The 456351-nt window shown below is 43.1% G+C and overlaps 24 protein-coding genes and 1 long non-coding RNA gene across 63 annotated transcripts; 8 read left to right on the top strand and 17 right to left on the bottom strand.

Moving 5' to 3' along the window:
* Positions 1-25843: 25843 nt before the first annotated feature.
* Positions 25844-43238, bottom strand: LOC126921944 (uncharacterized). Of its 2 annotated transcripts, none has more exons than XR_007712599.1 (4): positions 43059-43238; positions 28833-29042; positions 28535-28693; positions 25844-28407 (listed from the first exon to the last, which is right to left on the bottom strand). It is a non-coding gene; the product is annotated as an uncharacterized LOC126921944 (long non-coding RNA). The 2 variants fall into 2 exon arrangements; XR_007712598.1 differs by lacking the exon at positions 43059-43238 and adding an exon at positions 30527-37414.
* A 19868-nt stretch (positions 43239-63106) lies between these two features.
* Positions 63107-85608, bottom strand: LOC126921895 (synaptogenesis protein syg-2-like). Of its 7 annotated transcripts, none has more exons than XM_050733908.1 (12): positions 84824-85608; positions 69319-69478; positions 67477-67688; positions 67292-67402; positions 67003-67218; positions 65805-66101; positions 65594-65724; positions 65370-65529; positions 64995-65297; positions 64286-64747; positions 63985-64194; positions 63107-63844 (listed from the first exon to the last, which is right to left on the bottom strand). In XM_050733908.1, exons 2-12 carry the CDS (start codon positions 69360-69362, stop codon positions 63801-63803), a joined length of 2190 nt encoding a protein of 729 aa, XP_050589865.1. In that variant the 5' UTR covers positions 69363-69478; positions 84824-85608; the 3' UTR covers positions 63107-63800. The 7 variants fall into 7 exon arrangements, with proteins under 7 accessions (XP_050589865.1, XP_050589864.1, XP_050589863.1 ...); XM_050733907.1 differs by having other exon boundaries at positions 84705-85608; XM_050733906.1 differs by lacking the exon at positions 84824-85608 and adding an exon at positions 81335-84696.
* A 1786-nt stretch (positions 85609-87394) lies between these two features.
* Positions 87395-89989, top strand: LOC126921935 (ecdysteroid-regulated 16 kDa protein). Its single transcript, XM_050734020.1, has 3 exons — positions 87395-87633; positions 89117-89421; positions 89637-89989. The coding sequence occupies exons 1-3, from the start codon at positions 87555-87557 to the stop codon at positions 89721-89723; spliced, it is 471 nt and encodes a 156-aa protein (XP_050589977.1). The 5' UTR covers positions 87395-87554; the 3' UTR covers positions 89724-89989.
* Positions 89990-93147: 3158 nt separating this feature from the next.
* LOC126921894 (nephrin-like) lies at positions 93148-345992 on the top strand. Of its 5 annotated transcripts, none has more exons than XM_050733899.1 (14): positions 93148-95065; positions 185269-185398; positions 270814-271025; positions 292840-292950; positions 299546-299636; positions 299717-299829; positions 302241-302407; positions 308534-308678; positions 311340-311470; positions 321929-322088; positions 326228-326527; positions 330741-331061; positions 341296-341526; positions 342402-345992. In XM_050733899.1, the coding sequence occupies exons 1-14, from the start codon at positions 94981-94983 to the stop codon at positions 342746-342748; spliced, it is 2544 nt and encodes an 847-aa protein (XP_050589856.1). In that variant the 5' UTR covers positions 93148-94980; the 3' UTR covers positions 342749-345992. The 5 variants fall into 5 exon arrangements, with proteins under 5 accessions (XP_050589856.1, XP_050589859.1, XP_050589857.1 ...); XM_050733900.1 differs by lacking the exon at positions 93148-95065 and adding an exon at positions 166589-167233; XM_050733898.1 differs by lacking the exon at positions 93148-95065 and adding an exon at positions 175182-180452.
* LOC126921908 (glucose dehydrogenase [FAD, quinone]-like) lies at positions 144619-147394 on the bottom strand. The gene is made up of 9 exons (XM_050733942.1): positions 147245-147394; positions 146917-147133; positions 146686-146814; positions 146412-146608; positions 146233-146327; positions 145877-146141; positions 145330-145795; positions 144877-145247; positions 144619-144784 (listed from the first exon to the last, which is right to left on the bottom strand). The coding sequence occupies exons 1-9, from the start codon at positions 147245-147247 to the stop codon at positions 144695-144697; spliced, it is 1833 nt and encodes a 610-aa protein (XP_050589899.1). The 5' UTR covers positions 147248-147394; the 3' UTR covers positions 144619-144694.
* Positions 148788-175079, bottom strand: LOC126921901 (glucose dehydrogenase [FAD, quinone]-like). 6 transcript variants are annotated; one of them, XM_050733927.1, is made up of 10 exons: positions 175058-175079; positions 158951-159159; positions 152947-153075; positions 152662-152858; positions 152070-152429; positions 150803-150950; positions 150402-150719; positions 149940-150310; positions 149761-149855; positions 148788-149671 (listed from the first exon to the last, which is right to left on the bottom strand). In XM_050733927.1, exons 2-10 carry the CDS (start codon positions 159156-159158, stop codon positions 149590-149592), a joined length of 1908 nt encoding a protein of 635 aa, XP_050589884.1. In that variant the 5' UTR covers position 159159; positions 175058-175079; the 3' UTR covers positions 148788-149589. The 6 variants fall into 6 exon arrangements, with proteins under 6 accessions (XP_050589884.1, XP_050589883.1, XP_050589882.1 ...); XM_050733926.1 differs by lacking the exon at positions 175058-175079 and adding an exon at positions 160403-160673; XM_050733925.1 differs by lacking the exon at positions 175058-175079 and adding an exon at positions 160326-160673.
* Positions 345993-346877: 885 nt separating the features above from the next.
* On the bottom strand, positions 346878-361592 carry LOC126921933 (uncharacterized). The gene is made up of 4 exons (XM_050734017.1): positions 361497-361592; positions 348426-348703; positions 347301-347504; positions 346878-347218 (listed from the first exon to the last, which is right to left on the bottom strand). Exons 2-4 carry the CDS (start codon positions 348636-348638, stop codon positions 347009-347011), a joined length of 627 nt encoding a protein of 208 aa, XP_050589974.1. The 5' UTR covers positions 348639-348703; positions 361497-361592; the 3' UTR covers positions 346878-347008.
* On the bottom strand, positions 361568-368660 carry LOC126921911 (uncharacterized). Of its 4 annotated transcripts, XR_007712594.1 has the most exons (6): positions 368519-368660; positions 368093-368411; positions 366800-368005; positions 366614-366713; positions 366361-366474; positions 365605-366281 (listed from the first exon to the last, which is right to left on the bottom strand). XR_007712594.1 is itself a non-coding variant. In XM_050733949.1 (5 exons), the coding sequence occupies exons 1-4, from the start codon at positions 368637-368639 to the stop codon at positions 366644-366646; spliced, it is 1716 nt and encodes a 571-aa protein (XP_050589906.1). In that variant the 5' UTR covers positions 368640-368660; the 3' UTR covers positions 361568-361688; positions 366614-366643. The 4 variants fall into 4 exon arrangements, 3 of the variants coding, with proteins under 3 accessions (XP_050589906.1, XP_050589907.1, XP_050589905.1); XM_050733949.1 differs by lacking the exons at positions 365605-366281; positions 366361-366474 and adding an exon at positions 361568-361688; XM_050733950.1 differs by having other exon boundaries at positions 365605-366474.
* A 63-nt stretch (positions 368661-368723) lies between these two features.
* Positions 368724-385635, bottom strand: LOC126921917 (steroid hormone receptor ERR1). Of its 5 annotated transcripts, none has more exons than XM_050733966.1 (9): positions 385475-385635; positions 374547-374693; positions 374297-374410; positions 374058-374187; positions 373606-373827; positions 373447-373482; positions 373152-373292; positions 372870-373072; positions 368724-372770 (listed from the first exon to the last, which is right to left on the bottom strand). In XM_050733966.1, the coding sequence occupies exons 1-9, from the start codon at positions 385484-385486 to the stop codon at positions 372432-372434; spliced, it is 1344 nt and encodes a 447-aa protein (XP_050589923.1). In that variant the 5' UTR covers positions 385487-385635; the 3' UTR covers positions 368724-372431. The 5 variants fall into 5 exon arrangements, with proteins under 5 accessions (XP_050589923.1, XP_050589922.1, XP_050589924.1 ...); XM_050733965.1 differs by lacking the exon at positions 385475-385635 and adding an exon at positions 381643-381845; XM_050733967.1 differs by lacking the exon at positions 385475-385635 and adding an exon at positions 381643-381843 and having other exon boundaries at positions 373606-373812.
* Positions 385636-385799: 164 nt separating this feature from the next.
* LOC126921910 (DNA polymerase alpha subunit B) lies at positions 385800-393185 on the bottom strand. 3 transcript variants are annotated; one of them, XM_050733944.1, is made up of 7 exons: positions 392980-393185; positions 392363-392582; positions 392195-392246; positions 387471-387571; positions 386594-387388; positions 386308-386523; positions 385800-386246 (listed from the first exon to the last, which is right to left on the bottom strand). In XM_050733944.1, exons 1-7 carry the CDS (start codon positions 393056-393058, stop codon positions 385928-385930), a joined length of 1782 nt encoding a protein of 593 aa, XP_050589901.1. In that variant the 5' UTR covers positions 393059-393185; the 3' UTR covers positions 385800-385927. The 3 variants fall into 3 exon arrangements, with proteins under 3 accessions (XP_050589901.1, XP_050589903.1, XP_050589902.1); XM_050733946.1 differs by lacking the exons at positions 392195-392246; positions 392363-392582; positions 392980-393185 and adding an exon at positions 390390-390758; XM_050733945.1 differs by lacking the exons at positions 392195-392246; positions 392363-392582; positions 392980-393185 and adding an exon at positions 389704-390378.
* Positions 393186-393323: 138 nt separating this feature from the next.
* Positions 393324-396463, bottom strand: LOC126921899 (dipeptidyl peptidase 3). Its single transcript, XM_050733916.1, has 4 exons — positions 396175-396463; positions 395628-395925; positions 393775-395539; positions 393324-393701 (listed from the first exon to the last, which is right to left on the bottom strand). The coding sequence occupies exons 1-4, from the start codon at positions 396369-396371 to the stop codon at positions 393553-393555; spliced, it is 2409 nt and encodes an 802-aa protein (XP_050589873.1). The 5' UTR covers positions 396372-396463; the 3' UTR covers positions 393324-393552.
* A 369-nt stretch (positions 396464-396832) lies between these two features.
* LOC126921922 (DNA repair protein RAD51 homolog A-like) lies at positions 396833-398499 on the bottom strand. Of its 2 annotated transcripts, none has more exons than XM_050733989.1 (3): positions 398345-398499; positions 397983-398094; positions 396833-397861 (listed from the first exon to the last, which is right to left on the bottom strand). In XM_050733989.1, exons 2-3 carry the CDS (start codon positions 398070-398072, stop codon positions 396926-396928), a joined length of 1026 nt encoding a protein of 341 aa, XP_050589946.1. In that variant the 5' UTR covers positions 398073-398094; positions 398345-398499; the 3' UTR covers positions 396833-396925. The 2 variants fall into 2 exon arrangements, with proteins under 2 accessions (XP_050589946.1, XP_050589947.1); XM_050733990.1 differs by lacking the exon at positions 398345-398499 and adding an exon at positions 398262-398320.
* LOC126921924 (N-acylneuraminate-9-phosphatase) lies at positions 398489-405205 on the top strand. Its single transcript, XM_050733992.1, has 4 exons — positions 398489-398589; positions 398658-398892; positions 403444-403927; positions 404100-405205. The coding sequence occupies exons 1-4, from the start codon at positions 398519-398521 to the stop codon at positions 404285-404287; spliced, it is 978 nt and encodes a 325-aa protein (XP_050589949.1). The 5' UTR covers positions 398489-398518; the 3' UTR covers positions 404288-405205.
* On the top strand, positions 399634-402791 carry LOC126921904 (neurochondrin homolog). The gene has a single exon (XM_050733933.1). It carries the CDS (start codon positions 400010-400012, stop codon positions 402248-402250), a length of 2241 nt encoding a protein of 746 aa, XP_050589890.1. The 5' UTR covers positions 399634-400009; the 3' UTR covers positions 402251-402791.
* LOC126921916 (uncharacterized) lies at positions 405013-408290 on the bottom strand. 2 transcript variants are annotated; one of them, XM_050733964.1, is made up of 7 exons: positions 408182-408290; positions 407392-407502; positions 406809-407044; positions 406398-406678; positions 405997-406288; positions 405544-405912; positions 405013-405474 (listed from the first exon to the last, which is right to left on the bottom strand). In XM_050733964.1, exons 3-7 carry the CDS (start codon positions 406989-406991, stop codon positions 405310-405312), a joined length of 1290 nt encoding a protein of 429 aa, XP_050589921.1. In that variant the 5' UTR covers positions 406992-407044; positions 407392-407502; positions 408182-408290; the 3' UTR covers positions 405013-405309. The 2 variants fall into 2 exon arrangements, with proteins under 2 accessions (XP_050589921.1, XP_050589920.1); XM_050733963.1 differs by having other exon boundaries at positions 407176-407502.
* LOC126921930 (solute carrier family 66 member 2) lies at positions 407879-409682 on the top strand. Of its 3 annotated transcripts, XM_050734007.1 has the most exons (6): positions 407879-408018; positions 408131-408161; positions 408410-408569; positions 408649-408785; positions 408880-409096; positions 409176-409682. In XM_050734007.1, the coding sequence occupies exons 2-6, from the start codon at positions 408140-408142 to the stop codon at positions 409366-409368; spliced, it is 729 nt and encodes a 242-aa protein (XP_050589964.1). In that variant the 5' UTR covers positions 407879-408018; positions 408131-408139; the 3' UTR covers positions 409369-409682. The 3 variants fall into 3 exon arrangements, with proteins under 3 accessions (XP_050589964.1, XP_050589965.1, XP_050589963.1); XM_050734008.1 differs by lacking the exons at positions 407879-408018; positions 408131-408161 and having other exon boundaries at positions 408368-408569; positions 409176-409204; positions 409309-409682; XM_050734006.1 differs by lacking the exons at positions 407879-408018; positions 408131-408161 and having other exon boundaries at positions 408368-408569.
* A 403-nt stretch (positions 409683-410085) lies between these two features.
* LOC126921925 (mitochondrial uncoupling protein Bmcp) lies at positions 410086-414382 on the top strand. 3 transcript variants are annotated; one of them, XM_050733995.1, is made up of 8 exons: positions 410086-410104; positions 410771-410855; positions 410953-411100; positions 411212-411491; positions 411561-411679; positions 412783-412843; positions 412906-412995; positions 413072-414382. In XM_050733995.1, the coding sequence occupies exons 2-8, from the start codon at positions 410783-410785 to the stop codon at positions 413234-413236; spliced, it is 936 nt and encodes a 311-aa protein (XP_050589952.1). In that variant the 5' UTR covers positions 410086-410104; positions 410771-410782; the 3' UTR covers positions 413237-414382. The 3 variants fall into 3 exon arrangements, with proteins under 3 accessions (XP_050589952.1, XP_050589950.1, XP_050589951.1); XM_050733993.1 differs by lacking the exon at positions 410086-410104 and adding an exon at positions 410446-410627; XM_050733994.1 differs by lacking the exon at positions 410086-410104 and having other exon boundaries at positions 410634-410855; positions 413072-413269; positions 413798-414382.
* LOC126921893 (protein FAN-like) lies at positions 413836-418484 on the bottom strand. 2 transcript variants are annotated; one of them, XM_050733897.1, is made up of 16 exons: positions 418186-418484; positions 417791-417998; positions 417519-417717; positions 417255-417440; positions 417113-417184; positions 416829-417037; positions 416598-416760; positions 416375-416529; positions 415950-416128; positions 415752-415883; positions 415482-415685; positions 415109-415388; positions 414812-415042; positions 414644-414732; positions 414326-414577; positions 413836-414208 (listed from the first exon to the last, which is right to left on the bottom strand). In XM_050733897.1, the coding sequence occupies exons 2-16, from the start codon at positions 417964-417966 to the stop codon at positions 414111-414113; spliced, it is 2625 nt and encodes an 874-aa protein (XP_050589854.1). In that variant the 5' UTR covers positions 417967-417998; positions 418186-418484; the 3' UTR covers positions 413836-414110. The 2 variants fall into 2 exon arrangements, with proteins under 2 accessions (XP_050589854.1, XP_050589853.1); XM_050733896.1 differs by having other exon boundaries at positions 417791-418024.
* Positions 418485-418639: 155 nt separating this feature from the next.
* LOC126921898 (ubiquitin carboxyl-terminal hydrolase 5) lies at positions 418640-422323 on the top strand. The gene is made up of 13 exons (XM_050733915.1): positions 418640-418885; positions 418966-419091; positions 419192-419368; positions 419442-419548; positions 419629-420156; positions 420348-420419; positions 420496-420688; positions 420788-420940; positions 421011-421192; positions 421253-421638; positions 421719-421931; positions 422008-422117; positions 422185-422323. The coding sequence occupies exons 1-13, from the start codon at positions 418790-418792 to the stop codon at positions 422248-422250; spliced, it is 2409 nt and encodes an 802-aa protein (XP_050589872.1). The 5' UTR covers positions 418640-418789; the 3' UTR covers positions 422251-422323.
* A 116-nt stretch (positions 422324-422439) lies between these two features.
* On the bottom strand, positions 422440-428641 carry LOC126921892 (unconventional myosin ID). The gene is made up of 15 exons (XM_050733894.1): positions 428420-428641; positions 427281-427387; positions 426976-427171; positions 426643-426862; positions 426343-426555; positions 426064-426267; positions 425774-425972; positions 425508-425677; positions 425157-425417; positions 424844-425088; positions 424565-424727; positions 424155-424487; positions 423898-424088; positions 423578-423826; positions 422440-423494 (listed from the first exon to the last, which is right to left on the bottom strand). The coding sequence occupies exons 1-15, from the start codon at positions 428506-428508 to the stop codon at positions 423287-423289; spliced, it is 3048 nt and encodes a 1015-aa protein (XP_050589851.1). The 5' UTR covers positions 428509-428641; the 3' UTR covers positions 422440-423286.
* Positions 428642-429217: 576 nt separating this feature from the next.
* On the top strand, positions 429218-452904 carry LOC126921863 (Bardet-Biedl syndrome 4 protein). Of its 4 annotated transcripts, XM_050733845.1 has the most exons (10): positions 446613-447000; positions 447384-447526; positions 447618-447730; positions 448117-448211; positions 448384-448546; positions 449312-449465; positions 449957-450079; positions 451473-451644; positions 452244-452437; positions 452521-452904. In XM_050733845.1, the coding sequence occupies exons 1-10, from the start codon at positions 446916-446918 to the stop codon at positions 452620-452622; spliced, it is 1344 nt and encodes a 447-aa protein (XP_050589802.1). In that variant the 5' UTR covers positions 446613-446915; the 3' UTR covers positions 452623-452904. The 4 variants fall into 4 exon arrangements, with proteins under 4 accessions (XP_050589805.1, XP_050589802.1, XP_050589803.1 ...); XM_050733848.1 differs by lacking the exons at positions 446613-447000; positions 447384-447526 and adding an exon at positions 429218-429357; XM_050733846.1 differs by lacking the exon at positions 449957-450079.
* On the bottom strand, positions 431890-433010 carry LOC126921883 (eukaryotic translation elongation factor 1 epsilon-1). Its single transcript, XM_050733890.1, has 4 exons — positions 432843-433010; positions 432572-432775; positions 432364-432459; positions 431890-432270 (listed from the first exon to the last, which is right to left on the bottom strand). Exons 1-4 carry the CDS (start codon positions 432924-432926, stop codon positions 432139-432141), a joined length of 516 nt encoding a protein of 171 aa, XP_050589847.1. The 5' UTR covers positions 432927-433010; the 3' UTR covers positions 431890-432138.
* LOC126921858 (inosine-5'-monophosphate dehydrogenase 1b-like) lies at positions 433129-436345 on the bottom strand. The gene is made up of 2 exons (XM_050733831.1): positions 435813-436345; positions 433129-435413 (listed from the first exon to the last, which is right to left on the bottom strand). The coding sequence occupies exons 1-2, from the start codon at positions 436137-436139 to the stop codon at positions 434169-434171; spliced, it is 1572 nt and encodes a 523-aa protein (XP_050589788.1). The 5' UTR covers positions 436140-436345; the 3' UTR covers positions 433129-434168.
* LOC126921847 (putative uncharacterized protein DDB_G0282133) lies at positions 436970-441383 on the bottom strand. Of its 4 annotated transcripts, XR_007712577.1 has the most exons (12): positions 441253-441383; positions 441123-441177; positions 440920-441057; positions 440719-440838; positions 440507-440638; positions 440137-440434; positions 439765-440047; positions 438447-439698; positions 438168-438376; positions 437891-438084; positions 437267-437800; positions 436970-437189 (listed from the first exon to the last, which is right to left on the bottom strand). XR_007712577.1 is itself a non-coding variant. In XM_050733783.1 (11 exons), the coding sequence occupies exons 1-11, from the start codon at positions 441314-441316 to the stop codon at positions 437190-437192; spliced, it is 2640 nt and encodes an 879-aa protein (XP_050589740.1). In that variant the 5' UTR covers positions 441317-441383; the 3' UTR covers positions 436970-437189. The 4 variants fall into 4 exon arrangements, 3 of the variants coding, with proteins under 3 accessions (XP_050589740.1, XP_050589739.1, XP_050589738.1); XM_050733783.1 differs by lacking the exon at positions 437267-437800 and having other exon boundaries at positions 436970-437225; positions 440507-440549; positions 440771-440838; XM_050733782.1 differs by lacking the exon at positions 437267-437800 and having other exon boundaries at positions 436970-437225; positions 440507-440635.
* LOC126921862 (solute carrier family 35 member F5) lies at positions 443304-446308 on the bottom strand. The gene is made up of 9 exons (XM_050733843.1): positions 446033-446308; positions 445286-445502; positions 445070-445207; positions 444942-444998; positions 444576-444839; positions 444325-444507; positions 443940-444256; positions 443619-443864; positions 443304-443542 (listed from the first exon to the last, which is right to left on the bottom strand). Exons 2-9 carry the CDS (start codon positions 445445-445447, stop codon positions 443473-443475), a joined length of 1437 nt encoding a protein of 478 aa, XP_050589800.1. The 5' UTR covers positions 445448-445502; positions 446033-446308; the 3' UTR covers positions 443304-443472.
* Positions 452905-456351: the final 3447 nt, after the last annotated feature.

Raw genomic sequence — 456351 nt, forward strand, 5'->3', positions numbered from 1 at the left:
CTTCCATTCCCTATCGGCGCAACCCAGGCCAACACCAGAAAATATCGTTGCGGCATCAAATTAAACAAGTGTCGTCTTGTGCACGTTACTATATTATTGGTCCGTTATTATTAATAAACGATGCGATCATGACGAGTTAACGTGTTCTGACCCTCTTGCTTTTATTCGAGATCCAACGCGTTAATCGCCGATCGAAGTTCTTCTTCTCCGTAAACCATCGTGAACGAACGTAGAGAATAGTACAACTATTGCGTTCGATGGCATTTGATACGAACGTCTTTTCATAATACGCACCTGTTCTTCCGTCTATTTTTCATCCGCGCTGTATGCGATAATGCTATAGCTTTTTTGCCATCGTAACGTTATACTTAGCCATCCACCCCATTTACCACATCTTCGCCATCACGCGTCTTTTTCTTTATCTTCTTACGCGTTCTGCGTTTCATCGCATCGCTGCTGTCTCGTCGATCGATATCGACGGTATAAGAAATATGTAACGATGTTTATATCCGAGAATTGTTTGAAAATAGCTAGAAGCAAATGGGCGAGATTGGTTACTTCGGTCGGAATGCGTCTACGACAGAGAATTGAATAGATTTTTAGCGAGTCGATAGCTGGTGATCGGATTGTCGTATAGGAAGAAACTGGCGCAGTGTGGCGAGACGAAGCCGCAACGGGACGTCGTTTCCGTTTCCATCCTTCGACTCGGTCCAGATGCTAATTCCGTGCACCTGAACAAAGACAGTATTGTATATCGTGGAAGCGGAAATGATTCTCAGAATCTTCTTTCCTCCGCGTTTCTACCGGGTGTTCAGGAAGAAATTTGTTTCTACAAATTAGTCGCAATGTTGTCGCGATTCCACTGGAACGGAAACCGCGCGGCTTTTACGTTTGTACGGGTGCGTATACGAATAAATCTTATGTTTCAGAGATTTTCCGCGTTCAACCGTGACGTCATACGTCTACGAGAAACGCATCCGCTTTTGAAGATACGTAAGAGAAATACATCCGTCGTGTGTTATCTAGCGACTCCTGTTTCCTGCTATGAGCATCGAATCACGAAGCTGCTGTTTCGCTTTAATTTTCAGCCGGGAAATCGAACGAGCAGAAATAGTTGGAAATGTAAACTAAAAGTTTAATAAATTTCCCGCGGCTGTTGCCGACAACGGTAAACACGTGTTTCTACGAGCGTCGATGAGAGTTTACACGAGTGTAGCTTACAGAAACATGATCGATATCGGATGGAGCTATATTATGCGTGAAACAGCGATTATTCGCCGATACAATTTGTCCAAACGGAGAATAATCTACCAGAGGCAAAAAAAGAAAAAAAAGAAGAAGAAAGAAGGAAAAAAGAAAAAGACATAAATGAAGCCGCAAAGAGACGCAAGCAAAGCTTTGTTCGTACCGTTCTTCGTTTCTTGTTGTCAGACATTCTCTGTTCCGCTTTTTCTTCCGCTTTTGCAATTCCCTAGAAACTAGTTAGAGACTTTAATGACAGCGAAACGACTGGAAACTAATGAATAGCCGAGGGAAAGGAAACGACGAAGGTTACGTAAAGTGAGAAGCGTACGTGGAATCGCGTGACGAGTATAGAGATACAATAGTCACTTTGAAGATGTTTGGAGAATTATGGAAATATGCGGTGCCCAGCGTTTTCGCGCAACCTAAAAGTTGCAAAGTTCTCGATCTTCCCCGGTGCTTGTACAATGAACCGTTGGTGTATTCGCGTGCAAGAGCTCAAGGTATTCTCAGCTGTGGAATCAATCTCTTTATTCTGCGTTTATTCGTTCATTTTTTTCTCCCTGTTCGTTCCATTCACCATTTCTACCTTTACTGTTTTGTTACGATTCTATTTGAAAAGAAAGCTTTTAATCTTCTCTTAATGGCTTACGAATAGATTATTAACGGTGCTGTTATTCTTTCCTCGGATTGTAGGAAATATATCGAAGTTTTATTTTTTTAGGCGAACCAGATAATAACCTTAATTAAACGAAAGGAACAAAATCGAGGAAAGAGAGGGGGGCAAGGTAGGTGATCGAACTGGAATCGCCAGTTCGATTCCTTCGCCTATATCTATTTAAATCTCCGTTAAACTTTTTCCCTCTTTTCTAGCACCTGCTATTGATGCGTTTAATGGAACAATTGGTATTCGCTGTCAAAAATATAAGATGTATTAAAAAGTAGAACAGCAAAGTGTTTCTACGATAGAAATTGGAGTGGAGAAATTGAACATTCGATTTTACAGGTGAGAATTATTTAAACGGAATTATTTCGTTAGCTACTGCCTTTAGTTTCCAATTACGGAATAGTTTGCTGGAATTGAATTTTCGTGGACTTAGAATCGGTAGCTCGTTCTTGTTCTTCGTGAAAATACACAGTCACGTAACGTGACGATACCGGGGCACGACTAACGTCTCGTGGTCGAGAGAATATTCTGAATTGTCTTACTTGCAGTCGGCTTTTTCCTCTCGGTGCAACAATTTCTGCTTCTGCGCTGCTAAGATACCTTTACGCGTCTCGTTCAAGACCAACCACGTATTATACGAAAAAGAATCGAACGTTCTGTTACGAGCAAAAAAAAAAATGATGTTTCCTTTTATCAGTGGCAATTAATAACGGCGAAATGACGAACGAACGGTATTCACAGCGAATGTCGAAACCACGTAACCGTATCTGTTCAATTTCCGCCCCTTTATCCGCTCACGTTCCCATTGTTCGATAATGAATGTATGAAGAAGTCACGAGCCAAGTAGTTGGTGAAAAGGAAGCGGCAAACTTCTGCCGAATTTTGTTTGCGCGATAACTAGCAAGTACGGAGGCTCGAGATCAAAAGAGAAGAGAATGGACGACGCGACTCGACGTGCTTGCACGGAACGAGTTTGGTAATCTGCGTCGGTCTTTGAGCTGCAAACGAGAAATCTACCTACATATGTATATAGTTTGCCAAGGTTCGCTCTTAGTATAACACGTCGTGTGTAAAACCTGTTGTTTTGCTCGAACGTATCGCGGCAAAATCGTTTCCCGTTCCATCCTCATTGGATACCCGACCCAACTTGTTTCTACGAAGCGGTTGATTCATTCCGTCCTCCAGCGACGTGTCGCCTAGGCAGGAACTTCTCGACAGTTTGCTAAACACGTATTGTCTTCGTAATCCGAACGTCGATAGATAGTCGTATATCCTGTTAAATTTACTAATTTACCAATCGCTAACGATCGCAGCAATAAATTAACACGCGACGACTACGACAATTCAATCGTCCTTTAAAATTTGTAGGACTCGTCGTCTCGGTCTGTTCTCAGAGTCGATCTATTGTCTGACTTGTGAAAACAATTTGGATCTCGGCGCGAGCGGTAGAGTTTGGAGCGTTCGCTACTCGGTTCGATGGTCTAAGTATTGGTAGAGGAAGATGCAACTACCTGGTTAATATTGGAAATCAGGGAGGATCGAAGCCATGACGGGACAGCAGCCGGGGTTACGTCGTGTACTAATCGAGTGGTCCACTGTACGAACCGCTCGTATTAGGTATCATCCACTGCCGAGTTCGACAGCTGACGGTGACGCACCTTGTTCCTGCCATCCTAATTCGAAATTTTCGATCGAGTCTTCCGTCTAATATCCGTCTGTCCTATTTTCTAATAACTTGATTCGTTCTTGGCATCTGATGCGAAAAGCCTACTCGAGAAAGATCTTTACCGGATACCGTTTGGTGGGATACGTTTGTCCTGTAGGACGATCCTGGACACTTCAGTTTCGATGCAAAAGTGGCGTTCCGTGTTTTCCTGGCATTAGCGGACCAATTCGATACACAGGCGCCAGTAATTCGCCGTATTCGCTCTAATTAGAATCCGTGGGTGGCGCTTCAGGTTAGTTCGGTTAGCGTGTCGACCACACGCTTAATATAGGCGTAGTTACTGCGAGTGATTGCATCTGTCGATCCGCGAGAGGTGGGAACGTAGCGATACGCGTGGCAAACTTTTTCAAAGGAGCGCGAACGAAGATCGAAAGTAACAAGTTTGCAACGACCAACAGGTCGGACGAGTAGGAATGTACGTTCGTTGTTCGCATGATTTGTTACGAGAAACGATGTGATTAAGGAAAGATAAATAAAGCTATCAAAATGACAAAGGAAAGGTTGGTGGGATCACGCGATAGGAGGATCTCTTAATCGTAGAAACGTCCGACTTTTTCTTCTTCCGATAAAATCGTAACGATGTTGAAGGTAGTAAACGCGGGAATCGCGTGCTGGTAGAAAAGCCTAAATGGAAAGAGAACTGTGGCGGATCGAGAAGCGAAGGGGCATGGTAATGATATTTGTAGTCTGGTGGTCGCAGATTTGAATAATGGGCCCGCATAATGGATGGTGCGTCGAGTACATATTGCCTCTGGTCGCGTGAACCGCGTCGCACTGAACTCGGATAAAACGGATAAGGGCTGTGCCATTTTGAACAGACAATTCGATTCGTCGCTAATTTCGCTCATCTACGGTTCAGCGAACGCGCGCATTGCCTGTAGTTCGAATTCCCTTCAATTTACTTATCTATTTTTCCCTTTCGCGGTGAATACCAATTGCTCGTTACTTTTCGCTTGCTCGAAACACGCGCATGGTTTGTTCGTTCGAAACGTCGAGAATGTCTGGTTAAAATGAAATGAAAATTATACAACACGCAAGGATATACGCGGAAGCATTTTGACGATATATCTGTGGACATTCGTAGAATTAAGGTTGCCGCCATTTTTACGAGGTCGTAGTCTATGCGCCGTAAAATTTATCTCGCGCAGCAAATACCTCTTCTTTCGTACCGTTTCCATCTCGACCCATCTCACCGCGCGGGGCTCATACTTTTTTCGAAGTTAAACGAAACCTTATGCGCTGCTTCGGTTCTTTCCGACACTTTTATCGCGTTCATTGATAATCCCGTTTCTCGTCCCTTTCTATCCTTTATATGCGCCATACTTTTTTCGTTGCCACTCAAATATCCTCGATCAGGGAAAACGGCGGAAAAATGTCTGACTTTTCCCTATACGCGCTATCTTGTCCGATCCATCGAGTTATCAGAACGACGATTTTCTTTTCGCCTGCTCGTCTTTACTTTATTTCCACGTTCGCGTGATTCTATTTCAAAAAGCAGGAAATTCCAGTGGAATCACTTTCTCACTTTTTGCCGCGTATTTTCTCGGCGCTACCCTCCGTCTTACGGCTCGTTGACTCATTCTACTTCCGCATCCTGTCGGCTCCGTTACACCTCGTTAGACTTAAAAACATCGACCTCGAAAGCAACGCCAGCTTTGCTAGCGTGATGCTCGTCGACAAGCATTCACCTACGAACCAAGTACGTACTTGCGAATCCATTTATGAAAAGTACATCATCGTACATGAAAAGTACATCGTTATCGTATTATCTTTCGACCCTGAAAATTTCTCTGTTGTTTGAATAATTCTTCCGTAATTGTAATCGTGGCGCGGAGAAGTTACAAGAGAGACTCACTCGTCGGAGTTTGCGTACGTTGCGGATATTCATTGTGCGACTCTGTAATCAGGCTTGGAAGTTGGAGTCAAAGAGAAGCGCGGATCTCGGATAGAGGGAATTCATGGTGAGGGATTAGGTAATTTCTGTCGTGAAAGTGGGACGCATACAGACACCCCGGCCAACATAATAGAGCCATTGATAGAGATTGGTTAGCGCGTGAGCTATGTCGGCCAAACGGCTCATTTCCTTATGGGCTTTAGTCTCAGATGTTCCTGCGATGTGCAATCTGATACGAGATGGCGGGCGATTGCGAGTAATTTATTACGCATTAGGGAGACAACTCAATGACGATTGAATGCTCGCTGTGCATTCCTCTCTATCTACTTCCTATCTAATTCGCGCGTAATTCATACAAGCTTGCAGTCTGACCACAGATTCGATTTGCCATCGCAGTAATCCTACGAGATATATGAAACATTATTTTTTCCCGGAGCAAGAACGATGGCCTAAATCCAGACGGTAATATTCGTCTGCCGCTCATGAATTTAGAGATATATTTATACGCGCGATCAATTGAAGCATCGCTGCAGCCCATTCGAACCGGGTCGAGTTTAAAATGGGGCCTCGCTATCAAATATTGAAAAAATTGATGTCCGAATCTTCGTTTGGATCGCTCCGCCTGTTCCTGCTGTATCCTGCGTTCCTCTTCGTACCGTATAAGGAATGTCGCGATATTAAATCAAGCTTAAATAGGCATTTACTGTGGATTATTAAATTTCGGGTTAATTGGCCAAGACCGAGGAACGTAATTAAATTCACGGCAGTCTTCTAAGGATTGCCTTCTGGTGGAACGCGATGATGTAAACGGAAAATTGGCCAGCAATGGAAACGCGGAAACGCCAAACAAAATCTGAAATTGTAATAATGCTGCAGAATGTTTCATCCCGAGTAGGAGATTTACCTAGTATCGTTATGCTGGTGTTGATCTCGCGGAGAAATTACCCGCAAAACATTGTTTCCTTGGATAATGCAAGTAATTGGGTGAGAATATAATGGCATACGAAACGAAGCTGTGTCCGTGTTTACCACTCGATGTGCTGCTACAACGACAAAGAGAAGGACAACTCAGGACCTGATTCATCTAAGAATTTTCCAGTAAATGTTACACGCCGATTTCCCGGAAACTTTTCATGTAGATAGACCACCGAGCGCCAGTCGATCCGTCTTTTTCTTATTCATAGCCACGACACGCGTCGTGATCACTTAGATCGTTAATATAATATTATATGCTCGTATAATAACACACTTCCCATTTCTTATTCTTTATTCGTAACTCTTATCTGCTTACAAAATGCCACAAATATTTCCCGTGACGCTGCAATAAGTTGCTCTTCTACCATTTAGTTTACGCAACAAATTTGTTCTTTTATAAAACAAACAAGATCTTCTTTCGCGTGAAATTGTAAATGTTACACGGATTTCCAATTTTAAATAAGCAAATATCCTGTAAATTTCGTTTTAGCGAGAATCCGCGTGGGAGCTCAATCCGAATGATATTAGAAGGAAGCGGGATTGCCAGTAACCAAGGTTCCGAGAAACTTTTTCTTCCTCCTGTCATTCTCCTTTCTTCCTTCCTTCCTTCCTCCCTTCCTTCCTTCCTTCCTTCCTTCCTTCCTTCCTTTCTCCTGGTTGTCTATTTTCAATTGCTCGACAATTACTTATACTTCGTCAAGTATTACGCTTCGGCTTTCGATCGTTGCTCGGTTCTTTCCTCTTTGTTCCCCAACACGAAATAATCTTTCGAGTATTGATTTCGAACTAAGTTATTTCTTGAAGAGGAAATTTTTAGAAAAGGGAACAGCAACGAATACCACTGGAAATCTTATTTTACGAACGCGTAAGGACATTCACTTATTTCTCTATCTTTTCCCCCCTCTTTCGATCTCCTTTATTGTTCACTTCGATCTTTTGTGGTCGATAAAGGAAAAACGATCGTCGATGTAACACACGTTGTATATAACGTTGAAAATACCCACCGTAAATTGATGCAGACGCGTAGCCCCGTTTTTCTGCATCTTTTTTTTATCGGCATTTTCATTCATTCTTTCAAACAGTAATCAGCAAGCTTTTACGTATTCTTCCTGTTTCTCTGTTCCTTCGTATTGTAGTTGCTATCGACACTGAAATAGAATCGATCCGGTGGTTCTGCGTGTCGGAGATGTAAGATACTTGCACGTGCATACGTATATAAGTACGTATCCCACATGTATAAATAGCTTTCTTGGTAATTTATGTACGAACTGGTCACTACGGGAAAAATCGAAATATACGTAATATGTTTATGCGAAGCCGGCGCGATGAATATTTCTTCGCCGTTGGAAGGAAACTTTTTCTCATTTTCCGAATAATATGTTTACGCTGTGATCAAAGCGCGGCTGTTTTCTGGTTTAGCGGTTTGCGTTTCGATTATTCCAGCTTGCACGATCTGCTCGATCGTGCTGTATAAAAGAAAATTATCACCATACTTTGAACTATTTGCATACCATTTGCATCGGTACCGGTCGTGGTTTGAAAGTTACTCAAAGGTGGGTAAATGAATGAAACGATCACTATACTTTGAATTATTTGCGTACAATACTGGTCGTGGTTTGAAAGTTACTCAAAGCTTGGAAAGCTGGGGAAATGAATGAGAATGCGCTAGAACCATGAAACGCGAATTATGGAAATATTGTACATATGAGACACAGCCGAGCGACCAGGAATCTTCGTTTTGCCGTTTCAATATCTACATCAATGTACGACATCGGTGGAAAGTAATTTCTCTTCGTAAATAGATGTAAAAACTTTCGAGACCGTGAATGTTTTATCATGCAAATCTTTGTTAATCTATTCTTCCGGAAAATAAAACTTCCCGCTGAAACAGGGTGCGTTATATATCAGATAAAATTTCCCTATATCCGTTTGAACACTCATCTCCTTTCGGTTAACTCTATCCGCGGTCCACGCGTAACCATCGATTTGTCGTTATCCTTTTCCGATCGCATAACCCGGGCAATATGCCGAGAAAAGAGGGTCCTGGGTTTCCTCGGATTTTAAACACGTTCATGCTCTTTTAAAGTATTGTATTTTAACCTTGTTCAATAGTTCGTCCTCATCTAACATTTGCGCCAGTCATTTCGACTCCACGCTTCAGACACCACGAGAGATCGTTTCAAACGGTGCAACATAAATTTCTCTGACACGCTGCTTACAAACTTGGTCAACCAATGTCTCCTACCGACCATATCTACTCTAATATTATCCGAGCACTAAATATCACGAGCTTGGAACACAGGAGGACTGCCACTAATTTCATTTACTTCCATAAAATACTTAATGGTATTGTATGTTTACTGTCCTCCAACCATTCTTGTTGATACTAACGTCCATACAACTAAGACGATCGTCAGACATCCCCCTATGTTTTCACCTCAACCTTATTCCTCCCGGTTTGAGTACACCGATCTCGTCATCAAATTATCTAACCTCGCGATCAGGTTCATGGACACCTTAAGTTTCTATGAGCGATACAATGTCTCATTTTGAATAATCATTTTTCCTATTTCGCGCCCTTTGCATTAACAATTTATACGCATCGTCCGTGTATCGGTACCGCAGCACTGAAAGATATTAGTTTGCGGAAATGTTTCGCGCAGTTTACGGCTGAAGGCTTTATAATCGTCTATTAAGCCCAATCTGTACATTTCTCTCAATTTGTTGCTATCCAAAAAATAATGTTCCACCTGTAGGTATAAAAGATTTCTTTTCCAGATCGATCGTAATGTACAATTCATTTACGTATTGCCAGGAAATTTCTGTATTATCATCGATCTTGTACTTCTTTATTATATCGCAATGAAATTTTCCATCCTCCTCGTCGTCAACGATGATTTTCGCGCAATTGAAACGAAGTCCCGTTAATAGCAGTATGAAATATGAAATCCATCGAACGGAGGATGTGCACATGGCAATTCGATTTAACAATGTAGTAGTATGGACTGGATGTAGCAACGTTCTCGACGACAAATGAGACAATTCTGCCGCTCTTGGCAAACAGGTTGATCCTGATATACCGATTAATAGAGCTACTTCTTTTGGATTTTCGATATTATTGCAACGGAACTCTTTGATCTCGGACGCCATTTGCGCCGACAGAATTTCATTAAGAGACATTTCAGTGGGAATTCTATTTTCAAAAACGACTCCTTGTATATCCATATTCAATTCATTTCGACTACTATTAAAATTCTGTATGTCATAGGCGTCGAAAGTTACCTTTGGCGTTACCATTGATAGAAAATTATTGAAAGCACTTGCAAAATATTGGATTTTGATTACGCGTTTTTTAAAAAAATCTCTACATCGTTTTCCTATAGTTGCTTCTATCTGAAATATCAATTGGTAGATGACATTCGTTAGATGATCTACGAAAGGCATCAAAAGCGTTATACTTGTCCAATGAAGTCCTGTTTACTCTTGAATATTTCAAGAATTATTTCTTAATCTCGAATTATGCTTTCTTCTGCACAATAGACGAAATAAGATGAGAAATTTTGGATCTTCTGATTCCTTTTTCACATTTCTCATACCTGCTGGTCGTCATAGATTCGCATTGCCTTTGTGTCAATCATATCAAGCTATTTCTTCCTACGCATCGATGTCTTAAAAATTTGGAATAGTTGCGCGTTATTTACCTACCAGCCACGCTGTTCTCCGGATTAATCGCTCAAAAACGAGACTGATCACAGCAATATATAGCCCCTCTAAAGCTGTAAGATGACATCTACCTTTAAGCAAATGTAATAAATGTTTGTATCGTAATCTAAAACAGTGGTGAACATGATAAATTTATTCGGTACAGCAAGAAAGATATTTCGACATATACATATATATATATATATATCTTTGTATGTATAATTTGGTGCATGTATTGCAAGTAAATAGGTGTATGATGAATCGGTAACGATTAGAGAGACGCGTAATACGAAAGAGCGGGATAAGCGAAAAGTGGAAATGGCGAGTAAGATTGTGGGATAATAATAGCGTAGATAAAAATTGATGGGAAGTAACGGGCAGTTGTGCAACTCGTTCGTCTGATTGCTCGGTTTTAACCGAAGCAAACGTGTAAATCTGATGCGAAATCCATTTTTCCAGATTGATGCAATGCAAATCTACGGAAAGACAGAGGACCACTCGCAGCCGTTACACGAAAAAAGCTCGATCGCGTAACGCTCGTACCGTAATATTTTTTCCTACGCTCGTAAAATATCACTGCCACGGTATCTTTTATCTCGAAGGGATGGCATCGTTTGAATCTGGCTCTCCGGATTTAACGATTATTTCCTTCTCGGCGATTTTCTGCCAAAGGATACGCACGAGAAATGTAAAACGTAACGAAATTGACCGTAAATCCTTCGAGTTTCATATTCTGCAGATTGAGGAAGAAACGATCTCTTCGGACGATTAAAACGTTTTCAAGTATCTACGGAAGTACGTAAGATTTAAAATATAATGCGCGTTATGTTCGATTTTTATTATTGAAGAAACATCGTTATCAGTGATCTTTCGACGTCGACTCATTTGCCGCTTGACGACTTTTTATCAAGACTCTCAATCAAATTTAAAATTCGTCGCTAAGACGCTTAGCTGGCTGTGTCATGAATTTCCAACACGGTCGTAAAGAACAAGTTTCAGGAGGAAAGCTTCTAGCAAGTTAGACGTGACTCTTGTTGGCAGCGACATTGTGAGATTTCATATTTCTCACACTCGCGAGTGCACACTCGTTTCTTGGATCTCTTATCTTCTCCAGATTCTTATCCTTTTGCCGTACTTGTCACGTTTCGTTTTCCTCTCACTTTTTGTAGTTTCACGTCGTTTGACAATCGTTCTTAATAATTTTGCCAAGCGTATGATTTAAGCACAAAGCGTTATATTTGTAAATATATAAAGGTACGCGATAACATCAATTATTTCGAGCTTGCACCGAATATTAAAAGCTTCATTAGGAGAAAATTTCCGCGTATCTGCTCTCGTTATTGATTCATATTCCAGGTATGATGGAAGTCCATTAGAGGATTCGGAAAATTCCATGTAATATATTCCCTCCGGGCGATTTGAGTTTGCTCGTGCGTGGCATAGATGAGATTGCGATTTATGTATTCCTGATCGTAAAAATGTAGCTGTCGTCGTATATGTGATGCATATATGTACGTGTACTTGGGTCTGTCACCGCGGTCTCGGAGAAACTCGTAAATCGATCAGCAAAAAAATTCATTAAAAGCGATTCGAACTCGATCGAACCCGCGTTTGCCTGTAGGTACGACTTTTTCTCCCTTCCTAAAATCTATATAAAATTGGAAACTTTATTAACAATCGTTGATTTTAATAGTCGATTCGTCGCAACTTCCTACCCTCATACTCTGGCCTGAAACCGCGAACAAGTTATCGATGGTTTTGACAGCATTATGTGAAACGTCCAACACTACCATTCAAACGGTTCAACTTGCGAACTTGATGTCCGAGAAAGTTAGCCAACCGTAAAATATAGGTAATAGTTTATTGTTATTAAACGTTGTCGATGCTTTTGTCAGTTTGCGGATGGCTTTCGTCCAAATAGATAGTTGCCGATAGTTTGCGATTCCTATAAGTACGGTAAACTGCATCGTATACATAAATTAATATAGCGATTAGTCGTGCTAGTATATTTAGCTTGAGAAGATAATATCGCAGAAACGACATACGCGCTAATAGACTATCGATCTTCATAACTTACCGATGAATATCGAGAATATCAGGGTTGTCGTTAAATCTTTGGGTCACAGGCATTTCAAACGCGAACCTGGCTAATCGAATCATGTTGGACGACTCCTCTGAGTTCTAACTAATTTATGAATGCGGTAACCTAACACAAGATCGCACTATGTGCCAGAAGGTTTCCACTGTTCCAGCTTTTCCTAAGTCTCTCGAACTTTCTCTTGACATCGACATCCATGCTGTTTGTCGTCTTTTTACCTTTTCACCTTTCCGTTTCTCTGTTTTCTCGTAATTTTCCGCCAATCTCTAAATACGCATTTCCTTATTTCTCACCCAATATACTTAGCGTTACTTGTACTCATTTAATACTTGGTACGATACGATGGTAAATGTTGATAATTCGAATGCACAGCTGCAAGGAATAACAGGATACGAGGTAATCAGGATAATATCGAGCATGGTACTCGAAGATTTAGAGCGGGCGAGCTCGAGCCAAGTTAGTATGCCGAAACGCGGCATTCAACGACTCAAAATAGTCTCCATCTGTGTAATTCTGCTTCGCAGCAAGGCTTTCGATATTAAATTAGCAAGCATAGGAAATACATTCAGCTGGAAGTACGATCGATCGATAGCGCGACAATGATTTCATTTCCGCAATTAAACGTTCGATGCGTTACGTGCGAGTTAATGGATCAACAAGATTTGTCGTTTCGATTTTTATTCATGGCACGTCCTTCTCGCGAACGAACCTCGAAGAAGACACGCAGACCGAAAATAAGATAAGCTTCTTAAAGGCTTTGCACGGTGGTCGCCAAATAATAAAATTCCTTCTATAAAGTTTGGAAATTTTTGGAGGCTTCGACGATTGCTTGGCAATTCGTAGAGAAATTGGCTTCTGCTATAGATCGAAGCTCAAATTGAATTCGGGTATTCAAGCGAAAAGTATTCGCGTTATGAAAATAAGGAAAGCTCGTAAGGATGACACCGGTTTCCTCTCGACTGCAAATCCTTCGGGAAATCTAGGATTTCTCCAGCACACAGCTGTGTCCTCCGTGATCGTTGCCCTGCACCAAGTATCAAGGACAGCTCGTTGACCGTGGAATTGCTTGCCTGCGTGCCCGATGCGCTTACGTGCCTCCTAATTACTTGCCCTCTATAGCCTTCGGCTATTCTCCCGCCCTGCCAACCTATTCCTCTTTATCGTTCAACGGTGAAACCCTCTAATTGAATTTGCCTCTCACCATAGAAAATTACTGCTTATCCCTCGCATTCGTACAACAATATTATATTCGAATTTGTAAAGTTGAAAATTCGGAAAATCGAATGATAGGAATATTAGAATTTAAAAATTTGGAAGCGAACCCGAAAATTTCCATATTTAAATGTTTTCGATCGAAAATCTGTATTGAAAAGTCTTCGTTTGAGTTAAGTATTTCGTGACAATCACGCTGTTACCTACTTTAAAAGCCACGAAAGGCACGAGATGGAAAATTAGACGTTCTATCGGTAACCAATAAAGAAGAGACAAATATTTGAACGAGTGTTATACACAAAACATTGGAAAGTGGTCGAGGACCACGTTTGTATGATCAAGTAATTTCGCGTTTGCCGGCAAGTGGTTTCCGAAACGAGGGAAAACGCGTAGCCGAGGTCATTTAGCTAGCTCAATTTCGCTAAGTAAAAGGATCTAGCGAGAACGAGTAACAACGTTCGCCTCTGACCCCGAATCTTCTCGTTTTCTTCTACTTCGCCTCGGAGATAGTTGAGAGGTCGAATATACGAGCATTCGAGCGAGAATCTAGACGCTAGACCGTTGCCTTCATCACCCTCTGTTTCATCTTCCGACCGGATGGCTTGGTCCGCCATTAATTTTCGTAAACCCAGCATCCCGTGACTGCAATAAAGTGCAAATTTCTCGATTCGCGATGAATCGCCGTTAACGTAAATTAGAAATAGTACGAATACGACGATATCTTATCTTTAATTTTCTCCTACTTTCTATAACGAATCGAGGACCGACGATAAAAAGTAGAAGTTTGATTGGAAACTAAATGTGTGATTTTCGAATTATCTACGCTTAGAAGATGAAACGGTAGCTTCGCGTTGTTCTTGTAATTGTAATTGCCCGAATGGCGTGAGAAGCTTAGGAGATCGTGTTGGAGAACGAGGAAAGGAAAGAACGCTGGAAACAGCGCTGTAGGTAGAACAATTTGACCTAAGAGCTTTCAAATTGAAGTTAGGATCTGGTACGCGTGTTTCACTATTTTCCCCTCGGTACTCGGATTCCATTTGTCCGTATAGCTGTGGAACTATCATTCCGCCCGGCGAATTCATCGGTTTGCGAAAGGAACTGTTTAATTGCTAGCAGCAATTAGAGGTTCACGCTAGCCTATCGAAGAGTCGTACGTCGTTGAGATAATTTCTCTGTGGGCGAGCAATCAGCTTTACGCAAGCAACTATAATTCGATCGTTTCCCTGATTACACAGCCGAGTCGCGCAGTTCTCGTTGCGACCTCTTACCTCGCTCTTTGAACTCGCTTAATCGCGAGCTTGAAAGCAACGAGTAGACAAAATTCGCAAAAATTTACAAAATTAGAGACATAGAGAGAAAGACGTAAGAAACATCAAAATCGCAGTTTTATCGTCGTTTATACCTACTCGACTAAGCTGTTCGTAAAATCGGTCATATTCCGCAGATCATGAGTAGGTGTAAGACAAGAAGATTAGTTCGCAAGAGAAGGGATACGACCAATAAAGCAACGAAGAATTCTCTACATCGGGAAAAACCAGCGAGCAGCCAAATTTTGCATCAGGCTCGTTAAACGTTGTCGTAGAATGACGTGATGTATGGAAATTTCAATCTGGATCAAGGAGCGTATAAAAAATATGTGTACATCGATGAGAAGAAAATAAAGAAGAGTACGATAAGGGATAAAGATAGGAAGCGGAGACGAGTCGACAGAGACCATAAAGCAGACTACGCTGCTGACTTTACGGATTCGATTATTCGCACCTACTGCCTGAGCAGCAGTTCTCTTGACCCAGCATAGACGATCACCGTGAGCAAAGCGGCAAACGAGAGACAAAGGAGTTTCGTGCTACCAGGCATAATTTAAATTTATAGTAGATGGATGGGACAACCCAGCGAGTAGAGTTCGGTACCTTAAACACGAATGCGTAGAAATTTTGCTCCTTGGTCTTCGCTTTACTCTCGAATTTTCGTTCGAATTTTCGGTTATGGATAAGCCTTTGTTTATGCGGACCAACCTAGAAGACTATAGCGCGTAAGCTATATCGATCGACACGGCCTATGCCGATCGTCCACAATTTACGGTCTACGGTAGCCTACAGAAACGAGCACGATGAGAAGAGATTTTTCTTAGCGTGGAACGCTTCATCTTCATAGTTTTGTTTCCTTTCTCCGTTTCTTCTTCCTCTTCTTCTTCGTTTTCCTTTCTCACAGAGGTGGGCAGAACGTCTGGAACGGAAGCTGAAACGGCTGCACGGAAAAATGGCGCCTTGCGACGGAAATTGGTACTTGCACCCTTTAATTTTAAGCTGATCGAAGAGATCGAGTCGCTCAACTATAAGGACCCGTTCGACTTGCAATCGCAACAGCGTCTGCGAAAGGCGACGCTACATCATTGGTTCCAAGGAAACGAAGAAAATAAGATGTCCGAAGTCGTCGGGGAAAGTAACTTTGGAGAGTTGGTATCGATTTCTCAGTCGCAAAACGTAGAGAAGAAAAAATGACGAGAGATTGGCCAATCATGGAAACGAGATAGCAGAGGAACGAAACAAGAGCGTTTTGCGTGATCCAGCCTAGAGCAGTGAGTTAGCAAGAGAGCTGTCTTCCAGACAGCCATGGTCCATTCATGGACACAGACGGATTAGCATAGGAATTACCTCCGCTCGGGCGATAGGTAAAACCCAAGCAAAACCTTCAAAGCCAAGACGAAGGTCGTTCGGCGCCCGAGGAGACCAAATGTATTTCTAGAGAGAGGAAATTGGCACACGGTGGCCAACTATCGTGAGCTACGGATCAGCTCCATATTATTCCAATTGTAAGAGTTGATCTCTCGCCTCTGACACACCGAGAGATCGAGCAAGCTTGATAGGCGAGTCAAGCTTCGCCGAACGTACTTTCGTTGGCAAGCTTTGAAATTTTTCGCTAAGGAATTGTTCGAAGAAACGGTCGGGCAGAAATCAAAGTTCGCCTTTACGTATCGTTGGCCGAGCATCGACGGAATGAAAGGAAACTCAGTTGCCCCGTTCGTTCGAAACGAAAAGTAACTCGATCCCCTCTTCAGGACGCATCGAACACGGAAAATTCACAGGTATAAAAAGAGGAGAGGTCTGTGAAAATGGACGCAACGAGAATGGAATATATAACCGGAGCATCTGTCTTTAACAAAGATATCACGCGAAACGATGTCTCGAAGAACGCATAAACGTTAAGTCAAGTCGCAAGGATAAATTTTATTAGACCGAGCGATCGATCGTCGTTTCACGATCGAGGAAATCCAGCAGAGGAGATCCGCTGCGAGATTTGAAATGACAGCGGTAGAAAGAACGTGCGTTTAACCGAGGCGAGAACAACGAAGAAGAGCGAGATGGAAAGAAATCGCGGAAGAAGCGAGTGAAGAAGAAACGCCAAGGAATATTAACGTCGAAGTAGCGGCACGTTAATATTCCTGTCTTATATCGAATCCAGTAAGATAAAGTAAAAAAGTTTTATCCGAGGGAATGCAAGTGACGCTGTTTCCGCTTCTCCGGTTCGCTTTGCTTTATTGGGGATCCTTCCAACGACCAGGGAATTGAATTAACTGCATCTCCGCGGTAATACGTTAATTAACATCGCCGTGAGAAACGCGGAACGTCTCAGTTTCAACGAGAGAATTCGGCTACTTTACCGCTCGGTCCGGTTGACGCATTTTTAAGGTTGGAGGTTTTAAAAATTTCATTTCGTTCCGTCGATAGTTCCTGCTACTTCCAGAGCCGTTCCAATGTACTTACTTCTGCCACAATAAAAAAGAAGTTTCACTCTTGGCGGCACGCGATCGAAATCGAAATTCGCCTTCGGTTCGAGTTAGGTACATATATAGCTCGCGTTAGACACATATGCGATTTCCGTTTGATACTTTCTCGAATCAGTTGGCTCTCGATATCAATAATAAACGTGATTAACGGATGGGATTCCTCTTTACAATTTAGTAAAATAATACAAGCATAACAAGATGAATAGTCAGAGTCCCATGCATACTGTATAAAGTTTCACAAAATTTTACGCAAACAGGATTATACAGCATCACGATCATATCAGTTTCGCACAGAAGGCAATTTCATATTGGTTCACGAATACAATCTTCTTATAATTCGACGCAAATTTTGTTGATGATATTATTATTACCGAATCCCGATTTACGAATAGGTAGGTAGGATAAGCCGATAAGCAAACATCAGTCTTCAAGGTTGTATATTGGCAGATTATCCGCACAGTGTAAAATGCTACTATTCGTAATAGCATTACTTCTGTTATTAACGAACACAATGAGAAGTAATGGTACCAGATGAGAACCCTAACCAGAACCTAACCCAGGTACTCGAGACCCAACACAAACGCCAGGGGCCAAGTAACCGTGCACCTTTACAGATTGAATACTCCCGTATATAAGTTTGAATAAATTTAAGTAGGATTCCCGAGAAGCTCATCGTTGCAAGCTTCTTTACTAGTAGCTAATGAACGACGAGTGAACTTTACCAAATTTCTTCGTGAAGTCGATATAGACAACATCGATCTCCTTATTTCTATCAAGTACGTCTGCTATGAAATTAGAAAATACCGCAAATTTCGTAAAACAGTAAAACGCTCAGATATAAATCCATGTTGCTCTATAGCTATATATCGAGAGACGTATCGGGCTAATTTTCTGCTGATGATCGATCGAAGGATCTTAGCCGCAGCGTTAATAAGCGAGATCAGTCTACAATTTGTAATGTCCGATTTCCTGACTGCTTTTAAGTACCGGTGTGATCAAGCTTGATTTCCAACTAGTGGGATAGACACTGTGACTAATTGACTTATCAAAGGTAATCCAAAGTGGTCTGGAAAAGATGATGCAAGGTGATCTCGGAAAGACGATCCAAGATGATCTCGGAAAGACGATCCAAGATGATCTCGGAAAGACAAGTGGTTGGAATTCGAAGTTTCCAGGCACGAGTAGAATTGTCTGTTGTTTTAGAAAATAGATGTTCTCGCAATTAAAGCAACTTGGCGTTTCGTAAGCTACGATAGGAAAACAAAGCCGGGAATGTATATGAATACGGAGAAGAACATTCGAAACGAATCTTTCGTGTTTCGCGTATTTCAACGAGCCGTTTATTTGCATATACAACGAACGTGCTCGAGGTAAACTTGGTTTTAACGTACTAGTACTCTGCTCTCTGTATACACGAGTGTGTACGTACATATAGGTATGTATAGGTCGTATATAACCGTATCTTCGTTACCTACTCTTTTATATGCGAAGAATCTAGTCTCGATAAGTTTTGATCTTGAACATTTTACGTCCGTTTCCAGCCGCTCGTTCTTGTCGTATATTCAAATTTAAAGCGTTTCGCGTTTGATTTTAGCGTTGCCTCGGTTCTTGTATATCGAGTTCGTCGTCCGTATTAAGATGCAGCGTATTTATGAAACATTCGAGCAACGATCGAAGTACATATTTCGTCAAATACGACAGAGCAGAGAAAGTGTTAGATTTCCTTCTTTCTTTTCTTCTCTCTTCCTTTTCACTCGTTAATCATAGAAACGAGAAGTTCCTGTTTGTTCTAACGATTTAAATAGGGAAAACACATTGACACGAGCCACAGAGCGTGCCGGTCGCTTCCACCTCACTCGACTCGGCAATTTCGTCTCCAAATGCCTGTGAAAATGTAAAGCTAACGAAAGGAGAAAGTACCTTGTTATTCTTCGTTCTTCACCGGCAGTGGCGCGCACCACCATTTCGCTTGGCGGCTGAGGTTTAAGCAAGAAGTGTTTTCAAAATTCACAGACCGAATAGCTGCTAAGTTCATTCTCGCTGCGCTTTCAGACTGCCTCGGCAACGTCTCTCATCAGCATCCGCCAATCCGGCATTTCCATTCCTCGCTTAAACGTGCTTTCTTTCTCCTTCCCAATGTCTTTCTTCAACCTCGCTTCCGCTTACCCAGACATTCCTAGGCGCCTTGCGATTTTCTCGGGCCCCCCCGTCTCTCCCGATTCCACCCTATTCTTCTTTTTGGTATATCGCGCATTGTCGCACCATCCTCTGTCAACCCTTTCTTCCCCGCGCGCTCCGCCACCCCTTCTCCGCCGTTACTTTCTCTCTTTTACGCCCACGGTATGGCATCGCATCGTCGCCTCGTCTAGTTCCCTCGCTGGAAATTCTAGCACGCCAGGGAAACGTCTTGATATTAAAGGACCGCCATAAATTATAAGGCTTTGTGTTTGAAGCTTCTCCTTATTTACTCGTTTCGTTCGTTTACTTCGCGTTTTCATCCGTCTACCCTCGCGAATCTACCTCGACGAATCGTTACCCTTTCACGACGCTGTAGCAAGGAGTCGTCTGCGGTGTGATATTCTCGTTGAGCGAAATACCATTTACCCCTAATGTCGTTTCTCCGACCCAATGAGGTAGAGGAAGGTAGAAGCGGTGCGGTGCGGTACTGTGCGGCGTTCCATGGACAAATGTTGCGAAATGAAATTATTATAGAGGAAATTGTAATAAGTCGGAAAATTATGGAAGAAAATGTATCCGGGTGTGTATTTCCAGGCGAAATCATTCGAAACATGGTGAAACGTTGCGAAATTTGCGGGAGAGATTGCCGTTGGAGAGGATGGGAGTTTACTCCTGTTTTACGTTTTATTCGGGGAACAAAAATAGTGGAAAATCAGAGGTACGAACGCAGGAATTAGTGGGCCGTGGCTTGGATGCACGAACCTGAATTAAAGCTGACGTAATCGAGCTCGCGGCTCGGATGCGTACGAAAAAAGAGCGACAAGTTCGACGCGGATGCACGGACCGGTTCGAGTTTCAAATCCACTTTGACGAGGCAAAAGCGATTGAACTGCGACGGAATGCCGTGGTTTGATCGGGCTGTCGGATGTATACCGATCATTCCGATACATTCGATTTAGGCAGGCGTGCGAGCAGACGTTGCCCGCAGCACACTAAGCAGATAAAATAAAGGTAAATTTATTTCGCACGGCTTCTTCGTCCCGGAATTTTACGTTCGAACGCGCCCGTTCTGACGATTAATTAACGGCCGATGTGTCCTGACGCGTTTTCCATTACCGAAACCGTTGTTCCAGCTTCCCGTTGTTACTCGACGACAGTTTCAAACATAACGCACGTTTCGATGCAGCTTTGAAAAGCTTCGCTTTTAAGGATAATTCTCGCGACACCAGCAATCTTCCGATCAGTTGGGGAAGCACACCGATCTTTTCCCACGTTTACCTACGTTTCGTGTAAAATGCTGAGAGATGAATCTTGTTCGATAGCGACGCGACGAAAGCTTCGATCGGCATACACATAGCCGTATCACTGACGAAAATAAATAGATATTGACATTACAAATGTTGGTTATTGATCGAACAGTTAACGGTGTTTATCAAACAAATTGTTCGTACAAAACACTTTCTCCGTTCCCTGTCATATTTTACTCGCAATGAACGTCTGTCGTCGTTTCATCGATATCGCAAACACGCGAATAGATACTTTTCTGACCGTCGATTGGCCCATTGTAGAAGTTCAGCGGCACATTATTTTCTTGCAAATGAATCTTTTCGACCACGACAATAGCGCAATTTGTCCGCTTCTTCTTGCTCGTCGCGTTCACGACTGCAAACGACGTTACAAATAAATCGATCGCTTGATTAACGTTTCATCCACGTGACAGATATTTGATTTGAGTGAAAGGTGAAAGTAATTCCTTGATTCTCGGTCTGAGTCAACGCGAATCGCGATATTTCAACGAAAAATTTCAACGAGATAGAAACTGCCGTTTAAAAACATTTTAATGGCTGGCAGCTATTTCAACAATTGGTTGCTGCTAGTTTTGAATAGAAAAAGAAATCAAATTCATCGCGTTTCTCGTAAATTCGAACACGAAAAAAGGAGAAAAAGAAAAAAAAAAAAAGAAAAGAAGGGAGAGTACGTACCGATGAATGCCTCTCGAAGGATAAATTTTCAAAAACCGAATCGATGGATTCGATTTAACCCGACCAGCGAAAATCCTGTTAAAAACGGAAATATATATATCGCTTAACGAAGAGCTTTAATCAAGCCGTATTAGGTTTGTTTCGTTTAAAGACGATATCATTCAACGTTCTCAACCGTCAAAGTAGGTGCTTGATGTGCGAAATTCCCTTGAAACGAGTGCAATTCGTCGAACGATTCGTACAGTTTACATTTTAAACGGAACCAAGATGTCGATAAAGGTGGGAAACGTAATAGTTTCGACCAATTTCCAAGTAGGATGAGCTCGACTCGTACGTTCGACCGTGTTATTTAATAAATAAAGGTGAAGCAGTCGAGGAGGCTAGAATTATGGACGAAATAAAAGGGCTTTCGTCGGTCAGGGAATAAAACCGTGTGCCAGGGACGGTGTAGAAAAAAACGGTAGGTTGGAAAAAAAGAGAAAACTAGCAAAGTGAACGAGCTGCCTGGAAAATATCTTGGCCACACATACTTAGGTGGTGAAAGTGGCAAGAGCGCGGCTTACCTCGCGGCATGTGGTGTACATACATACATATATGCGTGCGCGAGCAGGCCGGCGCGAAAGGGTTGTGGCAAGACCGTAAGGGGACGAATGAAAACCGAGCGAGCCGGAAGACTGCTCGTTATGGCAGCTTAAAGTGTTCGCACTCCACTCACGCGAAGCTCATTAACGATCGAAGAGAAGGAAAAGTGGAATAATTAATTTCTCTCGCTAAAAGGACGAGCGCCGACGAACATAGTTTGTCGGATATAATTCAGTTACAGTCTGCTACCGAGGAGATTCGCACCGCGTTTCACAATCCTACGTCTTCCGCAATTTCTTCGTGTCTTTTCGAAAATTTTTAATCTCGAAGAACCGTCGAGCTAACGGGAAATTCTCGAAAATCCTGAACGTATCGCTGCCGAACTCGGAAAGGTTAATCGCTTCTTTGTACAGCCATTAACGAAGATAACGCGATAAGAATGATCACGGTATTCACAGGCGGCTTATGCAATATCGCTTGGATCTCAACGACCGTAAAACGTGGTCTAACGTGGTAATTAATTTACCACGTTTTGAGACGGTTGGCGCGATAATCTCTGTATTATGTAAATCGAAGCAACGGTTAACAGTTTCGACTCGTAAAACATCTATACGCATACAGGATCGCCACCAATATCCAGACTTATCGTTTTAACGAAATCAATACCGACATATTCGTAACTGAAATCATGGGATGTGCGTTGACAGAAACATTGAAAGGAAGAAGATGAAACCTTCGGAAATCGCAAGTATATACCACCGACGCAACATTACGCAGCTTCCATCTGCCAATCGTGCGTCTGTTTAGCGATCTCTCGTTTTCCTAGCGGAGAAATAATTTCGATCGAATTTCTGCTTGATTTCGAAGCAACGAAACGTGAACAGAAATTTTGTGATGAATACGAGTCATGACGCGATTAATAAGCGTTGGAAACTGAAACGTGAGCCAGTATCGTACGCAAAAGACGTGTAAATCCAATGGGAGAAAAGAAGCGACGCAGTGAACGGATTAGGTGACGAAACGTAGATTAAGGTTAAGGAAACTGTTTGACAAACTTGTTAGAACCGATGAAGCATGGTAACGTGGTAATTTCATTCTCTGACAATAAGTTACGATTAAACTCGTGCGCGTGCAACCTTATTTCTGCGAGAATCCGAGTAAAGTTTGGTGCACTGACGGTTGTTTAATTTAACTGAACTATACAGATAAGACTTGCCTTGAGAAGATGCCAAACAAAATTATTCTTTTAATTACGCAAAAAAACTGTTCGCAGTTTTTATCAACGGTCGAGGAGTTGGTCGAGATTTTTACCACAGAGGAGAGTTCGTTGGTAGCTGGCTAGACTTAACTTCTTTCCCTCGCCTTCGTCTAATCCACTTTACGTTAAGTAGAGTTTCGACGGACATCTCTCCGATTCGTTTCCTATCTCCTTCGTGTTTCAATCGGTTCAACTCGGACTAATGGCGGCACAGCTTTGAATCAATCGTTTGATAATCACAGAGGAAGCTGTGTCACCTGGCCGATTTCTTTCGGTAGCTAACGTTACTCGGTTGTAACGGTTTGATCGTTTTTGTTTATACGCGTTTAAAAATAAAATTGCATATTTTATCGTTAATACGACGCTGATTAATAGTTACGTTTACCATCTGAGATATTAATATTAATACAAGGTTCTCGATGTCGGAAACAGTGAAACGAAGCATTGGCCAAGTTGAGCTGGAGGATGCGAAGGGGGCGAGACAGCGCTACGAGCAAGGCGTAATTAATGGCATAGCCCTCTGTTTAATTCGATCGAAGAAACCTCAGTCTGTCGGCAGCCGAGTGATTCGCTCGGTTAAGTAATTTCGTGGTTGACGACCGTGAATCAAGGCATGGCTATTTTTTGCCCCGCTAGAATCACTAGATAGTCATTTCCACTTTTAATTAACTGACTAGATTGCTGGCTAGTGGAACGTTTCTTCGACCGGAAAAAATCTTCGTCCTTTGCTTTAAGATCTTTGCGCTGTGCAATTTACGAGTTTACAATGCAAACCCTGCTACTTACCTATTTCGAAATGTATCTCTCCTCAAGGAGAGTTCTAAGTAGCTGTTCAACGTAAAACGAGAAATCTCGTCGAATATCGGTGGTAAGCGTTTTAATGTTAAGTGTCACTGCCTTTTTCGTAGTATGCGAGTATTTTATGCCGGTTAACGAGCTATCGATTCTCGAACACGCCAGTATTCGTTCTTCGTAGTTTTCCGATCGTTGCAGGAAATCGCGTCCGACGAAGAAAGTAGAAGCTCTTTTACGCGTATGGTTTTGTACACGGTCTCCTTAACGGGGGCGTGTTCCGCGATGTTTGAGAACTTTTTCGATCGTTTCCGGCAACCGACTACGCGGCATTTGCTACCAAGTTTTTGCAAATTACGAAAAGCTAAAGGGACACGAAGGATGAGACGTCGCGAACGATCTCAGCCGGATTATGGGCAAAATATTCCCGAGGTAGGAATTCCCGAGCGTACGTCCTTTCGCCATTTATCAAGAAATATCTTTATCGCTTCGGCGAGGCAATTTTGTCACCATGTTGGTTGATCTTTCGATCCTCTGGTTCGAACAGAATGGCGAAACAGAAATGGATTACGAGAACAAAGTGAAGTGTCGAATCTGCTTTTTTCTCCCTTCTCTCTTATTCACCGCCCCCTCCCGCCGGCCTTTGTATCTTCTCAGAGTTCCTGCGACTGTCGCTTTAAAAGTGCCGGATAAGAAGAAAAGCTTTGGCATTATGGTAATCCGGTAGCTTGTCGGACGACTGTGAACTGCGACTGGTTCGAACGATATACAGTTTCATTTTTGCGCTCTCGTAACAGATAGGGCGGATGCTCAGAATCCTCTCGATTCGTTACTTTACAACATGCTTTTTCTTCCCTTCGTTAGTCCGTGATCAAAGTTTGTAAATTGTAGAGAGGCTTGTCAATTTCTCGAGGAAACAAATCGCTGAAATTCACTCGTGTTAGCGATATCGAGTGCGTAAGGCTGAACGAAAATCTTTTCGTTAAGCACAACCGAAGATGCGGTGCTGAATAATTCTGTTAAGCATTTTCTTCCAGCAGATGCATTATCTCTGTGAAACTTTCGTTTCATAAAGGAAACGAAGTAAGGAAAAATAAGCTGGAAAACACGGCTCAATTTTCTTGCGGTTAAATTCGGACGGCGTACGTAAGTTAAAACGAATCATGTTACAGTAGCGGTTTACACGGTGTGCATATGAGAGATAAAGAATGTTGGCACGCAGTGCCAAGCACTCTGAAAATCCAACCAAGATAACGACAAAGGCTGAGAGGAAAAAAACACTGAAATATACCATCTAATCTGAAATGAGCCCGCGCGTGTTTTGCGTAAGTGACGTAACTAACGTGGGAGGAGTACACAGGGCGCGACAGTTAGCCGTATTAGCGTGACTGGCGAATTTTCTGCTCGTGATTCGAAATTCCGATGAACGGAGACGCGCGATGAACGAAATACTGATGTCTCGTGGCACCGCTAATTGAGTTGATATACTATGACACCGTCGAGTCTTTAAAACATGAAAACTAAATATAACTAAGGCCCTTTAAATATATTATCAAAATATTATATCATCGAAAATGGAAACTATCGCAGGGGTTCGCTTTTACGAATATTTTCGACCGACTCGTTTCAAAACAGTTTTTACGAAACTTCTACGTAGATTCAGTTTCGTTGTGTCGGTTATTTCATCGGGTATTTTTCAAAAGATCTTCGAATCCGGGCGGGAAGTAAGATCGGCTACCAGTCACTTTCAAGCCGGCAGTTTGTGTTGAGTGTTCGCCGTCTGCGTGAAGCAACCACGTGAATTTTTCAATTTCGCTTTTTCCCCGATGTTTTCCCTTCGCCGTCCACGGCAAACGACCGTTTCTCTTGACCTTTCAGGCAGGGCAGAGAGAACTGGAAGAAACTGGAATAAATAGGCTTTCCCTTCCTTTTTGCAAAAACATGACCCAACGCGTGAGCACCGGTGAAATACTCAAAGGTTCAAGTTTGTCGCGTCGCGGTTAAGCTACGTAACCGTTTCACCAGGTCGAAACGATTTTGATCAAAGCACAATCAAAGATTCCGTTTCTTGCTGGTTTTTCTTTATAAGTGGACCTTTTGAAATTCGTGTGACAGTTTTTACGTCCGTTAAACAGCGTTGAATCGTCAAAGCAAACGTAACGAAAACAAAGAGCCGTGCAATCTGGCCATTTCGAATGTCTACTGAATCTAGCTAAATTACAAAAGAGAGAGAGAGAGAGAGAGAGAGAGAGAGAGAGAGAGAGAGAGAGAGAGAGAGAGAGAGAGAGAGAGCACAGCTATCATATTCTAAGTTTTTTCTTTGCGGCAGGAATATTGTAGAAAGTTAAATATCACAAACATTGTTAATACCTACATGGAAACCACACAGTGGCCCAACGACGAGTGTCATTGAAACGTTGTAGATTTAGCGAACGAGGAATTTCTAAGTGACATCTGGGAAATTGTGGAAATCAGCCGGAGATTATAGCGGCACACGAGCTACGATTTATCGCCACATTGTTAGCCACCAAATTTATAAGGGTAGCTTGCTACAGTTCCGAGTGACCCGGCCGCAGGAAAATCGATAGTGCATGCACAAGGTTAAAGTAGGCTCGCTGCGCTTCTGATTGAAAATTAAAATCTCTTCTCCTGTATTTTTCGATTCAGCAAAATAAATTGTAATTATTCGGATGAAAGTGTATAACTCGCTTAATGAGAGTTCAACCAACGAATCAGATTCGTCAATTCGCAATTTGTTCGTTGTATTGTCGTATTTTGAGGCAGCTTCAGACGTATTTGGATTCGATAAATTGTTTCATTCTCTTCTTTTTATTTTTTTTTTTATTTTGTTAACGGATATCATTGCTTCGTTGAACAGTGAAACTATGAAATCAACACAAACCTTGATTCCCTCTGATGTTCGTCATTTATCGCAGAACAACGCAACATAGTTATATTTGGTAAGTTGGAATTACGAGGATACCGCGAGTTGCAGAAACGCACCAGCCGAATTAAGATTCATCGATGAAAAGTTGGAAACTTGGACGGTGCATCATTCGTGATGTTGGGTCGCGTGTTGCGGGAAAGGATAATAGTGGCGAGCGGGGCAACAGTGACGTAACCGCTCGTACGTCAATGCGCGATCTTCACCACGGTCTATAATTTATCGCGACGTTAACTGTCGAAGTTCGGAGCGTGTAATCTCTTCTAGTCGAGTAGGAACGGCCGGCTATCCGCTGTGATAATCCGTGCACGCGTGATTCGGAGGACGAGTTAGCGGCTTCTCTACTCCACTGCTATTGGTCATAAAGAACGCGCGAATCGTTCGAAAGGAATAATAGAAAGGCGAACATCGCGTCGTCGGTCCATTTCGCAAGACGACAGAATCCCGCTGGTTACACATCCGGCATATTCGGACTTAGGCAGTTTGCCAATGACGATATCGATCTTCGTGCGAGATCCGACCAACAGAGAGGTAACGACGAATAGATTAACGGCGAGTTCCGGATTGGGACAATTTGTCAAATGTCGGAACATATGACCGCCCGTTCATATACGTATACAGCCTCGGACGTTGCCAGCGCAGCGCACGTAGATTTCGTTGAACTCGAATATACAGTTCGTTCGAGATCGACACGGAGACGCCTAGGTGAAAAGAAACACGTATACAAGGCTATAAGCAAACGAATAGGTCGAACAGTGATTGTATCCGACGATAGTCGACATGTTATTGAATTGAAAATTTATAACTTTAATAGAGACTGGAGTGGGCGCGATCATAATTCAAGGCAGGCTGCGAGTCCGGCAGGCATAACTACTAGAAATTCCGTTCTTCTTTAATCCCTTTTTGAGCTGACAACCCTTTCCGACGTCCCGCGCTGGACCACGATGTCCTCTCTTTCCGTTCCCTCCGCTCTTCCTTTATTCGCAGAGCCTGCTTTCGTTCCGCTTCTCGAACCGAGCAGATATTCCGTCGAGTACGAGAAGGAGAAGATCCAAATGATTTAAGACGCGCTCCAACCCCGCGACGTTCTACGAAAAAATATGTTCCGAGAAAGTTGGTCGTGCCGCGAGAGGCATATTGTCTGGGATGAAAATGGAACGAGGAATTTGCCAGCTCCTCTTGTACCGAGTTTCGGGAGTGAGGACTTGTTCGGGCAAACGAGCTTGCTATTTATGCGTCCTTGGAACTCTTAAACGCTCGCAGCTTTCGTACCTTAGCGCCGCCTTTAACCCGTGGTGGGCAGAGGTGGCCGTGACTTCCAAGAATGTCTTGCAACGAGGCGGAAGTTCTTGCACGCGCGGATTCCATCTGCAATTTTTTAATGGCAATGATGATACAACAAGTAACGATGTTAGCTATTCATTAACGTGTAAATAATAATTATAAAATCATGGAAGATAAATATGCAAATATTGAAATGTATGTATGTATATACATAAATTATAATTGCGTTGATGAAACTAATCAAATGAATAACAAGTATGTGTCAGCGTCGTGTCCTCTTTAGAACTGACGTCACGTGAGGCCGAAAATCTGACGTCGTGGAACCACAGAGCCCATGATAATAAGGATGATAATGATGTCCTAGAAGGATCTGAAATGGAGAAGGTAACGAACCTTTTGGCTGAGGATAGAGTCGAACAGATCAATAATGGAAGTATAGATATAATACATTTTCCCAGAACCTGTAAAGAAAACAGTTAGCTAGAGAAATTTATTCACAACATACGTACGTTCGCGTATTACGAATTATTATACTGCAATAATATCGTCTTTATTATTATTTCCGCTACTTTCTCATCAATTTCACTTGCCCGAATAAAAATTCTTTGCAGGAAATCATTTTTTTCTTGAAGAAATTCAATCAGAACCAAAACGTTGAATATTTATTTCTTATAATAATGGTTATCTGGTTGCTTCGTTAATCTCATTAAAAGTCCTACCTGCAATGTATAAAATATTTATTTTATATATAAAATGAGTGGAGGGGTAATCGAAACTTTCTGACCAGATTGGAAGCTGGGGGGCGCCCTGCGGTGCGTCAAGGAAATAATATGTGTCGCCTTGCTTAAGACGTGTCAGTGTCGCATATCGGCTGTTTATGATTTTCATTATACCATATTCTGCTACTATTTACACGGTATTATTAACTTTGTTTAATTAATACGCGTTTATGAAATGATTTGTTGAATATCATTACGCGATTAAATAGTCTTTGAAACTTTTCTTATTCTTCCTTCTTTGGTCGCACATTTAGAAGTTAGAATTACCGGTATCTTGATCATTGCCTTTCGAAACAAAGATTGACAATGAGTTCGCTTATTGTTTCATTTCAATCTAATTGCTTTTAATTTTATACATCCACCCTTAATTTTTGTTCTTCTTTTATACAGATTAGTGATCGATCGCGAAGATGACGAGTTTGACAGAATATAACTTTATCGTATGAACGTCACGATGAGTTATGGTTAATCGATCATTATCACGGAAATCTGATTCAATTTATTGTAACAAAGAAAGAAAGAAGTACGAAGGTATGTATATTATTGAACTATCGATGATATGTGTGATAAATGGCGTGATTGACATTTAGTTTATGATACAATTTTCATTACTCACAATTCAATATTTTATTGAGAAATCATGGATGGAAGGAAATAAAGAAATTTTTCAGCAACATTTATCCTCTTTTTCATACTTTCAGAGAGCGTGTGTGATTATTCGCAATGCGGTCGGTAGAATCAGTTTTTATTATCATCAAGTTCAATTATAATTGTACGTGGCGTCGTAACATTCGAGTCAGAGTTCGCCGATTGTCAAGTAAACGGCTACATTGATAGTCTTTTCCTTTCCTTTTGCTTTATATATCTATGTATGTATGTATGTACAATCTCTTTTCTAAATATGCTATACGCGTAATGCTTCAAAGTCAGTGCTTCTCTCAAGAGGATTCAACTTCCGCAGCAGATCGAAAATGTAAGTGCTTTGCATACTATTTTTTAACTTATATTATTCCCTATATTTTTCACTCGAATTATTACCAATCGAAAGACATCGTTCGAAAAATAATCAATATTTGTTTTCCTGCCGAAATAACGTCTGAAAGGTTTGAATTTAAATTATAGGATGAAAACGTTCAACTTACTTTAGACGTTAGAGTATTAGAGTCTCAATTCGTAGATTCGAAGCTCGTAATTCGGAATTATTTTAAACGTTCATTGATTAAACTCTTGTATGTTATAAACGCTGTCTTTTTAAGAAAAAAATTGTAGCATTTCGTATTTTTCTGCTGTACATTGACTCGGCAGTGTTAAACGAGTAAAACGATAAGGAGGCTGTAGAGTAGCCGAATTGCAGAACAAAAAGAAGCATCGAACGGTGTCTATTCTAGTTAGTCCGCCGCATAATTTCTACGGTCTGGTGTTACCTTCATTATCTCCATTGTTATCGGCTTATCCGATCACGACAAAAGGGTGAACGCCTCCCACCGTTCGCCTTCATGGCGATAGACGTCTGTCAACGCTTCCTCCGCCTATCCTATCGTCGTCGACGTATCGCAATGACGTAATTGTGCGGAAAAGCGTCTCGTTAATCAAACGTTACGCATTACAAGAATCGATAGTTGTCTCCCTTGAGCTTTGTTCCTTTCTTGCCAGTCAACGATCGTCAGAGTTTCGGTACATAGAGTACTGGGTTATCGTCCGTTTTTCCGCTTATCGTCCATATTTCAGACATGAGAATACAACTTTACCATTACTTTTCTCGTTTTTCGGAGAGCGAAAGGGGCGATCGCAATCGTTTCATCCATGATTATTTCCACTTGCGTCGTTTGCCCTCACACGGTTGTCGAGTCGCACAGGTCGACGTATTTATGCTGGTTTCCGGCTAGAAAAAATCACGCAAATATTTCTTGGCTAGCAATCTTGTTGCTGTGTCGTTGAAATGGACCGACCGAATGCACTGGCCATTCATGCAGGACTTCAATCGATGAAGCGAATATCGAAAACGTTCCCCTGTGTACGTGGACCGAATTGATTGAACAAGCGCGCGCACATATCTAATTTACGTGCAAGCCGGGTGGAAGGCTGGAAAAACGTCGCGGACGTTGTCGATGAAAGTAACCAGTTGGCGAATGGAATTGCCTTGCTGTGCGCGCTTTCCTTTCTGACCGGTCAATATGTACCGTCGTGAAAGAAAGAAACCGACTAATGAAAACAGTTTTACGATTAATAGCTGTAATTTTCCGTCGACACGGAGCCGCACGGAACTTGGTTAACTGAACGTGTTCAACTTCTGCCAGTTTTCTATCTTGCGATAAATAGAACGTTACGTCGCCATTAAGACGAAATTCGAGCGGAACAGGGCAGAGATGGAGCAACGCGACGCGACGAGAAATAAAGCTGGAGAGAAGGATCGCGGCAGCATGACCGTTCGAAACAGAAGAACAGACAAGAAGGACGGTCTCTCATGGCTGTACAATTGAGCCTGAAATCAGGCGAAATCGAAAAATTAATCGAGTCGATTCTTCGTTGAATAGAATCGATATGAATTCTCTTGGATTGGATTTCGTGCCGTCTTCGTATTTTCAGTTTTTCTTTGCGATCCGAGCTCTCTATTCGTCGCCGACGAGATAAAGCGATGCCCCAAAAGAGCAATTTATCGCCCTCACGCCTCGCTATCGCCTGCTAATTATTCTCGCTATCCTGTCGGAACAATAATGTTCTGTAACGACGCTTTATTGCGAATTACGCGTGATTTGTAACGCACGTTCCGTTACCGCTACCGTTGCCGGCAAATTAATTCTAAAATCGCGCATAAAGAGCATAAAGGGAGCCGTTAAAATAAGGACAACGCTGTTTGTTGCCTTACCGATGACAATTTAGTTGGTATTTGTGAAAGCGTAGGAATTAGCTAAACAATTGGGGCGAAAGATTTATTAGTTACGAGGATATGTTTGCGCGTATAAAATTGGGACGCTTACACTCGACGATGATGCATCAAAACGTCCAGTCATTTTTCACCGTTCCTTACAAACTCCGGAATCGAAACTCTGTTTTCCACGGTGCTCGTTTGTCTCAGATTTTCTTCAGGCTCCTTGGCAAGTCGTTAACGAATGTTGGAAAAAAATTTTAATCATTTTAGTACGGTTAGACGATGGGGTTGGTGCGACGGCACAGTCAGCGTCCAGCGGTGCTGACCGAGTTCACGATCCATTAATTTCTCCCTGGACGAAGCAGATTAAACGGAAAGAAAGAGATTATACGCGGATGATTAAAATCCGAATGGACAAAGACGAGACGCACGGGCAGATGTGACCGAATGCGGTGCAGCGTGTGCGTTCACCACTAGCCTCGAGGTTTCCACAGCTCTCCGCAATAACCGGTGAATTTGCTTTTAGGTAAATTGTCATTTAGCGCTCACCGCCGAACCAGAAAACTACCTTCGCAATCCGTTATTACCCACCGGAAGTGAATTACATCTACTAATTAATTTACGAAGGTGAATCTGCTGCGGTGGCGGTCGTTATATCGATCAATAAATTGAAATTGTGAAAACATCTTGCTATGGCCGCAATTAAGATTATTTGTCGAAACGACAGTGCCAATTAAAGTCAATTCCGATAATTTATCGTCTGTTCTCTGTTGAATGCAACTCGGTTACCGTTTTATTCGTAGGGTGATCGCGTGTACCGAGATGCGCGCGAGCAGAGAAAACACGATGAACTCGCGAATACAAACTCGGATTACGTACACGTGTACGGGAAAGGAATACGTCGAAAAAATTACGGTGCAGGTACTAATTGGGTCGTATAACGCGCAATTCAAATAATTCCGCCGTTCATATTTATCGAATGTCAGTGTGTCGCTCGTCACTGTGAAAACGCGCATACAACAATGAAATTATACCTACCGTGAAATATCGGTTGCAAACTGGAAACAAGTCGATTTCGGCGATCGTTCGCGGATTTATGGGACTCGTTATCGGCGGGTCGTTTGTTCTAACGGTTATGGAAAACGACCTCGTTCCGATAGTCCCGACTAGCAAAATCGTGCCAATCTGTAAGCGATCGGGGATTTTCTACCAGGCAAAATGCTCGCTAACAGTTATTTAATGTTAACAGTACCGTGTTAGCGTTAAATCGGATTTTTCTACTTATTCCTTTAGGATCCTTGTCCAAAGAGTTTGAACAACGTCGGAAGATACGCTGGCAACTAGCAGGATGAAATCATAATTTATAAGTTTAATCGATATAGTCGTTTGATGTACACAGTTTGAAAAACAAGTAACAAAAGCGTCGGTTTTTCGCGTTCAATGAATATTTTAACGCCACTATGAATAAATTAACTCGGAGTGGCGTCGCATCGTTTCGTCGTTTTTCTGATTTTATACGTAATTTTCCCGTCCAGCTTAACATTAATTTTTTATAAACAGTAATTTAAAACGGTTATCGAGCTCTCTTCAAAATAATCGACACTCTTAATCCCTATACAAGCTTTCTAATTACGAATCCGTGAGAATTGGTCGCGGTTTACTCACGGACGATGATCCATGTACTTACTTGTTTCTCTCGTAAAGACTTAAACTCTATTTTATTCCCTCTGACCTCTACTCTCATCGGTCTTCTTCTTTCTGATACATGGACTACGTTATAAAAGTAGAACGATAGCAGTCGAAGGAACAAAAATGAGAAAGTAAGTGGACGGCAAAGTAAATGGAAGGAAATAGTGTGCACAGAATGGAAGGGGAACACGATAAAAGTAAATAAAACCGATAGTGTCCACGTCCTGCTGAGAATGTCGGGGTGTTGGTAGTGGAACTGGCTAGGCCATGTTTTATTAGAAACCGTTCTCCTGTCTTTTGGACGCTACCGTTCAGCTTTTTCTCTTTCCTCTTACTCGTTCGTTTCTCTCGAAAGTTTTCCATTCGCTTATCTCTAAACCAAACGATCGCAAACCACCATTATTTCCAATCAGTTTTGATTCTTCGTCTTTTGACTATAATAGTCCTATAAATTTGAAATCATAGCGATTCGCGTGTCCAGTAATTTCTATGCATCGTCGAAGAGCGGCGTCGTACCGCAGTGCCACGTTTTTACTCTCCTTAACGAGCAGCAAACTTCATTTTTACCACGCGAAAAACGCCACACGAGAAAGAATTTGTTCTACGGACTTGACGTTCGCTAATTCTTCGTTGTAAACTACGCTTTCTTCAAACGGGTTATTTAAAATAGGTAACCGCGTTTAAACCGCACAAGTAACAGCGATTAAAGCAGCGATTACGCCAGGATGCGGGCTTTGACTAATCGCATTGAATTTTTATATTCGTAGAAAAACCTTCAAATCTCATCTTTCTTCTTTTTCTTTAAATTCGTACGATAATGGGTAGAATTCCACGAACGTCGAACGATTCCACCACATTGTCTTCGAGTTACGATTCGTTAAAAAGCGATCCCATAGCGCAATGTATCCAGGAATGTTTACATGTTCAGCAAGGTATTTCGAGCGAAACAATGATAGGTCAAACTCGGACAACACCAGCAACTCAATCGGACCGTGTTACCAGAGCCATTAGTTGGTCTAGCTGAACTTTACCCTACACTAATCACGCCATTGTCCGTTGCATTTTGCCGTGACAAACCAGCGTGTTGTTACTCGTGCGAGAAAAAAAGAAAAAGAAGTCAACGAGGGTTCGATGTAAAACAACGATGATTTCTTCGATCGATGTATCACTGAGAACGAATAAGCGTTTTCCGTGAGAAATGTTGAATTTCTCGCACAGGGGTTAACGACGCGAATAGCAGGGACGGATAACGTATGGAAAACAATAACGTCTGGATCGTTGGCAAATGTTGCTGTTCAAAAGATCGAGAAAAGCTAAGACCGGACGAGCGCGTTTCCGTTTATGGACGTTTATCGGACAGCAAGTTTGTACATAGATACAATTCCATCGAATCGAAGCGAGTCGAATCGAACTGGAGAACAGGTAGGCACATCGACTGATAGAACCTAATAACGGTCGCAATATCGTGGAAGCAACTCGACGAACGCCGCTAGGATCCAGTCGGAGGCGGTGGACCGAATAAGAGCTTATCGATCCAATTTCCAGGGATCAACCGGTGAGAGAGTAGAACCTGGGCGGTACGCTGCTGATCACGACTGGATTAAGGACACCTTAAGACTTCGGCACGCGTCTTCTCGCAACCGTAAGCCGCTTGCAACCTTGCGAAGACCGAGATGGGGTACAGCCGCCAATGCAAGCATGACCCCTATAATCGTACTAAGAAAGATTTTCCGTTCAATTCCACCTTGTCCCTCCTTTCCACCCCTTCTTTCTACCCGGCTTTACGTCCGAACAATTTATCCAACCTTTGTTTAGCGTAATCTTCCTTCGACATTTCGATTATCGAGATTGAATCGAAGCTCCGCTGTCATCGTTAACAGGCTGACGTATTCGATGTCTTCCCGCTGATACTTGTTTTATAAACTTCCGATGCTCCGAGAGGGAAATGATGAAAAAAAGAAAAAAAAAAAAAAAAGAGAAAGACACTGGATTCGCGAAACCATTAAATTTATCCGTTGTCGGTGGGATCGAATCAGGATTCGATCGATCGTTAAATATTCCGCGATGCTTAACCGGTGCGACGGAATCTCATCCGCTTAACAAGTATTTGGCTACGAACACGGTGACGATTGTCACCGTGCCGCGCACACGGGTATTTGCTCGTCACTGACCGTGTTACAACGAACAATCCGGCAATCCACTTGATCGCGTCTGCCATTTGTAATCCACCGGACAGTCTATAATTTTTCAATCGTTGGCGTGAATATAGAACGACGCGTTTCGTTCGATGTGACTTTGCCGTTTCGTAATTTCGCCCCCCTGTCATAAACGAACTGGAAGAGGCTACATGGACGAGTTTCGATAATTGAAATTCGCATTCCGCCAGTCGCTGAACTGCTACTTTAACGCTGCCGTAGCTGCATTCGACAGGCGAACGACGAACGACGAACGACTGACGACGGTTTGTCCTCTAGCGAGGGTTACATAAGCATGACACATGTTTTTCCGTGACAGCAAAGCTGCGAGTATACATATACGGGTCGCAAGCACCGCATGACAAGAAAGCTTTCTGCTGGATAGGTTTTCGCGGCAAGAAAAAGGTTTCCTGTCGTTTCCGTGGATGGCCGAATAGTAACGGTGGTATGCACGGCTCCTACGATATTTTCGTCATACGTCGAAACCGATGTGTGCCGAACGGACGAAAAGCAAGAGACGATGTTCCAATAGAAACCGTGACAGCGAAGGAAAGCACTTAAGCCATTATACGACATGCATGTAAATTTTATTTTCACCACATGCGTACCATATTTCAAACATATCTTACTTCCTTTCTTAGCTTAAAAATATGTGTCACACGGTCGGTGATATCATCGTTGCGAAGTTATTTCGCAAATTGGCCGAACATTGATCGTAAGTGGCCTTTGAACGACCACGATTCGATGTTCTTGGAACGATCTGAAATAAATTTGCTCAACGACCTCGAAGGAGCATTTTTTCAATTTTTTATCCGGTTATCATTTTTCGCGATTCTTTCGTCTATCGCGGGATTAATAGCGATCATAGATTTTTTAAGACGACAATGTCGATGAAGGAAAGAGCGTTTGTACGTTGCCGATAAAATGACCGATACATGGAGACGCATGTTAGTCGAGTAAATAATGGTTTTTGATTGGAAAATGTCATCGGTGCCGTTCCACGTTCGTTAAAAAACCACACTTCCGTCGTCTCATCTATTTTTACATCCATTGGCTGAAAAGTTCCGTTGCATCCATTTTGTCACAAATCGAACGGTCGTCCACGACACCATCGCTGTCTGTTTGTGTTTGTATCTAACAACCGTGCGGCACGATGTCGCTCTCAAAGCGATGAAAAAAGAGACAATGCAGGTGAATGTCCAAGTGCGGTGCTTTCCTTTGTTCGCTCGGCAATCGTGAAATGGACGACGCTGGATTGCAGCGCGAATTTACCGAGTTGAATTAATGTTAAATCCGTTCGAACATCGATTCGCGATGGATGGTTTGATGGGTCGTCTATCGAGCAAATCGTGAATGATAGATCGTTAAGTTATCCGCTCCTTGATATTTTGATTGACCGAGATGAAACCCGTATTTTCGATCGACCGGCTATAAATGCAACGATAAGATGCGAAGAAAAATTTTCGACCGAAAGCAGCGGACGAAACCGAAAGGAAATTCTTCGATAAAATTCAAACATCTCGAAGATAACGCAATTGAATGGAAAGCTCTCGAGGAATAACCGCGTAATGATGGAAACTTTAAAAAAATCCAGTCGTTCAAAATTATACGTCCATCTCGTCAGCAAACGTACCTTCGACATAAACTCATCCTTCGTATTCTATTTTCGCTCGGTCCATGCCACAACTCAACGCGCGTATATGCAAAACTGGGCTGATTTCTCTTTGCTCTTCTTTTCCTTTCTTCCCTCTGCCGTATCCTCTTGTAATACGTTTTACTTTATTCTTGGTCTTTTTCTATTTATTAGCTTATTTGTTTCTTTCATTAAGGAACCTATTCGCCAAGGTATTCGCTTTATTCCTGCTCGTTCTTTGTCTTTTATGTATTTTAGTCGCGCGATTCCTGTTTCAGTTCTCAACGCAAACCAGCGGGTTATCTTGTTAAGGTGTTCACCTTCTTTGCAGCTTTCCTTTGTTTCATTTCTCGTTTTCATTTCTATCCGAGGTATCAAGTTAACGCTTTCTTTCTCTTCCAGCGTTTCCTACTTTTTCTTGTATTTCACTCTACGACATAAATATATAGGTACACATAGCTATTCGTTACCGCGTACATTTAACGTCGCCTTGTCGTGGACAATCGCTTTAAGGATTTCAAAACGGATTACCTTAACGATGTAATTAGACGTACGTCCAGCGTCTTTGATCGAACTTGTTATTTCTTTCCCTTGTCGCATGAATTCTCCGTTAAAGAATTCTCCTCGATGGTTTTTACTTTCTCCTTTCTTTTCGTCCGTTGTTCTTATGCGATTCTCCGTAAGTATAATAAGAGGCTTCCGACACTTTGAACACGCGATAACACCTTTCGTATTCACGCAAATATTATTCGAATTCGCAGATCCTCTCTCCGTTTCCATTTTTCTTGGCAATCGTTTATGCGTATTTCTCTGTCTCGATTCGTACGGGGCACCGCTGCGATATATTTTCGTCGAATGTATACGCTTAATTCACGTCTCGCAGGATCCGATGCCTAGGGTGTGACAGACGATGAAAGCGAGTCCACGATTCGCGTGATATTGCATTATCGTCGCGAATGCATTTCGGTTGGTAATGCGTATATCGGGAGATCAAGAGCAGAATATATGCGCGAAACCACGGGGCAAACTCTGTCTCTTGCGTGACCTGTGATGCTCATTATCGAGAATCGCGCATACAGCGACTATTAGCCCGTATCTCGTAACGCGATGATGGTGTTAAGCATCCCAGCGAGAAATAACAATTTACCAGGATTCAAGGAAATATCTTGGTCAGCATTCGCGTCTCGGTTTAAAAGATTTTCCGCGACCGTTCTAATTCCGTGCGAGTTGACGGCACGCGTTAATGTACGTCGTGGAAGTTTGCCCGGCCTTTTCACGGCGTGGAATTTTCAATTTAAACTGGAATTCCGTACGGTAAGTCTGGCGTCGGCTAAGGCCACTAAAAGTTTATTGCTAGCCCTAACTGGGTTTCCGGTGAATACCACTATAGCAAACTTAGCCACATACGCGAACCCTAGCGTCGCGTATTACCGCATGCACGCGTGTCACTCGCCACTCTTACGTGGATTAAGATCGGATAATCCCGGATTTCGGTGTACCGTGTCGTACGCAATACCAAGTCCGCGTTCCCCGTTGAAAGTCGCTTACCGGCACAGACCGGTATATCCATCGCGGCTCAACTAGAAACTTGTCGTTTTTTCCCAAAAGAATTCACGCGATCATTTTATTAAAGCGGTCGCGTAAACTCGATCTCGGTGCGACTTTGAGCCGATATTTACGAACGACCGAGGTTGACCCAGATGTCGTCTATGGAGAAGCTTACGCGAGCGTTGCCCGATTTCCAGGCTAAGCAAACGAACCTTCTATAATTTTAAGGGATCACCCGCAATTTTTTCCTTACGGAAAACGAGTTATCGTCCCGGTTACGATTGCAATTCCACGATCTTGCTTCGCCCCTGTTGCCTCGTCGTAAAGTTTGCCGTAAAGTTTGTCGAACCGGGACACGATACTTGCCAGCACAGCTTCGATAGAAGAATTGCAAATGATCGATGAAAACACTTGTTCGTGAAAAGTTCGTGCCTTGGCTTTTCTTCTACGCGGTTGTCGGTCGCGAATCGTACATCGTTAAAAAGTCGGGTTGACCGCTAACTTGACCGGAATTACGAAGACCTTGTAATTAAGGAAAACGATTGAAATCGCGATTAAAAGAGGGCCAAGAGAGTTGTGTGGCTGCGGACGCAGAATGGAAAAAAGGTTGGAAATTTTTCGGAGCTGAGTTTCGCAGTGAAAAAGCGGCGGTAATATAAAATGCATGCATGATACACGTGCTTTCGTATGTGAGGTAAGCTTATGCCTCGGGGAGAATGACAACGTCAGAAGTGGAGACGTGCTTGCTTGCCTGCTCGCATTCCCTTCGCAATCCGATATTTTCGGCTTTAATATTTACACGCAGAACAAACGAGTCAGGAATTCAGTGGTTGAAACGAATCGCAAGGTATTCTCCGACACGGCGTGTATCACGTTTATGCGAGTATGTTAAATTCTAGACTTAACGGAATTTTCTATTATACGATACGTACATACATACGTTCAGAGCATTTAGATGTCAACGAGAGAAAACGAACGTCCGAATGGAAAGTTTACCGTTTTGTAAATAAGCGAGAGGAAGCAACGAACGAATAGCAAAGGTGAAGCATGGAGAGTTGGTCATTGGAAAAGGCAGAGGACCCAGAATGTGCAGAAGGTTAATTGGTCGGTCAGTGCTCGAGGGATCCGGGGATTCGGGGATATGTCTGCACACATTTCTGCTCGGCTTGGCAGCCGTTTCTGCGGTCGTGGTGTGAACTCTCGCACGCGGTCGCTACGGCTTTGTTTTATTTGGCGGAGGGCTGCGTGGCTTCGTGCTTTGCCTACGGTATTGCCGTGACGACCGAGAGCACGCTAAAAGTCTCGTTGACATCGTTCTGACCAGGACTCGACGTTGACCTCCCGGGAAAACTTGAAAAATGATTACTCGCTGCTACTCGCTCCATTGGGAATCCCTGCTCAACATATTTCGAATATTCGAATCCAATGGAATCGTATTTTTGTTCGGAATAGCGATACCGGCTGCTTTTCCGGCTTGGCTTTTATTGGTCGAAAGAATAAAACACAACCTCGCCTGATCCTCGTATTCTCTTTTTTCTTCGTAAAAGGGCACGCTAGCGTATTTAACGGCTGAAAAATTTTAACGAAATTCCGTCAGCGACAAATATTTAGGTATACGCGGTCGATGTTAAATAGAATTAAAGAAAATCATTTGATTCGTTGCAACAGATGTTAACTGTCGACTGATTCTGATTTCAAGAGAAATAATTTACAATAATTGCCATAAATATGTAAATCGCGGTCGTTTACGATATTCGGTCTTCTTTCCGTGTTTTTACGTTATTACCAACATCCCCGTTCAAGCTCATTCGTTATGGATAGAATTTTCGAATTGTTGTTGTTCGTATCTGGCGGTACGACTAGTTTAAAACAATTTTGTAATTTTTTATCACCTTTGCGTATCAAAGTTGGCGGTGAAAAATGTAACTATTTCACGTCTGCGGCAAGAAAAGAAAGCTCGTCTGAAAGATCGATATCGACGTTCTTGTCGTTTTACAAGTGAGTTTAATGAAGCATATTGGCAATGTCAATCGTAGCAACGCAATCAGCATACGCTGCGGGATACGAATTACTGATAACCCAGTGCATTCCGAATCATTAGTCACATACAAGGCTCCGTATTCAGTTCTTCGCGTCTGTCATCGGCAGCTGCAACGATGCTTTCAATTTTTCGAGCTGCACGCCGAACGAAACGTTTCGACAATCTTTTCCCTCTAAGCAACTTTTCTGAGAAGTTCGACTGAAATTCGAATGTTTCCCAATTCGTTGATGGCGCGTTGTCTTCTTCGAGATCATCGATCTTTTCTTCGATTCGCTAATGAATCCCGGTTATTATGGTACTACCTGTGATAGTAGTCTACGATACACTACGCTCGAGTTCCAGGCCAGAGAAGTGGATTTCAATGTTGACCCAAAAACCGCGAATGACTGCGCGTAGTCACTCGGAATGTGACGTGGACGTGAAGTGGAGGTCAATGAAACAAGGTACGGAAAGGGTGGATTAAATTCAATAGGATATACGATACGAATGGATTTTTAATAACGCCAAGGTACAACTGAATGAAGCGTTTGAAATTTAATAACTCACTGAGCCTCGAGTTTGCGTTCATCTTCGTTACATCACAATGGCCTTCGATTTCCCAAGTCCAAAGTAGAAACTCGTTACGTAAGATATTACATATTATGTCAATTAAACACGCCTACGCCAAGTTTCTCACTTAGTATAATTGCGTAACTTGCTGTTAACAAGTTCGTTAGTATCTATCTCCTTAGTTAAATTACACGTATGTACATATCGTATAATGCAACGTATTAATTGCTGCATAGACGCATAGCGTTTTCTCATCGCGCAAGTTCAGGCGAAATTTTTTGTAAAACGAGTTAGAAACGGTGCATCTTGGCGCGATCAAATTGCGAACTTTTTGCGCGATTTCCTAAAGCGAAACAACGTACTTTACGTGCGTTATATAGCTAAGTAAGCTGATTATTTAGAACGTCCAGTAACAGAGCATCCGTGTGCCGAGATAAAAGCACAAAGATATTATTCGATGGCAAAGGTGTCCTCCCTCCTTCTCTCTTCCTCCCTCTACGGCGTTAGGATTCCAAGTCTTTGAGAAGAAAAATCAATTTGCTCGATTCTTTTTATCTCGAGTTTTTTCCACCCTTCCACTCCCTTCGAAATATGAGGGCGACACATAAAATGCACTCTCCTATCCTGAAACCGTTTTCTACGTCCGGGAAAACCACCTCGACGCGACGACACGCAGCCTTTGCACGTGACACTGTGCTTTCACTTGACAAACGACATAGATGACCTTCTTGAACCGTGAAAATGAGAAAAGGATTATAGAAGATCGTCACGTCTCTTTATCGTTCTGCCGTGGAAATGAATTCCAACGCTTAGACTAGACGATAACATCGAACGCCGTTGTCCCACTAATTCAACGATCTACCAATTCGTCTACTTGTTCGTTCCACCGTATACATACACATTGCGTATAGCTCGCGATAACGTAAAATATTGTCGTCGTCATTGCGCGAGTCACAACACCAGACACGCGATACGCGATATTTTAATTAATTTATTGATTCCAACAATAAGGTGGCGTTCTTGTCATTCGCTGCCTTTCCTTGACACTGGTATTTCCTCTGCTCCATAAAATACAAATTTCAAATTGTATATACATTGAAACGCTATAAACTCGTTCGCACGTTTGAGTAGCGCGTTCGTCAACGTTATTGCCAGACGTGGTGAGCACATTCGCGTATTTGTTATTGATATATAGACAGAAGCGACGTATCTGTAACCATTTACGACGGTGTAGTTTGCGAAATCTGGCGAGATATTGATAACGAGGGTCTGACGATAGTTTTACGAGGTTTTCCCTCACGCGTTGCGAATGTATATGAGTTCGCCGAATGGATCTGCAAAGAGCGTTAGATAAACGTTGAATAAAGGGAAATGGTTGTCGAATAGTACGATCCGCTGTAAGCACGGTAAAACGACCAAGTACTTTACTTACCTTTCACGTTCTATAGCAACTTTTTCTCGGTGCCGGTACGATTTTCATTTTCATTGGCTTCGTCCGAGTGCCGGTCTGTCGCATAGGACACGATGATAGAATCATAAAAATAAAGCTGCGAGCGTTAAAAAACAGACGATTAATCTTGTCTAGATATTTCAGCGAAGTGACGTCAGTGGAGTGATTAATACTCGGCCGATGTCAACTTAGTTCCGTTGCAGGACGAACTCGGTGTGAGCGACAGGTATCTATGATTTCCCGAGGTATCACCGCGAATCGCCTGACCTCTGTTCCATTTCGCTTTCGGTAATTATCATTATTCATCATAACTGCCATGCTGGATTATAGTGAAAACTTTATAAACAAGATGCGCGTGAATACACAGCGAATTGATTAGGGTCTGACGCGAATCGAGGATACGTATGACCGATAGCGGCCATTCATTCGATGTTATTCGGTCGAGCGTACGAGTCATGGGCACGAGCATTAATCAAATTATTTTCGAGCGTTGCGCGATTTAGCCGACGGTTACGACAAACACATTTTAATGACCCGGGTTCGATCAAATTTAAGCCAAATTAATCGTTGAAAGGCAGTACGAACACCTTTATCGCGTTGTTGTTTACGCTGCTGACGCTATTCCTGGTTTGCGCCATCATAACGCTCGCGCTGTTCTTCTTTATCATCATCGATACGAGTAATCTCTTTCCTAACGTTCTTCTTAATTTCTAATTTGATCTGTTTCCTACGGTGGAATATCTGTTTGGTGGTAACCCTGACAAAACGATGGAACCGCGTTTTGTTAATTGACAGAGGAAGAAAATTTCTTCCTTGAAACGTCGAAAAAGAACGATAACGATTTTCAATTCATCATCACGTTCGGTCGCCGGTAGAAAGAGCTGCCGTTGAAACGAATGCAATTTCAATTGTAGCAAGCATTTTTCCAGGAATCGACGTTTCGAAAATATGACGGTTAATCAAAGTAATGGCAGTTTTTCAAGTCGTCCGTCGCTGACTGCATCGCGCTACTTTCCTCGAATTCATGACACAGACGCGGACTCTGAAAATTGGAAATCGCACTCCCCTTGATTACTGGACTAATAATTGACGATCTACGTAGAAAACCACCGTGATCGGACGGCCAGTTTAATTCGGTTCCCGTAATTTCGTTGTTTTCGCGGTCCGTTTGCCACGATTGTTCGACCGGCAGCACAAAAAAATATTTCGATCGGAAAAGAGAGATCGATATCTCGCGACTGATACCTATCCGACCGGCTATCGCGTCGCGTCCACCAGCCTGAAAGTTTAAACAGCTTGCGCGCGTTATGTTAATCCCCTTTATGCTAACTGTAATTAGATTTTCAGCGTCATTCGTTTTACGCGATGCTCGTTGTTTGAACTATCGTGTTCATGTCGAGTTGTGTGTTTAAACGAAATCGATTGATTCGTGAACGAATCTCGCGTTCTCGTTGCCCGTTTATCAGTTTGTTTGTAAACTCGTTTGCCGCCGCATCGTACGCAACGACGAATAAGAAGAAGGAAGAGTTCATTTGTAATCACCGGCGCAATCGGTACTACGTTAACCCATAGCGTTGATCGATCCTTGATATATATATGTAGTATCTAAATGATCTAGAACAAGGTCAAGAAAAGATGTTTTATTTGAAGTTGAGTTTAGTTTTAGTTTAACGAGCAATACCCAATACAAAAGCTGATTACAATATCTTCGTACGTCTTATTCTAACACTCGACTCCCAACTTCTGTCTTCTCAGGTCAAAAAAGATGTTGACCCTCAACCCTCGCATCCTTCTCCCAGTCCTTTACTCATTTAGCTTTGACGTCACCAAGGCATACACTCTTACACTCTCTCTCTCTTTCTTTCTCTCTTCCCCAGCACCCTTACGATTCTTAGTTTATACCTTAAATTTACAATTTATACTATTCCGAGAAACTCGAGCTTAAATATATAATAGACCAAGCGTATACCCTCTTCTTTTTTTGATACTACATATATATATGTCGAGTTGTCATTAGGGTTAGGGGCGTGTAACGAATCTTTCTTTGGATCAGACATTGTTGTCACGCAAGAGCGAAGATATTTACTAGTACAATTATGATTATGACAGAATTTGACAAGTGACCGTGGTAATTAGATACCCGGAATGCGAATGGCAATGATCTTAGACTCAATAACGAATCTACGGGTCGACGGGGTAGCAAATGTGCTTTCTCACTGGTCCACAATTCGTGTGTACCTCATCCACAAGTGGAACTCCAATCCTTGACTCTAACTTTCTAACTAACTTTTTCAGTCCAAGTCGAATCTGCGCTTATATACTCCTCTCCGTACCTCTCTGTACTCCTCGGGTTCGCTATATTTTTAAGCAGAGCTATACAATTACTCGATACCTCTGTTAGGTAAAACGTCCATCCCGTGACCGTGGCTACGTTCGGCGACCCGTTACGTCACTTTGAGCCCAAGCCCATTGTCATAATTCTCACAATCGGATTAAATCATAAACAACTACTTGCCAATTTTATTATTCAAGTACCGCTATAATGAAAAGTCTAGACTAAAGTATTGGGGGTTTTCCTAAAATTCCAAAAGAAAGGCCCCGATGTCCTTTCATGTCCGACATATATATATTTGCAAAATAGGTACTTAATCGAGTATGTTATCGAACGTTATGGGATCGATGGTGAGCTTGTTTAAAAAAGCCAAGCGTGAATTTACGAAATACTTTACAAGGTTCGTTAAAGAGCGAACCGTGTTTTCATTAGCGACGAGAAAACTGCGGAGAAGATAGCGTCTTCTAGTTTGTCGTTTCTCTCGTCAAAAATCTCACGCATAACGATTCAAACTTATTGTTCGACGGAGTCGATCGATAACGCAAACAAGTTTTAGTACTCCGAATTGTCGGTTTACGATCGGATTAATGATTGCACGTGAAAGAAGCGCATACGTCCGCGTGGATTTTTCATTATCCAATTCATCGTACTATTTTATTATCCGAGAATAGGAAAGGAGAATTGGCAAAAGTTAGGGGAGCGTAATAAACGAACGTTTGAAACGATACGCTTTAATTGTGACAGCGTCTTAGTCTTGAGAAACTTTAATTTCTTGGAGCTATTCGAAATTATCATAGCCCCTGGCGATTCTTAGATTTCTGTCTTGCGCCAATGATTGTTCTTCTTCGTCGACTTTAATTGCCCAGGCTTCCATACGAAAACCCTGCCGTTCGAATCGTTCGTGTTAAAGCACGCGCACTTGAAATAGGACTTGAAGTCGGTTAATTAACTCGAATCCAAGGATACACGCACAATTGCTCAATTGGCACGCAAAGAAACAGTTCGTTCGATCGATCCAGCTCGAAAAGCCCGAGTCGCGTTTACCGTGCGTACCGAGTTGCTGCTCGAATCGAATATTCGATTTTACGCTTTCTCCTTCTTTGGGAAAAGTTTGCTCTGCTTCTAAGATGAGTGCTGAAACCGATTCGCGGCATTTTCTTCTCTTTCTTTCCTTAAACCAGGTGCCCAGTTAGTCGAAAAGCACGAAGCATTTCGAAATGTCGAAGTTGCAAAATATTGGAGATGGATAGATGGATAGAAACTGAAAAGAAGGACCGGATCGAATGCCAAATATTTCAGGCTCGTTTTCCAAGCTTTTTTACTTTTTGCTTTCGCTCTATCTTTCTCTCTCTGGCTCTGGATTCGCCGATACTTTGGCCGTGTCGTGTCGGCTACGCAGCCTCACACTCCCGCACCCGCCACACATACATACGATCGTGCTGTCGTTCTTGTGGCCTTTTTCTACGTTGTATTGCGAGGCCTTGTTCTTTTCCAGAAGATTTATCCGTCTTTTTTTCTACACAGTTTTCGGTGCTGCTTCGACTCCTTCCCTCTTCGGTGTTCCCGCAAGCTCGCGCGTCCTACATTTCAGTCCCAACAATAAATGGAAGATGTCGGCTCGAAGAGTTTTACAAACCGCGGCCGAAGCGCCAAGCGACTTTTGTTCTTACATCTACAAGATGCATTATTGTGTCGCTCAAGCCAAATCCAGTACACGAAATATTCCACCGAAGCTCAATTTCGCCGATAACGGAGTTTCGAAACGAGCATATTCGCTGGTCCGTGTTTTACCGTTTACGTTTTGCCAGTCGGGGATTCGCGCAACATGCTGCTCCATGTATTTTTCCCGACAAAATTTTTAAGAACTCAAGGTGGTATTTGATACGACACGTGACGCTGTATTTTTCTTCAATTAAAGTCACGATAACGCAACGATGCATCGATCTCTCGGCCCTTCGACCTTGCCTTATCCGGTATATCATCAGATGCCGATTTACGCGCATCCTTCGCCGTTTGCCGCGCGTTTTTCCTCCTACAATTCGCTCTCGTCGCTTTCCGCTCGTGGCTCATCCGTTTAACAACGGAAGTCGTAGCAGTATTTTCTCCAAGTCGTATCTTCTGTTCACAAAGAATTCTACAGAATCCTAATGCAAACGGAAATTGTAAACTGATACACTCTCTGCCCCCCCCTCTCTCTCTCTCTCTCTCTCTCTCTCTCTCGTCATTCGTCTGTGCATTTTTATCGACCGCTTGTCATTTATTCTTCAGCGTGGAATTTCAGCCAGAGTATACGCGATATATCAGACAAAAATACATCATTGTGATCGTGGAAGAGAACGCGCAAACGTAGAAATTTAATCTCACACGCTTTGTACGATCGATGTAAACATGAAAAATGAGGAAATCGTGGCAGAGGAATCAGCAAGATCGGATCCGATCTTTCGAATATTATATATAAGCTGTGTCAATTTTGATTTATTGACATCGTTGGCGTCGTTATCGTGAAAATGAACGGAATGTTATTAATTGCCTTTGAATTATATCAGCCTTGGTCGGTCTCGAAGGGACGGCTTAACACAGACTTTCTCAACAACGCGAATAAGTCGACACGATATAACTTAGGAGAATAAAATTTTCAGAGCAAAGTGACCTCGGAGAAATGTGGCAGATGGCGAGAACATATCTTTACTCTTTACTCACTTACTCGGCGAAACGATTTTCTTCTGCCGGATATACGTAGAGCTACTACCCTACTGGTTCACGGAACACGCAGCTGACAAAGTGCGCGAGCACGCCGAGTTTTTATCAGTGAAACGGATTTCGCTCAATCTCTCGAATAGCGGGCTTGTCGTTCGAATATCAAGTACTTACGAGGGTCGCAGGCATTTAAGCAGCGCAAAATCGACCGTTCCAACGTCGTTCCCTCTTCTTCCACTTCCTTTTCCGGGTTCATCCTTTACCATGCATACCCGGAATATTCAGATCGATCGATCATAGCCGGCGGATATTCCGTAAATCACGTAGCCACGTGTCCTTTCGTACTTAACTTTGCTCCGATACAATTGGGTCGTTGCTATGTAATGTGGATTGCTCGTTGACGACGCCGAGGTTGTGTCGTCGTGGTCGATCGCGAGAAGCGAAACACCGTACAGATATAACGTATACATATGTATGTGTGTATGTATATCGGGGATCGCGCGACTCAGTTTTAGCTTCGTGCAGGCACGCTCGTCGAATGTTTGAACGATGATTACCTCCGACTCTGGATTCTGGATCGATTTTAGGCAAAATAAAAACTGTCGGGGTTCGTCGTTGTTCTCGTTGCGTTTCCAATTCCGCGATTTTATTTCCGTGACGAGAGTACAGGGAACTAGCAGCAGACCGTGCAAAGGTCCAAACGAAGGACGTTGGCGATCCATCGATCGACGCGAGGCTGCGAGAACGAATCGGTGTTCATTAAACAACGTTAAACGAAGCTGTGAATGAACGGCCCGAAAGTGGAAGCAAATGAATTTATCTGGCGCGGATAACGATCGATCGAGCAAGTGGACTACGCGCGAGAGAGAAAGTTTGATCGACGCGTGGTTAGCGACCAGCCACTTCTGATTATATCTATGCATACTTAATGCGCGTTCATAATGCAGAACGGCGCAATGACGCGTCGTTTGAGGCTGCTCTCGGAACAACGACAAGGGCGCAAATTGCCGTGGCCATTCGGTTGGCCTGCGTTTTACGATGCATAAGACCTAACGCAATGCTGGCGCTGGAACGTTGACAGTTCGTCGCTAATGTTATTCATAGTTGGCATTGCTGGTGGTAGCGGTCGTAGCTGCCGTAGCGGTCGTAGCTGCCGTGGCGGTCGTAGCCGCCGTGTCGACAATACTGCCGACTACAACGTTTATTACGTGGCTGAAAGTTTGTTATACAACGGTAGAATTTCGCTTCGTTAACCGCCGTTGCGACTCGCCTTTAAAATTTCACTCGTCCTTGGAAGGGAATTTCGCGATGAAACGACCACGTTCGACACTATTTTTTACTTTTTGCAGATTCGCGGCTTCCTTTGCCACTCCTTTCAAACGAGATCGCTCAAGTACGCCGTCCTCCGTTTTTTTCTAACTGCTGAACACTTTTACTCGTTCTCATTAAAATCGTAATGCTTTCTCAAAACGAAACGTCTAGAACGATTTTTGAAACAGCCTGCAAGTACGTACACGATTATGCGACTGGACGTTATCGCGTGTAAAATATAACCGTAGCTAGAGAAACTAGCGTAAACGACTGGAAAGCTGCGCGCAACTTGTTTCGTATTTTATCTTTTCGCTGAATTTCTTGTCGAATAAAGCCGGCGGCGTCAACGCGATAAATGAATTACGTAGATTTTTCAAGCGCGGTTTAATCCCGTCTAATTGCATGGAAAATTTTGTCGAGACCTCGCGATAAATACTCGAGGAGATGGTTTGAAGATTAGTTAGCGAACGAGTTTAATGCGCGCACCAATCCTCTATCACGGCTACTGTTGCTGCGCAAAGATGATCACAGTGCGGATAATGGACGAAACGTAGTCCCGATTAACGCTTGTGTGCCTCGCAGGCTTTTCATCAATGTGCGCGACGCAGCAAATATGCTGCGCAATCTTGTACCTAAGAACTTCCACTGAACACCTGTTGGTATCGCGAATTCCAGATGCGAGGAATATCAATTAGCGGAACAGGGATGATCGGTGACTTATGAATATTTCAGTATGGATACTGGCGGAGAAGTCGGCGGAAGATACACATTTTAACGGCGCGGCGCACCGGTACGCGAGCCTGGGGATTTAGTAAATTTACAAGCAGATCGTTAAGAGTCGGCTCCTCTGGAAATGTTATTCTCGCAGCGCAGGATAATACTCCGGCGTTTTCGAGTATTTGCTACATCAAGTCGGAATCCTTCTGTCTAACCCGGCCGTTAATTCTCAATTGGAATCGTGAAACGGAATATCTTTGGTGTTTTTAAATTCAGCGTCCGCACGAACAAGTTGTCGAAAATCGAGAAGGGACACGCGTATGGTAGCAGCGATAGGGACTCGAAAGGCGAAATTAGGAGAAGGAACGAGAGGATGGAGAGGAAGCACGAAGAAAGTAGAATCGGATGGGAAAAGAGGCCAGGAGACGATTCGTTTAGGCGTTGGCGCGAACAGTCTAACATTCCTGAACGTTCCTGAGTACGGAAAGGACTTCCGTGAGGAAATGTCCGTTCTTACCGCGTTGCTGGGCACCGGAAGTCAGAAAACCGCACTTCTCTGGGAGGAATTCTCTTTTCCTTCTAGACGGTTGTCGAGCAGGCTATTTTTTTTTTACTTATTCCTGTTGGAAAAGGAAGGGGAACGCTCGCTGCCGGTCCGAAAAATAAGAGCATCGTACTCGCGAGACTCGTGCATCTGTTTCCCACTTTGCATAATATTCCCTCCAGGGGATAGGAACGGTTTTCCTCCTTACCAGTCGCCTCTGCTCCCTTTTTATTCGTTTTCTAGCGGCGTCGCGCGATCGCCTTCCACTCGTCGTCCCTCGAAAACGATTTCTTGAAATATCGGTTTGAACACGTGTGCGCTAGACAAGCTGATAAATCGTTAACGGTACCGCGATAACGCTTGGTTAATTGCTATAAATAACGGGCGGAGTTACGCGGTCGATTAAACTCGGTTAAATTCGCGGTACCCAGGGTTTGGTTGGTGCCAGCCAATTTTCATTATTTATACGAATTCTACAGGGGCATATTTTTCCAAGGATACTGTTACCTACGGGGACGACTTTTTTCAAAGATGCGGCAACCCTCGTCCAACAAACGGACTAAATTGAATTAAGTTACCGCTATATTTCTTGCGAGGAGAAACACGCTCGACATCCAAGCGGGAGCGAGATCAATTTAACAGCCTGTGTGCTGGTTTAACAGAAAATCGTAGAATATTACCAAGGTGATTGTAGAACATCGTAAACAAGAATATGCGCTCGTGCGCAATTCGCGATTATTACTGCTTAATAAGGGTTGCTTGGTTTTTGCGCGTTTCAATCGCTCGATTCTCGCCGAATAAAACCGGTTGGCCACGGGAAATTCAGCGGCGATACAGCCGTTTCAGGGATTACTTCAATTTTACGGTTCAATTGGTGAAATAACGCCGAGCGTTTCGGATCGGGATGAAAAATTGGAAGCCTTTATTTGACTAAAGGAAAACGGTGGAAAGAGATCGAAACGGGCTTTGAAAAGAAAGATCGCCGATTAGAAGGATGAAGCATATGAAACGCAAACATGAATGAAACGCGCACCGGCCAGCGAAAATATTTCGTTTAATCCGATCGATCCGTATTTCTAGAAATAGACAGAAAGATATATCTAAAAAGAGAATTTGATATGGCGCGTTTCTCATGACAACGAGAATGTCTTAAACGCTGAATCGACTCGAATGTGTATCGCCACCGCGTAAACGCGTACGTATTGTCATCGATTCGTCGACTTTTTCTCATTTCCAAGCGGTCGCGTAATTTAATAAAGCCAAGCCAAAACGTTGCTTGTCGCATCCAATTTACGAGCTTGCGAACGTTCTTCGACAAAGAAAAACAAAAGATTTTGTCAGAATTGACGTACGAAATTGGTCGTTTGTCTAAGTAACGATACTGCATTGACGAGTATTTCGTTGTGGACAAAGGCCGAACTTTGTTAACGATACTCGTTTGAGACAGAAGCAAGAGAGCATAAACGCGCGCACTCGATCGTAATGATCGTAATTTATGCATCGCGGTACACGTTTGGTGAAACGATATCCCGATAGAGTACATTCGAATTAAATTATAAACGCTCTATTCAATGCGTGGAAAATGAACTGTTTGAAATGTGAGGCATTAATCAAACGAATATCGGGGCCGTGTATTTTCTCCGAATATAATTAATTCGAGTTAGAGCAACGTTTGACGTTATAGAAACAAAGTCGCGGAACGCTTTCACGGGTTAGAAGCTTGATCTAAAAGAATCCGAATTGGAGATGAAAAGGAAAGAAAGAACGTGCTCTATCGCAAAATTCCAGCGGAGCTGTATTTCACTAGATTTCGCCGCGGCTCTCGTCCGTTTGTTCGTTCGTTCGTTCGTTCGTTCGTAAGCCCCGCACGCGGTTTACGCTAGTTCAACGTCACTGTGTTCGCCGCGCAAATCGTAAATCCATTTCACGATTCCCTCGAGAATATGTTCGGTGATATTCCGTGAAATTTTTCAAGGTAATCCCCAACGAAAAGAGAAAAATTAAAATCGCCGGGTAATAGCTACAGAAAGTTGCTCCGATTACGTTATCACTAGATCGAACATTAGACGTGGAGTGGTCGTTGCTCGTTGTCACGCGTCCAGGGCAACGACACGGTGTAACGAAAGCTGGTTTCGGTGAAGATTCGCGCGATTCGTTGCCTTGCTTAACTTTTTTAACGTTTTGGACAAGTGGATGAAAAGAGGCGAAGGAAACAAATCCGGCGCGGCGTACCAGTTGAAACGATTAAACGTTCGAATGCCAGCCGTGCGACCTTTTTTCGTGACAAGTCCGCTTCATGAATGTTTAATGCCGGTCATTTTATAAGGAAATAAATGCACCTCCTTTGTTTGCATCGTACTTCCGGCTGCCTTACCGCGTGTAATTCTATTTCTGATTTCACGGCAGCTGCCCTGTTCAGACCCCGAGGTTCGTTTGATAAACTTGGTTTCGACGCGGCTGCCGAGCAACGAACTCGTCGACCAAACGAAAAGTCGGAAAAGCTGCTTTTACTCGAGTGCAGTTCGCGTCGATATAGTCGAAAAGTAAAAACGGAACTTGGCTTCGATGCCACGCTCCGCTAAAAAAGAGAATTTCATCTCGCAAGCCCCCCTTTTCCTTTCGTTCTTTCATCTCTCGTTTCACCGTTTCCCGTCGCTAGAACGCATACTTATCGTTGTACGATTTTTTTTTTTCGTTTTCTTTTCTCGCCGCGATATTCGCTCGCCCTCGACCTCCGTTATTCGACAGCAACCGCTTGCGGTTGCCCTACTCTTCTACTGACAACGTTTACGTGATAGTCCGCATCTGCACACACAAACACACACACACACTCATATTTATATATACATATCAATCTATGCGAAAGTCAGAGTAACGAGAAAGTTCGGTTGCATAGCTTTCCCGAGTAAGCAACGCCATCGATGGTTCCTGGACGACCAGAGCAAAGATGAAGACCAACCGCGACGTCTCGATGTTTGTTTAAACTTTATCGAAGAAAGTGACGCTCTCGGTTCAACGAATAGCTGTGTTTCTCGCCGGCCAACTTTGTCGGAAAGGAATATACGTCGTGTATCCGCAGGTTCCGCAGATGCGATTCAGCCCGCCGACTGAAGTTCCAACGCAAGCGTAATTTTCAAGGGAGTCAACATTTTCGAAAACGAGTAAAGTAATAATAACTCGTCCCATTGGGCGCGTCGAATTTTCACAGTCAGACTGGCTGGCGGTAACTTTTGCAAAGAAAGGGTGCGTCGTTTACGATCGATGGCATTGGCCGTAAGAACAACGCGGATAGAGCGCGCACGCGAATAAAAACATTATTGCGAGGCGATACAGAGCGTGGTCGTTTTGCGGCGAAGTCGGCGCGAATCCGAGTGTGAGCGTACGATTAATTAAATTGCGCATTTTGCCCCGGGATTTCGCGCGGACCGCGCGTGACTCGACTCGAGAACACCGAACAACTTTCCGGTGTTAAACAATTGCCTGTATCGCAGCTAGATAAAGCGCCCAACACACACGAGCTTCCGTATCGTGCTAGAAATTAATGTCGCATCTTGTTCGCGTTCGGTCGAGCAACCCGCCCTCCCCACCCTTTCTCTCTCCCCTGGGAGCCAACTTGGGAGGCAAACCCTCTTAGAAGTTGAATTTCTCTCAACGCCGACCGGTTCTGTTGACGCATCGTTGCTCAACAAAGAAGCCAATTCGCTCGGTTTTACCGTAATTACACGGATGCATTTAGTCGTAAGAACGGTTGAAAGTAAACACGCACGAAATGTTTGATTAACGGAAAATGGCGTTACTCTAATTAGCGAAAAGGACGGTGCGATATCGCGCGGTGCTTTTCGCTGGTCGTCGCGCCACGTTTCCATTCATTGCCAAAAAATATTCAACGATGTATTGTTGCATTTAGCGTGGCCGATGTTAGTGGAAAGATACGCGGGGGGAAAAGGCGGGTGGGTAAGAAACGGGCGAAACTGGCTAATGGGCGAAGGAAAAACGGGAAGGCGTAGGATGGAAGGGGCGTAGGATAAACCGGACAGCGAACGGTAGGAGCAGGGGTGGCTCGTGTCCGTAAAACAAACTGTCGCTACACGAAGTGGATGCTTTTAGCCGGTATGACGCGGTGGCGCGGCGTAAAGCGGCGAGATTGAATTTCTTGCGGCTGTGTCCGTTTCTGTTCCCATTGCTCGGTGACAAAAGTGAAATTTAAAACTGACCCCGGGCCGAAAACGTCAGGCGAAATACGGCTCGGTAGCAATTTCCATTAGGATGATCAGGTCTCGCTCGTAGTAGGTTCGACCGTTCTCGGATTCTCTCGGCATCGGTCTGCTCCCTCACCGCGAAATGAATGTGAAAGCAGCTGTCGTTTCACCACCCTGCCTGCCTCACCTCTCTATTTCTCAGAAAACTTGGAATTACACTCGCATTCGCGTTTGCGGCTAGTCGCGACCTGATGGAAGTGGAATTTGAAATCAGTCTACCTATTTCGACTTCTCTGTCCCCCGAGTATCGACCACGCGGTGGCCAAAGTTGAAAACCGTGTCCGTTCGGTATAACTAGTTTCCTTTTCGAAGATTGGAGTTTCCCGAACGTTTCCCGCTTGTTCCCTCGATCATATTTCACGCTGCTAAAAGAAACCGAGCCACGCGATGAGGACCATTCAAATTGAATCCGAATCGAACGAGGTTCCTTCAAATATTTACTCGGTGCAGAGCGTAGAAGAACAGCGGCCAACCAGCAAGATCGTATCGATTATCCTCGCTTTTCTCTTTTTCTCATCGATAAGTCGACGATTTACGTCGCGATCGTCGGATCGGTGGAAAATTTTTCTACCAAAAGTTAGCCTAGCGATGCACGCAACCTAGCCGTAACTTTTTTTACGGAAGCAGCTCGTACGTTCCAAGTCGGTTTCCAATTCGAACAACGCAGAAACCCGACTGTTTCTCTAAATATTTTACGAGCTGCGCTCTTGTTCGAAACTATGACGGTGGTGGTACGCGTCGTAATTCAAGACAGAACGAGCCGCATCCCCTTTCTGCTTTGTAATGCCTCATAAAGACACCTTTATCCCAAGTTTTTCATTTTCACGAGCACGCGTTTCGCGGTTGCGGTAACGTGCACACCGATAACGATCGCCGTTACCCTTTACAATATCTGTATGTGTTATTCGCTCGATCGGAAATAACTGATCGTCGCTGTATTGTCCGAAGCAACCTTTGCTTTTCGCGTGTTTTACGGGAATGTACTGTATTTACCGTATTTGCTTTTTTCGTTTAACGATTTGCCGCTGCCAATCAATTTTTTCACCCACCTCTTTCCCGACCTTTTCATAGAAAATCATTCGAGTTATCGACAGCGATATATTTTAATCCCCCGTCGAGAATCGCGTCTCCGCGGTGAAAAACACGCGAACGTTTCAACGTGCTTGGTGATTTCCGTGGTCGAAAATTTTAGAAATTTTGCCCGTCAACGAAATTTTACCAACATCCAGAGTTTGCTGCTTGGAGGGTATTTTTTGCGACGTTCGTTTCGCACGACATTTTCACCGGTTCGCATTCTTCTCGTCAAGATGAAAAAACGGACGCGCGGCAACCATCGATCGGAGCTTTGCTCGTCATAGACGAGGAGCAGCCTGGTTTCTCCTTCGACCGGCTGGCAAATTATCGCGTGCGAAACCAACGCGTGTCTCCTTCTGCTGTCGCGAAAACTTGTTCCGTCTACTTTAAGTTGTTCCGTTCCCTACATCGCTAAAACGTCTCTCATCTCGCGTCACGATTCCCACGAGAACACGCTACTAGCATTCTCCCGTCGAGTTTAAGTTAGAGGAAGACGCGGAGTAGCGACTGTCAAGAGTACAGTTTACCGGTGGGTAACTGGAAAGAAGTGCGTCTTATTTGGGTCTGTGGCGGCACTCGACAACGATGTATGTCGCCGAAGCGAAGTGTCTAATGAGCCATCAATATTCCAATGGTCCTTTCGTCGAATGTTCGAGAAGAAGACGTACTTGGCAATGGTCGCGGACGCCTAACAAACGCGTGGATAGTGGGGATATTGAGGGGCGACAAAAAGAAAAGAATCGAATCCGATCGACGGTTAAGTTTGAACCAGGAAGCGATAAAGTGGAGTCGTAACCGCGCAGCGAGATTGGCTAGCGAAAGCGAGAGCGATACGCGACGCGATCAAAAGAAGACTCTTGTTAATAAATATATTGTTGACCTAAACACCGAGTGATTATTTAACGCAGTACACCCGATATCACCTCGGGTCTTTGGTGTGTACCGCGTATAGCGCACGAGAATGATTTACGCGGGATAAGTATCGCGAAAAAGAATGTATTTCATGGTCGATGCTGCTGGGCGCTATCGATACCGGAGTCTGAAATCTCGGAGCCACGATACAACACTACCACTCTCGGTCTCGTCCTTAATCGAAATTTTAATGGAAAGATCACAAAGCGAGCTTTCGGCGCTCGGCGGCTTCGAGCGGCAATCGTTTCAACGAGTATCGCGCGAAGACGAAAGAAAACGAAGCATCGCCACCGCGTCAAAGCGGTCTCTTGAAAAGCGATCAGGCAGGAAAAGCGAAACGATCTCGCTGGCAAACTCCATCGGGTATTAATTGTCTGATCGTGTATGAATTTTACCGTGTTTCCTAGCTTAAAGCGATGGAAACGAACATCGATCGCTTGAAAATTGAAGTTTTTGCAACCTACGACGGTGACGACGGTCGACAGTCAAAGCGTGCCGCGAAAACTTTACCCAACTGTTGAAATTTAGGTTAGCGGCAGACATAGGGCTTGTACAGCTGTACTGCACGTTCCCGTAAGAGACAGCGAAGAGAACGCAAGAGCGAAAGAGATTCTATCGCTCGCTCTGTCTAACGGGTGTTTTGGTGGCAGAAGGAAAGGGAAAAGCAAGAAGAAGAGCTTGTTGCCGTGGATAGCGTACCGTGGATCTTCGCTCTATTCGTGTTCTCCCCACATTTTGTATAAATGAGAGAAAGAGAAAGAAAGTGAGAAAGAGAGAGAGAGTGACATGCAAAGCTGACCTATCTCCGTCCTTCGATGTGGTTTTCAGCTCATCCGTAAGAATGGGCAGATCCGGGCAGTCTATCCGTATGGTGGGAGAGAAGCTGCAAAGAAGAAAAAATGAGAATCGAAAGGCGGGGCAGGCTTCGAAGGATCGAGGTGAATCTAACCCTCCTTCTATCTTAGCGACGAAGATTGAACGTGGTGGTGGTGAATCGTGCTGAATGTCTAGTCCACAGCGAGCCGAGGGATTCGCAAATTCACCGTGAAATCTTCTGCAAACGGAAGTGAGGTAACTCATTTCCGTTTCATCGGGAGTTCCTTTCGAATTAAAAGAGCTCGGGGCGTTGGCAAACGGCGAAAGTAGCGAGAGAGAAAGAGAGAGCTAGATGCGGAGCGAGGAGGATGCTGGATTAATTAACGTAACGTAATTACGTCCCGCATTGCGAGAGTCACGACGATTCGAGAGCCCGACAGAAGGACAGAGGAGAAAGTTGAGACATCGAATCGATGAATCACCGGACGTGCCATTTTACATCTTCCAAACTGAAAGGTTTTACGTATAATTAAACTACGTTAGCTCTTTGTTCGTTGTTGTTGATGTGTCGCGTCGTGATACGGAACGATCGGAAACGTTTACGCGTTATCAGATCAACCATCCCGTGGGTAACGTCACGGACTCGAGAAGGAAGCGTATTTGCGAAATAGGCGAAACCGGATTTTACGTCGTATCGTTTTACTCTGACGAGAATATTTCACGCGCGTTATGGGAAACAATTAACTACGGCGCCATGCCGAGCGACGTACACTATCGTCTTCCGACGCTGTTATGAAATCAATTTTCTACCCTTGTAAATTGTATATGAGCGTTAATAACGCGCACACGGTAGCTAGCTCCGTACCATAAACCTATTATCCAATGTATTTTTCATCGCGGAGCGTAGAAGCTCGCGTACCTCGGGTTTCAGAGTATCGCGGCTCATGCATATGATCGTGTGAACTGGAATCGAATCCTGATATTCGAGCAGTCGATTTGCCGGGTAGAAAGCGTGTTAGAGGGTGTTTCGATCGTAGCATGGATCGATGAAGTCGGTGGTGCCACATCGAATCGAAGTTGTATAGAAGACCGTGGAAAGAAAGAGATTAGACGACGTCGAAGCGAGAAGGTCGGGACGTCGCGTCGCGTCGCAGCGCGGTAGCGATAAAGCAATTCTCCTCCGGAGAGGAGTAAAAACGAGGGTGTGTTCTCGAGCCGTCGTGATTGTCAGGCTCGAAGATTTACCGTCGATCGGATTTTTCTCGGCGAAGGAAATTCAAAAAGTTGGAGACGATGACACGGGATCGGGATCGAATCGTCCCGATGGATTTATTTCGCCAACAGGTGGATTAAATCGCACTAAATCTTGGAGCGGCCGTCGCTTGGAATTAGGTCACAGAACAAATTACGAAACGGCATTAGGTGTAATTTCGTCATCCTTTCGTTTCTCCGATTGAACAACGTTTACCGTCGGTATGATACGCGGTATGATACTGATATTTCAGTTATCGAACATGCACGAAAAGTACCTATCTATCTCGGATATCCTACCTGGAACGATATCCTGCGCGAACTTTAATTTTCCCATTATTAGCTGGATCGATTCAATCGCTGCATATCGAATGCACTTAATGGTCGATGCTATTTACGTGTGTAATTACATTTTATAATTACTGTTACGTTAATTAAAATTATGCGTTATTCCATATTAAATTTTCTGCTTTGCGACACGCAAATGAATTAACGAGGATATTCATTACGTATGATCTTTCTCAAAAGCTAGAAGGTAACGTTCGAATAATCGTTCGAGTCGATCGTTCTTTCTCGATCCATTCGTATCAACGATAAATATCGGCGGGATCGTCCTTTATCCTTGCGATTCGTGCGCGGCACAATTCTTTGGTCTTATCGAATTTGCGCGTAATCCAAGGCTATGAAAAGCATTAGAAACTTTTATCGATAATTTCGAACGGATGCGGTCAAGTTTTAATGGTATTAAAGTAAGTCCTCGAACTCGAACACGGCTGCATCGATACGGTAAACACGGTGGTGAACCATCGGCTGTGTCCAAACGAATCTTCCGCGCTAAAATTAAATGAAATCCACTGTTCCGCCGCCGCGTTTCAATTTCTCGTCGTGGGATTGCTTCTAACTCTACGATTTATAATAATTTATGCGCCATAAATAGTATTGGACATTGGGATAAAGGTAATTTCGTTGGATGTTCCATACCGTGTCTGTACTATTCTTAGCATTACAAATTATATTCATCATTCGTGGGGTAGCCATGAATTATTTAACGAAGACTATATTGCCGTAAATGGCTGCAATTATTCCAGGTTCAACATAGTTGATATCGGTTAGTGGAATATAACGAATACACTATAACTATTCTGATTCGATTAAACGAACTAATGCCCTGGAAATTATGTGGTCCAGCGTAACGCAACCTGTAGAGTTTCTTTAAACTAATATTGGGTCGGCAACTAAACGATTGCGGATTTTATCATTACCATCTAATGACAAAATCCGCAATCACTTAGTTGCCAACCCAATATATTTGTACGACGAGTGGCGGTGGCTCGTACGGGTAATCGTTTTTTACGCCAACAAGGACTTCCGTAGAAATTATTTCCCGTATATGTTTTCTTTGCCGTGCACGTTTTCGGCGAACGATCGGTGAAAAGTTGGCGAGGAATAGACATAATTCGATGCCTGGAATACGTGGCGTCAGCCCAAGCTTCGGTCATTTCACGTCGATTAAATTCCTTCGACTTTGAGGACAGTCGCAAGAGAATCAAGTCTGTAAAGTTAGGAACGCGAATGGCAAAATATCGGGCCCGTTGAAGAGTTTCGTTCTTGGCTCTTGGTCCGTCCCGGGAAACGTAGTTGCGCGAACAAATTTTTCAGCCGTTAGCCGCGACTCGGGCTAAAATTTTCAACCACGCTTTCCATATCGTTGCGACTCTACAAATATTCCGTGACTGGTCGAAGCACGGTTTTAACTCTTGGACAGTTCGGTGAACGAAAGTAACGTTCTTGAAACGAAATTATATCTGGACGGTAATTGCGCGTGCTAGCGAAATTACGCGCAATAGAAATTGGAAAGGTCGGAGGTAAGCGGCGCGAGGAACGGCTGAAAGTTGGATGAGAACAAGGAAAATGGAAAAATTGAAAAATCTATGAATTGTTGAAAGCCACCGACGCAAATTAAAGGATTTATTCACCTCGCGGGGAGCATTTACCGCGAGCGAGTGAGATTTAACCGGTATAAGCGATGAAGGGGTGGCAGGTTCGTTGAAAATAACACGAATACCCCGCGGCGTTCTACGAGCGTCGTTTCCCATGACGATAACGATAATACCATGCTTGCCGCGCTACAAAGTATAACCTAATTATCTGTCCGACACGGTGGATCCTCCGCCTCTGTACGCCTCTGTAATACGCAACTGCATTCAACCGTTACCGGTCCGCTTGCATCTTCATTATAGTGGCGAATGCACGCCGCATTTGCTTACACTTTGCCGGGTCCGTTCGTGACTGGATACGCTTGCTGTCGCCTAACAACTACGTATCTTCTCGCCAGCGAGCCCCGCTGCCTATTCATCTCGAATCCCGAAAGCCTCCTCCTTTCCTGTCAGCTAACTTTATTAGTTTTCGTATTATTCCCGTACTTATTACGCGATGCAACGAGTCTTGCTTACGAGGTTTTCCCTCGTTTCGTGGAATATTCCATACGAGATTGAAGTTACGCGAACCAACTTGAGACGAATTTACACGGTAGTTATCCTTCTGGATCGTTATGCCATCCAACTCACTCGATTTTTCTTTTTTTCTTTTTTTTTTCGTCATCGATAACCCATGAGTTTTCCAGAATACGATGAAACGCGATGAGGGAAAAAGTTGATGGTCACGCTTTAACGTGTCTGGCAATCTGTAAAGCGATTACTGCGGACGTTGGTAATGCTAATTGAATTTTTCCTGCAATTGGTTGTCGCGCGGCGGCAACTAATTCACTGAAAATAGAATATCTGTCGCAATCGACGACACGATTATCGCGACGTTGATGAAGTTTCGACCAATGGAGCGCGTCCGTGTCCGCCCCGGCACCGAAACGCGTCAACGATGGTAATGAATGTAAAGTAGCTGTTGGATCGAAGAATCATCGCGTCAGAGTTTTTTCACCTTTCCGGATATTGAACGAGTCCCTGTCATCGGATACGATAACGATGCATCGCATTTACCTACAAATCAACGACGCGTTTACAATTATGTTTCGTAATGTGTGATACAAAATGCGATCTATGTGTTGCCAGGTAATAATTGGAATCGAACGTGTATGACTAATGTATTTGCGTAAATTATATATTATATCGTAAATTTTATATCCTTCTCCTTAGTTTGCATACGCGACGTATGTACGTGCGCGTCCAAATATCCGTCAAAGTATAATTCCCGTTATAATTATTGCGATGTATATTTATGCAAGATTACTCGTAAATAACGAATAAACAGCGTACGATCAAACTTATCGTCGCGCAGTTCGTCAAAGCGAATCGACGCGTTGTAACGAGCCGTTTAACGAGCGATGTTTACTAATCTCCGATTAGTTTCGATCAAAGATTAAATCGATTAGTTGGCATTTCATTTTCGCCTTTCAAACTTTCCATATCACGGTATTCTAGCACGAATTACCGCGCAAGATAATTTTTTGACTTCTACAGCCTGTTCTTGGAAAGCGGAAATCATGTTCGCTCAAAGAATAACGATCCCCTGAAAGGACTAAACAAATAATCCAAGTGATCGTATACATACATACGTATAACGGGATGTTTAGATTGGCCGGTTCACCTGCTTGCAGTTGTTCGCGAACGCCTTCGGCAGGATCTCCAACACGATGCTGAAACGTTGAACTAAACGGCCCTGTATTTACCGCAGAAGTTGAAGTATCACGCTAAACAATACAGTTTGTTTTCGATCAGCGCACTTTCTCGATCCTGGATAACCGGAAATATCGTATAATTTACGGGAATCGGATGTTGTTGATTCTCATCGTCTGTTATCTATTCCGGTGAAATCGCACGATCATGATCTTTCGTCCGAATTGGAACGCCACGATGGTCAGAGCAAAATTACGATGTTTCGTAAAATTGTTTATTGAAGCTGCTGTCGAAACAGTGGACGCGTTATGTTTTTCAGCGATATCGTATCGCGTCGATGGTTAAACGCACGTTTTTTACCAACAATCGATAGCACCAAACATCCGGTATCGGAGGCATTTTACATTTGGTCTAGAAACTATTTGTTCCGCTCCGAACTACGAACGCTGCGTCATGGTTGGGGAGAACATACATCGAATAGACACACGCCTGATATTACGTAAAAATTTATTTGGCCGTTTAATCGCTAATAATACAATCCAGCATTTTCGTACACTATTTACATAATTAGATAAGCGTTTTCGATTTCTTCGAAATCTTGAGATATAATCTTTGAGGTTTCTTCGAAATCTCAAGATAAGATACGCTGAAATCGTTTCGCCGTAAACGCGAAGTTTTTCCGCTCATCTACGAGAAACGACAAGCTTCCGCTGAAGCATCGATTATCATAAAGACACGAGTCGATGAGTACCGTCGCGCAATTACCTATAATACTTTTATTTTTTGTTCATTTAGACGGAAGAAAATAAAAAGAAAAAGGGAAAAAGAAAGAAAAAAATATGGCACGTAAATTACAGCAAGAAATGCAATAAATAACGTTCTAAAGTTCGTCATCTAGCCGACGTTTTAAAAGATAGTTGCTCGAATACGATTGTAAAAAAAACAGGTACAGGAATTCTGGAAACAGTGTTAAATCACCGGAGGAAACTCACGATGCATCGTGTTGTTCTCTTCTTCTCTTATGCCTTACCGAATTACTATCCTAAATCCTAAGGAAAGAGGCACTTGTGCCCGACCGATATATACACAGCACGCCGCGAAAAGCGTACAAGTATAGCAAACAAGGATGGACATCTTGGTTTTACCTCTAACTGTACAAAATAAAAAGCAGCCTTTGGAAGATTAACCGTGTAGATCGATCTCGACTCTCTGTAGAAGATCCGGTTCTGTAAATATAAAAAGAAGCAAACGTTAACTCAGCTGGCATCGCAATTATATGGTTGCAAATAATTTTCAAAGATTCGAGCATTCGCGTGTTAAAACTTTTGCGAAATTTATGCTTTTCGAGAATCGAAGAAAAGTCTACCGTTTCGATTTTCCTCGATGTACAAGCTCGTTCTTTGAGAACGTCTGCTGTCGCCCGAGTATCTGATCCTTGGCTCGATCCTTTGGGCGGAGACGTAGGTGGGGGTGGTAAAATCGTCCGGACCGTCTTTGAGCGTCGACGCGGTCCTTCTTCTGCAGATAGCCAACCCGATGATCACCCCGATACCGATCAGGATCAAAGCCACCGCACCTTCGATCCAAAATCTCGTTCGCTTTCACTCGTCCATGGACGCGTGTCGTGTGAAACACGTGAGTGTATAAATTTTCCTATATTCGATTACCTGTACCTGTCAAGGCGATCACGATGATCATATTTTCCGAGCTAGCCTCGGGAAGTGCCTTTTTCAGATCCTCCAGAAACAGGCCGTTTCTTTCGATCTTCCCGCCGATAACTTCAGCCACTCGTATATGCTCCAACAGCGCTGGCTCGCTCCTTCCTCTGTCGTTCACAGCGTACACGTATAACGTGTAATCGAAACCGGGTTCAAGACCGTGTAGCTGAAAGCTTGGCCTTGGATTTCTCTCTTGATATATCGCCGGTACGTCTCCCACCATTCCCTGGTCGCTTTGAGGCGCGTGGAGCGTCGGCGGATTCATCTGAACGACACCGGAGTTTCTCGGTATCCCTCGAACTTCCAGCAAAAAGTATTGCGGGGAACCACCATCGGCGCCGGGCACGCAATTCACTTGCAGCGAGGTGGTTTCATTGTGCAGAGAACAGTCGAACGGTGGCTGCGGTGGCTCTGCGAATCGTAACGCCCGTTACTTTACAGAGGAACGGTGACTCGACGTCAAAGATAATTTGAAAACTTGGTCGATAAATCGAACGGCCGTGAAATCGCGCTATCGACGAAACACGTTGAACTTGGCTTCTTAAGGAAGCTTCGTCCCTTTACCGCGAAGCGATTTCAAATAAAAAGCGGAAGAGCACGCGAAAACATCGAAGTTTCGTGGAATTCGTTCTAGTTATCAATTTCCAAGGACACGTACTTCCGGGCACGATGTTGAATATACAAGGGGTCCTTTGTCTGCCGACGCTGTTGCTCGCCCAGCAAGCCAGAGTTCCAAAGTCGGTGTCGGTGGTAGGAGTGTACTCGAGAACGCTAACGAGCCCGTTATTCCGAGCTCTGGAGTTTGGCATCGGCAACACGTCACCGCGCGTTCCGTTGTACGTCCAAGAGAATCGCACCGCGTCTTTCGGAACAGCGTCGACTTCGCAGCGTAGCGACACCGTTTCATGGCGACCAGCCGTGATCTCGCGTCGCTCGTAACCTGCCCTGCATCTCGGCGCGTCTATCCGGCAGAACAATCTCCGTTGAGAAAATCGAAATCGCAGTAGTAGCAGCCGCGAAACCATGTACTTACATTTCATCTGAACGAAAATCGGAGGGCTCCGACCTTCTCCCACGGAATTCACCGCTTCGCACGAATACTCGCCTGCATGAGCCAGAGTGAGTACCCTCAGCGTTAACGTGTTGGAGGCTATCAGCGTTCCACCGGTCACGTCGTGCTCCAATCGATCGTCCTGAAAGGGCCCGTGATTCGTACTCCCTCTTAGAACCGAGTAATCGCGCAAAAGCTCTTCCTACCTTGTGGTACCAAATGATTCGGGTCGGAGGTGGGTTACTCTCCACGTCGCACACCAGCTTCAGATCGTCCCCTTCTCTGAGAGTATCCAGGACGTAACCGGTGGCTAGATCGATGGAAACAACCGGTACGTCTAAAAGTCATAGAAGCTGTGTGTCATTTTGGGAAGATATACGCATCGTTTGATAAGATGGAAAAAGAGGGAAACCTTACAGGCAACGTCCAAGATCTCAGTTTCTTCGAGCACTCCGCCGGGAAATCTGGGATTTTCGGCTCTGCAGGTTAATCTCTTGCCATTGTCGTCTTTGCCAAGGACCAGAGCCAGCTTGCTGATCGTCGAATTGCTCCTCTGCGTAGTCGACACGTTGGGATCGCCTATCGTCTGCCCGCCTAGCCTCCAGATGATCCTGGCAGCGGGAGAACTTCCCCAGGTTTCACAGCGTGCCGCGAGCGGACGCCCGGCGTAGATTTGACTGTCGATCAGGACGATCTTTACGATCGCAGGCTTCACTGCGAAACGAATCGTCGATTACGAATTTCGTTCGTGCGTATACTCGGTCGAGATAGCACGCCGCGATGAAAACTCGTTCGCAACGCTGTTTCGCCTGCGTTCCTTTTCTCGCTCGATCGCTTCAGCCATTCTCCAAGGATCCGCGACCGCGTATAAAAAATTGCTAGGAGGACGAGTCCTATAGGCGGTTCGAGCCGTGGCGAAAATAACGGGTCGAGGGAGCCACATGCTCAACACTCGAACCGCGTATTTTTACTTTCAACGACAATTCCAAGAAATGCGACCGTCAAAGGAGTTAAGAAGAGGCCCGCGCGAAATCGTTGGAATTCATCTCGCTTCCGCCGCGGGTCACTAGCTCGGACTATATTTAAATTTCTTTCTTGTTCGTCGGCCGAGCCGCAGGACATTCGGATGAATAAGAGCGATATTTCTTGCCACGCAGGATGTCCGGCGCTTATGTTGCAACGTAGGAAGCCGTTGACGTGCGGTGCGGTTCGAGCATCGAACAGCCTCGATCTGGCTAGAAATTTGAACGCCTCGCGAGAAATACGAGCGGCTTACGTAATATTTAGAAGCCGTGCGCGCTCGTAGATACGCTTTTTCCTCGGAACGTCTTGGATCGTGCAAGATATCGACAGGGCGGACGCGAAAGGCGAACGCAAGGAGGAGAACGCGTGGACGGAACTAAATCGGACTAACTTGTCGCTTAAGCCGTCCACGATCGCTTTTAGCACGCGTTAAGATTCGAAGATGCGACCTTGTGGAGCGCGCTTATTCGTTCTATTTTATTCTTGCCAGATGTTAGGCTCGCGCGCCACTCGCAATTGCCCTTTTTGAACAGCGTCGTTTGTTTCGCCGTTGTCGAAGTCAGTCGACGAGAAAACACTACGCGATACTCACGGTAAACATCTAGAGGTACTTCGCGAACGATCGGAGAGGTCATCTGCTCCGACTGAGCCCTGCATTCGAGCTTCGTGCCCCACAACGATCTCGTCACCTCGTTGATGAAAAGACGGTTCACCGTGAATTTGCTCGGGGAACCAATAGAAATTGTGTCAACAACGGAGTCCAGTATCTTACCGTCCTTCCACCATACTACCGTAGGCTTTGGTCTTCCTAAGATAAATAAATAACACGATTAGAGCAACTGTGCAAGAACTGGATCGTCGGAAAAAAGTACAAGATTTACCCCCAGACACCTGACAGGTCAAGTCGAGATTGTAACCTTCCAAGAAGGGTCCAGCCACTCTTGTCACCTCTCGCCCCTGAGCATCGTATATCACAGGTCTGGATGGTTCTTCTGGAAAAAGGAGAAAAACGCGAACTCGTTACGCCTGTTACGATCAAACGTTCTACCCTTTGGACGATACTCACCAACGAGCGTGAGATTCACCCGAAAGTTTCTCGTCGGGGAATTGATAAAATCTACCCTACATCTGAAGATTCCTTGGTCCTTGAATGTGACCTTGGTAACTTTGAGCTTAGCTCGATGGCCATCACCGATCTGAAAGTAGGTCCTCTTGCCGAGATCATCGCTGACCGCCCAATGAACGGCGGAGGCGAGATCTTTGCCTCTTGCGTCCAGGCTGCGCAGAAAGACGAGCAACGTTTTTCGATCGTCAAACACAATTTGTTTCCTTTCGCAGCGGCATCAAGATCAAAGTAGCGAGGTTACCCGGTTACCCGGAGCATTCTGCCGATCAGCAGGTCGAAATTCTTGGCTCGACAATCGACGAGTCAACGATCGGGCGAGTTGACGTTTCCGGGTGTAAAAGGAGGTGGTAAACACCGGACCGTGGACCCCCCTTGGCCAGTTTTAGTGACTAACTCTAGCACGCGCATCTATTTACGGAGAAAAAAAGGATAGTTGGCAAGCGCGTAGTCAGCGAATTTAGATTCACCGCGAACGGTTGACCGTTACGCAATGTCGAGGAGGAAATCTCCGCGGCAACACGACGGAAAAAGAATCAATTCGCAGTCGATTTGCTGCAAATTGTGACGCCAATTGTAAACGTCTCGCTGTTCTCCAACTATTTCGTAGATGTACCAACTTCTTTCCCGCGCATTTCTTCCCTCGGATTTTCGTTTCTTCTTGTCGGTTACGCGCTACGCGCCTCGTGGGGAGCCGAAGGAAAAAAAAAAACTGTGCCGAAGGGCACAGACCATTGGTACGAATAACCGAACTCGTAAAATCTCAAAGCCACCTGCTTTGCGTTCGTCTCGCTCGACGTCCCTCCTTTCCGGCGTATTTTTTTACGATCGCCCTTTCACGCGGAACAGACCCAGCCGCAAAAGGGATTTTCTTTTTTCTTCGAATCCACGCGTTTGTCCTTTCCCAGGAAAATTCTTTATGCCGTAATCTCGCGCTCGTTGCCCGGTTCGCGATTAATGGCTCGCCGACACTGAAACAGACCGTTCCATTTTACGGACAAACTTACAACTCCCGTTCATAAATAAACCATCCGGAATACACTGTTTACGTGTATTTGTCAGCACGAAATGACGATCCACCACTCTATTTCTGAAAGTTCGTTGGTATTAAGAAATTCCACCGGGCGATGCCAACCATCCTCGACGGTCTTTTGGTTTATTTACGTTACGCGATCTACCTCAATCCTACTTTCGGTCGAACGGTCAATCGCGACTCGTGCAGCACGCGCGATCATTTTGATTAAACTGGTCGTTGGCTGTTGAGAGTCAACGAATAAGATAGTGGTGATAAGGATCACGGCTTATTTCCAGGAACGACGGCAGAGAGTCCCGACTGCATAATAGAGCAAGACGGTACAGAGGAACCCTATTTCGGATGCTTGGCTTGAGATATTTCGAGATACGATGTCAGAACAATGGCATCTAGGAATATTAAGCGTGGTCGACAAGCGACCACGCGACTCGTGTACGAGCTTCTTCCTTCCTGATGGATTTTGCGTTAACGGTAAGTTGGCGAAACGGATGTCAAAGGAATGCGTATATGCGGTAAAACGAAGTCACGGTGAATCGATGGCTGTCGTTTGCCTTTACTCTGTCCGACTATCATACTTTTATCGTACATTTTGCGCGACCAAAGCAGAAAAGGGAGAAGAAAAAAATGCATTTGTAAATTCGGTCCATCGTGTTACGACAAATAACATACACGGGATTAGGATACAACAGCTTGCTTCGTCCTTTGTCCGGACGAGATAGAAGGAAAGGAATGGAATGGCGGGAGAACGTTACCTGTAAAGAGGTATCCCAGCGGTGTCTTTGAACCAAAGCACCATGTTCACGGAGTCGGTCGGTGTCGGTGGGGTGATGTCGCATGGTAATTCGACGTCTTTGCCCTCGCTGCCCCACACCAATCTGAGCGGCGCTGTAAGAGCGTGAGTCGTAGTGGACCCTTAAAAAGAAACGCAGGAAAGAATATATAAGCATCGTTACTAAGATGTTAGTTTTCGAGGGAGATTCACGGGCTAACGAAAAGAGGCCGGAACCTCCCCTTTTCGTCGTATTCTCTGCTCGGTCGTTCGTTAAGGGTGACGCGATGCGACGAAGAAAGTGGCGCTAATGAAGCGATTCGCTGGCAGCCGAACTGTCGTCGCGCTCGCTTCGTCGTGTCCCAGGCCACGGCACACCACCAACACAATACCCGCAAAACCCTATGACAATGCGATCCTTTTTGGCTCGCTATTGTGCTCATTACGCTACGAACTGGTCGTTTTTGCCTATTCTAGGAAACGAGCCACATGCTGGCGCACGCACTCGCGTTTCGATTAAAATAGGATTTAACCGAGTCGAGTTCGAATAAGAGACACGCCGGTAAATCTTACAAGCCGATGCCGTAGTTACAGGCAATTTCATAAGTAAGCGCGTCGTGCCGATGCTCTACTTTCTTAATCTCGCAATTATCCGTCGAGAACGCGACAAGATTTCGATAGTCGACGATGGAAAATCGAGTCCAGCACGAGTGCGCGAACTAGAGATAGCGAGTGCCAAGAGAGAACGACCGAGTTATCAATGGCATACCGCGGTGTACATTAACACTGGTTCTCATATACGCACGTGCGCGTTCGTGTTATATCGTTTCTATTTTCTCCATTGGTGAAACTTGGTAACACCGCAACGATTCTAAGTTTAAATCGCGACCGATGTAAGCAGAAAATTACGGACGATGATGCATCGCTTCGATATCGAACAACCTGCGGGATGCTCGCGATATCGAGATAGAAGAATCGTTGACGTTTCAAGAGGGCTGACTGGAGGGGTTCACTTCCGCGCGGCCACCATTCTCTTCTTTCGCTCGACGACGCTTTCCATTTTCCATGCTGTATAGGTTTTTCGTGTTCGCACGGCGTAACACGACGCTGAAAGGCGAACGACCGAACCTAGTTTGTCTTCTCGACAGAGCGTTTCGTCGCCGCGTTCCGCTCGGCCAGGCTTCAATCTGTTCGTAAACCGGCGACACGCAAACGCGGTCTCGCTATTACGTAATTTGACGTGTTATTTCGATCGACCGACGTCGATATTCCATAGATCGAAATCAGAGACGAGCTAACAGATCGCGTTTCGCGGAACTGCGGCGTTCAGAGAGCTTCCAAGGCTACTACTATCGTCCGAATGGAGCGTTTGTAATCAAGATTTTCAAACATCGACGCGATGTATATCCCTAATTTTGGTCGGAGAGCCGTGTGCCTGTGGTTCTTTTCCAAACAATCGTTTTCCGCTGGCGCATCGTTGCATCTCGGAATAGAATTCCGATATCCAAAGGAAATTGGTAACGATTCGAAGAAAAAATCTGTACGTTAAAGTGTACTGTTATGTAAATAATGTTCGGCCGAGGGGTAGCCCTGTTATTTTTGTATCACACTCGTTAGGAAACCGCGCTTCCGCCGGCTTGTCTATTTTCGTGATCCCTTCCTCAGATTTCTTTCTTTCAGATTTCTTTCTTCTTTTTTACCTGATTCGGTGTCCATCTTTCGCGAATCGAATCGGCGAGTATCTCGAGGCGGCCATTACAGTAATTTACGAGCGACGAACACGACGAGTGGAGTAACGCGGAGTCATGACTAAGCGAGGTTGGCACGAGGCTCCATGGCGTCGGGGACCTCTGCGCAACATGGAATTAATTTACGAGTTTTTATCGGCGTCTATCCGCGGCCCTCCGATCCGCTGCTCGTGCGGGCTCGCTACGCGATACCGTGCAATTTCCTGCCTTTTGTCCCGCTCGTACAACGTATTCGAGTCTTGTCCGCCGCGGCCGGTACTCGTGGCGGTCGCGGCGGAGTAGATCGATGGCATTCCATCGTTTGTCGGGCGTTTTCGTTCATAGCCTGGCTATATCTTCGCCGCTGGTCTCTAGTTCGATCGGTTTCTCATCGCTCGCACGCAAAACGCCGAATGTAGCGTTTTATTACATTCGTGTCACACTCGTGCGCGTTATCTCTTTCTAATCTACCCCGCTCGGTCACGCTTTAGTCAATTTCATTCTCGCATAATTCCGCATCCTCTTGCCAACACCTGTTGCTATCCTGCCCAGAAGAAGTTCGATTGCCCAATAAAATTCCAACTGTCACCACGTACGTTGCGCTTCGATCCGATGGATATTTCGGTACTTTGGAAAAGACGACACCCTAATACCGCTATTCCGAGCTTATTGAAAATCAAAGTTCTCTTTCTATACGCGTAAACGGACGATTCTACGATTACGTCTGCGAAATAACCGTCGAAAGGAGGAAAGATATTTCTGCGAGTTTTGGGGATGGCGAAGGTCTAAAATCGATTACACGCATGAAATACGAACGACGCCAGGTTTCTGCCTATAGGTCGTAACCTTTGAAAAATGACAGGTACGGAGGCGGGTCCGGTTTGTGAGACGTTAAAAGACCGCGTTGGAGGTCTTCCGATGGCGAAATCAAGATATTTCATTGACGGCACCGTAATTATTTAACCGACTCCTCCCAGCGTTCGTCGGGTCGATTTGTACCTGTGGCAATACACGAATATGCGTAAGATTAAACTTGTACCGGTTTTCCAGTCGATTTTTTGGTGGTTGGTGGTCCTGTGTCGGCACTCTTTTGTAATGCGTCCGAGGGTTGCCATAGACGTAAAAGTCTGCCCGTTTGATCACTTTGTATGGTAATTTCATCAGCGCTACAAGCTCCGCGCCTCCCCAGCTCATCCGTTTTGTTATTCAAACTTGGCCCTGCGTTAAAGGCTTTTCGCGGCGCTCTGAAAATTTCGACGTGCAACCGATTCCCTTCTGCTTCGTTAAATTCTTTGAACTCGGCGTACGATCGCGCGGAGTGAATCGTGTCTCGAATTTACAGCCTCGTTGTTCGAACGATCGCGCGTCATGGTAAAATTTGTCCCGCAATTAGCGAGACGAAAAGAAAAGATGGAGAAGCGAAGCGGCGCGCGAAGAGCGGCTCGGAAGCTCGATGTGCTTTCGTTTCGCGGAAAGCGTTGCTTTTGCGGCGGCTCGTAAAACAAACATGTAAAGATCGCCGCGATACCTACAGGGGCGATGATGGATCACCGAAGAGGCAGGTCTTTCATTTACGTTTTCTTCCGCAAATATTTTCATTCGAACGTAGAAATCATCGACGGATTTGTTATTCGCCGCAAGGACAATACCTATATATCTTTAAGCCAGGCCGGAATTTGAAACACGTCGGAAGGTCCTCCCCGAATTCCTTCGAACTTTGAGTCCTCTCTGGTCGTCCGAGTCTGTCCCGTCTGTGCTCGGTTAAAAGCTATAAACGACGCTCGCGAGGACGCATTCCTTCTTGCACGAGGCACTCTAATACCGCTCGATGTTCGCGTGTTCCCTGATGCATCCTGATTTCTCGCGATTCACCATCGCGTTCCGCTCTTTTCATAAATTTCGGAAGTTAGCCGCGGCGCTCCGAAGAGCTTTCCGTGACGGATGAAGCGAGGGATCAAAATGAAGCGGCGCCTTTTTACGGCGCCAAAAATAAATCGCGCAAATTCTTTTGCTTTGGTAGCAGGCGTGCTGTTTGCCCAAAATATCCGCCGGTAAGTTCACCGGGACCCGCTTCTTACTTTCCGATCGAAGCATCGATGACGAAACGTTGCCCCTGTTCTCTCTTCCCTCTTCGTTTCTTCTCTTTCGAGGCATGTCACGTTTTTTCAAATTTCTGCTGATGATACCTCTGTCAGCCTCAACTGTCTTCGTAAATTAAAGCAATAGAGAAGTCCAATATCATCGTACGGGAGACGGTCTATTTCTATCGGGTTGCTATATCGTCTAACGCTGCCTCGAATATACAACGAGTTTTGCTTAAGAACGTAATTCGAAATTTTGTATCGTTCGCACACGTGCTTGTTCTTTTTCTATACTCGAACATACCTACACAAGAGGAAGCCATTGGGCGATCGAAGGTGGACAAAATACCTGCCAAGGGGGAAAAACAGCAAACAACGTCGATGACGTTGCTTCTTTTATTTCGAAGCGAGTGTATCGAGAGTCGAAAAGATGCCAAAAATTTGGTGGTTGTGCCGCGAGCGTACGAGTTTATTCGAATTCTTCCGGTTGTTCTCGACAGGCTGGAGTGTCCAAACTTTTAACTTATTTAAAATCGTGTCGAGGTCAGAGCGTTCGTTCGGTTGAAAATAAGTCCGGAACCGCTTAGCGGTACATACCGCTTTTCTGCCGATCGATTACCCCGCAGTTCGAGCAAATACGAATCAAAGCAGTCGTATACATTTACGAGAACCTCGCAAAACGTTAATTCGTTCGTTCGTTAGAAATATTCCTATTGTGAAACGCGTTAACGCGGTGAATGCAAATGGAAACGGAGTCACCTCGGGTTTCAAGGCGAAGCACTTAGTAACATGCCTGTTTGTTTGTAATATGAAAGTGAGCATCCGGAAAGATGCAACGTACCTTTGTTCGAGAATTCGGGCGAATTCTCGGTAGCTGCGTCTGCCCGACGTGCTCGAAGTAGTATCAGCAAACTTGTCAGAAACACGTGTCCGGACGTGCGCCGCATCTCGAACCGGTAACCGAGAATCAGGTGTTCGAGTTGACGCGCGACCCACCAGCCACGTCCGGTCAACACCTCTCGAGACATCCGATTGCGCACGATCCAGTTGTTTCCGTGTATCGTCGGTAGCTGAATCAACGACGATCTCTCACGCGATAATTCGAGCCGCGATTACACGACGTCACTGTTCTCTCGATCGATCGGAACCGAACCGACGACACGGAATACATTCTCGACAGCATTCGGTCGCCGCGATGATCGATCTATGGACGATCGATTTGTCGTCATATCAAAGGAGCAATCCGTTTAATAAGCAACCGTGTCACAAAAATTCCGACCGTTCGTCGAATCGTCGTCGCGTCTTATCGGAATGTTTCGAATCTCTCTAAGGGACAATCTCGAATTGATTCTTTGAAAGAAAGACGCGGCGGAAGAAGCTGCAACGGTCGAAGTCGTCGCGCGAAGATCCTTTTCTACGAACTTCCTTTCGTGCGGCGCCCCTTCTCTCTTCTCGGTTGGTCCTTTTTCCGATAGACGCAAGGCGCTGTGGTCACACGTGCTCGTTATTAGTCGGAACACGTCGTCGTGCCGAACCGAAATCTTTTGATTAACAAAACGAGCCGACGTTTTTTCGCATTTGACCGACACTCGGCTCCCTCTTTGTCCCTTTTCGGACGAATCGTTCCTTTCTCCTACGCTCCTATCCTTTAAATTCCTTTCGCTTTGTCAAATTTTTTGTCGCCAGCTCGATGCGAGTGTCGTTCGTTGCGCGTTTCAGCTTCTCGATTCTCCGCGCCGAGCTCTTCCTGCGTCCTTCCGCAACGCCCCCGTAAGATTTCAACTTTGATCTCGACTGCGAAACAGCCCGCAACTCTCCTTTTTCTTCCTGATGCCTCTCTTCCTTCCTTCGAGTTTCACGCTCGTTATTCTTGGGCGGCTACCACTTTTTCCCGCGTTGCGCGGTTTTAAATTAGACCCACGATCAGGTGGCTCGATTCGTATTTTATTCTTCTCGTTGCATTTCGTGCTCCGGTCTCAAGCGTGCCTCGATACAGCTGGCGTCTGAGGCGGCTGAACTCGCTTCGATTATTATTGCTCTCCGCCGTCGTGGAATAATAACAACGCGCTGCAGATAAAGTCGAATAGCGTAGTAATAGTCGTACGTTCGATACGTTAACCGTATCTCGCGGAGAATGTCAATGAATTGTTGCATGCACTTGGATGTTGTTGTCTATAGCGTGGAGCTAAGCTACGTGGAGATAACGCGCGTCGACGAGAGGTATGCGAATCTGGCGGAACGCGAATACCGTCGAGACAAAACGAACGATACAAAAGATCGGCAAACGGAACGAGAAGAAAAAGAATATACGCGTAGCGCGCGTGTTCGCTGGTGGAAACGAAAGAAGAAACCAGCAGCGGGGCTCGCCAACCGTTTGAGATCGTCGTCGTCGGCAGCGACTGCCACGGAACTAAAACCAAAACCGACGACACGCGTGTAGTTACCCCCACTCGTGCACCCTCCTCGTGCGGCACACGTCCATTTAACCCGGCCCCGAGGACACGCAGTTCAGCACGCACACGCGCTCGTTTAGCCACGGCCCACTCCGCTTTTCTAATGCACACGCATCTTAACGCGCGTGAACCACGTTGCACCAAGATGCACCGCGACGCATTTGTGCTAATGACGCGCGCAAAATTCACTCGGTGCCGTTCGTTTGCGCCAGCTGAAAACCCCGTTTTCTCCGTAGCCGTAACCCTACCGTTTTCACGCTTTTTGCATCGTTAATAATCGCGGGTTCGTTACGTTCGAGAATCGTCCAACAAGATTTCCACGATAGTTACGGAACCTCGTTGTACGGAATCATGCGTTTGCGTTATTTGCTTCGTTTTCATCGACCAGTGCAAGTAGTAACCGATTGCTAAAGATTTATTTCAAGTTTAGCTATTTCACGATAAATATCTGTCTTCGCGGAAATACACGCGGTACATAGAGCCGCGAGACAAAGTACGTGTACATTTTCTTAGATGCGTAGGGTAGAAAGGTTGGAAACGCATGCGTTCCACTTCGCCGCGTGTCTCTCTCTCTCTCTCTCTCTCTCTCTCTCTCTCTCTCTCTTTTCCTCTCCCTCTCTCGCTTTCTCTCTCTGACTTGTTGACATGGACGGAAAAGGGACGGGACCAAGTTTGCCTCGGTGGAATAAACGCGGGGTGAATTTCTGGCGTATCATCGTGCAGACGATTACGCGAACGTAGGGGGGCTGGATATGCTGCAGCGTGTTCATCGAGGGTGGAGTCGTCGGCCGAACCGAAGGGTCAGGAATGCCCGCTGAAGGGATAAACTCGTCGCACGAATGGATGCGCGTTCTGTTTGATGGATTGCACGAACGATCCGGCTCGTCCACCCGATCCATTCGTCGTTTCTATTAATTTTTCTTCCTACTTTCTTTCCGTTTCGTTCATTGATTCTGTGAAAATACATACTTGCGCCTCGGTATGGGTCGGATGAGAAAACAAACACCGATGGAGAACCGTGTCTTCTCTAGCCGCGGAGTTGAAGAAACACGCGTTTAACGCACGAATTAAACGCGAAGGTCGAACGAACGGTGTTTGTAATTTACAAAATCGATGCGTAGGTGGCACCTTTGTGTCCACGTGTATTTACGTTCGGCTTTCTTTTCATAATGAAAGCGCCAGGGCCTTGGATGAGAGAGGCCAAGCCGTTACTGTAGCCGGGTAGAGAGAGGCATTATACGCAGGGTGTTTCTAATGTCGCCGCACGGTTCGCAGCGAATCTATTTTCGGAATCCTCGCGTTTCCCTCGCGTCGGATACCTACACCCTCTCTTTTTCACCGAGGTCGACCACACGCACCCACGTGAATGTACGAATTGGGAATTGAGGACCGCGGATTGCTCGCAAAAACACGGACCGGCCTTTGAGATCGTTGTCGTGAGCAAGAAAGTGGACAAAACGGGAGAGGAGCAGGCTCGTTTCCTCAAGCTGGATGTAAAATCTGTTGGAGATCGTATGTCGATTCGATTGGTCGCTCGAACGTCGAATCCTAGTAGGATGGTCGCGTTTATTTGCCAGCGAGAATCTCGTCAAACTTTATCCACTCGGTTAGGTACAATTGAACGCGGTCGCTGTATGCTCGAGTGCTCTGCCGGCCACTCGAAACTTTTGCCGGCCAGTCTGTATTTATTCTTTACCCAAGCGCCGCTTTTGCCTCTCTAAACTAAACAATTCCACCACTTTGTTGCTATTTCCCTTTTTTTATCACTCATTTCGAGTGTCGTCGCGCCGTACGAACAGCTCCCTTTTATACGCTGCTAATAGACATAGGAGGCGGCTCGTTCGTAATTCGATTCGATTCGATTTACTGGGAGGGCGCGATTCAATTAGCAACGGCACGGCGCGGCGTTCCAAAAGCGATCTCTTCGATACAGCAACGTGTAAAAAGGTCGAGTCACGTGCTTCTTATCTCACGAGTCCGGTGACGAGGTTTCGAGTCGCGTGTCCGATTCGATTCGTATTTCGAACAAAATTTTCCAGCTACGTATGTGTTCGTCGAACGCGTTCGTCGTAACTACCGTTAAACCAGACCCTTCGTCATCCAGCGTCCAATACGAGTAAATGGCTGTGTGTGCAGAGCACATTAATCGGCTCCCTTTCCCTCCGATCGCGTATCTCGATTTCGGCGAGACGAGTGCGGTTGAGAAAAGCCAGATCGATATCTAGCGTATCCCTCGTGTGGATAAAGTACGTCAGGCTCGGCACTCGCGGACCACAAATAACAGAGTTATAGAAGAGACGTAATTGTCGAGAATTGGCGCGAAATTTATGAGAGCCCGTAGGTGGTCCTTGAACGAGCCACTGCTCTCTTACGCGTCCATCGTCTCGATCGAGTCGATCCAAATTATCACTAAAACCGTTTACGCTCGTCATCGCACGCATACAGGATACGCATGCCACGGCTTAAATAGCCGTTTAGATAAATCCTGCGTCCTGTCAGCCGAGTGTCATAACACGTTTCCACCGTCGACTCGTTGAATGCAACAATGCGATCTTCTATATATTTTAATCAACATCAGCCACCTTTAATCGTCTCTAACCATTGGCTTCATAGGGACGCGTAATCGACGGGAATCGTTGATTTTCTACGAGAGATAAGTAGATCGTATGCGGGTCAGGAATATGATATTTCCGGTGGAACGTCTTGTCTCGAGTCGTTGAGAATTAAGATTTCGGACGCCTTCGTCTCGTCCGTGTCCTCGGACGCGCGTTTACCAACCTTCGAGCTAATTTTGATCGACCTCTTCGATTTCGAAAATCAGTATACATTTCGTGCTTGCATTTTGCAACTGTCGCTAGCCCGGTTTTGCGCTCGATTCGACTGCATCCCACGACGAGATCATGCGATACTTTTAACAGACGCGAATCGTATGAAACACCGTTGTTGGTCAGCTCGGGCACGTGTCCGTTTGCAGGTAAACAGTTCCACGTATCAGTGACTCATTGAAACGTACATTTACGTGTTACGGTGGTGTCTGGAAAGCACACTACACGGGACAAACCACGATGACTAACGAGAATCGAAAGCGGTCGATATCAATCTGAATGCGGCATTACGGAACGTCACGCGGCTCGCTTTCTGCCCATTAATATTTATGTATAATCATTCCTGTAGCTTTCCGCTGAATCGCATTATCCGAGTAACAATATCTCGCCTAGATTCTCATTGCATCGAACGATGTTGGGACGGGTGTCGGCGTTTTCCAACGTTCGCCGGTGAGAATTCGTAAAACTCTTTAAGATATTAGGTTCCACGGTACATCCGAGATATAGTTGGCGCGTAGGATGTGATCGATGCCGAATCACGGAAAATAGTCTGTCGTTATGCCTGTTACGCGTCTCGACACAGCGTCGGGACAGTTGGGGCGCACCCTAATCGCGGACCACCCTTTCATCGTTTCCACGAGGAGGACCCCATGGTTGACTCGATCGAGTCTTCGGAAGTAAGATCCATCGGTGGTTCCAACGACTCGTGCGGGAGGATGAGTCACGCTTGCCCTATCGTGACATAGCTGTATTATTTTTATGGTGTTTTCGCGTGGCCACCATGATTCACGAGGCCAGAGGCTTTTCCAGCACCCTTCGAGCGCCATATCCGCCACAATTATCCCCCTCTTCGATGACCGAGTTATATACGACTCTCTCTCGCGAATGAATCGTGCAAACTCCCAGAACGATAGCCCATATGGAATCGTATAGTCCGTCGCTGCTAATTATTCTAGCCAGCGTGTGCGGTTTCGTTTAATAGGAAACATTTGTTAATACCGGAGGGAGTTCTCGCTTCCTAGAGCGCAGCGAGCTCGTACATTTTCAAGGGCATAGCCTCTAACTAGCTCTTTGTCCAAGGACAAATTATTTCCATTCTAGAAACACAGCTCGAAATCCGTTTTCGTTGACTTCTGAAAGCGTCCATTTCTATTATAATATGTACGTAGTACGTACATATCTTGGTTTTCAAAGGTTTCGCGAACAGGATCGCGTACATTCCCGTTTTTGGTTTCTACGTAGGGAACAAGAATTATTTACTAAACAAATACAAATTACAGTCTAATACGCCGCCTCTGTACGCCAGGGACGTCGTTTAATGGAGAAATCGATTCTAGTTTATAGTGCAGGAAACCAGCGTAGTATTCCCGGGGGTGTAAACAAAAGACAAGAGCGTATCACGATAACTCGACGACAACCATGGAACAAAAGCCAAGTTACGTCGTCGCTGTTTTAATCGATTTGTCGCAGAAAGAAACGAAGCGGCACCGCTTTAGCTGAGCCCTAATGCGTCGATAAATCTGGAAATGCTGGTGCACGTTCATCGGATTCACGCGTTTGTTTCGGCCGTGAACACGTGTGCGCGCACGCACGTGTCTCGATTCCATCAGATTTCTCGTAGGCGCCGGGCTTTTTTCTTCGCGTTTAGCAACCGTCTCTTTTTTCCTTTCTGTCGAAATTCGAAAAACTTCGTAGGCAAACGCCGTTGTAAACAGACAGCGGGACGATATCATCGAGAAAAGGCTAGGAGAAAGCTAATTCACCGGATGCCAGAGAAATTCCTGACCGGCAAAAAATTGGACCTGTACCATGGGAGAATTGAATTTCAATGGAGACAGCGGCAATGGTTAGCGACAGCGTGCAGGAAATCTTCGCCTCGCGAGAATTAAAATGCACTTTAACGAGGTCGCGTTGGCACATCGACGTCGACGAATTTTCGACGTCGTGTCGCCGCATTGAAAAAGAAAATTCGCGAGAACTCGTGGATTCCTCTTGAATGGAAATGGAATAATTTCAGTAGGATCGTTACGTATGCGCGCGGTCAACGATCGTCGCTGGTGCGCCTGTGGAGAGCGTCTAACGTCAACTAAAATTATTACGGAACGATTATGCGCAGCGAAATAGGAGGGAAAAATGACGCGCGAAACGAAGACAGGAAAAAAGAAAGGAACGAGAGAAAGAAACAAAGCACGACGAGAACGAGGGAGAGGAGATTAAACGAAGATGCCGTTAATGTTGTTCTCTTCGTCGAACCTTCTGGCGCCAAGAATTCAACGTTGTCGAATTCTTGGAGTTTTTCGGAGAGATATTGGCATTCTTCTCGCGTTCTAGTTACGTGTCTCGTCACTGTGACTAAATTGGACTTATAGCAAAGGAATTTATTATTTTTCCCATGGTTAAAAGAGTCACGATAGCTTTCAGAAACGTCTCTTCGAAACGGAATCGACGTGTTTACTTGAGAAAATTTCGCTATTGTGTCACGGACATTTGCGTCAAACGACACACTCGTCCAGGCAGATAAGCGAAACGAGTTTAGGGTCTCACTCGCGACGATACTAAACGAAATGTTATGTAATTCTCGCGCGCGAGGCCGGATGAAGGAAGGAAAGGCAGCGAAAGCGCCCAGTCGATTGTGACTCGCTTCCCTCAGCCAACGTCTTGAGCGCGAACGAACGAGCTAAAGAGGGGGACTCGAAGAGACTAAAAGGAGCGGGTTGAGATCTAAGAGAAGCTGAGCGGAGGAACGTCGCGATTTTATACCAGCTTGGACAAAACATTTGCCAGCGAGCTCGCCAAAATAGAGGCATGCACCTGTCCCGTTAGAAAACGAAGATTTCTCTCTTCGTATCTCTTCGCCTCCATCTCTATCCTCGTCCCCTCTTTGCTCGTCTTTCTTTTCCTTTGCTTCTCTACCTTCAACGCGCAGCATTTGTTCGTTTTCCCTCGGCCTTGCTCGCTTCGATCGTTTTTCCTCTAGTCGCCTCTGCACCGCGATATTTCTCCCTTTTTCTTCTCCATTTTTTCCTACCCCTTCCTTTCCCTTCTTTTCCCTCCCCTTCCCCACTCTTCTCGAGGATTCTCTCTTCGTTCTCACGACCGTTTTCTTCTACACGCCCGTCTTGTATCTCCCGCGAGCGACATCTCCTTTCCCCTTTCTCGCGTCGTTTCTTGTTGCTCGTGCTCGCCATAACGCTATTTCCGTCAGGCCACAGTGAAAACGTCGTAAGTCACTTAATGCTAGCTGGACATCGAGCTTCGGGTATCAAAGGCTACGGTTTTAACGAGCAGAAAGAACACCGGCTCGATGTATGAAAACGATAACGAATCTTTAACCTTATTACACCGGTTACAGCGCCACGAAACTTCCAGCGTACGGTGTATTAACAGGCGTGTGTACGTGTAACGTGCAGATATAATATGTACATATTAGCTTCGACCGATTACCAGCGTAGATTCTCTTCTCTTCTTCTCGACGACCTGACCATTTAGCGACGGAATCACGTAGAGTAATCGCTGCGAGCGACGTAGTTATCGCAATTGTTTCATCGATCGTAGGACGAAAAACGCTGCGAACAATTTTTCGCGAAACGCACCTTTTAACTTTATTCATCGCACACGGACGTGGCGTTCGCGACACGCGATTACGAACGCTTTATTGTAACGCGCGCAATTAGACGATCTAAAATTCTTGGATGTATTCTGCTCGCTTTAATCCAGAAGAGACGGACGCGTAGCTGCAACTTGGTCGGACCGGTTCATGAAACAGTCCTCTAATTGTTCATGAACTTCGCGCTTATTATAGGGTCTCGCGTTTCAAAGGAAAAACTTCGCCTAAAATGAGATTCACGCGAGTGACGAGCCAGTTTCGGTCTCTGTAATACAATTGGATGAAAAGTCAGAACGGAAAAAAGGGGTTTGGTTTCGAACATGGCCTTCGTTCTTTCTAGTCGAAAAGAAATTCTTTCTCACCGAGCCGAGACAAGCTAATAATATAATAAGCTTTTGTTTGACAGAAAACACTCCGGTCACGTTAAAAACATTCTCCCGTCGAGCGTCCTATGGGAATGGGACCTTTCGTCTTTGTCCCTTTTTCCATGCAACGATACGTTTCAACGATAGGCTGTCTTTCTTCGACGAGTTATCGTCGTGTCGGCGAACGGTATCAGTCAAAACACAGTATGTGTCACGTGGCAGCGATCCTCGTCCATCGTGACATGGGAAATTCTTTCGAATTCAAGGACCGATTCCATCGAAGGGAGAGAAGAAGGAAAACAAGACCGGGTCGTTTTTCTTCCCCCGTTGAATTCGAACGTAGAGATCCTCGTCGAAGCTTAAACTCCTCGTAAAATATCTTCATGTCGCTAAAATTTGAATCGCTCATAGGTTAATATGCGGAGCATCTAGGTCGGCTTCCCTAGATCGTGGCGCCGTTCCTGGAAGCAGTTGGTTTTGCGGTAAGGTCTCACGCGCGAAGGTCGCAACACCGGAGTTTCATCTCATAACGTTTCGCATCTTGACTATCTCTCTCTCTCTCTCTCTCTCTCTCTCTCTCTCTCTCTCTCTCTCTCTCTCTCTCTTTATCTATCTATCTATCTCTATCTCTGTCTTTTTGCAGATGCATTTCTAATTTGTCAGGCAAAAAAGCTCTCACCTCCGTTCGAACGTGGCATAGAACTTTAGACGCTAAGAGAATAACGAAGAGTTAGCGATCGTGATGCAAAATACGAGGGGATCGCAGAATACATCGGTATCCAAATATAAACGACTAAACGGTTCGGTCTACGAGCCGTCTGGTTATTTATCCCGCTTTCCCGAGATTATCCAGGGAACCCTTGACAAAGACTGTTCCGTTTGTTTCGTAGGGCCGTGATTCGGAATGAAGACAGCCACTCGTTTTTATTTTCACGAACACGCTTACAACATCCGAATCTTGTTTGTTTCTTTCGACACGCCAACGTACGTTATCCTCAATTTTGTTGATGAAATCGCGATCAGACGACGTCTTATTGCTTGATTGGCGTTACGAGATATCGTCGAGAGGATGGAAAGGCAGACCTTGGCGCGACGTTTATCTAAGCATGAAAAAGCAGAACAGGAAGAAGCAGCGTGGGGACTCGTCGAAGCAGCGTGTTAACGTTTCTATGAAGCTATTTAATTACCAACGCCGTTGACGAGTCAAATAGCGGCGTCCATTACGAAAGCATTTTCCAACGACGATATAATTCGTGTTACTCCGTTTAACAAGTACCAAGGGAGTATACTTTACTCACGATGCAGGGACACGTAAGATATTGGCTCTGAAAGAGGTTCAGATGGTCGCAATACCATTTACGCGAGTGCCGGCACGTAGTTGAGACCACGAAAGGTAAGGTTACTTATAAATACATCCTGTTCAAAAATAGATCTCGGACTGGCGCAACTGCAAACCGCGAATCGTTCAAAACGCTGCCGGATATTCGGACAGTTTGGTGGAAACGTTCCCTTTGACGAAAGGAATCATCCATCGCAGCAGCCAGGCCGTCGTCGATGATCGTCGTACTTTGATCGATTTTCAAAATTTCTCGGTGCAAGATGTGCCATCGTCGAGGTGTAGTATTCAAACGTCGTCGACTTCGATCCGGTCGTTCGCATTCGTTCGAATCGCTATTTTCTCGAGGAGTTTCGTCGAATAAGCTTGCCGGGTCTACGGGCATTGTCTTTTTATAGGTAAATGCTTTAATGTCGGTAACGTTCGTCAGAGGGTTGGTAAAAAGCTTTTAGAGCTGAGAATTTTTTCTTTCCGACAGCCACTCGTACCCACGCGTCCTAGATACCTTTCTCGTGCCGGATGCAGGTTTTCAACTCCGTAACATGCACCGTTATAAATCAAAAACGCCCGCCGCTGGTTAGTTTTCCTTCTAAGGATAAAAAGAAGAGCGAAGAGGGCGGGCGAAATTAACGGACATGTAATTAGTTGACAGAAAATCGTTCGAGGATGGTTGAAAATGATACTCGCTATGAGATGATCTTTTCATGATTTTATTTCGTACCGATACAGATACCTCGTAATAGTCGTGCTACTGTGAATTAAAATGCAGTTAATCGCATTTATCGAATAATGTGCAATTCCTGTTGTCGAAGTAGGTGCGACCAATGTGAACAAAGTTTGATATTTCGCTCGACGATGGAATCTCGAGTGGCATCTCGCGAAAGAAAATCGTGTAACCGAAACGACTCGTACTTGTGTTTCTGTATTGGCAGTAGATAAAACAGATCGATTTATACTTTGTAAGAAATGTCTCACCATATCTTCGTATTTTGACGGTTCGTCGAAATGACAACTAAATGTGTAAATCCAAAGGTATTCAGGCAGCATGCGTACGAGAGAAGTTTTCACGACTGCAGGAAACGTTACCAACATACCGTAACGGAATCGTTGCCTATCGTCGGTGAATCATACGGCAGAGGTTCTAATTTCCGACGTTTTTCTCGTTTATCGAACACTACAGGCACAATTTCGTTTCTGTCATGTGGCCTTTGGCGTCAAACAGTGTCGTATTTATGCAAGTTAGCACTATGCGACTCATTGAACTGCATTGGAAGCGATATCGTATCGGCGACCGCGATTAAAATATGTACACTTTTGAGATTACTATGTTTGTCTATCCGTCAATTTGTTCGTGCCTCTTCCGACCAATTCGTAAAGTCCACGATGACCGATCGAATTTTCGACTGTTCTTCGCTCCTCCGGAAACGTTTATCTTCTTCCTTACTCACGTACAGATGTTTCCAGACGATCAAAGTTTCACGGAAAACTAAGACGTAGCTACTTAGCTGATAAAAGCGAGCTGTAGTCCCTTGCACGAAGTTCTAATCAGTCAAAATGAGATAATTGCCTTTGCAGAAGTTATAAGAGGAAAAAGAGATCTTACAATAACCAATTGCACGTTATTCGATTTCTTTTATCCTTTGCCACACGAACGTAGAGAAAAGCAAGTTGTTCGACCGTATTGCAAAGATCCAGTTCTTTCACTCGCACTTTTAACAATTTTTATATTCGATTGGTCCATTGTTGGATGAATATATTCACGCGAGCGATGTGTTACGACGATCGATTTGTAATAATCGAACGTTAAAATTTTTCCAAATGCTTTAACTCGTAAAGAATAACTTCTCAGCCTGAGGCTTACTTGTCCGATATGGATTTCCGAGCTCATAAGTTTCGAGGACTGCTGACGCGATGATTTCATTTACATAAAACATGCATATATATGTATGTATATTGCGGTAAACACAGTTGGCCGACCGAGGCGAAAGAAAGAAATTCCGCAGTTTTGTATAAAATAACAAATGAAAAAGGTGTTGATGCAAACATCGGCGGGTAGAAAAGGTGCAACTTTGATACGGAAACTCGGGGTTAAAGAAATTGACCATGGAATTACTTGGGACTGATAAATATGCGCGCAAAGACAAACAAGTCGATGTCCCACCGTGCGCGGTTCGCATAATTATTTCCACGGCAATGTTTTTTGTAAGGCGTTTCTGGGAATTGTGTCGCGTTGTACCTGCGATTATAGGAACGCTGTTTTTATCACTATTTTTATTATTGATCTTCGCATTACATATCGGCGCGTCGTTCACTTTCGATCTGAGAATGCGACGTTCATCTTTTACAAATGTCATCTTCCGATTTGCTTCTGCCCGACGACTATTCTGTCGCCAATTTTAATCGTACAAGATGCACGGACGACAAACGCAGTTTCCGTTGAGCACGCAACGACGCGTTTTTAAGTCATCATTGTTACAATTATTCAATCAAATTGTTTAGAAACTAGTTAACCGATCGGACCTGCGATGCGGTGGAACCATACACCACAGTGAAACTTAGCTATTCTTGATCAACAAATCGAATTTCTCATCTCCGTGTACCGAAAAAGGAAAGAACTGGCGAACGTGCACGTTCGGAAATTACGAGGTACATACCGATCGTACGGATTACGATCAAGGTACCAGGAAGTCGAGATTTATCACGAAGGACTCATCAGAAATTCTTTTTTCCTTCCACAAGGTTACAGTCGTTAGCTTCTTCTCGTTTGTATTCTAGGCAACTTTCTACTTTACGACCTGCATTTCGTGTCCTCCGATGACTCGTGTCTTTACCTTTATCACGTAGATACGCTTCGTGCGATAATGATTATTTCCTTCAAGCAATAACTTGATACCCGAAGAACGAAACGAAGAGCGAATATGAAGCGAGGCTCAAGCGAGTTTGTACCTTCCGCTATGTTTGTTTGCGTCCGAAGCGACGACAACGTGATTTTCAGGAGATCTGTAACGTCGTTGTTGATCGATGTAACGAACACCGATCGATATCTCTATCTATATAGATCGCGAGCACGCAACGAAATTTGCGTGTTTGAATTGCTTGAGAAAGAACGAGGAGACGTAGATTTCGGTGCAACGAATTAATGGAATCGGAACGTTGGAACGCTTTAGGTTTAACGTCATTAATCGCAGGTCATTCTCGTAAGTGGAAACTAGGAATTTCATTTGTTGTAAGACCAGAGAAACGAAATACCGTTGTTAATTTCCGGTGCTTTGTTCTCCGCAGCCGTGTCGGTTCGTTTCATTTCCGTTCGCAAGCTACACCGCGCCACTGGTCCGAATTGATGACCGAGAAAAAAAAAAGGAAAGAAATTAAAGATATCGGGAAATGGCAGGGCATGGAAACGACGCGACGACCGATAGTAGCCTGGCTAGCGTCATTTCACATTACGTGAATGGCGTGACCGTCATCGAGAAGGCGATAGACTTTGCGATTCTTTGCGAACGTGATTTGATCAGAATTCGATATGCACGTGCTCCTGACGTTGCATCGTCCTCGTTGCCACGGTCTTCCCTCTAAGTTTCACAAATTTATGGAATCCCTTCCATTCGTGGCGCGATTTTCTCCTCCTATCCCCACCGGCAAGTCCGCCTTCTCTGGGAAGGGGAATCTATTTAAAGTGAACTTTGACGAATGGCCGGCCATAACGTTAGATCCCGTGGTAACTCTCAGTCGAGAGCCGGACTTGGACCTGATTGAAACGAGCGAGGACGACCGAGACATATTTGCCCAGAGATTCTTCTTCGAGAACGCAACACTTTCACCGAGATGCTTAGGGGAATCATTCTCGTTTTCGTAGCTCTGCTCGTAGTTGCCAGTGCGACCGAAGTCAATCAATGCGGCACTGGTAAGTACAAAAGAATCGACTCTCCATTGATCTAGTTATACGTTGTTCGGAAGAATGGGACACTACCAGTGTCAACGCTCGATGGTTAACTTTATCGATTTACATGGGCAAAATTAAGATGTTAATTAGATGTTGGCTGTTAAACGTCGATAATATTTCAATATTTGTGTATTCCTCTTAGTACGCGTTTCTAGCTTTCGGTCAACTTGTAAATATACACCGCGTCTCATAACTAAAACAAAAATTTTCCTAAAATTCTAAATTGAAATCTTTAGAATTCCAATCTAAATTTTAGCTAAATCTAAAATTTTTAGAATTCTCGTACGTTGTAATTAGGACCATTGACCGAGGATTTTCATGCAGATTTATATTTTTAACAATAGCACTAACGAAGTGGGATTTAAATAGGGACTTGGTTTACCTGTTAAAAATTATAACGAGTATTCTATTTTGGATATTTTATATATTTTTGTATACTGCGCGCATTCCGTGCACGTTTCCACCTCTAAATCTTCCGTAAATGCATAAAAATTATCCGCGGTCTAGTTATAATAAAAAAGAGCATATAAGAAATCGCTAATGAGTGTTTGTGGTATTTTGTACCTTGTGCTCCTTTGAGAATTGAAAATGTTACGATAGTTTCATACTGATGATATAGAGTGCACAGAGAAAGTAAATTAATGCCAAAGAGTTCATAGAAATGTCATTTAATAAATTTGTTCGTTTAAATCGTATAATTTAACCATTGTGCAACGTACAGAATTTTCTCAGGACCGGCCGTGTGTAATTTGATTTTTATCGTACAGAAACTACGTGGCAACTAGTTTTTTCAATGTTTGCTTGTTATGTCATGCGATTTGTTCCGAGACAACATGAAAAAGACTATCGTTCGTCCAAATTCTATGTATAGCCATTAACTGTCGCCAACGTATCTCCTACTTTTGTATATATTTACGTAACATATTTATCTGTGATAGCCCTATGTGATCGAAAATTATCGGTTCGTATAAACACGGATAATGTTCTTGTTGTCAACATAACGATGCAAATTTATTTTGTTCGATAGCGATGTTACACGCGTTACATATCTTGTTTCGATAATGATTTCATTCGTTCGAATCAATACGGAGAAGAGAGAGCGTAAAATTGTTGTAACATTGTGGATTCGTAACTTTCAACGTTTATTATATAAAACACGATACACTTAACCGCGTATAATTAAACGATCGATCGTTTCGAGGCAGAGGAACTTAGCCATGATCGACGAGTCGTGAAAACCAGATCGAGTTTAATGCACACATCGTGTACGGAGGTTACAAAACATGGAAAATATTTGTTCGTGAACACGTGCTAAGAGATTCGTTCGATTCCAAGAAAAGGAAACATCAACGGCATGAAATTATGCAATACGATTCCGGTTTGCAACTTGCGACATACGTATCAGAAATGGTACGATTTTTCTCACCGATGAACATGTTCGTAGGAGAAAAGTTCGAGGATTCCAATCAGGTTAAGATAACCGGTTGCGACGTGCCACCGTGCAAACTGAAGCGCAGGACGAAGGCAGCGGTCGAACAAAAGTTTGTACCCAGCGAGGATGTCGAGAACGTAGTAAACTCGGTGAGCGCCGCCATTGTCGGAGTACCGTTGCCGTTCATCGGCGTAGATGGGACGAGTGCATGCGACAACATTTTCAAAGTCGATGGAACTCCAGCGGGATGCTCGTTGAAGAAAGGCGTCGAATATATCTACAAGCGAGAGTTTCCCGTTTTGCAAATTTATCCAACGGTAAGCGCTGACGTAAATACCGTTTAAAAATTTACACGCTGCTCGTTAATCGAGCAGATTCAGCATTATCATAACCAGTAGGCTGATCTAGTAACTGTCGATATCGTGCTCGAGCCAAGTCAGAGACGATTTCGTAACCTACATAAAAATAGTAAACTTTATTTTCTTGTTCCACGAATACGACTACGTATTGAAAGGCATACGATGTTTCACAGATTTCTATGGTTATACACTACGCGTTAATGGATGGAAATCGCACGGTCGCGTGCTTCGAAGTTCCAGCGAAGATCACCAATCACTAAGAAGAGCTAGTCGTTTTTTCTGAGAGGTCGTGTCGAAGTTGCAGAGGTCACGGAGATGCACCTTTGTATCGAAAATCTATGTACAATAAGATAGACAAGGTGGAAGAGAGAAAGAGAGAGAGTGTGTGTGTGTTTGCACGAGAAAACGATCTCCATGGATAGAACGATTCTCATATAATTATGTTTATGGACGAGCTTCATCAGTATATACTGTTTGCGAGTAATTGTAATTATTAATAAAAAACATTTATATAGTTTCGCCGCGACATTTCTGCGCATCATTCTCAATGGACCATATTTTTATCGCAATCGTCGTGATTCTCTTTTGAAACGTTTTGAGATTGCTCGATTTATGAATTAACTTTTATCGCCTAGGGTTAATGACCTTGATAGGCGGCGAGCGGATAACGAGTAAATGGGAAAGCTAACTAACATCGTCGGATCACGATGAAGTGGGACTCGTGGAAAGCGTCGATAACATAGGGAACTGGAGGTTTCGAGTTGGCAGCTACTGCCGCGCACGGGTAACTAGGAAAATCGTTTGGAAGCCCGTGGACCTCTCCGATGATACGAGCAGCGAAAGTTGAAGTTGCATCGTCAAAACCGCGGTGAAACAACCGATACCGCCGTGAAAATTGATAAAATGTGCAGAAAGATGATAACTCTCGTAAACACTTTTGCCGGGGATAACGATCTCTTCGATAAAGGAGGGGAAAATGCATTTCAACGATCCGACAAATCGTCAATGCCCATTGCAACAGATTGTTTTCGCAATAAATCTTTTTACGCAGATTATATCCTGGTAAAACATTGAAACATTGTTTTCGCTATACACGTTCTCCGATATTTGATTCGACTGCAAATTTGACGAAAAATCGAAGGGGCCGCGATAACGAGTTGCCGGCACGCGGTATTTACAGTGGCTTTCATAAATTGCGATCACTGCGAACGATCTGTTTTCCCCACTTGGTTATTTTCCTCGCGCCGTATCTCATCGCGAATTACAAAAGTAAATTACTACTGTCGGCTGATCGATAACATCTCTTCATTAATAATTCAATTACAAACTGTTGTAGCGATTAGACATAGCCGTCGTTTGTTCTGCCACGACATTTACCTGTTTTTATCGTCGAATACGATTTAGTTCGAAGTTGTTTCGAGGCAACGAATCGACGATTAATCGGCGTGGCCCACTCTATTCTCGAGAAGGTGGTCATTTTCGAAAAATGATGCAAAGTTTCCCGAGTAGGTAACTTTTCTAAAGATCGAGTAAACGGTATTGCGTGAAAGAAGGCTGCGCTCCAATCTTCAGCGCGGATCTCACGGAACCAAAACGTTTTTACCCACTCGCGTTGCGAGACCTGCGAGGCTAATGGTCGCGTTAATAGCGGACTTTTGTATGTAACGTCCCTCGATCGAGCCTCGAAGAGTCGCGATTCTCGCGCGAGGCTGTTGTTCGTGCCAGCCACTATGTCACGTAATCCCATGTTGAATCCCATTCCGATCGAGCGTGATTTTTCTACAACTGTCACGGAAATGTGTGTTAGGCGGCGATAGCGAGCCCCGTGTCCAATTAATTTACCCCTTCCTTGCTTGACCGTTGTCCATCGGTAGAAATCGAACGTAATTTCGAAGGAGAGAATAGCGGCGCCGGAACACGCACTCGCCTTTTTAGGACGTTGCGAAAATTAAAGGTGGATGTTATTTCGAGTCTTTGCGCTCTTATTTGCCCGGATTTTATCGTGAAATTTTCAGTGCGTTTAAATTACGTTGGAACGTAATATACGCGACATGGCCTGTGCGCGGGTTCATATGAAATTCATCGCATCCGCTACATCGTTTGGAGAATAAAAGTGAAACGTGAAATATTTATGTCTCGTTCGAGCGACAGCTTCCGTATCGATAATACGTACTGCTAAGTACCGATGAGCGCGCAATGTTGCGTACTCGTAACTTTGACGAGGAAACTAAGCCAATCGGAGATTAAGATCAAAGAGATTGCGAGATAACGAGAACAGGTGGAAAGATCGAATTTGCCTGTTAATCTTTCGTCGATGGTTTTTCTGTCGAATAAGCTGTTCGTCATCGGTAACGGATAAAGTCATTATCGTGAAAAGATGGTGGCGGTTCTCGCATAACCGGGCAACTCTTTCGCGTTTCTACACGTTCACCGATACGATCGTGGAGTACGATACACGTACGCGCAGCCTCGAGTAAGCCATTCCCTCGTCGAAAAGATAGCTTTCAGAAAGCGCGAGTGGCATTCCTGCCTTTCAGAAGCTTTTAAGATGACCATGATCCGTGACACCAGTCCGAGAGCATCTGCTTCCTCATCCGCCTCCTTCGCCCCGAGGTCTCTCACCCTATTTCGATCTCTTCCGTCCCGCTGACCCTGTCCCTTGCCTCTCTCCTGTTTTCTTCCCTTCTGCCCACCCAGTTTGCTCCCAACTCTCCTAAACAACTGTAAACCATTTTCGACACCGAACAAAAAGCGAACACTCGTCCACGGATGACCGAGTACGCGTAAGTATCTTAAACGCGACTGTCGTAAGCTTCGTCGTTCAACTTGAACTAAACCAGCTTGACCATCCTCGCCTCGATTTTTTCTCTTTTCGTTCACCGTTTTTTTCTTCCACTTTCTCTTAGACTGTACGTGTCCCAAATTTTTGCGCGCCTTTCACGTAACCTTTGAATTTGCGATTTCGAGTTCTCCGCCAACACCGAAGCAATCGCAGTATCCCACGAGAAACGACCTCGGAATATTTGTGCAAGAGAAATTGATCATTGATCATCGAATCGAGGGAACATTCGAAAGAAAAATACCGAACCGTATAGATAGCTATGGCATTCGTCTATACATATTATAAAGTAGCTATGGTTATTGTTTTCGAGAATGTGAGCAGGTACACGAGCGGAAATTGTTTTTAGCTGTTTTTCGTTGTTCGTACGTGCAGTTTACAAATGTTGTCTCGTTCAGATTCGATCATAATAGCCAGAGAAATATCAGGCGGAAAGCTTTGCTGCGATGACTATCGTCGATTAAACGAGATCCACGTGATTAGCTTAGACTCGTATTCGCGATCGAGAAGGAGAAGATTGCGTTACAGTCTTGGAATCGATGACCGATCAAATTTAGGATAACTCCGGCCAGGGAAGAGGTCGGTGTTATCGAACAAGGTAGAACGCATGTGCGTGGCATTCCGCACCCGACCCCGGATGTTTACCAGCACGAAGTTCGGACTATTCGAACGCATATTCTTTCGGCCGTAGGACAAAACGTCCTCTTCTGGTTTGGAATCGGAGTAACGGGATAGGCACGGTGTACAAGTCGAGCCCCTTTCATCCCTTTCGCCCCACCCGCAGCTTTTCCTCCGACACCTCCACCTCCTCGGGAGGCTTTGCAGGCTGCGCGTCCGTCGCCGCGCCGTTTGCTCGTCTTCTTCGTCAGTGTGCCGTCCGCCGTCGGTCGAGGACCACGTGTTACTGCGTCGTGTGGACGCCTGCGCCGTCGGGCTACTCTTCGCACTATCCTTCGCGCGCCTGCTACACCCCTTTACCCTCCGCGCGATTCGATCAGTGAAGATCTGTACGAACTCACCGCACTGTGAATGCTTAGTTACCGTCTTGTCGGAGCACGCGTTCGTTTCAATCTGTTTGTCGTGGAGAACTCGTCCAAGAGACTGGACACGGTTCGTTCGCGCACACGTGTCGATTCCCTGCCGATAGCGACAGGCACCTTTCGACGATGAATTATCGCGTGTACACTCGCGATAATTACATTCTCGCGTAACTTTCAGACTTGGAGCGGATACCTCGGAAATAAAGGTCGACCGTCTTGACGCTTCCGACGAAGGTCGACGAGATTGCAAAGGAAAAGCGCGCCAAATCGAGAAAAAAGTAATAAGACAGCCTTCTGCTTTCCGGATGTGCAAACTTGGCGACGAAGCGATCCAGTGATGGTTGTTCTCGCTGAATCTTCGCAGAATCGATTTCAGAGAGTTCGCGGCCATTGACGAGATTGCAGGCCTGTGCGCGGTCCCTGTCGTTGCTTGGACCTGTTCCAGGCAAACCGAAAATCTGTGGCAAGCCAACGTGATGGAACGTCTCCGCAGTGCTTCGTTTTTCGTTTGGATCACCGGAAGAACGTGTTAAAATCGGCCGACGATCGACGGATCGATCGATGCTTCGCGGTTCAGCATTTCTGGAATCTGCTTTTTACATCCTGCAACCGACCATCTCGATCTTTTTACATCGATCGGCGATATGGCTGGAAAAGATCGTAACCCTTCGTAAAGTCGTCTCTGTCACCAACAGAGGCTTCTGTCTAAACGAGAACTCGCAACGCCAACGACAAAAATTAGATGTCTCGCAAAACGTCTCGCGCAAGTGTCTCGTCGATCGCGAAGGACCGTAATCGGTTTCGCAAAGAATCTTCGTAGCAAGTGGAAGTGGTGGCCCGTGGCAGACGTTGGAAACGGATGCAACTGGTTCGAAGAACGTCGCTCCAGACATCGCGACCGAGGCGACGCTTTTTTCCGAACAACGCTGGTCGATTGTGCGGTGAATTTTGCGGCCTCGGTGGATATAGCATGGTCACCGGTGATTGTTGCGGATATCGTGCTCGTCGTTGTAGGTTATCGGCAATAGTGGCGCATAGTTAGGTCGAAAGTGCGGTAGATTTTCTAACGGCACAGAGACTGGCACGTTGATGTGCAACGCTTTAATAACGGGCGTACAGTGGATGAAAGAAAGAAGAGAGAAAAAGAGGAAAGCGCGGTGCTTGCGGTACGTGGCTGTGGAGGCGGTGCCGCGGCAAGTTTAATTAGTGTTTAACCAAAGAGGAAAAACACGAGAGTCGGTGGATAGAGGAGATCGGAGTAGACCAAACGTTAACGCGCGAAATCGTTGCCACACGCGGTGAAGTTTCCTCGAAGAGAACATCGCGTTCCGACATCTCGGTGGACCACGACGCGTATACCGTTACACGAAATGGAATTTCGGTGGTGTTGGAAACATGCGTGATTCGAACCGATTTACGATGATCGTCGGCGAGGACGCGGACGGGTACTGGAAATTAAGATGAGAGTGCGAATAGATCGGGAATAAATCCGAGTACCGCGAGAAAATGACTTAACGCGTTACGTACCGCGAGGGTAGCAACAGATAGAACGAAGCCGTTCTCCGTGGCTTACCTTTGCTTTGGCTCCGAGTGCTGGGATTTGTGACGAAGCTAACAAGGGATAAACAAGGAAAGAACATGTGGAGTGTACTGTTACTCATTGGACTAACGAAGGCTGTTTCCTACGTCGCTGGTATCGCTTCCACCGTCGACGAGAAATCGGGTGAGTCTCCTCCCTTTTTCCGTTTTTCGCCTTGTTCGTCGCGTCTCTTTCCGTTCCTTCTATTTCGTTCTTCTTGTCTCTGTTTCGCTCTTCCTGTCTCTCTACGCTAGAAGCGCAGCTCGCACGTAATTCCTGGTTGAAACATTTTCAGAAAGTGTCGGCAGCGGAAAAATTCGTCCGTATAGGTATCGTGACGCGTAACAGGGCAAGCTGTTATTTACAATGGACCGGCGTATCTGGGACGGACATTCGCTCGAGGCGATGCCCTGTAGTTTTTCCCAGCGCGTACGAAAGTAATAAATCGATGAATCGGAATCGCGTGTTACGTACCCTCGAATGCTTCAGCTGCACCAACGCCAGTCGTTTATCCCGGATTAGAAGTTTCCGGTCACTAGATTCTTCGTCGATCGAAGATCGGAAACGTAGCGAAAAACGTAAAGGCCAGCGACCCGGCCGCGTAACAAATTTACGCGCGGTTTCTGCTTCCATGCGCTTGCATCTCACGGCGGACTAAAATCGCGGAAAGGAGCAGTCGACGCGCATTCCTCGGCTATTCACGTACGCGCTTTCCTCGTACCGATGTTCCCCCGACTCTTAAAGATGCCATTGTCGCGTGCGTTGACAGGTCGAAGAACGAACACACCTCAATTTGACAGAGTTAGAGTTCCATCGCGAACCTAGCTAGGCGTTAATTTAAATTTGGTGTTCATTCGCGGCAATGACCGACTTTGAACCTCGGTCGCGTCGTCGCAATTGGAGGGATTCGAGAGAAACGAATTTACCCGGCGATCCGAAAATAATGGGAAAAGGGATAACGCGTTTCGAGATGCCGAGGCGGGCGTTTCTCGTTATCTGACGATTGAAAACTTAGGTTTGATCGACGCTGAGCGTCGCCACGCGACGTCTTCGGTGCTCGCAATCAGATTCGTGCCACTTGTCCTTTGACGCGCGGTTCGTGTATTGTCTTCGACGCGAAAGTTCTCCGACTTGGAGCAGCTCCGTTCAACAGCGCTCGGAATTCGATTAAAGCGGAGCGAATCTCGCGGTTGAATCGGTCGTCCGATCGATCCGATCTGCGAGACGCTGCGATTCGTGGAATTCCGATCGTTCGTGACCGCGATCTCTACGAATTCTTTCTGTCTATAACTGCCGTTCCTCGTTCATAACGTTCGCCTAGAATTCTGTTTCGCGACGACGATGCGAAAGAACCGCGAGTAGCCGAGAAATGTTGGAAAGTGGGTCGCGCGCGTGTCGAAGGAACTTGAACGGAAGAAGGTGACGCGAAGAACGGAAGTTGTCCGGTGTAACGGGTAAAAGCCGCTTGTGCAATTTCGAAAGTTAAAGGGTTCTCAGGAAACACGTTCCTCGATCTTACGAGCGTGTCGTCCGGTCTGTAGTGGTTGGCTTGGTAAGCAAGGTCAGTGCGCAGTAGCGAGGCGGGGCGGCACAACGAGTTTGTCAGTGATCGCGAATTCGCGAAGGCTGGGACGGATCTCGGTGCGGCCGCGCGGGCTGCTGCGAACGCGCCGACGGATCGACCTCGTTATTAATTATTGATGCTACGGCAATAATTCGACGCGGTAATAATGGTGGAAAATATGATAGCGCGGAGATATACGTGGCGACGGGTCTGCCATCGTCCCTTGCGCGATCTACGGTAAATATATTCCTGTAACGCAACAATTATCGACGGTATCGTTTATTATTGCGCGTTCGTCCAATTCTCGCTCGGATAAATACTAAAGCGACAAATTAATATTACCGCTATAGTTATCCGCGGGAATAATGAAGCCCTTCCATTAGTCGGTACGCATCTCGTGCCAAGAGCGACGCGCTCGATTACGCATTACCGCATAGGTTTCGTTTTTACGCCGGGCTCGTTGTTTGTCGCCGAGGACGTTGATCGTTTTAACCGAGGCGAAATCGCGTGCAGCGAATCGTTTCACGTTTACCGAAGGAAAGCGACGTCGCGCCGTCGGTTTATCCGTGTTATTCGGAAATGGACGACGTCCCTTTTTCATTTGCACGGCGCGCGAACGGACAACGTTGGGTGGAAATCGAAATGCGAGGTCGTGCGTGGAAACACGTCGGAACTGGCGCGTGGTCGAAAACTCGATACGACCGAGAGAGGAGCGTGCAGAGAGTATCGAGGGTTCGTCGACTTTCTTTCCCGGGAAGGTTTAACGAACCGATCCGCTGCAGTTTCCTCGCCGTGGCCGGTCTTCTTCGTTTCGCTCACCGGTTCTCCCGCCTTGTTCTTTTTCTCGGCTTCTCTCATCCGTTCGCGCAACCCAACTTTGACTTCCTCGCGGTTACTTCATTCCTTAATTTACCCCTCCCACTGGTCGGTCATGGACGCTCCTCCTGCACCATCCTCTTTCTCCGGAGCCCTTTCTCGCCGACATGGTTTTCCTTTCGCCACAACGTCGTTCTCCCTCGTTTTGCGCCAATAAAATATCCTTTTTGCCTCGTCGCGCCGCGTCGTCGATGGATATGACGATGCCGAATGAGGGACGAAGCAACCAGGCTACAACGAAGCGTATACGTCGTTGCATTCATTGCGATTGTTTGTTCGCGCATCGTAATTCGCGTCGCCGATGCCGTTTGCGTTAATCGGCGCTTTTAGATTCCGCGAGGCACCGACGATTTCTGTCGGAGAAAAATATGCCACACACACGCGTCAAAGATTTCTCTTTCGCCCATTTTCTTCCCTTTTTCTTCTTCCTATCCGCTTGTTCCCGCTGCTCGTTATTTATTTCCCGACATTTGGCACGACGCTGTTCCGTCGAAACCGCATCGGCGAAACCGATTTCTCTTCTCTCGCGCGTTTCTCCCGTGACCATACTCGCGAAAAGCAGCGCGCTGGTTTTGTTGATTGTATCCGAGCGATGAAAAATTCCCCGAGTATCGCGAAGCACTCGTTCGCTTGTAATCCAAAGCGACGCGGCGCACCAACTTGTCCGCCATGGTCTAAGCCTGCGCGATTTAGCGAATATTACGGACAATAGGAAATGCGAGTCGTAAAACGTCGACTCGTCGGTAAGAATCGCGCCAGTCATGGCGCAAAAATCACTGGGCAGAAACGAAGTGCGCCGCTTTTTAAAGGTAACCAGAAACATAAAAACGAAATGTCTATGGCAGTAGATGATCGCGATAAAAATTCCTTTCTCGCACATTTGCTCGGAAATTTTTAATTCATAGACATCCTTCCATCTGCTAATGGATCGTGCTCGATTTTCATTCGATAGTATTAAAAAAAAAAAAAAAAAAAAAAAGAAAAAAGAGGGGAAATGGAGAGAAACAATATATGTAAATCCTGTAATTTCGAATATTGAAATTGTATCCGATACATAGTCGAATCCTGTCGTTCATTGATCGGTCGTGTTCGCGCAATGACGTTCCACGTAACGAATATAGGCGCGTCGAAAATGGAAGAGCAAATAAATTTATCGCTTTTTTTCGGAGGTACTTTGGCGTATTTCGATTTTTCCAACTTATTTATGCAAGCTTTCATCCTTTTTTCTTGAACCGTTTACCAGCCATATTGAGATTTGGCGTCGTTTTGTCGGTGAAATACGTCGAATCCAATATTTCTCAACGTATCTCGACGCGACGCCGGGTGCATTGCCACCTCTCTCCCTCCTTGATTTTCACAGGATGCATCTGGGGGGTTTAAGCGTGATCCTGTCGTGTCGACAGCTACAAACGAGACGTCCTATAACAGTCAGCATCGAGGGAGTTTGGACCAAGGCGCGTAGACAATTCCTTGCTGCGAAATTGCGCGTGAATGTCTCGATTCTGTTACCGTTCCTTTTCAACTCGCGTTGACGTTGACCGTGTCACGGTTTAATCGATAACGGAGCAATTAATCAAGCAGTTTCCGTTTTCCCAAGGAAACTCTTTGGTCTTTATCCTTTCGAGAACGTGAAAGAAACCTTCACTTACGTGTGCATTTTCCCTTAATGTCGTCGCGATATCGGCCACGCACAATGACCTTCCTGACGTGTTTGCACATAGTTGAACAGAGTTCGCACGGATGCAACTAGCAACGCGCACCTCGCAGTTCCATTTCCCTTTCGGTTTTATCCAGTGAAACTGTTTCAGGTTATTTTCTATCGGCCGATTCTCCTTGTGTCGCGTCTCGGTGAGAAAGGAAAAGAGTTACGGGCAGCTGGTGTACAAGTTACTATTGGGTTGGCAACTAATGACAAAATCATTACCACCTAATGACAAAATCTGCAATCACTCAGTTACCAATCCAATAGTTCGCTTTTGTCCCGATAGATTTCTGCGAAATACGAATTTAGAAGACCTTAAGAATGTTACTATTCCAATTTTTGTCACTTATCAAATAATCGCGATACCGATGACGCGCGAATAGTTGCTGCGCAACGATATCGGCGATTCGATGCGATCATTACGGTATATTACAGGTAATTATCCTGCTCGGAGAATCTCATCGATGAGAATAGTTGGCGTTGCGTCATCGGCGAGCGTTCTGTCTTCGAGTAATTCGCTTTAGATCTCTATTGACCATTGACACTGCTCGATACTCGACTCATCGTCGAATTACGCTACGTACCAATGGAACAAATAGAACGATAGAAGGATTTACAGGTTGTTAACGGGAGATTAATTTTAAATTTGGTGGAACGTCGATACTTTGGCTTCAAGTAGCTCGATTCATCGTCGATTCACGATGTTTCGATTCAGAATGATTCTCTGACTACTCGCCGCTCTCACAAAACAAACTGCTCTCACTATTTTCATGTTCCGTTTTCTTGGTTCACATTGACCGCGCAAAATAGTACTTGTATTTACTTGGATAGTAATAATGGATCGTTACGCGTTCTCAGCGGCGTTCCAATTATCGGAGGCCGTTCGATAAAGAGGCGAAAAACGAGCGAAAGTATGTTCGACCATCGATTTCTTACCATCTTCCTCGGTATCTTGGCTAGCGCAAATACTGAGCTAGCGAAAATGTAGTTTTTGTTGATTATTCGATGGACTTTGCGCATTCCACGGATATCGAACCGCCGCATCCGGCCTTCTCTCCCTCCGAGATACTCTCGGAGGCTTTCCATTGCGGGCCAGTTTAGTAGCTCGCTTTTCCCGCTCTGGCAACAATGCTACCAACGGAGATTCATGGCTCGCGTCGGGAAACGAATATAAAGACAGCGAGAACGGAACAGATGTCGTTTCGCGATCGATTTATCTCGAGCTATCGTTAATATCGTTAAAATGCTCGTTTTTCATCGGACAGACGTGCGGTGCTCTTGTGGGTCGGTGGCAGCATCGTTGGTTGCCGACGGGAGGAAACGATATTACGAATTGCCGTGAAAATACCACGACTGCAAGCTTCACACGATATTTACGCAGCATTCGCCCATATCAGTTCGCATCAAACGATAATAAATCCATAACGAAATTATTACATCGCATATGCAAATATTTGCCAGCGCTGTTAACCGTAACAGAAAATTATAAATTCATGAGAATAAAGTAGTGCATTAATTACTCTTATCGGTAGCAACGAACGTACGTTCAACTATACTCTGCTCGGAGCATCCGTATATCCTAATTTTCTCCAGATTTATCGAATTCCTGTGTATCGGCGATCGGTGATTGCAATACAATTTCAACCGTTGCTGGTTCAATGGACATGTTTCATCGAATGAATGCTACCTAGACGAATCTGCGAATAGACTAAATGCAAGCCTCTCATAACTAAAACCAAATAACATTTATTCACTAAGACCTGCACCGAGCACTAGAACTAGCGTCGCATCTATGTAGCTACGATTAACTGTACCGCCGAGGATGTCGATCTTACGACGCTTAGATACTCGACTCTTGCATTGCCCTGATTTGGGTATTTATGCCGTAGACAGAGGTACGCGTGGCTGTCTATTGGTGCGGCGACATCACCCTTTATCCCGCGCGTATGAGTCTCCACGTGCAATCCGCACGTGGAGTCCGTTTGACCGATCCGCGTATACAGCGTGCATCCGCTTACGTTCCTGGAACTCGCGGCATCACTGCCCGATGCAAATCCACGAATAGATCTACGTATGAATAGAGAAACTTGTCGAGAATATAGGATCAGACGGCGAGCGTTTTTGAAAAGTCAATGGAACCGCGGAAGCGAAGACGACACGCGTGAAGAAATTTAGAACGTATCGTTAAGACGGTAAAAATGGGAAAATGAGCTTTCGTAGTTAACCGAAGCGGTATTTCTCAAGCGGCTGAAAAACGCTACTCGCGCTCGCGTCGTCCAGCTTAGTCTCGTCATTGGTCCTTGAAAGTCATCGAATCGCTCGTGCCAGCGAAACGTCGCGAGGGTAAGTTTAATTTAATAGAAAAGAGCGATTAGACTCGCCAAAGCATCGGATGTCGTACACTTGAAACGCTTATTTCCCCATATAGACAATTTCACGCTACAATCAGATTTACACGAGTCGATGTATTTACAGGTTCGATCCTTCGATGCGTTAGCGACGATAATCTCGACGATATCGTGTATTTTAGGGGAATGCCTTAACAAGGAGTGTGAGCGAGTCTGGAGACGGTGACGTATCGTAGTGCTTTTCGTGGTGGTTTTCCCAGAGCGTGTCGCGGAACGGTATGGTGGGTGTTTAACAGCGCTCGCCACGTGTGCTATAATGTAAAGGTAAACACACCGAGAACGGTTTGTCTTGGATGGTTATCGGGAGAGTTTTAGGTGGTTGGAACGAGAGGAAATTTACTAATTTTTGAATTACGTGGCACGGTCATGTTAGTTTTCACGTGTCACGAAGCCGTCTCTCGCTCTTATTCTTTTTTAACTCGAGTGTTATCGCGCGTGTTCGACGACGATTAACACCTGTTTTTTTCTGCCTACGATAGGGCAATCTTCGCCTCGATATCGATCCGACATGGGCCAGGTTGGTCGTTACCGCTCGAAGCTACTCGGCTCGATCCGACCCGACCCGACTCAACTCAACTCGACTCGACTCTACTCGTACGATCTAGCGCGAAACGCACGCCCTAGGATATCTGATTACATCGTGCAATAGTCACGAACCGAAGGCACGAGTCCGAAGACGTAGCACGAATTCCAACGACTTCATATCTCCGTCGTGAATAGCGCGCGCTTCTTATCTGACTTAATAAGTTGATTGCGACGTCTTGCGAGAAGACCAACGATGGTTGAAACGCGCGCGCGGAACGCTCGCGACGATCTTGATTCAAAGTAATCGAGGCGATTTACGCGTGGAACGATTAAGGGGACGTAAATGTTTTCGCTAGATTAGGCTTAGCTTTGCTGCTGGCTGAACGGCGACCAATTTGCAATTACGGAAAGGCCTCTCGTTAGAATAGGCCGATGACCTACGATAATAATGAAAAATGACTAGAGAGTCGCGTAATAGGTAGTCATTGTTCGTAGCGATAACACGACAGATACGGGGTGTAACGTTTGACTCGATATATCCCCGCAGGATTCTTGCGTGCCTGTTCGTTCGTACCGGTTCCACGGGTCATCCATTTACCAAATAGATGACTCCTTAGGGACTGATGCTTTTACCGAAATCCAGATTACGCGCACCACCGTTAACGATTAAACCTTTTCGCTAGCTTATTCCTCCGCTTTCTTTATCCTCCCGTCTCGCCATCCTCGCCTGGTCCCCTTTTTCTCCGATTTATTCTCGCGTGCGACGCGTCCCCTATTATCTAGTCGATGTTCGTATCTTGGTCGATTTCTTTCGCGAATTATAGACTCAATAGCGAAAGGCTGAGCGAAACGGAATCGGTTAGTTCGTTGGCCGTTTCAGTAGAGGCCCCTTAACCAACTGGAAAAACGCGCTCGAACATCGACACCGAGTGCCGGTTCGACGTTAAAAAGTAGACCGATTCCCCGGTGGAACCGTTTTAAACTTTTAATCGCGCTTCACGACTCTTTAACTATCGGCCATAACTTCGATTTCGTTCGGCATACGGTTCTCGTCGCGTCCTTTCGCCAAGAAAGGACTACTCGTCCGAGCTCATTCCGCAAAACTTTGCCTGGCAAAACTCGAAAAGTGTAACATACTGATCGTCCGGGGTATCGAGTGGCCAACCTGTACAGCATATTTATACACGGCGAATTTTATAATTGGCCACCGACCGAATCGTTGCAGTTCCGCGTTCAACTTTCTCCATCCGGCAGTTTCACGAAAACCACCGACGCAGATTGTATCGGGAGTCCGATGGCGGTTGCCAATCGAGAAGGAAATTTCGTTTTTCCATGAAACTCGCGCTCGCTGCAACTTGGTTCCGCCGTGGCGCTATACAGCCAGCTTCTCCGCGCAATTCCGTCTTGCGTGTATTTTTCGCGATACTTTGGGATCCGCGTTCTCCTTTGCCTCGTAACCATCGCGTCGGAGCGGAGCGGAGAAAAAAAGCAGCTGGAATAAAACTGGACTGGGCGGAAACTAAAGGCGCGCAAAAATCAAGGAAAAAGACGACACTGTGGATTTTTAATTTAATTGGATGGCGAGATTTATTCTTTGATTACGCGGCAGCCCGACGTAATTAAACTCCGTCCAAAGTATTACAACGAAAAGAAGCTCTCCACGCTCGTTCTCCTCCGTCCTTATGTTTCTTCGCGAACAATTTTTCTTGTTTCTTTTCGCCTACGACTTCTCTTTGTTTGTCCGCCCCGGCTTTCCCCAGTGGTTTGGATTTGCCACGTGCGCCTAAATGCAAACCGAGTGGAGCCAGAAGCCTCTAAAGGCAGCAGCAGAGGAGTAGCTTCGTCGACGACTATAAATGCGTCGTTTCGTAAGTGCGAATTATTCATGATGTGTAAGCGCGTATCGTTTTCGATGGATCGATGTTGACGGTGGTAGTTAAAGCCAAGGTAATACGTATCTGGCAATATCGGAGTTGGTAGCGGAGGGTTAGGGCTCGTTGAATTTGAACATGGCATCGGCGTTTCCCTACTTTGCCGCGGCGATAACCGCACCGCCAGATTGATATTGTAGAGGCTGTAATACCGGCAATCGCGGTCACGGCCTAATATCATACGTTACTCGCAAACGCACGATATTCAAAGTACCTGTCGAAAATATGGATATCAGAAACCGTATCCGGGAAAGGGAAATAATACGCGCGCCAGTTGCAAAGCTACTCTCTCTTCGACCATATCATCCCGCGTTCTGCTTTCCTCTTATTTCGTCTTTGGATCTCGTTTCAATCTTGGTTTTAGTAAAATATCGACGATGCAATTTTCTTCTTTTTTTATTCGACTAATTCGCCCTCTATTAACGTTTTAGGAAGAATAACGCGATAAATCCGACAAACTAGATGCGACAGGGTAAGACTGGGAAAAGAAGGGGAGGTTGAAGGTCGGTAAACAAGCGTACATCAATGAAATGGGTGGCAGGTTAGTAGGGTAAATTGCTTGCGGTTGAAAGCGGTAGGATCGGTAATGGAACAACATGCGCTACGCGCGAGTATGCGGAGGAGGGGCTGCGTATCCGTCTACATTACGCTGCATAATTCATAGAGTTGTCATAGACGCGAGAGGCGGATAATGGTACCGTACTGGTCGTGGCCCCATTGTCCATGGTTAGGTGGCGTCAACCAACTTGAATCCGGAGGATGACGATTACGACGAGGACGACGGTGTGGCCGACTTGTCGCGTCGCGTCGTCGTCGAATGTTCAGGAATCACGCACTGTGCTCTCCGCACCGTGCGCGTCGCTGTCTGTTTACACAATGCGATTATATTCCTGTATTGTCGCGGCCAAATTCACGGATGCTACTCGGCGAGCTCTCAGCTGGCCGCGTTTACCCAGCTCCAGTGTCGCGGGTATACGTCTACGTACGGTCGCCACGGTCCCGGCGTTGAGAAAATACTTTGCCATCGAAATGGGTCCGTATTTCGTTTTTCTTTCTTCGCCTTTGTAGACTCGTTTCTGAGGAATAGTTCCGTTTACGCTTCGAGAAAGGAAGTAGGAGAAAGCGATCGAAAGCGATCGAAACTTCCCTTCAAAATTGGACGGTTCGATCAAATAAAGACGAACGAGTGTTGGTGCCACCAACAGTTTCAACTAAAAGATGGATCGATCAACGTTGGTACCGTCAACGGTTTCCGCGGAAAAGATGAAAGACGGGTAGGATTGCCGGCTTCGCACTTGTAATTAAAACAGTGCCTGGACATAACTCTCTTTGCAGCTATGGTAATTAACCGTCCGTCTACGCTCACACACGTATCGAGCTACGTATAAATTGTATAATACGTAAGTATGTTGTGGCGTTGTGTCCAAGAGGTCGATTGATGTCGCGCGAACAATTAGAACGGACGACACAAATTCTAATTGGTACCAGCGTTTCTTCGAACAATTATTATATCAGTTTTGTATTATCATACTTTAGTTCTATTAATTATGGTCATTGTTTATTTTGCTGTATCGTTATTATTATTATTATTATTATTATTATTAAAATTTATTGAATTTCAACTGAATGAATACAGTACATACATTGACGTCATAAAACAACCGGGGTTTGGTGTTTCGCGAAATTAACTCTGAATTCGTATAACGGGTTCGATCCAGAAGGAAATAAGGAAGGAGACGTGAATTCGTTTGCGAGCGATCGTCGAGGGATAACCGCGGTTAGTTTCTGTTTTAATGCGATTTAATATGTGCATCGCACGACGAAGCATTAATTGCAATTTGTTCGTTGAATGCGAGATACTCGTCCAACTAATTTCAACTTCCCTGCATTAAATGCGCCGCTGTTTCCCGACCAATCTCTCTTCCTCCCGTTTTCCCTCATCCTCCCTTTCGCTCAATCTCATTCTTCAATTTTTCCATTTTTTCGTATTTATTTGGTTCCGTGGCTGGGGTCTCATTCGCTGTGACAGAGTTGTTAATCTCAGGGATTCGGCGTATCGTGGCCGCTGTTGCTGTATCGATTCATCGTCGATATCGTCGTAGAATTCGAATCCAGTCGAAACAAGGAGCACGAAGTTAAGTTGCATCTCGGCTTAATCTTGATTTCCCTCTACGGTGCGCAGCAAGAGTTAGGAGAAGCGGCAAGGGGTGGCTTGCAAAGTTTTATCCAGTCGAGAGTCAATAATTTAACGATGTTCGATAGCCGTTCATATTCTACGAAACGAATCGGGGTAAATTGAATTCCAATTGAAAGCGAGTTTGTGAAATGGAGGCTAATCCGATCGATGGACGGACCGACCGAAAGCTGGAACAAAAATCGAGTAATCTAATCCTTTAGTCGAAAATCAGTGGAGTTAAATCGAATTTCGCCGCGGGATGGAACCGCGGAATCGAGGTAGCTAACTCGGCGATGACAAAAATCGAGAACTCGGTTCGTGACCCTGCTTGTTTCGCGCTACCATATACGTGTACATAGGTACAAGACAACATTCGATCAACTACCTCATTGTATACGAGAATTATTCGTGCGATCGATCGCGTCGAACGCAACACCAGCGAATACGCGAATTCGGTGAAAAATCGCGTGAGCTGTGGATAGACCGAAGGAAGGAGCAACGCGACATGCGCGACATGTGCGCCATGTTACGCGATACATGGGTCCTATTTGCGTCACGTCGAAAAATTCGAGTGAGAACATCATAGCCGATGGAACATGGCGAAAGGAGGACAGCGGGAAGCAGCCTGAAGCAGGAGAACGAAAGTAAGGTGTCGTAAGGTGGTTCGTGCTTCGCGAGGATACGTAGAAACAATAGACTGAGACACACGAGAGCGTTGCCGGAAACCAGCAACACCGATACCCACATCGGCGCCGACACCGACACCGACACCGACACCGACACCGACACCGACACCAACGGCGAGCACATAACCGCGAAAGAAGGGGAGACCCGATCGGTCCCGCGGTCGGCTGGAAATTTATGAAAAACGATCGTCGATTGAGTCTAGTGGCGTGAAAAGAAAATCTTTATTGTTCGACGCTTGGAAACGGAGGAGAAAAAAGACAAGCTCGGACAAGCTTTGCGGAGAGAAAAACCGACGACGAGGGAAGCGGATGTAGAGGATGAGAAGAATAGAGTTGAAAACGCCGCAACGCTTACTGCTCCACACCTTACGAATTTCCCCTGCTTTCACGTTGTTATCTCGCACTGCCTTTCATCCTGTTACTTTTGTCTATAACTAGCTTGTCTGAAAAATTGAAAGGAGAGACAGAGAGAGAGAGAAAAAAAGAGAATTATATGCTTTCACGCCATTCATCTGTCTCCTAACGATTCAAAAGTGTTTTATTCGACACGTAAACCGTCACAATCGATGATCGCCGAGAGACAGATTTTCATTTTATCGTCCTGCCGATTTACGTAAGTAATTCGCGTCGCGTAGTATATTCGCGTTGTAACTCGTTGATATTTATACGTTTACACTGCGTCTATTGATATTTATTCTAACGGGAAATTTATTCGCAACGCGTATATCGTAAATATGTATATATTTACATCGATGATACTCGATTGGTTTTGTCGTGGGGTCGCGCGACAGGATTTGCGTGGACGTTTCTTTGCTCGGTGGCGGGCGAGTGTAAAGCTCGCGATGAAAAGTACTGGTAATGTGGAGTCGGAGGGTGGCACCGACAACCTCTGTTACGCTTCAGAGCCGGTAATTATTCACAGTCTCTTCGTCAAGGGTAACCGAGTATGGATTTCCGTGTAAGACCAGGCTGGAATTGTTTCCCCGACACCCGATCCCATCTACGCTGTGCACCTCCGCGTCCTCTAACTAACCGTACTAACGACCGTTATTTCGCCCGGAGCTCGACTCGACTAACCCGCGTAAAATCGTTGCCAAGTCCGAAGGAGCGTAACCGAAATCAATTTGCAAAGAGGAAGCGCGCGCGTCTTTCCCCGGCATCGAGGTTCCCGGCGTCGAGTGTTGCGGTCGATCCGTAGAATTCGAAGAATCGCGTTCTATCCAGCAGTCGAAAGGGTAAGCGAAAGTCTACTATAACGTCGTCCAATTTCCATTTCGTCGCGACAGATTCCAGTGCAAAGCATCTCGGATTCTTCTGTGACGGAAATTGATGCTTTTCTTCTTTCTCGTATTCACCGGTTCCTGGAATACGCAACGTATCTCCAGCTGCTCTCGAATCCGCGATTGTGGCGCAGAGTGTCGTTCACGAGGTAATAAACGATGTAATCCAGCCTATATACCACGCTCGTTGTCGTGCCATCGTGGATGAACTTCGATTTCAGATTCTCGTCGAGTAACTCTTCCTCCCAATCGTTGGCAGATCTCGAATCTCGTTTGATTTCACGAACGCAAAATGTCCAATCTATGATAATCTATGTCGGCCCGATTCCGCTTTGTACGCTGTAAATTGTTCCTCTTTAATATCGACGCGATCGTACGGTCTTCCGTGTGCCGGGATTAGGTTTGGTTTAGGTTTGAAAACGACGAGACAACGTGACGACGCCAGTCGATGCAAGAAGAACAACATTAGAAACAACGGTTATACCACGGATTTCCGTTTCCCGGTCTAGTCTCTTTCTCTTCTACACGCTGACTGGTTACAGTATACCTGTAGGCAATCTTGCGTTTGTATGCCAGGATTTCGTCCTTTTTCACCGATTGCTGTGCAGAATTCAAAATCAGCATCGGGCTGTTTCTCGTAGTCTCGACTATTCCTCGTTCGTAGCGTCTCGTGCCCACGAAATACACGTTTAACGTATCCCAAGTATATAGGTACGAACGAATATCTCTCTCCGTATAGATCTCGCGTTTGCCGAACATAGTCGCAGCCATTTTCCGAACAAAACCCGTGAAAAATAACTAACTGCTTATTGTTAGTTATCGGAATCGAAGTTTATTCTGCCATGCGATCGAGACGAGCGACTAATCAATTAAGTTCATTCGCGCGTCCAAATTGATTGAAACAAAATATTCGTTCGACCAGTTCGTGGCAATTAATATCTCGCGCGTGACAGAATACGATGTGACGCAACGCGACGCGAAGTCGAACGACGCGATGCGTTAGGATGCGGTACGTCCTTCTCGCGCGTTCGCGTTCCAGAAACTCGATTAATTCTTTTCTTTTCTCTTTTCTTTAGTTTTCAATCGCTTTATTTCACGTTTTTCCCCGACTGTTTCACGGATTACGAGTCAAGTAGCGCGTGTGCGTCGGCGTGAATTAAACGGTCGATTAAGACGAACTCGTTAGATCTAGAAAAGAACGTCACCTATTAATAGCGATTAATTCTGCGGCCAAGTAAACGGGACGAATATTTCAAATTCATTGGAGAGACAGGTATTTATGGGCATGTACATATCCGATTATGAGTGTTAAGGCGAAGTTATGCATGCGTATACACGAGCGCGTGTTTACCGCGGCAAATATGTGCGCAGCAAAGGCGCAAACTGTTACGGACGAGCCAAATATTTCATTAGTTAAGTTCTTCCACTAGTCAAACGTTTGATACTCCTCGAGGCAATGCGTTCGCTTTCCATTTTCGTTTGTTCGTCGTGTAATTACTTGTAACCACGACGGAAACTCCGCGTACGCCTCGGAACACAGCCTCCGGCTTTGCTTCCGTGAACTACGCTATTATCCGCAATTAACCGCGCGCAGCCGATACGCCGACTACATACTTGTTACGCGTTCTTTCCTCATTCGATAGCAGCATACTTCGATCGTGCTTTAGATCGTCTCATCGTGAAACGAAGTATGGAAGGAATGCAACGTCGCCTAAACGATGAAATAGAGAGTCATGAATTGATCGGTACGTTCTACTTCGATTTATCGTGCTCTCCCCTACCTCCTCCTCTCTACAAAGCGTATTTTCTTTTATCGGTGGACGCGTTTCTTCCTTTATGTCGGGAAAATGGTATCGAGCGAGGCTTCCGTGTTTCTTTCCAGCTATCAGCGAGTGCTTGACAACGAAAGTGCACTTTGAAAGAAGCGGAAGCGGTCGATTCTATGCGATAAATAGCGATTAAAGTCAAATTACCGGGCGGATTCTGTCCGTATAAGTATTCTCGATCGAGCAAGATGCGCAAGGAGATAATTCCGGTTAACGGAAGTACGTAACGGGCTCGTAAACGGACGTCTTACGGCACACCGGAGAAGCGACGTTCTTCCCAACGGGAAATAGCCGAAGGAACTACGCTCGAACGAAATAAAAAGACGATAGAAGGGAAAAAGGTTGGTGTGTTTAAAGTCAATTATAGCTTGGAAAATGGTGAAGAACGCGCGGTGTTGGCAACTAGAAACGAGGACGACAAAGGGACAGGAGTGCTTTGAAAGCTTCGCGTAAGGATGCAGTCTGTAGTGGTGGAGGAACGTTGTCTTTGGAACGAGGAGAAAATCAGGCGAGCCGATGGACGACGCGGTGCGACGTTTGCGAGCGCATATCAAAACGAAACTAACGATAAAGCACGTAACGGTGGTTGAAAGGGCTGTTTGGCACGCCGGAACGTTTATCTTTCGCTTGTAACGTTTTGACGACAGCCGCTATTCCTTTGCGTTTGTTCCGTGGCGCGTAAAAAGAGGAACAAAAGGCAAGAACCACGGAGGAAAGAACCGAGATGAAGATCGTTAGCGGAAGGAAACGGTTTCGGAGGCCTTTCTGGGTGACGCGAAGAATAAAGCGAACGTGGAGGTGAGCAGGGCCGAGATAAGCGTTTACGAGACGGATGGCCGCTCGAACAACGATTTCCAACAATCGTTCGAGCCCTATCTACACGGTAGCGTGCGTGCTATGCAACCCTGTTATTTTCTGGTCGAGCGTTCGCGTTTCGCAAGAAACGCGAGCTCACCAAATCGATTTTCGAGTCCTCGGACCGACTAACGGGCAACCGCAAACGCTCAATTTTCACTGAAAATTTTCGCTCCTCGAATCGCATGCTTCGTAAAATTCGTTACGTCGACCAACAACCAGCATACGAGAAACACAATACACGATATAAATATAACGTATAGTCAAAGTTATTATACTTATTCGGTTCGTTCTATACTACGTAGCAACGGTTTCCACAGCTTCGTTAACCTTTCAAAATTCAAAGTTCGCTCTTACCGCGGAAACGCGACGAAACGCGTCTCGCTAAAAAAAATACAGCGGCTAAGGTTAGCCACTTAATCTTGGATAAAACGGTGAATAGGAATGCGAGAGCCGGGTAAGCGTTCGAATCGAATTAAACGGGGAAAAATAGCGGAGAAAGAAGTGGCGGCTACATTGCCGAAGAATAATGCGCGGCTTTGCTCGCATATATCCGATCACGCGATATTATTGAATATTCGGCCGAGAATGGTGGCAAAAAATATATCGCGATAAATTCGACCCATGGAACGCTCATTGCCTGGTTTTAATTAACCGACGCGTTTTACTAGCCCGATATAATGTAAAGTTCCCCGTCGCGTGAAAATCTCATTGTTCGAAAAAGTATGGGAACCAACAAAGAGGGGGCAGATTGGGAAACGGTAGTTGGGAACGGATGGCAGGGTACGGGAGGTGTCGGGGTGGAGATTAGCGCAACAATCGAAACGATCGATTCTCGTGGATGGCGCGCGCTCGCTATTCGAAAGCCTAGCAACATAGCTCTCTTTAACTCTTTCGATACCGAACAATTTATCGAATCATCCTGCCGAGACTACTGACCGTGAATAAATTCGAGCGTACTCGGGGGAGTCATTTTGGCGTTGGCGCCAAGACACCGACCGGTTGACCGTTGACCCGGTTGATCGTTGACCCGGTCTTGGCGAAGTCGTTGAAAGTAGAAAAGCTTCGCGAAGCGTTGGAAGCTCCGGCGTGAAATTAGCCGATACGTTATCAAGAAGCACAGAGACTGGTAATGCGAGCGACTTTAATGAAAGTGACCTTTTTTTTACACTTACACCTTCGTTACGGTTCCGCTGCTCTCTTATAATGCTCGTAGTGGTAATAATAAAAATAAAAGTAGAGTACCGCTAATAAAAGTAATGACAACGATGACGATCACGGTGGTCATGATGATGATAATAACAATAATAATAGCAGGAATAATGGCCATAATAATTATCGTTATTATTTTTATTATTAGCAGTGGTAATAAGGAGAATATTGGAGCTGTTTTGCGAACATTCACCGGGTGTTCATTAATTAAGAAGGTAGGAGTCGTGGGCGGTTCGCGATGTATGTACGTGTATAAGCGTGAGTACGCGCGCGCACGCTATTAACCGTTGATGTAAAAGAGCAAGTTCGCGCCAGCCAGCCTGCTGCTTTCCTCCTTTTTCTCTTTGTCTGCGTGTTTCAACGGTTTTATTAAAGTACGAAGTCCGGCCCGAATTAAAAAGTAAACTACGTACAGCCGCGTGCTCCATTCCCTTTTACCTTCTAACGTTCGTGTACCCTATGTAAATTCACGCAATACCGATTCCGTAGCTGTGTGGTTTTCGAACGTTTCTTTTCTCTTTACGTCGTTGCGTGAAACGCAACGTTGCAGTTCTCAAGAACGTACCGAGGAAGGAATTTCGAAAGAAGAAGAATTTCGAGAGAATCGAGCAGAAAAAAGACGAGCGTGCGCGTCCTCCTTATTAAATACGATGGCGAAAATATCCAGCTATCGTTAAATATTTGATCGTTGGTTAACAACATCGCATCGATTCGAAACAGCGAGAGAATGCCTCTCGGAAACGGAAACATCGATGACACGATCGAATTGCTCTTTCGACCGCAATCCGCGGCCGAACGCGTTCCGATTTGACAATAATTACGAATTTGAAATTACAAATTTGCGCGAATCAGCGTATTTGGCCCAGAGCGATAATTCAGGATATCGCGGCCGATTGTTGCGCGACTCGTGCACGGCTGTCATCCAGATGCTCGCGTATTGCTGAATCGGTATCGCGCGGTTACAAGTTTTCTCGATATCGCGGCAATTGGTTTTTCCTGGAAGGTTCGTCGTTGCGAGGGAACGACGGTCCCGCAGAATTAATGGAACGTCGAGCTCGGTCGAATAATGTCGCGGAAGCCTTTCAACGACCGTGTGAAAGGTGAGCGATGTCGATCGATCTTGGAAGGAAGAAGGCGACGGCCGCGTTTTCTCTGGGAGACCGCCGATCACGCCGAACAGGATTTCGCGATAATGACGAATTTGTAGGGGCAATCGGTGTGTATTCGACTGGGCCGATAATTCAAGTTGCCGGGAAACGATATTGCGCGCAGGAGGGGGATGTTTGGGCTCGGTTTTCCGGCTACGCTGGTCGACGTAGCTGCGGCCAGCAGAAGCACGACCTGCCGGCACAGCCTCGGGAACACGAGGGTGGGTGGTTTGTGCGAGCGTGGTAGGAGCGTAACTTGTACCACTGCGAACGCAAGCCAGTGTCCGCTCCAATTAACTTTTCACCACTAATTTATGCACCAGCTACTCCCTCTATCTCCCAGCCAGAGTCTTTCTCGCTCGCGCAAATCTCCCGTCATCCGCTTCCTGCTCGAACGAACGGGCGAACGAAACGCGTGCACGCAAACGCGACTCGCGCTTCTCGTTGCTCCTACTGTTTCCTCTGCGACCTGCACCTACACCTGCACCTGCATCCTCACCTACCTTCGTTTCAGCCCACGCATTCCACTCTCTCTCTCTCTCTTTCTTTTTACGCGCGCGCCACTGTCTCTACGTGCTTTTACAAATTTTCAGTCTGCGGCAAACTTTTGTGCATTTGAAAAGTGCCTCGCCTTACTTTCTGGATGCATCTCGCGTTTACGCTTTCCTCTTACGGGAACAACCGACAGGACAGCCAGGTAGTTTCGCCAAAACTTTTTCTCAACTGCTATGCTTCTCCCCCCTCCCCCTTCTCTCGCACAGTTTCCAGGATTTTCGCAGGTTCGCGCAGACGCGGAGTATCGTGCAACAATCGGCAATTAACGCGAGGACGATTAACCGGCTGATCATAGAACGGACCGTTCCCGATGCTTATGCTCGGGTCGCACGACGCATTTGATCGGCGCTTTAATCGATCTTCCTGGCGTTAATGCGGCGACGTTCACCAGGATCGAGGACGAGTTGTCGTCGGGGCCGTATGGTGCAATTGAAATAGGAACGCGAACCATTCACAGTACGAGAGAAAGGATAGAACACAAGTGAGAGAGAGAGAGAGAGAGAGAGAGAGAGAGAGAGAGAGAGAGTGAATGAGCGAGTGAGAAAAGGAGAGGCAAGTGGGAGGACAGTGGAAAATGGACGGGGATAGAACGTTCGATACAACGACGTCGGCTCGTTCACCGGTGGTCAGACATTTCGGTACTTGTTTCCCTATTAATATGCATGTCCTCGTCCTTTAGTTCTTGCCACACCCGGCCCTCCCTCGCCCCTTGGATTCGGTCCTTGTTCTATTTGCCTCTCCTCTGTACTGGTAGCGACGCTTCTCTACCCTTGTAGCTAGCGTTATCCATGAAATCCGCACTCCTCTCTGCGGTAAAGCGACGGTGTTTCCTGTCCGACCAAATAAATCCACGACTACTGCGTTCGCCGCTACAGCCGTAGCAAACTCTACCGGCCTGTCCGCCCATACAAGGCCCGTTACTACTCCAATACGGGACGACTGATTGAAAGTTTGCCGACCGCTTTTTGCGTCCACTCGATATTACATATCTCGTGCAAAACCATCTATCGCTCTATCGCGCGACTACGATCCCATTGTGTTGGTTGTACGCCAAACTTTCTGATTTTTCTTTTTTCCTGTGACTTAGAGCGATATGCGCGAGCGAGCTGCGCAATTTTAGTTTCACCGGTGAGGAACCAAGTGATTTTCCCGTTCCATAAAAACACCGACGATGAGATATCCGTCGTTTCTGTCGATGAATCCGTTGAATTCCTTTAATATATCATTTAGTATATTGGAAACCGAATATCAAGTTACAGGTGACAAGATATAACTGTACAGTGAATTATTTTTACCAACTGATATAACGTTAATTGTCTTTAAAGAAAAAAAAAAACTACGCTTCCGTAACTGTGATCGAATTCGCTGACGGCTGTTTCCGGTCTGTCACAACAAAAGTATCGCGTACATCTTATCGATGGAATATTCGAACAGAATGAAATTTTTATCCCGATTTGTTGATGGATTGTTGGGATCACGCTTATGGAATTCCGTTGTTTCATCGCGATGGTCGATACTGCCGAAGTTGAGGTATTCCGATCACGGAACACGAACGGAAATGTCGTCGAACACGGGCTTCAAATTTAGACTAGGATATAACATACTGGGTAACTGGCAGCCGAAACTATGTCGATTATGTAAAAATACCACGCACCGCCAAACGATGATCGACGTTTTAAACGTAGCTTGGTTCGTGTTTCGCCTAACCAGCTCTGGTATCGATTCTCGTACCTTTTATCGGCTTTATAAAACGTTGATTCGCATCGTTGTCCCCTATCGAACGTTTGACGAGATACCTGTAGCGACTAATAACACACGCAGAAATCGAAAGAACACGCTCGACACGACGTTTAATTTGTCTGGAAAAATGTTTCTATCGGAGGGGACGTGATCAAGGACGTGCATCGATTCGCATTGTAATTTTAGTCTGGGATAAACGAGTGTGCGCGATACAGAAGCCAACTGTAAAGCGATATGCCCCATACAGCGTCCCGCGGTGCAACATCGACCGATCGACTGTTGCGTCCACGCTTTTTCTTCCAACACCTGTGTTTCGTTATCTATTTATTTCAAACTAGCTTGTGGAATATCGTTTGGATCGCGAACACAGCACGAACAATTTCCATCTTCCATAAGCTTTAACGTTATTTAATAATACCGTGAACACTGTGACGCAGCGCGTTACGCCGCTATTTCTTGTTATCCGTTTCATGTAATTCGCGACGAAATAACTCGTTCCATCTCTTTGTCGTTTACCATGAAAAATGCTTTCGCGATTTCATCAGCTTGTAATTGCGAATTTTTTCTCATTTTCTGCCCGCACCCGGCAAATATTACACGCGCGCGCACGTTATCGTTTATTCCCGCAACGCGTTTAATCTCACGTTTCCTCTGCATCGGCATTTCCTTCGACGCTGTAGCGTCGTTCTAACCATTTCTGTACTCTGCGGGACGACGCCAGAGTCCCGGCTTTCGTAGAAACTGGGAATGTCGGTTGCTAAAGCGCATCCGTTTTCGTGGCTCGCTCGGACGAAGCTTACGCCTACCAAGCAGCTAAACGCGGACGTGTTCCTAATTTTCAAGCACGACCTCGCATCGATCGAATTCGCTCGATACTCAGGATCACGTACTCGTAACTCTTCCTTAACCAACCTCTCGATGTAAACCGCCCTTATCGCGACCGCTGTACCCAGCACCCTTGGAAACTTGCATTAACGGCAGAATGTGTTGACATGTCAATCCATCGATGCTCGCAATAACACGATCGGTATTGGGGGCCAATATGGACGCTGGAATCTAAACGTTAGATACCGATCGGTCTCGTGTCGAGTAGCGCTCCGCCGCTCCGACTCAAATGCAATCCGCTCTCTTTGCGGTGATTCCTGTATTATGACGATGATGTTTCTATCGGAAGCTAGATAATAGCTTTTGTCCGCTTCGGACGTGCTTTCAAGCAAATTTGGATCAACCGAGTTTCCGTGCTATGGATATCCGGCATTGTAAAGTAACGGCCAACACTAAACTTTCCCTGCCACTCTCGAGCCCGGACGTCGTGATTGGATATTCTTGAACATACTGGTACGTTGAAATCGATCGAAAATAACGTACACCTCGAACGCTTTAGAATCATCGCTTTCCCATGTGTTTCTCTCGTTTTTCCATCGCTATATCCCGGAGAGACGGCCGACGACAGTCATCGTACATCGTTGACGAATCATCAATGGTAACGTCTGCCGAATAATTAGTCTGTATCGGCGACGTTTATACGGCGGAACAATGGACGTGTGTTTGCAATGGGAAGAGACTGGCTCGTTTTTCGATGATTGGCCATACCATGTTTCCGAGCGGAACACAATGTTATATTTACCGAGACAGGAATCGACGCGATAGAACAGCTGCTCGTGGGTTTTAGCCGCGGTTACCATACCCGTTGTACGAACTGTCGTTGTTCTCATTCATTCTAACGCTGCGCCATTGTTTAGTCTCCTATTCAGCAGAGGAACTAATCAGCTTCTCATATCTTCTTGTGGGATTCCAATCAACAAGAGATCCTTCTTCGCCCTTCAGCCCTGCTATTTAGGTGCACGAAGCAGGGATTATGGCACGAAGCAGCAGCAGGGTAGAAAATCGAGGGAAAATGGAGGCCGGAAGAGGAAGAATATCGGAGAGATCCAGCGATATGATGCAATAGAGTTTCGTGTGTCGTGCTCGGCGAGAGTGTATCCGCAACGAATTCTGCGAGTTTAACGTCGACGGGACGTTAATTAGAGATATCATATCGTCTCTCCTTTCGTCTCTCTCTCTCTCTCTCTCTCTCTCTCTCTCTCTCTCTCTCTCTCTCTCTGTCTCATCCGTTTTCTTACTCCTTTCCGAAACGTTGATATCGATTACATGGTAGTCGAGCACCTGGAGGTAAACGTAGTGGCGAGGATTCGTAAAAATAGGAAACGGTTTAAACGACGTAGTGTATGTGTAGAGAAAGATCCAGAGATTATCGACGGAAGTGTCGGGTACAGAGGTTGCAAAAGTGCCGCAGCGTAAAAGGTCACTAGAGGAAGAGCAGGGATGGTAAGTTATACATTCCATGCTGATGTTAACGAATAATGTAATTGCCTTCTTTTTTTTTTAATACTTCAATTGTAGTTCGCGTTTTTCGGTGCCGATTAATTCTCGACGTATCAATTAACATCGTATCGCTTTAACGAGAAGATCGGCCTGTTTAACTTTGCGGGGTTCGCGATTGAAAATACACGTTGAAGGAAGGTTGGGGAATGGGATGGAAAGAAGGAAAGGAAAGAAGAGAAGAGAGTAGAACGTTAGTACTTACCTACCTACTATCGCTTCTACTCTTGCTTTTACCAACGTTCAAGTAGGAATTACCTAATATCTACCTGACGTAGGATTTTTATCCTCTACCTTCTCGCTACTTAGCTAGTATCCTACTTACATCAGATATTCAAGGAATTTGTTCGAGCGAAATGTTGGATATCACTGCATCGATCGACGACGTTGTCCGATGCTCTGAGTTACTAGAATTTAACTATCTATATATACGATCGTATATGTCTATCGTTGAAATTATACGTAGAATTTTACGGTTTCTCGCGAATCTATTTGATTTCGTAGAGACAACGAGAAACGGGGAAAAGGAAAGGGAAAAAGAGAGCGAGAGAGAGATCCACAATGACGTGGTTCATTGATAAACTAGCATTACCGTCGAATTTCAACTTGTTACGCTGATTCGATGATCAAACATCGACGGTCGACGTTTCGCGTTTATCTGCTCAGTCATGTATATGTATATTAACGGAGCATTTACGGGAATTTGGGACTGGTATTCAATAATTGATTTTTACGCTTCGTTAATGCCGGGAACGCGAACTAGCTCGATGTTCCAATTTCCTGCGAACCGATCTTCCACGCATTTCGCTTCGATTGTACCTTCCGCTTGCGCGTTACGATCCGGCGAAGAAATCGACGATATTTTCCATATCGCGGAGCATCTTAAGAGTAATATTACGTAACGTAACAAAAAAAGTGTACCGACGATATCGGTAACATGGAGCACGCGCGCAACAGCTTCTTACCCCGGTGACGCATCAAAGAGTTCGCATGGCTATGAGCTATTAATAACTTTGCATAATTTATTGCAATTTTACATGTGATCCCGGAGTAAATTCGGTAGAAAATGATATACATTGGAGCCACGAACGATTTCTCGTAATAATATCAACCGAGTATGCTTATTATTAATTGCGTTACGTAACCGGCACACGGAACAAGCTCGTCACGATCCGCGATTCGACGAAAGAAATCGTTGTCCTCGAGGTTGATAATCGCGGCTTTTCGATAATTGTTCGGACACCGTTTCAAATAATAGAGCATAGCTGAATCGGGTTTTGATGCGCGACTAATCGCGTAACAGGGAATGGAAATGGTGGATAGAGAGATTGGAAAGGGTGAGGAAAACGCATAGGTCATCGGTCATAAACGGCAGCTATCGGTTACAGGCGTTACACGCGGTTACCATGTATGCGGACAAAACCTGGAGCGGTTCGCTGCCGGTTAAAGCTGTCCTTTTTCCCCTGGCTAGGCTGATGTAGGATCGCGTGTGCCTCGATCACACGGCGGTGCGCTTTTTTATTGCCCGAACGAGCAACGTCCACTGCGACACGCCCCCTGAGGTGGTAAAAGCACGTAGTCAGCTCCCTTTATGGGGGCTAGCTGTAAAGCGGAAAAAAAAGACAGCGAGGATAATTACCCCGACAATGGCGCCGCCTATGCAAACCCGCGTTCTTTTAAATCCCATCCGACTACATGGATTGCTGTCGTCTTCGATACGATCGCGTTTCACGCCATTTCGCGCGTCGATTCCAAACCAGTGCCATTGTGATGGCGTAAATCGACCGATCGGGAAAATCGCGTCGACGCGTGTTTCGAACGTGCACCATGGCGGTATACGCGTAATAGAAAATTGTGTAGTGACGGTAGTGGCGATCGAGTTGTTCGCGACCAAGTACTTTATTCCAACAAGTGCACTAGAAGTGGGCGTTACTGTCGGATAAAATATATTTTCCGAGGACACAGCGCGAGCTTGCTCTCTGCCGTGGCTGGCTGCGAAAGCTCGAAAAAATCCTGAAATATGTCACGAGCAATAAAGCGATTTCTTCTCGCCACGATCTGCTTCCCTTTCCCTTCCCTCCTCTCTCTCTCGCTCTTTCTCTTTGTCTGTAGTTTTCTCCACCTTTTTCGTTGCCGACACGGCGGACGGCTGACATTCATCGACGCTCCGCCACCGCGATTCGCTCTTTCGATCATTTTTCCTTCAAACCGGAGAAACTTTATGAAAACTTGGCCATTTTCATTTGGCCGAAATTAACGCGCCGCGTGGTTAAACACTGAAGCGCACGTGCGTTAAATATGCTCATTTGCGTAATTGCATCGGTCGGATATTCAAGCGTGCAAGGAAAGAGAACTAAATTTTCTGGCGCGCCTCGATTAAAACGATTCACTGTTAGCTCGAGGCATTGCAAATCTAGATCGACTATAACATTAATACAATTATTATTAACTTGGCATTGAGAACGAGAAATTCTCATTATCCAGGGAGAAATTTCTCGTCGGAGCTAATCAGGGCAAAAGAGATACAGTGATGGTGTGTATCTTTATTGTCGGTGAGTCGGCGATATAAGATAAGAAAGCGTGACGAGACGAGACGAGACCAGACGAGAGCAGACGTATAGATCACCTTATCCTCCTTGTCCCCGTCCTGTCGGTAAATTAGTTGTAAAAGTAGTCAGAGCACGGCCGCGAAACATAACTACATACACCAAGCGTATAGAAGAGTTATTGGCAATTTACGGCAGAGTGATCGATGAAGCAATCGAACGAGCGCAGATTCACTGATAAAATTCCATTCGACGTCGGAGAGGCACGCCTAGAGATATTAAGTTCTCGACGAGACCGACTTTATAGGCAAAAGCATACCGACTGGAAGAAAAGATAGAAGCAAAGAATGAACCAAGTAAGAAGAGAAGGAAGGTGGAAGGAAGGAAGGACGGAAGGAAGGAAGGAAGGAAGGAAGGAAGGATAAAAGTAACGAAAAGTTAAGAAACTCGAAAAGTCAGCATCTTCTTGGTGCTGAAAGAGAACGAAATGGAAGGTGGAAGGGATAAGGCGACACCACATAACTTCTACCGCATATTGGTCGACTCGGGGCTAGGAGAGAGTCGGTGGTTATGTGGGCGGCCAAGTGCGGGGATGCCATATCCAATATTATCGAACGAGTTCGAGGGACCGGGGCTGTGCATGGGGCTTTCCATAAGACGGCCTAGTGAAGCAACCTCGCTCGCCAGCTTCGTCGCTCAGAAAGTTGCAGTTTCACTTGGGATGCGCGCGTCATGTTTAAGCGACAATTTTGCTCCTTTGCGTCTTCTCTCTCTTTCTCTCTTTCTCTCCCCTTGCTCTTCTTCTTTCTCTTTCCTTTGCCATTGCCCGGTCTCGGCCCGGACCAACTCGGCCCAGTCCCTTCTTCCTTCCAGTCGAATACTATCCTTTTAGATTCTTATGTCCTGGGGGCTTGTGCCGCCTGTCGCTGACAGATAGCACCGAACCTGCGTTCTCGGTACCGACGCATTCTACGTGATATATTATCAGTAGCCTCGCATGGCCGAGCTACGCTCCCTTTTTGCGCAAGTTTCAACCGGAATCGCGTTTGTCGACTCGAGCGATGACTCGTTCTACTGCTGCTCGGCGAAATGTTCGACGGCTCGAACAATATTGTCGAGGATATGCCGGATCTATTAATCGACTTATCGATGGTCAAATTGTAATCCATGCAGGATGGCGGCAGCCATTATAGGAACTGGATTAAACGGGATGTATCCTAAAATGTCTTACCGATTAAGGCAGTCGGTTCAAGGTATAGGAAAGTTCAGGGTAATTGGATCATCGCGGATATATCATAGTTGTACCGGAGTTGTACCGGAATTGTACCGGAGTTGTGGTGTAGTTGTGGCGGAGTTGTGTTTTTAATCATTTTTAATCATTTTCATACAATAAACGTGTATTTTCTATACAAAAATTCCCGTTTCATACTTACAGACCAGACACACCACAACTCCGGTATAACTCCGGTACAATTCCAGTACAATTCCGGTACAACTCCGGTACAACAAATTGCCAGACAGGTGGGAAAAATGTATAGCTAGCGATGGGCAATACTTCGAATAAAATATTTTTAATCATTTTCATACAATAAACGTGTATTTTCTACACAAAAATTCCGGTTTCATATTTACATACCTGGCATAATAAAGGAACAAGCTAATAATAGGTTGCCATATATCGCCAGCTTCGATCTGCGATCTAAACACTTTCCGGTTCGATCATTATCCTGAACAATCCTTCCGTCGATTGCCGCTTAAGCCGGTTAAAGCCTGGCCAACGGGAGCACCAACGGATTAAAAGTCCGAGCGATAAAGGTTAATTTTCTTTAAGCACCCTGTTAACACAGCAATAACACGGAGCGCGCCGCGATAAAATTGTTGGAAGGTACACGTTGGCGGAAGGAGGGGAAACGGGAAATCGGTGGCACGGAAAAAAGAAAACGATAATGGGAGAAGGTGCGAGGGGTAAAAAGAAAAAAAAAGAAAAAATAGAAAACAACGATGTCGCCGGCGCGTCTTACCGAGTCGCCGTGAAATATATTTCGCCGACTCAGCTCGCGGTACGATTGTTTCGCCGAAGGAAAGAATCGGACGATTCCATCGTCCCGGAATAGAAGTTCTCGAAGATAGACTCTCCTCGCGATTCGCCCTCCATTTTCGGACCGTGAATCGAAGACACGAGAGCCCGATCAACAGTCTCGCGAACAACGATAAACCTCCGCGCGAACAACGAACATGGGCTTTATCAATAAAAACATGTTCGCATCAAACCAGCGCGTATTCGTCTTTGTCTCGTATTTCCTTCGCTCGCAAACTGGCGTGAAAAATTTTCACATCGATATCGTTTGTCATAAAAGGAAGACGTCCACTTCCGTTACCGCCTTCGATTCAACAAAGTCAATCACACCGTAGCGTCGATTGATTCTATGTTGATAAAAACGTGGCTCGTTTCTTTTGGATACGCGCTAGCGTGATCCAGACTATCAACGAAAAGAACAAACAAGTCTTCCGTGTCGGCTCTTTGTACCAGCTGCCGTAGCTTCGTCAAAGTCACCAGCAGACGCGCCGTTTTCCGAGGTGTCGCCTGGGAGCCCCTACCGTTTCAAAACATTCTTGGAATTCGTCGAATTTTCATCGCCGATATTCACGATGGTGCGACGACGATTCTTTGTTGGGAAAACCAGTAAAAATGGAATTTTATCATAGCAGATACTTGTACCTAAGACCTGTCCATCCTCGCGGGTACATTGCCCGGGGAAATAATACATTCGAGAGCCGTCGACGGAGTTTCGTTAGCGTCGTTAAAGACTACCGTACGATCGAGCCAACAGGTTACCACCGATAGAATCTTCCGTTATGTATCGACTTGTTTGGAATTTGAATGTACGTGTTTTACCCTCGGACAATCTCCGCCTCCTTTCCTCTCTGCATTCCCGATATTTCACTTGCTAATGTTGCATTCGTTGTATATTCATCGTTGCACCGCGTCGGAGCTCGGTGTATCGTCAGGTAACCGCGGTGCTCGGTACCTGTTTCAGCCGACGAGGCGCAACGCAGCGATCGGAATCGGCAGAGTTGCCCATCGAATTGCCACTTCCAAATTGTAATTGGACGGCCGCGTCGCGTTACGCTCGTCGAAAAGGATTATTTTTTAGAGGCGATTCAAGTAGAAAGGAGATCGGAGGTCAACTAGGGGTTGACGTGATCGATAGACTGTGGTTATTCTTAAGAAGGCAAACCTCCGTGCGAGAATATCGAGGGGTTAGGTCTTTCTTGCGCCGGCTGAATAAATGGCATCGCTGGTTTATAAAGTTCTCGACGATCGGTTTAAAAGGTCAAGTAGGTTCGAGATAGAACGAGGAGCGCGTGCGCGCTGCCGACTGACACGATGAAACCGCGCATTGTTCTCGATTTTCGCACCACTTTTAGGTCACGGCCTCTTTACGTGTCGCCCGCGAGTCAGACGCCACGATTTTCGATCTAGTTCCGTTAAACAAGCGAAACGAACTTGGATTCGTCGTCGAAACCGATGGCGACGAGCAACAGCGTGGAGGGTAACGTAACCGTGTTTAGTTCACCCTCGTCCTTCGTTCACCCTCGTCCTTCCTTCATGCTCTCTCTCTCTCTCTCTCTCTCTCTCTCTTTCTCCCTCCCTCCCCCTCTGTCTCATTTGTCGCCCTTTTTCGCCGTATTTTTTTCTCTCGGCTGAAAGTTGAATAAACCGGTGTCGACACACTCTCTACCAAGCAAAAGTGCAAAAAATTAGATAGGGACAACTACTCGAAATTGAGGCGATAAAGTTCAATTATAGGATAATAGGGTGGTAAAAGGTAGTACGAGGGAGCGTTGAGTAAAATTCTGTTTAAGCTCGCTTTAATTCTGACCCGGTACACTTATTACAGGGTAGCACCAGTCCATCTCAAAGCCAGTACTGTTTCCAGTTTCTCCGGGTGCTCGGCCCTCTGTCTTTAGCCGTATTACCGTGTCTCGCGTCATTTCCCTCCCTCGTTCTACGCTAATCAGACGAATATCAAATTTAAACTGCCGCCATCGTTTCGTCCTTATCTCGCTCTTCGAATAATCTCTATATGCGCCCTTTAACTCTGATATCCTCTTATTATCTATTAACAGAGACGAATCGGGCATATTTAATCCACAGGGATATTTAATCACGATAGACAGGTTTTGGAAATACGATCGCGTGTTTTTGGCAACGCGATAGCAATGGTTTTGGATATCGCGAACACGGAATGAAATCGAACGATTTCTTCGGTCGCGATATTACAATTTTCTTTTGTGTTATATCGCGTGGATAAATGGTGGCGATGGATGGAGGGGATGAATTTGGGGATTGGGTGCGGGTGCGTGTTTCAAAGATGTCTCGCTTCATACGGAATATTTCATGGTCGATGTAGATATCAACCGGATAAACCAGTCTACCGCGGCTGCTGTGAAACGAGAGGATTCGACCGAATGAAATTTGCTTCGGCTGAAAGCTGAGCCATCATACGGCTTTGTCTACGAGTTGATAATGTTTCGGAACCAACACGATTCCATGGAAAGCGAGGAGCGAACATTTCCAGCCGGAGGGAAAGAGAAATCGGCCGTGCCACGGAGAGCAGGACATGTTGCGAGAAAGAGAGAATGGCAGGGGGGATGGCAGAGAAAGGGAGAGAATTATCCTGAAAAGGGTTCAGATGGAGAGAGAGAAAGAGAAATTACCGACGGTCAATGACAGAGTTTCCTGCGGTTTTCTCCGTTCGTCCGGCTGCATTCACGGCTCGGTAACCTGGTAATAAATCCATTCTATCCCTCTTCCTCCATACCCTCAGGCCCCTTCAGCCTGCTCGTTCTCTCGTCTGCTTGTTCACTTACCCCATCCTGCGTGCGTATCATACACGAGCCCCTGAAATTGCCCGTTCCAAACATCGCTCCTGCCATCGCGTCATCCGAAATCAGTGTAAATCAAACCCGCGACTAGCAACACCGACCGCTGTCAATTTTGTAAGGCGTTGGACGAATAGCGCGAAAATCGTCGTTGGAAGATCGTTCGTTTGGCGTTTCTGCTCTTATCGCTTTATCGACGATTTTAAGAACGCCGTGTAAGATGGCACGGGACATTTTTAGACCTTTTAGACGTTTACGCGATGGCTCGGGCCATCGATCGAGTACAGTGACACGTTTTTATCAATTTTGTCGATACGTCGGAATTAATCTGGTTCATCGATTCGTATCATTGGATGGTCGTACCGCTTGTCTGACGGTGGATATTTCCGACATATCGTTTCCCCGTGTTGGTGGACCAGTGATTCTCCGATCGTTGACGCGTTGGCCAAGGGAAAGGAAGAAACGTCATAAAGAAGGAAACGAAAGACTAGGAGATTCGCTAATGAATTGTTTTCACTAGTGAAAGTGCGGTAGGTTGGTAGGTAGAGTTGCGCGAAGCTATTCGATGTTTAGTTCGGTTGGACGATCAAAGGGCGTAGTTGAGATCGACGTTCCCGATGGTGGTCGGGGTCTCTGCAGTTTCCGAAGACTTGTAACGCGGACCAATCGTCGTAGCGCAAATTACACTTCGGCTCTGCATCGTCGTCGGGAAATCTTCCTTGAAGAACGATGTCTTGATACAGCAATTAATCATCTCCACTTGCCAATAGTTTCGTCCGCAACTCATCGTAATCGGCTCGGTTCGCCTTTCCGATAACCAAACCACCTAGATACAGTACGACGTAAACACGTTTGTAGTTTCTCGCTAACTTTGAATTCCTCCTCCTGTCCCTCCTCTCTTTCCTTCCTCCTTCCCTTTTCCTTGTCTCCAAGAATGACCAACGGAACGATCGAAATCACCATGCCGTGAAGATCGTAATCTTACGCAGGATGGTAATGCGGTTTAATTGAGGCACGCGATCGGCCATCGATGCGTCATGACCCGTAAAAACAGCTGTCGCGGCGCGATCGACACGCCAAGCTCGCCGCGTGTTTTATTTAATCGCGTGCTATCTGTGTTGCTTTAATCGTCGTTTAGATCGCGTAATACACGGCGCGATTCACGACCACGACGTGAGATCTTTTATCGCCTTGGCGATAACGTCTATCGTTTTACGATGGCGTACGCGTTCGTGTCACCGTTGCGACGGTTCCTCGTGCTTCGAAATATCAAATCGTAACGAGAGCGAACTCGAATCCCGCGAACAACAGGTACGAACATCGAGGAGGAAGCTCGGGGCGTTTCGCGCGATCCAAGAGAAAATAGTAGTTTCTGGAGAAAATTTCGCCGCGAAACAGGGTCGTTTGAAGAGAGATTGTTTCATTCGCAGTTCGCAACGAGTTGATTCAGTTTCGAAGCTTGATGAATATAATTTAAGTGGTTGTCGTTATTTTTCGTGGAATGCTGGGATTGGATATCGTAATGGAAAGCGCGTGGTTCGCGAGAGCCGAGGGATGAATCGATAGTAAAACGTCAGCTAGATAAATTAGGAAGAACGGCTGGGTGAGAGTACGTCGGCGTGTACGCGCGAATCCTGACAAATGTTTGGACGATTTACCCTTGGCGAATCGGAAACCGGCAGATCGATGACAGAGTTATTTGAAATTTGAGCGTGGCTCGTTACTCGCAATGGATTTTTCGCTCGATGACGGTATACGCGTGTTCGCGAGCTCGTAAATATTTCGTGTAAACTGCCGCTTGACAGGTTATCCGATTATACGTCCGCAGTCCGTACAGGGGAACGAGACTTTACATAAATATTCTGGTCTCGTCGTAATGCTGTTCTACGGGGCAGAAGTAACCACCACGATTTCGGCCTCTGTATTTCGGCTGGTTTCGCGTAGCGCTTAAGGCACGCGTTTCGTGTATTCACAAGTTCCTCCCCTTTGGCGAATGGCGAGCCACGACGTGCAAAATGTTGCCTGGATATTCCGAAGGATCGCCGGTCTGTCGAAAAAGTTGTACAATCGAAATCGCGTACATCATAGTCTCAGCGTATCACGCGTATCGTAAATTCGAACGAGATTAGCAGATAAGTGAAGTGTTGCGCCCGTCGAGTACAGGGTTAATTAAGCGGTTAATTAGTAAAGCGCGGGTTAGTGTAACAAATAAAACGGCCGAGTAGCCGAGGAAATCGAGTAACGACGAGGAATCACGAGGAAACGTATCGATGAAGTATCCGGTATTTTCTCGATCGGTCATAGCGTTTCTCACCTCGTTAACCGTACTCGCAGAATTAACCGTAATAATGGCTCGATGAGAGAGAAAATGATTGCCGTACATAAAGAAAATATGATGCCAGATATACAGGCGGAAAGAATATGTATACTGGCGCTCGCTGTATCTTTTTCCCTGTTTTCCGTTTTTGTCCTCCTGCTGTCTGATTGCCTGGAGCGGTGTATGCGAACGCGCTTCATGTATCGGATGTATTTCACGGGGATGAATCGTAGCTTCTATGGAATTCGACATGGTTCCGCTCTTACTCGAAGCGAGATAGCGTGAGCTGCCGCCACTGCGAATGGATGGAACGAGAGAGCAATTGGAACTCCGCGAGGCGTATATGTATCGCAATATCTCCGACGAAACGTTTCGTTGACGGGAGTGGCCGTTGAAGAATGGAGCGAGCATCGCGAGCGAACGAGAAAAGGGTATAAATTAATGACGAAGCGGAGATAACGTTAGAGCGTAAACCGAGAAAAATTGGCTATGGTACACCGTAACAGACTAATTCCGCCGCTAGCGGAAAGTTGTTAAAAAATTGTTGTAAATGCGCCGCGATAGTAACGATGCAACCAGAGAAAATGCATAGCTCCTATTGTTCCGTTAATAAAGTAAGGGGAAAATTGTTGCTTGGCCGTAATACCTTTCCATTTTCCGATACTTTCCCAACGGGCGTGAAAATTGGCTTGTGAAATATTTAATATTTTTGTTTATTTCTCGACGAATGTCCGGAGTGCGGTCGTTAATTAATAAAGCGAAAAGAAGAAGGTATTTAGCAGGCAATTTGTTGGACTTCGATATTTGTAAGCGGATTTACAAAGTACACGTAGGGGGAAAGGACGCGCTACGACGTGACGCGCCGTTCTTTATATCTCGATAGAAATACGGCATAATAACGACCACTGAAGATGAATACGTTAATCGATTGTTCGCGCTTCGACGGCGGAATAATCACGATGTACGCCGGCTGAATGAAGCGACAAAAAGGGGAGAAAAAGGGCTGGAAAGAGGTAAACGACCAAGGGAAGCCAGAACAGCCGGAGAATCGCATAAACCGTGCGAGCCAGCAGCGTGCGCTTTCAGGAAGCTTGTTATGTATTTTGCAATTACGTTGCCAGTTTCCAATCGCAAACGATCCAGCGAAGTAAAGATGGTTGCGAACGTAGAGTGGAGTCCCTTAACGAATCGAAGGCTGTCGGATTAATCGAGAAAGATAACACGCGTCAGACGTTCAAAGGTAAATCGCTACATTCGCGTCAAATTCGACGCGAGCCTAAATGTGTATCTCTGCCGTGAAACGCGAAAGATGGAACTCGAATGACGCGGGATGAGATATCGCGGAAAGACGATGGTGCGTTGGCTTGTTAGCTATAATTTTAAGCGCCATAGGTTGCGGAGCAACGACACTGTTGGTGAATATCGAAGCTTAAAATAGGACGTGGCGAAAAGCTACGACGAAACCGATCAAAACGCTGGAATAGGAACCACCGCGTAACTTTTAGCACTGGAAAACACACACGCTGTGGGATAGGAGCGACAGCAAACGGGAGAGAAATAGTCACGGCAGAGAAATAGAGCACGTAGGCAGGTAGGTAAGGCTGGTTGTGGAGAAGGCGAGAGTGATGAGCCGTTGGCAAGAAAGGAGAAAGAGAGAGGGAACGAGCGGATTCGGTGCAGCGTTGGTCAGAAATAAAGGGTGGCAGTAGTAGTGATATACTTTGGTCGGACATGCAATTAGTAGTGCTAGCGTGACTGCGGATCGGCAACCACCGACGTACACCGTGGGGAATGGCGCGAGGGAGAAATCGCGTACAGTCCAGCCACGATACTGTATCGACCTCCTTTCGCGCGGCAACGAGCTTCAAAGATAGTTTCTTCTCGTCTGTTTGCCACAGCGACGCTCGATGACCATCGCCAATGTCGACGGTATCGTGAAATTTACGATATTTTTCCACGTCTATTTCGTTCGGCGCATTATTCTGTTAGAAAACGATTTTTTTATCGGACGAGTCGTGAGATGCGTAAGTTTCGCGTCGATAATTCACGCCAGGTCCTGATAAAACCGGCAAACGCCAGAGGCGCCTAATAGTATTCTACTATAATTTATAATAGAATAGCCGCGGCCCACCGCCAGACGGCCAAACAAGCCAGGAAATATGGCAGGGCCATTAAAAGCTAACGATTAATTAAACACGAAATAAATATTTGATCAACAAATTACGGCGATATTAATCTCCGTTTTGTGCGTTCCGACCGTTTTGTGCGCATTATGCGCACCCCCTTTTGCATTCGCTCGCTCGCCTCCGTGATTGCGTGTTCGCAAATTCGCGCGATCAATTCCTTCCTTTGGCGGAAATATCCGCCAATAGAGACATGCTATTCGATGTTAGGTTAAAAATACGCGGTAATCATTCGAGCAGTTGTAAACGATTCCGTTAATTGATTCGTCGAAACGTTATAGTTATCCGTTTCCGCAGAACGATCCTGGCAGTCAGAAGTAGTATATGGTATTACGCTCGACCATGATACATCACTCGAGTTTGCTGTTCCGTCTGTTTATCTCTCGATTTCTTATTATTGTTCCTCTTACAGTCGAATCGCGCGTTATTAATCGCACGTGGATCGCGCCAACACCTCTATTTCTTGCAAAATTTTTGACAAATTGCACGCGGAGTTTGCTTCGATGAATGGCGATTGGTTTCACACGACCAAAGTTTCTTTTGTGTCAAGAGTATCGGAGGACGTTTCGGATAACTCTAACGCGAACACACTTTGAGGCTATAAACGATTTGTCCGAAACTCCGGTACTTTGGTGGGAACGACGAACAGTATGATGTATCGTAGCTAATTTCAAAGTACACGTCCGGTATCGACGAGTTTGGCCGTTATATTTTTGCAAAATATGTGCACCTTTTGTTATCCGTTCGATTTACGCGATGGTGTTAAGTAGGAAAGTTTGCTTAGCGAGAGTTCATACAAAAACGAGCAGGTTAACAGAAGGGGTAATTGGCTGTGCCCTAGTGTTTCCGTGCGTTCACCCTCTCCTTATTTGCGGTTTCGTACACGCGAATAACTTGCAACGGTAGAGCAAGTATCGGGAAAGCAAACACGTGACACGAATCAAGTCGATCAACATGCCACCGTGATACACAGATTACAAAGGTCCAAAGAATTTTCGCGATACCGCTCGTTCGGTTTAGTGTCTTTCTCTTTTTCTTTTTTTCAGTAAAATTAGCCACGTGCGTTTACGTATCAATATTTATAAGCGGCGCCGCACCGTTTCGACTCGGTTGTTGATACCGACGAAAATTACCGACTACGCGATCCAACTCACAGGTAGATGAACGTTGTGTTTGTACGAGTTGTCGCAAAACGTCATAGTGGAAACCAGCCGTAGAATTTCACGAACGTTAGTCCGTGGAAAATACTAGACGCAGACACGTCACAGAGAGCTACGAGTCACTCCATCATGATTAGTCTCTCCTTCGTTCCCCAAAGGGATGCTTCGCATTAGTTTCAATTCAAAGTAAGGCGATAGCTGATTAATATGCCTCGTATAATTAATCCTAGCCTCCATTAGCGAGCACTAGGATTTGCCTGGATCTCTTGGCTCTCTGTTTTGGTATCAGCGGTCTACACTTACGAGACTATGTCGTTATCGCGCACTGAGAGTTTCCCCGCACGATTTCGTGCCCACGTCGCGAGTTCGTTGCTTTCGTTTTAACCCAGCGTTACTTTCTACCGAGTCGTATCGCGATCGCGTTCGAGCGCAAGAAGGATCGATTTCTGTCAGAATTCAGGGCTGCTCCGGGGTCGAATAAAATTTTCACTGGCCGCTCGCTACTCGATTTTCGCAACACGTTCGGTCAAAGACGAATTTTCGTTCTGTGAATTCCAATCGTCCAATTCGCAAGGAGTAGTCCAGACATAGATAGCTAAGGAGAGGCGAGTCGTTCGCGCAATTTTACTTTTCCACGATTTTGTCGAGTTACGAAACCTCCGTTAAGTAATGATCGAGATCGAGGAAAGAATGGCGAAAGATAGCATGGAATCGTTTAAAGTTAATTAATGGCACGGTATCTGAGAGATCGCGACGAGCAACAATGTGTGTGGAGGAGATGGTCGGAAACGAGCCTCGTGGAAAGCGTACGATGAAGGCATAATAGAAATCTACCGATACAGAGCGAGTGCCAGGCCGACGATTGACGCGACTCGCAAATCGCCTTTTCGCCCACGTCCTTTCGTGGATGTGCATTTACATTAAAGCTTCTTAGCAAGTACTTACACGAATCCTTTATTTAGCCATCATTCGCATCGGCGTGACGCGTATCATTCGAACGTTGGACCGCGAATATGAGAGGGGGTTCGATTTTGTGCCAGCCAAGAAAAGGGGCAAGATCCGTTTAACGAAGTTAGCGAGCTGCAAAAGCGAAATCAAATTTCATGGAGACAGGGACGATGCAAGGTGCGAAGCTCGAAAAGTAGCTTCGCAAAGTACTTATACTTGGAAAGCTTCTTTTAACGAGAAATTTACATCAAGTTTTCCTCCTGCTACTTTAGCAGTCGGAAAGTATTGTCGCAACTAATTACTTGTTTCAGGAATCATTAAGTGCGATTAAGCGTATCGTCCTCGTTAAAGATGCGATTCGTATCGGTAACCTTTTGGCAACTATAGAAAATTCGTCTTAGGTACCTTCCTTTGGAAAATGCCTCGCAACGATAAGTCCCGTGCCATTTAAAAGGAACGAGCTCTTGTTTTCAAAGATGGATCTTTGGGAAAAAGCTTTTCAATGTGAAACACGCGATCCTGCTTACGGCCGAGCCTTCGTTTCTTTCAGAAGTTGGACCGAAACGCGACGTTTTTTCTTTTTTTTTACTTTTTTTTTTTTTAGGAAAAATACTATTCGCGGTAATGTACACGCAGAGGCAACGACATCGAAACGAAGCCAGGAAAGCGGAGAAACCCGGTCACGCGAACGCGTGTCTCGCCTGATTCGAGCGTTTACCTTTAGATCGCGGCAATCGTAGCGATCGCGGCGATAAGATGGTTTAGAAACGATTTAGACGATCTAACGTTCTTTGCTGGTTGCGAACGGCAGCTCGCGCTCTATTTCGAGTCTGTACACGAAAGACACGCGACTATGATAGATTCGATCGGAGCAACGCGGCATTGCCACGAGCTTCGTTCGAGTGCGAGCAACTCGCTCTCTTTCGAGTTTCGATAATTAACATCTATGATAATCATCGAGGTAAACAAGTCCATTCATCGAGAACAAGGATAGCGGGTGTAAACAATCTGGTATAATTAATCGCGAGGTAAAAGTCGAGTTGAATGATAAGGTAGAGTAAGCGAAGCGAATAACGCTGCTGCTAGTCGAGACACCGGTGCGCGATTTAAGCGATGAAACGAGGAGGAGACCGAGCTGCTCTCGAACACGTTCCATTGCTTGGCAGCTGGCACGATAAATGAAATGCCAAGAAAATGAACGATACGCGCTTTGGTGCGACGCAGTCTCGCGAATGAGCGCACGTATCGCGACACCGGCTATTCTTTGCTGAGCGGGCGATATTGCATTCTCTTCAGTTAGTCTCTGCCGCGGATTAAAATGGAAGAAGGAAAGAAGCGCAACGTTCGGAGTACGGAAAGAATGGGCACGGAAGCCAGAGTGGAACAGAAGAGAGAAAGAGCGATCGCGTACACGTGGGAATTATGCTCATTGCGAATGGGAAACGCTGTTCGATCGATGACGAACGAAAAATTCTGTTTACCGGTTTTACCTTTACTCTATTTCGTTCCTCTTTAGCAAGTCTGTGCGTTTATGGTCCCCTCGTACCGAACACGCGTCCCGTTTTTTTTTTTTTTTTTTTTAGGAATCTTTTGACCGACAACGTGCTGTTAGTCTAGCAAGATATCGCGTCAGCCACGATTTCCATTTTTCCGAAGAACGGAATTCGTGGATGCATGAGCTTTTGCGATGCTTGGCCGATGGAGGTGCAGAGGGATGACGCGCGAATACAAAAATAAAGCGCACAGAGGTTGCTCTAATTGCGCACATTCTCGACCAGCTATCCAAGCGACGATAAAGCCGATCGACGGCACCTCTTTGACGGATTATCGAAAATCGATTTGCCCAGTAGCCAATTAACCACCAAGTCATTACCGGCCGTAATTATGCCGATACTGATCTCGAAACGCGTTTCAATTGATAATAATAACGATAATGGTTGCATAGGACGGGTTTGCACTCGAAAGCGGATCGTTCGCTCGGTTGTCGCTACTGTCACGAGTTACCGTCCTTTCTACCGCTACTGCCATTGCCACCGTCACGGCTGCCAACGACTATGTTATTCCTCGTTTAAAAATGCATGCAATAACGCAGCTAATTTTCTGCACGCGTTGATTACGCCCAGAAAATACGCCAGTTGATATGTGCGGCGAACCCCCGCTGCATCATCCACGAAAGAAAGAATCGCTTTTTCCTACCGTCATAAATCAAAAATCGTATATGTAACGCGTCACTGGCCGTCACGAGCTTAACGCGGCGATTCGTCGAACGTCGCGTTATCGCGGTCGTGCCTGTCATATCTCGACCAATCGTTAATGCGTTTTTTTTTTTAACTTCGATAATACGATAAGCTCGAACAAAAAAAAAGAAGGATAATAAAAGGAAGAATAAAAATCGTGCGGCAGCCGTCGCGATTGTTTATAAAAAGACGTATTGTTAGCCGCATACATAATTCGGTCGGGTCGACGTATAACGGAAGCACCATCATGAGAAGGGAAAGCACAAACGAAGGAAGGAAAAAGAATGAAAAAAAATTGGCACGTTAATGACGAAGAGAATGGCTCGTTTGGGGCAAGAAAAGGGGCGGGAGGGGTTTAGGGGATGGAGGTTACGCCGAGCGGAAGGAAAGTAAAGTTACCGAGGGGCGTACGCCTTTCGTTATATATGGAACGGCGAGAAAAGTGGGTCGTTCGCAGCAGCGCTTATCGTTCGTAGTTAGTGGCTTGGAAATGATGCCGGTTTTTTCACCGATCCCTTCTTTGGCTAGCATCGTCGTCGTTTCGTTGGTCCAATTATGTTGAACAACAGTTTCGTAGGCCGATAGGTCTTGCGACAGAATACGGCGTGTAGTCGTCGAACGCCGTTGAAACGCCGATACCTCGACTGCGCTAGGAAATTGATTAACGCTGGCTAACCCAGCGACTCGTTAGCGGTGATCATCGTTATTACGAAAGTTTGCGCGAAAAGTAACTCGCGACCCAATAACAATAGCCAACAAATATTGGAGCTCGTTACATAATTTTAGAGCAGCCGTTTACGTTTGGTAATTAGCGCCTGGGTATGTATTCTAGATCAGTTATCGAACATTCTTCATGGTGGCCGCAATTTTACGATACTTCGTTGCACGCCTGCGGTATCGTATCAAAATGTTCAGCGTGTCGTTAATAATTTCGAAGTTAACATCGAGCTTACGGAGTTCGATCCTTAACAGCGTCCTTCGGCATCGAGATGGAAATCGAAACGAGTCGCGGAGAGGGTGAGTGTCGATGAAATCGTGGAATCCTCCAATAATCATCGCGATATTCGTGTTTTCAGGGCATGGATTGTTGGTCGCGGAACGCGACTGGTGACACCGATCGCGCAGGACAAATGTACAAATATTGTTGCGCTTCGTAAAACGCAAAAACAACGACGCTCGTCAAGCAGGGAATTTATGTATCGCGCGGTTCCGTTGCGGTGACCAACCGTTGCGCCTGCCATTAGTTTCCCGTTACCATCCTTTTTCGCCTTGTTTCCGTCGTACCCGTTTCCGGTTTCGCGTAGATGCACATGTGCGTCATCTTCCTTTTCTCTATTCTCCCCTCTGCCATCCTCTATCGCTCCTGGAACCTTTACATTCTCCCTCTTCGATATCTCTCTCTCTCTCTCTCCAGCGCTGTTCGCTTTTTGGTCGATCTATGGACAATATGGACATACCCGAGGGGACAAGAAGTTCCCAATTCGCGTGTTCGTACCTGCGCGTCACAGATTGCAATTGTATTAAGCTGCAATTTTGTTCTGCAAAAAATGCGCTGTTCAGCTTGAGCAAATACGTGACACACACGGCGCCGGCCTGTGTCTATTAATTTCGCATTGAAACTGTGTCGCAGTACGGTCGAAATCATTCTCTTCGACGTGCCGCTTATTTTTCTGCCTCTCGATTTTCCTTTCGTTCTCTTTTTCATTTTCCTTTTCGTCTTTTTCTCCCCCTCCACCCGTTAGGACACGGCGATGGTGAAAAATATAGCAAAAATAGGGGTGAGCGGTCAAAAGATATTCGTGATTCTCGTTGATCGTTCTCGTATGGAAAAAAAGTCGATCGACCCGTTTTCAGCATTCAATTCTTTTGTAGTCGACTCTTTTTACGGGACAGCGTTTCCGTCCTGAAAAAAAATTCATCCACGAGTCAGGAGATCCTAGCGAGGAAGCATAAATAAATGAATAGTCTAGCGGGTCTTTGGCGAACTTTCGGTGAATGGTACACCAAGGAGTATTTTAACAAAGAAGGTTTTTCAGAAACACGAGAGGCCTTTGAGGTTCGCCTTGCGTAAAGAGCTTTTCACCAATTTCCTCTGTCACATTGCTCCGCGACAATTCTTTGATAAGCCGATTTCAATGCAGTTAATAACCGAACGCGTTAGCTAATTTGCTCGCAATTTTTCGCCTCTCTGTCACATAAAGTCTCGTGAATAGGAAACGTCGTACCGAATCGACGGCGTGTTTCTCATGTTCCAGATTGTCTCTGGTATCTGTGCGATTTTATATTTGAACGGTGCTACAACGATACGAGATCAGTTTCGGTATTGCGTGTATCGTAACGAGGATATTCGAGGATTTCGAAACGGTTCGTGCCGAGTCTTTCGAAAAGAAAGAAATTTTACCGATTTCAAGCCTGTGGACCCGATGCCACTCGTCGGTCAAGGACTCTGAGACAGGGATAGAGTGACAGGACGCTTTATTTATTTTGCCAACCTTCGAACCCCTCGTAACACGGAAACTATAAAGGGCTCTACCGAATCCTGATCGCAAATTGGGGCAAACGGTCCTCGTCGTTGAACAAATCGGTGCCATTAAGGTGTCGCGTCCTATGCCTCTATTTCTCCTTTCACCGTTCGAACATTACCCCAGATTGCCCTAGATAATATTTTTCGTTGCTCTCATAGTTTGAGCCAAGATGTCATACGCGTCGATGCGTCGCTTTATTTCGGACGTCGTTTGTATCTCGCAAGAAGCGGGGGGAATGTGTTGGCATTGTGAGCGATCTATCTTCAATGATTGCGCTGGAATAAAGGATGCGCTGTTTCTCTTCTTAAGTGGCCATTCGTGGCGAATACTCTGCACAAACGAGAGGTACCTTTAAGCGGACCATCATTCTGGTTGTATTTTGCAAACAATAAGGACAATCGTTTCTTGTTAAGAGGACTATAACCAAGTGAATTAAATGCAAGCACACCCGCTTGTGTTTCGTGTTTTCTAATTCGAAGATGAGGAGGATTATTGGTGCATGAATTCGTATGCGTCGTTTTTACGCGTTTTTTTATTATCCATCTGCAGCTGACTTTGTACCATTAACCGGTTTTACGTTACTCTTATGCACTTTATGCCGTGAGTAGCGTGGATAAACCTCGCGAATAACCATAAATTCACATCGATTTTTCGAAATACGAGTATTTTCCACGACAAGTATTCGCGCGAAAGAAAATTGCGATTCTTTGGACGAACGCGCTGGCAAAAGCTCGGTAGTGGCAAGCACGCGATTAATCATCGTCGAACGTTAGCAATCGAATGTCGAATCGTAACGCGAGAAGTAAGTGGGTCTTTGAGAACGACAGCGTCCGACACTCGGCGTCCACTCGAACGTGGTCGAGATAGGCCGTCATCGATAGCTTTTGTTCTAATGAAAAAAGTGAATCAATATTGACGCCCAGACGCGACAGTTAACCGCGTTACGCGTAACAGCTGACTCGATTGCCGAGCCTTTTCCCTGTACCTGGAACTGACAACGATCGATACTCTCGTTTCGAAACTGGCTGACTGGCTGCGACGCGACGCTTCGTTTTGGCATCGATGGTTTCTCTCGTGACGAAAAGAACGGAATCGCTGTGTTGATTAAAATACGAGGGATAACCGTTTTCTACGCTGGAATCTCGTCGGACAGGCGAGCATTCCGTCAATGTCTCAAATTAATAGCGGTCGGCATAGAATACGTGTCTGCGTCTCGACAGCGGCCACGTTATCGAATCATTTTTTTAGCGAAAAACAAATTTTTGTCGATGCTATCGCGGATGAGGCTAATCTGTAGAATCGCGACGTTCACGCAAATTCTCAATCTCCGCGTTCTTCGAAATTCATGGAAGGATGAGCGAAGCAAAAGAGATACGGTCGATCGGTCGCTCGACGAACAAGCTTCGATCCGACTGTATTGCGAGAACAATACGACGAATATTCGTGTTCGGTGACAGATGGTTCGATCGGTGAAATCGGTAATAGCAGTTGCTTAGTGGCGGTGGTCGTACGGATGACGCGCTATTGTCGTAGAAGCAACTGTAGACAATCGAGGGTAAAAGGGGCGGATGAGCTAGTGACTGAACTTGCTATCTCGCGTCAGTAGGATGTTGGTAGCAGCGACGGGCACCAGGTAAGCGTGCTGACTACACCGGTGGCAAGGGTGGATTTAACAAGCGATGTTATCTACTCGGATGAATGCCGACCGCCCCTTGCCCTCTTCGACCGGTCCTCGACTCTGCTCGATAGTATCTTCTTGGGCTACTTGCATCATCCTCGTCGTCGAGAACCTCGCCAACGAATGCGAAAACTCGCCTTTCTCCAGCTTCTCCCTTTAAAGAGTCTTTTTTCACGCGCGTCGCTGCTTCGCCAGATGCGAGAGAAAGCAGTCTCGAGACTCCGCCACGACAGTCAAAACTCCTCGCCGTCGAGAGTATCCGGTTGAGAATACCATCGAAACGTTCGAATGCTGTATTCCTTCGCGAAAACGAGCCGATCGTCGCTCCGTGGACCAAAATCGAAAAGAAGGTAAAGAAGCGGACGACTGACGGAATATCGACCGCGAACAGAATCATAGTAAAAGAGCGGGAACGAAGGTGGTGCCGGGATAGCAATTTCGTCGTACGATAAAATTTTGGAAGGAATTTCTCAAAGCGACTTACACGAAGGTTGAAATCGAGGTCGTAAAGAGGGATGAAATGGAGTCAAGTATTTCACGGGTCGACCGTTTGTTTCTAGAACAAAGAGAGCCCTGAAAAGCCCTGGCCAACGTCATTCCGAGACAACGTAGGAAACACCGGGCTCCCGATGAATAACGACATTACTCGTCCCTGTTACTTTTATCATTTTTCTCTTCTGCGCCGCCGCGATTCCCCTCCATTTCTTTTTTCCTTCCTAAATATGTGTATACGCGTGTATACTACGCAAATTTCTCACGCGTCTCTCGCGTGGGGGTGAAGAACGCTAACCAAGCCCATTAATCTCGCTGCCACCCTGAAGTTTCTCGTTTCGGGGTGCATCCACGTGCCCGGACACTCGGCTACGGGAGACTCGGGACGGTAATTAAAGCGTGAATAAATAAAGCTGCAGGCGTAAATCCAGCGGCATAAAAAACTCCAGACCGCTGAATGAAGACGAAGAAAAAGAGGAACCTGCTCTCGACTATGAAGGAGAATCGAAATGTCTGGAAAGAAAGCTACGAAGATACGCGTTACAGATGTTTGCTTCGCGGCATCTCGATCGTCGATCTCGTCTAGCGGTTCGTTCTTTTCGATTTTCTGTCGGATTCATTTAATCGCGATTCACCTTTACCTTTTGAAACGACGTGACGCAATGCCTAGCGGATTATCGAATGGTCCCGTTCTATTAGACGGAAACGTAAAAGGTCACGGACCGCGGCGTGCCACCGAGAACGAATAAAAGGCAAAAGGCGAAAGACTGTGAGTTTACGCGATACGGACACGGAGGCGTCAAAAGAGAATCGGAACGGCGGAAAAGTTTCGCTTCCGCGCGACCCACAGAGCCGCGATTTGTTTCGCTTTTATCACGAGAAAGCTGAAAACGATCCGACGCGGTATATAAACGGCGTCGACAGCGTCGCTCGCTTATAAAACGGCCGTCTATGTGTACGTTTTAAAAAGAAGAGAGAAAGGAACAGTGGACGGTAAGATATTGGCCGATTCACTTACTCTCATGAATATGTATTCGCGTAGCAGTCTGTAGACTTCCGCCCAGCAATCATTATTCTTAATAACCGCCATTACGGGCGGCGTGCCGCGAGGATTTTTCAACGCTTGGATGCGGCGTGACAGCGTAAAACGACGATAATAAAATTATGCGCCGGATAGGATCACGCCGGACGCGTTGAAACTCGATTCTCGCGGGAAGGATACCACGGGCGAAGCAACGAAATCGGGCAAAAACCGAGATCCCTTTATCCTATTTCTTCGCCTCAACGACGATTTTCGTGGATATCTTTGGACGCGTATCGATTTCTGCGGCTGGCATAAACACAGCGAAACGATCGAGATCGGTAAATGACGCGCGTTTGACCAGATTCGTCCTCCCATCCCTGTAGTTTCTTCAGGCTACTCACGTACATTTTGCTCGCGTTGTTTCCCCGACCATCAGCGTCGCGGCGCAATATTTACGGGCTTGCTTATATCCCACGGCTTACACGCGTTTGCATTATTGACGCGGTTGGTAAGAACCTGTTCCCTCGAGGCCAGCTATCGTCGGTAATGGTTGCTCTCTGCAGTTGGCTGACCCAAACAATTTCAAGATAGTAACGTCGTATTTGTACGCATTTACTCGCGAACGGCTGTGTAAGAAAATCAAGAAGAACCTTCGCACGTCCCGGCTACCGGCAACGAGGTTAATTACCTATCGCGTTTCCACCGCTTCGCCTGGGAATACTAAAACGAGCCAGCTGCATTCAACCCTATTTTTTCAGAGGCTTTTGTGCTCTTCCTATCGCGGTTTTTAATAATCCGCTCGTATTACTTTCCGCCCTTAATTCCGCTCCCCAGTGTACTTTCAGTTCTTGATTCTTTACTGTGCCACGTTTTTTTCACGAGAAACGAAATTGAGTTTCGTTCCGTCCAGGTTATTAGCCGAATCGTGTCACGAATGGGAAACAGAGTGTGCGTGAAACGAGCGCGCCAACCCTCTCTCTACCTCTAGACGAGGTTTAAACGCTTTAAGACAGCATCCGACGCGAATCAGTCATCCGAAACACCGATAACTTCGTATAATTACGTTACACACGAAACAAATCTTTCTCGTGGATAACCGACGAATGTCTTCGAAGCTTTCTCGCAGTAAGGCGAGACGGGACGAGGCGAGACGACAAACGGTGTTTAAGTCTCACAGCCGAAACTCTTGTTCGAATTGCAAAGCGCATTTGCGCGTTACGCTGCTATTCTATGCAACCGCAATTACTCGAGATGACGTCGCGAATGGAGACAACTGCCGACGAGGTCTGGATCCGTCTGAGGAAACAAGAGTCGACCGCGGCGTGGAAGGGGCAAGAAGGAAGAAAGGAAAGGAACGGGCGCGTCCGTGTTGAACGTTGCTGCTGCTGCTGCTATGCTTTTCTTTAACCGGGTTTCCACGATCCGTCCTCGTCCCGCGATTCTTCTTTTCCTTTCCCTTTTGTAACAGCGGTTGCTGTTCGTGCGAGAGTAACGAACCTCGGTCTTTAGACGGAGGCTTCGTCGTGCGCCATTGCGAGACGGTATTGCGATCGCGCGTTCACGGCGCGCCGCGTGTGCACCCTCGATCCACCAAAAAGCCCCGGTAAACAAACTTGGTGCACGCGTCGCAGCACGGCTACGCGACAAAGCGCATTATGCGACTCGTTCGTCGCGCTCCCAGCGCTGCATCGACCAACCTTCGGGATTCGACAGATTACTACCGCGCGTGATGTCACGCGGCTGGTCCGGCTTCGCCGTTCCATCTTGTTCAAACATCCAGCGATATTTTCTACCCTTTAAGCTCCTCCTTGGATTCCCTAGGAAACTCGTGGACAGTGGCTGCTGGTTTCGTTTCATCGATCGATGGCCTTACCGGATAATACACATAGTTATTATTTTCTCAATTACGCTTGGATTCCTGCAGATTTTCCAACTGGCGAGACCGAAGGAAGAATGAGGACGTTCTAAGTCGTCGAGTCTCCGGGGGCAAACCCACGCGCGCCATTCCACCATGAATTCATTCGCACCCTCATGAAATTCAAAGCAGTCGTTACACCGCTGCAACGCTGGCACAACGACAACGAACAAGACGACGACCGTGAGGACGATGGGAACGATGGTAGGCGACGAGGCGCGACATCGCGGATCGTGTACGACACATTTGGCCACCCACACGCGTCTTTCAGATGTTCGATGTTTTATTTATAATTTGTTTATATCATCATGTGTTCAACCTTTCGTCGTTCGTGCCTGCTACGAGGTTCCGCGAGGATCTTTCTTGGCGAAAAGTCGGTCCTTTAATTTCTTGGAAAATAGATACAAGTTCTCTCTCTTTCTCTCTCTCTTTTAGCTATTCGTAGCTTTCGCTGTGTCGATGAACGTCGAAACGCTACTGCTCTTTTATGAATTACGTAGTCACGTTGCCCTCTTGACGATTACAAAGAACGTGTCTGGCTGAAATTTTGACTATAGCGACGGTACTTCGGAAGGGAAAGTGCTATCGTAAGTTTCAGCAGGGATGGCGTATCGCCAGGTGATTCGCTTTAATAATTCCATAGTTTACAGTTAATGGATCGCCCGGGGATTAAGTAGCGCTCGCTGTAACGCGCGTGTAGATAATTGAATGCACGCATCTAAATCCATAGCAAATTGGACGAAATCTCCATCAAACAGTTAACACTTAAGCCACCCTCGATTCTCGCGTTACGATTCGATTAAACCCTCTGTTAAATCGCGTGTATTCCTAAAACAGGACCGGCCGCATCGGTACATCGTACGGTGAAATAATTTTGCGACGTGACCGGCAACGCATCGATAAAGGCGTTACACGTTGAAACGGATGCTACACACTTCGATAAATACAAGTTGATTCGCGTAAATGAAAACGATCGCGGGTAACGATCTCAACGTGTATTTTCATTTGTAAAGAGAAAGGATGAAATATAGCTTACGCACGATGCGACTTTTTCTATCGCTGGCGCTTCGATACATTCGAAGCAACGTGATTATTTCGCGATTTGCCGCGTGGGAAGCTCGAAAATCGTAGTAACGAACGTCTCGACACGTTTCTCGAACAAATTCGATGAACGATGAAATGCCGCGACTGATTTCATTTACTCGTACTGGGCTATGCACTGTACGCGTAATGGATAGACGGAACAATGAGTGGTATTTTCAGCGAACGCGTGCAACGATTCCGATCTTGGGAATCGTTTCGCAATAAATAGCGATACAGCGATACCGCGTGGAACAGCCGTGGTGACATTGGAATTACCTTCGCAAATGCGACGCATAGGTTACGCTGTATTACGGCAGCGTTAAATCGAACCCAACTGCCATTTTCAGAGTGAATGTAAAGGTATGTCGCTGGCTGTAAGGCCGCTACGATCCAAGGACTGCTTTGCCGGTTGCCCTGAATGCATACTTTAAATAAATTAACCTATTCGCGATCGGACTTTTCGTATTTTCGCCGAGACTGTTTCAATCGTGGCGAACCCATCTCGGCGCAAAGCTTTGAGGCCGTTGTTATTCGTCCGTGTTCTCTAGTCTTTTCCAACAAAAGCAAAAGATTGTTGGACCGGTGTTTCTTCTTTTTTCTCGAATAACGTTAATTAGTTTCCATGAGCGCGACGAGTTCGGATTACGTGGAAGCTCGAAAGCATTGGTTTAACGACCGTCGACGGCCGGCCAACGTTTTTATCGTGCAAACGAGCCGGACGCTATAATCCACAAAGCCCGATTCCTCTGGTTCGCTCGAGGTAACGCGAATTTTTATCCAAACAATAAGAATTTCTTCGGCGTTGTGCGGGGCAGGTACGTCGTCGAGCATTCGAAGCGATCGTTAACGCTTTGAAGCGGCCATACAAACGGTCGTTAACCAATCGGCAGTACAGCAAAGAATCTTTATTGTTTACCATTGTTGTGCAGAGAACGTTCGCATCTAACGTACGCTCGAAGGAGACGTATCTGATCGTGGGAAGATTTGGACGCGGTTGAACAGCCACTGAGGTCGGATAAGGGTTAGCGAATACGTTCTTGCCAGCACGGAACGTACAGGCGTATGCGGCCACGACTCCAAGGAGGTCAAGTGCACTTCTCCATGCTTCTAGCTTCCATCGTTTTCTCGACTTGGGAGGCTACTTCGTTCCACCGATGTGACCTCCTCCGCCGTTCGTTTCTCCTTTCTCTTCTTCGTTTTTACTTTAATAATCCTGCCAGACAATATCGCGGCCCGACCTTTTCCACCGGCCATTCTTCAATCTCGAATGCATCCAACGGTATCGTTATTAATTTTAATTAAACTGCGTTATTGCCCTTTATTGTACTTCGGGAACAGTCAACGAAATTAGTTTCTCAGCTAGCGGATCGCGACCCTTTCTCGCGACGCCGCCAGACTCACCGTCATCTGCAGCGTTCCAAGTGCAGATGCGCGCGCGCGCGCACACGCCACTCCGGCGAAGGTAAATATTCGTTTTCGAACGAGGTGGATAGAAGTTTGAGATCCTCGCGAAATCACGAGGAGTTTAAAGTCTTGGAGTGTAGAGTGTTTGATGAGGAGTGTCGCGTCGTCTTCGTGCCCGTCCAATCTCCAACGGTTTTCCTTTATATCGACTGCACCGAATTAGTCAGCAGCACCGTTTACCGAATAACTTAAGTCACTTGGACTTAACAATCATTGTTCTCTTTTATAACCGTTCCACCCAACTTCGAAACTAACTCGATTCGATTCGAGTGAAATTTGTACGCGTGGAATTACGCGATGTCAACCAAACGAGCGTTCGTTCCTGTCGGATTTCGATTTTTGATTGGAAGGGATTAAGAGAAAAAAAAATGAATCGCAAAATAGAATTTATACTGTCATATTAATGGCCATTATAATTTCGTTTTTCTTTCCATAATTGACGTTTCCGTTATATTCTGACTCCCCAGTCTTGCTTGATAAAGTCTGCGGCTCTTTCTCCGACCATGTTGACCGAGGCAACAGGATTACCAGAAACCACCTATGAAACGCGTTCGAAGAAAATAATAAAATAAAATATACAGAGTCGATGAAATGTCGAAGGTAATTTAACGAGAAATATGGAAAACGTACCGTAGGCATAACTGACGCATCGGCTACTCTCAGTCCTTTGATACCGTGTACCTTGAGTTGAGTATCTACCACGGTCATCGGATCCGAACGCGGGCCCATTCTGGCGGTGCCGGTCTGATGATTTTCCGGTCTTGTGTTCCAACGTATAGCACATTCCCAAAATTCATAGCTGTTTGGCTTAAAACCTGCGCACGCTGGTATCTTCACGTGTTGACGCTTCAAACCTAGCTTCCGCATGATCGGGGCCTTCGATAGTTTGATAATGTGTTTGATTCCTTGAACTAAGACGCTGCGATCGTGTTCGGTGCCTAAATCGTTACTCCAGATAACAGGTGGATCGAGTGGATCGTTGCTGTTCAACGTAATGCGACCTACAGACAAAATTCGAGCGATGCGTATGAATCGAGCGAAGAAAATGAAGCATTTTACGATATCGAGGCAAAGACAGTTCACCTCTGCTCGTTGGTTGTAGATTCACGGCCGTAAATTCGACAGCCATCTTGTTTTCTATCGCGGCCAAGTGTATGCCATTTATAGGTTCGCACATTGCTTGGTAGCCGGAAAAGAATACCTGGATATCTGGATCATCCGGGGTAGTGAAATTGGATGTCAATATTCCACTAACTTGAGCCAAGCCTGTGCTAGAGAGTGGTCCAGTTTGGTCTCTAATGTACTGTTCGATGTTACTTTCGTTGAACACTGGATAATAAGTTTCATCCAGAGTGAAGATTAGACCATAGGATTGGTGGTTGTGAAGATTTTCACCAACGCCTGGTAGATCCATCACTACGGGAATCTTCTTGGATTTCAAGTGTTCCTTAGGTCCAATTCCGGACAACATCAATAGCTGGGGTGAGTTTATTGCTCCCGCTGACAAAATCACTTCGCGTTTTGCCCTTATGATGCGCTTCTTTCCATTCTGCGAATAAGATCAATATCGAGGTTAAACGATGAAAAAGCCGTAAGGACGTGATGTTATAAGTTTGATACAACGTCGCACCAATAACACATCGACTCCTGTCACTTTCTTGCCAATGGTTCTAACTTTGGTAACGGTGGCGTTCACGGCTACGTGAAGATTCTTACGATACGCGACGGGTGTAATAAACGATCTAACGCTGGTCTGTCTCACACCGTCTTCACTGATAGTTTGAGCTATAGTGAAACCTGTCATTTTTTCTCCGGCAAAATCTTCGGAAACGCCGAAACCTACTTCGTCCGCTGCTTGCAGGATATGCCAAGCGAAAGGAGGTTGATATGGGAACCTGTCGACATTCGGATATTAATTCGAAACGTCTATCGAAAGAAATAATTTTCAAAATATGACAGAGATGAAGATATTTCGAATCAACGAACCGTTGCACGGTCATAGGACCTCCGGTGGCATGATCTTTCGCGCTAACTCTACCAATTTCCGTGTTATTCTCCGACTTGAGATAATACGGTAGCACCTGCAAGGAACATATTACGAAAGTTGAACAAGATTTCCTGACGATCCACCTAATAGCGCTACAAATATCGATAAACGAACGTACGTCTTTCCAACCCCATCCTTCGGCTCCTAGTTCTACCCACTTCTCGTAATCCTTAGGATGACCTCTATGATACGCCATACCATGATGGAGCGTCGTTCCTCCGAGATTCTTACCCCGAGGCCAAGCGCATCTTCCATTCGTACTGAGGCAGGCGTTCGTTTCGTTCGTCGTTTTGTATTTCCAGTCCAACTCGCCGCCTATACGTAACACGTTTTCATTCGATTAAACGCATTTTTCGTATAAATCGTCGCTACGATCGAATGAAATTAATTACCGAGGTAAAGCAGAAGATTGCTGGGTATTTCAGCTCCTGCCGGTTCATCGGGACCTGCTTCGATCAGTAAAACTTTCCAATCTTTGACTTCGCTCAGTCTTCCAGCCACTGCAGCTCCACCAGCGCCGGCTAAACGCGAAACGTACGAGTAGAATTTCGCGTAAATGCCAGATAATAATTGTTTGATAAATGCTCGATAGACGATTGATTTCGAAGCTTTTCACAACTTACAACCGACAACGATAAAATCGTAAATAAGGTCTGGCTCCTTGACTGGTCTCACGCGCTTGCACGGCTCACCAACTTCCGGATTTCCCGCTAACAGTATGTTGAAAATCGTCAGCAGCATTACTCCGTTGTTTGCAGTGCAAACATCCGAAAGCTGAGGACCCCCTAGGTAGGGATCGGCACATTGCAGATTTGAAAACGGCAAATCGAGAAGGCTCGACTGCAATTGTGAGCAATATGGTTAGAACAGAAGGCATAGCGGTGATCCGATAAACACGTTAAAATAATCTGTTTGTACGCGGTAATTTGTAAAATAAGAGTAGGAACCTACCATATTGTCGAGGAGGATTGTAGCCAATTACAGTTGCAAAACTACGCTCGGTAGGCTTCGTTCTGCTCAACTGACTATTGTGTGTTTCCCTACACCCTCTTTTATACTTGCAGTTTTATAACATCGATACGTAAGGAAATGATAAATGAATAATTTCGAGTATGCAGGTAAAATAACAGAATAATACTTTTAAATTAACCATTATCTGAAATTATGACAGTCATTGACAAATAGCTTGTCGACAAACTCGCACAAGGACTATTTATTTTTGTTTAACGCGAGTAGAAAATGTGAAGCCTTGTTCAAATTCTGTTAGACTAAACATTTTTCAAATACCGAGTGTCTATTTTGCTTAACATTAAGCTCTTTTAGAACGTCTTAAACTACTTAATTAAGTACAAGTCAAATAATTATGCCACATCGAGAGACAACTTATTTGTCACTAATACTTTCACGATATGTCTGAGGCCACATGTTTTCGTCGACATGTATGTATTCATGCATTAATGCATTAGTATATGCATTAATATCTTTAAATTATCTGTTAACTTTTTCCGGCACAATTCCGAAGGTTAGGAATTGCCTGAAAATTTGTATACCATTACACTCGATGCTTACAGACAATGCCGGACATTTTCCGGAACGAGCTTTCAGCAATGGACATTCGATTACTGTTTAAGTTCCTTATCTCGGACGATGTACGTACGAAATACAATCAAAAGATGAATTATAAACCCTTATTCGGTAGGATAGGTCAGTTCCAGTCAGAATTTTCGGAAAATTTCCTCACATTCTCCCATTCTACTCCTACGTTCCGTATATCACATGACATGAATTTTCTCCTATTCTTCTCTCCTACTGGTCTCTTCGCGTCGCGCCTATCTCACCTCCATTTGTATACAGCGACCTGTAGACTCGATAAGAAGAGTAAAATAGTGATAGGAGTAGTATGGCGTCATGTATTCCCTGAAGAGAGAATTTTTGCGGCGGTAATGAGTTTCAATGTTGCTTGGCAGCGTTCAGGACATAATAGAGAGACAGATGATAGATCTCACAGGAATAATTTTACCTCTGTTTCAATTTTGTTTAGCGGCGTTCTGTTGTTTTTAGTTAAGTTTACTATCTCTTTTTCTACTATTCTACTACTATTCTATTCTATCTCATTACTAATATCCCATTACTTATTTTTAGTATATTATTCATCTCGAAATATTGATTTTTGTTGTAATTCCGACTTATGGGAGACCTATGCTCTAAGCATAGAATAAGCACGACCGGTAACAGTTAACATTGATGATATTTTTCTTAGTATCAATATATGTCTAACATTAGCTTTTTAGATTTTAGATTAGATTTTTAGTCATAAATAACAAGGATAATTACAACCTCAATCAGTATTATTATACGTTAAAGGAAATTCGAAGATGGATTCGGAGATCGCACGTTAGATGCTAAATAAATTTAACAAATACTAGCTTAGGGAAAGTACCTGTGAAATAAGGATAAATTAAAGGATAATATCGTGAATAAAAAAAACAAAGAGTGCAGAAAGAAAACAAATTAAAATTATTATTCAGACAACTAATTGTTGGTACAATTGACTTGACATTAATTCGGTAACAGCGATTTACATCTCTTTGGTATGTTTCTATTTCGACGTTGGTACAATGAAATAAACGACTGTGCGACTGGCAACACTCGTAAACGCGAGGAATCTTTTGCTTTAAGGCCATTTCAGTTTAATATAGTTAATAGGAAAGCATACGCGTGAAAGGTATTATAATTGTGCGCGACGTATGTATTCACGTATGTACGTACGTACGTATAATACTTAATCGCGAAAGACGATAGTAAGACTGTTTCGATTTACCTTCGTATCGATCCAGATAACGCAGGTTATTTGGATAAATACATTCACCCTGAACGTCGATCCGATAAAATCTCGAAAATCCGTAACCGATGCTTATCTACGAATAGAACGCGTGGAAGAAGTGAAAATTCACGTTAAACGAATTCGGATAGGTGCTTAACATCGTAACGCGAAAATGGAAAGAACAAGTACAGGAACAAGTAGTCGTAGGAAAGAACGGAGAATGTAAAAGTAATAACAAGATCCGCGATAGTTGAATTAGCTAGTGCCAGTGTTCGTCGATTCTCCGTTCCACAGCTTCGATCGATTGGATCGCAGCGACTCGAGGAGAAAGGCCGGCACTCCGCGTCCTTTAGCGTCGTCTCTTTGGTGACATTGCGCCGGCACCTCGACGACACGGCACAGCGCTGCACTGTAATTCCTTTTGCAGAAAGAAACCCGCTAAATCATGGACTAGATCGATCGAGGATCTTGACTACCAGATAGGCTGGTCCCAGTCGATGTATTTGATCCCCCAAAGCAACAGATCCAACGAGTTGTCGATCGTGGAACGGGAACTAGGAAACATGGCAAATTGCTAGTGACTATGCGCTAGACTTTCCGAGGTGCTGAGTACTTCCATAGGGAAGATGGACGATGCCCGTACCATTGTGTCGGCTTAACACCCCAGTCCATCTTGATGAACGCCGCTGCCCTTTCGCCGATCATGATCGCCGGAGCGCCCGTGTTGCCAGATGTTACCTTTCGAATCGAAATACATTGCTCAGACTGCACGTAATATTCATCACGAGAGAAACAAAAGAGAAGAAACAAAAAGATAAATACTTGAGGCATGATGGACGTGTCGGCGACTCGCAACCCTTTAATACCGTGTACTCTCAATAGCGGATCTACAACGGCCATCGGATCTGAGGCTGGACCCATTTTACAGGAGCCTGCCTGATGATTCTCCGGACCTGTGTCCTGGCGCATGGCACATCTCCAGTAATCGTTGCTTAGGAACGGATACTGCGAGCAAGCAGATAGAGGTTGGTTACTAAGCGTCATATTATATTTCGCCATAGCGGTAGTGTTGCCGAACGACAAGGCTATCTGAATTCCCTCCAGGAGGATAGCCATGTCCAATGGATCGTTCAAATAATTTCCATGGATTATGGGTTTCGCGAGAGGATCGTTGGTAGCTAACCGAAGAGTTCCTGAAAGAGAAACAGATTCGTTTATGCAGACAGCGTACGTAGATTTGCAATCCAGCGTAAAACAGGAAATTGCAAGACGCGATAAAAATACCTTTGCTACGGGGATGAGTATTCGTCGGCGATATGCTTATGCTACGACGTCCACCATCCATGAGAGCTCCTACCTCCCCTGTGGTGGCGCACGATGCTTGATACCCACCGAAAAAGAACTGAAGATCAGGATGATCGGAAGTGGTGTAGCTCGAAGGTAGAATTCCCGTTAATTGGGATAAACCTGTGGACGCCATGGGCCCTTTTTGGAAAGAGACGTATTCCAAGGCTGCCGCCCAATTCAGGTCGAATTCGTTTGGTTGATTTATGGTCCAAGACACTGTGTACGACACGTGATTGTGTAGATTCTCACCGACTCCTAAAAACATCGTATTTTACTCGAAAAGTATCGACAACGTAACAGACGTTCGTAAATTACAAGAACGATGTACGGCCGCTTACCTGGAAGATCTTTAACGACGCTCACGTTCACGGCGTCCAAATGCTCCTTTGGTCCAATTCCAGAGAGCAATAAGAGTTGAGGGGAGTTGACAGCCCCGCCAGAGACGATTATCTCACGCGAGGCTCTTGCCACGCGAAGTTCCCCATTCTGAAAATACGTACATAAAGGTAATCTGTATTTAATGAGTCGCTGCCATTTAGTCGAGAACAACGGTTACGCGTTTGAAGTTGTAAAAGTAAAAAAAGAATTATGGAAACCAACGTGGGTCCATGAGCATCAGTACGTGCCGGTGATTATGAAAGTGGCATAAGTCAAGGAACAAAAAAAAAAAAAAAAAAAAAAAAGACAGATTTTCGTTTATTTTGTGCTGTATCGATTTCTGTTTCTATATTATGGAAGAATTTTTGTCAAATATCTGTGAAATGACCAATGATACGGAGATATACTTTCGTATTTATCCGTAGAAGTTTCACGTTGATCTTGACAGTGGTGTAAGTGCGTGATTTTGAAAACTTGCGAGAGAAAGATAATTAAACATGTTTGCATTGTGTCGTTAAATAAAGGTTCGGATATACACAACGTTTTATAGAACATCAATGCACCCTGAAGCAGAATTTCATGTCTTAAACCTTTCACCGAAAAGGGGAAAGCCAAAATTATATTGTAATCCGCGGTTACCTCGATTATACGCAAGTGAAAGGCCAGTGACAAAAGAAAAATATAAAGGCATAATGGATCTACTACCCGATATGCCAGCGATTCATCGTGAATATTTTAAAGCCCTTAAAAATGTCCAAAACAGACAATTTTGTTATTGAAGCAGAGAATAATTCGTGATTAATTATACAAAATTACGATTTGTATAATAATAAAAATAATATATACTATAAATAAATAAATTTGTTTATTTTTAACTTGTATTTTTAATAATATTCATCATTGGTAATATCGTGAATCATATTTTTGAATAAGTTTCCCATGAAATTGTAAAATGATATAAAAGTGAAAAAATTGAAAGATTATAATTTATTATAAGTCTTACCAAATACCGAGTTAAGTAATGGAAAAATATCTTTTCAATTTGTGCGAACGTAAAAATGCAAATGAACAATAACTTGTTACTTACACCATTTTCATAATCATCAGCGATATGTATTATCGAAAAGGAAACAAATGAACATCTTTCACCTGATAACTCGATACGCGTTATCGTTTCATAATTAATGACGCGTATGCAAAGGATATATGTATGTGCTATACACTAACTTTGTAGTATTGAACACCGACTGCCTTCCTGTTTTCGATAATAATCTTCGTAGCAGTGGCATTCAGAACGACCTGAAGGTTTCGTCTCGAACGAATTGGTTGGAGAAAAGCGGTCGAACTGCTCTGTCGAACTCCGTTCTTGCTCATCGTTTGAGCGGTCGTGAACCCGATGATCTGATCACCGTTAATGTCCTCCGTGATCGGGTATCCTCTCTCGACCGCGGCTGCGAGGATGTCTTTAGAAATGTCGGGCCTCCAAGGAAACCTCTCGACGTTGAGCAATCCGTCGGTTGCATGGTATTTCCGTCCAACTCGATTGATCTCCGTGTTATTCTCCGAGCACATGAAATACGGCAAAACCTATCGCAGAGTGAAAGAAAAGTGTGTCGCGCTAAGTTTGCTGCGGGTTATTAGCGTGAATCAGACTGACGGATTATTGGTAAATAGCTCTTGTTAACTACACGCGATACCATTTTCGCAACTATTTCTAGAAGTAAATCGGCGTCCGTGCGTGCACACGCCATCTGTTTAACTTAAATTTTATTTAACAGCGACCTTTTCGATCGGTCGTTCTTTTCTTTTTTAGACTTACATCCTGCCAAGACCATCCCTCGTTACCCATCGCTGCCCAGTTGTTGTAGTCCATGGCGTGACCTCGCGAATACATCATACCGTTGTGAACTGACGTGCCGCCGAGGTTCTTGCCTCGTGGCCAGCTACAAGATCCTCCCATCGAAAGACAGGCGTTCGCTTCGTTCACGGTTCGATACTGCCAATCGATCACGGTGCCTGTTCGAACAAGACCAAACTAATTTTCTCCGACTCCTTCATCCGATTGATTCTCGTATAAACGGTGCAAAACGTGACAGCAAACTACCTAGAAACATAGCGACCATGCTGGGGATATCGGTACCAGGTGGTTCGTCTGGCCCAGCCTCTAGCAGCAAAACTTTCCATTCCGGTATATCACTGAGCCTAGATGCCACAACGGAACCGGCTGTTCCTCCTACGGATAAAAAAAAAAAAAAAAACCCCGTGAAGTCATTTATTAGACAGTTAGCGAGATCTTCATCTCGATCAAGACCGTACGAAACTCGCTTCACACGGATGAAAACACGATGCCCGATCGAGTCTAAGGAGCACCGTGTATCCGTCTCGGTACACCAGTCGTGGGGAAAGTGGTTCGATAAGGCCTTGACCATGGTACGCCAACAGGTAAAAGTAATTATACCGTGCGTGTACGTTTATGCTTCACGTACGGTGGTTCGGTAAGCGAAACGTGTTTCAATGCGTTGCTTACACGTGACGCGTGATTCTACATACGTAAACGCGTGCACGTCGATGTAACGGCAAAGTAAAGTAAAAGAGCGAGCTAGAAGTACAGACAAAAAACCTGGATCAGTACTTTCATCTTAAAAAGGGAACGGCTAGTTTGCACGAAGTGTAGTGGTCATTTTTATAATAGGCAGCTTTCGCGTATCGGTTCTCAGCGAAAAGAAGGCACATTCGCCTCAACCGGTAAGCGTATTCGTATTTCTCTGTGATCACAAGTCATTAATATAACTATTACGCCCAGATTATCCGAGATATCCTCTGAAACAGCAATATCGGTACATATAGATGGCACGCGAGAATATCGTTATTCGTATGCAAAGAAAGTATGTAAAATAATATTCGATACGAATATTTTTTTACAGAAGCGATAATGCTCGAGAGAACTCGACCATTTATATCGCATTCGTTGCCTTAATTCTCGAAAAATATCGTCGCAACTGAATAGGTAAATGCAGAAGGTGAAACAAATTAAAGTAATCGATATATTATCAGAAAGAAAATAGCGTACATACCTTGACGAAAATGGAGAAGCGAGAGAGCTAGCGTAAATATATAGCTATTTACGGCAAATAACACGTAAATATTCTAGTTTTATCTTTGGCTACATCGAAATATGTGTATCGCAGCTCCGCTAGTCCCGCGTAGCGAGCGAGATATTTATGAGACGTAATTATGAGCCCACGCTTCGGAAGATTAATACGTCAAGCTTTGGTTGTTGCGGAATTATATCAAGCTCATCGTTGCTGTTCGAAGTAATTAACAGACTAACAACATGTTCATGGAGTTTAATATTAATTAACGATAGTACCCGCCCCAGGCTTTTCACGGGTTCGATTTTTCACGTCGTGTCGTTTCGTATAGATTTAATTATCGAAACAAAAGTTCGTACAATGGATAGCGTACGCTTTCAAGATCCTTTGAAACGCGTAATCGCCTGACGTTTCATTCGATTGTTCGTTTCGTTTATGTAAATTGCGAATTCTTAGTTTGGAATTTATACGCGAAAGAAGATATCGATGGGAATGATTAACCGATTTCGTTCAATTAGTAATTTACGTCAAAACAATTTCCATATAATTTTCTTTTTCGTGAAATGCCGGTATAATCACGATGTTGCACGCGCCCAGAGGTATTACGACTAACGAATACCGAAGGAACGCAACCGCCACGCGCAATCCGATGAGCCAGGTTAACCGCGATAATTAGTTCCCTGTTTAATCAGCGCATCGTTGATTCCATCGATGAAATCGCAGAAGAGATAGCCGATTATAGCTGCAGTATTCGATGCTTCTTCGAGAACATTCTTCGATTGATTCGATCGATCGTGCTCAATAGCGCAGAAAATAAGTCGTTTCTATACTCCGTTCGTTAATGTTCTTGACCCGCGTACTCTGTCTACCTTTCTCGCTTAATCGAGAGAAGGTAGACGCACGCGTGTCTAAAAGATTCTTCGACGGTGAGAAACTGGACAATGAAAACGAGACGCGAGGAAACAGCTGGCGGACGGAGAGACAGAAACTTAGCGCGACTGGGTCGGCTGATTTTACAAACTGGCGACTAAATCGGCTATCGATCTCGCGGATTCGTCATCGTTCGGGAAAGAAGTAAGTGTTGGAAAAAGAAATTTCCTGTTCTTACGAGCCGAGATTGTTTTTCTCGTGTTCAGAGCCGAAGCTCTATGTCATTTTCCGCAAACTCCAGTGCTATAACGGCACGAGATCAGCAGGTGAAAACGGTTCTGCTTGGGCAAAAACAGCCGACTCGGTTGCATAACCGACACGGCGATCTATTACGCGCCGAGCCGCCGAAAGGAATAGCTCGATCGAAAGCAGCGCCCCGCACTCGGTTATTCTTCGGTTTCCACGATTTCCCATGATTTTCTGGCAGCTTTATGTCTTCACGGCATCGGATGAACCGTACCGATCTAAGTTATGTTCGCGTAGAAACGTATTCTCATACACGTACAGCATACTCCCGGTTTCTTTCCGCCGACTCGCTACCACAATACGCGAATCTTCCTACATGACCCAACGTTGGCCACGATGCAGCGTTATTTACGTTCCAACGGCAACTTGGAGTCTATCCGCGTATAAAGAGACCCGGGCTGCTTATTCCGCTCGTCGATTTGTATCTTTATAGCCCCTGCTCATTTCTCCCCGACGCGACGGTATGGCTTATCGTTCTGTGATATCCCGCCACCGTGCAGACGCTTTATCCGTTCGGTCAAGACGTTTCTATCTACCTTATGTAAAGCCACGTCGTTGAATAAAAAGTCGCGCAACGTTCAAAGACGTTATTCCACGGATATTTGCGTGCAGCGACCATCGAGAGACAAGTTCGATCGGCTTTTGAACGAAGCTGTACGACGAACAGGAATTTCACACTAATCTGCACGTAGCCGCGCATCGATGGCCAGGGGCAAAAAGGAACGTGAAAAATTGCGTATAATCGAGGAAAAGTGTCACCGAGAAAATAACGTTTTCATCGCGCGATACGCTGAATATTCGGCGAGATTATGCAAATGCGGGCTCGGCCGACTATAAAATATTTTGCGGTACGCGACCTAGCGAAATGCATATTTTATCATCGTTGCCGCGACCCGCCTGTATATCCCCAGACGAGTGTTCGTGATTCGTCCATTTCGTCATCGGCGATCGAGCGTTGCCGCAACATCTTTCTAGTCTTAATCGCTGCATCTTCGGAAACGATCGATCTTCTACATATCCGATTTATGTAACGGAAATATCGCGGTAATCGTTAAAAACTTTCGTCGAACCTTGTCTTCGAGCTTTCGGTCACCTGTCTTCCTCGAGACAGTCCATCTTCCAAATTATAAATACGTACAATTGCAGCCGCAAATGAACTCGATCGGTTGGTTCGTCATTGCCAATGGCATAGGTCGCAGTAAAGTCTAATCGCGTGTAACGCCGAGCACAGACGATGAACGTGATAGACGGCGTGGCGCGTCCAAGAGATCGACGATGGCGTACGAAATCAAATTATTAACACGCTAATCGCGCTAGTTCATCGAACGAATAACAGTTCGTATTAATATCGCATCTAAACGATCGACGATCGCATCTAAGCCATCGAATCGAATTTTCGGCGTTGCTTCGTTCGCGATAATCGACGAATAACGATCGAACCAGCACCACTGCAGCGCTCGAATTCGCGATAATTTTGTTTGACCTCCACGCGTATGCCCGTTTGCCGAGATTGAAAATGTTTCTCGATCCGGTGTACCGACGCGATATAGTTCGATCGCTTCTCCAGTCCCGAACGTTCTGAAATATGCATAGGAAGAACGATGTATTCGTTTAATGCAGCCTCTAAGCGCATTTGCTTTAAATATAATTATGTGGGTTTTCACGCTCGTTTTGCTGTTTCGGACGTACGAGCGAAGCCAACTTTTTCATTGCTCTCTTTCGATGCTATCGATAAGCTATCGCAACATCAGTTTTTCGTTTTCGCGAATTATATGTTGGGGCAACAATTTTGCCGTTCCACACGAGTCATGAGCAGAATTACATAATTAGAAAACAAACAATACAAATAAGTGGTCAATCGTTGTTTACACTTTAACATCGTTTTGCTTGATTACATGGCTACGGAGATGAGCCACTTAGCGTTAAAAAAATGCTATCGGATACGATAATGACGGTAATTATGCTCGACGATATCCAATAATCGTAAATACATGTCAAGGTTCGATTTTCCGAGTAGGAAGGAGAGATTTTCCTTTTTTAACCGATTCCGTCGAATCGACTGCGAATGAAGAAAAAGGAAGACTCGAGTTTCGATTCGTCTCGCGATCCACGTTGCGCGTGTTTAAACGTTTGGGCCAAGAAACGTAACCAGCGAAGGAGAAACAAGGAGAATTATTTCGGAGCGTCAAACCGACGGAACGATGCAATGGTAACCGCGAACTAGCGCCACGGATTTACGCGACCGTTTTGCCAACCGCCTCGTGAAATATCCAATTACAGCTTTTTTTTTCCTCTCACCGCAAAGCTCAACCTGCTCCTCTGTCTTCCTTAGCCTGTTAAACATACCAAGACAAGTTACACAGTCATTTGTTTCGCTCGTAATGAGTTAACTTGTCGCCAAAGTTTACTAATTACAGCTGTTTAGAAAACGTTAAGATACCGTTTGTTTCTTGCTACCGCTCACTTTTATTACTCTTCGCGATACTTTCCTACTTTGATTTTTACATTTCCTAGATTATATATATATATATATACCTCTGGTTGTATCTTCCTTTCAACGGTATAATACCTCGCTGTAAAAAAGATTAATCAAACTTTGTTATTTTCTACCAAGCTTCTGTTTACTCCGACTGGTTTTACAACGTACGACGTAGCCAAGATATTCTTTAAACCCATAATACCCAACTTTGCGTTGGGTCGGGGAAATTGTTTCGTTCGCTTATAAATATACCTAGAACCATATCGTTACGTTTCTTTCGAATTAAATTGAATCGTTGGTAAATAGACTATTGACCTAATTTCGATTCATCCTATAAGAAACGGTTCCAATACGAATCAATTTGAAACAAATATAATACATCTCGCATAACAGGATTCAAAGGCATTTGCATTCGATGGGAAAAGCTTTCTTCGTTAACCGTTCTCTTTTTGTCTGTCAGAAACAAGAAACGTTACAATTTATTTAACTTGCATCGAATTTCTGCTGGTCGCGGCGATACCGATTGCTGACTATTTATTTATTTTGATTTATGTACGTACATCGGCCAAATTGTTTCGAACGTTAATTAAAGACGTAAAAACATACTAATAAAGATTAGCGAATGATTGTTGAGTGAACGCGCACGTATACAAATATACGAATTAATGCCTAGCATTCTTTATTCGAGATTGCATATAACACAGAAACAACACGTGCTGGTTACGCTTGCTGAGACAGGCCGGGCGAACGGATAACTTTCCAATTGTAATCTCAATCGGGACACATCAGGCAGATTCAAATGGGACGAGTTGCGGTTAAATGGCATACGTTTACTCGAGTTGTCCTACGATTCGCAAAGCGAATAATCAATCGCGTGCATAGGAAAGGATAGAGATAGATAGATTGTCGCGAATTTCGTTGCAACGAATATCGTTTTAGAACGTTGAACGTCCAGTGAAACGCTGGATACACTGGTGGTACAACGAATTTCCACAACCCTGTAGTAGTAGCCGGTGAACGCTTTATGAAAATTTCATTTCTTCTATGGAGAATATCGAGTAACGAGTTTAATTAAACGCGTTTGGACACGGCCGATTAGTTCCTGTTTGCTAGAATAAAAGTTTCCCCTTCGTTAATCTATTACGATATTAGGCTGTTTGCATCTAAACGATGAGAAAGTGGCCGTTAGTAAATAATCGAGTACAAACACAATCGCGATGTTAATCATTCAGCGAAAGCCACTTGCTTTCGTTACAGTATTTTGAGTGGAATGTGCGAAAATTTTAGAGCCGGCTCGACTGAAATTATCGAGCATATTGTAGAACGACGTGCACGATCGTCGAGTTATCGAGTATACTCACCGCCGATGACGATAAAATCGTAGTAGTATTCGGCTGGATCGATAGGTCTGACTCGTTCGCAGAGGTGAGAAATTTCATCTTTGGCGCGGACGAACGTGTCCAGAAGGGTCATGAATGTCAGAAACTGAGATCCTGGACAGGTCTGCGCGAGGCTTGGTCCGAGATATGGTGCCGGACAGGCCGCCGAGACTGACACGTTGTACGACATTCTGCGAAGAACGAAACAGGGGTTATTGTGCGCGTAGTTGGAGTAAAAGGAACGATCGATAACCGGCGAACGATTTAATTGAATCGATCGGGATCGGAAGCCCTACCGTGTTACGCGACGATTCTCCAAGGGAAAAGCGAAACGGAATCGAGCGAACCGACCAACTAGCGAATGGATGGTAGTAGAGCAGAGTGCTGCGGCGAAAGATTCGTTAATGACTCGTGAATGTTCGCGTCGAGAGATCGATTTGCTCACGGTGGCTGATCGCTGGTAGGCGTTCCGCGTGCGCTCAGGTATTCGTGTCTCGACGAGACTCCGGTTTTTGTCGATCCGAGTCAGGGACGCACCGCTGAAATCAACTCGATCGCGCGTTTCAAACCCGCGTCGACTTTCGCGCGGAAACACACGGGGGAATGGTCCCGTATACGTTTGATACCGTTTACATAATCGCGCGGGAAAATTAAGTATATTAAAAACTTGGATGGAAATAAATATTTGCATTAATTAGCGAGACGGAATTAATACAGACATAACAAACCGAGCTGCGTTAATTAATTTAGCTCTAATTAACGCCGCTGAATTTCCAACGCGTACCAATGGAATTAATAGCTGAAGAAATAAAGCAGAAAAAATATGCGCGAAAACGATTGTTATTAAAATGTACTTTCCCAACACTGCGTAAGATACAAAGATTATTCTAATATCCAGTTGTTTCGCGAAAGCTATTGGGCGACAGTAACCGCGATTTAGTAATATTTCATTGTTTATCGTTCCCGCGAAACCGTGCACCACGGGAATCGTACGAGAACAGTTGCGCGAGAATCTTTTATCGCGCTGCTCTTCGTCGATCCTGAACAACGACGACCGACGAACGATACTCTGTCATCAGCTATTGTCGTTGTGCCAATTATCCAACGATCGTTTCCAATTTTACTTCTCTCGTAAGTCTCGTAACTTGCCGTATTATCGATCACGTTTGTCGTTATACCTTAAATCGTAAGTGAGGAATTGATCGAGGTATGCACCGTGTGATTGGCTGGATCGCTACACACAATTTCGGTTTGATAAGTATAACCACACGAGATACGCGTGACACGATGGAAGGTCGTACGTGCCCCTCGGTGTCGTAGCTGCATGCGAGCAAAATGTAACTGTAATACCTCTCACCGTAGAACGTCTCTTTATAATTCATCTCCCACCCCGTCGTAGTTTTCCCCGGCACGGCAAAGGCGCACGCGAATCACCTCCTACGTAGGAAAATCTCCGTGATTTTTTTCGATGGGTTGATTTTCTGATTCAACGCTTAACGAAGGTCAAGATCATCGTCGTCGTCTTCTTTGTCGCCGCTGCTGCGTACTTCCCACGACACGTGATGTAGCAAGTTGCACGAGAGGATTCTTATCGATGCACGGAGGATGATTATCGCGCGTGTCAATCTTCCTCGTTCGTTTGGTTTGTCCCGTAACCGCAATCGTTTAACGATGTTCGGCTAATTGTGCTACCTTTGACCTTTTACGCTGGAAAAGAATGGTTTAATCAGTACTTCTAGACGTGGTGCGTAGTCGAGCAGGTGTATGCCAACCTTTGTACCGTACGAGTTTTTACAATTATCTACACGCTGACTATCTATTTAATTGCTCACTGTCAGTTTAAAGATTAGTTGACATAGTTTTGCAAAACAAACTGGTCGAATGGCTAGCCTACCGAAGCTTGTTGGTGGAAACTCTATTCTAAACAGCGTTTGTTTCGTTTGAGCCACGGTTTTTATTTTTCCGCAGTCTGTTTTCGCGAGAAGCATAGCTCTACAAAGCGAGATGCGCACGAGTCTCGCCGTGTCGTAACGCGGTCGGTTAACCCGTTGAAACGATTCGATGTCCGCAATGAAATTATTAACGGGTCGAACATTGTCCACGCAAACGGCAACCTGTGCTCGTTCACCATGTTAATAAACCGTGAATCGCTGGTTATTTCGCAGCAAGCGCGGCTAGAATATAATAATGTGACAACGCACACGTACGAACCGATAATAGCGTTCCACTTAGCCACCGGATTCGTTGGTCGCAGGTACACGACACCGAATACGCATTTTCGTGTGCCTATACTCCACGCTTTACTGACTCTTCTCCTGAAAACTCTCTCTTTCTCTCTCTCTCTATCCGTTACCCACCGACAACACCGATCGAGATCATTGCCAGCCGATTTAGGCTTCGATTTTGTCCGATCGTCGATGCGTCACGATCGTCGACCAACGTTCCAAATCGAAGATGCTTATATCGCCACGACAAGGCCCCTGATCCACGTTTTTCCATTAAAATTTCTTACTGTAAGTTTCATTTCTTCCTACGTTCGCGAAACGAATCGATCGATTTAGCGACGTATCGCGTGTATCGTTGGAAATTTTCTCGGTGAAATCTCGGATCGGCGGTCGCTAATTACGCGGTTAGCCGAATCCGTAGTCTGCACGCACGAACGCTCGAACGACACCATTCACCGGCGGCAATCTGCAAACGGATTTGCACGCTGACGAAGCGAAGAATCCTCGGACCCGTCGTGGATCCGTGAATCCGCATTGTTCGGACGCACGTTGCGTACAGTTGGTTGAGCAAAAATCATATTTCGCGGGAAACTCGCTGCATCGCCGGACAATAGGGCTTCCGGCTTTTTTCCGGTTGTCGCGACTACCGCGAACCAACCGACGTGACACAACCAACTTCTCCAATAAATTTTGTCTTATGGATTTTTCGGTGAATCGAAATGCGGCCAACGGCGTCGAGCAGAAACAACCGAAATGTAATTCGCGCCGGTATTTGTTCCTGTAAATTGAAATAGCGCGCAGCAAGATCGCATTGTCGAGGAAAAGAGGAATCGCGCGAGTTTATTATTAACGTCGTAACTATCTTCGCGACGAAATTGCAATTTTCCGGTTACTCGTTACGCGCTTCCATAGTCGTTGAAACGCTTTTCTTCGCTTCGTTCGCACCTACAGCTTCATACATCTCATCTTTTCACCGCGAACGCGAGCTACGTTTCTTTCTACGGTCATCTCTTAAGTGGTTCGCTTGGACTCGATTTCTTGCTGCGGATCATCGGGACGAAAACGTCGCGTCGTGTCTCCTGGCGGTAACGTTGTCCCATAAAACAACTAAGCTTTTGCGGCAGCAGAAGCAGAAAAATCGTTGCCAAGTTGCCAACTATTAATACGTTCATTAATCTTTCGTTGCGAGGGGACGCAACGAATGTGCCGGTTTCCTAGCAACTGGTATCTCTCTTTCATTTTTGCAGCACGCGCGGATCTTTACGAGTATTTTACTCGCTGACGATTCTCGATGACCGTTTCTCCGTGCTGGCTGTTCGATGACGAACGTATTTACGCAACGTATTTCCATCTTGTCAAACAGGAATACGCTCCCCATTGTGTTCTTTCTCCGGATTGCTTGTTCGACAAACAGCGGGGATCCGTTCACAGGAATCGATACCGTATGGTTTTGCCTTTCCATTCCAACGATAATCATCGTTCCTGTCGAATATCCCCGATGACGCATCGATGCGTCTTGTTTCGACGAACCAATGTTTCACGATCTAACGATTAACTAATTAATAGCGACAGTAAGTGCTGTAAATTTTGCGGACGACCATACGTAACGCAGCGCATCCAGTTAGCAGAATTACGACCGTTTCTCGTTTCTTCGCCTTTTAGCACACTCGAACGCACCTACCGATTCATTCGATCACATTTATCGATCCGTCTCTCTGATAATAATCAAGGGTCGGGCTCGTTAATAGAAAATTACAAGGCGACGCAACTACGCGTTAAACCCTTTCGATATCAGCTTCGAAGATCAAACGCGATACGCGATCGCTGATTACACTGTCTCCTCGGTATCGTCGCCGTTAACGAGATACATCGGTAAACATTTTCGTTTTCCGAAATGAAGGATATTTCGAACCGATAGTCAGCAGCTCGATCATCGATGATCTGACGTATCTGCGGCAGCGCGCGTATACCATTGTTCGCGAGTATAATTGAAACTGGTCGTTTAGCGCACCTTCGCTTCATCGTTAAATATGCAAATGACTCTGTAAGATCCGATGCAGCGTGATGCGACGACGCGTGTTTCTTTCGTACGTTTCGCTTTGTCCGCGGACGACGAACGTACGAGCGACACGTTTTGCACGCGGTACATTTCCCAGAGAACCAGCGAACGAACGAAACTGCGAAGACTTTTGAAAATCAAATTTACAGATGCTCGACGAGACTCGGGCAAAATGAGAGTTAATAGACAGACGAATCCGAAAACAGCTTGATTTGAGAGTATTCGAAGGGAAATTTCACGAATCTGTTGGCTGCTTTTGATTTTTGAAGCGCGATCGTTTCACCTTGCGCCACGGTTTCGCCTGCCAACGACAACGACAGCAACGAAGTAGCAGAGAACGGCTGCTAGTTATATCCATGAACAGGTGTAGGTGGTATGAAGCGCGAATATACGCGTCTCATCCGTATTTTACACTACGCTCGTCCGCTTTAGTGGAGCACGTTACGAGCATTAAGGTGAGACGGTTGACGCAGCGCGGCTACTACAAATAGCCCTCGATTTTTTCCTACCGAATATAACGTGGCGCGTGCGATGCACCGGTAATGTTCGCTAACTTTTATACGCGTGCTCGGTTTTAGTGTCGACCCCATCGCAGAAAATGGCGATGACATCATATAAAAACTCGCAGAATCGCGAATCTACGAGTTCGACGTCGCGATCGCATCTCGTTCGCGGATAATCCGTCATCTACGAGGTAAATTACGCTTTCAGCTATTCCCTTTTACACGGGAATTACGTAAATCGAATACTCGATGTCTGTCTCTACTAATATTATTTCATTACCTAATGGTACGTTAAATAAATTGCTCGATCGATAATTATTGTCTTCGCTGCGTGAATATACGGAATTTCAGAATTACGATGGCGTCACTTCGTGACGATGAATATTTTCTGTTTTTTTTTCTCTCTCTCTCTCTCGTTTTAGTAATCACGCAAGCGGGCGAGAAGTAGATGATACGATCGAATAGTAGACAGCCCCTCGTCTCGACGACATTTTTCTTCAAAATAATACGCGCTACACGAGAAGCTTTCCTAACGGACGTAAAGGGATTCGCTGTCGTTAAGCAAAGACAATAGACTTTTCTCTCGCTCATGATTGAGTAAACTAAGGAACTGTAATTTTCACATTCTCGGATATATTAACCGCGCTCCGTTTATCTTTCCGCCGACTTGGCTGGGCCGCGATAATGGATGGAGAAAGAAGCTTTGCGGAATTACGAGAATCCATTTTCGGTGGACGGAGAAGGAAAAGCTACGACAGAAGGAAGAGAAAATTTGCGGCGAATACACACAGAGGCAGATACTAAACGTCGACGAACCAGACCTTTCGCGATCCTCGGATCGGTCAAAACTAAAGGGTCGAAAAGTTTCGCATGCGCCGTTAACGCTTTCATCGCCGCGAGCTTGTGGTATTTGTTTTATACAACTTTTGTTGCTTCGGGGTAGCTGTGACGCTCAACATGGAAGCGAGAGAACGGACGAGCAGAGGATTTCATAAGGGCAACGCACCGACGATGTGTCGCCTCTTTCGCAGTTTTTAATTTTCCCGCATCGATGGCGTGAAATTTATCCCGCGAGCATGATCGTAACCACGGTTACAACGAAACTCCTTCCAAAACGTGTTTTAACAACTTTGAAATTTGATTTCGTACTGCGAACGAAATAACTTTGATCGTTAATACTAGTTTGCGCGTTCAAAGAAGACAGGTGCGTTTGCGAGGACTTTGAGCGACGATAGAATCGATAGCGAATCGATACTACTCGCGCAACAGCGTGGATATATGATGAATACAATTCGGAGAAAGGTGAATTTACACGGTGAATAGAGACTGACGTACACGCAGGCCAAAGATTGCGGTAGCTAGAACGTGGAGTAGCTAAGTTGGAAGTTCGATCTTACGATTGGCAAACTGCAACATTCGTCGAGCCTGTCGTTCCATGTTCTATCCTTCTTTACCCGCGTTCTAGCGAGTTTGAGAGCTTTGCCTGAGCCGAGCTTAAATAAGCAAACTGTCGCGTAGGAAAGCTGGAGTGGCGTTTCACCGCTTTCTCTTGTCTATGCTGTAAAACTTTTTGCCAGCTGAATTCTCTATCAGCCTAAACCTAACCCCGTGGAATCGCGGGCAACGCTGCATTCGCTTCCTGCTGCTGCGGTTCCCGGAACGTTTCGCTTATTTCGCTTATTTTCCACTGAAATAAAGCTCGCCAACTTGCTTTGCCGCGTCTGTTGATCTTCCGACTCTACGATTCCTGAAATATCATCCATCCTCCTACGCGTATCTACCGTCTACCGTAAACATTTAATAATTTTCTTCGAGCAAGTTTGAGACGTCGCCACGAGCGTGCGATTCAACCGAACCACCGTCAGCGTCGTTTGCTAAAATAAACTTGAGAAAGATCGCGAGCTACCGGAACGTTTCCCTTCGGATCAGCAGGAATGATTATCGTGGCTAAGTTGATAACGCGGCGGTACCTTCGGTGCCGTGGTTTGCGAACGGTTAAACGACACGAATGTGCCTGAGAGAGAGGAAACGGAGATTAATGATCGATTATCGGTGATCGGAAAAATGGTAAGAGGAAAAATCTTAATTCAATAACTTCATGAGGCCCGAGGGGTCGTGATAGAGCTCTTGGGCGACATCGTTCGGCCATTGTGGTAGATGTGCTTCCCCGGAACCGGAAACTCGACCCCTGCGGTAAGATTTGTACGGTACTTCAGCCTGGTCTTCGGCTCTAAGTGTACTTCCTTGTATACCGTGGGGCTAAGCTGACGGCATCAAGTCGTTCTGTACGCTCGTGCAAATACTCTGCCAGCTATCCGACGAACCTTGGTCGAATTATTTTACTAGCTAGTATGATTTCAAATATTTAACGATAATAGTTGTTCCAACGATAAGAACACGCCATATCTAGTGAATTTGGTTAGAGTCCGTTACGAGGACAATAGTCGTCATCAAACACTATCGATGCTTCGGTTTTAACGACTTGTCGAATAACGATACGTTGTTCTTTATAGTCTTTCAAACGGAATAACGAGTCATTTTCTATGTGCGTAGCAACGAAAACGAAGTAAACGAAAATCGATCGGAGAATATTTGTCAAAGTTGGCAATTCTTATGCAACCGAACTGCAACGTACATCGGCCATCAACAACGTGACGTTTTACCTGAATGTTTGAACATCTTGCAAACACATGTATATTTGTGTATATATATATACATAATCGTCTATTATTAATTGCGACCTCATGTTCTATGTAACGTTAAACAAGAGACAGAATGAAATATGTATAGAACCATCGGTGTTGCGCCTGAAATTCGAAATTAGTTGTTTCACTAACGCAAAACATCGCGCATACCGAGAAGTTTGAAGTCTGCTAATTGAATAAAAATGGCAATAACGCGAAAGGTTTGATCTATCCACGATCGGAGAGAATTCCGAAGCAAAAGTTTATCACGGCTCGAGTCGGAATTTCGCTAAAGTTTAGTTACGCGTATTGAAATCGAATCGATTTATTTAACCCGCATTGCTGGTTCGGCCAGTGTTATCGCATCGATTCTGCGGAGGAATCGCGTTAAAGCAACGGCCGCGATACTTAAGCTCTTGCCGCTCGCTAAGCCCCTTTTGTTAGGGATTACGGACTCGTTAAACGGCCCGGCCGGCCTCTACGTTCTGTGCAAAGTATCGCGCCGTTCGAAATACCTCGAATTATTCAACGTTGGTCAGCGACCGGTCAGCGGTAACAAACAAAGCTGTATAATTAGTAGTACATCCGCGCGTACGCGCGTCCCTCCACGCTATACTTCTCCGACAGTGAAACTGCTGACAAGGGATGCGTATAAACGATAACGGAATATTCAAAGGATACTCGGTCCTTATCGCACTTACACAGAGTGAGTTCAATGCTGGAAGCGACGAGCCAACGTACGATTGTGAGTCCACGGTACGACAGAGACATTTACACTCGGTCGTTCGACGATGGTACGTATTTCGCGAGTTACACGGCGGTCGTAATGAGCTCGCAACGCTGACACACATAGATATCGCGTTTGTTAGAAGTGGGTACGAACGAAAAGGTCTCTTGGAGAATGTTTTTCCGTGAGAGTGTCTCGCGCGATGCTCGATTGAGAAACGAACGGATGATAAGCGAGGGGAGAAAATTTACAAAGTTCGATCAGGTTTGAAACAAACAGGAGAGGGAAGATTCTGAAAGCGGGCGAGACAAAACGCGGAATCGCGCAAAACCGTTTCAACGAGAAAAGAAACGTCGGGTGTCCTCTTTAACGTAGGTTAACGAACATAAGACGCGGCTTTCCTTATCTCGGGTCCAGATCTGAAAAGTAGGAAAGTGCAGTTGGAGGATAAAAGTTATGGCTCTGTGGAGACTTTTTCGTGGATTTCCGGGATCAACGAGGCGCCATCCGCAGAACGTTCACTGGCTCCGATCTCTTTAAGCTCCGACGAGAATCGGCTCGCAAGAAGTCCTCTAACTACCATTCTTCCGAGCTAAGCCAAATCAGATAGCGCATTTTCGATGGAAACATCGTTGTCGGTTAACGATCGTGGCACGATCGAAAAATTGCACGGTGTACGCCCGAATTTTGCATTGTTCGTCATTTTTAAACGGATAACTCGATTATCGTGTCGCGAAGGCGTTATTGCAAAATGTCGTGGTTCGTCGGACGCTTTCAATTTACATAGGCCAACGACAATCGTTCGCCGAATAAATGGGAAAACAGTAGGCCGTTGTTCGACTATCATTTCCGTTTGAGTTGAACGTGGAACGCGACTAAACCCAAAGGTACGAGAACGGGGTTCGATCGAACGGTACTGGCGCGTCCCGTAATTAACGTTCGAGTGGCTGTTGCCTCGTTTCCACGGAGTTTCGTCTCGATTTTTGATCCGTGCGTGGTAAAACGTGGCCCGTAGTCGATTTGCAAGCCGCTTCGCAAAGTACTACTAGCAAAGATTACGCTGCTTGTAGCGATCGAGACGACCGATGCAAAGAGAAATAATCGCTCGATCTTCGACACACCCGATTTCTTCTCCGTTTCCGAAACGGGCAGATCGGACGACGTTTTCGGATTTCGACTCGCTTCTTAATTTGGTAGATCTGAAACGAACGAAGGATCGGCGTTTAATCGATGCGACTTCCACTTAGAAGATCCGCCAAGCTTCACGAACGACAAGTGTCCTTGGCGGAGAGCATTTCTAGGTAGCCTAACCTTTCCTACTCTTTGCACGAAGCAAAAATGGTCCCCTGTACGGTGTCGTTGCAGAGAGAAGTTGGACTTGCAGCGGGTCAAAATACGCCGTTTCTACGGCGTTCGTAGTACGCGGCGCAGCACGAAACACGAAAGTGTTGATGACTGAAAAGCGCGGTATGCACTTTGTGCTTACTTGGTTACGTCTGCTTTTAGCCTTCATGTTTGCCTTTAAAGCTGTCGAAAATTTACGGCACCTTGGGCTGCGCGCGCGCCCTTTAACAAGGATTTGCGTTTATTACGAAATTTCTCGGCTCTGCGGTTATACACGCTTGTACGAGAGCGGAAGCGAGAAAAAATTTGAAAATGAACCAATTAGAGCGTAAAACATGGAAAAGCTCGGCGACGCACGATCGAGCTCTCGGTGAAGCGACGGAAATACCGGAACAGGAAGTACATAGGGCAGGAACCGTATACGTTTCTTCGATCTACTACTCGCGTTACATCGAAAAGTGCGAAGAAATGAGTAAAGAAATAATTAGACGGGCGTGTAGGTCGTGTTACGTGATGCGAAAGCGACTGTTTGAAAGAGCTACACTGCAATAAGAGAATTCGACGAGAAATTGATCGAACTCGCAGGTTTTTTTTATACGACAAACGAAATAAAACTAAAGTTTTCCAGCACGTCTTCGCAAAGTATACCTGCCGAAACTTTTCTTCGAAGAAAATCTCGCGAAAAAGAATGATGCTGGTCGGAGAGAGGGGAAAGCTAAACCGAATTAGACTACTAGAGCAGAACGGACTAGGGCATCGAAAAAATGACGAACACCACTCGCTTTGTTCGTTCGTGTTCGCTTTCACGTTTCACGAGTAAGTGACTTTCTTTCCATAACTTTCGTACTCTAACGCAGTTGGTCTATTCCCCTTTCCACCCTACTATTTTCATAGTTAGTTTACCTCTGGTAGAATCGGACTTGTCCGAAAATCTCTGCTTAATTACGAATACTACGGCATTCGAATACATAAAGAGTAATTAGAGTGTTCCTGTCTTCTTTTAGAATTCTGCAGTTTATCCGCCACCTCGCGATCGCTCTTGCTTTCCCGTTTCCAGCTTTTTCCGTACGCTTTTTCATTCGCTCCTCCGCTTCGTTGCCATTTTCCCAAGACCACCTCTATTTAAATAAATTCCGTTTGCGTCCGAACTCGTTACCGAGTTCGACTATGGACAAGTTACAAATTAGCAGGTACCGTTGATTCTTGGTTCTGTAAAAAATTCAACTTGCAGCCGGAGGTTTCAATGAAATTGAAAAAGATCGTGGAGCAAGGCACCGGTTGAAGATGGCCAAAGGGAAATACCGCTAACAATGCAATCTATTTCTATGAAAGCGAATCGCAAAGATCGCCTCTCTTAATGAGTTCCGCATAAGGATTAAAAACAATAGAGTTATTGTCGCCGTGGGACGCGGATCGTCGAAACGCGCTGCAGCTCCCGTTGATCAAACATCGAAGAAACGAAGGAAAATCTGATATTCATCGAGAAGAATAATCGCGCGACGTCGAGTAGCTTTGATATTTGTCTTCCCACAGATATTCCCAACACGATGTTTGGAAATATTTGATCGTTCACTCGAAGCAGGAAGTCGGGACGAGATCATTCTCCGCTTTCTGAGGAAATCGGGAAAAATCAGAAAGCGGGAAACGGTATCTCGCTTGTAACTTGAGAAAGCTAATTAATCCGACTCGTCGTCCAAGCGAAGTCGTCGATACGCTGATTTGAACGAAAAGCAGAATCGACAGTTCCGCATTCCGTTAAACCGGCGTGTTTGCAGTAAGAACCGGCTGAAAAAAATGTTGGAAGTGACACGGCGCGCCAACATTCGGTTAAAAGGCACGGGCGATATCGTTGCATTTGGCTCCTTTACCAGCGTATTTCCTAGTTGGTGTTTTTTGCCTGGACTCTTCCCCTTGGGGAGCTCCCGTTCCGCCATTCCGACAAACAATTTTCCCTTCGACCATACCACCTCTGCGCCGTTTTGCATTGCTTTCTTTTTCCAATACAGCGCGCACGTAGTCTCACTTTCTCGCTCTCTGGCTCGATTCAAAGTCCATGGACAAAACGGTTACTGGAACCGTACTTGTTGAGCCGCTTAATGGGTCTCAGAGCATCGTGAAAGTTGCTCCTGCAATTTTTCACTCTGCTAAGTCTCCGAAACTCCATTCGATTTCAGACTGCTCGACTTGTTCGAAGTTTGTCGCGTCGGAGCTCGCCGTTCTCCTTTCGACCTCCGCTCTCCGCTGCCAACCCTTGCTTTCGCTATGCGTCCCATTTCCCTGCTTTTCTCCTCCCTTACCTCCTGACTTTCTTTTGTCCCTCTACGCTTTACGGCTATGTATATACTCGTTTGCCGCGCATTTCCATCCCATCGCGTCGAGTCGCATCTCCGCGAAGGATACTCGCGACGCTCGAGCATCGAGGTGCGCTCTCTAGACGCGGTTCTTCGATAAAAGGGAATTCACGCAGCGCGCGATAGATCCACGGGGAATGCGTCGAGAAATTGCATTCTCTCGCATTTAATTTCAGATCGTGTTTCTATACACGGCCATGACGAAAGTACGTTTATTAAGGTTCCAAACGCACGAACATATACAGGCAACGGTGTGCGTGAAACCAGGGAACATCTCTTTTATTTGGCGTGGCAATGGTGGGGATCTCTAAATACGACGAAACTCGGCAACTAGGAGGGAAAGGAAAGGGTGGCGGGAGGCCGACTGTGCGATTATCTCGTGAAATTGCCTTTCTCCATATTTGCATCCATCGCTTTGATCAAGTTGATTCTATCATTGATATTTTATGTAAATATCAGCCGCAGGAGCTGGTACTCGTAGAAAACTACGAAACTCTGGCAAAGTTGCCACGCGGTCGCACGTGGTGCGATGTCTAGCGAAATTATTCCACCGACCAGATTACGCGAATTTAAAAGAAGATATGTAACGTCGTTGTCGTGGTCACAGCTGTCGGATGCCTAGCCATCGCATTATCGTTGTTCTCGCAATAAAGCGACATGTTACTCTCTTAAATTCGTCTCGCTGCATCTTGCCCGTGATTCGATGGCTATCGTAGTTAAACTGAAACAGCCGCCGCGGAATTCATAGTATCATCCGATGTCTCTAGACGACGCTTTAACTTAGGACGTCGCTAACTACATGGCGAATTTCGTTGCGCCTTTCGGTGTCGCGGTTAAACGCGATCCAGCGAATGAACAGGTTGCGTTAGCGAAGAGTAATCCACTCGGAGTCGTATAGTGCAAAAGTGTAGCAAATCAGAGTACAGCTGATGGACGATGCAACGTCGAGTGCGATGCTCGGAGTCCGAGTTGTTAATTTCGCTGGATAACTTCCCGGCAAATATTATCGTCACTGATTCGTCGGTAAAACGCGCGTCTATCAGAGACGCAGCGGTCTGGTACCGAGCGACGTATCGAATTCGCCGCTAATGAAGCTTGCAGCGTCGTATCCCGTGCACCGATGGCTTTTGAATTTGGTCGGACCTCTAATCGAAGAGGAGGGACCGTTTCGTTTACGCGATGGAGATTCGAGGCAGCAGGCAACCGGCTCCCACGGTGCGCACCCTACAAAAACCGACTACCGCGAGTCAGCTCTGATACCGACCAGCAGCGAACATGTTGAAAGCATTAGGAAGTTTCTTGTTACTCTGCTGGCTAGGAATTAGAGGCAATCATTCTCGGCTTAACCGATGCGCGATTCAAACGGTTTTGCCCTGTCCTTTTGCCCACTCTCTCATTTCGCCGAATTAACCGCGCTAATAAGGCCAACATCCTAAACACCTCGTTTATCGAACCGGGTGCGGAAACCCGAAATCAACGACCGATCGAAACATCCACCGACACGTTCGATTCTTCGTCTTGTTCGGCGTGTTTCGACGGTCGTTTGGGTTGATCGAGAATTCGCTGGCAAGCAAAACACGACGTCGCTGGAGGACAGAAATGGCGATAAGGAATGACAAATAGAGCCATGGTACGTGTTGATAGTCTGTATATAAATATTCAAAGGCAACGAGCGGTGTTTCCACGGCAGCGGTGTTAATGACTGAAGTCGGTTCGATAAACGGAGCGTCTCGGTCGTCGCGAATTATTCGAACACGCGCGACACAATGGATGTGGGCGTACGCGGTGAACGGGAACGAGCACTCGCGCACGTGTAACGTAACATTGCGGCAATGATGAGGTAACGAGGAAGATGGTGGAACGAACGAGCCGGAAATAAAGGCCGGACGTTACAGGTCGTCACTGAGGCAGATTATTACGAGACGGATCGAGCGACGCGGAACAAAAACAGTCTTGGTAACTGTCTCTGGAAATGTGAAAGGCCTCTTCATTTGATCGTAAAGTACGCGCCAAGATGTGTAGGTAGCGTTGAAAGGAAATTGATTATTTTGTTCCCGAAAGCGATCGTAGATAAATTTAGAATGACCGGAAGCATTTATATTCTCCTGCTAACTGGTGTCTTTTCTTCCGATTAGAGAAAGGTCTACAGAGCTTCGGGATATTACGCGAATTTTTTTGTCTCTAGGAGATCCATTAATTTTTACGAGCACGTAGCCACGTTGAATTCCTAACGGGATTCCAGGTAAACGAGTCTTTGTCCATTTTCAAATGAAAAGTACCGAATTCATTTTTTAGATTAGTCTTCGACGTCGGTTGGAAATATCGAGTCGAAAAGAGATCGCTGGTCGGTTCGCAATTTTAACGAGCGAAACGAGAAGCAGTTGTAAGGTTACGTAGAGAACACTCGAAAGAGGTTACAAGTTTTCTCCTCTTTGACGGAATTACGGAGACGTATCGAACGTATCTTTCTCCCTTTTCATTTTGATCCTACGTAATTACATTAAGAATTTTACCGGAATTTCTGAATATCCCTATGCACGGAATCACCTGTGAACCTCCCGTCATCTCTTACTTCGTAAAGAAACACTATTTTATCTTTGCTCTTTGGTCTAGCAATTACTGACAGTTCTTCAACGTTTCTCTCTCTCTCTCTCTCTCTCTCTCTCTCTCTTTTTCTTTTCCCCTATCTTTCTCTCACGCGCATACGGCCACAGCTCTGTTTACGTTTAATTACAATGATTCTACGAATACTCCAAACGATTCAGGTCGACCGCACTGTCTTCTCTACGTTTTACCCACCTTTCGAATAACCGATAGTATCAGCTGCGGAATAATATTATGCTCGCAAGAGGCTCTCCGTGTGACTTAATTAAAGCCGCGTAAATAACCGGTTCAGCGTTAAAGTTTTAACCGGTGTGACGTTAAAGTTTTTAGACGAGTTTCTATTTAGCCGATTTTTTTTCAGCCATCGATATTTGCTATCGCCGCGAAAACGATTCGCCTTCTTCGTCCATTTACGAACCAATTTTTCACTCGACGTTCGTATCCCAATCGCTGGTTTAACGCAAATTGCGGGTTGCAAAATTAGTTTCGGATCGTGGGGAGTAATAGCGACGCACGTTCTTGACTAATTCTTGGCCAATTATTTCAGTCAAATTGAAGTTCGTTAATAAATAATAAATATAAAAATGTTATGATACTATGGAAGTAAAAGTAATCATTTTTACCATCATCTATATTCGTTTTTAAAACGTTAATATAAGTAATTGCGATAAAAAAAAATAGAATATTAAACTGACTAACGTAATTAATTAAAGTAGCGGACCTGACAACGTCGCCATTCGTAGCGTTTTGTTTAATGTAAGTTATAAAGCGGAAAGTATTATTAAAAGCAAAATGTAAGGACGGACATATAAGTTCGTTTAACAGATGTTATAACGTTAAATAAATTTTACTTTGTAAATTGCATAATAATATCTTTGTTAAGAGTATGGTAGTAAAAATTTATTTCAAATATGTACAATATGCCATTGGAAAATTCAATAAAACTGCGACATTTTATTTCTAGAATTCATAATTATCAAAGGAAATCCGTCAAACTCGTGGAAATTACTTAACAAGAATAAGTGAATCAAAGCCGGAATTAATACGAATCAAACTTGGTATAAATTTCAAACAATTGTGCATTTTCTTTTTCGTATATCGATTTATTTTTTTTTTACAAAATTACCATTAAATAAACTAGTGTATTCGAATGAATCATCGCTCATTATTGATATGTCTGAACATATCTATTGTGCGATATCGCCATGTCGGCTGCTTCGCGTAGCTTCCTAGAAAATTTGCAAGTGAACCTATTTCTTCATTAGCATTTAGAAAAAAACTGTGTGAACAGTTTTACAGAAATTAATAAATTTGCTTTGTCACATTTCGATATAATTTCGTGCCAATTTTAGTACGGTTCTTGAATATAGTTTTCCTGTTTCAGGAAGAAGCATAAAATTAAAACCCTCTGTTTTCAAACCCGCTATATGTCACTCTGTTAAAATGCATTTCTATTGACTGATTGATGATTTCAATTAACAATTGCTCGATAACTACGTGACAAATCGAGTTCAGAGCTTACGTTAGGAGTTCCTGCACTCCAAGTTAGTTTCGCTCGAAATTTGAGAATAGTGTTGAATTTTGAGATTTACCTAAGAACTGCGTTATTCTGATCCTGTCCCACCGATCGATTTGACCATCTGGTTACGTAATCGCGAAATTATTGACACGTTCTTGAAAGGCGATTCCTTGCCCCCGAAACGCGTCGCTGCGCTTAGGTCGAGCGGAACCGTTTGCTTTACAAGTGAACGAAACCAACGACAGACTGGCGGCGCGATAATTCGCGTTATCTCGATGTCGATGCGTCCAGCGATCGAGTGCGATATTTGCGACGCGGCCATGAATTGGCAGGTCGCGACGTGGCGCGTACTTCGATCCGCTGTCCTCTTTGCTCTCAACTCCTCGTTGCTCTTAATTTTTTTCTCCCTCTCTGTCTGTCCGGCAATCGAGCGTACCTGTCGCTCGATCCGTGCTCCGGGTGCCTCTATTTCCGTCTGCAGCTGCCAATCTACGCGCCTGCCACGACTCTTCTCTTCTCTTTCTCCCGAGTTGCCTTTCACCGGTCGCCTTTTTCGCCATACGATCGTCCCACCTATTCGCTCTATTTCTCTTCGCATTTGCCACTCTATCGAGTCGCGGTTACCCCTTCTCTCGGAAACGAGCGAACTCGTTTCCGTGTCGTTCTCCCGCGGACTCGGCGGCTGAACGCGGGCGCCTTTTCTTCCGATTGACGCGCTTATTAGCCGCACGAAAATCTCATTAACATAACGAGACCTCTTTCTCGCGCGATTAAACGACCGCGTTGTTTCTTTGATAGTCTTGCAAATTTCAGTGTCCGTCTTTCGAAATGTACCGGGTGCGAAATGAAATTTCGGGTACACGCGGTAATCCTTTACGTTCGTTGCAACATAAAATCACAGTCAACGTCCCCTGGTTGGCTGCAAATGCTTCTCGTAATTTATCTTCCGCCCAAGGTCATAAAATAAACGAATGCCTTTTTTGTAGCTGAATATATTCAGTATATATTAATCAAGAGCCGTCAGCAGGAAAAATATTTTTATGGAAACGCGTGACATTGTTTGCCACATCGTTCTCCTAGATAATACGCGGTAAAGCCGATCGACTCGTACGTGAATTATTTGAAACAAGCGACGCCGATCAAGCTGAATGGCTCGCGCAAAAGGAAAAAGAAGGACGCGATAAAGGTTAGTCGAAAGATAAAATTTCACGGGCAACGTTACCGCGCATAGATTGGCGGTCGTGGCTCGTCGATTCCGATCGGGAATTTTCCATATAGTACGATGCGTTGCACGGTGCGACACGAAGCTCAGTCAACTGACAGACCGTTAAACGATCGTATTAGTTTATGGAAATAACAAGCGCAAGTTGAGTCGATACGTAGGGAAATCGGCCGGTACAAACGGTGTGCAACGTGTCGGCGTGTCAGGAATATCGAAGCGCGGATAAAGCGGCGGCGTGTGTGCGGCGTATAGGTGACGAGAGACGGTACGCGGGTGTCGCGGCCACACGAATCCAGTTGCGTTTTCCCTACGCTCCATACGGAATGAATCGTGACGTTATCACCGACGATGGAATTAATTATTGGAAAGCGGCGAACGGTCAATTATTCACGGTTTTAATTAGCACGCTACCACCGGCTGGTACACTCTTGCTGCTCGATCGAACATCGTCGTTCCTCTGCAGACGGAAGATTTTTGCCGGGTTGCGATGCGTTGTATTAGCGTCGCCTGGCCAACGCAGTTTCGACGTTCTCGCGCTTATTTTCCCTTTCGGACGAATCGTTTCGTTAGCGCTGGATAAAACGAGCCGCAAATGTCGCACGCGATACGGTCCGCTGGCGCGGGATCCACTTCCGTCGGAACTCGACAGGCAGCCACAGCTGTGCGCGTTGCATCGTGCATGCCGAGTCAAAAAGTAAGCGATATCGCGCGCGTCGAATCGCACCCACAGTCTACGCGCGATGTCGCTGTTCGAGCGTTCACCCAAAACCGGGAGATCACCGCGTGATCGAATTCGCTCGCGTTCACCGTTTTTCGGTTCGGTTCGGTTCGACTCGGCTCGAGAGAAAAACCGGCAGAGTGTGGGCTCGGTGCGCGTTATACCGAAACCCGATACCGTCGCACACGGAAATGGTCGTTGTTCTAGATTCGAATGAAATCGATCGCGAAATAGCTTTTTCGCGCTATTTACGGATCACTTTGTTTCCGACCGCTGTGTCGCGACGTCACACGTTCCTATAGTTTCTGCGACGGCAGGAAATAGTTTGCCGCCGATCACCACTCGCGCCATATCCTGAATTACGATGTCGTTGCGCTAATTATGTCGTGGACGCGATGCACACGTCATATTGCTCGTCATGGCCCCTAATAATTTCACTAGGCTGTAAACGGCAAGTAATCGAAGCGTTAAAGCTATGATTCTTGCTATCACCGGGAAACAGCCGAACGTTTCACGTACAGAATTTCCACGCTTACCGTTTCGCTATTGTCGCGCGCGGTATTTCACCGTGGTAGTGGTCCATTGATGATGTAGATTCGACCCCTATCTAACTCGCCTCGATCTGGGTATTTGCTTGTTAAGTGACAGTATTGACGCGCGCGACAAGCAAATATCCATAATCGAGGATCGAGTAATTGGTTTCGTTCGAGCACGGCTCAAAGTCCGTGCCCTACCACAGTGAAAGGTGAAGGACGAGCGACCGCGGGGCGCTCGATGGATCAAGAAACTCGTCTCGCTTTATTACTTAGAACGTAATTTAACGGGATAGTAAGTTAATTAAGCAGCGCAACGTGGCTGTGCTTGTATCCGCTCGAGAGAACCACTCGGTTGTCGTTGACTTTCGGCAGAAAACAGAAAACGAATTAACGTTCAGCGGGTGGAAACGTTGAAAATCGTTGATTAATTTCTCGATATTATTTCCCGAGTAAAGCGACGGGACTTGTTGAACGAGAGCTCACAGACACGGCGATTGTCGCGTCGTGTCGGTTTTTGTAATCGATCGTTTGACTTCCGGCATCCTGCTGACGACGTAGCAACGTCGAGTAAATGGCAACCCGATCGTAATATAATCGTCCGCGAAAACGCGATATTATTCTTCAACTTGAAAACTCGATTCGCCACTCACCGCGAGTCCCGAATCTAGCTTTCTTACGCGAATTACTTTGGCCGGAGTTTACAAACGTTATTTAAAGTTTTCGAAGAACATTCGCGAGAAGAGTCTATCCGTTCCTTGGCCGCGACCATCTCGTCCGGTACTTTTCGATTTCCCTACCATCGGAATTCTTGCTCGTCTCGCGGTTCTTTTGCTCTTGTTCTAGCCTGCGCGCCATTTCTTAATTCAGGATTAATTCAATTTCACGCTGTCGACCGACGTTCACGTTTACTTCGCCATTGATTCCGCTTGGAAGTTGCACGCGACCGTCGCGTCGCAAGTAAAATACGAATGTAGCCCTAGACCGTTCGCAATGAGCCTCGTCGTCTGGAATCGATAGTTCTTTTTCTCGCGAGCTCGGTTTTAAACCGATCAACTTTCGACCCGCTCTCTTCCCTCTCTTTTCCTTCTTTCGTTCGTTGAGTTTTCCTTGACGGTGGAAACGCCGAGAAACGAGATCCGTTCGCGAGTTTCTCGTCGATGGCGATAAACGAAACGACCTCGCCGGAAAAAGCGGAGTATAATACATCCGTTAACGAGCAACGATCAAAGTTTCGGCAAAAGTACGTTGATTAAGCATACTTTAAACAGAAATCTCGTTTGAAATTCTGATCCGGAACTCGGTCGGTATTCAAATGATGGTCCTTGCGCGTCCTTTTTTGGCCGATCGCTGCCACCAAACTTTTGCTCCGTGCCAATGATGGAGTTTTTTCGGTTGCGCGCGATCGACGATGTCGCGTTCGAACCAGTTTCGTCCCAGTTCGTTAAACTTTCGACCTGCTGCACCGAATCGCGTTTCGTCATAATTACAGGTAAATTCGCGCGCGATCGATAAGGTCCTACCAATGCAAGCACATCGATCGTATCTCTGCATACCGCGGAGAAACGAAAATTACCATCAAATTGCTTTGGTTCTCGCGGTGTTTACCAGAGTCCATTTTAACGGCGTTGTTCGCACCATTTGCGAAAGCTCGCGGCTCGGTACGCTTCGTTGAAAACGGTACGCTCTCGCGACCCCGGCGAAAAATGTCATCGAAACACGGACTGGCGCGCCAGGTCGCGTCGTGCTCCATGTACGCTCGAATTCCTCCTCGGATCGAAAGGTAAACGCTAAAACTGGCAAACTAATAAAAACGACAATGGTGCGGGGCGGCGTGGTGTCATTGGGAAATTTCATTAACCGCGAAATCCGGTCGATCTCAGTCGTCCGTTAAAGGACTGCGGCCAGCAAGGATAATGCGAGGTCCGACGTTCGAGAGGGAACACAACGCTTTGATCCTCGGTCAAAGGCCAACGTCTCCGAAGGGAGAGCGACGTTACCGTGGCTCCCTTGGCCTATTGTGGCTCCTATTGTTGCGCAAACTGCATTACAACCGGACGTGGTCGCGACCTCCCTTCCGTGGCTCGTAACTCAGTGTCTCGCGGCCGGGTGCCGGCTTTGCACAATGCAACGGCAACTGCACAGCCTGTAACACCGGCGACAGACATCCACGCGACGTAACGTTACGTTGCCTCGTCGGACAGGCTGTACGTTCTGTCCACCAACTGCCGAGTAACCTCGCCCATAATCTTAATCTCTTTTCGAAAACTCAGTCAGCTTCTTAACCGTTGTTTCGAACCTGAGAACGTCGTACTCGACGCTCGTCGAGTATTCGATTCGCGTTGTACGCGGTAACTGGAACGCACGCTCGTCAAAGGCGAGAACCTTCGGAAGGTGCACTCGCGGAAATCCGCGTGAAATTCACTCGATTTCTATCTCCGGCCTAAACGATGACTCCATACCGAGTCTCGGGGCTACAGCGTCTGTCGTCTATGCCACGATTAACGACTCCTTGGTTTTGCATGTCGAACTTGTCGCGGTGATCGGTGAAAGCTTGCATGTTAATATTCCGCAGCGCGCCAATGCGCGTCGATAAAGTTTAGAGTATTCAACGTTTTATCGATCCTGTCATCGTGCTCGATGACTCTACATCATGTCAACGGTGGCTGTCGTTTCGAAACAAAGACGACCGTTTCTTTCTGACGAGCGAGCGAACGCAGCTGTAGATCCCTCGACGCGCGTCTTTCCCTCTGCGCTGTTTTCGCTCTGCCCTTGGAGTGGTGTGTACGTTTCTATATCCATCGCGAAGGTCTCGCGCAATCGTCATCGGCAGTCGTCACCCACTAGACGACGCCGAGAGGGTCTAGACCTCGGACAACAATGGTGCTCCCAAGGGATAAGGTGCTATTAATAATTCGGAAGCGACGTCGTTACGCTTTAAGCGCGCCACGGCTGCTCGACGGAGAATCTCGAAGGGGAGGAAACGGAAATGAGGGTAAGCTGAACTATTCGTTCTACTCTCTAGAGGCCGACATCTCAATTAGCCTGCTTGCCAGCAAACTACATTCCTCTCGCGATACAGTCCGTTCAGAGCATACTCGATTCGCGGTTCGAAAATTCCTTGGCCATCGTTCGTCGTTTCCCTCTCGACCATATCAGCCGTAGATTTTTGGAATTTTTGAAACCTACGAGGCTAACTTCGATACATCGCCCCAGGCGATGTCACAGCTTTAATTTAGCCTGCCGTCGAATTTTACGAGGCTCTCGTCGCGTCTGAAATACCGTGCGAACCAGAGCGCTCGTAAACGTCCTAATTAATTTAAAGCGACTCGATTTTACGGATCCGTACGACGAGAATCGGTTGTCCGCGATTCTGATCCGTTCTTGATTCCGGCATCTTCCGGATCGTTTCGAGTTTAACCCTGGAGCCGCGAAATTCGACGCGAAGTTTGAACCGCGATACCCGTATCACGAGAAACTTTCCGCTTTGTTCCTCCAGACGGAAACACAATCTACGAGTTTCCACCGTCAGTTGCTCTTGCTTTGCATTCGCTGTAGCGAGAGACTGCGAGTGAAAAATTCTCGAAACATTCGATGGTAATTGCCAAATACGATTTACATACTCGAAAGCATCGCCGATCAATTTTAAATTCACCCGATCCAGCAATGTGCTTTTTCTCCGAGCGAGCGAGTCGGTCTGTTTCGTTGAACCGATCCCCTCGAAAAATAAGAGGGAACGCTAGCGACTCGTGCTCCACTCTAACTGCCAGTAAGGGGGAAAATCTTTGTCGCAGAAATTCAAAGGTATAAAGTGTCGACGAAGCGTCCTGGGAACGGGATCGCGCCGACCCTTGTAAAGACGTTGAATTTTATGAAACGTCGAGGGGATTCCGTGAAAATATGTAAATACGCAATAAAGCGTAAGCCCCCCGATGCCACCCTTCGCGTCTCTTCGCCATCTTTTCCTCCTCTTCTACCCTGCCCGCTTCTTCTCCTCGTCTCTTTCTCCTTTCTAAACGATGACCCTCTCCGTTCCCGGGACTACGCAAAATTTCAACACGAGGTTCCATGCGTCAGATTCCACTGAGTCTCCCTCGATGACAAAGACAAGCCACGATTTATAAACTGACTGCTGCTCCTCCTGTTTGTTTCATCGTTTCGTTCTTACACCGAAACGAATCTATCGAATTTGTCGGTCGCGTTCTCTCCAACGTCGGACAAATTGCCCGATATTAAATTACGATCCTTCTCGATCGAAAACGAGAGAAGGATAGAGAAAATCAGACAGCAGAATTACGGATCCTCGTATCTCGTAATGCGACGACGCGGCGCACCTGCGCAAGGAATTAAGCAACTGATTAACAGGACTCTAATTCGCTACGCGTCCTCTGCTATAGCCCTCCCTCTTCGAGTTAGCGCCGCGCCGTACGAAACAGATATGGAAGAGACGGAGCACGACAATAAGCGTAGACAATGTCGCTTAACGTGTGTAAAACGGTCGGTCACATCGGAGGGTTCTGTCGTTGGAAACTGCGAGAAGGGCACCGAGCACACTCGACTCTCCGTAAATAACGGACTCGTCGTTCGCTCCTACGTATCTATCCTGTCCCTTTTACGATTCTCTCTCTCTCTCTCTCTCTTTCCCCCTTTCTCTCCCTCTCTTTCTTACCCTTCTATATGTCCTGTCGCATATCCATCCGACTGTACGAATTGTCGGTATAATAGCGCCTAACAACCGGTCCTCCGACTGAAGTTAATTTGCAAGCAAGATGGCATACTCTTTTTGACGATCGTAACGTTTGCCTTGTTAAAACGAACCCCATTATCCCTTCGGTGTCGCGACGCTCTACCTCCCTCGTTGTCTCGACTACTCCTCGTGGAAACATTGCAGGATGAATGGTCCTTCGGCGAACGTGGGTCGCACTCGAATCATCGATCTTGCAGCGCCATGCATCGTGGGGTTAATGCGCTTGACAAATGCTTCTTAGTAACTTCCGTTCTCCGTCTCTCCCTTTCCATTCATTTTCAACCGAGCCGAACGTAGATCGAGCAGGTGGCCAAACTTGTCTCGTATTCGACGTATTTTCGTTGCCTTTATCATTAATATTGTTCCTGCTGTTAACAGTCGCACGAATTTTGGATAAACTTGTATCGTTGGTGTATCAGTCGCCTCGGAAACGACGCATCGGATGTGCTTGAATAAAATTAAACGATTCCGCATAGTTTCTCGATGCAAAGTCACAGTTTTCTCTTTATTGCGAGTTGTACTTGTGGAAAACGTGGTTGCCGGGTAGAGCAAAGCGAGGCGATAGTCTTCGAGAATGAAAATATCGTAAAAGCGTATTTGCCTTGAACGTAGCTAGAGAGAAAGAGAGGAGAGAGAGAGAGGGATTTGGAAATGCATGGCAAAGTTGGCGTTACAGCCTGGATTGGACCGCGTAAAAGCCAAGCGCATGTTGCGCCGGTTCCATGAAATTTGCATCGATATCGGACCGTTTGAATTCGAATTGACGCGCGATAGTCGCACAGCGGCTTGCCAACGATTAGAACGTAATCGTTATGTCGCACCTCGATCGTACGATCAATCCGCGTCATCGTGGAAGATTTATGAAAATACTTGGTCCTGTTGTAGCATCGCGGTGATCAACGATGACGAGTGGCCGTAAGTTTTCGACGAGTTCGACCCGAAAAGTTGGACGCAAAACTCGCCGGGATGGGAAGCTCTACTAAGATCCAAGGAAAAGTTTCGCTTTTTACCCGTGACTTTGGAAACTTTTGCTCAATCTTCCGTACGACACGTGTGCCGTTGGACTCTAATGGAAAACAGAAGCCCGCGGCATTGCATTTTCCACGCGGTTGAACTCGAAATCTTTCGCGACGTCACGCTTCTCGCCTTCATCGATCGGCGCCGCTTGGTTCAATCGCCGTGATCAGGAAACTTACGCGGTTTTAATTAAGACACCGAGGCCCCGGCAGGTTAAAGGTTTCGTTTCGACGAAGGACCCTAGACCGAGGACAGCGACGAAAGGACGTTCGAAAATTCCACCGATGCAAATTCGAAGTTTGCCGTGACGCTTCTTCGTCCGGGCGTTCGTAGCACCGAGGCAAACGTTGATTCCGGTCGATAACGAATTCATTAAATGCGTTTCGAATGCGACACGAGCCGCGTCCGCCATTAGCACGCTGCTGGACGTTTCGACCAGCGCCTCGGGTCTTTGAGGGTTAATTGCGGCCATGTTGCGGAATTTCATTAATCGAAACGGCTTTCAAGGCTTCTCTGGTATTTAAACTACACGCGGTCGCGCGAGCTGTTCGCGGCTGATTGATGGCCGTGGCGCGGTCGCTTTCGTGTCCAACGACGTAGATACGCCGCTTACATAAATAAGTAAAATCAACAGAGTGAAGCTGCAACCGCTATAGGTCTCTTAGGTATTTCGCTGGCCACGGAGGATCAGCTGCTGTCGCGTCGCAGCGCCCAGGATACGACGCGGAATCGGACGGACCGCGTCGTTAATTACACTGGACCGTTAGGCTAGCTCGCACACTTTGGTAGTTAATTTTGCGAGGACGCGGACGATGTAGCCGTTAAGAGCAACAGCGACGCAAGGCTAATCAAATTACGCAATTTGCAGGGAAAGAAGCGTGACGCTTATGAAAAATTCCAGGTAGTAGGATGGCGCGCGCGCGCGCATGTACCCTGAGCTAAAAGCAAACGTTAAATCGTAAGCAAACCCGCGAAATACGCGCATGAAATTATAACGAATCCGGGAAGGAGCTTCCCGAGGGTTCTTACTTTTAACGTGGAAAGTAGGTACGAGGCGGTGGCGGCAGCCGCGTTACCACCCGAGAAGAGGTAACTGCTGCTTGTTGCACGTACCTTGAGCTCGTTACAACGTGGAAAAACTGAGAATTCAAATGAGTACCGTAGCTCCGGGGCGTTTATATGGTAAACAGTCACCCCTAAGCGATATTTATACCAGACGGGGTTGTTATAACCAGCGAGTAAACGCGAAACGCCAGCTAATCCTTCCGGTTTAGGTTTTCGAGCGTCGCGGACGATCGCTTACCAAAGAACGCGAGAGAAAGATAGAAAGAGAGAGAGAGAGAGATTTATCGACGATAAACGGAAATTTTCATGCATCCACGTCCATATTCGTGGCGTGCGTCACGCTCGATAAACAAGAGGGTGAAACGACCGCGACAAATCGGATTCGACGAACTGGGACACTCGGACACTCTCGGAGTCTCTTTCGTTCGTATATAAGTGGAGAAGAGAAAAAAAAGTCTCTGGTGAAATTCTCGAACGGACGTGGCGCTTGGTACGTAGTTGCAGGTTCGATTCTTGTTTCGATCGTCCAGCGTGGAGAAAACGAAAGCAACGGACCGAATCGAATGGAAACTCGTTTCTTCGAAATAGCCTACCGGAAATTCCCGAAGGATTTTCTCGTTCCGTATGATCAGACCTTCGAGCTTTCCATTTACCTGCTCGAAAGATCGTCTTGTGCAAGCAGAATGCCACGACTAGTTTACGGCAGTCCGTCCAAACCGAATTTCATAAGCGGATCTCTTAATCCTATATCGCGTGCGCTTTACATATCGCTGCCCAACATCATCCTCGTTCAATTGTGTTTGCATCCGAATATCCGGATTTTCGCTATCGAAGAATGCGGCCCGGATATTCGTCGACTCTCTCCATCTTCTCTTGCGCTCGAATTTTCATCCACCGATCCAATTCGGCCGCGAAATCGAAATCGAGTAACGACAACGAATGCAACCTTTTAACGTTACCATCCGTCTATTTTCGTTTGCAGTACCATTGGTCAATATCAGCGTCGTGGAAGGAAAACCAGCGGAACTACCATGCGACATTACTCCACCCGGAGAGGACAGCCTGCACATGGTTTTTTGGTTCAAGAACGAGGCTGGAGTGCCGTTGTATACGTGAGTGATTCGTTCTTTGCTCTTGTTAGTACGTAATAAGATGGTTGGCGAGTTGGTTAATTTACGCGATCGAGCGAGATTGTATCGGAGGATGCGGCGCTGAAATCCGTGCGGTGTCTCGACGACCGACGACCTGCCGCTTTGGTTGGCCGCGGTGACGAAAAATTCATGGCGCTTGAGGAATTCGCAACTCGCGCGACTAGTATGCAGTAAACGGCGCCGGTCGGATCGCCCTCTCTTTCCCATTACAATGCCCGTACACCATGACGGCTGCAGATACAAGCCGGTCCGCGTTATTAAACGTACGTCACTGCTCGTTCCTCGCTCGCCTCTTGCCACTCGAACTCCAAATTCCTTTCTGCATTCCGTTTTGCGGACGCGACCGCGAGCTTCTCCCGTTTGCGAGTTGGCCGCAATAATGCCACCGCGGAACCTTCATAAAGGGCCGCTGTTTCCGCAGCAGTTCCGCGTTTTTCTTTCTCCCGAGGAAAATTTTACGCGGCCATATACGTCGCCATCATCGCTGTCACGTCGGATCGCTAAACGACTGGACGCGTCTTAATTGAAACGGTTATTAATTAAAAGCTGGCCGTCGCCGCCGCGACCCTTTCGAACTTGCGGATCAATGAAATACGAAACGTTTTAATTGACAATTATTTCGCTCGATCGCGTATCTATAATTTTCCTTAATGAACCTGAAAATTGGAAGGAAACCAGATCAGTGGAAGGGGTGAATTTAAATGCAGCTACAGCGTTCGGAATAATTTTTCTCGCTCGGATAAAAAGAGTAAAGAAAAAGGAAAAGAAGGAGAAAGAGACGAAGAGTAGGTGCTACACAATAGGTCAAAATGACGTCTACAGATTATTTCTTTGGAAATACAATCGGATGAAACACGAATCCCTCTTAATTGACAATTATCTCGACCGATTACTCGTTATGATTTTTCTTAACGAACCGTGTACCGTGCCGCATTGGATTTAAATAGAATTTGGTACCTTTCGCGCGATAATTCTTCTCCAAACGCTGGGTTTAGTAGCATTTCTTTGAAAAACCTCTTATCGATAAAATCCGCTTCGGCTAAACGAAACGAAAAATTCTGATTTATTTTGAAACGATCATTAAGCAATTTTAATCGTGTCAGAGTCACGCGATACGACGAGTAGAGGCAGATGCGTACCGGTGGTCTACGGTTTTCATGATCTTTACCTCTGGTTGCTGAATCTCCTAATTACGACCACGGCCTGTTTTCTAGCTGTTCGCGTATATATGCGTTCGTTCCTATTCGCGAAATATCTCGACCGACGCAGGCCGTATACCTGCATAAAAATAGAACAGCCGCAAACCGAACGAACGACCATGATATTACTGGCGTTTTTCAATATTTCCCGTAATTCGCGATAGTTTGGGAAGTTTCGCAATTAAACTTGCATGCCTGCCGCGGTTTGCTTCTTCGTCGGTGGTTCTAGAATTCGGCACCGTCACTGCTGACGCTACGATGTTGCATCATTTTTCAAGCGGTTAGCTACCTCAACTACCCAGAGACTGCTGAATGCCCGAGGAAATAAACGGTTCCTGGCGATTAATACATCGCTGAGGTTCTCTTTTTCCCCTCTGTCCCACCCCCTTCTTTTTCCCTCTCGGTGGCTGTTTTTCAACGTTTCGCGGTTTCAAAAGAACAGCGTTAATTGACGCGGTCGGATTTTATCGCGCAGATCTTTGTCATTTTTTATTTTTTGTGGTAGCTTCGCTTCTCGATACTTTACCGCGGACACGGTCGAATAAATATTCAATTTTTATGGAATCTCAACGATGTTTCGTCTAAAGCCGCGGTTTTTAAAGCTAGCTTGCAAACTTTCCATCTACGCTGTACAACTAATTCCTTGTGAGTGAGAGATAAAAGGGACAGGCGCGACAATACGTCGATCAGAATTCTTCGTAACAGTGAGGCGTACACGCCTAATGAGGACCGCAGCTACGCACAATCAACTTCGTGGCACGTAATTATAGCGCGTCGATAAATTTGGATCGGTGTCTGAAGGGGCACCGACGTGGGTGGAGCGAGAGCAGCTTCTGGATGGCAGCTTTATCGGCGAATAATTGATAACCGTCGCGACGCCTCTTCGCTGTACCGGCATCGATGTAACTGCGCCATTGGAAGATCCGCGCCAACTTCTGCACGCCGCGCGTGATTAATTGATATATTCTCGATCCGCTGGGCTCGAGTTATTGGTTTCAATCGGGAGCCACCGCAAGATCTACGATCTCATCTATAAATTAGGTGCGCAAAGATCGTCACGATACGTTGTAGCGATTAGACGAGACGCGACGCGACGTTACGTTACCACGCTTTGATAGAGATACGTAGCTGAAGCAAACGCGCAGCGACGCTCCGGGCGCGCGTTGACATTCGACGACTCTTTTTCTCGAGGTAGGTCGCGAACTATTCACGGTAACGATTATTGCGTGGAAACCTGGCAAGAGGAAACGACACTCTCTTGACGCGCTTTAACTCGCCCCTTTATTCATCCCTCGACGCCTTCTGCGAAACCGTTACCGTTCGCACCTTGGTTTGTCGCGCGTATCGCGACTGCGTGCAAGGCTTTGCAAATGCCGGAGGAAACGATGGCAGAGCGCGAGCTCGTGCAAACGACGCGATAAAAGAAAGGAAGGCAGAAAAGAGAAACACGGTTTGACGTTTGGATCCGCGGGGGGTATAGAGCTGCATTTGGTGGACGTCTTGTAATTAATCGACGTCGCGTAGAATTTGAATTTAAAAGCGGCCGACCTAGGTGGCAGTCGCTGCTTACCACGCCCGGCTGTCCGCGTTAAAAAATTTGAATCCGCGATAATCGGATTTCTAAATGCAAATTTAATCGACAGCCCGACTTTCTTGCGCCCCGTGATGGCTGATCAAAGGGCCGATTCTATCGGGATGGACGTTGCAGGGCAAGCGCGTTGCCATTTCGCCTGGAATATGAAATATGGAAACAATTAGATTTCGCCGTTTTTTCGACCTCGATTTAAAAAGCTCGGAACGTTGGAACGTCGTAACTCGATTTCAACGACGATATTTAATCGGCTCGGTGATCTGAAAGAGAGAGAAAAGGACAGATCGAAGAAGCACGCGAAAACTTAACTCGTTGTTTACAAAGCCATCTCGTTAAGGAAGTATTCGGAAGCTCGTGGACATATCAATGTTGCGTGCGCTCGCTACAGCACTAATTATAACATACCATGCGAGGAAGGGTCGGTATGTGAACTATGCGCATAGCTAAACACACACACACACGGTATGTTCTCTTAGCAAACCTATGGTTCCGATAAAGGATACACGCACGCACTCTCTTCCTATCGAGTTCGCTTCCTATCGCATCCTGTTATCAAATATTTATGCGTATCCTCTTAACGATGTGAAACCTTTGTCTGAATAAATTTGACACGTCCATTGAAATAACGCTCGACGCTGTAGCTCACTGACTATATAGTTGCGCTATAAACCACTTCTTATCGCGCTATCACAGCGATGAAAATTACGAAACGCGGTTTGTTCAGCCAGACATTTTTCTCTCGAGTGGATAATCAAAAATGACGTTCACAATGAATGTCTGTATAAAATATCATTCGAGAAAGACGTACGATTGGAGCAGGAAATAAGAAACGATATCACGTCCCATAAAAGAGAAGGAGCGTTTACGACACGGGGACACATAGATATCGAGCAGGTAACCAAACAGTATGTACTAGATTGTCCGAAAAGTTTCTTTCGTTTTATGAGGAAATAATAGACACACGTTAGGTCAACTATATATTTATTAACAAGTGTCTTCTTTTGATCGCGTCGCGTATCGCTTTCGGTTTCGCTAGTCAATCTCGCTGCGCGGTTACGACTCGACTTTATCGTTTCCTGGTTCAAACTTAACCGTCGATCGGATTCGATTCTTTCCTTTTTGTCGCCCCTCAATATTCCCACTATCCACGCGTTTGTTAGGCGTCCGCGACCGTTGCCACGCACGCCTTCTTCTCGAACATGGGGATATTGATGGCTCGTTAGACACTTCGCTTCGGTGATGTACATTGTTCCCGAGTGTCGCCACAAGATAATTCACAGACCTGGTTTCACGTTTGTATGAAAGTGCATTGTTGTAAAAAACACGTTTGCGAAAGAAAGACACTTTTCGGACAACCTAGCACAAATTTCGGTTCACCATGATTTTCCTCAATGACAAACAAGCGAGATTCTTCACCACTCTATCAGTGTGTTTTAATGGAAATTACAAAAGGCACCGATAGGATATTTGATCCCTTTCTTCGCATTTTCTACTCGCTCAAACATCTCTAGACAGCTACTCATAGAGGAATTGTGTGTTTAGACGGACATAATTTATGGGTTAGACGTATAGTGCTAGGTCGGGTTTCGCAAGGTGACCCCTGGAGATCCTAATCCCCATCTTGACCCGAGACCTCCTTCCTGACCCCGTTTGCCTCAGGCGTCTCCGAGGTGTTCTCGATTCACCGTTGAAGTATAAGCTCCAGAGAAACCACCGATCTTCCAACTTAATCCGAATAACGTTCGATATCCGTACATCGGCGACGATAGTGGCAAACGTTTTTTCGCCGCAAGCCGACCGATCGTGAGCGGGTAGATCTGGCGCGATCGGCGAATAGATATCGATTTGACTGTACACGCGACAACAAGGATAATAGATTTAGGACGAGAACGGTTGTCCTCGATAGGATCGGAAAAATGAAGTTGAAAGTTGGAAAGAGAAAAGTTTGTTAGGGGCAAGGAAGCGAGGAGAAGCGCGAAAAGTTTGCAGCATACGATCGCAGTAACTCGATCGTTAAACGATAAAGATGGAGTGTTCGGCAAACAGAGTGAAATTTCTAGGAGCGAATTCATTGTCTGAAGAAAGAGAACGAGCCGGTGCTCGGATCGGTTAGGAAAGGTCGAACGGTGGACGAAGGGCTTCCGGCGAAAGCAGACCGTTGGTCTTGGGGATTCGTCCGAGGATTACGTGCCGGGTCGAAACTGACCGGGGATCTCTGGCCTCGGTCTTGCCCTCGGATTCCTAGGTCGGAACCTATTGCTTCGCTGAGAATTCCATTTGAAAATCTCGATCGAAAAGCAGCGGATCCGATGTCGCGCGAAACGACCTCGAAACCGGACATAAATTTCATTCGTTCGTTATCCCTTTTCGTTTTCTCCGTGTCCCCGGTCCGGTTTTCGCTTAACTTCGTTCGCCGCAATTATCGTCTCGCCGCGATTCGTTTTAACTGCAAACCGCAAGATCGGCCCGGCCTTCGATCGATGTAAAGGAAAATCAGAGGAAAGTTTCCTTTGAAATTTTAAAAGGAACGCGAGTCATCGTCGACGTCGTATTTCCTCGGTCAGGGATCAAGGGACCGTGACCGAAAATTTTATTCGGACACGTCCGCTGTTTGGTCACAGCTGTCGATTCCTGCGAACGAATGCGCCGCTGTCGTGCGAAGAAAACGGTGGAAAAGAATGAGGATGAGCTCGTACGATGGACCACGCGGTTCTTCATGATATTCAGATTTTTCAGCCGGCCGTGAACTGTAAGAATCCGATAATTCCATCGTGGCAAACACGACTCGATCAACAAAGGAGAGTCGTCGGTTCGGTCGCGTTCACGCTCTAATTTGTATTCGGATAGAATCGGGGCTAGTACGTTTACGGAGATTTTACCACTACTATACCTATATATCCAGATATAATCAGATTTATAGTTAACGCACATAAATCTGATTAATTGCAATTACCGTAATTATCGGTGTTTCATAGCTTATACACGTATAAATCATTATAGAAGCGTTACATGCAACTAGGTAGACTAGCGATCGTGCAAGCGATGGAAAAATTAATGTCGCTTCGCAGGCAACGTGGAAAACATTCTGTCGGTGCTTCATCATTCATCGATGCGCCCTATCTCGCGCATATCGACGAAAAAGCAAATCATTTGAAAACTACATTTTTTATACCGAATTCTATCCCATCCACTGGTCAGAACTCGATTTTTATAATCAGCCTGACGATCGAAAATTGTTCTTATTTTCCATGATCTTTGATATATGTTTGTGTTTTCAAAATTAATCCTGTTAAGTCTAAACGCGGATTAAATAGCGCAATACAAACGGAAGATGATGAACCGCAAAACGAAGAAGCCGGTGTTGCATGCCAGTGCTGGTATCCAGTCTTCTCGTCTGGGTTACGAAGCTCATAAATCAGACGTGCCGTGTCGTCGTTTATCCCTCAACTCTATGTATTTCTCTCCTATCCTGTGCTCTTGGTCGCTTCTCCCATACTACCGATATCCTAGCGTCTTTTTATCGCTCGCTACGACAGTGTTTACGCCATGGAGCAAATATGGCATTCGGGAGAACGATAATAATCGAAGACGCCGGAAGACGCAAATATCGGTTGGCATGCTACTATCTGCTCAAATCCGCTAGACGATAGCGTGTATGTTTAAGCACGTGCGGGTGCACAAGGTACGCAACTACGATACCGAAGGGTGCTTATTGGTGGGTGGTGGCGTGCAAGTCGAACGAGCCTCCGGTCGGCATGCGATCGACCCTAACCGCCATGGCCGACGCTATTATTCTAGCGAATAGATTATAGAATAATATCGAGATTTGAATCACATAATGGCTGCGAGAGCTGTGAAGCTTGCTCTCTCAAAATCAATCCACGCTCCAAACGGAATCGCGCGTATCCCATTTTATTACGAAACTATAGGCGACCATTCGTGCGACGAATCTCCGACCGAATATCATTAAACACGAACGTTTCTAAAATTTTCCATCGCGATTTGTCGCAGCTGAAACCAAGGTTCCCGTAGAGTAATGTTAGATCGTGAGGCGGTTGATTTTCCATTCAGCGGAATTCGACGGGTAATGCGAAGCATCGAAGTCACGTAGGGCAACGAGCCAACTGAAAATTAATTTCCACCTGCGCAATTACTTCTCGTATGAGCGGGTATTCGGCGCGTCGTAAAGCACCGCTGGAGAAGCCGGGCCGGAGCTGACCGTATCGGAGGATAACGAAAATTCCGTCGGTCGGAAAATATAGATTCGACGAGGGGATGTATGACAGGCGACTCCGACGTTAGCCGCGGATCGTGAAGAGCTCGTAAATCGGCAATATCCGCGTTGGTGCGAGCCAGCCGTGTAACAATGCTCATATCCGTGGATTGCGCGGAGCAGCGATTTCGTTGCGCCTGTAATTGTAACGCGGTGGATTGTTTTAACGCGGTTGCAATTTGTATAGGCCGGTCGTAAAACGCTTTAGTACGTTGCTTGTTTCCTGCAAACCACGAAACAACGCGAAAGATCGTTTACACTGCGTAAACCGGCTGTTCTCTACCGTCCCAGCAACAATGTGCAAGGCACTTTCCCTTTGGTTTCCTGTGCGGCTCGCGTACGCTCGTCTGCATCGTTGCTCGTCGTCGTTTCCTTCTTTTTCTTTTTCTTTTTTTTTTCTAGTCTTCGCATCCATCTCGCGCAACCACCCCTATTCATCGGCCGAATTTCCAACAGTCGCGAGCATCGTGTTTTCTGTGAAATTTCTGTAAGACGGTAGCGATTTTACTTTCGACGAACTACTAGGAAACTACATTACTCTGCTACATTATTCATAAATTTTAACAACGTTGTAGCGCGCATCGAGACTCCGGAATCGCGTCTCGCGGACCTCTATCCGGTATCCCGTCATCTTTTCATGAGAGCGAACGCTCGCATCCCACGAGTGCCGTGCAACCCTTTGGTACACACGTGTGTACGTATCGCATGGAGACAGGCCGTGTATCGCCGAGTGTCTGTACAACGACAGCTGTGTTTAGAATCGAGCGAGATCGTCAAACGGGCTTTCGCGCATTATCACGTCCAATGTCCATTCGGAGCTTTCTAGCTCGTATAGTAAGGAGATGGTCGCGCAGTCGGCTAAAAGCCCGGCAACGTCGTTATCGTTACAAGTTCGTGACCATTATGTGCTTGGTCGCTTTGTAATGACGCTCGTGATAACGACGCGCCCGTAGGGATGTGTATCGTTGCTACAAAGCAGTCGTTTAGGTTTTACACCGATTCGCTTCTATTCAATACGATTTTCAACGGCGATCATCCAGTCGCCGCCCTCTTGCGTGTCGTTCGACGTCGATTTTTATTTCTGCTAAGCCATCCGTGCGGACGTTACATCGAACGATAATGTAAAATCTTGCAGATGTCGTAATCGAATAAACGAACCGTATAATAAACCCACATCATTTAATGCGAACTCGTATTAGGCACATACGTATAACACAAAATACGGGGTTGACTTTTGTACATTTTCACGATGTTATTGTACTTACGTTTTAGATCAAATATTCCTGTTTATCAACGAAATTCGAGTCGTAATACCGCATCAATGTTTCGAGTTGTAGAAACACAATGCATTTCGGAATGTTGCTGCACATTTATGTTCCATTGAAATTTTGCGGTTACATACAATAATGCTGGCGTAATATTTTAGAATAACTCACGTACTTCGATATATGAAATTAAAATCTATTTTCTACTGGATTGCCGCAGATATTGACATATAACGATTTATGCGGTTGTGCGACGCGCACGACGTACGAACCTTAGCTGCTTGCTAAAATATTCTCCAAAGCCCATAAGGATTTTTCTAGAATAAATTCTGCACATGATACTTACGTCCTAGCATCTGAAATTCATTCTAGATTTTTAAAATCCCGAAGGAACTTCAGCAAGATGTAGAATGAATTGCAGATGCCGGACTTACGTACAATCGTTTGAAATCCATTCTAGATTTCCAAAGTCCACATGCAACTTTTAGAAATTCTACAGTACATTGCAAATGCCAGCTGCTATACTACACGTTATCAGCGTCCATACGAGCAATCTGGTTTTCATTTTTTCTCCAAAATTGTACAGAGAGAGAGAGAGAGAGAGAGATTTATACCGTACGTGCAGGAATATTATCGCGAAACCGAGATCAAGTTCAATATAATTTTTAAACTCGTTGCTCTAAATATTGAATTTTTCCACGATCGATATTTTAATTTGCGTGATGCGAAATCCCATAAGGTGATAGGTCTATTCTGTGCTTTGTCCATTGTATAACCGTAGGACGAACTGTTAGCAGCGCGGCAAAAATATCAGCGAGTCGACCGTGCGTCGACACGTATAGTGTCGTATTCCGAGCATTATTTTTCCGCGATTTCATTGGGTCGGCTTTTCACGGCGTCAATCATGGCAGCTTGACTGCAATAACATCGAGCCAGTACAGGTGCAGTAACAATAACAGCTGCGTAACACCGAATCAGATATCAAATTCCTGGTTCCGCGGCCAGACGGAATCGATAAATCCACAACGGAAAATGTACGAGGAATATTGAAATTAACTTTTACGCAAACGAATCGCGGTTAGTTCAAATCGATGGATAAATAAAGCATCTTTAAACTCTATGAATTTGCTTCCGTGAAATTAAAGCGAAGTGCATACTTAGCTGGGTGCTTTTGAATCGGAAGTTATCAATGTCGAACAGCAAGCATTTCGTACGATTTTGACATTTACACAGCGTTCGATGAAATTTCACTGGGACTCTTTCGTATGTCGTGGTGGTGTATCGACGTACGGAAGACCGAATCGCAACGATGTTCGTCACGCGGCTCTAACAGCGTCCTTTTCACTCGTTCGGCCGTGCATCAGCCACAGCGATGGTTGTTGTAAACGATGGAAAGCGTAACGAGCACCGATTTTGCGGACCTAAGTTGTTTCAAAGCGTTGCAAGGGAATAGTAAAAGCGTATTCCAATCAAAAGTTGTACAGCGCCGCCGGTACGAACGACTCTAAAGACAACCATGAACTCGGTTATACTTCGGCTGGTCCACGTTGCAATAACCTTGCAAACTGTTGGGTCTAGCGAGCGGAAATATTGACTCGAGGAAATAAAGGACGCAGATTGCTTGGCGTAATACGTTTTAGAAAATAAGTTTGTTTCATCGAAATCCATCGTCTTCCCGTGTGATTGCTTTTGGAGACTCGTAACAACTTTGAACGTTCCTCTCCCACTGAAGTAGAGCGCGCCGGGATCGATGATTTGAAAAAAAAAAAAAAAAAGAAAAGAAGAAATGAGAGGAAACGAATCCCGTGATATTCGTGCAAATTTACGCCAACCTTTAAAATTCGAATCGTGCATGGCGAGTCCGACGTGACCGGTTAAAATCGCGACAAATTTCAAACGGTTTCGCGTTACACCATGGAAAAGATCAACGATGCTCGAAAATTGCGATCGCGTTCGTACACTCGAGCGTAATTTCGATTCACGGCAGATTAATGCGCGATAGGGAACGAGGAACCGAATATTCCAGCATGGGAATTGCTAGTTGACTCGTCGATATTCTAAGCATCGTTGCCACCGAGAAGCCCATAAGCGGAAATAAGCATGACAAATGAACGTTAGAAGGTTCAGAACGAGTGCAAAGACGATTCTCGCAAGCTATCTCGCATCGAATGTTTCCAGCAGTAGTATAACAAACGAAAGGAGTAGTAGTTACTCTCTGCGAGTGAGAGATCTCGCAGCTTGAGTTGGATGGATCGAGCGATGACGCTCGAATATCCTCGCAACGGATACAGAATTAATCGTCGATCTCTAACTACGGACGAGAAATCGCCTTGCCCAGAGAGCCAGAATGACGTGGATAGACGAATCCCAGAGCGAAGCACTGATAATTACCAAGCGAGCAAATTTCATTAAGCGAAAGGTAACTGGTCGCGAGTTCGGATGACGGACAGGTGTAAAATTGGACTGCGGTAAATCTTAGGCTGCTGTCGGGCGTTTCAGGCCCGCTGAAACGTGGATTAATTACGCAGGTTGACAGTGCTGCGGTCGGACGGTCGCCGCGACCGCCGGCTGACACCGCTGTAAACGGAGGTCCTCCTGGTTGCGAATCTCTTCCTCGTCCTTTCCTGACTCTAATCGCGCGGAAACGAGCCCATCAACGTCCACGATGATTTTAGGACTGCGCTACCGAGATAGAATTTTCGATGAGATGCCTGCTCGCGAACCGGTTAACGTCACAAATGTCGTTTCTTTCTTTATCAGAGTACGTCGGCCACCGTAGTTTCCCTAAAGTTTCGCACATTCGCGAAAGATCGCGTGCAAAGGTACGACGCTTGTCACGCAATCGGCTCGAGAGGAGGAAATCGGAAGATTAGTCGCGCGATCGATTCGATGGAAATAGAAAAATCGTGACGTCCTTCTGGGGGTCGGTAAACGCGAACGAAATGCTAACCGACCCGTTGTACTTTCGTTGTCGGCCCTACCATTGATTGGAGCATGGTAATTAATTGGCGATTCATTATCCAGCGAATGATAATAGACGTTTATAAATGTAGATACGCCCAAAGTGTTTGATTTGAATACCAAAGGCGGGCATCTATCGATTGGACTATTTGCCTCTCGTTCACGCGTACAATGCCGCTCTGCCGCGCGGCTATGTACGTATAATACAAACATCGTTAACAGTGCAAACCGCCGGGACGAATTGTAATAATTTGCCGACTGAAATTACGTAATAAAGCGGGTATATAGACGCATCCACTCGTACAATGAACTGCACACGGCGCATTGTAATTTACCGGCTGGATGACGAATATTCCGCGTACGCTTTGCTCCACGTAACGTTATACTTTCCCGTTCGATCGGATGAAATTCAGCCCGCGGACGAAAGTTCGTCTCGCGTTCGTTGAAACGTTCGTTCCATGCGATGCAACCGAACGGAAAGAAAAAGCTGCTGCGGCTTCGTTCATTTATTATCGGCTGCGCGGCAATCGTTCATTATCCATGGTCGGAAAGTGGAGAAAAAAAGATACCGCGACAAAGGAGGCGGTATTGTTCGATACGCGATGACACCGGTTTCACGACCGGCCAGTTTAAATACTGAAACAGAAAGGGTTTCGTTTCCGCTTCGTTCTGGGATAAACGTTTTGCCGAGACCATCGACGATGTCACGAGGGGTTGTTACGTTCGACTAGAGTGCAAGAGGGTCGTTGCAATCTTCTGCTAAGGGAGTATAAAGAGAGCGTAGAGACACGGAATAGTGAGAAATTGCGAGATCGGGCTGGCAGAGAGGGAGAAAGGACTCTAACGAAGAGAAGGAAAGGTGGGGCGGGGAGAGAGGAAAGAAAACAAGCGCGATACCGGAGGGACAGCGAGAAAAATAAAAAAAAAGCTGCACGACGAGGTGAGACCGGTGGTACGGAGTCGGAGGATGTGGCAAAGCTGGTCCGCAGCCGGCAATGGTCTCTCGTCCATCTCCATTTAAATCGCGTTGCTTGGCGATACTTAACTTTAAAAATGGTGCCTGTATATTATCCGCTCGAAACACCCCCTTCGTATCTTTCTTCCTGTACCTCTAGCTTTGTGGCTTACTCTATTTCTAGCGAGGCCCTGAAGCAGCCCTTAAACTCTCCCTCTGCGGCGCCAGTCCACCGTAGAGCCAGCGAGTGCATCGTTTACGCGGCAATAAGGGAAACTTATTGCCGGCTAGCTAATAACGAACGATTCCCACGTGGGAGATCCGTGGTCTTTATTTTCTCTGGCAACTGGAAACTTTACGAACGGTACAGCCGCGGTGTTACCTTCCCCGCGAGCTAATCCGATTTCCTTCTCTCGATCCGCGATAGCCCGTCGACTATCCACATGGTGGAAGAACTTGTTCGTACGCGCTTCTTCAAGATCGTTCACAGACCATAGAGGATCGAAGCGAGGTTAGTTCTCAAAGAAATTCGGAATCCTTCGACGAGTAGCTTCTTCCCAGAGTGCTTGGGAGCAACGGTGCACTCGCGATCTACGAGGTACACGTTCCCACGAAAATTTCGAAACTAAAAGTATTTCTGGCGAAGCGCAACGATACTACACCGAGATCGAGGGAATCGGCCGATGGAAGAGTCGAATTCCTGTGTCGGTTTCGCGCGTACGAGTATATATGCCTTCTGCCCGGGTTGCGGTTACTTGCTACGACCACGCTGAAACGGCTGGACAATTTACAAGTGATACATAGGATAGTATCGCGCGTTACCATAATGTACGACGCGGTTCTACGAGAATTATAATTGCGAAAGTTCGAAACATAAACTATCAGCTCGAACTGCAACGGAGTGGAGCTGTGTATAATAGGGAAAGAAATAAGTGGCACGTAACTCGATCGGGACTACGTGATTTTCTGTTGCTCGTTACTTCCTATACACGGTTAATAACCACCTAAGTGCGCCCCGATGAAATCCCGAATCTCTGGATGCGCGTAACTCGATATTTACGAATCCACATCTCGAGCTTCGAAACGACCGGTATCGCCTTTCGAATTCAAATACCTTGATGCGTGGTGCGGGCACGCGCGACCGCCAACGTAAATAACTTATTTGAACGAAAATATTTGCACGGCCAACAGGTTGTTTCGCGAGCCGATCGATGCGCAATAAGAATAAAAGATTTCGACAATCTCGACCGAGAAACATGCGCACCACCGCACTCGCGTTTACGTCCATACGCGCGATATTAGCCGATTTTTCGTTGACATATCGTATCGCCGCGTCTACCAATAACGACCGGTTTGCCCGTAAAATCTTGGTCTTTGCACGCCCGTAACCCGATATTTACGAAGCACGTCGGCGCAGCCTGTACGAGACTCGGCCTGGTCGATTGGGGATACGATAATGCCGTGATACCGGCTGCCCTTTGTCAAAGAGCACAGACACCATCTTCCTGAAGCCCCTTCTTCGTTTCGCCGTTGCTCCCTTTAACCGACGCACACTTTCATTCTTTTACATCTTCCTGCGAAACGAGATCCCGCGTTCGCAATAAATATGTCTCTACCCGGAAGCCGACGTATAGACTACGTGGCTTTAGGCGAGCGAATGCACGGAAATATAGGAAAGTATAGGAACAGCAGGAAACATAGCTCGGCGTTACGCTTGTGATTCCTACGAGGAGGAGACGTTCGTGGCCTGGACGAGAATGCAAGCGAATATCTTGGGAAAACCAATCGTTGGAACGGTGAAATCGCGTTCACGAACGGGACTGGCTGACGATCACCAGGATTTTGGACCGGTGGAAAAGTTTCGCGAACGTATCGAGATTATCTTTTTCTCCGTAAAGATATCGGCGACGCAATAACGTCGGCACATCGAGGGACGAAGAAACGAAGGGGGAAAGGAGACAAGGGACGACGGGAGAAGAACGTGCGGTGAAACCAGAAGAGGAAGAGGCAATTACGTATTCAGAGAATCGACCGAATTGCCCTCGACCGAGGAGTTATGGATCTCCGCATTGCCGAGATGCAGGTGCGAAGAGGGCCATTCCGTTCTTGGTTACATTTTCCTCTGGCGCGGACGGAGGCCAGCGGGAAAAGGATGGACTACGGGACGATGGGACGATGGGACGGTCGGAAGAGAACGGAAGCGCGGTGGCAAAAATAAACGGCGCGATGTGAACGAAATTAAATGAGCCTGAGGAATGTATCTGTAGCGGAGGACAACGCTTCGAGTGCGTCAGAAAGATATACGACAGTGGCGTGCTCGCGATAAACGCTTTCGGCATAAATGTACCAAGAAACGGAACGGTTTAACACTGGTGCGCCATGTTCCTCTAAAGAATGATTAAAACTGACAGCCGAGAAAATCTGCCTTGGCCAGTGTCTGCGTGAATTGAAATAATCAGTGCGACAACGACGACGGCGACAACGATAACGTTGCTCCCCTTTTCGAGCTTACCAACGCGATATACGTTCAGCGATAAAGGATAATTAACATCCACCGGCGTACGTATCCCCACGCTCCGTGGATGCAGTCGATAGAAGTTTTTGGAAGATTGTCGATTCGTTTAATCGTCGTATTTTGCGAGAGGTAATCGAGCGTCGTAGCGTCTCCAGACGAGAAAGTTCTAAATAGCAGCTGCGATTACGAACGACAGAGAACGGCGCGCTTAAGTACATTTATCCTTATCGCGAACTTCCTTGCCGTTCTGTTGAATATGACCGACATAAGCCACAGGATAACGGAGCCCGGCGAAAGGAGAAAAGCGTTCGTTGTCAAACGTCGATTATCGCGTCGTTGTTCGGTTTTTCTTGCCGCCTATCTTCTCTCAGTTAACCAGCGAAAAAGCTTCTCGGCGATCGATGAGGTCGGTGCATCGGATCGCTGATGATTATTTTCTACGGTATCGCGACGCTTTTCGTTTTTATCTCCATGTTCCCATGGTTGGCCGTTTCTCCTGTTTCGTTAGGCGTTGCGTTTCGAATGGTCATCTGCTAGCAGTTCCGTTTGCAAAGGCTACCTGCAGGCTATTGGAGGTCCGAGAGGAAGCTTGAACTCGAGGGCAGTTATTTCACGAAATTTATCGAGTAAACGGTAGCAAGCTTTGCTCTCTTGTTGAATTTTACGCAGCGCGAGGGAGAAATCGCTGCGGGCCCTTCCGTGCGCGCGTATAAACTTTTTTGTCGGCCAAACTTGCGAGATTACTTCTTTTTATTCGCAGCACGATAAGGCCGGTCCTCTCGGCAAACAATACCCAACGTTGTCGAGGACGAGGACATTTCTTTGCTTGCCAGGAAAAAGATCGATGAAACGAGCCCGTAGCAGTTCCCTGGCTACCGATAAGGGTCGATCTCGGCACAAAAGCAAACGTAACCTTCCAGTTTTTTCAGGGCAGCGTATTTTAAGGACGCTACTCTCGCTGGGAAGGACGGTAGCTTTCGCAGCTACGTATACTTTCTCCGCTTCTTTCGATGCTTGCATTCGCTTGCTAACAGGAAACGGGAGAACCTGCAGGGGGTCTTCGATCCGTTTTCCATACGGTTGCTTTTCTTCGCTGGTTCTCACGGCTCTGCCCAACGTCCAAGGGTTAAAGGACGGCCAGGCCGAGTTGCTTCTCAAACCCTCTTTAACGTTGGAAAGCTATTCCACCGACTATCTGCATCCAGATGTATTTCATTCAAATATACATCGATTCGTGTCCCTCGTACAGACTCTGCCGTATGTGTAGAAGCTGTTAACGCGATGTCTTGTTAAGACCGTCGACTCGGAATTCATAACAGAAATTGATCTTTCCCCGGAAGTATGTTTCACGATGGCTTCTACGTGCATCGAGAATCTCGAGGCGGAAACTCGGGGGTCGCGTTGGGTCACGTTCCCACGTTCCTCGAACGATGTACAGCGAAAGAGGCGTACATAACGCAGTGTCTGGACAGAGGCTACTACATTTTAATCAATATTCCCTAAAGAGATTTGTCAGAATTCCGTAGAATGTATAAACTAGGAGAAAAGATTGCTGGAATCTGAAAGAAAGAATCTCGTCCTTATCTCGGTCTGTTCAACGGCGGTTTGCAGAGCAAAAGGGATCAGAGGCAAGAGAGTAAGCAGGGGTGGTCGTCCTTGGAGACGTCTCGATGCGTGTCACTCGGTTAGAACGAGTCAGTGGGCAGAATGTAATCGGATTCTCGTTGGCCCTTCGCGGCTTGTTTAGGCAAACGTTGCGTGCAGAATACGTGTAGCGGTAGCGCCCTTTTTCACGGTGACCCTGCCAGCTCGCCGCTGAATCCACCCCCTTATTCAGCGTGAACGGATCTCGCTCGACCGCTCGCTGGCTCGTTTCTCCTACGGCCAGTAACAGTCTGCGACCCTTCAGTGCCGCTTCGAGCCACTTCCTTTGATCTTAACCCCGTCGAGGCAGGCCTCTTTTCAACCGTTTCACACAGCCGCCTCGTAATAGGTACCCTTCGCGAAAAACCGAGCCACCAAGAGAATAATCATCCGGAAATCGTCGCGCCGCCCTGGAACGGCCAACCTCGAGAGCATCTTCTACCGTTGCCTACTCTCCTTTTCGCTCTTTCGTCCCCGCGCATTTTCCATTCTCCTCTCATCCCCTCTAACCCCGGCGCTTCCTTATTTCCTCTTTTTTCATTTCGCTTTGCTCCGGACCGTCATCGTCGTCCTCGAGGAAAGTATCCGAGCCGCGAGAGCGGCAAGATTGCGCGCCGTTCTCGCTTTTTTTTCTCTTCTCTTCCCGTTTCTCCTTTTTTCCCCTTTCGGTTACCGGACGGGCAGCATAGAATTCGCACCGAGTGTCGACTCCCTATTATACGAGTGCGTGTAATCGTCGACTGGAAGGTCTGAAAAGTCGTCCCCTTCGATTTTCGCGCCGTTGAACGCTTCCGAGATTTCCGTCGTTTCCGGCTCCTTTCCCTCGGAAATTAATTCTATCCGCCTCCCGTCGCCCTCACCCCGACCTCGAATTATTGCTAACTCGTTCGGCGACGTAACCACGAATCCTCGTGGTTTTCACGGTCCTAAGCCAGCCAGACTTCTTTCCAATTAACGCGTCGCGTAATCTTTTGCCACGATCGTTAAGAGCGATCTGTTTGCCGAAAATTATACCCCTTCTGGATTATTCGGAACGACTATCTTTCGCGACGAGTCGAACGCCTGGTAATCTCGTTACCGCGAAGGTGCGCCCTGGCAACTCGAACAATCGTACCGATTTACTCGCAGACGCGTGTGTCGATCGATCGTCGCTTCGTCGCGCGTTCTACCACTCGGCAGCGTCGATTGTCTCGGTTTCTTTTTACATCTCGCCAAAAACGCGACGTGACTCAACGACAGCGCCCCGTTTGGTAAACTAGTTTCGTTAAAAATGGCACGTCTTGTCCATTGAAAGTGTCTAACGTGCGTTATAAATTACGCCATCGATACGGCTAACCGCGACGAACGAACACGCCGGGAGCTCGTTTCACGACCGAACGATTTCTCGACGACACTGCGAAACGCGTATGATATTTGAAACAATATCAAAATACCGGTAGGATAGGCGCGACGAAACGAGTGTCGTCTACAAAAAGAACAAAGGAAAGGTAGAGCTAGACAGCCGTGATTTCTCGACGATTTTCACGCTGCACCGATCCTAGCTCGAAACTCCCTCACGACGACAGATTTACCTCTATTCGCTCGTACGTCGGACCACTGAAACGCGGCCCCGCTCGATAGATTTATGAGGCTCGTATGGATTCCAATATAAAAGTGTTATATAGACGCTGTTCCGTCAGACTTGTCGTCCGCCGATCTCCCACCCTCGGGGGGGTTTCGCGTCTACAAAAAAAAAAAAAAAAAAAGGAAAAAATACACGAAAAAATGAAAAAAAGGAAAAAGAAGAAAACGTAGCCCGGATCCAGTGAAAAAGCGGACAGCATGACGGACGAGCTTGTCCGTCGATCGTGATCAGACCGGCAGCGATGCTCCGCCGAGATTTCGCGACGAAACGAGCCGAGAGACATGTGCGAAACACGATCACCAACACGTCTTCGTCTCTTTTTTCCAGTTGGCGGAACTTACGAATCATAGCACCGTATCGCGTGCCCGCAAAGCAATTCCCCACCATTATAACCGATCTTTTCCGAACTTAATGGACAATGAATTCGATGAGCACATTATCTTGGCACGTGGACAGTTACTTTTTAATGAACAAGACGTTAGCGAATGAAAACAACGGGAAAATAGGACAACGATACAAAGTGAAAACAACTGCGGATGCAGCTTCGTATCTCGACAATTGAGAAATTTCCAAACTGCGGCCAGTTAATATTTGCGGAATCTAAAGCAGGTCGACGTTCTCCAGCACTTGTTCTTTCTAACAAGGCTAGTTCGTATTTTCGGTAGCCGCTGGACGCGTTACACTTGCTCCGGCCGGAACGGCGACTGGAATTCATTATGAGCGGCAGCACGTCGACGCGAAACGACTACGCTCCTCGTAACCCGTAAGATTTTGACGGAGCGATTTCGCGAGTGTTCGGCCAAGATGACGGCATCGTTCCGTCTGCGCGTTCCGGAACATTTTTTAATTCCGTGACAGACGAAAGGAGAAAAGGAAAAAACACAGAGCGTTCGGTGCCCTTAGTCTCACCCCCGAACTTGTAGCAGCCAAGATCAAAGGCCAACGAAAAAGATGGAAAGTAGATGGACGGCGACGTGAAAAAGTTTGAAATTGTAGGAAACCCTTGTCGCGCACGCGAGCAAAACCATAGCTGTGCGACGCGAGAAAATGATACGGTGAATAACCTGTTCCGCGAGAGTGAAACGTAATTTAATTCGCAATTTAGTAATTACCAGGCAACGTTCGGTGATACCGGGAGAACTCGTTTGATATTCCATTGAAGTAAAATCAGGGAGAAATTCGCGTTACCTTAAGAGACAACTGGATTCGTTGACGTGGCTCTTGGATTACGGTGCAACGTCGTTGTCACAGTCGTCATAGTCGCCATCGTCGACGCGAAGAAACGCGAGACACGCCTCTCTAATGGAAGGGAATACATTTGGCGCGGGTATCGTTAGCCGGAATGCTAAAGGATTGGAGTCGCTAATTTCCGCGTGAGGTCGGCAAAAGGTGGCTAATTAATTTTGCGTTCGCCGACGAACGCGAGCGCGAACTGGAACGAGTATACGAATGCAAGGAGCGATAGCGCGCGCGTATGGTGCATCGTTCTCGGGCGCTGTGGGCCATTTCGGCGGATTTAACCGTTGCACGTCTACATAGCCGCGTGACAACACGTACAGACGAGACCGCGCGAGCGGATTCGAGCTTGTAGCGGAGGTGAGTTCGCGGCGTTTATGCAAATTCGAGCATGTGCTCGCGGAAAGTTCCTAATTCAATTCGGTTTCGCGTACACGCTGGTTACTTAGCCACCCTTCCCGTATCGCCGCTTCGCGAAATTCACCCGCCCCCCCCCTCCTCCCCTTCCACCCCCAGCTCTTGTCGCACGACTGTCTTTCCAAGCGACTTTCTCGTTTCCATGCAATTGGACGGGGTCGGCTCTCTCCGAAGAGCTGGTTGCGCGACACGCCGCGCACAGCCACGTAACACGGTCAAATTGAAAATTTAAAAATGTTTCGCCATAACACGCGCCGTCCACATTCATTTCAGTTTCCAACCTCGGGAATAAACGCAACAATGAATGATAATTGTGGAACGTGGTTAACGCTCGCAGAACGTTGTTGACAAGAAAAAGCTGAGCACACACGCGAGACGCAATCTTTTCCTCCGGAAAGTTGACGCGGTGCCGTGAACTAGATTTACACGAGAGCAATAACAAGATTTCGCGAAAAGTTAGCTCTCGTTTGCCCGTTTTAATTGCGTTACGCGAATCTGCCAGCTCTGGCAAAGATTTAGTCGCATACACACCGACGAGTGCTGAGTGGAAGTTGCAAAATCTCCAAGAAGCAGATACGCCAACGTTTAGAACTTTGCCCGTGTGCGATTCACCAAAGAATATATAGCTCTTTGAAAATTGTCTCGGAATATTTTCCACCACTTGGCGATCGTAAATGACGTTTAATCGATGTTATCGTCCGATGGCAAGGCGGCAGCGACGATAACGACGACCACAACGACCACCACGTTGACGACGACGACAACGACGATGACTACGATTCATAAATATGCATCGTAGACGTAGGAAGCCCGGTTCTAAGTAAAGCCGGCTTTAACGTCGGGCTCTCTAACGCGTGTGCCTTCGCGAGCTTCGGCTTCGACGCGTTCAAGAGATCGTCTGATTTTCCATGCAAGTCCGCCTCGCGGTTTCGAAATACCTCGAATTTGAATTTTCTCTGCTGCCACTTCGATTTCGCGGACTCGAAAATCGTACGTTCTAAATAAGCACGTTGCACCGATGCAACCACGACCAGAAGCAACAACGCTCGTCCAAGCAAACAAAAAATATTACAAATGTTTTCGCGAGATAAAAATCTTGTCGGGAGTATTTTTCTGTAAAAAACTACGAGGTTACGTAAATATGTACAAAGACGTGCTCCATTTTCATCTTGCGCAAAGAAAACTCGTAACAAAAACGAGCAGAGCGTAACGCAATCTCGAGACAGAACGAAGTACAAGAGCGAGATTGCGTGTACGTGCGTCGACAAATAAAATTCATCTTCTCTTTAAGGGGGAGCGAACGCAAACAAGTCGGTTCGGTCGATAGACTGCGATAATAGTAGCTCGATGTACGTTCCGTCGATAAAGACACGGCAACGATGTACTTTCACACAATGGCGCGAAAGGAGGTAGGTTGACGAATACAGAGGCAACGCGAAATGCGCGGCAAAGGCAAATTAAAAAGCGATAAAATCAAGACGGGATACAAGCGACTGTTAAAAAAAAAAGAGAGAGAAAAATCGTTCTTGTTCTTCTCGTCGGCCTTTTTAGCTCTTTATTCCTTTGTCGCCCTTCTGTTCTCCCGTCTCTTTTTACCCTTGCGTGGAAAAGGCGCGTTCACTTCCGAGAAAGTTGCTTACCGTTTCATTTTTATCGTGTCGATGAATGTTTACCACGGGCGAACTCTGAAACTCTCGGAGCGCAGCCCAGATTGTTGCGGCTCGGTGGCACGAGTGTTGTTGGCAAGAGTTGTCCGTGGGATTGGTCACGCATTAGTAATTGCCAATTTCCACCCTCTCGAAACCGACGTAAATTGCCGCTGTGTTGTCGCAAGGGAATAGGCTACGTCGGACACCGCGCTCGTTGTTGCAAACACGCGAAATTCTAGATCGAATAAGCCAGATGAATTCAATTTCTCCGTCATTATTCGACGAAAACCGATTTCGACAAACCATGTTGCCAAACGCGAATTCGCGTCAGAAATTCGAGGTACTCTGGAAAATATGAAAACGATAAGAGCGTGGAATACTTTTCGGCAGAAACGTCCCACCTTCCCCCTCACGCTGTGCGCGTTCTAAAAGCAAAATTTAATTCGTTTAGGTCCGTGCCATTTCCGTAGCGAACCGCGTCGCGCCTGGCGATGTTGCGCAATTGTGAAATATTCCTCGCATAAACGTTCGTTGTATTTATTCAACAACGAGCAATCTCGTATCGTTACACGCAGATTAGAACATCGTTTATACAATTTTGCTTCCGTTTGCACAACGCCGACTCTAATCTCAAGTCGCATCGACAAATCGATTCTCCTAGTTCTCTGGCCGATTTATGAAATTCCGATTACCCGATGACCCGTACACGACTCGCCAACCGAAACGAGACACCATGGAATACGCCGATATCGCAGTTCCTATATCGCGTCCGGCCAACGACTGTCCTAATTATCTTTGCCTTTTTCGCGCTTACAAAGAGTCAGCGTTCAGGCGATTCTAGCAGATTGTTGAAAATCGGCTCATCGAGCCATGTCTGTAAATCCTGGATCAACGTCGGTCGGCTAGGTCCTCTTTTCACGTGGAAAATTTTATTTCACGTTCGATCGCGAACAACTCGGCTCTGGCTGCCTCGCGGCGTACTTCGGCTCTCTGAATATTTATCGTCGAAATTGCATTAAATAGATTTCGCTAGCGATAATGACGGGATTTTTGCGAAAGATCGAACTGAGCTGGTAGACAGGCAGGCAGCTTCCTCGTTTAGAATTTTCGAGCCGTCGCAGAGTTGTCTGGATTGGCACGTTGTTGCTGGCCGTTATACCGAAAAGTTTGTGGCCTCGCACTCGCAGCGGATAGCAGTTCCGACGTTCGCATGTACGGCGTAACGCGGCGTGGCGATCCTAGGATAGGCGATAGAAAAGAGAAGCGACGCGACGGGAGCTGGTACGGCGTGCATTCGAGAAATTATCGTGGATAGGTGTGCGGCGCAGCGTTACGATTCGGTACAATGGCTCGATGAGGTGCATTCATTCGGTGGGCTCTCGTCGTTCCTCCTGCCATTTTGCTAATTGCAAAAAACCGGCATCTACCGCTTCGCGATATTCTCGAACTCGAATTCGGACTCGGACTCATCCTAAATCCAGGTCTGGACAAGCCTAGCCTCCCTCGGGCTCTGCCTCCGGAAACGCAGCAACCATCCATTTGCGTCTGTACGCGCGTCTCCGCGCCCCTCGCTGTCGCCCTTTCACATCATGTCCAGTTCGAACGATTTCTCTCGAAAATCGCGTTTGTACCATACTTGGACGGTACCACCTGGTTCCTCTCACGACAAAAACTCATTTATCGAGCAGGAGAGGGTTAGCGGCGAGGTTTACGGACGATTCTTCCACCAGATTTTCTTTTCTTCTATTTATGCCATTCGACGAGTCGCAATTATCTTGCGTTTGACGCTTAGGCCATAAATAAAAATTATTTACAGGCGACGAGGCGAGTCTCAAATTGTTCAGCCGTCGTTGCGACACGCCACGACGACGTCCTGATTAATAGACATCGTTCTTTCGGCTGGGTGAAACAATCACGACGATTTTAAACGGCACGGCGCAAGACATTCGGCCTGCCGACCGTGCTATCATCGAAATTTCGCCAACATCTGACAAAGTAGTTGCTTCGAATAACCGGCTAATGGTCGAGAAGGCTGCGCAGACGGCGATATAGAATCGTACTGGCAGCATTTCGCAATGGTATCACGACCAACAAAAGGGAAACCCTTTTTCACTAATGAACCACGAAACGCGGCAACGTCATAGAAATACTGTGAAAGAGGAGTTGCGGCGCTCGCTCTTTTGTTGTCTTTCTCTTTCTTTCTCTCTCTCTTTCTGCCCCTCTCTCTGTCCATTTCATCCTCGCTCGGCATCTTCATCTTCCTCTCGTTTTTTTTCCACGGCGCCGCACACAGGCACCTCGGGCCACCGTTCCGATTCGTTCAAACTTCGACTCTCAGGACTCTGGCTGGATCAGTCGATAGACCTATTCGCTATCCCGAGGCTTCTTCACGAATCCGCTCGATTTCTCGGTAGCCTTTGAATTTCTCCGTTACTCCGGGCCAAAAGCACTTACGCAAAGCTTTCTCGAACTTCCCGACTTCTTCTATCGTACAGCGTCTTCGCTGCTTAGCCGAACGGCTTAAGAAAACGAAATTTTCTCCATCTTCGTTGCCCTTTAATCGACCAGCTAATCGACTAAAATCTCAGTCAACCATCAAACGAACCGGCCAACGATCGCATCGGTCGCCACGTCGAATAATCTCACGAGCAAAATAACGGGAAGTCGGTTGAAATCGCCTATTATCAGATACTGCACCTTGGTACGGCTGTTAGACAGAAACGAATAGATGCTTGGTTAAGTACAAGGTTAGCCTAGCAGGGAATATAGGGAATGTAAGGGGTCTAAGGGGGTCGACGAAACGATTGACCCGAGCCGGCACTCGGTGAAATTTATCGTAAAAAAGAGCCCCCGGAGTCCTCTGACGGCTTTCAGGCCCTTCTCGAGTTCTTCGCTCGGAAAGGATTCGTCGACCCTAATTCCCGAGTGTCGAACGGAAAAGGATGAAAGTCGACGACCCGTTTTACGCTTTAAGAACCGAATCGATATCTCGGTGGCTCGGATCCAGACGCGCGATCGGTTCTGCCTGGGGATCGTTCTGCTTGCCCCTACGATGTTACTTCTCTCGTCTTTCCGTTAAAGGACGTCTTCCTATCCCCGCCAATGACACGCTCTCACGTCGTTAGCCCATCGCTCTCGTTAAAGCCGTATTAATACGATGGGATTAATCCGCGTGAAAGAGAACGGACGCGGGTAAATACGACGGCGTCATAACGTGGTCGAGAATATTACATTGTATGCGTCGCTCGATTTACTTAAGGAAATACTTGAAGCGATCGTGTATCCAAAATGTAATAAGCGATGCGGCGAGGCTACACCGCACAGAGTAAACCGACGAGAGAAGATTCCCAGCCTCTGCTATAATTTTAACTGAGAATAGAGGTAATTATCTCACGGTGGTCCGGCCGTTAATGATTCGCAGAGAATTTCTGCAACGAGACCGAAAGGAAGAACGACACGGATAGGCGTCGAACGATTTTACAACAATCCCGAATGGTCGACGAGGCCGACGAATTCTATGATTTCGTGGTGCACGTCCACGAAGCTACATCATGAATATGTAAAGCGATTGCGGTCTGTCACGTCATTGCGCCACCTACCCCGCCGACCCTCCCGGCATTCGCTCTCTACCTCGCACCTAAACCGCCCAGAACTATCCGATCTCGCCAAACGTTCTAAATTATATCGTCCCGAGTAAACAAATTACTCGTTAGCGACGATAATAACAATCGGTGCTGTCGAGTGACGTTCGACTACCGGCTCGACTACGCTGTGCTTAATTAAAACGGTGCAGCGTCTTGATGGCTCGCTCCGAAACCAGGACTTCCTTGTTGGAATAATAGCTGGCCCTGTTTCGTGATTCTCGCTTCACGTCGCGATATACAATTTAAATTCGGTAACGACCATCGAGTTTCGTTGGTTTCGCGATCGTTTCGTCGTTAGGACGATCGCGATTCGCCGCGATTCGTGATTTTTGACCGCGCGCGTGTTTCGCGAATATATAGGTTTCCTCGTATTTTCTCACTCGCGAATCGCCACTCCGCTCTGCACCATCTTTAATTCATAGAGCATTGGCTCAGCATGGACTTGCTGAATCTTGCCGGTAACTTGGCTTTAGCGAACGTTCCTCGTCGAAGATAACGGATTCGCTGAAAGCAAATTGTAGCTACAAAGGATGAATGCACGCGCCTGATACCGTAACAAAGAGCAATCGCGTTTATGTTCGTCGATTTAAACGATGGATTTCGATCCCGTGGACGTAGTTTCGATCGTTTATCGTTCACAAGCGTTCCATTTTCCTCGATGGAGGACGGGTCGACTCTGACGAGGATTTCAAAAGGATCCGCACCATTTTCGAACGGACCAACTGCGGTACATTTTAGAAACCATAATATCTAGGTTGTGTCTACCAGAGGATAAACTACCCCCTGGCTTACTTTTCCCGGCTATATATAATATCAGAATCCGCGTGCATTTGGTTCCTGGCGAAAGTTGCCACATAAATTTATACCTCTGGGACCGGCGCTACGCGAGCCGACTAGGCCGCGGAAAAATCGTAACTTCCAGCTCGCACTTGCAATTTTTTTGCGCTCCTCCGGCTGTACGGCTGTAGCCATCGACTTCAGTCCACGACCATTTTCTGCCCGCCATCCCTGCCTTTTCCTTTTCCCCTTCTAGCTCTTTCTCCTTTTCTCCCTCTTCTCTCTCTCTCTCTCCCTTTCTTTCACTCCTTCTTTCCCCTTTTCTTCTTTGCCCTTTGAAAAATCCGTTGGTAAAATATTACGCGGGTAGGTAGACGCATCCAGAACGGCGGAACAAAAATTGACGTAACGTCGCTAGCCGAGAAAAAGGAACGGAATGGGGCCTGAATTAAACCTTAATTAAGCATCTTTTTCCGCTCGTTCGTTTCGGCGTCTTTAAGTTGAAAAAGTTCTCGAATAATGTTCACCGACGATGAAAAATTCGGCTGGAATTCCGCGATTCCGAGGGAAGTTTCTCTCGTTTGTCGTAACTTCGGCGCTCGTGGCTCGTGACGTGGCGGTTATTTTTACGCGGGCAAAGTTGTCGGGAAGTAATTGACTGACGAATCGTCTTTAAGGATCCGTGATGCCGCGCGCGCCTCTTCGTAAGATTGAAGTACATCTCGGAGTTCGATAACTGCAGCCGCAAACTCGAAACTCGGAACAATGCTCGAGACGCGAATTCGCAAGCGTCGTCGCTTTAATTCATGGCCGAGAGAACGACTTGGTGACGCGTGGCAGAGTTCATCAGGATTTGACAAATGGCCGGGCGAGAGAAAGTACGCGTGGCCCTTCGACCTTGAATAATTATTTTCTGTCTTGTCGGAGCTTGACGTCGCATCGGTTCCCTTGCTCCGTTTCATCTTCCAATTAAGAGAATGGTCAAAGCAGCCGTCCAGCCTGTCGTTGAAACCGCGACATAGACGAGCTGCGAGATTAATATCGGCTGGACAATCAATTTCCGGGTTCGCGTAACCTGCGTTCACTGCTCGGATGCCGCTGCTTCCTTTTGGCTTTGGCATCGCCGTCGCGTCAGCTTCGCCAACCTGGCACTCTAGCGGACGCATTACGTTAATGAGAGAGCTCTAGCATCGATTTCAAGTAACTTTGTCAGCCATCGAATCGCCAGCCTTTTTCCACTCGAAGGGATCCCCGTTGCAAACGTTCCTCTTTGTGGGGCGTTAATTGTCGGATCGCGTTTCAAAATCGGATACGAGAGACTAGGAAGGCACGTCGATGTTTCACGATATTCGCTAATATCTCTGGTAAGTCCGTGTCGTGTCTCGATCAAAGCCTCGACTTCTCCTTCTAGGGAGATTTCACATTTTCTCCGAGTGGTTGCCTTTAATCCGCCGTGAAACGTCAGTGGCAGCGTGAAATATTCGTTGCGAAAAGACAAATTAGAAGGAAACGGGACCGAACGTATACTGAAATCGGAGAAGGGACCCAGAGACACGCGACAGGAATACGTAGTTTTGTTGTTCTTGGTCGTTTTCCAGTCGGTTCGTTCCTTTCTTCCTTCCTCCTCGACTTCCCCTCCGCGGTTCCTTTTTCTTCTCTTTCCCACTCGCGTCGTTCGATTCGGTTGGTGCGTACAAGTCGAGTCTCGTTTCCTTTTTCATTTCTTGGTAACACACGTAATATCGGTCTCCGGAGAGACACCGATAGGGTCGATACTTCCCAAGACATGGGGTATTATTGCCATTCCTATTTACCCCGTTTAAACAGGGGGAACGATACCGTACGCTTGTTCTATCCTGTATGTACACTGTACACGATACATGGTACACAGTACACGGCAGAGAGTACACGGTACATGGCGCAGAGTATACCCAGAGACAGAAACTTCTTTAAAAGCCAAACGTTCCGGTAATTTCGACGCTCGGGACAATAGCGTACACGGTAGTCGGAAGCGATCGCTGGCAGAAACTTCCTGCTGCTGAAATTAAATTTCGATGCTCGAAGATTCCGTCCGATAGAACGGCTTATCCTTTCTCCAACGATAAACAGTCTACGCCAAGCCGATTATTTTTTAGATAAACACTCGATATTTGTAGAGCATCGTCGACGAACGATTTCCAAGATCGTGATCGCGTGTCAAATTTCAACGAAATATCACGTATAGATACAGTTTGATCCTTTTGCGAAGTGGTCAGCCGAAATCGACCATCTGCCGATAGAACGAACCTCTCCTTCGCTAGAAAAATCGTTCTGCGGGAAAAATTTGCGAACGTGATGCGACGAAAGTGGAGAGTTCGAGTCCACGCATCGGAAGAGCGCAGGAAAAACCTGGTAAAAGAGCGAAGAGAGATCATTAGTCGGTCGGACGAGGGGTAAAAAGAAATCGCGTGGCGAAAAGAGGCGAAAGTTGGCAAGGTTGGATGTTTCGCGACGCATTGCACCGCAGAGGATGTAAACGCGCTTGGTCGCACGCGTATGTACGTACGATGCACGCGGTACGTGACGTCGCTGGAGTCGAGTAATACGTTGCAGTAGCAAATCACAAAATAAAATAAAAGTGCGACGGCGAAACGCATTACCCATAAAATAAGCGGTAGCTGGCTCCGAGCTATTGCTCGTTTTGAATATGGCAACCCCGGCGGCAGCTGCATCCCCTCCGCGTCGCGCCACTCCCTGCCTGCCAGCGCCACATTGCACCCTGGTTCAACCTTACATTCTTTGCGCGACCGCTCGTTGTTGCACTAGGAACCGCGTTTATAAAACATTTCAAGAAAGAACAAAAATATGCCTACTCGTAAACCTGTCCATTTGCAACTCTCTCTACTTCTTTCTCAACCCCCGCTGCTTCTTATTTGTCCCGTTGTCAACGCGTTGATCTTAAACTTGAAACGCGTTAGACGTTATGCTGGACTGTAAAGCAGGGACAAAGAAGATTGAAACGTTTCAAAGAGAAAGCGTAGTTTTCCGGCAGTTCCGACGCGAATCGTAGAAATTAGTACGATCGGCTAGCCAGTTAATTGATCGCGAAGGACGATAAAATGATCGTTTATGGCGCGTCGAATCGAATCTAAATTAATTTGCTGACAGACCGGAGCTATTTGCGGCGGGCAAAGCAGCGGAGGCAATTTGCGTGCGCTTTGCGCGAGGGAAACGACAATTATTTAGGTATTTGTGTATGAAACGATTACGAGGGCATAATTTCGGCCGGCGTCTGGCGGACGTTCGGAGTCGCTGCGATGAAATTAGATTTTTAATTACGTTCCACTGCTCGGCGGACTGACTGGATTTAATAACGTTCGCTTTCGCGCCCAGCTTGCGTCGGCCCTTCAATTATTCTTGAGTTTCTCGCCGCTTTGTTATATTTTAACTCGCCTTTTCTCGTTACATCGGCCGGCTGTTCTTTTTATTTTCCCTTTAGCACGCGTTATTAGAACGTCTCGTCGCGGAGGAACGTCCCGACCAAGTTTGCGCGTTATTCTTACTCGCAACTTCTTTCCGATTTTTCACTCGGCATCGAAATGCAAAAGTTTTGTCGTTTACGGATCCGACAGTTCATCGATGACAAATAATATCACTGTCGATACTCGTTAAAATCTTTGCCATCCGAGTGCCAGGCGATAAGACGACGTCTCCTATCTGAATAGTATTGCGACAGGCTAAATATGATTTCCGATGGCATCAAACAATGTCCACGCCGTTGTAACGTGGCGACGACGCATCGCGGCAAGGTGGCAACCAACTATTCCGACAGACTGGGATTTCGCCGCTTACGGCTGACCTGTTTCGCGCTCGTACCACTTACCGCACAACAGCCTGCCGGCCGGTGGCAGTTCACAGTTCGTAGTCCACGTTGATACACACTGGACACCGATGCTACTACCGGTCGGTTGGTTCATTGTGCCGGAAGGGCCGGAGAAACGGAAGAGCAGAGGCGAGCGGTTGAGAAGCAGGTTCGAGAAGGGCTGCTGCTGCCACTGCTGCTGCACTACCAACGTCCGATTATATCCGGGTCAATTCTACCGAAAGGTATCCTATACTCGATGCTTGCGCAAGAGTATGCACATGCTCGAGTACGTGTGCGCGACACTATGAACGTTTCTATTCGCTCCTGTCATCATGGCTAGCAATGCGGTATATCCTTGCGCAACGGTACGCTATATTTGATTTTGGCAATGTTATTGACCCCGGATAACCGATATTTCAAACATATTCGCTCGCGACAGCCCGACATTTTTCGTATGCGGGTCGCAATTTTAATTTGGATTTTAATACGGATTTTAATACGAAACGCGTCTAATCGGCGAACGCCGCGCCACGCGACCAACCGATCGATCGATCGTCCAATTTGGGTAACGAACGTTTCGTTCATCGGAGAAACAGCCGTTTTCTGGTGTGCGCATTAATTGCAAAGATTTGTCACCGAACGTAACAAAAATTATCTGGAAAAAATATATCGAGTGTCTCTTCTTTGACCGGCAGATCGACGCCTGGTTTTCATTCGTATTGTTTCGGTCGCGAACAACGCGTCGAAGCGTTGAGAAGTTACGGCCGAACGGCGATAGGATTTCCGTGTTTTCCATTCCGCTATAGCGGCGGACAAATATCGCAACAACATAGTAATTTAAAGTCTCGTAGTTTCAAGCAGGGTAAAACACAGGAATATCTAAGAGAACGAACGATAGAGAAAACGATCTTGATACATTTTTTAAGTATAGCCTCGTATAGGTCAAACTTGGAAAGGTTAACAAGACATGACCTTTGTCGCGGGAAAAATAGCCAATCATCTTGTTTCCTATCGTGGTTAGTTTCCGGGTAAAACGAGCCAGACTTCTATTCGACATTATCCGCTTGAACATTACCCTTTGTGACAGAGGAATATAATTTGTCAATCATACATCGAGAAATATCGATACGGTAACGTAGAAGCTCGACGCGATGCGACGTGGCATTTTAGATTCGACGCAAACGCGTGCAGTCGATTCAACCGTACGAGAAAGTGAAATATTCATCGATTCGTACTACCGTCCACTTTGTCTTTCCCTTCTCATCATTTATCGATCCCGCCATATGTCGAGGATGCGTCAGTCTGATCGTGGTTTGTATCCAATCGTAACGCTTCTCTTTGTGCAAATTTCTTCGAATATTTCTATTCTGTTGTTCGCGGCAATCGTGTCCCGTTGGTTCTACGAAATCTACGCAATCGAAGGCAATTGCAGAAGTTCGATAAAGTAGCGAAGGTGAAACGTCAAGGTACGACTGAATCCCTAGCAAACTTGTCCAGCTGAATAATTGAACGGAGGTTGCCATTATTCAGTGCATTAAATACAACCCAAAGCCGCGACATGCATACTGTCCCGTGACTTCCGTCTCGAAACGACCAAACGAGGAGACGTTTCCCTGTTTGTAGCTGCGTTCAAAGATAGCTCGACCGAAATCGAGCACGATCGGCGTCGTTCGTGCCGTACGAATCGAGAGAACTCCGTCCGCAGATACATAATGCATACGCGGCCGATATTATTTTTCCGCTAGTAGTATATCACGCGAGGAAATTACAAGACCGCTTCAATAAGTAATAAATAACCTTCCGAACAAAATGGTGGGTGTGGAACCCATCCCGTAACACGGACGGCTGCCTCCTCTCGCGCCTACCCCCGACATTTCCCCTACCCATCCCCCCTTTCACTTACCCGTTCTTCCTCTCTCTTTCTCCATCCCTCTCTTTCGTATTGTTAGCGCGATGATACATTGGATACCTCAACGTTCGAGAGTAGTCCCTTTGGATATACAAGCTCTACCAGTACCAACGCGATACAGTACAACAACGTTCAAGAACTCGCTCGCACGGATACACCAAGTGGCAGGAAACGACGGCGACCATCCCGACACGCTCTTTCGCGTTCTCGAATTTTACCCCGGAGAAAAGGAGACGATTTTTCTTTTCTTTTCTCCGCTCTCCACCCTCTGCCCATCCCGTTATCCACCTTCCGTCCCTTTTCCTCCGACGCTGTTCGCCCTTTGTCTTCCATTGTCGTGTCGTTGTCGCACTTTTCGCTCGAGAGACTCCTCTTCTCCGTCGTGGCGCATCGTTTGAACAAGTTTCACTCGTCCATTGCCGATAATTTTCGATTAATTATTAAAGTAGATGGTGCGACCGAAGCTCCATAGCGCGTAACGAGGCAGTCCGGCGAAGGCGGCAGGAAAGAAGAGAGGGAAGAGCGAGTTCGTTTCGCCATTTAAATCTCATAAGCACGATTCGTCGTAAAAACTGGCCGCGTTGGCGGAAAACTTTTTTTCGCTCTAGTTTTCTCGCGACAAGCGACTCGATATATGTATATAACCGGTGTATTCTCGAAACCGGAAATGTCGCGGACAGCTGGTACAATTTCGTCGCTCGCGTTATTCTTGCGTCCGGTGTGGTCGTCACAGCCTACCGCGCGCGCAACCTTCTTTTTCTTCTTCGTTCTTCCCTTTTTTTCACCTAATCCTCCCCATAGCTGCGCTCCCTTTTCTTCTCCGTCTCCACCCTTTGAAAACTTTTCTGCTCGACGTCCCCAAAACTTTCAAATAACTCGCCCGTTTCCCCGGAGCTTTTTAAAAATTCATCCCCTCGCCAGTACCCTTACTATCACAGCAATGGATCGGGCTCTCACAGCCTCCATCGGAACGATCCAAACGCTTGATTTGTAATTGAAATGCCACGAAATCGCTCTGTCTGGGATCTCTTCGATGAGACGAAATGGACGAATCGAAAGGTGGAGTTCCTCGATCGGAAAGAATTAATATTTCTAGCGAGAAAAAAGGAGGAGGATCGTTCAAGTATAACGAATTCCATTGAACCAACTCGATGTCGTCAACTCTTATGATGCCTCCTCTCGTTCGGCCATTATCGACTCGATCGGCTATTATGACTTTAATTACGCCGTAAGAGCTGGCACGCGAGAATTATAACCACTGTTATTAACCTCTCTTGGCGATCGTTTATAATTTCAACTAGATCGCTGCCATCACCGATATTAACACCCCGCCGCCTCTTCGTCTTTCTTTTTCTCTGTACGAACTCACGTAGAAGTAAAAAATCATCGATACGACGAGAAACGAACGATACTCGTTAGATCGATTCTTCTCTCTTTCTCTCTCTCCCTCTCTCTTCTCCACTTCCTTTAATGCACATGCCCGGATTACCGAAGTTACGATCGATCGATTCTTGCGGAGCGATTTTCCCGGTTGTCGGATCGAGGCTGGCGATCGGTTATCGGCCGTTTCGTCGAATTTTTTCCTCCTTTTCTTTTCTTCGTAACTCGCCGTTAAGAATTCTCGAATCTCGCTAGCTTCACATTACGCGTACAACGCACGAATCGTTTGGTTTTTCCCCAATGTGCGAGTTTTATTCATCGTCGAAACTTTTTACGCTGACGCGTAAACGTTTTGACGCTGGTGTAACGTATCCCGGTAATATTTGACGGTACATTGCGTCCGCTGCCTACAAACGTTGGCGAGAAATCAAATAGCACGATAATTGCTGGCAAAAATACGAGGGAAATCCGTACATTCTACAGTTTATGTACATAATCTATTTACAATGTAAAGAGACTACGTAGTTTCGTTCAGCCAGGCAATGAAACAGCATTACGCGTTTCTACTTTATCTCTACAGCTGGCAGACTGATCGTGTTTCGATAAATTTTATTTCCTCGTATTCGACGCGAAACGGAGGGCTCGAGAGGAAAATAGCGAAACAATTGTGCGAGAAATAAACCGGTTCGCTAGAACGGTAGCTATGTATAAGGATCTGTAACGTGTTTTTACACTTCGCGTAATATCGTATAGCTTTTTGACGAGCACGCGATCCCCGCCACGTCTGATCAGCGAAGGTCCAGAACTTGTCTTAGGTGAGCTTGTCCTGGTTACCAAGTGGATCGGCCGAAAACCGTCGACGAAAGGAATTAATGCGTCGCTGAGCTCGTAAACCAACCGAGAACGACCGACTAGCCGACCGAGCTGAATATGAAGCTTCCTCGTGTTTCATTCCTCGAATTTCATTCTACCCATAGCGCCTGCCGCTGTTGCGCGGTTGCGGGTCCACGATATTTCCCGAAAGCGCTTGCAAACTTGTCTCACCAACGCGTATCTTCAACTAATTTTGTCTCCTGTCGCTTCCTTCCGCCGATGAACTTCGCGAACGCGAGTTCCCGTTAGAGTTATCACTTTTTCTTTTATTCTCATCGAACAATCGACGTTAGTAAACGAAACGATGATGGCGCGGCTCACTGAATCAAAGATGTAGACAAAGAACATGGGACTGCGCTCTTTTCGCTTTACGTCGCTACGTCGACTCTTCGCGTTAATTATTTTTCATGGAAATTACGTGGTTGATGACGGCAACGACGAGGTAGCGAAATTATAAAATCTGACGCAAGCCGTAGGTGTTCGGCAGCGGGAAAAACCGTGGCATTGAATTAACGAGTTTGAGCCTAACCCTTTCAGGTTGGCACGCTAGTCGCAGCGGTTAGTCGCGCTGGATACAATCGTTTATTGAAAACTCTGGTTCGCTTTAATTCCGTTCGAATCAAGTTGGCCCAGTTTCGGGCGATGGAACTTGGAAACTGATCGAGCGTCAACTCCAGCCGACATAGATAGTTACAACTACGGGGAAACGGGAAGAGACGGAAGAGAAATAGAATGGGAAGATAAAAGCGAACAACGTCCGGTTTTTTTTTTTCTCTATTTCCGGAGATCGTCATGGATCCCGTATATCTCTGTTCTCAATAAAATTTCTCTTCTCCCCACGGTGCCTCTCGTAGATCAGTTTTCATCTAATCCAGGATCTGTTTGGCGTGGATATTTCGTGTATCGTGAGACCCCTGGAATCTAGGATACGTTAGGTTACAAACCGTGTGTAGAGAGAAGCGCGACGGACTGACAGTGGTAAAGCCCGCGTTTAGTCTGAGCACGAGCAGCAGCAGAAGCACGAACATGAGCGTAGAAGCATCGAAGCACCGGAACGCCACAGCACCACTCGCATCGAGGACGATCGGTGAATGGTCGAAGAGTCAAGGCCCGGCTTAAACGGAGAATCGATCGCGCGTCTATCTCACGGATATCCCAATACCGGATTCCGGTGTCCTTTGGTTCCGGCTTAATGGCGCCTGAAGCGGAGTTTAATCGCGGATTAAGTGCGATCGAGCGGCGTTTCAATGCGATTAGAAAAAGTCAGGGAACCGTCAGCCGTCTTTGCCGTCTCCGAAATTTAAGATTCTTCATCCGCCTATGTTCTTTCGATCTCGTTATCCCACGGAATTTTCCCAAAGTTCGTATTTGTTATTCGCCGAAATCGTTCGATTATTTGCCCTGTTTTGTCCGATATTAACTCTGAGAAATCTCGGTATAATTGATAGAAAGGGCAATTGTTACCGTGACTATTATATACACGTATAGTTATAGCGGAATCGTATAGAACGACGATCGTAGAAAATTCCTTTGTTCGCAACGGTGAATAGTTTTTCGGATAGTGTCGAAGATAGCCTCGTTTCGGGAGGTATACCGTTTCAGAAGGATAAAAATTACCCTCCGATGAAAGAGCGACGTTAGGAAAGGTTCCTTTCTTTCGCAAATAATAATCCCGCCAGTGATCTCGTTCCCTTTTCTCGAACTGCGAGTCTCCGACTATGACTCCCGAGTCGCGACAAAATTAATACGCCTTGTTCGTGAAAGGCATCCAACGTGGCTTCTTTGAGAGAGTTTCAAAAGGACATGAATTCCGCAAAGACGTTCCTCACAATAGCCGAAGAATCTACCGGCTACTGTTCCGACTTTATTACGAAATGCCCGACCATCGAACGGACAGGCTCGACCGATGGAAAATATTTATCTTTCGCCAGCGTGAAACAATGATTCGATGAATTATCGTTCTCTTGGAAGGAGACAAGAGGAACACGGAGTTCCATCTCCCAGTAAATCGCAAAAGAAATCTTTCACGTTGAAATAATATAATGGAATTACGCGTATACCCGGTAGAAGAGAAAATAATCGATAAATAAATACCCCAAGTTTGCTCAAAGTTTCACCATCCAACGTCTACCTTAAGACGAGATCGTGCAACTCGTTAGAAAACCGAGCTAAAGATAAATCACCTATTTTATATGCGAGTCTAGTCTTACCATCCCGAGAATATACAGATGAAGTTTCCATAATCGATGAATGCACCCGTAACTTTTCGCCTCGAATACAGGAAATTTATTAAAACGTTGGCAAATTTTACGGATTTTATAGAACAGCTAAACATTTTTTACAAACCGTCCGTCATAATTTCATGCGAATACGATTCCAATTTATTACACGTGTACCCACTAGCTAAATCTTTCGCAGATCCCGCTCGATGTTCCATTCTCCGTCTCTTTTTTTTTCGTTTTCGCCCTTTCCTTCTCATCCATCGCTTCATCCCCATCCCATTCTTATTTCATTTCTCTCGTTGTCCGTTACCAGCGAAATTTTCATATACAGTTGAAAATTTCGTGAAACTCATACCGTGAATGCCATCCGACGAAATTCTCTCCACTTTCTCGACTAAATTCTCCGTAGAAATGGATGGAGGAATTTCCCGCAGGTGGCGTTCGTTAGGCTAAAACAGGAGAGAATCCGTGACGGAAAACTCGCTGATCGAACGATAGACGCGCGATGACAAGGAGATGACAGTGGACCAGGACGCGAAATAATTAAACAACGTCGAATTTAAATATCCAAGACCCGTCGATTAAATATTGAATTAATAGGAGTCGAAAAGCGTCATGGGACTGTAGACACGATCGACCCAGTTTCGTGTTAAACTCGTCGTAGAATTCGTTTATCGATTTCGCACATTGCCGGGAAAATTTGATTTTCTTGAAACCGAGGCGAACCGAACGAAGCTACCTGGCTTCACGCTCTCGCCACTTTATTTTTCGACGACAGCGTGTTCAGCTTTGAGTCCCTGTCTTCCTGAAATTATTTTCCATCCAACTTTCAAAAGTGTAGCCGTATCTCTCAATCGTAACCTCGTCGGTTTTCACGACGACGGAAATCTTGAGAAAAATCCGAAAGCGCGTCTACGATGCAGACGTCGCTCTACGTCGAAAATCATTGACTCTCGAATCGAAATCACTTTGATCCATCTTACGGCGCGATATTCTTTCGATTATTTATATTCGATGTTACTTGTCGTCTCTGACTCTATTTCGTAGGACGTACGTTCTTTCGGTATAAAATTCATTTCTGCTAATTATTTCGACGTATCTGAATAAAAACAACGATAGAAACGTGTATATAAAAAAAAGACGAATAGCTAAAAGCAGAGGTCGTATTAGAAAAAGACGAACGAGGTTAAGCGGGTGACAATCTGTGTTATTTCAACGGTTGATGGCGGACAGAAAGCGGTTCGATATTGGATTTCGGTGTCGCGCAGATCCCAGTCCGCGATTCGATGTATAAGCTTACACGCAGCCAGCCTCGCAAAGGGGAAGGCAGATAGTTACTCGGATACTCCGGCGCCATTAGGCATTCAGGCTCGTTCGTGCAGACAGCTCGGAGCTCTCTTTATCTAAGAATATTTGTTCAGGCGAACTCGTTGAAATTGAAACGGCCAGATTCGCGTTGCTCTCGATTCCCTCTGGGCTCTTTCCCTGAAAAGTAACCAACCCGCGACCGACCTTCTTATTTATTTGCCGCGTCCAATTAAAGGTTTCGTTGGAAGATACCGAGTCGAGGTTGCAAATTAACATGGATCGCGTTAATTGTTTTCGCGTACGCTTCGTCGAACAACGAACTTCCATCGCTTTTCTCGAGTAATTACGATGAAATCGTTTCGCGACCAACCTCTTTTCACGTACATGTGCCATCTCAGAGGCGGCACGGTGCAGGTGAGACACCGAAAGCCTGGCCTAGATTTGATTTCGTTCGTTTATACGCCGCTTCCACTTCCGTTTAACTTCATCGTCCCTCGAGTTGTGGGGAGTGAAGCCACAAAACCTTACTACGAATTTCACGCATCTCGAGTAAAGGGTCTCGCTCCTCCGGTCCCGTGACTCATTTCCGGAGGGAGGAGTTGTTTTTCGTCCTACCTCCGAAGTTTACCTATTTCTCCATGCGAGTTTATTTACGGAAAGTTGGCAAAAGAGAAACAGCCACTCGCCCACTCCTGAGAATAATACCGCAATTCCCGGTTTGCCTAGAATTAAGCGACCTTTGCATTTTTAATTGCGTTGTACAAGCGTTCTCGTGTCTCTTCGAATTCACCACGTCCCTTCTTTTCGCACGCCTTCTTTCTCTTCTTCTTTTCCTTTTTCTTTTTTTTTTTTTTTTAAGCGATTATTCGAAAGAAATCTTAGGATGAAGCAGGAAAAGAACGCGTTTGCGAACGTACAAGCTGATTAACGTTTCGACGATAGGCGATATCGATACGTCTTACAAACGAACACGCGTATTCGGATCGAACGAAAATCGTAATAGGGATTGGTTCGGAGACACGAGCAGCGATCGGCCACGTTCCAGGACGTGCACGTACCATCCGAAATCCCTGATTTACCGCTCGAGGACCACGATCGCTATTCTCCCTAAGCGAAACGTGGCCACGCATATACCGGCCAACCGACGATGTGTGCGCCATATCCATATAGGCGCGTGTCTACTTATGCACGCGTGGACCGTTTGTTCGCACGCGCATCCCACGATACACTTATCGAAACGCTCGAGGACGCGAGGGTTCGCCATTCCCGTTTATGTATATCTCCTACGAGCAAATGCGCTTGTGCCACACGCCACCTCTCTGTGTTAGAGCTTCGTATCTATTTACCGGCCGACTCTGGTATTCAGACCGATGTTTACACGTATTGCCCCCGTCTCCTCTCGCTACAACGTACTGTCCTAAAGCGAATAGTTAAACTCGCTGGAACAGTGATTGGCCATCGGTCTGCTCTCTAATTCTTCCTTTCTCCCTCTAATTCTCATTCTTCCTTGTCGATTCGTACGAATCGTACGAATATCCGAATATCCGATTACTCGACGAATAACAAAGTTGTAAATTCTGTGGATAGAAGATCGTGGCACGCGTACCCAAGTTGCTAAGTACGAGAATCATCGAGTAATTATTATCAAAGTCGTGTCATCGGTGCGGGTTAGTCGAAGGTCACGAGAACTCGCCTAAGTTGTGTAGTTGGCGATCGAGGCCACTAGTTGGAGGATTATCGAGCTGGTAACACGGAGGATAGGATGTTTGTAATGCTTTCCTTCATCGCTTGCACGAGGAATTCTCCTGGATGGCAATCCGTTTTCAGAGCTAGTTTAGCCATACCGTGCTTACGCCAGTTGAGTCAGCTACCGCCATCGGCGTTACGTGCATGTAACAGGGCAAATTGAAACACAGAAACTACAAGTTGAGGCTCGCCGTTACGGGATTCGTGACAAGTTTATCGCTCTGATGGTTCATACCTTTCTCAATTCGAGTATCGTGACGTTTTTGACAAAGTTTTTAGCAGAGAAGAAAGAAGATCGCTCGGCAAACCGGTGTTCGTGTAATTAACGTAGAATTTCAAGCGACACTTAAAATATAAAGATCTTTTGCTGTGTATCCAACCGGCCAAAGAACCTCTGTCTTCTTTTTTCATTTCCCATTCTCGATAGTCGTGTCATCCCCTTGCGAGCAACTCCTTGAATTTTACAAAACACAGACGACGGTGATGGCGAACGTACGGATAGATAGACGAATATACGGCCCGAGTTTTCTTTACCCTCGGTTTCCTCTCGTCGATCTTACCCTCCTCCGCATTTTCCTACCCTCTCCTCCCTCATCTTCTCTCAACCGGTGTTTCTGCTTCTCCCTCCAAGTATTTCTCTTCGTCTAGATTTAAAGTCGAGGCATTGTCACCGCTTCTCCACAGCGTAACGACCTTTCTATTCCCCTACCAGGCTCCGCTTCTTCCGTAGAGCTTCCCTGTCTGTTGCGTAGCCACGGCCTACCATCTCCAACTCTTTCACCCCTCTTCACTCTCGCCTTGTTTCACCCTGCTTCCTTTCTTTCTCTTTCCACGTTCTGAAGATCGAGTCGAGTGGCTCGACGTTTTGCGTGTCCCGGCAATTATCCCTTGTACTCGTTAATCTCTCTCACCGCGTGAAACCCTTCTTTCTCCTCTGTATCCTCGTGTCTCTGTCGTACTCGTGTTCGCTCGAGCAACTCTGCACGTAAATGCACGCGCGTTCCGTCAACCTTGTTGTCTCACGTGAGAGCACTCCGAGTACTTTTGCCTCCTAGTCCTCACCCCTCTTTTGTCCCGATTCTCTGTATGTGTGTGCGTGTACACGTTCAACAACCGGCGACTCAAATATTTTAGAAGCTCGCCGAGCTCAGCTCGTACACGCGTCGCTCTCCACCGAGCGGATTTCTCGCCTCTGTCCCCCGAATTTACTTCCCTCTGTAGTCTTTCCCGACGTAAGGCTTCTGAATTCTTCCTTCTTTGCACTTATTCGCTCGACGTATGCCGAATGGGAAGCTTCGAATTCGCATTCCAGTTGCCGATATGCCACTTCCACCGTTCTTCCCCTGACAATATTTGTCCGAATCAGTTGGTGGAATTATCTACGTTCTGTTCGATGCGTCGAACAAGCAAAGTAGCTGAAACGAAGAAACGTAAAATTTGGTGTGGTTTCGCTTGACCGAAATTTAAGACTACAGTGCCACGTCCGTATAATTTGGGGTCCCGTGCCACCATTTAACTCGCACGTGCCTTTAGTCCAGCTCTGAACGCCAACATTATTACCGAGCTTAAAGCTCGCGTGCCTTGTAATCTTGAGCAGTGGAAACTACATAATGCGGCAATTACCAGATCGTTTCAACGCAGTCTCGTGCTGTGCCTCGCACCACTGTTTTTCAGATTGAATCGCGGACGTATTTAAAGTCCGATATCGTTCAAAGAGTTTCTATTTGTCGCAAAATTTTAAAGAAGCATCGATTTAACGGACGATCGTGGCTCGTTAACGAGCTCCGAGGAATATAGGAAAACGAGAAACATTCCGGTGGAGAGCAATTTCGGTGAATTATTCCGCGTCGAGAGTTTCCCGTTCGTTGCGAGACGTTCGACGTTTTCACGGCAAAAAAAATAATCGCGTGCGAAACGCCGGCAACCCGCTGCGAGGCAAAGGTTAAATCTAAATGGACTACGGTCAGCCAGAAACGATTATCGATTTTCCTCGATATTCTCTCACCTTTGAATTTCCTGTTTAGAATACAAAGTGACTGCATCGCTCGAGCGATTGTTTCCGCGATGACGCCTTTCAATAGAAGTTTCTTCTATATAATTTTCAATATATTAATCGGCTGGATGACTCTGTTTTTACCGGCTATTCGACTTTTCGTATGCAAATTCTTCGAAAATGGTTTACGTCCCTTGCATCGTGCGGTTATTCAAAATTCCGTTGGCCGACGTAATCAATGTGCCTGGATTTTGTAGGAAACGTTACCGGAGGTTCGATAGAATACCTTCTTCGCTTTTGAAGGATCGCCTCCCTGTTTCCTAGATCGTCGTGAAAGAAACCCGAACGATCCCGTTTTGTCATGACGGCAGTCGTTTTCGGGCCCTGCCCCTTCGGATTCCTGTTTTGCACACGTAGCACGTTTCCTACGTACCAGCCATCCCTTCTTTTCCTCTCCCTTTCCTCCGCTACTTTATACATTTTTCCTATCGCATTCGTATTTCACGTGTCCGTGCCAGCGACCGAATCTCGCGTCCGGCTTTAAATCTGGCTCCGTGATGTATCGTTCACCCACCGCTTGTTTGCCAGCTTCTTCTTGAAGAAACAAAGCCTAAGAATATGACGCTTCTGGAAGAAATATCGTTCGGGTAACGTTGGCAACTTCTCCATGAAAAAGGAGAGCAGCAAAGAAAACCAAAAGAAGCAGACGTATTTACGTTAATTTATCTTTGTTTCGAGCGATTGCGCTCGATCGAACAGGCAGTTCGAACCGGAAGCTAGGACGCTATTCTCGTCTTTAAATTGTCTAATCGTACTCTTCGGTTTTCCTGGCCAACAGCAAAACCTTTTTCATCGGAACTCGAACAATCTGGAACGTGATTGTTGTCGTCGCCGGTTTACAAACGCATCTATTTCTTTTAAGCATCTCCGCGAACGCTGCTCGCATCGATAATTTAACATGGGATGGAACTGCTTCGGGACAGCGTCGCGTCGTTTCTCAAGAATCTTCTCGCGCGTCGCTTTTCAATCTTGAATCCGGAATTCCAATACGTGCCGGACCAGTAAACGTCCTTCTCCCGTTTACAGGCGGTGCCAACACGACCATTGAAAACCGTTTTCTGATTACACAGCCCCGACGTTTTCTCGTTATGCTACCTGACATTTTCTCATTATAGATTACGTTCACCGAACTCGTGAAAAACGTACTCTCGTGAAGAACGTCTCGCTCTTTCCTTTTCTCTTTCTCCCTTCCGATTCGCTATTGATCCGCTAGATCCGCCGTACGTTCTTGTGTACATGTATAAATAACGTTCCTATACATTTATATATATGGATAATATATACATATACATACATACATATATATATGTGTGTGTGTGTGTGTATTCAAAGGAAACTGTTTTCTCGTTTAACATTTGCTTTTCAAAATGAGAGGGGAAAAAACGGAGAAAACGAAAGAGCGAAGGAAAAAGAAAAAATACATTCGTCGACCGTCAACACGGGAATAACGGTGGTTACGCAAATACCGGTGTTTGCACCGAGTATTCGTCCCATGACGGGAAAATATTATCGCGTTACAATCACGCGTTTCGCGCACAAATACCATTTTATCAAAGGCGACGAAATAGGAGCGAAACAACACAGAAACCGGCGGTGAACGAGACTACGATCGCTCGCCACCGCGCCAGATCCTCGCGCTTCGCGGCAACGAGTCCTCGGGCGATTCTGTATTTTCTCCGAAGAAATATTCGATTGGAAAACGGAAGAAGATTGGATAGCGGACTTATTCCCTCGCACATATTATCTTAGTGGAAAGTTAGAGAATAGATCGCGTGTCGTCTATTGTACGAATCCAAGGGTTACTCCGTCTGGCGCGGCTTCCGTTTAATTACAAATTAACAGGTTTAATCAGGAAACTTGCCAGCTCGAGTAGCCCCGTATTTTCGCGTCAAGTAACACCAGCCTCCGTTCCCGCAATATTATCACCATCGGCGCAGCGCAAACACGACCTATAGGCAACCGCATCGTTCATCGCCACCTTATTGGCTAAACTTGCTAACTAATTTTATTAAAACGCCTCCCCCCTCTTGAATTTCATTCAAGAACCTCGTTACTCCCATCTCCGCGATTACGCTACTCGCAAGTCGGATTGAGAAAGACGGCAGAATAAAGCGAGAGAGGAATCTTTATCTCTGACAGAACACAGCATCGCCATTACTACTGGCTTCTTAGAGATGTCCAGTTTACTCGGGCTATTTGAACGAGATAATAAGATCGTAGTGAACGTTGTCTTTCTCGTGTTGGGTGTTTTTTTTTTTCGTTTAAAATTAACATCTTCCGTCGGTAGTTGTTCAGGATGCACGCGATTCGCTTTGCTTCGAGATAAGAGGGAGAGAGAGAGAAAGAGAGACAACGTGAATCTCTTTTGGTCCGGACATAAAGGCGACGAGGCGAAGAAAACGGAGGACGCTTCGAAGGAAAAGAAGTTGACGAAAAAGAGAAGAGAACCGGGAACGTGGATAAAAAGTTGGCGTAGTAAAATACTGCCTCGATGTTTATTTAGTTTCACGCTTTCTCTGCAGCTCGTGGTGTTCATAGAGGTCTTGGTTACCGCGTACTGCTACGGAACACGGAATATCGTAGTAAATTACGGTGTTTGGGACGTTTATAGCTCCGTTGTTCTGCCGATAACGATCTGTTCGCTTGAAAATATTCCCCCGTATCTTTCTCCTGGCGCATGAATCCTTGCCTCGCAAATCATTTACCGAGACGAAGCGTGTCGACTCGAACGGATTCCTGGATACGTTTTGCCCCTAACCATCTCGAAGACGCGCAGATATCATCGAGACAAGATATAAAGGCCGTCGGACACGAGTCGAGAATTTCCAGTGATGATTTCGTCACGCGTACACTCGGCAATAATAATCCAAAACCGTAATAGCCATTAGCGATCGTATACTCGATTCGACACGCCTGCTACTTTTATTGAAATCGTAATTTATGGAGAAAACACATCTGCGTAATAAAGCGCGGGTCATTAATTTTTCTGGCGCGGCAGCCGCGACTGGAAGGGGAGTAATATTTTCGCGCGCGTTTTACCTCTGGTCGCGTCTACCTCGGCCGGTATTCACCGTTCACCACCACTTAATGTCCCGTTGCTCCGGCAGAAACAGTTAAATCGTAGCTGAGTTTGGTGTTCTTTTAACGATCCTCCTTTTTCTCTTTCGTCGTCGCTACGTTTTCTCCGTTCCGAACGTTGCCTCGCACCAACAACCAAGCGAAAAGGTTTTACCTTATCCGCGGCCAGCCAACACTCGAATTTTAGAGCTTTCGTTTGTTTTGATCACGGGCTACGTTCAAAGTTTGACAACCAACCACTTAGCTACGCGTCTCGGTGTATCGATAGAATGGTAGCGCCAGTGTCTGACCGAGACGACCGTGTTCTACTTGCTCCTTGAGCACGTTACCGAGTACACCACGCCTCAAGTACGAAACCTTTATTAGAACTATCGGAGTTAGTTACTCGATTGGAGATTGGCAATATTGTAGAAAATTTTCCAGAATTTTCTCGAATTCTTGATCGCGTGGATTATTTTATTGGCACGAGATCGAATTACGCGAACCTGTTTTTACGACATCGACGCGCTCAACGCGATCAGTTTTTTGGCATTAAGCCATCGTTGCCAAAAACAACCGCACTACTCGATAAATCGATATACCGGGTGACCGATCGCGAAACAAATTGCGCAATCGATAAATTGTAATTATTCGACAGGAGTCTGGTCTGACAGGTTTTAAAAATCATTACGAACCCGTGCTGTTATTTGATTATTCGTCGAACGAAATGAATGATTAAATAAAAAGGATGGATACGGACAAGATCGACCGTCACGATAATATTTATTATCGGTGAGTTGACTAAGCAAGAATAACTTTTTAATTTATCGTTGATGGCGATAAGGCTTTGATATCAAAAAAAATGGAAGAAGAAAAAGAAAACGGAAAGGTGGAACATTAGCGGCGGTATTTCTAGGTCGGAAAGTTGACACGAATCGTTCGATATTGTAAAATCAAGTGCAACCCGATATTGACTCGCCGTTAATAAAATGGCAATATTAAATTATCGGGAGCACAATATTACGTCGATATTGGGTAAATGTTTAATATGCAGATACCAGAGTAATCGATACGGAACAAATAAAAATGTAATTTCGCGCAGTTGTGTTCTACGTTCGGTGCACCACAGCGTATCGGGTTATGCGCATCTACGTTAATCAACGTGTTCCTATTGGTCGTAATTTATTATTGTAAGTTATGAAACGACGCGGCTCGGTATGGCAGCGCTGGCTACTTTTCTTCCTTTCTCTCTTTTTTTTTTCGTTTTTATTTTTTAACGCGTACATATGTATCGCGATGTTACGTACAACAAAACTAGCGATACTCACAGCGGTGGATTTAGTCGCGGAGAGGGCTTGCCACGCGCACTTCTATTTAAACGTACGAGCTTATCATGGCAAAGGGGGATCAAAGTGACAGGTAAGAAGCGCGACAAGACGAATTTCATCAAAGTTGTCGGACGAAGGGGAGACTATCTAGATGTTGTTTTTTCTTCGCCAGCAAACGTTTCCGCCGCTGTCCCATTTCGGTGACAAATGTTTTTAGAGAAGACAGACGAGAGGAGGGGACGAAGAAATTGATGGGCAAAATTAGAATCGTTGTTTATTCTAACGCTCACGCGGCGTGTTACGCCGAATCTCGAAGAGAATAGAACGAGCATGAATTTTTGCATAAATATTTTTCAGAGTAAATTCCACTTACATAATCACGTACCGGTCTTCGACGCGGTATCTTTCAGCCGGTTTTTCCGTACCCCGATAGCGGTAGATCGCGACCGGATATCGGCGTCCAACAGCTGCTAATGAACTCCATTGAAATGAATCGTCGAACCGATGATAATTAGCGTTCTACCGAGGTCCTCTGGCTGGACGGTCTTTCAGCGAGGCAATCGCGCGTCTCGCTCCCTCGAACGCGAAAATGGTGGATCGTAATTACAAAGCGGCGAGTTCCCGACGAGCAACATAGGTGGTCGGTTTTCGGAAAAGGGTAGCGAAGGCCTCAACCGGCTTTGCCAGTGACAGGTAGATGAAAAGCCTCGTTAAAATGTCCGCGATTCCAGAACGAACGTGGGAGGATCGTGGAACCAAGATCGTAACCGGGAACACGATGAGAGTTATGTCAGGGGAGTTGAAACGCCGTTCTAAGCATCAGGACTAAGTTACTGCTCCGTAGACGAGCTTGATGCACGAACTAATTAAACAGAAATTTAATACGAAGGATTAATTTGCCCGATATTCCGTTTCTCAGCAAATGGAATCTCACGACGACTAAACGCTAGCCTTCGAGCTTCTTCGGTCCGCTTATCCAGCGTGTGGGAAACGTCTCTCATCGGTTATAGATTTCCGTCCGAATTGTCGCGACACGGCCTGTCGTCGATCTTTATTTTTCAACGATAGGATTAAAAAGCGGTCGAAGAACAACTACGACGAACATTTGAGATTAAAACAGCGTGTACAGTTATTGGAATATCGATAGAATTCGAAAGCGATATCGTTATTTACGTAGGATCGTAGAAGTGCTAATTATTAGAGATGGAATGAAATTCAGTGTATTAACGTAGCCGTGGACAGACTCGCGTAGGAATGCAATGTATTTAACATCAAGATCCATTACACGAATTACACGCTCCTGACGACTCGATGACGAGACGGAAAAATGTGTCGGCGAAATGCGTGTCCATCGACGTGGCAAAGCTTTACAGCTTAATTACGACCACGTCACGTGGCTCGTTATACCAATTACGAATATTGTCGATATTTAAATAAACTCCGTTTTCCAGTCCAGTAAATAGTCGGTTGAGTTTTCCAAGCGACCCGTTTATACGTACGTAGCGATGTTAACGAAGTTTATTTGCTCGAACACACACTGATGATCTGTAATAAGTAGAAACGAGAATCGTCCGACACTCGAAGAATTAAACGAAAATACGGTAATCTCGTTTTCGAATTTCCTCCTTCTCTTTCATTCTCTTCGATCGCGCGATTGTTAACCGCACTTACTTTACGTCGAATTATTCGAATCGCGCGTTATTTACCACGAATCGACAGACGTCCATCTGTCTCGCAATCTACCACCTCGATAATATTTTACCCGGCAAAGTTGAACCGGTCGCTCCATTGCATCTCGTATGCGAGCTTGTACTTTCCAACTTTACGGCGACCGCGGACTTTGATCTGTCGATGTTTGTAACCGCTGAAATATCCAAATTTGCCGAGACAGTGGGAAGATGTGTAATACGGAAATGGTAGAAAATGTGCGTAAAACTGAAACATTGCCGTCGTATTCTGTACCATTCTCGGTAACGTTGGTCGATCGAGAGGAACGAAACGTAAGTAACATTGACACGCGAGCTTTTACCTCGCGATATCAAAAGAGTATAATCCTCGAAGGTATTTACAGCGTAGCGAACCTAGCGTTCACGATTAATCGACCAAACGATGTTTTACGATAGGAGAGCGCGTTTCCGGGAAAAAAATTTGTTACATTCACAGAAAAAGCACATGGCATTGTGCGAGTCAGTGAGGGGATTAAAGAAAAGAGAGTGGCACGCAGAGGGATTTGGTGTACACTAACGGTTCATTACAAGCGTAGCCGAAGGTTCGCCGTTGGTCGAAAGCTACGCTTTTGCGAAGAGAGAGGTCACTCGCAAACCTGGCGCTCATACAAAGATAGCGGTACATACAGGGAGCAGCAGCGGCTACATAAACGATGACGGAGCGCAGACGACAGCCAAAACCCGCGAGCGTTTTAATCTACCGCCTGGCAAAGCTATTATTCGCTACCGGTGGAAGTCATTTCGAGATGGTACACGTTCGTCCGACTTCCTGTGCGGTGTTCCGCCGCGAGAAACAATGGAAATTAGAACTTTACTCGGTGAGTCGCGTCCGACCCGAGCGAAATCTATACGTTATCGCTTTATTCGGGCTAATCATGTGCTGCGCTCGCGCGCTGCCTTTGAATCGCAGTTACGTTTTCAACGGTTAAATCTACGAATCTTAAATCTTCGTTTGGTTGGCCGCGAGATCAGCAAATAACGAATGCGCGAACGAAATTGATGAAATGAATAACGCTGGAATTTGGCAACCATGGCTATCCACTTATGGGAAACGGTACACGTCCATTTACGGTCAGATAATTTGTGCGACACTTGGCAGCTGTTTCTTTACTCCTGTGGCGAGGTTCCCTCGATAATTACCATTTCCTAGTTGATGCGAACGCCCTAACCTTTTTCTACCCGTTACTTTCCTTGGTCGATCAGCGAACGCGTTAATCTCCATCTTCGACGTTCCAACAGATCCGACGTTATATTATACCTTGATAGGATACCCGGCTACCATCCATTTCCTTAATCGTACCTCCTGGAAACTTTTAACGATTCCGCCCCGATGAAAGCGTAATATTGATCTTTCTTGTATCGTTATGGATGAACCGTGTACCACCGACCGCTACACTTCTTCGGCTAAGGAACCTTCCGAAAGATTGCAAGACGCGACACGATACCGAAAGACGTATCGATCGGACGAATCCGAGGAATCTGTTGGTTACCTCGATACCTTTTAAACGACGAGTAGGTATCCGCGTGGTAATTCAGCACAATTCATTGCGGGCATAGCAGGTCGATACCCGGGAAACTTTGATTATAGTCGGAAATATTCGACAGTTTGAGCTTTAGCGTAAAGAGGCAACATAGATTTCTGGAGATGTCGGTTGGCGGATTTATGGGCGATCTACGACCGAAGAAGAGGCAGCCGAAACTGGAAAGGAAGACACGGCGAGCGAAATTTGGCCAGGAACGCGTATGATTTACCGCTTTATTTAAAGGCTATTAGCGGTTAACGAGAAGGTTGACATATCCACTTTTCCACCGCGAGAACAATTTAGTAGCAGGTTGCACGCCAACTCCGTCCTCGCCCTCTCCTATGAGTTATCATCCTTTGAAAACACGGTTGTACATCTTCCGAAACATTAATCTTACAGGAATCCCTGCACGCTGCGTGCCGCGCACGGTACATGACAGCACGAAATAAAGCCCTTCGTATTTGTAAACGACCAGCTGGCCCGGTACCTCGTTAAAGCTTAACGTCGGCCACTTTGAAACAGGCTCGAATTTCCAATTGGTCTAATTCCGAGTCAGCGCCAAAGAGTCGCACGGATCGAATAATTAGCGCGCGAGGACGCCGCGAAAATTCACCGACCTGCTCTAGGTACATGCTCGCCTGCTAATGGGAGCTGACATTTTTTTTTCGCCGATTTTTTCGCGACGCACGGAATAGCCTGTTCACCACGTTCGACCGTCTCGAAATTACTCGGCAGCAACGGGAAAGCGACCCTCTAATGAGCGAAACAATTTCAGCGGTGTATCAACCAGTGGCGAGATTCCGCTTCATTTGACTAGGTCTCTTCTCCGTGAAGGCGGAACGTGGTAATAGATTGCTTGCTGCGAAACTATTTACCGATTTAAACGTTCTATAAATCTTGCCTACCGGTTGGACGAAGATTTTACTTAAAGGCAGAGGGGACGAGCTACGTGCACTCCCCTCTGCCGACGCAGAAATTTATCGCTTTATTTAAGGGGCTACGAGACGCAACGGACTACGACGCACACTCGCTTTTGCACCCGGCCGAGTATTTACTGTGTTCGTGCACGCCAGCGACCACGATACTCTTTCACTCTATATCGTCTCCACCAGCAAACCAAGAACCCGAAGAAACTTCCCCGCCGAACCCTTTCCCGATCAAATATTTATGAAACCGATACTACGCGGATCCAAGAACGGCCCAATAATTGCGTACAAGACAGAGGGGAATCGAGTAAATACATCGGGAGGTCCGCGACGACCTTGGCTGCCTTTTCCTGTCCGTCGTCGCGAACTTTTGCTATTCGTTGCCGCCACCTTCGCAAATGAATTTTCGTAGCCAACGAAAGGGAGGAGACAGAAGGATTGGTAGTCCGATCTCAAGGTTAGGAAGAACTACGCGTGTCCGAGCTATGAAGGAGGATTGATCGTACTGGCATCGCGAACGTGGCACCGACAACGAGGAAACCACGTATCGATACGAGTCTCGGAGAAAATTGACCCCGGTCAGGTGAGACGTATCGTTTCTTAACACGCGATTTTGTCCACGCTCATGCTCGACCAAACTTTCCAAGGAATTTCCACGAGCCGGTGGCCACGTTATGAACGTCAGCGTTAGCTAAATCGCGAGCCAGTGAGAAAGAATCGATGAGATACTGTTTAACGCCTCTGATCGCGACTTTATTATCAAACGAACTGAGTTGTCTGGGATAAGTGAAAAATACAAGCGTTAGGAAATACCCGACGAGAATAGAGGGCAAAGTGGTCGATCGATCCGGTCGACGATCGAAAAAGGACGAACGAAGAGCACGAAAGGTCCTTCCACTGCGAATCGATTCCTATTTTTCGAAACGGAATTAAGATAAAGCTGAAACGTTGGGAAGGTTCGTTGGAACGTTTAAATTTCCGGCGGACGAATGCTTGCAATTCTCTAATGTATCCTATTCGATTCGATCGATGCAGTTAGACGAACCATATCCCGGAGCAAGGAGGAAGAAACGAGCGACGATTCCTGGTTTCCTTTCCGCGTGGTCGACCGAAATCGCGCGCGCGGAAAAATCGTAGCCTAGATCAGATTAGCGTAAAAGATTTAAAGCGGTCGATCGAAAGTATGCGTGGGATTCGTGCGCAGACCAATTTCGACCGACCATAATCCGGACGCGTAAACGTTCCAGATAAAAAGACACCTGCCAGCGGAAATGACCGATCATCCCGGAGCATCTCGTTGTACCGCGTATGCATCGCGCTCGTTCCGACCGCATCGCAATAAATAACCGGTTTTAGAGTGGGCCATGGATACTTCCTTCCGATTGTCCGACTTGCCCTTGCTTTTACTACTGTCGTTAACGACCCTCGTCGAGCGCTCTTTGTTGTTTTCCGTTTCTCGCGTTCGCGTGCGAGTACTCGTGAAATTTTATTGAAACGTAGCGTTTCTTTCGCGAACGAGTGTACCGCTGTTGTGCGCCGCTTTCCACGAAAACAAAACCTTTCGTGCATTTAGAAATACTCGTCTCGCATGACAGCTACACCCTCGCCTGGCCTTTATATCGTACGAATAAAGCAACGACCGCGTAAAATAATCGCGTATAAAGGCCAACCATTTTCGCGTTCTGTAACGAAAGTTCTCTTTTCGATTCGTAAGTTCCGGCTCGCCGTTGCCTTCGTCGCTGACATTTACGAAAGTCGCGGAATAATCGCACGTCCTTGAGAGTCGACAAAAAACTTCTCTTACCGCTTGATCGATCAAAAGAAGGAACATCTCGTGACACGTGCAAGAGTAGGTTGACCGACTTTCCCTCGGTCCATATCTTTCCCTCTCTCCTTTCAACCGGTCTTCCGTTTTTCTTTCATTCGCGCCTGCTGCTCCTCTCTTCTGTTCTATCCCATCCTCCCTTCTTCCTCATTCTCTCCGTGTTCGTGGAAAAGCTCTTTGAATGACCGCATACGACTACACGCTTATCTAAGGAGAACCCTTTTATGTTAGGAATTCATCGACATGAAGGCACGGAAACGCCAGAAGCGACGCGCAGTCGGCAAATGTCACGTGAACGTAATTTATTTACGAGTCGAAGAAGAACGGCAGTTCGATCGGTTGTCTGATGCGAAAAACGTTATGGAATCGATCACCTTTATCGGTCAGTCTACCGTATTGCATAGTGAATCGTACGGTTTGAAGAAATTAACGGTGTTCGATATCGGAGAAAACAGGTGCGAGAGTTGCGCTTTTTCAAGCTCGATCCTTCGCCCAGAGACCAACATGCGAAACGCGTCAAGGAATATTTAACAACGTAAACGCATCTGTGCGTCGCTTGTCCGCGTTTGCCCTAGGGAATACCATACTTCCATCTTTATTCTTAGATCCAACGCAGCGACTGTCGAACAATAAACGTAACGCGAGTTTTATTTTCGCTCTTAGTCACTTCGTCGCGCGGCTCGTACCACGGCATAATAAAACCTTTTATATCGTAGCCCTCGGTATCTTCACGAATAGACGACTAGAAGCGCAGAGACTGTCCTTTCCCGCTATTGTCGAAGCTGCACGATATATTTCGCGGACATGCTGCTCGCGTGACTTCGCCATGGACATAATAAAAGCCCGAGATCCGTCCCCGCTCCCCGTTCCATCGTTGCTTCTCCATTACCACGCTTCACTCCGATTGGACACGTTTCTTTAAGGGTCTTGCTACCCTCTCGACCGCAGTAGATTGGCTGCTCGCGAAGTTGCTCGTTTTCTCGACGGTCGCGGAAAAGGCCACGTTCCCACGGGTCCCAAGAGCGCATCGTGTCGCGTGACCAGAGGTGTAACGAGCTGCGCGTTCGTTGCTCGCACCGACAGTGGCTAATGGAGCCGTGTCACCGAGGAAATGCGCTCCGACTCGCTTATCGTGACCGTGATCGTTGGTCCGCGATCGTCCGACGATTAAGTCTGCGCAAAATCGAATACGAGGGAAATTTTCTATCACGTTTTTCTTCGTATTCCTCTCGCAAAAAAGGGAAGGGAAAAAAAGAAAAAAGGAACTGGGCAGCTCGTTTGGAATTCAATTTTTCGGAACCTCGATCTCGAGTGCTTGGCGAAATTTTTCCGAAACGATGCGGACCGTCTTGCGGAGAAACGGCGAATAGAGAGAAAGAAAGAGAGTGGTCTGGTGAGCAGCGTTTAAATTGGTAAGAACGCGGTAAAAGCGAGAACCGTCTGCTCGCGGGTTCGTCGTTTAACGATCTCGTATTATATGCAGTAGAACACCCGCTTTAATTAAAGATTATGATGCGTGAAATGAAAGCGAGCTGGACAGACGAATCCTTAGTTTTTGTTCGTTTCTATAAAGACAACGATCATGGCTAGGGCAGGGAGGGGGTGGGCGATGCAGAGGGAAGTAATAGACCGAAAGCGAAAGACGCCTCATAGCCTGAAATTGAAGGCGATCTACGGAAAATGATACCGCGAGCGACGAGGTTAGCGAGGAAAACTTTCTTCCTGACGATTGCTGTATCTTGGCCGTGCGGCTCTCGACACCGAATCGCCTCGTCTTTCGATCCTTTTTACAATTGGACATCGAGAAACAAAAAGTTAAGTGTCCCAGACGAGAAATTTCTTCGCTGTGACATCCTTCTTTGTAGCCAGAGACGCAGCTGACCCGACCTCAACGAGCAATTTCCTAGGTTGAACAACTCGTTCGAGTGGAAGTCCGGATTCCGGAGCGGAAACGAGGAATTGCGCGAAAAGTCGATATCGACGGGAAGGTAGATAGGACAACCATACGGCGCGATTAACGAGACTTGCTATCGTTCGCTGGTTTCGACGACCAGCCCGTGTGAACATAGTCCGTTCGTTAAAAACGGAAACGACCGGCCTCTTTCTAAATTGGCGCGTAGCCGAAATTAAAGGAGCAGAAATATCGTAGAAAAGTAGTAAATTCGTCGTTATCCTTATCTTTTCACGAAGCAACGATAACTTCTTCTATGCGGCTGTGTCGTACAACGTCGGAGTAATTTTTTCAACGAAATCTCTGGGACGCGTGCGTCGTTTATTTTCCACGAAACATTCGATTGTTCCGCCTTTACGAACCAGACTTTTATAATAATGTTACGCGCGTGCGACAAAACGGAACCGAATCCGGCTTGTTACCGTTACGATCACTGCCACTGGCACGATTATTGGTCGCATTCTTCGCGACACACCAACTTTCCACTTCTTCATCTTTCTCCTCTTCTTTCTCTTTTCGCTCTCGAATACGCCGCGCTCGGTGAATTCGCCGTCTCGTTCTCTGTCTCCGCTATTATTCGGATTCAGTGCCGCGTAGTTATGGGAACACGATTGCAAGATGCTTCAAAGAAAATCTCCATTCCATCGTCTTTCGAAGGTTCTTCGTTTTGATTGCCGCAGTATCATTTAATGACGGCATCGCCCGTTACGCTTGCTTCGAATAACAACCAACGGAAACGAGATTTATGTTTGAACGAGTCTCCTTCGACGATCCTCAAAGAGACATTTTCATTCTGATCGCATCCTCAGACATCTTTTTATCTCGAAAAGCGTCTACTGATTGGTGATTCTCGATCAAATCGTCGAAACGAGTCGAGGGCTCGAGAAACCCTCGTGTCTTCCCGAAAACAGAAACTCCGATCATCGAGTGCATGGATCGAGTCTGGTAATTTTCGTAACTACCTTTCGTAATGGACAATCTGCAGCAGCAGGCATAACGGATATTTCGCGCGACGACGCTTAACGTCCATTTGTTGCACTTCGGCTCTAACAATAGTTATTAGCGGTGTCGCGCAACTATTCCCAAGATCGGAATTTACCCAAATGGGCGAACTGCTTCGACAAGGAAAGATCTTCCAACTCAATGTTCCGACCATCGACGATGGTGTAGCACAGACAAAGAAAATGTCGCTCGAACGCAATCAGCGTGGCGAAGATGCTGCATCGAGTATTACGGGGACTCGATGGCACGTGTAAATTGAAAATCTCGCGACACCCTTCGCCGACGTGTTTCGAAAACGCGTGTATATAAAGAAGAGCGGATCAGACAAGTTTTCTTTCATTGTGGCAGCAGCTGTCTCTGTTAGGTAGATGATACATTTACACTGTACATGCGAATGTGTGTGTAAGCGTCAGAGGGCGTCCAGGTCTGAGTTGAGACAAAAGGCGATTGGAAGCCGTTAGGAGAATCTGGTGGAGTCGGTTGACAACAAGCGTGTAAGAAGGTTATCGAGGTCTTCAGAGTGTAATATATATGTATAGCTGTTGTGTGTGAAATAAAGTAAACTATTTGTATTTCCGAATCCTCTCAATACCTTAAAAGTCTCGTTAAATCTGTACGAGTCGTCGTCGATGCACGTCAACCGGCGCTGTCAATGAGCATACACCATCAGAGGGTTCTATCATTACATCGCATCCTATTATATATATATGCAACCTTTGGAACAACCATACAGCGATTGCTTCGACGATAATTATTTCTCTACGGCAATATCGTGATCGTTACTCGTAACGAGAAAAGGAAGGAAGAGAAAGCGCGCGATATAATGCTCGGGGAAAGATGCGATCGGGCCGGAAGAAGCGAAAACGTGGAAAGATTCGAGAAGGTCGACGAAAAGGGAACAGATTCCTCGGACGTTGAGAATCACTCTCCAATTTCCTCGCATTCATGGGCGGACAGTTCAGAGGATGGTTGCCGCGCGGCTTCCTAAAACTTGCAATTTTCAATTCATCGTTCGTCGACATCGCTGTGCCACGGTGCAACTTTCCTAGAAATATTTAACGTCCTAACTACCGCTTTTGAAACGCGATTCGTCGTTCATCGTCAATTTTATCTTGCCTAAATAGTCTCGACCGCGTTTCATTTCAGAATCGAGAATAAACTTCGTGAATCCGTGTCCGTGTTCGTTTCGCGACCTCGACGTTGTTTCCGAGAATTCTAAGCACATAGCTACGAATTGGAAAAAAGAATCCGCGTCTTTCACGCGTCTTCCATTCGATGCTTGTTCTTTGACCATTCAGCCCGGAACACGAGTCACTGCGAGTGCCCTTTTACATCTAACCATGGTTTTCCTTTCTTCTCTTTGCTCTTCCATTCCGTTGGCTCGGACGTCTAGTGATACTACTGAAAATATTGGTGCAACGTTCCCTGCCAACTCAGGTATCTGTAAACGTACTTATGAAGGAAGGAAAGGAATCGTGAGATTGTACGCGAATAACGGACTAATAGATAATAAAGGAGAATAATAAACGAGAAATCAGCCAAGCTAATAATATAATAGTAATAACATAGATCGTTTGCCCGATCTAACATGGGAAAAAATAAGCTGAATTAAAGGGGTGTCCTGAATTATGATATTCTAAAACAGCGTTTTTCTGTGATTTTTTTAGAAGGGAAAGAAAGAGATGAAGTTATTGAATTTTGAGGTATGGTTTTATATATATTTAACGAAGACAAAAAAATTTTTTTTTAAAGTTCACCTCGTGATTTTTGACTGAAACAAAAACCCAAAAAGGGATTAAAATATTATATATTTCTCTTCTGGGTGAACCAAACAGAAAAAAGTTTATTTAAATAATTGTTATAGCACCTTAAAGTTTATTTTCTTTGAAAAACACTTTTTTTTCTTAAACCCGCCAAAATTTTTAATTTCACATTTGTTTCTGCCTTTGTTTAGTTCAACAGATGCGCTACGCAGACGTTCGTTATTCTTATCAATATGTGTCCCTGGAGCGCTCTTCACCGCGCTCGAGTTTCTCATCGGCAATGAGTAAGCATTTGCGAATCGCATTGTACGTTGCAGGATAATACAAATAACGTTTTAGCCGGTAAAATTTTCGATACGTTCCGGAGAAATAGAAGGTCGAAATAGCGAGTGTACGGTTGAAAATGCAGGAATGATCAACGTTCGGCGGCTATCGGTGTTCCATCTGGAAACGGGGAAACAATCGGAACAGAGATACAGCTGGCGAAATAGCCGGTGCTTATCGCCCCGATACGATACAGAATGGCGTGCATCGATTAAAAGTAACTGCGTTCCGGCTATTCAACGTGAATTATCAACGTGAGTTAATTGATTCCTAATCACTAGGAACGCGCGTCCCAACTCATTTATTGAATCACACATTCCTCTATCTGTAGCCAACGCGGCGCGGCACGGTTCGATGCGCCGTTTTATGTTGCTAGTGGGACACAGCTAAACTAAATACACCGAATAATGGAATCGATGCTTGCAATCGTCGTTCCAATTTTTCACATTTCGTGTCCGGTTACTTTAAACAATCCTCCCACGCGAGAACGTAATTCTAAACGCCGGTGTCTGCAACTGTTGCAACGCAAGCAAGACATTAAACGGGTGTTTGGAGCCGAGCTGCGCGCTCGTTAATATTCCACGTATATTTAATGCAGCAGCATAATTAATTTCGTTGAACGGCTAGGTGGAAAGTAGTGCTGGTTTTTCTTTGTGTACGGCAGAGCTTCGAGAAACTTTCATCGAACGAAAAGCGCGCCAACGTTACACGTACACATTGAATCCGGGCTCGTTCGGTCTCGAAACGTGTAAAAGCAGCCGTATTACCGGAGGGAGGCCAGCAGCAAGAAGTAGCGGAACAGTTCGTCGGCGAGCATTCAGAAATCGACGTTCGCGAGGAAAACGCTTTTCGATCGAGTCGGTTTATGTAAACGACGAAGAGACCGTTTACACGGTGTTGTCGGAAACAGCAAGTAACTTCGAATCGGCCCTTCCTAGTTGTCCTTCCACGACCTTCCCTTCCATGGCTGTCCAACCATCGTGCCGGACCACTGCAACGAAAACATCGCGCCGAGTTTTCCTTCGTCCCGCGAGGAAACTTTAATCATTGTCGTACGCTTCTCTGCGACAACGTTGGTATTAATTAACGATAATGAAAAATTCCCATTACACACAGTGCAATGCGAAGGTACACGCTTCTTCAACCAATACGCAACCGATTACCGTTCGAACGATCCTTCGAATGCTTCTCGAAACAATACGATGGCAGTAAAATCGACGATCTCGTAAGCAACATCCGAGAGCGAGGTATCTTTGATTTCCTTTGAGTTGGCGCGCACGTAGCGTTTTTCCCTGGCACGTTTCCCGCCGTTTCGAAGACAAGGAGGACGAAGGAAAATACGTTGGGCGCGGCTTTCACGAGCGTGGCCGTTTTGTTGTTCCTCGTGTTCTCTCGCGCCCATTTAGATTCCGGTTCGAACAAGATAAAACGCGTAGAATGAAACCTGTCGAGCAAACAAGATTGAAGGGACTAATATAGTGGCTGGCGCGGATCGCGATAACCGGCATAACGAGGCAATTAAACGACGATTGCTTCGAGTTTTGCGTGACGCTGCGAATAAATGGGTTATCGCGACAATCTCTTGGCGAAAAAAAGGCGTTGGAAAGCTGCGCGGTATAAAGGTGTTCGAAGCGGAAATCTATATTTTTTTATCGATTGTCCTGAAATAAAATTCCATTAGATAGCCTCAGATTTTGTATCACAGCGTAGGTAGGAAAGGAAAAGAAGGGAATTAAGAGAAGGCGGAAGAGAGAGAGGGAAGAAAAGAAAAATGATTTTTCGCCCGGCATCTGCTAATAAAATAAAGCTTAGCGAGCTGGAGTCTTAGAGAGCCTGCAGTCCACGTATCGAACATATTGTTGCGATGACAAATATAGAAGAGCAGCCACCGATTAAAATTGCGAAAGTAACGATCGTAGCGGCGAAAAATTACACACTGATAGTTTACACATCACGGTGATAGTAACGCTAAAGTATGTAGTCGACAGTGCGATCGATATTATTCGTGGCATGGACGTTTGATCGTTGGAAATCCAAATGGCTTGGAGGACGGAAAACGAGTGAAGAAGCGATTTACACGATTCGACGACGTGGAATATCGCCGATTTCCGTTTGGAATACACGAACGTCGAGAACGTGGAAAACGCTCAGTGACGACTAATGAAATTCTACGGAGATTATTATTGACCGAGTTATCCGATCAAAGTGTGAAATACAGCATCGAGATGAAGCTAACGAAAGCGTTAAAGCATGGACGAGGAATGGGTCGTCGGCCGTTCGATAGATTAATTTTCGGTAACGAATTGCTCGACGCGAACATGTGGGGAAAAAACGTCGTCTTAGAACTTATTATCGCATAGTAATTGGCTAAATAACCGAAATCGACTTTCCGTCTAGCAAGCGCCGAAAGAAACAGCTGTCGACTTGGTTCGGATTTCGTTGGAAACTCAGACTCTTCTGGTTTCTTCGATTACTCGTTCCCCTTCCTATTACCACCGGTTCCACTCGTCTCGTTTTTCTTTATTTTCCGTTTCTCTGGTTAAACGTGGTATTGTGTAACTTCGGCCGACACAGATCGGACGTCGTTTCTGCGTTCGGAACTCGAAACGAGCAATTACGAACGGCTTTACCCTGCTCGAACTGGCGTATAAAAGAAACCGTTCCGTGCGAAAGAAGAATTTAGATTCGAAAGATGGTCGTTGAACTAGGATTAGCCGATGCAAATTATAAAACGGTCGATTGGTAAACCGGTTCTCAGGGGCTCGAAAGGATGTACGTATATTGGAAAAGGAAAAGGAGGTTTTCGGGTTAACGAACATGTAAACGTCGATAAATTCCTTGGTGCAGCGCAGCACCAAGGCAACGTTCCGGAATCATTCTCCAAAATACGTATCGCCTTTGTCGGTGACGCATGAGCATAGCCACGAAGCGTTTTCAACGACGAAACGAACCGTTGTACGCTTAAACAACGGAAACGTTTCCCCCAAGGGCGTTTAACGAAATTATTTTGAAACGCAAAGAAGTACGTCCGCCTGATGTTCCCTGCAGTTCCATAGATGGTCCATTCTCTTTCTCTCGTATTCCACGTTTCATCCTTTCGCAACGAGCTGCCTTTCTCGCTCCGATGCTCCCGCCTCTCCTACTTCGCTTCTCTTCTCTTTTCTTTGCACTCGCGTTCCCTTTTCTTTCCCTTTTTCTTCCGTTTCCCTATTTTTTGTCTCTGTTCCGTCTTTCTCTACACCCACCGATTCTCTCGGTCGACGAGCTTTAAAAACGACTCTCTTAAACCCGTTAGAATTACACCGGTCCTTCCCTCTTTCTCTCCCTTCTCCCCCTCCCCCTCTCTCTCCTTCTCTCTCTCTCGCTCACTATCTGGCTAGCTCTTTTTCTTTTTTCGGGGCAGTTCCCTCCTTCCTCCGTGACCCACCTCGGTCTTCCAGTTGTCCCCACTTTCCCGCGTTTTCCTCGGAGTAAACAGAGCTCGAATAGCTCGCTGATGCTACGTAATTATCGCTACGTGGACGAAGAGAGCTTATCGGGTTAGTCGACGCTCCTCTAGCCGGGAAGAAGTAAAAGTCCTTCAAGAGATCTCTTTCAACGAATGGCGCCCGTCGTCGTCGTCGTCGTCGTTGGAAAAGTCGTCCGTAGTTGGTATGAGAATCGGTACGCTGGTCGTGTCTGCTCCACGAAGCACCGGCGGCTTTCGAGAAAATTCGGGAGGACGTTTTACGACAGGTCGGCAATTTGTCTGGCTCGCCTCTTAATTGCCGAAAGGAACGTCACCGGGCGAACAAATTTATCTTTCGTTCGTTTATATACGCGCCGCGTTCGCAACCCCCTGTTCGACCTGTTTTATGGCAGGGCGACCAGATGGGACGCCAGTAGTGCGAGTCAACGCCTAGTCCGTGCCTTCGTACACTGGCGGTAAAATCGTGACGCGCACGATGCGATTAGCAACTTTGTATAAATATTAATTTGCATCTCGACATCGTCTTTTCCCCTAGGCGTATTCCCTTTGAATTATCAACGGCGCACGAATCGGCGAAAGCTCGCCGCTGACCGTTCATTCACGCGAACTTGTTGCGTGTCGCATGCGATTAGAATTCCAGGCAGATCGCGATTCGTTGAAACGGGCAAGAAACAAAGAGAGGAAGAAACGGCCGATTTTACGGTTCAAGTTGAAATACGCATTGGGCATTGCAATACCTCGTGAAGAATCGCGGTTGCTGGCAAACGATACCATAGCTGGTAGTATAGTGACATAGCTGGAAAGCGTTCGAAACGCATCTAAGTTGTTCCGAATTAAATAAAAGCCGTAACGCGCCACCCGGGACTTATGAATAATTCAGTTATCGAACACCTTTCCATTCCAGGGTCTAAAAGTATTGCCGGAAGTTAGAGCGTTCGCTGAAGGGGGCAGGGGAAGACGTAGCTGTGCTTTAACGAGAAAACGAAGAATAAGCGGTGTTCCGTGAACCGGTCCGACTCACGGTTAGTCGGTTAAAAGTGGAAAGAGTCGAGAAGGAGTGTTTCGACGGAATGATCCGACCGAAAGATCTGTCAGTATGTAAACCAGCAGAGTCTACGTGGTTGGAAACGATAAATTCGAGGCTGGCCGCACGAAAGGACCGTACTGCCGCACCGATATTATTAGTTTACGAGAACAGTGACTAAACTATAGACGGCCACTAAAATGGACGGGGATAGTTGGTTAGGTAAAACGGAGAGGTAGGGGTTTTCGGATGGTGGTTAGGACGCGGGGCCGAGTAGCTAGCACCCCGGTTGTTTATGCCTCATTAGCTGCAGTAGTTACGTCAGTGCCCTTAACTATCCTACGAATTGTACAGCACACCCTCTCTGCCAGCCCCTTTACTCTCGAACAACGTGCAATAACCTCTGCGATCCATAACGTATCCAACCGTGCGAGTTTGCACCGTGTCCGCGGTATGCTTGTCATCCGATATTCCGATTGGCTCGGTTTCCTGCAATCGTTCGCGATCAAAGCGTGCTCGTTTATTTATACCTACGTATGTTCCCAACAAAAATGTGAAATAGGTGGCAAAGGGGAAAACCATTCAGAGATACTCGGTATTTTGCCACCGGAAAGCGGAACGAATTTACTCCGATTTACGCCGCGTTTCTGTTTCTCCAATAAAACAACTCCGTTTATCTAACGATCAGCGGAGCTTCTCGTCGGTCACGATTTCGCCCTGAATATTTCAATTACGATGCTTGGCGAACGATCGGCGAATCGTACACGCTGGCAAACCTCGCGTTATCGTTCTCAAGAATCCCAGTTACCGATAAACTGAAATCTGCTTTCCTTTGGGATGTTGACCGACTGTTGTCCAAATTTCTGCGCCCAATAACAATAAACGACCGGTCTACCGACGAGAGAGTAATAACGGAGCGGTTGCATCGGGCAGAAACGAGGCTGCTGTACGTGTAACAAACGCGCAATGGCTCGTAGAGCGGTGTTGCTGGCATGCAGAAACGTTGTCGTGCTTCCGGTTAAATCGGTCCCTACAAACTGGAGCACCTGTTAGCGGAACGCCGCAGTTGTCTATTCCCGCGTAGGATTCGGAGCTGGTCGCTTTTCGAAAACGTCGCGGCTCGTCAATCAGAAACTTGTTGGTCATTGGCGTACCGCCGATTGTAACGTCGTACCGTGAACTGCGAAGATCGACGTGGTGCGTGTATATCGTACACCGATATTTCCGATCCCGTGTCCTACGATGCCTCGTCGCGAGTTACGATCAACGATAGCTCGTTGGCCAACCGCCCCTCCTCCTCCTCCTCTTCCTCCTCTCGTCTCTCGGCATTCGAAGATCGAAACGCTATGCTTGCAAATGAAACGAGAATAGAAACGAGGCGCCGCACCACACCGAACATCGTCCGAATCGCCATTCGAAACTGCCTACCTCGTGGAATTCGATTCGCTTTGAATTTTTAATTGGAACGATTGGAATCCAAGCGATCCGGAAATTCAGCACGGGTGTGGTGTTAAATAAGTCGGACCGATCGGAGAGCCGGCTCGCTAAATCGATGGCAAATGGGAACTGGCCGAGGGAAATCGAATAAATTGATACCGTCGAGGAAAGAGCTATCGATTTCTGATTTACGAATCGCCTGGCAGTCTTCGAAAACAGTTGCAAATTCCGATCCACTTCAACTCCTATGTATTTTCACCATCCGCTATTTTTCTCGATTTTTTGTTTTTTTTTTCTGTCTGCTTTTTTCGTATTTCCCACTTCTCCTCTCATCTTTCGAGTATTGTTTAACGGCAAAAGCCACGGCAAAGCTTGCGCACGTGCAAAGAGAACAGCACGTCGTTTTACGGCTGTTTCGTACTAATGGAGTTTCAGCTTAACGCTCGGCAAAGTTCGTCGAAGAACTGCCGCGGACATGTTAAACGATGACGATGGCGAGCATCCGATCAAAGTTCGCAAGCCGATATCGCGATCGCAGTTTTATTTTTTCGCCTGTAAGTTTGTCGGACGTGCGATCGCTTTCCACGTACTTTTCAACAGCCACCGAACGAGCCGCTAACGAAGCAACTTAGTCCACAAAATGGCTGTTCGTTATCGGTCGCTCGTAAATCGAGAGGCGCGAATAAACCTCGTTCTTCTTTAATCGCCGCGTTCACGCGAAACGCTACTTTCAGCGATGTAACCTTCCTTCCAGCTAATGCTTCACACTTTCTCGAGCTTTCCCTAGCTGCTACGTTCTTAAACTAAAATTTTCGCGCTGCTTCAACCAGTTTCACCTGTCAGAAGCGCCTAGCGTGGCGCCTAAATCAGTTTTAGATCGGGTCGACACGGAGCAACGCGATCGACCGCCTGAAATTAAACGAATCTGGAAAGCTAACGATGCCACGAGCCATTGAAATCCAACAAAGTTCGGTGGATAACGACATGGACATAGTTACGAGCGAGAAAGGTTCACCGTGAATCGCCTCTCTTCCAGTGAATTCGGTTCGCGGCATCTTCCATGGGACTGCGTGAGAAAATATGGTTTCGCGGGTTTCCGGACAAAGAAACTAACATAATAGCAGGATCGCGACTTTTTCAAAGAACGGCCAGAGACGAGAGTTGATATCGCGAATATTTTGTAATTAAACAGAAATAGAGACCACGAGCCGTTGATTCATCTGCTCGTGTTGTGGCGGAAATGTTTCGCAATTAAACGAGGTTGCATCACCGTGGCAACGAAACGTCGAGAGGAGAGAGAGAGAGAGAGCGAGAGAGGAGGGGGAGAGAGGAAAAAGAGGAACGCGTAGTGAAACTCACCGATAGATCTAAATCCCGTGGGATGTTGTTACGAGCCTCGTGATTATTAATGGTAACGGCCGATAATGATTTCAGGCGAATTTTTATTCATTCAGATTTTTATGTGGCGATCGCGCGCGCTTTGCTCTCGTCAAATAACCACGCGACACTGTAGCAGGAACGCGAAATGGTCGTTTCCCCGGGGAAAGGTAGCGACAGTGCGAAGTTGGTGGCCGTGCTGCGGCCCGAAAAAAACTTTCTGAAACAGCGCCGCGCGACAACAGTTCTATCCATCAACGAGCGAGCGTAATTTTTTGAAATACAGCCAGTAATTACTTGAAATGTATGCAAATACTTTGTCGCGCGACGCGGCTGATAAATCTGCCGGGATCCAAACTGCAAAACGACGCGACACGCCACCACCCTTGCTCTCCCTATCGCAGGCAAAAATATCGCAGCTCTGCCGGATGAATGGGGAAAGCCGCGTCGAATCGCGATCGTTTGAATTAGTATTTGAAAGCTGGGTCGCGCGAGTTTCAACGTATTCACTGGGTTCGTGATATTTAAGTTAAATACAACCGAAGAATACCGTAGCAACCGGCGCGAAACTGTATTTTCCCTGGCGCTGTGTGATTCGGTGTGGCCTGGTGTGTAGCGTAGTCTCGCCTGTTTCCACCTGAAAGCCACGTACACACATACATAATATATTTAAAAAGGTATCACAGACCGCGTGTATGTAACACGCGCGTCGCATAAGTATGTATTCGACCCGGTTCACCGACTATGCAAGAAAATGCACGGGTAAAGAGGACGGGAGAAAATGTGACCGAGGCGGAATAAAGGAACGCGACGAGCTGAAAACAGTGAAAGAAACGGCGCAGGCACTGCCGAGTCGAAGAGATCGAGAGAGCCAACCGAGAGAGGAGAGAAGCTCGGGGAAACAATCGTCGAATGTACGTGTTGCGCGTAAATTCGATCGCGCCTTTCTGTACGCGAGTACGAGAAGAAATTGAAAAAGGATCGCGAAGGAAACGAGTGCGGAGTCACGCGTCAGAGACCGAACGAACAACGCAAATGGAGACAGGGAGCGAGGAGAAAGCACGAAACGAAGGCAAGGTAAGACGAGGCACAGGGCCAGCAGATAGGGGAGGATTACTCGCACTCGAGAGCTAAGAGCACGAGGAAATAAAGGCTGGCGCGAGCTCGTGAAACGCCACTTTCTTCGAAACTTTTTTCCACGGAAAACCACGTGCTCGTCGCAAACAAGAAATACAATGGCTGCGAAAGTGCAACGCGGAAACGAATTAGGCTGCCGTTAAAAAGCTGCTCGGCGAAACGTCGTAAAGTAGCCGGTGCAGTTGCGTGGAGAGAATCTGATATTATTCCCGAGGGTTATCGCTCTGCTTCAAAGAAACCACCTTGTGTTTCTTAGGACGATCGGTGACGATTCTGTTCGAGCGCCGTCTCCGCGCTACTCTCGCTAAAACGTTCCCGTTCGCGTTCTAATAGGAAAGATAGATCTCTCCTACAACTTAATTAACCCTTAAACTACCCGCTAACCTTTCGTTTTGTCGTCGATCTTTCGAAAGACCGTGAAACGAATTTGCCAGCTGGCAGGTCTGTTTGGCTAAACTCGACACCGGCTCGTAATGAGATTTTGAGGCGACCAACGCCAGCGCAAGTATTGGTAGCGTTCCTTAGCATAAGAAAGTTTCCTAATCAATCAATTTCTCGTTTACACTACGAACGTCAACGTCAGCCAGCGTTTCGTAGTTTCGCTGTTGTTCGAGCCTCGGTTTGGCTCGATAGCGCAAAGCGAAATCTTATTATCGGGCTACGTGGTTCCTTCGTTTCCGACAGTCGTCGTCATCCTCTGTACCGGCACGAAACGTCAGTAATGAGTCGACTATCCTATGATTAAGGTAAGCGGTATTTGACAAGACGGAACGAGCCGTATCAGTCGGTAGCTTCTTAACTTCAACCTCTTAATACCTTAATCCGCTTACGTCATGACCAGATTTTACGTGCTCGCCAGGATTACTTCGTATACGTCGCTCTAATCGCGCCATTTTATTCGGCTTCCTTCCTTTAATTTCGTCTTTCAATTATCTTTACGACATCCTTTCCTGGCTGATGTAGTATGGGAAATTTAATTGGATAGATACCGGAAATAACTGTCTTTCGTTTAAAAGGAGATGACCGGCCGATCGCGGGAAACGTTCGGGTCGCGAACACTGCCAAAGTGAATGGATTACCAACGAATTCGAATTGTAACTGTATCAATGCTAATCCACGACGCGGTAGAACGCTGCCGCACAGCTGCTCCCATAATTCAAAGACGAACGAAAAAAAGAAAGAGAGAAGAGAAAAATACTCGCTCGTGATTCGATTCAGGGTGGTATTTACCTGCGGAATAGCCCGCAATAAAAGCGAACGCGTTACCTCTCTTTCTTTCTTTCTTTCTTTTTTTTTTTTTTTTTTTTTTTTGTAGAAAGAAGGATCGGTGAAACAGAGGAAACATTCAGGGAATATTAAAACTCATCCGTCGAAACAACTCTTGACCAACGATTTAACGGCCGTGTAATACTCCGATGGTGGTCGAATGAGAGGAAGAAGGCAGGAGGGAAGACGGATGCATCCGGTGTCGCGCATTTTTCTCAACCGGAGCCAGGCAAGAGAGAGCGTAATGACTGGTTAGCGCGAACAAAGTGGCGAGGCTGCGTCAAAAGAGCAGCTCGTCCGCGTATCGCGCGCGTTTAACGAGCATGCACTTTGCCTTATCTATTTTCCTTTTTTTTTTTTTTTTTGTCCTGTTTTCCTGTTTTTTGTCGGTGACGCGTATCCGAGCGGACTCGGGTCCACCAGGCTCGAAACTGGAATCGAAATCCACGAACAGTAGCTGTCGCGGCATGGAAATTACGAGGGGCACGAACGCCCGGCCCGTTAAATTAATAGTAATTAGTTAAGCGGACGTTTGGAGCAGGGAGTGCCAGTGAAAAATTGTAACGGCCGGTGATAATAACCGGCGGCAGTTCAGGACGATTTATAAATAACGCGACAGCGTCGAAGAGAATTACGCTCGCGTTTCGCTCGTATCAGATATCCGCGGCCGCACGCGACACCGGACGCGTGTTTCCTCTAAATCGACCGTTCCAGCTCTTTTACTCCCTTTCGATTCTGCCAACCCTTTCACCTCTCGTAGTCGCAGGCCCGCCTTTAACTCTGCCATACACGCGAAACGTGTGTGCGCTCGCGATGCCTGCCATACTCGCCATGCCCGCCGGCTACTACATCGCCACTGCTGTCCGGAAGTAACTCGTGCCACGCTACTATTACTGTAAATATACCGTCTGTGTTTCGTTCTTCCCTAAGCGGCCGGAACTTTACATGACGCAGCCACGATGGAAACTGCAACCCGATTTTATGGAATCTCGCAACTCTCGTAAACCTTGTCCCCCGTCGCGGCTTCTACCTTTTAACCAATTAACCAATTACCAATTAATTCCAGGATCGAATAACTCGAGAACGAACGAGCTTAGGATAACGTCGCAGGAATTTTACTGACTGCGACGTTAATCGCGCTCGCGTTTTTCGTTTCCTTCCGATTCAAACTCGTGCACTGTAACGTTAAATACAATCAACAACAAATCTTCGCGGCGCATTGCGATCTCGCTTTACGACACATTCTTAAATTACCCCTGGCTTGTTAAGTAATTGCAATTAAAAAGGGTATACCGTGAGATAAGGCGTGCCGCTATTCCACAGTTACTTGGCACGAGCCACGAGTATTTTCACTTAATCACGTCGATAGAGGAAGAAGTAAGAACGAACTTTGATCCTCGTGGCTCGACAGAACTCTATATTATGTAATCATCGGTGGAGAGCGCAAACATCGATGTTGCCGATCGACGAAGGAAGATCGTATCAATTTACCAGAAGAGCGTGGCGACGGTGTCGAATTGAATCCGCGATAGCGATACAATCCGTGTCGTTACAGCGATAATTAGCAGCCGCTTTGAAGCACTTAACTGGCCGGCCGTGCTTGGAAATTCGTATCACTTTCTCCGCTGTAAATTTCAACTGAACTGGTTGTCTTCTCGTTCGTCGTTTGCGACGCGATACACCGTGACTTTAGGTCGGGAAACATAACGGGGACGAGCATGCCACGCCGGAGAAAATTTTCGCTGATAACAACGGGACCGGAGCTAACCAACTTCGCGTGTCGCTCGAGTTCTTCGCAGATTCTTCGCAAGGACGAAATAACGAGCACCATCCGCCTCTCTCGACTCTTACCGCTCCTTTTCCTCTGCCTTTTTTCGAGTTATTTTCGTCGGTGAAAGAGTTCACAGAAATTCCAACTGTTTCGCATGGGTAGTACCATTTTCCATGTAAAATCAATAACGAGAAGCTGAGAAACGACCCAACGGGAACGAAACCCGGATAATTTCCTCAAATAGCTACTTCTATATTAGCTAGCTAGCTTATAGGTTAATTTATTTAGTGTACTGTTACAGATGTCACTTACGAACAATTCTACGAAAAGTTAGGACATTCCTCGAAAATAGAAGAAGGTTCGCGGAAAAAGATACGCTTTTGAAACATGAAGATCCTTCTAGACAATTCGTTTTACGCGAGACATTATCGAAAAGAGTATTTCGGGAAATCGGAACGGTGTATACACGTACACGCGTAATGACGCAACTGAATGAATAATTTATCAATTTATCGATAAATCGTACGAATCGAACGTGTTGCATTACTTACACTCGTTTAACCTTGCCCTCTGGTAGGTTTCAATGATATACGATATACCCTGGTTTCGCATAAAATGAAACGTCGACAACGTGGAATTGCACTGGCAACTATTGGAAATCAAAATTTCATACGCGATACCGCATGCACTCGATAAAATATGAAACGCATTACTACAATTAGATTCGTCAATCGCGGTTTCATTACTACATCACTGTCATATCGGTAATAACTGTCATTAGCTGGCCGTAGCTCGTGTTCTACCGCGCGAAATGATAGTCTATAGTTTGCCTCGTTCTATTCGCAGGGCGTTCATGTAGAAACGTTCCAACTGAATCAACTTGCTTCTCGTTAACTCAAATTTTGCTTGTTGAGAAACATGCGACGCGAAAGCAAGGCGAAAGGAGTCGACCAGGTTTGTACATCGATGTTATTGAAAAAACGGCTGCTGTCAGCAACGAGAAGGATAAAAGTAAAGGGAGAAGGAAAGGGAGAAAGGAAGGAGAAGTAAGGAGCATTCACCTTTGGAGAAACGTCAGGAAAGCGGTGCGTCAGCTCACGTCTTGACTGAGTTTACGAGGCACCATAGCCACGAGTGTATTTGCTCGTCGAAATCCACAGGATGCCGGTTTACGGGTGACGTAAACGGGTTCTAGCAGTCGGCCTGCCGCTCGACCCGTCCTTCTGCCTTGGCCTCTGGTGGTTTATGGTCTGGTTATTCGGTTGACGCGACCCTCGCCACTTTACAAGATCCGTGCAAAGCGGGGAGTTCCGGGGAAACGCATAATAAGGTTTTCCCTGGCTCCAGAGCTCGGATCGTTCTCGTCCAACGGATCACGGATGTCTCGTTCGCTTCTTCTTCGTTTCTACTTCCAGCTAGTTGCTCGACGTCCCGGATCGGTCATTCCTGGAAATCAGAACAACGATTGGAAAGGTGGAACAGGAGAATCCACAGCAGGATTATTTACGAAGCTGCAGCGATACTATTTTGGCAATTTGCCTGTTGTCTAGAAATAAATTTCCCATTCTCGTGACCTGATAAATCGCGCGTAAATTTTCTGCAGGTTCGAGTCATTGTTCGAAATCATTATTGGAAGCTCGCCGTGTTATTCCGATTGCTTCGACCGACTCTGCTCACTCTGCCAATTACGAGAAGACGCGTAACGGAAAGCAAAACGGTCGCTTATTATTCCTGGGACTGTTCGATCCAGTCTTACGTGATCAATTTGTAAGTTCGCAAGGAATAACGAGTAATCGCGAAAGGCGCGGGTCGAATCACGCCAGGATACCTCCGGAATTCGAGGGAAGTTGGAAAGTTCAGATTGTCTTTCCCTATTTCCTTAACACCGCTTCCCGTAACACACTTCCCCTCGTTGTTCGATATCTTTGAGCGGCGAGACGAAGAAACAAATTGGACGTCTTCTCGCTCGTAATCGGAAACTGGCGACGAGAGTTCTACGGTTGGACGTCGAACTACGCGGTACGCCAGATTAAAGATGTAGAAACGAGGGACAAGAAACATGGCGAGAGAACAGGGCCGATCTCGTCGAATCTTGTCGCTCGTTTTTTCATACATTACCATATTTACGCGAATGTTAAAATTCGAAGAACTCGAGAAAACTCGCGCTACCGCGAAAAAGTGCTGCGGTCTTTCGAGAAGCGTGCTAATATCGGCAAGACGAGCGGTAAACCAGACGTGATAAACGTTTGCTTGAAACGTAGCTAATTCGACGGCGAATTGTACGGTGGCAAACTAGCGGCCATGACGGTGAATTTGGTAGAGAGGCAAAGTTGAAGCCGTACGTGTCCCGGGCTCATAATCGTTGATTATTTCTTTGTTGGGGAAATTTGGATAGTTGAATCTACTCCGGGGCGACGAAGTTTCAAAGTACCAACAGCATCGTAGCAGGTTTCGACTTACAATTCGAGTCGCAACTTCGAGCCGCTCTCTTCGTGGTACGTCGAAGCAGAAATTGCTGCTTTCCCCCGCCTCGACGTTTTGGAAGCATCCTGGCAACTTCTAACCACCGTTATACACATCCTAGTTCACTCGGGGGACCAAACAATTCGCTGCTATCTCTCCCAACCGGCACTCGAGTTTCAAGCTAGTTTCAGGCCTGGGAGATAAGATGTATCTAGGAAGCTGTAAGAAAGAAACTGCGAGAAGAATACCAAAGTACCGTAATAATTGTGTTCTACGAGCGAACGAATCCAAGATATCGCGAATGTCGCGTACGTTTTGACGATCTAAGCGAGAATTACGACGTACGAACAGGTACGAAGGGAATAGGCAATTATGAAATTACTTGCTTTAGAACTCGGCGAACGTTTTGACCAAACTTTGTCGAAATTTCGTACTGGTATAGTCCTCGTTGAGGAAACTGTAGATTCGAAGAGGTTGAGAGAAGAGAGGAGAAAGAATTAGGTTTGTTCGGTGATTCTAGAAGACGTAGGATCTCAGAGACTTCGACAACGATTTCGTTATCGTGAAGAACCGGCCAAGTCCAAGGAGTCCTTTGAGAGACGTTACCTCGTAGCGAATACACAGGTCGCACCTTAACAAGCCCGGAACCAAGGGAAAAGAGACGCAAAGGAAGACAGACAAAAAGGAGAAAAACGAATGTCGCTTAATCAACGCTTCTCACTCGACGAATTTTAAAGAAATGTCGTAGAACTTGCGCACGCTCCCGTGGCCCTTGTCTACCCCGACGAGTAAACGAGCAAACAGAAGGTATGGAAATCAGGCAGAAGACATTCCCGAAACGAACGCTTCGCCCGATAAAGTAGTTCGAGTCGACGCATCCCGAAACACGTACATAATTCTCGAAACCTCTTTCGAACATGAATTTTGTTCGAATCGAAATACTTTCGAGAAAATTTCGTAAATGCAATTTACTTAGCGCGTACCGTCCGTTGGAAAACGTTCGCGGCGAGAGTATTTCTGAAGGAATACTTGTCGAAGGAGAGAAGGAAAAGGAGCAACGAATACGCTTGTCGACGAAGAAAAGGAGAAGGAAGAGCTTAGTCGACGGAGAAACGCTTTGTTCGTTGATCGGCATCGGGCCGATCGACCTTCCCCTTGGTCGAAGAATAAAGAGAAACCTTGCTGGCCTGTACAATCGGAAGGCCCCATAGTTCGTGCTCACGGAAACGTGTCTAAAGCGCTTGACCATTTATTGTCTACTCGAAGATCACCGCCAGCCTGCCATCTTCACGGACAATATCTATCCTTCGAGCTTTTATCGACTGACCGATCGATTCTACCTGATTGCGACACCATCTTTGTCATACGTGACGCCTCGTCGATGAACGCTATATAGATACGATTATAGCGACGATGTCCGATGCAGCGAAGCGTTCTCGTCGTATAAGAGCGAACAGCGAAGATGCGACGTCTGTCCGACAGCAGATTGCGCGAAACGTATCGAGTTGGAGGAAGATTTCTAGTAAGCGAAGAGAACGACAACGCGACGCGTTCGACGATCCTGCGGTATTCGATAAAAGTTGCGAAAGCGATCCGGCAGGAAGCTGTGATGATTTCCTAACGTTGGAATAAGATCCAACATCACGTAGGTCAGATTCGTTTTAATACGGTTCGGCCATTTGACGACGGAGGTTCCTTTTCCGTGAAAGCTGGACGAGGTCCAGCCTGAAGCAGGACATCCACTAGGGGCGGACGTGCCTCGCCGTAATTCAAGCGGATAAGAGAGAAGGTGGTCCCGGGTCTTGGTCTGGGCAGCAAAGTCCACAAGGTGGCGGGTACACAGAGGACGCGAATGAGAAAGCCGTGTAAAAAGGATCCCGGGGATTAAGATGACAGAGGACGCGATGGAGCACGGTCGGCCATGAACGTGATTCCTACTCTGGAGTCGATGGGTATACTTCTTGGAAGAACCGGCAGCCACTTAACTCCTTCGAGATCGATCCTTCTCAAGGTAAACTGTATGCCGGACGTGACGTACTTCGTTCGAGCCCACTTTCCTTCGGCCGCGTTACCGTTTCTGTCTCTCCTTTCTCGCCTGCCTTCTCCGGCTGTTCCGATAAAACCAAGCCGATGGAAATCCAAAGTTTGATTTATCCATCGACGATCTAGAAAATAAAAAGATAATACCCAGAAGCGGTTGATTGGCACGCGGTCGTGAGAAGCGGCATCGCGAGATCTGGCTATTATTCGTAACTGGTTCTAGACGGAGAATGCTGGCACATGGAAAACGCGATTCCTGCTGTTCAAATTGCATTCGCTTCGGTTCGTAAAGCTCGTCATCCTCCGCGGCCGGTTGCGACGACGGTTTTCAAGCTAAACGGCACGGCACAAAGAGACACCGGTATGTCGGAGAAGGAATTTCAGCGATAGCGCTGATACGCCGTGCTTTCGATATTTCCGCACGTTAGGGGAACACTAAACCAATGAAATTCGTGGATAGTGTGCTTAATTAGGACGCAGGTTCGGGCGATCGCAACAAGAATTCCATGGTGGGTTCGAGTTAGCAGGTACCGGACGATAAGCCAACTCGTTGGATTGGCCGGTTGGGGCGGGGTAAATCGAATCGAGAGGAAGAGGGAGCGCGCAGGGCGGAATAGCTGCCGGCAATTATAACGTTGTACGAGGCCCGAGCAGTAAATAATGGGTTTTGGGCTTGTCCGGTATTCAGCCAGAGCGTCAATCACCCTCAATCAGTTAGCGGGCTGGCTGCGACCTAAATCAGAGGGTGCGAGAGGGAGGCTGGCGAACGAGAATACGGCCGAGAGATCGAGATAAACGGAGGAGGACAGAGGGACGGACGACGAGCTTGATATCGGACCCGGTGAGTGTCAGCCGATAAAGCCGGAATGACAAAGAGGGAAAGACGGCTGGAAGACAGCTCGGAGGATGATTGAAAGGATGGCGGCTGGAAAAAGAGAGGGAAACGACAGCCAGGTATTGCGAAAGTATCGCGCGGGATCCGGCCAGCCGGCGTTCCGTGATCGCCTCTTTTCAAATGTTCGTTCACGAACGTTGAACGTGGACGTGTCGCGTCTACGGAATATTACGTTCGCCTCGAACCAGACGAGATCCGTGTTAATAAATTTCATGCATCGAAAATCCGACAATGGAAGGTCGACTGGTTAATCGCAAGTTCGAAGCCGACTAATCAATTAACGCGAGTCGAGGTGGCGAGCTTGCGAGTCGTATGAAACTCCACGTTCCATCCTCCTCTTCTTCCCTCCTTGTCTCTTTCGTCTAATCTCTCCCAACGAAATTGTACGAGCTACGAGTACGAGGCGATCGCATCTGGCAAACGGCACTGTTCGAATTGAACCGCCGTCGACCTTGTCGAGTTATCGTACGCGCGCGTTATCGTTACTCCGACCGTATTGAATTCGCGACCGAACCAACCTACCGTATACGACAATCGAGAAAGTTGTCGCATCACCCCGACCCGACGACTAGGTCGCTTTCGATTCCTGTCCTCTCGCACAATGCTCGTTATCGGTGACGCAGCTTCTGTCCCGAAAATGGAAGACAGCGATGAATATTGCAACACCGAGGAACACCTCGGTGTTTCCATCCTCTCTGTCCGGCACATACATTCTCGCTTCGTTATCAGTTGGAAAGGTTTACGCGAATTAGTCACGACACGCTGGAATTCGGCGTACAATCGCGCCAATCTCGTTTCGATAGTTTCAAAAATGATTCCACTTGGTAAAATACGCGAGCGAGAGGAAACGCGCGGCGCGGTTTACGTTCGCGAAAGATTCGATTCAAAGGGGAACAATGTAGATCGGGTTTCTACTTGCTTTCCTTTAAAACTCTCGCTCCAGGCAAACCGTTTATATCGTTCTCTGCTCCCTCCTGAGAATAGTTTCGCTGGTAGACGGTCAAAACTTCCTCCCACGCGGTTTCGTACCCGGTGTATTCTTTTCCGCGATCGACCAGTCACGATAAGAATACCGTGCGCGTTCGTTCGTCTATCGAGCTTTAACCTTTCTTTATCGAGCAACGGAGATAACTCGACGACTGGTCGTATCTCGTATCGAACGTCAAATCCTCCAAAACGACTCGTCGTTCCTGTCGAATCGCTCTTTCAAATCCCGATTCGTCATAATAATTTAAACGCTGTCCGTGATATTCGATTCCTGGGGATGTCGCGCCCACTTACGCCTCGCATGCTCGATGAAACTACATTATGGCCGAATTATTCGGCGTAAAACAGTAAAATGTAAAAAGGCTTGACGGGCGAGACGAGCTGGGTGGAGCTTTTAAAAGCTCTCTTTAATCCCGTAGTCTCTCGATTGACCCCCCGCTCCATCGATTTTCATCGACTTTTACGCGCACGTTTCCGTTCTTGCCTAACAGCTTTCGTTTTGCAGCTCGATCAATCCATGCTGAAATCCAATTGCTCGGATGCACCGGTCGTCGGAATAAATTCATTTCACCCTTTGATACGCAGCAAAGTATTTTGCTATCCGCTTTCCTTGCACGGTCGGTTTTAATTACGAGAAAAGTTTAAATTTATTTCGAATATCATCCGCTTCGGTTTTCTCTCGCTCGATAGTGCAACTTTTGTTCCCGTGAGATACATAGTACCGAGGAAACGTGGAGACGAACAGTCCCGGAAAAATATCCTGCAATCGATCCTTTTCGATGAAACTTACACGGTAATAGCTTTGAATTACCTAGAAACTGTGTTTGCACGTTAATGATCGGACAAATAGAAGCGCTCGTTTCGCGTGTGCGCTCGCTAAGCTTAGCTCCGCGAGTTCCTCTCTTTCGTTTAGAAATACTAGAAACCGTTCGATCTCGAACGCTTGAATTTACAAATAAAAGTAAATTACGAATGTCTATCTTTGTCCACGATGGAATCAAATTTTCCATGGTAAAAGGTAAAAGCCTCGTCGTTCCTTCTAAAAATTACATCTCTGTGTTTAGTCCCGTATAGTTTGCAACTAACGGGCGTTAAACGAACGAAAATTGACCAGCGGCTAGTCTACTTCAACCAACTAACTGTCGCTTTGTAGCAGAGCGCGTAGCTACTCGTTCCCGCTACAAAAAGCCGAGATCCCTATAGCTTGCAGAACTGTCCAGTGATGTACTAAAAACGAATCACGATATCAAAACGATCTCGTTGGGAGCATCGTCGTTCAATTTATCCCCTTTCCGTGGAAACGCTATCCCGGTCGATGGTTCGGCTTGACTTCTGTCTAGCCGAAAGTGGAATCTCGTCGGAGGCGCGATTTCGTTTGACTGCCATTATCGATTCTCATTACCGTGTGTTCTCGGTGCACCTGTTTCGTTTCCATCGCAAAGCCGCGCGTCGAATTTTCCCCTTGCCGCGTCCTTCCTTCCTTCTCTTTATTCTTGCCAACTATCCCTCTCGGCTATACGGCGAACTTCGCGTAAGAACGAGTCAACAACACAGCCAGCATTTTTACATTTGCATGCAAATAAGCGGGGATCGTGAAATCTATGTGGCCCGATCTATGTAACAACCCGTGTATACCTAAGCGAATAGAGCATCCTTCGTTCGCAACGAAACTCAATTACGTTTCGTAATCGTAAAAAGGTTCTGACGAAGAATACAATTGTTAAACGAGTCGATTCGTATACGCCGTCTGTCGCGAATACGGTGCCCTTTTATCTCGGTTCCAAAGTAGAACAAATCCATCGAAGAGGATACAGTAAGATAGCGCGCGAGTTTTCCGATTACGTACGTTGCGCGTAACTGCAACAATTTGTGTAACGCAGCGAACGGACCGTAAAGGCATTCGGTTGCGCGCATCGATCGACGAGCAACGTAGCACGGTCAAACGTCTCTGTTATCACGCTTCTAGCCTTCCATCGACCGTATCTACGAGACGGCCCCTTTAATCGAGCTCGAGGCAAACTCGAGAACTTTCCTCGTATTGTCGTTGCACGTGTAACTCGCGTCTCAGCCTCTTACCTTTCCTCGTCGTCCTCGAGCTGCCAGTTTCCACCGAAGAACCGAACGGCTGCCATCGTCGCGCAGCATCGCGTCGTCGCAAGCTTTTTTCCAATTCGTCACGCCAGACAATCTATGCACGTAAGTGCAGTGTGCGACGTCGCTCTGCAAGACACATCGCTGGTAATAAGATAATGCTGGACGTAAACGGCCGATGGCACGCGTCGAGCAGGCACATCCTCGAATTTAGCGTCTCTGTTATCGGCCGCGCTGTAGCTACGCTCTTCCCGAATTAAGCCATGGTCCCTTTAATCGAAGCTGACGGGAGCTGCACCATCGTTCGTCGTGTCTTCGCGCTACACCTGCTGTGTCCCTTTACGTTAGCGAAACAGCCGGGAACACGGCCGTTCGTTTGCAGATAGAAATCAGCTCGTCGATCTCGTTAATCGTTGCTGGCGCCAACACACCCTTTACGAGATTGTTCTTCCAAGTCTCGTTATAGAGACTGGCCGTTTCTCACCGGGCGAAATACGCGTTAGAACCGTGCGCTGTGTAAGATACTCGGAGAGATGCGAATTCGAGGTGACGATTTTCGTTAAGAGAGCGTGAGGTAGTGGCGAACGAGGGATAAGCGATAAACGCGAATATAACTCCTGGAACACAATTCAAGTGGATTGGTTCGCGCAACCCTCCTCCACCCGCATGTAAATAGGTTTTAATATACCAACGCGTCGTACTTGTATACCAACACTCGGCTTGCTACGAGTAATTTCAAGCATTTAACCCGCGAGAGGGTTTGAATGGCTGAAAGGGCTCCTGCTGGGTATAGGGGACGCGAGCAGTCGGAGAGCAGTGTGAAATTTAAAGTCTTCAGAAAACAACGCGCCAGGTGCGGCGTTATTTGCGTTAATCAAATGCCTCTCGAGCCGCTATTAGCACGCCGTGTCTAATCCGTGAAGAACGCCTGGAAAATTCGATTACGGATTCGAGCGGCTCGCTTTTCTGCTAAATTAACCAGAGAGGGAAGGGAGAGAATGAAAGAGGAAGGGAAAATACTCACGCGCATTTCTGTCATCCTCGGTATTCGTCACCTTGGCTGAGCCTGATTTTTATTAAAATCTCTCGCGCTACCTTTCTTCCCCTGAATTGTCATTCGAAATGCTAATCAACATAAGGGAGTTCGTAGTAAATAAATTAAACGAACATCCCGAGCGGAGATAAAAAAGAAAATGAGCATGAGTTTGGGGATGGAATGTTCGTTTTTTTTTAAAGGGTCTGTAGAAAACGGCCAAGGGGGATGTTCAACGTATTCTATGAGAAATTACGAAAAATAATCCTCGAAAATTATCATGAGAATAGCTTCATGGTCGCGCGCTGAGGTCTACCCGAACAACAATGCCGTCTGGTCCTATCTGCATAACAATGTTTAGCCGTGAAAACAAAGCTCCGTGACGTACCGGGTCAGCGCCGCGCCGGTAAAAAAAAGGTGATATATTAACTAGACCGTGGTTTTCGACAACTTTGTCGAATTCGTTCGTAATCGTTCCCGTGTCCCAACGAAAGAAACTTTCCTTTTCTCTCGACGAACCTCGATAATTTCGAAGACGTTAGCGAGAGTTCGGAACGAAGAGTGCGTGTTGCACACGGATGGCGTGTTCACGGGCAGTAACCCTAAATATTAACACGGGCCCCATGCGGGTGAATTGCCCGCCATTACCATCGCCACCGTGCTTGGTCATTAGCGTGGAAATATTGAATTTCGTTATCGACCTGCTATTACCGGACTGACCTGGCCACAAGAACGACTATAAGAACAAAGAAACTACAGTCGAAATCGAACGTGTCGGACCGAAACGCCGCTCTTTACGTCGCCGTTTGTGAACGTCGTACAACCATGTTCGATGTTACTTTGGGATATCTTTTCTGTCGCGTAACCATCAACGTCGACGCGTTGAACGTGGAGTCTTTTAAAATTACACGGAGCGGAGGAACTTGATGGAAGGGAGTGTGCGCGCTACGATGCAGGCAGAAACGCGAGACGAAATATTGTAATAAGAGGAAGAGCGATTGTCTGATGAAATTTTGTCGACGCGTGTTCTTATCGACTCGCTCGTCAAAGGATGACTCCATATTTGTCGAGCTGGCTTCGTCGTCTTTGTCGTTGTCGTTACCGCCGTTGCAGTACTTTCTAGCGGCGCCTCGTGCCGAGAGAAAGAGAGGGAGAGTAGTTTGTTCAGAATTCAATTTATGAGCTTTGCTTTTCACGAGCTCGCATCTACAGAAGAAGATGGGTTTTTATTTAATGGATAGCTCGTATCGCGAACGTTCAACTCGAAATATGTCGCTATTACGGAATAGCAAATTGGAGCTAGAAGAGGATTGATGAGGAACAAGAGGATGGTTCCAAGTATAGTTAGACCGCAATTGCACGCCGTGATATCGTGTGTACGCGCAGCGTGAGAGCTTCGGTGAACTCGTGTATTGTTATTCCTCCGTTAATGTTAGCATCCACCTACGTACGCGTCGGGCCACATTCCTCGTGCGTACACACGTCGACGTTCCACTCTCTCTCTCTCTCTCCCTCTCTCTCTCTCTCTCCCTTTCTGATACATTCATCGAATGTGAAACTTTAGCCGGGAATCGAGACCAGGTCGTCTTAATTACGCGCTTAGGAGCCGGTGCGCCTCGCAATCGTTCAACGTGTGCTTTAAAGCTCATAAGCCACAGGTTCGACGTATGAACAAGTTGCCGTCACCGCTCTCACGAACTTCCTGTTCTTTGTTCGTACAGTGCGTACGTAGCATACTGTTCGAGGTAATCATCCTCGTTCAGACGATCTCGCGACTTGCTATAATATTCGGATTAATAATTTGTCGAGATAGTCGCGCCTCTTTCCAGATTAAACGGCCTATTAGATATTCGGAAAGTTTTATTCGACATTTTTCGTCCGTTTCTATCGCGGTGAATCGTGGCGCAACAAGCAGACGCGACGGTGGAAAAAAGGAAGCCGAAACGAGTGGAATGAAAGAGAAAAAGAAAAGAGGGAAGAAGAAAAAGATGCGAGCCTAGAGGCGAGAGAAAGAGAAAAAGGAGGGGAGAACAGTGACGCGGATCAACGCAGAGAGCACTCGGCCGGCAGTAGTACGTCACGATAGCGTCAGTCGCAACTACGCGTCCCGTTCCGATATGTCTGACTGCATGTCGTTATTTCTACTGAAATTCGTCGCACCGTCCGTAGGCATGACTACGCGCCCGCGCACACACGTGTACGTACACGCAGCTCCGGAAATATTCACCGGAACCAACTTCCATTTCGACGAGACTCATTGTCGCCGACAGCACGAACGTGAAAACAAATAGCAATCGTTGGGATACGAGTTATCGTATACAAACGTTCTCGTCATTCCTGCCTCGACGAAATGCTCTTTTCGCCTCTGCTACCAGTGGCCCCGAATTCCAAGCGGACGCAATAACGAAAAAAAAGACGTTCTTCGTTCAAATTTATCGATGTCACGCGTTTCCTTCTTTTTACCGTCGAACGACGCGACATACGACGACTCGTCGAGAAGAATTCCTTCCATCTTCCTATAACTCGCGAATGCAAATGAAAGTTCTCGAAGAGGAGCAAAGAGGAACGTGGTATTTGAAATTCAGGTTAAAGCCGCGGTTCGACCGACGCGCAACAAAAATTCGTGTGGTGCACGGTGGCGGTAGATCGCGCGAGTAAAAGCCCGGCAAAAGCGGATGAGATCGGTAGAGTAAAGTTACCGAGTTTCCACTGTTTTACTTCGCGGTCTCGGAAGAGCGAGCAGCTAACTGCGTTGATAGTGACACAGGCGCATGACGAGTATGTATCTATGTATCGTTGTTGTTTACCCTATACTCGTACATCGTTTATCATTTTTGCGGGACGAGTTTGAGGATAAAAAATGAAAGCACGATACCAAACGGAAAAAAGCCATGTGGCGCGCGGCTAACGGACTGGAAATCACTGACGGTATTTTTAATTGTCCACCTCTAATCATTTTTACATTTTTTAACGAACCGTAAAGGCTTTACCTTTTATTCTCTTTTCACGCACCCAGTACTCTCGCGTACGGTTCTTCCACTCTTTAAAAAGGGAATATCCTCGTGACAACAACAACGCGCGTCCATGACAACAACGCGTGCAGAGTACGGAATAGAAAAATACCGGTCGTAAAATGAAGAGAAAAGATGCAGAACAAAATAAAGATGTAAAATGGAGGAGAAGAAACGTCCCGAGACGGTCGGATAAAGGTATAAATTTATAAAGCTCGAAGACGTCAGAACGATAAAGTATGTTCTCTGTGAGGTAAAACAACTCTACGAGAATGTCACAAAATTAGCGTGGCAATAAATAAGCGGACATACAATATTCTTGAAGGAAACGTAAGCGAAGTAAATGGTGGATGGTCTCCATTTATTTCGCCGCTATTTATCCTTTGCCCGGAGGACATGCATCATTTTTACGAGGAAAACGCGAAGCCAGGGAACCGCGGAGAGCCACGCAAAAAGAAGCAACGCCGGTGAAGCTTGCGGTGGAAAAGCAACGTAAATGGGGCAAAATACTGAAAAAGGACCTGTACGTTTCCTCTGTAATTACGCAGCGGTGCATGGAAAATAGATCGTTGTCCCAGTGGCTCGTTCGCTCACTCGAACGATCTTAATCGACGACGAAAGATCAACTCGTGCAATCTTAAGTTTTCCTCGTACTCGCCGTTTCCACTCTCTCCAATAATCTTGAAAGCTTGAAACTGTGATTTCTCCTCCCATTAGATCGAACGCGGAACGAACGATATCGTGGGATGTCGCTGCGTTAACAGGCTGATTGATAACTTCGTTATAGTTGAGCTACCGGGATTACCACGGTTGCCAGGGGTAACCTATCGGCTACAAAGTCGAGAAACTTAATTAACGAGAAAAACCTCGGAAGAACGGGTTGTAAAGTGGATCCGTATCGCGAACCGAGACCCGTATATTCGTGCCGGTGCTATTTACCCTTCGCCCGGAGGGCGTGTATCATTTTTACGAGACGAGGGCTGAACAGAAGGGTAGCCGGCACGTAAGAGCGAAGTGGAGGAGAGCGACAAAGGTGGGAAAGAGAGAGAATGAGAGAAAGGAAAAGGAGAAGTAGGTCGCGCAGGAACAGCGAAAGGGATCGAAGGGAAAGGTCGCGGAGGTGGTAGAGCGAGAAAGGGGCGAAATATTGGAAAACGGGCTGCGCGGCGAGATAAAACGTTTCATAAAACAGACATCGATTCCGTATTACTCGGTGACGCGTCGACGTGAATCGAGCAGCCCGTCGCGTCGCAAAGCTACTCGACGAGTGGCTGAAAAGTCGCTGTAACGAGTACCCGACGAAGAAAGATACGCGTTTCCTTATTGCATCTAACCGTGTTCCCATACCCGACATTGCCAACGTCCCTCACTGTGCTCTTATTTCCTCTATTTTTCGACCCCGTTTTTCATCCTTCTGTCTATCGGTACGATCCACCCCACTCAGAAAATCCCATCAAAAGGAAGAATTCGCTACGACGACGACGACAACGACGACGATAACGACGCGTTGACGAGACACCGCACACACGGCCAATCGGAAATTTTTCGAAACAAAACCCCCATTCTACTAAGATATATCGTATTGGTCAGGATTTTTCCATTTCGAGTAAAACAATATTTGACGACAAATATTTCGCGCGCTGACCTATGGAGATATCTCGTAAAAATTCGTTCGACGATATTTTAGATTTTTGCAACGACTAATGATACGTTTGACGAAATAACAAAGATAATAGACTCGTCGCCAACGATTAACGAAATCGATCGAATCGAATAAGCACGATTTAACGCCGATGTTCGCTAATTCCAAATCCTGTACGACGAAAGTAGAAACTTTTCAGGAGAAAATTCTTTTACCGACGTTCTCTTTCTGTTTCTCGTCTTTTCGGGTATCGTTCAGAAAGCTTGTACCAGCTAGAAAGCGGACTGTTCCCAATTTTATGGATCGAGTCAAGATGGCAACGTCGTAAATACAAAGAATCGCGAGACCTCGTAATTGCTGTATGATGCATTATATGGTACCGGCTAATGCTACATAATTATGGCACATTAAACCTTCGTTCCATAACAGTATTTCACTTGACATTTTTTTCATCTCTTTTATCGTCCGCTATAACAGGGGCGCCGATTCAGGCGTTTTTAGCGGCGGTATATTCATTTAATGAATATCACAGAGCGAAATGGTCAGACTGCGGTTTAACGTCCTACGCAACTGTTTAAGGATTTCGTTGAATTTTCAAGACGAAACATTACCGACGATTAACCAGCGAAATTGCTGGATTTCGAACCGACCCCTGTAGACTGCAGCTTGAAGCACGTTTATGAAATTTACCCCAAAAAAGAAAAGAAAAAGAAAAACTAAAGGAGATCGTTAAACGTTCGTGCAGGAAGAAACGTGCATGCCATGTATTTTATCTTCTTATTTCGATCGTTGTTTTATTACAAGCTCACCGCACTCTTTTACCAATTTGCCATGAAAAACGATTAATAATATATTTATTTAAAAACACGTATTCCGTGCTACGTGCGCAGAAATGACGATCAAGCCGAGCAAATAAAATGTATAAAAGAGAATTTCGGGAATCACGAGGTGTTTTAAGAATTAGAGTACGCGATGAAGTATTTGCAAGCCGGCGTGTAAACGCGTAGCGATGTATCGTACGATGTGGCGCATCGATCATCGCGAAATTTCAACGAAAAAGTAATTGAGACGGTATTTTTGTGAGGAAACGACGAGAACGGCAGAACACGCGGAAATTTTCGCCATATTTTAATCCGTTCACGATACACGACACCCTAGGTTCATCAATCTCCGCCGTTTTAGCCATCCCGTCCCATCGTCTTTCGTCACCGATCATTTATTTCGCGATTCGCTTCCGCCTTGTATGCGCGACTGTCACACAGAAATGGCCACTCCACCGGAAAAATTTTATCAGACTACGGTTGCTCGGCATGTTTAAAAATGATGCTCAGATATTTGCCGTGTCAACGAGTACATTAACGACGAGTTTATCGCTCGATCCTCAACGTCGCATAATGTACCAAAGAAAAATGAAATCGCGTATCCGAGATTACCGAATAAACGAATCTTGTTTCGGACATGATACAGCTTGAAATTCCAAGTCTTCGTGCGACGCACATTCCGTGGCTCGTAATAATTATTCGCACGTAACGAGCAAGAATATGCCGCGAATCGTAACTTGTCGTCATCGTAATAACGAATTGAGCTTGTTTGTACAGTTTGTAGAGCAAAAACTTGGTGGATTTTGTTCGACGGGAACATTCTCGTGGCGCGACGTGTTATCGCCGTTATTGCGCGCTGTCGTTGTTGTTAGCAGAGTCTCGTTGAAGGGGAAGTAAAAAGAATCCGGTCGAGTAAGGGATAAAATCAACACCAGCCGGTGTTCGGTTGACTCGCGTCGCTTCAAATGATAGCTTTAAAGAAAGGTAAACGGTTTCTGTGTCGTGTTAAACATCGTCTCCGAGTGTACGCAGCAAGAACAATAACTCTGAACTGTTCCCTCCACCGTGTCCAGCAGTTCGTTAAAGATTACACTCTGTTGCTCCGCCAGTGATATCGATACTCTTTGGTCGAGACCAATTTCCGTATGCGAAGATAAATAACTGGTTGGAAAAAGTTCTGAGAAATGTCGAAAATGTATAATTGGATACGCGTCGCGTATAGATAGTTACGTACATATATTAGAACGATTTGATTTGGCGTAATTGATTTTGCCACGGTAGTCTTTCCTCTATCCACGTGTGAAAGCTACAAATCGGAAATGTGAGGTATCCGCGTACACGAAATATCAAACAATACAGGATTGGTTTAATTGCGTTATCTCTAGTCGGCCGCACGTTGTACTCTCGACCGACGATAATTATTTTATCGATTTGAAATAATTACATTCTCTAGTAGGTGAGTAATAATGGCCGCGGTCAGTGGCTGGCGTTCGACGACCACCGCCTGCCTCAATGAATCGCAATGGAAAAGACTTTTTCGGCCGATTCGGACCACGTTCCACCTCTGTCCTTTCCATTCGTTTCTCTCTGTACCATGAAGCCTCTTACAATGAAACCTGCACGCTCCACTCGAATTTCATTGGCTAGAAATTGCGATCGTTTCCTACATACATATCGAATACCGCAGGCCGTTCCGCGAATTCTTGCCATTCCACGTGCAAGTCGGGCGTCCCAGCGTAGAAAAAAACGCTACGGCCAGCTAGCAAGAGAATGGGCGAGAAACAGAAACGACAAAGACAAAGCGGTCCGGCAAGAACTTTCCACGGTTCCATTCAAAAGGCTTTAGGAATGCGAACCATCCTATATCGAGTATCTCTTTTCCTTCCCTCCGACACTATCGGCCGCTTTTCATCAAACGCTTCTCTATCTATGCCACTAGAAAGATAAAACTAACCTCCGACCTTGATTAAAGGCTAAAATTTCTCCAGTTTCTCGCTATATTTTTAAGGGCAATAGGTTTTTGCATTACAGTGGAAAAACACGTCCAAGTCGATGAAATAGCGCGGAATACGTGCGTCATTGATCGCGACAGATTACGAACAAATATACGCGAGCAATAACGATTATTATATTTTGAACACTCCAACTACTTACCGAGCATTACCGATCCTCCCGTTTCCCTCTCGCCCCGTGTCATTACCACCGAGCTTCGATAAATGCGAATCGCATATGTATTACGTTAAGCACTTATGATATTCCAATAAATTTCAGTGTCGATTTCCACCTGGCAAACACACGATTTTCATTGTTCGAAGCGACGCGGTGATTATATCGGTCGAACGCTAAACAAACGGGGTCGGCTTGTTATTGATCTCCGGGGATTCTTTTTTACTCGTTGTAGGATCGATGCCAGAGAGAAGCCGGTGACCAAAGCGCAACACTCCTCGGATTCCGGGGTGTTTGGACCGCGAGCATACTTCCGCACGGCATTCCCGAGTCCTGCGGTCCTCGTGATCGAGGACATCAAGAGGCATGACGCGGCCACTTACAGGTGCAGAGTCGACTTCCGCAAGGGACAAACACGTAGCTTCCGATACAATCTCACCGTCATCGGTAAGTCTTTCGTTAGCATTTTCAACATTTCAATGGAACGCGGTTGATTCGTTCGAATTCACGTAGAGTACGTGAATTTTCCATGTCCGAAATACCATTTTTGTTGCTAAAAGCGGCAGCAAGCGACGAAAGAGTTTGATCAAGATCAAAGCGGCGCCTTTAGGAGCCGATGAAAGGCGCGGCGTAATTTCTGATGTCAAACAAATTTAGCGGGTCGTTGAAAAGGACCCTCGAACGACGTATTACAGATGAAAAAGCAATGTGTAAAAAAAAAAAGAGAAAGGGAGAAAAAGTCGATGATCACGGTAGGTCTGCGAAGAAGAAGGTACATACGTATTTCTTCATTTTGAATGACACCAAATATGTATAGCAATCTCGACTGACGTGTCGTAAACTAGAACATCCGGTAGCAACGCCAATTGGCGTATCGATACCCAGCAGGCATTCTATCCTTTCAATGGCGATTGAACCCAGGTTAAAGTATACTTGTAAAGAGGACCCTTCTCGCAATTGTATCGATTCGCTCGTCTAGACACTCGATTGATTTATTAATTTATTAATTCTCTGCTTAATATTAAAAGGTTTAGGTGAAGTAGCATTGCCGACAGTTTATATATATCGCACAAGTACGAATCTAAATTTAATACTGACACGAATTAGAAACAATTGCGGATATATCTGTACTTCGTTTAAAAATATTCGACTCGAGGACGAAAATTTTAAGAAGCAAGTTACTTGTCAAGAACCATGTTTAAACTTCATTAATTTCATTTCTTGGCTAAATTCGCGAAAGGTACAGCTACACGTGCATTTTTCACGACTGGTATTCTGACCTAATTCGCGGTCCTTGGATTTTTACTGGCGTCAAAGCCAGCTTACACTACGAAAATCTAGCCCTTGGGCCAATTACCTGACGCGAACAGCGTGCACTCTGTGGTCAATCAATGGTCACCGGTGGTCACTTTCCTCAAAATCATTTCTACCGACTACCTCGCCACTGTGGACGCTTCTGGAGACTCCCTTCCGGTTCCAATTACTTCTGTGGATAGCGAGTTCAAGCTCGATCACTGATCGGAAATAATCTATCACTCAATGGGTTTCCTTTCGGCCATACGTTCGTAGGGTGACACTGCGTGTAATGAAATTTGAGACTCGAAGATCACATTTTAGGAACGAAAATTTCGATGATAAAATCACGATGCGAGAATAGCTGTTGAAGAAGCTAATGCCAGAAATAGCAGAACGATGAGAGAAGGAGTATCGGTAAAAAAGAAGAAGATGACGTGCAAGAGGAAAAATGAAGCTTCTCTACGATCTTTTACGATTTCGAAAAGCATCGAAATTGGAGAATGGAAACTCTGAAGGAAACGAAGCCGAACTACAAAGATGTCTACACACAGCTCTGATATATTGTATACGGACGTGCAATACGAAATGTATAATAATACGAACAAATATACGTTCGAGCGATGGAATCGATCGGGAATCAGGCGCAAGATTACAATTTCGCGCTAACGCGTTAACGTCGTTCTTCTTCCGAAGATATTCTCGCATTTCCATGGTACGCGAACAAACACATGCTCCACTTACGAAGCGCGCGCTTCGCGTCGCTCCGTTACTCTCGACGTCGAGTGAAAAGTGCAGTTCTCAGCGGGCTCTAAGTCTGATCAAACAAATGGCGACTGTTGAAAAATTCATGAGCCAATCGAAGACGCGCAACCCTTGCTCCGACTCCGTGCTAGACTCCGTTCCGTATTCCGTGGCTCTATCGTCAGCCACGTGGATCTCTCATTGGCAATCTCTGCTGTTTACGCTTTTTCTTTTAATCCTGGTAACGTGATCACGAGCAGAGACTATCGGAATTGAAAACCGTTGAAAGTCTCTCGAGACGAAGATATTGCTCGTGTCCGGTTGTTTGACGGTTTCGTCTGTGAAAAATCCAAATCGAACGGAACGTGCTATCGATGAAAAGGACAGGATCGAGGGAGAAGAGAGACGATAATTCTGGAAATAAATTCTGTACAGGAACTGGACAGGTTTTCAGGAACGAAAGGAATCGAGCAAGTATGCGTCGCGGCGATGGTCGATCATAAAGTCCACAAGATACGAAAGTATAACTTTCATGGATGCTCTTCAAAGCAGTCGCTAGTGAAGTACCTTCGAATCTCGGGATATTCCATATAGCTCGCGGCAGGAATATAACCTGGAAAATCCTGGCACCGATCCTTCGATACCGGAATCCATCTTTCGCCGCAATCCCGTACCTTCTTCCGTTTCTAACTCATCGATCGAAAGTTAGAAAGCAAACGAAGACGAGAAAAAGAGAGAGAGAGCCAAGCGATGGAAAAGAGAGTGGAAATGAAGAAGAGGTAACGACGGAGAGAAGTAGAAAAATGCAAGAAGAGGGCGAGAATGGTATAAATGACACAGTGCAGATTCCGAGAAAACCTTCCGGCTAACGGGGAATTGCTCGATCTTTATCCGTTCGGATTTCTGTGTTTTTACACGCGTTCAGCCACGCGCGCATCTTCCAGGAAGAAATGTAACGCGATGTCTTTGGATGATCTTCCTATGCTGAATGCACGGATCGTAGAAAATTTTCGTAGATGCAGCTGGCCGAAAGAGCGGGACGCGCGATGGTTGGATGCGCGCGATATTCTAAAAAAGAGTCACGGAAGAAATTTGCCCGGCTAGAAAACCGTCCGCTTTGAGCAAGGTATTTTCATCAGAGGAGATTGGTTCCCAAGAGTTCCTAGATTGCGTCCATCCACTGGATTTTCCCTCGTAACAGGCGTCCTTCCGCTGCCCCTGGTCCCTCGACCTACGTTTTTATCGGTCATTTCCCTTTCTTTCATATCCTGCTTCCACTCTCCGCCCATTTCCGATGATACCCGACGCCGATATGCGTATCCTTGTATACTCCGACCTCGGACTTTTTCCTCGACCAGAGGAAAGCGAAGAGTTACTTGTTGGCCTGTATCGAATTTCCCTCTGGCGCGTGCTATTGTTTCTTTTTCCGCGCGGTGGATCAACGCTTTCGTTGCCGTGCGAAAATCGAGTAGCTCACACTTCTCTGACTCGTCCGTTTCGGAAACGAAGGGATAAAAACACGGTGCAGGTGGGACGGGGCAGTCAAGAGACGGCGGACTGCCCGAGAGTTTAATGAATCTCCGGGAACAGATTCCCGGTACGCGAATATTAGTTTTCCGATTGCCGCGCAACGCGTATCGTTTTATTCGTTCTTTTATTTCCAGCTGTAAACGTCACGGAAACAAACACACGCGAGTCTGCTAAAATTCGATTCTATGGGATCGCAGCCGCGTTCGTAGTCGCCTACAAGGAATCGTAAAAATTCTGAAAAAAGTTAGGAATCGCGCGACCAAACGTACGACTGTTGTTTATTACGATTCACGGTATAGTAAAGCAAGAACTATGATAATTCGCCGACAACGTTTCCTCGTGCTCTTTTTAACCGCGCTGCGGAGACCGGACAAAAAGAGTCGAAATGGAGGCAAAAGCCACTCAAGGTGTAACTTAGTCTGCAAATTGCATCGCTGCGTTGTAAGCGGGTATTAAAGAAACGGAAGAATGTACTTACGCTAAGCGCAATTTTCCATTAGGGCGGTCACGAGCGACATGAAACTGTCGCGTACGGCTTCCCACGAACAACGCCAAACATCGTTTCCATCGCAAAAAAAGATTCTATGCCATCCGATCCATCAGTCGATGAATAGCGAGAAAAAAGCGCGTACAGCTTTCAAAAAGTTTGCCGATCGGTTTTAATTGATTCTCTCGTAGGTTTGTTTATTTACGGATGAAAAACACGTATGGCAGGTAAATGGACGCGTTAAGCCGCTTGGAAACACGCGTCGAGACTTACCTCCTACCACCCGGTACTCACACGGTGGCTAAGGCCCAAAAGTAAGCTCCTTAAATGGAGCCAGTCAAGCTGATCCTCGATCTCGCATCGGCGAATGATACGATAAAAAGTTGACTCGGAAATTTAACTTATCCGCCACCCTTCCTTGATGAAGGCTGATGATAGGTGTACGACTTAATATCGGTATAACTTTACGCAGAGATAAGCTGACGAAAAAGAAACGAGAAAACGTGGAAACACGAAGAGCACGTCGATCGTTGAAGTGTAAACGTTATCGGCCGATCGAATCGGAACGTAAAAGCTGTTATCTATGGGAGTCGAGTGATCTAGAAACAACGACAAAAAAAAACAATCGATCGCACGCACACGGATGGCAAATTTCTCGACAAGAAAACAGGGAACGCGGAATCGGGCGTCATGTGTGCCGGAAGGTCTTTGTTTTTGCTGGGCGGAAAAGTGTCTGTAGCAGTGGCGGTGATAGCGACGATGGTATGTGTTGACGCCACAGACGGATGTTCTGGCGTAAGAAGAAACGAGAGAGAGAGAGAGAGAGAGAAGAACAGAAAGAGAAAGAGAGAAGTGCAAGAAAACCCGGCAGGTTGTCGAACGAGAGGTGAAACCGTGGATCCCCGAGATCTATTCCTCCAGCCGCGAGCGCAGGGGTGGAGATGGAAAATTGTAAAAGATGGAAGCGAAGCCTGCTGCTGAAGTGGTAGGAAGGAAGAATAGAGATCTGCCCTCGTTAAGGAAATAATCCGCGGCTTAATTAAATACAGCGCAATTAGTTCTGCTTCTATAGCTGGATGGTGGCTGTGTGCGTGCGTACGCTCGCGACGTACAGGGTGTCTCGAGCGATTCTCAGTCGTTGCGGAATTTCACTCGAGGGAAAGAGACGAGCGTGAAAAGGGTGGCTTGCTCCGCGCTTTCAAAAACTTCGAGAACCGGAAAACAAGAGAAGCTTCCTTTCTTTTTTTTTTTTTTTTTTTTTTGAACGCGTTAACCGCGCGGAAAATCGTTCTATTCTCTGGTGAAAACAGCCTCTCGCGGCGAGTACGAACATTTTGAAACGATCCGTATACGCGAACGTATCGTCGTGTCTGTCCCTGCGTGGGTGCAGGGAATCAAGAGAGGGTGAAACAGCTTTTCTCCCTTGGTTTCTCCAGTAGCAGTGTGCGTGCTCGTGAGCGCACTAACGCTTACGCGCTCTCCTTTCGTTTCCCCGAGTTAGCTACTGCGAGACTGTCGTTTTTGCGAAAGTCCTGGTCTCGCGTATTCACGAATTCGTGTCAAACCATCGTCTTTGTCATCGGAGAAGGCTGAGAAATATAGAGAAAACGGGAGAGAGAAAGAGAGAATAGGAAGGATCGAGCAGATTAGGTGGTCGAATTAGAATTTCAAAAATCCACGCGAAACTTTCTACGTTAACTCGAGTCAAAGTCGGTCGAGGGAAAAGGAAAGGGGGAAGAACTGCGCATAGAAATGGACTGGGCTGGACAAACCCCGTCGTTAAATTTTCCCTTAATTAACCTCCCTCTCTTTCGCGCTTCTTGTCTCCTTTTCTTCGTCATTCTTTTTCATCCCCCTTCTCTAACCTTCCACCTTTTATTTTTCTTTCTTTGCTCGACCGTTTCGCTACTTTGCTACTGCTACGTCTCGTTTTATTTCTTCCGACTGTATTTCACCGCACCCTCTTCCGGTTGTATTAACGTTTCCTCTCGAAAAGTCTCTGTTTGCATTCGCCACGCGGAAAATTGTCTCGACGTTTTTCCCCGAATCGATATCTATTCGATCTCCGATGCGATTACCTCTTAACGTCACGGCCTAACGAAACCGTGCACTAAATGTTCGCCGTTCAGCTTCGCCCGCTAAAAAGTCGATCCTTATGTCAAGGGCAAATATCGGAAACGAAACGAAATCGTTTCGGAGAGGCAGCTTGCCGAACGGACGAAATTCGAAAGCGATTTGGTAAAATAGTTGATTTAAGGACGAAGCGAGCGTTGCATCGGTCGAGAGGAAAGGCAGTCGATATCGGAATGATCTCGAAATTGAAAAGACCCAGGACGAGAAGAAGCGCGCATCGATGACTCGTTAAATAACTCTTCTTTATTCCAACAAGCAGCAATTTCACTTGAAAAGCGTTGAGCAGCAATTTTTTCCGGGCTTTTACTCGTGCGCATACGCTCCTCTGCACGTACTATGGGAGTTTGTACCGAGGTCGGCAACCCTTTTCCCAGCCGGTGCAGGTGTAGGGTTATGTGCTACGCGCCGACTAATGGGGAAAAATAGTAAGAGAAGAGCGGGCGAAAAAGAGAAAGAGAGAGAAGGTAAAAGAAAAAGGACGAGGAGGCCTGCAAGGGAAAAAAGTTGGTTGCGCGCTATCGGCCACCGGATAGCTGTACATAATCGAGCCTCTCCGTGGCGAGGATAATTAACCCCCACGTCCGTTGTCCTCTTGCGAACCGTATAAATTGAATCGCGAGTACTTCTCCTTTCTGCAGTACTCTTCGCTTTTCTACTCGCTTTCGATAATCCGGCCCTCGGTTCCGCGGCATTGCTAATGCTCCACCGGCGAGGCCACTAGCAAATCGAATTAAACCGGCGATTATACGCGTGTTCGCGTTCTTTCTTCCAGCGAACCAGCATCGCTACACAACGAGCAAAAGGAGAAGCCAGACTGAAATAAAGGAACAAATAAAAAAGGAAAAGAAGAGAGTTAAAGGAGGAATAATGAAGAAGAGAAAAAGAGAGACCGAGATAGCATTTGCCTTTCACGATCACAAAAGACTGTGGAAAGCCGAGCGATCGAAATTTCCATCGTGGTCGCGCAAGGAGTCGCACTGCCGGCCAAATAGTCGGCGGAATGAAAATGCGACAAGATGGGCGAGCTCGTACGGAATGCGACAAGGGTAAAAAGGTGTGAATGTTGGCTTGGCCGAGGGCCGAGGGTAAAGGGACGATGAGTTAGAAAGGGGCTGGCAAAACGGGGTCCGAGATCGGAAAAACGGTCCGCGAAGTCGTATGAATTTATGACCGGCATAAATCCGCTCTCGCGCACCACGATTTTCACCGAGGCCTTCGCACTTCTCCGTTGCCTCCAGAGCCTGCATCTCCCACGGCGAAATTGGAAAGATGCTGCTGGCGCGACAGGATTCCCGGCAAATTTATTCAACGTCCGACTACGGCATTTAAGTGCTTCGCCATCGCGTTGTACCAGATTATCAGCAAATCCGAACAACACCTTGAATTTCCGAATACACGAGAGAATCTACGACGAGATACTTGGTACAAAACTTGCACCGCCATCCGAGAGAATTTTCCAACGAGCAAACGAGATTATACGATTAAAATTTTTGGACCTCTCTAAATTTTTGGACGACTTTAAATATGTGCTGGCTGGATCGTAATGTGGTCTGGCAAAGGGAAAGAGAGAGAAACAGAAAGAAAGAAAAAGGCAGAGCGAGAGAGAAAGAGAGAGAGAGAGAGAAACCTGGAAGATCGACGATCGTTCGCTAGAACAACTGCAGCTACAACCGTGCAATAAAGGAAAAGACATCTTAAATCCTAGAAAATATACTCTCTGCTATCTCGGGTAAAAAGATTAAAGCTGGAAGAAGAGCCGTGCGTGCACGGCAAAAGCTACGAAAAATTACAAACCGTTTTATGATTTTGCCTGGTTGAAAAAGGACGAGCAACGTCGAAAAAATATGATTGTCTGGTGGCACGTAATTATCCAATTCCTATGCGGGCAATTCAAAAATGTAGATTGACCGTACGAGTGCGCCTTTAATCGAATAAATTTAAAGGTTGGCAAATTCGAACAAAAAACGAGTGGTCATTTATTTCCAGCTGCTGAAGAACTTCTTCAAAACAGCTACCTCGATAAAGTACGTCGTTTCTTAATTGCTTTGTTGAAAAAGAACGCGAATCTCGGAGGATGTACTCTTAACTCTATTATAGCACGTCGTGACTGGTTAAGTGGAAAGAAGCAGCATCCAGGGGATAAAGGGGAGGAATCAGCGAGGAACGCCGATATTTAGGAGAAGTAGTTTTACAGGAATGCAGCCCATGCTCGATTTCCGGAGCATTCGGAGGACTCCTTCCAAGCCGACGCTTACTTCGCACTCCGCGCGATCTTGGTTCCGGCTTGCTGAACTATGTGTGTGCCGACAACAGGCTTGCGGGCTAACAGAGCGTTAGAACGAGCGAGTGTTGTCACCCGCGGTGTGATAAACTGCCGGTCGCTAACTACGCGAATTATTCCAAGTAGAAGGTACTGGCGCGGCGGAGGCCGCCGCCGCCAATGCGACGCTAGTTCCTCAAGAACTTTCTCTCGCAGATTTCGTGCCGAGCTCGTGGATGCAAATGGCAGAATAGAAGACGGGCATCCCTCGCACAGCTTTTCAGAGCTTTCACGTTCGCGAAGAAACAGCGATTGCTCCATTTCGAGAAGCTTTTGCGCGTTTTAGTTAAAAAGAATTCTATTCGGAGCGTGAAATCTCGTTATCCGGCCGAATTAAATAGACGAGATTGCGGCTAATCGCATCTTGATCCTAATTTGTATCTTGATCCTAACTCTTTCGTTTCCTTAAAGCTTCGTTAAGCTGCGCCGATTCTGCAGAAACAGATAATTGCAAACAGGAGAAAAAGCAGCGTGCAATTAGTCGGCGTATTTGCGAGAGTTTCGCGTGAAAACGGTATAGCTGGTGGTTCGCCGTATAGTCCACAGAGTCGATGTTATCGAGCAGTTAGGTCGGCAAGGGATGTGTCGCGTAATCGAAAGAAGGAGGCCAGCGACAAAATGGAATCGACATTCGGTGCATCGGTTGCTTGAAGCATACGTGGGTAGCCAAAAACGACCGGTAATCACGTTAGTTTCCCACGAGAAGACCCGTGTGACTCCCAAGTGTGAGTATTGCCACCTGTTTGGCCGTACTTGCAACTGCTTCCCCGCTGTAACCGGTGCCACGACCAGTTCCGCTCTCGAATACGAATGTAATTAGTGGGAAATTGAACGAGGGGGAAGAAACCCTTCTGCAGTTAAATGAATGTCCCGAAGATTAATGGCCGTCATCGATCGTCGAGAATCGATCGCATAGCCAGGTACATAGGCTCTTCGATCGACGGATAAAACGATCCAATCTCGAGATTAAAAAACATTATCGATCGTTCGTTCGAATATTGATTTCTCGGTGCAGGATTAGAAAATTTCGATCGACTAACTGGAACCGTCATTGACGGGCGTTGAACGTCGATCGAGAAATTGGTTCGTAACGTTTGGTCATCGTAGGATTATCGGAACGATCGATACGTCGGAACGCATCGCGCACGAATACCAGACGGAATGCAGATTTTATCGGACGGATTCTAGCCACAGCTCATGATTCGATAATGCGGAATGCGCGATTCGTTGTTGCATCGACTGGAGAGAAAGTTGTTCCGGAAGGCAGGCGAGGCTCGTGGATGCACCGGCACATCGAGATTCGTACGTGTGTCGGTTGGCGAATATATGCTACGTCGTCGTAGCGTAATGTTTCGCAAATATTGACGTAGAAATCGGCTCTTCCATGTTCCGCCCCGTTCTGGCCCCGTTTCAGTCCCTCCTACACGGCGATCTGACTGCAGACGCCTAAATTGGCCCGATACATCCGACGAACGTGGAGCGGGTACATAACTCAATAAGTACACAAAATTTTCTTCGCCGTACTGCTGTCGACGAATATTTCACCGAGGATACCGTCTTCTACGAGAACGCATCCGACTCTGTCTCCGCTCGAAAGCCACGTTACCGTTCGAGATTCTTCCGTCCTCTGATCCACTCTTCTTCGAAACCTGTCGCCTGTTCCATGCTCGCCAACGATCACCAGCCTTTTTGTTCATCACCGCGTCGCTCGTCCGGTTCTATATGGCTTTTATATCCTGAAATTATCAATTGCAATAGGATGTCGTGCTTGGAAAGGGACTGACCCATTCTGATCGTATTCTCGCGGTAACGGTCGAGTTTCGAAGGTCCAAACGAACCTCAGGTACCAGAGCTGACACAGTCGAGCACAATCCGCACGGATGCAGGCGTTTACAAAGTTCCGAGTCTAACAAGATTCTTAGCGAGGAGTCTACAGCTGCCCCGTAAATGTCTCCAAGTACGAATCCTTCGGATATAAAGTTCAAAGTGTGCTTTCAACAAACTTCGAATACGTCCTTATCCAAGACCAAATACGTTCCGATTCAATCCTGTCGGCGTTTCAGCGTACTGGCCCAAAAGGAGAAAGTCCTTCTCCCTGCGCGAATTCCAAGCTATTTTAACTTTTTAGTCGCGACGTTAACAATGCTACGCAAATATTTTACCGTCGTCGGTGTAGCAATTTGCAAGCCAAAGTATTCGTTAATTACGAAGAGGTTCAAAGTTGTTGGCGCAACAACGGTGACAGCGACAGCGACAACACCGGAGAAAATCCTGTTTCGGTCGTAATAAATACGGATTCGTAATTTGCCGAAATATCACAGTTTATTCCTGACTCGGGTTTCTCGGAATATTACGATCGGAAAGCGGTTCGCAGGAGTTCGCGATTGCAGCACTTCAGCGGGACGCGATATATCTTCGAATCTGCTAATACGTCTGATCTAACAAGTTTCTTACTGTGAAAACTGCTTGGCCATTCTTCCTCTGGCACTCTTCGCCACATCTATTCCCCAACTCCTATCGATATCGTCGCACGTGCCCACCAACTTTCCTCGCAGTGACTTTCAATACGCGCTTCCGCTTCCTGCAAAAGCAAGAATCGCCGATATCTCTATCGGTCGTGGAAAAATAAGAAACGAACGAGAAGACGTCGAAACGTTTATCGCGGCGAGGACACAGCGTAAGTTACCTCTGTGGTGTATCGATCGCTCGGCCAACCGAAGAATTATTTCTCCTAGCAAGTAATCTTCGATTTCCGGTTGAAGACGTACTCGCCGAAATAAAGCGCGCGCGACGCGATGGGTCGCGTCTTTCGAAGGAGAAATCGATGAAAAGGAAACGGAAACGAGACGAGAAATCGTTATGTAGTCTGGCTGGTAGAGGAATGGCAACCACTGATTCACGGGGTGAGGCAAAGCTAGAAATCTGACGACCGGCCAGCAGATTTTAATATTTGCAGCCATATCTCAACGGGGCGAACTTTTGCCGGGAGAAATGGCGAGCTGGCTCTCACTTAAAATCACTTTATACGAATCGCGGCCACTTTTTCGCCCGTCGTTTCGTATCCCTGAACCGTTTCCCGACCGTATCCCCGCTCTCTCATTCCTTTCGCAGACCCATAACCCATATCCCATGGAAACTCGCGAAAATCCATTTCGCTCGCTCGCTCGCTCGCTCGCTAGCTCGTCGACGACTTCTGGAAACACCCGCATTATTCTTACCGACCCTTGCTTCCCTTTGCATTATCCGGACGACGTATGGCGTCGGATAACGTTTCTCTCGAGAAATGTCTGTTGCGTCACCATCCACCGCCAGCGAAAACTGGAGGGGAACGAGGGACTTTTTCGAAATTGAAAAACCTCTATAGATCGCATAGATCGCGACCATCACCCTGTCAGCAAAAATTCTTCCTTGTTTTTCGACCTGTAACTCTCTTCCCTCCCACACCGCCGCTTTCTTCCTCGCCTTTATCCCATCTATGTTCGGAAGGGGTCAAACGCCGAGGCAAAGATGGCGTGTTAAGCGATTCGTGGTGATTTATAGAGGCGAGCGTCGAGTTGGAGGTAACGCGAACTCGTTTTCTCACGGTTCCGGATATTCCAGGTCGATAAAGGACTGCGAAACGTCGAGGCACCGTATCGTCTCGGTTAACGAGTTATCAGGGAATCGAAGGACAGCTATTTGCCGATCAACTATTAAACACTTGGATCGAAATCTGCGGGCCGCTGCCCTTCCAAGTTAGTCGAACTTTTATACGAATGCACGCCACTGTAATTAAAGAACGATCGGTCGATCGAGGTCTCGCTGCCACGAGAAAAATAAGCCTGCCAAGAATAGAGCTGTTTCGCCGGGAATCGTACAACGAACCGTGGCATCAAATTTTTCGCGAATCGGCTATCTTCGAGATATTAATTATTTACTTTTACCGTCAAAGATAGTTTTTCTGGGACGCTGCGGCAAAGCCAGGCACCGCGTCGAAACGATAGAAAAAGACCGATCATATTTTACGATTCTTTCGGACCTGTTAGTGCGTCCCTTAATGATCGAATTTGGCGCGTTAATCGAAGATTAATCGGCCAGCGATACCACACGGTGATCATAATTCAATCTCTGGTCTCGATAAAAACGCAGAACGTACCGGATCCCATTTCGTTCGGTCGGAAAAGAAGGTAAAAGAAAGCGGCTCAGATGGGAGGAAAAGAATAAGTCGAAATTAACGAGGATCCGTAGCGTTAGCTTCGTTTCCGTGTGCCTTGCAATATCCGGCCTCTCTATAATTAAAACGTCCGCCGTTTTGACTTATCGGCTGCCGGTACGGGAACGATCGCTCGTCGAAAAGAATATACGAATTGGCGGAAGCGTGCACGAGACATGGCAGAATTCCCGACAAAATCCACCTCTCCTCTCTGTGCCGTGAAATCGTCCTCGTCGTCGACGTCGTCTCTCCTTTCACAGAATTCCGGCTAATCAACGTTGTTCCGAGCGCTCTACTAAGACCGCGTCCGCATCCAAAAGACGTAAGCTGCAGCCGCGGAAAGATGAAAGGCAACGCGAGTCTTCTTCCTAGTCATCGAGAATTCCTAGCCATCTTGCCTTTTATACCCTGTCAAACAAGAAAGCCTTTTGTTCGTTGACCTCTTCTTCCTCGTCTTACGACCTACCACCCCCAAGATCTCCTTTCTTTTCTAGTCGCCCGCTCTTCGTAAGACCTTTTTGTTCCCGTAGCGTCGCGTCGTGTCGAACAACTAACTTTCTTTCGTTTTCGGAACATGGTCCCGACCGATACGCTTCGGAAATTAATCATTTCCGCCAACTAATGTTATCGATTTAATTTACAAGTCGCCCTAAATATTTCATTTTCGTCTAGACAATGTTAAAGAATAACACGGCTGTTCGCGAGTCGTCCTCGAGGAAACTGCTGGCCGTAAAAATTTAACAAGCAGCTTTTGGCGTACTACCGAGTAATGGAACGGTCATCGTCAGGAAAGCAGGTCGAATCGAGGTAAAAAGGGAGACGATGGAGCGGAAAGATGGCTACGGGATGAGCTACTGGAAGAGACAAAGACCATCGTTGACGTTGCGAAAGGATCTCGTCGGATTCGTATTTATTTATCGTCTGAACCAGTTACAAAATTGTTCGTCCGATTCGGATCGGAGACGAAATTAAAATTCATAAATTTCGATTTAATTGCGAAACAAACGGTAAAGTAAAAACTGTGGATTGCGTTAAGAACTTACTCGAAATATACAAATTGAATGAAACTCCCTGCTGAAGCGTTCCAAGTTCGTTGTATTCGCGTCGGTCTTGCCGACGGCGTAAAACGGAATTTTCGTGAACTCTCGAAAGAAACACCGAAGAAATTAATCTCGGTAGTCGCTCGGTTTTGACATACACCAAAAAAGAAAAAAAAAGAAAAGAAAAGAAAGAAAAGGAGAAGATGACGACGGTGTGTACCGACTTGTTTGGTCAAACAGTGCTTCCTTGTTCCGATCTTTTCTCCATAGAAACACGGGTAAACTATGCTGTGATGACGTGTCGCGTGACATCGGTACGCGAGGTACGCATGAAAAATGCTCACACGCGCTTAAAAATGTCCCTGGTTCTGCGTTGCCGGCATACGAAGTGGCATTCGGCAAACATCGCGCGGCTTTTCAACTCGCCCGGAGCTTCAGGCTTACGAGGCTTATTCAAATCGTCCGGAACAGCGGAGAAGATGAGAACGGGGCAGCAGCTAGAAGCTGAAACAGCTCGCTAGCCAGCTTTCCTTCTTTTTTTACCGGTTTGCTCTCAGTCTTCCCTCGTCTCTTTTTGCTCCTTTCAGAGACAGCCACGACCGTAGTACTTTCCTCCGCTTCGCCTAGGAGCTTGCGAGACGAAACGGAGAATAACGCGGATGAATATCTTGCGTCGTCATTACCATTTCGGCAATAGCCGAAATACCTTCGTCAATGGCACTTTCTATTCCTCGAGTAACTCAACTATACAACATTTTCCAACGGAATGCAAAAGTAAACGGTTTTATCTACGACCTTTCGCGTTTGTCCAGCGCGACATCTTGCATGTTGGTCATTCCGACGAGTTCCATTGGAGCGTGGTCAAGTATTTTAAAACCGCACCACGATCTCTCGACGAACGAATGGCACGGCCGTACACCAACGGTTCAGTTTGAATTTTCGGAGGGTAGTGGAAACTCGTGTAGTTCGCGCGATTCGTGAATTTAACTTTTCGACGGCGGCAAGGGAGGATGAAATGGACGATGGTGCAAATTAATTCACGACCTCGTGACCAACCAGTCCAGTCCACCTCTTGCCATTGAAAACTCCGTACACGCTGTTTCTTTCGGGCTTCGCATCCGCTTTGTCGTCCGGATATTCCGAACGGACATCGTTACACCGCTTCGCTGGTCCGGTTCAACCGGAACGCCTTGAACAGTTTGATTAACGATCGAACAACGGCATATCGAGCAGACGAAACAAATTGGAAAGGAAACGGCAGACGTCCTTCTCGGTACGATCTTCCTTATTATTTTTATCGATCGTCCGATGATACAGTCGGAGGTAAACCACAACTCGATGTCGCATCGTGGTGACGGATTCGAGCTGGAATTCTCATGGAGAACTACGTTCTCGCTATCGACTCGAACGACGCTAGCTGCGAGCTGTTAACGTCGAGAAGGGGAGTGAAAAGGAATAGAGAGAGAGCGGGACGAAAGAGGATCTAGTTCGCGGAGAACGACGAGCTCGAGGCTGACAAGGAACATGAACGATGGGACGACGTTCCCGTCGACGAATTTGAAAATAAAATTTGACATTTTTATTGAAATCCAAGAACGAGGTATCGTACTATGTCTTGTCGTGCCGTGACAGACTATGTATACACCCGCATATATATAGCACATCCTTCAAAGACGAAAATCTTCAGACGGTTTAATAGTACCCGCGAGATGATGGATTTTAACTCGAACGTTGCTTCCCAAAGAATGTAATCCATTAGAAGCTAATTCTTCTAGGCGTTCGGTTCGTTGGCTCGTTCGACTGTTATAAATCGCGGAAAATCTGACAAAAATCCCGAAAATACCGAGTTTCGTTAGTCGAGCGAATTTTTCGAAAATTTCAACGTCGATGAGAAGTTTTCGGCATGGACATTTGCCGAACGTCAACCAGAGCGAAATTTCAGCACGTCGCCGCTCAAACATCCACGTGAAGGTAATTATTAATCGAGGAGGAAAGAATGTCGTTAACGAAGACTCGCAAGTTGACCAACCGACTCTGCTAAAGTTTCGCTACTTGTAACTTTCCGCTTTTCTCGCTAACGTGCTTTGCATCTACGCCAACTACGAAAGTCTAACGTGACGCGCGACGAGTTCTCCCGATGCTATCAAGAGGCAAACGCAAAAATTGTTATCGGCCTGAATTATCCTACTTTTCTACGTTTTATAGTTTTCCTTTTTTTTTCAAGTTTGGTCGCGCGTGCATACGTATATTTCGGAGCAATACGACGTTACCCTGGGGATTAAAGTATACTTAACGTAAAACGCATTCATTCCCGCGAACAATTTCTCGCGACGACTTTACAATCTAATTGTTCCGGTCGCTGCCATAACGCGGCGGATTTCCCGTGAAAAGGAATACGTTAATCGTAGGACCAGACCGAGTACGGATATTCGTGTATTTTCATCTATCCATTCGCGAAGGTATGTATACACCAGAGCGAATGATTTTCCCTCCGGTGGAGGCAGAATTTCCGCGCGTCTCTGGGACCCCTTTTCCCGGGAGTGTTCGTGCTCGTTCCTTTGGAGATCGTCGCGCGAGAGGATAATCCAAGATTGCCGCAGACAGAAAAAAAGGATGAAAAGCTGGGAAGAAAGACGGCGAACGGCGGAGGAGATACTTGACTCGAAAAAGGGAAACGAGAGAGGCAGTAGAGAGGAGGAAGAAGGCAGAGCGTAGAAGTCGTGGCAGAATGGCGTGGCTTCTGTCGACGTACCTAACCGCTAGACGCTGTGTACTACAAGGGTGGTAATTGTTCGAGAATCGATTTATCTGGTTGTAGCGTAGAAATCGCTGTCGCCTTAACCAATACGGAACGTCACGGCATGGACAATGATATTCTTGTCAATAACAATTTACCTTTTGTATGCACAGTTGAATCTAGGCTATTCTCTTCAGTCGAATGCACCAGCCAGCTAGCTGTTCTGGCGGCGGATTAATGGTAGCGCAAAAAATAAGAAGAGAAAGAGGACCGAAGGTTAGAGGACCGAGAGATAAGCTTCCGACGACGTTGATCGAAACCCTGGCTGGAGACTTTATCGCATCGGTCGGTAGATGGAAAAATATTTTGCGGTAGTGGAGGAGGAGGCGCGAGAGCGTCGGAGAATTTATTAAAGTGTTTATTTAACCGCGCATTTGTTTGTTGGTCGAGTTTTCAGATACTGGAGAACAATAAAAATGCAAATAAAGAATTGTTCGAGCGGGCGGCCAATGGTAATTATTATGCGCGGAAGTCTATTCCATAAATCGTAAACTGTTCTCGCCGCGTCGATGAATAATGAAAAAGAAAACATTTTAATTGATACAAGAGCGATAATACGTATTTGATAGTCGGCTATCGATCTCGACCGTCTAATGGATCTCGTTCGGATCGAATGGTAGGAAAGTTGCCACACAGAAACGAAAGGAAGCGAGTAAGCAAGATTAATCTGGGGCAAAAATGTGGCGATATCGTTGTCGGAGAATCCGAGAGCGGAATAATAAGCGAATTTTTTCGTGACATGCAATTTCGTTTGCGAATGCCATCTGAAGGTGCGATCTAGCCTGCGGGAAACGAGTCGGGGATCCCGATAACTGCGAGCAATCTGCTCCATTCTCGGCTAGGTCAGTGGGTCGTTCGCATCAGACCAACGATTTCCGTCGATTTCTTAGCTGCGCGACCGAACGGGCTTTCGCTAGATTATTTTAAACCGAAAAGTCACTTTGACAGATCGGCGCCAGAATTTAAAAAGTGTCGCAGCCGAGAATTAATTGGAGCGTAACGAATACGAGGCGTCCATTTAATCTGGATAGGTCCTTAAATATTTAAAAAGCCTACCCAGCGGTAACCGGGCCGTTTACGGGGTTGATCAAAGCCGGAGATCAATGGAGCGGAGGTCTACGAGAGAGGTCTGCGTGTCGATGAGCCAGAGAGAGAATCTACTCCAATTTCTACTCCGGCGGATCTTAAAGCTGTGCTGTCCGACCACGAGACTCTCTCTCTCTCTCTTCCTCTCTCTCTCTCTCTCTCTCTCTCTCTCTCTCTCTCTCGCCACTTACGATAATGTTTCTGCTCGTCTGACACCACTCGGCTATTACTATTGGGGAACCATTCCCTTGAAATTTAACACGCTTCCCAGTTGTCTGACTTAATAGTGGCTCCTACCATCGATGCGCCACGGTATTTCTCTCAATAGGGTCTGGCAATTGACGCGAAGACTTCCATCACGCGAATCCACTGTGAAACGTATGGTAATGCGAGGCATCGATCCAACTAATATATTATAACAGTTCGAGTTTAACGTTATATCTCACTGCGTGTTGGCGTACACGCGCGTACGCCTCGTTTCCTTTGTAAGCGGCAATTGCTTTTCTCTCGGTTAGGCGCTCAGACGATGCCGTGTAATTCGCAGGTTTTTCGTCTCCATACGAAGCGACGCGATGCGACGCGATGGGAAATTCTGGCAACGCAACGATCCATCCTCGTTCGTCGATCTCAATGAACAATGTCGACGCGTCCAAGCGCGATCGCTATTTCGCTGATTCATTCGCCGCGTATCGACCGCGGAAACGAGAGGTTCGATGTTTCGGTAATTAGTCGAGTTAAAGGAAATTTCCATAACAATGTAAGAATTATGATGTTAAATCGAGCAGCTATAATTCCCGTAGATCACTGGACATCGTGTATACGCGAGTATCGTGGTAACGAACGTTTTGAATTATTATAACGGAGCTCGATCGGACGAATCTATTTAACGGGTAATCCCTCATATCCATGATCGCGTAACTAGTATCAAAACAAATCCAACTCGCGCTCCAACGTATCGCCATGATATTCTCACAGCCGCTCCCTCCTATTTCGATCGTATTCAATTTTCCAAACGCGAATTTCCAAATAAATCCCTCCGAATGCGTTCAGAATATTTTTAATTATCACACCGTGAAACGATTCGCGCGTATACAGAAATTACAACTTGCTGTCATCGCGTTGCGTCGTTTAGTCGGCTTGAACGACAGTTTTTCGCCATGTTTTAATCCGTCGCGTCTCTCCGATTCGGATAATACGAGTACAACGTTTCGGATAAAAATTCACGGATGTATTAAAGTTTGGCAAATTAAAGAGAGAACGTACTTTACTTTCCAGTTTGAAGCCCATCGTGCGATCCTGCGAGTCACATTGTTCGAAATCGAACGACCGCCATGGCGAAATAAAAAGCTGAGCGTTTTGTGTGCGCTTACGTAGCGTTGCATTTCCTCGCTTGTGAATTCGGAAACTCAATACCCTTCTGAAATAAATGTTTCATTCGTCGTTGCTAATTTTCTCCCGTTACACTGGCTTCTCTCGTTACGGGATCCAGCCTTCGGCGCAATTTCCCAACTACAAGTAACAATCGCGCCCCGCTAACCGGAAAAAGGAAGAGGTGTCGCCCGATTGTCCACGTTTCGCCAACATTTCCCTCGGTTAGGATAGATGGGCGATAGTTTCTCAGAACCATCTCGGATAAACGCGTGCGCAGGCTCTGGGTGCGTGTACACAGTGGTTTGTAATTAACTCGATTAAAATTGCGGCCACCGTGTGCACCACCTCCAACGTCCCTTCATTTCTCCACCTTCGTACACGAACTAACCATTTTTTGCTCGTACGTCTACCGACCGTACCGACTATCCCAAGTTATTTCAGCTTCGTATCTCCGATACGAATCGGTCGAAATTAAAACATCCATAGAGATTTTACAGGTACGCGTACGTTATGCGTTTCAATCGATTAATTCTATTTAATCATCTTGAACTTGGCGTCTATCTAAAAGCTTCTACAGATATTACTGTCCATGCGCGTCATAGCGAGTGAATTTCTCATATGGAAATATAGAGAATGTACATTGGCGATGTTTAAAATTGAAGTCGACACTCGAGGTGGTAGGAAGCTGCGCGCGACTAAATTGCTCGACAGCTTGCAACAGAGAGAATTGGATGACCATCGCTGGTAACGGTGGATACGCGTAAAGCGAGGCAGCCTCAGATATATGCACAGCTATGCTACATAGGGGTGCCTATTTTCCAGCCAGCCCTGAAATTATCGGCGTGGTCTGAGCGAGGTCCATTGATTACCACTGGTAATTGCCATTACAACCTCCATCTCCCGGCACCACTTTGCTCTCCTCGCTACTCGACCCGCTACGATCTCTTCCAGCACCGCGAACGTCTGGATATTCTCTGTATTGGCATTGAAAGTCAACCGTTATCGAGTGCGAGGCGCACCAACCGTGCTTCGCTTCGTTTAAACTTTAAATCATCGTCTACGGTCTATGGATCTCGCGCGCTCTCCAAACCTATTTATGTAGTTTCGATTCGTTTCCACGAGAATCAGGAATTCTTCTTTCATCTCTGTTACAAATCGCCATTACATTCAGACAACTGAATCTGCAAATTTATCTGCTCGGTTAATGGAAAGATGCAGACAGCGTCGCGATCGAGTCTAGTACCTTTTCAATTTCGAAAGAGAACCGGGTCTATTGCTGGAATTCTTGGGCAACGTTTAATATCTCTCATATCGCTAATCGGATGAGGCATACGATCGAATCGGTTAATTGGATCGGAGATCAACCTTAATTTCTCTGGTAAATTTTGTTACGTAATACTCATCCCGGTAATGTTCTCTTTCGATGTATTCATCTCTGTATGAAAATTCGACACCCTGTCTATGTATATATAAAAATGTTGCTATATCGCGTGACCGGTCTATTCGAAATATCTGAAATTTTTATTTTCGATAGAATCTCGATCCAGACATCGAACGAGGATTACCTGGAATTCGATATCCGTTCGAAGGACGAAATCGTGATCAATCAATCGATTGGCAGGCTGACACGCATGGCCAGAATGAACGGCGCCCTGTTTTCATCGATATCGGCAATTATGGATTGAAAAGCGACCATAAATTCTCGTGAATACTTTACACGTACGTACCAGTGCCTAGGCAGTGCAGGCCAAAGCAGAGATAAAATTTCATTGCGGTCATAGAAACGAGTTTTCGATGGAGTTGCCAGGGAATTGAATTTACCGAATCTCCCAGCGCTTGATTAAGCTGCTTTACAATCCGTTCATCGATTTCCCTGCAATTCTCCATTTCGAGGAACCTCGCGCATATTACTACGATCTCTCTCCACGGTTAAATCTAAATCGCGACGATTTCGAAATTTTTGATCGAGACCGTCCGAAGATTAAAATGGAAAGTTGCAAGCTCGGATTTTAACGGTTTGGAAAAAGGATCGCCTAAAATGGGCTGGATCCGACGGCAATTGAGTTACGAGGGGAAAAGTTGCGAGCTGTCTGATTTCAAGAGGCTCGGCATTAGAAAAATATACCTAGAAAACTTGGTGAAACGTATCGTTAAGAACGCGATGTCGGTGAATTTCATTTTAATTTGCAATTTTTCGATCAAAATTTACGGTACAGGGAGCGACGGTGTGAAACGAGTGGAAGAAGCTTAGGCGAATATATATCGAACGCTCGCTAGGCAAGAACCGTAACGTTATTTCGGATTTGTCGCAGTTTACGACAAGACTCGATCGTTTCGCGTTAGTTTTTCTGTCGCGACATCACAGAATCGAATAACCATTCCTATATCCGCTTAAAGCAATTTTTTGAGTGGCCTGTGATCTTGGCATCGATCGTGAAAACAGTATCGCTGCATTCTGGCAAACCTACGATGTACGTTTCGCAAGTTACCAAATACTTTGTTTTTTATTTACTCGTTGACATCGAACGAAACGGAACGAAATTCTAGAGGAATCGGCGTTGCTTTAGCCCGTACATTTTTATCGTCGCGGTAATATCGATATACGCGATATACAATATCGGCCAGTGATTCCCGTGTTATATCAAAATCACATGAAAACGAACACGTTCCATTAATCGTACGGATCTTCGTGTTTTGCAATTGATCGAAATTCGTTTCCAATCGTTAACGATTATATCCGTCAAAGCGTTTGCAGCGACGTTGTTCGATATAGGCAAAGCTATAAGCTTCTGCGAACGAACGATGCATTGGCTAAATAGGGTGATAGCGGAAAGGCAGACAGAAAGCCAGGAAGAGGAATAAACGTAGGTGTGGCTCGCCGTAACCTCGCTGATAAAGCATCGAATACGTTGGACGTATGCAGCTAACTTCCAAAATAACGAAAAAGCGAGAGAAATATCCAGGTTGGTTTATCCGACTCTGCTCCGAGAACGAATATTCCAGCCAAAAATATCGTTGCGCTTAATCCGCAAACGATCATACCTACACACGAGTCGATACGGCACACTGGAACTACAGTTGGAACGAATTCCATTCGAAGAACCTCCTATGAAACTTGCTGCCGAGCCACTCCTAACTTTCCAGTGTCCGAAATAGGTTATTCGAACGATATTACGACAACGTGACGATGAATGTCAAAAGTTTTATGCTTATTTTCCAAGTGCTAGTAAATTGACTTGGCCTGATCGAGAATCCTTGTCTGTTTTAGTGCCACCGGAACAACCTACCATTTTGGATCAGTGGGGCAGGATAGTAAACGGAACGGCAGGTCCTTACGAGGAAGGCGATACACCTTCACTGACGTGTCGTGTAACGGGCGGTAAGTCCAGCAAACTATTCGCGCGATACGCAAAAGTAACGGGTGTGTTTAATCTGCCGCTACAAACTGTTGAAACGTTCTTGAAGGCACGGCAACAACTTTGGACTTGGTCAGCGGTCGAGAAGTTTCTATCCGTAGACACATCTACCCGCCAACCAACAGTTCCGCTTTTCCCAAAGTCTCCTTCTTGATCCAGTGAAACCTAAGATACATGAAATTCATTAAATACTCCAGCTCGTATCTCGCATTAGGCAAACCTTTTTAGCAGAACCATCTCGCAGGATTTCGAATTTTAGATGTGTAAAGATCGCATTCACCGGTGCGTTTCTTCGAACTGGTATTTAATCCGTCGTGAGATCGTCGGCGGAAGTTCGATCGAAAAACCTTGAAAGGAAATGAAGAATGGAGAGAAGGTAGCGCGGTACTACGGAGATGGTAGTGGTGAGTAGGGGAAAAGGAAGAGTTGACGGAGTCACCGGTGTCGCCAGTTATTAGATCAGGCAACTTTTTATCGACGAAGGGAGCTAAGTGAAAAGTTCTATGTTCGGAAGAACGCGACGCGGGAAGAGAGAAGGATGTGGTAAAATAGAAGCGAGGAGCAGAGGGTGCGGTGGATCAAGCGTTCTGAAGTGGAACGGGAGAGGAAGCACCAAACTACCAAGGTTCCGGTGTTTACTTTGGCAACTGGATCTAAATTTCTGTTTATAACTGCGGCAACTTCTTCGGCTGCCTTAAAAGATTATTTCCTTCCCTCTGGCCCTGCAGCCACTTTCCCCTCCTCTCCGTCGTGCCCAATCTCCTCTCAGACGAGGAGACGCTTTCCTGTCATTCACCCCCGATTAAATGCGGTTACGTTCCGTCGAACGAGGATTTTTGCATGATTCTCGCTCGCCTTCCGCAACTCCTCGCCCATTGTTCCCTGCAAATAAATAATCACGGTACCGTTGAATCGCAGCAAAGATACGAAAACCGTTTCGCATCAGATATATATCGTAAACTGGATAACTATGGTACAAATACAGAGGTATACGATGACGATTCAATACTCATCGTCGATCCCGACGTTCGATGAATACATCGAAATTCGAAGCCAGCAATACTGCCGTATGCAGATTCGATGGGAATTGCATCGACGCTGCGCATCGATCATACGCATTGCGGCGTATAAATTGAATATCGAGAAGATCGGCTTATCCTTAACAATACGCTAGCGAAAGCCCTGCAAACGATCCCGATCCCGGACAACAAGCCTAGAATTTTCATTTAATTGTAAATCATCCTTAAACAGGGAAAAGAAGATCGTCTGCCTCTCGGTGATTCTATTTTCAATGAAATATTCATCTCTTCCTGTTCTTTTTTTTTTTTTTTTTCGTTTTTCTACTGGATCGTTAGAGCGTCTGAAATTTATACTTGAAGCCAGGATAGTGTATCGGTTACCGATATCGTCTCCGTCTGCACACAAAAAGGCAACCATTGAAATTTTGGCGATCCCGATGTTTGTTCGATTTCAGGGAGAAACTTTCGCCGCGTCTCGTTTCTCTCCGCCTCTCGCTCGTCCTTTCCCTACGATTCTCGAGCCTCGATCTCGCGCTGTCTCGCTTCTTAACCAGCCCCAGGGTCGCCGAGGCGCGCGATAAGTTTCTGCCACCATTTCTGTCCTCGCGGCATGCCCGCAAAGATTTGCAATTCAATCGAAAAGCCGGGGGTCGGGAACGCTAGCCGTCAATGCGAAATTACGCCCTGGTATACTTTACCGATTAAATGTTAATGCGCGCGGCCCGACTTTGCCTCGCTCCCTTTGACCCCCGCTACGTTGCAGGATCGCGGAGAATCGCCAATGTAGGTTATTTACGCGGAAAAGACCATCACGGGAACGATACGATACCACGATAGATCCGATTATTCAAACGAAACGTCGCATAGCCTGGATCTTTTGAGCGTCGTAAAAAATTTGCCGAGCTCACGTTTTATTGCCAGCTTATTCACGATATCTGTATAGGCACTCTGTTTGAACATTTCGGAATTCGATATCGATTTTTGTCGAGGCAGCCTTTTTGCGGCCGATTTCGCAATGAGAATCGGAGAAACTTTACCAGTTGGCCAGAAAAGGAGAAAAAAAAACGTTATCGCGCAGTTGAATAATCGGTAGCTTTATTCGCGTTCTGCGCTGGTTGTTCTTCTTTATAGGATAGCGTGATCTCATAGGAACGGAGAAACCGCATTTGCCTTTCGCGTGATACCGCCTGGACAGTATTTAATCTTTGTAGAGGAGCGAGTAAAACCGAGAGAAACGAACCAGTTGGAAATTCGAGAGCGGTAACCACGCGTCTCCTCGTGATTCTTCTTCCGTTTTCACGGCGAAAAGAACTCGGTCTCGCGACGCAACAACGCGATAAAAACACGTATACAGCGTTAAACGCGTGCTCGGTTCGACGTTGACTTTCATTGGTCGGTCTCGAAGCGAAACGCGGTCGTTTGAAACGAGAAACCTGACGTGGTTGTGAACGCTGCGCGTTAATTACACGAGACACGCGTTAATACGTACGCGAGCTTTATCTTTTTCGTAGTGAACAATAAATATTTTTCCGCTGTGCCACCAGCGATCAACTGTAATTGACCCGAGTCGAGGCGAGAATTTCCCGTAAATGAAACTTACATTAATCTCGCAGAGAAATGAAAAAATTAGCCCTGACGCATCGATCGATCTTCCGTCGTTATCCGATGATCGACGATCCTCGATATGAAAGAAGATTAAGCTGATGGTTATTTCAAAAGACGTAACGTACAGCGAGATTGTTAGCGTTTAACCACGGCTCGTCTCGTCCTAGCGCATCCATAGCATTCTCTCAACCGCTCTATTATACGCGATTTACAACTAAGCCTAACTTCCTCCACGGTATTCCGTGTTATCTATAATTTATGGCAATAGCGGTGAGAAAATTTTACGACTCAGCCCGCTTGCTGGATTTATTGCCAATTACTTGACTTCGTGCCCGGAAAGAATCGAGGGTCCTACTTCGAGGGTGTATACGCACGTAAAGGTGAGGTTTTCCTTCCCTTATTTCTACCTACATATCTCTCTTCCCAATACTCGACACCAACTTTCCACTCCCTCTTCGTTTTCCGCTATATACTAAGTGTATCCTAACGTAGAAAGATCCACTTTACGAGGTAAACTCGTTTCTCGGAAAATCATTTTTCCACTTTATCGGCAAGGTTTCTTCCTTTAAATATTTTCCCTCGATGATTACAGAGAAAGAGAGAGAGAGAGAGAAAGAGTGGACGTATTACAAGTTTCAGAGCAGCATTCTCGTTTATCGGAGTTCTCGAATCGAACGCTACGTCAGTCCCCGTCCACCTGCTCTTCTCCTCATCCTTTCTCCCTTGATTCCCTTTTCACCGTGGCGCGTCTCCAAACGAATCCCTTTGAGACGATCTACGAACACGAAGAACCGATTAAAGGAAGGTCAAGGCGAACGGGAGCGGATCCTCTTCAAACGAAAGGCTTCTTCTTTCGATTCGCTCTCCAACTACTGCACGCAAGAGTTGGTTAATTTTAGAAATTGGAACGGCGAAATCGAAATCCGCTTTCAACGCGAACGTAAAAGCGCGCGTGTGGCATATTTCACGTTTCTAGACCAACGACACACGGGGCAACGCAATAAGCCAGTTTACTCGAATAATAATTATCTTCGGGGAACGGAGAGAACTCCGACTTTCGAGTCATCGAGCGCGATGCACTTTGCCTATTTCCCAGGGGTGTGCGAATAATGTCGCGGGATCGTAATCTATCCGTGTCGTATTGGCCGAGTGCGGGGAATATTTATTTTTCAATCCTGTCCGTGAAACCGGAACTCGCAGCGCCATAAAAGATATTAAAAATTATTCGAGAGCGGAGCAGGGGATGTGCGGCGCCGTTACGTCGCTACCACTTCCAAAACGAGTTAAATTTTCTCGTATCGGCATCGGGTCGCGTCGCCATATATTTGCCGAGCTTTGTCCATTAAAAATATTACGAGATTTCGCTGTGATATCAGAGCAGAGTCGGTCTTTGATTGCTTTTTCCATCATCTCACGGAATTCTCCAACTTTAGTTCTCTTCTCTTGTTCTCTAATCTCGCTGCGTTACAAGCGCCGATACCACGCTGTGCCGAACATTTACGCGGTAAGTGACCGTAACGCGAGACGTTTTATTCTTCATTGACTCAACGTAGATTATGAAATTCGCTTGATCGACCGGCTGGACGATCGCGTGATGGAACTACGATATATTTTCTGCCATATAGTCGCTAAAGGGACGCTAGACAGTAAGTCGAGCTTATCGACGTTTCCTCGATAATCCTAAATCAAGAGGCCCTGAATTAAGGCGACGCGGCGCCGCACAGCGATGAAATGAAGAGAAGCCGAAGGGTGGGCGCGGGTAGACGGGGTTGGGAACGGGGTGCAAGGTTGAATAAAGGGACCGGTCGAAGAAGGAACTCCGGCAAGGACCTCGAATCCCAACGGCTGATATTTGCCTTAAGTAGAGTTCGAACCAACGGTAAACTTGTTAGATGTGGGCGAGTAGCTGCGGACCGGTCTTAATCCTGCAAGATATCGTCCGGTATCCGCGGATTAAAATCCGCACTTTAGTACCCCCTGCCGCGCAGATAGCGCGGCTGTTGTCGTCGTTTTAAGGGAGCCTCGGTTTTGGTGGGAGTTCGGATATAGTCCGGCAGTTAAAGTCAACGCCAGGGGCGTACCGAAGCCATTGCCAGACCTAACCCAGACCGGAGGTAAAGCCAGACCATCTAGTCCTTCTCCCTTTCCGCAGCCACGCAACCACGCTACGACCTATCTCTCGCCCCTAAGCACTCGTGCAAACGACCTCGCGGCCGAGCTTACGAATTAACTGGCCAAGCTCTATCGTCGTGACCGTATTCCGTATTCCGTCTGCTTGAAAGATCTTTTGAAGCCGATCTTCGATTGGCGCAAAGAAAACCTAGCGAGTTGCGAGCAGAGATGAAATTTTCCAAGGCAAAGACTAAATTCCAAGCTACAGTTTCCTTTTCTCTGTTCTTCCCTCACCGTCCCTTCTCCCTCCATCGAAACGTACGAAGGAACGGCAGAGAAATCAAAAAGAACGAGACGGTTAAAACGCAATCTAGATCGACAAGCGCCGTGAATAACAATGACGCGGAGTTAATCTAAGCTAGCTTCCATCGGAGATCAGACTTGCAATTTTAAGTGTCGCGGCGATGTTGCGTCGGGCCTGATTAAATTGCGATTCCAGTATGGTACGGTATCGTGAATAACAATGAAACGGCGAACGTAAGCTGGCTCGAATCGGCTATCGGTATACTCGCGATGCCTGTTTTCGCAACGAGAATTTCCGCCGACCGATAGACGCACCAAGCTTCTTCTCTCTCTTTCTCTCCCTTTCTCTCTCTTTATGATTTCTGACCCATTACCGGCGCATACCTGCCTCTTATAATGCTCGTATATCACTGCAGCTATTTTATCACCTTAACCGGCAGCTTTTTCAACAAAAATATGCATCTAGCCACGGAACCGCGTATTATTCGCGAGAGATATGTAAATCCGTGATATAATACGGAGTCTATCCACGGAACATTCCGTCGAATCGAGAACTCGATGCGATATACCCTCGCTGCTCTCCTTCAACCATTTATTTCCGATAAACGCTACTTTCGTGAAGCACGTAGATCGCGAAGGGCGACCGGCTAAAGAGATCGAACGCACGCCCAGCAAACCCTTATTTATCATTCGAACCGATACTTATACGTGAAATTTCAGCCGGATACTTTGGGTGCACGCAATCGATTCGGTATCATCTCACCCTCCTTCTCACCACCATCTCTTACTCTCTCTTCCGATGAAATCGGGGCCTGTTATAGTCTTGCTTTTTAATACTTGTGCCGCTTTGATCCGTTCTTCCGTTCATCTGTCCTTCTATAATTGATATTTATCGATCTGTCGGAGAAACGAGAGAGTATAACACGCGCGGATATTGAAGCGACCGGCTCCGAAGCAACTCGAAGTCTGCCAGTTTTTGTCTGAAGTACCGCATCCAAAACTCTGGGGTATCGGCTAATTTAAAAGTTCCCGGCAACTCATCTAGCCTTTAGTAGCTCCGACCGAACTCGTCCCGGCCCTCTGTATACGATTCCCCTGTCCACTCGCGTTCCTCTCGCCATCCAGCCAACTCTGCCCTACCCTTCCCTTCTCTTGCCAAACCGCGTTTCTCCTTTGGTTTCGCGAGCAACCGTTCCAAGTCTTTTCACCGGGGTCGAAATCACTTTGCACGAGTCGTTACGAGCATACGGGGCCGCGATTTGCTTCACTTTCGTGGCTCGGTCTGATGTTGTCGCCCGATGTTTCGTAAATCTTTGCGAGCGCTCGTTCCGTTCGATCGATCGGTTTATCGAGTCGAGTTACCCGTTTCGTCGAAACGAACGCGAAAACGCGGTTTCCGTTTCCATCGCCGCTTCCGTTTTCGTTGTCGCGGCACAGCGACGAATAAAAATTACGGCCTCTAAATCTTCCACGAGACGCATCGCGTCGTTCTTGACGATACTTTCATTTGCTTTTCCAGGCAAGCCAGAGCCGATGGTCCGGTGGCTCGTCAACGGCCAAGTCAAAGACGAGGAGTACGAGAAGAACGCTGGCGATGTCATAGAAAACAGGTACGCCGACGCCTTGTTTCCTTCCTCGTATCGCCACAAGCGTTCCAGTTAATTTTCATTTCCAATCTTCTCCTCCGTAGGCTGACTCTGCAGCCTATCACTCGGTCGGAGCTCGGGGCGAATTTTACGTGTCAGGCAAGGAACACGGACCTGATCGAGCCAAAGGAGGCCTCGATTACTTTGGAACTTAACCGTGAGTAACAATTATCTCGGCTTTTCTCTCGTCATACCACCAACCATAAAAGCAGAGGAAGAAAAGCAGCGAGAGACGAGATGGACGTCGAAGGGCAAAAGAAATCGTGTAATTCCCCGGGGTTAAGAGCCGCTAGGCATAGCCATAGGCGATGGTGGAGCGTCGTTAAAAGAGGAATGAAATAAAGACAAGAAGTAGATACAAATTCTTATCGCGTGGCCAACAAATCAGAAGCCTCACCCCGAGCCTATCTTGTCCCGCATTAACGATAACATCTACGAGACAGCAAATGTGGGCCAACATCCTTTGCTCCCTCGCCGCTGTGAATCGCCTTTAAGGGAAGATAAGGCAAGATAAGACGAGAAATATATTAAATCCTGCCTCGAGCCCCACCTGGCTCATCCGTGTCTCTCTCTCTCTCTCTCTCTTTCTCTCTATCTATCTATCTCTATCTCTATCTGACTCTCTCTCTCTCTCTTTCTCCATCGCTGCAAGAAGCCGAAGAACCATGAAAGCGGGCAAACCTCGGGCTTTCTCAAAATTAGAATTCTTCGTTAACTCGCGACCGCCCAATAACCCGGAACGACGAAATACTAATTTCGAGAGTAAACTGAAAAATTCATAGATCAATTATCTGGCCTCGCGCGGCACGGTTACCGCTACAAGGGTGAAACTAGAGCGAGGGGTAGATTCGCCTAAAGGAAATTTCATTCCATCCTACTACCATCTCGCTGTTCGACGAATGAACGTTCGTGGAAATTCTACGAGATATTTACCGAAGCCTCGTCTATTTCCGGCGAGTCGACGATGTTGGAAAAAAAAGAAAGCGTGGACGACGACGCGAACGACGACCGTGATTGATCGGCACTGAATGATCCGTCCTTTCGAGAGTCAAGAAATTTTCGACGAAGCGAATGACGAAATTGAAGACCCGTTATTGGCGAACGAGAACACCCATCATAGCGGCGAACGAAAAAATAAAAATCTGCGCTTCGTGCGCGAGATAACGGAACGAGGGGGGGGGGGGGGAAGAGAAAGAAGGAAAGGGAGAGAGCGGAATAGAGCGAGAGAATTGGCGAGGGGGAGGAAGAGGAGCAGAGTGGCCACGGCAATGGCGTACGCGTACGGAAGAGAGAAAAAGCGATGGGGACGAAGAGGGAAAAAGGGAGATTGATCGATGCTCGCTCTTTGATTTTTGCGACCTGCACCAAGTGACCATGCATCGAGCGTGTATTCATCTCATGGCTGGTGGAACAAAAAACGAAAGAGAAATTAAAAAACCCCTGAACGGTGACGAGGCGAACCGTTGCCGGGCTAGACGGCTGCCGGGGAAGCGCAGGATAGACGAGATTGCGGATAATCGAAAAGACCGGTGATTCCGGAAATCCGGCAAATCAAATATTTGCGTGCACGCGATCCGCTATGTTGTTCGCTTAAAAATTACTAATGTGGCAACACTCGTATAATTCGTACGCATTCTCTCAGCTGTTTACCGTATTTGATTAATCGTAAACCGAGTGAGAAACAAATCGATATAATGGTATTTTCGTAGATAATTCGTGGCCGTGTCTTTCCGTGCATTCTCGAGAATGCCGCGCTACAACTGTTCGCACAGCGAAGCAAAACGAAACGAACACGAGTAGAGGAGAATGGATGCGCGAGAAAAATGTCGAAACTCATTATCGCTGGCAGTCGGATGAGAACAGAAATGGTACAGTGGTACGGTGTACGAAGCCACGGACCTATTCTCGTAGTTTTCATATTTCACGCACGAACGGATCGTATCTGGCTGGTATTGGCCAATTGGATACTCGGATTTATCGTCCGTCAAAGCGATCGTCGCCTCGCTCCGAACAGTATCGTTCCACGCGTTTACACACGCGTTGAAAAATCAATGTTTACCTCGTGTAGCGATCGTTATCACGGCAGAAGCTCGCGAAAGAAATTGGCAAATAATTTGCGATCGAATCTACCTTTTTTGCGATCCGTGTCCGCCGATTTTTCGGCTGATCGATCGATCGGAAGAGAGAGGCGAACCAACGGACAGAAAGATGGAAGATTAGCAAACGATTATTGGTATTTTTGCGGAAAAGCCCGAAAGCGAATGCCCTAGGGCCGAGAATCGTTCTTCGGAAATGACAAATGACTGGCAATCGACCTGTCGGGGTTTTACAACGTTAAATCGGCCGCACGATTTGCATCGAGCTCACGTATCCCCTGCCCGTTTGTCCGCCTTAATTATCGGTTCACTTTAATTATCGCGCCCGATTAGCGTCGTCGGTCCGTGCGCGGTTGCGAGACCCGGTGATTCGAAAAAAAGGAGAACGACGTGAAACGTCGACATCGAGGACCGATCCGTCGATCGATCTATCGATTGGCAAACGTCGTAATTCTCGTTGGTTGATTTTCAGTGAAACCGTTGACGGCTACCATAAGGAGGCCAGGGAAAAAGGGAGTCGGAAACGAATCTCTGCTGGCTGGGAAACGGTACGAGGTGGAATGCGAGACCATCGGCTCGAGACCACCGGCGGTGATAACTTGGTACAAGGGACGAAGAAGACAGCTGAAACACACCACGGTGAGAAAAAGAAATAACGAGCGATCGAGGTTAGAAGCTTAGTCCGAATTCTCTACCCCGTTTCGAAAGTCTCGCGTGCAACCTTTGTTCCGGGAACAAAGCCTGGTTCCCCTTGGTATCTCCTTTCAGCCGAAGCTCTCTGCTTTTTTTCCCCTCGTCGTTCGTGCGAAATAAACAAAGGCGAGGTGCGGCGTCGCTAATGCTCGCGTCGCTAAATTTCCTCGGCAAAGTTTCCGTTTCTCGTAACTCGTATCCGTTTTGCGGTGAGGTCGTGTCGGAAAGACAGGAAGGTTCGTTGCGAGCGAACCCGAAATTAAGACGCCGCGGTCTAATTTCGTCGGTTGGAAATTCGATTTCCTCGGGATAATCTCATAGCGGCCGGATAATGCGATATCGATAGACACGGCGGGGGGCGACGTAACGCAGCATCGTGCCGGTCCGACTAACTTATTATCGTCGTCGGTAGGCGAAAATATGTGTTTCCTGTGCGTGGCCTGCTGGTCCATTATCCGCGCAACTAGACCCCGATAATCCGCTCGTTATCGCTTTCTAATTATTAGCGCATCACCTTAACGAAATTTGTCGCGTTTGCGACGAAGGAACAAAAGGTAGCAGGCGGCATTTAATTAACACCTAAGCTGCTTATTATAGTCGGCGCGTTGGGCTTGCTAGTTGTTAATTAACCCGGCCCGTTCTCCAGGGCTGGACGCAGCTACGATGAAATACGGTAACGCGTCCTGACACTAAGATATTTCAATTTCACTTGGTCGAAATTTAAATCAGAATGTCCGTGTCCCGTAAATTACGCCTCGCTACTTCCGCCCTTTCGCTTTACGTTCTTCTCCCAGCGAGCTAATAGTCGCCAGTAGCGGTTAAAGACATTCGCGAACGTTCCTTTTGCACGCGGCAAAGGAATATCGTTAGACGATATTCGCGCGTCCTTGTAATTGAAAAACGATCGTCCGCTAACGAGTCTTATCGCGATTTAACGAGAACTGTGCCAAGATTTCGGGACGCAGGCCGAGCCGAAGCGACGACGAGGCGAACAATACTCGATGAAACAGTCGCTAAAAACGTGGACGGCTCGATTTCCCATTGCACAGTAGCTGAAACCGGAGTTACGAGCAGCGAGTATCGAACTATCTTTCGAAAGAGCTCTCTTCGAGGTTCGTGGTCGAATAGAGGAAGGAAAGAAAAGGTAACGAGAGAGCGGAAAGGAGAGATAGGAAACGGTTGAAAAGGTCGAAACGCTCCGGGGAACCGATAACTATACCCCTCGGCGGCGAATCTTTTCCTCCGAAGAGATTCTCGGCTCGGAAACAGAGTCAAAGCGGTGGAAAGACGAAGACGCCGAGCGAAACCTCGCGTCGCGTCGCTTAGCGTCGGCCTTTGAAACGGAACGGGACCAAGCGCTGAGAGTGCAGCAGGGCAAGAGAAATGGCGGCACTCTGCACGAACGGATTGGATTCGCAGGTTCGGGTCGCGTCCGATTGTACGAGGAAAAGGGGCTGTATAAGGGCGGAAGGGTCGGAAGGTAGGTTCGAGGCTGGCACTTTCGAGGGACGTCGATTGAATTAAGCAACCACACCTGTCGACTGCAGATATTTTCATTGGCGGTATGCTAATTGGTCATTACGCAATGTCGACTTAACCATCCTGCGATCTCGCCTCTCCTTCATTTTCGTTCAACGAATCTCGCTAACGCTTACCTTCGATTTCCTAACGAAATCTCGCGATGTCGCAGATCCACTTACGTTTCTTCCAGCGGACGTGCTACTCGAATTAAAAGTTACGTAACAAACGAGCGCAACATGAAATTCATCTTCTACTGTGACGCATATTGGTGTATACCGACGCTTATATAGTTTTTAGATTTCTTTTTTTTTTTTAATCACTTTAGGAAACGATATTCGAGAATTATTGCAAACATAAAGGGTTTTTATTTCATTTGATTGAAAAAGAAAAACGAAACAAAACAGGAACGACGGCGCAGTAATCGAACACGGGTTGTTTTTCATACGATATTAATTTCATTTAATATTTACCGTTTCTATTACCTCGTATGCCGTACGTCGTTACGAATGGTTTTCCGTTCGTACGATGTTTAATAACAAAATCAAACACGTTGTTTTTATTTCAATATTACTCGTATAATAGCAAGCGAAAATGAAAGTGAACGAAAGTCGAGATTCGGTAGATGGCTGTTGGATGAGATTCGACGGATGCGTAACAACATGTCCGCTAGGGTGTGTGGTGAAAATTACAATGCCACTGTGCGTCGTGACCGAGAAACGGATGATGCGCTTACAAAGAATTTATTCGAATCGACGGAGAGTTGGAAATTGATCCAGAGAGTAACGAACAGCTGTATGATTTGTTGGCGGTGAAGATCGAATCTGCTGTATTTCCTGTATTTCGGTGGACCCGATATGGTGGAAGAACATCGGTCGATCCGTCCAGTAGAGAACTCTCGACTCGAAGTTGCGATATTCGACGTTTCCAATAACGCGGCCACGAAGAGCATTGCTATTGGCTACGAAATGAACCTGCCAAGATACATTCGGTACACGAAAGGCTCGAAAGCCTTTGTTCGCGACAACGATGCGCCATTACGGCGTACGTCGATTGGAGAGGGAACAGGAAAACGTCGAAATCATTAGGAAGCATCGCAACGATGCAGTCGCGGATTTTAACGAAAATTTTTCGTTGGTCGGAAGAAACGAGAACGCGTTCGAACCATCATTTTACCTTCTCGACGTGGCGAAATAATCGCCAGATAGGGATAAAAAGGACGAGAAGAAGGGCGAACGTCGAAAATAGAGAGATAACCCGTGGCGAAGCGGCTGAGCTATTTAACAGAACCGTGAATTTGATCGACGAAATGGAACGTCGATGAAGAGAAAGACTCTGACGCGAAGCCGCGCATTCCGACAGCACTTTCAAAAGCCATAACTACGAGTTTCCAGCCAACTACGCACCACGTTACAAAGTTAGGAGCCCTTTTAGGTTGTTTGGAAAGCAGAGCGCGAAAATCGGCGTCTACGCCGATAGGAGTATTCGATGCTTGCCGATAACGTATGTAGGTAGGTGGCTAGGTAGGTCGGAGAGCGCGTTTTCCTCGACTCCTTGGAATACTAAGAGAGGAGAAAGAGAAAGAGAGAGAGAGAGAGAGAGAGAGAGAGAGAGAGCTAAGCTTCTCGCGAGTTGGGGAACATTTTCGCGAAAAAGCTCCGGTCTGCTGCTTCTCACCGATGCCGTCAACGCATCAAGGCGAGGCAACGCCACCACGCAGAGTCGGGGATTTTCTTTGCATTGCAGCATTCGCGAATGAAATGCAGCCTCTCGGATCCGGCTGAGAGGTCGGATTTGTCTTTACCGAAACGATCGACAAGAGCGTAATTCGCCGCCATTAAAGCGATTTTGGCTGGACCGAGATATTTCTGTGGCAAAAAGCAAAAGATACGAAAGCGTCTATGGTGGAAAATAGGCGACAGAGTGTGTATAGGAAGCGAAAGAGAAGATCGAAGATAAGATCGAGTTCGCGCGAGAGATCTCGTCGATTCGTAATCTCGTCGCAATTCGAGTTAATCTGGAGCTCGGTCGAGCGAACAGATACGCTGGTACCTAAATCACGACGGTTAGGCAGAGGCCCGAGGCGGTCGCATTATCGATAATCCGGAATCACAGATGTAACGTTGGCCGACCAGGCTCAGGGCGCACGTGTACAGCTCCGCCGTTGTCTTCGGCACGTTGACGCGCGACCCTAATTAATTTCGCGTTGTTCATTAACAAGCCCTGCCCGCAACGCTTAACGACGCCTCGACGCGGCGTATCCGTGCACCAGCAGTCGCAATATCCTCGCTCGTTGTCGCACCTGTGCTCTCCTTCCTTCTCTCTCTCTCCAAGCCCTTGTACTCTCGGCGCACGGACCAAGACTCTGGCGTACGGACTGATTAACAGAGTAAACGACAGTCACCGATGGAAACTCGGCTGAATTCTAATTCGAGCAAAACACCCGCGTCCGTGACGATTCTGCGACCATCTGGAGCTCCAATTCAACTTTTATGCGATGAAATTAAAATTCTTTGACGAGCCGTGGACCGGATACGTGTGAAGATTCGCCGATGAGACACCGCGTAGCCGGACATCGAACAGTCACGGAACGCGAGGAATTTTAATGAATCTCGCACCGCCTTCGCGACATCCACCGCTAGTTGACTTCCCCTTCCGAGATAGATGTCTCCCTACGAGAAGGAACAACCACGAACCAACCTCTATCCAATCGCCAGACCCGCGATCGCACGAACCAACGGTTCGTGACTTTCGGTATATTCCGTGTAGCACTTGCTTAAAATCACCGGGGAATGACAGAGATCGAGGGTTACAAACGAGAAACGTAGTACGCCGCGCCGTTAAAACGAACAGGCTGGACGATAAGGCCACGTCGTTGCTCGTTTACGCGGCGACGCGTCTCTTTAAAATTCCCAGTGGCACAAGCGTCGGATAATAAAATATAGCCTCATAACATGGCTTTAGAGAAGAGAAGGAAGAGGGAACGACGAGGACGAGCGCTGCGGTCCCGAGAGAACGGTGAGAAAGAAAAGGGGTACGAAGGATACCGGGGATAGCGTAGGGTTGAAGAAAGAACCAAGGAGAGATATTAACGTAAGCAGATTCTATAAGCAGCAGAACACGTAGACCGCTTCTATCGCATTACCATCCTGATTATCCTATAGTCATTCAGGCTGTCTTTACTCGCTCGCCACGCGTTCCGTATTACGTGGTTTCACGACCAGAAAGCGTTTCGTTAGCGAACCGAAAGTACCGAGAAAACTGCGATAGGGTCGACGTGTAATCGCGCGATATATCATCTTTATTTCCTACTCGGTCGAAACGCGAACGCATCGGTGCACTTAAGAGCGTATAAATATTTCTAAATGAAATTCCGCGACGCCTTTGCGCGTTCCGGTGCCCTCTTGTGCTCGCCACCGCCTTGCCTTTTCCCTCCTTTTTCTCGGTTGCCGTGAGAACGTTCGCGCGAAGAAAATTAGACGAGCGCAGGGAAAAGTATAATTCCGGCGGTTGGGTAACGACAATTCCTATATTACGCGCAGAGGAAAGAACATCTTTTTTGCGGCTGAGGAGCAGAACTTGGAAGTGAGAAAAACTAAGGAAGAATAGGGAAGAGAACGTGTCCAACCGGAGGAAAGTTTTGGTTCCGACCCCTTAACGCGCTTCCGCGTCGAGCGTAGTATCAGTTGACACGCTTTGAAACAAAATTCCCGGTCGAAGTAGCGGCTGGCTTTTTCTCTCGACACCGCTGGAAAATAAATAGAAAAACGCGAGCGAAGAATCTCGCGTCAGAAGCTGCCGGTAAAATTCACGCTCGGTAGAATCCGGTGGTACTCTTTAGAAAGGATTCCACGGCGTTAGCAGCAGGACCCGGGTCCTTTCGAGTCCGGGCTAACAGGAATGAATTTCCAGCAGATGTTGCCAGCGTTGCTTACGGTCTGCCTCTCGACCTTAATATAACCAAAATTAACCATGCCGAGTTGCCGTCGAACTAGTTTCCCATTTTTTCCCTTCGCTTTTTATCTCCTGCCTTCGTTCTCGTTTCTCGCCATCTTGCGCCGCGGAATTGAATCGAGCAACGCCACTGAGAACGGTATTCGCGATACCTGATAAAAATTATTATCTGCCAAAATTACATTCTTCCGTACGGTGACAAAGTGACGGTGCAAAAGAGCGAGCGTCCTCTTCGTTGCGAAATGAAGAACGATCGAAAAGGTTGCAAAAACAGCGTGAAAAATACAGTATCGAAAGCTCGTTCGGTAAAACGTCAAACGAAAACGTTAAACACCAGAAGAACAAGATATCCTTCCCAGGATACACGAAACTCTACAGCGTGACGACGTTTCGTCTTCTTCAACGGTCCAGAACGATTTGCTGGAAAAGCTCGGGCATCTTGTTCTTCTCGTAGCCGTTGACACGGTTAGCGCACCTTCACGTAGCTTCCTATCATTTGAAACTCGAATAACTCTTGATACGAAGCGAGCCATCGAGCTCGATCATTTAACTGTCCAAAAAATACAAACTTTGCGTAACTTGGAACGATCTGTCACGCAGGAGGAGAGATCGGAGAATCGGACGGTGAGCATGGTGGAGTTCGAGCCAGGGGTGGAAGATCACGGGAAATCGATCACCTGTAGGGCCGAAAATCCAAACGTTACGGGACTGTTCGTGGAGAAATCCTGGAAGATCGACGTCGTCTGTAAGTATACGATAAATATATATTCTATTGCTCTTTTCAGAGAGATCCCGATTCGTTTCCTGTTACGACGTTTTACGAGCGGACGTGACATTAAATGCATATTCGATGATTCGTCGTGCTAAACTTGCTCCGCGTTCGTCCGACGCTTCTTAATGTATGCATACGCGTCGCGCGAACGTCATAAAAAAATAGAGTATCACCATGGGGTTGGCGTATCCCTTGCTCTTATCTTCTATCGAGGCGCATCGTGAAATCGGCCGATTTACGAGCGTTTTTACGTTGAACGCACACCTCCCTCCAGTCGCCCCTCTCTTCCTTTTTTCCTCCATTTCCTTTTTTCTCCCAACCCTTGTTTTTACAGCTGCAATAAAACGGCCTCCGCTGGATTTCGAGCGAATTACAGCCGAAATTCAGCGAAACCGATCGTTGGTGTTCTTCCGCGGAACCGTTTTCCGATCTAGTTGATCGTAAAACAAAAAAAAAAAGATATATGTGACATATAGGGACGGACAGCTCGTAAAGAGAAAAAGGATGCCATCGATGAATTCGGTCGTTCCGATTGATCCACGAGCTTCCACGTTTCTTTTCTTCTCTCCTCTCCCCTTTGAAGACAGGGGGAGATGGGTATTCCGTCATCTCGACTCGTTCCATTTCGCGCCCCTATGGACTTTCCTTTTTACCATCCTCGTTCGTGGAATCGGTTAAAAAGTCATGACGCGAACAGACTTTCTTCTCGCGCAGCGTATTTGTCGACTTTGCCAAAAAACAAATTCGTCCGTCGCGTAAAAACTGGATCGTAGAAAGACGATCGTGGATGATAGCACACGATCGTGCATTCCTTCTTACGAGATTATTGTTATTCGTTAAGCGTCTGAGTACCGCGTACATAGGCTACGAAGGACTATAATTACCTCGTCTTACAGCGTAGCCACGAAACTCGTCACAGTGTGTTTCTATGGAACAACGATGGATCTGAAACGAATCGAAACTAACTTCGGCTGCACTTGTTACGCTTGCAGCGGATAAATCGAACGTAAATGTAGTTTCTGGTGGAAATCCCAGCGTCCTGAAACTTTGTAGTTTTACACTTGTCAAGATCTGATTAAGATCTGCTTAAGATTTCCAAGATTCTTCCGATCGGAACGGAAGCACAGCTCGCCGGAAGTGGCGTAACTTTTTGCAATTAATTATTTGGGATCTTTGTAAGTAGAAAGTAAGGGGAACTGATTCCTCGTCATTGGTATGATCTTCCGCCGGTTCGTTTCAAAGTTTTCAGACCGCTTTTGTCAAACATTGTCCCGTAAGTAAAGTACGCGCGTAGATACGCCAGGTGTATCGACAGCAGGAAAGAAACATGCTCGATAGCGTCTGAGGAAAAAGCGCGAGAATAGGAGAAATAACGTCACGTCGTGTATCCAATTACGTTGACCGTCGAGCAGCATCGTTGAAATTACGCATTACCTTGCGAGCAGGCCCCGGCTTTTTCGTGCTCCACCTTCATTTCCGCCCACACACACGAGCTCTCGATTCGCGAGGAACGGGGAAGAAAATGAAAGGGGAGGATAGTGGGTGGAATTTATTGCAATCCTGGACGAGTATCTCGCCTCGGTGGAAGAAGAGCGGAAAACAAGGGACAGGAGCGAAACGGCACGATGCAACGACGGAGGTTCGAGAATTAAAAAGTGGCGGCGTTGAACTTGGGGCTGAAGGGAGAAGAAGCAGCGGGTAGACGCGATCGAGCTAATTAATACTATCTCGAAAGAGCAGTACACGCCGGTGCACGGGGGAAAAGAAGAGCCACCGGAAAGGAGGGAATTTATCGTGGCGCGCGATAAAATCCTGCGAGAACGCCCGAAGAATAAACTCCCCGACGGGAAAGCGAGCTAAGAGGAACCGGTATGATTAAACTAATGAAGACGAGAGATACAAGAGGCAAAGAAAATACTGGAATTTTTCGAGAACGTTACACCAACCAGGAAGAAATCAACTGCCAAGCGAGACCGTGAAGCTAGACTGCAAGACAATCGAGCTAGCGAGACCGTGGCCGATGTCGTCTGCTAGAAGAATACGAAAAAATTACGCGAATAAGCATGCGCCAAAACCCGCCAGAGATTTGTCTTCTTTGTAATTCACCGGCAACCCTGTGGCCACCGTGGAACGAGCGTACGTGGCGAGTATTTTGGATTAAGATAATCCCTTGACATCGAGACGGTCGTATATCACAGGCAAAGAAGCTTCATGGTCAGGAAAAAAAACGGGAACTTGAGGAACTGAGTTTCGAAACCGAAAATACATATTTCGTATCGAAACTATGGATAGGTTGCCGCGTGATGAGGACGAACCGAGAAAGCGTGTCTCGACCTGGTATCAGGTTGATGAAATTCTACGAGGGTGGGGCCTACCGTGACGATAAAACGTATCCAAACCCTTCAACGTATTCCTCCTTTATGAGAAAAAATAGTAAAAGCTTGGCAAGGAGATAACGCGTATTCCTGTTATCTATTATCGGAGTAAATCGTCCGCGATTATTTACTTGATCCTCGCACGTACACCTTCGGCGATAGAATCGTGTTTCTACTTTCGATAATTCAATCGAGACGCTATTCTATTCTTTCTGTCTCGTTGGTGGTGGTGATCGCTTCGATTAAAATCTGTTTCCAGATCCGCCGATCGTGTCGCTGAACCTTGGATCGACGCTAAGCCCGGAGGATATCAAGGAAGGCGACGACGTCTACTTCGAGTGTCACATCAGAGCTAATCCTCCCTGGTCGAAATTGACATGGATACACGACGTACGTATGATTTCATCGATTAATATTCCGCGTAATCAACGTCGCTGTCTCGTTGCGTTTCCTACGATTATAGCTGCTGGTATACTTGGACGGATACACGACGTAATAATTCGTTGATAGCGTGCGCTGCACGAATCGGACGTTTTTTTTCTTTTAACAAAGTTATTTCAGCCTTTGGAATACGGTATTTCGTGCTCCGCGGGTACACTATTATGGCGCTATTAAAAGCCTGGGTGTATCTCGTAAAGTAGAAGCTCGCAACGCAGCGGTACAAAAATTCCCGTACACTTAGCGTGCCACAATAGCGGAAACATAATATGCCAGATTCGCGGAGAAAAATCTCTGGTGGACAAAAAGGCAGCAGCGTGCGTCCCTAAATTTACAAGCGAGCTACGTTACAGATAATTTACGCGACAACGTCCGCGAACGTAAAGAAAATCACCGTGGAGGGCACGTTACCGTAGCCAACCAAGTCTTATCCCATATAATGGCTCGTATATTTTACTGGCTAAAACTTTGAATCCTTTATTTGCATAATATATGAGATCGTTCGACAGGCTCGATCTAGTACAACGCCGTTAGAACGCGGAGAATTAAAGCGTCGCACCGCACCGCACCGCACCGCGAAACACGCTACGCTGAAAGCCGATCATCTCGCGGATTTATGGCGAAAAGCGATAAGAGACTTTCAACGTACTCCTTCTTGCCCTCCTTTTACCGTTACAGGCAAAATTACGTTTGTTACCGTGAATGGCAAGTTGCTACGTTCTTCTAACGTTTAAACAGTTGCCGCGTTAATTCCAAGGGGAACGAGCTTCACGGAGAATAGAATTTCCTCTACTCTTCTTCTTTACAGGTCGTTTTATAAGCTTCTCTGTTAAGAGTAATTTTTACCGCGAAGAAGACAGCGTTCGAAGAGTAATTCGCCAACGTGACAGAATTTTTCGTTGTTCATTCGCTTTATCGGTAGCGACGATTTTGCACGCGTCCACCTCAGCGCCAGCATTGAGAAACCGGAGAAAGTTTGTCGAAGGGATTCGGCTTCGATTTCGTAGGGGAGAAAGTTTAATCCAGAAGGCGTACGAGGTTGTCTCAGTTTTCCAACTCGTTCGTACGGCGCGAATCGGAATTCACGAAGGAAAGTATAGTGGCCCGATTAAAGCGTATCGCGTGGGGCCAAGGGAAGCCAGAAAGTCCGATGTCTCTTACAAGGGGAAAATGACCAAAGATACGAGCACTTTCTTTTTCCTCTACCGTGTCCTCGCTGCTCTTCTTCTCTTTTTTTCTCGTTTACGTTAATCCAGCCTCTTGCCGTTCTCGTTCGCCTCGTTCTTTCTGTTTACTCGGGAGAGACGTTTCGCTGGATACGTGTCGTAGTTCAGGAAGGACGCCGGCAAGGAGACAGGTTAACGGTAGCCTGGTAGCAGCTGCTACGGCATAAGAGATTTCCGTCGAAATTGCATCTTAAAAATATGATTTGACTTCATTGTAGGCGAGCAAAGCGACTATCGTAACCTCGGCTTTCCCGACACCCATCTGCGCGCTGCTTCCTTTCGCATCCTTTCGTCGCTTTTCTTTCGCATCCGGCTCGTTTCCCTCGGTCGACTCGTATCGTTCGGTTTCCAGCTGTCGCGGTTGCTCGTTATTATTCGCAACTTCGATGGCTGAACTATATAAACTCGCAAGTGGAGTAAGTTGAACGCGATCGATATCACGAATCGCTTTCTGATAGATCGCGCAGCTAACTAGCTGCACGTGCCGGTCCCTTTCGACGAAGACGACCCTTTTCGCTCGATTAAAAGGGTTTGCCTAGGAATTACAAGAGGCCATCGACACGTTCAATCTGCCAATCAATCCCAAGGTAGCAATCGAGCCAGGATTCCGAACTGTCGGTCTTAAAAAAACGCTTGGAGCCATTGGCAGCGGCAGTAACCTTTTGAATGGCGATCGTAAAGACGAAAGAAGAACAGAGAACGGAAGGACGACGCAGCATCGATAGGGACAGCAGTGGAATATTGGTTAAAAGGTAAAGAAGGGAGAGAAGAGGCGGCGGAAAGAGCGGGAGGCGGGGGAGGGGGGGGGGAAGAGGAAGGAAAAACGAGGAAGGCAGAGATAGCCGCTATAATGGGGTACAGTGATTAGGCTGGCTGTACCATTCACCAGGACAATAGAGACGTTCTGTAGCTACGCCAAGTATCGACGAGCCAATCGGCCGCTCGGGAAAAGACGTTGGAAGATTTTTCCCGACTCTTCATCTTTCTGATGGCAAAGTGGATTGACCGACTAGACAACCGGAAGAACTCTATTAATGTCCTCCTCGTCCACCTAAATACGAGGCAAAAGATCAAATACTTTTTGCCGGAGAAGTAGGCTCTTCTTAATCTCGACACCGTCATCGATATGTCGGACACGCTACTTTTCCGCACTTCTTTTTCGGAAATAGCCAATTTCTCGACAGAAACAAGAAATCGATAGAAAACGAAATCTCGCGCGGATTCCAGCAACGAATTTTCCTATCGAACGAGATTACGGCTGCGTCGTAATCGCGCAGAAACGCCTGTAAGCTTGGAATATTATGAAAAGCACGGTACTCGTAAAGCGAACGAGACTTTGAATTCCACACGGTTGCGCCGTTGATTTTCAAATGGACGTTATTTCTGCTGTACACCGATCAGTCGTAGGAACGACGCGAGGGTAATGGGCTTTCTCGCAATGAATCGGTCGAGTGCATTTTCCACTGGCGTGAGATTCAATCCGACAAGTCCAGGACTTAATGCGGAGAACTGGCTGGAAGGAATCGGGCAAGGGGTTGCGAGCCGGAAATAGGCTGCCGCCGGATTCGACAGGCCGTACATCAATCAATTTCACCGACGTGGCGCGGCGTCGCGATCGAACAGCCGTGCCGGAATTCCGCTCGGATTCGTTGCCTTCGACCGAAGCGAGAAGAGCCTTTTCTTCCCCCGAATCGCGATCTCCCGTTGCTTTTTCTTCGGAGATGCGGGTCCCGGTGAAATCGAATCGGATATCAGTCATACGGTCAACCAAATTCTGTCACGAATCCTTTCTATCTTCTCTTCGTCTCTCCCCGCGCAACAAGTCGGTCGTTCGTTACTTTCTGTTCGTTGAGAAATATGGCGCAAGCAGCGCGCACGAACCTTTTAAAATACTTTCGTCGCGCTTAATACCGGAACCCGGTTGGAAAAAGGAAACTCAAAGAGACATCGAACGATCGAGTAAATTACAAAATTTCCGAGCAACTCGGAGAATTCGAGCAAGGGGAGCTGAGAAGTTGCACGACGCGGTGCTGCGGCCAACGGCACGATACGAAGAAGAATCGAAAACGTAATCAAAGATAACGAGGGAAGTTTTCCGCTACACGGAAGGGTTTACAGCATTTATACGAGGCACGCCGGACGTCGAAGGTACGAGAAGAGATTCCTTGCTACGAAAAGAGGAAGAAAAAAGGGGCGACGAAAGGGGCGGGAGAGAACGTAGCAGGCTGAAAGCAGCCGCGGAAGCATCTTCGCTTCACCTTTTTTCCTCGCGTCCTTCCGCATTCCGGACCGCAATGCATCATCCTTGCCGGTCGCAAATGTGCCAGCCATCAACCCCTTGGTTGCGTCAAAGTCGGGTATCTCGACATCGCGTATCGATTTCTTCGCGAATCGCTCGCGTTCATCGATCATCGACGCGCAAGCTTCCACCGCGCGAGAAGACGAAAAAATCTCGTGGAAGAAATTGAACGCGACTCAAAGCCGTGAATTCCATTCGATCACGTTGGAAAAAACGATGAAACGAACTCAACGCTCTCTCTCTCTCTCTCTCTCTCTCTCTCTCTCTCTCTCTCTCTCTCTTCTCTCTTCTCTCTTGGAACAGAAGCAAAGCAAGAAAATTGACATAGAATACCCGAGCAACTTTGAAGCTAACGAAGCCCATGCTAGTCTGGCTTGCACGCGATCTTCTCTGTCATTGATAAATCGCTTTAAAACAAAACGAAGCTAAAAAGGGAGGAAATCGCGCGTCGCTGGCGTAACAATTTCTCTAGCGGAAGTATCGCGACAATGCCGCCGATATAATCACGATGAAAAATTTTCAGGCAATCCTCGCGCTACGAGCTACGAAATCCTGGCCACAAATCTTTCGGAAGGGTGCTGCCGCCCTGGCCGGGGCCAGCAGAGAGCATTTTTTCTTCCGAGGAAGCTCCTTTGCCAACAGAGCACGGAGGAAACAGACAGGCAGGGTCGAACGTAACGGCTCGCGTCGAAAACCGACAAAATTTACGAGCGTTCGCCGTGAACGCGTTAAGACGATCTTCGAACGGGCGTGTAAAATTTAATGGAACGAGAAACACAACGAAAGACGAAAGTACTTATGTAACGTTCGATACAATTATGTCTGTCGTCTAAAATAGTTTTTCCGACAAGCAGACGCGAAACTCGGACAAAGATAAATTCAATTTCATCGACGGCGCGGCACGTCTGCGACGCGTCCTGCCTGTATGGAACGCGCACGAGGAAAAAGAAAAAATTAGAGGCAAGACTAGCGAGAGAAGAAAAGACGAGACGCGCGTGTGTGCACGAGCGCACCGGAAATGCCGCTACCGTGCAACCTATTCGACCGGCATACTAGCTACCTCGTCTCTTTAAACCGTCGTTCAATGCTCTCGGCTTCTTCTCCATGGTACGTCTCGAGTACGCTCCCTGGCTCGTTCGTCGACACATTAGTACGTGTACAGAGCGATTCGTGAAAATACAACTGTTCGAAGAGAACCCTCTCTTTCTCTCTCTCCCTTTCTCCGTTGCTCGCTTTCCGGGAGCGATCCACGTCCACGATAATGGCTTCCTTTAACGCCGCGGAAAAAGTTTAAACGCGTAATCGCTTTCGCTGCTGGCTGCGCTTTCTCCTTTGCCTAGTTCCTTTTTTCCACGTTTTCGCCACCGGGCGATAACCGAATTTTCATCGACCGAGGAAACCTGAACTCGCGAGTTCTGGCACGCGCATATTCGATAGTAGTGACGATCTTTCTCAACGAGGTTACGATAGCGACGTTTTTGTAATTCTCTGAGCGTCCGCGTCTCTGGCGAAACTGAAATAACTCGCCTGCTCTTCTCTTCTCGCTACGACGTAATTCCAGGGATAAGATCGGAAAGGAAAGATAGATATCGTAAGAATCGTTCGAAAACACTGGCGAACGGTCGATGACCAAGTTTCTGGTTTCTAGGTGGTAGAAAGAGGGAAGGCAAAATGAATTTCGCTTAGCCTTTAGACACGGCAGGGAAACGAAGAAAAAGACGAAACGAAAATAACGAATGCAAGGGCGAAAGGGAGAAAAGGTGAGACGGAAAAAGGGAGGAAGGAAGGAAGGAGGAAAGGAAGCACAGCCACGAGTTGTTGGCAATTTTTCAAGGAATCAGTGCGCCGTCTGACCGGAATGAACGCCCGCCTCTAGCCTCTTTTCTTTCCTACCCTCCTGAATCGCCTTTTTTTCTCCCCAGTCTAGCAGGGCAAGGCTACGGCGACGTAGAAGAAGCCCCGAATCGCGACCGAGTCGAATTTTCACCGGAAAATTCTGGCAACCGAGCTTTAGATCGGACTAGAGAGACGAACGTATCCTACGAAACCGGGGAACCTTTTTAGGATCCAAATGCAAGAAGAAATTCGATGAATCTTACGGGATAGGTGATGTGAACCGAGCTTCTACGACGAGATCGAACGAGCCAGATATTCGATGGTGGTTCTGTGTTGTCTCGGCCGATCCACTTCCAGAAGATTCCTCGTAATCGGGTGTCGTCGATAACATCTTGCTCGTTTTGCCATGGTAGGAGCGACTTAACATCGGTACAGGAAAAACTACAGCATGGAAGTTAAGAAAGTCGGAGTTGCTGGAGATTAGAAAGGAAAAGAAGAGGAACGTGGCGCGAACTCGGACCCGGGGGATTTGCCTGGAAACGCGACAAACGGTCGACAATTTACGTTTACATATAACCTACCGGACTCGTTAAAGCGAACAGAGTTACAGTGATGCTGTATGCAAGCCGTTATCGGACGATCTTCGATAAAGCGAGAGATTCGTCCATTTTCCATTTTCCAAGGCGGCTGCATCGGCTAACCTTGGAAGGATGCGTGTACGGAATATCACGAGAGCGTGTACGAAAGGACGGTTAACACCTACTTTATGTAACGGCGACGTACGAGACAATGCCGTTGGCCCATTGTACCCGGATGGTTGTATGTACCACGTGCTACGAGTAATTCCACCCTTATACCGGATTCCGAATATTCTCAAAATGAAGCTCCGGGCTTTTGGGCTCCGTTCCAACTGTCTCTTCCTGCGGCTAGACCCGTTGCATAAAACCGCGCACACTTGCCCGCCTCGCTCTTGTCAGGTTCAAACGAAAAGTTTTAGTATCCTCAGACCTGACCTCCCGCCGCTTTGGATACCGTTCGAATATCGATACCATTCTCGACCCAAGTTTTCTACCCGTAACCCATATTCATCACCAGGTCGGAGAAGAAACGTTTCGGTAACCTTAATTTGCCAAAGCGTCGTGAGAACCGCTGCAACGAATTACGCGCCCTCGCAACTCTTCGCGATTTACGACACGTCGGGGCTTAAAGCCTCGTAAAATCAGTCGCGAAAGCGATCTACATGGAAATGTAAATTTCACGCGGATCGTGTTCACGCGTAACGAGCTCTTTGATGTCTCGGTGTAGAGATGGGCGGCTGACAGAAAAGGGTTAAACAAGTTAGTCGCCGATGGAGTATCCATATCCAGAGAATGGATTTAACGACCAAGTTGGGCGATCCTCGTTTACCTCTACGAAATCTGATTAGGAGAAGGAAAATGTTTCGCGCAGGTGGTTCCGTCGAGAGGAGGATCAAAGGACCAGCTCGTTTTCGGCGAAACCGTAACAGGAAAATGGAATTAATAACGGCAAACCAGAATCTAGAACGCGATCCTTAAGGGGTTCTAATTAACGCGTGCGCGCTTACGAACTCATTATGCAAGCTGTCTAAACCATGGAAGAAGTGGTACGCGGCGCAGCATCCGATCGACGCGTCGTTATCCGAATTTTGCTCGTCGGTTGGCTAATCATCGACCTGTGGGACAGTCAGTCTGTAGATTGGCCGCTTTTCAATTTACCGGTTTCTCTAGGAGATGAGAGCGCGACTCGCTTCCGATCTCCCACAGTTGCAACGAAACGCAAAGAAACGGGACTGTTTGCACACACGGGGGAGGATAGTACGCACGACAAATGGTGGAAGAAGGTGCAGGGGTGGCAGGTGGCTGGTAGCCAGGCTACTACTAGCCTTCGTTGGAATTGGCTCGCAAACGATAAAAGACAAACGAAAGCTCTCGAACTGTATCGTTGGTTCGTTTCTGGCGTGATGAAACGACGAGGGAAAACACAGGAGGAAACGTGGAAAGGTCCAGGGGAGTCCCAGCTGGAGAGAAAATGGTAGGAAGCGAACGGCAGCCAGGCGCTCGAATAGAAACGTCAAAGTTTGCAGCTACTTTCTCAAAGCGAAACGTAGGTAATATGCGACTCGAAGAGACGGTTATCGATGTATCGATTCGGAAAACGACGAGTCTACGATCGTTGACTTTAGCCGAGTTCCTTCTCGTCGTGTGCACGATAAACGAAAGAATTTGTAACGGGACTTTATAAATTAACGATCGTTCTTTGCCAACAGTAAAGCTGCGAGTTACTCGATGAACGAACAGCGCGAATTTAAAGAAAAGAAGGAAAGAAAAGAAGTTGTTGGTATTGGTCATAAATTTTTCTAGTCCCCTTAACGAAGTATAACGTTTAACGAGTCTTGACTGGCTAGTAAATCGAAGGTAAACCTCTGGCCTTAACCGAAGCTTAACCTATGCTAAGCGAGCTAAAGCTCCTTGACTGGACTGTGGAACACGGAAGAGAGGCAAGTTGCATAGATTACAATCCAACTCGATCGAGTCGACGTATTTTCGACCCTTCCAAGCTGCCGAGTTTATCGATCGTATCCAAGATCTTCCCATCCGATTAAGTTCTTTAAGGGATTAAATCTCGTTTCGATTTTTAATTCGTCGCTGAACATCAGCAACACGAATTAGGATAAAGACGAATTGAAATTCCTGGACGATCGACCGCGAGTAATTAAGTGCTTATCCGTCGATGCGAAACCTATCCAACGAAGGACACGATTCTCCGGCAAGAGAATGTGGCTGCGAGCCGAGATTATAAAACAATCGAACAAAGCCAAAGGGGGACGACGAAAAAAGAAAGAGGAACAAGCTCGAAGCGGAGCGGAAAAGGGGAATGGAAAAAAGACTCGCGGGAGGAGAAGAAATCTTGATCTGTTCTGACAGTCTGCGCCACCTTCTCCGAGATTCAAATGGCCTCGTTTCGAATCGATTTCGAATTATCTTCGGCGAACGGATTCCTGCGGAGGAGTGGGGACAAAAGAAAGAGAGTCTATCGGTGTAATGGAGAAAACGAGCTGCAGACAGAGAAACAGATATAAGGAATAAAAGGGGTGCGACAGAGAGAAAGAAAGATAGAGATAGGAAAAGCGGAGAGAAGAAGGGACAAAACGAAGATGGAAAAAACGAAGACAGGTACAACGGGGAATTTAAACGAGGAAGAGGACGACTGGCGAGAGACAAAGACAAGTTCGAAGGACGTCTCTCGTCCGATTAAACAGGCGCGGATGCATTTGGCACGGTCTTCGGCTAGTAAGCCGTGTCCCGGTTTTACCTACTTGTTGGCTCTAACCCTTGCCTCTTTCGGTAGAGCGTTTCTCTGCGAACGAGATCCGTGATTCGCGATCGTCCTTTGCCCGTCGGCTAATTGAAACGCGATCCACCGAAACAAACCGAAAGAGCCGGAAGAAACTTTTGGGCGTGTCGCGTTCTCCGCTTGTCGACTCGGTGTTTAAACGGAAATACCCGGCGAAACGTTCGGGAAAGGAATACGATCGACATACGACGGCCGAATCGAGTTCACTGCAACTTGCAGACAACTCTGCAATAACAGAGCGTTGCGTTTGCTTGGTTCTTCGTTTTGTCGCACGGAGCGAACAGCAACGAAATAAGATAGAACGAAACTCTGTCCCAAACTGGCCTAATTAAACCTGGCATCGTTTTAGTTTGAAAAGACGCGCTCGCTTCGCTATAAAGCGTGGATAATAAGTACTTACACGCGTAAAAGCGTACGTGGGTATACGGACGATAGCCTGTTCTCGTTGCATAGCCGTAGTAGACGTAGTTCGTACGTAGCGTTCGTTCTCGGCCTCGTCATCAAGGCGTCGAGGCCTTTTTTCCACCGGGTTGCTCACCGCTGTCATGTTAATTTTCCCGGAGAAGGAAAGAATTCTTGAATCAAATGCATTCGTTTCGTCTCCTCGTTAGACGGGACAAAAGAGGAACGGTACAAAAGATAACGAAACTAGCGACTCTTTTCATCCGGTTTGATTAAACAACTAAGTGCACCGTTGTATCGTCCTTAGCTATGCTCGACGGTTGATAAGCCGTCAGCCTGGACTTCCGTTTCTCCCGTCGGTTTCCTTGTCAATCCCCACAAAGGAATACAAAGTCAAAGGATTTCAGGTGATAAAGAATACCGCGTTATTATTCGTCGGCGATATCGAGCGATACCGTAGCTTCGCAGGAAACGCGAGACGTTAACTAACAAGAGAAGCAACGCTCGCCCGAGCTCGCTTTTTCTTCTCCCATCCCGATTCCTCTTCTTGCCTTTTCACCGCTGTGTCGCGCCACGTCGAAACGGATAAATTTGTAACAAAGACGACGGCCAGCGTAACATCTCCGATCGTAAAAGTTATCGAACCACGTTCTTTCCTCCAGTCTCTTTCGCCGAATAACGTGCTCGCAATAATAAAGGATTTATCCCTTCTATATGCCGCCGCGACGTTTCTTCCTCGATAACCGAACTTTATAACGAGAAAAAGTAGCGGCCGTCGTCCCTCGCCGATGGAGAACCACGATATACGTTAACTTTGTCCTTGACGATCGTAATTACTCCTAAAAATGCACACGTTTCGCGTTGAGTAGAAAAAGGTGCTGATAGATGATAACACAACCGACAATGGAATCGCGAGGAAGACGCCAGCGTGGAACGGCTCGGTGCATGTTTATCTCTAATTTATCGCGAAGGCAGACCGTAACGAGAAACGAAATCGCGATTCGAAATCTACTGTTAGCCCGAGCACGAACGAGAAAGAAATGGATCAAAGTCGAGCTGCCAAGCCGATGCAGATACCTTCCTTTCACGAGTGTTTCATCTTGGGAAAAAGAGTACAAAAGAAATAGAAACAATAGGTAGATCTTTTTCTTTCGTTCTTAAAATAAACGAGCGTCGCAACGTCGCGTAATTCCTATCGATTCTAGTTTAAGACGCGTTTAATAACCGACCGACAGAGGCCGGTGTATTTAAAACGAAAATTCTTGTTTGCAGAACCAAATACTGGCGCATAATACGTCAGCCAGGATAATCTGGTCGAATCAGAGCCTGGTACTTCAGAGCGTGACTAGGAGTAGCGCCGGCAAGTACGTGTGCGCCGCAACGAATGACCTGAACGAAACTCGGAGCGAGCCTCTTCATTTTCGCGTCAAGTGTGAGTATCTCCGCGGCTCGTCACGAGAACCACTTCAACGATCCGCCTCCGAGCGTACTTTATTTTAATCGAGCGGACTTAATCGAGGATTTTCCTCGGTACTCGGTAACGAAGCCGGCATTCAACGACGAGCAACGAACGCCGTTCTCGCGCATACGGTTCACCTGTACTACTTTCGTCTATTTATTCCGAAACAGCCAACCCGAATTCCTCTTCCTCTTATTCCAGCTGAATATTTCAGTCGTACTTAGTTTTAGCTACATTTTTGATATCCAATTCCCGTTTTACACCGAGCAAACCGCCAACCCACGATGCGACCTCGAGAAGCAACGCGCTCTTACCTCGGCACCGCGATGTACAAATTGAATATGTCGGTTTTAAAAAACGATAGACTAAGAGATAGATCTTTCTCGCAGACGCTCGTTTCGATAAACCGAGCATTTAACGCCACGGTATCGGACCAGCGATCGTTCTGTGCTTGTCCACGTATCGATACCGTTTGCCCAACATATCCAACATATCGACATCGATGTTGATCCGATGGTCGTCGTCGTCACGTCGGCTGCGCCGTTAACCGGGCGACGACAGTCCCGACCGCTGCTGGATCGTGACTGTTTGGTTTCGCGATACTAGGAGAAATGAGCTCGTGGCTCGAAGTGATTTTGACCGTTTTGCACGCGAAAACCCATTTACCCGATACTTTTACCCACTTAAATCGTAGTTAGAATAGGCAAACGTTAACGCGAAATCGTAAAAACATAGTGGGCCGATCGACGCTCGGCCGCATATTCTACACGGAGAATGGGAACGGTTTCCGACATCGAATATAGATGCACCGTGAAAACAAGCCCGGAACACGATGCCCGATATTTAACTGCGGCTCCTGACGGGCTCGTAAAGGACAAGGAAACGAGCCAGTATAAGCAGCAATCTCGCGGGAGTTTGCGAATCGAAGTCAACCTCGTATCTGAATTTAGTTTCCCGGTTATTACATCATCGCCCCGATCCTGGGAATGACATTTGCTTTAGGCTATTCACGTCCGCCTCGAAGCGGCGTGGTTTCCTTCGGTCGGGATTTAAGCCAACTTCGATCGAAATGTCGACGCGTTGATCGGTCTTACGGAACGCCATACGCCGATGATACTTTAACCAAAAGCGTTCGCCTGCGTAAATTTAGATTATCTGCTTATATACGAGCACGTTTCCAACGGAAAGAGTTAGATTTACGACGAGCGTTGGATTAATTCCGCGAAAAGAGAAATTACGACTTCGTGCCCGTACGATTACACGCAAATCATCCGATAAAGCTGCTCCTTTCATCAGAGAAAACTAGGAATAAACGCGAGGGAAAACGGAGCGAACAGGTTCAAAGGGCCATTCGATGAATGAGCATATTTTTTGAAAGCCGTTTCAAAGTACTACATGTCACAACGTTGCCCGCAATTAAGCAGAGTCTGGGGAAAAAAGGCGGAGCGCGCTAGCTGTATAAAATCAAAGAGCGCCGGTTCTTAAATCGTTGCATCCGAACGTAGCAACGTTTTACCGATATTCGTGCTACTCGAATAACGCGTATCGCGACATCGCGTTCGATAATTCTTCTCATTAAATTTCGAGTTACGGACTCGGATTTCTGTCCGCGGCGTTAATTACCGAGGGAAACCAGTGTCAACCGGTTTTCCTCGTCAAATTTTCTGTTCGCGGTGTTCGCTCGGTTTCGATAAGAAAGAACGAAAGCGCGACGCCTTTCCCTCCGCATCAACGATTTCCGTCAATATGCATTTTAACCAATACTTCCCGATATTCTTTTATATTTATTTCAGTCAGCCGTCCGGGCCGACACATTTGCAATTTAATTCGTTCGTTGCAGCAATATCGTTTCACCGAGTCTTTTGTCATTTATTCGTTGAATCGTTAAACACCTGAATAGAAAATATCGAAAAGAAATGGCCAGCGATTGCGAATGGAAAAAGTAATGACAGAAAATATTTATTCGCGCTCGTACTAAGAAACGAATGGAAACGAATTAAACGCGTAAAGTGCGAGGCTCGTACATCAGTCGCATCGAAATGACCGGCAATAAGTCATACAGATAGCAGCTATGCGCGGCACGATATCAGTCGCGTGTGATTTTCACGTCGGTAACTTTGCGGTTCGACTCTGTCCACGAGCTTTCGTTCTCGTGTTTCGAACCTGTTCCCTCGTTTCCCTCGTAAATAACATGGTCTAAAGATGCAAAGCAGCTTTTATTCCTAAGCGTTGTAAATTCTATTTTATTCTTGGAAACTTCATTCCTGTAAACCATTTTTCCTGGTCACCTGTTAGTTATTTCTCTTCTCTTTTTATAACGTGGCTTGTCACTCCAACCGCCTTGCTACTACACTTTTAGGATGTTCGAGCTTTCTTTTTTATTTCTGAAATTCTTCTTCTCGTGTCTCGCTTCTGTATTTCTTATTCCTACAACTTTCCTTTTTTCGCTGTCCGTCCTGTTCTCGTTTTATCGCCTGGATCTCTTTTTGTTGACACCTTTGCGTTATTTTTTATCGCTACAATTTCTCATTCCAAGGAAGCTTGAGCTTTCCCGTTGCTAAAATTCCTTCTACAATCCCTCCTCCGTAACAGGATTGCTCCTCCAAATGTGGAAATTTTTCCATGTCCCAATTTCATCACGACAGAGCACAGCCGAAGGGAAGCCCGACAAGTGATACATTATCATTTCCCATCATTTGGATGAACACGCTATCCACGGTAGTAGATAATTGGAGCCGGAAAGTGGTTCTTCAAAAGCGTCCAGCCAGTTGGTTGACGCAAATGATTTTGGAAAGCACTAGTTAATTACAAGGGTGGACGCTACCCTGCGCCAAATAATCAGTCAACAGGAAAGTTTTGATAGCATATATCGCGGCGCGCGTAAAAATCAAAGGCGAAAAAAAATGAATTAGAACCTTCGCGCGTACGCGCTCGGTATTGATTACTCTTTGACGAGAAAGATGAATATCCATAGTAATAATAATAATAATAGTAATAATAATTGTTCGATCATTATAACGTTAGAGCAACGATAAGTATATGTTTGAATGATTCGTGCGAGCAAATCGACAGAACATGGAATAGTTCAAAATCAGAATTAACGTTTCGTAAAGTACAGCTTAGTTTAGGTTGGAATTTATTTTATACTAACGCAAAGGATATAGAAGGTTGCACGTGACTGTGAGTGTCGATGCATCAATTGGGGCCGTAGCTTGATACTATAAGTTAAGACCTCGCTATATCGTGAAAATTGCCATCTGGAAGATTGCCTCGACTCATAAACGGACTTACGTTCAAAAGTAGCGGAAGTATTCTTTGCTTTCTGAGCACGATCCTGCCGCTTTGTGTTCATGACTGTCTCATCCATCTCTCCAAAACCGTATTTTACTCCTGCTCTTCAATTTCAAAGATCGAACCAGTGAACGATCGGACTTCCAGCTATGAGAAATAGCCATTCGTTCGATAATCTTGTTTGGGAATAACAATCATTGGAAATTTTGTTAGTTTTGCCATTGTCTATAGCAATTGCGCGATATTTGTTGCCAAGTGGCCTTAAAAAGTCATAATCCTTTTTCTTCTTTCAAACGACAAGATACGTGCCCGAAGCGGCAGAAGAGACGGATGCAGGTGGAGATAGGAGAGTCAGATAAATTGGAAGAAATGTATATCACGGGAAAGGTAGCTCGGCAAAGGTGGCAGTAGTCGTAGGTGGGAAATCTTTTTACATCAGTCGCGAAACGATTCCATCCGAGCGAAAGCTGCCTCGTGACAAAGCTCTGCGAGGCATGCTTGGAAAATTTTCCAGCAGAAAGGTTAAATAAACGGTTCTCAGTTTTCAGTAAGTAGCAGCACGCGTAACAGGTCGTGCAACGCGTTTGATTATTCCAAGCCAGCGTTCCATCGATGCTAGCTAAATGTCGCCGTTTCGAGGATGCTCCAATTTTTTTTTACATTTCAACTTTTCCGACGTAACGTTCGATCGAGTGGAACGCGTCGCGCGGTTGTGGCGTTCGATTCTCGTGTGACTGGAATTGAAAAAGCAGGCAGCGGAAACGGCGATAGATGGTGGTGATTGGGAAAAGGGGGAGATTCACGGTCGAAATATTTTTCAGTCGCGCCGGTTTGCAAGGAGGACCGGATCGTGGTGGTCGGAGCATCGAGGGGCGAATCGTTGAACATCGCGTGCAAAGTGGAGGCCGATCCGCCAGCGCACAATTTCCGATGGAAATTCAACAACAGCGGAGAGACGTTGGAAGTAGCACCGGGCAGATTCTCGATGGAGAAGTCAAGCGGCGTGAGCGTGCTCAGGTACACGCCGACCACAGAGCTGGATTACGGTACTCTGTCGTGCTGGGCGGACAATTTCGTTGGTACACAAGCGAGACCGTGTCTCTTCCAGCTGATAGCCGCCGGTAAGTATTTACCGGATCTCAGTAAATGTTACATCAGCCGAGTAGCAGCGACCTCGCGCTCGATCTCGAGTCTTCGAGTGGTCAGGAAATCGAGTTAAAATCCTTTCTACCGTCAGAAACCAGCCTGTTTACGCTGCTAAACTACAACCTTCCGTGTTACGTTTCGTCCACCCCTAAAATCGTGTAAATAAGACACTTTGTAGACGACCGGTCGTGCTACTCGCAACAAACTGCCTGGAAAATATCTCGAGAGCTTCGCTCTATTCGTCTTTCCAAGTAGACGCGTAGTTTGGCGACGGAACGAAGAGGAGAAAATATTCCGCGTGGAGAAATCTCGAGGCAACGCGATCAACCGAAATCTCTCGCAAACCGCACAAAAATCCCAGTGTTTAGAATCGGCGTAACGACGTGGTATTTCATTTGCATACGATCGGAGGGAAGAAAGGCGGTGATTTGAAATTGTGCTCGCGTGCAAAGAGCAACGTTGCAATCTGCGGCGCTTTTTCCAAATTTCAAGTACGTTGTGAATCGAATCGATGGTAAAACGCGAAATAAATAGTGGAAAGCTTGGGCCGCTGCAACTCCGGCTCGAAAGTCCGACCTGCGTAAATTATTCAAAGAGCGCCGCATTCTTGCCACCCTCGGGACCGTACCAAACCACCAAGACTATTAACGCCTCAATTATTTACCCTTTCGAAACCAAGATTGTTCCATTTCTAAAGATCCTTCCAATTAGTTGGAAAGCGATCGTTAATCAAGCTGCCGGTATCACCGTTAACCGACCACTTATCCCACTCTTTATCGATTCCTACTTGCTTTTTTACGTAACCGACCATTATTTATCCCCGCTAGCTACCACATTATATCACGTTACGATTGCATTTTTTCGCAAGAACACTCGCGTAAAAAGCTATCGGCAGAATCAATTAATCGGTCCGTTCTCGAATACTTGAAACGCTCGTTCATTAACACTAACGCGTCAGTATAATCGATCGATTAGCGGAGAAATTATACGCGACGCGCCGACGAATTTCCCCACGATAAACATGTTGATAAACATCATCTGGTAATAATACATCTGCGTGTATATACTTCTGCCGTATATTCGGTGCGATGGGAATTTGATTGATTGAAAATAAATTAATTGAATTAATGCTCGGCGATTAATAGGTGCAAAACAATCAACAAGCATAACCGATCCGTGCGTCCGAAACGAATTTTTTGCAAGCCATTCGAGCCGTTGCTCGAGCTGCGACCAATTTTCCAAGGGACCTTCTTTTCCGAGGGAGGCGCAGGCAGAAACGAGAGGTCAAAATCCTGACAGATATTCGGGAATTATCGCCGCGCGTACAATGCGATGCTACCAATCATCGCGCGGTAAACCGACATTAATCCGCGAGCGGATTTTCGCCGCGCGGCCTCGGCTCGATGTCTTTTTTTCCGCGTGTGATCGAGAATGACGTTGACACGACGACCTGCCGAAAACGTATTGACATTGACGAATACACACGTGCGGCCAAATCGGCGTCCTTTCTTCTTTGTACGACCCTCGCAACGCGCATTTTCATCCCTTTTAACCTCTACCTACGTACTTTTCTCCTCTGCCCTTTTTTTTTCCTTTATTCGACAGAGGAATTACCCAGCAAAAAGTTCGGTCGCAGCTAAGAGAATGAAAGAAGCGGCGGCGCGTTGCAAACTGATGCTCTTTGGACGATTTATCGCTTATTCGTTCGCAGATTTTCGAAGATCTTGGGCGTGTTATTCGAGGGGAACCGTTGAAGATGCCTTGAACAAAACGAACTTCGTTAGAACGCATCTCGGCTGAAATAATTTTTTACGATGTGTTACGATACTTGAAGAAATATCGCGAAGCAATGTGCACTCGATGGTTGATGAAGCGACGTAAAGTTTCGAGTGAAATCGAGGCTAGTCGGTCGGTCGTCGATTCTGCTAGACACAGTGGCTGTTGTCGTAACCTTTGGCTGCTCCGATTCATCCGCAGCGACCCGGAAACCGGCCCTCGACGAAACGAAATTATTTTCAAATCTGTCGGTATTGATATCGGATATTGCGTGGTGGTTGGAAAGATGTTCGATGTTGCGACACGAGCAGAGCTCGTGGACTGCAGCAGCAGGCTAACACGGGTCAAAGAAAGTTAAGCTGGTTATTCGCCTGGTTTTCGTGCATTGATCGCCGCTGCACCGTAAAAAAAACTGTTTTCCAGCGAATTTCCGCTGGACGCGGCGAAATTTCAAAAACGAAAGAAAGAAATCGCTGACGCGAGAACGTCATTACCTCGGGCCGATGTTGATTAAATAACAGACTCTGACTCGACGCAGCAAGGCGAGGCGGCTGCAACCAGGCTCGAATGGTAGAAAAAAAAAATAAAAAGAAAGATTCATCGGCCGTTTCGCGTTTCCATTTTTCAGATAGCCATTCGAGTAAGTTAAAACGAAGGGAGTCGGTGCATCGGGAATAGAATTTTCAATCGCGGTTGAGATAAAAAGCGACGCGGTGCGGGATGGCATGGCGTTTCACCGCCTCGCCGCGAAACCGCGCGGCATGTATTATGAACCGGATGAAAATAAATTGAACAACGGCCGTGGAACGACAGGCGGGGATGAAGCCTTGGTAAAATTCGATATATCTTAGAAAGGAACCGAAACGGTTGGTTGAAAAGAACGCGAGGTATGGCACGCGGCGGTTTCGCGATTAACGCGAATGAAATGTACGAGAGAGGTTGGCGTTTGCGAGCGAAAAGCGAAGAGCGGCTTGTAAATAGGTTGAAGCGGGGAAAAACAAAGAGTACGAAGGGTAATAGGATGCAAAGCGAAATAAAGTCGAGCCGAAGGATTCGCTTTCCGTCCGTTTACTCGCGTCGACGGAAAAGACGAACAATATTTATTTTCTCCTTGCCTCTCGGACTCGTGATAGCTTCGCTGTCTGTTTAAGAAGAAGGAAATTTTATTTGGAACGAACGAGAACCGTGGGGACAGAGAAGCGCAAGCACGGGAAAAAAGATGAAAGACGGAAGAGGAGGAGGAGAGGGAAATGGCCGGGCGAGGCGAAGGGCTAGAGCGAAAAACAGGCGAATCACGGGTGCAACTGCGCTTTCAGTGGCGGCAGAGAAAAAGAATTTTCGTAGGATGCAACAAACTGCATCAACGCCGGGAGACGGGACGAGGTGAGATGGAACGAACGAAAAGAAGAAAAAGCGCGGGACATCTCTGTGACCATTACTATCCCGGTACACTAAATCCTTGCCACTCGTAGACGCGCAAACATTTTTCACCCGGGGTCGGGTGAGCTTGATTTCCAGAGAGCCGACGGTCTCGCACGCTTTCAGCCAACCTGTAGAGCGACCTTCGAGCGCGTACAAAGTATCCAGAAAATATTACCGGACAAAGGGCGACAAACGAGCCTGCGACGGAGACAACAAAAGAGGAAGAAGGTGGATCGCGCGACGGAAATTTCCTTCCAACGAACAAGCGCGTCTCGCCATACGAGAGACGCGCGACGCGCGACCAGCGACGATGCACTGGAATCCGGCACCAAAGAACTTGGAAGTGGCGCGTGTATCAGAGAGGAAATAATCTTCGCCGTTCGTTTGATTCGTTGGTTGGACTGTGGATGGGAAAGGCAGGATAATAACCGTTTGCACGTAAGAGGGAGGACGCGACTCTTGATCCGAGTATTCGGTGTGCGCGCCGGTTTTCGCTTGCAGTAAGGAAGCTCGCAGAGCTTGCTGAAAGCGTACGGATTCGCACAAAGTAGCCGTGGAATATTGCGAGTTAAAAGGCCGAGCGACCAGCTGCGGACCTCGTCCGTTTACAATCGTAACGTTCTAAAGAGCCAGCCAAGACTGAAATCCTTTACGAAGCAATTTCACGCGTCGGCTCGTTTTAATATTCGAAGCTTGCAGAAGAACGTCAACTTTCGCTCTACGAAATAACCAACTGGCGCGCGTCTCTAGAGCTGTGGGAGCGAAAGTCAACGCTATCGTGAGAATCGATTCTACCCCGGAGAATCGAACTGCGTGGAAAAGTGGCCGTCTGTTTGAATAATCGCAGAAAGAGAAAAGGGCGGGTGGTACAGTTAGGAAGAGCGAATCAAAATGGCAAAACGTGCGACGTTAGCTCGTAAAATTTTAACAACGTGGTCGCAGCCGAGCAGCGTCGTGACGGATTTAACCGCGGTGACGTTCTCGTTTCAGGAAAACCATTTCCGGTCCGTAACTGCACGCTCGCGAACCAGACTTACACCAGCGTCGAGGTGAAATGCGTGGCCGGATACGATGGCGGACTTCCGCAAAAATTCATCCTGGAGGTGTACCATGGCGACGTGGATTTCCTATCGAGCAGCCAGCCTCTCTACAACGTCTCCAACGTAGACGAGCCGAATTTCTCTCTGGCCGGTCTGGAGGCGTCCGTCGAGGCAGGCGTTCACGTCGCGGTCTACGCCGTAAACGCTAAAGGTCGCAGTCAACCAGTCATTCTCAGCGAGGTGACCTATCGCGACGCCGAGAAACGTACCGGTAAGTTGTATCTCTCTTCTATTTGCATTTACGCCTTTAAATCGTTCGTGATACCGATCCTAAATGAATATACAAATATATTTATATATATATAACTGACCATCAACGAACAAAGAAACGTGCGCAACGTTCATGAAAAGGTAGTAGTAGATGCTTTGCGAAGAAATCGACCAGAGCTTAAAGTCAACTCGTAGAAAAGAAAGGGATAAGCAAAGTGACAGAATGAGAAATGGACTGTCATGCGTAAGCTTAATCGAACAGAAAGCGCGTTCAAAGAGAAACGAGCCGCGTTAGGTTGACCCTGATCAATATAGTGACCGGCACCGATGTCAAGGAGATTAACAAAGCGTTCGGGGATTCAGCAGGCAAGGTCGCTGCCGCCTGGTTTCTGCGGGTTCCGCGCCGCCTTTGAAACGGATGGTAGTTGTTCCCGAGTGGGTGGTGTCAACGACGAGGTTAGTAAGCAAGACGAATCGCCACCCCCGAGACAACACACCGAGACGAATGCACCACACCCATTATCCGGTCTCTATGTACATTGTGCTACTTAGCCGGTGCCGACTTTAATCCAAGAAATCGGCCTACGTCTTCATCGATAACTCGAAACATCGAGAGCTTTCCAACTTTCGCTTAATTCTTTTATTCGCTTATTTCTTTGTTTACTTCTTCCAAGTTTTTTCGTTACGTTTTCTGCTAGAAAAAATATTTACCTCAGTCTGAAGCGTATGTCGAGAAAGAGTTTTTTCTTTTTTTTTTGTTTGTTTTCGAACGACATCGCGCTGTCGTCGTTATGAAAAAGCTAGATACGTAACTCGTAAATAACAGTGTATGGCGACGCGTTTATTCATTTTCACCACGCGCTCAAACTCGTCTATTGGATAGATGATGGAAAAACGTTAAAAATGGTTAGCAAAGTGAAAAAAAAGAAAAAATATGCGGAGCAGGGGGGGGCGGCAAAGTCGATGTAGAGGAAGGAGAATGACGCAAAAATGTAAAAGATTTGTCGTGGATAGCGCGCAGTGAGTCACTGGGTGACATCGTGTGTATACGCGCGATCGTAAATATCAGCATGGCGTGGAGTTTACAACGAGGTAAAACGGAGGGCACCAAATCAATTGTCAGTAAAGTGATTTACGGTCGCGGCAGCGTCTATCAATTTGCAAGCGGGAGATGCGAGCGAGCATGGAACGCGCTCTCTCTTCTCCTGTGCCCGTGCGCGACCACCCGACTGCCACGACTTCTCGTACATCAACTTCTCGACATTCAAGAACAAACGACCATTACTTACGTCCTCTCTCTCCCTCTCTCCCCCCTCTCTCTCCCTCTCTCCCCCCTCTCTCTCCGTCTCTCTGACTGCATTTGATTATCTTTCGATTAGACGGAAGAAAGAGAAAGAGAAAGAGAAAGAGAGAGAGAGAGAGAGAGAGAGAAGGAGCAGAGACGAGACAGGCTCTCGGCTACTTAGCATTAAAACTACTCCTCTCAGAACTCGATCGGTAAAACGACCGACAGCCCGACAAGCCAACTCCAAAGTCGATTAGCGCGTAATTAAGACATTAGTCAGAAACTTGCGGCATTTAAATAGCTCGACGACCTTTCTTCTCCGATTTGGACGTTACGTTCCTATTCGAATCGATTTCATATTTCACGGGTGCGTCGCTAACGCATCGGGACAGAAATTTAATCGGATCGGTCGCGAAACTCTCGACTCGATCGGCATTCGTGTTCTTTTTCCTCCAACATTGGTTAACTGTTTTCCCCAGTGCGTTGGAAGAATTTTTTTCCCCATTCGCATTTACGCAGAGCAACGAGCATCGAATTAAGGAAAGCAATTACAGATAATGGTCCCAACGGCACCCACCGACGGAACCGTACAGAAGTCAGAGAGAAAAAAAGAAACAGAAGATAAGACTGGAAAGGGAGGAAAAGAGAGGAAAAGACGGAGAAAGGGAGAAACAGGAAGGGGAGAGAGAGAAAACAGAAAGAGAAGAGGCTATCCAGAAGAGATACGAACGTACAGGATGGTCATTAAGCGGCTGCACCTTCTCTCCTTTCGTCTTGCTCGCGTGTCCCCCTCTTTACGTTCTCGGTTCGCTCATCTTTTTGGACATTAAACCGTTTCGCGTGCGGTAATTTTCCCGGGGTCATTTTTGCCGCTCTTCTTGCTCCGTCGTTAACTTCACTTAGCTCTGTTTACCCCCGTCGTCGTTTCTCTCTTCATCCCTCTTTCGTCCTGCCCGTTTCCCTCGTCGCTTACTTCCGATCTTCCGTCTTCCGGCCCGCCTCTCGTCAGACGTCAGCCGAAAGCTCGCTCGCTTCGCCGGTTTTTTCACCCACCGAGCCCGCTTTTTTCCGTCCTACCACGCCTCCTTGTCAACTTATTTTTATCCTTCGGCTAAAGAACGCCGCTCTTTCACCCCGCAGAGTCGAGCTGTATTAACGGAGATCATTGCCTCTTTCTTCGATCGTTGTCCCTCCCGAACCTCCGACGGCGGCGAATCGAGCGAAAAAAAATCGCATCGCGAAACTCGCGATTAACGTGTCTCAGTTGGAAGATTGGAAAGCTGGAGGTTGCGCGAACGAAGAGTAGCTTTCACGTGCAAAGATCCATAAACGTTTCTGCGTCGGTTATTTCCAACGAATATCTCGTTAATCCGCGAGTTAATATTTAAATCGACAGAGTGGTAAGAATTTTCTTTCGAGATCCAAACGTAATATTTTGCGAGTCAGGAGACCCACGCTCCTTATAAAGCCCTGTTTCGCATTTTTATTGATATAACCGATCTCGCGGAATCAAAGATACCTGGTAAGGTGGAAACTCAAACAGATCGCGTTTCTCGCGAGTAAACACCTACGAAATTGAATGGAATTCGTTCTTCGAAATTCTATATACCGTGTTTCTTCGATGGTGGTAAGCGGTAGACGAGCCGGCAATTGGTCGCGAAGCACGACGAGGAAATTGAATTTCGCGATTCCGGGCGCAGGGTGACGACGGGGAAGAGAGCGATGCGAACCAGAGAAATCGACGTAATTTGTGGCACGCGGATGTTAAACAAGTGCATCGCGTGTCTCGATGAACGATGCAGCGAGATCACAGTTCCTTCCCAACTGTCTAATTCGCGCGTACTGCTTAAGGCGTATTGCTTCGTGCGTTTACGCGTGTCGTTAACGCGATCGGACCCTCGTAAAACGGATCTCGATGTAACTCACTGCGCGTAAACGCCGATACCACGCTTGACGTCCTCGCACGTAACGTCAATTAAAGGATGGTCGAATCGACGCGCGTTTCCGTTGCATCCGCAACGCGCATCGTAGCTATCGATCATCTCAGAGATCGGTCGATCTAGAATAGGCAGATGCAGAATCACGCGCGGCTTTTCATACGCGAGAATCGATCGGCGAATCGTAGAGAGGAAAATTTTGATCCACGAAAAGACACGTTGGGCTACTAATTCAATTCCAGCCATAATTGCGAGATCTGGAGCGGTAAAAAGTTTTTGCTCGTCCAGAGGAGGCTCGATTGGCTGTAAATTCGTGAAACGGAAAGCATCGTAGATCGTGAAAGCCCGGCGGACGATGCAACGCGTGCTGATTGGCGAGGGTACGTGTCTGAACCACAAATCCAGCCTCGTCCTAGGTTTTGTCGGGTTTCGCTGGGCTGTGTCTTAAAATCCAACTCCGAGAATCTATCGATCCATCGTTAAAAACTATTCGCGAGGATCGCGTCGGCGATATAAATTTCTTCAACGTTATTGTCGCGCTCATTCGTTTTCGTTCGTGTTTGCCATCGTTTTGATCGAGGTAACGCAGACTATAGCGACGGCATTATGAATTTTCTTTGCGGCGCGGAAACCGCTTTAAACGGGAAATCGTCGTTCGTGGAAGAAGAAAGACCGCTTTAAATTCTATTAAAGCAGCGGAGTAAAGTCCTGTCGGAAGGAAAACGATTATTATCGCCGTACGAGTCACATCGTTAAGTCCTTAAGAAATATTCTCTGCGGCGTAATATATTCCAAGCGGAGTTTATATCAAGCTGGCGCGCGCACGAGTTATCCAACAATTTCGCCGGTGGCCAGAAAATGGTAGCCGTGGAAATTCCTCAAACGGTTTTGGCTAGCGCCACGGTCCCCGCTATTCGTAACAGGTAATGTTGCCGGAAGTATCATAACGACCCATTCTCGAGTTTAAGCTCGTCTCTAAATACTATCCGGAATTAAGCGGAAACGACTATTCGTGATTATACGACCGACGACCATTGCCTGCTTTTCAACCGAAATCTTTACACCGCTGCCGCGTAATACCGCGACACATGATAACGTTCTCTCGGGCTAAGACTGGCCTTTGTTCGGTCATCGTAGTCGTCGTCGTCGTCAGCAGTCGAGAGCGTACCTTACTACCGTCGAAAGTTCTGCTCTCTCTCTTTCCCTAATACGAGACCGTGTAGACCGATCAAAGCCACGGAAATGTCCAACTACGGTGGTTTATGCTACACACCGTTAAACTATACGTGTCGAAAAGCTGCGAGAGACGTCCCGCAGTTTGAAACTGGGATAGAATTATCAACGCGTTTGATGAAAGTGGCCCGAGAATCGAAAGCCCGTGAAATTTGCCCATCATCGATCACAAAACGACGAAATACATAATTCGTGGCGGAGGAAGCGATAGCATTATAGGGGAGGAAACAGCGGTGACGTTGACGCGTACCACCGACGTCGCCTATCTGCACCACTCACCGAATCCTCCTTAATTTCGAGAAACCGTCGCCGCTGTTCGCCTACTTCGAAAGAGAAATTACAGGCAAATCGAACTCCGCGTATTCGCGCCGCTAGATTCCTCGCGAAATCTCGTCTCGTCGAACGGTACCGCGGCTAAGGCTGAAAGGCGTCAGCTGCACCGAATTCTGAATCAGATTATCGCGAGCCATGAAATTTCCTCCTTCTACGCGCGTGTAAGTACAGTCCGCCAACACGTTAAACCTTTTGCGTTTTCGCGACGAAGTTATTCCGACGCGACGCGTTTCGATCACCGATCTGCGTCCGATAAGCGTCTACAGAAATCGAGAAAACGCTATCGAGAAGCTGAACGTGCTAGATCGGACTAGATCGGCCTGCACTGAACAAAGTAATTCGGCGAGTCGATGCAACTTTGGAATATACCGCGTTGTCAAGAACAAGTGAAAACGTAATTCGGATATTCGGTAACGGTGGAGTAACGCAGAGACAAGGTAACGTTGCAAGCTTCTATTCGTAGGAATAATTTTAGCGAAACCGATGGCCCGCGGGTATTCGAATTAAAGCGAAATCGGAGGATGAGAGGGGGTGGCAATGACCAGGAACAGGAGAGGAAGGGTGGAACGGTAACATCGGATTAGAGAAAGGGTTCCATCGACACTAGTGGCATTCCTACTGGATCGTACGATAATTGAGATTAGGGTACTTGGCTTTAAGCCTTTCGAGCCTCCGAAGATCGGCCAATCCCCTCGATAAGCGTTTATTATGAACGAGAATCTCAAGATCGGCGACTACATTGCCCTTGGCTTCGTCCTTTTGCTACTCCTCCCGCCTTCCTCTCTCTCACTCTCTCTCACTCTCTCTCTCTCGCCCGCCCCTATCCGTTCTTCTCTTCGGTTTCTCTCTGTGGGGCAATCCTCTTCAGGTTGCGAGATTGCGCCGGTAATTGCTCCTCGATTTCACCTACGTACACATGGCTTTCTATTGTTGCACATGAGCATACGATTTCTGGTGTGTACATATGCGAAGGGAAAGGGCGGCGACGCGCGGATGGAAGGGATGGTAAAGAGGCAGAGAGGAGGGTGAAGAGAGTAGGACATAGAGGGAGTAATCAGTGACGAACTCTCGAGACTGTTCCGGCTGAACGCAATTAAGAGGATACCAAACCACCATCGACGTGGCTACTTGACCGTAGCCGTATTAGCATCCAGGAGAATCGCGTACCTCGCAAAAGGGATTAACCTACGAGGAGATTCGCAGGCAGCTACGAACATCGACTTGAGATTTATTCCGTTTCAATCGGAGAATCTATACGCTAAACACGGCTAAGGAAGTAAGAAAACGGGAGAAACAGGCAGAAGACCGACCGGGTGGCAAGGATATTTCCACGGTTGAAACGAATCGTGTCTTGAACGAGAAAATCCAAAGTAATATCGTGGATGGTATACGTGCTTGGAAATCCTTTTAATGTGTTCGCGCGGCGAATGGAATAATTTTCAGAACGGACGGTGGTCGCGTTTCCGTGGTAATCCGGGTCGAAAGCGATCGGTCACGGAGCCGAAAGAGATTCGCGTGCGCGTTTCATTAATTGAAAACGGCTGAACTGGGACACGTAAGTCGCCTTAGTCGGAGAACCGACAGCACAACATCGATTCGGGGTTAGCTTTACGTTGAAATTAATCCAAGTGAGCCAAAGTTAGATCTGGCTCTGGCTAAGCCGGGCTTTTTGGTGACTTAGTCGGCCGTATGACATCGAAGCTCCGTCTTACTTGTAGCCCGATATCCAGTCGACGCATGACTGAAACTTCTCCAATGACTTTCTCCTTTCGTACCATTCTGGCTTTTCTGTCGTTCGTGTAATTGTAACGTTCGTTGAAACGTCGCACGAGTCTTCTACGTTTCTCGTAAGAAGAAAAGAAGAAAAAAGACGAAGGAAAAGAAAAAGGGCTACTTTTTGGCGAATTGCTGGGAACGTCGCGTGTTCGCCGGACGGATTATAAAAGAAGGACGCGGAGTTTCGAGGAAATCGAATCTTTATCGAAGCGCGATTTTGCGACCTCGCCGTGGCAGAAGGAATTTTTTCCCGATTTTAGCTGAAGTACGTAGCAGTGAAAATCTTGGCGAACCCGCGTTAAGACCGATTAGCGATCTAAACTTCGATGAACTCCGAGTTCGAGAGCCCGTTGGGATATGCGATTCCCCCTGTTGGCTCTCTTCGAGAATCCCGTTAGACCATTCTCGAGGATCGACGGTATAAGGACCGGTTTATCTTTAGTACCCCGGCACCAGACGTTTCTTCGCGTGGAACTCGATTAAACTTCCATTGCAACTTTTACGAGACATTGTCGAGGCTTAGGGGGTTATACGATCGCAAACTGTGCCCATTTCCCGGACAAGAAAGAACCTGCAATCTGCTAAAAACTAGTAATTGATTAAAAAATTGTAGCCGCGGCGTTAACGCGGATGGAAAGAACGCGAAAGGGAAGGGAAGGAATATAAGGGAAGGAGAGGGTCGGCAAAGAAACGGAGGGCCAGGCAAGGGAAGAGAAAAGCTGGCAAACTATCCGCGTGATTTAGGCGAATACCGCGTCCTGAAACGTGCCGCGAGAAATATATTTCCTCGTTGTTCCAAGGGAACGGAGCTTCCGCCGTACAACTTTAACGAGAATCCGTCGACGCTTTCGAAGAATATACGATCGCGAGCGACCGTGACAGCCGTCTAAAGTAAGTCACCGTAATTGATCCGAGAAATTATCGTAACGATGCAATTACCGGCATCTGCCGAGAGGGAAGTTGCAACGCGCCACGCCGTTTGAAATATCGTCGAGTTTTCGGAAAGAACTGTATGTCAATTTCGCGCGAAACCAGACAGCACGGGGGATCCGTCTTTAATGGTTGCCGAAATAAACAGCCCGTTCGAAAGGACTCGCGTAATTCTACGATTTATCGAGAGAATCGATCTCTTACCACGCAACTTCCTACTCCGTGTAGAGTCTAGAACCGTCTTAGATCGTGCGATTCGATGGCTTTACGAGAGCTTTTACGTCCACGCCAAGCACTTTTCTGTCGCTCAACCGCGCGCGTTCATATATTCCTCGAACGTCCTTCGAGACTCGCAAGATCGTCGTATACGGTCTATTCGCGGATCTACGCGCGGGATTCAAAGCGAAGATAGCGCGCAATGGCATTGCCAATAAAACGCAGCAACCTTTACGAGTGCGACGCGATAAGTGCAATAACCGTGTTTCGTTCTCTGCTGTTACGCGCAACCTGTTTCACGTTGATTTCCACCGCGTGTTTCCAGATTTTGCGAATAGTCGGCGAGGACCCACGTGTCGATCCACCGAATAAACGGAAAGGCGAACGTCGAACGTTAGAACGTCGCGCGTACCGAGCGTAGTCTTCCTCGAGTCAGGTGCTAGAGAAACGCGAATACCTAGGGTGGCTGATTAAACCTTGGGTTTTACGAGCATTACGCGTCCTGCCAAAGTATATTCCCGTGCATAGATACACGCACACATCCACACACACACTCGCGCGATGCAATCTATTTACACGCATAAATGTACCCGTATTATGCATAACGTGTATATCGTGCGATTTTCATTCCCGCGCGCTGCCTCGCGCGCAATTTCCACCCAGTCTTTTCCCCATACGACGAAAGCCTTCCAAGCTTTTCTCAACCTTCGCGGAGAAAGTTTCACTCTGGAGGCAGAAGCTACGATCGTCGCCGAAATATTCGGAATCCACGGCAGCGAGGATATTTGCCGATCTGGGTGCCTGGTTATCCGACAATCTGGCGTGGAACTTTAGCCAAAGCGGCGCGTTTCCAAGGTCGATAGCAACGACGATAGTGGTGGTGTGGTGGATAGCGGTGACAAAGGTATCGGTACAATGCAAACGCACACATAGGTACGTAGATACTGTTTGCGAGTTAAGAATTAAAAACGTTCGTCACGGGAGGCTAACGAGCGTGCCAGCGCTCTGTCCCACTTACCGTACAGTGGAACACAGCTGGCCAAGCCGCGCTCGAAGAATACAGTTTTGTTAATTATCCGAGGAAAACAGCAGGCCAGTTCCCACGCTCGGCCACTATCGACTAAAACGTCACGTGCGAGAAACCGACGAACTCGAACGCGAACCAAGAATTAGCCTGCAAGATTTCTCGTTCTCTTTCATTCTGGCGAATGAACCTACTCTGCCGCGATATGGTCTCCAATTTCAATCTCGAATATCGATGTTGCTCGTTGTCTCGTTCTCCGGCTATTCCAAGAGAAACGTGACTTACGTAACAACGATTTACATCGTCGTAAGATGAGGCCAAGCTTGGTTGACTAACACCGGTAGCAGGCTGCTTCTCGAAAAGAATCTTTTTCTCTAATTTTCAGCGAACAAACATTTGAATCGAGTCGGCAGCCGGTTAAGTTTCAGGAAAAGCCGTTTGCACAGCCTGTTTTCTCGGACTTGTTTGTACGGTTTAGCGCGGTGAGTACGAGGAGAAAAAATGGAGGATAGTAAGTAACCAAAAAGATCTGTAAAACGGTCTTTGCCTCGGTGTTGTTACGTAGAACACAGTCTAATTCGCGTTTTGCTTCGTCCGCTGTTTTCGCGATAGATTTCGATTCCGATCGAACCGCAGAAAAGATACAGAATTTTGTGCACAATCATTTTTGACGAATATCTTCAACCAGAAGGAATCGGTAAGCATGGCGAGGAAAAAAGAAAAGGACAAAGTCCCTCTCGATGGGACACTCCGTTTAATTAGGTAATCACACGGATCTTGCTAGCCGACGAATGGTTTTAAGTAAAGCGTCTTTCTAATTGAAGTTTCTCAGCGACAACAGTTTCCCGATAACTCGTCCAATTAAGAAAACCGTAACGAACGAAACTCGTAAAATATTCCTCGGTCGCTTGCTGTAACAGCTTTTCGATCTCCGGGTATAGCTTTTTCGTCGCCCATCGCTATGAAGTTAATTCGCAGATTTTCTAACGGGTCTCCGTTAGAAAGCGAAGCGAAAGAAACGCAGCGACGATTAGAGTAAAATTCGTGCATCCGATTGCCACGAAAGAAATTAACGGATCGCGTCAGATTACAACAGCATCGCTGGACAACGCTTGATCGTCCTTCGAAAAGCTTGTCTACCGTTTCATAATGATCATTGTCGCGCAGTTTCCAGCGTCCTGCGGTTACCTGTTTATTAATGTATGGATATATTACGATTCATTCGCTGCGATTCGAGCAACGATCGCGCTATTATTACAAGGTCTATGCGTCGTTTAATTATAGCCACGATAATATTAAATAAATTACCGTTGTTCATTTGTCAATCCCCAGTTTCCTCGTAAATTTCATCGAGCCCCGAGTGAAACGGCGGCAACGCGGAATTTGTTAATTACGTAGGTCGTTTAAATGCACGCTGGCACCTACCGCGTTTCCCGTCCAAACCCCGCTACACTTGACGCATCGTTCCGCTAACTACCTTCGATTTACGCCTCTGTTCAAGGACAAGACGCTGGGATCGTGCTGTCGCCGCTGATCGGTGTGGTGGTCGGAGCTTTGGTCACGCTGGTCCTCATCATTCTTGTGGTGGTGGTGCGCGTACGCCGCGAACGAGTGTCGAAACCTCGACACGAAAAACCGGCGGAACTCAGCGAACTGCCGCCGCAACAGTATCCTCTGCAAAATCCTCAGCAAACCGTGGAAACCGACCCCGACGTCATCCCAAATAAATTCGGTGAGTTTCTGAAGATTTGGAAACACGGGGCTTCGAATGCGGTTTCGTCGCTGGCAAAGCGGTGCGCTACCGATCGATGGCCGTGCCACGCCGCGCCGCGCCGCTCTGCATTTTCAAATAATGGCCAGGAAACGTTCTCGCAACGCGCAGTTAATCTAATTGCGTGGGTTACGAGCATCGCCGCGATTTGTAATAGCAGCGTGTATAGATTTTATTAAATTACCGCGGCTTACACGGTTGCCGAGCGCCACGGCGCCGGCGGTATTTCATCCCCAACAAAAGAGATCGGACCAAAAACGCCAAATATTTTCCAAAAACGTTTTCCATTTGCTCGGCAGGTCCGCGATTGCGATCGATTCGCGCGATCGGCCGCGCAGTTCATATCGCTTTCTAGAATTCGCTTAACGCGGTGGTACGTGCTCGCGGGACAAACATCTCCGACTAATTTCCGTCTACGTTCCCCCTACATCGACTTGGAATTGGTTACGAGACACGAATTTAAATACAAAAACTTGCTTAAAATATCGCCGCCGGGGAAACACCGGTTCGGCGAATCCAGCCATTAGCAGGCATTAACTCGATAACGGGAGACTATCAAAAATGTAAGCGTTTAACGCGACTAGAATGTTAGTAAGAAATGAAATGCAACGGTTTGACGACGTAAAATAGATTTCTCGCTTTCACCGAGCCAAGAACGTTGGTCATTCCGAGAAATGATACGTACACGAGGTTTGCGTAGGAAACGTCACGTTACAATCGGATAGGGCAAAGATGAAAAGAGAAGACGAGGAGAACCGCGTGGCTAATTGTCACGAGGACGCCTCATATCGTTTCGAACGAATTGCAAAAGAATTATCTTCGGTTCGATGTTGCAGAGGGAAACCTGGTGGAAGTTAGCCCACCGAGTTATCCAGGTGGATATCCCCCGGGACATTGGGTCACACCCGGACCTACACCAAGCATAGACGAACTCTGCCACAAATTCAGCGGAAGACCGACGGAGCTGAGGTTACCATCGAGAAGCACGATACCGAGTTTACAGAGCATGCCCATGACGGGAGTGATGATGGGCGGTGGACAGGGCGGCGTGACACTCGGTGGCAGCCAAGGTGTCGTCGTCGTCGGAGCCGGGCAAGGCGTTGTCGTCGCTGGCGAATGCTTGGACGGCGAGGCGATCAAGAGACGACTGATGGCCAACAGGCTTCCGGAGAGCTGCGTCTAGACCTCGTTGTTCGTCGCCTTTTGCGCCCGTGTATCGCGTTCATCGACACGAACAGAGGTCCCTTGCCGAAAATTTCGGCTCGTTCGTAGCGCTGCACGGCTGGACACTGACCATTAAGACGTTCGATGATCGATATCGTACGCAGCGAACGAACGCTCTCGCGACTCGTCTTGCGAAACGATTAGACATCGTACGAAGCGGCATAAAGACAATCCGCCGTGTCGTTGCGAGCAACGGAACAACAGCCGCTAAGCTAACGGAGATCGTCGACTGGATAAGCGATGGATAGAAAGGCGAATGTGCGACGCGAGCTTAGATTTGTCGGGAAAACTTTCCAATCGCGAGAAGGTATCCGCCAAAATTGTTTTGTAAACGTTTTCTCGATAGTCGGGCAAAATTTGTTCTTTTCTCTTTTTTCCTCTCGGGAAGAAACGGACGAAGGAAGGAACGGAACTGAAAGAAAAGAAGAAGAAGAATCGAACTGGAAAAGAGTTAGGTGAAAACTTGCGCTCCTGAGTTTTCCACCTGGGCTACATGTTCCCAAGTAGTCTTCTTCTGTCTTCGAACGTCGGCGCAACTTTCCCCTATCCCTGTTTCCGTCGCCAGACTCCGAGTCCAACCATCTTCGACGCTGTCTTTTCGCATATTTCTTTCTCGCTACGTGACTTCGCCTCCCGGACACGCCGTACGACCGGACCACCGTTCGCCGAAGTGGCAGTCTCGAGTAACGTATCGAGGAAACGCAACTTTCTATCCGAGAACCACGTTCCACTTTGTATCCGGCTGCCAGCCCAAGGTATTAAACGCGCTTCGAAGCGATTGCACTGGGAGCCGGCGGCGTTGGCAATCGACGCCGAAGAATCGAAATGGGGGTAAATAAACCCACGTCTCAGCCTACCAATCGAATTCTCCAGACATCGAGGCATTAGGCCGAGAAACGCGAGAAAAGATAAAAGGTTCTCGTACAACCCCTCTTCCGGTTGCTCGGAATGAAGATGGATGGAGGAACTGGGCGAGAATATACGATGGAAATCAGGGGAGAGGGAAGAGGAAAGGAAGACGCGGGGGAATGGAAAGATAACGCGATGTTACTTCGCCGAGTTGCAAGAAGGAAGAGGCGTGATGCGCGGTATCGAGGCTGATCAATCAGTTTCAACGACGGAAAACATATTCGGGGCGGAAGCAGTTTGTACGAAACACCATTTTATACGTTGCAACGTCGTCGGCGTCTCCTTTCGATTATTTAGCCCGTGGTCGTCCTTCTCTTTCTTTCGTTTCTTTTTTTTCTCTCGCATTCTCACGAAATCTCGTACGAGCGCAACGCGATTTTAACATTCGCTGGAATTAGGGACGACGTTTGATTCAACGAAAATCGCTTTCTCTTCCGAGCGGAGAGGATAAAATGCGTTAAGCAAGAATCGACAATAAGTGATGCGATCGAGAATAGAAACTCGAGGTGTTTGTAACTGTATCGCGACGAATCCGATCGAAATTGAGGAGAACAGTCGGAGACGAGATAGTTCGGCGTGCGCGAGCTGGCAAACGAGGCGGTTTACGGCGAGGAAGCGCGGTTTTTTTAGAAAAACGAAGAACGTTTTGTTCGATCGTACTCGATCGTAGCTGTGATACGAAGTTTCCAAATTTTGTTCCATCGTCGACGTGGACGTTCCTTTTCGCGTTTAGCCTAATTTCCGACGTGAGTGGAACACTCTTGTAAATATACACGCACGTGTAGGCGCAACGATCGGAGAATGAAAATTTACCGCGTGCATTATTCGACCGAGAAGTCGCAGCCGTCCGACTGTTCTCCTAATTTCATTCGATTCGCTTAACGAACGAGAGAAGAATAACGGAGTAGCGGAGAGACTCGAGGAGTCTTTATACTCGGGTGAAAAATTGAATTTGTAAGGTCAGAAAAACCGGGCTTCCACGTGACACTTTGCGACGAAGTCATGAAGCTTGACGGCGAAACTAGGAGTAAAAAGTGACAAAGTATATTCCTAAGAGAATGAAGTAACGCCAACTTCGTCCAAGACTCTCGCTCGAGGTATGCGGTTTCTACTTTGAACGTGTAACGAAGAGAAGAAAACGAGCGAAAAAGAAATAAACGTTAAGTTATCGTATTGCGTGAGGCATCGCGAATCGATTACGCGATCCAAATGATTAGTAACGTCGAACCAAATGTCGAGTGTTCTTTTTTTTCGATGTATTAAATGAGAAAAAAGGGATAATGAAAGAATCCAAAAAAAAAAGGTAACTAAAAGTCGTTGCTCGTTAGTTAATGTCGTATCGTTGTACATAAGTATGTATCGTTGAAGAATTTGCCCTACGTGGGAACCGTGCTCGAGGACGATCGCACAAACGTCGTCGGTAATTTCGATCTTCGAGGGTGCGAGTTTAATGGAAAGTGTAATCCGACTGACGATGAGTAGGAAACGCTGGTGTGCCAGGAAATCGAAGCGATTCGCAACGACGCGACCTGTATCGTCGTTCGATGGGACTCGTCGATTTCTGTTCGAGTGACAGGTTGACAGGTCGTTATTTCCCAAAACGCTCGACGAACAACGATCTTTGTTAATTAGAGTAAACGCTATCCTCGCCGCAAACATAGAATTAGCCGCGCTTCGGGAATCGGATCAAACATCTTTTTCTATCGAACCCTCGAAAAATCATCGTTACGGTCGATCGTCGTCGCACTGCCAACGAAATCGCTACGTTCCCGCGTGGAAATCAGCGACCTGATCGACGCGATCACACTTTTTTTCTTTCACGTCCATTTAACCTAAACGTATCCGGCTGTCGATCTGGCGAGAATCAATTTTCGGTATGACGCACGCACAAGCCGAGAATCTACATCGATTCCTGTACGCTCAAACGTTTCGTTCCTCCTCGAGGGAAAGATGAAGAATATAATTCAGGTTTTTCCTCTTCTTTTTGGCCTTTTGGTTCTTCTTTTCTATATGGCTCCTCTTTTTCCGGCAAACGTTCTGACAACATCGATAGGAAAATTCTTGGCACGCGAGGAAACGATGCGCCGCTGACCTGGTGCAAGCGATTCGATCGAACACGAAAACGAATAGACTAACGAATGTACATAATCAGCATGATGCGAGGTCCGTGTAAATCGATTATATTTTAAGTTCACTGTATAGGTGATTTCATATCAGAACTGCATATCGTCTACTAACTCGTATGTATATATTACATAAAGTTTCGATCTGAATAAACTGTTTAACTGTCCGAACTGAATCGTGCTTTGAATCACCCTCCCACAGGACTATCCCGACTCTCTGTGATATTCCACCGACTTCGATTACGCTTGATTTATTAAAAAGATGCATCTTTGAACTTCGAAGGGAAAGATAGGGAAAGGAAAGCGACCGTTTAAACAGCGATCGCTGCACACATAGATAGGATATATCCGCTTTTCGTAGGGAGCTACATTTCCGAATTAACGAAGCATACTTTCTTTGCTGAAGAGAATTCTCGATCGAGATTGTCGATTCAATGAAAGGAGACGGGAGACGCGGATCCCCTCGGTTCGCGAACAAATTTAACCGATCGAACGATGCTGAATGATCTCCGGAGACCGTTAAAGACTCATTTAGCATAATCCGAAATTTATAAAAGAGGGAGCGGAAAGAAAAATTGAACTTGAAAATCAGGGATTGCACGAAGGGGTGGACGAGATCGAATTTGCCGATTCGCGGCTGATCCTTCTTCGATTAAGAGTTCGTTTCCGAGGTATTTTTCAATGTTATTCGCGCCACGAGTTCAAACCCATAGAATTCTTAGTTCTGTCGCGAGAATAAATTCGCGCCGGGTAAAATACCGGCTGGAAAGAAGCGTGAAATTTTACAACGATAGCAAGAGGTACCATAAAAATCGCTTAAAATGCAACTACCGTGAGAAATCCCTGGTGTACCCTCTGGTGTTCCGGGAAAAAATGGAAGCAAGCTGAACGGAATTTTAATCTGTCCTTGTATCGTATTTCGCGCGCTTACGTGAATCTCTATGTACGTACCGTGAAGCAACATCTCGAGAACATCTTTGCCAACGTCCTCGGCGAAACCAGCGTGAACATCTTGAACACGGTTGTCGCAGTCACCTCTTAACACGAGTAGTCGTATTCTCCGTGATAGAGCAGAGCCAGTGTTTTACGAATTTATTCGTGCATTAGCACTTCTTAAACTCACGAGACGAGGGCAAACAACACTACACAAGGAATTTGTCTTGTATGATTTAACAATGGCGCAAGTGTTAACTTTCCTCTTCGGTGTCCGTCGTATCGTTGAAAGATTCGGCGCCGGATGGCTCGACCTTGGCTGGTTCGACGTCGACCAACATACGTTGAAGCTGCTTCCGCAGCATCGTCGACGCGCTCACGATACAGTTCATTATGGTAAACAAGGCGTAGTTGTACTTCTGTATCATCGTGTTCTTGAAATCGTTTATGCGAGGCAATTCGATCTGTGAAAACGTAACAATTTCCATGGATCGAGAAAAAAGCAGAAGTTAACGTTGGTAAGTGCGTTCATCGTGCGGTTACTACTTCTCTGTCGTCCAAAGTGGGAGCGATCGTGGCCATTATCCTGCGATACAGGTCCTCGACGTCGGCGCTGCTACCCCACAAGCCCTCGGTATGCGTCCAATAAACGAGACCAGCCGCGATGCTACTTTTCACGAGGAAGAGCAGAATGTTACAGAATTTGTAACCCGACGTCTTTGGCAATGTCTTCTGCGGACACTCGCAGAGCTAAGCAAACGTACATAACGTTACTACGGTTTGGGACTGTATCGTTTCTTTGGATAGAGCACCAAGTTTGCGTACGTGACTCGAAAGAATATCAATATTTGAGAGTTTTTAAGAACAAGCGCGGTATTCCTTCCCTCGTATCTTTGTATTTGCGTTGAGAATCGAGAGACCGGTGAACCAGGTTCTTATTTGCCGGCACACGGTATACGAGCGAATATCGAAGGTGAAGCGGAAAATCGAACAAAAATCGGAATTACTTACGAAACGAAACGTTGATATTTCTGACTAAACGAGTTTATGTTTATTCGCATTGACGGGTATGGCGACCGAATCCTCGAATTGCAGCAAAATACATGGCGAAGCTACGGAAATGGAAACAGGCGTGGAGAGAAGCCCGTGAAAGAGAGGAAAAGATTTGTCGCGTTTACGAAACCCTCCAGAGTATCCGGCTTTCTGTTCAACGAGTGGACCCTAGAGTCTGCTAGTCTGCTAAACGCGACGATGCTTTCGACTCGTGAGGTCACGTACGTACGTGTCCCTAACAAGTACGCCAACTCTAAACTGTCCTCCTCCATTAGAGACTCATCCGCGTCCCTATACCTGTGTACACCGAACCGTCGAGCTAATTCCAGGTAAACGTAACTACGGTATCGACCAATCAGTTTCCTACAGGAGCCGATACATCGTCATTCGTCGCTTCCTAGACGCGTGTATATCGCGCGAACACGAGTCGAACTCGCGCCATGGGAACGCGTTCGCGTGATTTAACGCCAAAGCTGCCTTGTTAACGAGTCGAGATTCGATCCCGCTAACGGAATCTCATTAACGATAAATATATTCTGTTCGACCACGTACGCTTCCTGTTCAACCGTCTTTCCGCCTTTTGAACCGTGCGCCCAACGAAACGATCATTTGGTTCACCTTTGGCGGACAAGTTCTTTGCATGTCTTTCCGCGTGCAGATTTTAATGGGCACTGGTCTCGGAGTCCAATAAGAAGAGCCTCCGGCCACTATGCTCGGACAAGGCTGCATCATGTCTGCATGAACGAGCTTCTGAATCCTCTTTGGTCTTACGCATGTCTCCGGGTTGGACAAGTTGATGGTCTGCGCGACACACTTCGTTCCTCTCTTCATCGCTGCTCTCAGTTTTCGATTCGAGTCTCCTGCTTCCGATACTTCATCGAGACGAAGAATGAGATCTGGCAGAAATCGGAAACCGAACGACAAAAGGTTTTTCAATAGACTCGGCCAATGTTCGTGGTGGCGCGATTATGAAACAGCCGGCGGAAAATTCAGGTTGCGCCAATCTTTTCTCAAACTCGAACACGCCGATTTCTGTGCGATTTACCACGGGCCCGTTTACGAACTTACGAAATTTCGTCGGCTTCACTTTGCATCGTATAACCTCGAAACTTACGACGTTACGAATTTGCGAAGGAAGGTCGTTGGCTCTGGAAACTTGGAACGTTCCCTTTGTACACCACGGAAGAATTTTGTTTGACGGTTCGCCGAACGTGATACGAAGCTCCTAAAAGTATTGGTCGTGTTCTTTGTCAGTACATGTCGCACGAATTTTGACCGACGTATAAGCGGAAACTTCAGGATCCTCCTAATCCTCCGATTCGTCGCGAACTTTAGCTCGATACCGATCGCTCCAACTACGCGAACTATACTTTCCCAAACGAATCTTTTTGATCGTCGAATCCGCGCCACCAACTTTCCACAGAGGCGAAGCCACAGGCGTGCAACGCGTACAAGCAAATTAAATTTTAATCCCCGAAGGCTCAGCTGTTCGATTCTCATCGACAAGAGAATCTCTATCGTTCGAACGACGAAGAAGGAACGAAAAGAGAGAAACCACGACGTGTACGAAGTAGCCCGACGATGTTACGTATGGGGGTCTCTCAGTCAAGTTTCGTTCGCAAAATCCACGTTCGATTCTTCCTCCTTTCGCTGGCTGCTGATAACAAAGAAGATATAAAGGAGGCGAGATTACAAGTAGGAACGCGGAGATAGCAGCTAGTAGCTGGATAGGCCACCGTAAGAGGAGATTTCGGTTGCTTGATGAAACGTTTCCGAGTTTCCGACTGGAGCTTCGCCACCGCGCCGATCTTCCATTACTGTTGCCGCAAGCTACCGGCAACTTTGCGATTTCTTATTCGTCAACATCTTTGGAAAAAGTCGCAAAATTTGCATCCGACAAGTTCGTACATTCTAGACATTTACGCGTCTGACCAGGTTATCTGGCCGTTTTTCTAAACGACGGCGCTTCCTTCCGCCGAGATCGCGCGCACTTGCTGCAATTTTTATCGCGCGAACGTTTTTCAGCGAAGTGGAACCGCCGAACGAACGCGTATGCGTTGCGCGATAAGCGGCGCGTCGTCGTCGGCTACGTTACTTGGAAAAATGAGCAAAAGTCTACGAGTGGGAGAAAAATGACGCGCGAACGTTACCACGATGCGTAATAAATACGTCCGTGACGTTGAAATAGTGGCGCGTTGGAAAAGAGTAACCGAAGGAAGAGACGTTTGACATCCGATGGCCGTTAAAAAGCGACTCGTGGGAAATTTGTTCGCGGTTGCGAGCGGTTTGTATCAGCCGCTCTTGGCGCGATGCTCCGTTATTCCACCGACATACATCACTTTTATCGCGAGATTCCACCGGTCTGATATGCTTATTAATAGACACCCGGCGCTCTTACAGCTCGCACGAAAAATATGGCACTTAAACGGTGGAATTCTTGTTAAGAAAAAAAAAACGACGAAAGAGAAAGGGGGAATGGGAGAAGCGGACGAGAGAGGAGAAAGCAGAGGAGGGTACGAAATGAAAAGGTTGATCGCGGCGCAGGTTGGTGAGCCCAGCTATCTTGCCTCGCCAGGGTAAATGCATTCGTTCCGATCGATTGGGAAATAAATCAAACGTTAATAAATCAACTTTAACATTCCCAGCATCTCGTTTTATAGCCTTTATACCGGATCGATAAAAAGAAATCGAGACGGAATCGCGTCAAATATCGTCCCCGATAGACCGAGTGAAATTGCCGATTGATCAAATTTGCTCGATAAGCACGACCTTTTGTCTATCGCTTTGCTTGTCTATCGCGCCGGTGAATTCGACACGCCAACGGTTACCGTGTTACCCTCCTTTTCTCCACCGAATTCCACCGACTACACCGGGGCGAATGTAAATTTCGACAAAATAATTAATGCGGCCGACGGAACACGTGCAAAGGGGGAGATAGAGAGACAGAGAGAGAAAGAGAGGGAGAAAAAGAGACTTCTTACACGCCTATCGACGTTTGCCGCAAAGGGGAAACCGGAAAATTCACTGGTCGAATGCGCCCTCGTTGGCCTGGAAATTTCCTCGCTGTGAAAAGAAACATCGAAACGCCATGATTCCGGGCAAAAAGGTGACGTTACGAAAGGTACAGTGGTTTCTCGTTAAAGGGAAGTTCGAGATACACTGGCGAAATGGTAGTTGGATACCGCGAGGGCAAGAAAGGGTGGGAAACCGGAACGAAACGCAAAAACGACGGAGAAAAACCGGTGTACGAAGGGAAAGAACGGGTGAGTTTCCGAGTTCTTCAAGGCCTTCTGGTAATTAGGTCGAAAAGAGAAGTAAAAATCGAGCCATAACTCGGCGAACAATTAATTTATAATTAAGTGGAAGCCCTGTGTAATTCAAGAAATTGCTGGCAAAGCGCGCTACTCGAAGGAAAATAAAATTATCCAGAGATATCTATGTACTTTTACCGACTGTGAGTACAAAGTTCTGAGAAGATCATCGTCCAACGTTATCAAGGTGAATAATTAATCGACGCGTTTGATAGCGCGCAGCAAAGTTTTCAACACGATCGACCAGTAGCCTTTCGAAGAATCCTTTTCGTTAGAATTTTCGGATACGTGTCTTCGATCCGGATGAAAAGGAAGGATCGCCGTTGTCGCGAATTCGTCGACGAAAAACCGACGAGAAACGAAAAATAAAAGATTCGGTGAGAGGCGGCGTGTAGAGGAACGCGAACATAGGAAAGTGGAAATGACCGATTTTCAGAGGATCGTTCAGAAAGCATTTAGGCGGAATTCGAACTCGTCCAGGTAGATATTTCACCGGGTAAATCTGGGTGACACGGATTAAAAGGTATATTATCGTTTCTTCGGTGCGACGGCGAGCGTGCGCGATAAAAAAAGGAAAATATGGCCGGAAACGGGTATTGCGAGACGATAAAGGGAGATTCACGATCGCTTTCGCTCGATGGCTGGACATTAAGAAAAGCATGAACGGCGAGTAGGTCATAGACCTTTTAACGAAGCTATAGATAGAGAGAGAGGCAGAGAGAGAGTGAGAGAGTGTAAGGAACGAAGCACGAAGGAAAAGGGACCTCAGGAAACTAATTTTCGCGATATTAGTCTTACGAAATTGGTTATTGATGTTCCATTCGTCCGCCGATAATGGCGGACGGAAGCGATTCTCCGGTGAAAGGTCGTAAGTCCAGGAAGGTCGAGCATCCCCGGGTCGCACCACCATTGCTCCGTCGTTCGTCCTTCTTAAAGGAATTGCTTCCTTAACGGGCGTTAAATCGACTTTCCCGACCGGTCTTCCTGGCTTTGCGATTGACAAATATTTCGTGGTCGTCTACTCTCTCCGTTCCACCTCCCGCCCCGCTCTTTCCCCTTCTTCGCTGCTTTCTTTTTTTATCCCTTAACTTTTTGCCCGGAATCTTGCTCGAGGTACCACGCTACCTTCTGCTTCCACCTGGGCGAGCGTTCTCGCTTGGCCTTCTGGCGTTCCGCCAACAATTCGTTCTACTCCTAGCTAGCCAAGAATGTTCGAGGAAAGGAGCACCCAACAATCGATAGATTCGTCCAGCGGCTGTCCTCGACGAAACAACGTTTTCCTTTCTACTTTGCTCGGAGATTATCTTCCGTTTCATTCGCAATTCGTGAATTCTTTCGACCAGTATCACCGAACGAACCAACATTTGCCCCTTCTGCAGAAGCTCGAGAGACGACAAAGAGAAGAATTCCTTTGGAGAACAACTCTTAGAACCGGTACAACCGATACACGGTTTACAACCAGCAATAAAATATCTACCAGAGGGACGACGATACATGGAAATCTCTATGGAGATCGATTCGCGAGAAGAACATCTAGTACAGATATATCGAGCGGAAAATGTAACTTGCAAGGACATCGAACGAACCGATGTAACATTTCTGTTGGATCGTAATCCAAAGATCGAACGACCATTACGCGAAGCGTTTCCGCAGCGGTGCGCGCTAACGTCCGGCCGCGCTTATGATTTGCGACAACGCGACGCCATAAATTGGAATTACTCGGAAATCTCGAGTACGTCCTTCGTTACCGATTTCCATGCACGCTGTGAGAACCGACGTTCGCTTCCAAAGATCTCAAATCCGTACCGCGGTCGTTTCGAACCGACCGACATTTCCCGGAGCCGTCGACCGTTTTCTCTCTTCGATTTGGTCCGTATTCATGCTGCCGTATGAATACAGTTAAGGAGAAGCGATGGAAAGAAGCCGGCCCAGGCCGATTAGGATATGCCGATGGGGCGATCTTTGAAAAGAGCCGGACATTGTACGCGGCTGAGACCCTTCTATCGTTGAAAGTTTAATCACATCGTGCAAGTCCTCGTGACTACTCGACAAATTAAGCGTTAAGTACTACTGACCTTCTTTCTCGGTTGGAAACTTGCGTCGTCGTGTTATGGACCGAGTGAAAAGAGAAGTCTGCGAATAATTTAAGCTATATGTGGAACTATCGAGACACGGAACTCGTCGATAAGTTTCCCGGTGCAGCGAATACTTTGGAAAACGTCCGTACCTATAGTCGTTTTCGTCTAAAAGTAAACTTACGATAAGTGTCTGTATAAGTGTGTGTATAAACGCGCTTAAAATTGCGATGTCTTGCTTTCGGTAAAAAGAACGCTTGTCGAGTTGCCGAAAAGAAAAGATAGATAGATTCGAATAAAATAGTGAATTAAGTTCTCGTGGTTTTCCGCCGGTGCATCGTTAGCATCGGTTTATTTAGAACGCGCGTGATAAACGCGCGATACCTCAAGATGAAAGTCGTATCTCGTGCGAGATGATTAATCGACGAGGCAGTTTCGCGGACATGATGGCAAATAAAAGTCGGTGATCATTACCATAATCCGGACCGCGAAACGACAAAGAGAGAGGACAAGAAAGAACGCGGGAGAAAGCTGGATGGAAAAGTGCATGAAAAACGCGATAGTGCACTAGCGGGGACCGATGTCGGGCGACGTGTTTGAAAGTTAAATTTACGAAGGGGACGTTTCACGGTTGCGCCCTTTAAGGCAATATCCAGGGCAAAGTACGCGCTAGTAGGCCATTACAAAGTTATAATAGTATAGCAACCCTCTTACGATGTTCGGAGCTCCGACTAGGCACGACGTTTTGACTTTAAAATGAAATAGTCGGCGAACGCGTGAGCACCTTTGCCCCGCAGTAAACGTATACAACGGAACTTCCTGTTCCTTTCGGCCGACCATTATACAAAGTGGAGCGTTTTTCCGAAAGGCAACCTCGCCAAGTAACTCCTAATGGTCCGTGTAATGCGAAAATGCCTTGGCTAAACGACTGGCATCTCGCTGTCCACCCTTCTCCGAGATTCTAATTGCTTCTCCACTCTCTGGGGCCAATTCTTCGCGAATTTCAAACGTTCGTAACTCGCTCGCTTCCAACTTGTTGCCCGTTCCTATTCGTCTTCCAGTTTCTTAGAAAGAGATCGGTCTTGCCCGAGTCGCGCTTTCTTCGACTTCCAACAATCGCCAATTCTAACGACTCGGCTTTCTTCGATTTTCTTGTCTCGCCCGAACGTCGTAACGTCACGACGCACGCGTCCCAACGATGAGACTGGAAAATGTTGAGCAAAGCACCGTACCGTTGTTCGTTACACGCGACAAAACCAAACGCGAATCCCTTATTCCATTCGTTCCGAGTGAAAACTCGCACCGATAGCGTTGACACGAAGGAGAGCCTCGTAAAAAAGGGAGCAACTCTACAGGGAGATATCTCGTCCCGGTTGGTCGTTGAAAAATGCGCGTTTCTCTTCCGTGACACGTTGACAAATCCTAAGATTTCGCCTGGAATTGAAATGTTACATCGATGTCTGCTCGTAAATCGATCGCTCTAACAATTAAACTTACTCGGTAGAAATAAAATTGGAGAAAAAAGGAATACGAACAAATTTACCGTAGCGACAAAGTACTCGCACGCGCGTGCTCTTAACAAAGGATAATTTATTGATAGTTCGCGTATTCGAAGGCTGCTTGCTAACCTTGACGGTAAAGACGATCAGCGGTGATAAAGTAGCAAAGAAAATGTAGAGTACTTGGGCAAGAAACCGTGCAGAGGTAACAGCGGGGAACCAGAGACTGGCGTACGTATAACGGCGTTCAAGGGACCAGCAAATTCATCTCGCTGTTTCGAAACTCGGTCGTCGCACGAGTTATTCAGCGGACGACGACACGAAACGAGATTTAAAAGTTCTAATGAAGTGCATCCGGAGTGGCTGCAGTACGCGTGCAACGTTTGAACGCGGCCGCATCGTTTTGTCGCTTCTTTTTTCTGACGCGTGTGAATCTCGAAAAAATATCTGTTTCGAGTGGACGCGAACTAAAATAAGAAAATACCTGAAACTCGTCATCGATTGAATAGACTAGAACGCGTACTCGAAATCGCAAGTTGACGCGTGAATTCTTTTTTTCAAAGTTCTCAGTCCATTTTTCAAAGATCTTGAGATCCTTACACACTCTCGCATCTTACGCGTTCTTCGTTTAATTTAAAATCACTTCGAGATCCGAGGCTTCGCACGGTTTATCGCGGTTTATCGCGGTAATTCGCGTTTACTTTTAGATATTCATTTTTCAGCGACGTTGAACTTTTAGTAAAAGAGGAAAGCGAGGCGACTACGCGTCGATCCGCTCGTCCGTTCCTCTTCTAGATCGCTAACGAATTTTCAAAAATAATGCAGCAAGCGGCAGGTGGTATCCAAGTTAACGACCGTATCTAGCAGAAAAGTAAGCCAGAGAATCCTTTGAAGCGGGAAGGAAAAAGCAAGTCACCTCTCTGAAATAGTGATAGCAAGATGAAATATATACGTCTGCGGTGGGTCGCGGGTTAGGAAGGAGATATTCATTTCACGCGTGCCTGCGTGTAAATGCGAAGGTACATACATTCAGGCCCGTATATCATCCCTTTCGAAGGACTTTAAATCAGACTGGAGGCTGAATAACCCGCCGATTCGAGATTCTCCGGAGATACACGGAATTTCAAATGAAAATGTGCTGCTTCTCGAACCTTTGATATAGCCTGCAACTTTTTCATCCGTCACGGCTTTTTCCTCTTTTTTTTTTTGCCGACTTTGACGAGATTAGCGATCGACGTTAATAAACGATCGATCTCAAGTCAAAGGAATTCGATTAACGTTTAACCGTTTCTATGAACGATTGTCTTTGCCGCTACGAGCGATCGTACACTTAAGCCTGCAAAAATAATATCGGAGATGAGAGTGGCCGGGTAACGGCGTAGTTAAAAGAAATCAAAATCCTGAAACGGGTACCTTTCCACGGCCGATGGAGCTGCATTAATTACAGCCAACGAATCCAATTAAATCCAGGAGCATCGTCAGTCCCACAGAGACACCACCCATCCACCGCCATTTTGTGGTTCAGCATGAAACGAGGGGACAGAGTTGGTAGCAACGAAGAGTACGGCGCTCGCGGTAGGTCCAGGGGTAGGATGGAGGACTTAAAAATATGATTTTAATACCACTGCTCCGGGGGTCGTCGTATATCACGCTTTTGTCCGCCTACTATTGTCTCTGCACCGAACCCGCACCCTCCCAAAAACCGACATCCCCCTCCCCTCCATCCTCCCTCACCTCTTCCGCCCTTCTTCACCCCTTCATCCACCGACAACCCCTGGATCCACTCGCTTCACCCCCCCCATCTCGCGTTTCTGCGACGTGTCACGCGTGAACGCCGACTACATCGAGCAAAATGTGCATAATTGAAAATTTCCCTACGTACGATTCCATCTGTAAACACTGAAAACAGAGAAAGAAGCGTACGTTTGAAGAATTCGTAAGTTTGAATTAGTTAGAAAGCGTGACAACGTTAGTCTCGGGTCTGCGTTTGCGCGGCTGATTCAGCGAGAAAAATTTATAAATCGTCCAATCGATCGAGGAACCGTCGAAGAAAAAGAAACGAGGGGAAACTTTTCTACGGAGTAGAAGTTGCTTTTAATCGCGTGTATCGCGTGACGAAAGGGGCAAGCGCTCGAATAAAGTAGTAGCAATTCCAGTGATTACTACGCGGTACCGTCGGCGTCGGAGAAGCATAGGCTCCCTCCACAGATAGGAAATTCCTGTCTGAATGAGACCCCAGTCGTGCTAACGGAGAATGGAATTAATGCACAAGAAGCGGAGTAACGGAAACGGGATCAGCTGAATTGTATAGGCTGTCTTTCGCGTGATGCGGGAAGAGAAGAGAAGAGAAGAGAAGAGAAGAGAAGAGAAGAGGGAAGAGAAGGGAAGGGAAGAGAAGAGAAGGGTAGAAGGGAGAAGAGAAAATCGAGATGGGGTGGTTTTCGCGAGAGGATGAAAACAGACGATACTCGTAGGGATTCGGTGGTACGGGTTCGCTGGCAGGAGCAGAGGTCGAGGCGCTGGACGACGGGTAATTTGTTAATTTCATTATAATGGGTTTCCGTGTTCTCGCTTTTATACGACGTGCAGAGGCATCCGAGCGAGCGATAAATAATATTAGCTAGCTCGGAACGTTTTATTTGTACTAATTGAGACCGCCATAACTTCCCTTCTCGTTTATGCTCTATCCAATATCGCGTCGTCCTTTGTTCTCACACTCGCGTGCTTCATTCGCCGGTTTTCCTCCATTCGAGAATTTCTCATCGCGCCGTTAGTCTCGCACCGCTGACACGAAATAAAAATGACATGCCATTCAATCTTTAATTTATACGTAGGTATGTACTCGTTCGAATCCTTTTTAACCAGACGTTATTAGAAACTCTTCGGAGGAAGGATGCTTCATGGCGCCTTTGTTTTACTCGCTAAGGACTATGCCGAGTATTCCTATTAACCGAAATAAAAGAACAAACACGAAACAGCAAGGGGCAATATAACAAAAGATCCGACTAAACCACAGTCGAACGAGCACAAAACCTTTGGAATCCCTTTGCAGCAGTTCTGGTATTAAGTTCCCTTGGAAATGAATAAAAATTACATCCGTGACTCTCTAAATTCCTTGGCCGCGCAGCAAGGCGAACGAACCTACAAAAGCAATCTTTCTAGCTAGCGTTCGCTCGTCGTTGCTCCTTGCAACGGGAAACATTAACCGAATCCACTAAATAAGGGTCTCTCTTCTGTATCTCTTACGAAGATGAAACGGTAAGACGCCGAAATACACGGTACGTTGGGAAGATCAAAGTACGGAGGAAAGGGCAGATCAATCAGATACTCTTTCCTCGTAAGGCATCGTAATGACGATGTCTATGTTGCGACCGCGAAAAGCACAGATCCAACTAAATCACGATCACTTTGTCTATTATCGAAATAGAACTCGACGTCGCGTATTACAGCTAACGCTACAAACCAGCATACGATTCTACGAACGCTCGCTCCTACGTCGTTTACATCGTGCTTCGTATATATTCTATACGGCATTTTTCAACGTGTTTCAGAATTTCTACAAACAAACGTTGAACTTCTAAAGAGAAAAGCAATAAAGGAAAAAGGTCGTAGTACCTCTGGCAAGTCGGTTTCCAACTGCAGCTCGGATAATTTTCCTAATGAGTTTCAACATGCCAATGATACTCAAGGGCTCAACACTGGCAATTTTCTTTTCTCAATCTGATTCTGACGACATAAAACGCTTGAAATCTCGCAAGATAAAGTACCAGAGCACCGCAATTAGCGAAAATCAACGTGCATTACGTTACATAACAATACGAAACTTCTGTCGTGTGAAATCACGCTAAAAAGTACTTGTACTTTGACGCGTAGCCTGTGGAATTTTTAAGTAATTCCTGAACCTCTGAATCTTATCCGCTACTGGAACACACAACGAAACATGGAAAAATTTTCTTGGCAAACGTTCGCTTAAAAAAGTAATTAAATTTGCGAACGAAGATCGGACGATAAGAACCGAATCACAGTCACGCACTGCTTTAACGCCGGCTTTGCGAAAAAAAGGTCGACGTGATAAAAACCACCCACATCCGTCACAGCCATTCACCTTACTCGATGAATTTACATAGTTCGTCAGAGTTTGCGAATGACTCGATATACTAAGCCATTACCGTGGCAAAAATTATCAAGGAAAATTAGTCGTTAAATCGAATCTCTCGAATCGATGAGCTCGGAGCAATGACACGATGTTTGGATAAGAACGAGATAAAATATGGAGCAGGAGAGAATATAAAACTGTGTAAAAATAAAGATCGATGGAAAGCACTCTCAAGATGAATGCTATAATTGGTCGTGCGATTTTCCATTTTCGGCCTTGAACGCTGCATCATAGAGAAAAGTAGAAGCACTCGAAGGAACGTACCGGTAATTGGTGGATTGGTAATCGAGTATGCATCTGGAGGATGTTCTATGGCCCATGAACCTCTTAAAACATGGTAAATGCGTTTCTTCCTAAATAAAAGTAATTACGGCTGATGTTATTTGACATGACACGAGGACTGTACGCTGCACACACTGACTCGCCATTTAATTTCCTCCGAAAAACGTCACGTTCGCGTTAACGCAAAGATGTTATCTGTAAGTCGCAAGGTAAAACTATTCGGGACGAAATGTACGCGACTTTATCCACCCTTAGCCATTCCCTCGTGTGAAAACGCGCTTCCGCTCCTCCGATTCTCCATTAAATTTCCTCGTAAAATTAGTCGGTATAGATGAGTTGATAGTCGCGAACCGGCATTTATAACGGCAAAATTCAGTTCCGTAAATTAAGAAGACTCGTGATAATGGCCGGACGCTGCCAATTAGCCGTTCCAGCGGCTAGGAAATCGTTCCAACCCGAAATGGAAGGGCAAAAGTGTGCGTGGGATTCGCAGCGTTCGTACAGGATAATCTAATCGTCCGATGCTACGGAACTGCGAGGAAGGACAAGTAAATTGTTCCTGGAAAATCCTCTAGAGTTCGCAGTTTTTTGTCGCCGCCTTCCAGACTCATTATCCTTTCGTAAGCGTGTATTTTAATCCGATATCCGACCACCGCGGAACAGAGAAGGTCACCTCGAGGAAATGCCACCGTCTATCTAATGCTCTGCTTTTCGATCGGATAAAAGCCGGTTCGAATAAAAAAAAAAGAACGCGAACGCGGCCGATATCTATCGGAAGATGTCGACCGGTCGATCGGTACAGTTTCTTCGCATGTTTCGATCTTCGTTCCACCGCGCGATTGCTCTACGCCAGATCGCGATCTGGCTTTTTTCGCTTAGTCCGTTTGTAAAAAGGAACACAGTCCATTGGATCGTTGGGACAAAAGCGAAGAAGCAAAGCTAGTGACAACGGGATGGGATGATACATGCGTGCAAACCGAAGCTGCTCACGCCTCGGTACGCACAGTGATAGGCGTTTTGTAGGGAATCACATGGTTGGTTCGAAGAGGATGGCTCTGCCAGAGCTGGGACTATAATTCTGCGTTATCGGCGAGTTCACGGACCAACGCATCCCTTCCTGGAAGAGTAACTGATCCTACTTCGCTGTTCCCGCCCCGTTGCCCGGTCACTTGCTGCAGCACTTTAGAAAATCATGCGTTTCACGGGGGTATTTCTTTTTCACGATATTCCAGTCCTCTATTAGACGAACGATCGTCAAGACGTTCTTTCATACCGTTCAACCGCAAATAGTTGCTTCAGCGTTTCGCGAATCTCCACCGCTATTCCTCTCCGTGGTTCTGCGTCAGAAAAGGGCGTCGTCGAGCGACCGTTTATCGTTTAACAGGAGTTCGTGTTCCATGAACGAGTGGGAAGACGAAATCGGTGATCGAAAATGACGCGGAGCGACACGACCAAACAATCGCCAGTTAGAAATAATTTAAGGATCGTTATCGGGTAGACGAGGCTGCGGATCGGCGAAGCGTCCCCGTCAGCGAGATCGTCCGTATCAATTCGGTCCACCCTCGCGTTCCGTAGCGATCTTAATTTCAGTCTGCCAACATCAAGCTCGTTCGAAAAACCTTGGTGTAGTTGGTACGATTAGATACTTGGCTATATGTAACCAGCTAGCGAAGGTATTTGGCCAAGCGTGTCCAGTTCTCCGGCGAATCGGGGATGAGCCAGGACGCGACGATGCCTACGCTTCGGTATCGCCGATGTATCGTCTATCAGGCTAGGTTCACGCGCGATTGCCTCGAGGGGCAATGGCGAGTGATGAATTGGTGATTAAGATGAGCCGTCCTCCGTGAACGCGCATCCTCGTTGCGTCCTCGAACAATCGACGCGTATCGACCCGCCGTTTCGCTTCCGCGCCCCCAACTTTTCCTTCTGCGATTAATCGTCTCGTTTCAAATCCGCACGCTCTCGTTTACCTGTTCGCAAATTCGAAAAAAGATACAAAGACGATCGTAGCGATTCCAACAACGTCTCGGAGGAGCGAACGAGCGAGGGAGATTATCGATCTGGCAAGTATAGAAGGACGATAACGGCAAAGTTTCTCGGCAAATTGGAAGAGCCCTGCGGTAATCGCGCGAAATTGCAAGGCATCATCCCCGGTGAGACTCCGTCGCACCTATATTCACAGTTTCCAGTCAGAGTGTACCTGTACGTGGATCCGAGCGTCGAGTTTATATCCGAGAAATGGCACTGGTGAAGTTTCGCGCACAGGTCGGTCTGCGCTCGATCTAGGGGCTGACTTGGTTCTTGGTTCAGTGCCACGTATCGGCATGCAAACGAGGGACGAAACGTTTCGAATAGTTCTAACTTACTGATGCCGAAGATGGGAAAGGTCGGGGCAAGGCGTCGTTCCGCTTCCTCCGACCGCCAAGATCGTTCGACGCTCTGCTTTCGTAATTACGTCTTCGTCGTTCGACAAACGCCTTGTCGTTGAATCGTGCAGAAATATCGGTTTGATATGAAATCTTGGACAATACGCAGCTCGTTAGTTCCCTCCTTGTTTCCTGAACAAAAGACGCTGAATTAATTCCCTGGATGAAATATTACATAATTCAAGGACGAATGCTCGAACGTTCCATAAGACACACCCACTTTCCCATTTTTCTTCCGGTCGAATGGAAATTTCGACAAAATTTCGCTCGTCGTTTGATCCATCCGCGACAAAGAAATTAACGATCGCGCGGTAGTTTGGTAAGAAATAGAACAGTTTTCGTTCGTGAAAAACCATCCTTTTTACGGTATACGATGGAAAATACCACGGCGAAATTTATACTCGGAGATCGCCGCGAAAGTATTAACGAGCCGGACGAGTTTTGGCACGACGAAGAAAGGAAAGCGTAACTTACGAACGAGAGAAAAGCTCGTCTCGCGGCGAGAACGCTGTCTGAATAAAACTAGCGAGAATTGAAGGTGACCATCGCCGAAAAAGATTTCCACTTGTTTTGTGCGAACTTCCTGGAAACTAACGCCTACATATTCTTCCTTTATTCCTCTTTGCGGAGGAAAAAGTAGAAGAGAATAATTAATTGTCAGGCATTCTCTCGGCTGCGTACCGTGAATGGCGGCGACCTGACGATTTTGTAACCCGAGATGTGAAACAATCAAAGTCGAAAGAAAATGTGTATGTGGATGTAACGATGGTCGCATCGATGATGCGCCATATATGCGCAAGAAGCGAAACTAATTTCCGCGATAAAGTTACGCGGCGAACAGACAAAGAAGGTAATGAAGTAAATGAGAAGAGGAGGAGAAAAGTAGGAGCGAGCCAAGGAGCTAGGAAAATTGCTATAATCAAGCTAGCGATGAAGTAACAATTACTTACACGTCACACCGTCTTTAAGAGTCAAAGGGATCCACCGTGTTCAGTCGAAGACGACAGTGTGTTCGGGACGAAAACTGGCAGCGAGATTGAGTCGCATCCCACTGTCGCTGGATGAAAAGCGACGAGCAAAGAGAAGGTAGAAACGATCTCGAAACTGAAGAGGAAACCGGCCGAAGCTTGACGGGTGCTGCAATTTCATCGATGCTTTCGAGGCTGAGAAGTCGCCAAGTTTGCAGGCGATTCCAATTAACCAGCCACGCTTTCCACTCCGACCTACCCACAAACCGTACCTCGTCCTTTCTTTCACTTAACGAGATCGACTAGTCCGTCTTCGATGAACAGGAAGGCTGCCTTGGTTCGCACGCAAGGTTCTTCCATGAAAAGTAAATTCCATAAATTTCCAAAGCAAAGATACGGAACGTCCCAGTGTCCCTTTGCACAGAAAGCACGTATCCGAAGAAGCTCGAACGGTAGCGATATCAAAATACTATTTCTTCGACCTCTATTTGGAAAACAAATATTTCACATCGACTCTCGTACGCATCTCTATGCATTCCTAGAAGAGGATCAGACCCTTTATTCCGAGTTTTAGGTTAGCCCAACTCTTTGGGATTCGTTCTTTTCTGTGGAAAGTTGGAGATCCACCGACAGCCCAGCTCGTCCGAATCGAACGATCTGCGAGATCCCACGAAGCAGACTCGATCTCTCGTTTCCTTTATCTTCCGGATACCTGGAGGCGAACGGACGCGGTGCTCCCTTCCACGAAACGAGGAATGAGATGAGACGGACGACGAGGAACGTGACGTTTCAGTCTCCTGGAGAATTTTAATTTCATTTCTTATCCGTGCGAGTAAAGGAAGAAGGAGATCCGGAGAACGAAAGGAAGAAGGAGATTTAGATGGAGAGTCAACTGAGCCCGTTTGTCTCGACGTGACGAGAATGGATTTTCACGGACGAGACTGAGCAAAGATGATTACACCCTCGCAAGGGGTGTCCAACAATCCGACGCTTTCTCACGCATCTTCGTTCTTCCTTCGCCACCTATAGATTCCTACTTTCGCGGGCCGTCTCCTGCTGCAGATTACGACTGGTCCATCAATTTCTTGGAATTTTTCAGCCAACTTTCTCCTAAGCCGACATTCCATATTTTTTGAAACATGGATAACCAAAGATATCTAAGAAACGCGTGCGACCCACAAATTGGCCAGGTGACATAAAAATAGCTACACGTGGTCCATGAGATCTTTTGGTTTCGCGGGAAATTTTTATCGTTGCGGAACATGTTGCCGAGAACAAAGAGCCACCCGCCTATTTATAACGCTCCTTCCTTCTTCTCCTGTTTCGGTGTGGGTTAAGCCGTTATTTTATTTCTCTATAATTCAAGCTTTTCCTCTGTATCTGCAACAGCCGAACGAGTTACACGGTATTGTTACGTGTATCACAAAGACTGTATTATCGCTTCTTTAATTCGTTTATCTAATGAAAATTAGATAAATTTTTATTCAAATATCAGACGTTTCACGATTGAGGTACCGCTGATGTTTAGTAAATCGAGTTTCTTCGTTCGGGACGTTATCGGAAGTTGATAACGAAAAACTAAACAATCGAAAGTATTCACGAGAATGCAGGAATTACGGTTAAATTATAGGAAATGTTTGAAATTAATTGGCGACTAATTAATAAAAAGCATGGCAGGATGTCGAGCAACAAAAACAAGGATGGGCGGTTCCCATCGAAAGGAAAGGAAACAACCACGGCAGGTGAATGAAACGAGAGTAATGCAACCAATTAGTATGAATTAACATCAAGCCGCCAGAAACGGAGGTGGAGTGAAAAGAGGAAGGGTGCAAGTTGCATTCTCTCATCCCTTCGCTTCCGTCGGTAAAATAATTACCGAGCGTTTCTTCACCCTCGCCTCAGCCTCCAGCGGCACCACCACCATCATACACCGATGCTCTGCACTCCTCCTCTTTTCCTGTGATCGCGCTACTCTTCCTCGGTTAAATGATTTCCGTGAACTTTCTGTCGGTGGTAGATACTAGCCTCAACGTTCCTCTAGCCGCTAGTCCATCGTTGCTACTCTCGATGCTGCTCAAGAAGCTAAAGTAACCCTGACGAACAGTTTGAACAAGCGAACGTACACCGACATTACCGTATTCTAGACACGAATACCGTAGGAACGAGAACCAGAGAACCCAGCCAGAGAACCTCTCGAAGTCGCGTTCCTGTGAAGCGACTAATTTGTTTCCCTCCTGAACAACAATGTACGGCTAATCCGACCGGCGAGTAATCGCGAAGAAATGATAAGTAATGAGCAAATTTGTTTCGCCAGAGTTGAACACTTGCTCGCGATTGATCACCTTTATTTATCAATTCCCCACCCACGACACACCTCTTCCGTGAACGATTTCTCAGCTTAATTCGCCCGGCTCTCGAGAAAAACGAAACAAACGTCGCAATTTATGAAGCGTGTCGATCAGTCTAATGCTGTCAAACAATATTTCGCATTCAACGAGAAACCTTGAATTTCCAAGCGGTTTGGTCGTAACTGTTAACGCAATTACCAACGAGTCGCGTCAAAGCGCGACTGTTTGTCGGCGTGGACGTGAGAAATAGGGAAAAGCAGGTGCAAAGGGAAACCAGGAATGCTCTGTTCAACTAGCATCTCGCCAAGGCAAGGTAATTTGTTTCCTTAGAAGGAACGATATACCGCTCTAATCCGTTTCACAACGGGCTAAATTATTGACTCTAATAAATATAGCTCGCTCTGATGCTAATTCTTGCAAAGAAGATGCACCAGACGAACCTACCAACGATAATAATGTTCTCGAATTAAAGCGTTAGCTCGATCACGAAGAAGTCAACGGCAACAGAATGAATGAATAAAAGATAGAAAGCTAACTTCCTGATTACTCTATTAACGATTGATCTGTACAATACCGGCACGTATTTAATTTAGCAAGGTTTCCAAAGCGAACACCACGCGAACGTATCGTACCGCGCTACGAATTTATATTAGAAATATATTAGAAAATAGAAATGAAAGAGGAATTAACATCTGGAATATGTAAAATAGATAGGATAGCCTTGCGAGGAAATAAAGAGTCATAAATCGCGTATATTCTCTACCGAGGAGATAACTCGGATTTACAAATTGATAACCACCCTGTAAATCTAAATTTTAAACATATTTACTGAAAATCTAGCTTGTATAATGTAATTAATATAAGCGATAAAGTTATTCGACTCGATGATTCTCCATATGTTTTGAATACACGTGCACATTTGCACAAAACGTGTACACACACTATCGCGGACCGTAAATCGACAAACGAAACGAACGAACGGATATTTTAACAAAAATATCGCGGAATAATTCGGAACGACACGACGTGCTGATTGAACACACCTATTTGTTCGCGTACCTTCGACTGGTTATTAACCGCAACCCGCTGATATGCTATCGTTGCAAATTAAACTGATCGGGTGTGCTATCTCGAAAAACCGTTATTAAACCATCGAGTCACGATAGTTTGCGTAAAGCCAATTATGTACTCATCGCAACCGTTTTCATTCCCTTTCCCGCGGATAACGAGAACATTTTGAACAGCGCAACACTGATCCCGTATCTTTTTTCCCACGATTTCGCGTGTAATTTCAACTGGATCGTAATCACATCCGAAACACCATGTCGTTCAAGCTATCGTTGCCTGCGTAAATTGCATCGAACCAATCAAGCGGACAATCCAACTGCTTGCAGACAATCCGAAAAATCCTATGGACAGAGAACTGAATAATAAGAGGATTCGTTTACGACAGCTCGTAAAGCATGACGAACGTTACCAGCTGCGGACCTCGTAAATATCAGTCAGCGTAGCCCCGCCTCATGAATTTATGGACTGGCCCGCAATATCGCTGATAAGAATCGGCAAGTGTCCAGTTGTCGCAACGTGCATTTCTTATACCATCTACGAATGCCGTATAATCAGACAGACCAAGAAGCAATATCCAACCAGGTGAAAGTCAAACAATTTTATTATCGTCGATTCAAAACGATCCAAACTTTTGCCTTTTAAGAGATACGTGTATGCAAATTTATTCTAATACCTCGCAGATGAAAAATATCGTTTGGCGAGGTTACTCTTTGCCGTTGTGACTCTTTCCTTTGCATGCGATGTAGACGCCTCGATCAACCGAATTGTTTTTACTGTAATTATGACAAAACGTTGACAAATAAACGAAAGGTAATTAGAAAAAGAAGGTGTGATGTAAGAGAAACATATAAATATGTACCTGGAGTGACTGAAAGTATAAAACCACCTAAACATTTTTTCAATATCGGTGTTCGAGCTTCCGCGTTTTTTAGATTTTCTCGAATTTCCTTTGTATCTTTCCGTCCCTTTTGTCTGCGGCATTAACGTCGGTTCTGCGGTAACTGTAGTAGAAGAAACTTTTGGTGAAATTACCAATGTATTCCAAAACTTATTGCCAAACGGAGTATTTTTGTAGATCGAAGGCTCCTTGATCTCATTAGAGGGAACAGTAGAATTCATGGAATTCCATGGAACCTTTTCAAAGACTTGGGATACACCGCCAGTCCGATTATTCGAAGGACTTTGATTAAAACTTTCGGTCGGGTTAGTAGAAATTTTATCTGAATAAACGTGACTTTGCTCACTGGTAGCTTTTACGTCAAAAATTTCTCGACTATTTACATTCTTAGATTTCCCTAAGTTAAAGCCGCTGACTTTATAATCGTACGATACAGGAAAGTCACCATTCTTACGCATTTTCTGAGTACCATGCTTTCTCACACCATTAGTCTGCGTGGCGCTAAATATAATAGGGGCAATTGATTCCGCCGTTCTTTCTTTCTCGACACTTGTCGCTATTAATTTTTGATAACTAGAAGAAGTCATCGTTTGCAAAATACGAGCGGTAACAGCGTTCGAGCCAGTTACAATTGGTTTAGTTTCTTTGCTAAATTCTGTCGTTGAGAAATTAATATCTTTATCAGCGTCAGAATCGTCCCCACCTTCATTTAGTTCGTCTCTCGTAAAAATATTCGTGCCATTTTTATTCCGAGTAAAATTATTCGCGGTGTTAATCGTAACGGATTCATTCGCGCTCAAAGTCGATATCTCTGTGTATCTCCGTTTGTCAGTGGTTCTTTCTGAAAAATTTGTAATATTTACGAAAGCGGTTACCGTCCTTTTTTCGTCGATTTGCTCGCTTATCGAGTGATGCTTCAAAGGAATATTATATATTGTATGAAAATTGCCGGTTTTGCCTTCGCTCGTCACATCCGAACTGGTAAGTGCGATTCGTTCGATTTCAATCGTGCTACTGGATTCATCGTTGTTAGAAAAAGTGCTTATAGCAAAATTCACTGAGGTTTTATTTATTTTTCTTGAATTAGCGATCGAGTTATCGAGTTTCTTCGTTTCCTCCTTCGAATCAGTGCTCGTGGTGCTTTCGTGTACAGACGTCGCGGTCGGACTATCAAAATATTCGATCGAATAAAATACAAAGATCAAGCTTGTGAAAAAGTCTTTATCGTTGAAAGTTAGAGCTTTTGTTACCAACCTGCTTATACTCCAAAATCCAGATTGCATAACATCGAAACGTTCTTCCATTTGGAAGTAAGCGATCACTAAAATTCTGAACAGACGATCCAGTTTCTTTAAGAAAATTGATTCCTTCGGTTGCGCTCTTTGCAGAAGCAACAGCCTTGCCCAGTCTGATTTCAAAGCACCGAAGGGCAAAGCTGTGACCGGGCATTTGAACCCGCCGATCATCATATTGATCGTCGGCACATTCTCGAAATTGAGATTCGACAAGTAATCCTCAATATCACCGACATCGAATTTCAAACAATCATCCGGCGGCACGTATGAACTTGCTTCTGTGGGGAAATGCTCTTTTTCAATTTTGCTTTGCATCAATTCGCTACGCATCAACATATTATATATCAAAGTTGCGTGTATATATATTAAAGAAAATAACACTTACTGGAAAAAGTGGCAAGGAAGGCGGCTAATAAATAGAGAAACACACGCGGAACTGCCACTTGCGACATGATTACTGCGCTAACTGAGGCCACGTATATTCTATTTCGTTGGAATCGGCACATTCTGTACGTGGATGCTTGCGAATTTTGTTCAACACGCGACAGTTCAAACAGGAGCCCGTACAATCAAAATTTCCAAAATAAAAATCGAGTTAGTTCCTACTTTATTTTTGATCGATTTACTAATGCTTACGCATATGTTTCCTTTCAATATATAAAAATTATAATTACAGGTATATATATCTGTACACATATTCGTAAAATTCGCAGAAGCAGCGTTTCTTCGCAGCAGGTACAATTTATGACTGGTCTGGCAAGTTCGCCCGACGAACGGACGAGGAAAGAAGGATTTTCGAACCATTTTATATTGTACTTTCGAAGAAGAAACAAATCTACACTGTAAACAGTGCACGCTATGATATATGAAACAATTCAAGTCCACGGATCCATTTGTCATCTTTCTTGGCGCACGCACGTTTCGCGAGACAAGCGGGAGCTGTTTTCAAGTTGTGCAATCATACAGTGTAAGAAAAATACAGAGAGGATGTGGTTGAATTTGTTGGTGTAAATTCTTACGATACGGATAAGCCATATATGTACATGTTTTCTCCTGACCACAGTAAAGAAGTTCATTAAGAAATAGTGACATTGAAATTATATTTCTTTCGCAGTGCATGCACCAGTATGCAAAGCAAATACGCAAATCTCGATTTACAATGCAACAAGTCACCGTATAGTGTTTCTTGTCATTCTTATCTTTATTATCATCATCATTGTTATCACCATTAATACTAATGTTAATATTCTTTATCGTTATCATTATCATTATCATCCTGAATGTTATTACTATCGTTACTATTATACATAATATGTTGCTCCACAAATATACTCGCGCGCTTAATTATTTATACGTCTCTAAATTTGTATCATTTTTTCTATTTGTTGGTTGTTGGTTGAAACCCTGAGACTATGATTCTACCGCCACGGCGAATCCATAAACATGACAGAGAGAAAATGCCTGTAAAATCCACTGTCCAACCGGCACGTTAAATCTAATTTATAAAACAACGGCAAAACACACGCCGCAGGATCGATCGAATCGTTTGATAGTTGATATCTTTAAATATTAATCTGATCATAATTCATTACGATGGATTACGCCTCTCCTTAACTATTTATAAATTCAAAAATATCTCGATCATCGTATTAACTGCAATAGAATCTTAGAAACCAAAAAGAGAAATAAATCTGCCAAGACAATTTTAAGATTTTTGGAAATTCATCCACTTGAACGTTTGTGTCTCTTGGAAAAAACGTGACATATTAAGAAAAGATTTAAGAAATGGATCATGAATTTGATGGCACGTGAAAATTCTACATTTATATCGAAACATAAAGTAACACGCAAGTACGCGGTATATAAAAAAAAATCCTATGGACAGCGTGATTGAAAAACAAAATATTAACACATTTAACAGGAATGGAACTGAAATATGTTTAAATCACAAAACCTAATCGACTTTAATGATATATGACTCTAATACCCCCTATTATGGACGGTATATATTGATACTATTATTATCTGGAACCAAACATTGGTATTAGACAACTTTTTTTTAAATGGACAACGTTCGATGCTATCGACACACGACAAATGCCATTAAAACGTTGACTATTGATTCCCTGATGAATATTTGCATAAACACAAGACAAACAGTTTGACAAACCATTTCCAATACATGCCAGAACAACAACATCCGACCCAAATTATTAACCAATAAACGATCAATGTTTGATTCTCTTCCAAAATTTACGACCACGAAGGCAATATAACAAATAACGTGACTTCTTTTATTGTAATTTATAAATTAAAAGAAAGAAAGAAAGAAAGAGACAGAAAAACCTACATCGTTAGAAAAAAAAAAAGGGAAGAACATGTGATAAAGAAAACCGAAAAAAAAGCAGGGCAAAAATTCACCGTGGCTTAGCAGCGATTTTCTTCTTTCTTTTTTTCCCCATCGCATTCGTTGCATTATCTGTTTCGTAGTGAGGAATGAACCGTAATAGGTAATTAAGAAAAACTAATGGAGGAAGGACACGCAATATGTAAGCGTTGCTGTCAACTATTTGCATCGTGTATTTAAATGCAGGAGGTTTAAACAAAGTTTCAAACGGTAGAAGAACAGAGACGAAATATACAAATAAAGAAAACTCAAAGGGGCGTCGCGATCGATTGACCAGTAGAAAAATGTAATCGCATGTCCTGATATTATTGCACTCTGAACGTCACAAGATTACACCGCACTTCAACACTAAAAAGTTTCCAGCGACTCGATCTGCTATAACGTATAATTTACCCTAATATCTATTTATAACTTTTCATTAAACAATTTCTTTCTCTCGATAATATCGAATAATCGCGAAATAACAAAAAGCTGATTCGAAAGTCGATAGAAACTTCGTGTTTCGTTGCGTGTAACCGACAAAGAAAAAACTCCATTAATTTGTTATAAACGTTTTTTCCTCCTTTAGAAATGAGTTTTATGTGTGAGTAGTAGCTCCTATACGATATTACGATTCCTCGCTTCGAAAAAAGCGATATTATGCGCAAGATCCGTGCACAGATCTCGTAACAATAATAACTATTTAGATAATAAAGATCCCTGAATACATACAATATAATATAATATAATATAATAATATAATATATATTCTCCTACGCTCTCTGTGTGGCACGCGCGAATAACATTTCGCAATCATTTCAACAATCGGTTAAATTTTTTTCTGCTTTCCCTAGAACCTGGCAACCTGGCCAAAGGTTCGTTCTCGAAACATTTTTTTCACAGTACCTCGTAAAAAACAGCGTGACGCTAATTAGAGAACGATCCAGCCATTCTTTCGCTTTCCTTGTTCACTGTTCACAGCTCTGTTCACGTAATTGGTTCAATTTGTACAACAGCACATACTAAATTCATTCGCTGAACTATAACTATGGATGTTCAATGCAGTACACACATCGATTTACATTTATCGATCTTTACACTTAATGGTATTAAAATGTGCAATTATTCTATGTAAAATGGCATATATCATTTTATTTCGACGCTCTTAAACATACACGCTTCGCGTTCCTCTAATTTCAAATTGACTGGATTTTTTTCGGAGAAAAGACATAACTAAAATAAGATTCGAATCGGAGCTACATGTAATTTTGATTGAGTTGATAGTATTTGGTAACACGATGCTAACTCTATAACGTCAAACACCCACAGTTAGTACATTTGCATTTCATTTCTATGATATCACCGGTTTGGTGATCATGTCACGATCTTACGTAAATGAAAACGTTTTAGTTATTTGGTAGGTTCTTCTGTCTGGCGACAGGTTTTCGTAAACTATCCTAAAATGAGAGCTCCGGAAAAGCATCTCGTATCTTGTACTACGTATGCTATCCTGAAATAACATTGTTTTTTTTTTTTCTTTGTACCTGTAAAAGGGGTACTCGAAAAGGAAAGTTTGGTTATTTCGACGAAACAATGTACCTGACATCTTAATGTGTTTCGCGAATTTTGGTGACCGGTGGAATCACTGGCCAAAGCTCTACGCTCCAATACTTTTCACGTTTGAAAAATAAAGCCTTTTCTTTCTTACGAGTCTTTCTCTTACAGAAAACAAATAAAACTGCACATCTCCGTCTCTTTTCGTTTTTCACTATCACTCACCATCTTTCGTTTATACTTCTAGGGACGTACCCTACACACTCATGACGTGTTATAACTATAACGCTGCTACCATCGAATAACAGCGATTCCATGAAGTCCTTGATACAGATATTGTTGAGTTTGAGTTGATATTTCATCGATAATAAGCAGCTTCTAACATTTCTACGAAGAGCTTGTTCATTGGTACTTTTCCCGTTCGATAAACACTAGACCAAAATCTTCTAACAATTCCATCAACCTGCCTGAGACTGGGCAACACTAGGAACATATTTTGAGTGGCACGAAGCGCTTGTCCTGGTCTTACTGTCGCCATACAGTCTGATAGGGAATTTAGGATAGAATCTCGGAAACGATATAGCGCTTGTGGCTCATCTGACCTCGCATCACTGTTTGCTAATATCAATGCTTTCAAGACGTAATATTCTTCTCTCGTTAAACCCAATCTTTGAAGCCTTTCTACGATTTGGATACACTGTTGAAAAACAAATAATATATATAGACGTATATACATGTAGAAGGTAACAAAGTAGACGATGAGTCGAAATCATTGAAATAATTAAGCGATACTCACGTGCGTGTACAGCTCTGTACAATGGCATTCGCGTGCAAGTCGTTCGTCAAGGGTAAAATCTTGGGCAAACCTTAATCTACCATTATTTGGCATGCTCCTCCATGCGAGACTAAACGTCAATATCTCTGCCCACGTACTTTGCAGAAGTCGCATTTGATCGTTTAGTGCTAAACTACTGAATCCAGGAATCTGCTTTGCCCAACCTTTGACCAAAGAATTCTCAATTATTGATTAATTAAATATAACTTTATACTAATAGAAAAATTGACATTATATTATTACCAATTATTCCGACCAGTTCCCGATCGTATAAGTCAGATAATTGTCCAAGTACTCTTTGATCTGTGTCAAGAGTATGAGAGATATTGGACACTTGTAGCATGTCAGGTTCACAAGCAGCCAAAGCTTCCAGCATTTTATTATCTACCAATAAATTAGAAAATTTACCATTTAAACATTCACACATTGAATATTTATGTTTACATGTAAAATGATTTCATATCAGGATGAAAAAAATCTACCAACGAATCAAAGTATCGGACTCGAATAAATAAAGAGAAAGGACCCGATAGCTTACTTATTATTTCGTTAGAAGCTGCTGTTGCTATGTTTGCTAAAAAGAATAAAATCAAAGATTTAATCGTATTTGCGAGATGTGGAGCTGTACGTGTTCTATATTGATACGATTGCGATCGAAACATGATATTTATATCAGCAAGAATTATGAAAAAATCACCTTCCAACGGAGCTGTCTTCACCGGCGTATAAGGATCGGTGGATCTTCTATATTTTTGTCTCCCTCCTCGGACACGATCTAGTCGCACTCCTTCTTTCAACATGCCTTGTCTAAGGCACTTTTGAAACCTACACGCCTGGCACGCTTTTCTCCTGCGCTTGTTTATTTCGCATTCGCCATTCGCCGGACACGTGTATTCTATGTTGCCTGTGAAATTACTCGCTATTTTATTGTAATATACATGGTTCTCATCCAGGTAGCACCAATATTAGTTTTATGAATATATGCGTTTTAGAATAATAGCATATGCATACAGATAATTAGAATACTTCGATATCTACAGATAGTAGGGAAACAAGAGAATCGTATCACTAGAACTATAATTGTAATCCTGTGGTGCTACCTGGAAAATTCTTCAGAAGGAGATATCTGTAATCATGAACTCTTCTTACCTTGTATGGTTCTCTTAAAGAAAGCTTTACACGCTTCGCAAGACGCTACCCCATAATGAAATCCACTCGCTACGTCCCCGCACACTAGGCAAAGCCTTCTAGGCATCATGTCTTCCTCTTTAACACCTTCCTAAATAAAACGACACGCTGAGTCTAACTCAGAGATTACAAAAGAGCTTCCAAAAGAAAGAAAAAATGCAAGGACTTCTGCTATAGTTAGGACGGTATAGTGTATGTACCTCAGGTGTTCCTAAAGGCTGCGTGGTTGACGAACAATGATGCATTTCCGGACTACCAGGACTACCTTCGCCTCCTCCATAATCGGCTGGTACTTCTATTTTGCTACAAATTACCTAAAATATTAAAAAAGTTACTCAACATCGACCATTTTCCATAACTACGTACCGTCTATCTTAAGTTATTTTACATTTTCGATTAGTCTCACGAATCACAATGTTTTCGACCGTAAAAACTACATGTCCGAAATACCTCTTGATGTTGAAGCGTAGTGGTCGGTGAACAAACTTGATAATTTTGCGTAGGCGTCGTAGGATTCTCAATTTCTTGTTTAATGTTCGCCATGGTCCTATTGTTTCCAATCATATTTTCGGTGCCGCCACCGGGCATCATGCAAACCTAAAGCAATCAACAGAACATCTTACAATTTCGCACGTATCCTCCTCTTCTATCTATTCCCTATAACACAGACTAATGGGCGTTCGCTTTTAAGCAAACCGTAGCAAATGCCGAAAAGCAGAAGAGACAGCCTGCTCTGCAGTCGGCTGCACTTTTTTTCTGTTGCTATTTTTAAGCGCGACCAACGCCTCAAGCATTTTTAGAATTGACTTCAGAAAATTCGCGATACGTAGCATCGATGTTCTCGGAATATCAACTCCTTTATTTCTTAATGTAATCTTATAAGTATACAGCGAGCTTCATCACCGAGCGATGTTTATCTGCATCATGTATCTTTCGATGATCTGGTAACGATAAGAGAACTAGAAATCATTGTTCTATCGACGCAATCGGATAATTTATGAAAAAGGGTAAAATGAATCATATGAATAACTTAATGAGAAGAAAGGTATCCTTAAAGAAACAGTGGGGTAGAACGATAGTGAACAAAGTAACGGTGAAAGGATTGCGTAAGCCTGCTGCTCCTCTTCCGCCCTCCTGCCCTCGGTATCGTATATTAAATGCACGCAGAAAGGGGGTCGAGGGGCAAAGGAAGGAGCGCAGAGTATCTGGTTAGCCTTGAACTTGACTTTTCTGCGAGATGCAGTTACGATCGTTTGCGAGAGCTTGGGACGCACGTCTGGAGATTTATACGCTATCCAGCCACGATCTCTCTCTCTCCCTCTCTCTCTCTTTCTCTCTCCTGCTCCTTCTTTCTCTCTCTCACAAGATAGGCAGATACCTTATCATTGCAACGTGACGATTTTCGATACCGATATCATTCGCTTGATTTTAATTTCGAGTGGCTCGCCGTGTAACAACCACTCAGCAAACGAATAATGGAGAAAGACACTCGAGCCGAACACAGGATGCAGATTTTATTAGACCACGGCTCGTATTAATGCCGAATTGGTCAAAAGCTTTTTCCGATTGCACTTCATTTTAACCGACAGTTTACTTCAACGGCAGAAATCGATAAAGATCAAGAATTGTTAATCGTATGGCGAGCGAGGGGCAGACGGGAAAAAAGGAAAAACGGTAGCAAGAGATTAGAAAAGGAAAGAAAAGAACGAGGCATCGAAGTATGTGGTTAACCTCGAACTTGACTAGTCGTGCGAAGTGCTTCACGTGTGCGACGCGACGTGCACATCTCCCACGTTTAGATTAATGAAATAAAAACCGACACGGTGCGCGGAACACTCAACCACGATACATAATGACGACCATGACGAAACGACAGCGATACGACTCCCCTCAAGTTACGAGCGATTCGTCAGAATTGAAAAACACGTTGCAACGAAACAATATGGGGGGGGGGGAAGAAAAAGAAAAACAGGCGTGATCGAAACGAGGAAAGTTTAAAGAGACAAAGAAGAAAAAAGATCGAGATTGCATAAGCGTCAGCTCGATTCGTCTCAATCGAACTACGAAGCCTACGAGTCATCGGCGATTCTCGATTTTCTCGCATTCTTCGGATCGTTCCATAATCCGTTCGATTAAACAGTTACCAAAACGCAGACGGAAGGAAAGAACATGGAATGAAAAAAGAAAGAGAGAAACGAGCGTATCGCGATATCTGGTTAGCCTTGAACTTGACTTTTCTGTGGGAGAAGCGGCCACGTTCGCGAAGGCCGCAGATCCGCGCCAAGCCAATACACAATTTTAGACGCCGAACTCCGACGGAAACAACCGACTTCGCCGACCTTGAGTCCCTCTGTCTGAGTCTCTCCTCTCTTTCTTCCTCTCTCTGTCTCACACTGTTTCCCTTTCTCTATCCAAGTCACGTTAGCTTCTCGCTCTCTTCCTCGCGACAACACTCCTGCTCTCTTTATCCATCTTGCTCGGTTTCAGCTTCCTCGTATTCGGATACCCTCGTGCACGTCGATTCGCTCGTTCTCTCGTTTCCTTCTGTTTTCGCACAGCTTCTGACAAGTCTGCACGTGGAATTCTAACAATAAATCCGGACTAAATCGAGCTGGGTAAAAATTCACAGGCTTTTAATTCCTTTGCAACCGCGGTGTCTCTAGTGATCATCCTGCTCGATAAAATCAATGATTTTCTCGTTGAATACTTAAAACCCGCATACCCTGAAATTTGCACGAAATCGTTGACTATATTGCTTCATTCTGCGTAAGTGATATTCGCATGTGTAACACTTCAGAGGATCAAGGTCGTTAATTATTCCGTTTGACAGAGGTTTTCGTGTCTTTTCGCATATATACATACGCACGCAACTAAGAAAAAAAGAAAAGGCAAGAGAAAAAGAAAACGAAGCCTTTAATCGGGCATCCATTTTTAGAGGAAGCCATGACCTGAATATCGATTGCACCGGCTAGTCGTAATTTTATTTCTATCGCAATAACTCGGTTTAATTACTATCAAACATGTCTCCGTAACGATCACCATTCATTGTACAACCATATTCAAAAATCGATACAAAACGATGTTCTTTCACACCGTCTCTCTGGTCATTTTCAAACAAAAAATCAAATATAAAATATAATTCTAACACGGCAGAAGTCTACGCATATATAAGTATGGAGTTGTGGCTAGCGATTTGAAGTCGAAGCCGCTATATGGGCATCAAAATTCTCGAGGTACGCACGAGACCAGTCCAACTTCTTTTTAAACGAGCCGATTATGTAAGCGAGAAAAAGTCTAGGTGGCAGAAGCGAGACAAATAAAAAGAAGTCGTTGGTTGCAGTTGCGATCGCTTTATTTTAAGTCGTGCTCCTCGATCACGAGTCCTTGTTGCAAATTAGATCGTCTCATTTGTGCCAACATTGAAAAAATGACATCGATCATCGTGTTTCATACAAATTGTCACATGTTCGTCGTTCAATCCGCTTCTACAGAAACGTACTTATATACGTATATATGGAAGTAGGTACGTACGTACGGAAGACACGTACGAACTAATTGGAATTTCGTAGAATCATGTTACCGCTATCGAGTACCGCTAAACTCGAATGAAATCCCATTCGGTTTGAGTTAGGTTCCGATTCATACCTATTTAACATTTGTGTTACATTATTTGCTCCCGATATTCTGCACCTATTGCAAATATTACATACTACCTTTACGTGTGGTACTTAATGGTACTTCGAATCGAGCGATAAGAGATACATCAGCTCGTGCGAATCGTTGATAAACGACTCAACGACAAACATTTTGGCCGATTGGCCGAAGGCTAGATCACACCTAATTTTTTGCGAAACGATACTCTGTCGTTGAACGGAAATGTTCCCAGATTACGCAATTTTCTCCCGATAACTCGAGACTCCTGCACGAGATCGAAGACGATTGAAAGGAACCGGACACCATCTTATTTTCTAGAGTTACGATGAATGTTTATTTCCTGCGGATAAATTTCCGATAAAAGAAAAGCGTCGCGACGTACTTATATATATGGTATGCTCGTGATTTTGCAACAAGTCGATCGCGGTGACCCTGAATTATTACAATACTCACGGAGTAGCGATATCGTGGCTATATACAGGTGGATACAGAATTAGAAGTAGAGAGAACAAATCGATATCTCGAGGATGAAGACCCTGGGTCGCGGTCAAGGCCAAAGCTTCGGTAACAACCATGTTCCGATTTCGCGGCAAGTTTACCCAATAAAAAAATAAGGCAATAACGAGTCGCTATAATAACATCAGGATTATCGCTGAACTAATTTTAGAACCACGCTCTTTCACTTTTCGAGTCTCTGCTCTCTACCTTCACCAACGATTCGGGGAATTGCTTCTCCCTGTTTTGCCTGTCACCTTTTAACGTAAATTTCTCTGCGCAACAAAAATTACTAAACATCCTTTTTTCTACATATTTTTATATACGTACGTATTCCGATAAAATTTAGTTTCTGAATTATCCGGTGAAAATTCTAAACGCGTTGGAGAGCGAATTACTAGCAAATGTACTTCACGGTCAACTGATTTCAATAAACAAGGAAAGAAAAAAATAACGGAAATCACGTTGCACGAACGTGTGGTTTTCTCGAAGTAGAAATCGCACATACGAGAATTTGTTTCGCGCATTGTCCAAGGTTATGGCTGACCCAGCTCTGAGATGACGTCACCGACGTGTCTCGTAGCCTGAAAACTCCAACGCTCCCCACTCGAACCGAGTTCCGAAAGCTGATGATTACCCAGCTTGTTTCTTACCAAACCAGACGACGCATCATCGCCACGACCCGCACGACCAATCACCGATCACGGTAGCCTATCGACAGGCGCCTAACCATACCTGGTATCCATGATTTCGCATCGTCGATCAACCGATCTTCGAACGTTCTTTACGAATAATTACGATTGTACTGCCAGATCTGTCCTATAGATATTTTACCGGCCCTCTATCAACGCTTGACTTTCGAGTATTTCATCTCGACGCTCCATCAGATCAGTTTGTCGCTGCCATCGATCGATATAACCTTTAATGTTCATCAACGTGAATTCGTTTCAAGAAAATATTTTTTTAGTCGTCAAATGTTGTGACTATATAGATGTGTACTTTACACATTGCAAAACATAAGTGTGAAACTTTCCCTTACGAGTATACATAAGTTGAATGTCGATGAACGCGCAAGTGCATGCCGCGCGTAATTTCGTGGCGTGTACGGTAACCGAGATACGAAGAGAGAGAATTAAGGCGATGCAAGATCTTTGTAGCTAGTGCACATATATCAAGACACTACCTCGAGTACAAAAACACATGGTTTCTTGTAAAGTTGTTTGATGACGGAGCTACTCGAACGTGCCTTTTCTTTACCTTTAACGCGGTTCGCATGAATCCCTAGCCTGCCATACGAAAGCATTTATCACCATAAACAAACGGAAACCAATGATCTCGAAGCTACAATTTAATAAAAATAGCTTGAAAGAGAACCGCAAAATAAAAAAATACACCTCTGCTACGTTAGGAATTCATAAAAATTCGAGGATCATACTTTAGCGGTCGAGCCATCAACTTAGAACGGTTTGAAAACTTCTCTAACATAAAGTAAGAACCCGGAGAGTCCGAAAATACCCACTGACGCATCCTCGTGACGAATATATATTTCTTTTTTTTTATTAACTTTCCAGCAGCCTCCCTTCTACCAAACTTCCTACGTTGGAATCCACAATTTTATTTCCGTTGCAGTGTCAGCTTAACTCGATCCATCGATTCGCTGTATGCGTCACGTGCAATCGAACTCGAAATTTCGGAGGAGATTGTCTTTCGCAAACATTGCGAGAGATAAAATCGGCCAATATTTATTCCCCAGAAAGAGAGTGCCTTTTATCAAAATCGGTATCGACCAAGTTCAAGAACGTATCGATACAAATATGTCTCGGTCCGTGCGTTGATCGAAATGCTAAGCATAATAAATTCAAAGGTGAAAGCAGCAATCCGATGTACCTATTAAGCTTCACGCACATAGAATTGCGTAAGACTTAATCGCGTGGGTATAGATGTATATGAGATGGTTTTATAATACGTTTAAATAGTTAAATACGTACGAATCGCGAAATACATATACACCATTATGAAATTATTGTGATTTCTATAAAAAAAGAGAAATAATTTCGCAAGGATAATTTCGCATGCAAATTTTGTTGAAAATGATTGAGAAAAATATATATAGTTACATGCATGTATTACGTACGATAAATGTAGGAAATCTTCGTTATCGATAAAGTATAGGAGTCATCTTTGCACGAACACGTCGATATTGAAGTGAATTTTAAATGAATGTAACACAGAAAAATTCGAAAAATTTTCGGATGATTCAGAATGTCTGAACGGGTTGACATAAAGTTATTTTATTATGCTTGCTATCGTCGAAAATCGTTTGTGCGTATCAAACCGCGTAAAAGCCAATTATCGCGAAACAATTGAAACGATTTTAAATGGAGCACGAGATAATTGTTACGCGTTCTTCTCAATATTTCAAGGATAACCAAATTATCTATATCTTTTTTTCTTTTGAAATTAGCGTCATCGTTAAAATCGTTCTTTGAGCTTTATTAATCACTATCCATAACACTCACTGTCCGAAATTTTAAAAAATTTGCAGATATACAAGAATTAAATGAAATTCTGAGAAACGACCAAAAACCACAGTTGTGAAAAAGTATTTGGTAAAAGCTTCTCGACTAAGGTCGTACGATTTAGGTGTTTCATTGCCATCAAAATAAACAACTTTTTCATGACAACGTTCACACATATCCTATACCTCTTGGGTGGAATCGTGTAAAATATTTCCAGCTACGCTCATACAGTATCTCAAGATTTATTCAAATATTTTACGCACATCACGGTAAACCGTTTAATTTAAGGGAATCGTTGTTCCAATTATTAATTAACGGAAAGAGAAGATTACAGCATTGAAGTAATCACGAATCAACGGTAACGTTGGCAAAAACGGCAGGCGTGGAAAAATGATCTGTGAGTTACAGGATAGATTATCTAACAGACACGTCGTAACGTAATAACCGAGTTGTCGCTAAAGCTGACTGACAGTATGCGACGAAGATAATATATATGTAATGTATCCTTATTGCATCGGAAAACAAGCGAGTTTGAACATGCCGCGAATGTAATCGCCGCAATCTACGTGAAAAAATCATTAAATTCATGCACATCAAATTCAAAAGAAAAATGAACATTTTTAAGACAGCAAGAATCATAGAATTTTTACAAACTTTGACTAGAGCAGACGAGCTATCGCGATACACAATTTACAATTCTGCGAAATAAATCTATTAAATGAATTTTAAACATTCTTATTCTGAAACGATCAAAACTTTGTTCCGTATTTGATCGAAGGGATTAACGGAAAGCAATAGAGAACGCGCGCGCAGTAACGTAAACAAAGCCACGAGATCGAACGAGAAGAAGAAAGAGGTTATGTATCGACAACACCTACCACATCATACATCCATGCATCCATGATTGTCGGTTCTATCCAAATGGCGCTAGGATGCTGGGCTTTTATTTTCCTCTTATGCTTTTGTACGAAAAAACGAACGAAAAGCAAAAATGATCACGATGCTTAAGATCCGAACACTCATGTAGAACACGAATAAGCACATGCACGACGTACTTATGTACACATCATCCCCCTACCACGACGTTGACGGCACGACGAGCCGTACGCGACTGACGGCAATTCAGACGATACGGTAATACACGGAGCCAACCGATCCTAATACCGGGCGCCACAAATCCACGAAACATATATTTCTTATTCTAATTACTTTATCGCTTAACAATTTAACTGAATTTTTGGATAATCTACAAATTATCTTGCCCAATTAATTAATACATGTTCCATCTTATGTTCCAATTTTATATTCAAAATAATGTTTTATGAATGGAAAAACCGAGCATTTCAAACATCTCTCTGATTTATTATTGTCATTGATAGATCGGATAAGCTTCTCTGGCTCATCAAAGCATACTTATATTTGCCAGTTAGATAGACAGATTAGGTTAGTATAAAAAAGTTAAACGTAAATTTAAAATTGCTCACTGTTCATACAACAAATGTGAGATTTTTCAAACTGATTCAGTACAAGTTACTGCTTTCAAAGTATCCCATAGCAAACTGTTCGCACTCGGAGACCACGGAATTAGATCGGACCATATTTATCGATGATAAAAGCATCGACCATTCCAATCTAAAACACAACTGTTACCATGTTGAACAAATACAAACGAAATATTACCGTGGATATTATCATGGTCATGACAATCGGTCATTAACTCTTGGCCTTAAAGTTACTTTTAAATCACGTCTTTCGACAATTGAATCTTCTCCTTCGATGTTCCAGATACAATGAGGAAAGAGTGAATCGATTTGTAAGGGCAAGATGTTAATCGAACGAACGATTCCATGATTGGGAGAAATTTTTATGATGCATCAAGAGTGTGTGTGAAAATGAAGAAACTCTTTAAGACTATATAAACGAAGAAAGAGCGTATGAAGTGACATTGTGTAGACGTAAGAGCCAATTGAATTTTTAGACGACTAGGTAGATCGATCGAGCCCCAAAACACTCCCTTTACCCCCATGGTCGAAACAGTCCCATGCTCGGCCTAAGTTGATACGTTACTGGCGTTATGCGTGCTACGTGTATATCACGATGGAAGGGTGAGAATGGGTGGGAGGCGGGGGCGGTGGCTGTGGGCATGACGGCGGTGGCAGTGGTTGTGGCGGTGGTAACGATAGTGTCGCGCGGCAGCAGTGGTGGCACTGGAGGCGGCGGTTGCTCCACAGCGGAGGCAAGGAGGGAAAGGAAAGTAGCTGGTGGCCTTGAACTTGACTGCCGCCGTTTTTGCGCACAGCCGTCGCCCGCCCAAGACAGCCCACCAGCGTAGACTCTCGAATTTTCATGTGCCCGATACCGTTATCCATTTCCCCCAAAATTCACCGACTTATCGAATTTATTTTTTAACCAAACGTCCTATATGCTACGCTCTACAACGTTATACGTTATTTTATCTGTTTTTGTTACATCGCATATTTTGCTGTGTTTACCCCCGCGAAAAAGTCAGATGGCTGACAAAACAATCGAGGAACCAAACGTAGAAAGAATTAGAATGTAAACAAGGGAATATAGCTTGAATACTAAAAGTAAAAGTTATGCCTTGGTAATTTATCTTATAAGGGTAATGAAGTTTTGTTTTCTTTCTGTGGAAAATGAAAGTTGTATTTTGTTTATCGCATCGTCATTAAATCTGATTTCATTGAATCAGTAGGCAGAATGTACAGTTTATCGAAGTATCTCACGAAGAGTTAAAAGTTTTTTAGAGAGGAAATCTTATAGTGACCAATCGAATTATGTTTTGTTACTCTTTATAGCGAAGCAAATGAAAGAAAATTAAATATGTGTAAATCAATCTATTGTCTGTATTTATATCCAACTCGTGTGTATAACATTATGATACAACTATTGTCTGACGACTGTTTTTAAACAGATTACCCGTAATAAGAATTATTACGTAACGATGCAGCGTGCATTTTCAACATTTCCCGTACACTCGATACGAGAAGTTATCGTGGCAGCCATCGAAAGATTTGCATCAAATACGTACACATCGCGCTTCCAACTAACTTTTCAATACGAAAGCGCTAAGAGTATGAAAGGAAATATTTCCATAATAAAAAAAATATGCATCCCAAGAACACATGTGTTCTCTAGAATTAATAGAGGAGTGAAAATAAAAAAAAGAACCTATACCAATGAAAGCGACTGGTACAAGTATGTATAATCAGGGTTGAGGTAGGTAGACTTCAAACTAGTCGGATCGATATGGCACTCTCGCTTTCTCATGTTCTCAATATGTATTGTATCGTATCTATGATACTCTGAGCCAATTCCAGTCCTTTCCTCAAATCCATTATAATCTGCACTGATTGTTTTACAAATAAAATTTACATTAAAAGACACTATATACATTTTCATTTCATTTCTAAGATTACTATCTTTTTAACAAGTTCCATTATGTAAATTTAGAAACTGTTCAAAATTGTATACTGAAAATAATATTGACCCAGAGACATGAGTTTCATTAAATCAATTTCTTTCCTACGTAAAATATAATGAAAATTGATTTCTTATACATAAATATATATATCTTACAACTTGACAACCTATAAAACTTACATATTCAACTATTATTCCTTCTCATACATAAATGTGCTACAATAAATTTTATTTAAGTGTTTATAAATAAATCAGTCATAGCAATAATATAATTTTTACGTAATGTTACCTTCAAAAACAAAATTATAAACAGTCGGTAATAAAGAAATTTCTGATTTCATGCGTCGGTATTATTTTAAGCATTTGAACACTGACAACATACTAAATCAATATCATATTTTCAATTATAATTATTTATATATTTATATATATATATATATATAATTAACGTTTACATCTAATAAACCAAATATGTATGTATAGTATATCATAATAAAATAATTAATAGTATTAATTATAAAATTAAAAATTTTCCATATACATTACTTACAAATTGAATGTATTTTATGTCAAATATATTTCTAAGAATGTTCAAATTCCCAAGATAGATACAGGATATTTAATTTAAAAATTGTATTAAACGATAATATTTTTTAATGCATATGCCTACCTTTTAAATAACATTAAATTATTATATTATTATTATAATATAATAATAAGCAACAAAGTCCACATACTTTTTTATTTAAAATATAATTCATTTCTGCAAATACAACATATGTAAGTATTCACTTAATAAAATTATCAATTTTAATTTTATAACTAGAAGAAAACAGTATTGTATCACTAAATATTGGGACACTGATTTAAAGATGACAAATACGATACAAAGAGGGTATCATATTCTTATTATCATCACATGCTTAATTTCATAACTCTCGTTTTTTTTGGATAAAAAAATCAAGGCCATAACAGTAATTGTTAAATCCGCACAGTTAATTTGATGATCAAAAATAAATTAGAAAAGAAGACTTATAAAATTATAAGTCGTATCATATGTATAATTAATTAACCAAGATCAATTTAAAAGTAGAATGCGAGCATGAAATAATTGCAAAAAATACAATACACAGCAAAATGTAAACGAATTTGTAACAAAGATGGCGGAACAAAATTTGGCAGATAGTTGATACCTAGTTATCGTTTTTGTTTCTACAAAAATACATCGCAAAAAGAAAAGCAAATGCAACAAGTAATTGAACAACTTACCTCAGTACTCATGTACGCTTTCGTATTTCCATCAGAGGTTGAACATTTTCAATCACAAGAAAAATATTGGAGCAATGGCCGATTCCACAACTCACTAGAAGCAGAAAACTCGATGGCTCAGATTGTTGTTCGTGTGGCGCCATCGTACGTTTACGATGCAGACAAGAATCCTAAATACGACGACTGCTAACCTCTAACGGACAAGCGATAAACTTCAAATTTTATTTAGTTCATTTCTCATATGAGAGAGGAATCATGGTATTACATCGATATATAACAATATTTATACTTTCATTTCGCTTAAATCAAGACATAAAAACACAAATTATATACAAATTCTTTTTATTAACATCATTTTTTAAATAAAAGACACAAACTTTTTACTTTTGCATTTTAATTATCGTACCTTACATTATAACAAGAAAATATAAGAAAAAATGAGAAAAAAAGCAATCAGACTTTTACAATCTCACAAGATACTCTATTTGGATCCCATTTTCCATTATTCATTGGCCGTACACATAACTTAGCACATATATACTTTTGTAATCGCTCCGGATTCAAAACGAGACATTCATTTAATGGTTTGCAATAATGTCTAACGTCGGAAGGTAAGATCAACACGTGAGGTTGCCGTTCAAAACAAGCGTATTGTTTCCAAAGTCTGGTATCAAGATTCAAGCCAGGAGGAGGAGGATATACAGGATAAAATGAGGACTGAGACAATACATGCTCGGCCAAACGACCAAGTCTATCCATTCCAGGTGTATTCCTAAAAAAAAAATTGTTACAATAAAATTTATATTTTATTACCTAGATGTTGATACACTTACGATACTTCTTGTTGTCCAAGATGTCTAAGTACATCAACCGATGTTACTCCCATATGTAAGCCATCTACGTTTATTATGCATGGATCTGGCATACTACAAATATTCGTCGTATTTGATCCAAGTTTATTTGTATTTAGAATAAACTCCGGAGTTGGAAAAACCGGATGATGATGCACATCACGATTAGAAGGTACCAATATAATGCGAGTAGATTTCCTAAATTATGAAGAATAGTAATGCTAATTTACATTATTATATTAACATGACCTTATTAACTGAAATATACCCTTGTAAATATTGCAGAATCTTCGTTAAAAGCGTATCAAAAAAATCTTGAAAAGTCTCTTTCAAACTACATTTTTTAATTTCAGGATGTGTATATTCTACGAAAGGTCCAACTAATATTAACATATTAGGTTCGTCTTCTACAACGCGTTCCATAAGATCCCATAAAGGTTGATAATTTAAATTATCAGAAGGTGTAAACGGACCAGCCGCAACGTATATTTTAATATCTTTCGATATTTTGGGTACATCGAATAATGGTGCATATCCCTTAACAAACAATTTATTTACTGTTAAAGTATCCTCAGTAGTGATAATACCCTCAACCGCAACGATCTGACCGGTAAACACTGAGTAATGCTTAATTCCTTTAAGATTCAGATGTAAAATGGGAGCTTGTTTCTGAATTTTAAGCCTTTTAGTACCTTCCAGCATAACAATTTTCCTTCCACTGGGCTTTTCGGTTGTTATAAATAGTCTGCCCCATGTTCTAAACACAACTGGTTTTATAGGCGCTATGTTTCTAATGTAACGTATATTCGAATTAGGAGGTTCAATGGCGTTCCAAGCGTAGCACAATCGCTCGCCAAAACTTTGACAATGCATGGTAAGAATGGCTCCCTGATTGGAAAACATTTCAAACATGTACAATGCACCTTTAGGTATATGAGAATTATCCGCCTTAACGATCGATACATCGTGCTCGTTTTGTTTCTTCCAATTTTGAATGGCAGGGCCAAAAAGTAAAAGGACTTTGCCTCTAACCGTTGTACTGGGTGCACGAATTGGAACATCACTATAACAATTATTGAAATTTACTAATTGCAGTATCGAATTACACAAACATGTAAATAAAAATGATTAGATAGTGTGCTTACGATTGTGAGGTATAATTCAACGGTGTAAACGTATGGCCTACTGCTCGTAATTTATTATTGCTTTCTGTCTCAGCTGTTGGACTCCTTGCTCTTTTAGTTTGCTTAAAAAGAAGTAAAACGGTATTCTATATAATAATATAAAATAATCTCTACTGCAAGTTATAAATATATATATTTCATATATTACACACAATATTTTAAGAGTGGAACAGATCACCGTAGACGAGTATGTATCTAGTCACGAAGTAAACCATAACGCGCACCACATTCATACTCGCCTATGGAATTATCTGTTTTACATCGTACTAAGGCTTCATAAATGAAAAAAGTTTATAACGATGATAAATTTTTGAAACGGTTGCGCGTTAATATGGGAAAACTTATTTTATGATTATTAATGAAACGGCGATGTTTGAATCCAAACGTGCTTAATGAGTGTGGATCTAGTCACAATTTGATCTCCTGTGCACTAGACCTTCACTCATTTGGCAAATTTGGAAAAGATGAATTTTCTCGTTTTCGCTTGTTTTCTTTCTCTGTCGCCTTCCTTATTACATCATACGAATCTAATGTTGCGTGCTTCGAACTATCGATATTTAAAAATTGTTTCCTAATTAGCGATTACAGGAGAATGTGAATAAATTCAGAAAGAGTAAGATAAACAGTTATTTTAACCGGTAACGTTACAATGACAAAAAGTGTACAGTTATAGCATGATCTTCGGGAGTCAACATAACGAAGAAGGTTAATTGTTATTAACCTGGCCATTCTTGGCACTCTGTTACGTATTGTTTCGATCTAGTTTTGTCCATTTCTTGTACTTTGCGTTCGATACTTTTACATTCAATTAATCTGTTGCTTTCTTTCACAGCAACTGTTCCATTCGCCGAATGTTTCTAATTCTTTAGAAACGGTTTATTCTTTTTGATCGATCTATGTCTACACAATTTATTTATAAAGTATATTAGAAGATGAAATTTATGCCAATGCGCGCAATTCTCTGTAAAAATATCAATAACAGATACGAAATTTGCTTGAACAATACTTGTATCAGATCATGTAAAACTGAATCGATCATTGGGCTGTCCTCTTTCCCTCTCTTTTCTGACGAATACATGAAGAGTCTATTTCTCCTTCTACCCCTCTCTCCGCAAACTATCCGCCCCTGGCAATCTTTTGCCCCACTATTCACAGAGATACCGTGGGAAATAACATGAAGCTTTTACCAGATACAGTTGTAGCACGCTATAAGAACCGTTGGTATTTCATTCACTTTTCAATACAAATATCCAACTGTTCTTTTTTTTTTCTTTTTTCCCTATATCATCCGAAATTCTCACTTACTTTATACATATAAGAGAGAATATCGAGGAGTTAGAAATTGGAGCAAAGAGAGGAAAGAGATCGCACTGTCAGTTGTTGGTCAATTGCATTTAATTGGTAGATGTAAGCAACTCCCTAAAGAACAGATCTTTGAACCAAGTGTCGCTTAAGGAAGCTAAAATTTTGTTATAATTTACACGCAATTTAATCTTATTAAACCAACAATTTACTTATTTATACAAATCTTGCAGACTTTTAGATAGGCGGAACGCGATAACAAAAATAATTATGTGCAATACTCCTGATTAAAAATATCTAAAAAAGAAAAAATATTTTATACAGTATATAACAGGAAAGTGTAGAATTACCAACGATTAGGTGCAACTTCAAAAAACTATCCTATGTGAATTTATATTCATATAAAAATATCATGTACATTTGTGAGGATATATATATATACAGAATATTATTTGACAAGAAAGTACATGTAATTCAAACATAGAACATATAAAACTAAATAGTTAATCATATAATACCTTTGCTTAGTAACCCGAGACATTTTTTCGTCAAATATTTGGAAAATATCAAAACATTGAAATGTATATATGAAGAAAGAAGTAGATCTAAAGAAGCATGCGACTGAGTTGAAGCAACAGGTTGTAGCGACGCGACGCTCAGAACTCTCGACCAACGAACGGTCGACGACATTCGCGTGTACGCACACAACGACAATCGATCTTCTTTCTCTTTCTCATATACAGCACTGTTTTTATTACATATAATATATATGTACAAGCATGTGTATCAATGTGAATAAGGTTATCCGTAAACCTTCCTAATGTTAGCAAATACATTTATCTCATATTTCTTGTAACGACATCTAATGATAAATTCAATGTGAATAAGCAACCTTTATACGTAATGAACAACTTTTCCGATTCTGTGCAATCAATCTGGCACATTTCTGCAATAAATATGGAACTGTATGGTATGAAATGATAGGAGAAGTAAAAAAAACTTGAATAAACAATAACAGCAACAATAACAATAGCAACAGGTCGTTATGACGCGAAACGTTATACGATTGGCGGAATGACTTTCGAGTATGAAATTCACTCAAACCGAATTCCATAATGGCTGACGCTTTACTCGACCATTTCAACATATAATACACACTACACTCGCTCGTATAATACTATTTTGCACAAATTATTTACTATTTCACAACAAAATTTACACACAATTTACAGCTTGCATATAGACTGTAAAATACACGGTTAACCGGCAAATCACTGAATAATACACTCCGACTCCTCGTGACTTCGCTGACAGGCAAGCGGTAGCGTCTCGATTCGACGCCATCGAGATATCTCATCGTACCGAATAATTTTTTTAAAATATCAACTATAACTGCCTAGTACACGAACAAATCAATTATTTAGCAAACTACAACCCGTAAATTTCAATACAACTTGAGAACTGAAGCATAAGAGTAAACGAAAGATACAACGCTTTGTTCAGAAATTCTGTAAGCGTGCACGCACGCGCGCATCAGGATGATAATGGAGTCTGGGTCCTTGAAAACTGAAATCGTACCCTCTGAAGAAATCTGGTCAGCTTTCTTAGATGGAAGGAGAATCCCTCTCTATACGATATGAGAAGGCACACTATCCTTTTTCTACCAATAAGAATCATTCCAACATTCCCCTCCTTCGAAGAGTGTCCTTTGTGGGAGACTGGGAAAGAAGAGGAGGGGATAATGGCGGCGATCTACCTGGACGATTTTTGTGGCGGGAATTATGGTGCTTCAACAAGATCCTACAACAGCGCTTCAGGACAAGAAACCACCTGCCGCGAAATAGCATCGGAAATTTCACTACTGTTAACATTAAGCATCAATAGTAAGCATAATAAATAACACGATGTTCTGATTTGCAATAAATGGTAGGGCTGCCAATGACAATATTGTAATCTCGTAAGATTTTCTATATTTTTATAAAAAAGAAATATGTTAGAAGTAAAATAAAACATTATAAAGAATAAAACTTAACTATTGTATAAGTTGCTTAAAATATGTTAAAACCTTCTAAGATATACCTTGAACTTACATTAACAAAAAAAGTAAAATAATAAAATGAAACAGTAAGTTCATAAGAAGAAAAGTTCTACTTTGAAATAAAAATTTAAGAAGACATTACTGTTATACCTCTAATTTATTTTGCTAATTGAAAAGGAACCAGATTTTATTAATGTTGATAATAATCAATTTTAAATATGATAAAAATAAAAAAATAGAATAAAGTTTAAACGGTATTCTTCTTATATATTAAAAATTACATGTAACCTTCTATGTGTATTTGTTAACATAAATTTGAAGTCAAAATTTGCAATCGAGTTGAGCGTACTAATAAATAAAAAATATGACAGTAACTTAAATCTAAAATTTTGTCTACTTCGTATAACTTTGTAAAGTACAATTCCAAACGTTCTATAAAGAATAAGATCCTCAGGTAGAAACCTTACGTCATTGCTACTATAGACCATAGATCGACCATAAAGAATGTGAGACAGTGTTGCCAAAGCGATGTAAATCATTACACTGCCAAGGTTGAGGTTCAATATAAAATAGATTGTTCCTATATATAATACAAAAATTTTCTAAAAAAACTATGTTTAAAAAATATTTATTACGTGTTGTGTTGCATTAAAAAGGTTGGACATTATTTTCGCAACACTTTACAAAACATAACACTTACACAACATTATATGCACAGAAGCACTTATGGAAATTACGTTTTAAGATTATAAAATATCGTATGTCTTGCAATATAGGACATTCATAATTATAATCTATTAGCAAAATTGTTAGACTTCTATTCTAACGACAGTATAGGATGTATATTTTCAAACTAAATATTTTTATTAAGAGACAAAATATTTATGAATATTTTTAATTACAATAAATTAAAATCATTCTAAAATGTAAATAAAATTTTATAACAAAATTTGGTTATATGTAATAATTTTAGACATCTAATTTATAAAGAATACTTTGATAAATCTGGCAACAATGTCGAAAGACCATTACAAGGGTAGAGACCTTCCCTCTTGAAAGAAAGAATAAGGAGAACGAGTAATTTTTGAACTCAAAATAGTCTGCTCAAAATTCGACGAAAAATATTATAAATGTAAAAATAATTATTGATGAAGAATATTAAAACATATTTTCATCCTTTTTTACAATAGACTGTATGTTAAATATTTCTAACATTGCTTAATTGGTGAAAATATTTATAAATAATTAGTATTAAAATATATATATGTATTATGTCAAATTATATATACTAAATTTTATGTAATAAAATATGACTAATTAAAAAATGATTAAAATGAAAGCTTACCTTTAATGTAGGGCATTCTCCACTGCTGTATATATCCAAAACATTCTTACCACTATTATATGCAATAAATAGATGTAAGAATAACATTTGAAAATCACATGAACTTAAAGACGTAAGAATATAAGTGATTGCTAAATTTGTTACTAATAAAAACACATGAAAGGATACGTAGTTTCTGTATTAGACTGTATATCAATATGTATATTTGATACTACTTGGGTAGGAACGTCTAAAGAACATTTATTGTTTTTTTCTAAATCTTCCTTTTCAAACTTAATAAGATTGTTTATTGTTGGATCAATATCTAAGGAATGTGGAATTGTATATGCTACCCATAATTCTACAAATTTTTCTTCATCTATGTTATAATCATGACATAGCTGAATACCTATTCAAAAAAATTCTTTAAAGATATATTAAATAAAAGTAATATATTAATATATTTTATATAAATGACAAAGAACGAATATAAATATTAAAAATATCTGACAAAATTCTATATATATAAACATATTTTGCTAAGTTACATAAATGTGTACATATTACAATGATATATAGTATAAATATTCCAAAATGTTATAAAATTTATCAGAATTGTTTAACACATATTTATAAAATATATATAACAGTACAAATAATGCAATCAAATACGAATATATCATCAAATATAGAGAATATGTCTGTCTCGGATCAAATGATGCTTTTAATAAATTACTGATTAGGAAATTCGTATAGGTTAAGAATAAATATCTTGCATTTACACAATAAGTCCATAAGTAACTTACATTTATCGATCACGGACTTATCGGAAATATCACAACCTAAATTAGAAAAGCACAGAATTAACGATTCTTCTGACACCATTTTACTACACAAACTAATATTCTTTAGGCTTTTCCCGCCAATTTAACAAATCAATATACATGCGTAGTACTCTGCAGTACCCAGGCGAGTTAGAATCTACAGTTACGAATGATGAATGGTATATAGTGTAAAGAAAACATACTGTATATTCAAGTATACTAAATGGTATACAAAATCATAACGCGGTCCATACAAATTTTTCTCAAGAAAAGTAATGTATGAATATGTGATTCGCATGAAATATACAATAAATAATAAAAACAACTTTATATCGTTTGTATAATTTTACAAATATATTTCATGTTATTAGGATAGTTATATGCATAAATATTGATATTTTCACATGCTTATTCATTAGAGTACTTAAAAATCCAATAAACCATTTTTTTCATAATTATATATATGGTTTTTATCCATATATACATATATAAACATTACAGTATACATAATAAAAAAAATATCTTTTCTAGCCAATGTTAGTATTAAATAGTTGATTACTTTTCTAGTGTAAAATGTTGTTTGTCTTTTTCTGCAAGTTCGATAAGTGTTTGTGAAACATCTGCAGAAGGGAATCTTTCTATCCAAGACTGAATCATTCCAGCAAAATTGGGTTCATAGTTTTTCAATTGTACTTCATTTTCACCTGTACCATGATACATAAATTAATAATATTATAAGAATTTATAGTAAATGTACATAATTATATGAATACAGACCATTTACAACTGTGTTAGATTGTACAAATATCTTTCGTGGTTCTTTGTGAGCTAAAACTATATCTCTCCAATGTGCCCATGGATGTGGACCCGTTTCGGGTACCTCACTATATTTGTCATACATTTTTTTGGCTTCTTCAATGTCACCTGTACTTTTATAAATTTGCAATTTAGTTAAAAATTCTCCAATCGCCTTTTTACCAACTGTCAAAATTTTTGTTCTGTCAACAGTCAATAATAAATTCTTCCCTGGCTCAGATTCTACAACATTAACAAAATCATTGCCAGCTTCTAAACAAACTCTAAGTAAGACATATCTTGCTTGAGAATGAGCTTGCAGCCACTTCTTAGTAGATGGTTGATACATTTCTAAAGCTTTTGCACAACCAGTCCATAATAAAGATAACCAATTAACATATATTATATCATCAGCCTCAGAATTCTCATGTCCAAATATACTCAGTATATCTTTCTCTAAAGATAAATACAATCCAACTGCTTCTGCCCTGCATTCTTCGTAAGAAGATCCCATTGATCCAAACTTTGAATCATATGTTTCACCAGGTAAAAAAAATTTATTTATTGGTTCTCCAGTAAAAGGATTTTTTACTTTTCCCATATCAAAATTATATAAACCAGATTCTAATTTCCTCAATAATTTACCTGTTCCATGACCAAGAAGTTCATGCAAACCAACTTGTACTTCAAAGCTAGCAACTCTATAATTATTCATTAGAGTTTGATCATGTTCAGATAAAAATGGCAGTACATCTAATTTCATATTTGCAGGAATTACATTACCCAAAGAAACATTTTTAAATCCTTCTGATTGCCTAATTTCATCATAATTTGGAATATTTATACCTGCAGGGATACCAGATCCTGAGAATGTTAGAACATCCAATGAAGTAAAATCAGGCCTTAGAAATTCATCTTTTTCAAAGTCTCTGGCCCAAGGAAGCTTTGGTATAAATTTTTCTGCATTACTTACTAATGTAGCAAATTTTTTGGACATTTCTTTATTTACCATTGCTACAAATCCTTCAAACTCCCCTCTCTGACCTGCTGGATCTCTATAGGTTTCAATAAAACCAATATAAGTTTCTATAACTGGCCCTTTGTCCTTAATCCACAAACGAGACCCATCTTTATGATCTTGTAAAGATCCTGTCTTGAAATGCAGTATATATTTATTTAACATACTCTTTTCAGTTTCATTTGCAGCATATTCTTTTGCTTTTTGAATATTATCAACAACTGGAATCAAAAGTTTGCTATAGTCTCCTCTTGTAATTTTAAACCTTGCATTTTTAAATACTTCTTCTGACAATGTAATATTAGGATTATCATTGATCTCCACAGAAGCTAATCTGATTTCATATATATCTATGTTTTTGGAACCTTCAGAATCGTTTTGTTTATTTGCTATTTTAAAACATCTGGCATTATAAGATTCTAGTCCTTTATTTTGCATAAAATCATTAACTAATTCTGCATCTTTGTCTGTACAATTAGCAGAAAAATAAGTTGTAACTCCTTTTTCACCTAATCCCAAAGATTTTAATTTTCCTTCTGTAGAATATATTATATTTTGAATTTTATTCCAAATTTCTTCAATGTCTTTGGGATTATTTTCATATGTCTTTGAAATTTTTATTATGGCTTCAAATCTATCCTTAGGCAAGTTAGGTATTATTTTGCTGTCACCAAAGGATTTATAATTACCAGCATTTGCAAAGATTCCACAAGAATATACTAAAAATGCCTAAAAGTATAATATAATTGTATAATTAATGTTAAGAACTATTTTTAAAAATTAAAATTACTATTCCATATATTATAAATAAACTTACTGTGAACTCATCTTCACTAACACCAGCATTAAATGCAGAATTTTTCAATTCATTTATTGTTTCAGATAAGAAAATTTTATGTAAAAGGGCAAATAATAATGGTGATTCTGGGGAAGTTTGTACATATACAATAAGACCACCATTCCATGCAGCTTGACTTAAATAATGTGCATATAATTTTTCTTTTTTTGTTAATGCATTAAATGCAGTATCACATTCTAAAGCAATTATTGGTTGGTTATTCGGTAAAGTAAACAAGGAAATATCTTCACTCATTTTTGTAGATAATAATTTCACACTGGAATGCAAAGTAAAACAATAGATTTATTGATTACACTATAGAATTTATATATAAATTTATGTATATATGAAAATAAAACACAATCATTAAATCAATAAATTCTGAAATCTTTTTTGCAATTATAACATTCTACAGAAATATTAAGAAGGAAATTAAAGTGAAAATTTTGTCCTTTTATACATATATACGCTATATGTATACGTATGCATATCTTGTGAAATAAAAGTGACGCTACATATAACCAACCTTGAAACAAAATTATTTCTTAAAAGCTTAACGTTTTTATCCGTATTTAGAATTATAAATCCAACTCTTCTTTCCCTAATACTAATGTTAAATGAAAAAAACCGTAGAAAATATTTAAGCACGGTTTGTGAAACAATCTTCTGTCGATAAAATGGCCACATCTGCAATATATTTCTTTCGCGGTGCAATTTAAACATTGCAATTTATGCAAAAGCAACTAACTATTTTTTTATATCTATATACACAATTGAACTATTTATTATTAAAAAGTTGTCTGTTACGTATTAATTTATTATATATATTTCCTAATATAAAAACGATTACCAAAATTTCCTAGATAATCTAGTTCTTATATTCACTAAAAGTTTGCCGTTTATTGAGGTAGGTCGCAAACAACTTCTTGAAATTTTCAAATATATAATTTATTCTTTCTACAATGTACATATTTACTTAAAAAAATATAAACAAATTAAATTACTACTATATATTTGATGTTACTTTATACATTTAGTATTTCCTGTCTTATTTTATGCATTTGATATTTTTTATTAGATTTATTAGATCATATGTTGCGCAATAATCATATAACAATATTTTCTACTTATTCAATATTTTTGTATAATAAAACAAATTATATATCCTTAAAGAGCGTCATTAATTAAATAAAAATACTATCTTATATCTTCTGGAAAACGCATCTTGAAATAATTTCTTTTATAAACATAAGTATTTAAAAGAGAAAAATATAGTATTATTCTTTGACATCACCAATACCGTCTGCATTTATTGCAAACATTGCTTCACTCTCAGGCAAACAGGGTGAATCATAGATTTTACATATTCTAGTTTCACCTCTACCCTTACGTAAATATAATCTTGTAGTACTTGCATGAGCTAAAATATGACCACCAATTGGCTTTTTTTGGTCACCACCAAACATACTAGCTGCACCATCAACTTGTGCCACAACTTGATTGGTTATAACAACAGCAACACCATGTTCATCCGCTAATCTGAGCAACATTCTGAGAAATCTACCTAAATGCATTTGTCTAGCAGCTAATTCTCCCCTTCCAGAGTATTCAGTTCTATATAAACCAGTTGCACTATCTACTATCAATAATGCATATCTAGATTCTGTCATCATAGCACTAGCTTGAATTAGTAATTGAGTTTGATGATCTGTATTATAAGCTCTAGCACATGCCACATTATCTAATACAGAATCCCCTGCTATCTTATATCTTTCAGCAACAGCAATTAATCTTTCAGGTCTAAAAGTTCCTTCTGTATCTATGTAAAGACATTTTCCTTCTGCACCACCCATATCTATCGGTAATTGACAATTCACAGCAAGCGTATGACATAATTGAGTCTTTCCTGATCTAAATTCTCCAAATATTTCTGTAATAGAACCCGTTTCGATACCACCGCCTAATAGTCTGTCCAATTCACTAGAACCAGTTGTTACAAAAACAATATTGGAACGAGTTTGATGAATTTCAGTAGCACTCTTAAATCCCATTACAACAAGTTTAGAAGCTTCTTGTAAAATTTTATCTGCTTTAGCTTCACTGATACCTTTGATAGCAATTAAACACTTTTTTGGAGCATAGGCTACAGCTTCCACAGTATAGTAGCCAGCTTCTTCCAGCTTTTTTACATCTCCTGCTGTTATGCCATTTCCCTGAACAAGTAACACAGTTATTAAATATTAAATTTAATTTTGTAAATGATATAAATTATTTCATACAAACATTAAGAAAACGAGGAAAAAGAATATGATACAGGTTAAAGAATCAACGTACTTCCAGGGTTTTTATTAATTTTGCTTGTGGATTATATTCTTCAAATTCTTCATCTCCTTGAAGAGTAGCTGTGGCTGCCATGGCTGTCATTTTTTAATAAGATATAATATACCTGAAAAACCGAAAAACAAATGTTAACTTTGGCGCCATCAATATTACAGTGTCTTTAAATTACACGATTTGCATTATTTATCATTGCTTTTTATTTATATAAATAACGTAATATTTAGCACTAAAATTATAATATGTTATTATATAAAATATATAATTTATAATAACTTATTCGTAATTTTGTTTGTACTAAAATCCAATTTATTCAATATCTTCAATATCGTATTTAACAATTGTGTTAGTATCGATACCTGTTATTTGAAATAAATATATTAATAATTATGTAAAAAGAAATAAATGGATGAAAACAAGAAAACTTTTATTTATCATTAACTCTAAATCTGTAGAATTATGTACACAAATATAAATACACATAAAAGTTAGATCATGCATTTATCGACGATCAATATCAATTTCTATTAAAGATGTCTCTTCATTCGAGAAGAAATCAAGGAAGAGGAAAAGGTCAGGACAGGACAGGAACGAAAAGCATCAGGTCGAGACAAGACAGATATAATCTGTTCTGACATCTGACCATTAAAATAATTGTATATTTATCCTTAGAGTGTTTTCAGAAGGAGACCGTTATATGAACATTATATGTTTTTATGCGCGACTCTTCATTGAAACATTGTTGAATTATCATCGAATTAACAACAGATTTACTTTTCCAATGACAATGGCGACTTTGCATGAGAAGCATTTTTGTTCATCCAATATATCTATAAGCGCTGTGTTCTTTGATCTGGACAATACTCTCATCGAGACTAGAAAGGGCGACAATCAAACATGTCGAAAGGTACGCTAAAATATTTGAAATTATATTAATATTAAAAACCGTATGCGTGTATATAAACGGTTAGTATTGGTTAAAATACTGGAAATACATATGTGTGTGTATGTCTTTCTTAGAGAGTGCGCAAAAGCCGTAGTTAATCTTTCTCTCGAAATTAAATGAAAAGTCGCTCATATTGCTAATTTACGTATAATTTTATACATTGTTTTTCTGTGGTACTTCTTTTACTGTTTCAAAAAAAAGTATCTCGTAGTAATTACATTTACATTTACATGTAATCTTTCAATTCCGTTTGGATACGAAGATGGTACGAAAATAGAAGCTTCAGTGTAATACGAGCTGACTCCCTGATATAGTGCTTTCTCTCGGACGGTTATTTTCGACCGATCCTACTGCACTGTCCAGACGCTCAACAGAAGGTAGAAAAAGCGTGTAAGCACGTTACTGAAGATATTCACGATTCACGATCTTAAGATACCAGTTAATTGTACTATTACATTCACATGCTATATCATGTGGAGAAGGTTATGGTAGAATGGTAGAATTATGTGTACATTCAAAATTCTTTTCCAATGAAATTCTGTAAAATGTGGTTATTCTAAACAGCTTTTCATGTTATTTTCTTTAATACAAAACTTAACATAAGCAGTTAATATATGAAGAACGCTATTTATTGAACGCTAATATATTGAACGCTATTTGAAGAACGCTATTTATTGAACGCTAATATATTGAACGCTATTTGAAGAACGCTGCTAACCTTGTATTGAAAATAATTCATATCTTAATGTTAATGTACACATGTTTGTGGAATTAATGTTTGTGATAGTACAACTTTATTTCTGTCTGACTAAGTGAGTGTGTCAAAGGGCAAGGCTAGTTTTAAGGAGCTTGATCTGGGAGTACTGCCAGTTGGCTTTTAGCTGTGACATGTGAAAGATGCAAATCTCAGTGAATCTTTGTTAAATACTGCTGAGTAAATATCAAAATTCTGGAATTGTTTGTGAATTGCATCTAAAAGTTTGTCATCGTACGAGAAAAAATAAAAGTAGAAAAATACTTGTAGATTATAAAAATAGATATTTTTTTTCTTTAAATTATAACAACATAAACTACAACCATGAGTATTTCAAAGAACGTGAAAAAATATGAAACTATTTTGAAGTCTGTTGAAACTGATTCAGAAAAATTTGCTGCATTGTTTATGATAACAAAATTGATGGATAGCAAAGATTGTACAGTAGCAGAAAAAAAAGTGTTATTTGAAGCTATTGGAAAAAAATTTCTAGCAAAATTATTATCTACACAAGTAGTTCCTGTGGATTGTCCTCCACAAGTATATAAGTCTGTAGCATTGTCTATACTTTCTGCATTCTGTGGAGAATCAGAATTAGCTTCTCATCCTGACATGATTACTCATATACCTGCATTACTTGAAATTATATCGCAAGCTGATGAAGATGCAGATGATAATATGTTAATTATTGTTAGTGAAGCATATACCTGTTTGCAAAATATCGCACAATATTCTCCTGGACAACAAGTTTTACTTAAACAGAAAGCAATTACAAAAATGTGTGATATTTATTCAGAAAAAAGCTTTCAGACAGACCAGGCTTTGAACATTTTAGTTACTTTAGTTCAGAGATTTGGTCCAGAAGCATGGGATGCAACAGATACTGCACCTTTCCATGTTATTATAAACAAGATTGCATTAGATTTTGAAACAGATCATACAGAAAGAAAATTTCAATTATGTACAATTTTGCAAGCTTTACTAATGTCCTGCAGAAAAAACATAATTAGTGAAACTGCTAAAGAAGAATCTTGGCCTTCTAGCATTTATAAAGCTTTATCTCATATTCTTGGATCAAAGATAGGCAAAAACCAACGTGATCCAGCACTAAAACTTGCTTCTGTCATGTTAAATTTATTAGGAGCAGAATGGACTTTATTAGATAAAGAAAAACCAAAAGTATTTTTATTATTATTGATTCAATTGTCATCTATAGAAGTTAGAATGCAAGTGGAAGGAAAACAATTAAAAACTATAATAGCAAATGCAGACTTAGTTACATCTTGCTTTATTACTATTGAAATTTCTCTTGGATATATTACTAATGATCAGTTGGACCTAGACCAAAAAGAAAAACAGTCATTATATACTGTTTTAAAGGGAACCTTTGCTGCAATTATAGGTTTACTTACAGCAGTATCTAAGATGAAAGAAATAACAGATGTCAAAGAAAAAATATTTATTTGTGCTGTGGTAAGAGTATTAGCAGCATGGCTTGCTCAGGAAACAACAGCTATGCGTTCTCAAGTTTATGCAGTTTTACCATATGTATTAACATTAGCCAATGACACATTTTATGCACACAGAAATAGAAAATTGTCAGAGAAGGCTAAAGCAAATGCTAAAATTAAAAGTGATGAAGCAACATCATCTGGAGAACTAGTTACTTATGATCCTCTAAGTGAAATTGATTTATTAAGGCTTTTATTACCAGCATTGTGCTATTTAGCTGTAGAAGAAGATGCTAGAAAAATTTTAATTAAACACAAACAAGAGGAAGTCCTGTTCGAATGTTTATCTTACCATTGGACAATTGTTCATCATAAAAAGCCACCAATACCAAAATCAGAAAGATTAAAAGCATTGAAAGAACCAGAAAAAGAAGAAGATTTAGACCTTCATGTATCAGAAGCAATCAAAGATTCAAGGGTGGCCATGGTCTCTGTGTGCAATATTTTAATGAATATTACTGTATTAGAGGAAAAATTAGTGGAAGAATCACCAACATTTATTTCTTTATTAAAATTTATTTTCAATAATCTCCCAGAACTTAAACAAATTCCTGAAAATTTAGTATTGCATGGTCATCTTGCAGTTTTGGGATTACTGTTATTGAAGCAACAGGCAACACGTGTCAAGAAAAACGATTTTTCTATATGTCGATATATTCAGGCTACTATAAGATTTTTGTGGGATGCATATATAATTGATGAAAGCAATGATCCCACTGAACTTGTTGTTGCTATGTCATATAAAGAACAATGGATGGAACTTATGGAACTATGGTTTCTTGGAATGCAAACAATGGCTGGGGTATTACAAGTTATACCTTGGCTTTCACAATTTACTCTTGAGTCAGGTTGGGCAGAAGAAATTATTGAGATTCTCAAGAAAATAAAAATAGGAAGTCTTCAGCCAAATGTAAAGTTTGCTTTTGAAGATCTTTTGTGCCATTTAGTTAAAGCAGATGAAAATGTTGCTTCTGTTTTGAAGACACGTGGGGCTTTAACAGTATGCAGAAATCATCGTATGATGGAGCTGGGAAAACATCTTTTTGGAGATTAAAAACAATCCAAAAATTTATATCGATGTTTTATTATCATGTATTAAATGAAAGTACTATATATCTATACATTGATAGAATAGCCAAGATACTTAATCCATTCTTATGTTGTTAAGTAATATGTTTGTTTGTGTATACATATTACACATGTTTCCTTTTTTATATTACGCTATATTGCATATGAAAGAAACTATTAATAATTCTTATTTCATCAAAATAACACTCATATTTCGAGTTAGTGATTCAGTTTAGCTAAAATTTTGTAAACCTGTATACAATCACAGATCAGATATAAATGTAATCATGTCTGAAAATAGCTTTCTGGCAAGCAAAAGAGCTACCAAATGTTTCTATGAGTTAAATAGATTTAGAAATTCAAATATTGAAATATATATTAGGAAAAATTATTTTTACATTTTGTATTAATTTATAAAATATTAGAAAATTTGTATAAGTTAAATTTGGAATTAATACAGTTTGTGAATGTATGTATGAAAAATTGCTTATGTATAACAAATGGCTTCGTAAAATAATAAATGGTCTACTAAAGAAATTGTTTTTAAAAGTATTTTATCTTTTAAATTATTCCCTATTTTAATATTAGAAAATTACATTAGATAAACTTTTCAATCATGTAAGAATTATCCCTTATATTGCATTTAATACATGGCATAAAATCTGCAAAAATAAGTATAAATGTTAACATCCAACAACCATTTGAGTAAAGTTTTTAGGGTTGGAGTAATATAAATTTGTTGTTGGCACAACTGATTTTGTTGTGATTACAGCAACGGCGGGTGCCACTTCGAGTGTCCACTAATCGGCTCGAGTATTTCAATGAATCAATGCATTTTCTAGGTAATCATCAAAAACTGAATTAAGTGACCTAAGTTCCTAACTGATCGTTTGTATCCTTTCTCCCAAGAGCTTGGTTCAGCCATCAAAATCCACATTCAATGAATGGTTATTTTTCACTTTCAATATGTCAATTACTCCTTATAAAATCTATTTTTCACATTTATCATTTTTCCCAGTTATCAAAACATTATACTATAGATCATGTTGAATGTGGAAATCATTCATTTTCCTTTAGTGCGTATTTTATATTTTGTTCATTATTTTATAATATTGCTTGATTTATGTATTATAAAGTAAAAAAAATGTCTAATAGGTGGTATTCTAACTTTATCTGCAGTTGGCTGAGGAACTAACACAAGAATATGGTATTCCTGAAGATATATCTGTGAAGATTACAACAACATATTTGAAGCTCTTTAGAAAATGTCCTGATAATGTAATTCACACCTTGGATGTTTGGCGTATAACTTTATGGAGTAGAGCACTTGGAGAAAAATACTCATATCTAGCAAAAAAAATTTACGAGCGATGGTTATGTCTACGATATTATTATTTGACTCTGCCGTCAGATATAGTTTCTATGCTCCGTCAATTGAGGTTAAAATACCTCTTAGGTTTGATTACAAATGGTCCATCTAATGCACAATGGGAAAAAATACGAAAACTTTCACTAGAACAATATTTCGATATAATTCTTGTATCAGGAGATTTACCATGGGAAAAACCCAAAAGGGAAATATTTCGAAAAGCATACCGATTTTTAAATGTTAAACCAGATAGTTGTGTAATGGTTGGTGACAAACTGGAAACTGATATCCTGGGTACTACATTATTATCATATTTTATTTATCACGCGCATTAATTATTTACGAATTATTAGAAAATATTACATTCAAATATTGTAGAATAATCTTATTTGAAAATATTATTTCAATCAATTAACGTTATAAAGAAAATGATGCAGTTTAAAAGATTATTATTTTCCATATATAGGTGGAATAGAAGCAGGTCTAGGGTGTACAATTTGGATTCCAACATTGGATAAACCACACTTGTTAAAGGGAGATCCACAACCAGATTTTACTATAAGGCATGTCACAGATCTCTTAAGTATTTTAAATAGAGGTCCTGATGCACCAGAATTTGAAGATTCTTCTTCAAATGCATCAGATGGTAGTTGATAAAAGAGATTATTACTTCAAACTCTTTCAAATATTATAGCTGATCAGAGGTCACATTTTTATATAGAGAACTTGCTAATTATTTTCTCATAGTTAAGTAAATATTATTATTGTAACTATTATTATAGCATGCTTTAAAAATATCTTAAATGCCCCCTATATTATTTTTATCTTCATATTGAATAGAAAAAAATGAAATTGTTATTGAACTACAACATGATGATAGTGTTATTGCATTGAATTTCAAAAAGATATCATGTAAGTATATTTATTATAGATCTCTCTTTTACTAAGTTTTTAAACTGAGAATGAATTTTATATCATTTATGTGAGATAAAAATTATATTTTTTAATTGAAAGAGTATTCTTAATTGAGAATTGTGTAATTGTTTTCAAATTTAATTGCTAGATATATTACCTAACTTTATAATAAATTTTGGTTTTTACAGACAAGCTTTAGATAACGTTATAAATTTTTTATATATATGTAAATTTATTATAAGTAAGCACAAAGTAATTTGTATACAAAGTACAAATGAACATTTATATTCATATATTAGTAAAGAATTTAATAGGAGTAATGATAAATAATTTTTATAATTTTATAGCCAATGTACAATGTACAATGTACGCATTAAATATAATAATGTAAAAATGTATAAACATATGCTTATAATTATGAGATATATACATGTAATATGTGAAGAGTAAATACCATGAACAAATTTGATACACACACATATATTGTAACTATATAATATGTACATCTGTAACATATATTTTTTTATTATATATTTTATTTTGTGTTAACATAATACGAACAGAAATGTTGAAGAAAGTTTAAAAAAACTGATAAAATGATAAATTGAAATGTAATACTTATTTTTAGTAATAAAAGAAAAAATAACAATATTAAAATATTTTTCCTGATTGTAAAACGAATATTGTTATATTTACATATTGAATATATTTTATGAATTTTTACTTATTTTCATAGTTTAGCATTATATAACTATTATTTTTTATGTTTGTATATCTTTATGTTCTTCTGATGTTACAAAATCATCAGTCACAGAACTTTTATCCTGTTCATCTACTTTGTTTAAATTATAAGATTCTGTTAAATTGGTATCAAATTGATCACTTTCTTCTATTCCATATTCATTGTTTGGTTCTATCATTTGGTTCTAAAAAGATAATATATTAATAAGGCAATATATATAAATTACATATTACATTTAATCTATTGAACGAACCAATGATTTGCTTTTAAAAAAAAGTTTTCTACAAATTTTTCGAGCTTTCTCGGGATTGATATCAGCTTCTATTAATGACGTTAGAACATCTCTCTCAGTTATATGTAATTCGGGATTAGCATCAATCAATATGACCGATTTACTTTTAGCGCTTAGTGCATCATGCCTAATTTCGTCTAGTTTCTGATACCACATTAATTTTTTAAGTGCTCTATCTTCATTTAGACCTCTTGGAGGCATCAGTGATCGAATTTCAGAAATATTTAATAATTGCTGAGCATATACAAGATCTTCTAATTCTTCTCCCTCTGAATTATCCGATATATTTAAAGCAAGTTTTAATTGATAAATTTCGCACAACATTCGCTTCTATTTAGATACACAAAGTTTGTTATTTTATGCATTTAACATTATTTTATAAACTTAAGTGATAATAAGTGATATTATTCTAACCGTATTTAGAATTGTTTTGTTTTCTTCAATGTGTTTCTTAAATACTTCTTGTAGTTCTTCATCAGTATACAAACCATTGAGTATTATTTCATGTGTAATATCGTACATAAATTTTGCGTATTTCGCTTCTTCATCCTTTATATGTGCTTTTTGATCAATGAAGTCAGTACATAGTTGAGCGGTTTTATAATTTCTATAATTTCTTAATGTGCTATCTTCTGATGGAAGATGATTGATGTTTTGTGATAAATAATCACAAGTGGATTTATAATACATCGAATTTTTTTCTATTCTATATATATTTTTACGGTAACATAAATAATTTATCAATAACAAATACTTATAATTTTGGTCAATTTAAATAACGAAGTAAATGTTTCTATTACAAAATTTTATCTCACCTATCTTGAAATTTTAATGCAGTCTCCACGCTTGTAGAATTAAAAATCTTTCTACAACTATTACTTGATTGTGAATAAGACTGTTCTTTTATATTTTTACTATTTGATGTAACTGGCTCCGAACTACCTGTTTTAAATATTGATGAACTTGGACAAATTACATGACTGTGAGATTTTGGTCGTGAACAGATCACATTATAATCGGATAAAGGATTAGTAAAGTACTTCTGAGCTTCACACTGGCAGAAATACTTTGAGTCATAGTTCATTCTTAAAAAATCCTGTTAATTAATCATTAAAGGATAATCTATAATTTATAATTTTTGAATTGAATAATTTATAATTTCATTCCTATGTTATATTTCGTGCAAACTTCTCAGTAATCAGAAATGAGCTATATGAATAATTTACCATTGGATGATATGAGATATCATACGTCAATTTATCAATTACATTATTTGTAATTTCAGTTTTTACAAATTGTGGTTTCCAATCTGTTTGTTTACACATTTGTTTTTTTTTACGTATGTAGCTTCTGTTTCTAGCATCAACGACACATTTTGCCAGTAAAATACGTCGTAAGTGCGCGCTCATAGAGTTATATGCTGTTAATTGTTCATAATAATTTTGTCCATTTTGATTGTATGCTACATGTAATATAAATTTACGGGTTAAAAAAGAATTTTGTAAAATATATATCCTCCCAAATAATTTAAAACATCGATATTTCGATCAAATTGGATAATATGGAACAATGAAAGAAATACATTTTTCATACCAGTGCTTTTAAGATTAACTTCACTCTTATTACATCTTGTCATTTCTTCAAAACTATAATATTATTACTTGTCTATTTTGGATCTTATTTCTAACTTGATGTACTAATTTAAAAAATAGTTAAAAGATGCTATACAATTAATAAAACAACACTAACTAAAAATTTATATCTTACTAATTACACGTAAATACTGTGAGGTACGTAACATATACATACAAGTTTAAAGTTGTTACTGTATGGTTACCAAGCAACAATATAATTCTTCTTTACTTCGTACTAGATATGACTACAAAGTTTATCTCATATAAATCATGTAACAATTTACACCTGAAACAATTTAATTATTTGTTTAATATTCTGACATAACATTATAAATTACATTTGTTGTAAATATATACATATATGTATTCATTAATCTATATTACGTATTCATATTTTATACAATACATATATATATATATATATATATATAAAATTAATGATAATTAAGTTCTAAACTTAAACATTGAAAGAAGGAAATTAATCATAAACAAGATACAATCTTCTTAAAATGCAGAGTTTTAATTATTATAAATAATAAACAGAATTTACAATTATTTCAGTAGTAAATGTATTACACTTAGTTTACAGTCTTTTTAATGTTATTGCTTGAAATTCTACAACGGTAAGAGTCACATACGATCCTGAATTCCGCGAAATCAATCGATGTTGCTGCATATGTTAATTTACGATCGTACTATATTTCTACAAAGATACATAACATATTTTGTCTGTGACTATATTTTGTTTATGATTGAATAATTTGAATTTATGTCTGTATCACAATTCTGTTATCTACAGCAGGTAATTAAACTTTATATCAATTTTTTAATTTATTAATATTTATAACTATAATAATACATTTTATATATGTATATAGATATGTACATGAATTTATCAATATCTTTAATTTTAGTAAAAGTAAATGCTGTATAGAAGTCATAACGGTAAGTATGTAAGTACTTACATATTTCATTTTTTAAGTAGTATGTGTTCATGTATGTGACTTATCATTTCTTTTGCTATCGCAGGTTTATTTGATTTTAATGATTCGTAGCAGATATGATATAATGTTCAAAAAGATTGGAGTCATAACCTAAAATTAGGCGTGTGCCAAGAATCATAGATAGTAAAATATGCAAATAAAAAAAAGTTATTACAATGTATAATGTCTATGAGCAATTATCCATTAAAGATATAGCAAACTGGGTCGCCTCTGGAGCAATAATATTTGGTGGTATTATTCCCTATGTGCCACAATATAGAGAAATTAAAAGAAGGGATAGTGCGGAAGGGTTCTCCCTTTATGTATGCTTTACACTTTTAATAGCTAATACATTACGTATTTTCTTTTGGTTTGTACATTTACTTAATATAAAAATTTGTGGTTGTGTTGTGTCAATTCATACTAATACAGGTTTGTATCTTTTACAGGTTTGGGAAACGTTATGAAATACCTCTCTTATTACAAAGTATATGCATGATTGTTACTATGTTTATAATGATTAAACTGTGTATAAATGTACAAAGCAGAAATCAAGTAATAAAAGTCAGAGAACGTGTATTTTCAGGTATGTTTAGGTACAAAGAAAAGAAAAGAAATTTTTAACATACACAATAATGTATTTTCAAATTATAACTCATGTTAAATCTTAATTTGAACAGATTTTGATGCAAATTTTTTTTGGAAGTGGACGGATTTTCAATCTTACTTAGACTTTATGCTATTATTTGCTGTATTAATAGGAATTCTAACATATTTATTAGTGGATGTACCAATATTTGTTGAAACTATAGGATTACTTGCAGTATTAACAGAGGCTATGCTTGGAATACCACAATTTTTGCGTAATTTTTTTAATAAATCAACTAATGGAATGAGGTACAAAATTATAATTTAATAACAAGATGTGATATCTGAATAACATTTATAAAATAAATAATTTTTCTGTTAATTTCAGTATTGTTATGGTTGCATTGTGGACATTAGGTGATGCATTTAAAACATGTTATTTTGTTATAAGAGAAGCTCCAATACAATTTGAAGTTTGTGGTACTCTTCAAGTTATAATTGATATTGCAATTTTAACACAGGTATATATTTATCAAAATAAAACAACAATACATACAAGAGTTCCAGTTCGAGTTGACTAAGTCTGGTACTTTACATTTATGAATGCTGTAACATACTTTTTCTATAGCTTCCAGTAGTTAAAAAAATTTATCTGTGTTATAGATAAATATTTATAATCTTTTTAATATACGTGCACTTGATTGTACAAAGAAAAAAACAAAAAAAAAAAACAAGATGAAATATATAATGCATTGTAAATAAGCATTTATCAAATAATATTTTTTATTTTCACTTAAAAGATGAACCATATTTTTTTAATTATATTAAACTTTTGATATATTTTAATTGTATTACATATGTACAAATTTTATGAAATAAAATTTTGTTAATATAACGGGATCTCAATTTCAATTAAAAAATGGCATTTATTTCATTATGTATTTAGTTTGTATTAAAAAGCATATATCTTTCTTATTACTTTTATAACAGAACCATGTAATTTATATATATCTTACATGTTTAAATATAATTGAAGATAAATTTCAATCGTTAATGTCACAGTCATATAAATAGGTCTGAATTCTGGACACTTCCATGCCGAAAGCATAGAAGAAACTATCCAAAAATTGAGTCCTGAAAAATCAACATGGTAGACAAGAAGGGTCTCGTTCTGTGCATGTGCAACACACGTGTGTATGATGTGTGTGTATATATATATAGATACCATAGCAAAGCATTCTACTCGTCTCTATCTGCTTGCAAGAATGAGAATGTGTTGTCTTCCATGTTGATTTTTCACGACTCAATTTTCGAACGGTTTGTACTTATGTTTCTGTATATGAGCATTGAAACTTATTTATGCGATCGTCGGCTGTAACTATTGGCTGCCGACTAGTGACACTCGAATGGACAGACTATATATACTACATTCACAATGATTGGTTGTAGCTTTCAGTTCTAATTTACAGATTTTTTGAACACCTTTAAAAAATGGTGCAAGTCAATATATCTGTCGGCTAAGTAGACTTCCAATTAAAATAAAAATACTGATATAACAAATTAATTGTTATTATTGATTATTATTTTTACGTAAACTTCATGATATAGATACTTACTGATTATACTGTTTGTAATTACAATAGTGACATTTTTAGAAGATTAATGTTAAATAGAAAATCTTATATTAATTTCATAAAGAAATATATATACGCATGTTTTTGTATTGTTTATTCGTATTTCTGTAAATGCAGTGTCAAAAAGTCGCTTGAAATAATTTTAAAGTCAGTTAATCTTATTGGAATGTAGTTATTTCATTAGCTTTTTAATCATTTTATACACGGTATCGTTAATATTTTTAATATTAATATTCATATAAAATATAAATATTTATATAAAATATAATATTAATATTTCAAATCATATTATAAAATTTACAAATCAAATTTATTGTGTTAAAAGTAATTTATATCTATTAACCATAAGCTAAACGTTGTAATGGGAGAGAGTCAGTGGAATGATTGGAAACCTTTTATCTATGGGGGTTTAGCTTCAATTGTTGCAGAATTAGGTATGTGGTGTTATATTACAATAATTTTATTCTAAAAGTTTAATCATCTATGAATAACTTATTTACTCATCGTTTTTACAAATATATTTGTGGTTAGGTACTTTTCCTTTAGATACAACAAAAACACGTCTTCAAATACAAGGACAAAAATTTGATAAAAAATATGCGCATCTAAAATATTCTGGTATGACAGATGCTTTATTTCAGATATCACAACAAGAAGGTTTTAAAGCTCTATATTCTGGGTAAAAAGAAATTTGATTTATATACATATATATATATATATTATTATTTCAGTATTCCATTTGACTACTAGATAGGATTATTTTATTAGTACTAATTTTTTTATTATATAGGATTAGTTCAGCTATTTTAAGGCAAGCTACTTATGGAACTATAAAATTCGGTACCTATTATTCTTTAAAAAAGGCAGCTATGGATAAGTGGAAAACAGATGATTTAGTTGTTATAAATGTTATATGTGCTGCATTAGCTGGTGCTATCTCAAGTGCTATAGCTAATCCAACTGATGTAGTTAAAGTTCGTATGCAAGTAACTGGAATTAACTCAAATTTAACATTATTTGGTTGTTTTCAAGATTTATATCAACATGAAGGTATTTGCGGTTTATGGAGGGTACGTAAATTAATAAATATAAATTTTAACAATATTTACATAATTTTATATACAAAAATTTGTATGCAGGGTGTAGGACCTACTGCTCAAAGAGCAGCAATTATTGCAGCTGTAGAATTGCCTATATATGATTACAGTAAAAAAAAGTTTATGGTTCTATTGGGAGATAGTATTAGTAATCATTTTGTGTAAGTAAACTGTATCTATATATTTTATTTAATTTTATATTGTTCTTTGATATCATTGTATGAATAGATGTATATTATTGTATTAAAAATAGTTTATTTGAAAACAAGTATAAATTGTGTATTAGTCTTTCTTTTAATATTAATACGTAAATAATAAATAAACCCTTATCCGGGCTATTTCTGGTTATCAAAAAATATTTATCACATCATTACCATACTAACAAATGTTCAATAATGTTTTTAAAGCAAACATATTTCATGTGCTCTTTTACAGTATGTGATGTCATGTGAGTATATCTAAACATATCTTGTTTATTTTATGTCACAATTTTTTTAATAATGTTTATAATTTCTAATATTAGTATTATTTATTATATCTCCTAAATTTTCCTATCCTATGACTTTGGTAATATACACATGATAAATATGTATAACTAACAAACAAAATTTTCTGTATTTTAATTTTGACATTCATGTTTATGTTGTACAGTATAAACATTTTTCTAGGAGTAGCAGATAATGAATTAAATAGTTCAAATAATTTTGACTTAGCAATATTAATAATATAGTGGTTTTATACTTAATTAAAAAGGAAGTAACATTTTTCTAAAAGTGAAAAATTTTATTTCCAGGTTCTTTCACATTGTGGTGCACATGGGCACATTCAGTACGTGGACATTGAGATGACCACAGAGAATCAAAATGGAAGTTATGTTTAATATTTCTTGTTTGTATATAAATTGTTAAAACTGTTATCCAGATGTCTAATCATCTTGAATTGCATAATCAATCGTTTCACTTACCATTTCATGCAAATTTATTTACAGAATTATATACAAGATTGAATACATAGTTTGCTTTTGTTTTCTTTAATTTCTTTGTGTATATTCTTTCTATGTATTGAACATTTTATAGTAAGTTCTAAAATATACCATACAGATCTTTTTTACAAGTTATAATATTGTAGATACCACATTGTATATTTGAATTTCAAGAGCCTGGATAAGGGTTGCTTTAATTTGGTAGAATGAAACGGGGCTTCAAAATTGCTATTGAATATACACATATGTATACTCACATATACATGTAATTATATATTTTAGGTCCAGTTTTATAGCTAGTATGGGAAGTGCAATAGCTTCTACTCCTATAGATGTTGTGCGTGTAAGTATAGTTAGTAAATATTTTATCATCTGTATTTTTTTACTTAAATGAAATTGTTACAGACACGTTTAATGAATCAAAGAAGGATACCTACCGCAAGTGGCATATTACCATCTCATATTTATAATGGTAGCATAGATTGCTTTGTACAGGTATATGGTTTAAAATATTACGTACATATGTTTTGTCCTTTTTAATAATATTATACGGATTTTATTTTTTTTGTAGACTTTTAAAAATGAAGGATTTTTAGCCTTATACAAGGGTTTTGTACCTACTTGGTTTAGAATGGGACCATGGAATATCATATTTTTTATAACATATGAACAGTTGAAACAATTGGATGATTCAAATTTATCATTAAATAATGAATTAGATCACTCAAATAAATAATAGTAAATAGAAGAAAATAAATAAAACAAACAAGTATGTGTATATGAATATATGAAAAATTAGTGGTTGTAATAATAGGTTACACAATTAACATTTGTATTACATAATTTATTTTTATGAAATGCTTATTTAAACATATGTGAAAGAACTATACAGAAAGTATACCAAAATAAATAGAATTTATTTTCTTTAGCAATATTGAAATTACAATCATTAGAGAAAGTACTCAAAGTAATATGACATCATATGCTATATGAAGAATATAGTCATGAATATTGAACATTCAATTTACATATAATTTAAAACGCACATTATGTTACATTTTGTAGTTTAAGTTGCAAGTTTTTACTTTTTATTTACTTTTTTTAGATTTATAAATACAATTGTAAATTACTTTTATTATTTAATTAATTTTATGTTCTTTGTATTTAGATTTATGTTTTCATAAAAAAATAAGACTGAATGTTAGGGAATAAATTTATGAAATACATCCAAAGAACTTATAAAAACTATGTACTACATATCAGTATATATTAATTTATGTATAAAAATTTGTTGTAGACTCAAGTTTACAAAAAGATTATGTTAAAGAAACAGTATTTTAAATGTATGTATAACGTTTGTATTTGAGACTTTTTATAAACTGTTAGGAACGTGTAACAGTATGACATAAAATATGCTAAAATATAATATGTAACAAATGTTAGACTTTCAACGAATATTACAACAATTTCAAATGAATACGACATGTATGTATTAGATATAGCTTTTCTGCTATATTATATTTACTAAGATGAGAAGTTTTGCTATAAACTGATAGTGAAATTTATAACTAAGGAATATTTCAGTCACATTGCAGATATTACAATATGAATTAAACATTTTTACAATCCCATACGATTATCTTTCTGTCTTTTCCACCAGTTAAGACTATATTATTTTCTGTTGATACTGATAATGTATTAATTGGACCTAAAAAATGACTGAATTCTTAATTATCAGTAAAATCATATGTAAATTAAATTTCAAATATCGAATATTCCAATGTAAATATAAGGAATTAATGTATTAATATATAGAATACTGTACCATTATGGCAATGTATTTGTGTAATAAAAACTGCTCCTTGGCGGTTCCAAACATTAATATTACCATTACTATCTCCTATTAATAAAAAACTTTTGAACCATGTTAGTGTTAGAGGTTCGTATTCTATAGTTGTACGATAAATCTGAGTACTTGTATGAATATCAATTATATTTAGTATTTTATCCTCTGCACATGAAATTATGCTTTTTCCTTCTTGATCAAACACCATTGCATTTATTTTACAATTATGTGCTGTAGAAAAGGAAATAAAATGAATATGCCTTTTAAAATCGAGAAGATAGTTATCATGAAATGTACCTTTTGCAGTAAATTGCAGATGATATGTATCCATATTCCACAAAAAAATTTCTCCATCTTCTGTGCCAGATACCAATAATGTTTCATCTCTATAAATATTTCACCAATCAAGATTTTTTAAACATACTATTTAATATTACTTACAAATCATAAGAAACATAATTTTACCCTGATATATTGATGCAAGTTACTTTAGAATCATGATCTAGTTGTGCAATAAGGCACTCAGCTGGTTTAATTTTTGTCCCAGAAGAATAGCTTTTCCATACTTTTGCTGTACAATCCCATGAACCAGAGATAATAATCTTACGACTATCACTTAATGCTAAACAAGAAACAGCATCTTCATGTCCTTGTAGTATATCTATTATTCTACCAAATTCAATATCGTAAAATATCCTATAAAAAAAATTAATTAATAAAAGAATGAAATACATATATGAAATATTTATTTAACATGCTTACAATGAATTGTCCCAGGATCCGGCAACTAATATATTGCGATGAGAAGATGTATAATATGATACACAAGAGGAAAGTGGTAATGATGATAAAGGTACATTACGTGTTAATTTTTTATTTTTTATACTATATAACTTAAGCATTCCATCTTGTCCAACTGATATTACTTCATTAATTTCTTCCTTATTCTGTATAATAATGCTACTTACACTTTCTTTATGAGATTGAAACATTATTAATTCATGTAATTCAAAAGTCTTTTCTATAGGATTTTCTTTATTTTCTGAAAGAAATTATTTTTTATTACACATATTTATAATACATTTATATTTCATTAATTTTTAATTTACTTAAATTGAGATTATATATCATATACCTGTTTCACTTGCAACTGATGCTGAAATAGTTTTAATATGCAATTTATCCAGAGTAAGTATAGAACGTTTGGGGTGTGGTAAAGTAAAAATTTGTTTTGGTATTTGACCAAACTCCATAATTTGTATCTCCAAACCATGCCTATCATTAATATCTTTAATAGTGTCTAAGTTAACTGCTCCTTCATAGCATAAATAGAAAAATACTGAAATGCAGTATATTATAAAATAAATGTTATTTGTACATCAACTTTTATAATTAAATAGTTTACCATTATTAGCTTTCTCTGCTTCAATTCCTCTTTGTTTATATCCAAAAATTAAATCAATCCAGTGATGAAGATTTTGAGAAACATAATCACTCTCTAACGCACTTCTTAATACTTGTACAAAATGAGCTGGTCCTAGAATTTGATAACTAATTTGTATTAAATTACAAATAATTATTTCTTATGAATTAAAAAACATACCATCTGCCCATGGTGGTAACTGTACATCTCCTATTTTTGTTCCATCATGTCGATATCCAAAATCAATGCCGTAACTATTTATTAAAAAATCACCACCATTGTTTGTGTCATAAAATTCTGGGATCAGTTCTTTAAAGTCAGACATGTTCACCAAAACATTTTTCCAAACGTCAGCTACACTGTTAGGTGTTTTTGTTGGTAAGAGTGAAACAAAAAATCGATTCTGCAGAGTCGACAAAGTAATTATTTTTACAGTACAATAAGCAATTACCATAAAATTTACCTTGTCTGTGCAACCAAAAATTTTATACACATACATTTATTATCACTACTAGAGTCAACAACATATATATTTCCTTAACGTTCATAAAGTTAATACTCTCAAAGAATCGTAGCAACATATATTTAAAAAAAAAAACACATACCTATTGAACATTCTATCTGGATGATCAAATCTTCCATTTTGTAAACAAAGCATGTACTGAGGATATTTTCGTACTAAATAAAATAATACAAATCCCGGGGCACTGTAATGAGAACCATACAAAAATTTTGGTTCTGACATTTCCAAATATCGTTCCTAAAACATAATAACGTCATTATCTCACTCCTGACATATATATTTTGCATATCAAACAAGAAATACACCTTTAATCTTTCTAACCGATTTGGCTCAAGAGCTCCAATAGGCTTTGAAAGATCTCTATAAATACTCGGATCATTTAAATCCAATGTAGCAGATGTGTAATCTTGTAATACCCAAGGCATAACTGGATACTGAGTTAAATCATGAAAAGTTCTATCTGCCAAACTGAAAAATAATATTTAACTTAAACTATACAATTAAATATTTCAATTATTTATTAATATAAAAATTACCTATTAATGTACAAGAGATAATCATAATTTGACAAAGAACCATTTTGCCACCTCATAGTCATTTGATCCTGAGGTACTCTTTCTAAAGAAACTGTAGGTTGGTTTAATAAATTTGTGTATAATTCATCCCTCTCATTTTGAGTTTTTAATGATATAAATAGATGTTCAACTTTATTTTCAGGCTGTCGTAACCACTTTATTTCAAGCCCCTATGTTTAAAACAATTTTAAAATATTTATATCAAACTACAATGATTAGACATTGATGTACAAAGCTATACTTACAATTTGGCTTAGAAGGAATCGTCGTTTATTAATATTAATAATATCATTCAGTTGTATTTTTAAAACTGGATGCTAAAATCATAAAATTATTCTTTTAATTACTTGCCTAAATTATTTATCATTGACATTATAAAATACATACTTGGTCTAAATTATTATAAGGTTGAAAATAAATTCTTGAAGTTGTTAAAAGTATTCTTCCTGGATTTATAACAAGAGGCAATACTTTATTTGCTTGAGTTTCTAACACTACCTGCTCATATAAGTCTCCTAACCATGATGTATCAAATGATACTCTAGATTGTCGAGAGTGTACAATTGCCATAATCTACATAAGAATAATAATTTAGTAACATTATTTTAAAGATTTTAGTATACTAATATACATAATGATTTTAAAATATACCATTGCATTTTGTTCAGCTGTTGGCAAAGTAGCTGCTCTAAATAACTGTAGGATTTGTGGAAGACAATCATCTATTTTTGCATAATTAAAGTAAAAATGAAAGGTAGTATTTTGGTGTATGAATTTATATGGTGCAAGTATATTTTTCTCCAACATTTTCACATACTGTTTGCATTGAACCAATAATATATTGCTACATCTTGTAAATAAAATAAAGATTGTTAATGCAAGTAAACTATTATAGTGGTATATTAAAAGTTAAAAATACAAACTTTGCTAGATCACCGTTGGATTGACATTGATCAATAGCTATAGTTTCTTTGAGTTGAATTTTAATTAAAGGCTGATTAATATCTTTATTTACAAATACTAAGGATTTTGAACAGAACTTTAATCTTCCATCTCTCCATGTTTGTTCTTCTGAAGTAGAATTATCAACAAGTTTCATTTGAACACTATAATCTTCAAAAAATATTTCTCCTGAATCCAAAAGGAGCATTGTAAACCTGATAGATTCATTTACAGTACATAACATTATTAAATAACTTAAAAAGATATTTGTTAAATAATAATTACACTATTGCGTATAATTTTAAATTGATAAACGTAGAAATTAGTAATATTTTCATAAATAAGCACAGACAATTAGAAAGAAAGATTAAATTACCTTTCTTTTTCCATTGTTGCAAAAGTAAATGCAAATTATAATAAGGATATATAATAAATGATACGCATAATTTGATTAAATACTTTTTATGCACAAAATTTACGTGATCATTTCCCAGTAAATAAAATATGAACTTTATTTTAGGTTAATGACAGTATGAATCATCACATACATATATAACATCTATGTACCGTCTGCTCAAACAACTATTCACCGAAACAGCAAGGCTTGTTCTGTTTCATGCATTCTTGCAATATAAGCTTAAATCTATAAAAATTAAAAATTAGAAGAGACAAATAGTTTCAGTTATTTATTCAAAAACTATAAACTACAATAATATATTTTTTTTTCATGGTGCTCTTTTAAGTGGTATGAGTCACTTAAAGATATTGTACTAAATTAAAATATGAAAATCGTGTGATTATCATTGAGCACCACTGGTTTTTAAAGAGAAACGAGAAGAGTCGAATATATTCCGGTTTCTTCTTCTCATTCCTCAAATCACGCATATCATCAATACGACGAGCCGGTGATCTTTAACTCAGTTATTTTTCAATTTGTTCGAACATTTTCTTTTTTTTATGGTGATTACATTTTCTTTGTAATGGAGGAATTGATGAAACATTTATCCAATATTAGAGTACCACAGAAAAATGATAAAATATATAAGGATGAGTGTGTTTATTCTTTTGATACTCCAGTAAGATGTCACGACGATCTTATAATTAGAGAAAATAATACAATGATAATATAATTATTTTCGTTGTTTTTTCTTTTAAGGATACTTGTAGTGGTTTGTATGTTAATCTTACCACGTTCTTGGGATTAGGTACGGATTATGTACAAAATTATTATCAATTAACAAAAAATCCTGTATTTCTACATATTAAAAGAAGAAGAAAAGAGGTGAGTACTTTACTATATCTAAAAAATAAAATCTTAAAAAATATTAGTACAAAATACGAATTGCTTATATATAACACAAAATATGTGTTAATATTTATAGATTCCTTCTAAACATCAAGGAGATGGCCCTGAAAAGAAAATTACTAGATTAGCAATAGGAACAACAGATGGATTTACACCAGATCAACAAAAATATACGTACCACGAATCTTATGAAATTGTTATTCTACCAAATTTTATTACAGTACCATATCCAACAGACAATTTACCACAAGAAGTAAGTTTTACATAAAAAAAAGAATAAAAAGTAGGAACAATAAAAAATTACATGAAAAATTTGATGTATATAGGTAGAAGTTGCAATTAAATCTATATTAGAAGCAGAATCCGCAACAAAAATAGCAGAAGTAGAGGCATTGGCTGGAACTTGGGATGGAGAAATAAAGACAGTTTCAAAGTAAGAACAAAAGTTCAAGTATGTACTAATTTAAAAAATATTCTTTTTATCATTATTTTAAATAATTATCAAATTCTTAGACATGCAGCAAATCTTAAACAATTAGATAATGGAAAAAAGATACCACCTAGTGGATGGAAGTGTGAAAAATGTGATTTAACTCAAAATCTCTGGCTTAATCTAACTGATGGTAGTATTCTCTGTGGACGTAAATTTTATGATGGAACAGGAGGAAATGATCATGCAGTAGAACATTATAGAGTAACGGGTTACTCATTAGCAGTGAAATTAGGAACTATAACCAAAGAAGGAAAAGCAGATGTGTTTTCATATGATGAAGATGATATGGTAGAAGATCCAAATTTAGTAGCACATTTAGCTCATTGGGGTATTAATATTGCTCAAATGGAAAAAACTGATAAATCTATGATAGAGCTTGAATTAGATCTCAATCAAAGATTTGGTGAATGGGTTGCACTTCAAGAAGCAGCAAGTAAATTAACGCCTTTGTATGGACCTGGGTATACTGGACTTGCTAACTTAGGAAACTCTTGTTACTTAAACAGTGTGATGCAGATGTTATTCGTGATTCCAGATTTTATCAAAAGGTTTGCAACTTGATTTTAAATAAACAAATAGCACTATGTAAAACTTTTTATGTTGTATAGGAGAAAAATTTAATCAGTACTATAACAATCATTTAATTAATGTTTTTATGTATTTATTTAATGCTTTAACGAAACATTAGATCCTTCTTTATGATAGAATCAGTGTTTAATAATTGGAATTTGAATTTCAGATTTGTAGATAGTGCACCACAGATATTTCAGCAGAATTATACTGATCCAGCAAATGATTTTAATGTTCAAATGTAAGTTAAGAAAAAATGAAAGTATGGAATACAAATTTACTTACCAATTTTAAGATACAAGAAATTAATATTATAGGACTAAGCTTGGAATTGGTTTACTTTCTGGTAAATACTCAGTTCCTCCAGATACGAACAGTGAACACGAATCGCGTCAAGGTATTCCACCACGGATGTTTAAAACTTTAGTCAGCCGTGGACATCCTGGATTTTCTTCAAATCGACAGCAAGATGCGCAAGAATTCTTTCTTCACATCATAAATATCATAGATGTAATGTCACATTTTATATTTTTAATAGATATATAAAAATAATCTACTTCAGTTTTCATATGAAGTTACAATACTAATATCAGGAAATTGATCGCACAGCGTCACAGTCGTCATCAAACGAATCCTACTGATTGTTTTAAATTCCAAGTTGAAGAAAGGTATCAGTGCAGTCGGTCTAACAAAGTAAAGTACACTTATCGTACTGAATACTTACTACCACTTCCAATACCTGTAGAAACTGCCATAAATAAGGTAAATGATTTATATAACTTATATATCTCAATTAAAAAATATACATTTACTTAACATATATTGCATATAGGATGAAGTCGCAGCTTATGAAACATTGAAGAGCGAAACTGAAGCAAAAGGACAAAAATTGGATGCAAATGCGCTTGTCAGACCACGTATAAAACTATCATCTTGTTTGCAAACATTTATTCGGTCAGAAACAGTGGAGCAATTTTATAGTTCAGCTCTAAATGAAAAGACAACAGCGCAGAAGTAAGTTATGATGTATATAGTGTTTTACTGCACTTAATTAATAAGCGTACTCTTTTATAGAACGACTAGACTCTCTACTTTCCCGGATTATCTATTAATTCATTTAAAAAAGTTCACGATGAAAGAAGATTGGACACCAGCGAAGTTAGATGTAGCAGTGGAAATGCCAGACATACTAAACTTAAGTTCTCTTCGAGGTTTTGGTTTGCAACCCACAGAAGAATTATTACCGGAAACAGTTGGTACCGAACCTCCGCCACTTGTTTATGATTCCGTGATATTGAATCAGTTGACAGATATGGGATTTCCACCAGAAGCCTGTGAAAGAGCTCTCTATTTTACGGAGAATCGTGGTTTAGAAGCAGCCACAAACTGGTTAATGGAACATATCGCGGATTCGGATTTTGCGGATCCGTTTGTACCACCCGGAATTGATGTTAAACCAGGTAACTAATCCTTTTTTTTCAAATTTCCCTATAAATGAATTTAATAACATTCATATTTATTTTTGTTTATTCAATCTTAGAAAAAGACAAATTTATGGCAAATGAAAATGCTGTGGCTATGCTAATGGGAATGAGTTTCACAAGAGAACAAGCAACAAAAGCGCTTAAAGCGACTGATAACAATTTAGAACGCGCAGCAGATTGGATTTTTAGTCATCAAAATGAATTGGATGCTTTAGAAGTTGAAGACAAACCAACACATTCCAAAGAAGTATTTAAAGACGGAAGTGACCGTATGTTCGCTTTTCAGTATTTAATAATGCAAAGAATTACTCATATCGAGATAATTATTATATTTTCATATTTTAGAATATAAATTAGTAGGATTTATATCACATATGGGTACATCGACAATGGTAGGACATTACGTGTGTCATCTTCTGAAAGATAATCGATGGGTAATATACAATGATGACAAAGTATGTGTTGCAAGTATAAAATAAATTGTAATATAGTAAATGCACTCATTTAAATCGTTTATTGCAGGTTGCATTATCTGAAAATCCACCAAAAGAGTTAGGATATATATATCTATATCAACGCATTGACTAGATTACATTATTATTTTGTATAAAAAATGTATTCTATTACACTTCAACAATAAAAAATGTAATAAATAAAAAAATTCGTATCTTTTAACTTATGGAAAACATTTCAATTTAGAAACATTTTTTGTCGTACGTAAATGATTTATTGTTTCTGCTTATGGTTACTCATATAATTTTATACATAAAAAAAAAATATGTAAAAATGTAAATTTATTTTTTAACAATGGCACCATTTTATGATGTGCTATATCATATTACATCTTTTATCTCAACTCGTACAGCATTATTAAAACATAACATTAATATAATTAGAAAATTTTCAATACAATAATTATGTGACAAATTTTTCATTGATATTTATCTTTTTATTATGCTATCTATTATTTATGCTTAATAGTGTTAAAATTTTGATTAATCTATATATCAGTTTTAACATACATATAAATTGTGTTTTTTATAAATCTTATTAAATTTTCACATAATATATAAATATTCAACGATGGTGTAAAAATATATTTTCAAAAATATTTTAAGTAAAATGCCACATTGGTAAATATGTATTAAGACTACTGTACCAAAGAATGATACTTTTTAAAGCAATACTGTGTTAATTCTCTTAAGACCTATGTATCATTCCAATTTAGAAATTTACAACCTATTCACATAAGTAATGCATTTAATTCTTACAATTTGAAATGCATTACTTTTAATGGATTTAATTTTGTATATATTTACATAAAGAAGTTTTGTTAAACAATATAATAAAGTCTTTCCATTACTTATTTGATACAGTAAAATACTCGTAAAATACTCGCGTATTTGCACTAAAAATGCTTTATATTACTAAATTATTGTATTGTCACTTGTTTTTAACTTACGACCCTATTAATATTCCTAATATTATTTGTACATTAATAGATGTATGAATATATAAAAAGATATTTTCAAAAAATATTTTTGTAGTAACATTATTAGTATATATAATAATTTAACCTTAATATTTATGATAAAATATTAGAAAGGCAGTTGAAAGGATTATTTTAGTTAGCGGTTCTGAACCTTGTATTAGCACTTCCATCAATTATACCGATTGACGGCGGAATGACGTATATGATATTTTCACCATCTTTTTTGAACGTTGGTTCATGAACTTCAGGATGTACTTCTACTCGTAATACTTTACTCTTATTTCCTAGCATACATTTAAATTTTACATCCACTGTAATTTGTAGATCAGCAGAACGTAATCTAGCATAAAATATAATATTTTAATATATATTTAAACAGCAAAGCTTTGCATATAAAATTTTAAACAATAAATATGTACTCACTGATTATATTTATTACTTAAAATACCAACAAGTTCTCCAACTCTATCATCTTTAGCAATGATTGACATAATAAAATCATTTCCTCGATTTGAATGAATTGTTATAAGCTGATCTTTTCCAGGTGATACACTTAAACCTGTTATTTCCGTTATTGGCATGCCTTTTTTCATATTTTTAAATTTAGAACTTTCAAGCTTGTATATTGCATGTTCAGTAACTACTAGTACACGATCCTTTGGTTTATTAAATCTATAATTATAATTTACTTATAACAGAATTGATAAAATTCAGCATGTAATGTAACAACACTCAATACAAACCTGTTGGTTTTTCTAATAAATGCACTAAATAAAACTGCTTTAAAATGATCGGTATTGCGAAGATTATTTATTGAAGAATTAAAAATATCACTTTGAGGATTTTCATCTGGTTTGGAAAGATAATTCCCCTCCCAACGTCTATCTTGTCCCCAATGAAGTCGCTTTGAACGCAAAACTACGCCCGCAGCCATCTAAGATTGTGTTAATGTCAAAAATTGGAATTAAGAATTAGTTATCTTGAGTGACGATATATATACCTTCAATCGTAGTTGAGGCCAGTCGTCTCTAGGGATAAGTCTGAGAATCATCCATGCCCACCATCTTTCATACATCATTTTTAAAGCAAATATTATGTGTCTCACAGCAAAATTTTCACAGGGCCAAGTTAAATGTTTGCCGTAATCCCGCATTGTTTTTGCATTTTGAAACATTTTTTCTAATTCTTTGATATAGGTGTACATTTTATACTTTTGATAATGTTTCATTATAATAAGGGCAGCTTTCATCTTTTTATACTTTTGACGGCATAAATATCCTCTCCACTGCTTTTGTAATAATATTAAAATACCCGGGATCAAATCGCTACGTGCCTAAAAATAAATATGTTTTAAAGGATTTGTTTCAATATTTGCGTAATTTTAAATAGACAAAATTAAATAACGCTGACCTTTTCTAATGCAAAAAGTGTTTGTGGTGAACGAATAAATATTTTAGTATGTCCATATTTTACATCATTACTAAAACCTTTTTCATCCATTAAAGTACGTACACCATCTTTGTCACTACCACCTCTAAAATTTGGCCAAGTGTATTGAGATATCATCTTATACCTGATAAAGATAATTTCATTGGTAATATAATTTAAAAAATTTCGTTATGTAATAATCACATTACTTTTCTGCATATATATATATATATATATATATATATATATATAGACAGATACCGTTTTAAAAATGTGTCATATCGTTGACGATACACAAAACCTGCTCTTCTAACTAATACATTTTCGAGAAGACCTAAATATCGTGCTTGATGATTTACTCTTTCTTCATCAAATACAACTGGTGATTTAACTTCATTAGGTTTTATACACCTCACATAGAATGGTTCTTTGCTTGTTAGGTTCTTAACCAGAGCTATCATGGAATTACGAAAAAGAGTTCCAGCTGTTAAAGGCCTTTTTGTTGTCTAAAATGAAATAGTATAACAATAAAAATAATGTAATACGCAATTATGTAGTAAATGTATTTACATACTTTTAGAATGTTTTGTGCACCTTCAGGCCACATTTTGCTAACTATTGGATTACTGCTTTTATAAAGTAAACGTTTAAAATCCTGAAATAACGTATCTTTATTTTTATCTAAAAAGCCATTAATATTATATATTACATCTCCAGCATAGTGCTTAATCTTAAATTGAATTTTATGTTGAAGTTCTTTATCCATTGGCTTCAATTGTCGAGAAGCATAATGTTTATGATCAAGTAATTTTTGATCCATAGCTTCTAGAAGCATCTAGAAATATTATACAGAATAATCATAACCTTTGCAAGCATAGTATATAATAAATAATGAATATCAATATAATAAATTAAGAAAACTGACTTCATCTGTAACTTTGCCGACATTAAGGCAAGCTTCATCCATAATTGCTATCATTCCTTTATGAGGTTGCTCTACTAAATCACAAATTATTTGATTATTGAAATAATCAATATTTTGCCATGCAATACCTTCCCTTTTATATTCTTCTTGTTCTTGTTTTAATACCAATTCTAAAATATTAAATGTAATTAATAATAATACATCTAATAATATTAAATGTCTATTCAATTTTTTCAATATAATAAGTTTATGTAAAATTTTCTTACCAATGAACAATTGTTGCAACTTTTCATTACAGTAATTAATACAGAATTGTTCAAAACTATTTATATCAAAAATTTCAAAACCATATATGTCAAGTACTCCAATTACTGTTCTATATCTTTTATAAGCTTCTGTATCATTTACATTAATTGCACTATTAACACGAGATACAATTTCAGTAAATAACCTTTCATATACAGCCTAAAATATAATTTAGTTTTTATTATTTAATAAAAATTTAAGTACTATTTACTTATTTTTTAAACATGGGAAACATAAAAGCAAATATTACCTTAGCAAAGGCATCTCTACCATATTCTGCCTCTGTTGAAGTATGAGTTTTTTGCATAACTTCTCCACCTGCTGCAATAACTCTTTGTGTAAGAGCTGTACTTAATTCCTGTACACTAATAGAAAATAAATTTGCTGTATCGTTTAAAGCAGTTTTATTTTCAATGAAAAGTTTGTCGTCAATAAGTTTAAAAGTAATGTTGCCCTGAAAAAACAAATTTCATATTAGAAATGAAATAGTAACTTTCTAATTTTCTTCATTATTTTAGTTACAACAAACCAAATGTAATATGCCAGCAATGATATTCCAGATTGTCTGCACTTCATTTTGAGTGAATCCAAGAGTACACATAGCTGAAGTAACTGTTTTATAGTCACTTTTATCAGTTGCATTGGTTTTATTACAATTTCCAGCACAAACATAGAAATAAGCAGCTGGATCTCGTACTAGGCGTAATTTATTTAACTCTGTTTCACTGGAACCATTTAATAACTGCAAATTTTAAGTAAACTGTTTTGCAAATACAATACTTTATGTGCAGTGAAGAAAAATAATATACAATGAAATTATTGTTAATACCTGATAGAAACAATGAAAATTCCGTTCACCATTTTGCTGATATACAACTCTTGACTTTTCCAATAAATAATTAGTAACATGACCACCAATTGGATCACCTTTGAAATTAAAATCTATATCCATGTATTTTCCAAATCGAGAGGAATTATCATTTCTATTTGTTTTTGCATTTCCAAAAGCTTCCAGTATTGAATTAGATTGTATAAGAATATTTTTTACTCTGATAGACGAGAAAATATAATATTAGATGCTATAGATACAAAATTCTAAAGACAAATGAAATGACTTCAGAAGATTTGACAATAAGATACTATTCTTGAATGATCTATACACCTTTCTATTTCTTGTTGACCACTTAAATTGGTAACTGCAGCAATATATTTCATAATAATTTTACTTGCTTCTGTTTTACCAGAACCAGATTCCCCACTAATTACAATACAAGTATCACGACGTTGTTGCTTCATTTCTCTGTGCACTGCATCAGCAATTGCAAAAATATGTGGTGGATTTTCAAATAATTCTCTATCTAAAATATAATTTTTAAAATTGTTCTTATATATTATCTGATAATTTTTAATTATTTTTTTTAGTCAACATGTCTTTATGACGTTACTATGTGAAATATGATCCTTTACCTTTATATTTATTAATATAATCATTGTCATATATATTTACACTTCTGTATGGATTTATGCTGATACATACTTCTCCAATGTACGTATAAATTTTTCCACCATTGTATCTAAAATAAAATTAAATATAAGTATAATAAATAAATATAATTCAACAGAACTTTGATATGTATATGTGCTAATATATAAACTTGTTTTTATTTTTGAAAGATAAATTTTATCGTTTTATCAATTATTTTTTTATCATTATATCCAACTAATGTTTTAGTTTGTTTATTAAGTGTTATAATATAATCATATATTAAGGTTAAAAATTAAATACGTTTACTACGTATTCTACGTAGGAAACGTTATATGTATATTACGTATAAAACAATTTACAATACAAACGTATACAATTCATTATACTAAGTTGCGTTATCTATCTTCGTTATCAATCGCGCGCTTGAAACTATACATTTTTTCAAATGATTTTTACTTTAAAAAATATATGTATTTATTTATAAACAGAATAAGTATCTCATTTTTAAATGAAATGTTATTAAATATGTGTTCCATACATAGAATAAAAGAAATTGTAAACATTTTTATTATCAAGAACAGTTAGTTAAGTATCATGTAAAGTTTAAGATACCAAAGAACCGAAGACGATGACTCATAGAATACGGAACAAGATAAGACTTAAATATTACTTATTATAAAACTAAATATTTTAAACATATACTAATAGCTTTATATATAAAAATGTAAACACATTAAAATACGTATTATAATTAACGATTTTATATAAATATAAAAACGGAAAGAAATGCATAAATTCATAGTTATGGAAATAAAATCCATGTTCAGGAGCATATTATTATTTGAGGGTGTTCTCGATATAAAATTTTCATGTATTCTATTATATCATGGGTATTATATATAGGTCAAGTTCAAATCCAAATAACGAAACCGAATTGCAACCACCTGCTATACGGTTAGCCACGCCCTCTTGGTGGATTATCTACGAAATACTAACACTATCGAAACATAAACAGGACACCTGTCACGTTTTTTAAAGGAAAAGTAACTTGTATTCCTCCATTTCCCGCCAATTTCCTGATTTACCGCCTTATTCATCACTAGTCAAAACATGATCTTACCTAACTCGTAAATTTTCCACAATTTTTTCCAATGTGATTTCATCCAAAAGGACCAAATCTCCAATACCAATTTCCTCTTGCGTTGCCATTTTTTTAATAATAAATATATATGCGTGATTTACGGTTCCATATACGTCTAAATACAAATAACTTGTTCCTTGTGGAGTCCAGCTCCTTCGAACACACCGTCTTCGCCGCTAAGCGAATGACGACTGCGGTTAACTGAAACCTCTAACCTACCTTTCACCCCTCCATAATCATATAACTGCAGGAGCGTTGCTGCGATGTGCATTATCATTTACTTCGGTTTTCAATACAACATATCAAACATATTATTTTACAACTATATATTTAAGATATTATTATTGCAAATAATAAATAAATTATAAAGAAACAAATTATAGTATTATAATAGACATATAAACTATAAAATTGAAATTTATTGATCATTCATTTTAGTTATTCTCTATAATATCCACATATTTTTAAATTCTGTGTAGAATTTACAAAAAATTAATATAGTACTCAAAATGTGATATTTTGAATTTGAATACAAATCGTATAATACAGTCCTGAATAATCGTTTCTAACACGCATGCGCAAGAGTTTTACGTAGAGGTATATGTATGAATCGAGTGCTATTTATGTGTGTTATTATTATTCACTGTTATTTTTGGTGATACGTATCACTTCACTTGTCATTCACAATCTTTTGAATGTTCAATATAAATGTATATGTGTTTTATAATTGGAAATCGAAATGGGTGAAAAAAATCTAAATTCACGTTTAAATAGAACTAACGATTTAGTGACAAACAAAAATTGCACTGCACCAGTGAGGTTATGGAAAAGATTAAAAATAAATGAACAGAATTTCAGTTTAGTGCTGTTTATAATATCATTGTCTATTGTCTTGGGAAAAATATATATAAATTATGGTAAGTAATGTTCAGTCGTATTTTTTTTTATTAAGAAGTTTGTCTTGTGTGTGTTAATTCATGTTGCATGTATTTATACTTTGTATATATTTATCTTGATATAAAATTTATCAAACACAAGGAATGTATCGTTTATGATAACTTTTTTTCAATATCTTCGTATTGACAAGCTTCAAATAATAATGCAAAATTTATGCTTTAATATACTTGTGCAATGTTGCGTCATTTGCAATCTAATTTGCGAATTTAATTTGTTTTCAATGTGTCTTAATACATTCTAAATAGGATATGCTCTCTAAACTACAATTAAATCTACAAATGAAAATTTTTTTGTTCTATTAATAAATTTAGACATATAGAAATCAATTTTGTTGCAGCATTGCATGTTAAATAATTTATATGTTATTGTAACTGTTGGTATTTTCATATCATCTCTTTAGGTAGTATTTTACAGCTGCAAAATAATGTTAAATATGTAGCATCATCAACGTCTATATTTTCAAACATATTCAATGTATTTGATTTATCACGTATATCTGATATATCAGAGTTCAAAGTAAAACAGTTAACAACTATAAGTGACAAATTTGTCAATGGTAGTCAATACGATGATGTTGTGAATGTAATGACATCATTTTTTAAAACATATGGATGGCTAATAAAAGCAGCAGTATGTGGTCTTATTATGATGGGTTTTACTTGGTTTATAATTTACAAAGATAGCAGTATTCCTGGAATCAATCCACCTTCCCCTTTTAGTCCCTCTAAACAAAGGTAAGTTAAAGTTTGGAAAATTTACTGTATATAATTACTGTACTTAATTAAATTAAGTAATATATAATCATATTATTTGTATATTATGTAACTTGAGTATTTTTTATATAACTTTTTAATTGCTTCTTCTGTTACATATATCTTATTTCTTTTCCAGATTTTCAAAGGTATCAGGAGTACAAATAAATTATTTAATTGGAATATTAAATGGAATACTAATTTTTGTCTACATGTGTCTTTAATATGTTAGAAGTATCATAATAATATAGTAGTGTTTATATACTTTAAAAAGAATTGTATAACATTCTACAGTGATCATATTTATTATTATTTATATTGACTAATATTATTAACTTAATTAGTAGTAGTAAGTAATTTATGTTGTGTGATGATATCAAAAATAATATTTTCAACTAATGATATCAAAATACGAAAATGTGAATCTTATAGTTATGTAGTTTAAAACAATGATATAACTGGCTTGTTATATATTTAACAAAGCATAAATTCTTATTTTCTAATTTTCTAAACAGAAAATATGTTATATAAAAGTACAACATATATAAATATAATTTATGGAATGATATGCAATATTTTATATATAAAATTATGGAAAGTACAAAATGCATGTATTATCTCAGATCAATCATTATTTATGTTATTTTCTCTATTTAAGACTGATTAAATATTTATCCTTATTTATTGATAAATTAAAGCTAAGTTAGGAAAATCAACATAAAGTATTAGATGTAGTACCTTTTAGTCTTATGTGCTATATATACTTATACATGTACAATACATCATTATGTCACTATACAATTGAATATTGTTGAAATTGTTTGAAAGATGTTAATAAAGGTAGTAACATTAAAACAACTATTAATTTTAAAATAAATTTCAAATGTTTCTGTTAATCGTATATATGCTTCATTTCATTGAGAGATATTGGAAAAAATTAAAAAATAAATTAATATGCATGTTTTGGTTATATGTTAAATTATTAACATCTTTGAAACCACAAATTTTAATAAATCAATAAAAACTAGTTACGTATTATCTGGGTATTACGAATCATCTATTCCATTTAATACTATATGCCTGGATGGAATAGTGATTACAAATAGAATCTATTATATTTGTCTATTATAGAAGTTTGTTGAGTATAATGGAAATTATTTTGAAGAATAAAATTATTTAATTAAAAACAAGCATTATTTCACTATACATTGCCAAAAAGATAAAAAATTTCTCATTCGATTTGATACTTCATAATTTAAAAAATCAGTGACAGTTTTGTTAATAATCTAATACATTTTTGAATTACATAAAACTATAATTATGATAACAGCCAATTAAGTCATATTATTTGATATTTCCCATCAAATATTACGATTCAATTAGTAATAACTGTTAGTAACTTTATCAACTTCCGCGGTTGATTTGAATATATATATATATATAAATTACATTCAGCGCTCTAGATTCTAGATCGTACGGGGTATGGCAAAACCTCTGTTTCTCTGAACTTTGACCTGAACAACCGGTATTTTAGAACATATAACACGAGGTTCCGTAAGATGTCAGGGCAAGTCTATGCCTTGTAATAATAAAATACGAATACATAAATACGCATATGTGAATAGTTAATACCGTAATACTGTAATTGCTTAGAGCATAGACGAGATATAGGAATCAGCTCTAAATTGCGAAAATTAACATGCGCAATTTGTCTATCTAAAACAAAACAAAACAATCACATTTTTCGATATATTAAAAAGATTTATTCCATGATACTAGGTTGCTATTGTTATCTTTGAACTAATGTAAAAAGATTATCATATGTGACACAAGAAATACATTATGTTTTAAATTTTATATTTTGTCAATTTAGTTACTTCTATTTTCATAAGTTGACAAATAAATATGTAACTGTCTGTTATTGTTCCTCAAGTTATTTTAACAATAATATGTAATGTCTATAAAATTACTACTCTTTCTTTATTTTATTCATAAAAATAGATGTAACAAATCAAAAGAAATTAAATCTAATTGTTGTCTTAACTTTTCTTCTTGTTGCATGTTATCAAACCATCTTGAGACATGTACATATTGAGCTTTCTCTTGATGAGTTAATTCCCGCTGCAACACAAAAATAGGTCAAAGAGATTAGATTGATCCATACAATCTACTAAGGATTCCCATGCTCTACTTATTGCACTTTATTTTCATTACCATTATTGAATGTAGAGCATAATACAATGTAACATCAGCAATGGTTTTCTCTGTACCAGTTAAATATGTCTTGTCTCTTAATGTAACATTTAATTCCTATAAAAATGAAATTCTGTATATATTTTGTACATTTCTAACTCAATTAGTGTAATTTTGTATTTCTCTAATTTTATTAGATAAATAATTGAATAAATTGGATTTTAATTACCTGCAAGACTCTTTTTGCATTAGCAGGAGTATCAGCGTAATTAACACAGACAACTGCATATTCCAGCCATTGACGTGATAATGCTTTCATTTCATTGTCAATACCAAGTATGTCAGGATATTTCGAATTTTCAATCAACAGTTGAATTATAGTACTAAACCCTTCTATCTTTTCATTTGATTCCCTTTCCGTAGTAACGATTACCTATAAAATAATATAAAAATCGCGATCTCGAAAGTAATTTATTTTCATACAAAATTTATTATTTTACATTTTCTTGCATTTCTAGTGGTAGCGGTGAAACATCTAAGTAATTTGAAATTCTTTCTAAACATTCTACGTTACATAAAACCATTGTTTAAAAATCTCACACTTCTTCGACCTCTTGTTTTTGTACCAGTTGCGGGGTAACTTTTAGGTTATGTTCAAAAAGAGCGCGATATATAACGGTATAATGTCATGATTTAAATAAACGTCCGATATATTTTAATAATTTATTTTATTCAATGCAAATACTTGTATGGAATATATAGTAATAAAGTAAAGTATACAAGATATATTTAGCATTAGTTAGGGGTTTATTTCAAATATACAATTTTGTTATAACATCTGTATAAAATTTGCGGTTGACTATAATAAAATGGTGTATTGTATTTTTTTAATTCATATGTTTAGGATTATATAATTAATTGACTTAGTTTAAGTACTTGGGCTTAAATCCTTTATCTCAAAAGATAGCTTATATTAAATCAGGATCATAAAAATATATTTTGATAAATTATATTAAAATAGCTGATAAAATATAACACTGGAATCTAGTGAGATATTTTTTTTATCACGTTACAGTAGGAATGAATATACAACTAATAAACAATTAAGTTGATTAAATTTCTTTCCAATAGTGTTCCCATAGTTTGGCATGTAAATTCTGAATTTGTTTTCTTTATCCTTTTCTTACTGCATTGTAGATTTTTAAGGATACTACATACCTTTTATTTTCTTACTTATTAATTTTATTGAAATGTTAATATGATTTCATGGGAATTTCAAATAATATAGATTTTGGGATATAAATCAGATATAAAGAATGCAACAAGAAAAGAATATTACAGTAATATACAGCTATAACTCGTTTAACAATTCAGTCATAAATGTAATATCAATCAAACAGATTAATCTACTCAAAGGATGGCATACATGTACATACATGTAATAATAAATTGAATTATTAAAGAAATGTGAAAAAATTTTTCATATAAATTTATAGGATTTTTTATAAATTAATTGCCAGTGAAATTCTTCTCTTGTATCGATCAATTTTTCTTACACATTTATGTGTAAAGAATACACATTGTATCTCATAAATACATTATAATATAAGTATATTACATGTAAAATAATTGTGAAGTAAATTTCACTTGTCCATTATCAAAAGACAAATTGTTCATAAAATATTTTTGCATGGTTATATGTTTAGGTATAAGCAAATATGTGAGTTTACATAATTCAGGGAATAATTTGTTAAAATTGGCAAATTATATGCAATTAAATGCAGGTACTTCTCCTTTTGTAAGGTGCTCATTTAATATTTACCTATTTAAAAAAGTCTTTTTTCATATGAGAAAAGGCTATGAACATTTCCTTCTTGCTGAGCAGAATGTGTCCTTCTTTCAAATTTTAATTCTCCACTATACATCATAGATCTCAAGGTAGAGATAGATTTTGCTCCAATATCTTGACATCCATGCTTAATGCCACATAACAGATAGGGTAAGAATTTTAAAACAGTTCCTTTGTCAACTATTGAGCCACTAACACCTTGAGCTACTTTCAATTTGTCCATTTCATTATGAAAGTACCTATCCATTGCTGAGCCATGTGCATCTTTTCTATTCATAGCTTCTAGCGAGCCCATACCTCTATATTTCTTTAAACGTACACCATCACTAAAAAAATATTCACCTGGTGCCTCTGAGGTACCAGCCAATAAAGATCCCATCATAACTGTGCTAGCACCTAAACTTAAGCTTTTAATAATGTGCCCAATAGATTGAATACCACCATCAGCTATAACAGGTACACCAAATTTCCTTGCATATTCTGCAACTTTATATACAGCAGTTGCTTGAGGTCTTCCCACAGCCATAACTTCTTGAGTAATACAAATAGATCCACAACCCATCCCAACTCTTAAAGCATCTGCTCCAGCTTCTATAAGATTTTTAGCTTGCATAGTTGTTACAACATTTCCTGCAATTACCTGCAATTCTGGATATTCTGATTTAATGTACTTAATCATATCAATTTGATATTTGGAATTGCCTTGAGAAGAATCCAAAACAATAACATCAACACCAGCTGTAGTAAGATGTTGCAGTCTTTGTTTATCAGCATTGCGTGTGCCAATAGCAGCACCAACTAACAATTGTTTATTCTCATCTTTACTGGCATTTGGATAACTACGATTTTTTTTCAAATCAGTTCTTGCCATTAAAGATACTAATTCTCCTTTTTCATTGACAATTGGAAGCTTCCCTTTTTTAGACTTCTCAAGAATTACATTTGCTTCTTGTAATGTAACACCAGCAGTTGCAGTGATTAAATTTTCTAATTTTGTCATTATTGATTCCAATTTTATGTATTGTTGATTTGTTGTACTTTCCAAAAAGTCAATATCTCTAGATGTTATAATACCCAATAGTTTTCCCCCAACTTTTCCTGTATTTGTAATAGGGACACCAGAAAAGCCATGTTCAGCTTTCACATTTAGGACGTCTTTGACTGTGTGATTGGGTGATAAGACTACTGGATCTCTAATGAAACCATGTTTATATTTTTTGACCTAGAATCACAAAAATTAGATAAAAAAGTTTAAACACATTAATGTACAATTTGGAAATTTAAAAACCTTCATTTATTTCCTTATTTTTAATATAAGAAATATGAGAAAATATAAGCATAAATGAGATCAGTATGACTAATTCAATAAAGTAGAAGAAATCCCCTATAAAGCTTCCTTAATAATTTTTCCTGACAGGATATTATTTACTGTTAATCTATATGTTATCATTGAACATTAATGTTATTATTCGAATAAAAAAATCATAGATATATAAGATGAGATGAAACCTGCAATCCATCTATATGAATAGCAAATTTGAGCGAAATCATGAGTTGCAATAAAAATTTAGCGATTATACTAGACAAATGAAAATATTTAAATTAATATATATATATATACCTTATGTACTTCATTGGCTTGATACTCGGGCGTACAATTATGATGTATTATTCCAATTCCTCCACATAGAGCCATGGCAATAGCCATGTCGGATTCTGTAACTGTGTCCATGGGAGATGATACCAGCGGTGCTTTAATCATAATCTTCTTCGTTAACGGCGATAATAAATCAACCTCGTCGGCGGTAAAATCAATGTAACCGGGTAAAATAATAAAATCATTATACGTAAGACCGTCGCCGGTAGCGAATAATTGTGCTGCTGAAAGGCCATCATCCGGTAGAGGTATATCTGCCGGTTTTGTGTCACCAATTACATAGTCTGCCATCGTACTTTTCTTAATCGACGATTATTTGTATCCTCTTTCACCGCAGAAGATTATTTAAATGCTAATTAATATTACAATTCCTGTATGACGAGATGATATATACACACTTTTGCAGTACTGATGTTAAAAATCGCGGGCCTCTCTCATGTATGTCAAACCGGAGATCTCCAGGCAAAATGACCGAAATCAACGTGCGCACAGTGCATTTGTAGTTTACGAACTTACGAAGGGTTAAATATGTTTCCCATTTTCGCCTACTGATGACAGTACCATCGTTAACGATGTTTTACGAACGCAGTCGAAAATGAGCGATATGCGTAGTACTGACGCATACCGCGTTAATTGGGCGTCGCTATTGTTACTATACGCAATTCTTGGAACAGATTTTAATTTCGTGGAGATATTTGCATCTCAGTTGCATTCAATGGAAAGGAGAGATACTTAAAATTTCTTAAAAATGCACTTACCTCCCCGATAACTGATTAGATAAAGTTTAGATACATAGTCGGTTACCGGAGCACTACTAATAGGTTGTGTAGTAATTCCGTTTACATTTTCTTGGATGAATTTTCTCGGATAATTCGTGCTGGATTTAATTTTACTTTAGGGAATACAAAATAGTCTTTTAATAGTTCTCAGCATGTAGAATTAAAAAATGAAAGTCTTTAGGGATCCAGTGGTCCATGCGTATATAAAACATGGCGTCAAAATAAGCGTGTAAAGTATGCCAAAATATGCTCAACTTTGCATTCGCATAACTTTTGAGCCGCTAGATTTTTAAAATTAACGCTTGCATTTTTGGATTCTATGCATCGAAAACTATCATAATATATAAAAAAAGGCCAATAATTTTATGTTCTATTGGTATGTGTAACAAGTTGGTAATTTTCTTTATCGTATATCTTGAATTTTGATAGATTAAATTCGTAATTTCGTTGATGGCCCGACACTTCGTTTTCCATTGCTTAAGTCAAATTGGAATTTCCATATTTAAACCTTTTGATCCGCTTTTGAATGGTCAATTTATTGATTGGTGTATCACTATAAACACTACAAAACTTTTTTATCTCTTCTGTACTTTTTTTTCTGAAAATAAAAAGGAATTGAGAGACGAAAATGAATCTTACAGACGCAACGCACTTTACTTGATCAGGATAGAAAGAAACTTGGCCGATATTGATACTACAGATAAAGCACATCCAAACCATATCTAATTTGATACATATAAACATTACAGTCAAAAGTCAAAATAAGCAGCAATTAGGGATAAAGATACCACTTCTCTAGATGCGTACCATCATCAATTAATATAATTTGCTATACTACTAGCAAACTGCAATTTCATTATAAATATTGATAGATACTTTGATAATTGGAAAAAATATGTAATATTAATAACGTAAATACGTGATGTTACTGATATAATTAAAAGTTTATGGAGATAAATAGTCTTCAGATGACATTTTAATTGTAAATATGCATATACAAATTGCGAAACATTTACACAGAGATTAATTATAAAAATACTTGTCTAATACAAAAATAAATACTAATCAATATGCAAAGAACAAACAGTAGTAAAATGTGTACTTTTAAACTTGCACGTAATGCGGGGATCATCGTTAATTTTATGTGATATTGGTGCATTTCTTACATGCATGCTAGAAATCGTATAAAATTATATAAAATTTAATGTCACTCTTTCATTCATTTAACGTTAATGAATATTATAATTTCGTTCATAATCTTACTGGATAAAAAAAAATTTGTTTTAAACCATTGAATACACCTCCAAATGCTTCTTTAAATGAAGAGAAAATATATTCCACTACCAGTTCCAAATAACTTAAATTTTCGTAGTAGTCATCGTATTCTTCGTAATAAAAATAGTCATACAACATTGGTAAAAATATTATTAGAATATACATCATACCACCAAAAAAAACTAAAAATTAAAGAAAGTAATATATAATGGACTATTTAATAAAGATTAATAACTCTAAATTTGTATATAAAATGGATATTTACTAATGGATTTAAGTTCCAAAAATTTTTTATCATTCGTTTTATACTCATTACATCTTACTTTATTAGTAACAGATTCATCTGTAGTTAAATATGAAATCTTCTTTGTATTAGAATTTTGCGCACTGACTATATGATTTAATGACGTTTTCATATTATCATTTATGTATAATTGTTCTGTTTGCACAATATTTGATTCAAGATTCGAGTCTCTGTATAGTTACGAAAAATAAATTATTACTCTTTTAATATATATATAAATCAATTGTTTATATAACTTACAATGCTTTATTAATCATAGTAGAAAGAGCTGTGCATTGTTTTAACGTTCGAAGTTCAGGATTTACTTCTAATTGACTTCTTAATTCCTGATCGTATACTTCATTTACTTTCCCCTTATTTCTTTCTTCAGGTGTATCCATTGTTAAATTATATGAATATTGCTGTTCTATACTGCTTGTATTCTTTATTTTGTGCCTCAATCTGTTATAATACTCCCAGTAACTTTTATTTAGCAATTCTTGGGTTTTTGGCGAAATACCTTTTGATCTTTCAAATTTATCATCTGTATTTGATCTTGGAGAAATTTCATACTTGTAATGTTCTCTTTGCAAACATGCCCGTGATAAACTTTTAGTAACTTCTTGCCTTGAATCTATATGTTTATTGCTTTGCAAATAATTTTGTTCAATAAGATTCGAGACATTACTAATTTGTGTATTCGTATTTCGTTTGTGTGTGGGAACAGAATAAAAATGTTGACTCATATTTCTTGCCTTATACTTACTGAATTTATGAATATTTGTATGATTGCGTTTGTATTTGTTATATTGAAAATTAGGCCACACTAAAGTATAATCAGAATCTACTAATGCTGAATGAGAATTCTTTTGAAAATAAGATCTAGCTTTCCTAGAAAATTTCGCTGATGTCTTTTTTTGTTTAAATGTGATATATGGTTCTGAATTGCGACAAAGTTTCCTGGTACATCTATTTCTTTTAGAAGATAAATATTGTTCGGATTTATTTCTACCTTTCGTCTCACAGATACCGATTTTGTAATTTTGATATAAAGATTGATTTTGATCAGTATTTTTTGATATATAATTTACTTTATCATGATTGTGAGCTAAAGCTTTGATATCATCATGTATAGCATCAGTATTAATATTATTACCTTTCTTTGTGGATTCATTTGTATCAATAAATTCTTTTTTAAATATAATTCTTTTTCTAATAATTTCAGAATCTTCAGAAGTTGTTTCTTCACCACTTGCATCACATGTCATTTTTCTCATTTTTAAACATTGGAGAACATTATTATGTATGTTTCTTTTATTTATATCGGGAATATAATATTCGGAATCGCTAGATTCTTGTCGTTCTTTCTGAATATTTAAATTTGGTAATTTTTCAGAAACAGCTGAATTTTCTGGAAAGTCTGGCATGAAACAACTTTTTCTATTTTCTTCAAGTGCATTACTTTGCACCACTAATGTGTTTTTTCTCTCATAGATATCCTTTTCTTCAATATCTGAAAAATTATGATTTTAATAAATGGAAAATAAAGTAATTTAAATAGTGTTTATAAAATTATTACTGTTAATGAGGAAGGTGTTTTTATTCTGTGTTTGGTTTGAATGAATATGATGTTCAGATTCTTCCTTCATTAAAGATGGAGTTTTGATTTGGTTCTGGTATTCCGAATGATTTATACATTGTTGTATTACATTACTTGTTCCTGTAGTAGATACTTGCATTGCAAGAATTGGAAGTTGTACATTATAGCACTGATTTACATATTCTTGAGGAACAGTAATTGCACTTAGAGGATGTGATTGCAATTTTTTGTCTAACACAAAAAACAACTGCCCATTACTTTCCTAAATACATTAAAACGATAAAGAAACTTGGCCTGTTATTTATATTTCTAATAAAAATATAATTATATATGAAATATAAGAACATATACTTGTACTGGCATAGAAGTGATGTCCACTTGAGTATTTGCATCATTAACTATTGATTTTGATATATGTTCAAAAGAGTTCACATTCTTCATACATTTATCTTTTGCTGTAATTTCATTTTTATTGCCACCTTCTGAAATATAATCTTGTCTTTTTAATTCTGAGTTTTTTGTGCAATGAGTTTTTTCTAATTGTAATTCTTTATTAATATCAAGGATATGATTTGCCATATAATTTTGTGTTGATTTAATTTCCTTTTCTTCATGAAGCTTTTGTCCTTTCTCTATTTTAGTTTGTTCCCTAAAATAATAGTAGTTGTAAAAATCATAATTGTAATTATGCAATATACTTTCAATTAAAATTGACATATACCTCTCAGGCATTAATTTTTCTGTTTCTTCTGTATGTAGATGTTCTGTAAAAGTAGTAACATTAGATTGATCCACTTCTTTCTGTAATGATTCAGTTGATGTAACTTGATTCTTCTTAATATTTGTCACTCTGCTTAAAAATGTTTAAGCATATTTTTATATTAATGTTAATTTTTATCTATTTCATATTTTAAGTTTTCACAAATGAAATACTTTTTAAAACGAGGATCGATGTAACCAGGAAATTTCCTCAAAGTGTACATACTTGAAGTAGTTTTCTGATGATGAAAAGAAGAGTATGCACTATCTTTAGTTACTGTAGATTTAGGAGATCTGTGTTTCCAAATATGTAAATTTATATTTTTACCAATACCAATTACGTAAAGCTTCAGAACATTTAAAATTAATACTTACTGATTTAACGACGTTTGAACTATAGTACGACTCCTAGGAGTTCCACTTAATTTGACTATACATGGAGGTTCAATAGTATCACCATCATTAGTTAATTTACGTTGCGGTATTTTAGGCCAAGAAGGGTCAGCTGGTATACTAAAATAGTTTAAAATAAAAAGTATTTTCTAAATAAAAAATAAACATTTAATTTAATCTCTTACCGTAATGATCCAGCATTGTACTTTTGTGAAACTGGCAATAGATTTTCACTGTTTACTGAAGTAAGAGTATATCAATTAAATGCTGTATTGGACTTTCTTTTGGACAAAAGGTATTTTGAAAGTTCCTTACTTTTTATGTGTAATTGCAGAGCATTTGCATTATCCTGATATGCCATATTGAAGCAGTCATGCATTTCAATACTTTCCACTTTTTTCAAAGCATTTGTAAAAGTAATTCCTGGACTAATTATATAAATTATTAATATTAGAAGAAATACAAAAACTGTATAGGTTTAACGTTAATTTTATGTTTCACAAAGTAATAGTTCTATACTTCAAGTAAAATTATTTTTGTTTTTCCTGGATTCAAATGTTTTTTTTACGTACAATTATAAAAAAGGTTTTCATATTGGAACAATTATTTTTATTCTTAATAAGAGCCAATAACTTTTTGTACAGAAATATCAAAGGTGTTATGATAATCAGTTATTTTGTTTTATTAATGACAGATGTATTTATATAACATGTATATCATTCTAATCTTAATATTAAAATATTGTATGTACAATAAATATACAATTGTAGTAGATGTAGGAACAATTAACTACGATCTGCATCTTATAGCTTGATTTATATTACACTAAATTAAAGTATATTTGCACATCATAATAGTTATATCACAATATCAAGCTAATTGTACACTTATATATGGATTTCTTAATTCTGCTTACAAAATATTACAATCTATGACATAACGAGTATAACTCTTTGTTATGTATGTGTATGTATACCGCATATGTGCAAATTTAAAATCTGTGTAAACATTAATTATAACTTATTTTTACATATTTCCATTTTGGAACATACTAAAGAAAATTGTAAACATTGTTTTAATAAAAACATAAAAGTTATTAACATCGTTTTATGAGCAAAGTCCATTTTTATAAATAAGGAAGTTGATTACAGATGTTATGTTATGTGTAAAATATATACTTCGATAAAGCAATCTATCAGTACAATTATTTTGACTAGATTTAAGAAAGATGATAGAATTATCATTTTTATCAAATATAAAAGATGTATGTCATAAAATGCATTGATGAATATTCAATTTTCCCTAGCCACCATATTTCTTAGTATTATCGAATTTGAAATTGGTCCAAAATCTAAATATAATTCCATTATAAAGATCTTACATCATTAAAATTGCATAGATATCTCACTGGCGTTGTCTTAAAATTTAGGGCATACTGCATTTTAAATAAGTACATAATATTTAACAAATATTTTTATATAATAATATATGCCAAGTTATTTTGAAAATATACAACAAAATATAAATTAAGCTCTTCTACATTCTTGATACTTTTTCTATAAGTAATTTTTAAACAATACTAAAAAAAAAGAAATATTTAAAGAAATTATTCAAGTAATACTTTAGATAATGCAATATTGATAACAAATATAAGATAAGATTATTATCGATACCTTGATCATATAAGAAGATACTATTATTGAAATAAGTAGTACTCTTGTTTCTCAAACTTTTTTTAGACTCAAGTGTATGTAAGTGAAGAAGTGAAATGTTAGGAAGAATAAGAAACTAAAGAGTGCACACAGCATTGATATCTTCATACATCACTATTGCAGATATACTTAAATAATAGCATAATATTAGTGACGAAAACAATGTCTTTAACATACTTATCACAATTTACATTATCAACATTATTTTACATAAAACACCACAATTCATTTTTATTAATGTACTATAATTTTTTTAAAAATTGTAGGAAATACAAAAGCTAAATATAATTTTTAACACCCTTAATTCTGTATGCATTGTAAAGAATATAAAAATTTCTTTGAAGTAAATCAACATAACAAACATTTTTAAGAAATACGGACAAATGTTCTGCTATATGATTTTTATAAAATAGTGAAAAATAACATTTTTGCGAGTTTTACTTTTAAATAATATATATATATATTGAACAATGTGCAATTATTGTCTGGCAGTATCATAATATTCTGCACATGAATGAAACTTAATTTTTATGGCAAATTAATATAATGACATATGTATTGTAGAAAAGAAATTACGATCATTAATTTAGAATGCTTAACATTGCTTATATAATGCTTCGTGAAAATGCTTTGTAATTAAATACACATACATCATTCAGTTATTTATATACAAAATCCTTTTATTAAAGAAGATATTCATATTGAGAAGACATATACACAATATACTGATAATGTCTTATGCATATTGACGAAGCATTTGTTAGGTGTAGAAATATACATACACAAAACACATTTATTACATATCTTTTTCATTATTGTCGAGTTAAGCTTCGTGTTCGCCGCTACTTATTCCTATGAGTGATTCTGTTTGCTCTGCTTCAATATCTGGTATTCTATAATTAAAGATGTTTTTTAAATTTCATTAAAATTATATTTTATATAAGAGTATTCCTTTTTAAAGTAGATTACCTTATTGATCTATTTTTTCTACAAATCCAGATGTATATTTTTTTTATTAAATCCATGACTGGATCCCAATTATCATAATAGGATAGAAAAGACACAGTCAGAAATGCTAATAGCATTGGTATGGTTCCTAGATAGAAAATACAAGGGTACTCGACCTTTTTTAATAATACATCAGCTATCATTGACATTGGCATGAGTAAACTAACTGCCAAAGTCGCAATGAGGGATGATGTTAAAAAGCAGCCCCTACAAGTAGGTATAAGACGAATATTAAACATATTAAGTCAGAAAAATTAAGTTTAATACTTCTTATGAACATACCACAACCAAAGCACCTCACTTAAAACTGTACCAATCAAACCATTAATAATTAAATATGTCCATTGATTAGTATCTGGCCATTCAAATTCTTCCCAATGGCCATAATGAAGAATAAAAAACACAGGCCATAGAAGTGTCAAATTAAAAAGTCCAACAAACCCAAAGAACATTGGAATATCCATCTTATCTTCATGATCCACCTTTCTCTTAAGAAATACAATATAAGCTGCATAAAAAAATGCACTGACTAGAGCCAATATTATGGCTGTAGGTATTCTATTAGTTTCTACAGTTAAATCTGAAAGACCAACTAGAACCTATGAAAATAAAGAAGTGTAGAAATAATATTTTTCTATATTAAAGGCTTTGCTGTAATTATACATACTAGTCCAAGAATACTGATAGAGACAGCAACTAATTTAGACAATGTAAACTTATCCCCACCATTACTAGGAAAGAAGGCAGCTAGGAATAAAGTAAATAAACTAGAAATTGATGTCAATACAGTTACAAGTCCTGATTCAGTTTTTACTAATGATATTTGATAAGTATAGTTTGCCATAAACCACTGCAATAAAAAATATTTATGTTAATTTTAAACCACATATAGTTGTAGCTTATTAAGTTAATACCTACAAGTAAACAAAACATAAGTGCAATTTTAGCAACTTTTTGAACAGAAAACTTATTAGCCTGTCGTCTTGCATGTTCTCCAGCTCTCAAGCTTGCTTGATAACTAAGTCTTGCCAATAATGCTTCCGTGGCATCGCTTTCTGACATATGACGAACTTCTGCTAATTTACTAAATCTTACTGAGCGTATTGATGAATCATCGCTTTCTGTGCCTGAAGAACGATCACAATGATCTGGCGTTTTTATTGGAACAAATGTTGGATCACTCTACAATTAAATAAGTTTGTATTATTATCAATATTAAAATTATTAATATATTAATTTGTAAACGAAAAAAATAAAAATAATAAAAGCAGAATTTCTATTTACCAAACTTGTGTTAGCTTCTGAATAGAAATTATCATCTTCTACGTTAGGATCTATAAACTGGAATAAGAAAATGAAAAAGTAACAGAAAATTTGATTTTGTTAAAAGAATTATTTGTATTTAAATGTACCATATATGTTGCTGGTTTATTGCATTGATCCCTCCATGGAGGCCAAAAACATAAACCAAGCAGATAGAATGTGAACATTGATGTTTTTATATATGTAGTAAAAAATGGCTTTTCAAATGCTGCTTCTCTGTAAATATACTGAAATATAAAACCATATTATTGGATAAAAGATATATTTTATAATTCACTGAAATATAGTATTTAAATATCCCTTACTTTAGTAAGTTCAGTACTAGAAACCCAAATGATATCAACTAATAATAAAACTAATAGTCCCAACACAAGTCTTTGAGATTTATTCATCATTGCTGCAAGTTTATGAGGATCCTCCGCCATCCCCTGCTGTCTACGCTGTCGTAATTCTACAGAACAGCTCATGATACAATCAATGAGTTTAACTTTTTTAATTATGACATCATGATGATATTGATTGCTGTAAAATTATAAAGTGATTAATGAAAACTATTAATTACAAGTAACATAAAATGTTTAAATTGTTGCTAATTTTTAAAATATTTGAATGTTAAATAGAACAGAAATATGAACACACAAAGTAATTTAATACAAGGTACCATGTAATGAAATAGATACACAAAACATAATTTGCATAATAATCATTACGTAAATTAAACAAGCGTGTTTGGAAAATAACAGAAAGAATGGAAAGAGGGAACAAAGGATTAAAAGGGGGGGCAAAAAAACAATGTTCAAGGTTTAACTAATTTAATTGTCTTATTTTAACTACAAATTCATGTCTAATGATGTTGAGTAAATGTAGTATTAAAGCTATGGAAAGTGTATATTTAAAAAAATATTTGTTGATTATATTTGATAACAGGTGGACATGAGGCAAATATATATAAAACAGTGACTATACATAAGATAACCTATAAAAGTTGTAATAAGAGCAGATAACGATTTTCTATTACTTTAAGACAAAAATTCTAAATAGAATTGACTCACAATTAAAGAAAAGCCTTAATTTTGTGACATTGATAATTAATTTATAGCAATTCTTCTACATCTTGGAATTATGAAATCATGAGCACTTTATGCTCTCTAACTTAACACTTCAGTAACACTTTTCACACGTTTATATATAATTTAGATTTTTCTCGTTTGACTTTTCGGTAATTTTCTTTTATTTATATTGGTTATAATTTAAATGTTAGATATTTTTAACATTTCCGTTTTGTTATCGCGTCGGAACTAGTAGCCATAACCACGTTGATGTACTGATGACGTTCCATAGTTTTGTTATCACTCTGATGGCGCTATATTGGCGATAGCGATAGGGCATCTTTAATTTATTACTCATTTACGTTTAATTTCAACATTGTTTTTTATTTATAATTTATTCCTAAATTATCTTCCGTAGTTTCTTTTCAGGAAATTTCTATTTACAAATTATTTTCTTTCCTATACAAGTATGATATAGAAATATTTTTTGGTTACTATTACATATTCCTGTTTATAGATGACAGGGATGTAAAGGTTGCTTAGTCCTAACTTCCGGTTTCTATTATCTATGTATGTGAGCTTGTAGGTATGGGATAAAGAAAAGTGCGCGGGAATGCGATTAATTCAATATCGATATATTATTTTTTAGTTTTATATTTTGTTGGAAAGATAGATTTATTTCTTTTTGAATGTTAAAATTAAGAAAATTTTTATACATATATAGGATGTTACTCTTCTCTTAAATTGATTCTTTACGAAGAGAGCTTAAAACAAGGGTTGTCATGGCAAACAATAGCAACAACATATAGATGAATGTAATGTGTTGTTTGGACGTAAAAGTAAAACATAGTTGTGAATTGTGTACTAACGTACTTGTACATTAACAATGGCTAATAATATTCTTAGTAATGGTCGCATTCAGCAACAAGCGACTGTCTCGCAACGGTTAAGAAATGATAAGGGGAAAAAAGGTATTTCTTCGTATAGTACTACTTAAAGACTATACATATTGTGTAAAATTTTGGTTATGTAGTATTAGCAAATACATTTATATATATACAATTTGAGTGATAATATTTGGTAAAAGTTAAATTAGAATCGTGGTTTTCAAAAAGATAAGAACATTTGCAACACTCAATGAAATTGGAATTTTGAGTTCCACGACAATGAGATAACATAAAATAAATTTTCTGTGAACGGTTATCGTGGTCTTTAATATTTTGAATTTTAAAAAGATAGATATTTTACAAGGGAGATTAAAAGATATTTTTTGAACTGGGATACATATGTATATATGTTTAATGCTTTTTTAATTTTGCGATATAATTTTATATTCTTCTTGTAATTGAATTAGCGCTAGAAATATCAGCGATAGAGAGTAACAATTGGTTGTTGCATCGACATTATACGCGACACGAGTATAAAACTTGTAAAATATTGATCGATCAGGAACTGACAAGATCAAACGGGTATAATGAGTACGCGAATTATTTGAAAGTAAGCAAAATTTTTACATCTACATGTTTCAATTGATCTTTTCAACATTGAAATTTTGATACCGAAATTTTTATTTCTTCAATTTTTATAGGGCTTAATACTGAGGCGAGAAGGAAAAATTCAAGACTCGTTAAGTTGCTTTCAAGCCGCCTATAACGTGAATTCAACGAACGTTAATAACGTGAAGCAGATAGCCAAGTCGTTGTAAGTAAAGGAAATTTGATTCCAGCTACACTGTTCGAGAACGAGATCAGATTTAGATAGTAGTGTGAGGCATTACTCAATTTAATTAAGTTGTAATGTAAGAAACGTCTGTTATTCTATTTGAAATAAAATTATTTCAAATAACAATTTTTCTGATATTTTTATTAACATACGAGCAGTATATGTTTGAAAGTTATTGCAAGTTTACGAATAAATTGTCATTCCAAGAGTAGCTTTACCAAAGAAAAAGAATCAAAATGAATAAAATCGCGATTATTATTTATGATTAGAATATTATTATCCGTACGTTATCGAGTTCTCCGAAGACGTAGAAAATAAAGACTAATTTTTTTAAATGTATTATTCTTACTAATATTGTTGAACAGTTTAATAATGGGCAGTCACAAACGTGCAGTCGACGCATACTTAGAAGCTGAGAAGATATTAAATATACCAGACTGGGAAATTTATTTTAACCTAGGTATGTATTAACTGCATTATACTAAACCTTCTAAATATAAATATATAATTATTTTACTTATTGGTAATACAATAGGAAGGCTATTAAGTTTTTAATTATTGTTCATGAATATTGTCAATAATAAGTCATTTTGCACAGAAAAATTCATAGAATCACGTCTTATTTCTTCTAGGCGAATGTTATACGAAGATGAATCAACTGTATGAAGCGAAAAAGCATTTAAAAAGATCGACCGAGTTGACGAAAAATGAATTGCCATACATTGCTCTCGCGAAAATGTATCTCCTCGAAGATCATGTTACAGAGGCACAGAAGGCTTATATGGCTGCTCTTAGGTATGTATATGTATGTACAATTGTCTTTTCACTGTTATTTTTTATTTTAATGTATTTTATAATAAACTTTCTCCTGACTTCATAAACAAGTTGCGCGTGCAGATTTAATTCCAGCGTTGCAAGATTGTGGGTTCCAATGTTCTTGTTTACGATATACTCCACAGTATTATATTCTACCTCTCGTTGCAAACTCTAACTATAGAGATCTCAAATTAAAAAAGATGCAAAGTAAACAGCAACAACGTAAGCAGATAATTTATCACGACGTTGATTAACATTACATTTTCTTGACTTTTCTGACGTTGATATGTTAGTATAAATTATCGATCAAACATTTAAGATTATATCCCGTTGAATCGAATAAATTATTCTATGAAAATTGTTGAAACAAAAAAATATAGCTTGATTTTTTACTTAAAGTAATTAATTCAGTATTATACAATTTTTATTGTTGTAGACATTAGGTTTCTTTCTTTAAAAATAAAGAGATACAAGATATTAAAACGGATTGTTTCAAATACACAGACACACACGGTTTTGCTTTTATTTGCTTCATCTCAAGAATTTAAAAATTGCGTCATTTCGAACTCTACTAGAAAAGATTCTAAAATATTCGGGTGACCTAATTCTAATAATCGAATTATCGCGTTATGGAGAGAGAAAAATTCCTTACTTGAGAAAAATCATATCTACGAATAATCAGAGAATTTCTGGAAATACTGCTTTTTGCGTTATCTTTCATCTGTTTACTTTATTTCTTTTCAGTGGAAATCCCGAAAGCATAGAAGCCGCAACTGAATTAGGACTCCTTTACCTTAAAATTGGCGATGTTCAACGAGCATTCCAACAATTTGGCACTGCAGTCGCTCATTCTCCAAATTGTACGAGAGCAATTCTACCGATAGCCTTTATAACTCAAGTGAGTACATTACTTTCGAACCATACGTGTATAGGTAATGGCAGCTATTGCATTTCAAATAGAGGAGAAATTGTTTCAACATTGATGAACAAACTTGCCCGGACTTTCTATTTCATTTTTCTTCAAGTATTTGAGGATGAAGATTCTGTTTTTCTAGGAAACTTAATGAGAGAACTTAGTCAAGAATTTCTTTTTTATATTTTTGAAAGTATAAATAACAACCTTAATTAGAGATTCTATATTAAGCTTTTTGTACCAAGTAAGCTTTATTTTCATTTATTTCCAATTTATTCGTTCTTGTATCAACGCGCGAGTAAATTCGTCAGAACAAAATAAACTATCGTAGAGCGAGACTGCTGTTTAGGAGCAAAGCAGTCATTCTGGTGTAAAGCACGCGTAATATTTCAATAATGTACTTAAAGAATTTAATTAGAGATACGCGGTGCTTTGGAATTTCCATTGTTTGACAGACTAAAACATTCACTCTTTAGAATCACCAAGAGTACGATGTTGCGCTGTCGAAGTACAAGTTGGCAGCGCAATCGATTCCAGAATCGTATGCTTTATGGAATAACGTCGGAATGTGTTTTTACGGCAAGCAGAAATTCGTTGCCGTGAGTATATTCGGATAAATTTATTCGTCTGCATAATTTTTGTCTTGATGTATGTTACCACCATTATTGTACACGCTTGTAACACAATGTAAGTTATTAAAGTTTAAAGAGAAGTTAAGGAAAGTTGACTATAGTCACGTTCATCGATATTATATTGCACAAAGTTGAAAAGGTAAACAACGAAAAAAACAAAGACACTTTGAAAAAGAAGAAATGGCATTGTGACACGTGATATTATGTGCACTCTACTGGAACACAATTCATTACGTTCATAGAAAATAGAAAAAAAGACAAATACAACAATTTTTCCCTGAGAACACAGCAAATTGCAAACTGGCATGGACTTTATTCACGACAAGACGAATCCGTGCACGCTGCCAGATTTAATGATGATAATCAATTTAAGGCTCATTAAAGGGGATGGTGCTCACGCGAGGCGGCGTCTCAGAATGACGGCCGGGACGCACTTGCGACTCATAATCAGAGGAACTCAATTAAGAGACAAGACTTGTAATGCACCGCTGTAGCCGAAGCGGGAGCAAATTGGTAAATGCGAATTTTATGCTAGGCTATCTTCTAATGCAAAACCTGGGCCACCGTCGAGAAAGCAAATTAAGACCTATTATACCTAATTGAAATGAGAAAAAGCTACACTTCTAATTCTCTCTGAGAATGTTGCACATGAATATAGGTAACCAATTTCTCCTTTAATTTATCGGACGAAAGTTTGGGAAGCAATATTTACTACAGTCGACCTCTTTTTCTTTCAATTGTTTGTCACGAAGAAGTATCCTGTTCATCAAAGCCTTCAATTAAAGTAGTTTAATAAATAGAATCAATCTGTGGATGTTATTAAATGTCTCTATGACAGTAACGGAGACTTTTGGATCCGATGATTAAAATTCAGAAAGTAGTGTGCACGGAACACAAGTTTCTTAATCTGCTTCACTGTTATTTTATTGGACGTAGTTAGTAAGCCAAGATTTCAAAATTAAGTGGATTAAGTTTAAAGCTTAGCTTCAATTACCTTGTCGTCGATAAAAAGTTCGAGAATGGGAAATGATCTCCTACAGGATGAGAAAAAGAAAGTATGCTAGGTCACGCGATTCCCTCATTGGAGGGATTAATTTTTATTGTCTTCTTATGGCATCGAATCTTCTATCATGTTTGAAATAATCAAGAAAATTCGGAAGATATTCCTCGGAATTCGATTTTCAATCTCGACAATCAATTCCCATTATCATTTCATTAGCTATGTGTTAGCTATGTGTCAATCGCTTTATAATACCCTTGCACAATATTTGCTTCGTCTGATTTACTCTCGCACTTGCAATTTATTGATTGTGCTGTCGTAATTGTCAGTCAATCGGCTTAACGCTCTAATTACTTCCAGGCAATTAGCTGCTTGAAGAGAGCTCACTACCTCAATTCTATGGCCTTTCTGCCCGCCTATAATTTGGGTATGGTTTTTCTGACCACTGGCCAACCAGCCTCAGCCGCAATTTATTTGTGTGCTGCAGTTAGCGCGGATCCTAAAAATCCAATGCCGTATCTCTTGCTTGGACGTAAGATTTCCTATATAGATATTTTGAGAAAGTATTTTAATTACAGACATAATTTCGGTAATGTTATGACCAATTGAATAGCATCTCTTTAAAGGGAACAATAGATTATTTGGACTCTATATTTTCGTAAAACATTTTATCGCGTACAAATTGATACGAATTCACGTGACAAGCACAACGAATACACATCACAAACGCAAGAGTACACTCAAAGTTGCCCTTTGATTTCAAATTCATCTTATTTAAATTTTTCCACGTTCGCTGCTGTTCTTTTTAATTTTATAAATATAATTTAATTTAATTTAGTATGCGGGAAATATGGGATTTTGTAAATTTTCTACAATGAGAAGAGCATAGATTTCGACGATAATATATGTTTAACGATATAATATGTTTCTACGATGCGTCACTATTTACAAAAAATGCTGGAGAAATGGCAGTGCTCTTTCAATGATAAAATACAACCTACTGTCATTGTCACTATGTCATTGTCGCATAAGAAATTTTAACGGCATTCGTTCTGTTTCTTCTTCCATCGCTATCAGCCAACACGGCAATGAACGATGGTAATAAAAAAGCGGAATTCTTTATTACTTTAGTTGCTCTAAAACGTCTGGAGGACCTGGAGGGTGCGGAGAAAGTGTTGCAGAAAGCTCATGCTCTTTCACCGCAAGATCCCCTGGTATTAATCAATTATGCGATAATATTGGAGGCACAGGGTAAGGGGAATATCGCGGCTGAATTTTTAACAGCTCTAAATGATATTACGGCTGTGATTGACGTGGACGTGCAGGCAAGTGTTTTCAACAGAATTAGAGAGAACGGGAGAACTGTTCCGCGTTAATTTCGCCCTCTCCTTTTCATCTGTTATGGCAGATAACGCAGACTGCGAAGAAATTGTCAACGAAAATACAACAGGGGACAGCAAGCAGCAAACAAGAGGAGGAGTTAAGGATGCTAAATTCAGATGAAGTTTAAACCGTCGCATTTGCTTATTTGAATATAAAGAATCTACCTCCAAAGTTAGTTTGACACTTGTTAATAGACTTCACAGTGCATGTACTACCGATGATGTAGCCTGAATTTTCTATTCGGACTTCATATTTCATTTTATATATAAATAATATTACGAATTTCGATTGTACAGTAAATATAAATTATTAAACAAAAATGTAACTGAATCAGCTGAGAATTAAATATACATAAATAGAAACGCGCAGACTGAAAATGTATATGAATAAATTAAATGTAAATTATTTATTCGGCTGAGAGAGGAAGCTTTAAGTTTTAAGATTTTTCCATTTTTATCCTCGATACATCTTTAAATTCAACTAAGTTTGTTTTCTTTTTTTTATTCATTATGGACCCTTGTATTGTTGGCTCTGAATATCCTGACGTTTATTCGTGCTCGTTTAACACTCCACTTGCCAAGGAGAGCTAGTTTTTTCATTTAAGTTTCTCCCAGTGACTATGCTACATTAACTCGTAACACTCCTTACGTCCCCAATGGGTACCGTTTCAAAAGTACCAAGGATTAACGGGAGGATAATATACGAAGGCTAGTAGAAAGGAGAACATATTGATGAAACATTTATTGTTTCTTTTGCTACCTACCGTATAGATTATCGGCTCACACCTTTTTGATATCATATTCTCCGTTAAGTTCCACTCTCACTCTCTCTGTTTATAACGTTATTTCGTTGAATTGGAATTCTGAAATAAGCATATTAGGGAACTAATTAAACTGTACTTTGGTTAATCTCCTGTATACTATGTAAAACAAGTTGTTTCAATTTTGTTTAAACGATCTATCACACACTATACCAACTTTGCATAGTTAGAGGGACACGGTTGTATATCTCGATTAGAAGTTTTCTTTCGAGTTCATGTACATAATTGCATGATAATTAATGCTCGATGTCCGCGTTCGTTAAAGTTACATGTTTTAATATGTCGTATAATGTTGATTTACGCTTCTCCGTACAGTAGTTAAGTGGATAAAATGCTAAAAGTTTAAAGATCTTGAGAATTTGTTGTTGTCTTTTAAATACCGTAATGTAGAACAAATAAAGTAACGTTAGAGATATTTCATCCGTTCAAATATTATCTTTCGGAAAAGCAGGAAACGAAAGAAGTCGCGTCTTACAGGTAGTTTTACGAGCGTCCAAGCGTATTGCATAATAAACTTCTATCGTATATTTTACATGCCTGTTTACTCGGGTGGAAATCGAAAGAGAGTCGTATATTTGAAAACTTTGCGTCCCTCGGAATCGAGATTTGCATCGAGGAAAGTACTTTTAAATTCAGAGAGATAAGAATATCTTCTGATAACCAAACATCCCTAATTCTAGACATAATTATAATATATGATAGTTCAATTTTATCTTTATAATATTCTATGGCGACCTACATTCGCTATCAGAGAAATTTACGTCAATACATCTCCTCTAACTTAGCCTTCTCTCAATCCTCAGACAAAGCGCACTTTTTTTTATCGTTTATTTCTCATTGTAAAACCATTGGCTTATGGTGAATATTCTCGCACATCGTTTTACAAACAAGGTACAAGTGATCGTTTAATAATAATTAAAAAATAACGAGAGCTTCGAACGAACAAAGTACGTACTTTATAATTTTGTAATACGCTGAAGAATTTTTGAGTAGTCTTAAACGAAAACGAACAATGGGATGAAAAATTCACCTCATAAATTGTGCTACGCGTTGCTTTTACCATTTAATGTCTTCGACAGAACAAGTCAGAATAGTTTAAACATTATCTAGGAGGGGGAAAGGCTGGCGCATACGGTTTCAATGCGAATAATTCATTTAAATCCTTTCGAAAGGAAACGTGTACGAAAGACGAGTATTCCGCTCGCGAATTGTATTTCTCGCTATCGACGCGATGAGAGAGAACTCAATTAGTAACGACGATGCGGAACGATACATCGCTAGAAGATAAAAACAATGAATTTTCCTTCATTGCGATAAACGGTGCGCCATGTATTCGTAATTCTGATACGTGCACGAAGAATACGGATCTAGATACGATTGTAGGTATAATTATTTCCTGAAAACAAAAGTTCCCAAGGACGAGAAAGTTTTTGATTCCTTTCGTGCGTCTCCTACCTCCATTGTTGATCGTCGTCGCTTTAATCGAGTTTTAAACGAAAAACTTTGTTTGGAAATGATCGGTCGAGTTGCACAATGAACGATGATTAACGTGTCTATGCTATATAAAATATCCTTTATTTTGTGGAAAATATGGAAAATGTGTTACACGTATAATTGGATGGATTGTGCGGTATATAATATATGGAACATATTTAATTATTTATTTAATTGCATGGAACATATTTAATTATTATGGAACATACGTGGAATATATTTAACGTATTAATGGCTTGCACATGCTGAGTTTGAATATCATCCCAGGATTATCAAGCGATATAGAGCGAACGAACAAAGTGGATACAATGATAGAAAGAGAAAAAGCTCTTGGGAACGGCGAATAAAAGGGGAAGATGTACCGTAGCTGTACTCTGCAGACACCAAAAGCGCTACTTTATCTCACAACAACCATACAACCAAGTTAAACGACTATTTTATCACTTTTCTTTTAACAGAACAAACTATGTATCCCAAAACTAGAGTCGGCTAAGAGGATAACGAACGTGCTTTACTTCAATCGCATGACGTTTCTTTCTAATCGTAATTGACTACGTTATGTAAGGAGAGTCATGTTCTTGGTAACTTTGAGACACTGATGAAGAATCTAAATTAAACGCATTACGATAAGATGAAGTTTTAAAACTAATTATACGGAAATTAAATGAAGTTAATCATGAATTGGGAGGATATTAAAGTTGGGAATGTGCATAAATTCTGAGCGCAAAATTTTTAGTTACGAAATAAAGATATTTTTTTATAAGAAAAAAGAATATTGCTGAGGAAAACATGCGAATATTGCAAATTAGTGTAAAAATAAAAATAGTAAAAATTCTTTCGTGATTCTCCTCGTTGTTTTCGAAATATTTAAAATGAAAAAGAAATGCTTCAAAATTGTAATCAGCCGACGCTAGTTCGATAAGTTTTATATTTTTCGAAGCATCCTTCTCGTCGATACATCGACAATAATAGATACACATGGAGCAACTCAGTTACTCATTTTTGAAAAGATGCAATTTCTTAGAATATTAGTCATTCGATGGCCCTCATTTATATACATAAATTTGTTCATATTCCAAATATTCATAGTGCAATAGAGAAAGCTCGAGAAGAGAGTGATGATTTACATAATTGACTATCTGCGTGTACGAATGTAATGCGGTTTGCTCTACGGTTTTGATTATGTCAACCGCCGCGCCACACCATTCGTACATGGCATACATATGTATTTACTTGCATGTCACTTGAGATATAAAATCGATTTAATCTTCTAATTATTTTCCAGTAATTAACTATTTGTCTCCGACTTCACAATCGTTTCAACAAATTCGTCCCTCTTTGATTACCAATTGGCATTCATTAACCAGAGATGATCGTATGTAGAACGGTAATAGTTCAACAGTCGAACATCATCCACAAAGGATTGAGAAATGTTAAAAGATTGGAAATAACGATCGAAAGATCTTTTTATGCTTTTTCTCTGCTGAAATGTCAGGATACCCTTTAACATCGTATATTTTAATCGTGTTCTTCTATCATCCT

The sequence above is a fragment of the Bombus affinis genome, chromosome 11 (genome assembly GCF_024516045.1).
Source record: "Bombus affinis isolate iyBomAffi1 chromosome 11, iyBomAffi1.2, whole genome shotgun sequence".
NCBI classification, from domain to species: domain Eukaryota; kingdom Metazoa; phylum Arthropoda; class Insecta; order Hymenoptera; family Apidae; genus Bombus; species Bombus affinis.

Bases quoted from the DNA above. Each gene is read 5' to 3' on its own strand.
- LOC126921917 (XM_050733965.1), bottom strand. From the start codon at position 381,666: ATGGATGCATGGATGTATGATGTG. The intron at 373,828-374,057 runs GTAAGAAGAGTT...ACAATAAAATAG, and splicing joins CTTTAAGAGAACCATACAAG to CGAGTAATTTCACAGGCAAC. The intron at 373,293-373,446 runs GTAAGCTATCGG...ATTTATTGGTAG, and splicing joins AGCTTCTAACGAAATAATAA to ATAATAAAATGCTGGAAGCT.
- LOC126921916 (XM_050733963.1), bottom strand. From the start codon at position 407,218: ATGACAAGATGTAATAAGAGTGAAGTTAATCTTAAAAGCACTG. The intron at 406,679-406,808 runs GTAAATTATTCA...ATTAATTAACAG, and splicing joins ATATCTCATATCATCCAATG to GATTTTTTAAGAATGAACTA. The intron at 405,913-405,996 runs GTTAGAATAATA...GTATCTAAATAG, and splicing joins ACAAAACAATTCTAAATACG to AAGCGAATGTTGTGCGAAAT.
- LOC126921863 (XM_050733845.1), top strand. From the start codon at position 446,916: ATGGCTAATAATATTCTTAGTAATGGTCGCATTCAGCAACAAGCGACT. The intron at 450,080-451,472 runs GTGAGTATATTC...AATTACTTCCAG, and splicing joins GCAAGCAGAAATTCGTTGCC to GCAATTAGCTGCTTGAAGAG. The intron at 452,438-452,520 runs GCAAGTGTTTTC...CTGTTATGGCAG, and splicing joins TGATTGACGTGGACGTGCAG to ATAACGCAGACTGCGAAGAA.
- LOC126921904 (XM_050733933.1), top strand. From the start codon at position 400,010: ATGAGTATTTCAAAGAACGTGAAAAAATATGAAACTATTTTGAAGTCT.
- LOC126921899 (XM_050733916.1), bottom strand. From the start codon at position 396,371: ATGTTTAAATTGCACCGCGAAAGAAATATATTGCAGATGTGGCCATTT. The intron at 395,926-396,174 runs GTTGGTTATATG...TTTGCATTCCAG, and splicing joins AGAAATAATTTTGTTTCAAG to TGTGAAATTATTATCTACAA. The intron at 395,540-395,627 runs GTAAGTTTATTT...TTATACTTTTAG, and splicing joins TTAGTGAAGATGAGTTCACA to GCATTTTTAGTATATTCTTG.
- LOC126921924 (XM_050733992.1), top strand. From the start codon at position 398,519: ATGTCTCTTCATTCGAGAAGAAATCAAGGAAGAGGAAAAGGTCAGGAC. The intron at 398,590-398,657 runs GTCGAGACAAGA...ATTTATCCTTAG, and splicing joins ACAGGAACGAAAAGCATCAG to AGTGTTTTCAGAAGGAGACC. The intron at 398,893-403,443 runs GTACGCTAAAAT...CTTTATCTGCAG, and splicing joins ACAATCAAACATGTCGAAAG to TTGGCTGAGGAACTAACACA.
- LOC126921911 (XM_050733949.1), bottom strand. From the start codon at position 368,639: ATGTGCCGATTCCAACGAAATAGAATATACGTGGCCTCAGTTAGCGCA. The intron at 368,006-368,092 runs GTTGGTAACAAA...ATATTTTGATAG, and splicing joins GGATTTTGGAGTATAAGCAG to TCCGACCGCGACGTCTGTAC. The intron at 366,714-366,799 runs GTACATATTTAT...TCATAATTACAG, and splicing joins TATACTTTCAGTCACTCCAG to TAAAAACAATTCGGTTGATC.
- LOC126921930 (XM_050734006.1), top strand. From the start codon at position 408,376: ATGTATAATGTCTATGAGCAATTATCCATTAAAGATATAGCAAACTGG. The intron at 408,570-408,648 runs GTTTGTACATTT...TATCTTTTACAG, and splicing joins ACATTACGTATTTTCTTTTG to GTTTGGGAAACGTTATGAAA. The intron at 408,786-408,879 runs GTATGTTTAGGT...TAATTTGAACAG, and splicing joins CAGAGAACGTGTATTTTCAG to ATTTTGATGCAAATTTTTTT.
- LOC126921858 (XM_050733831.1), bottom strand. From the start codon at position 436,139: ATGGCAGACTATGTAATTGGTGACACAAAACCGGCAGATATACCTCTA. The intron at 435,414-435,812 runs GTATATATATAT...TTGTGATTCTAG, and splicing joins AAGCCAATGAAGTACATAAG to GTCAAAAAATATAAACATGG.
- LOC126921910 (XM_050733944.1), bottom strand. From the start codon at position 393,058: ATGGTGTCAGAAGAATCGTTAATTCTGTGCTTTTCTAATTTAGGTTGT. The intron at 392,247-392,362 runs GTATCCTTTCAT...TGCATATAATAG, and splicing joins CAGTCTAATACAGAAACTAC to TGGTAAGAATGTTTTGGATA. The intron at 387,389-387,470 runs GTAAGCACACTA...TAATTGTTATAG, and splicing joins TTGAATTATACCTCACAATC to TGATGTTCCAATTCGTGCAC.
- LOC126921898 (XM_050733915.1), top strand. From the start codon at position 418,790: ATGGAGGAATTGATGAAACATTTATCCAATATTAGAGTACCACAGAAA. The intron at 421,193-421,252 runs GTAAGTTATGAT...ACTCTTTTATAG, and splicing joins GAAAAGACAACAGCGCAGAA to AACGACTAGACTCTCTACTT. The intron at 421,639-421,718 runs GTAACTAATCCT...ATTCAATCTTAG, and splicing joins CGGAATTGATGTTAAACCAG to AAAAAGACAAATTTATGGCA.
- LOC126921933 (XM_050734017.1), bottom strand. From the start codon at position 348,638: ATGAAGAGAGGAACGAAGTGTGTCGCGCAGACCATCAACTTGTCCAAC. The intron at 347,505-348,425 runs GTGAACCAAATG...ACGTTTGCTTAG, and splicing joins AAAGAACTTGTCCGCCAAAG to CTCTGCGAGTGTCCGCAGAA. The intron at 347,219-347,300 runs GTAGTAACCGCA...ACGTTTTCACAG, and splicing joins CCACTTTGGACGACAGAGAA to ATCGAATTGCCTCGCATAAA.
- LOC126921893 (XM_050733896.1), bottom strand. The intron at 416,761-416,828 runs GTAATTTTTATA...ATTATTTTTCAG, and splicing joins TATCTCTTGTACATTAATAG to TTTGGCAGATAGAACTTTTC. The intron at 416,530-416,597 runs GTGTATTTCTTG...ATTATGTTTTAG, and splicing joins ATCGGTTAGAAAGATTAAAG to GAACGATATTTGGAAATGTC.
- LOC126921883 (XM_050733890.1), bottom strand. From the start codon at position 432,926: ATGGTTTTATGTAACGTAGAATGTTTAGAAAGAATTTCAAATTACTTA. The intron at 432,776-432,842 runs GTAAAATAATAA...ATTATTTTATAG, and splicing joins CACTAGAAATGCAAGAAAAT to GTAATCGTTACTACGGAAAG. The intron at 432,271-432,363 runs GTAATGAAAATA...TTTGTGTTGCAG, and splicing joins ATGCTCTACATTCAATAATG to CGGGAATTAACTCATCAAGA.
- LOC126921901 (XM_050733923.1), bottom strand. From the start codon at position 160,350: ATGAATTATAAAGAGACGTTCTACGGTGAGAG. The intron at 159,160-160,318 runs GTATTACAGTTA...CGTTCTTCGCAG, and splicing joins GAGACGTTCTACGGTGAGAG to AATGTCGTACAACGTGTCAG. The intron at 152,430-152,661 runs GTAAGTCTAAAA...ACTCTGCGATAG, and splicing joins AGGGATGGTCTTGGCAGGAT to GTTTTGCCGTATTTCATGTG.
- LOC126921894 (XM_050733898.1), top strand. From the start codon at position 180,338: ATGGTGCTCCCAAGGGATAAGGTGCTATTAATAATTCGGAAGCGACGT. The intron at 185,399-270,813 runs GTGAGTGATTCG...TACTCGTTGTAG, and splicing joins GCTGGAGTGCCGTTGTATAC to GATCGATGCCAGAGAGAAGC. The intron at 322,089-326,227 runs GTGAGTATCTCC...AATATTTTTCAG, and splicing joins TCTTCATTTTCGCGTCAAGT to TCGCGCCGGTTTGCAAGGAG.
- LOC126921925 (XM_050733995.1), top strand. From the start codon at position 410,783: ATGGGAGAGAGTCAGTGGAATGATTGGAAACCTTTTATCTATGGGGGT. The intron at 411,492-411,560 runs GTACGTAAATTA...ATTTGTATGCAG, and splicing joins GTATTTGCGGTTTATGGAGG to GGTGTAGGACCTACTGCTCA. The intron at 412,844-412,905 runs GTAAGTATAGTT...AAATTGTTACAG, and splicing joins CTCCTATAGATGTTGTGCGT to ACACGTTTAATGAATCAAAG.
- LOC126921862 (XM_050733843.1), bottom strand. From the start codon at position 445,447: ATGAGCTGTTCTGTAGAATTACGACAGCGTAGACAGCAGGGGATGGCG. The intron at 444,999-445,069 runs GTACATTTAAAT...TTCTTATTCCAG, and splicing joins ATAAACCAGCAACATATATG to TTTATAGATCCTAACGTAGA. The intron at 444,508-444,575 runs GTAGGTATTAAC...TTTTTATTGCAG, and splicing joins CACTTATGTTTTGTTTACTT to TGGTTTATGGCAAACTATAC.
- LOC126921895 (XM_050733903.1), bottom strand. From the start codon at position 74,171: ATGTCTCGAGAGGTGTTGACCGGACGTGGCTGGTGGGTCGCGCGTCAA. The intron at 66,102-67,002 runs GTGAGTATCGCG...TTCGTTTCGCAG, and splicing joins AGTACCTCTAGATGTTTACC to TGAAGCCTGCGATCGTAAAG. The intron at 64,195-64,285 runs GTAATCGAATAT...TTTGGATCGAAG, and splicing joins GATCGCCTTGACAGGTACAG to GTGCGGTGGCTTTGATCCTG.
- LOC126921922 (XM_050733989.1), bottom strand. From the start codon at position 398,072: ATGACAGCCATGGCAGCCACAGCTACTCTTCAAGGAGATGAAGAATTT. The intron at 397,862-397,982 runs GTACGTTGATTC...TTACTTGTTCAG, and splicing joins AATTAATAAAAACCCTGGAA to GGAAATGGCATAACAGCAGG.
- LOC126921908 (XM_050733942.1), bottom strand. The intron at 146,815-146,916 runs GTAAGTTGTGAA...TTTCGCGTTTAG, and splicing joins CGATTTTATCGTTGTCGGTT to CCGGCGCTGGTGGAGCTGCA. The intron at 144,785-144,876 runs GTACGTTTTCCA...CGCGTTTCATAG, and splicing joins ATGCGTCAGTTATGCCTACG to GTGGTTTCTGGTAATCCTGT.
- LOC126921892 (XM_050733894.1), bottom strand. From the start codon at position 428,508: ATGGCAACGCAAGAGGAAATTGGTATTGGAGATTTGGTCCTTTTGGAT. The intron at 426,556-426,642 runs GTATTAACAATA...TAAAATTTGCAG, and splicing joins ATTTTCATTGTTTCTATCAG to TTATTAAATGGTTCCAGTGA. The intron at 423,827-423,897 runs GTTTGTATTGAG...TTATAATTATAG, and splicing joins TTTATTAGAAAAACCAACAG to ATTTAATAAACCAAAGGATC.
- LOC126921935 (XM_050734020.1), top strand. From the start codon at position 87,555: ATGCTTAGGGGAATCATTCTCGTTTTCGTAGCTCTGCTCGTAGTTGCC. The intron at 87,634-89,116 runs GTAAGTACAAAA...ACATGTTCGTAG, and splicing joins AGTCAATCAATGCGGCACTG to GAGAAAAGTTCGAGGATTCC. The intron at 89,422-89,636 runs GTAAGCGCTGAC...GATGTTTCACAG, and splicing joins TTTTGCAAATTTATCCAACG to ATTTCTATGGTTATACACTA.
- LOC126921847 (XM_050733781.1), bottom strand. From the start codon at position 441,316: ATGCATGACTGCTTCAATATGGCATATCAGGATAATGCAAATGCTCTG. The intron at 441,178-441,252 runs GTAAGGAACTTT...CTCTTACTTCAG, and splicing joins TCTGCAATTACACATAAAAA to TAAACAGTGAAAATCTATTG. The intron at 440,435-440,506 runs GTATATGTCAAT...CTATTATTTTAG, and splicing joins GAAAAATTAATGCCTGAGAG to GGAACAAACTAAAATAGAGA.